General features: G+C 38.8%; 28 protein-coding genes, 2 long non-coding RNA genes and 3 other non-coding genes across 55 annotated transcripts; 14 read left to right on the forward strand and 19 right to left on the reverse strand.

Moving 5' to 3' along the window:
* Positions 1-1465: 1465 nt before the first annotated feature.
* Positions 1466-14002, reverse strand: gpt2l (glutamic pyruvate transaminase (alanine aminotransferase) 2, like). 6 transcript variants are annotated; one of them, XM_026373978.1, is made up of 12 exons: positions 13817-14002; positions 10256-10442; positions 6581-6670; positions 6279-6387; positions 5960-6093; positions 5414-5657; positions 4759-4838; positions 4534-4670; positions 4261-4435; positions 3724-3879; positions 2385-2497; positions 1466-2148 (listed from the first exon to the last, which is right to left on the reverse strand). In XM_026373978.1, exons 1-12 carry the CDS (start codon positions 13849-13851, stop codon positions 2058-2060), a joined length of 1551 nt encoding a protein of 516 aa, XP_026229763.1. In that variant the 5' UTR covers positions 13852-14002; the 3' UTR covers positions 1466-2057. The 6 variants fall into 6 exon arrangements, with proteins under 6 accessions (XP_026229763.1, XP_026229764.1, XP_026229766.1 ...); XM_026373979.2 differs by lacking the exon at positions 13817-14002 and adding an exon at positions 10947-10962; XM_026373981.2 differs by lacking the exons at positions 10256-10442; positions 13817-14002 and adding exons at positions 6758-6902; positions 7412-7645.
* Positions 11338-13810, reverse strand: fuz (fuzzy planar cell polarity protein). Its single transcript, XM_026373999.1, has one exon. It carries the CDS (start codon positions 13463-13465, stop codon positions 12173-12175), a length of 1293 nt encoding a protein of 430 aa, XP_026229784.1. The 5' UTR covers positions 13466-13810; the 3' UTR covers positions 11338-12172.
* Positions 14003-14304: 302 nt separating the features above from the next.
* Positions 14305-16421, reverse strand: gng5 (guanine nucleotide binding protein (G protein), gamma 5). The gene is made up of 3 exons (XM_026374051.2): positions 16267-16421; positions 15169-15311; positions 14305-14569 (listed from the first exon to the last, which is right to left on the reverse strand). Exons 1-2 carry the CDS (start codon positions 16342-16344, stop codon positions 15186-15188), a joined length of 204 nt encoding a protein of 67 aa, XP_026229836.1. The 5' UTR covers positions 16345-16421; the 3' UTR covers positions 14305-14569; positions 15169-15185.
* Positions 16422-16508: 87 nt separating this feature from the next.
* Positions 16509-22119, reverse strand: ssx2ipa (synovial sarcoma, X breakpoint 2 interacting protein a). 3 transcript variants are annotated; one of them, XM_026373973.2, is made up of 14 exons: positions 22032-22119; positions 20776-20925; positions 20407-20573; positions 20117-20326; positions 19492-19602; positions 19259-19394; positions 19070-19145; positions 18798-18978; positions 18470-18617; positions 18193-18329; positions 17816-17989; positions 17609-17726; positions 17327-17480; positions 16509-17090 (listed from the first exon to the last, which is right to left on the reverse strand). In XM_026373973.2, exons 2-14 carry the CDS (start codon positions 20816-20818, stop codon positions 16949-16951), a joined length of 1797 nt encoding a protein of 598 aa, XP_026229758.1. In that variant the 5' UTR covers positions 20819-20925; positions 22032-22119; the 3' UTR covers positions 16509-16948. The 3 variants fall into 3 exon arrangements, with proteins under 3 accessions (XP_026229758.1, XP_026229757.1, XP_026229755.1); XM_026373972.2 differs by having other exon boundaries at positions 21903-22103; XM_026373970.1 differs by lacking the exon at positions 22032-22119 and having other exon boundaries at positions 20689-20804.
* Positions 22120-22485: 366 nt separating this feature from the next.
* Positions 22486-27326, reverse strand: mcoln3a (mucolipin 3a). Of its 2 annotated transcripts, none has more exons than XM_026373968.1 (13): positions 27185-27326; positions 26451-26707; positions 26174-26341; positions 25888-26041; positions 25530-25614; positions 25364-25460; positions 25117-25216; positions 24826-24941; positions 24136-24285; positions 23821-23922; positions 23601-23723; positions 23276-23482; positions 22486-23150 (listed from the first exon to the last, which is right to left on the reverse strand). In XM_026373968.1, exons 1-13 carry the CDS (start codon positions 27309-27311, stop codon positions 23010-23012), a joined length of 1827 nt encoding a protein of 608 aa, XP_026229753.1. In that variant the 5' UTR covers positions 27312-27326; the 3' UTR covers positions 22486-23009. The 2 variants fall into 2 exon arrangements, with proteins under 2 accessions (XP_026229753.1, XP_026229754.1); XM_026373969.1 differs by having other exon boundaries at positions 26451-26676; positions 27185-27274.
* On the forward strand, positions 24565-24637 carry trnaf-gaa. Its single transcript has one exon. It is a non-coding gene; the product is annotated as a tRNA-Phe (tRNA).
* Positions 27327-27406: 80 nt separating the features above from the next.
* On the reverse strand, positions 27407-30067 carry bcl10 (BCL10 immune signaling adaptor). 2 transcript variants are annotated; one of them, XM_026374034.1, is made up of 3 exons: positions 29639-30067; positions 28875-29163; positions 27407-28766 (listed from the first exon to the last, which is right to left on the reverse strand). In XM_026374034.1, the coding sequence occupies exons 1-3, from the start codon at positions 29687-29689 to the stop codon at positions 28360-28362; spliced, it is 747 nt and encodes a 248-aa protein (XP_026229819.1). In that variant the 5' UTR covers positions 29690-30067; the 3' UTR covers positions 27407-28359. The 2 variants fall into 2 exon arrangements, with proteins under 2 accessions (XP_026229819.1, XP_026229818.1); XM_026374033.2 differs by having other exon boundaries at positions 27407-28769; positions 29639-30062.
* Positions 30068-33266: 3199 nt separating this feature from the next.
* On the forward strand, positions 33267-35395 carry LOC113171572 (CCN family member 1-like). Its single transcript, XM_026374027.1, has 5 exons — positions 33267-33417; positions 33532-33745; positions 33830-34165; positions 34322-34527; positions 34658-35395. Exons 1-5 carry the CDS (start codon positions 33376-33378, stop codon positions 34751-34753), a joined length of 894 nt encoding a protein of 297 aa, XP_026229812.1. The 5' UTR covers positions 33267-33375; the 3' UTR covers positions 34754-35395.
* Positions 35396-35447: 52 nt separating this feature from the next.
* LOC113171534 (outer dense fiber protein 2-like) lies at positions 35448-43943 on the reverse strand. Of its 2 annotated transcripts, XM_026373960.1 has the most exons (17): positions 43891-43943; positions 43368-43542; positions 43118-43253; positions 42883-43014; positions 42724-42798; positions 42274-42345; positions 42062-42178; positions 41777-41962; positions 41533-41642; positions 41299-41434; positions 40917-41027; positions 40354-40458; positions 39692-39850; positions 39256-39356; positions 38973-39135; positions 37829-37954; positions 35448-37723 (listed from the first exon to the last, which is right to left on the reverse strand). In XM_026373960.1, exons 2-17 carry the CDS (start codon positions 43529-43531, stop codon positions 37550-37552), a joined length of 2067 nt encoding a protein of 688 aa, XP_026229745.1. In that variant the 5' UTR covers positions 43532-43542; positions 43891-43943; the 3' UTR covers positions 35448-37549. The 2 variants fall into 2 exon arrangements, with proteins under 2 accessions (XP_026229745.1, XP_026229746.1); XM_026373961.1 differs by lacking the exon at positions 39692-39850.
* Positions 43944-44117: 174 nt separating this feature from the next.
* Positions 44118-46620, forward strand: ift22 (intraflagellar transport 22 homolog (Chlamydomonas)). Its single transcript, XM_026374045.1, has 5 exons — positions 44118-44380; positions 45368-45450; positions 45559-45645; positions 45768-45970; positions 46056-46620. Exons 1-5 carry the CDS (start codon positions 44342-44344, stop codon positions 46202-46204), a joined length of 561 nt encoding a protein of 186 aa, XP_026229830.1. The 5' UTR covers positions 44118-44341; the 3' UTR covers positions 46205-46620.
* A 10146-nt stretch (positions 46621-56766) lies between these two features.
* LOC113171595 lies at positions 56767-68558 on the reverse strand. Its single transcript, XR_003299715.1, has 2 exons — positions 68427-68558; positions 56767-58447 (listed from the first exon to the last, which is right to left on the reverse strand). It is a non-coding gene; the product is annotated as an uncharacterized LOC113171595 (long non-coding RNA).
* A 39355-nt stretch (positions 68559-107913) lies between these two features.
* Positions 107914-116675, reverse strand: kiss1ra (KISS1 receptor a). Its single transcript, XM_026374017.1, has 5 exons — positions 116429-116675; positions 114124-114248; positions 108885-109020; positions 108555-108793; positions 107914-108294 (listed from the first exon to the last, which is right to left on the reverse strand). Exons 1-5 carry the CDS (start codon positions 116673-116675, stop codon positions 107914-107916), a joined length of 1128 nt encoding a protein of 375 aa, XP_026229802.1.
* Positions 116676-133884: 17209 nt separating this feature from the next.
* On the forward strand, positions 133885-140343 carry atp6v0b (ATPase H+ transporting V0 subunit b). The gene is made up of 8 exons (XM_026374038.2): positions 133885-134140; positions 134839-134887; positions 136381-136464; positions 137347-137424; positions 138251-138320; positions 138531-138582; positions 139099-139289; positions 139455-140343. The coding sequence occupies exons 1-8, from the start codon at positions 134056-134058 to the stop codon at positions 139479-139481; spliced, it is 636 nt and encodes a 211-aa protein (XP_026229823.1). The 5' UTR covers positions 133885-134055; the 3' UTR covers positions 139482-140343.
* On the reverse strand, positions 139670-147179 carry LOC113171596. Its single transcript, XR_003299716.1, has 3 exons — positions 147027-147179; positions 146573-146910; positions 139670-141655 (listed from the first exon to the last, which is right to left on the reverse strand). It is a non-coding gene; the product is annotated as an uncharacterized LOC113171596 (long non-coding RNA).
* On the forward strand, positions 142265-264062 carry b4galt2 (UDP-Gal:betaGlcNAc beta 1,4- galactosyltransferase, polypeptide 2). Its single transcript, XM_026374002.1, has 8 exons — positions 142265-142777; positions 160179-161095; positions 201237-201355; positions 201470-201586; positions 234637-234824; positions 238976-239098; positions 253685-253789; positions 260227-264062. The coding sequence occupies exons 2-8, from the start codon at positions 160747-160749 to the stop codon at positions 260375-260377; spliced, it is 1152 nt and encodes a 383-aa protein (XP_026229787.1). The 5' UTR covers positions 142265-142777; positions 160179-160746; the 3' UTR covers positions 260378-264062.
* A 178-nt stretch (positions 264063-264240) lies between these two features.
* zgc:113531 (VWC domain-containing protein) lies at positions 264241-268179 on the reverse strand. Its single transcript, XM_026374035.2, has 3 exons — positions 267622-268179; positions 266304-266433; positions 264241-266057 (listed from the first exon to the last, which is right to left on the reverse strand). Exons 1-3 carry the CDS (start codon positions 267967-267969, stop codon positions 265867-265869), a joined length of 669 nt encoding a protein of 222 aa, XP_026229820.1. The 5' UTR covers positions 267970-268179; the 3' UTR covers positions 264241-265866.
* Positions 268180-268473: 294 nt separating this feature from the next.
* ccdc24 (coiled-coil domain containing 24) lies at positions 268474-284031 on the forward strand. Its single transcript, XM_026373967.1, has 9 exons — positions 268474-268522; positions 269027-269184; positions 273848-274035; positions 276998-277129; positions 277223-277327; positions 278310-278364; positions 280628-280688; positions 281012-281129; positions 282164-284031. The coding sequence occupies exons 2-9, from the start codon at positions 269035-269037 to the stop codon at positions 283191-283193; spliced, it is 1839 nt and encodes a 612-aa protein (XP_026229752.1). The 5' UTR covers positions 268474-268522; positions 269027-269034; the 3' UTR covers positions 283194-284031.
* Positions 284032-284166: 135 nt separating this feature from the next.
* LOC113171582 (protein THEM6-like) lies at positions 284167-286890 on the forward strand. The gene is made up of 3 exons (XM_026374041.2): positions 284167-284261; positions 284993-285500; positions 285593-286890. Exons 2-3 carry the CDS (start codon positions 284997-284999, stop codon positions 285698-285700), a joined length of 612 nt encoding a protein of 203 aa, XP_026229826.1. The 5' UTR covers positions 284167-284261; positions 284993-284996; the 3' UTR covers positions 285701-286890.
* A 151-nt stretch (positions 286891-287041) lies between these two features.
* LOC113171583 (protein THEM6-like) lies at positions 287042-290131 on the forward strand. Its single transcript, XM_026374042.1, has 3 exons — positions 287042-287133; positions 288313-288817; positions 288995-290131. Exons 2-3 carry the CDS (start codon positions 288317-288319, stop codon positions 289100-289102), a joined length of 609 nt encoding a protein of 202 aa, XP_026229827.1. The 5' UTR covers positions 287042-287133; positions 288313-288316; the 3' UTR covers positions 289103-290131.
* A 440-nt stretch (positions 290132-290571) lies between these two features.
* Positions 290572-294153, forward strand: ftr67 (finTRIM family, member 67). The gene is made up of 7 exons (XM_026373996.2): positions 290572-291277; positions 291837-291932; positions 292024-292257; positions 292357-292516; positions 292623-292724; positions 293216-293314; positions 293619-294153. The coding sequence occupies exons 1-7, from the start codon at positions 290678-290680 to the stop codon at positions 293684-293686; spliced, it is 1359 nt and encodes a 452-aa protein (XP_026229781.1). The 5' UTR covers positions 290572-290677; the 3' UTR covers positions 293687-294153.
* A 43-nt stretch (positions 294154-294196) lies between these two features.
* On the forward strand, positions 294197-299300 carry LOC113171542 (E3 ubiquitin/ISG15 ligase TRIM25-like). Its single transcript, XM_026373975.1, has 7 exons — positions 294197-295025; positions 295917-296003; positions 296088-296321; positions 296921-297080; positions 297180-297230; positions 297306-297368; positions 298748-299300. Exons 1-7 carry the CDS (start codon positions 294429-294431, stop codon positions 299272-299274), a joined length of 1719 nt encoding a protein of 572 aa, XP_026229760.1. The 5' UTR covers positions 294197-294428; the 3' UTR covers positions 299275-299300.
* A 63-nt stretch (positions 299301-299363) lies between these two features.
* LOC113171574 (elongation factor 1-delta-like) lies at positions 299364-307921 on the reverse strand. 2 transcript variants are annotated; one of them, XM_026374031.1, is made up of 8 exons: positions 307809-307921; positions 304068-304191; positions 302312-302368; positions 301497-301581; positions 300759-300853; positions 300355-300564; positions 300048-300242; positions 299364-299480 (listed from the first exon to the last, which is right to left on the reverse strand). In XM_026374031.1, the coding sequence occupies exons 2-8, from the start codon at positions 304182-304184 to the stop codon at positions 299442-299444; spliced, it is 798 nt and encodes a 265-aa protein (XP_026229816.1). In that variant the 5' UTR covers positions 304185-304191; positions 307809-307921; the 3' UTR covers positions 299364-299441. The 2 variants fall into 2 exon arrangements, with proteins under 2 accessions (XP_026229816.1, XP_026229817.1); XM_026374032.1 differs by lacking the exon at positions 302312-302368.
* On the forward strand, positions 306861-335063 carry ghrhra (growth hormone releasing hormone receptor a). Its single transcript, XM_026374044.1, has 14 exons — positions 306861-306872; positions 313223-313312; positions 314037-314145; positions 324084-324191; positions 325893-325993; positions 326432-326529; positions 328460-328592; positions 329747-329900; positions 331671-331731; positions 331868-331937; positions 332331-332425; positions 334038-334167; positions 334456-334497; positions 334917-335063. The coding sequence occupies exons 2-14, from the start codon at positions 313226-313228 to the stop codon at positions 335061-335063; spliced, it is 1335 nt and encodes a 444-aa protein (XP_026229829.1). The 5' UTR covers positions 306861-306872; positions 313223-313225.
* Positions 309397-309479, reverse strand: trnal-uaa. The gene has a single exon. It is a non-coding gene; the product is annotated as a tRNA-Leu (tRNA).
* Positions 310954-311036, reverse strand: trnal-uaa. Its single transcript has one exon. It is a non-coding gene; the product is annotated as a tRNA-Leu (tRNA).
* Positions 335064-340467: 5404 nt separating the features above from the next.
* On the reverse strand, positions 340468-359378 carry LOC113171591 (pituitary adenylate cyclase-activating polypeptide type I receptor-like). The gene is made up of 14 exons (XM_026374052.1): positions 359178-359378; positions 356092-356253; positions 352143-352239; positions 349669-349779; positions 349468-349568; positions 349287-349384; positions 348970-349102; positions 347378-347531; positions 347039-347099; positions 346414-346483; positions 346216-346307; positions 343917-344046; positions 343171-343212; positions 340468-342476 (listed from the first exon to the last, which is right to left on the reverse strand). The coding sequence occupies exons 2-14, from the start codon at positions 356131-356133 to the stop codon at positions 342273-342275; spliced, it is 1335 nt and encodes a 444-aa protein (XP_026229837.1). The 5' UTR covers positions 356134-356253; positions 359178-359378; the 3' UTR covers positions 340468-342272.
* A 16960-nt stretch (positions 359379-376338) lies between these two features.
* fyco1b (FYVE and coiled-coil domain autophagy adaptor 1b) lies at positions 376339-393800 on the reverse strand. Of its 5 annotated transcripts, none has more exons than XM_026373932.1 (19): positions 393712-393800; positions 393383-393471; positions 392928-393020; positions 392628-392734; positions 391514-391639; positions 389919-390025; positions 388545-388688; positions 387253-387349; positions 384483-386903; positions 383642-383734; positions 382893-383011; positions 382489-382656; positions 382023-382163; positions 381059-381273; positions 380817-380952; positions 380267-380371; positions 379364-379574; positions 378930-379039; positions 376339-378814 (listed from the first exon to the last, which is right to left on the reverse strand). In XM_026373932.1, exons 3-19 carry the CDS (start codon positions 392986-392988, stop codon positions 378739-378741), a joined length of 4437 nt encoding a protein of 1478 aa, XP_026229717.1. In that variant the 5' UTR covers positions 392989-393020; positions 393383-393471; positions 393712-393800; the 3' UTR covers positions 376339-378738. The 5 variants fall into 5 exon arrangements, with proteins under 5 accessions (XP_026229717.1, XP_026229719.1, XP_026229718.1 ...); XM_026373934.1 differs by having other exon boundaries at positions 393383-393474; positions 393712-393783; XM_026373933.2 differs by lacking the exon at positions 393712-393800 and adding an exon at positions 393586-393701.
* Positions 393801-396652: 2852 nt separating this feature from the next.
* Positions 396653-399222, forward strand: LOC113171568 (chemokine XC receptor 1-like). 5 transcript variants are annotated; one of them, XM_026374022.1, is made up of 2 exons: positions 396653-396672; positions 397654-399222. In XM_026374022.1, the coding sequence occupies exon 2, from the start codon at positions 397658-397660 to the stop codon at positions 398690-398692; it is 1035 nt and encodes a 344-aa protein (XP_026229807.1). In that variant the 5' UTR covers positions 396653-396672; positions 397654-397657; the 3' UTR covers positions 398693-399222. The 5 variants fall into 5 exon arrangements, with proteins under 5 accessions (XP_026229807.1, XP_026229805.1, XP_026229803.1 ...); XM_026374020.1 differs by having other exon boundaries at positions 396654-396678; XM_026374018.1 differs by having other exon boundaries at positions 396657-396678; positions 397651-399222.
* A 357-nt stretch (positions 399223-399579) lies between these two features.
* On the forward strand, positions 399580-402804 carry LOC113171569 (chemokine XC receptor 1-like). Of its 2 annotated transcripts, none has more exons than XM_026374023.2 (2): positions 399580-399646; positions 399787-402804. In XM_026374023.2, the coding sequence occupies exon 2, from the start codon at positions 399797-399799 to the stop codon at positions 400829-400831; it is 1035 nt and encodes a 344-aa protein (XP_026229808.1). In that variant the 5' UTR covers positions 399580-399646; positions 399787-399796; the 3' UTR covers positions 400832-402804. The 2 variants fall into 2 exon arrangements, with proteins under 2 accessions (XP_026229808.1, XP_026229809.1); XM_026374024.2 differs by having other exon boundaries at positions 399580-399625.
* A 1659-nt stretch (positions 402805-404463) lies between these two features.
* On the forward strand, positions 404464-406063 carry LOC113171564 (chemokine XC receptor 1-like). Its single transcript, XM_026374013.1, has 2 exons — positions 404464-404496; positions 404674-406063. Exon 2 carries the CDS (start codon positions 404684-404686, stop codon positions 405713-405715), a length of 1032 nt encoding a protein of 343 aa, XP_026229798.1. The 5' UTR covers positions 404464-404496; positions 404674-404683; the 3' UTR covers positions 405716-406063.
* A 16181-nt stretch (positions 406064-422244) lies between these two features.
* Positions 422245-423832, reverse strand: LOC113171555 (neurogenic differentiation factor 6-B-like). The gene is given in 3 exon segments (XM_026374000.1): positions 422245-423257; positions 423582-423699; positions 423701-423832. Coding segments are annotated over 3 exon segments (1263 nt in total).
* A 10625-nt stretch (positions 423833-434457) lies between these two features.
* pde1cb (phosphodiesterase 1C, calmodulin-dependent b) lies at positions 434458-481884 on the reverse strand. Of its 3 annotated transcripts, none has more exons than XM_026373964.1 (17): positions 481319-481884; positions 478142-478168; positions 452912-453025; positions 451595-451777; positions 450442-450508; positions 449903-450019; positions 449313-449453; positions 447519-447619; positions 446929-447057; positions 446324-446425; positions 444294-444414; positions 443077-443158; positions 442355-442475; positions 440503-440678; positions 438899-439132; positions 438116-438178; positions 434458-437881 (listed from the first exon to the last, which is right to left on the reverse strand). In XM_026373964.1, the coding sequence occupies exons 1-17, from the start codon at positions 481417-481419 to the stop codon at positions 437862-437864; spliced, it is 1899 nt and encodes a 632-aa protein (XP_026229749.1). In that variant the 5' UTR covers positions 481420-481884; the 3' UTR covers positions 434458-437861. The 3 variants fall into 3 exon arrangements, with proteins under 3 accessions (XP_026229749.1, XP_026229748.1, XP_026229747.1); XM_026373963.1 differs by having other exon boundaries at positions 434458-437878; positions 446306-446425; XM_026373962.1 differs by having other exon boundaries at positions 446306-446425.
* A 9382-nt stretch (positions 481885-491266) lies between these two features.
* On the reverse strand, positions 491267-497861 carry LOC113171929 (calcium/calmodulin-dependent 3',5'-cyclic nucleotide phosphodiesterase 1C-like). Its single transcript, XM_026374667.1, has 3 exons — positions 497732-497861; positions 491873-491923; positions 491267-491469 (listed from the first exon to the last, which is right to left on the reverse strand). Exons 1-3 carry the CDS (start codon positions 497811-497813, stop codon positions 491267-491269), a joined length of 336 nt encoding a protein of 111 aa, XP_026230452.1. The 5' UTR covers positions 497814-497861.
* Between the last annotated feature and the right edge of the window lie 10263 nt (positions 497862-508124).

Here is a 508124-nt window from a genome sequence, read left to right on the forward strand (position 1 = left end):
TGGATAGTCATTATTAAGAATTAAGATATACCTAGAGGAATACTTTTATTGTGTCTTTTGACATTTTCTGTGGATTCACCTTTCATTTCCATGCTAAATGTCAGCCAAAGTTAAGACTTGGAACAGCTGAAGTCATCACTATCCGCAATTAAGAGAATAACGAACACAATATTATTGTCAATTCACAAACGCCAATGAGTCTCAATAAGCTGCTCCCGTCAGTCAGATGACCCTTCTCATATAAGACTATACACAGAGAATAATGACTGGTCACTGTTATAAGTGGGACAGCCACATGACAGCACCGATATCTGATGCATGACGGCCTCTCTGTCACCCTACATCCTCACCCGAACTAATGATGACCTTTGATTCCCAAAAGATGTCAAAAGATGAGAGGAAAAAATGCAAACGCACCCAATTAATTTAGGGTGAAGAGGACTGGAACGTGTGAGCACGTCACACGGTCGGAGTGAATAGTGAGGAAAGACAAAGCTCGGTATAATTAGGATTCAGGAGGCCCTTTGTCAAAGATAATTAAAGCTGACAGCCACTGTGGAGCAGAGAGGAAGAGACCAGAAAACCCCTTCAAACTACAAGCTTCACTTTAACACACTCTACATAGTGTTTCAGTCTCTATAGCTCACACACACACTTAACCTGTGGTGCCATCCATCATCCCAGCTTGCTTGGAAATTGCACACTAGGCAATAAAATAGATGACAGATTAATAGAGACACTAAAGGCACTTGTGGTATCTACACATCCAGCCCTCTGACTCTGAAATCAAGCTGAACAACACCATTATTAAAGGTGACAGGTTGAGCAGCGTGGAGACAGCTCATGTCTCATCTCGCAGACGAGCGCGACGTCCAAAGAACGACCGCTGTCTTCACTGAACTGGAAATTGTCTACATTACTTGGCTAATTAACAGTTTGGTTGCAACATTGCAAAGGGGGCTGTTCGCTTGCTTAAAACACAACAACCTAAATAATAGTTTTGTTTAAAAACACGTGTGACACATGGATCTGTGAATTTGTTTGATTAAAGCTAGACTGTGTGTAATGTTAGCTGAGTGGCGCCAACTGTGGCCACAGGTAGCAATTACATGATAATGGTACATAATTGTACAGTATGAAGAATTTGTCATTTTAAAGTTGCACTAATACGAAATGTTACATTACAAACATTAAAAATGGAGCATTTGTCAACACCCCCACCCTCCCTCAACCCTGAGTCTTTTGTTGTGGCCAAAACATATTAATAATGCAGCTTTAAAGCAGGCCTAAATAATATAATCATTAATAGGCCAACACTTAGCCAGCAAGTCATACGTGCAAAAAATCGTTATAGTAGCATAGAACATATATTGGACACCATTGTGTTTTATTAAATGTTTTGGTTTTATCGATTATACTCTATTGCTTATAAGGGTGCAATGTTAAACAACATATCATATATAGATATATGTAAAGGTTGTTTATTTATTTTATTAACTCTGACCGCAATTTACCAAAATAATAAGACAAGCCATACACTTTTACATTTATTTTCATCCTACAAAATCATTTCTGAATCACCATGCAAATAGGACTTCTCTGTATACTGTCCCTGTCAAGTACAGTCTACTGGAATGGAATATTTTAACCAGTCATACACGTACTCAAGGTTTTAAGCAGCTTCACATTTTCTTTAGTTGTACAATTTTCAGCTTGGCACTGACACAGACTATCTTCCATTTTCACAGATGCACAGTTATTACCTTCTTAAATGGTTGGAACAATGGATGAAGCCATATTTTTGTTCCAAAGTGACATGTCTCTGAATTTATTTCGTCTCCAGTTCTTTTAGTTTTCTGACACCAAAAAACGTCTTAAGTCCACCAATATCCAAATGAGATCACTGTTGAGGCTGAAGTGCGTCATCACAGAGACCACCAGAGCCGACGTAGAGAAGGCACTTATTAGTGACAGATAAATTATGATTAGCTGAGTTCTTTATGTTGGGGTTAGTGAGCTCCTCACTTATTGAATGGAGGAAAAATGGCTGTAGCTATTTAAGAGTAGTGTTTTGTGAACTTCTGGTGGAACTCCTTGACCTTGTTTAGCAGGATCTGCAGCTTGTCCCTCGGTGGCAAGATGGTCATTCTGGGCGGGAGAGGTGAGGAAAAGGTTATTATTGAGTTTGAAGAATCACTTAGGAAAGATTTTTAAAAAGTGCAAGGAAAAACAAACAAACCTACAAACAAACAAAACACTAAATACTGAATGACTGAATGTGTTTTGGTTTTGGACTGTTGGTTGAACAGAAAAAATTAAGATTTTAGAATTTCGCTCTGCGCTCTGATGTCTCACACATCATCAAGAAAACAAGTGTTCTGTACCTGAAATGGTACGTTCCATCCTTCTGGCCAAAGCCGCTTCCAGGTACAAGGCAGATCCCCGTCTCCTCCAGCATCTTCATGCAGTAAAACATATCTGGCTGCTGACCTTTATCCTAACAGAGAGAGAAATAAACATTATGGCTCTTTGTTAAGGTTGGTATTATAGTAGTACTAAATTAATTCACGTAGTCAGTATTTGAAGAGGATATATGAGTTATATTCATAAAAGAACACTAAAAATACAGACTACTGACTAATACTACCAAAAGTACTTGTTGGCAGCTTTGCCACTTAGATGCGTTCTAGGAAGGCTACTCAATTACTTTTACTTCATTCTGGTCTTTACTTGACAAATTTACTAGAATGGACATGGACAACAGAACTGGCTCAAGAGAACATCTTTTTATTTCTAACATGATTAATTATACAGTACCTTGTACTGGAAAAAACTCACTGAAAGCTCTTCAGGTTCATTCATTTATTTCTTTGTTCGTAACTGCACTCTACAGTTTCATGGCAACAATTTTCCCCCGTTCTTTTAGTTTAGCACAGGTTCTCTTCACTGTTGTACATGGTTTTGAGTAAGGATAAGTAAATCTAAAGCGTGCCTAAGTTGGATCAAACGTTTTTGGAAAACTTTTTTAAATACTAGCTGCGTCTCAGCTTTATAGTCACGTACAAACCTCTGAGATAGCAGCTCTATTGAAACTTCTAATGGTGACGTTAATAAAAAGAAGTGCTGTCCTCACGTTGTGTGTGTGTGTGTTTTGGATGCTGTGCACATTCCAACACAAAACAATACGACAACTGTGTGATCAGGATAGTGTATAGAATCACTGGGATTGATTACGTGTCAGTAGGTCAACTTTACTCTGACCTTAAACGCTGTACGGCTAATCAGACTCTTAGCGGCTGAGTCATCCGCCCTGCCCAAAATTCTTACTAACAGTCAAGCAACAAGCTATTGGAAATCATTTGTTCTCTTTAGCAAACAAAGAGATGGATGCACAGTTTACTGAACTTGGTAAAGAGTAATTCATTCCAACATTGTGATAAATTCATCATGCTTGACGTAGGAGTATTTGATGCCCTAATTTGGTTTGTATGTATTAAAAAACCTTTGGCCATGGAGAGAAATAATAACTGGATGAAATAAAAGGTAGTACATTACTGTAGTAGTAGGGGTGTTCAGTTAACTCTTGTATAATGAATCTATTATTTATCTCTTTTATTCCTCCCTTTCTTCCTGCTGTTGATCAGTGTCATTTCCTTGAATTAAAAATACTGTTTAAAATACCTTCATCAATTATACTTTTACAACAGAAGGTTAAGGACTGACCGTGGCCTCTTTGACGGCCTTTTCAGGGATGATTATGCGAGGGAAGGAGTACATAGCACCCTGCACAGGATTGCAGCTTATGCCGTGCACTGTGTTGAGAATCTGCTCTGTAAGCTTGGCCTTCTCTGCTAAGGCACTCAAAGTGGCTGTGCGCTCCTGGATGTGGGAGAGAGGACAGAAAGTGTTAAAGAGAGAAAAGTGAACCAAATAGATAAGATCATTTCAAACTTACATTTTAAGTAAGATAGATTATATAGACTGTATATATATCTAACAGGACATTATGCATATTTACTGTATTACAGAGTGATTTTCTTTGACCCAGCTTTGATAAAACAGTGAAACAAAGTACATTATGTACAGTGTAGGTCATCTGAACATAGACAAACTGTACAGCATATTCTAAGAAAAATCTCTAATGATGTCAGTGTATTGATTAAGCAAAAAAAGAGATCATGTTGTGATACACCGTACTGGTGTATTGATTATCTGTTCCACCCATAGAGTAAATAATGAAGCTTGTCGGATATCGAGTACCTTGATGAAGTTGTCATACGAGGGCTCTCCAGGCTGCGGAGGGTTGACCACAAGGTCCATTAGAGCCTGACCAGGAACTGGAGGACACAGGCGGACTGACACCAGCTTAGTTAGCTGGGCCTTCACCTCATCGTCCATGTTGATGATCTCCATGTAGCCTCCACGGAAGCCGCACCTAAGAGGGAGGCGAAGATATGTGAGCCAGTAGCCCCAACAATTAAGAGAAAGGAACACACCCAAACAAGTTACATCAAATACAAAGAGCTGACTTACTCTCCCATGTAACACTTTGAAGTGGAGTGGAAGGATGCCAGTTCAACTGTGTCCGAGTACTCGGGCCCCATCTCAAACAGAACCTTCTTAAAAGAGTGGAACTGGCAACCATCAGCATACACATTATCCTGGTATACCTGGGAGACAGGGACAGGCTGACAGTTATTAGAGGGTAAAGTAGACAACAGTAAAGCAGGCAGATGTTAAAGAGATGCAGAGACAGACCTCATCAGCCATGAGAAAAAGCCCTTCCTTTGCTGCAAATCGGATTACATCCTCAATGCACTCTCTGCTCTGCACCTGACCTGTGGAATAGGAAAATCATTATGGAGAAACAGTTTAAATTGGTCAGTTATGTTATTTTGCTGCCATCTAGTGGTTCTTCTTTGAACAGTGCATGAACTCTGCGGTTATAAAACTACTGTTAAGAAATAAATCAACTGACAACGATTCTTAGGTCACTTAAGCAACAACTGCGTTATCACCTTGATAACTGAGCATGCTCAGACTAGTAGGGAAAACTTAAGAAAACTTAAGACGCAGATAAAATCTCCAGAAAAGCTAGGTAGTGAACCTTTCTTTTGTCAAACTATTGTTTCTAAAATTAAACATTTATCCAATCTGTTAATTGTCTAATATATCAAGTGGAACAACATAAAAAAGTTTAACAAACTTTAGCAAACCATCAAACAATAAATAATGCTTTACAGTTCCAATTACCCATCAGAAAAATGAAGGAATCCTATATAGACAGGTTTTTAGATTCTTCTAAATCTATCTACCTATCCACTCTAACAAACTAATGTGCTGGAGATAAGAATTTGTTTAATATCATAACTGGCAACCACCATATTACTGCAATAAGACTTAAAGGTTTTACCAGTTGGGTTTCCAGGGTTAATGATACACAGAGCTCTGGGGTTGCAGTGGTGCCTCGCTTCATCCAGAGCGCGCTGCAGCTCGCTGATGTCCAGACTCCAGCACTTCTCTTCATTAAGGTAATAGTTGATCTGCACGGCGCCAAGTTCGGCCAGTGCAGCAGAGTACAGAGGATACTGAGGTATAGAGATCATGACGCCTGTACGGGTCACACCCTCGCCACACACCAGCAGTTTCAGCATGGTCTGAGAGAATGGTATGGTGGGGGGGTCAAGACAGAAACATAGAAAATATAAGTAAGTTTGCCATATTAACACTTGAGCATATTTTCTTTTTTCACACATACAAAAGTAACAGTAAAAAACTATTAAAGAAAAAAACTGTACTTTTTCTACACTGAATTTCTGCTGGATGATTTGCTTTTACATTTTAGTCATGAGCCAAAATGTTTGTCCATCAGTTGTCCAATTTTGTCCTTTTTTCTTATGAGGAAAACAAGCATGCGTAAGGACACAAAAGAGACATTAAAATGAGAGGCATTTTGTACCATAATGCCATCGCTGGCTCCTGTAGTGAGGTAAATGTCGTCTGGGTCACAGGGCACTCCTCCGTCCCTTCGCTCAATGTAGCGCGCCACATCTTGACGCACAGAGTCTATGCCCTGACTGGCACTGTAAGAGCCTGAAGGAGATTCGTAGGGGAACAATGGAAACTGCTATTGCCAACAACCGTTTCACACAACAAAAAACAACAGACTGCATAATATGGAACCCAACGAGCACATGAAGAGACTAAAGGTGATAATTAGGCATTGTGGTCACACAAAGTGTTTTTTTTAGCCAGAAAACCAGCACACGAATACACACCCATACTATTCCCTCCACAGGACTGCAGAATGCGCCGTGCTCTACTTTTAGCATCTTCTGGGAATGTGCTGTCATTTAATAGTTCAGGGTAGGAACAGAGAGCCAAGACCTTGAAAACAAAGAGAGGCGTGAGTATAGAAAGAGGACATGATGAAAATGTCTGCATGGGTTACAACATCGGATAGGAAAAACTGGTTCAATAATACATTTAAGATGGGATACATTAGTTTCATAGGCATTTAGAAGCCAGAGGGGAGGTGCAATATTAGATCAGAAGGTGGGGGAAGGCCCTACAAGCAGACCTGTCGGAAGAAAGTGATTGGCTGCTGGCCCATAGCATGCGCGTCACCAATGTTTGCCTTGATGACCTCAGCGAAGGGCTTCTTCATTCCCTGCAGAATATAAATACAACATGCACAAAAAGAGAACAATGAGAGAAATCCTTCACTTTGTACACATGAAAATAATATCACCTTTACCTGTTAACAGGGCTGACTTGATTTATCAAAGCGAATGGTGTTGCCAAGAACCTCCACTGCACCTAAATAACCTTGGGCTCAGGCCTTCTCACATACATCATTTTTCCATAAACAATTAGGCCACAAGAGGTTGGGAGCACAGCAGCTGTGGAAACACAGCAGGTTTACTCATAACCACTTGCATATGCTGTTAGCTGAAAGAAACTAGTGAACATGCTGCAACTGAACTATATCAAGGGACTGCAGAGAGCAGGTCATCTTCATATTTTGCTGGTGAGGAGCATAAAGACTTCACAGCTGCATTATTCAGGAGAACCTAGAGAGCCACAAAAATGTTGTATATGAGTACTTAAGACACGCTTTTAGTTAGTTAATTTCTTCTGTTCCTCTAAATCTAAGGCCCACTGACGATACACAGCTGAACTGTACCAGAAACAGAAACCATTTGATACAGTTTGGTGGGTACAAACATGAGAACAAAGTTTCGGCCTGAACAAACCATGTTATCACGCTGATACCACCATTCTGACACACAAACATAGAGATATACAGAATACGGAACAGCTTTTAACAAGATTTGTGACAGCAGAGCAGCAGCAAACTACATGTCAAATAATTAGGAGATTGTAGTATCAAAAACAGGTTTTAGTTTACCGTCTTCAGGCCAATTACATAATGTTTCTGAGCGATAATCTCTTGAGCAGCTGAGACCACTGACAGGGGACTAACAGCAAAGCAGTTAGACGTGTGCACAAACACACACACACACACATACGCGCTGTTAACACCAGATGTTAGGAACAGAGTGTCACAGCCGACAAGCCAACAGTGGAACTTCACACTGACACAGCGCAGAAATCAAAACAACCTGTTTGTTTGATTTGTCCAAACCAGGTCAGATTTTATGAAACCTGAGTGTCTGGCTCCTATTGGACACACACATTGGAGGCGTCCCTCAGTCTCGACCAGTAACATTATATGGGGTGAATAACACCCCTGGGTCAAAAAAAAAAAACAAAACTCTCCATTCACTGTGAAGGCCTTTTAGTAACACGCTGACCTTTGCTCGTGAGAACCAACGCAAAAGGCCTGTGCTTTTTGTCCTCCATCGCTGATAAAAACAGGCCAGCAAACAATGCTGAAGTTCCAGCAGAAGGTGAAACAGTGCTGGAAACCTAAAGCTCGGGCAGTATCTCTTTTTACTGCCAAGGCCCGACAAGAAATACGTTCCATCAATGGTCATTAGTGAAAGCCCTTGTAAACTGCAATAAAGCTACGATATTAAAATCTTTTTTTTGTCTTTAGTCGATGCCAAACACAACCAATATTCAGATCAATCGGATCAGTTTGCATACTGTTTTGAATTTTAGCAGAACGTTTCTGTCACATTAACAAGAATGTGACAAAAACTGTCAACACTGTGCGTTGTGTGTCTACGGCCTGTCCCCATAAAAAGTCCTCATTCAGCATCAGCTCGCAGCTCATTAGGGCAAAACAAAGACCACAATGTAATAACTGCATGTGGAGGCTTTATCTGTTAACTGGTTCAGTCAGTTGGCTGAGAGTTGGTCTTTATTCTTTATTCCCTTTGTAGGAAAAACACAAGGAAATACTTGTACTGTAATCCAAGAGAAAAGATCTCAGTCCCTCCCAAAGAAAAACAAGTAGGGAATCACTGAGTACGTGATATGTGTGTGTGTGTTCAAATACAAAAGAGACCAAAACGAAAATACCACTGTGACCTGTTTCCCAGAGTAAACCAGCACCACATTTTGGAAAAGGTGGTGCTTGAAGATGAAGAGGAATGTGTTTTGACCAAGACTCTTCAGCCGTTCTGTCTTGTGGAAGCTTCTCAGTAAGCTGAGAAGACTGTAGCTGATTATTTACAGTACATTTTTGCCTTCTGGCTTGGTGCTGTACTATTGTCAAGATCGGTAGAGCTGCTTTTAGTTAGTGAACAAAGAAAGTGCTCCGGCCCAAAGATCCGGTATAAGAGTGATTATTTAACAATTCATTTGCAGTTGTGAGTGGTGTAGTGATTCTCTTATTTCTCCCCATGACAATGTTTCCATCCCATGTTTCTTGCTTCTGCTTTTTTAACATCTATATCAATTAAACAAAGCCTGATCAAACGCTCATACTGTTGAAATTATCCACTGAGATACAATAATCAGCTGCAGATTAGCACTGTTTAAGACAAACAGTACAAAAGCTGTGGTGCCAGTGAACCAACCGGTTGGAAAGGTCAGTGCTATGATTACAGCCCCTGCAGGCCCACACCACTGTGCCCTTCACCTGTGCAAGAACCTGTTCGCATACTCATCCCTTCCTGTGCAGAGCACTCAAGAGATTTTTCTGATGTTTCACACCAGACTGCACTCAGTACACTTACTGCTGGTTGCCACATCACCATAAACAGTGCTAGAGGAAGGGATCAGACAGTGCTGTCTAAAACCAGAAAGACAGAGAGAGAAAAAAAAAAACAGTAAACCACAAATTATCTCCACTGATAGTGCCAATACCTTAGAACCGACTATTAACGTCTGTCATAGAAAACATGTCATTATCCTGAATTAAAAGTTCTAACTCAAATCCCAAACAAGAGATACAAGCAACAGATCTATATTTCTATATTTATATGTTGGTGTTCTTGACTTTTGAGACAGTCGTATCCATAATAGTGGGCAGACGAGCCAAGTTAGACAGTGGGATATTTTAGAAAGCAGAGATTTCAAACCGTTGTTAGCAGACAGTGAAACAAGTATAGTAAAACTGGATTGATTCAGACTGTCAACTTTCACCTCACCCTTAGGTCACCCCATAAAGAACTCTGGTTAAGAAACGGATCACATCAATCTACAAATTGTTTATCGTGATCACCCTCCCCAGAAATGACTAACTAACTGATGGACTTTGATAAGAGGGCATGTAAGCAGCCCAGCACATGATAACACAGTGTTTTCTCCTGGGATAATGTTTACATGGTAATGATGGGCGCATTGCCAGGAATTAAACCCTTTCATTGTAACAAATGAACGGCACTGAATGGATTAAATAAATAAAAAATAAAACCTCCTCAAAAAAACAAACAAAAAAAAAGAAACACAGTTATTACCAAAGATGCATGCTGGGCTCACATTTGAATCAGAGATTGGATATCTGACAGTCAGACATAGGGTTTATAATATTCATAAAGAATCTTGAGATCCAAAGCTTTTAATTACACAAGTCCTTACTGATAAGTTCTCTGATTAAAGTACAATAAAGTGGCTCTTAAACATCTTTTAACCTCCTGATATCAGATCTGATGGTCACATCTACTTATGCCTGGCTACAGAGGTTTGTACCACAATCTGTCCAGTAGCTTTTTATTAGGCTGATGTGATGAAAAAGGAAACATTACATGCATTTCACATGCGCATAGGCAAAGTGGTCTGTAAAGAGAAATGAGGTGAGTAGTCTGTGGACCACAGAGGATAAAGGCGGTTCAACACAAACCTCCGAGAGCTCCTTCTCCAGCTCCACAGCCCGAGCCACGATGGGGCCCCTCACCGCGTACTCCACATTCTTTACAGTGGGGTTCATGGTGTCGATGGTCAGCACCTTGGCCCTGGGCACCACTCCGTTCTCGGACATTTTCGGTTTAGGGAGTCCACGTCGCGTCGCACTCAGACTAGATAAGGCTCTGGCGGGAGAAGATGAAGACAGAGGGGGAGAAGTCAGTGAACGGCCCCTGGGACCACTGCCCGACCGCTGCCCTCCATTGCTACCGGCCAATAACGCGTTTCTGCCGAGGCTTAAAAGCCGGACATTTTTTGAGTGCAAACCCATGGCTGACATGGTTCAGTCTCCTTAAAACCGGACAGGTAGCTTTATGAGCCTCAGAGGCGCGACTTCGACTTGCACCACGCCTGCAGCTGCTTCACTCGAGAGGAGTGGACTCAAAGTTGTGCAAGTGTGGAGAGAGAGCGCGCTCCTAAAAGAGACGGACGGCACTCAGACCTTTGGACCTGTGAATAAGGCTTCAGCAAAACTGTGATAAAAGTTGCCTGGCTGCACTCAGTGAGCTCTCTACTCTCCAGATTTTTTTTTGCATAGATTCTCTGCACACATAGCAACACTACAGCCACCCTCCCCTTTGTGCGCCCTCATGTCCATCCCTCCCCCTCTCCTCCGTTATCCTACGCACAGGGATGCTGTCAATCAGGCTCCGTTCTCCGGTTACTCGGCCCCAAACAGCTTTGAACTACAGACGTGGCTCGGAGTGATATAACCAGAGAACCGGGTGCAGCTCGTCTCAGCTCAGCTCACCGCACCGCGCCTTCACTTTTTGTCCTGGGAGCTCCATGTGGTTTGGGAGGAGACTCTGAAGGCAACTTAGCGAACGACATAATTGTGAACGCTCCTCCTATTTGGACTACAACTAACTTAAGTGTCCCCGATCTGCCGATCCACATTCCTATGACCAATTTTGTGGTAATGAATGCCATCTGAGTAATGTGAACGATCTCACAACTTGTATAAACATCAACACATGGCACGTTTAAAGGTATATATAGAGAGTTTCTATTGCTGCGCTTATGAACCTTGATCGCGGGGGTCAGGCTGAAGGAACAAGGTCAGGGGGTCTGGCACTGGTTCAGATGTCACATTTTCAAGTTAGACAGGTGATATGACGAGGATGAGCAGTGTGTGTGCTGTTCTCACTCATTCACAGGAGCAAAATACAAAGAGCACTAGTGCAGAGCATCTAACTATAAACTGGGATTATAAAATACTTCCTGTCATGTTACTGAGCCCCAGAGTGAATGGGTAAAACTGAAAGTGGACAGTATGGAAATCTAAAAACGTGATATGACACTGTGCTGTCTCCACACACTGTTCATAATCTGCTGTTTGAGATTAAAAAAAAACATAAAGAAATTCAAAGCACTAAACTATTCAAGTGCCTTTGCCTCATTTTAGGTGGCAGTGGTTTGCACATCATATTTACAGTTGCACAGCTGTATTGTGTTTTGTAATGAAACATCCTACCTCTAATATCAATATTACATCATCAGCATTTGGAAAAATGTGAAGAAATCACCCAGTGACGCAAAGATACTCAGAGCGTAACAAACTATATTTAGATTTAAAACTACAGCCTGACTGATAAAATCATCAAATGATTCAAAATGTCAAAAAACAACAACAAACAGTGTACACATCTTAATCCCAGTGTTACCTTTTCAAGTGATTCATTAATACGTTTTGAATTACAGTGCAGTGCTTGTGATAACATGAGTATCCAGCAAGTACATACAATCTGTAGTGAAACCTGTCTTCAACATGCAATTATACGGTATACGTTTGTACTCATCAGTAAAGATATAAGCAGTGGATTCACATTGACCTGTAACAAAATATACTTTTCAATTAAAACCCAGTGGCTGTAGCTATGTCAGAGAGGGTTTGTGTGGCCACGGTGCGCAGCACGAAGGTGGGCACTGACAGTGGGATAAGTAGGAAGAGCTGGTGCTGTGGTGTCTGAAGTGCATAGCATTTGCATTCTTCTGTAACCAGATAGCACTGTAGTGGCTGGTGAGAGAATCCATGGACAAAGTCATCAGTGTTGCTTCTCAGAGCCTTCTCTTCTGGGGAGACGCACAAAGTCTCCTCTTGGGTGAAGTAGCGTGTTGTGCTGAAGACGTAGAAGAGCTTCAGTAGTTCCCAGCAGCGAGTCTTGGAGGGTAGAGGAGGGCCAGTGAGTGGACAGCGCACACAGGAGACTAAGCGTCGCGTTTCACGGTTGATGAGAAGAAGTGCCAGCACATCAGGACGCAAGCATACAGACCGTGGTAAGCAGCGCTCTCCAACAGCAAGGCAGTCTCTCAGGGTCTCCATCAGCGGTGACCAGTAACGACCAACCAACATGCTCTCGGCTGTGTGCAGGGAAGGGTTGGGACCGCACAGCACGCATACATCCGCCCCAGGCAGCAGTTGAAAGCGGAGCAGGCGGTGGGCCACGGTGGGGCTGCCCTGAGGAAGGAAAACTGGGTAATCAGATGAAGCTGATCCAGAAGCTGAGAGGGACCGCATTAAAGCAGAGAGCAGCACAACTTCCTGAGGTGCCAAACGCCACCACTTCTCAGTTGCTGCAGCTATTCGCCCGTGGACAGCAAGGCAACCAAACTCGCTATCTGCGGCCTCGGCAAAGCTGTCCACGGCCTCTTGGAGAAGAGTGGGGTTGGGAGGCAGCAGTGAATCAGCACAGTGTGTCAGGTCGCCCAAGATGCCCTCTTGCCTCTCCTCCAGCAGCTGATCAATGAGGCTGAAGCAGGAGCGCAAGTCCCTCTTTAGCCTCTCAACATTTCTCATATTGACCAGCTCATCCTGCCCCAAAACCAGCACCATGCAGTTCCACACGTTCTCCAGGAGGCGCTGTAGGCGAAACTCCTCCTCTCTGCTGCAGCCTGCAGCACCTGGTCCACCTCCATTCACAGCGATGAGCATCACACTGTCCTGGAAAACTCTCCACACGACCTTGCCCCCGCCATCAGTCTCACAGCTGGACAACACCACTCCCTGACCACCTCCGAACATGTGAACACCGTTCAGGGAGCCGATGACAGAGAAGGGCAGCTGTTTGGAGGCTCCCCTGCTAAAAAGAGGAACCCCGCTGCTGGCTGTGAGACAGAGCAGCTGTGTCGAGCCCTGCTGAAGCATCATTACGGGGGGGTTAAGCTGGCTCTGGTTCACTCTTGTAAAGTCAGCAGATGATTTAGTTAGTTCACGTTCTCTAGAGAGCTGCTTGTCTAGTCTACCGGCACAGCTAAACGAAAGCTAACCTGAACAGGTAACCGCTGCTGCTAATGCTGTAAATCAGGCTCTAGCGTTGCATCAGTGAGGGCGTGCACCGTGGAGGGACGCTAGCATCAGCAGCTCTACGCTGTTTCCCCGCAGCTGAATGAACCAGCTACAAGTACCGAACACAGAAGTTACATCATGCAGCTAACCTAGCTAACACCGGGCTGGACCGTTTGTCCGCTAACGCTATTCAACGTGAACAAAAGAAGTTACCGTCGTTTCCACAGTAACGTCGTCCCATGATTCATCCTTCAAACTGCGGAGGACGGTTTCATTCGGCAGACCGAGCCGCAGTTTCCGAGTTACGACTCTGTTGTAGCCGCCGAGGGAGCGGGACTGTAGACCGACCTGAGTTCAGTTCAGTCCATGTTCAGCTCCCGGAGCTCCCGGACCTGGATCTGACATCAGCCAGGTCTCACTTCTCGCGAGAATTCACTCAACCGTGTTCGCGTTTACGAGCTAACCACCAGATGTCACCAGCGGAACCTTTTTAAAACTGTTTAACACGACTAGTGCTTTATAAACATAAACAGCAACAGATTTAAATTAGTTAAAAGAAACTGAGTCAGTTACTTCTATTTGTAAATGTATCTCACTTCTGCTTTTATCACTTTGTGTGTTCAGAGTACCTGACAGCACACTGTCAGCTGGTTTCACTGTTGTCTCACATGCAAAATAACTAAACCAAAACAAACACCTCGTAGTAGTTACGAATGTTTTTATTTGTTAAATACAAAAAACTGTGACGACTAAAATAGAACAATAGAAAAGGCACAATAATTTACTCAAAAATCACACTGTGCCGTGGAAAATAAAACCCGTCTCCTTTCTTCTACTGTGGCTGAAAATAGATGGTCACCATCCTGACGATGAGTTGTACACTCGAGAGATCCCGTGGCAGTATAATGGCTTGGCATGAGGAGCAGTGTTGAGGTCAACGTTTCCCTGTAGCATCAAAATGAAGGCCTGCAAAACATGGCAACTTCTGTTATGTTTTTCAATAAACATGTTTCAACACATAGGTTAAAGTGCTATATATTTATATATATATATATATATATATATATATTTTGATTTCTTAGTATAATTTAACAAATAATTATATAATTTTATGTTATATTATGAACAAACATGGCAATGTGCTGAATTAAATCATATCAATTGTGCTCAAACATTACAGATAAATGCAACTAATAACTTAATCATGCTAGTTTATAGTCTTATTGTGTTCTACTGTATTATATCCTTCACATAACTGCAGGATTAAGGAGTACAAGTTTATATGTAAATGTCTACATTATTAGTAAAAAAAACTAACATGTAGATTCCTATGAGAGCAGACGTTTCAGTTTTACTCTTATTTGCTGTGAATTAAACTGCATTTAACATCCACTTTTAAATTACAATTATCTTATTAAACAGACTCAGCTTCATTTCACGGAAAATTCTGAGTATTTCTACAGATACAGAGTCAGACCTTTGCGTAAAGCATCTCAGAGATTACATCAGTTGGCTGTGTTGCATATACAGTGTATGTGTGGGGGTCGGTAGGATGGTCAACTCACCAATGAACACAGTGGTTTCATAAGAAGGAGCAGACTTTCTGCGGCCTGAATGGGTTGGTGCTGGAGGACACACCGGTAAGCAGAGGGTCGTGCAGGGCATTCTGGATGCAGAACTGTTGAAGATCTGCAGCTGCCTGGGAGACCTGGAGACAAAAGACAAGGAATCACAAAGAGTTTACTAGTTAAAACAAGTACCATTCACCCAGTGGTAACTGGTTATCTTTGGCTTTGAGGGAACATTACAAACTAATTCTTGGCCTTTTTTCAGAAAGGATTTGGAAACGATTACTTCTTTTGTTAAGTTGGAAAGTCACCAATCCCTTGTACATGTCCAAACCCTATGTAATTGCCTGATTAAAATGATGCAATACTGAAAGGCTTTAAATATTAAATCTTTATCCACAACAGACTACAAATATGAAGGAACAGAAAATTATGGTCTTAGAGCTGAAATGACTAGTCCATTAGTCAACTGAGGCAAAATGAAACAACTGTTTTGCTAATCTATTATCATCTTTAAAGAGAAACTAGTTAATAACAAACATTTATAAGTGTCATTTAGCTTTATTTTTAATTGGTTAATGTGGTTTAGCTGACTTGAGTTCTCATCTAATCTTTTACTAACTTTACTGTCAGTAAAAGTCTGATTTTAAAAGTCTTTGAAACTTTTATTAGTAAATTGTTACCAAAAACATGCATTTATTGGTGAGGTGATGTTTGTAACCTCAAATTATGTGGCTAAAATAGCATTTGCCTTTGTACAGAAGTTAGCGTTAGCAATCATGTTGATTGTAAAGTAGCTAAAGCAAGAGTTAGAATATAATCCGGGTCGTCAACTACAGACAGGCACTAGATTGTACTAGTTTGAGATCTAGGCATTTTTTACCTTCTTTTTTTTTTTTTTTTAAACACTGGGCGACTTATTTCAACGATGTATCAGACTTCCCCTCTGCCTAAACAACGCCCTGCTACACTTACTGACTCCGGCTAACTTAGCATAGCTAACGCTAGCTACAGGCATCAGCTAGCGGATTAAAGTAACGGAGATTTCTCCTCGTTATTTAGCACAAAACAAAACACAATAACCCCACACGTTACCTTCACTCTGTTTATGCTCGCCTCGAAACGAAGCTGCTGTACGATTTTCTTCATGGCTACGAGATTTGAGGAGGACATTTTCGATTTGTTTTTCTACACGCCGAGCGGAGGGTGGAGTTCGGGGCTGGATGCTAAGACAAAAGCAAAGATGACATCCGGGTTCCGGTCGTTCACACATGTGACCGCAACTTCCACTGAACTCAGCAGTGGGCGATCAATTAAATTAAAAAATAAAAAGTTAATTTAAAAAAAATGCTCTTTATTGTTCAGTTACGGCTGCAGAGCAGATCATTATCAATCTAAAGTCAATTTATATATAGTTCTATTAAAACATTTACACAGATAGAATATGTAAACAACTTTAAACTAACAACCTAAACATTCAATATGATTAACACAGCTTATTATCTCCAACATGTTTAAATCACTACTTGGTAGATAACTTATATTATGTATATAGCTTAAGATCTGAATTGTCAGTGCTAAATTATTAGTAAAAAACAAAACAACAAAATCTAATGTACAATGGCAGATTCATTAAAGTGCTTTGTCCGATTAGCTTTGGTGAATCATCTTCCATGTCACTACAAAGCAACACAGCAAAAAGAAAATTCAGTGTGTATCAGCAATAATCTGCTATGGATTGGTGTATTTAAAAAAAACAAAAGGCACTGGAGGTTCATTAAGCGAGGCTGTTCTCATCTTCTCCCAGAGAGAAAATACTCAAGTCTCCACATCGAACTCTGTTTTTTGACTTCAGTGTATCTCCATCTTCTATAGTGCTGGGCTCCTGCCAGCGTCCTCGATTTGAATGTCTGGAAGAACTGAAATGGGAAACATAGAATGGTGGTTTACAGATGATTACAACAGTGTCTAGTTCTTATTTATGATATACATATAATACCCTATATTCATGGCATTTATTTAGCATGCTTAGGAATAATACTACACAGGAATCTTAAACAAATAAGTCAAAAAAACTAATTCTAGCAATACAAACGTCATTAAAAATTGAAATACAAACAATAGTAATAGAGACAAGAAAGTAACTTAAAAACACCTGCTGTCTGGTATCAGTCGGAGTGTGCGGTACAGTTCTGTTGTAGATGGAACAGCAGCACTTTGTGTAGGTTTAGGAGTGGAGAACGTAGCATAGGTTGATGATTTGGCCAGCTGAGACTTTGTGGATGACATCCTCGCCTCTGGCTCACTTCCTGCAATACAGAAGACATGAACAAAATAAAGTGAAAAAGTCTTGTTTGTGAGTACATCGTCATTCCTCAAAAGCACTTTTGAGGGTGTGTTGATGCAGACATTATTTTTAAAAATCACACTGACTCACTGATTGATAAGGCACTTTGACCGTCAGACGAGGAGCATCTCCTACGGTCTGTAAAGGGAGTCATGTTCAAAAACTGATTCTTGAGCCAAGAAGCACGGTCCTCCTCAAAGGCCTTTTTCTATGGAATACAAAAAGATTTTTTTTTTTTAAATTAAAACAATAACACAATTAAAATATGCAGAATAAAACATCATCACATCAGTGTACCTCTCGCCCCAAGCGAATAGCAGCATCTGTGAAGTTCTTTCGCTCTCTTTCGAAGTTTCTCTTTTGTTCCTCAAAAAGCCTCCATTCCTCTTTGAGACGCTCCTTCTCCTCCAATGTGTAGCAGTCATTAAGAAGAGCTGCAGTCTCATCGTCAAATGATGTATTTAGTTGTTGCTGCTCAGGCAGAAACAGTTTGTTTAGATAAAATTTCTCTTTAGAATTAACTCGTAAGACTGTGTAGGAAGAGACCAAGGCTAATTTATATCATCTCCTTTATAAAAATCCTCTTATGCCATACATTCATATAAAACTCTGTTAAGGAACCATGTAATCTTCACAGAGCTACTAGCCATCTCTGGTCTTATTAACAAACTGACCTGGAGGAGCTGCTGTTGTGTGTGAATAAACTCTTTGCACTGCTGAACTTCACGCCTCATCCTCTCCATTTCATCCTCATGAGTCTCCCTTGGTATCACCTCTGTGTTGGAGTCCAACTGATTCTGCACTTGAGATGCTTGACAAAAAAAAAAAAAAAAAAAAATTATCCTTCCAGATCCAACAGATGTCTGTAAACGCTAACGGGAACAGCTTCACAATTCCCCAACAAGTTTATCGAAAGAAAAAAGGTTCAAGGTTTGTAACAATACTGTGTACCTTGATTGTCTAATTTCTCCATGTGGTTCCTCAGTTTTCTCCACTGCTGGCGGATGCTGTTGGTGAGCTGTTCCTTAGCATGCTCACAGGACTGATCTAACGTTTCCCTGCTGGAGTCACCCACCTTCTCCTCCCCATCTGAATCAGCCTGAAGCAGAAACAAACAGGAAATTGTCAACATGCAAGAATCTTTGTTTTATAACATGCTAAGAAGTGAGGTTTAAACGTAATGACCGATCAATGTGGTTAGAAAGCCAGGGCCTTGAACAGCATTAGTGGGCAATCAATCTTCAAATCTCAACTCGTCACACAAAATGATAAACAATACCTGCTCTTGGCTGTCGTCAGCAATTGCCCCCTTAGTGAAGGACTGGCGTGAGCTCAGGATATGCATGATCTCCTTCTTCATCTGCTGGAGGACTTTTTTTAGCTCAGCATTCTCCAGCATCAAAGCCTTCTGACTTGTTTCATAGTCACTGAGCAAGGATTTATACATGTCACCCTCGTGGCTGCAAAAGGCAATTTACAAATACATGTGAATGGTTCATACATTCTCCATAAATTATGTGATCAACAAATGACAAGACAGCCTTAAAATACCTGGCTGTTGCTTTAGCAGTCTTCCAGTGGCTTCTTTTTCCATCTGATCGTCCCAAACAATTCAGTACATCAATAGCTTATTTGAAGGAAATACAAAACCAAAGTTAAAATAGCTTCTGAATAGTTCTGAAATTAACTGGACAAAAAAAGTGTATACATGTGTATATATACACACATTAGCATGTTTACCAAGTTTCTTATCCTTTCTATCAACCAGTAGCTGGCTGAGACGTTCCTTGAGCTTTGCAGCTTCTCTCTCTTTCCTCTTGGCATCATGGCTGTACTGACTGGCACGGCTGGCAATGATACTCTGGAGCTTCTGAACCTGCCAGAATGATTGAACCAGACAGTTTACGTTTCTTGTATTCTCATATACATTTAAACATAACCGTTTATAATTACAGCGTTAAGGGATATTGTACCTCATCTTTTTCAGTTTTCAAGCAGTTCTGCAAAGTCTTGATTTTGAGTTGTAGTTGCCGTTCTGTTTCATGTAGACCCGACTTCTCCCTTATGGACAGCTCCAACTGATCCTGGAAGGAAACAGTTCAGGGTTAAAGCTAAAGGATGGATGCCTAAGCAAATACTACCTAAGATATGAGGATTTAGTAACATAGACTGTAAACACACCAACAGTAACAGCCACACATCACGGCAAACCAATGTGCCATTTTTTAATTTCTAACAATGAAACTAAAAATGTGACTACGCCCAGTGTTGTGTGGTTTCTGTATTATGGTTTCCTTCTCTTTTAGTTTACATTTGCTATATGCAAGAATCTAAAGAAAACAGACAAAGGTGCCCTCTAGTGGTCAGATTATTACTGCAACTTTATCTTTGTCATTGCCTGCTGCTTCCTGACTGCTAAAATTGTCTGGTCCCAGCTAAATTTCTTAGTTTCAAAATCTGGCCCAACTGAATTTTTAAATTAAATAGCCCTTCTGCATAGTATGTGGTTATGCGATTGTGTTTAAAGAGCAATAAATGGACAATCTTTTGTTAAAACTGAACTGAGAAGTAAAATAAATTAAATAAAATCATACATGCCTTCAGTCTGGAATTGCTCATTTGAATGTGTTCCAAGGTGCTGGATTTTTTCAATTGTTCTCTCTCCAGCTCCTCTAAAGTGCACATATTTCTTCTTTGAATCTGTAGCAGCTCATACATGGCATTTAGAGCTGGCACTGTGTTCAAGCTGGCTCCCCCTGGTGAGCTGGCCTCAATACATGTAGAAGAGAGCCCTAGTGAGGCAAGCTCCTGCGAATAAAAGAGGGCTTACATCATTATCATCTTAGGTTATTAAGGTTATCTCAATTATATACAACGTTTTCGAGTACCTGGTTGATGTATGAAATGCACTGAGGAATATTGTCCTCTGTACAGAAGGCACTTATTACACTGTAGGAGCTTTTAGAAAGAGCCACAGAGGAATACATTGAAACAAGGTTGTTCTGTCTTGAGGGGGACATTGTCACATGTGATATGCTGGAGATCTCATAGTTTCCTAAGAAGAGAGAAAAGAAACAGGCAAATGATTGTAGGCACATACCTTCTCTAGCTATAAATAGAGGCTGGAAAATAGGTTGCTACTTTAAAATGAGAACCAAAATGTGGGTCACCTCTACCAGATCCAAAAAAAGGCATAGCCGATGGGCCTTTCTCCATTTGTGAAGTAACAGACACACTCCATTAGAAGAGAAATTTACCCATAGACGTCTCTGTTGGCACCGTTGTCCACCACTCTCCCATATCACCGATGCATCAGGACACGGGGCTGTGAGGTCATGAGTTATCAGCCAAGAGGTGGATTAGCAGTAGTCAGGCTGCGGATCAAAGGCTCCCACTGGAACAAAACCCTGCAATAGAGCATCAAGCCATGAGACCAGCAACACAAAATCTGTGCTGCCGCCTCGCCCACGTAGGATTAACTGTCAGATGTGGGCCAGTAAGGGTTAGATTGGGGTTTAAGAGAGCCCTCCTATTGGCTGCTGGCATCTAAATTGCAGGATAGTAAGATGATCCAAGTCTCAGGCTAAAGGATTTACAAAGATAAAATGAAGGAATCCATTAGAGAGAAACTGAATATGTGCTTTACTTTGGTCATGGCTTGGAACAATATTAGGATCTTGGGATACTCTGGTGAAACAAGCTTAACCAGATATCTCCACCTACCACTCCCACAATTCATATGACCTATAATGTTCCAACGTGTGTTCATGAGCTATAAAGAACATTGTGATGGGGGAAAAAAACTTCAGTAATGCAACCACAAATGTCTGAGTGCACCATGTTAGTGGGGAGAGTAAACACTAGTTATTGGGCTTCTGTGTCTGCTAGCACCTAGCACACCATGTTGTTATCTCACCAACATGAAAACACACACAAACACACACTTTATCTACGGACACACCAAAGTGCTGTTACAGCGGAGATAAAGAGAGGTTTGACTTAATCTAGTGGACGAGGTTTAACGTGAGTGGGTTTAGTAAAAGGTGACCAGCCTTACTATTAGGTTTTAAAAATCATTTATAAACGTTAGCTAGCTAACGTTAGTTTGCTAATGTTGCTCAGGGTCGTGTTTTACTAAACGTCATGGTGAAAATGATGTACCAGCTTGCGATAAGAAAACGCAACACTGTCAAACACTCTTGGTTTGTACGATTAAGTCAACGTTATTTAAGTTGTTAAAACCTAATTTACGAATATACACACCCCTAGCTAACAGTGTCAACGTTAAGCTCGTAACGTCAGCTCAGCCACTTCTCACCGTTTGCTAACCTGGGTTAACGTTACAGCTATGCTAACAGTAAGTTAGTTAGTTAAACCTACTCACGGGTTACGGCGTGAAATGGGTCAACTCAGTCCGACAGTTGCCAAATTCGGGTTTGTTGCAAAAATGAACAAAATGTTCCTTCATCGGAAACGCCATTAAATGCCGCGTGGAGCTCAGCAGAAGCCTCACCTATTTTCAGGTGAGTACGGTGGAGCCGTACCCCGACAGCTCAGTAAGCAGCAGCTGATTGTGTGTGTTTCTTTTTTTTTGAAGCCCCGTCCTCCGCTGGCTGAGAACCAAACGGCGCTGTTATTGGAGGCGGTGTTGCTAGGCAACCAGTGTCGGCGTCGTCCATTGGCTGTGCAAATCCGAAATGCTGTCAGGTGTCACGATGCAGTAAGATTACACCTCATTATGTTGGTCCTATGTCTATGTGAAAAATATTTCCATGCATTTGAGGTAGGAAATGTCAAGTGGCATTTACTCAACTACAATTTTGAGCTATTCTCTACTACTTTCACAGAGCTGTAGCACCTTTACTGCTGATGATGCTGTAGGTCTACATACAAAACGTATGATATCTTTTTATAAAATAAATACAATATTAGACTGTACATTGTTGCAGACTGTACAAGTGTTTCACTTTTCTGTCTAAGGAGCAACCAGCCTTTAAAACCCATTCTGCAGAGTACTTTTGCTTGACACATATTGTTAACAAAACTATTTTGATTAATGACATATTTATTACTGGTTATTACAAGAGCGTGGTATGCTAAATATAGTACATTATAGACTACTATGGTGTGTTTGGTAATAATATCAGAATGTCAGTCACAATCAACTTGACTATTCATAACAGTGCAGAGTACAGTGTGAAACCGTAAAACCAATCATATCACTTTATTCAGATACAGAAAATTTACCACACATGACACACATACAATAAAATACTAAAAAGGATGACCATGTATTTGTACACTCTAGGTGAGCTGAAGTTTACAGTTCAGTGACTTCTCCTCACACACAGTCAATGAAGCCCTCAGATAAACATGCAGTTATGTTGTAATTGCAGTCAAGAGGTACTTCCTCTTACATTTGTTCTTTCCCTGCATACGAAATCAGTTCTTTGACAACATTTGGCAAATGCACATTCTATATATCCTCACTTCACCGAAAGCAGCAGCATGAAGAGAGGCAGCAAGACGATGGCTCCTCATCAGACTGGTATCTTCCAGACTCAGGCTGGTCACTGCACTCTCCCATGAAAGCCTGAAGCTGAGACACTGGCAGCTTATCTGACTGGTGATGCTGGAAAATAATAATTTCACAGTTGTACAAGCTATAAGATGCACTTATAAATAAAACATGTAAACTTAAAACATCTCTCTTCAGCAAGAGCTAAAAATATTTCACAGTGTGTGACTCAGACTGACCTTGATGGTCTCGTAGGTGTCAGTGATGAGAGCGATGAACAAGCTGAGCACCATGTAGATGAAGAGGGAGATATAGGAGTAGAGATAGAGTCTGCTGAAGAGCCACACCAAGTAGCTCTTGTCTCTCATCTTTAGGAAGGTTGCGTACATGTCGTCGCCATTGATGAGAGAGAAAAGGCACTCTGTCACCTTATCTAGTGTTCGGAACTGGAAAAAAAAATTATATTTTAGTGATAGATGAGTACACAGAAGAGATTATGTAAAGACATATTGAAATAATTCGGCCACAGTGACACTTGATATATTATGATGATAATTTACATACTTTGTCATGATACGGCCCAAGCACAATCCAACCACAGAAGCAGTATCCAAGGTAGATCATGGCTGCACAACAGCAAAATCGGATCACGTTTGGGAACGCTGCCCTCAGGGTTAATATTAAAATCTGGAAAGAGAATTAAGGTTTTTAGTCCCTTTGCTTTTTCAGCTTTCAGCAGGGTGGTTGATACTTTATACACAAACAAAAAGCAGTTAGTTCTTACATTGTATTTCTTGAAGAAACCAAGGTAGCGAATCACACCGACCCAGACGAGCATGGTGGCTGTTCCCAGCAAAATACTACAGACGTCATAGTTTGTCAGGAACTACAAAATGAAAGAAGAGACTAATATTTTTTTAAATAGATTTCTAAATACTGAGTGTTGACCAGTTAATTTTTGATGCAATCATAATACCTTTTACTAATCTCAAGCATTAAATCATTTAATCTCTGTCATAGCTTTCCATTTATTCTCATCCCAACATTATTCCAGTGAAAAATACGACATCATATAAATATATGATAATAAAACCAAAACCTTTGTTTGGATTCCAATTTTGAGCGCTGACCCAGCGATGGTCAACGTGTCACTGACAATGATGAGGATATACCAGCCATTTACAAACTCCATGCGGTCTGACCAAGACACTGTTTTATTGTAGTAAGTGTGGAAGAATATGTGAAACTCCTGTGAGAGAGAAATCAACATAGTGCAAAACACACACACACACACACACACACACACAAAACAAGTTAGACAGCAGCATGTGTGCTTGTTTGTACTTTACTTTTTTACTGATTGATTTTTGATATTATATAAATCCATGTCAACTTCCAGTTGTGTGCCGCATGTGTGAACGCACAATGTCCTGACCTGGAAATATAATTCAATAAGTTTATGGTTCAACAACGTAATGTCAACGATGCCAGGTCGCAGGTTCAATACCTATGATGCGCACTCAGACGCGCCGAAATAGCTCAGTTGGGAGAGCGTTAGACTGAAGATCTAAAGGTCCCTGGTTCGATCCCGGGTTTCGGCAGCGAATGGGAATATGTGTTTTTATTTTTATAAGAAGCTCCCTGGACATGATACTGAAACCTACACAGTAGCGCCGACATATTTACCGCATTATTACTTTTATTATTATGATATTAGTTATTATTATTGTTTATTTACTTTATTAATTACACCCCACTGCTGTAACTCTGTGCTGTTACTGCAACTTACAAACTGGAGTTTGACGCCATTGATGACAGATCGTGTGCAGAGGATGAGCGAGATGAAACAGGCGAGGATGACCCCAGAATCAAACAACAACAGCAGCATGTTGTCATTCTCTCCAGCTAGTGGTGAGAGCCACAGATTGCAGGTTAGTTGTCACATTATCACTTCTGTTTTCTATTTATAAGGATTAAAGAACAGTGCCTCTGTGCCCTCTGCTGGTTGTGGCAAGACATTACACATATGAGTGACTGTGTTGACATCATTGAGCATCAGCTGAGTTTGGGTAAAACTCACAGTTGCCTTCCACGTTCCAGTCTCTGCATTCATAGATTTTAACTGCATTGTCAACATGAACTTTTATCATTCCACTATGGGCACGGTTGTCGAACCCAATCTGCGTGAAAGCACATGAAAAAAGTTGGTTGCAGACACAGCACAGGCTCGTTTCTTAGCATGTCAAGTGTGATGGTACTATTACTTCATGCATTTCTATGCTGCTGTTTAGTAGAGGCTCAGATCAAGGTGTGGCACTGTCACCAACCATTATGTGGAAGTCATAACAATCTGGTAGCTCATGGTGCCGCACAGTCTGGAGATTGATGGTTTTCAGGGTAAGGTAGATGTTTACTGATAGCAGCCTGGACAGACAAACGTTTATTAGCACTCTTATCGCCAGAGCTTGAAACTGGTATTTTCAGTTTAGTCACCTTTTGAAGTCCAAAGAGAAGTTGGCATGTGTGGACAAGAGCGTGTTGTTGTGAAGCGGCTGAAGTGGGTAAATAGAAAAACAATCTGCAGGGAGGAAACAATCAAAAGCTGTTAGACTTCATTTCATAGCCTCATCATTCAGCATTCATTCATTCGACTACAGTAGACTATCCTGGACACTATGAGCTTCCTCTTTCCATTGAGTCACAAGTAAATCCACATTATGATTATTGTCCATTGTTGCTGTGACTCAGCTTCCAAAAATATATCACAGAAATATGCATTTAACTCCACACTCAATCCATGACAAATGAATATAGTTTTATAGTTCTGTGTCTTCATTTTGTGCTTTAATACCTTTTTCAACATGCGGATCAATGTCAAAGGTTTCGTTTTCAGGATCGATGCTGCTGTTTCTGTAAAACTCCTGACAAAGTGACAGAGGAGCGACCCCTCCATCGGCCCTCTCATACGCAAGATTACCTATGGTCAGGTTCTGGAGATGAATGTACTGAAATATGGAACATATGAAGAAGAGTAAAACACATTTTCACATGCAGTTAAATAATAAAGCAATGCTATGAGGTCTACATGTGACAGAACGGTACCCTGTTGTCATTACAGTAATCTGCAGCTTCAGTACCCTGTTGATAATGTAGTGGATATGATCGTACACATCTGCTTTTGTGTAAAGCGCATAGTTTCTCAGCTGCTGATCTTTGTATCCTTTGAGAAACAGATGCCTGAATGTCATCAGATTTTCATCTTTGAAGGTGACCATCATTTCGTTGCTCAAGCCAAAAGACACTAACTGATCAGAAGAGGAGGAAAAACATACATATGAAACAACTGGTTATCTCCCATCTGTGCATATTCACACTTAATGAAAATTCAGTTCTAACCAAATGTCTCTGTGCTACCTGGACTGTGATGATGGCGATTTTTAATATTTGTAACATCAGCTTCCATGGTTTGCGACCTCTGGCTCTGTATTTCTCACAGGGGTTCATGAAGAAGTACTTGAGCCTCCGCCTGAAGTTGTCCACCACCTTCGACTCCACGCCGTGAGTGCCGTGACTACATTTACAGTTGCCTTTTATCCTCCTCTCCTCAGAACTCACTAGAAGTTCAGAGTCATCCATTATACTGAAGTGCAGAGCAGAACACGATTTAGTCTCTGTGGAGGCAGTTTTGTTCGCGTTTGTCTTCACAGTTTTTGTCAAAGCTCTGATACATCTTGTGTTAGAAGGGCAAGTTCAGTCATTCCAGTCATTCTGATGTTTATCACACTCTCTCCTGCATTCGCCCACTGATATCTTTCTATCTTCTGTCCTAACATCTCAAATTACAAACTAATTTCACAAAAATAAGATATAGTGACCTGGAAAAAAACCTAAAAGGTGCGTTTCTGCATCAGTCAACTGTTGTAGCTCATCCAAAGCTCGTTGTTGTGGAGTGGTTTGAAATGTTGAGCATAAGTGACGCAGCAAATGTGCAGATTAGAACTAGAGATTAAACAAATCACTTCTTGTTCAATGTAACAGCTCACATAAAACTTAAAAACAATATTGTTTTACAACCTCTAGCTCTCTCTCCCTCTCTCTATACATATATGCATAGTGCACAATATGCATGATAATGATAAATGAATTACCTGATAACACCTGCAGTGCATCTGACACCCAGCAAGCCACTCGAGTAACTGAAGACTTTTTCTGCCGTCTGTGATGTGGCTCACTAAACCAGCCTTCACCACAATGACTGTCATTCCTCTGCGTCATATGAAGCTTTTCCAGTTTTTCCAAAGCAAGCAGCACCTAGTTAAAGCGTCTCAGCACACACTTCTGCAGCCTTTAAACAATAATTTTAATCTTTCTTCGTCTGGTAATATTGTATTTATTCATAAAAGATATCAAGAGTCGGGTTGCAACATTTACACTACATTAACTATTTCTAAACAACCACACAGTCACCAATGAGTTAAAAAACATGGACTATTCAAGGAAAACCTTCAGTATGCAACAGATACAGTAAGGTACATGACCAATGGATAGTAAGTGGACATGGTGTGCCTTTCACAACATGTACTGGGATTCATCAGTTCTGTAGTGATGTGAAGCAACTTCTAAAAGACTTAATCCAACACAGGAAGAAGTAGAAAACATTATTCAGAGCATCGCCAGTCTGCTCAAAGGCAGCATCTTAAAAGATCAGACTGCCTCATGACAGGCAGACATGCTGTATATTTGCTCAACTAATCGTTCCAGTGCAACTGTAGCTGCCACGTTTTATCAGTGTAAAGTCTATGAGGAAATCACATCTTTGTTAAAAGAAGAAGCGTAGGAAAGTGGAGTCGGAGGATGAGTCACATTTTCTTCTCGACATCCCAGACTGGGAACTGAAACTCTGTTTAAAGAATGAGTATCAGAAACTACTACTACTGCAAGTTTGCATTAAATGCATGTGCAGATGTGAACTTCATCGACTTGTATTTGGATCAAACACTTTCTGATTTAAATAATAATTTTGCCAGTTTCTTCTCTCTTTTATTCAAGCACAGTTTTTGCACACTTGCTTATTTTGAAACACAATAACATGTGGATTGTCACACCAAAACTAAAATGTACTAATTGGAACCGTTATCAAAATCCTTCAAATGACACTCAGACCCAGTGACAATATGTCCCTTTACTGTGTCTAATGCATGGTTTACAAAGTTGTAGTATATCCCACTGCCTAATTAAAGGCAAGAGCAACATATAAGCAACATATAGTTTGATTGTGTCCCTTTAACTGCATGAGAACTGTCCCTTTGACATGTGGGATGAGTTAAAAAATGCTCCTATGTGATGTTGGGGTGAGCGACCGTGACCGCAAGGGCTGGAAGTTTGGGTCGCCTCCACTGCTGGTGCATCCCTGTGCCGCCGCATCTATGTTGGAGGGGGATTCAACCATCACCTCATCCGGCAGCGGAGGAGCTCCTGGGTCTCCGGGTCTCGGGAGGCTGGCGGAAGTTGTGGAGGACGTTTCGGTGATGCTAGCGCCAGTGATAGAAGGCGAGTCTCCACCTTTCTGCAACGACGGCATATTAAGTGAGCTCGACATGTCTGAAGTTGAAGGACTTCGTTCTCCGTCCGGGTGGAACAGCAAAGTGGAGTTGTTTGAAAAGGTAGACAGGAGGTCGCTAGTTGTGCTGGGACTGCTGAGGTGGCTCTCAGATGAGCAACTGGAAGCACCTGCTGTGGAGTGGTGACAGAAGAAAACAGAAAGATTTGAATTATAGCACAAATTACATGTAATACGTTTCAAATACACAAAGTGTGTTTGTGCGTTGGCCTTCAAACCTCGGAGGGACTCCATCTTCTCATTTTTGGCCTTTTGCACCTCATCTGTGATCTTGGTAATGATAAAGTTTTGCGCGCGCAACTCCCGTATGGAGTCAATCAAGGCGTCCAGGCCGCGGGGGTTCTCAGCCAGGATGTCCAGCAGCATAGCTGTCCTCTTTGTCTGTGTGGTCCTACAGCCGATTTCCTCCGCATCGTCCCGGGTCAGGATCCTGCGAGAGCGCAGGTAGTCGAGGTGGCGTTCGGCGCGGATCTTGTCACAGAGGTAGTGCCGCAGTCTGGTCAGCACCTGGGAAAAAGAAGAGGAGCAAGTGAGCTGTCGAGGCCCTGAACAAGAAACTACAGCAGGTCCAGAGCAGGTGGTCTGTGATCAGCTGTGTCTGTGATCAGCTGTGTCTGTGATCAGCTGTGTCTGTTGTCTGTGGTAGTTTTTCTGTCCTAGTTTCAACTTCTGGACACACTTGTGAGTGTATTTCCTATAAAGTGCACCTCAGGAGCAGCCTGTTATCAGGAAGTGGCTACTGAGGATCCAAATAGCTAAATAAACACCAACAATGTGTTGTTATCGAATTTCATAGAGGACAGTGTGTTTATTTGGGCACAGAGAGGGTGTGGTAGGGTTATTTCCTCCTTCAACAGGCCTTTTAAACCCAAGGTACAAATAAACTGACAGCAGTGTAATAAATCTGTCATTTCCACACACACTCACTTGTCTTATCGGTTACTGGTTTGGAAACCAGATAAGTGTGAATGATCATACTCACGTCTTTTTTAATCTCTGCCATTTCATCTTCAGTGAGCTGAGGCACATCCATCCCACTCAGCAGCAACGTGAAAACCCAGGTGCTGACAAACGACGACTTAGAATAAGTTAGTAATCAGCTGATGATGAATAAAAACGACATCAATGGATCGGCTGGAAGCTTTAACAGATGCGGTTCTTCATGGTTTGTCGGTAAAAGGTGGCGTATCCACTGTCCATTCAAGCTTTGGCTTTCAACAAGCGAAAGGAAAATCCCCGGACTTCCGGATTGTGTCGAAGTTTGACGTCGACGCGAAACAGCCGCGTCGTCGGTTTCACAGTTACAGCTAATCGTGTAGATATTAGTGAAAAACTATCCAAGCTGATGCTGGTTTAAAATATCATGACAGGATGGAATAAAAAACTGCATCAAACTTTCTCCACACGAACCCGTTTATACAATTTCTAACACAGGTGAATTGCAATTCTGAGCACATCCAGTGGGGGGCGCTGCTGGAGCTCGCAGACAGCACACAGGTGCGACTCAAGACTGAACAGAGTCATATTATATAATATAATATTATATAATATAATGAAAGCATTAAAAGTAAATGCCACATTCTTAAATAACAGTAGATTGATAATATTAATGCATCTGTTGGCTGTATAACCAGCATTTCACTGTTTAGAGATGGAGCATCATTCGACTGCAGCTAGTTTGCCCCAGTTGATCCCAACGAAACATTAATTTGTCATAAAACATTATCTGATCTTCATCTAAGTCAAAAGTATTAACTCATATGATGTGGCTAAAATAATGACACAAAAAAAAACTTATTGAGTACAACTAAAACCATACCACTATTCCCGACTTAGAAGCGAGGCTCTTACATCTGTGTCCAGACAAATCTTCATTCAAATGTATTTTATTTTATAATTCAATGTAAATTATCTCTAATGTAACTGATAAAAACTCCTAGATATCTGAAAACTGACAAAGGACCCTAACCACACACAGTTTAATGTGCAGAGTCTATAAACAATGGCTGCCACTAGGTTAGTTTGTAATTGTGTTTTATTTTATAAATGTATGATATGCATTAGTAGACTTTAAATAGAAAGAGGGAAAACTAAATGTGTCTGTAGTGGCTCTACACATGACTAAGCAGTGCATCAGAAGAACCAAAATAACACTTCATTAAACTTTATATTGCAAAATGAAAGAGTAAATTCAAGAATATCAGAATCCTCACTTCCTTGTGATATGGCACAAAATATGAGCTACTCTATTAGTCGGTCCTCAGGGAGATTGTAGACTTGTTTTTATCATGTTCTACAACAGAGTTTAGCAGGAAAACCCCATCCCCAGAGAGCTACACCACTGCTAACCAGACACAAGGCCTTACGTAACCTCCCTGAATGATAATGATTTCAAATAGAGTGGAGAGACGAGCTCCAGTGACTGTGAGGCTGCTGTCAAATCCCAGTCGTTACTGGAGCAAGACTGCAACACAAAAACAGCCTTTAAATGTTGTGTTAAGGGGTGAAACCTTGCACAGAAACTGACAAACGGTGCCCACTTAGTTGTAGAAAAGCCTCACGATGATTCTCATTCTTCATGTAAAACAGCAGAGTGCAGCCGCCTGGAAACTTTGCTGCATCAGCTGTGAGAGATTCAGATGAACTCGGTGTACTGACTTGTGATTGACCTCTGCCGGGAAGCAGGACTCAAAGAAAGGCAGTCATTAATAGATGTGATGATGCAATCAACTGGATTGGCGTTCATATCTGTGCAGGCGGCCCCCATAGACATCCCAGTCTGCGGTACAGAGTGTGACCTGCTCTCCAATAAACAAGCTTGTCTCAGACCCACAGGTGTTTTGCACTCGGGAGGTTTTTCTTTCCTTTCAGTTCTCAGACAGCCATCCACAGAGTAGGAAAGAGTAGGACAGGACGATTGATACCACTGTCACGATTGTGTCAGGTACAACACTGCATCCAAAAGTATTTACCTTATCTTACCTTAAAGACTGGAAACAAATTATTATTCACTGGCAAAACAGCAGCTTTTAAAAATGAACCGGAAAATCGGGTAAATCTTACATTGGCATCTAATAAAAAAGACATTTCTGTTCAGTTTAATTGAAACCAAATTTATATTGGTCGGATATGGCACTATTTGCCAGTACATAGTGTTTTAATCTTTATTATAACGAATTATCATCACACAGATTTGACACCTGCTGCTCTGTCAGATGGAGTTCTGGCGTTGTTAGAAATAGAAAATGTCCGTTTAACGTGCAACTGTAATCCTTTCCTCGAGCTGCCTGTTACATATGCGAGGTTCCTCTTACCCAACATGGTTCCCTAAAAACTGGTGAATGCACCAAGCTCGTGCTTGTTTGCACTTCATCTGCCTGAGCTGGCATCGACTCAAACTGGCCCTTATAACCTCAGTTAGGTAAGGAGTTTGTACCAGACTGCTGTGCTCAGGCTCTTGTTCTCACACGGTACAGTATAATGAGGAGAAAGGCATTTTTAAATCTCATTGTTCTTTGATGTGGTGGAGGAGGATGCTTTTTATCCTGGCAGCTCTTTCAAAGAAACCGGCAGTGTTCATCCTTAAAGGAATGTTGCTGCAGGCATTGTTCAAGTTTTCTTTTTTCTCTCTACTTTTGTCTTTGGACACTTTTATTCACACCGAACCAAAGATTCTTGTGGTTCAAACATATCGGGAGGACCTTGTCTCCATTTACTGAAGTCAAACAAATCCAACCACACCCTAAAATTGTAGGTGACTGATGGGAATTTCATCTGTGACGTTTATCACCACCAAGGCTATAAAATATAAATACAGATCACACACAACATGCAACAGTCTAAACACTGTTTCACCTCAGATGGAAATCCAGTTGGTCATAGAAATATGTAGCTTCTCTACAATATTTATGTCAGAACTTGTGGTGCCCTGATGTTAAATCTCTTATGGGGCTTTTGTCTTTTACATAACTGTACATTATGTCATCTATATGTCAGACCATTGTGTCCTTTATTCAACCAAGTGAAGTCTTAATCTTTTAAAAACATACATAATACAATACTTCTTCAAAAGTTTCTTTACATTATTACTATTACTTCATTCATATTGGTATTCTGAAGTACAGGATACGTTAGTGAAACAACAGGTGGAATAACTGCATAAATAATAGATCATGGAGATCTATTATTAATAGATTAATAGATCTCCATTATAGAGCAACCAAAAACACATTCCTGCAGTCGCCCATTAATTCCACAGATTCTGATTAAATTATGCTGGATGCAATTAAATGCAACATCTCTGGACGTCTTATCAGGCATCCCACATCAAGCCAGGTCCTAGTTTACCTGTTGAATTAGTTTTATTCAGGGTTGAAAAGTTTGATGTTATGCAACTTGTTTGTAAAAATGAAAATGACAATTGTATTGGTAGGTTAAGTCCTGGAAGAGTGAGGGTTGAACAGGGTGGTTCTCGGCTCACTTGGATTGTGAGGCAAGGGGCGGGGGTGCCGGGCTTCTTATGGGCTTATGGGAGGACGCACAGAGGAGCATTCCTCTCATAGTATCAGGACACCTCTTCAGCTCATGCATACGTCAGTTCTGCTCGGAGAGTATAAAAGGACATGACAACTCCAAAAGACGCAGAGCAAGCTCTCATCTATTTACTGCCAGGGCTGGAGGAGATTATTCCCTCAGAGAAGGTTGATTCAAACTCCGAAGATGTGGAAAGTATTTGTCTTTGTGATCATCTTCGCCACACCGGTGAGAAAATAATCAGAGCTGATTCATAAGTAGCTTTTGTAGCTGTTGTAATATGACCGCTTTTGAAAGCATGGAAGCTTGTTTGATTAAAAATGTTATGATTCTGTGACTCAGGTGTCATCCTCGTGTTCCAAAGACTGCCACTGTCCTCCTGAAGTGCCCAGATGTGCAGCAGGAGTCAGTCTTATTCTGGACGGGTGTGGATGCTGTAAAGTTTGTGCTCAGCAGCTCTTTGAAGACTGCAGCAAGACACAGCCATGTGACCACACAAAGGGACTGGAGTGCAACTTTGGAAGTGGATTTGGTTCTGCTAAGGGAATCTGTCGAGGTACAATGACTTAATATCTGCTGTGGTCTCTTTTCTTGATGAACTCTCTGTACATGTCACCTCACTACTGTTTCCCTAAAACAGCTAAATTAGATGGGAGAACATGCGAGTACAACAATAAGATCTACCAGAATGGTGAAATCTTCCGTCCAAACTGCAAACACCAGTGCACATGCATGGATGGTGCTGTTGGATGCGTCTCGCTGTGCCCACACGAGCTCTTGCTGCCTAGACTGGGTTGTGCCAAACCCCAGCGAGTGAAGGTACGAGGACAGTGCTGTGAACAGGTCATCTGCCCCGAGGAAACAAAGTCAAAAAGCTCGGAGGTAAAGAAGCACAGCAGAGACAGAGCGTCTGAAGATGACTCCAGTGAGAATGATTTTATCCCTGTGAGGAGAGGAAAAGCAAAGTCTTTACCAGGTGAGCGGTTTTACTCAGTGGCTTTACTAGTGAAAAATAATAATAGTCTAAAAAGACAAAGATTCACATTCAACTACAAATGTAGTAACAGACATGGGGTTTAAAATAATAATAAAAAAAAAAATTATTATTATTGTTGCTTTTTCCACTGTACAGCTTTCAGAAGTCATGCAGTGGGTCACATGGTTGCCAGCAGAGTTAGGTGTGTGCCACAGACCTCCGCCTGGTCACCCTGCTCCAAAACCTGTGGCACTGGATGGTCAATGAGGAAGACCAACAACAACAACCGGTGCAAACTGGTGATAGAGACTCAGATCTGTGAAGTTCGTCCATGCAACCAAAGGACCTTCAGCAGATTAAAGGTACAGTTCAAACCTTTTTTTATTTTAAAAATGAATTTTTATTATTTGCTGACATGTTGGTCTGCACAGTTAGCACCTGTATGGAACTATCTGGTGATGTTTAATGCATGCTTTTGATGTTTTCTAACAGAAAGGACAAAAATGTAAGCACATAGGAAAGGCCAGTCATCCAGGTAAACCGCACTACTCAGGCTGCCATAGCCTGAAGACGTTCCAGCCCACGTAATGTGGGACCATGCAAAAAAGGAGAAATGATCAAACAGGCGATGATGAAGATCATTGAGTCTTGTAAATGTGACCTCAACTTCTCAGACAGAAATGAAAAGACACCTGTCTTTTACAGACACATGACATGAGGCACTATGAGGTTGCAAACCGATACAGGAGGGAACTTAATGAACTACAGTGAATTGTTCATGATATTTGCTTCATAACTATGGAGCCTTGGGGTTTGCTTCTCTGTGAAGCTGTTTTACATTATGAGAATTCTTATTTTTTGTAGTTAAACCAAAATTATCTTCTTTTTTTCACACACAACTTTTTTTACAACTCATGACAAAACAGTGCTTACACAGGAAGTACACAGTGCTGCCATGTTACTGTTGAACTACTGTAACTTATTTATATGGATTCATGTTTCAAATTTCACTTTGTGTATTATTAGATTTATCAGTAAATATTGCCGAATAATACTCATTTGACATTGTGATTTCTACACTTGCTTGTCTATCAAATGCTGATGTATGAACGAAGGCTGTAATTAGGCCAATGAACTAAATATGAATTTTGAATTTCAGGATTACACTTTTAATAAATAAACAGAATAAAACCAAGTACAGTTTGGCATTTTTAAAGTGGGACAAAAAGTAAAAATATAATTTTATTGCTACAATAATAAATGAATGAATGAATGAATGAATGAATGAATGAATGAATGAATGAATGAACTAAACCGTTTCTTCTGCATCTGGCTGACCCACTTCTGGGAGGAAATGCATGTCTCTGAATAGTTTAAGGAATGGCTGTAATGTAAACCTCTGAGTGGTTTTCCTGCTGTTGGACAGATGCTAGGCACAAACCACATATTTTTTAGTTTTTTGAAAGTTAAAGGGGAGCAGAGAATAATCTAATCCTAACACACAGATTTATTATGTACAGACTGGAGGACAATCTCATGTATAATCCTGAATCGGAAATTTGTTGTTCCTGTGAGCACGTAAGCTCCAACATGCTGTTGTATTGTGATACTAAAGAAAAGAGCCAGAAGTCAGATGTAAGCTCATTTTCCAGAGAACAGCTGAAGAAGCCAAATTCCCAAACTATGATCAACAGAATTACGTAAAAAGGCAAGAACAGCAGAGCGAGAACAAGAGCAAAAGGAAAAACAGGAGTGCTGACGCATGCACAGATGAAATGGTTCCATCTCCTGACAGAGAACACAATAGAGCTTTGTCTCTGGGAACTTGAGAGGAGCACTGCTCACTCTGGGAATATGTCAATTGCAAAGACACGTATGAGCCTCGCAGACATCTGGACTCTGAAGTTTATCAAAATATGGGTGTGCAAATGAAATAACAGAAAATAAAATTACAGCCTGGTGCAAAACAAACAGTTCAAGTTTTAGGTAAATCATGCTGCAGCAGACACCTTTTTCTCTTGTGCCCCTGAGCTTCAGTAAAACAAACATATTTATTTCAAAAGCATAAGAGCTAACCAGCTTCAGCGGTTTGGAAATATCCCAGTGTTGCATGTATCTTAGTAATTATGTTTGAAACCCTAAAGGCACAGACTTCACAACTGACAGCTTAACAATTGATTTTCAGTCTAATTCATCTCAGTCCAGCTGAGAATCAGAGAACAAAAACACATTATATATCATATATCACATCCACTGATCAATACAAATACAACATACACAAGATGTTTTTGAAAGTCTGCTGGAAAACTGTGAAGTGAGCCTTTTGTGTGTCGGGGATCAGATGTGTCAATTACAGTGGAACTCTGAGGATTTTAATGGGATTAAATCTTGAGCATATTCATGTTTAAATGGGGCCCTCATGTTAAGTAAGTTTACCACAGATCCACAAGACACACGACTTTCAAGCACTGCTTGCGTTCATTAACAATTCCATTATAGGCTTGTGAACAGTTTACAATAAAGCAAATAAATGAGTCTGATCTGGAGCCAGTTGCATAAAGACAGACATGGTTTTGGCTTTCAACTGACATCAATTATTTAGCAGTGAGAGCAAAAAATCTCCATTGTGATTACAGTTAATTTCTTGTTTTATCCAACATACAATACAAAACTAAAAAGGTATTCCATTTGTGTTCACTGGAACACCTAAGGATTTTAAAAGAAGTCATACACTATAAATATAAGAGGACTTAATCTGTCCTTACACCCTGCAATTAGAAAGGGAAAAACCCCTACAAAAAACATTTAACACAAAAAGAAAAAATGGAAGAAACTTCAGGAAGAGCACCAGAGGAGGAATCCCCTTTCCAGGACAGAGACATGCAATAGAATTAGAATTCAAACATATTGCACAAGTATATTTTTGCCAAAATAAGTGGGTTTGTGGCTACTTTTAGTAAGTCTAAATCACTCATCTGTCATCTGACAGATTTTCTTCATCAGACAAGTCAACAATCTGAGACAAGTGTCAAGTTTAGGATTGCTTAAACTACATCTATGCAACTCATCCTTGAATAAAACATAATAGCACCAAAGGTTCACAGTACAAAATTTGCATCCACGAGAAAATATTATGTAATGTCTCTTGGGACATGGAGTGAAAACAGGTATTGAAACCTCTCATAACAGCAGCAGATTTCCCTTATATCTGTATAAGAAGTTGCCAGCTGAAAGTAGATGTCAAAGATATCCCAAATCTATCAAAAATACGTTTTTACTAACTCTAAAATCGATGTAGATTCCTGCTTTTATCCTCTTTTAAAAATGGTCTTACAATTATATAACACCACATAAACCCTCACATGCAAACAAATTAAATCCTAATCATTTTAGAAAGTATGAAGACCCAAAACTTGATGTTTGCAGTCCCTCATCAAACATTGTCTTATAAGAGTTTTTGAGGAAATCAACATAGTTTTGAATACTTTGTTTGTGGCTCTCCGATTGGTCCAGGCTGAGCTGCAGATCCTTCAGACGTACCTCAAACTGTTTCTCTACCTACAGATTACGACAACAGAATTAATCAGATAATGGCTCCACAACAATACATCTCAGTTTGTATGAATTCGTTTTTTTTAATTTTGTAAAATGGCAAATACTCACAGTGAGCTTGCTCTGGCGAAGAAGCCTCAGCTCATTATCTCTTCTACTTTTCTCTGCTTCCAGCTCTAGGACTTTGGTCCGAAGGGCCTCTTCTCTGGTGAGTGCCTGTTCTTTTACCTTGTTGACCTGCAGAAATGGATAAACTCAAGATTATTTAAAAAAGTGAAATACATCATGTCCTCTGTTTCATATCTTCCTTATCAAGAAACTCTTTATCTGGATTCTTCATAGCAAAAAGCACAAAATAAATATACAAATATGGCCAATATTCCATGATCTGGTGGCTTGATCATACTGCATCATAACAAATCAGTGACACAGTATGGCAGTAGAGGTGCATGAATATGCCACTAATTAACATCTTTAAGCAAAAGGCACTGATGCTGAGGGAGCCTGAACGCCGATGATGAGGAGTGGTGCATGGTGTTGAGTGGGGGTCCGCCGATCTTGACACCAGATGATTTTAGTGTTGGCTGTTCACCTCTTGTGGATAGGTGTCTCCAAGGGGGGGGGGGGGGGGGGGGGGGTGTGTAACAGTGCTTTTAGGGCTCATGGTCTGGGCATCGTGGTGATGCTGGGGCCTACTGAAAATCATCTCTCATCATGTGTTGTGGCACATGGTTAAAGACAGAAATTGACTTTTTTGCAAAGCTTACCACTAAAAGATTACCAAAAAATAAGGTTGCAACTAATGACATGGTATCTTATTAAAACTAGTGACTGTTTTTGTAGTTTTCTGATTGAATCCAATGGGTGTTTTTTAGTTGATTAATCATTTAGCTACCTTAATAAATAATAATGACAACTTCTTTCACATTTTTTTTACATGAAATATATGATGACTATAAGGAACCATTTCAATATTTAACTTCCACCTTATGAAAGAGTACTTGGCTCTGACCATTTCTGAAGCAACCCAACATTAGTATGATGGTGCTGGTTGTAATCGCTGGCAGACATATAAACCAACAATCATACAAAACTCACTGTAATAGAGATTTGTTCTACTGTCTCAGTCTTGTATCAGGTTTATAAAGTGAGGAAATTACATTTTTTGCATTTTTAGTATATCAAGTTTTACTACAATCTGCTCCACAGTTGCACACTAGCAAGGACAAAACCAAGGACTGTCTTTGAGCTGTACCTGCTGTTTGACATCTGATAAAGCTGCCTCCATCTGCCTGCTGAGAGCCTGACACTCTGACGAGCGTTGATCCAGCTGCCGATTACTGTAGCTTAGAGCTTCCTCTTGATCTGTGAGCCTCTGTACAAGCACCATGTTCTCCTGCTGAAGCCTATCCACCTGCCTACAAATAAACACACAAACACAGGCATTAACACGTTTGGAAAGATAAGGTAGGAAATTCAAGGCTTGACTTTCTGGTGTGGAGAAATGAACTGGAAGCTGACATTAGGAGAAGCCGTACGTTTGTAGAGAATTCACTTTGGCTTGAAGTTGTAAATTGGCCTCATGAATGGATTCTTTCATCTCCGCAGATGATCTGAGCTGTTTTGTTTGACTCTCCATCTGTATGTGCAAAAAAAAGTAAAAATTGCTATTTTTATAATCGTCTGCCTTGTGTACAAACAAATGGACTAAAAAAATGAGGGTTTCAAACACAAAGCAGGCACTTTTCAAAACACCAATTCCACATTACCATAGGACAAAACACAAAAATACAAAATTAGGTACAGGTGGCGTAAAGATTTTCTGATTATCACTGCAATCACTGAATTTTTATCACAAACAACAACAGAACCAGAGTACGTGTTACACCTTTGGGTTGTACTACCACCTAGTGGTCAGATGGAAGGGTGGACTATGTTTTACATTCTCAGACCGGCACGTCTCACATTGCACACCTTAACCTGCAGTTGCCTAATGGACTCTGACTTTTCTGAGCATTTCATCTCTGTGCGTCGCAGGTTCTCCTGGCCATTGAAGAGACTTTGCTCAGCTGCCCTCAGTAACTCGGGATAAGCCTTCAATTCCTCCACACGCCCCTGGAGCTCCTGCCTCAGCTGGGCTCCAGAGGAGGATGACAGAAGGAGTGCAGTGTTGGGGAACAGACAAAGTATTAGCCTAACAAATTATCACAGCTGTCACAGGAAACTGACTGCTCACAGATGCATGTGATTGTTTAAGCATCTTCCTTAGACTGAGCTTTGGCAGTAGCCAGTTGAAGTGTTTTACTGCCCATAATTACTTTAGGAAGTATGACAATTTAATAAAACACATGCAGGTCCAAGTACAAACGTTGTACAGCTGAAAAAGTAAGTAAGTCAGTAAATCTAAGCACAGTGACTGCCCATTCATTAGCAGGAGAAATAGTGCTGCACACTGAGTGCAACAACATTGTTAGAATTTATTATAAGAGTTAGTCATGTGAAATATTTTAGCTATTACATATATATGCTGTTAGTTCTTACGATTTGTTGACATTAAAAGATAATAAATACAATATAAAATAATAAATGAGAATACATTCAAGGATATGTTACTATAGTGAGACAGAGAGTGTTACCTTTTCAACTTCTGTGTCTTTTCCATCTTGTGTTTTCTTGGTGTCTCTTAGAACATTTGCATATTTTATCCTCAGATCCTCTATCTCAGCTTGAAGCTCTGCAACCTAGAAAAAAACATTAAAATGCACAGAACGGTATAATCTAGCCTGCTGTGTCTCTCCCTGTACTACTGCTGAATCATTCATTCTGCAAACTCAACAGACCACATTCAGCGTTACTCTGAAATGCAAATACAAGGCTGGTTAGAATGAGCTGATATAATGACTATGATCATAATTCTCTTTTTTGTGGAGGACTTTTGAAAACACTGTTTTTCTAACTTCAGTCAGAGCCTAAAAACAAAAGTAAGTGAATAGTAAAAATAGAACAGAGTTAGAAAGAAGAGACGAAAAGTTTAGAATTTGTCTGTAAAAAAAAACAAAGCCCAGCAGTTAAGTCTTAAAACCTTGTGTTTTGATTTGAACCCAATGTTTACATATAATAAGTTGTGTACTCTGGAGCCTCTTTTCTTTCAGGTAAATAAATAAAAACTAAACTATAAAATGAATAAGTACAAGTCTACCTGATACTGGCACTGTTCGACTTGATGTTTTCTCTCCTGGGATACAACTTTCTCTTCTACCAGAGCCGACTCACAGTCAGCCAGCTGCTGCTCCAACTGAGCAACAGATGCCTTCAGCCACACAAAACATTAAAATCAGCTTAGTGATGGAAAATAAAAGACAAGCATAAAGTAATTTCTTGTACTTGAGCATGTAGGCAGTTTAACATACATAGATCCAGCAATAATTAACAATATTACACAGTAGTGTAGTAGATTTATCTGTCATTTGAACTTCATACCAATTGGAAATATTATTATAATTATGAACATGTTTATTCAGCATATTATTTTTTTTATTTTCACAGTAATTAACATAAACAAGCCGTTTGGCAGCTTGTACCTTAAGTGCTGCATTATTGATGCTGAGGTCTCCATTTTCAGTGCTGAGCTTTTCAACTCGTTGCATCACAGCTTCGTTAGCTGTGCTGAACTTTTCCTTCGTCTCCTGCAGCTTTACTGTCAAGTCTGTGATATGACTTAATTGGAGATGCATTCAGTAGTGAAAGCTGTTAGTTCCCACATGTGTGTCATTTTGCATTGTATATATAAATCAATCATGTGTGAACTGACCAACCTTTTCAATAAATCTGCATGAGCCACAAGTTTGTCCTTCTCATCTTCCATCTGCTCCATTTGCTTTTTCTTGGAATCTCTTTCTAAACAGGCTTTGGCCAACTGAGCATCCTTCATTCAACGAAGAGAAAAAAAACAAACAATCAAACTTAGGTAGGATAGTGTGTATGTCTGTACTACATACTGTATCACAAAAAAAGACAATAAAGAAATTCAGACACTTTAACTTCACTATAACTTCATACCTTTTCCTTCAGCTGTGCATAGCATTTCTCAATGGCAGCTTCAAATCTCTCAGCCCTCAGCTTCTGTGCCCGAGTGGCTTTCTTGAGAGATTCTTTGTCCTTTGATGCCTTCTCAGTGAAAGAAGTGATTGAGTCTTTTAGTTCATCAATCTGTATCTTCTGCTCAGTCAAGGTTCTCTCCAGAGTCTGACAGATACCAAGAACACACAATGAATTTCTAACATTATAAAACAGCTTGAAAACCTTTTGGAGAAACATTAACTCATAAAGCGCTCAGGTGTGTACCCGCAGCTGTACAGTCAGACGATTGTTCTCGGCTTCCTTGCTGCGCAGCTGCTCCTGCAGGTGAGCACGAGTCGCCTCCACAGACTTAGTCATGTTAACTGCAGTCTTTATATTCTCCTGTGAAAACCATTATAAACTGATGTTGAAAAGGGTATTCTTTGCATTTTAAGCATGTGCAAGCACACCGACACAAAAACCTCTGCTGTGCTTACCTGCTCTTCTCTCCGCAGATCCATCAGTTGTTCAACTCGTCTTTCTGTCTCACTCAAATCTCTTTTTAAAAGCTTGGGTAGAAAAATGACAGTGATCATGACATGATTTGTGAGGGAAATCTGTATAACGTTTTTTAAGTTCTCATGCTATAAAAGTGCAGTCAGTCAGTTCACACAGAAGGTGCCTGTCTGTCAAGTCTTTCAATTATCACAATAATTCAGTACAAAATGTGTCTATTCTGTGTAAAAGCCCATTGACATTTGACAAAACTCTTACTCTCTAAACCATCCAAAACACTACACAGTATAGTCCATTAACCTTGCATGAGCAGATTAACCCTTTTCACAGACTAAATGTTCAACCACGTTGCTATAATTTAAGCGCAAAGCTAAATTTACTTACATTTTACACAATAAATTCTTTGCTTTCAAATTGCTTAAGACACTAACCTCATTTTCACTTTCAGCCTGTGTGATCTTCTTCATTAACATGTCAATTTGCTGGTTGGCAACAGTTTGGACAGTCTTTAAGAAAAGATAGAAGCTAGTTAGAGCAGACACATTAAAATAATTCAAATTCAAAGAATAATACAGTATAGTGTGACCAACCTCTGCTTCCTGAAGCTGTTTCAATTTCTGTCGAACAGATTTATTTATTCGTCTAAAATCCTCCAACTTCTCCAGCAAAAGTTTTCTTTGTCTTGTAATTTGGCACTTGCCTGTGCGAGTCTGTCTTGAGTCCTTGTTTGACACCACAAGAAATTAAAGGTATATCAAAATATATGTTTCATTTTTGTCTCCCACACGAATGGTTCATGCCCTAATTTGTTTTATGTATACCTACAGAAATTGTATCTTCTATGGCATCTCTAAAAGACACAAGTTGTATGGCAGCAGAGTTCGCGGCTGCTTCTGCATCCATCAGTACTTTCAGGAAAGGGCTTTTGCCATCGGCAACATCTCCACGACTATATGAAAAACTGGGAGGCAAGAAAGTAAGTTTAAATCCATTAGGCTGGGGCTGCAAGTGGGTGGCTATTTCACCCCATAGATCGGGCTGTATGTTCAAATGTTCATGTATATTTGGATCTTACCGACTAATGTTAACCTCGGGGGTTCTTGTGTTGCGAGAGCTCAGTGCCCTGCTTCTTCTCCCAGGCTCCTGAGACCGATCTAAATCACCACGACTCAGAGTCACATCCTCTGTCACAGAGCTGAAACCAAGGGGGGGACTATGGAGTTCACCCTCAGGAGACATGCCTCTTACTACTGGTTAAACAGCACACAGTTTAAGTTCATTTTACCATAGAGAAAAGGGCAGTGAGTGAAGTCACAGTAATATCAGTTTTAATATTAGTTAATGACACTCTAAAGCTTAGTTTGCACATTACTATGAAGGACAGACCACTAGGTTGTCAAGCAAGCTAACTTAGCTTAGCCCATAGCAACAGACAGCCGACAGGAACAGTGGCTGATAAGCTTTATATAAAAATACCAGCTGAAGCAACATCAATAAAATCTGCATCGTGGCTGTTAAAAGTGAAGCCTGTTGATGCCTTACAAACCAATATCACTAATAAAGTCAATTATTATCTATCTAATTATTAGATCACTTACGTTTCGCCTTGTGACCGTTGTAAATGCTCTTATTCTGGAGAGCCCGCCTCTTAAACCGGTCGAATCGGATTGGTTAGCTCTGAAGCGACGTAATCAAACCGACTTGTTTTCTCGCAGCTGATTTGTTCTCTGGAGGCAGAGTAGGCGGGACAATTTTTGATTAAAGTCACGAACGGCCAATGAGCAAACGAAAACAGAGACGCTCGTTGAAACCATAGAAACGAAAAGGAAGTTTACAGGTGTCGTTTCTCCAACTATCCTCGGAAACACACTTTAGGAAGATTATTAACATTTTCTTTGTCTTATTACGTGAAATACGAAACCCAGCAAATCGTTGTTCACGTATGAACACAGATCAAACTGTATTAGTGGTATTTAACTTCTAAAGGGTTAAATAACGTGATATTGCCAGACCTTCTTCTGCCAAGTTAGCCAGATAGCTAACTAAGCGATGTTCAAAACAAAAATACTCTTTATTGGTCCCAGTGAGGTAAGTAAATATCTTCTTAGCACTGCAGTGTGGCCAGCGCTTTCTGTCAGATGTTGATAGGCAGCGTTAGACTACAGTACTGGTAGTGAAGGTGTGAAACTGTTTGTATGAGTTTAATGCATGTTACGTTAGCTAGCTGCATGCTCATCACTTCATACGTTAGGTATTCATCCCAAGAGCTGATGAAGCAATATTTACATGCTTCAGTATTCAAGTGAAAGCCCAGGTTTATTTGCTATTGCAAATAGCTATGATACGAAGCCTTATACCTTTGATCTAACAGTTCTAGATAGTAGTTAGCCTACTTAACAATTAAGATTTAGCAAACAAAAAAAAATTATGTTTCATATAAAATAATGAAAAAGGTATACACGTCCTAGTAAAAATCTAAAAACTAAAAAATCAACAAACTGTAATAGTAAAATGCAGCCTTTACATTGCAAGTGCATCAATGATTCTAATCTAATGATATAAGAAACAGCACCATGACACTGACAGGAACTACTTTCTTCATTGGGTACTTTTACATTTGATAGTAATAGTAAGTCCATTATTCTTCTTATACAGCTTTTTTCTATTAATCTTGTCCATATTAGTTTTTTTTTTACTTTTCTCTTATATTACCACACACTAGGTACCAGGTAAAACACAATTTCTTTCTTCTTTGCACTTGACTTGATACTTTTTGGCAATATTAGTTTACTATTATTATTATTTCATTATTATTAGTATACTTTTCCTAAAACTTTGTATGGCATGGCTATAGGTGTTCAACAGTTGGACAATAGTTGACATAAGAAGTAACTGAACAACCACACCTGATGGTGCTTTATTGAGGTTATTAATTACACCTTTTCTACCTGTGGTGTTTAAATGTGTGTCATGAAAAAGATCTATGCTACTGTACAATGTGACAAAAACCTTTTTTATAAATACTTGACAACAATACTTGACTTGATATACTTTATTTTCATCTCTGTCTTTCAGAGTGGGAAAACAGTTCTTGCAAATTTTCTCTCTGACACAACGGATAATGTTGGAGGTGAATACAGGCCTACTTTGGGAGTCAGGTACCTAATGACTTGCTCTACCTTGTCTAATTAATCAGCTGAAATAATGTAAAACAACAATTGTGAAGGTATTTATTAATTTACATGTATGTTTCATTATTTTTCAAGAATACTAGAATTTGAATCACAACCTGAAGGCAGTGGTGACAACAAGACATGTGAGGTCGAACTTTGGGACTGTTCAGGTGATTTCAAGTAAGTTAAACATAGTTCTGAATACATAGGCTATTAAAATCTAAGTAAAGACATATTATTTGTTTTAACTTATTTCCTCTTTGGTGTTTGATGCAGAGATTTTATTTATTCTTTTCATACAGATTTGAATCATGCTGGCCTGCTCTCATAAAGGATTCCAGTGGTGTGGTGATAATTTTTAATCCAGATGTTCCAAGTCACCTCAAAGAGATAGAGACGTGGCATTCAATGTTCATCTCCTCTCAGGGATTGCAGGACAGTCAGTGTCTCCTCATAGCTCATCACAAGCCTGGCAGTGAAGTGGAAGATGGACGGATGCCTTTAGGTAATCCCGGGGCAGACCTGCGAGAGCTACTGTGTGACTTATTATTACCATTTCTCAGCTAACATTATCATTCTTTTTGATGCAGCCTCGCATCTGAGCAGACTGCCACTTATTCACTCCAACCTGGAGGAGGAACCTGAGGATGTGAGGCAAGCTTTCTGCAGATACTTGGGAAATGTGGTAAATACTATGTCAGAGAGTAGAGAGCGAGAGGAGATGTCTATCATTACGTAGAAGCAAAATCTCTAAAATCAGCTGCTTAATAAAGAATTATTTTTGTTGGCATCTGCAATTTCTGTGCCATTACTGAATCTTATTTTTTCCTTTTGCTGTCATTCAACTGTACATGCTTTCCAAACCCCCTTCAAAATTGTACATGTGAGTTGGTTTTATAAATTTTTGTCTCCTTTTATGAATAAAATAGGACCTTGCTCACTCTAGAAATTTGTACATAAGATATATAAAAGATGCTTCTGACACTACAGACATCTATTTATTAAAAACTGGCAATGATTGTTTAGAATGTAACAATTACATCCAGGGCAGTTTCATACATTTCACTGCTGTGTAATAAGTTTATGTAATTATTAACTTTCCACACCTGACATTTTTGCATAAACAATCAATTTTCTCAATACTTAACCCTTTCATGTTCCATAACAAATCAAACATGTGAGAAAACATTGTTCATTGTTTTAGCTTATTTATTAAAGATATTTATTTATTTATTCCTGACTGGAAGCTCTTGATAAGGCCTGATGCGGCCTCTACACCTTTGGGGATCTCAAGGTCACAACTCGAGGTGTGGATTAGGTGACAGCGGCTGCAATGACAAACACAATCTGTCATAAGAAGGACGTTAGCTAAGGCCCAGCAAAATCAAAAGCCACTGAGCCACAGGGCCTTTTATCAAATTATTATCTACCACCTTCTAAATCAAACCTGCTGCAGTGTTTGTGTATTAGCACCTGTGGTCACCACATTGCAGGTCACATGAAAGTGTGCAGCTGTTAACAAGCAGTAACAACAGACTGTTAGGTGTTACATGGTTTACTCTACTACCCCAATATGTAATTGGTAAAAAAATATCAAGAGCCAATAAACTCAACACCAATTAAAGTGGGTACCTTTGCGAAGTTTCTGCAGTGCCGGGGCGCTTCAGTGAAGGGCAACAGCTGAGGCACTAGGAAACAAGAAGAGCTGCTGCGAGATGGAAAATATAAAATAAAAGACAGATGTAAGCATGTGTTTTCAAAAAGAAAGCACCAGGAGGATGATTTCGGCCCTTTCCATGTATACAATAGCGCACAGGCTGCATTGTTGTTTGGTATGATGTTTGTGTAATTATTTACTTTTGGTGCTTGATGTCTTTGCACAAATACCCTGATTTTGTTTCATTTCTTAACTCAAGTTTTTTAATGCTCAGGTTTTTCTATTAATTTTAAACTGCACTATCTGAGATAGATTTGTGATATGTGTGACTCACCCAAGTTATTTTGATTGTCTTATTCAATTACTTAAATACTGTAGTGATTCCACCTTAGTAAGCAGGCTCAAATGTTAAACTTGTGTGCAAAGTTGCAGTTTGACCACAGTGGGACCAGAGTAGGACACAGTGGTATGGCCCCACATGGCTTCGCCTATCCTGTGGGCTGAATGTGGGCTGTTGTATGTTGTTGGGATGTTGTAAAGCTGAGGTGGTAAGTAACTAAGTACAAAGTACAAATGCTGCTTTGTTTCACACCAAATAAAGACATTTGGTCTTTGTGATTTGTTCATTAATAGAAAAATGTGCACGTATTCCTTCAACTTCACTAAAGGATTTGAAATGCTTGTACAAAAATTATTTTCATGCAAGTATGGGGAATATTAACTGTGTTTGTTTTGAATCTGACAACTCTGGCAAAAAAAAAAAAAAAATAATTTGTAGCCTTTAGCACCTTCAATAATGAAAAATTGTGGTGTTCTTGGTAAAAGGTGAAATTAAATCACAATACTAAAAACACAATCAAAACAAAACGGACAAATTAAATGCAGAGAAACTATAAAATACAATGGGGAACAGAAAAAGTTTTTTTTAATTTAATTTTCATTTAAAAGTGACACTTTTTAAACCACTGAGGAGAACACTGTTAAGCCGTATCAAGTGCACACACTAACACTATGCTGTAATTTATATCACTTTCAAGAATGACGCCACAAAATGAAATGTTACATGATCTCTTTCTGGGTGTGTGTTGTGTGAAAGTGGGCGAAAGAAAAAAGGGTAAAATCTTAAAACAATATGTCTTTTTTGTGTACAGTATTTGTGTGTCATAGACTGTATATAAAGATACATTATCCACAGTCTATGGTGTGTGTGTTATCACATGGATGACTACCTCATTACTCACTCCTTCGTGACTCATCCTGCAGCCCACATAAAACAAAAGCTAGTGCAGTAACAACTAATAAGAATGCAGGGTAGACCTGTTTTCACTACACTTTTATTCAGATTTACAACATCCCTGTAAGATCTCTTATATTCTCCCTGTGTAATGCCTCCCAATCTGACAGTTTCTCATTTTTTACAGTTTTGAGATAGTTGTGAGTGTAACTGGAGAAGTTCTGTGATATCCTAATGTCTAAATCCATGCCAAACTTACCTGCTGCACTGGATATTTGGTAGTACATTTTGAAAGGATAAATCACTAGAGGGTGCTCTCTAATAGCTTACAGCAGAGAGATAAACAACAGTTTAAAACGCAAGTAGCATGTTGTGCTACTTTGTGTTTTGTAAAAGCATTATTTCACTCTTCCTATTCTCTTTTTCCAGTGGGATTGTTGTCTTTTGGATGTCTGTGTTCTGTGTTGTTGTATTTTTCATATAATCTTATGTTTTGTTGTATGAACAAGTAAAACTCACCAAGATTTCCTGTAATGGAATAAAAAATGATGTAATAATTAATAATAATAATAATAATATAATCATATTTCACCCATGCCTCATGAGAGAGCTCCTTGGCTTACTAAGAGCCCACAGAGACTTTCATCATTACAAATTATTGTTGCACATCCAAAACACACAGAAAAACCTCCTTTTGAACTCTACTGAAATTGTCATGGTTTCCAAAAATACTAACGTTCAATCCAAATTATGGAAAATGCTTTTAAAAGAAAAAAGAGGTTTCTATATCAAGTTGCCATGATAATGTAACCTCACAAAATACAGTGCAAACAGGTCTCTGGTGTCTGAAGGATGATTAATTTAGGTAAAATATTGATGTTAATTAGTGAAACAATGTCAATTGTTGTAAGTGTAATTAGTAAGGGAATAGTTTGATGCTTTGAAAAATTATGTTATTGAATTTCTTGTCAGGAATTAAATGAGAATATTGATATTACGTTCATACTATATATTAAATATGTGGCTCCAGGCTCCAGGCATGCACGTGCCACCTTGGAACATTTCTATACATTTGTATTTTAAGCTGCTTATTATACCGGAGGCTATGAAATTCAGCGGGTGCAGAATTGTGCATTACGTTATGTTGTTATGCTGTTTTTAATGCTGGAATACAAGTATATATAATATAGTAATTTATTTCTGACAGGTGATAGTGCCATAGGCAGTTTATAAAATGCTTGAGTTTGTCCACACTTGACCATGTAAAAGTGTAGAAGTAACATGGAATAGGTGCAATTTGCACAACAAGGGTTTTACCTACATATCTGGGGTTTTAAAACCACACCTTGTAGCTTTCTCATATTCTATTAGATTTATCATGTTAGTGGGCATGAGAGCTGATGCTAGCCAAGCTAACTACTTCTCCCATAAACTGTTACACATCCTAATTTGTCATTCAAAGTGAACCTATCAAACAATTTAATTTGAGTATAACACAAAACAAAAAAGAAAATAGTTGATTAGACCAGAGAAAGTATTAATACATTTGTAGTTACTGGACTTTTTTTAAACAGAGTTACCTACCAAATTGTACATAAAGTACCAAAGTACAAAATGGAGGTAATTTTCTTTAATGACACATAAGATACCAGTTTTAAGTGAGGAGTACAAAGTACAAAGGCTGGAGACATTTAGGCCCTTTAGATATCACTGTGACCCTGCAGCATCATTCTCATTCAACAGTGATGTGCTAGTTCCACTCAGAGACACAGAAGCGACTGGGTGACTCATAGAAACAGGCCGAGACACATAGAAATATACTTAGACAGAGAAGAGGACAAAAACAGACAGGGAGGAAGGCTGCTGTGACTGAGAAAATCTTTCCTTTCATGGTCTAAAGCTGCTAGGACATGCAGATGAGATTAAAACAAATGACATCACTACCTCCGCTTTGGCAATGAACACAAACACACACATTTGGTGATAGAGCGTCAGCACAGGCCAGTAATCAGTCTTAGCCCTCCAGGGTATGAAGACAGATAAGGACATCATCTAGTTCTGTCTGAGGATCTGTGGGGAAGTGTCAAGCTCTTGCCAAGACGGGCGTGATGAGGTCATTTGTTTTAATCCAACTTGTAACGATTTCAGAATCAGAGATAGATTATTTTATTGCACGGCCCTCTCCTATCTTTATAATTATCATCTTTATCGTAATCAGTCTTTTACTCTCACTTCCCTCTGTCTGTAACTACTTCTTTACTGTGGCACTGTTCAGATACTGTATCTGTATCAACATATCCGCACTCTATGAAGATAATCCAAAAGGAACCAGCTGCATTTCATATTATTCATCATATTTTATAGCACTTTTTATCTGTGGTCACACAGCTAGAGAAGAAGATGACTGTGTATTTGCAAAATGGATAAAGTTTGAAAACCCAAAGTGGATGATACAATACTTTAGTCAGGTAAACTGCGGATTGCACATGTGTATCATATTATCTCCTCAATGCAGATGTGATGCAGATGTGTACACTTTTCACTCAGTATCACAAACATGGGCACACATTAGAATATGGAGACAGTGGCACAAATACACAAACTCAGGTAAAAGTGGAAGTACTCACTTAGAAGATGCTCCAAACTCCGCTAGAAGTACCACTTCTATTACTTTAGTCAAGTTGAAGTACAGTACAACTCCATGATGTTGACATAAATCTGTTTTGTTCGTATTCTAAACTCTACAAGGTTAAGGCCTTTCTAAGTTTAAATCATTTACAAAATAGACTTTGTGTCTCGGCACAATCATCTGTGCAGAACTGTGAAAAGCGTCTGGTTTCCACGTTTTAGCCTTAAAGCGTATTAAAATCTGTTTTTAATGAACTGTGGATGTGGGAAATTGATTGCAAAAGGTGTCATAGTAATAAATCCACACCCAGAATTGACCTGCAGGTTTTGCACTTCGTCCTTTTTTTTAGCATCCTTCAGCTCATTGTTTGATCTCTGCAGTTGCACTGTCTCGATTCACTCTCGTCTCTCCCATCAGCATGTTTTTGAAACAGCCAGCAGCTGTGTTCAATGAAAAAGCTCTTAAAACCCACTGTACACACAAAAAAAAAAAAAAAGGCAGACAGTCTTAGTTTGCGAGACTCACAACAACAAACATAGTGGAGCATTTAGCAGCTAAAGAGCCAGATATTTCCCTCAGGAATTGGTGCAGAACCCAAACAGAGCAGAGTTTATGCTCTCCACGTGAATGCTAATGTTCTAATACTAGTACCATTTTTATGTCACGACACAAGGCATGTGATGTACGGAACTCCTCCAACTAAAGTAGCTCTGTCCTTCTCACCTAAACCCCACCAGTTCTGTGACAGAACCATGTTCTCGGACTTGGAGGTGGTGATTTCATCCCGAATGTTTCACACTGAGCTGCAAATACATATGTGATGATGGGAAATGATGCCAGAGCATAGCACCAACTGCAAGCAGCAGATTTCCCACTCTGCTGTCAGCTAGAACGCTGTCCGAACCTAAATGAAACCTAGATCAAACTTGTCGGTGAATAGCACAAAGGGAACAGTGAATGTACAATATAGTTTGTTACAGCCTAAGCTGTGTGAAAGTGCCAATTATGACAGGACTCCCAGCTTCTCGTTCTCTGTGGATGTGTGTTAGCAGCAGTAATGTGACCATTATGTCAGACCTCAGAGAATATGTCTTGATTTACAGATTGATCTTTGTTCTGACCCTCACTTACAGACAGAGCCTCTGGGTGTGACAAGCAGCTGAAATGAAGCCTCTCCACAGGGCGGCTGGCATCATTTTCTGCTCCTGGCTGCAGAGCTCTGCAGAGCACAAAAGCCCTCAGAGTTAAGTCATTACTTGATCAAAATGAGGAGAGCCATGTGATGTGGTGTTTGAGTTAAGATTGTTGTGAGGATGTATTACATCCCTGCGGTGAAGATACCACAGTGAAGACAGTGATGTCATCGCATTTGTGGCTAAGGAATAGGTTGTTGCTCAAAGGTAAAATCCAAGCAACACAGTTCTTGACTGGTCACGCTAGAAAGTGACACTGTGAAATTCAACTGTGCGTCCTTGCAAAACAGATGTGAGAGAAGCTTAGCGACACAGAGGCTGCGTGCAGCGACAGGGCTGAAGGAGTCTCTGTGCACTGGACACATAATGCATGTCATCAGGGGCAAAAGGACACGGGTGGTTTAAACATTTAAATTGGGTGTGGCAGATGCATACACTTCCTGCACTTGCTAATAGATGGAAGAGTAAGAGGTGAATGAGCCACATGTGGTAAACTTTTTTGCCAGATCTTGCTGGTGACATATTTAATAAATGTTAACATTTTCTTACATAGCTAACGCGCCCTAATCTGAATAATGCAGCATGTGCTTCCAGCTAATAGCTGTCACTCAAAGGATAAACAGGTTATGGACTTTGCTCACATCTAGTCAGTGCCATTTTGCCACAGTGACAGAAACAATCAGGCACTATCTTTAAGAATCTTCATAAAATAATTATAACAAACAGAACCAGTTTCTCAGATGAAACAAGAAACACTTATTTTCTCACATGTATTAGGAGAGCTGGCCAATTAGCCATTTTTCTCCATAGACCACAGTGGTAACAGAGATGTGTGGCAATGCTGCATCCCACCTCCACCCATTTGTTTGCAATGTTCAACCCCTAAAGGGAATGTGGAGACTCTCCAAATCGAACCCTCCACTCCTCTGAGCACCTCTGTTGTAGCCGCTCCTATCGCATGTGTTGCACATTTGGATTTGGAGCATGTTTTCCTTAATGTTTGTACTTTCACTCTTTCACAGTATGTGCTTTGTCTTCACCTGACACTTGATAATTCACCTATGTAGCGTTTCATGTGTTTAGTAGTCATGTATGTTGACACTTGTCCTGTCAGGCTGTTGGAAACTGTCAGAAATATTTTCCCAGGCAGTTAACATTTCTCACATGTCTTTTGATCTCCCAGGCATGTGAGGTGTATGTTTTGGCTGCTTGACAGATGATTCATTCTGGCAGGTACAGTAAATACGTCAGGAGATTCTTTCATTTTGTTTTCACTCCCGGACATTTTTTCCTCCGTTGCATTAAAACCTGTTACATGATCTGTCAAACTTAACTACTTAAACTGGTCTAACCAAACTAATCTCAGGGCTATGAAAGGATTTAATGAAAGTTCCTGGCTTTGTAACATTAATGTCACAAACACCTGAAAAGGCAATACTCACTGTGGCAGGACCGCTGATGCAGGGACCAGCTCTTGTAAAAATCTTGTGGTTACCTCTGACCACTGCTTTTTTAAACTCTAAATTCTAGAAAATATAATTTTGTCTTATTTTTAAGCCAACATCAAACACATTTTTGTAATAAAGCAACTGCATAACATGCTGCTTTCCTCTGTTTTGCTCTACTTTCCGCCTGGTGCCTTCTTGCACCTAAAAATATACTTTACCTGCTTTAGTCACTCGCTTCCACCAATATCGTTGCTCATATGACATGTCAGAAGCTCGCGTGTTTGCTGGCAGTCCAACAACAAGCTTTATGAAAGAATAACTGTGTTTGTGTACACACACATTTGAATTCTGAAACACGCACTTTCAGCTTTAGATGTACTGTATGTAAAGCGCAGTCTCGCCGTCCTAGTGTTGCATGAACATTTTAAAATATGCTGCTTCTTCTTAAAGGGCTTCATCACCAGTGATCAGCAGTGATCAGTGATGTTTGGTGTTTGTGCTTTCATGCTTTTGTGTGAATTGATATCTGACTGGTTCAGTCAGTGCCCGTGTGCTTGGTAAAACCAGTTATATTATGAGGCTGCTGATCCTGCTGTCTTTTTCTGTTTTATGGCTCTTCTGCTGATCTACTTATGGCTGATGTCATGGCGTCTGTCTGCCTGCTAATTTATGCAGACATGCTGCTTTATGTGCAGTGTGTGCATTAGTAATAATTTTGAACTACGTTCTTGCAGTGACTTAAGATTATGTGTACTAACATGTTTTTATACTGTTTGTTTAGGTAGTGGTGAAACAAATAGTTAATATTTCTTATTAGAATAAGACTTATTTAGAATAATAAAATGTGCCAATTTTTAAAATGTACCACATCTATAGTCATGTAGGCAATGCAGTAATTAATTATATTAATATAATATTAGATATTATAGTTTAAAACTCACTGCAGCTCTTGTCACGCCTCCCTAACTTTTCTTCCTTTTATCATCACTCATTAACTTTTGCACTGCTGAACTTGGTGTAAAACTTCCAGGGAGTGATGAAATGCCTGAACATGTGCACACTACTTTCGCATAATTCATTTCTTTTTAGTAGGAACCATATGCTTGTCTTCAAATTTTAATTCTAAAATATCAGCATGAAGTAAGTAAAGGTCAGAGCGAGCACATTTAGCTAATAGAACGAGGGAGACAAAGCTTCAGAGAGGCAGAACCAGTCAGGTCACAGAGCACAGCCATAATGCCGTCCTCAGTTTTGTGAAGAGTGCTTTCCACACTGGAACCAATTAAAGAGCCTTAAATTGCTGCAGGCTGTATTTTGTTTATTTCATTGCTGAGTAAAAGAGCTCTCGTGAAGTGATTTCAAACTACCAGAAACTAGATCAAATGCAAATAACCCATTTCAGGAGCACCTTAGAGTTTTAGATCCTGAGACCCATTTGTGACATATTCATGTTTTGAATCTAAATCCAAGTTTGTCCTAACCAATGTTTGTTCATCTTTGTTCATCATTTCGTCATCTGAACACAGTCATAATTTCATATGAGAAATGGTTTTTTGAAATGTTTCTCTAAAGTGTCATATGTGGAAATGAGTGTGTGTCTAGTATAATTATTGAAATTTAAGGCCTCATGCTGGGTTTGGATTTGAGCCTGTCACAAATAAGCCTGACACACACTTTTAAGTGATTTATTTCATACTGAGCACAGATTGCATTCAACACACACACACAGTCCCACATTTAGAGACATACACACATGCAGCTGTTACTGTGGTTTCTCTAAGATAGGGAAGATGATCTGTTGTCACGCGAACTGGCTTCTCCTTTAGTGCAACTTTAAAGCTATATTTCTTACTGTGTTATTTGCAAGATGAAGAAAAAAGTCAGACTTTTGCTGGATTGAAAATGCAGCGTACTATAATATATAGCTGCAGAGCTTGTAGGAGTGGGTATAGCTGTGAAAAAGTGAGGATTATATAAGAGTAGAGTTGTGTCTGTGTGTGGATGTGTTAGAAATATGTATGGGTGCACATTAACTTGGAGCTTTTGTGTGCTGATACAACAGTCCAGATGACAAACAAAAACAAGCCAATGATTCATGGCTGCAGAATCCAGATAAAGAGAAGCTACAAGGATGATGTGCTAGAAATCCTGTCCTTTTGTAGGTAAGATATAATACCAGGAATGTAATCACATCTGTCAGCCGTTTCTTTAATGCCACATTTATTATGTTTCCACCCCCAAAATCCATTTTTTCACATTATAAAATCACAAAACTCACAGCTTCTGATTTATGTTTATGCCATACAACACATTTAACAATATACAGAACCCTGAGCAACAATATACAGAAGCACTAAGCTTCCCATCAAGCTCTTACATAATTATTCATTTTAATAAGAATAAACACATCTCAGCTGAACATTGCTTTGTTTTCTAATAGCAAGCTTTACACTGTGTTTAATTATTGTTTTTTATTAAAGAAGATAATTAGCAGAAGATGAAGGTAAGTACACCAGTCCATCCAAAAAAATATTTACTTTATTATTAATAATATTTATTTTATTTTGTCAATGTTGTTAATCATCCATGTAAACAATCTCAAAAGTGTTAGATAACTGAATGAAACTCTCAACAACACAGTCTGACAGTGAAGTGTGTGACATTACTGACATAGATTATTTAGGTCAGCACTAGTCAAATTATGCCACATTTTTTAAGAGCTCTTGTTGGCATTGTTGTGCATTTATCTTGTGCTAAACTGCTGTCGGAAGGGACAATAAATAAAGTAGACATAGAATTAACCATTATTTCGTTATATATTAGTCTGATAACTAATCATTTGATTAGACGCTTGGCGATAAAATGAGGAAGTCATCGCACAGCTTGCAGATGCTTGCAAGTCAATGCATCTTCTTACTCCATTATGCCTACACCACTTCACTTCCGCATCTCCCCATGAGGGAATCTCTGTTGCCATCTTTAGTGATCAAATTCAAATACTCGACTTAATAAGGTCAGTCCTTGAGCTGCTGAAAGAGTGGATGAGCAGTGATGTATTCTTAATTGGCAAATCTTTCCCATGCTGCATGGTGATCTTTCATGCAATTTAACACTGGATAGCAATAGATTTCACTGCACGACATATTCAGATCCTTTATTTAAGTAAAAAATACAAGAAGATTTTACAGAAAAATGTACTTCAGATAAAACTAGTAGTGTTAATTTAATATTCTTATGAATTAGTTGTGTTCAAGGGCAGGTGTGACAGGGTACTCCAAGTGCCCAAAAAGCTGAATGATAGCATATGAAAAATTACTGAAATGTTCTGTATAGCTGGAATCACACTCAAAGGAGTTTTCCTGAAACATTTGTGCAGCATGGTGTGAAGAATACAACTGGAAAACCTCTGCTCCTGTGATGTTTCAGTAATACCAAACCAACAGAAGCAGATGTCCTCCATCACTCCAACACAGACATGTTTAAATTCATAGAGCGAGTACATTTATGGGAGTTGTGTGATTCTGCAGCTATGATTAAAGATAATTACACTCCGACTGTTACTTAAAAAGTGGCCTTATTGAGGCTTTTGCGATACAGCAGATGCAATAAAATGAATATGGCAAATTACACACACAGATTATTGTTGTACATAGTGTGGTATCTTCACAGGACAGAAAATCCTAGTTGTTTCTAGAGGGCCTAACTCCGGTTCCTGCTGAACTGAGCCAGTGCTTGTTTAACATCTAACTGTTATCAGCTCAGTAGGCACAGGAGGTTAAGCCCAGGCACCTGCATCAACCTGTTATCACCACAAGGGGAAGCAAACAACAGCCATAGGAAATCTGGACATTAAATAGGACAGGTAATGCTCAACAGGATACCATACAAGTTTATTTCATTCATCTTTCACCGCTTCTGGTTCAGTTAATACAAGGAAAATAAAAATCCAGTTTAAAGAGTCAGTTCACTTAATTACAAAAGACATTTCTTCACACCACAGAGATTTTCACTTTCACATTTAAATAACTCAGTGGCAGGATTTCAGTTTTCTTGTTACTCCGGTTAGTACAGTTTATATTTGTTCCGCATTTAGTACTACATTGTGGTAACAAGAGCAAAAGAAATGTTGTGTGTGTTATTTGTAATAATTTCATAACAACTTATAGAAATAGAATAGAAGTCACAATGTTAAAACTGACCCAGCATTTACAACGTGTTTTAATACGCTTGTGTTTCACCTGAGTACATAATAAATGTTGTTGTAAAACATACACTTCTTTCTGGCACAGAACGGTCGTGTGACAGTCTCAATATACATAACATAAAAACTACACTATATAAGGCGCTCAAAGGGAACTGACATATAGGTAATCCAAAAGTACGCACATGTTGTGCATACGTGCAGTACTCAAATAAATATGCCTGTTTCCAAAAGGCCTTTGTGTCTGGTTTTGTTTAACAGTCATGCAGCATCTTTAAATCCCAGGATTCCTTACAAATAACAATGGTGGCAGCATTGTGCAGTCAAACACCATTTATAAGTCATTTTTTCCTACTTATATGAGTAACACACACACACACACACACACACACACACACACAGTCAGTGATTTTCCTTCATGACCACCCAGACGGTAAATGAGCTCAGGGTCCACAATTACATTGCTACTTGTTTTCCCGATGGGACATTTCCTGTACTTCCTTCCTGTATGAATAAGGCCTCCTGCCCTCCTCCTCTCTTACCCATCTCTCCTTTTTCAGGATCCTTGTCCTCAACTCCTCAGAGCAAGCACCAAATAAAAAAAAAAAATCCTCCATCTGCTGTCAAGAAAAGATAACAAGGAGAATCAGAAAGGCAGAGTGATGAAAATCTGAGGCATTAATTATTAAATGTTAGTCAATAGTCAATATGTCAGTAAAAGACCAAGGCCAAGAGTTGTTTCTAATGTTTTGGCTTTCCTATTTACAACCTAAAAATAGAATTCATGGCAGAGCTGCTGTGTTGGGTTGCATTAGATTGTAATGTACCTAAATGTACCACATAAAGTGTCTAGTGAGTGAAAAGTGGGAAGACGAACCACGAAACAATACAGTATTTTCTGTCATCATCCGCTAAACGCAGTCGATGGCTGCATACTGGGTTGTTGCATCACATCATTTTAAAAAAACCTTTGATCCTATGTTGACTTCTAGCAGCTGTGTTTATCCGTGGGCGTTAAAAGCTGGAAAGGCTTGTGAGGAGCGGAACTTAGCCACTGTGAACACAGGTTTTCACTGAACTGTTCACGGAGCGAGCCAAGTCCTGCACCTCCACCAAACTCTGAATAATCATAATGAACGCACGTGACTCTCTATACGTGTGCAAAAGTGGCCCGATGCTAATGCTACTATAATATAGGTTCAGGAAAATATTCTTATTCGCACGGGTGGGAGTTAGATCCCAAAGACGCCACCGCTCTGGCGTCTGTACCACCAGAACCTGGTTAGCTTAGCTTAGCATGTAGACCACCTGCCAGCATCTGCACAGTGCCAACACGTTCTCACCTCATGATCAAGTTATATCTGTTCAATACTGAAATATAAAGTGAAGAGTAACATCCTGTAGTCTCATTGTGACCATGAAGCTAAGCAACAAGAGAAGAATTAAAGAGTAACTGTGCAAAGTCAAGAAAGTTTCCAGCACATAACCCCTGTAAAACCACAGCATACAGTGTAGTTTTTATGATTGGGCTTATATTGGATTAAAAAACTGACTATAATTATATTGATTAGTAAATTTAAGATTGATTTTGTTGGCTTAGGACAGCTAATCTCAGCTAAAGCATTGCTGGCGATGGTTTAATATTTACCATGAAAGTGTTACTGATCTTTTCCACCAACTCTCTACAAGTAAGAAAGTAAAACTATCGCCCAGCGCGTTCAGCTGTTGCTTTACAACCCATGGATATCATACAGCCGAATTAAACTGGCAAGGGATTTGTCATTATCTGTGCAGGAAAGGATCTAAGGCAATGACTCATGCTAAGTCGGTGTTGCTGATCAGCCATGATGTGTAGGAGAGTGGCGTGCGTTTGAGGTGGAGCTGGTTGGAAATCCCTGGCAATGTGATTTACATTACATCACAATCAAATCACTCTGCCAGGAATCCCTCCAGCCAAACCAGCAACTCAGCACCTCATTTGGGAAGAAGGAGCTGCAGAAGAAGAGGAGGAGGGGTTCAAAGTGAAAGAATGACAACACAGACCCTGACTTTGAAAAAAAAAAAAAGATGCATGGTGTGGTGAGCGAAGGATGCAGGTGAGAACAGACAGGGAGGGAATACGCTGCAGGTGTCTGTGTGAGCGCACGCCAACATGGTAGAGCACATCCACTCGCTCATCACTATGTAATTATGGGAAAACACACTCTTACACACGATTTTAAACGCTAACACATGCACACCCACACACCACACATGCTTACTAGTTTTCTTTCAGCGATGCACCTGGACAAACAGACCTGCATTCTAAACCTGTATAGGTTGTCGATGAATGTCTGTGAGATTGTGTGTGTGAGTAATCAGTCAAGCTTGTGCATACATCTGTTTTGAAGTGGGGAGAACTGTGTGTGTGTTTGATTGTCAGGGAGTCACGCCTCGTATTTCATTGCCCTCACACACGGCAGCCATGCACACACTGAAGCAGCCGAAGTAATTTTACACAACATCACAAACATGGCTGCAGTATTCTGCTGGTAGAAACCTTGTTACAGAAAGAAGTCCTGAGAATCTGAATTTCTGAATATATGTAATGGTGGTGTCCTAGGGGTGGACAGAGGTGGTACAGGCCCAAAGTCTGAATAGCCACCCCTAGCAGAGTCAAAAGTGAGTGTGATTATAACTGACTATTAAACCTGCAGCACAAGGAGAACTCATTTTGAGGATGAGATATGTATAAATCAGTAAACAATAAAGAATAAAGCATTTTATCAATATTATTCATATTTTATTATCTAATGTAAATAATAATCATACTTTTGGTTGCAACTAGTTGGATTATCTTTTCATAGAATGGATGTCACCTCTCCACGCTGTTTATTACCATATGTTCGTGCCCATTTGTATTTGTTTTTCTACATAAGCGCAATAGATAAAGTTACGTATTTGGAATCTCCTTCTGCGAACAACTTCATTACTAATAATATAGAATTTGCCAACTTCTAAAAGCAGGGCTGTAATTTTCAGTCTAACACCTTTTTACCCATTTTCCAGATGTGCCTCAGTTTGGCGCTATTAAAAACCCTATTAAAAAATCCTAACCTCCCCTTTTATATACAGGCGTTCAAAGAACAACAAGCCAACTTAGGCGAGCAAAAATACAATTTAATAACTAGAAATGTCTGATCTACAGCAATTTCTAGTATTACTAATAAATTATTGCAGTTTGGGTGCGGCACCACAAGTAAGTCGTTTTTAAAGTCTGCTTATTGGTACAGTACATGATATGACTGTTTAGATTGATTTTAAGTATTCAGGGTGGTTTAGGGAATGGTTTAACCAACGTTTACCTTATAACCTAGTGGTAATAAATTCTGCAGTGTGCACATTTTTTTTTAAAATCTAATCACCTACAAACAGTTTTTGAATCATTTTAAAGATTATTTTTAATAAATCACTATGGTTTGTTGTCTTTAGCTCCATTTAAACATTTTTCACAGGTTACGTGTGGTAAAGACATGCACGTGTCTGGCCTTTGCAAATATACATCGCAACACAGTGTTTGATGGAAGGGGAAATGACCAATCCAGAGTAAACGGCAGCCTTCCTCTCTGCCTCTGATACTCTAGCCTGAACGTTTGGAATAGCTAATGCAGATTCATTCAAACGAGAGTTTGTTTCAAATCTGTGTGGAGAGCGAGGTGGGCAGGTACTTTACGTGTTTGGAAGGTAATCTGTTTGAGTCTGCTGAAGGCTGCTGAGGGATACGCTCACTCGCACAGTAATTATCACTTTCCGAACCACTGACTCAAATAAAAAACAATTTTCTCTCTGGTACATTGGTAAATGATGGCAACCAGGTGGTGGGGCAAATTTAAAAATAATAATAAAAATGTTATTATGTTACTATTATATGTCTTGGCCTGCTGGTGCACTGGAAAGCCCCAGATTATTGTTTATGTGCAGTTTAACACCAGTGTTTCTGGAATTATCCAGCTGGGGACATTAACCTCATATCATCTCTCTTTTTGTCTTTCTTGCCCCACATTAATATAGGAGGAAAGTGTCAATAAAAAAATAAAAATAACAATTTCTTCCTTAATTTCATTCCTGCACGCTGACAACTGACAAATGTTCCAAACTTCAGGAACAAAACAAACAATTCTTACTGGAAACTACAGCAATGAACATTATTTATCAAGCTTCGAATGGCTTTTATCAAGATATTTAACAATGGATCTTTTGATAGTGTATCTGAAATTGGTTGCTCTTAGCGACGCACCCAAATATTTATCACCAGACTGTAGTTGCTTTTGGCACTTTTGTATCTCTCTGCACATTGTTTCATATGTCATGTCTTCATATGTCTTCACTGTTTTCTCATTCATTAGTGTCATTTCTAAGCAGGATGTGTGACTTTGTTTTGCTCACAGCTTGTTTCTGCAGCTCAATGCCTCATCGGTAAAACAGCTTTACGTTAGTGATAATTACATTTAGGAATCTGATTGATGTCTTTGCCACAGCAGTTCTCGGCTCTATCCTAAACTTTCTCGTCCTCTATCTCGTTTATCTGGATTCACAGCTGGCTGACATTAATAGCCCCAAGCTAGTCTGTTTCTGAGCTTGGCTTTGACAGCCAGTAAAGGTAACTCAATAGTTTGGTACTCTCTGCTTGTCTCCATCTATGTTTCCATCTCCCTCACACTCTCTCCATCTGTTAACAGCCAAGCTAGAGTGGTATTTTTGGACAGTAATGTGCACTAATGCAGTACCACTGTAATGCATTTAATGCTGGCATGAGTGACAAACCTGCACACTGGGGCTGTTGAACCTTCAGTTCCATCTGCAGGATTTTTGGACACACCTAAAGTGCCACACAGCAATTTGACACTAGAAAAAAACCAAACAAAACAAAAAATAAAAGACCCAAATCCCTGATTTTAACCTCAAAGGGTTGATCACATGTCTCCAAAAACATACTCACATGACAACATTACAATAAAGTCTTACATTTCAACCAGTGCACAATGTGTTCACTCCTCGCCTGTGGCTGTTTGACAGCTAAATGAGCAACAATTGGCCTGGCTGAACTCCAGACCGCCTGAGCTACTCAATAACAGCAGGAAGTACGTATGACTAATACCCTTCACACACACTCTGTTTTTCCATCTTTCATTTTTCATGCTACAAGTCAGACTGAAGGGGCAGGGGCTGTCTATCCCAACACATGACAGCATTTTTTATGGACGGCATGTGATGATTAGACTAATGACTCTAAATTAAGTTCTTATCATATGTTTAACCTTTACCTCATGAAATATTTTGTTACACTGTTGTGACATTTGTTTAATCAAGGGAGAAAAGTGCTAAATTTAAATTGAGGCCTCTCATTGCAACTGCAATAATCTTCTGAGACAAACTATATGGATAAAAAGGAAATCAATATAAGCCAACAACCCTTACATCCTAAATGGCTTTTGCTTGGCCTTTGCAACTATCTCAGCAGAAAATAACAACCGTCACAAGCGTTCTTCAGAATGACACCTATAAAGTTTGCAGAAAATTGCTTTCTCTCAACACCCTTGTTCAAATAGAAAAGCATGTTTGCAAGACAGAGTGCTGTAAAGTCCAAGCTTTAAACACTCTGTTTCTGAGGCACCCAAACATTAGCAGCTGCCACTTCTGTCTGGGAATGCATTAACCCAACACTCAACACACAGACTGGCCTCATGTATGGGAGCCTCCACCGACTGCCAACACTCTCTGCTCCTCCTCAGTTTACCTTTCTCGCTCTCTGGGAAGCTACCAGCCAGGGTCCTTCTCTTGTGATTACCCCGTGATTTTAACTCAGCTGTGCTGTGTTTTGGCTAGACACTTTTTCTGAGACCAGGCCAAGGATACACATGATTGGTCAGGGTCTGTCTGGGGCTTGCGTATGGTCGATTGATCGTAGTCTGACCTACGTGTTGTGTTCAGTCACCTGCACTAGAAAAACTTCAGCTTCTGGATGAAGGATCAGTTTTGTCTCTTTGCTCATCATGTTCAAAGCTTTGGATGAGGATCAGTAAGTCAATCTGTTGTCAGCGTCTTAAGGTGGCTCCACTCCAGAGCCACAAGTGGCTCATGTGGTGGCGCCACAGTGTCCATGTCAGCACGGACAAAGGAGGCACTGCCTTATCTTGAAATTAGGAGTGTTTCCACAGACGACGTTACAGTTGGCCTTGTGCCCGAGGCATGAAAAGAAGACAGGGTGACAGGCAGGAAGAGGGGGAGAGTGGGCAGCACACGGAGAGAGGCAGACACAGGAAGACCTAACAGAGGGAAGTCAAAGTGACGAGACAGGACGTATGAGCAGACTGCAAACTTTAACAGAGGCGCTTCAGAGACACAGTGATTAAACTACAGATAGCCAGCAGCTGTTTTCTGCCACCGATTTTTAACTTATCAGAAAGCTGCATTTAGAAAGGACATTTTAATAAAATTAAAATGTCCCAGTATCAAAATAAACTCTGGCTTCATTATTTTTAGCTAACTGGTGAGCAGTCTTTAATGACTTCTCCATTCCCTCTAAGTCACCATTTACACATTTAGCTGTCTATTTTAGCAATTATTCCATTGTGTTTAGTTAAATATGTTGGAAAATTATCCATTAGGCTACACTGGTCTTACCATTTTCAATGTCATTTAACACGTTTTTATGAATTTAACTATTTATGCATCACTTGTAACTAACCATTTACCTGTTAGATATTACTTTTGGGTGTGTCAGCTGCTTAATAGCTTTCTATTTTAACCATTTATCCAATACTTTTAGCTAAGTGCTCAATTAATCAAGTTTATTCAATATGTAGATTTATTTGTTAACTCAATCAATCATTTTGCCTCTTACCCTGTTTCCATTGTTGGGAATCAGGGATGTAAGCTACAAGAAAGCGTGGCAGCTTTTGGCTAAACACATTAAACAACACGACAGTCTATAACTGGTTATGGCTGTCGTAATAGAGAATCAGGTTTCTACAATCATAAAACTTTGACAAAGCAATAACTCCGTGGCAATTACAACGTATTTCAGTAGAATAAACAGATCAAAAATGTTCTTTGATCTTTTATGTTTTTGAGGAAAAAATGTATTTTTTCCTCCCTGTGCTTATTATTAGTTACTTAAATCAAAAGCTGGGAGAATAGTATTTCACGATGTTTATTTTCCAACTGGAACATAATGATTCCATAATTAAATACATGTTTAACAGCTCCTCTGGCACTCGTTACTCAGCCTCCAAACGTCCAAACATAACCTGGAACATCTATCTTTTTTCCAGATAAAACCCCAATTGTCAACATATGTATAAAACTAAATATAACTAAACTCAATTATAAACCATAGGATGGTTTACATTTGCCTGTAAACAAACAAACAACAACAACAACAACAACAACAACAAATGCTGAGGTTTTGGCCATTGCAGTGAAATCACTTCTGCAAAAACTCCTTGGCCACTAAATCTCTTACAGACCCACACTCTAGCAAATCTGGAGGCAAAACAGCCATTTAACTTTAGTCTCTCCATAGCATGTAGAGAGGTAAGAACGTAAACTTTTGCAGCTTTTTAAAGAGACCTCTCATGACTCGTAGCGTGAACTGGAAGACCGAAGCAATGCTTTACTATTATTACCATAACATTGTTTTTATTGCTGATCAATCTGCATTTATAATCTGTAATTATATAGTCATTTAATTAAACATTTAATCTATAAAAAGTATAGGGAGCTTACAAACATGCCAAACGTAGACAATTACACACCCTACAATTGTATACAGACTTACCAACCCAAACTTGAACTAAAACATATTGTTAAACATCTTTAGTGGTCATGTGTTTGCTGTATGTTAGTCAGTCAAAAGATGCAATTATGCACAGACCTTTAAAAAAACAACAACACACATGAAGTAAAGTGTGTGGGAACGTCTCGCACCCTAACACACACAGACACCAATGCACACACCGATCCAGACACTGACAAAGACTAAATTAATTCTTCAAAAGTTGCTGACCTGCAGTGAGAGCATAATCCACTTTGACAATAACCCAAGATGAAACCAACCTTTCCGCCAAGCAGCAGCAGCAGCAGCAGCAGCAGCAGCTATCATGCTTTCCCACACATAAATGAAGGTATAGGGAGTTTATGGGCCTTGGAAAAATGCAGTAAAAAGCCTTACTGTGAATGCAGCCATCTGTGGAACTTTAAAAGAACTTCCTGTAAACAAGACTGAGGAGAACAAATCCTCTCACACTCTCCACTGCCGTCTAGAATTAGTCTTTCATCTTTGTTTTCCTCCATTTTTCCCCACTTTGCTTTGCTTTCAGTCTTGGATCTTTCACTCTAAAGCTCTTACAATCTCTTTCTCCGAGCTTGCCTCTCCCAGTCATTGTCAGCGTCGCTCTGTGCTTCTTCCTCACTTCCCACTTCGTAAGTCCCTGACTTGTCCTCATAGCACCTTGCTGACTTAAGCCTATGTGTGTGTGTGTGTGTGACTTTTAAACCTAATATTTTATTATTTTATCATTAATTCAATTTAATTTGACTTGTGTAAAATGCAGTTATTCCACTTCCACACTAAATCTTTGTCTAGTTTGTGAATACTTACTGGTGTCTTTTTTGTCTAAATATCACTTTATTCTCATCATTTTTCAAGCTGCTGTTTATAAACAGTGTAACCCGCAAAACAGCCTCATGACATATTTGATTTAGGAGCATTTGCCAGGTTTGCAGTGCGCACATTAAATATCAGACTCGATAAAATTCAATAAGGAAAGCCTGGACATTGTCTCAGTACACCTCTACCGATGTGTTGTATTTTATTAGATCCAAAGCTGATGCAAAGCAGTTTTGCAAAACAGTGTGCTGCAAAGAAAGTACAAAACACGAAAGGTTTCTGTAATGATTTTTGTATTTTTATCTAATAAAAATAAAATAGTAAAAGCCTTTGTGTATTACAGTCAAACAGAACTGACATTTTTGGTCATAAAACAAAATTAACAAATGTGTGTAATATGACACACACTCCGGGAAGGCTGCGGTTGTTTACATCCAGGCTTCATATTACGGCGTATTTTCATGTCAACAGCAATTTGTCACGATAACATGCTGCTGTTCCTACCAGGCCTTTGTTCGGTGCTTCAGTTTGTTAGAGAAATAAAACCATCTCTGGACTGTGTCAGCACACTCCCCCTGACATATAGACTGATGCAGGTGGTGTTTTTTTTTTTCTTTTCAGTCAGACTTTGGTGTGTTTTCCTTCAGTTTTCTGGTTAGTATCACTTTTAATTTTACTGCTCACTGAGGGAACCCAGATACACTAGTAAAGCCAATTGGGCAACCGTGGACTGGGGGGGTTGGGGGTGTCCCACTGTGTGTAAGCGTACTTGTGAATGTGTGTAATCACAGGTGGAAAAGGCGGGCTACTTCCTGCATCTGTGCCAACATTTAACGTATGGAGAGGAGGAAGGAAGCCAGAGTGAGAATGAAAGAGAGCAAGAGACGAGAAGCCACATGGTCTGGGCTTTGTGTTCTGTTATTTCAGTTTTCTGCGTGCACGTTCATCTGAATTTACCAAATCCCCTTTGAGAGAATATGTCGCTCCAGTTACAGTTAAACAGGACTGACCTCCAGTGACACCTAACGTAAAAACCTCTTTGGTCTTTTACTGATGTGCAGAGCTGAAGGAGGCCAAAGAAAAGATTCATTGCAACACAATGGAAACTTTTAGAGTTTGGGCAAAAAAATAAAAAAATAAATAAATAAATGAAACAGTTATACCACAATTTGAAATACATTTGATTGCAGAAGTGACCTCTGCAATGAAAGTAATTAGTAAAACTTATAATATTTATAATCATAGTGTCCAACAACCTGAAGCCTGCCACGTACACCACCGACCTAACTAATATTTACTCATTTACTGTAGTCTATTGTGTTTATACGTGCTGTAGTCAAAAGCATCGACATGGCCCTCGCTCCTATGCTTTCATTTCAGCTATTAAATTAAGTTTACAAGTGGGAAACAGAAGTGAGTAATATTTACAGTTCCTGATAAGTTATTTTAACTGGTCATTCTCTATATTCTGTATTATGCTCTACAATATCACAAATCATCGCATGCACATATCTCCTGTTAAAACGTCCAACAAAGAAACAGAATAAGAAAATAAACTAACAAATACGCACATATGTGAAGGTTGTATGACTTTAAAGTGATAAATCTACTCGGAATACTTTCGGTGTGCAAAGTCTATAAACGTAATGATAATAATTCTAAATCTTAAATTAAGAAAATGGCAAATAACAAAGATGTTTTGGATTTACACTGTGTCAACTTTTTGAAAGTAGTCCAGATAATCAAGTATATAAAAAACAATAATAAAACAAGCACAGCTCTCCAAAATCTCTTTCATTTTCACCTTCACAAAAGCCAACACATGCAAACTTTGCATACCTCTGAAACGTCAGGGAAGCAGAAATTGCTCTCATTCTCACACACACTCATCTATGAGTAGAGACAGTTAATGAAAACAAAAAAAACAAACAAAAACAAAACACTGATACCTCTACACGCTGAAACTGGTGAGATCCAAAAGAGTGCAGCACAAAGGCAACATGGGTCACAGCGGACGTACATGTTCTCTGCATAAGTCTCTGAGTTCAAGTCCAAACTCAAACTGTGCTCCAAGCGTTGCTTTGCTCCACCTCCTCCGAACTCCTCTTTAAGTTTAAGGGTGTGTACTGAGTCAAAGCTATGACTATAGAGAGTCCACATCATTCACACAAGTTTGCCTCTTGAAAACCACACCCAGCAAGAGAGAGAGAGACACAGAGAGATAGAGAGAGAGAGAGAGAGAGAGGGAAACACTGAAGTTTTCCTTAAATAACAGCAGAGGAGGGAGTGAGGAAACTTCTGGTTTCAAGGTCATCCAGAGCCTCGAAATAACCGTACAGTAAACTCTGTTGCAAAGATTATGACACAGAGTAGCACTCATTTCAGGATGTTTATGTTATTTGGCACATGCTCTGTACTTTTTAAGATGGCGGTAGGCGTACGGTGGGCCCTGACATTAAACATCAGATTACCCAGATAAAAGGGATTAGTTTGTGAGCGTGTTTGTGTTCGTGCCTCCACACGCTCCTCTCTGTCTGCACATCCTGCTGCATGGCCTGTACGTCCGCGAACATGTGCATACGTTCCTGGGTGTTTGAGTAGGCACGGCTGCAGCCTATAGTTTGAGGCTGCCTGCACCTCCACACTGATGACTAACAGCTGCTATCTCTTTCCTGTCTGAGTGGGTATACAATCCATGCTATAATGCAGTAATCATACAGTTTGCCTACATCTGTTTGGCATCAACCAAACACATGTGATCCCAGAGCTATTCCTCTGCCCCTGCCGTTTATTTGATCTCACTTTATCATAACATAACACAAGACCCTTTGGTGGCTGCTTTCATCCGAAGAGCTTTTACAGCGCAAACATGGCAACACAGAACTCCTATTCCTGGCAGTGTCCGTGCCACGTTATGTCTTTTCGATCTCTGTCATTTTCACAGCTTTGGATTAATGTCGGAAAAACTCACACGCACCAATTATTGTTCACGAAAATAGGTTCCATTCATGGGTTTAAACTAAGCTCAGGGAAGGTAAATGAAAACATTTAGCTTCATAGGAAATGACGCAATTTATAGATAATAAATCCCAATAAAAAGAAAATGCAAGACGTCCTTTTTCAAAAAGAATAAAAGTTTCTAAAGAAAAGGTACTGTAATGTTTAGTAGTGCTTTTAGTTTGACCTTGTCATTGGATTTGTTGATAAGATAGAACACCACCATATCTTTAACTACAGTAAATGCTACTTCTATAAGTTTTAATTAAATCAACACAAAAATATTTAAAAAATGAATTAAAAAAAAACGTCCAGACAAAACAAAGACTCAAGACTGATGACTTTGTAACCAAGGTGTGGAAACAAACAACTGCTTTCCAGCACTGTTTAATAATTCCTTTCCAGGGAAAATCTCCTGGCTCATGTTAACATCACAGTTATAGTAAAGTTCATACTCGCAGCATTTGAGAAGAAGCCATTCATAAAAAATGGTCATCGAAACCAGAGCCGGCGTTTGGAAGTCAGCCAGGCTGGTCGATGTTTGTCCATTAGTTTCTATTTATGACCAAATGTTATGTTGCTAGGGAACAGCCAGCTCTATCGAAGTTATCAAATTATCATTAATAGTCCAGTGAGCGTCAACAACGTATATACTGTACCAACTCTCATGTTGCTCCTCATACAGAGGCCGACGCACTTGGAGGAACACAAAGAAATGCTCTGGTGAAAGACGCAAACGCTGCCACTGACAGTTTAGATGACCACCATCAGAGATATGAAAGCCACACAGATTCCAGTAAATGGTGTTTATTTGTCTGGCTGACATAACTTACTGTGACTAAATTGATGCTGAAATATTGACAAAGCCTTTCCAAAGAACCATATAAAGTACTATCTCACAAAGGCGAGCTCTAGAAAACAAACTATTAAAGTCTTATGCTGTCTGGCAGGTATCCCAGATGGCAAGTGAAAACAAAGGCCGCCTACGCACACACTATCATCGACAAGAGAAAGACAGCCAGACAGGCAATCCCACCAGGAACACTTTCACCTGTGCTGCAGACAAAAGCGAGAGCTGGGACAAATTTGTAAGTGTGAGAGCAAGATCTTTCTTTCTTTGACATTTCTATTTAAGGGTTCTTCGCAGTTTTGCGCTGTTGCACATACTGGCCTTATTGAGCTGATGTTTTTTAAAAAATGTTTGGACCGCGAACAGTATACACTTTGTGTGTGTGTTCCTGTTTCCCTATGTGTGTATGAATGAGTCATCCTGGAGTGACCCCACCCAACGTGGGCGGTTGATTTGGCGGGCTGGGAGTGTTTGGCCTCTGTCAGCCTCCATGTCCCAGAAAGTACTGCTCATATAACTGGCCTCTTTGTTCCAAATGTCACTCCTCTCAAAAGAAGAGAAGGGATCCCTTCCGTAGGCGCCTCTCGTGCTCTTTGCTTGTGTTTTTATCTATCTCACTACCGCCATGACTGAACCTGATCCACAAAATATTACTGAAGGCGGCTGTCACTCGGGGGTAACACACATGTTGTAAAACTTGAACTAATGGCATGGATTTTTTTTTTAGTTTCATTTTAAGTAAAAGCAGCCTCGGGGCTTGTCTTTGGAGCTTATTAATGTTCACACATATACAGTTCAGAGACCAAATGCATCAAATGAGTTTGCCTGAGAAAAACACAGTTCGTAAAAGCGGAATTGTGAGGAGTGAAATCACTGAACGTCATCTCAACTTGTTGGCATTTGACTCTGTAGAGGGTCCTTCCCTTTACATTTCTGCACTTCCAAACTAAAACTGTGCTTTGGTGACAACATTACAAGTTGCAAGCTATGTAAAAGCCAAAATGAAACGTAAGCGGCATCCTCCATCACGTTGTTTACTAGAATCATTGTTGTTTCAAATGGGTTAAAGCTACGTTCTTGTTGACTGATATGAGATTATACTAGGAACTGTCTCGCCATTCTACTTTACACGAGTTAGACTGATTATATTATAATGTTCTTGCAAAAAGGATGAAGGGAAGGAAGGAAGGGGAGGGGAGTTTTCATTATGGTTATTAATGTTAAGTCACAGTATGAGGAAGAAAAATGTTTTTACACTTGTTAGGCCGTATTTTTACAACTTCCTCTGGAAACACTCGCAGTCGACTTTAGTTTTTTCGTTCAGCAGGCTGATTACAGCAGCAATAAACAGCAGTAGTAAACAGCAGATTGAGAAGTAAGGTGGGTGATTATATGTTCCTCTATTTAAAATTTACATCCTTTCTGATGCAACACATCACATGATCACAGTAATGTAATTCTACACAGACCTTTTCATTGTAACCAAGATGAAAACAAACAAAAAAAAGAATTAATGAAGGTAAAATGTGTTTCTGGGCATGACAACAAGTGATGAGGAAATATTCAGTCCAGACAGGCTGTGCTGTGTTAAAGGTAATTAAATAAAGTTATATAATTGCAAAACATTTCCTTGTGGCCTGGTTCCAGTCCATGGCCTGGCGATCAGGAATCACACATTACTAGCTATTCCAAACTCCAAAGGTCAACACTAGGCTGCTTCTATGGTACAGTCGATTTTATGGCTGCACCTTTACTTTTGTCGTATCATTGTACACAGAGCGCAGGTTCCAAAGAGAATTAAGATGGAAACAAAGAGGGTTAGGGTTAAAATGGAGGGCAGTCTGAGTCATTTCTGTTAGCGAGATCAGTGGAGCTACTATTGGCGCCGGTGCATCCTCCTCTATCATGAATGCTCTGTGGTGCATTTAGATTTTGCAAGTGAGGTGTTTCTTTTATGGTTTTGCATTACAGATGATGATCACATAAAAGATGAGTCTTTTAAAGTAAAGTATGATGCTCATCTAGGCCATTACTTTGGCTCACTGAGGAAATTAGCTCCAATGTCAGCCTGAACTTTCCACCATCTTATAAAATCTGAATGATGCTGTTGTCAACTTGTTATTAGCAAGAGATGACACTCATTTGGATCCCTCTTGTATGTTTTAGTATAAATGACCCTTTAAACAGGTGTTCAGGTCTTCACACTGATTCTTAATGACTACAGCTGCACCTTAAGTGTATAGTTGATGTCAATTTACAACATCGTGTAAAGTGTTGAGTTAATTTACCAGTTCGACACTTCATGGATGACTAAAATCTTCTTAGACAAAGGTTGCTTCACCTGAAAAGTAGCTCTTGATACAAAGTTAGCACTTAGCATGAGGAGCATCAAAAGGAACTGCTGCTGTGCCCATGGCCACAGTGACTGACTCTTTTGCTTGTAGCAGACAGATTATTATGTGATTTATTCTTGTATTCCAAGAAGAGACTGACTGATCAAAGTAAAGAGTTGGCATTAGATCGTTTACAAAGAACAAAAAGACTGAAAAAGGCTTTGCCACGATTACTTCAATAGTTTAATGATTTAATGAAAATAATTATTATAATTTGGACATTTCAAAGTGTTTCAAATGACACACATCACTGAAATGATGATGATAAAAACAGGGGCAGCCGAAAGAGGCAATGCTGGAAAAATTAAATAAGAGCAAAACTGCACATAGCTGAAGTAATTGTGTAATTATTGTTATTAATCTTTTGAAACACACAAAATTAAATCATCATTCCAAAGCAGGCACCAAGATTTATTTTGACTGTGCGACTGCAGATTTAGATTCACCACACTGACCACATGATGCAAGTTAAACAAAATCCTAATAGCCCAGGGAAGGAACTAATGAATGGAATGAAAACACTGGTGAGATTTTACAACATTTTTCACATGGTACAAGCACAATAAGTTATCAGCAATACATCATTAAACAATTTAAATAATTAAAACATGGAAGGTTAGTTAAAAAATTAGATCAGATCACTTTCTGGTTTGTCTGAAAAGGCACACCCAATGTGTTTAATGTACAATTTAAATAAATTGCTTTTGCTGTTCATTCATTTTTGTTTGATTATAGTGAATAAACAATAAACAATTTACTGCTAAAAATATAAGCATATATTTAAATGTATGTTCCATATTCCCATAAAGGGCACTTTTTGTTGTTCGTTTTTTTTTTTTCCTTAAAGATTCGGTTACATGTTATCTCTCATGTTATAGGCATCATCCAAATTGTACTTATGCTCATGTCATATCATGCCTTCTAATTAAGATGGCAGAACGAATAGAGAAATGTATGTCAGCGTGAGGTCATAAACTGGTGTAGTGTTACTCTGACAAAGGCAGGTATTAACCCATCTGCTTTTTGCTGCTTCTTTTTGCACGGTAGTTTGCTACTGCCGCAGCTGGAGTTATGCTACATAGGGGGCCTGTGTTTTGAAATCCTCCTGCTTTAGCTCAGCACAATCTGGTTCTGGTGACAAAATAGTTTTAAACGTGTCAGTTCGTCAAATAAATTCTGGAGCTGTAAAAAAAAAAAAAACAAGAGGAAAATATTCTCAGGCGCACAACAAGCTGCTGTGGGAGCAATAAGGCCCCAGTTCATTCTGTTCCCAGTTATGAATCTGTGTTGCATGAGCAACCCTCGTCTTTGAAGTTTCATCTAAGCAGAGAGGGTGAAGACCAGAGTTGCTGGCTAGCAAGTAAGTGTGTGGCCATGTGGGCCTCTTAATTTCCCTTTCATGCCAACCATTAGGTTTCAATCCTGAGTGTCATGCAGGAGCTATCCTGTGGCAAAAATAATTTAAACGCTTACCAGCTACCAGTTTGTTGTTTTTTTAATATGTTTTCTACAGATTATCACACCTGTGTCCATTTCTGTGTTGCTCAGACTAATTGGCAAGCTTGTTTTGAAGAGATACTGATACATGACTTGTTTTCAGATACAGGAACAATATACAACATGTATATGAAACAATACTTTTAGTTAATAAACCCTCAGAATCAGGCCTGCACATTGAAATTCACAAGCATACTGATATTTTGGCAGCATGATCACAAAAAGAGTGGGACTATTTTACTTTATCTGTGTTCCAGCGCCAGGGAACATTAAGTTTCCCCTGTATTTAATGGTATGTGAATTGGCACGGCAGAAAGATCAAATGTAAATGTGCGACTTAAAGGCAATGTGGAAACACTTAAACAGAGGCTGGTGTGCTCCATTAGTCCTGCAGTGTGTGCATAATAGCTGACTGGAGACAGCAAACATCTCACTGATCAGATTTTAGAGTAAATGATTTTTGTCACCTCAATTGGATTAGAGCTAAAAAATAAATTAAAATGTCAAATTATTTCACGTCACGGAATAAATTAATGTAAACACTCTGGAGAAGAGCATTCATATTAACCAGCAGACCATAAAACAAGACCTAGGTATAATTTAATTTCACCATCTATAATTGTCATGTTAGTATACGTAAAACTTATTGAGCATTAGGAGGTATTAATGCAACTGTGTGCTTTAAAAGAAATGTTTTTGTGCAGAACCTATAAAAAGAGAGAGAGAGAAATAAAAAAGAACTGAAGCATCCCAGACTTTATAATGTGGCTTCATAATATCTGCTCTTGTAAAACTAGGCATACATATTTTACATGTACAAACATTCAACTTTACTTGCTCCTTAATTGAGTGACTTGATAATTCAATGCTTACTGTATGTAGGCATAGTGGATGTGTTCTTTATAAATCAGATACAAACTGCAAGAGAAAGCTGCACTGATTTTAATTTGTGAATGATTAGTGCACACTTTTGTATATATCTCAGTGTAATTGTTGCCCGTCCAGAATATTAAACTTAAACTAAAGCTCAAACAGAACTTTTTTCTCTATGTAGCAAGGAATTTAAAACAAATCCAAATGACTCAATCAGACAAGTTTAAACAATATGCTGATGACTCGCTGCTATGAATCTTCTCTAATTGACCTTAGCCACACCCGGCACCTACTTTGACTGATCGCTTTCACTGTGTGCGCCAGTACAGAGAAGAATGTGGTGGAAAACGTAAACTTAATGAGTCACATCAGGGTTCACGTCAAACTGAAAAGCATTCTGTGAACATGCAAGGGTCAGTGACTCACAAATTGGAACCATTTAGCCTCAGCGTTTGTTTATAATACCCTCACTGTAACTCTTGATGGCTGGTTGATGGCTGAGTATTAGGTTACAGGTGTCCAGGTAAATACTTATCCTAAAGATACAAGATGTTTAACCTATGTTTAACCTCAACATGTTTGATTTATGCCATTTAAACGCGACCTTCTATTAATGAGCCATCACTTTTAGTTAGTGTGGTCTTGCGTGTGTTTATAAAGTCTTTTTATCCGCACAACATATACATCATGAATCATAACAAGCCCCCCCTGCAGCCTTAATACCACAACTTATAATTACTTCTTCAAACTATGGTACAAAATTTGATTATGTGGAGAGATGGATTTGTAATTACCTCTTCAAGTACCATGATGGATTACTTCCCTGCTGTGATTAATAACAAATGATAGATCGCTCAGAAGACATATGCATATTTTGGGCCCTTGTCCATGTTCTCCAGATGTACAGAATAGTCTTTGATTTTTAATACAGACTGCTGAGTCATGAAGCATCATTCACGGCTAATGCATTCAGGAGATGGCTTTGGCAGATCTGTCACTGTAGTGTGGTGTAGTGGAGACTCTAGAGAGCCCTCTGAGCTCTCATCCCTCTTTTTAATATGATACACACTGCTCATCCTCTCAGAGTGTGATTTCCTTTTTTTTTTTTTTTTTTTTTTATCTTACCTTCTGGATTTTCTGGCAGAATCAGCCAGCATCCCGGACAGATGGATGGGTATGTAACCAGTGGCTTCTGTGTGTTGTTGGCTGTGTTGTGACAGTGGGATCAATTTGGTTTTGATCACTCTTTATTTCGATGTAGACCAATTATGAAGCCAGCCATCCAAATAAATACTACACACTTTAGCTTTAGCTTTAGCTATGAATCCTGTTTCCTAATTACACTCCTGTGCAACTAAACTACAATTGTGATTATTGGGAATTCCCTGAAAAATTATGTTCTAATACAACAAATTTAATTAATAAATGTATCAAATCTACCATGAATTAAACCATAGAGGTTCAGAGGAAGAACTGCATAAAAAACTGTTTTTGATAACAAAACAAGTCATTTTTGTAATTATAAATTATCCCAAGCTATTTCAGTAGAGCCCTAGAATAAGAACACAAACCTGCAATTATGCACAGTATGGCCTCTTAAAGGTTAGAGAGAGTTTGTGACTTTGTTTAAAAGTAAATAAATAAGTTGTGTGTATTTTTTTTCTCCATTAAACTGTGTCACAATCTTTCTCTGACATAAGCTTTGCTGAGTGCGTGCCTAAACTGAACCATAAAAACCTCTCATAATGCTGTCGCCAGACAAACTGGGTGCTAAACTGCACAATTGGATAGTATGTGAAAAATTGTAAAGTAAAAACCCCTTCAAACCTTTCTGGCATATAAGTTAATATGCAATGTAATTTGAGCACCAAGAGCTGAAGGATCAGTCAATCACAGCTGCATGGTCTATATCCACTACTGGTTTCTATCCCTACACCTATGATCCATGGCTGTCACAGGAGTGAGGTTTTCTGAGGTGGGATATATCTGAGAAATGAACCAGTTCAATTTTTGGAACTGTGAATTTCCTGTAATATGAATGTGAACTAGTTCATTGTAATGTGTGAGAGGAACTTGCTTCTCCAGGTTGACAACTAACTGTATTCTGACAAATGAATGCAAACATACCTGGCAGCAGATAACAAAACACTTTAAAGGACCAGGCTGGTCATATTATTACTAGTTTCAACAATTCCCATACAGAAGCTAAAACCAACTATGAATTGCCACTACTCACCATTATGTCCCTTTCTCAGTGGTGAACATGGTTTCGTTTTTTTCATCTGTGATTCTGTTCAAAACCCAATAAAAACACACCAGTGAGATGCAGTGTTCATTACAAAAACAGTGATCTTAGTATTTTTATTTTTAAAGGAACTTTCAGAAGCAGCAAAACTTTTTCATCCCCTGAAGTAGTAAGTCATGTTTGTTCTCACCGTTTGGAGCTCGTGGTGCTGCTGAGAGAGGGAATGGTAGAAAACAGAAGAAACAACAGGAACAATTACAATAACGGTTTATCTTATTATCTCTGTACATATTATGCTCTTCCAATAACATCCCCTTACTGAAATATCTGCATCGTATACATATACTCTCAATACACACTCACCCATGTAACAGGATAGCTCTGCCCTCCTCCTTCTCTCACCCACATTATCTGTTTTAACCTGCAGTTATAAGCCTAACAGTGCTAGCTGCCTTTCGTTTCTTCTTGTCTAGTCACCCACTGTGTTTCTTTCTGTCTTGACCATTTATGTTTAACATCTCAATTCTTCCTGTGTCAGGTACTAGCTTGTAAAAACTTGGTTACAGATGGATATCTGTAAACATAAAATCTGAGAATTTGTGCAAAGAAAAACAAACACTTAAATAAAAATGGAAGAAAAAGTGATCAACTTTGGTGGAGCTGCACTTCATTATGTTGTCTTCTTAGAGTTTTCATTCTTTGAATTAACTACATAAGCAGATGGTTAACGTTCCAGTTTCGTGAATCTTGTTTTTTTTTTTTTTTTTTTAATGACGTACTAGCAGCACAATAACAGTATATTTGTATATTTCGGATGAAACCCAACATCTGCGGCAGTTCTCAAATTCTACTAATTTAAAACATGATGGATAAACTCTGATGCAGCTGAAACATTTTTCATTCCCAACAAAATACTGGAAAAAAAATTGCTGTGAAACCCAAGACAAAATTATAGACTGCAGAGCAAACAATTAAAACCTGAAATGAAATGTCTTACTGTACGTGGCTGGTGCCTTGAGTGTGTGTGTGTGTGTGTGTGTGTGTGTGTGTGTGTGCACTTTTGTTGGCCTTGTCTTGTTTCTTAAGGTGAATGTCTGAGAATTGTAAACATATTGTCAGACTGCTGACGTAAAATCACCACTGGAAAATCACTTGAGTCGCACCTGAATCCTGTGTGTGTGACTGCAGGGAATCCACTCACACACACACACACACACACACACACACACACACACACACACACACACACACACACACAGAGCAGGGTCTGTCGCGTGAGCCATGTGCTTGTGGATATCTGTTGGCATCTGGCTCCTATTTCCTTTCTCCATGTCACAAACGCACAGGCCTTAAGCATGAGTCACAGCCCTTAGACCTCCGGGGTATCCAGGCTTGCCTCTGAAGACACGATGCATGATCACTGAAAATGTCACGACCATTTTGTGAAATTACAGCAACACAGAGTCAGACATAACCTTCCAAAAAAAAAAAAAAAGGAAAAAGAAGGATTGTTTTAACACCACTGTCATTTCATTTATCCAGGCCAGATGTTAACATTTGAATTCAACTTACTTTGTGTCAGTTTAGCATCTGTTCCAAAAGCTTGTCTTTTTACAGATCTTTTCTGTCAGCGTTGAACTGAAATCGAAGGAGACAAATTCATCCATGATGTGTCTCTTCACTGGGTCATGGCCGCGGATTTGCCACGATGACTATGCTGTTTCTTATTTCGTGGCTCACGTCGACTGTTCTGATTGTGTCATGAACGCGTACTCGCGAAAACAAACACAGATACTGTACCCGTAAGACAAATAAAAATAAAAGCAACAGAGCCTCCAAGAACTGTGCTATTTAAAATAAAAAACAAACCTGTGTGATCTGAAGCCAGTCGGAGCTGTGTCTAATGTAAGAGGACAAATGCATCTGAAAACATCCAAGGGATGCCATATGATATGCTGGTGACATGGTTTGATTTTCTACTCTAAATTTAGAGTGATGTCCCGGTTTGAATGATCCTGCATTACATTACAAATGGATTTCTCCACAACATTTGTTTTCATGCAAATGCCAACGCAGTCATGTGAGGCTATTTTGTCCTGTGTTTTTTGGACCCAGCAGTGATTAACAGTGGAAGTGTGGGAACAACACTGGGGCCAGAGGCCATGCTTTGTTCTCCGTCTGCTGTGCTTCGGTCGAGTCTGGTCTGTAGGGGCCATTTTGAGGAAGGTGGACATAACAATGATGCACTGACTCACCAGTGAGCTGCACAGGCGGTTCAGCGATTTCCACAATGCATTTAAATCTGCGTCACAATACTTGAAAATGTGACTGTGGAATATAAAATGAGCGGGCCGAGGCACCGTGCCAGCTACACCAGCAGATAACAGAGGCTGCACAGGCTCAGGCGCTGGCAGGCATGCAGGATGTTTCAGTCTTCTGTGTTTTACTGCTGATGTGTCTGGTTCAGCCTCTACGTTTATCTAATCGAGGACTGGGTATGGAGGAAATAGAGTAGGCCCCCACGTCTAGATCTGGTAACTGCTTAAGTAAAATGACATGTTGTGTCTGCCTGACAAAGGAACACAGTTGGTGGTGGAAGACCTTTCAGATTGTACCTAAAGCATCATGACTGGCAATATTTGACATTTTTGTTATTGTCATTAAAGCCCATGAAAAGACCAGAACTACCGCTGACCTGATCCTGCTAACAAGTATAGTTTATTTAGGCAATGCAGTTGCTGAGTGTTATTGCAATGTTGTCCAAAAACTATTAAAAACACATCACGACATAAAACATGAACCACAGAGTTGCAGTAGAGGTGACATAATCCTTCTTTATGAATTAGTTTGAGTCAAGTTTGTTTTTATAATGTGACCTATTTTCAGAGATTTATGCTTTTAGTGGGGAAAGCGCAACAATTACCTTCGTATGCAACAACACTGCGACTGCTATTACAGCTAATGTAATCATGATTTTGTTGTAGTGTCTGAACCACAGAACAAAAGACTGAAAATTGAGCTGCAAGATTAGATTATTTTTTAATATTTGAATAGAAGGTTTTTGTTAAGTAACTAAAGTTTGTTACATTCTTGTGAATTTCGTATGTTTAACTGTAAAAACTGTTGATTCACCTTCAACACAATAAATAAATATATTGTCAGCAACATGCTACAAAGGTTTACAACACAGAAGACATTTTTGTGGACCAGTGGTTTTCCAGGAAACATTGTTCAGCATTTTCAATATTCGGCGGATTAACTCTGTTTTATTGTTATTATGTACTGTATGTCAAAACTTTTCCACACAGCAAAACCCGTGCAGCTCATCAGATGTGGAGCTAGCAGCACTTTCTAAAAAAAACCATGTTACACAAATATTCTTTTAAACGTATATAATCCTTTTCTTATGCTTTAGCCCTTTGCTGATAATCTCTTAATCATTAGGGGAAGACATTTTATAGTGCACTCATCTAAATGTTAATTTGCATACATGCAAAAAAACAAAAACAACATGTTATATCACACTACACTGACTTCTAACCAAAAAAGGCTTCTTTAAATTACATCCCAACCAATTAACAGTTCTTTTTTTTCCCACTGACTGATCCGACGCCGCAGTAACCTGCATCCGTCTGCTTCTGCTCTGGTACAACTGTGCTGTTGTCCAGTCAGCCAGCTGGTCCTGACTGTCAGCAGGACTTCGGCTGATGGCAGCCAGATGTGAAGCTCACACACACAAATAACACACAGTGAGATGCGTGAGTATATCCTTGGCTTGAGAGCGAAGGATTCGTTGCTACCTCAGCCGACCCCAGTACCATGCTGCTTTTATTTCAAAGGCAGGGGAAGAGCTCAGAGGGAGAAACATGAACTGTGGCTCAGGAGTGAGGTCACTGAAATGTGTAACATCAGTAAAACACTGTTAAAGATTAGAGACAAGTCATAACAAAGCCGATACACTCATGAACGAGTCATCGTATTTCTGTTAATACTAATAATAATGCAAAGTTTGGTGTCAGCAAGTCGTTTCATTCACAGTTAAACTGTTAATGTTTTTATAGGGTGGAGTTTTTCTTTTCAGCCTGGGTGTTGTACAGGAGGTTATTGAAACTTTAAATCCCTTTGCAAATTTGTGATTTTGGCTAATATATGGTACTTAGCTTAAAATGACTTGTTTTGAATTTAGATTTATTTTTGATGTATGAATTAGACAATACAGTCATAATTATTATTTTGTGCTTATCATTTACATATAAAGATTTTCGATAAATATGTAAAAAAAAAAAAAAAACCTACAAGTTCAAGCAACTTTTAAAATTTCACGGTTCCACTGAGGTGGATTCAAGATGTTTCTCCAGATGTTACACATTAAATAATTTTTAATATGTTTGATGATGCAAATTATGAATACAGAACATACTGGATGCTTTCACCCAACTAGAGTTTGCATGTATTACTTCACTTTTGTTTAGGTCACATTTTTTGTTTTGTTTTGTGTTTAGCTACAGTTTTATTAGTTATGAATAATTGAATCGAAAAGTTCAGTAATTCACAAATTAAAAGCTAAACTTTTTATAATCATCACCACTTTTATGCTCAGTGCTTAAAGGTTACAAAATGTCATTTCCTTATAAAGAGAAATTATTATTATTATCAGTAGAATAATGGAAACACAAAGCACTGTTTTATTTTTATTATTTCAACACTAATATCTATTATGTTGTTAAATCTGAAAAACTTCCACAGGCTGTGAGTCACGTTTGTTTAATCTCTCCTATTATCACTTCATATTTACTAGCATTACTCATTCTAATGAAAGGTTTGGACAAACCCTTTTCACTCTGATGTTTGACCAGCTGAACTGTACGGCTTGTTCCCCGACGACGGCCACAACCTCCGAGACGAACCACGGGAAGAAATGAGCATCAAATGCTCAAATAGCTTGCGGTGTGCTGTGTTATTTTATAACAGGGAAAACAGAAAAGGAGCTATTTTACAGCAGATCTTTTATGCTGTGCACAGACATCATAAAGTAATTGATCCTGATGGGTGATAGCTCCTTAATGTGAACTCAATCACACAGAAAGCAGAGTGACGTTTCTTCCAGTCAGTGAATCCAAGTTCAATTTTCTTGGTCTTTGTTTTTTCTCCAGATGTGACTGGTGTTTATCACAGAAACAGAAGTGTGTTTTTTTTTTTCCTGGATGATCACCAGCAGAGAGTATTCTGCTCTGGATGGTAGAGCCTCTGGTGAAGTGGACTGGCAGACGGCCGGGTGTTCAACTACAACCATCTGGGGATGCTTGAACATTGATAGTCAAACACAGCTCAACTACTACACTGCATGCTTCTTACTTCCGTGAAGTGTTTTGTTTTTGTCGGCCATACTAAAGTGTTCAGTAGCTTCTTAACCGTTACTGTTTTTGGTACAAGAAAAAAAAAAAGAAAAAAGAAATGTGTGCAATCAGTTTCAGACTGTTATGTGACTGTTTCACAGATTTAATAGGCAGAACCACCAGGAATAAAAAACAAATAGAACAAAGAAATTTTGCTTTTATTACCCCGATAAAATCATTTTCAATTGGTTGTTGTTGAAAAATACAGGACAAATAAAGGAACAGTGATGTACTTTGGTTTTGTGCTGAAACAGGAAGTACGCTACATGGGGCTAAATCATAATATCAAGTTATGAGAATTAATCACTGTGTTTTTGTTTTTACATTAAATGATAAATCTGCTGTTATGTCATATTTTTTTCCTTTATAAAGAATCAACATCCAGGTACTGCGGTTTCTAGAAATGATGCATGAGTTATGGTACAAATTTGATCGGTGGATTAATACACATTTAGTGGCTGATGAGGATTTATAGTGTCCACGACGGTGTGAGTCAAAATAGGACGTCTATGTTCATGGTATTGAAATAATCTATGTCATATAACTAAAATCTCAACTAAAATCTTACTTTACTATCTTTACTATCTTTACTATCGCCTGTGGACACACACTGGATGACTTCCTAAAGCCTTTCCAGAATTAAAATGAAATTCATCTTCGTTCCCTCTACTCTGAAGAAGGATCTACATTAAGAGGCTTTACGGTGGGGACCACCATCCATGTTCATCACCCCGACAGTCTCTGTTTGTTATTCCAGGCAACTGCACAACCTGATAGGCTTCCAGCACCCGCAAGCGGTCTCATTCAAACTCTGTCTCTCTGAATCCCCGCCATAAACCGTTCCCTGCGACTTAATCTGTCCGCTTTCTGTCCTTTTCCCCTCCTCCTCCTCTTTTAGCTCATTTACCCATGAGTCATTGCTGTGGTTTGGACTGTGGATCAAGAGAGTTCAGATGGATGAATACGTCTCAAAACAGAAACGGAGTTAAATCCGAGGGTTAAGGGAAGCCTGGCTGCAAACCGCTATAAAATTTCTTGGCCCATTTGTGTGCCAAACTTGCCGTCCGGCCATTTTTTCAGATAGTGGTGTCGGAGAAAGTGGAACACCAGAATGAGCAGTTTTTTATTTTAATGTCGCATCTGAGGCGAAAATTCATTCAGCTATGTGCATCCACCCTTAAAGAGTGGTTAAGATCTGAGACTCAGCAATGAACAGACAAATTGAATATTGTATTTTAGCTCGGTGCTGAGAAGAGTTTAATTTAATAAGATTCAAAGAACATATTGAGTTTGACCACAGTGGGGGAAAACACACAATCCTTACATAAAAAGTTGTTATTTACTCCTATATTTATATTTAGTTCTTATGTTCATTATTTATTTCTTTGTTAATATAATGAATTCTGACAAAGTTAAATAGTAGAAATGCTGTGAAAAAAGAAATCACAGGGTCTCTACAGTAGTTCAAATCCTTTACAAGAAAAAGCACGTTTTAAAAATATCACCTAAACTGCTTGTTGTAGTCATTCATCCTGGTTTACAGACCAACTTTCTGCTTTAAATCAATTTTTACCATTGGCTGGGGTGGAACTGTTGATGTATTGAAAAAAAAAAAGCGACCTTAGAAAATTAATGATGATGTACTCGAAGCAAATTTGTGGCCATGTAACTTCCCTGAAATGAATACATGGCACAAACGGAGATGCCTTATTGCCATCATGTTTTCTATCTTGGTTTGAGTGTCATGTTGCTGTGCTCTCTCCTTCTAAAGTGGGTTAATGGCGTTTGAAGGGAGAATTCACACAACCGACTGTTTAGCTCGATGATCCAGCTTTTAATATTAACAAAAGGGTAGCAGAGCAAAATGTGCATTCATTAGCTATTTCTTTCTTTCTTTGAATTGCGTGGAAACCTGACACCGTCTGGCTTCTTTACAACCTTCATGAACATCTAAACACATATTTTTCTTCTGCCTGTTTACCCTCATTGCAGCCATGTTGTCGTGCTTCCAGATCTCAGCCACTACTATGTTTCACATTAAGTATTTCTGCTGTAAAAGAGCAATGACTCTTTAATTAAACTGTAATTAAGTACTCATACCTACTGTATCATACTGTTATTAAAGCTTAGAACAAGTAGAAAACTGAGCAGGAAACATTCAGATGTTCACACCAGTTGTAAGCAAACCTTGATTTTAACACCATTTAAAAAAAAAAGCACACAGAAGATGATTAAATATTATGTCTTTATAAGCAACAGTTTGATTTTGACCTGGTGAATAGAGGTTTTTCTACACAGTGGACATTTTCAGATGCTTTCACTCACAGTTACTTAAATAGTAAAAGTAAAAATACTTTCATTAACACATATTAAACAATAAATGGATCACTTTGTCTCCCGGGCTGAGTGCTTGGGAGGTCTGAGGAGCCTGATGCCAGGGCACTGTGGTGTTTTGGTTGCCACGTTTACAGGTCTCGTGCTTCACGTCTTGTTGCACTAAGAACTTGAGGGCGAATTTAAAAGTTGGGTTTACAAGTCACGAGTGACAAAGGTTTCTCATTAAGCATTTAAGCATCATACTTATTGTAATCTCTAACACTGCCTTGGTTGACATCAGAAAATTAGCTGTCAGACAGATTAGTCTCGATATCTGACATGCATCAGCTTAGGCAGACTTTCATTCATTTTACACTAATAAGGTTTCCCTCCTGGAGATGTCCATTTGTTTTTTTTATAATTGGGTGAAGTTTGCATTTCCATCCATTCAATTATACCTAATTGGGTGTATTTTTCATGAACAGACTTGACAAACTGGGTGAATCAAATAACCACCCACCTTAGAGTCCCATGTTAAAGTATTTAATCTATATTTGAAGCTTGTGAAGCTGCTGGGGGTTAACGTAAACCAGATCTCAGTTAATCTCTGCTTGAGTCAGCTCTCATTATAAGCCTACAGGGGAGAGATGCAGCAGACCCGACTCCCAGCTTGCAGCCGTCGTCTGCATATGCTTGATGTGGGAACATTGGCAATGACAGGGACATATACAGTTACTGCAGAAATTGCTATGTTAGACAGGCAGCCTTTGTTTTGGTTTTGTTTTCCATCAGAAAGCAAAAACACTTTGAGGTCAGGAATAATCTGTAAAATAATTTTTACCTGCTATATTCTATTTATCATGTGGTTTCCACACACTTTCTAAAACAGGTAAATACTTGGGGGGAACACTACTAATACTACTACTACTACTACTACTACTGCAGTTCTACTACTTCTACCATTTGTCCAAGCAGTGTTATTATTCTTTACCTTTGCATGTGTTCCTCCTCAAACATGCAGATGTCCCATTTTCATATCCTGAACACAAACTGTGAAGCAGCTGATTCCCCAGAAGATTCTTGAAATCATACCTTATGCAGCCCATGTCTCCCATTCATTACACTTTTCATATTGCATATTTTAGGTTGTGGCAGTTTCATTAGCTTGTGAAAAGGGGTACTTTTTGTTTTTGTTAGACCGGCCATCCTGTAGGGAAATAATTGGTCAGGTTTCGTTAGTATACTACACTGGCCTGCTGATGAACCACCAACATGCCCATATACTGTAGTACCTTGAAGTAAAAAAAGAAGTACTTTCTCATCATATATTATTATTTTAATTTTAGGCAGAAAGTATTTTTCTGACACAAGCCCAACCTGCTATTTTCAAGAACATTTCAGGAACAACAGGTCCCCCAATTACGGTCCTTAGGGCTCAAGGGCTCAAATTAGTATATCATTAAATGACTCTATCTCAGCAATCCCAAGGCCTAGTTGAATACTTTTGGTATCATAGTAAAGAGAACTTGTGAGATTTGTTAGGGTGTTTAAATATCAAGCCATGGGTTACTGGTGAAGACTAAATAAAGATGGCACACAGCACAAATTCAAAGTTTGAAAAACCTGCCTAGTGGTTAGTGCATTGTTTCACATTGTGTTTGCAAAATGCTTCTCAGGGGGCTCAAGAGGTTAAAGCAAGAGTCATTTCAGATTCACATATTTGCTTCCTCAATGACAATTACATAAGATAAGATAGACGAGCCCTATTGTGGCTGCCTACAGTTAACATGACACCGCTGCAGCCTCTTAGCTTCAAACTGATTGGGATTTTTTTTTTTCAAAACAGATATTAATTAAACATACATAATATCAACAGCCTGACAAAATAATAATAATAATAATGATAAGAAATGTTTCTTGTTTTTATAAGATGCTTTTTGCATTATAACAAGATAATTTCATGTTATTGTATGTTTTAGTCTATTCTACTCTCACACGTCACCTTAAATGTTAGTAAGGGTCCACTGAGTTGTTATAGTGTCCGATAACCACAGATATAACGCAATAACCTGAAAAACATCTTGGTCTTACACAAAAAGTAACTTGTTTTAATACTATAGCAAGAATATAATTTGTATTTTGTGAGAGTGGCAGCACTATGCTGTCACGGGTGGATTTGTTTCCTTTGAATACGTCAGCTGTTTCCTAAGTGGTCTTATGTTAGCATACCATAGCAGTTTCTACTAAGGTAAATAGAAGAGCGGGAACAATTTTACAAACTCAAGTTTTAGCTTTTGCCAAGCCAGTGTGGCAGTAGAAGTACCTACGATGTCCACACCCTTAATAACCCTTTTCAATTTCTTTCACTCAGTCGAATAGAGAAGTTTGCCATCTGGTTTCTGGAAGAGCTACCCAACCATGTGGAAAGTCTCCTTCACACTGGCATTCTTTCAAAAACCTGGGCATGTGTCTGAATGTGTGTGTGTTTCTGTAGATGTTTGGAGGGAAAGCTTTCTTTTTTGAGCCACTGTTTTGACTCCACTCAGGTCGCGTAACCCTGCACTGCATTTTAAAAACAGCGGGTGACACATCGGTCTAATGTGGATTTTTGTGTAAAGGTAATTTATGCTCTGGGTAATGCATGCAACTTTAAGAAACAAATGAAAGTAATATTATAATAATGCTGTTCATCACAAGATGCCAAAGTGAGGTCACATTTGAATTAAACATATGAGGTAACGCACACAGTCTGCAGAATTAGATTAAAACATATTTAAGGAACTTGTGAAACACAAGAAAATGTCATAGATAGGGACATATTGCTATGCAGCCAGTGATTTCTGTTCATATGATAATAGAGCACTACACTAATTTAGATTTAACAACTTCATATTATTTAAAGGTCAAAGAATAAATAAACATATCTAAAATGTAAAAGTTAGGAGTCATGCATATATTTTTCTTCATTCAAAATCAAATCAAGACATGGTGGGTATAATAATAATAAGGAAAATATTGAAAGCCATGGAAGTAGTTAGTTAAGTTAAGAGTTAACATAACAAACACATAGGGTCAGTAATGTGAGACCAAACAAATGAAGCATAATCATTATTTATTTCGTTAATAGGTAAAGTGTGTAAATATTTACTTTAAATAATGTAAAACTCATTTTACCTTTAAATTTATAAAGACAAAATAGGAAAAGTACAATTTAAAGGATTGAATAGCACACATCTGTACTGAGAGAACAATGCATTGAAAATCAGATGTGTTCTTTTACATTTTATCATATTACATTATTTTCCTGCTCTTGCTTTAGTTATAGATCAATTTTCAGTTTGTTTGACTGCACAAAGGCACCATCTGCTTTGAAAGGAGTGAAGACGAACCTTGGTGCCGAGAGGTACTTGGAGTGCGTGGTGTAAGATTGACATCAAAACATCATTTATGTCAGATGTGGACTTTCTGTGTAAACATTTGAAAAGAAGCGATGCTGTGAGGACACACAAAGGAATCTCCTCTGCTTGTGTGATGGGTCGGCTGTTTTTTAGTTTTTTAACAGTTTGAAGGTTGTATTTAATTTTAAGAGATCTTCAAATGTACAGTATATATATAAGAAAATGTGTGCCAGTCATAAACCTGTCATGACAGCATATATACGATCAGTTTAGCACTACGTAATGACTGTTTATGAACTCTTTCATTATATTTGAGCAGATGTGTATGTTTGAACAGAATTAGGTGAAATGCTCCAGGGTTTGTTATATAGTGGGTAGATCACTCATAGTGTAAGTGACACTCCACCTAAACTCTGTATTTTGAGAGGGAAACATTCAGCTCCTGTGGGGTTGAGTGTTTCCAGTAAAAACATCATATTTTTTGCTACTTCACTGAATTACTGGAATGAAGTAGTGAGGTTTAGCGAGGAGAAAATTCAAAGATATAAACATAGAAAAGTCTCTCCCATTTGTATGCTCAGCATATTCATTCATTATTTCTCTGATACAGCCTGTTCTCAACAAAGCACAAAGAGAGGAGAAGGGCATACACATACTGGTGTAAAGACATAGAGTAGTTTGCCGTTTTTACAATCCGTGCTAACAAACCTTTGAACCTCAAATATCTACTCTAATTCTAATATCTATTTTTTCCCCTTCTTAACCTGCAAGTCACCTTCAGTACGGTCTTCAGCTCTGCTGCAATAAAGAAAGCTACAGAAAATCTCTCTACCAACTTGTATATTGATGCTTTATTCTTATATATTAATATATTATTTTTGATATATAATTACATTTGTTAACATCATTGTTGCATCTTACTGTTTATCTCATCCACCAGACTTGCACTAAGGTACAGTAGAGTATATTACTATCACTGTACAGTTAAATTAGTCTCTATTCCTATTGATTTAATTCAACTCATTTTTATAGTCCTTTATTTAATTGTTAATTAGTGTGATTTTGTGACTATGGCTGTGTATTTCCTGAAATATTCCATTAATTTCACATGAAATAAGTTAAATAAATTGTTACATATTTTTACTTGTAACTATGCAAAACGTTGTAAAACTGTGTAAAATAACTTTTAGCAACTTTAAGCCTAATTTTATACCCTTTCCCTTTTTAAACTTTAGTGTTTTCTCTTCTTGGAATTACACTAACACACACACACACACACACACACACACACACACACACACACACACACACACAAAAGCACAGGGAAGCAAAAGCTGCACAGATAGAAAGGTTTAACTTGACATTTGATTTCCAGCACTTCATGCTAATAGTCTGTCCACTTGACTTTTAAAGATGTTTCTCTAGTACAGAAGCCAGTGGAAATGTGTTGTCTACTACTACACATCTTAATGTATATTTAATGGATGGTGATGTCAGGAAAATACCAAATTCTGAAGCGTTTAAATGATTTTAAATGAATGTGTAGGCTGTATGTGGGTTTTTCTATGCTTAAAAAATACTAAAATTAGCATTGCAAAGCATGTCTGTGCTCCTGCAAAGCCCAGACATGTGCTTATACTTCTATCCACTCTGAGTGTGTGTGTGTGTGTGTGTGTGTGTGTGTGGGTGTGTGTGTGTGTGTGTGTGTGTGTGTGTGTGTGTGTGTGTGAGAGACAGAGACAGACAGAGGGAACCGGTTGAGTGACTGGTAGGTGTGGGTAGGGGTGTGACCCCGGTGACTCAGTCACCAGCAATGTTCTTCTTCAAGGTGAATGAGTCATAACCTCCCTCCGTGAGATTTCTCTTTCCAACAGATATTTGTTCTCCAACGAATATCTGTCTCACCTTCAGCACCAAACGTGAACTCAGACTGTTTTGAAACACATACGAAAGATTAAAATAAGTAACTTGTATGTACTTGCGCAGGAAATTATCATTTCTGTCTGTAAAGGTATAAATTAACTGTTTTACCCGTAAAGAGAAAGCTGCAAATTAGTCTTGAAAGAGGATTAATTTGCATTTTTGATGCATAACTAAAAGACCATTACAGTTCATGCAAAACTAAGAGGTGGTTAATGATAAGCTGCAGTCACCTGTCTTTGTGAGGACCAAAATGAGAACAAATCAGCTTCATTTGCATGATGTTTATTCCCTCCTAAACTACATTTCTGTCATTTAAATCCATATAAAGTATGAGCTACACTGTGAATAAGCCGTTAAAGGAAGTAAAGCCAGTTTAGGTTTTGTTTACCATCCACTGCATTCCTGCTCTGCTTTAAAAAAAAATATCAGAATCACTGACTCATATTGTTTTTCTTTGTGGGAAATTAACACTTTGGCTCACCCCACTTTTCTTCTTTTTCCTGCCTCTCCTTCCACCCTCCTACTTGAGCCTCACCTCCTCTTCTTTTCCTTCACATCTCCTGTTTTTTTTTTTAGCCTTTTCATTTCTCCTGCTTTCATCAGCGTGGCCCTGCTGTTAAACTGCCCATATGCTCTTCCTCTTGAGTTCGCCCCAGCTATGTACAAAGTAAAACAGGTTTGCAGGCTGTTCCATCCCACCACATCTGTTGCCACTAGAACTGAAAATGCTTTCAGTGATATGAGAGGCCATCATGGTTGAAGAGTTGTCATCTATTCTAAATACATTCTGCTAGGAAGGCTAGAAAGGGGAGTATTGAAATACTGTAGGCCCAGTTTGAGCCGAGTATTGAGGCAAACTCATTTTGCAACTGGTTACATTTTGCTCATATCCCGGGTGCAGACAAATCTCGATGCATTTGTTTGCGACTGGACCCCATTTAAGGCAGGATGTATGTTTCAACACGTCGAGCTGCTGTTACTGCGGCAGCTAAATGAGCCACTTGTTGAGAGTACCACAATGCTGCCCTGAGAAACACAGGAAGAGAGCAAACAAAGAACAGCATGGAGCAGACCTGGTGTTCTGGGGGCGTCGTTTGGCAAGAGGTCACACAGGAGGTTAGCGTGATCGATGAGCTGATGGCTTCTCTTTGCCTCTAATGGGCTGAAGGAAGGAGGAGACAGAGAGAAGAAGGGATGCAGCAGGACACAGGAGAAAGAAATAAGCGAGAGAAGGAGATTGAAGACAGGTTGAGATAATGCAAGTTATTTATTGGATGTGCCTGTTTTCTCAAATCAGTTATGGGCTCAGGCACAAATCCTATATGGGACTCTGCAACTTCAATTGACTAAAGAAGAGCGGTGTAGTGTAATACCCAATCATATTTAAAAAACAAAATGAAATGATCTGTGTGAGAAAGCAAGAAAGCGACACATCAGTAAAGATAAACTGAGGCTACGTAGAGACAACAAAACAGGGTGAGGGAGAACATGCAGTCTGCCCTCCAGCCGGTTGCACAGGCATATTTCTTTTAATGCCTGTATCATTTGGTTTGCGTGGGCCTGCTAAACACACACACACAAGCTTTCAGGCAATTAATGTCTGCTTCTCCTGGCGACTGAAAGGACTATATTTAAAGTTCTGTTAACAAGGTTTTAGCTGGTTTCTGCATGCTGCCTTTTTGACACCTGAAAAAACTGCATCCCCAGCCACTTAACCAGATAATGGCAACACACGTGGCTCTGGGTGAACTAGTGTAATTAAAATGCCGAAGCAGGGGTTGTCTGCATTACACTGCTCTTTTGTTTATGTTTTGGCGGGCCCTTTGGAACAATCAAGATCAAGTATTTATAACCTGCCTGCCTGTTAACACTCTCACACACATACTGGTTTAATGTGGAACTTTTGTTTGTTGCCTTTTATGTGTAGTACATATTATAAATTTGGTACTTTTCTTCATCCTGTGTCAGCTTTACATAATTAGTATGATTTGTGCCTTGTCTTATAAGTATTTTTATTTGACTGGGCACAGCTGTTAGTTTGGTTGATTCATCATCTTATAATAAACCATAAAATAACAGCAAATATCTAAAGCTGTAGGTGTCATATCGTGTATTTCAGTCACTGAAAGAGTTTGTTTCTTACAAATGGAAAATCTCAAGCTAGAAGTCATTTCAGGGCACTCAATATGGCATGACGCCTGAGTGACTATACAGTATGTGAACTGCAGAGTAAAAACAGAAGTGAACTTTTACCGAAAACCATACACTCACTCACACACACACACACGGAAAAACATGCCAAACTCATTCCATTCATGTAGATGTGTGGGTTGTGTTTAGCGTGCCTGATGTCTGGATGGATTTTATTATTTTCTTTGGGTAAGATCAGGGTAGACGCTCTTTAAAGGGTCAATCCACCCAAAGCCATCACATTTCTAGTGCACTTATCTATCCAAATCTATACTTGTTGAGATTTTGAGGCTTCAGCTTCTACTCCAGCAGGAATATGTACAGTAATAACTTAAAAAAATTAACTATGATGGTAAAAGCAATGCTCCATGAGGCACTCTTTAAAAATGTTTCTTACTGTCATTTCAAAGCGCTAACAAAAACTGACAGTGGAAGTAAAATATGGGCATTGTTGGTTAATTGAACTGGTTATAACTATACATTTATAATTACATTTATATTATCATTATTATTATCATTATTATTGTAAATATGCCATTTGGGAGAATTTACCCTTCTGCAGCTTTGACAGCTTTATTCTTTTCTAATTTCAACAATCATCTTATCTGTTAGATATTACATGTAACATAAAAATTATTTCTGTTCTCTGATGGCTAAGATGATGCAGTCTACCTGTGTACGGCTTGAAACACTATCATCATCCTCTCTTTAAACACTGGCAACACAGAAACATCGTCTGTCAGAAAATGTCTCGACTGAGCGTGAAAATCAATACTCAGCTCTCTACTGTATCAAAGATCAAGTGAAACCTTTAAATAATTAAAAATAACAGTTTCACCTCAAAGAAGCAAACATATGCAGTAATAAAGGCTTACTTTTTTTCAAATCAAATAAATTGATTATTGATTGATTATTCTGGTTTCTTTGTCATAATTTCTTTTCTCACATACAAATGCAAGAGAATAAACTCATAACAAATACTAACCCTAACTACATCATCTCCTAATCATAGATTTCTTTATTATGTTTGCTCTGATTATATTAATTATGTGGAAAACTTTATAACGTTCAAATAGATAATTTTTTATGTTTCTAATATCAATTACATATGTATAAATAATGGACAATGTTGCATGTAAATCTGTAAAAATGGTTAAATAGACATTTAATTAATGCAGTTGTTAAAATATTAGTATTACTAGCATGATTCATAGTAAGTTTCTGTTCCTGTAATATTTAAAGACCATCATATATGATCTATCTTCCAGTTAGTACTGCATTTTTATTAAATGACTCAGTTAATTCTTTTTTTAAATATTAACTTAATAATTTTATAACTATAATTTAAAAAGTCAACCATAGAAACGCTACCCCTGTCTCAGAAACCTAACACTCATGCACAGCTCCATCCCTCCCTTAATCCTCTTTTCTTTCAAAGAGACAAATATTCAGCCCTGTCTCGTCAGTGTCATTATTACCTGAAAGTCGACACCTGGCTCTAATAAGAGCCAAACACGTTTGGTACATCGTGTGATGAAAACAAAAAGACTGTATCATATTTAATGAGCGAGGCAATTATCGAGACCACCCTGATGGATTACTTAACAGATGGAAAATTTTAACAAATTCAGATGCACACAATTAAACATTCCTGCAACTTAACACATTAGCAAACACAGACAGCAGAGGTGTAATTACCGGAGCATATGATTAAACAGGCATGTGCATACCGTTTGTAGTAAAAGTGATAGTCAAAGGGGAGTTCAGGCGATATAATCACAAAAAGTCATGACACCTGAACAAATGAGGGTGTCATTTATGTTTCATCACTTTGTCTGTCATCAGCTGTGCACTTTTTATCATTTACATTGGTGTTTAGCAGATAGGAGATGTGTTGCGGTGGCAACATTGAGGAAAATTAGATAGTTGTGTCTAGAGGCAGCCGAATGATAGATTCCACAGATTCTAGTAAATGTGTTCTCCCGCCTGCTGAATCAAATGTTCAATTCCACAAAGTTTACCTGTCACATTTCCTGTTACCCTGCACGCCAGGTGTAAAATACACAGTGACGGATGAACGCGGGAGTTGTGCAACACATGGGCTTTCTACAGTTGTGGGGACATTCACTGACATTCTGCATTCTCTAGTTGTATTTCATTGAACAATGTGAAGAACTGAAAGAAATAAACCGCGTGGAACTGCTTTACAGGAGCAAATGTTACATTTCTTCAAAGTACAAATATGCGGCTAGATTACTTTTCTGTGATAAAGACAGTCATATATTATTTTTGGAAATAGCAGACCCTTCATTTGTTGCACACATTTTTGCAATACCATCTCAAATCCATCCCTTAGCAGCAGGTAGAGCGAGACAGATTAAAACGGAGAGAAGGATGAATGTAGCTAAACACTAAGAAGTTCTTATAGAAAACCTGCGGCACAGTGGATGAGATGTAAAACTGGGATGATGGTTCAATCTTTAGTATAATGGTCCAAAGCATCCCGCCAAGTCAACACTGGTGTGATTTCAGAACAAGTCTGAGTGTCACTGAGGGGCCAAAGCCCAGACGCAAGGCCCATTAAACAACCACAAAGATGGCGGTTCACAGATACGTCCCATCCAATCTGATGGAGCTTGAGCGGATCAGGAATAATGAGACAAACTGCTTAAATCCAGGTGTGAGAATGCCTAAACTTGAATCTAAAATTAAACACAATCCTAAAACCAGGGGTTAACTCTTAAACAGCCCTTTGACGACCACTATGCCCTAAAACTTTTTGTGTAGCCATACAAATAGACACACATTTGCACTTTTATTTGACATGATGCAATTCCAACCCAGCCCTTACCCATCTTAAATCTAAACCTAATTTTACTTTCAAGCCTCAAACCATCTCTTAACCCTCAAGAACGTGACACCTATTCAAAATGCCCTCACTGTCTGGGTCTACAACCTAAACTGGTACTCATAAAGATAGTCAAACACGTAAAAACACACACACACACACCTAATATGTGCCCACACAGGCATGTTTGTACTAGACAGAGTGGCTACATTTTAAGTGTGTCTTGGCACCATCACTAATAATACCTGCCCTGCTCCAGGTGCCTTGGCATGCTCGCCTTCGCTCACACACAGCACATATGCATATCCAAACATAAATGTCCATGTTGAGAATGAACGCACACCTTCTCAGTGCATGGCAGTTGTAGGCGGTGACTACCTGCCTCACTGAAGGGCGCCCGGAGGACTCCTGCCAGTGTGATCTGAGCATTACGTTGTTCGAACAGACAGTTGTTTTCACTTTTGTTACATCAGTGTGATTTGCGCCTCTAGCCGTGTATGTGCATGTGCAAGAATATATAATGAAACCCTGAAATTGTGAAATGACTGTAAGGCACAACCATGGGAATCTTTCTAATCTGTTGGTTTGGACATAAGTCTCATCATTTTACTAAGCTGCAGCTTAAAGAACCATATTAGCTACACCTCTTTCATTTCAGGTGAAGCAGCGATTCACCTGTGAGGAGCATGGCCAGTACACAGTAGGGCAGCAGAGCAGCCAGTGTGGATAATTATGTATATTGCAATTTGTACTTACATACATGTTCAAAATGGAAATTTGCTTTAATTAATAGGACGTTACAGAAACATTGTGAAACTAGTTCTTACCACTTACTTTTACTTGTTGATAGCAACTGATTACTAGGAGTCTATAATGGTACAAGCTAATTAAATAAATCTGTGCATGAGTTTATACACGTACACTGTGATGAATAAACATGATTACTAATAATTTTGCATAGTTCAGACACTGTTACAGTTTTTACTACTACCACTGAAAGTGACTCCTTCTCTGTACATTGTCCCTACACCTTTATGACCAAAACTATTTTCTATATATTTATTTTATTTGTCATCAAATAAATTTGATTTTATCAAATAACTAAAAGTTGTTTTTTTATTTTATTTGAGTTGATTAAAAACTTTTTTCTTGGTGCATGTAAACTCCAGCAGAGAAATAATGTTCTGGTGATTTACTTTACATTATTAATGAGTTATTATCAGACTTCACACATGTGCACACACTCTTACACACACAGAGGAGAATATGCAGCTCTAAAGTTCCAGGTCACTATTCAATTGATGTACTCAGTCTACCGTTTAATTGCCTCTCCAGCAGCAAGTCGATGGACTGTACAGTTTCCATAATCAAATTGACATTACACCTTTACATGCAGTTGTGCACTGCTTGATGTTACGTCAGCTCCCTGAGTGTGTTTATGTGTGCTAATGTGTTACCAAAGGCAGCGGGGGAGTACAACAATTATTTTCAACTCAAATAAACCTGAGAAATATTTACAACTCCCTCTGAGTACAACTCTCCAATTTCCACCATCGACTCTATACATACATATGTTCTGTGTTGTGTTCATGTGCTCATTGCTCCATTTATTTTTAGACCAGCGGCAGGATATTAGGTTTCATTAAGTCGCCCTGGCCCCTTTCTTTTCTTCTTTTCCCTCTTTCCCTACCATTCCTCCACCTCTTTTTCTGTTACACACACACACACACACACTCAGTCCCAGGGGCAAGATGGTGGTGGCAGTGTTGGTGTGGTTTCCTGCTTGTGTTGTGACGTAGGGCAGTTCTGCTTACTGGGAGAAAGGCCTCTTTGTGTCTCGGTGCTCTGCCTTTCCCCTCGCTTCACCGGTGACAATTATTTTCCCTCTCGGCCCTCAGCTGACAATTTGTGTGCTAAACCGCTGTCGTCATTCTTCATCTTGTTATTCGTGAACGAGAGAAAGAAAGAAGAGAAAAACGGGCAGCGACTGCAGGTTTATGTTTAAGCAGCTGCACTTTTTTGCTGCTTCAAGTGTGATCACGAGGTTCACAAACTGTAAACTGCCTCAAACTTCTTCAAGGCTTCTGAGGCTGCTGAGGCTTATTTTCATCAACTTTATTTGCTGCATTTTACTAGACCAGGCCACCCAGAATTATACGGCTTTCAATTTAATGTTTGTTATTTTATATTTATTGCAAGGCCATCACAGCAAAGACCACAAGGCAATTTCCATCTCTCTACACGACAGGGAAAACATTTAGCATGTAATGCCCAAATTTGAATCACCAACCGGTTTATATAATAAGTCAATCGTCTGAGCTGAGAAATCTTTCAGCTGAGTCCAGTTGCTCCATTATACATTACTAACCCTGTCTCATGGGGCCCCCCACACCATCTGATGTGGTTTTTGGGGCCAGAGCAGAAGCAGTGGTGTCAACAGTCATACTTGTGTTTCTGTTGCACTTACAGCAAAGAGTATTTTTCTGTCTTCACAACCACACTTGATACACATGCACGACAGTTTTCTTCCACGGAGCATGCACAATTGCCAAGAAAAACTACCACAGATCATTAGACCTCTCTGCCAGACATTCTTTTTTTTTTTTTTTTTTGTCCTCAGTTTTTCTCACAGTGATTTGTTGCTTTTTCAACCAAACAGTTTCCCCAATTGACTCTGGCTCTCTGTCTCCCTCTTCAGGTGCAACAGCTTGCCGTCTCTCAGGAGATCACGCCACTCACATGTCCGTCGTAGCCCTCATGCTTCTTGTTCTAGCGCAGAGTCGTCAGAGTCATTCACAACCACGTGCTGCAGAGCTGAGGAACTCCCGTGTTAGAGAAGCTCTCCAGGATCCCTTTTAAATGTAGGCTTTTAAAGAAACTCAACCATAACACTACTGCACTCATCAGGATCGCAAGAATGGCACTAGAAATCAGTGACCCCTTAACAGATGCAGCTCTGCAGAACCCCTCTGTGAAGAGAGGTTTTACTTACCTGATACTTAACTTGACAGCTCATGAATGTGAGTGATTGCTATTGATTTTGGCACCACACTGTCTTGCAACACAGTTTGGTCTCACAGTGCACAAAAGAAAGCAGCAGGTAGAAGTGTAATGTTTCTAGCTGTCCTTTGTCCCCAGCTGGAGTCACTGTAATCTCTTAGCATCTCATGTCACATTTCTGTCTAAATGTAGCACAAAACAACATTTCAAGAAATTAGCAGAGGAAGGAGCAGCATGTGCATGAAAGGCCACTTAACCTTTGCTGCATGTCATACAGTCGCTTTTATGCAACTGCTATCAAGTAAAAGCAAAATATCTTAAAATACTAGCAAAATGCTATTCAATGTGCATTTCTATTTGTTAGAATTAGGAGTTGGCACACCAGATTTAACTGATGGTGATGCTAATGCTCCCATCTGTTGTCATTGTTTCACGTCTAAATTTGAGGAATTTCAGAGCCGTTCGATTGTTTGTCTACCACCAAATGCTTAAGGGGATGCACATAGTACATTACAATGTATTTACTAAGTCTGTTTCCCTTGTTTCCATCTCAGCCATACATAATAACATTCTGGGGGTTGCCTCTACTTTTGCTTGTTTTGTGCTTTGGCTGTTTTTGCATAATTTGAAAATCTGCACAAAAACAGCTTTGGTGATAAGAAACAGTGAAAATGTAGCATAAAACAAGGAAAATCTTTTTCAGATGACAAACCACATAAGAAAAAAACATTATCAGTCAGGCCAACAGATCAAATTGCTTTTTTGCAGTGATTTCAGGTGATTGCTTTGCACTCCACACTGAGGAAACTACTTGCGTCCCATTGAGGTTTCTCTTTACAGGCAAATGAATCTTTCATTTTTTTCTTAACCTGTTTTGTCATGTCAGACATAATCAGAATTTGAAAAACGAAATGTCTGTGTCTCCGTGAGTGACAGATGAACTACCTCTGTTGACCAGTTCACAAAACAAGATCCAAAATCCATTTAGGCACAAATGCCATCCTTTTTACCAGCAGGCACTGGTAGGAAAATGTTGACAGAGTGACATTAAAATTAATTTTTGTACTCTATCACAGTGCCAGTATGCTGTCAAGTGGTGCCTTTAAACAGGATGGTAAATAGCAGCCCACGCACCTCTCCTGGCTTTTCTCTAGACCATTTTTCATTGTTGTTGTTACATTTTCTAATCTGAAGATTAATTTCCTGTGGGAGCCACACGTTCAGCCAGGTGAAATTATTAATCACGTAGACCAGTTTGTGTTATATAGAGACAGGTGGAGAGGTTTATGAGATCTTTAAAATCTCTTAGATAAAACACAACACCTCATTTAGAAGTATTTCCCCATGGACGGTTAAATACTTTCAAAAGTTAAAGATACAACTTTAGGATTAACATTTCCTTTTTTTCTCCTCCACTTACCCAACCTGCTGCCAAGGTAACTGAATAAGAGACACTATTGTGCTAACAGGTGAGATATCTAAGTGAAATGAAGCCCACAGGAACTGGAAATGTGCTATTTGTCTGTCAGAAGCTGAAAAGTCCAGGCAACAAGTGCGGGCAGGTAGGTGAGGGACAGCAGGGATGTTGACGAGTCTTTAGATGTTAGACAGGTGTCCATTAACATACCTCTTCTACACATTGGATTGCTGTTTAAAAAAACTGTTTCTTTAAAGTATTTCTCTGCATTTTCCTCAGCTATACCACCCAGTTTTGGTTTTATGGTCCAAACTGTTCTCTGCCCTCATCACTCGTAAAGTTCTGATGTAGTGTATGTGTCTGCATGTCCAGCAGATGCCTGGAGAAGCATGAAGCGGTTAGACACATGGTTATAAATTAATAATAAATGTTCTTATCCTCTGCACAAACTGGCAGTGTCAGTGTAAGCTTCATGAAATGGTAATTTAATGCACGCTATCTTTTGACTAGATATTTTCATAATTTAAAGCTCGTTGCTACTTTTGTTGAGATTTCTATGTTGAATTAAACACAAACATTTCAGAAAAGAGAAAAGACAAGAAGCAAAGGAGCGACACCAGTGAGTGACTTCAACCCTTTCCTACCACATTATTATCATTTTCCAGCACTGTATATTTGGCAGTGGGGGAAAAAAAAGTGGTTCATTCATTGTGTTTCCGTCTTTTGATATTTAAAAGACTGTTTTTGCAATGTGCTTGATGTGAGTACAACACAAAAGGAAGTGGTTCAATCCAAAGGTAATAGCATTAATTCTTAATAGAGACTACAAATACAAGATAGTGAAACCACTGAATGACAGTTCCCACCAACGTAACTCCCTTTAGAGAAATGGAACAAGAAGCCTTTGATGGAGACGGCAGGAAAGCTGTAGGGAACGAAAACACTATACCTCAGCTAAGAATTCACTTTATGGTTAAATGTATTATCATTTCACACGTTGATGATGTAACCTAAGAAGCCACAGCCATGTGGGAGTGTGGGGATTCATTTAAACCAGTCAGACAGTAGGGTTAGTAGTTATTATTGGGAATTGGGTGTTTACCGGTGAACACTCATTTTTGGCAAGGAGTCGTTCTCTCCTATTCATTGTGAATGAATGAGGTGGATCGCTTCTCGGAATATGTGGGAGGTGTTTAGCTGTGGGAGTAATTTATGTCAAATATTTAGATTGGGTTTCTCATAAGTGGGCCCAGTATAGAGTTCTAGAAAATTAGGGAGTTGTAACTTGCCTTCACTCATTCATCCCTCACTTGTGTTTTCAGTGGGGCAGAAAGAAGACGAGAGACATATTACTAACTAATAACTACATTATGATCAAACAGGCATGCACCATCTACTGGTGAGGAAAAGGTATTGTGATTAATCCAGACACACAGTTTATCACCAAGTACATTCATCTACTGTTATTACTTTTTGTTATCACAGTGTATATAAAACAAATAATATTTAAAGGAGAAAACGTTGAACTTCTACAGAGCAACAAAATGATGTTGTATGTATATAACTAAACTGCACCAGCAAATATGTTTTGAAATGAAAGTAATTAATGCTCAGGTTATATACATAATCAAGACATTTACATGAATGGCAATTCAGAAATACACTGAGAATAAACATACAGTAAAATGTTCCAGACAACATATTTCTTTTCTACCAAAAAAGCAGATTTTCCAGTACATTATCCAGTTTGTTATGCAGATATCCAGACCACAGTGTTATGAAACTTTTTTATGGTTGAGTTTAGTGAATGACTGTGGTCTGGCTGAAGGGAGAAAAACTGAACAGTCACTTCACACACAATGTGTTTATTAACTTTTAAACTAAACCACCATCTTTCTCTAACCCTAACTAATGTAGTTTTGTTGCCTTAACCAAACCACAATGGGACTCTGAAGTCAAAGTCGGGTCTGCGGTGTGACAGTCCAGCTAACACATTGTTTTATCACTGGGCATGACTAAATTGCCCACTGTGCAGAAGACTGACTGTTCAAGACTCATCCCCAAACTTAAGAACGTCCAGTACTTGCCTTTCCAATTATGTAAGTAACTCTCTCGTCTCTGTTCAGCAATCAGTGAACGATATTAACAACAAATGTTAAAATCCATATTAAAGTTTCACAACAGCCTGCGTGGAACAACAAATCAGTAAATGCAGAACAAAAAAAAAAGAAAATGTGCATTTTTTTTAATACCTTCCAAATGACAGGATTGTTACGACACCTCCCCTCCCACATTGCTCTGTAAACAAACTCAAGGTGACCCAGTCTGTCTGCCTTTCAAAGCTTTCATTACCAGGGAGGTACCGTAAGGGCCACAGGATGATGACCACTTAACGACGATACGGGATCCACAATAGATATCCTCTATTCTGTCTGTCAATTAGATTGGGTATCTTCTTCTTTTCTAAAGCAGGTGCAAGAGTGTCCCTCACAACAAGGTCACAACCACAACGTTTCCTCTAATTCATTTATTCACAGTGGCATCATCAACATATATGTTAAAGCCCTCTACGATGTTTTATTACTCAGGTCTGTTCATAATAGCAGTCCAGGAGATAAAACAACTCTTAGAAGCAAGAACCATTCAAATGGACTGCACACATATTTGGACAGTCTCTGCTGAAAGGCATTCATGGCGGTGCATTTGTTTGTACGTGCAACAATTGATGGAAGTAAGAACGAAAGAAACAGCTTGACAGAGGAATTGAAATGCTGCTTACTTTTCTTCTTAGGACTTCAATTCAGTTTTACTGCATGCACGGCATCAAGACAGTTGCATGATTCCACAGTTGGTGTGAACAGATTGAGACAGACTTTGGCTGATGCCTCCATGTTGAGACTTTGTTTAATTCAGAACAAAATGGCTGACGTTAAGTAATGCGTCATGGTAGAGTGCAACAAGTATACACAAGTACCCTGTGGCCTTCTGTGTTACTGGCTTAAACCTTTATATTGAACTAAGCCTCCCACATTCTGTGTACTTGCTGTTTCCTGCAGCCTTTCTTTAATTCAACCTGGCACTATATTATATAAACACCGCCCATACGGTACGTGTTTTCTCCAGCGCTACATTGAACTCAATGCCAAATGGACAACAATGGAATTTAGACTCGTTATTGTTACTAAGGTCATCATCACCAACAACAATGGTACACAGTGTGGGCAGGAACGGTGAGTCACAGATGTTGCCACATTTTTTATGTTTTTGGTTGCACCTAAAAATCATTACTGGGACTGTTCTTTTGTCAAGTATTCCATTAGGTACTAGGGCTGATCTATCATGTGCAGATGCCCATGATACTTTAAAAGAGCACTAACTGTCCATTTTTCAGACTCTTGGTGATCAAATGGTACTTCTGTGACGAGGAAATTCACACCAATTTAGTGTTTTGAACAGCAGCAGTTCCACCTAATCTGGTTGTGTGCTTGATGACGTATTTTTCATTGGATTAAATCCCTTCTTTTCCTCTTAGTTGTGCTGTTACTTGTTTGTAACATGATAAGAGACTGCAATAGCCACCCTGTGAGACTTGTGTTTCAGGGGAATGCTGCTGTCAGCACGCTGACATTTCTGCAATTAAAAGGTTGATGTTCAGTAGGTTTATTAGTTAATGTTTGGTATGTTCACCATTTTAGTTTTTGCATGTTAAGGTGTCATTATACCTCAACCAAAGGGCTTGTCAGGTTAGGGTCAGAGGACCATGTGCACACACTTGTTTACATGGGCCAGAGAGAGAAGTTCAAATCTAACCCTGTGAAATGTCTCCTCCACACCTCCACACAGCTGGCCAGTCCTCCAGCTTCTAAAAATTCAGAAATGTGTGCATTGATGGGAATTCAGACTGTCTGACAAGCATGTTAATTAAAGCATACTGCCACCTTTTGCATGCTAATGTGGTTTTCTAATAAAAGAAGGCAGAGTGAGAGTGTAGGAGCTATTGACGAGGTAGCAGTAATGATACTGTAAGTATACATTAGCATCAGAATGAGTAAAAAGCAAAATTAAATAGCAGGTAAAACTAGCATTTGACATTAACTGTGTGACAATATACTAGAATATTCTGGTATATACTACTTTTTTAATAATTTAATCCCTAAAATAATAATGTGTACATGCAGTATAATAATTCTGTGTTTGAACACATTTGTTTATAAATTCAGCTCTACAAAAATAATTCTGGTATGTAATCAAACACTTTTATATCAGTATCAGTATACACTTTTAGCAAATAACTGTATTACTGAAGCTTTAATTAAAGTTTAGGAAAGAAGCTCTTTCGCTATCAATCTCCATTGGGAATTCCTACTAAATCCACTAAGTCATTTTTTGTGATCACCACATCTAGCCAATAACTTCTTCTTCTCCTCATGTTACTCCATCTGTTTGCTGAGATCACTCTTTAAATATCACTTTGCTTCTGTCATTCTGCCTTTCAGACAGAGAGTTACACAACCCACCTCCTCCATATCCCCATGGATAGATTATGAGAAAATGGGTCCCTGGGCACAGACAGATGCTTCATGACCCCCAGACTATAACAGAGAAAGCAACTATAAATAGAGCCACTGCGTCATTTCTGAGTTGTTGTTTTTTTGTAATTTTCTTCTCTTTTTAGCAATTTTCTGTCTCTTTTGGGTAATTTAATGTCTCTGTGTGGTCATTTTAAATGTTTAATTAAGCATTTAAGATGATGATGTGCAGAGGGACAGGCTCGGATGCCCCATGACCTCTTGGATCTCTGGTCCTGTGCCTGTGCGGCACTCAATCTATGCCTATTACCACCTTATTCCGACTGTGAAGTTTTGACCAGTGTCTTAACATACTGCATCCTCTGGCCTACATGCTTGGATGCTACAATTACCAACAAGTCACTCTATTGATCTGCCATTATTGAAATAAAGGACGTTTCTATGATAAGTGCTTATTTTAGGAAATTGTTATTACATATATTGGAAGAAGTGCAAGAACCATAACCTAAAGTCCTACTTCTCTTTCATTGAATCATAATGTCAATGTCTTATTTATAGTGTCACATTTTATACAGTCACAATAATTATCTGGTTCCAAATCTTGTAAAATTACTGTATGCTGTACTGTTACATCTTGTGCTGTTTCGTATCTTGTTGTCTTTATATATTCACTTCTTTTATTTAATTAAAGTTGCCTGTTTGTCTTCATATACACATTTCGAAAATGCATTGGTCACAGTCTTTACTATTCTGATTGTCCGTTTAAGTTACAATTAGCTAATGACTTGCGCTGAAGTACCATAATTTATTAATTTCTCCTGGATTATTCCAACAGTTCTATTGAAGACTATTGTTTTTATTATTAATAGAATCCATTAATTAATTTAATTATAAAATAAAACAGAAAGCAGGCAGACAGTTATTTTTTAATGGCTAACAAGAAAGAAAAACATTATTTGCAGATGATCCCTTCATCAAATATGAAGTTCTGCAGGCACTCTACAGTAGATACATCAGTATGTGCAGGCTAATGCATGATTAACACTTACACAGTCACATTGACTTTAAATTGGCCCATTTCCTCACTACCTTTGCTCGAAAGATATAAGTAAAACACAGCTGCACACACGATTCCATGTAAACCTGATACATTATCAGACCAGCACTGCATGGCCACTTTGCTAATCTTAATTTGTGACGGCCTGTCCACCCATGTATAGGTCGCTCTGTTTTATTGTTCAAGGCTGAAACTTAACTGAACGTACTGTTAAACAACCATCAGACATGTACAGTAACAGAATCACAATGTCAGAAGAAATGTAGCTGCAAGATAAAGATAAAGCAGAAACATACATATGATTAATAAATTTGGTCCTGATGAATGCACAGGACATTGCTCAATGTGGAAAAATGGAGCACAATTAGCAGACATTACAAGGCAATAAATATTAGCATTAGTCATTAGCATTCTTTTTAGCCCGTCTTACAGAAGCACTCATAAAAATAAATGGCTTTTTAATACTCCTCATGCAATGCCATGTATTTAATGCTGACTTGCTGATGACACTGAGCGACATTTACTTTTGTTGCCTGCCTTTTTATAAAACTATAATTATAGGTGAAAATGAATTACTTCCTACTGAATTAGGATGCTAGATAGTTTCGTTAAGGTGGCCACGGCTAAAGGTTTAACCACTTTTGCAACATGTGTCCAAATGTTATTTTAGTTAATGACAACCCCTTAGTACCTTTTTGTCACCTACGTAGGGCTAATTATAACAGCCTAAGGCACTCAGGTTTTCCTTTCAAGACATTTGATGTTCAACAAAAGGAGCCCTGATAACAGAAGCTACAATTCAAATGAGACCTGCACATTTTCTATGGGCCATAATTGGAGTTCTAATTTTAAATGTCTCTGTGTGAGATGGGCAGAAATGGATTGCATCAAGTGAAGCGCTCGTAGTAGCTGTGCAGAATTATTAACGACAGCAGACAAGTTCACTGTGCAAACAGGGCACAGGCCATACGGGTCAACTCAGCCATCTGGAATTCAATCCATCTGACAACATCATAAAAGGGTGTTTCACAAAGGTGTTTCTTGGAGAAGATGTGACAGCTCGCTCTGCAAAGCAACACCTGGATGCATTGGGTGAAACTGCATGTGCGGGGATGTGTATGTGCATGCACGTTGCTATAGTCGTGAGTAGCTATGTGTACACATGTCTTAAGACAGGTGTGAATGTTTGTGTATCTGACACAAAAGAAAGGCAAACGCTTTCTCTGCTTCACCGGTTGTAACCCTGGCTTCAGCCAGCTCCCACTCATCACATTTGGCAGCAGGAAACTCCCATTGAACTGAATGTTGGCCTTGTTTTGTTGGAGTCTTACCAAAGAGAAAAGCAAAACTGGTACTATTATAATAATAATTTAATAGTGTGTTACCCTGAGCTCCGAAATATGTTTACAAAACCAAACTAGACTGCCAAGACTGGGGATGGAAATTTTCTTTGACAGCAACTTCCATGCAAACACATATCGCTGATATTTGCTGCATTATGTTCTGGTGTTCAGGGTTGAGAGATGAGAATCAAAAGAAGAGGGGCTCCAGCTTTCAGATTCGCACCACAAGAATCCAGACACACAAATTTTTATATAGCACTTTGACACGTTGAGAAATATGAGCCAGAGGAGATGATCAAAAGAACTCTGAGATGTCTGTATTTCACATCTTAGGGGACTGATGGTGGATATGGGAAAGATTAGTATGTTAATGACTAGAGAAGTATATGACTGCATAAATCAAGATGGCTGAATAAAACTCAAAGTGTGCCAGCACCTCTGAAGTTCACTAATTTATGTTTTCTATCTCAGTTCAGCAGCCAGATTAAACCAACAAGCTATGTTAATGATTGAGGCTCAGAGGTTTAATTAAACAACTGTCTGATAAACTCAGCTAGCACTTTCCATCCACATCCATTTGCCCCATATTAACTAAAGTCCCTGCAAAAAAGTGAATAAGTGCATTTCCAAAATGTCAATACTACTTTTTTAGAAAACGGTATAGTATTGGTATTAGCATTGTCCCAGAGGGACAGATACTGAAAGTGCCTGTAATTGAATTCTTTTCTTTCTCTTCAGTAATAAGAGCTAATGAAAGCCACATGGATATGAATGAATGTCTGTCTGAAATGTACATTCAGTGTTCACATAATGTCTTTTGGTCAACAGCAGTCCAAATACTGGATAGTTTATAGACCAAAGCTCCAGACTCGTCCAGGGATTAGGGCTCCAGTCTGCAGCTTTCAGGACAAAATGTCTGACTGCCCCCTGTTATTTGGCCAAGGTATTTGGCAGCTCGATGCATGACATGTTTTGCCAACACTGCCTGGCCTTGGCAGTAGAACAGGTAGTATATTGTACTGTTAGTGTTTATGTTTCCCCACATCAGTTTGTTAATTAGCGGTATTAATTACCATAAATAAAAAATATCTTAACCCATTGCTGCTATTTATCATGTCAGAATACAAACAATAACTTCACTCTTCATGTTTTTCATAATCACAATCAATTTACTCCAATATTATTGTTGCCTTCCTCTGCAGCAACAAACTTGATCTCAGCGTTGGCAGTCCTTGAAGCCATGCTGCTGTCCCTGACCTTGTGCTTGAACAGGAAGGGGAAAGTCTTCCTGAAGGACTTTTGGAAGTTGGCTCCCATGAAACCATAAACGATGGGGTTGACTGAGGAGTTGGCATAAGACATGCAGTTGGCCCAAGTTTTGATCTTATATGTGGCGTAGTTTGGCCGGTAGTTTGGATAGAACGATTGGAAAAGGACAAAGATCTGGATGGGACCCCAACAGATGGCGAAGAGCAGAACAATCACCACCACCATCTTAGAGACTTTACTCCTGATACTTATAGTTCTCTCAGACAGGAGGTTGACCTGAGGAGCAGATGAGCAGAAAGAAGCATATTTTTACAACACAAACAACTGTCTAAGCTATGGAAAGCAGCTGGCTTTGTAACATCATTCTCATCTGTTAGTTTAGTTCATATTCATTTTGTGAATATAAAACACTTTGATTGTTGTTGAAGAGAATTGATTAGAGCTGCATTAAAGCACATTTTCAAAGAAACAAACATATAAGACATGGAATGACGAGAGCTATAAATACAATTAAGCACACAAAACTTTGTTCATACCTGATAGTTGTTGTCTACGGGTTCTACAGTGGGCTGGCCCACCCTCTTCACCATGAGAGTGTAGCAGAAGGAGATCGTGAGGACAGGCAGCAGGTAGGCAGCGATAAACTGATAGAGGATGAAAGCCCTCTCATGTGTTTTAGAGGGGAATCTCTCCATGCAGTATTGCCTCGGGCCATACCAGTAACCCTCCTCTATGCGTTGGTACATTAAAATCGGGGTTGATAAGATGAAAGAGCCTGAGCAGGACAAGGATTGTGTTAGTTGAAATTGTGCATACTAGTTATCCAAATTCTATACAGATGGTTAGTTATTATCATCAGAACAGACCGATCCAAATGCAGATGCTGACAATCATGGCTACTCTCGGGGTGCGATGGCGAAGAGATTTCAGAGGGTAGACTGTGACATAGCAGCGGTCCCCACTCATAGCAGTCAGAGTGATACAGGTGGCTTGGACCGTCACCTATGAAAAGACACAGAAACATACAGTGGCAAGAAAAGGTTTGTGAACCTTTTTGGATGGTTTTCTGCATTGATCTCTTATAAAATGTGATCTGATCTTTATTTAAGTCAAGAGTATTAACAAATCTAATATGCCTAAAATAATGAACCACCACAAATATATGACATTTGCATCACCTCACTTCTACAGAGTTTCAGCTGACGTACAGACATTCTCACATTATGCTGAAGAGTTTTTTAATAATAAGATAATTGGTAATTTTGAGTTTTCCATCCATCCAGGTTTGGACGTTAGCGTTAATGTTCATCATCCACCATGCAGAGGTGTTGTTTTCCACTATGAGCTGAAAAGAACTACACAGTTTGAAAAAGCACATGAGAAAACTGATGCAACCAGTTGTGTTCCCAGAGAGCCCATTACAAACTTTTGAGATCTTCTAAAAACAGTGCAACAGAAGTCTCCCAGCATCTTGTTAGTGGTGTCCTGTGCATCCAGCCTTACGATTAAGCGCCCCTTATTAAGAGGCAAAGGCGAAGTTCAAGATGCTTTTTTGTCCTTAAGAAACCTGCTTTATTCCAGACGCATTTCCCAACTTCACTGAGACATTTTAAGCTAATGAGCTCCTTCTTTTAAGCTGAAGAGTGTGTGGAAAAAGCGAGACACAGAGCGAGAAAGGACACATCCAGAGGAACAGGACGCCAAGAGGAGGCTGCATTTGCGATAAGTAGTTTAATTAGCATATGAACAAACCATTCAATTTAATTTTTAATAGGGTTCAATGATACGTGATTCAATTAAACTCTTGCACATCAGAAGAATGTTAATTTGAGGGCAAATGGAGAATTCATGTCACAGTAGGAATGCTCAGGTGTAATTTCAGAGATAGACTCACTCAGACTTTTCAAAATAAAATTCAAAATATTCTTGATATTGAATAAATGTTCTAGGTAAAACCCACTCTGACTAAATAGTCCCTATTGATGCTTTCCTCTCACTCTCTCGTCTGTACATTCATTTTCAGTGGAGCAGGGCATTACGCAAAACTAGCCTCATAGTTCTTTTTATCCTCATCATAAAAAATGCCAATTTTCTCACTTCAAACACATGAACCTCTAAGGGCCGAACTGTGTTATATGTAGGTCAACAAATCCATATTGCTTTGAAATATGTGCAGCAGGATGAGAAATGAGGGGTCAGAAGTTCTTTGTATGCTCTTTTCCAAATAGGATCTAATTTAGTCTCTCTTTTGTCTATGTAGCTGCTTCTTTCTCTCTTATCTGCGACTGTGAAGCCAGCACCCATTACCCTCCAGAGGGTTGGAGCATCACATCAAGGTTTCAAAGGATATGATGAGAGGCACAGAAGAGTGTCACAGTGAGGTCAGTGTTGAGGCCACTGAAGAAGTGAGTATCATAATCCTGCAATTTTGAAGATGCCTGATGCATTAGGACAACACTACTGCATTATCTTTATTGCATTATGTCTATTCAAAGGAAATTGAATCAGACTCTACAAAGAGAATATATTTAGATCATAAGGTGAGCAGTGTAGTCAATGGCAAAGTGATGGAAGATTTAAGCTTTACAAAAGGTGGATTTATTAAATATCTTTTTAGCTGCCAAATTCTCCACTTTATGCTGCTCACTCCAGTTTAGTTTGTAACTAATATTTAGTGTCCGAAAAAAAAAAAAAGACCTGAGAGATGTCACAGCTCAGGGTAACTGCAGCGTGAGGTGCTAATTCTCTGTGTGTTCCTCTTTCACATTATATATAATTTTATTATTATAGATTTTTAAAATGATACTGCTATACGCGTGAACCTGAGAATGAACCAAAAACAGTAAAGGGGTGGGTATAAAAACCACTAATAACTAGTGAGCTGGAAGATGCTGAAATGTTTCTCTGAACAAGAATTTCCATTACATTGTATAGTATTGATTAAATGACTTATTGCCGTTTAGTGCTGCTTTAGTTTAAAACACAACCTAGAGAAATTCACAATTTTAAAGTCGTAATTATTGTTTGGGTTTGGAATCAAGACCCTTGATCACCCTGCACAGTGATAGGTAATGCCAGTGGTCAAAAATGAGAGCAGTGGGAACTAATTATAAATCATTCATCATTTTTCACAAGGTGTCAGGGAGAATATTCCCCATCCTCCTTTTTTAAACCTTTTAGATGTGATCAAAGTGAAAGGTGTTATCACATATCTGTGATAATACTGCACGAGGTTTGTAAGAGGAGAAGGTGTTGAATAAATTGGCTTTGAAAGAAAACAGTTTTGCTGGCAACTCTCGAAGTAATAGTCGTGTCTTTACTGTCGATCAAACAGTTCTCTGCTGTGGTAGAATGAGGTTGTATGTGAAGTAGCAGTAGTGGTATAACTCTTCACGTTATGATGCTTTAATAGAGAAGGAAGATGGATTTAAAGGCAACAGGCAACGTTTGAGGTTCAGTTCAACTGCCGATAACTTTAATTGTTTTCACTGGGCTTTGGAAACAATCCCCGAATTAATAGTTCGTATTTCTGTAAAAAAAAAGTTGAAAAATATTGGAGAAGTTGGTTCTGCTGTATCATTATAATTGTAATTAGCCTTAATAATAAAGTATCACAGGTCCATTCATAGTGATTAAAGAGATTTAAAATGAATGCAGGGTTAGATGATAACATGGCAGAAATACTGGTTGAGCAAAACAGGAAGACAAAGCTACATCATAGACAACCACTTTTTTCCTCTTCTTTTTCCAAAAGCAAACATTCAGACTCCGTCCCCATGTTCGTATGAATAAATAAATCTCATCTGTGTTTTCAATTAAAAATGCTTTTAGCCACTCTGCCTGCCTGCTTCTCACACTGACATCTTATTCTTTTATGCTCAAATTAGTCATGTACATCTTGTCATTCTGCATTCAAATGTCTTTTTTTTGCAGCCCTGACAGATTCTCTCCTCCTTCTCCCTTCTGGCTACATAATGAATAAGCTCCACTTTTAAGCTGATCCCCAAACAAAATAGAACAATAATTACATTTCCAGCATATTTTAGTCAAGCTCGGTTTTCTAAAGGAAAATGATGTCTTTGGTTCTTTTGGGGGGGACAGTGGTGGTTTACATTTTGCATCACTTGAATCTGAGTAGTTGTTTATTAACCAAACAGGAGAAGTGGCAACCCTGTGTTTCTTCTAGACTCTAAGGGACAGTTTAGCTTTTCTAAACTATTTGTGTCTGATTGCAGATTGCATCTTTTCAGAGTAGTCATTAGTTGAGTGGCTAAGTGCAATTACGATGTGGCAGACTACTATTACCTGTTAAGATCTGAGGTTCACACCTACTTACTGTCCCTTGCTGTGCACTTAAGGATATCTTAAATGACTTTCCTCTTGGAATAAGCTGCATGGAGTCAACTGGTTGCAACCTTTATGTGGCATTTGTGGAAGGGAAAAGAAACTTTGGACTTGTAATAATGTTAAGAGTGCAGAAGAAAGGTGGAAGGGTGTGTTTTTACATTGCCAACATGTGCTGGTGGCAAGAAAATGTCTGCTACCTGCCTTTTTGTAAAGCTTTTACCTCATTTGACCATTGACATTCTGCAATCCTGTTATCCCCCTACCCCTAAAGTTCCCCTCAGCTCCAACTGCTCTCATCAGCCCTGTTTCCAGGCACAGAGAGTTGCTGAATAAGCTCTGATCAACCCACTGTACACTCAGCACCACACAGCAGGCAGATAAAGAGATCATAGTGGAGCATTTAGCTGCTGCAGAGCCAGATACTCAGTTGCACCTTTATTCAGAATCAATTTTAAAAAAAGAAGCAAAGGGGAGGCAGGAAAAAAACAACACAGTTACCTGTAGCATAAGCTGCAAATTGGGTTTTAATTAAAGATACAATCATCAATAGTTTTGGATTAATAGCTGATACGTGTACTGTTTTTGATGTATGTGGATACTATGATTGTTTAATGACGAGTTACACAAAATGGTAAGCCTGCAGCTACAGTGCGATTTAAGCATCTTTAATTCATGACTCACAGCTTTACTGTTTTGGTTCAGTTTCTAGACAGTGCAGCCACTTGTTTTCACTAGAAAAAGCTAAAATAAACCTACTGAACCTTCCCAGCAACGAACAGCAAGCACACAAAGTTAGCTGGCGAACAGAGCTGAATATCTACTGCAGCAACGAAAGAGACAGATACTGCATATCCCTTTAGAGTTTGTGGGCTAAAAACAGTACTAATGAAAGAGTGAGTACTGGACTCACATTTGCACTGTGGACAGGAACACGACTGTAAATGAATGCAATTTTGCTTGCAGGTTGTTGTGCTGCCCCCAAATGACCAAAACAGTAAAGCACACAGAGACAGATTATTTCTGTGCTTTAAGGATCTATTGTCTGGTCCAGGGAACTCTAAGATGGAAATACAATATGTCTTTTGTTATATTATCACACACAACAGCAACTGAAAGGTTGGGAACCAGTAGAGTACAGTGTCTGCTCCCTTTAAGCTTGGTGCTGCGTCACGCTTGCAACAGTTGGTGTTATATGCAAGGATATTATTTCTTTCTATATAATAAGTTCTGCTACATCCTTTAAGAACATACTATTATCAGGAAACAATTGCTGCCATTTTTCTTTCTTTTCTTTTGTAAGTGGTACTCGCACATTTAGGGCTTCTCCAGAAAGTCTTTTCAAGCTGTGAATTTAAACTGCTTTCATATTGTATGATATCTTATTTTTTTAGGAAATTGGAATTTTATTTAAAAAAAAAACAGCAATGGCTTGTTTGGAATGAAACCTTTTCTTTTATTGTAAGGAATTTTTAAAAGATGGGTTTTTCTATGACAGCCAACTCAGTTATCAGAGCGCTCTAGTGGAAGGGCATTTGATTGTACCAAAAACTCTAAATGTCATTGCTGTGAGCAAATTTATTGAATCATAATAATTACTGCTCAATTTAAGAGCAAATCTAAAATGTTAAATTAATGTCTTTTTTCACTAGAATGGGATGAAAACACTGTGTATGTGAAAGCACGTTTTTGAGCTACTGAAGAATTTAATTAGGATCGATAAGATTTGACAAAGAGAGGACGGCATGAGCCACGTTTTACCTGCTGCAGAAAGGCAACAAATTTGCACATAAAATTGCCAAAGATCCATCCAGGGAGAGGATAGAGGGTGGCAGTGAAGGGGACGCAGCACACCAAAAAGATGATGTCAGTGGCAGCCAGGTTCGCTGCACGGAGAGAAAACAACATACAGCATATCAGATGGATGCTGAGGTTGTGTCAGATAAATATCTCAGTAATCCTTGAATGATTCTAGACAAAAAAGAAAAAACACGTAATCAATAGAAACACATTTAACCACAGCCCCTCTACCCTTCCTAGTGATAAGCAGGGAGGATGATCATCACTAGGAAGTATACTGCAGGATTAGTGACACCACACTAAACCTGAAATAATAAAACAGTCCACTAGTTAACTGACAAACATTTATTTTGATAGCCTGTTAGTAATTGAAGTCTTTTTGAGGGGGGTTCCAGCTTATTTAATGTGTTTAGGCATCAATGAGGTATTTTATTTGATCGGTCCATTAATCAAGAAAAGTGCTGACAAATTATCAAGTATCCAAAACTGCTGACTCGCAATGACACTGAACTGAGATTACACATTTCAAACACATCCAGAAATCCAATTCTTGTCCACTATAGATGTGCAGATTTGTTAAACATTTCGATATTTTAATGAATTCAGTGAGCTGATAATGAGCTGGTATCATAATCCTCATGTAGTTGCAAATCTGTGACTGTGCTCCATCCACAGTATCATCATCCATCTGGAGATGGCATTAGAACAAGCAATGACTGCACCAGCTACTGCGATCCAGTGCTGTTTCTCCAAACTAAATATTACCTGTCTGAAGGTAATAATGTTCAGCTGTGTTGACACTGCATTCATTCATCTTGCTGTTTTTGTGTGCACCTCAGGATTTTATCCTTACAGTTCTGACATCTCTGTCAACCTTATTCATAGATAATGCAAATCTGGTGCAGCTGACATTAAGTATTATGAGACAGAATCTGTTTGTGTTTACTTGTTGAAAAACGGTGGGTGCGACTGTTGATTGACTGACAATAGGACAAACAGTACCCCCACGTACACAGCCAAAAAACATGTTTCATTTGAATTTGCATTACCTACCCAATATGTTCAAATAAATGCACATAAAAAGCACAAATACATGTTTAGATAGCGCATCAGATGTTGTTGTAATAACTTTGAAAGTCTGACCTGGTTTTCGATTTTCTCCCCTTAGTCTGTCATCCTGACTGAACCACCACACACAGTTTCCTATTTGTTTTACGAGCTGATCTAATCACATTACAGAAGATAGGCCATTAAGTGGAATGGGGTGGGCATATGGTGTAGGCTCTACTCTAACACTGTTGAATATTAAAATGGTTCAGAGCTGTGGCCTGGAGTGTTATTGTTCTCCAAGATCAAATTCTTGTCACTTCTACAGAGCACTGTGCAAACACATTCACAAATGGTTTCTACAGCAAATCACGGAATTGCACAGGCTCATTTTCATATGTATCTATGTGACATGATTTTGTTTGTTTGTTTGTTTTGTTTTGTTTTTCATTTCAGGCCTATGTGTTGTTTGTGTTCTGTGAACACACATAATGTAATGAATCACCTTTGCATTTTGATCGGTGACGTCACATCTCAATCAGACATTGAATTGAGCCCAGTGACAAAAATCAATCACCCAGGTTACGTGTGTGTGTGTGTGCACTGAATACCAGAGGAGTCAGATAAAATCTGCTTGCTTTAAGTCCTTGATTTTAGGTTTGACAGTTGCTCTTTTAATGTCAGGGTTCCAGCTTCTTCTTCTGGCTGGTGACTGGAAAATTAGCAGCACCAAACATGCATGAATCACATCTTCATTTTTACGTTTTCTAGAAATTTGCTCAAAGGTCATCTCCTATCTCTGCACACTGATCAAAAGAAAAACATAACAAAAACAGCCTCTTGGACTGAAAATGTGCAGCAGTTTGTATTAGTTTTGGCTGTCCAGTATCTTTTAGAGTAAAATCATCCATACCTGGAGCTGATTCACAGATTAGCTCAACCTTGGAAAATGAGCACAAACAAAACAAAAAACACATATTAAAACCTGTAAATTATATATAAAACAGCCTTTATCATGTAATTTTTTTAACAGTTTTTTCTCTTTTTTTGTTTTGCTTAGGTGCCCAGGTCTAGAAAAATGAGATCAGTTAAATCAGTTAAATCTTAATAATTACACACCTGAGGCTCTATACATCTTCGCTCACAGAGAATACCCTGGAGACAGAAATCAGAAATACTAACATAAATACATATGTTTGTTTTTACTCTTCATATTCACCTATGTAGAAGTTGGTTGCCGTCCTCATCTGCCTGTGTTTAGAAATGACATAAATAACCAGGGAATTGCCGACCAGTCCGACAAGCATGATGAGGGAGAAGAAGAGGGGGACCAGCCAGGCATCTGTGAGGAAAGGATGCTGATCTCCTCCCTCCTCCTCATCGTCCACACGTCGAGAGAAGTTTGCTTCAGAGCCGTTTATCCAGAGCTGCTCAGTGGAGTTCCACAGCTCCTCAGAGGAGTACATTGTGAAAGAATAGGAGGGATAATAGTGAGAGAATGACTGCTGAGGAGACTGGGTGACTGACACAGAGTGAGTGATGGCAATTAGGAGAGGGAATGTGCAGTATGAGTCCTGTCTGCCTTTAGGCTAAGAGGAGGAGAGAAGACAGTTTGAAAAAAAAAAAAGAAGCAAGGAAAATATAGGGGAAAACTCAAAAACAGGAAAGACAGATGCATGTGAGTAAAGTAGAGGAAAGTGCAGAAGTGAAGGGTGAAGAAATAACAACGGACAGTAGGTGACAGAGGTGAGTATGCATGAGGAAAAACTGAATTTGGGAAGGAGGAGCGAACGAAATCTGTTAACAACGTGGATGAAAATGCGAAAGGATGACGGAGACAGAATAAAATAGGAAACAAACAAGACGGGGAAAAGATCTCTGAAGTTGCACCATGGTGCTCACTTAAATGCCGCCCAAAGCAGGAGCGTAACATGCGTTCATGTAAAAAATAAAAAGCTCAGTAGAGTGGGGAAATGCTTCTTTTCTTCAGTTCGGGTTGGATGAAAACTGCCCCCTCTGATGCCACCACATCTGCTCTCAGACCTTTAAAGCATGCCGTGTTTCACACTTAAGAGAGAAATAAGCCTCCAGGCAGTGCTGGGGATTTGTTCACAAGGAGCTGAGTGTGTGCTGAGATGTAGATAGATGTCTTCTGTGCGCTCAGTCATCAAATGCCAAAGGGTAAACAATCCATTGTAGTAGCTGCTTCCTTTCCTAGAGTTCCTTTTCACCCCTCTTTGTTCCACCATCGAACCGTTACTCTCCGTAGTGAGCTTCAAGCTTCTCTGCCCTTCATTTCTTAATCTTCCATTCAGGAATTTTGCTTGTGGGGGGAAGAGGAGCAACTTGAGTCAAAGAAGACACAAGCTTGTGTAGGAGTCGATATTTGCTCTATAACCTTGAAAAAAGTATGCCTGCCGAAATGCCTTCTTTAAAATAGAAAAACCCCGAGCATCATCCGTTGTTCGTTCTCTAAGCACAGCTGAGCTGATTTGATTTATCTTTCAGCGGAAACAGCCTTGGCTCCACTCGAGCAGAGAGCACAGTGAAGGGGATGCTGCCGGGTTTATAGTACGAGCATGAGCAAGGACACACAGACGCAGTGGGGGAGAGGCGGTGTACACACACGCACACACACACACAGTAAGTCTGAATGCATGTGGGCTACTGCATGATTATGGGATAAATTGCTGATGTCAGGGTCTCCTAGCAACATCATCCCTCAATCTATCTTTTTGTAATATTTTGCAAAAAATCCCTTTCTCCGTCTCTCTTCTCAATCTGGTCGACGGGGAATTTCAACAACTTAACCCCTGTAGCTAATAAAAATACCTCCACACAGGAGAAGCGCAGATGAGAAATAACAGCTGTCAGGTTAAATCTCAGGTGAAACCCGTAAAGCTTTTTGATACATTTGGTGCAATAAAAGTTATTTTCCAATCCATAAATCCCAATATGTAGCAATAAAGCATCAGATTGTCTCATATGCTGTGCTGTTTCTTAAGAATTTGTATTTAAGGTTGTTTAGGGTGAAGACACACCTCACAGGGCATGTAAGCTAAAAATGGGGGCAGATAACAAATGAATGTCACACCATATTAACACAACATATAGTTGTTAGTTATATTATTAATATTTTAAAGGCTGTCACTGCTCTAAAAGTACTGAGCATGAGGAATAATTAAACCACATGCAGGTATAATGCTCACGTGGAAATACCTGGGAGTACCAAATAAATAAATAAATAAATATAAAGATGAACTTCCAGCAATCAGCCCCTTATTTAACAGTTCAATGTACAAATTTAATGGGAGAAAACATCACAGATTTCATTAGATTAATAAAAAATACAGTAGATCTTGGCTGTATGGCAAGCACTGTGATATACAGCATATGTCAACCCAAACAAAACGAATGAAATGAATGAGGTCTCTAAAGTAAAAACCAATATGCATACAAGCAGGGCTCCTGTCCAGTGCAGACATACTATTTACATGTCTGCGTACACAGTACCAGGCCAGCATGTACTGCCAGATGCAAGTGCTGCTGCCTCAAGCCAAGACAAGAGACATGACCATGGGCTTGGCAGAACTGCAGCATGCTGAAACCTAAGTGGGGGAATGGAAAGACACACATGCCAACTTTCCAGCTGCATAGAGGGAAGAAAATAGGAGTCGTCACACATCTGCGTGTCCATCTAGTGAATTTTTAATGCACCTTCAGGCAGGAAGCTTCACAACTGATGATGGACATAGACAGTCAGCGTTCCCTCACTGTGTTGGTAGAGGTCAGTCTCAGCAGAAACTGGCAGCCTTGCTTGACAGCAACTTCAGGTCTTACATCTCCAGAGGCTCTAAAATGAGCTTCTTCTAAACCACGAGAAGAAGCTCTAAGTCAGAAGGTGGTTTAGCTGGCTTACAACAGCTTTTTACACCTCTTCAAAGCTAACACTAGCCTGGGACTAGAAATCTATCCACTCTTCTCCACCCAAATAACATCATTTCATAAGAAAGGCTCCAGAACTACTAACAAAATACTATTCTGTAATAGTTTAGAAGGAGACAGGTCTGCAATGAAGGTAGGACAGTCAAGCACTCTGCATCTGGAAAGTCACTCTGTTGTAGCATGTGTTGCATGAGCCTTTTGAAATATTCACTGACTTCCCCAGCAAAGATATCACCTTGTTTGCAGCATGTATGTGTCTAAAATCTCAATACAGGCCTCTGCACACATATAAGTAACCCATGCAGTGGGCATTGATGCACCCCTGTGCCATCACAGATGCTGGCTTTCACACCTTTCGCTGATAACACCCTGGTCTTTGCATGCATCTTTATCTTTGTCATAAAGAACCCAAAGTCTGTCTATTCCTCAGAAAGGGCTGAATTATAAACTTTTCTAACCACAGAACTTATTTCAACTGCCTTTCGGTCTTTTTCACATGAACTCAGGCCACTGCACTGTGTTAAGTGACGAGAGTTTTCCAAAGTACTCCTGAACCCATGTGGCTACATTCATCACAGCAGCATGACAGTGGCCTTTACACAAAGAGATTTCCCCAATGTCTCTGAGTCTGTTCGCAATAATATGTACTGTGGATGGTGAAAGGCCTAAAACCTTTGACATCTTGCATTGAGAAATATTCTTTTTAAACAGACTGACGATTCTCTGGCAATGCTTGACACAACATGGTGAAACACAACTACACTTTTGGATGCTCCTGCTAGTTGAATATTTTATAAACCTTAACTGTGTGTCTGTCATCTTCTCACCTCTTACTTGCTGCTCCACCATCTCAGAAGGACTCATCTTGCTTTGAATGTTCATGCCTTAAATGTTCAAAAGAGGCTTACCTTTTATCAAGGGAACAGCTCACAAATAAAAGAAGTTCGGGAGTGTGGTTGTAGGAAGATTAAAATAGCTGTTAATTTTGTTTTGAGGAATTTGGAAGGTAATGAAAAAATATACAAGACTGTTTTTCAGCCTTCAACTGTGAATATTAACAGTGCTTGCTGGTAAATTAAATTCTGAACATTTACATTATGTACCGTATTTCACAGAGTGCTCTACAGATTCTACATAACCCTGCAAGGCTGCAAAGATCCTTCAGCAAACATCTCGCTGCAGGTGACACACTGAGAGAGACCAGAATAATGTTGCTATGATCTTGTCTTATGAAAAATTTTCTGCTGCTTCACACAGTGGGAAACAGTAGTTGATTTTTGTGGGCTAACAGTAGGACACAAGTTCACAGCTTCTGACTTTTCATCAAAGTTGTGCAGCTTCATCTGGTGAAATGATGGATTTAAGTGATATCAGCTATTTATTGTGTAGGCGGGTTACACATATTTATCACTTCTCACACAATTGTATGACAAACGCCATGTAATTTCACAACCAATAGATTAAAGGCTACTAAAAAGAAATGCAAAACAACCACAAAGAAAACACCAAGGGGAACGAAATGGACACAAAAAACCCCAAAAAACAAAACAGCTATAAAGAGAAAAGGCTCACTTCAGCTCTGCACATTTAAAAAATAGTTGATAACCTACTTTGTTTGCTACGCAGATGTTTAAAATTATTATTTTTTCCATTTGCATCACTCAAACAAAACAGTTTGTTTCAAGCTGGATGTTTTCATAGGAAAACAAAAGCAATCATGTTAAAGTGGCAGTTATCTGCTGTGGTGATAATGAGACCAGAAAATCATGGGTGAAGTGGAGCCTCTTGTAAGATTAGGTGGGTGTTTTGTATACCGTTCAACAACTGTTCACTAGTAATCACTTACTGTGTGACAATGGAGGACATATTTTTAAGCATTTCCTCTTAAGTGTTATAATGTAAAAACGTAATCACAGCTTCAAAACTCTGGCTGTTTCACAACCAAAGCACAATTGTAGAATCAGCTGACAAACTAGGTTTTGAGCACATCTCAGTAGCTAAGTTACAGGTCTGAAGAAGTGGTCAGATGTTTTGCTGAAAATATGATGGGAAAAAATGAGAAAATGCTGCTTTTAAAGGTGGATTTATATAAAAGGCTTAATTAGCTATCAAACTCATGAGAAAAAATTAAGAAAAACAGGAAGAAGTAATGACTACACCGTAGAAAATTCAGTCCAATCAGAAAGACAAAAGAGCGTGATGAGAACATAACAGAGGACAATTTGTACTAAAGACCAAGTGTTTATGATGATAAAGTTAATGACTAGGTGTGTGGCATCCAAGAAGTTCAGGTAGTAAGAACTAGATATATCCTCAAATTCTAATATTTTCTACATTTTGTTAAGGATTCACATCGAATATCACTGCAACAGTCTGACATGACAAATCTTCACACTGTTTACCACTTTTATAAAAGAAGTACTGAACAATCAAGGCAGACTGATCAATCAACCAGAGTAATATACAGTGTTTTTAATATTAGCAAGATACAGATACCAACATCGATATATATTAAATTAACGCGAAATGGCAAAGAAAAAAAGTCACATCAGACATTAGTCAAGTACAAATACAGTATTCCCCAAACTCAAGTGACACGGTAGTGTCAGAGTCGTCCATGGGAGGAGGTCAGGGTGGGAGGATAAAGTTGAAAAAACATAAACTTTTTGTGTTGTTTCTTTTGGTTATAATCAATCAGAGGAGGAGTGTTTCTTTTATAGTCTACTCCTGTGGATAAAAACTGATAAAGCAAATAGTCAGTAACACCATTGCATACTTTGCTCAGCCCAAAGTACTGACAAGATAGACTTACTCTACCTTTAAAACGTCATACTCATCATTCTCCTTTTTGATTTTATTTATTTCAATCATCATTTGCAGAATTTGCAATAATAATCCAGTATAAGCCAGGACATAGTGGACAATACACAACACTGTACAAAACCTCCCCAGCTCAGCATTTGAACTTATGACATGAGTCTAAACCAGACTGATCACTTTGATTTGTAGTTGGCCGTGGAGGCTCTGAGCTCCATGGTAAGACAACACAGACACCATTTTGCATTCTGAGGACCGAAGACCTGAACTTTAGGATCGATCAATACAAGTCTCAGAAGAAGAAATAGAAACGGAATGAGTAAACAGAGACGGGGGGAGAATGGGACAGACAGAGAATAACAGAGTAGAGAGAAGGGGAAGGGTTCGGAGAGGTGAAGGGAGACTGAGGAGAGGAAGACAGATGAGAGGGGAAGTTGCACGGAAGAGAAGTGACCAACCTGTAGTTGATGCTTACAGAGGTGGGGGTTGGTATGGGAGAAGAAAAACAGCTGAAACTTGTTGGCCTCACGAGTAAAGAAAAATACATAAGATAATCATTTTTTTTGCCAGCACATGTTGCCAGTCTGAGTTAATGACTCCGAATGTATTTACATTTGGCTTTTAGTTGTTCTGTGTTGTTAAACTCTGATTCAGTGATTTGTTTACTGTCAAGCTGAAAGAAATAACAAGCAATCAAATTAACCAAATTACCAACTATTGATAGGGCTTTCATTAAAGCTGCACTAATGACTATTCTTGTATTAGAAATGGATCGTAACACTAATAATGCAGGGTTCACTTGTAATCAGTGGTGTTACCTGAAGTGGTGACTGTGGTTCAGTTGTTAGAGCAGTTATCTCCAAACCCCAGGGTTGGTGGTTCAATTCCTGGTGTCACCAAGCTTCCTGCAGCTTGTCTCAGTTCTACAGAGCTCTTTCAGTGACTGTATGATTGTGGCCCACACTGTGGCAACTGTCATCATCTTCATTTCTAGTCTCAGCAGGCAGCTGTGTACAGTGAAAACACTGCCACAAACCCACCGTACACAATCTACACAGCGGTAAACAGCAGATTTGTCTTCTACAAAGCATTTTTTAATGTGTATCAGACATAGCTACAATCTTTATTTGACTACACATGAAAATTAGCCTGTCAGGAAGCTCTGGGATATTTTTAGAAATGTAATCTATATACATTGTTCCTGTCAATTAAATTGATGAACAAACATTTGGATGCTCACACATAAACACAACCCCACACACGAAGCAGAGGAAATCGAAAGACTCTATACCATGCAGGGAAATTCAAAGTGCTCGCACTGTGTGAAGTGTTGCATGCGTGTGCATTCATGATGGTCTTTTAGATTGTTCCCAAAGTACTGCTTCTGATTCAAAATGGAGTGCAAAGCATGAGCTCCTCACGTCTCAGTAGGAATATATCAATGAGTACATGATAGATGTGGCATGCATGGTAAATGTTTAAATACATGAAAGCATGTGCAGGCTTTTGGTCTTGTTAACCCAATGTAAAATCTCAATGTGTTAGTTTTACAAGTTGTGTAATTTGTTATACGTGCACTCATTAATATATTTAGTGGTGTCTACATGTCATGCTGCTGCTTTGCAGTCTCCATGGGAAAACTTTTCCACTTTTAGCTCATTATTCTGCTTTTAATGACCCAGAACTTCACTGTTTGGATTCACTCACATGCTCTCATTAACCTTGTTTCTAGTTGTAGTAGCTTAAAAGTCGTATATTTTTCTCAGGATTTAATGGAGAAGTGGACGTAATTATCATTGCTTTCTGCAAAAATTGCTCCAGCTAGTGTAGTTTTTGTTTTCACACCAGCTGTTGATGTACAGTAATTCAACAATGGTTTATAGTCACATAATTTCAATGGATAGTTTTATTATTGTATATGTATACAAGTTGAGGTTGACTTGTAAATGTGTGTATGGAGTGCTCTGCTTTTATGTATTCATATAGTATTAGCACTCCAAAAAACAAAGTATAAGAATTATAGATAGCAGCACGACACACCAAAGGCAAACATTACATCCTGTTGATTAGATGCTGCGTGTTATACCACATGCAAATTATGAACAGGAAACCAGTAGCCACTGATTGTTATCACCCTACTGTATATTTGTACAAAACATTTATCTGACATGTCAGTGAGCAGATAAGCTGGAGGCTGCATTGTTCATACCAGGGGTAAGAACTGAATTCAAAGCAGACAAAGCCTGGTTTGTTTTGTAAAAGCTCAGTCGCCAGATTTAAAATAAAAAGCACGAATCAATGTACCAGCACCTATTTTTCCAATTTACATGCTCCTGTTTGTTTCAGGCTGAAAGCACATAATGTCTCCATAATGCTTTGTGTGCGCTCTCATGCAGTGCTTTAGTCAAATTTTTAAAGATGTTAGATGAGTTGACTGTTTTTTCCTTGAAGAAAATATTAAAAAAAAAAAAAAACAGAGAGATCACAAACATTTTTACATTGGTTTATCCTTCAGCAGTTAAATGAGCCACTTGTCTGAATAATCATTCATCATTTTAAAATCATAAGGTTTAAGATAATGCAATCACCTCCTGACTGAGAATTTAACCAATTATAAATGAAACATTGTTCAGAAGAGTCTAAATATAACCTGTTTGCAGTTTTCTCAGTCAGAACCTTGTAAGATATTTTATCCTTTGTACGCCGGCAAGCAAGTCAAGGATTTTAACTTAGACAATCCAGCTGCTACAACTCATAGCTCTCAGCTGCTTCAAAGTTCAACTACGTCAAAGCTGTCTACATTTCCTGTATTTTATTTCTGCTCCTGTCAGCACTACACTTAAATGATTCACTGACATTCAAATGTAAATGTTACTGAAATACCTTATAGGACAGGTGCACAATTCATGTCTGCCTTAATCAACCAATCAGTGGTGCCTATGTGAACAATGAAACAGGTTTTTACTTGCTGTTAAAACAGGCCTTTGGGAAATCTGTCTAAAATAAAATTTTCAGTGAACTGTCAGGGATGGAGCCGTGCATGCAGAGTGTCTTCAGAAGTGTTTTTAAAAATTTATCTGAAGATTATTAAATGTTTCACCCTTCCAGTCTTGCTGCATTGCTCTTGGGTGGTGCGGTGACATCGGAGCCTAACATGAAAGACCTATTCATGTCCTGCTTCTGTTTTGTTTTCTACTTACTTTAACCTGAACCGTGCAGATATCATTATAACAATGAAGATGAAGGTTCCTTAACTTAAACAATGTACTTATTTTACTCAGAAATCATGAACATGGTCTTTTCCGTGTCTTTTTTATGTAGTGTACTACAGCCTCAACTGTTCCTTTTAACTTTTAACTTTGGAAAACAAATTCCATCAATATTTTTTTTTCTCTTGTGTATAAATTAATCTTTTCTAATTCAAAGGCTTGGAGAGAAAATACTATGCACCAGAACTGCCCTTGATCACTTTATTAGACAGCTCAAGGAAGAGTTCGTGACTTGGCTCCATCGGCTCACTGTGTCATGAAGAAAGGACTTCCTATGATTATGATAATTGCCACTTAAACAGCATTAATGTCCTGTAATGTTTGCACCGTCCACTTAACACAACTAATGGAAGGCTTTTAATCCCCACATGGTCACTTGCTGAAATATGCATGTAACAACTTATTATACTGTATATTGCAATGATGCTGATCTGAATCTCTTACAGCAGATGACTGTCCGTGCATGTCTGAGTCCAGAACACCGTTTTACAGAAGCTCGAAACGTTACGGCAGTGAACGCCTCGTGATCACAGCAGTGTTTCTCTCCCTCATCAGTCACTGGAAGCTTTAAGCATGACTTTAGCTCATCAAGGCTATTTAAGTCAATCGGGACTGATGGCTTGTGACGGTGCTTCACGCCATCACTGTCTGCTGAAAGCAGCGGCTCAACGCACAGCGAATGCACACAATAGATTGTGCCAAGTCAATTTCTTGTCAGATGTAATTGAGGCTTTTGTCCTTTTATCTTTAATTATGTGGTGAAAAGGCTCAAATTGTGCTCTCAATCAAGAAAATCCTCCATTTGCTTTAGGTCTTTTTAAATGTATGCCCGCAGTCATATCTCTCTTGGCAGCACTTACTGTGGAGCAGATTTACTTTCTAAAATATGACTGCCATTGTGTTTAGTAGTTGATGTCAGGGTAAAGGTGTCAGTGCACTAGACAAGAGTTAATGGAACAGTGAGATAATGTCAGGGACATAATAGTAAAACTAATTTTTACTATGATAATAGGCAGAACTACAATAACGAAAGCGTTTTAGAAGCAAAAAGTGAGTTTACACAGATACATCGCATTTCCTATTTGTAATTGATTGGAAAAAAAACAGCACCATCAATTGTTAAGCTGCTCATTGCAGACAGATCAATACAGTTTGGTTGCTTGGTTTTTGACTGCTGCTCCAAAACACAAGCACTCAGGTAAATGATATGTTAAGGGAACATATATACAAGCTGAGACATACTCAATTACTACAAACTATCAATGCGTTGGGAAGGATTTATAAATTATACACTGTAGGCCATTATTGTATTGTGGGCTGGTGCTGAATTATATAATCAAATGATATATACAGGTTATAATTTTTCAAAAGTACAGCCACAGTCCTTCACTGTGCATTGGCTGAAGTTAGCAATGAACTGAAGTGACGAAGGTCTTAAATAATTCACGATGTAGCAACAGGCGATAACAGATGGGTTCTAAAATGCATTTTTTTTATATTTAGTTTAAAGGTTTTATGTTTTTTTGACCCTTATGTTGCTTTCATCCTCTCAAAAAGGTCCTTCATAACACTTTTGAAATTTTAAAAGGATAATTCCTTCCATAAAATATGAATATGGCAATAAATGATCTACATTAATTTATGGTAAACTTTATACAGTACATTGTTTAGGTTCAGGCACAGTGGTGTAGTGGTTAACACTATCACCTCACAGCAAGAAGGACCAAGGTTTAAAGCCACAGATCAGCCCGGCCTTTCTGGCAGCTTTTGTATGTTCTCCCTGTGTCTGGTTTCTTGCCAGGATCTCTAGTTTCCTAACCACTGTCCAGACATATGCAGGTACGGTTAGTTGGTGACTCTAACTTTCCCATAAGTGAGATAGTGAATGTTTGTCTAGCTCTACATGTCAGCCCTGTTGTAGGCAGGTGACATGTCCAGGTTGTACCCTGCCTCTCGACCAGTGATAGCTGGGATTGGCTCCAGCACTCCTACGATGTTCAGGTGTTTATTTTCTGAACTGTACCGAGAAATCAACATTTGAGAATCCAGATTAGATGAGCTTGTTTCAGAAATTAGCTTTTCCACCATTAGAAAACACAATTTACTTTCTTCCTGTAGTATTTTATTTTGTCCTAATAAAGTTACGAATCCTCTTTTGAATGTTATTATTTCTGTTTTGCTTGTTTTTGTCAGCCCTTGTGGTTTCCCCATGTCATCTTATGTAGTGTGTTATTTATTGATTTAACTGTAATTTGTAATTTGTGTTTCCGTAACAAGGCGAAACAATTTCCCTCTGGGATTAATACAGTTTTTTAAATCTTGAATTCAAAAAACGCTTATAAAGCTTATTCTTTCAGGTAATTCAGTGTGTGTGTGTGTGTGTGTGTGTGTGTGTGTGTGTGTGTGTGTGTGTGTGTGTGTGTGTGTGTGTGTGTGTGTGTGTGTTCACATTCCTACTGCATGTTGCAGTTTCCACCCCTTTTTTCATTTCCTCTTTATTTCCCTTCACTAACTTGAAGATGAAGTTGTGCCAGAAACTCCGGTCCAGCTTCGTTGATTTATGTAAACATGTCTTGAAACATCATACAACAACATCAACTCATATCACTCGATCATTCACCCTCAATATGAGCAATAGTCAATCAACAAGCCGAACTGATGGATGAGTAGATTAACTGAATGGGCACACGCGTTGTTTTTGTTTTTACTTTGTCTTGGCTCAGTCACAAAATTACTTCAACTTGTCTTCTGCAAGGTTTACGAATACAATTTATTTTTAAATATATGTACAATTTTCACTGTTTTCATCAGTGTTACTAGGAAAAAAAACAGCCTGAGTTGAACAGAAGGATTCTTTTTAATATAACGATACGCTTACGTGAGCACAGATGATAAGCCAGTATCTAATAGAACAACACATTTTTTTTGGCCTATTATTGAGACTCAGTGTACTTTTCTAAAGATAGTTGATTTGTGTTATTTGTTTTGCAAAGGGGAGCAGCATCTGTAGCATCCACAGACAGAATTATAGACTCTCTGATGTCAGTGACTGATGATTACATACACAGAAGCGAGCAGAACAGTTTGTATGAAAGCTTACATCCTGATTAGAGCCTAATTTATGGCCGGTGCTGTGATGCGTCTTGTATCCCAAACACAAATCTCTCACTACATGTAAAGAGGACGGAGAAGAAATAATGAAAACCCATGACAGTCATGTTTTTATTCATCTCCTGGCTCATCACTCGACTTTTCTGTTAGCGTTCATGTGGACACACTCGGTGGAGCTTTGTTAATGGGACTTGATGGCTTTGAATAGAACATTATGATCTTTGTCTTGCCTATTTTATTAACCCTGTGTCTTAACATTTGTATCTATGTGTGTGTGTGCGTGTGTGTGTGTGTATGAAACATGGAGGAGACATCTAAAAAAAAAGCATGGGAACATAGCGTGCTTTCTCCTAAACTAATTCATTCATCATCTGCACATAGCAAATGTAAATCACCTGAACATTAATCATTGGGAGCATTTTGTGTTTTTCTGTTTTTTTCCGTGAAGCTTTCCTCCAATAAAATGTGGAAAAAGATATATGAGAAGAAAACATACAGCGGGGGAATGGTATGTTGCTTGTTGGGAGCATGCATTAAAAGTGTGTGTTTCATACCGATTAATATCTGACCCCAGGCAGGAAAATATACTATAATATGTCAACATACTGATTATAAAATCTATTCACCTTATTCTATACATGGTAATGTCCTGTTTCCATAGCAATATTTACATTACTCTTATTTGTTATAGGTGCATGAGGAAGCATGTAAACGGCATGGAACGGCACAACACAACACAAATAAGATCAGATTTGACTTAGGGCTGTTTTACAGACTCCTGTGTGAATGTAAACACATTCATAGAAACAAAGGCCTGGGGTCCCTTCGGGAAATGTGCCTTGAATGAGTACTGGTCATTTAAAGCAATAAAGAGATGTGTTTTAAGCTCTGAGCATGAACATTAGCACTGATAGTGTCGGTTATAAAATAAAATTAATGTTCTGTTTTATGTAATGTTCGACAAGGCATGCACGTTCATCGTTTGCTGTTTTATGGATGCCAAAGAGTGATTCAATCGGTTTGCATTATGGATATGTGAGAGCACAATAAGATCAGTGGTGAGAGAGGTCATTAGCCAAAGGTACACAAGCACCCAGCTCTTACATCTCAATGTGATTGTTGAACATGTTATTTCAAACTCATGGGCACGAACCTGCTGCTGCAACAATCTCCACATCTCCCCAAGTGTTTGGAAGATCTGTTCTGATTTGACCAGAAGAGCATCGGTGACCTCTGATAAGGTCTGGTTGGCATTTGTGAGATCTGTATCGCCTTGTTTATGATTCCTCGTTTTAAAAAAATGGTTGTCAAAGCTATTGTTGTCCAATACTGATTTCTGTTTCACGGTTGCTACCAATAAAGATTTTAAAGGTCAAGTCCTTTACTTTGACCTTTATTGGAAGCATGTTTTGCTGTATTGTTGTTCCTATTGTTACAGGGCCAAGTACAAACAACCAGACTTATAATGCTCTGGAGTATGTGTGTGGTCAACGTTGTGTGGTCACTGTTTGATACTGATAATTAAAATCTCAACAAACAGGGAAATAACAAACATCTACATTTTAATGTCGAAGAAAACCTTAAATGCAAAAAGTCTTGGGTAATGAAGAAAGTTTGTATTTTGACGTTGTTGTACTAATGCTAATATGAAAACAGTAACTTTCTCCAAAGGTCACATTATTTTATTTTGTGTCCAAACTAATTTCAGCATTTAAAAAGAAACCTGAATGCTACTTAAGGCTGTCAAACAGTTGGAGTACCCTTGGAGGTGAACACTGCATGACAGTTAATGAATGAAATGTGCAGCTAGAGTGAAAACAAGCTAAATGGGGTGAAGGTAAAATTGACCCCGGAGGCCTGATGTGATGGACAGCAAGGTTAAAGATTCAGGTTTAATTAAACAGGCACATGTGTTGGTAAGCAAAGTGAAAAACCACTTGCTGTCACTCTGATGACCACTGCGCAGACCTTTGTCTGAATGCAGATGTACTTTATCAGTGGCTGCCTGTGGTGGCACAGCAGAGAAACATGTACTGTGGATAATTAATAAACAATATGGTGTCAGAGGATAAGGAGAAAATAGCTCTGTGGTTTATTAATGACTATGGATCAGACAGAGGCACAGATTAACCAAAAACAAAATGAAATTTTTATCCTTTTTGGATGCAAACTGGGGGAAAATTGGAATCTCTATTCAAATAAAACCGTGCTTCAGACATCTGCTCCAATACCAGAACACTGTAGTATTTATGTCCCAAATTAAGTTGTGTTCCCCAAACTCTAAGTGCAAAAAGAGTGGGAAATAACATGTTGTAAGACTTAAACTCAGTTCTTACACACAAAGCGTTAATGAGAACCAACAACACCTGGCAGAGTAATTGTTCTGATATTTGTGTGAAGCACAGGTGAGGAAATGATACCGTACTGATACAGTACATTGCTTCACTGTTTATGGGTGTTTATGCCAAATAAATAAAAAGAAAGTTTCCTGTTGAAACTAAGTATGTGCAATTCTAATATATCTGAAAGTTACATCATATCTTTTACAAACCAGGAGGATACAGAAGATATAGAGTTTCTATGAGAGTGTGGACAAAGAAGTTCAGAGTCTGTCTCACTGGGGAGCAATGAACTTGTATTATTAAGGGAAAAGATTAGAACTTATTAATTAATTTATGGAGTCCCTATAGCCCCTATGGAGCTCCCTTCTTTGAATGAAACTCAGTTGTTATTCTGGCATTTTGTTAAAGTTCAGTTATTTGTTGGACTGTATTTGATCATCACAAGCACAGGACATGTTTTATATTTGGCCTTTTTGTCCAGTAACCAAAAACATTGAATAATAGACTGTCAATGTAAGTCATTAATATATGAACGGTGAGTATTAAAGGAATTATTTTGTGCTCGGCGATCTTGGCAGGTGGTCTCCTCAGGAAATTAGCAGTGCCCAAATCCTGATGCACTGGGATCCACCAGTGTGTAGAGCTGCAGGGCATGAAGAAATATGCTGTGATTTGGCCATTAGTGGAAATTAAAATAACAATCAGAAGAATCTGTACAAACTTGAGACAGCTATATCCATCCAGGACTCCCACCTGCATAATTCACACTGACAGCCAAGTAAAGAGCAGGGAGGCTGGTGGATTAGAGACAAACAGCCTCAGGTAAGATGCAAAGTTTTCATCAGTTGTAAATAAGCACAAATCAACAATATTCACTATTTCAATAACTGTTATTTAACACGGAAACAAGTCTTCTTTGCAGAATGACTGCATTGAAACGTTGTACTAAAAGAACATCTGTTTTCAATCTTCGGTAGCTTTAGCAAGATGGCAGCAGTACAAAGCGTGCAGTATCTTTAATGACAGGTACTGTAGTCCAATGCAGAAGCCTTTTCATGTCATTTTAAAGCGATTTCTTAACCAACAAAAAAGTAAGCATTGCATAGCCTTGAGGAGAAGTTCAGCTTGAGGCTTTACTGTAGTTCTTTGCTGAAGAGCGTCTGTTGGCGTGTCCAGAGATTCAAAAGGGGGCTAATTTGCAGTTGAATGCAACCCTTCAGAAAAGATACAGCTTCACAGCTTCATTACTGTAAAAATATTTGATTTTTGCTGCGACTTAACACTTTACAACCACAGCAACACATATAGTATAATAAAAGAAGATTTCATTTCATTTAGGACTACTTGGCAATTTGCAGCTAATTGATGTAAGTGAAGAAAAGAAACAAATTGAAACTGAGGTTTATTTTCTTTTTGTGAGAACACACAAGGTGCTAAAATCAGCATGTTTGGGATCTACAGTAAGAACCCGTGATTAAAGGCTGATGCAGTCATTTTTGTGCACAGTTTATGGAGCTTTTAGAAGACAACTATATATAGCATGGGAGACTGACACAAAAGACGTTAGATGGATAGTGTTAAAAAGACCTCCATAATAACTGCATGATTCTTTACAGTCGTTTGGTATTATATATATGTGATGACTCAAACCTGTGATAATACCTTCCTGCCTTGTATGGTCCTGTGCTTGGGCTACTATTTTACAGCATAGCTAAGAAACAGAACTCAGGGGAAAACTGGTCTCTAACTTATTATAAAGTGCAACACCACCAACACTAGTGTCATTTAGTGGTTGTTATCTTGCTCCTGTGTTTCCTGGATTTATACTGAAAGATAACAGGCAGGTTGAAGATGAAACAGAAACTATGATAATTCTGGAAAATACATAAACTATGTTTGCCAACTGACAGGCAGATGGAGAACTAAATCTATTGCTTTCCAACTGGGGTGAATCCGCTGTCTTTTGGGCCTGCGGTCCTCATTAAATCGTTTCTGATCTGTGATGGAATAGTAGACAGCGCCGAAACCATTTACAGCTGAGTGACTTCTGTGGCCTCAGAGGTGAAACCTGCGACAGATTGCCAGGAATTATAAAATGAGGATGGGGACAGTATCCTCAAAGGTAAGAAATCAGAGAGCCGGTGCCGAAATTAATGAAGAGGAAAAAGTCAAGCTTCTGGATTGTTTCCAACTTTGTGCTGTCAGTCTCATGGTAAAGGCAGTTTAAGAAATACATTTTGTGCTCTTGTCAACCCTTTATTTTCCATTAAAATGTCCCTTTTTGTAAAGAAATGTGATTTCTTTTTTGTTAATATGGACAAGTGTCATGTCATAAAAACCCAACTCACCCAGGGTCAGTTAAATGAGAACACGCTCTAAAGAAAAACAACACATGACCCCCACACTGGTGGATCATATTATTTGGCCTTTATCAATCTATATGTCAAACCACACTTTAAAGGTAAAATAAGGCAATTGTGCTTCTAAAAAGACCTTTAAGAAATATTGTAGTATTAAATAAATGTGTTTAGGTCTTAGTGTGAGTCAGTTCCAAAATGCCTTTTACATTTTATAGGGTTACATTTGTTCATTCATTAGCTAAAGGTTTTATAATATAAAATTGACTTTTGTGTGGTGTTTGGGTTTTACATAGTTGATAAGCATCTTATACTATAATGCTGAGTTTCCAAACTGCATATAAAGTAATATTATATTATTAATAATATAATTGTTCTTATGATGATGATGAAAAATGAGATGAGATGTTAATGTGTTCTGCTAATATATCTGTCAAAGTCTTTACAGAAATAACAGTATTACAGCCTTCTGTGTAATGTAACTAATACCTTTACTCAAGCAAGCTACTTTGATACAAAGCTTGCATTTGAATATTTTCTATTTATGGGCCTACATCTATTTCATTACACTGCAAAGGGAAAATTGTGACTACTCCCATAAGCAAGCTTATGTATTAGAAAATGTGAAGGTTTAATAGAGATATTGTAAAAGTACTGCAATACTACTGGATACGCTGCAGTTTACCACTCATGCAGATGGAAACAGTGACACCTAGCGGTCACATCCTACACTGCATGTGCCTATGCAGCTTTTTAGGACACATTCGGTTACTGTGCAGGACTTGAAGAAAACGTAGCCGGACGCGGCCCTCAGCTCTCTGGTCACATGCTAGTCAAGCTGCATCAGCTGACATCACAGAGCTTCTCCTTTTGATGCTCTTCCTCCTCCATCGACACACACAGATTCTCGGGATAAGATATTTTCCATATCTTTCTGTCCCTGCCGTCAACTTGTATTTGAGGCAGACACATCTTGCTAATTCAGCAGGTTCGGTCGGTGGATAGATGCTGCTAGAGTGGATGATGAACGGACACGCCATTCTTTACACGGGGGTCACTTTGGCCTTCTGGAGTACCATACTGATCGTCGGTAAGATTGGGTTTTCTCTGAAAATCGTCTAAATCCACAAGGAATGAATGAAAGAGCATATATACTACACGCATGTAATAATGGTTGTGCACGTAGACGTTTTTCTCTATCGTCCAGCGCGTTGGTTTGCGTTTGACAGCTATTATTTGGGACCCGGCTAAATCATGGGACTAAAGTTGTTTCGGCTGTTTCCATTTTGTTTGCTAGCTATTACTGATAATTTGCAAATTGAAGATAATAATGCCAGGTGGTCATAGGATGTGAAAAAGAACTGTTAAAAAGAGTGTTGCGAATTATTATCGTGTTAACGTTTCAACAATCGACTGTATCTCGCATCTAAGTTAGCATCTGGCTAGTATCACCGTAAGCTAGCAGTATGCTAACGGAAGGTAGCTCACAGCTAACCGGTTGCAGATAGATTTAGCGGCTCTGGTAACGATAGACAGCAGTGCATGCCATTTCAGGTCCACGCTTCTATATAGATGGAATAATATAGCTCAGCGATGAATTGAATTGTTTTAGTATTTTTGAGTTATGCAGCTGTGTAGCAAATGGCTAAGCTAAGGCTAGCGTTAGCTGGTGAGCCCACATAGGAACTGCAGCGGTTTTCACGTGAGAGAGAGGTTTCACACTCCAACAACACTACCTGATCTTTCCCACCTTGACACATGGATTAACTTGTTATTTTGCTTCTTCAGGTCTCTGCTATACTATATTCGACCTAGGGTTCCGCTTTGATGTGGCGTGGTAAGTAGCCTTGGCAAAAATCTACCATATCATTCATTAAAATACTGTCAGCACACTGAAAAACTAAAATAGACTTGCATAAACCATAAATTAATTTACTTGATCATCTGAAACCTTATTTATGTCTTCTGAATTTGATGGTGATGGTAAAACTAATAATCCAGGGTCAATTCAATAAGACTAGGCTTTGGAGAAGAACAAGATACGACTCACACCCTTGTGGATCATATAATTTGCCATTTACTGTGTATATCAAGTGTAACTGTATGTGAAACAAGAGATATTGCAGTATAAAATAAATACTTCTACTTAATAATGTGAGTCAGGCTGAAAAAACTGTGCATCCTGTGTTTCCCATAATACAGTATCATAACTAGCTTCTCTAGATGTTGGTAAATCGACTTATCTTTCAAACCTTACAGCCCTAGATTGCACAATTTCAGTTAAAATAGTTTAATTAGATTTCTTCTAATATGTTAAAACTATCCTAATGTTGAGTGTAAGTTGAGGTGTCAATCTTGAGAGTATTTTCCCCTTTTTTTGTCAGTGAATCAGTAGTTGTACACTGTCTTTGTGTTAATAATACGAATGTTTCATGGGCTGAATTCAGAAACTGAAACTGAAAAGGATTGCTAAAGCTCTGCATTTTATTGTGTGACTTTATAAAACCAAAACATTTAGCTCAACTTGATAGTCAGTTCACCTTTTTAGCAGAACATTTAAACCTTACTGACATTACTCCTTAAAAGAAAAGTACAGGAAAGTAAAAGGTTTAGTAAGGGTACCAAACTGATACTATTGCAGAAGCAAAACTACACAAACTTTTCCCAGATTTCACAATTTCAAGTCAGCAGTGACATGCAGCAAAGGCATAGTGCTGCCAATATTTCCTTATTTCAGGCTGGCAGCGTATTGCTGGGACAGATGCACTGATCTTGTTTTCATATGAGAGTTCAAATGTCTGCTTTTTTTAATATTAGGACTGTGGAAGAAGACAACGTAATGTATTTTTTATAATCCTAACTTAAAACTTAATTTATATAATGAATGAGCTTTCACAGTAAATACAGCTACAGGATATACATTAATGCTGTTTTTTCAGATTTATCTGTAGCTTTCCTAAAATACATTTGGTCAGTGTCCACTGCAGGTTGAGGAACATGATGCAGCAGGTCCTTGTTTCCACTACAGGAAACACGAGTGTCTTGCTCACTAAGGAAATGTCTGAAAGTCATTGGTCTGGTTGTTCTTTGCTTAGAATGGAACATGTTACAGTTCTATCTGGAGTTTGTTTTTAAATGCTTGAGCTATAGTTGTTTCTTTGAGTCATAGAGTTACATTCAATACTGAGAAACAGCATGACGAAGAAGTTTAAAATGAAAATAAAATGTATATGTGTACACAGTGTGTTTTGCTTACACACATTAGTTTTACAGCATCCTGTACACATTGTCAGTGATCCATCATAAAGCCGTCATCCGCTCTCCTTGCAGGTTCCTGACAGAGACTTCACCTTTTATGTGGGCCAATCTGGGCATTGGCTTGAGCATCTCTCTGTCTGTGGTGGGAGCTGCCTGGTAAGTACCCAGGAACACAATGTCAAGTGTAGACTGCAGCCTTCTTTCAAGTGACAGTGGTGGTGCTTGGAAAACCTACATTGCGCCAGTCTTTTATTCAATAATTCCCCCCTTACTTGAACGCTTAGGAAGAGGAACGTAAATGTGGAACTAGAACATAAGCTACAATTCCCCTCTCTCTCTCTCACACACACACACACACACACACACGCACACACACACACACACACACACAGAGTAGTGTCTCTTGGTGTTTGCTCCTTGAAGAAGTCAAAGTGAAAACTGAAAAAGCTGCATTACATGGGTAAATCGTTGTTTGCTCAGTCGGAGAGGTCTTTCACAGATTTTCTATAACACATACTCAACAAGCAGAACTGGCTGAACAGCTACTGATCAGGGTCAGGTAAAGCCAATGGTGCGGGACTCATACAGGCGGCTGTAAGCCACACACAGGTCATGATATTATTATAGGACCAGAACATACTGTATCCTTACTGGAGGTGAGTCTGACCTAGCTGAATTACAGATTTAAACCTGATATTAATTAGGCTTCTCTTATTTGAACATTTATCTCTTTATGTCTTTTTTCAGCACAAGATTTCCAACACTTCCTCTTGAAAGATTAACATAACTTGCTTGATATATATATTTTTTAGTTTTGTTTGTTTTATATTTGGAGCTACATCCAGGAGTTAATTTTCAATTGTAAATGCTAACATTTTGTTCCCTTGTTGGCAGCATGTGCATTGCGTTAGACTGCGTTACTGATTTCAATGAAGATAAATGTTAGTAGCCAAGTAGCTAAGAGATCTTTGTCCCTTTTATATCACCTGGTAATTTTCTGTGATGTTAAAGATGTATATTGTGTTTTTTGTTTTCCAGGGGGATCTACATTACTGGCTCAAGTATCATTGGTGGTGGTGTCAAGGCTCCACGAATCAAAACCAAGAATTTGGTCAGGTAGGCTCACTGAAACTTAAAAAAACAGTTTAGTCAAATTCTCAGCATTATCTGTTTTAATATTTTCTCATTTGCACCACATACATACAGTATATACAAACCAAAGTTGTACCCAATATTGGGAAGAAAATGAAAGAAGATGAAATGAGTTTAAATAGACGATATAGCAAAATAAATAGGAAATCTAGTCAATGACAAAGTTAGATTATTAGATATTTAAATAATAATAGTGTCTTTTAGGTTTTTCTTTCGTCAAAGAGTCCTTTATGTTTAGCAACTACATACTTGAAGACTTTGGGCATTATAGTTGTTATTTTGTTTAGGTTATCTGAAAAGAGATCACTCCATGCATTGACTTGCACCATGTTGTGAGAATCCTGCTGCCTTTTCGATACACTTGGCTGGCTTGCGAATGAGCAAATCTCACAGCCATGCACTGGAAAAAAACAGTAGTTCTTTAGAGCTGTATAACCTTTAAATGTACAATGTCTGAGTAGAAGAGGTAGTGCGTCGGTATCTGTAATTGGACTGCCATGTCATATCGATCTATATTAATAGATTGTCCAAGCATTTTTTCTTGGTTTTGCAATTTGAATTGCTCCAGGTATCAGCACAGCTCTGTGGTATTATCAAGTACATAAATATTTGTGCAGTTGCTTTCTATTTGGAGGAAAGCAGTAATATGAGAAGGCACTGTCAAAACATCTATAACTACCCCTAAATTACACATTTACCTAAATTAATACCTCTTTAGTCCAGCAAACATATACACTTTCATTAAAATGTGGCTAAAACAATTGTGTTTCTGTTTTTTTCCTCCTATTAGTATCATCTTCTGTGAAGCTGTAGCAATCTATGGGATCATCATGGCCATTGTAATCAGCAACATGGCTGAGGTAAGTAATACGTGTTTTCACTGAGAAAATCTACTATCATTGTCTATTCTTACAGCATACAGAGGGAATTTCACAAAGGAGTAGTGTTCAGAGAAGACAAATTCCTAAGTTATACCTTTAATCATTTGAGGCATAAAGGAGTTTAGTAGGATAAATGTTTTTTACATTGAGAAGTAATGGTTATTCTAAACCTGATGTTTTATCTTATAGAATTTCAGTGGAACCACCCCTGACACCATCGGATCAAAGAACTACCAAGCCGGTAATAAAACAGACCTAAAGATTTTGTTCGCTTGCCTTGTTCCTCACTTGTAAGTCGCTTTGGATAAAAGCGGCTGCTAAATGACTAAATGTAAATGTAAATGTAAATGCTACAGGTTGCCTGACATAAAAGAAAATTCCTTCCAGAAATTTCTGACAGTGTGACATGTTTAATGTAAGATGGTGTGCATAAACGAAGGATTCTAGCTGTTAAATGTTCAGATCTATTAAGATATGTAGACTCCTTGTTTTAAATCTACACAGATCAGGAACAACATTAATACCACCTAGTGTTGATGCACTATATGTCATCAATATACTTTAACTTTGAAAGACACAGATTTTGATTTAGAAGACATATTTAAATGTACATTTATACATGTAGATTATGAAATTATTGAAAAATCCTGAACTTTCCGTTTAGTTATACATATCGACTGACAGGAAACTGGGATCTGTTAGTTTCACTCTGTATTAGTCATAAAGATCTCTGACTTATTGATGTCTGTCCTTCTAGGTTACTCCATGTTTGGAGCTGGTCTGACTGTAGGCTTTTCTAACCTCTTCTGTGGCATCTGTGTCGGCATCGTGGGCAGCGGGGCGGCTTTGGCAGATGCCCAGAACGCCAGTCTCTTCGTGAAGATCCTCATTGTAGAAATCTTTGGCAGTGCTATTGGCCTGTTTGGTATCATTGTAGCCATTCTGCAGGTGATTGAGATGGTCTCAACAATCCTTTTTCCTCTTTAGAGGACAAATCAGTTTTTTGTGGTTGTTGCCAAACGTCTAGATCGATCTATGTTGCACAGACACAATGACTGTAGCTGTTTTCACATTTAAAATCCTCTAATAACAATTTTGTGTTTTCTCCCTCAGACATCGAAAGTAAAGATGGGCGACTAGCAGACTCGCACGCTGAGAAGAAAAAGACACTGCTGGAAAAATAAGATGGATTATTGTGTAAATACATCGTAAATTATTTAAATGTCTCTATTTGCCTGGTACTGTTTTTAACTATAATTCATACAAGAGTGGTATGTGCACACATTTGTGTCATGTGGCAAAACAAAAAGATCTCCAGAAGCCACTGCTTTTTTTTTTTTTTTTAAACAAATGAGTGAATTTTGTATGTCTCCAACAGTTGAGCAGTAAAAGTACAGATGTAAACGTTCAAGAATTTTAAGTAAAGACCTGCTTGCTAACAGCAGCCAGCCTACAGTCAACACTGAGCTGTATCACTCACAATAGAAAGCTTTGTATGGGTTGGAATATTTTCTCACCACTCTTGGATGAATGATGAGTTAAAAATTACACTAGAGTATTTGAAAATATTTGTGTGTGCGTGTGAGTTGGACATGTGTTTTGTTTTTGTTTTTTTTCTTTTATTCTTTTCTGTGAAGCATGAGGGTGTTTACCATTGTGTCTCTGTATCCAGGTCTGTCACTGTTTTTTTTCTGTACTTTGCTGATAAGCAAAATGTCCTTTTATCCATACAGTGGCCAAAATACAGTATTTGTCAGGCCTCTTACTGTAGAAGTGATAGGAAATCTATGGCATGACTGATCTTGAATCATTAGAACGTTCAACGGACAGTTTTTGAGAAGTTATATAGTCGGATAACTGCAGCAGATGTCCTTGCATCCAAAAAACATTACTGCACTAAGATGTCTGCATTTAAAACACACAGACCTGATCATAGCTGCCAGCCAGAACTCAATCTTTGCAACTTTCCACTTACATTTTAACCACTGTAAAAAAAAAAAAAGAAGAAGAAAAGTCAGAACTAGGCCGATAAAAGTATGTACCCAGAATATGACTATGTTGTAGAATAGTATGTGCAAAGTGTGGTTCACAGAGATCAAAAGGCTCACCAGAAAGCAGATGACCTCAAATGAAGGGAAAACTGCAGTCCTCATTCTGCATTCCTAGATGGAAACAGGCAGTTGTTAATAGTAACAATGGTAGTAATAGTAACAGAATGGTACTGCGACTGTGGATATTCACTGTAGCATCACCACTGTTGAACTTGAGGTCTTTTTCTGGGGGGCTGACTGGTCCTCTGACTTGGATTTGAAGCTCTCTCAGGTGGTCTGGCATCTGAATCTGGTTAAAAACTATGAACGTCATTACATAATCAAACAACGTTCTGGTTACAGATTTTTAAATATTAGTCAAACATCTCATCCTCCTCATTTTTTAAAGCCATGTCTTCTTTTGAATGTACATGTTAACATTCATTTGACTGTATTGTACCACATGTTAACCGTAACATTCCTTCAAGTTTCCATCGTGTCAGGAGTGTGGGTAGACTTCACTTTGAATGACGGGCAAAAATTACACTCTTGCAACATCACAATAGAACTATTATTTAGCTTTATATTCTTAGTTTGAATAGATGTATAGCTGGAAACAGTGCAGTGTTTCAGAGTTTATTTTGAACATTAGCAGTAGAATACATCGGATGTGTGCAGAGAACGGAAAATTTAGTCTTATGTTTGAATGTGACATGTATGGAAACACATTTGTCCTTATTGCATCATTCCACACGGCTGACAGACCATGGCTGATCGTGAATCGTCTCAAATCTTTTCTTGTAAATTTTCCTCAACCCCTCTTGTGAAGTTTTGAAAGAGTGTAACCACTGAATATAGCATGGGGGAACTGAATAATCTTGACCTGGCCTGCCAAAAGTGTCTAAACAGCAAGATCCTCTTCGCCCTTATGATGGTTTTATAACTGAACGTACATCAAATGCCAAGATGCCTTTGGTGAACCAGGCCTCGAGTCTGTACCACACCCCAGGCTTTCAGTGACTGTAGTTGGTGCAGTGTGTGCATTATGTTGATGTGATGGTGATCAGAAAGTAACCCGTTGTTTTTGACATTGTGTATAATAAGAAAAATTATAAATGTTCTTGAGAAAATAAAATGGTCCAATCAAGATGTTGTTGATGTTGTGTGCTTTAGTTTTTATCTAGGCCACAAACTTCAATTCATTCACTTCTCATTTCTGAGTTGCTTCTTTCTTGTGCAGTTTTCTCTAGCTTCCACTAGATGGCGCAGAAAACCATGAAATTCCTGTTGGCAAGTAAACGAGTATTAAACATGCAGAAAACATAAATAAAGGCTTATATCATATATTACTACTCGTCGTAAATGAAAAAAAGACCAGTTCGTATTGTATTATTTTGATGTCAAATCTCTGAAAGATTAATCAACCCAAGTAAAATACTAATCTAATGATTATAATACAAGAATACAAAAATATTTATGACCTGTTAGTTGTCTGAGTAAATGGTGACTTAATAAAAAATGTTGCATCAATCCCTAAACAGATGATGAATAATGGCATTAACTCAATTTAATTTAATTTAAGACCAAATTGAGCATATTTGTAAACTCTTGTAAATGAATCGACTATTTGAGAAATAAACTTTTAAAATATAGCCATCAAAGAAAAAAAAAAAAGAAAAGTAAATCAAAGTAAATCAAAGAAAATCAAAGAAACTGAGCAAAAGCTAAATCTTATCCACCAGAAGTTAAACAAAAAAACAAAAACAAAACAAAAGTTACTGAAATGGCATGAATCACACACATTTCAAAAAATACTAATAGTGCACGTAAAAACATTATTATAGTTATGTTTGTGTGTGTGTTTTTTTTTCTGACATTATCAAATCACCAGCTTTTATCATGTGAGCAGAATGGAAAGACATTTCTAGACCGTCCAGGCTTCCGTAGGCAGCAGGAGCGAAGGGACCTGCTCGCTGCCACAGACTGAGAGCATCCTTTCTCTGCTTTCTTATCAGCCTCACCAAAACACAGCAGGGATGACGGTAGAAATCGTGCAGGATAGCACCTCTCTTCTCTCTCTAGATGATCGCCGCTGTCAGCGTTAGTCGCCTGGTTAGCGTGATGCTACACTACATGAGGCTTTTATTTTGGGATGAGGAGCAGACATAATAGCCTGTCTGTGGAAACGCAGAGAACATAGTTATCCCAGGAACAGTGAGCTGGACTGAGCCTGTATCGTGTAGTAGATTGTATTTGTAGATCATGCACTGTTTATTTTATTTTTTATTTTTAATTGCAATTAGACACTAATGGGAGCTTCTGATTGAACCGGGCTCCTCGGCTGATGTGACTAAAACAAGAGGTGGTCCAGTGAAGAAGATGCTCAGACACAAGTGCAACATCGAGGTAGGTGCTCTGCCTGCTCTCTCTGTCTGGGATGCATTGTTTTATTCAGCATTGCATCCACGCTTTTCTTTGTTTCCGTGCAGCCTCCACACCATCATCCACCCTCAAACCTTCTGCTTTGATTTAATCTCGGGATATTTTGAAGACGTGCTCGCACGCACTGGCCCCCCTTTCCATCTCTTTTGTTATCATGCACATTTGCACGAACTAGCAGCATCTTTACACCCGCCATACTAAACCAACCACCTCAACACCCAGGGCTGCTGAGGAGACTGTTCAGCCATGAATTGGGGTTAAATGTGAAGCTCTGTTACTACAGCTGGTGGCTGGCACCATGTTTCCCGTTTTAGTGCAAAGATGCAGAGTCTGAGGACTACAGCCTCTCATGTGCAATGATCCAGTAGCTGTACACTAAGAGCAAAGAGTGCTAGTGTGCACAGCCAGCATTTTACACCAGGGAAATAGGAGAGAAGAGGAGGAGGAGGAGGAGGAGGAGGAGGGGACTTCTTCATCACGAAGCTTAACATAACCAGGCATTTACACAGAAGCTCTGTACCTAGACCATAATCCAATCTGACACCTCGCCCATTTATGACACAGTATGTCTGTGGGGCTGCTGCTATAGAGGCTATAGTAGCAAGTGGACTGGAACTGCCTTCACTTTGAGCACTAACTTAAATTGTTATTCTGCAGAATGGACTTCGGCGCATTTCATTTTGATGCTGTGTTGTTCAAAACACCAACATTGTGATGTTAGTGATTTTTTTTTTTATTGTTAAAAGAGTTGCTCAAGGGCAAGAAGCTACAGCAACAATAACTTTTAATATTATTTAATGTGATGATTATTTTTCTTGAATAATCATTCTATTAAATTTCAGGATATAATAACCAACAGATTTGTTCTTCTATCTGACTAAAACATAAAACAATCATAAAATATTCATTTTACTGTTACATAAGAGAAAATTCTCACAGCTGAGATGCTGCAACCAGATTTTCTACTAAATAGCTTATTTATATACATTACATTTACATATATAGAATTATATTTAAAATTTGTTATTTGGCAGATGCTTTTATCCAAAGGCACAAAGCAAGCAAAATATCTAAGTATTAAATGTGATCTATCAAAATAGATCATATTTGAATACATAGTTTATCTGTTGATCAACTAAACTCATTATTCAATTGATTAGGTTGACAACAAACCTAAATCAACCTAGGTTGATAACCGATCACCTAACTTGAGTAAAATTTGTTTATTAACAATAAACTAGATTTATTGTGGTTTCTAACTGAAAATAAGCTGCAATAAATTAAACATTAAATATATTATTTATTAAACGTACAATACCAATTCTCATTGAGCTATTTTTTTACATTTATCTGATGTATTGGATGTATTCAGAGTTTAATACGACATGAATCAAGTATAGTTCAAAGTATAGTTGGCCTCTTTGTTTGTTCAGGAGTTTTTGATTGTGGAAAATTGTTGGCATCAGGTGTTAATAATAAAACATATGACACCTGAATTGGACTTAACTGATTCAGTTTTAGGGTCCTGGAATTGTTTATGTTGGCTCATCATCACCCTGGCATGTCTCACCGGGACACGATAACCATAACTCGTCAATTGGAGTTTTAAGCTCTAGTTTCTCACTTTGTGGGTAAATCAGTTGAGTTTCTCAAAGCCCACACACCTAAGTCCGGTTAGGTCCACTGATGTGCAGTGATACTGCACAGGCATCTTTGACCATCTGCTGTGAAAACCTGTGTTATCTATGACTTGACTCGAGGCCGATCAGATAGCAGAGAGGTGGTTATGGCATGAGGCTTTGTAATTACAGGTGGCCGGGCGGTCTCCGTGTGTAATCAGCCTGATATGGAAGCAGAAGGTCACAGTTGGAGTCAGTGCATCAGCTAGCCTAGTAGCCCGGAAATTCCTTAATACATTTGTGTGTACGGTCCTTCATAAGTTCCTGGTTACTGCTAGATAGTTTTTTAAATTTTCTGAAAGGCAGATGCACTGACAAAACAAAAAATGTCTTATAAAGTTAATATAATTAATTTTTTAAGTTAATATATAAGTGTAAATTACTAGAAAACACATCACACACTGATCACGTCACATATTACTCACCAAAAGAAAGTTTTGGGGAACTAGCAATATCTCTAATAAAGTGTAAATGTAGGTGTTTATTTTATTTATGACAGTCTTCACAGAGAAGTATGTGATTCTAACGTGACAGTATCACATATGTTTTATATATGTTTTTTGGTACAATTGGAAAATATCCCATCATGCTAACTTAACCAGTGCTACTCCTACAGTTTTGGGTTGTATGTGGCATTATTTTGAGATGTGATTTAAATCTTCACATTAATTTGCAGCGTTCTATTGAAATATCAGGTCAGACAGACCATATTTCATATTACCTCCCTCACTCTTTGGCATACAAGTGTCATATAGGCCTAAGGTTAGAACCGACGGGTCAGTTAGCTGCACACAATATCTGCTTCTGAGGGTGTAAATAACAAGTAGCAACTAATCCTTGTGTAAGTATGTAGCACCTGTTAAGCAAACCTCTTACATTTATTGACGTGTAAATTCCTCAGTAAATACTTCTCTATTTTCACTCTATCTATTTAGTTTAATTAGAACTGAATTGAAGCATCTGAATAATCTTAACTACTTTAGAAATGTCCTCATGGCTCTGATTTGACAGTGTCTCTGTTTGAAGGTTACACAGTGAAAACACATTTCCCAGCTGAGACATGTCTCAGTAGTATTTTCTATTTACCTGGAACTGCTATTGCATGAGATATGAGGGTTTATATGTGATATCATGCATGACCATGATATGTCACTGTTGCCACAGAGTGTTTGGATCAGCTTTGTTTAAATAGTCTACAGTGATCAGGTTCGCCGCGATTGTTTTCTGCACAGAAGCTCATATGATGAGCAAATGGGATGTTTCCCATTGGTTTCCTCATGTTCACTCATTCTCCTCACCGAGCCGGTTCTGACGGTCAGAGCAGCGGCAGCCACAGATTCATCTGATCGCACTTTCATGCTGGGATTTGTTGTCATGGGAACTAAGGCCATCCCCAAATAACTGAGGGAGAAAGTTCAGAGAAGGACACCTGTGTGTGTGTGTGTGTTTATGTGTCTTTTGTTGATACAGTGCATTTGTTCACTTGTCCTTGATTTGGTTTCATCTTGGTTTTGAGTTGAACGCTCAGCTTCAGCTAATACGTGCATTTTATTTTATTCTTGTTCACACAAAATGTAGTTCAAGTGGAGCTGCAATGATTAGTCAATGAATTGATTAGCTGATCAGCAGAATTATTTGGTAAGTGAGTAATTGATTATTCACTGAATTGAGTTCACTGAACCTTTCGCTTCTGCAATGTAATGATTCACATTATCACGTATCACATGTTGCACTTGATATCTTCAGTCTTTGAATTTTATTCAAATAGAAGACCAAATGCTATTTGAAGACTGGGAAATTCTAATGTGAATCAGCAGATCAATCAATAAAGAAGATAAACTGCCCTAAACCTTGGGTCTATTAGGCAGCATTTTTCCCCTGAAGCCTCAAATCGCATCTCTCTGTCTTCCTTAGAGCTTGGAACCTGCAAGATGAAAGATTTAACCCACTTTTGTGCAGGAGGAACTCTTTGCTTTCATAATGAAAATACCCAGACTGCACTGATTTTGTATTTTCTTACTGAGAGAACACACACACAGAGCTCAGAAAAGAGGAGACTCCAGTGAGAAGAGTTACTTACCATCTGTGCGTGAAGTTAAACTGGCTTCTTGCCAGCGTTAAGATACTCAGTGTGTCGTTTGCTCTTTGTCTCAATAGAACCTCAAACCCCTGTCTTCAGCCACACAGGTGATTTATTTATGTCGTGTGTTATATGATATATGTTTTGTGATTCAACGTCCTCTCGCTGTCATCTTGCCATGCGCACACTTTTCTGGACCGACAGCTCCTTCACGCTCCTGTTAGTTTTGTTGCACCTGTATGAATCTGTCAGTTTGCACTGTTCCCATTCTTATTTGTTTGGGTTGTTGTTGGAGTTTGGTGACTTTGCGTCATTTCTAGTGTAGTTCAGCCTTCAACCTGATGAGAGGTGTAAAAATTAATAGCTGTTGAATATATTAGAGTTTTCAGATGTACCCAGTTGTAATTACGTCTTGAATATTGACGTGAACTGTAAGTGTCAAACTGGTAATTACCGTAATGTGGCACAGGGGAGAAGCTCAGATGCTCCTGGTTTTAAATTGAGCTGCGAACCATTGTTCTTTTTTATCCTGCTGTGTAATCCTGCCATGGCTCCACTAACACCACGTTAACCCGACCATACTGTTACTCCAAAGAGTTAGCGCTGCCTACTCCCTGAGCTGCACCTTGGAGTGGACCTCGAGAGTCTGCTCGTTCCTCCTCCGCTGTCTTATCTCATGAACACGTTGCTTTCAGGAAGTTGTGCGAACACGTCAATGCTCGGTTCAGCTGTGATTATTGTTTTGAAAGTGATATGCGGTGTATTTCCAGTGTGTGCGTTCCACATCACAGTGTCCATGTGTTAAAAGATTACTGGAACCATATTGTATATCCAAGTTATGAAGCAGTGGAGATGCCCTAGTGTCTCATCATTTCAGGTTTATCTTCAGGTAACATCACCTATCTACAGATCTGGGATACATTGAGATCATTTCTTTCATATTTAAAAAAAAAAACAAGGTAAATAGAGCCACAAAGAAAGTAGGGCCCATGCTGATTAAACCAAAAGCCATTGAAAGCATAATTGGACAGTAGTGGCCTTAAGCCTAATGTCCCACAAGCCAAAAAAGAAGACACTCATTTAAATAAACTGTCTTTAAAACCCCTCACCAAATCCTCATCTCACTCCCTCTACCCACAATCCCTCTCCCAGTGAAGCCTTCCTTCCGCTGAAGCACTTCATTTATTTCTTTGCTCCGTTGCCAAATGAGCAGCTGGATCAGAGACAGAGGGAGAGAGACAGAGAGAAAGAGGAGGGAGAGAGAGAGAGATGATGATGATGATGATGATGAGGTTTCCACTGTAGTCTACGGATTGTAGCTACAGATAGGACTTTGTTGTATTTGCATAATTCGGGTGCAGCCAGCCTGCTGAGAAAAAGCAGCTGTAACAGTGGAGCAGGATTTCGTGAGAAGGGTTTCATTATGGCATGTGACATAACGTTGAAACACTTTTTTTTAGTGTTTAGAGTGCCATCAAAAACCTTTCCAGCTGGTGATGTCTTATTGATTTCTCTATGTCTTGTCAATTTCACCTGGAAACACAAACCTACAGTAGAAAAAACAGAGCAAGAGTGGACCTGAGAAGCAGAGCAGGGCACTTGTTCTCTGATGAGAGAGGAGCAGGGAGGCAATGTGATATCCGACTTTTAAACAATCCAACCTCCCTCAGATCAGAGGCAGCTGAGAGGCAATTTAATATCCGCATGGGCAGAGCTGAGTAGAGGAGGGTCGAGCACGAGGAACACTGGAGTTTTGTTCTGATTTGGTTGTTTTTTTACTCTCTTCTGTTCTGCCTTCATTCACTCAGCTATTTTCACATGGGCTCTTTTCTTTTTAACTCTTCTCTTTTCAACTTGTTGGCCCTTGTAGTTACAGTAAAACACGAGCCCACTGTCTTCAGCTGAAATGTATGTAAAGTTATTCATTTTATTTTTTGTGAGCAGCAGCACGGAAAAGATCGGACTCACTCATATTTACCTTGCCTCTCTGTTCACTTCTCTAACTGTTCACTGTTATTTGCTCCTTTAACTTTTTTTTTCCTCTTGGCCAACAGACTGTGCTCTTTGCCTTTCTCTGCCTGTTTAATATTCATACAGAACTGTACGTCCATATATCACATTTGCAACAATAAATATCTATCAAAACGCCATGCACAGTGCACATCATGAAGAAATGTCAGTGTAAGCCTGGCTTAGTGTAGATACGGTGTCGTCTCAATCCCACCTTCAGGTCCTTGGGTAAAGGTATTCTCTGCGGCTTTGCTGAAGCAGATAAGTATGCAGCAAGGATTTTTTTCCCCTTTATCCAAGTCTCATTTGTTAGGAGAAATTGAGATCTCTGTTTGTGTTGTGCTGCAGTGTCTTCCCACTTCATGCCATAAAACAATAGACTAAAGCAATAGAGAAAGCAGCAAGGCTACGACTTGACACATATAGAGCTGCAACAAGCATCAATGTGATTCTGATTGGTTGATTGTTTAAATAAACAATTAAATAGTGAAAAACACAGTGTGTATCAACTCTGGAACAACTTACTGGAACGAGTAAATGTTTAGCATTTTGCTTAACAAATGACTTAAATGATTAATCGAGGATTAATCAATCAATAATCCCTTCCTCTCTGACCCCTTTAATCCCCTAAAACCCAAATTATAGCCTGATACCCTTAGGAGGGACCACAGTTATTCTAAGGTCCAGACTAACTGGAACCTGCTGTCTCACTCTTTTGCTTCTTTTGCTCTGAATCTTTTATTTTATTTTACTAACGACTTAGCTTGGTTCCAGTCCTCTCTCCTGCGCTCTGTTATCTGTTCTTATTGATTACTGTAGGTCGAGTGTTGAGCTTATTGATGAACTGGACAGGTTTTTGTGGCCTGGCCTGACAATGGATAGGTCTTTTTTTTTTTTGCCTGAGCCAAAAAAAGTAGAAAGAAAACATAGCAAAAAATGGTAACAATGGATGAGATGGAAAAAGAAAAACACATAATAAATCAGACTTTCTTGGTAACAATAAATTTACCATCATTATCACTGGGTAAAACAACTTGTTTTGGGGGCTGTGGCCTCTGATTACAAGGTGTTCCAACACTATATAAATTAAATGATAATGATTTATTGTTAGTGATTTATTGTCACCAAAATGTTACATACAGCACAAAGAACAGCTGTGAGTGCAGACAGAAAATGACATATCTCTCTGACCCTGTCAATATTTCTGCTATTTGTTTTTGTGTTTTGGTTTGAACTGTCACGGGGCACGTGAGTTCCTCTGACATTTCTTCTTTAGTGATGAGGTATGAGCCCGATAAACTGCTAGATCCAGTTAGCTAATGAACATTGAAATGCCAGCGTTGTGGAGGAGTGGAGTAGCGTGGTTGATTCAATCATGATGCACCATCATTTGTCTCCAGGACAGCGTGGCTCAAATTCAGTGACTTTGTGGTGTGTGAGGGAATCTGACTGACATGTCCGACCTGTAACACACTGCAGGTGATGTTTGACTTTGGTGGATGTGTTATTAGATAAAACATGAGATACAACAATGAACAATGATGATGAATTTCCTATTGCCATCTGATATTCTGACGGACATGTTCACAAGACCTGTGCACACGAAACATGATTTAAAAACCATAGTCAACCAAGTCTTGCCTAAAAACCCTTCCGGAGGTAGGCCACAGCCGGGATTCGAACCCCAGTCTCCCACACGGCGGGCTGTGACTTACCACTACATTATTACTACTTTATTTATATGTCTGATATATTTGGGTTTAAGCATAACTCAAAGCTCAGCTTGAAATATATGAAGGACCTCTGACTGTGTACACCGTGTGCGTATTTAATGAGCAGAAAGTGGTACAGTGTGACAGGAGGTCATTTTCAACTGCTGCACATGTTGTATTGTTACCATCATGCCCTGCTTCTTGACATGACCCAGATCCTTCATAATGACAGCGTGTGACAGTGTGTCTTATGCTCTGTCTCTCTGTGTTTCCTTCCCTTCGCTCCCTCCCCCTCTATCTTTTATTTTTATGATGTCACTCACTGGCTTCCAGTGGGTGGATCCACATCGATGTTTTTTTCTTTAAAAATTGACTGCTTTGGAAAAATGTTTTTCTGCTGACTATTTGCAGATGTTCTGTAATATTTGTATCTGAATAGTAAATTGAGATAAATTAGTCAAAAAAGGTGATTTTATTATACAGTGAGTATATTGACCTGCTTTTGTTTACAGTATATGCATATTTGCTTTTCTTAATACATTAGACTCACACTGTTGAGGCGGGTTGTGCCAATCCAAAGATGATTTCTGCCAGTCCCACTGTGCACTGGTTGGTTTGTGGGAGATGAACTTGCCTAGAGCAAAATGTGCTGGAGCCATGAGAGAGCTCCGAGGCTCCATACGAGTCCAAGTGTAGCATGGCTAATGCATTTTTGATAAGACTGGGGGTGTTGGCTTGTAGGCCAAAATGCAAGAGGCCCGGGGCTCAAGAGACAGAAAGTGAGTGAAAGAGGAAAGAGACAGAAAGAAAGAATTGGTCTGGCTGTGATCGTCATCAGGCGAAGGATATGCCTTTGCTCTGAGCACTGAAATATGCTTCTGTCTGACATAGTTTAACTGCAACTTGAAGTCAAGATACAAAGAATTATAACATTTGCATCATTTAAACCAGCATGACACTTTTTTTTTTTAAGATAGATCCAATTTTTACTCTCAATTTGGCTCCATTTTGTTCTCCACCAACTCAATGATGACAATTCTCTGTAAGTGTGACATTTTTCCATACTCAGTTGAGTCATCATTAGTATCTAAAATATTGATTGTTACTGTTTTAATGATGTAATTCATTTGTAAGATGAAACAAAGCTTCACATTGGGATTTAAAATGGGAGCTATATATTTGTTGTCTTCCACATCAGTTGGTAAAGATGAGTATGTAAAATAATCAAAACAAAACTCGTGGCCTCAGGGCTCTGCTGAGAACAGCTGCTAAAGAAACACTGAGTTGTGTGTGTAAATGTGAGTGTGTACAATGCTGAATGGACGGCCTTCTGCTCTGTAGCATTAAACCTTATTATACATGATCAATGATTATGTGACTCAGAGGAAAATCAAGGCCTGCGTACAGTCTTACATTTGTTCAGCTCTCCAATGCCAAATACACAGATATACAGTATGTGGAGGAGGGGGCCCCAGGCAATACAATACAACTGTATTATGAACAACCAGTGTGTATTGCATCACTCTGTAGTTATAGATTGATGTTTTTAGTTTTTGGATTTGCACTTGATTCACTGTAAAAGCTCATCCCAACGCTCCACTCTCTACTTTCATCTCTGTTTGATCTCATTGTCATGTCAACTGAAAACTATGTGTTTGCCCTACTGGGTTTACTTCAGCTCTGGTAATTTAGTTCTAAAGTCCTTAACCTGAAACCAAAATTAAAACTTGATTAAAAATGTGCTACTGTAGACTTTTCCACATATCCCAACTGTGCAGGAAATCCTGTGTAGACATGGAGTAGTGCTGGTCTCTGTTAAGTGTTGTGTTACCTGGCTCAGTAGGAAGGCAACCTGAGGCAATTAAAGGTGTGAGAAAGGACGGGTAGAAATTGTTGCAAATGAAACAGCTGTGAAATCAGTGTAAAGCCAAAGACAACAGTGGGGCTTTTCACCATGCAACCATCTGAATGTGGCAAAGGGATTCGGCCAAATACGAGACATGTTACCAAGCTGTAGCAGCAGTAAAAAGCAGTCACAGTGGCACCTTATGGCTTTGGTGTGACAAAGACCGGATTCTTTCAACATTAACATCAAAGCAGTGATGCTTTCATATGGTAAAGAAACTGAAACAGAAAAATACAAGTCCCAATGTGTTGCTGACATCTTAGCCGGCTTATAGACCAAAAGCACTGGTGCATTTCCTTTTATAAGATTAATTGGATATTTTATTTCACAGAAGTGACATTGCCAACAGTAATAGATGCAGTAATGTTCTGCAATGTAGCTAATTTGATATATCCTAGGATCCTTTGTGAAGCTGAAAGAATAACTTGATCCATCGATCAACAGCAAAAAAAATCAGCAGCAGCTGAATTATTCATTTTTTGTCCCAAATTCTCTTGTCCAGCTTCTCAACTGTGAACATGATAAATTTTCTTCTGTGACAATGAACAGAATATTTTGGACTTTTAGATTTTTGGTTTTTCACAACAAGCAGTATGAATATATCAACTCTGGTTGTTGGAAATCATACATTTTCATTTGCCTTATTAGTTTTTTTTTTTATTTCATAGAGAGTCAAGAAATAACACAACCACCAAGTTTTTTTTTTGGTCTTCTATTCTTAGTATTGAGAACATCTTGGTTAAAGCCATGTAGTACACAATTTTCTTAGTCTTACATATTAATCATGTGCTGAAATAACTGGTGTTATAAAACGTGTTCTGGTCAGGTTACTTGGCTGTAGTGGCACTGCACTGTGAAAACAGTCTGTGGAGAGGAACAGTACAATACAGAGTGCGGTGAAGGATGAATTTAGAAATCTTTTTATTTGCTCTTAGACATTTCTTGACCTCACACACTGACACTGACTGAATCTCAGCCACACCACAGACTGATTGGAGGGAACTTGTGTCTAAAGGGTTAGCAGTTAAAATTCCCCATGCTCTGTGTTGACTCTTTGACTCTGCTGTGTACTGAAGCTGAAATGTAGTTCATAGACCAGAGTTAAACCCACAAATGTTCCAGTGAAGCTTGCCAGTGGTTTACACCAGAGGATGAAAAGGTTTTCAGAGAAGCTCTGCACCTAACACACTAAAATAAAATCAGAGGGATATTTTTGGTTTTTGTGATTGTAACACAAATCTCCACTTTTCTCCTTTTTTTAATATATATAATATATATATATATATATATATATATATATATATATATATATATATATATATATATATAATATATAATATAATCTTTGATTTGATACCATGAGAGATGAGGTTATTGTGCCCGGGAGCATGTTTTGTTTTGAGGTGTCCCTTCACATTAAAAGCCCCCAGTTCATAGACCAGCTTCGCTTCCAACATATGCTTGGCCTCAACTCGATGAATTATGTACCCTCACAAATTACCAGCCTGGCCACCCGTCTGGCAACTAATTAAAATTGTAAGATACAGATGTTTTAGACATTCTGCTATCTTTAGTGAGCACATTATCTTAATGTACTTTTTGATATACAGTATGTGTGTGTTACATTTTAAAGAGATGCATCTGTTATGTTAATAATACCAAGACCAAACATTATTAAACAGGAGTTTCCTTAAAGCCTGCAGATGTTTATATTCTGTAACTGTGATTTGATCTGACTACTGACTGATTGATTTCACTACATACATCATCACTGTATCATGTGCATACAGTGATATGTTCTCTACCCTACTGTTTTACATTCATGTGCTTTTGTTTTCTCAGCAGTGTAGGATTTTGTTCAGGTCTGTAACAGTCCATCTGTAATTGTTCTCTTGCAAAGAGAACAGACACACAGATGACTAAGCTCTGCAGTGTTATTAAAATGTAAATTTCAGAGCTGCATCTTAAACGGTGTTGTGCAAAAGAAATACAAGTTGAAAACTAAACAGAGCATCCTTACTCTTATAAATTGAGACATATCAGTAGGGTGGCATTTGCTTATCGGGACCCCCATCTCACCTCCCATCAGATAGGCTGCGTACTGTTCATGATATTGTGCTGAAAGACACAGGAAACATGTCCCAGTGTCCCAAGTGTCATTTTGCAGTGTAGTACATCAATGATGTAGTGATGCAGTGACGTTTGGAGCATTTCCACTCCCTAGTGGACACGATAGCACAAGCCCATAAAAAGTCAGAGATAGAGGAGAAATCTGATTGCCACCAGGTTCCTTAAGTGCTTGTAAGCAAAAAATGCTTTCTCTGAGTAACCTGGTTAGTTAAGTGCATATAAACACAGTCAAAGACAGTAGCTCACTGAACAGGAAGGATATGAAATGGCCTTCATTTTGTTTATATTAATGCAAAAGCTGCAATTACCAAGAAAACACTGTAATCACAAACATCCTTCAAATATCATGATTTTGAGCCAATACGACATCCAACCAAGTAAAAGATTAAAGTAGACTTTCGTGTTAATGGAATGTAGTTGATTGCATGTGATAGCAACCTGGCCCTCAGTCTCCTGATGTCTTATAGTCTTTATTTTATTATTAAGTATTATTAAATAGCTGTTCTTTAGCTTGGGTTTGTAGATGTTAATGGGGTGAACAAAAGAATATTCAGGTACACAACTACATCTTCCAACCAACTTCTCTCTAATGACTTATTACAGGAGTGTTGCATTAGACTCGGTGTACTTAATACATCGCCAGCCGAGTGTAGAATTCGAGGGGAATATTTTTGGAAATGTACAATAACTGTGGCTCCTGTCACAGCTGAAGGAAACAAACCAGAAACGGTGTTAACAGTTTCTACGGACATCACATTTCAAAAAATAAATCCGCAATTGCACAAGAAAGTGTCAGCACCCAAGAGAAACAAGAAATAAAAGTTTGAAAATGCTTGTTATGTCTCTCTCTTACATCTGCCAATGCATTTCCCCTCTGACAGTATGTGTGTATCTTTTTCATGGATCAGGTTTATTTTGTGGTAGATGCAGCACTTTACTAATAGAAAACCCAAAAGCCGTATTTGTCTGTGCGTTCGTGCAGTATATGTGCATGCATTTGAAAATAAAAAAAATAAATTTAAATAATACTATTTAAATAAGAAGGTCAAAGTGGTGTATGGCTTATAGGCTGTTATGTATTGCATCAGATGATCAAAACATCAAATGAAAAATAAAACTATTTATTTATAGTAAAGGTCACTGTACATTTGTAGAACAATAACATCTTGTTTCTGTTTCCTTTTTACTTTGATTTCATATATTTTAAAATTCTGTTTTGATGAATCAACATCTCAGATTCTCGTTAAAGTGATGCTTAAAGTGCAGTTTGTTTTTTTTTTGTACCCAGCTCTTATCTTAAAACCTGCCAAAACATCATCAACAACTTGTTGTAATTTAAATTTAAATTACAACAGCATTTGAACATTTTTGAATTCTATCTGATCAGATTTTCACTGAAGTTCTTAAACCAGATAAAGGGAACCCTATCAAAGAAATTGGACAAAAAACATTGTGTACGTGTGTGTTGCAAAAGCGTGTGAACCTATGCCTGTAGTAACTGGTGTAACCCCCTTATGCAGCTATAGTTTTAATAAATGCATCAACTTGGAGGGATTTTAACTTTAATTCCTCTGAAGCAGAACAGTTTCAACTCAGGGAAGTTTTTTGGTTTCCTTGCATGAACTGCCTGCTTCACGTCCTATCTGTTGAGTTTTAGTTCACAGTTCCATATAATTTCTATGTACAACTTAGAATGCACAGCAAGTTGTCCTGGTCCAGTGAAAAAAAACAAAAACACAACAAAAACAAAAAAATAGTTCAGGACACTGCCACCATCGTGTTTCACAGATGGGATCAAATTCTAATGTTGGGACGCAGAATGCAGTTTTTGCCAAACATAACACTACATCTTGTTCAAGCCAAAATAGTATTCTTCCAATCATCCTTCTGGCTTGTCCACATGGCTTTGAGCAAACTGTAGACAGCAATCTTTTTCTTTTTGAGGGTAGTGACTTCCTACTTGCAACGTCGCCATAAACACCATTGTTCATGGCACATGGCATTGTTCAGTGTTCTCCAGATGGTGAATCAGTGATATTACCAACTGCAAGAGAGTTAGTTTGTTTTCTAGACATCACCTTGGCGTTCCTTGTGACCCCCAACAGTATTTTACACTTTAATCTTGGTGTGATAGTTAACTGTTCCTGGGGAGGGTAACAATGGTGTTGAATGTTTTCCATTTGTACACGATTTCCCTGACAGTCGACAAGTGGAGTCCAGACTTCACAGCTTGCTGAGCATTAACAACTCCTCTTCTAAGGTCTTCAGAAATCTCCTTTGTTTGAGCCATGATACACTTCTGCTGACATGTGTTGCCAAGATCAGACTTTGATAGCAAAAATGCAGAATTCTCTTCTTCAAATGAAGCATGAGTTCCCGGACTCTCACCTGATTGGGTTACAGCTTAGGTAATATTTAGCCAGCAATAGAGACAATTTCAAATGGTTTTCAAACTTTCAAACACAAAATGTCCACAACAGCCCAGCTGAAGTTGCACAAGCCAGTATTGTTCCCAAGCCAAGTGCTAAAATAAAGTCTATAAAGGGTCAAACATGATATTTTCAGATGTCTTCTTATGGTTGACCAAAAGTCCTAATATCTATTTTTGCCATAAAATTTACTGGAACAATTCATAATCACACTGTTTGCAGACAAGTTAATTTGCAAACGTTTAAAGATACACTATTTCAGCTCTAATTATATCTTGTCATAATACAGTTTCTTTTTCAGTTTCAACTTAGTTAACTTATTTATTTATGGAAGTTTTTGAAAATTTGCAATTTAATAAATTGATGTTTGTGTAAACAAAGTCTATTATACTTTTATTTTGGTGTATATATCTATTTTCCATGCACAGCCCTACTGGTTTTACAACAACAACTTCGAGTAACTGATATTGTAAAAGCTTTTGTCAAAGGGGGTGTTACCATAGCTCACTATGGTTACACCCACCTTCACAATTTTCCCTGCAGCACTGTAATTAATCTACCAGTCACTGAAGAGTGAGTTAGCTTGGTTGTTAACCTCTGTGACTAAAGCTGCACTTTCTGTATTAGCTTCACAGAGAGATTAGTGAGCCCACTAATCTCTGTGGTAGGGAGACACACTGGAGTCTCTTACACAAATACTAACTACAAAGAGGGGCCACGTTAGACCACACCGCTGTCTAATTCTGACAAAAGAAGAAGCTATGATGTCCTTGATTGTCTAAATTGTACCTTTATGTGTCCTCTGTTGTCTTCTGCTGCTGGCTTTTCTTTCACCACTCCCTTATTTGTTTGTCTTTGACATATTTTAGTTGATGATAATAGCTGTCTCTTTCTCTGGACCCCTGGAGTGTCCATTCTTTGTCTGTTACAATCAGCCTTGAAACTTAATTGAGATCGAAACAGGCAGTTATATTCCACTTCACATACTTTCATAGTCCTTCTCTGCGGGTTCCTTTCCAGACATGATATGATTGGGAACTGTTATGAAATTTATTGCTGTTGTTAAAAAGGGAGTTACAGAGATCCTTGAATAAACTGGTTACATAAATAGTGTCTCTGTTGCTGTGGCCACCTCTGTCTTTTCTTTTCTCACTCCTTGGCCTTTCTCTGACTTGTAATCTTCAAAGTCTTCATAGAATAATTGCTTAGTTTGTTGTCTGTCCTCATGTAACATTTAGATATTAACACTATGGACAGTCATATATACAATCCCTGTGAGAGGCCCCAGAGAGAAAAATGAATGGGAGATTTTCTCTGCACCAGTTTATTGTCTTTTGCTTTGGTCTGCTGACCTTTTTAAAGACACGCAAACACAAAAAAATAGAACTTGAGAAAAGTCAGTTGCGCGAAATGTCAGCAAATAAAGAGGCTGAAGTACAGATGGATTTATCCCTTGTGGGCTTTGTTTTTGTACCCCACATGAAAGGAGAAGCACTGATGTGTGCTGTATCTACTCTTAGATCTGGTACTTTATCTACAGCTGGACATTCCAGGGTAAAATATAATCTTGATCCTCCGTGTGGATTTATTTCTTCTTTCGGTTTTCTTGTCACTAATTTTCAGCCATGCCACACAGGTCAACACCTGTTGGACGCTGTGAGTTGCCCATTTGCCCCTGAGCTCTGCAGCTGAAGCAGAAAATAGGGCAAAACTCTTACGTGTGTCTGTCTGACTGCATGTAAAAAATTTAGGCCCGATACATTACATGCCAGCCTGTTTAGTCACCGAAGAGCAGCACTTCTGGGAAATAAATCCTGACCCGCGCCGTGGTGTGACTGGCGTGCGGTGTGTGGGTTCTTCGGTCAGCAGAAATCCATCTCATTAACCAGCAAGTTGCACACACATTCACAACCACATCATTCACACACACACACACACACACACACACACACACACACACACACACACACACACACACACACCCCTTGAGGCTCAGTCTTGGCAGTCTCCACTTTGCTGCCCACAGACAAAAGACAGACGCAGCAAGAGGCAGCCAACTATCTGGACAAGCAGCAGCCATCAGCTCAGTCACTCAACATATGTTTCAAATTGCTGCATTTTGCCTCTACCTGCCTCAAGAAACAGCATAAACGGCAGAGAACATTACCCAACCCGTCCAGCACACATGCCAATATGTATTTCCACTAAATTAGTTGTGCTGTTTTTGGACAGTTTCGCTTTTGGGCTAGACATTTACTAGTTTCTTCTAATAACAGTTACAAGACAATGCTGGAATTTATTGTCAACTAGTCTGTTTTCAAGGATAAATACCAAACATTTGGTGTATATGGGCTTTTCAGTATATATGTATTAAAACCTATTATCTACAGGATTACTACTGTTGTCAGTCAAAACAAGATGAATAGATTGTCCTTTGGGCGATAAATGAGAAAATAACAGTTAATTAATCAAAGAACAATAAACACAAGTCTCACCAGATTTATGGTTCTTGGTTCTCCTTAATTTTGGCCCTTATCAAAATACACTCAGGCCGGTTTAACAGTGTCGTTTCTGAATAATATAATAAATGACAAAGAGAAAAAAGTCTGTATCAGTTACAAAGATAACTATTTAAATATGCTAAACATGGTCAAAGGCAAAAGTCTGATATTTGCATCTGTCCAGTACTTTTACAGTTACCATCCAGACTGCACATCCATCACCTCTTCTGTGTTTTCTTTCCTCTGATTTTGTTGTTTTTTTTTTCTTACCAAAACTAATGGCATTCAGGGTTTTATTGTCTACTTCAACCTCATCTTCTTTTTTTCTCCCACTGATTGGAAAAACCATAAACCTGCAGTAAGCATCGCCTGTGGGAAAGCTCTAAGTGCCCCCTCTTTCTCCCCTTTGCTCGTATGTTCAGTGCATTGCGTATTCCCACTTGTCGTCTCATTCCACCATAAATGCTTTTTAAACCACTTGGCTGGAAAATTGACTTGCTGTGTCAATTCAGCTGAACAGCTCTGGTCAATGCTCCTTGTTTGCTTGTGTCTGTAGATGCTTTTGTTGTTGATTCTGTTTCTGTCAAATTATAATTTGCACTTTTTCTGCCCAGAGTGAACTTCTAAATTTATTTCATTGCTATTCCACCCGGCACGTCATATAAGAACAAGGTCACTGAATACTTTTAAAATGCCAGTGGAAGATCAATAAGGTTTGGTTTGATTTTGTACAGTGACTAATGTAGCAAGTCGCTGCATTGATGAAAATGCACAGCTCAAAACATTAACACTATTTAACAGCCCAGAGCGCCTCTTTTAGTTAAGCATTTGATACATTTGTGTAATTAAATAGCATTTAACATCGATTTGGCCCTATCCTAATTTATTTCCCCTGTCCTCGTCTTTATTTTTCCTCAGGTACCTGAGACTTTCCTGGATTAAGGCTAACATCACAGACCAGCATTTTGGATATCACTAACCAACAAACTTCCAGTCTGACGGATCTGATGCCAGAAGACGAGGATTTAGCTTGGAAGTTTTGAGTGGAAGCTGGTGGACTGATAGGACTGGCTTTCAATACTGGGATAGTGACTCAACATTTGCATATATTCACATGAACTATGTCTTAGATCTCTCTGAACTTAATTAGCATAAATAGTAAGAAGAGTTCTTTAAAAACAAGACTTCCTGGGACCAGGGCTGAACATCATTTGAGTGCCTCTGTCATGCAGGAAGGAACCTGGGTATGCACAAAACAAGCTGGCAACTTAGACTTCAGGTGGAGCTGATGGTGTAGCCTCACTATCTTCATGAATGACCCCTGCAGAAGTCAGATAGTTGGGTAGCATCTAACCACAGTAATCATGTTTAGATCTAACAGTAGCTAATATTGCCCACATTGCCGTTGGTATGAGTGTATTCCCTTAGCTTCACCACGCCAGCTTTGTCGTGGCTGGCCGTCACAAGACGGTCACTAACCTTGGCCATGACTCGGCTGATGTTGGGCCGGACTCTGGAGCGCATCTGTAAAGGTGTCCTGCTCCTCTGCCTGCTCCACTTCCTCATCATGATGATCTTGTACTTTGACGTCTACACGCAGCGCTTTGACCTCTTCAGCCGCTTCAACAACGGGCGCAATGGATCCAGGAATAACATGAGCGGAGCAGCTGGGAGCGGACATCATTATTACTATTACAACATTTCCAGGCCCAACGCAACGGTAGCCAGCTACCTCGCCACAGGTGAACAGCTGGTGCTGAGCATGCAACCAGAGACCAATCAGACGCCTTCTCCCAAGCCACTGCCGCCGTGCCCTGAGAACCCGCCCGGCCTGGGTGAGTAATGACATTAGAAAGTATGAACACTGGAGTTGACAGAGCACTGTTGCAATTACACTTTATTCAAGTAGACCAAACTAATGCTACCTAACCAGTCTGCAAATATCAGCCTGGTGTTTTCTCCAAACACAAATGGCAGCAGCAGATGTGTAACAGATGTTAAATACAAGTTTGCATTGTTTGCACTATGTGTTGAGTTTTTTTTTTTGAATTGGTTGGTTTATCTTTATGAGTGAGTTTGAGACTTTTCTATTTTTATCACTTTGGTTATCCAGTCGGCTAGTTGTTATGGTCAATACATACTTTATGTCCAATAATGTGAACTAGGATTTGCACATCACTAATTGGTGTAATGAATATGGGAGATGAAACCTTGATTGGATCTTGCAGCCAGAAGGTACAACTTTATATTCAGCAAATAAATACAGCTCCAGTCTTATTCCAATTAGTGGGAGAGCAAGTGTAGCCATAATTTAGTTTTTTCGGGTCAGGCTGCAACATATAATGGATTTGGTGTCATTGATTAACACTGTGGTATTTCAGCCTTATAGACTCACCGCAGAGCTATTAGGAGAGATTCATGCAGTTGGACGCAGAAGCCCCTATTTCTATTTCTTAGAACACAGAAGTTTGAAATTAATTAAGAAGCTTAAAGCAAAGGTTACAGGCATCTTAACTTTGTATTTATTTCAGTTTAGTTGCATTTTGAAATTGGAGTGACACTACGTGTGGCAACTTTTCCTTCAAAGTTGTTTACTTAGTGTATTGAAAGAAAAGGGAGGAAAGAAGAAGGGTTTTGCAGTTGTGGAAATTTAATGCTAATAATAGGTACTTTACACCTGCTGCAAGTTTTCAAACAAATCCTTTAATCCTCTTTGTGTATTCATAAAAAAAATCATCACTATAATGCACTGTGGCACTGCACAGAGTCTTGACCTGGTATAAATTAACTTCATCAGTGAACAGCTTTTTAATTAACTACTGTAGAAGTGCCCTCTATACACACACACACACACACACACACACACACACACACACACACACACACAAACATTCATATGCGTAAATACAATCACAATCTACATAGGTCATTGAGGGAAAAAGGTGGAACTATTTGCTGTATGTACAGGTTCCCTGTAGAGCATGCAGTGTACACGTGTGATGTGTGAGCGCTCATGAACATGTACACACCATTATCATGACTACCCAAAAAAATCTGACGTTAATTGAGACTGAGATGAACTAAATCTGGAATTATGTAGCAGGCACTCATTTCACACGTGCTTTCTCTCCAGTTCCTCTCTGTTATGAACACTTACACATAATTGGGTGCAGAGCTCAGAAAGGAGAAACTAACTGAAACTGTTGTTATTTTACTTCACAGGTAAAGTAGGCTTGACCTGTGAGCTAAGTCCCATTTCTCTCATCATAATTATACCAATCATCCTGATACCAGTGAGACAGGAAACTAGCTCTAAACTGAATTTGGATGTTTGTAGAGATTATGGGGTGAATCTGCAACTGCTGATATGGTGTTTTATTTGTGTTATTATTTTAGGCACATTATATTTTTTAATAATATTGATATTAAAATTATAGATATTTATATTCAAAAATTAATGCAGAAAGCCATGAAATTCCAAAAGGTTCACATACTTTTTCTTGCCACAGTAGACAGAGAGCGAGAGAGAGAGAGAAAGGCCATTGAGAATGAATTATTTGTTAATAATATATATAATTTTAATATTGTATTGGTTGTTGTTAACATAACATAACATAACAGATTGATATTTCTTTTGTCGATTAACACTTAGCAGCACTTTGCTGATGAAATGAAAACATGTTTCTTATTTTCTCCCTCTTCCTTCTGTAAATGAGCTTTGTGAACTTAATCCCTCGCGAGCGGCATTGTAGCCGTGTCAACATTTTTCTCTTTTTTTACTGATTGCTTTTCTCATTTGATAATGAGGTTTGTAACATGCTTTGAAATTGGGAGTGGGAGATAAAACTGTCAGGTTGATTTGTCTGAAGCTGAGGTTCGCTGATTCCATTATTTTGCCTGGAATTGGCTGTCACTGACTCTGGATTTGGCATTCATACCAGACACAGGTGTACTCTTGTAGCTTATCTCTGTCTTTTCTCTGTGATGGAGTGGCTGCCTGGAGGCTGTAATGAGAAGGAAGGCAGAGAAAGACTGAGCAACTCTGTTTTCCAGTCACAGGTGCAGAGAAAGAGAGAGAGATCTAATCGATGGTGGTATGATGGTTGGTATGAAGTGAGACAGACAGAGAGGCAGGATGGAGTGAAGGAAGGAACAGCAGGAGGAGAGGTGAGGGGGTGTAGAGGGAAAAAGAGAGAGACCTTAGATGGAGGTACACACACACACACACACACATAGAAAGAGAGAGAGAGAGAGAGAGAGATAAACAAACAAACAAGCCGTTGGCTGTCCCAGAACACCAGCTGACAGGTGCTGTCTGTATGAGTGGCTACCATCCACAGTTTACATCCTGCTGCATGTGTGCGTGAGTGTGTGTGTGTGCGTGTGTTTGTGTGTGTGTGTGTGTGTGTGTGTGTGACGGTGTGAGCCGGCATGTGGGATATGCAAATCAGTTGTTCATCAAAAAATGTAACAGAGCCATCAACAAATACTGTTGAAATTCTGTTTGTCGATTGAAAGTTTTCTATTTTTTTTATTACAAACAGAAAAACTGGGTTCACACCTTTTTTACTTGAAGTGTCCTTCTGTTTGCTGGAATTTCCTGTAAACGTCTCTCCTAACATCCTAACAATTTGCTGGAATTAAGCTGTTAATTTCTGCTTTGTTTCCAAAGAAAGTCTTGAATTTCATATTAATTATAAGGCAATCAGAATCACAAACTGAAAACTTACCATTAAGGAGTTGATCTTGTAGCAGGACACTGACACTGGACCAAGAAAGTACTCATATGGACATATAACATAGCCTTATATTGTTACCGGTCTTGCTTCTAGTCTCCATTGGAAGATGCTGTTTTGATCTGTGACTTTTCAATAAGCTGTTTTGTACTTGTAGCCACTGGATGCTCAGACGTCCACGTGTGTTGTATGTGAATTATTCCGGTGCTTGAACCTCATCATGTATTCTTGCCATTAATTACTTCCTCCTGCACACACAACGTGGTGCACGCTTGCACACACACAAACACACACAATTACAACTCAATGGGAGGTTAAAAGCCATTTTCCAAGCCTTCCATTAATTGGATGCTCTATATGGAGGCTGTATGCAGAACAGGGTGCACCTGAGCCGCCTTATCAAGGCAAACATGAAGATAATAATTAAACAGAGAAAATCTCCGTACTAATACTCCCAGGAATACAGTATTTCAATGTTCATGTGGTGCCTGCATGCTAATTATTTTTTCCTCCTGCATGTATGATATGCCATACATCACCTAGCACATTACAAAATTTTGATGGAGGAATAAAGACTTTTCTTAAATTACAGTTGCTACTGAAGTGTTCAGTGCACATGGGGATCATCATAAGCTTTTATACTTCTCCAGGATTACTGTAGTTCCTTTTTTGTCCTTAGCTTTCTACTCTCCTTCATGTTCTCTCTTGATGTCTTTCTCCCTGCTTGTCTTCAGTATTAATGATAAAATCGTACATTTGCTCTTATTAGGTTTAATATGAAAAGGATGGAACTGCATATTGTCATCGTTTTTTAATTGCTCTCTTTTTCTTGACAATGCAATTTTCTTTCCCTTCTCTTCCACACGCTGTACCTAAGCCTCTGCCACCTCCCTCTCGCTGCGGGGTTTGATTTCATAGCCTGCTGTCACCCAAGCCATTCACTTCAAATAAGTGATGAAAACAAGATTTCCTTATCTTTGTCATAGTGCCTGCTAACATACTCTTTTAAATACATACAAATTACTGCAAGGAAGCAGTAGCTAGATACTGAAGATGCTGAGAGGCTATTGTATTATCTTGTAGACTTTGACACTGGTAACCTCAAAGAGTTTTTGACTTGGGATTAGACCTCCCCAATGTTCAGGAGGATATTTGGACCATTGTTTCTCACAGAACGTCTTCAGCTCCTTCATATTCTGCAGGTGTGTGGTAGAAACAGCTCTCATGATGTCGTTCTTTTATTGGGATAATGTCTGTTCTCTGAAGGGGGGATTTTCTGTTTCAAATCCCGCTGTAGCAGATTTACTTTGATATTAGTGTCATTGTTCTGCTATTACCAAACTGAGCTTCAGCCGGCAGAACGCCAACCTGTCGTTATCCTGTGAGATACGTTGATAAACGTGATACATGTGGGTCATTCTGGCAACAGGCTAGATAACAGTTAATCTGCTGGGCTTATTTCAGAGTTGCAAGGTGTGTGGACCTTTACTAAAGTGTCCTGGCTGGATGGGAGCTCTCTGTGTTAATGGTCAGTAAATGACCTTTTTCTATTTCTACCTGGTGTTAGATAGGTACATCTTGGATGGATCTTGGCTGAGTAATGAAATTACGTAATCCTGTACTCACTTAAATAACTGGTGAAGTAATTTGGTGGCTTTCTTAGTGACTAACTTGCCCAACACCAATGAATGCACACGCATATTTATAATTGTTTAAAGCCACATACAGTTCGTAGGTGAAGAACACCACCTTTTCCACATCTGGACCGGAGAGTTGTAGTCCTGTTTTATTCATAGCTCGATAGTCATTAGAATGAGGGGATACAGTATGTCCCTTGCAACCCTGAACTTTTCAAATGTCTCCCCTATGGCGTAAAAAACCATCAGTAGAGCCTGAACCATCACACTCTCTCCCTGGACAAAATGTGAAAATAGTGTTAAAACCTTTTTCAAAGCCAAGTTGAACCCGAGGTGGAGCTGGACCTCCTCACACTCTGACCAATGAGCGGGGAGTTTGCGGCACAGCATGTTTTATGACCCTAACTCCTACATTTTTAATGGAGAGCTTACTCTTCAAAGGACTTCAAATGTTTAAAACAATGCACTGTGTGTGCTTTGTCACAGCCATTGTGTTTTGGGTAGATTCAAAGTTTAAAATAAACATACCAGGAATTCATTTCTACTATATTCATACAACATAAACATATACAATGTTATTCACATGATTTTCTATTTTGCAAACTGTGAAGACAGGATTAAAGTCGAGGATAACTGAGGTAAAACAGCAGAGGATTCATGTGTTATGCTGTGTGTTCCTTCACCTATCGCTGTGTTAAATAGGCAAGGAAATAACATCAGTTCGGTGAAACAGCCTATTTTCCTCACGGCTTTCAATCAAGCCAATAAACAAGGTTGTTCGCTTCAGAAACACATTGCTATGCACTCCCACACAGCCAGGATGCCAATGCAGCCGTGGCCACAGAGGCAAAGGGCTCTTGATAACATAATGGCTGCCATAACTTCATTAAACTGGCCCTGCTTCCCTCCTTCAGTGCCATTCACTTCTTTCCACAGGTTCATTGCGCTGCGTGAGTTCCATCAACGGGTGCACACATACTTAATGCTAATTCTAGTCAATTAAATGGTACATCTTCATCACTCTGTTTGGATATTTGCAAATTATAAGCTTGTCCATAAAGTCTTTTTGTTCAGCTGAATACAGTGTTGCTGCATAAGCATCTGTGCTTTCACCAGTGAAATGTCAACTGTAACTCACCTACTAAAGGTGAAACAACACGTTCTGGGCCATCTCTATGTGCCTTGTCTCGGCCTCTGCGTAGTTCCACAGTGATACTGTATCAGGTGTCCCAGCGGCTTCGTCAGCCCCACTGATCTCTGCAGAAGGCAGAAAGTCCTTCACAAACACTGTGTGGATTTAGGAAATGCAATATCACACATGAAGGACACCTTCAGGGCTCTCTCAGAAATGGCCTCTTGGTGTTTGAATAGAGTCATTGTTTGTCTAGTGTTTCGAGTGTGTGTCCATGGACGGTGATGCATGGCTGGAGACTGACACATGCAGTGCAGAACAATAATGAGTTACTGAATACTGAATGAATTAGAGTTACAGCTAAAGTTAAGCAATTATAAGAAACACTTATGGTGACATGGCATGACACGTGGCATTAGAACATTATGATTTTCACAGTTCTCTAATATTTTATTCAGTTTAATAGAACAGAAAATTCACACAGTGCAGAATCTGAAGCAAATTTCTTTGCCAAAAATAGTTAATAATTAACTTTCTGCTGATCAGTTAATCGATTTAATGGAATAATAATTTCAGCTATAAAGTGATTAATCAAATAGTTCAGCTGCAGCTCTAATCTGCTCTTCTGCTGTGGAAACCATAACTGTGTATGGCTGCGTTTCCACAGCCAAATGCAAATTTGTTCTTCAAAACGACACGTGCACTGGCGAGGACACATACATGTGTGCCTATGCACACACATTGTTTAGTGTTTGTTTCTGCCTTTGTGTATTTGTACGCTGGAGGATGTGTTTGCTTTTTCTCTGTGCATCTGTGTGTGTATGCATCAACGTGTTGCTGGCTCTGTATGTATGTCACATTATACTGTATGCTGCGTGTGTTTTGAGTCTTGACGGGGTAATAAAATGCCTCCTCTCATCTTGGTTCTCCCAGTTCAGAGTGACTATTACGATGTGTATGCTCTAACAGGGAAGCACTCCAAATGATAAATGACAACACACTGCCTCCACACTACTGTCATCTGGCATAACACTGTCTGTTTCCTTCTACCTCACACACACACTGTTCAGAACCATGACCCCACTCACATATGTCTTCCTCACCTGCCTCATTTTCCTTTTTTTTCCCTCTCAGATGTAGAATTGTTTCTGTTTCAGATTTACAGATACAGGACAGAAGATGTGATGGAGAAAAGATTCAGATGTAACAATAACAAAAAAACAAAACAAAACGCAGCAACACTGGAGGAAATACATAAACATAACATTTCACAAAACCAATAAACAGAACAGAAAACACAGCTGCAGTAAATAGAGGATGGGAATGTATTTGTATAGATAGGATCTGTTGGGAGGTAAGGTTAAGGTAAGACTGGTCCGGTTTGTCTGCTGCAGACTGTCGCAGCTGAAGCACAATGAAGCTCGTAATGGTTAATTTTCATGCCACATAACCACAGCGTCCCCAGGTCCAATCCGGCTGGGGGTGTTTCTTGCATGTCATGCCCTCTATCTCTCTCCCCCCTTGTTTCTTGTCTGCCTTTCCGTGGCAGACTGTCAATAACGATACGATTTAGCATTTTTATCATTTGGGCATGTCTGCAAACACAGTAACTATCTCCAAGTGATATCAGTGGGTTCCAATCTGATTTTTATTTTATATCTTTTTGTTTCTGAGTCAGTTCATTTAGTTTTGTTTTTTTTTGTTTGTTTTTTTTGTTTTGTCTTTGAAATGTAGTCATCGTGTTTTGTTAATATTTTTTTCTGGGAGTTTTTTACACCTCAGGGCCTCATTTGAATGCAAACTTTGCAGATGAGCTCATTTCTATCCATAAAAAAAGCAAAAATGACATCAATTGTTTTAAATGGAATAGTCTCTGATCCTTTGAGCACATTGAGATGTTTTCTTTGGCCAGATTGGGAGACTACGTCTTGCTCTCTCTTCCTCAGAGTGTTTGTTTTCCCTCAAGAATGTGTAATTATCTGTCTATATACACAATTGTATGTGTGTAATACAGTATTGAATGTGTGTATGTGTGCCCAGCTCACAATGGTAGGTTTGAAAAGATCAAGGAGATTTGCTGGGATCCATTTGGGATAATCCCTCAACCTGTTAATACATTAAGTTCATCTGATTGGTCATGGAGAGAGAAGAATGAGGTCAGTATGTGATGCTTTGATAATGAGCTACATTACTGTGCCAAGTTTGGTTACATGCAGGTTTGTCGGCTTTAAAACGTAGTGGGACCTGGTGAGACAACAATACACAGACAACAATACACAGCTCAGCTCAAAGCTCAGTGTTCGAGCAGTCTCTGAGTGCACATGCTGAGATGTGATATTTAATTTAAACATTACGTGGGTTTTTAGTCCATGATGTTCGGATACCTGGCCTACAGTACCAACATGGTGTGGACCGTATGTGCCCTGCATTAAAGTTTCCATCAGCATTACCTTTCAACAAGTTGTGTATTTTTTCATATGCTAACATCTTTGAGTAAACATTTGTTAATATTGCTTGTTTGCTTTTTTTGTAGAAATGGTCCCAGACTCCAAACATCATCACCTCATCACTCGTTTGAGGTGTAACTCTGGAGCTCTACCTAAAATCACTCCCTGTTTGCACCGTCTAATGCGCTTTGTTTGCTGTCAGCTATTTTGTTTGGGTGTCCTAAATATAGTTCACTACAAAGAGTATAGTGCTGTCATTTCCATCTCCACACAAGAACCCAACTATGCACCGCTTCACTTTTGACAGATGTGCAAATCGCAAACACGTCAACCTGTCTGTGATGGTGGAACAATTCAAAATCAAATCTCCATATAGTTCTCACCATAGAATAAAGTTTGGTGTTAATTAAAGTGTATTCTAAATAGTCCAAAAAAGCTGGGAACAATGTGATGTTTGCTGAAAATCTTTGTTGAGAGGTAAAAGCTGCTCTGTAATTTGTTTACACTAATGTAATGTGTTGCCACAAACACTAAACTTCTGACATATTCATGGCCACACATGCTGTAGTTTTCAATCCTGCATCAGCTTATTATAGAACTAAATTAGTTGACCTTTAGCTGCCTTGATTAGTCCACAAAGTTGGTGTTGATGTTGAAGAGATTTTTGAGTTGATGTTGGAGCTGGGTGTTGTTGACTTCATTAATTAGGCCACTAATCAGGGAGGAGAGTAATCATTGGCACCAGGCAACGAATCCTCTGGAAGTTTTGTGTTGGAGGCAATTAATTGTGGAGCTCTGAAAGTTTTAGTTGCTGCTTTTCTTTTTAGCACTTAAACATTTAAATCATGTGTTCATCATTAACCCTGTCACTCTTTCTTTTCGTCTTTATGGAACCGTGCAGTAATTAAAAATGCATCTGTCAGAATTATCAGTATTCTTACTGTATGACTTTGAGTGGGTGGTTGCAGTAGATTTGCATGTTTATATATATATATATATATATATATATATATATTATATATATATTATTCTAGCTTACCACCATACCGTACTGTCATTGTGACCAACAGGCGAAAAGCAACAGTGCGAAGAGTTGCATTCAGATCACTCATATACAGTGAGGGAAAAAATTATTTGAACCCCAGCTGATTTTGTAAGTTTGCCCACTAAACAAAGAAATGATCAGTCTATACTTTACTGGTAGGGTTTATTTGAACAGTGAGACACAACAATGACAAAAAAACTCCAGAAAAAAGGCGTTCAAAAAGAGTTATAACTTAATTGCATTTCCACGAAGGAAGAAAGTATTTGATCCCTTCGAAAAACGTGCTTTAGTACTTGGTGGCAAAACCTTTGTTGGCAATCACAGAGGTCAGCCGTTTCTTGTAGTTGGCCACAAGGTTTGCACACATCTCAGGGGGGATTTTGGCCCACTCCTCTTTGCAGATCCTCTCCAATGTTTGGCAACTCGAACCTTCAGCTCCCTCCACAGATTTTCTATGGGATTAAGGTCTGGAGACTGACTAGGCCACTCCATGACCTTAATATGCTTCTTCTCGAGCCAGTGATTTGTTGCCTTAGCCGTGTGTTTTGGATCATTGTCATGCTGGAGTACCCAACCACGACCCTTTTCAATGCCCTGACTGAGGGAAGGAGGTTCTCACCCAACATTTGACGGTACATGGCCCCATCCATCCTCCCTTTGATGCGGTGCAATTGTCCTGTCCCCTTGGCAGAAAAACACCCCCAAAGCATAATGTTTCCACCTCCATATTTGACAGTGGGGATGGTGTTTTTGGAGTCATAGGCAGCCTTCCTCCTCCTCCAAACACAGCGAGTTGAGTTGATGCCAAAGAGCTCGATTTTGGTCTTATCTGACCACAACACTTTCACCCAGTCTTCCTCTGAATCAGTCAGATGTTCAGTGGCAAACTTCAAACGGGCCTGTAGATGGGCTTTCTTGAGCAGGGGGACCTTGCGGGCACAGCAGGATTTCAGTCCTTCACGGCGTAGTGTGTTACCAACTGTTTTTTTGGTGACTATGGTCCCAGCTGCCTTGAGATCATTGACAAGTTCCTCCCGAGTGGTTCTTGGCTGATTCCTCACTGTTCTCATTATCATTGAAACTCCACGAGGTGAGATCTTGCATGGAGCTCCAGACCAAGGGAGATTGGCAGTTAATTTATGTTTCTTCCATTTGCGAATAATTGCACCAACTGTTGTCACCTTCTCACCCAGCTGCTTGGCGATGGTCTTGTAGCCCATTCCAGCCTTGTGTAGGTCCACAATCTTGTCCCTGACATCCTTGGAAAGCTCTTTGGTCTTGGCCATGGTGAAGAGTTTGGAATCTGGATTGATTGATTGCTTCTGTGGACAGGTCTCTTTTATACAGGTAACGAGCTGAGAGGGCTGCCAATGTCAGCTCGTTACCTGTATAAGATCCACCTGGGAGCTAGAGATCTTGCTGACGGATAGGGGATCAAATACTTATTTCCTTCATGGAAATGCAAATTAATTTATAACTCTTTTTGAAACGCATTTTTCTGGATTTTTTTTGTCATTGTTGTGTCTCACTGTTCAAATACACCTACCATTGAAATTATAGCCTGATCATTTCTTTGTTAGTGGGCAAACTTACAAAATCAGCTGGGGTTCAAATAATTTTTTCCCTCACTGTAGCTTCCTACCCCCTGAGTTTTCCTGCTGTTACTGCAGTTTAGCGAGATGATGAACACACGAGTGGGCTGACGTTTTGTCATATTTACCATCCTGTGAGGTTAGCATTTAATGTGTGGATCTCATTGTTTTCAACGGGGGAATCGCTGAGCCTTGGAACAAGTCTTCATTCACAATGCTTTGTGCATTTATTCATTAGCTGTGCAGAGGGTTGCTGCTCTTTCATGTAGCCGCTCACACAGTAACAACTAAAGACCAAGTGGATGTGTTGATCCAGAAAATGTCTGTTCATGAAAGCTGCAGTGCACGAGTTATATAATCCTGGCACACGGGATTTATCAATATTTATCAATCTATAGGTCTAAAACATGATACAGTATAGGCCTAGGCCTGCGAGGTGGTTACGTCACCTCATTTTTATTTCAGGAAATTAGGTCAGCTGATATGTGTGTGAAGATAGACAAACAGATTATGTGTTTGTTTCTTGCTTCACAAAATATATTGATTGATTTCATATGATTCACGACTGCAACCATAGGGAGTGCTTGAGAGTGCTTTTCATCTTTATATAACATCTGTTGTTCATTTAACATTCAGCTTCATGTATTTGAGACTCCAGAATCCAAAACTGTGAATCCTAACATTCAGTGCTTCACTAATAATAAAAAAAAGGCTCAAATATTTTTCTGTATTTTCAAAGGTTTTGATGATATAAGCACATTAGTTGATGTTTATATTGATTAGTCTACAAATTTGTTAATGAGTTTTTTAAGCTGATGTTATTGTCGATGTCGGATGTGAGAGAGAGTCACTGCACCAGATACATGATGTTCTGTGAACAGTAGATGGACACATATAGGTCAAGACATGAAAAAAAAACAACAACTAAAAAAAGTGTGTTTGTGATGTGGTCAGGGAGGTTTCTTCAATTCTTTGACTTCTTTAGGCTAGCATCTTATTTTAGCATGTTTATTGAATTGGAGACTTTTTGTTTTGAGTGATGCAATACAGCATGAAAAACAAGAAATGCAAAACACAATATAAGAAAATAAGTTGAAAGAAAAAAAGAGTGCTGTGTGGAAAAAAATGGCTTGTTAGAAGAAACAGCAGCACTGGTTGTTTATTCAGCAACTTAAATTGACCTACAATGCCTATAAAAAGAATTCAGCAGAACTGTAAATGCACAGTCGCTCCCTTCTCAGCCACTGAAGCTTATTACTTCACTTTACTTGTCTTGGTGGCCTCCTTTAAAAAAACACTAGTTTTCAGGACTGTTTGCAATCAGATTTTCACACGTGACATTTTCCTTCCTCTTCACAAGGATGGATTTATCTGTAGTCCAAGAGAAAGTCAGTGACTTTCCTGGAGACTTCAACAGGAGACTCTCCTCTCAAGTGTTTGTCTCATATCAAAAGTCAACATTCGGTTGGTTATGTTATCCAACATTGAAGAATTTTGTAAAATCACTTATTCGCTTTCTGATTTCTTAATTTTTCTAAATGATTCATTATAATATAAGTAATAATAGCAACCTATTACAATGGTACTAGGTTTTGGTTCATGACAGGTTGCACTACAGTATGTACCACAGTCTTTTGTAATACGAAACATAGAAGACTGTGTGATATAATGTCCATTACTGAGACAGTTAATTATGGACATTACCCTCATAAGCTAATCATATCTCATCCATCTAAGTAGCATCATTTTTGTCCATTTATTATTCAGGTTTCTATTCTAGTGTTTTGCACACTCAAACATACAGCGCATATTTAATTTGACACGCTGTAATTTTCTGCTGCCGTAATTCTCAGTCACGTCACGCTTGTCTCGTACACAATGCGCAACCATGCCGTGTCCCACCCCATTATAGCATGTGTAAGTAGAACCCTCGGCAGTTGAATAGTTAAGCTGTTGCCAAGCCCAGCAATACAACAAATTAGTATCACAATTTAATTATGCATGCTGATGCACCGTTAGAAGTGTTTACAGATGAATGACAGCCCATCGACCGTCATGCAATGGATTAGAATTGTGAGAGATTTGATGTGGATTAGTTAAAAGGATTATTACTAGTTGTGGTGCAGCAGTCGACTACAAATAAGGGGTTTGTATATATTATGAGTTTGAATGAATGAAATGAGCGCTTGCTGCTGAATCAGAGAAATGGATTGACTAAAGAAATAGAAACGTCTCCTCATCCTACTTACTCTATTTCTGGAGTTTCATTGTGTTATTACCACCTACAGCGAACACTGTAGATCTCTTAAATTCCCTCCACACCTTTTATTTCTATCAGCTTTATTTTGATAGGGCTTCGTAAAGGCATCCATGAATTTCAGAGGGTCAATCCAAATGACTCTGATGAGCTACTGACTTCAAAAATAACAATTAAAATGACCAATTTCAAATCATTCATTACTGCAGTGAGCAGGATCACTACAAGCCCATTTCTGAGCTTTCTGTGGCATAGTTTTTCGATAACTGGATCTGATATATGAGATCAGATAATATATCATGTAATTTTTGCAAGTCATCTTTCATGTTAGGCGTAAGGAAGACTAAAGACCATTCAGGTTAATAATTGAGCATAGAGGAATAGGTGATGGAGGAGGAAGAGACAGAACAAATGAGAACGTGGAGCGCAAAATGAGCAAATAAATGAAAAGATAAAGGGAGGAGGGCTGGAGGAGAGAGTTGAGCTGATGATGAACTGATTAAAGATAAATAGAGATGAGGAGGTGGTGGAGCAGAAGGTGGAAAAAGGGAAGACGGGGCTGGATTGAAGAGGAGTTTAGTATGCCACAGGCAGCGGCAGCAGCGAAGTCTGTGGAGAAACCACAGCCTCTATGGGATGAATAGATCCATTTAGTAGGACACACACAGACGCACACACAGAACATGAGATAAGTAGATTCTTGTTTTATTTGATACCTAGTGTACCCTAATATTCACCAGCAGCCACTTTCCCTCTGCAATGTGGAGCTGTATTACAATGAAAATAAGCAGAGAGAACCTGAGTCCTCCTGTGATAGGAAAGGTTGTAATTGGGCCTTAAATCAACAATTTCAAAGTACAGGTGAATCTTTGTGTTTATAATTGATTTGGCAGCAGCCTAATTTTTGTTCTAATCAATTTGCAGCTCTAAGCTTCTGGTGACTTTTCTCAGTTTGGAGTGGTTTGAGTATTTTACCTTCCTTCCTGTGACACCATCTGGTGATTCATCTTAATGGATCAGACTAATGTGTGAGCTAAAAACCTTCATTCAAGCTATTAGGTGACTCACGCAAACACCCCGGTGAAGGGAAAGAGGATAAAAGATTGTTTATTTAGCACTGCTTTGCACACTTTTGGAGAGGGAGGCTATTGTTTGAATTGTGGACTTTTCGTGAAGCTTTGAGATGTACTCAACAGGTCATCTGGCAGATCAGGATGTGGTGTGAGTCGAAGAGGGTGACTGGACACTGGAGTTACTGTGTGAAGTGTGAGAATGTGTTTAGATGTGTTGTAGTTGTGTTCTGTTTAAGTTTGGGTTTGTCTCGATTCTTTTTCTCAGATTTTTCACTGAAATACATGCAGTATTTGATGTGATGCGTTGAATGAATGCACTCTTTCATTTCCAAAGAAACGTCAACAACTTATTGATATGCATTTGTTCAGAGTGAAAACTCTCCGGAGACTCTTCGTTTTTGTTGTTTGTAGAGAAGGTATTGTGTCATTCTGTCATGTGAAATAGGTAAAACAAAAACACACAGTACGTTTTTTATGTTTTTAGGTAGAAGTCTAGTCGGGTTTTATTGCAGAAGTCTCTGTATTAATATGTATAACACCCGACTGGATGTGAGCAGACTTGTTAACAGCTCTGATCATGTGGCACATCATAAACATGAAAGGAGAAAATTGTGCATTTTGATGGGAGACAGAGAGTGTGACCAGTAAAGTGGAGAAAAATTACATGTACTGTATTGCTGCTGCTTTTGACAGTTGTTCACGTTGACCACTTTTTAGATCGGAGCTAATTATCCTGCAGTTGTTTTCATGTTTGTTTTCATGCATCCGCACTGACGACAGCTGTGGTCCTGAGGCATTGTTTTTCTGGTTGTCAGTCCTTTCTACTCTCATGAACGCAATATCTCAGGAACACCTTGAGGGAATTTCTTCAAATTGAGCACTTGGACTCAGTGATGAACTGATTAGATGTTGGTTGCTACGGCAAAAGTCAAGGTTGCTGTGACCTTATATCTGTCGCATTCTTATTGAATCTAATATCTAATGAACACCTGAAGGAAATTGTATTGCATCTGGCTATTGGACTCTCAGATGAACTGATTAGACTATAAATCTGGAGGAATTATGCATATAACTGAATGTAGAAATATTCAGTTTTTTATAATATTTATGTGATATTTATTATATTTAAGTGTGACAGAGAAAAGCTTTACAATATATCTCCACATTTGAGATGCAACAAGCAACAAACAAAATATTTTTGCTTTAAAAAAAATACAGTTCTGGTGAGGATGAAGGGGTGTCAGGTGAGAAGTACACACTCCTTCGATCTGCCAGATCAGTATTGACAGTCTTACTGACCTTGGGGTTTTCCATATCAGCCATGATGTGATTAAACACAGTTTCTGTGTCACTGACTTAAAAAATGTCATGTTTCTGGTATCGGTTACATTCACACAGGATTGCTGACTCATTTTCCAGTTGTCCCTTGGCCTCGTGTAAATTAAATAAGAATAATTTCCAATCCCCTGCAGATTGGTTTTTGGTTTTATTTTGGAATTACTGGTAATTTAATTTAATGAGAAAAAGTAAGGACTGGTACTCGAGGTCAGTAGATACCTTCAGTTGAGGTATGAGTAGAGAAGTTAGATCAGTGCAAACCGGTTTTTGCTCTCTGACTTTGCTAGAAGTAGGTGCAGTTATATGCAGTATGAATTAATGTGTTACTCTCTGTGATAAAACAAATGACACAGAGGCAGTAAGGACGCAATGCCACAGAATAAATGGTTATGATGATTAAGCTGACAAACAGTGAGTTACATAAAGTTAATGACACATTTTATTCCTCATTTGAAATGATGTAGTGCTGGAGAAGAACATGCTTTTAGTTAAAGGATGGTATTTTCATCCTGTATAATCCTTTTTATTCATAGTCCAGACAGGCATTTTTTTTTTTTTTTTTGATGAGACTGAAGTTACACTCACATACAAATGATTAAAATGCAGTAGAAATAATTTCTCTGCAGTTACTTGTACACAACCGATATTCACCATATTCCTGTTGATGCCACTGCTCATCTGTCAGTTGATGTTATATGATTATATCTTCACGAGGAGTAAGCTGTGACTCCTCAAGGTGCTAAATTACTGTTAGGCTGCTCGATGTACACGATTAGCTGAAGGACATTGGGGTGTGATTCATTGAACCTGTTTCCAGTCTCTGCGCTGCTGCCTGAGAGCCTCAAGGAAGCCGTGCAATGGCTCATCTGCTGTGGATGAAATTACCATCCATTTAAGAAACAGCAGACTTTAACACTGTAGGCATTTCATCAGTTTGCATGCACAACAAAGACAGCTGTGCTGGAATGATCTGCACGTAGTCTGTCAACAGCACTGTTAACATTTTAATTACTGATTAAAGTAAATTGTAAAGAACTCTCAGACTTGTGTCTTTTTCTGCCCATATCACAATCAGCTGATTCCTTCTGGGGATTTATTCTAAGAAGAGCAATTGGAAAAAGGCCTAAAACCTGCAGCAAGCAACTGTTAATTGAACTATGGCATGTGTGTTCATGGTTTGTGTTTCTTCCTCGTTTTAACAGATGCATACTAACCCGATCTGATCTTTATTGTATTGCAAGCATTTCGTAGTCAACAATCATCATTGTCAGTGAAAAACTGCTTCACAAGTGCCTTGACTGTACAGCTTCCACAGAAAAACACTTCATATAAGAGCGCAGTCACTGCTTCCTCTAGAGACAGACTCATTGACCGCGCTGTCAGTCACGCAAAGCTACACACACACCCGCTAGTATGTGCTGTAGCTGCAGACACTCTAACATACTGTATTTTGTTGTAACATGCACACAATCAGTATTTAAACGTAGTATCTAACTCATATACACACATTCAGTTATGTTAACTTGACCTCAAAAGACATTATATTTAATTACATTAAGACTTCATTAAACCTTAAACATAATCACTGTTTGCCTAAACCTACGTCTTACATTTACTTACGTCATGTGGACTCCTTTTTTTATGGGTGAATCCCCATAATATGCCTGTGGAATGTAGGTGTATGTCCCCACAACACGAGTAATACAAGGATGTACACACAAGCGCACCTCAGGCGTTTGTCAGTTCACCTAAATTTAGAGAACGGGTATTTTGGAGCAGTTGAATTTCCAGATAAAAGGAAAATACTAAGCATAGACCCACTGAGGCTATTACCCTCTCACCTCGCCTCTCGCAGACAGACTGTATGAGTTCCAATAACAACTCTTCAATCTCTCCACAGTTACGTGCGAGGAGTTCATATAGGACGTCCCCAGACACAAACACACACACATATAAAAACACATGCATTAGCCCCTTTTACACCCTCCTACATTTCAAATTTTACAGTGAAACTTATTGAATTACTGTATTTTGGTTGCTGCCATCTCACAGGGTGTCGCCACTGCCCACTGGACTAAATCATGACTGTGGTATCTGTGTTTGTGGAATCTAGATTGTATAAATGATGCAATGATTGTGGCATAAAGTAGAAAATTGTATAATACTGTATAATACTGTAGATTTTCATATTTGTGGAGCTTATATGATTGTACACTGCATATCTGTGATTTTGGCTTACATGAGAAATAAGACACTAATCTGCATTTTATACAAATTTCTGGATTTTTGAAAAAACTGCGGGAAAAAAAACAATTTAACAAATGTAGTTTTCGTTTAACACAAATTGACCTGTCTTTTGACAACCATCTCTGCACGTGCCTCTGTGGTGCTGTCACTTAATAAAGAAAAACATATACAAATTAGAAAGAATCAATCAATCCAGCAGCAACGACACTCCTCTTATCTCCTCTCGTCCTCCTTATCACATCTGCTCTAACAAGGGAAATTAAAACTGCCTTTGCCCTCCATTCTCCAGCTTGGAAAGCTGATCTGCATTGGATGCATTTCAGCATAACAACGTCATCTGATCTTGCTTCTTATGAATGTGTCACAGTTAATTAATGCTCACATAACCAAACTGTAACCTCAGAGATAAAGTCAGGAGTAAAGTCATAAGACATAATACATAATAGTCCCCAGTAGCTTGTCGCAGCTATCATGTGGATGTAAAATGTTGTATTGTATATGTCATGTCTGTACTTTAACATGTAATTAGTCTGCATTTTAATCACATGCTACACCCTTTTCCAAATGTTGTTGCTAGTGTGCGGTGACTATCACCCCACCATTCAGTTTGTCAGCTGTCAAAAAATGGCCAGCTAGACAGACTGCACCACGACATTCTCCTAAACCTCTTATGCCTTCTGTCCTCCTGCTGGAAATTCAGTTTCCGTCCCACTGTGCCTCATGCACCCATTTTTTTTTTTTGTAAAGCCTTCGTGTTCCCTGTGGATGATCAGCCACTGTTGCTTGACAGTTGCTCTGACATGTGCAACTTAGTTTAATCTGAAATTAGCCTTGACAGCTGTGGGGGGTGTTGTTGTAATTTTTCCTATTTTTAATTTCAGCATCGGGAGAAGAAGTGGCTGGTGTGCGAGGCAGCAGGTCTGGTCCGCTTTTTGAGTTGATTAGAACTGATGAAGCTTAAAGTCTACAACGTGGAGATAGCTTTTTAAAGCCATGGATGACAGCTTCGACTTAAATTTGAGATAGGAGTCATTAAGTATGTAACCTATTAGAAATGGACAAATGTTTGTTGACTGATGAGCAGCAATGTGCAGAGAGAGAGGAGCCACTTTCTGCTCCATGATCTTTGAATCTTTATTTCATAAAGTAGCAGAAAAATTGTGAGAAATTCACTTCTCACCTTTGTAGAACATGTGATTTTGCATTACTTTGGTCACTTCTTTTTGTTCCCCATTATTATCTATAGTCTCTGGACGTACAAAAGCAGGCCAAACAACAATATTAAGTTTAATTTATGGAGGGTAGGCGACCCAACATAGCTCATCTGAGATCCCTGTGTAATTTGACCAGCTGGTAATCTAACCTTGTTTACCTTACTTAGTGATTTAATCATTGCAGGGATGAAAAATCTCTCCCTTGTTAGCTGGACAATAAGGTGGGTGGGACGTTTGTGCGATGTGGCTCTGGACATCATTCCTTCCACAGACAGCGGAGCTTATTGATTGAGACCTGATTCAAGTGTAAATGCTAGATGAACTGGGCGTGTGTTAAACTAAGCACATTTAAAAGGATTTGTTGGCACCCTCCAGGCTCCGTGTTTGGGCTTTCTCTTTTGATGATCCCCTTAAAATTCAGCCGACTTGTGGGTGAGAAGAGTTTGTGTGTTGAGTTGTGTTTAAAAAATAAATTGGTGAGGAAACTAATCTGATAGGATGCTTAGTAAGCATCATATTTGTTTTATTCACAGATTTGGTCCAAAGTCCAGAACACTATTGTTTGGACAAACAGTTCTCTTCCCATTACTTTCATTTAAATCAAAGTGAAGATTTAAAAGACACGTGTACACTCAGAGATGATGTCCCGTGTCTGGAAGCAGTGTTGCCAGAGCTTGTTAATTTCATCTACAGCTCTCCAGTCATGAGGTAATTACATTTATATGGCTCTGTTTGTGAGGTTCTGTGCTCCCCTTCGTGTATTCTGCCACTTCTATAGTACATGAAAGTTAAAGTTAGTCAATTACCCTTCCACTTATCACTCTTTGATTGAATTGTAAACCTTCCTGTAAACCAGTTTACTTTCCGTAAACTGTAATGTATTGCAGAACAGGAGAGGAACATCCCATCACAATGACAGGTTCAACGCTACAGGATTCAATTCATTGACACTGGGACATTCTTCATTTGTATTACATAAGCTTGGTGACAATTTAAACAGCTTCGTATTTTTACATTGTTGTCATGGTGTTCAGTGTCTTTTTTTTTTTTTTTTTCACATATGCCCAGGTCTGAATTGTTCTGCAGTGTGGGCAGGCAGCAGAAGCTTAAGTGGTGATTTGTCACCTCGTCCTACGTCTCTCATTGTGCTCTATATCTCTGTGTATTGACAGAGGTGCTGGCAGATTTAGCTTCGCACATAATTCAGACCTGACAGGCAACATGTAATGTTTACAGTTTCTCATTTTTGGCTATAGTTTTTACCTACAGGCCTACATTTTGTTTTTTTGTTTTTTTTTATGATTTCAGCTCATTGTTGGTGACATTATACCTAAAAAGCAGCTCCTGCAGGAACATGTTTTATTCTCATTTATAAATAACAATGTTGTGAAATAAAATATGTTGTAAAGGAAAGTGTCCTGAAAACATGATGCCACTGCACAGTGCAGGAGTTCTAGTTCATAATTAGATTTATTTCAATAGCTGCTTTTCAGGCTATAGAGAAGATCCAGTATGGTACATCACCATGATACCTGTATTTAGGTCACCACTTTGAACTTTCCGTTTCTTCTTTCTCTCTTTCACACACACATATGCTGCACAAATGCAAAGTATGCATACACTTTCATGTATCAGGAACATGGCACGGGGGAAAAAAAAAACTCCTTGAAACCTTTCCGAACAATCAGTAATTGTAGGAATCAGTAACGGCAGAGGACGGCATTATGAACCTGTCGAACCGTGTCGGTCACAGTTCAAAACCTGCAAACCGTGTTTCCCACCCAAGCTGATTTTAAAGGATTAGTTTGGTGATAGTTTATATTTGTAGAAATGTCATCAAAAGATTTGACCCTACCACTTTGTGGACAGTATTGTACGATATACTGTAGTCTATTCCTCTGTCCTGCAGAGCTCCATTATTGCGTGAAGATATTAAAAACATTATTTTGATGAATATGGCCACTTCAGCTTATTTTGGACCAGGCTCCCATGCATGGTTGTGTACTGCTGTAAATGCTAGCTAGAGAACAAAATTTGTATTAATCCGCAGTGGAAGCTGTTTTAAGAAATTATTTAGAAGAAGTAATTTATACTATAATCATTTAAGGCCAGCTTCTGTCTGTACATTAACAAAAATTGGATATAGGCAGGAGCAGCTTTAGATTATTCAAACGTCGCAACAAGGCAAAAAATGAGAATAGGAGTAATTAAGTTACTCAGTGAATTCAATTAACAACATTTAGTTGAGGATCTTAAGAGACTGAAGCTACAGACTTTTTCAGTTTAGGACTTGTCGACACCCGGGCCAAAACCATCTGGTTTGGAAATTGTCCTTATTTTCTCTGGCCCAATTGGGCAAAGATACTGGATCAGCCTCGCAGCAGTTGGACTGGGATTGAGCCATCTGTGTGTTCAGCTCTGTTGTTCCTGTGCCACGACTCTTCTGTCAGAGGCTGCATATTGTCTCTGTGTGTCTTCTCGTCTTTTGTGTTTTCTTGCGTTCTCTTACAATCTTGTACATACAGAACTTGAATTCTTTAGTTTTGATGGTTTGGGATGTCATCTTTTGTCATTTGTGACATTTATTGTCAATTTATTAAAATGACATGCCCTCTAATATTCAATTGTTTGTTCATACCTAATTGAAGAGAATTGAAATCTGGTTTCAGCTTCTCAAATATGTTGAATTGCCATTTTTTGTATATGTGATAAAACAACAACAACAACAATAATAATAATAATAATAATAATAATAATAATAATAATAATAATAATAATAATAATAATAATAATATAACCCCCAGATGTTTTGGTGATCACCCAGGAATAAAAACAGCATTTGTTTACCATAAGACTCTTTAAGTTAAAGTTGCACATAGAACTTTTTATTTAACTTTGAGGATGTTTCCAGTGATTTTGCTTTTCTCTTTTTAAAGCAGACTCAGATTTATGTTTATATATTTATTTAATTTGAGAAAACAGGAATCTGTTTTAAAACTTTTCTAAGATGTTTATTAATTATTAAATAGACTGGTCCTCTAGCTTCTAAAGTTGAGCAGCCTTGAAATGCCGTGTTAGAAAGGAAGAAATATTTGACGATATAAGCATAGAATGAAAGGACATTTGTAAGAAAGAATGGAAAAACAGAAAGGGAAGAAGCAATAATGGAGCATCCACCAAAGGCTCAGGCTTTTCAAGCAATGATGCTTGTGTGTGACCTCTAAGCCCTCAGGTGACTGGGGGGCTACTTTGGAAAACCGTAACTTAACACAGTTCTCCGCTGCATCTGGCCATCTCAAACACTTATACCACGATCTGGGAAAAATGGATGTCGGGTGCCCAAGATGAAAAATACAAGCAAACATTGAGACAGTTATTAGCACAAGGTGCAAATGCTAGCATCTGTGATGGGGATGCATCAGTGCATACAGCATGAGTGGACATCATTACCTGCAGATGCAGATATTGGGATTTAGAGAGAAATATGCTGCCACTGCGATGTTGTGAAGTGATATATACACTCCTACAGTAATTACTTTTCATCAAATACATTAGGCTTAAATCCAAGATGTCACAGTGTAACCTTACAGTTATTGTCACGACATAGCTCAATGAATGTAGGGCATTTTGTTTGATGAGGATTTTTAGTAGATATCCCCCGATGGGGCCTAGATACTGGTGGTGGTTAGAGTTTGATGTAGAAGTGGGTCAAGTAGAAGACTGGGGAGCAAATAAGGACCAAAGACACGGCGAAGGAAGAGGAAGATGAAGCCAAATTCAGATGAAAATAGTAGAGGATCAAGTGATGAGGATGGAAAACTTTGACGAAGATGAGGATTTGGGGAGATTGATGAGCAAAGCAGACCCACGGAGGACTGATCAATGAGTGGGGGTGGAAAAGGATGGAGGAAGTTTGGAGCAAAGCTGAAATAGCAAAGAGGTGGTTTCAAACAGCTATGATATGATTGGATCACAGAGAGTGAGTTGGAAACTGATTGGAAGTCTCAGTGGAAAGTTAAAGAAATGAAACAAAAAGGCAGCAAAACTTGTTTTGGACGTTGACGTTTTGTAGCCAGTCGGGTAAAAATAGTTTGTTCAGCTGGATTAAACATATGGAAGCTGAGGAGGGATTTGAGTTCACTGTTGACTGGTGCATTTAATGAGCCCTAAAGGGTTATAAATATGTTAGGGATTAAATATTGAGGTATGTTCAGGGCTGGTTATGATTGAGCATGTGCTTCATCAATCTGCATTCTTCACTCTGTATCTGTTTTAAATGCTGTTGGTTACTGAAACGAACCAGTCTTGAAAAAGCATATAAGGTCTTTTTATGTTTATTATTAACTTCCATTATATCTGACTCATCAAGGCTGCCAGTTTAAATGCAGCAGCACCCATTTTGATGAAGAATTATGCTTTAATTAATGAATTATAGTGAGAACTGAACCACTGTTGTTTTTCATTCCTGTCAAGAAAGGGAATTCATTTCTGATTTCTATATGATTAAAAGATAAGCTGGGATCCTAAATACTGTATGTTAAAGATATCAACTTGCATTTCTGTTCATTATGCTGAGAGGTTGGAAAAAAACAGTAGACGTTCTCACGGTGAATTTTCCTCCCTGCACGTTGGCTCCCTGCTGCTAAACAGGAATGAGTATCCGTCATGTTAAGTGACTGTGACTTTATGCAAAATCATTATTTTCTCCAAAGGAAAAGGGAAACACTACAGCATGTAACACTGCTGAGAAGAGGACATGGTGTGTCTGCTCAGCCATGGAAGACTGAGAATAAAAACTGTGACCAGCGAGTTCAACTGTGCTTCTTCATGAAACTGCAGGAAGTTTATTTAATTTGATTCGAAAACCACGAGACACAGGCCGAGCTTCATTCTCTGCAGTTTTTATGTAATGGTTACAAGCCCATAATAAGCTAAACAGCGTTTTTATCAGTACACTGTATTTGATCTCCAGAGAAAAATGCTACTACCACTCACCTACAGAAAGAGAGAGGAATTAAAGCAGCAGAGCAATTAATTTTTTCGCTTTTGACTGAAGCAGCATATCAGATATATGGATGGTATCGTTGCAGTTGAGGGTAATGAAATCCCACAGCCAGATTGTCGCTGTGATCAAACTTTATGCCAGTATCTTTGGCAGAAAAGCAGACATTTGGATGGTAATTTAGCTTCTTAAAAAATAAGTTGTGGAGTCAAGAAGCCACGATGGCTGGTGGTGGCAAAACATGAATTGCACAACCACTGTTGCTCAGCTTTTATTATTTACACATGATAATGAGAGTACATGTGTACACAAAGTGCATTTACAGTATTATTATGCCAACTGTATGATTCTGTAGATGTGTTTTTTATACTACTGAAAGAAATTAAATTGACTCATTGGGGAAACTAGAAGCATCAGAATTTTTGTCAGAGAGAAAAAGAAGAAACAAGAGGAGTAAAATCCCAGATAAACAAACTCCCATATTGTGTATCTGAACGCACAATAGTTGTCCAACTACTTTTTATGATATATAGTCTTTCTGCTTGATATATGGACCCTCTCTAAACCCTTTTTGCTTTTATTTCTCTGTCTGCTAGTGTAATTTTCCACCCATCCTTGATCTGTGATGCAGTCAGCGTCTGCCATGTAGCTTATCAAGTCTCTCAGAGCTCGGACTATGCTAATGTGGTGCCTGTGCTGACGTAAACAGTCTGTGCTCCCTGTTTGCATGGGTTAGCAGACAAAGAGTGATGCCCCTGCACATGTCTGGCAGCTCTTTTTCTCAAACCTCCAGCTCTGTTTTTTTTTTTTTTATATATTTACACTTTATGCCAATGTTTCACTGCTGATTCTTTATAAAGTGATGAAATCCTCTTGTTTGCTTTTTGTGCTGTCCATGCAGTCACAGAAATGTGTATGTGTCAATGTGAGTTGACTCATCCTGTAACAATCTCCTAAATTCAGGTTCAGAGAACATTGAGAGGTTCAGCGCAGACGGTGACCCCCGTTTAAGATGAAGCCACACTGTCCAAAACGCTTTGTGACAAACCAGAAACCTATCACTACATGGTTTTGCAGCGTGATGTATTCTAGCAACAGTGGCATGCTGGCATTTGAATATCAGGCCCACAACACCTGCGTCAGCAAATGTCTTGCAATACATCATGTGCACATTTTTCATTTTTACTCATATTGCTTTCTTGCAGCTGCATGGCACATTTCATACAACAATGGAAACTCTCTTTTTTCCTTTCAAACCCCGGCTGACCAGTCTTCAGAGTAGGTATAATAAGCAAAATGTGCTAATACAAACGTTTTAATCTTGCTTATGGTTTTAGTTTTCATATCCCTCAGTTTATGAAGTGCTGCAGGCTGATTTAATTACTTTTCTTGACATCAAATTTCACATGACATCTTCATGTATTCTGCAGTATCTTGCATAGTCAGCCTTTTCACCTGTCTCTGCAGAGCGTAGTATCGCTTCAGAATGCTGTATGGATCTAAAGACAGTGTATTAGAATAAAGTGTAGGGCACACAATTAATAATTCATCAAAATCATTAGAGAGAAAAAGAAGAAACAAGAGGAGTAAATTCCCAGATAAACAAACCCCCACATTGTGCATCTGAACGCAATCTTTGTTCGAACATGTGAGGCCTGAGACCTGTGGGCTTTGTAGCCAGGCTGCACTGGAGGCAGAGAGATTGCTTCACTGCAAGATGTACTGGTCGTTGTATCACTCTCTGCTCATCTCCTCTCAATATTTAACTGTCTCTCACCTTCCCTTCACTCTTCTTTTTCCTTCACTCTTGTTGTAGTTTCAACACAATCATGATAAATATTTCAGATACGGTTTCCAAATATATTCACATTCACATGATTCTTGCTTTTAGTCCTTTTTAATGCATCCCTGAATCCATGTGAGGTAAGAAATAATCAGTATTAGCATGAATCACAAAATAGGGATACAGCATGGAAGAGAAAAATGAAGACCCCACGGATTTACATGGAGAGTGAATGCTGGGTTAATGTTAATGTTAATGTTGCTTCAGTGTCCGTAATGACAACTCCATAAGATGATTTTGTGCTTATTTGTCTTTCACTTACTGTGTTGTGCCCAAGTCATTTTTGTGTGTATGGGTGTTTCCATATAAATGTGCAATCAGTGAATCAGTACGCTGCAGCTTAAAAATACATTTGCATACTTTTGTTTTGCATGAAATGTGGGAAATGTAATGCTCCTTAGCAAAACTGTCATGCGTGGAATATCTCATACCTATCCCCTGAATTGGAAACACTTTTATAGACGTGTTTTGGCAAGTCAAGTCGGAGAATGAACAAACAACAGTAAATTGGAGCAGGAGATTAGGCTCTTAGACTTTCCGTCCACTTCTGTGCAGTGTTAGAACAGTTCACTCATTACAACCGAAGCTGCCAGTAAACATAACATATTCAGGCCGCAATTAAATTTACTTCAAAATGCATTTGGCAGAGCAAATCGGTAGTATGTAAACAGATTTTGTAGGAGGCAGAGATAAGTGCGTGTGGCGCTATTACAGAATCTCAAGAGGCAGTGACAAGATTAAAATATTACTTTGCATTAAGGAATTGACAGTAACTCTTCTGTGATCGCTGCTTCCTGCTTAGACACACTGCATTTATTTCCATCCACAGTTTGCACCTTCCCGTGTCCACGTGCGTGTCCAACCTCCAGTGTAGCATGGTCTGTGTGAATGCATAAACACAATAAAACACGGCACTGCGTGCTCTCTATTCATTCACTCAGGCTTCGGCAGGACAGAGAGGAAATAGAAGCAGGAGAAAGGGAGAAAGATCAGATTACTTTAACAGATGCTCCTGATGAGAGCATTGTCCTCCTCCTTCGTGTTTCTCTGTCTCTTTATCTCTTCATGGCTGGAGATGAAAGAACATGTTCAACAGAGAGAAGATGACAGCTCCTGATGGAGAGGAAACAAAAGAAGCCTTCTGTCCTTCCTCTCTACTCCTCCTCCTCCATGCTCTCTGCCTCTCTGTATCCCCCATCCTCCCCTTTTCCTGTCCATTTATTCCTTCTCTTACTCATTCCCTTGATACGTTTCCCTTGGTTCATTATTCCCTTCCACTTTCTTCAGCTTGCCATTTCTCCTCCTTTCACCTCCGCCTCCCTCCAGCCGTATCCTCCTCCCTCTCTCTTCTTTCAGGTCTTTCAGAGCACTCTGTTGAAATCCGATCTGTCACTGTGTCTTTGGAGACAGATACAGTTGGGTTGCCAGGGGTTTCAACTCAGTAGAAAAGCAAAACTGCAGTTACGTCAGTTAGATCAGCTCCCATTTGAGCTGCAACCCAAGCCTGAACATCGTGTGTGTGTGTGTGTGTGTGTGTGTAGTTAGTAGGTTTAGTATAGATCTAGGCTGATGTGAAAGAGGAACCTAAATAAGTCCAAGGACACAGTATCATCTTCAACCTTATTTGCGTGGCATTTTAGTGCAGTATTAATTATAGTGACTAGTACACTTTGTAAATGTTGAACTGGGCATGCTCTGTGGAATATTACTTACTTATTATATAAACAAATGTATTTATTGAATTGGCTTTAAAGTAAATTTTGGCTTTTTACTTGACAAGTATCAAAGTTGCATTGATATATTGTCATAATTCAGTAACTTTAATGGTTTGGAGTTGAGACCCTGTACTCCTGTTACTTTTTCATTGATGTAATTTAAAGTAGCCCCGCACTTATTGTTTATGATGTGTGTATAATTACTTTTTCATCTAGTTCTTTTCGGATTTCTTTCATTAGTGTTTTTTTTTTTTCTTCTGCTGAATCTATGATTGCTGTTGTTTCGGGGCACAACACACAAGAACAAGAGGTGAAAAGAGCTGATTTGTTATGAAGGCTCTGATATATTGTTATTGAGCGGTTTTCTGTGCGTGTGTGTGTGTGTGTGTGTGTGACTCATATCTGTAATTGAATTGGCCAAGGTGTGTGTTTTGTCAAAAGTGAAAGGAATCGCAGCTCGCTGTCTGTTCTCATTCCTGCAGATAGATATCATCATCACTGTGGGCATGTAGACGCACACCAGTGGCGATCTGTGTGCAGTATGTGGATGTTAATGCTGTACTTAATATGGTGTTTGTTTGTTTCAATGTAAAACCCTGGGGTGTGTGTTTGTGTCTGTAAAGCTTTTGTATCCACGTTCGACTCATTTTTCATAGTTTATTTGCAGGACACACAAGCAGCTGCTAAACCAGTGATGATTGTGATTTCTGGGCTGGAAAGAAATTGGAAGAGGAAATGTTTTTGCTGTATTCTCCTTTTTTTTTTTCTTTTATCTGTCTTCTACATACAGACAAATTTACAGTAACATTTGGATATAAATGTGGAACCGCTGCAACAAACAAAGCCTCTGAATGTGCTGTCAACCAAACAGCTTTTAACAGCTTCTGCTGAGTGCTGATTTAAGCCGCTGCTCGAAGCATAAATCATTAACGTATGCAGGTATGCTGCTGCTGCTGCTGCTGCTGAGGTTACTCAATGCGAGAAATGTACCTTTTCAATTTTTTCTGGACGGCACACCGTGTTCTATCTTAGCAGTAAGGTTTATAAATGGAGAGAGTAGAAAGTGGGAGAGACTCTATGTGTGGGGAAAGTCTTTACCGGCATGTCAGGGCTTCTGGTTGGGTAAACACCTCCTGGTAGAGAAACTGAAATTATTCCCTCTGCCTAGTTGCATCGTCTGTGTTGCTCTAATAGCTTGGCCTTTCTTCGTACCACAGGATGTTTTCAGCCTGTGGATCTGTGTCTTCCTGTTCAACTAAAACAACATTTCCTGTTGTTAGGAGCTTGGCCCATGTAGCTTTCTAAATGACTCATTTAAGCTCATTAGCCTCGTTGGTTCATCCCCATTATGAAAGGCACTTAATGCCCATTATATTTATATTGTCATGTTATTTAGTTCATGTTCTTATTGGGCCAACAAATACAGCTGATGTGCTGAAATAATGTGGCCTTAAAAATCTGTTAGGTAGCATTTATGCAGAATTCTGCAGGAGCATCCCACCATCCACCACTCTGGAGGGAAATCTTTGTGTAGGCAAGCGGTTAGGTGGATATAATGATGGTGGGCCTATCTTCTGTAACCAGAGCCATTGTTTTTTCTTTCCTTACAGGGGCTGCTGCTACCGCTAAAATATAGTAGTGCCTGTTTCCATAACTAGCAAACCTGTAATGTGTGAAAGTCTCTCACCATTTTAACACAATATACAGTTTTATACAGTTAACAAAAAGAAACTATGCAGAGGTCCAATAGGCCCCTAAGTTAAAATAACTATATATAAAAAACCTAATTATATAGTACAGTAGTTTCAGTCTCTGTGTAAAACTTCAAAAATATGATTTGTCTTTTGCAGATAAATTGGACTCGGTATGACCAGACCCTGAGATCAAAACTAATTTTCCAATCCGGCATCAAATTTCACTGGCGATATTTTAGATACTGAAGACACTGCCAATTTAATGCTTCTAAATTACTTTCTCTGCCGCCAACCATGCAATAACAATCATATTACTGTTATCTTAAAACTTCTGGTTCACAGGACAATAAATGTTATTCTTTTCGAAACTCTGTTTTCTATTGTTGCTGTTTTCTGTGAGGATTCATCCATGACTCTGTGGGACTCCTAATTATGGTGATGCACTGTGGAGTAAACGAGGGCCTGACTTATCAAGCTGTTTTTGATTCACTGTTCTGCGAGTTTTGAGATAGGCATGGATGACTTCAGTTGTAGTTTTTCTTTCCTTGTTTCCTTAATTGAGCTAAGTAACAATAACAAAAAAAAAAGCCATATGGTGCTGAGTTGAGAGCACTGTAGCTGTTTATTTCTTGTAGCTGCAAGGCATTCAAATTAAAACATGTAGCCTGCACTTTACCCTCATAGTCATTAAGTCATTTTACACCCAATGTAATTACAATAGAGTGCAAAATCATTAAACAATGAGCCACAGCACAAGCACTTTAAGAGGTCAGAATAAGCTGTTTTCATGTAGTGTAGAAGAGTTGAGAATAGTTGTGTGTATTTGTGTGCTTCAGTGATGATTTAATGGGGAGTTACACTCAATTTGAGGACATTTTTACTGAGGATCTAATCACGTCTTAAGACATAGAGTGTATCATATCTTTCACAATTCACGCTTTTTCGAAGTACAATACGCTCGCGTCTCACTGTCTCTGTGTGTGTTTGTGTGTTCAGAAGGTCGTCCATTTAATGGTGATGGACACCGTTGATGGTCATCCGCCTTTAATGGTGATGGACAGAAGAAAGAAATTCCTGGGGGAAAGGAAGCAAAGGAGATTAAAGCAGAGGAGGTTGAAGACAGACGTGAACAGAGGGACGCTGATATTGTGAGATGGATTTATGTGCATCTGTGTGTAGGTGCCTGTGTGCACAGGCACATGCAAATACACACATGCATGCAAGACATGTTAAAGTGTAGTCTTCAGAAATGTCAGATGTCAGGGATTGATGCTAGGCCCAATCTGAAAGAGAATTTCTTTCTCCCACTAATAAACAACAGACATTTTAGTTAATGTTAGCCTTTACCATCAACTAAGTTATTGCTTACATCAGTCTTGGTGTGCATCTATTGACTACCTAATGTTAGACAGATAGAAACTGTTACATTTCTGTTTTTTTTGTTCGCCGCAGCAGTTGTAAAACAAAATATAGCTGTACATAGAATCATATACAAAAGCGACAGTGGAGAGGAAAACTCCAGCAGAACCAGGCTCAGAGTGGGCGGCAATCTGCCTCAACCAGTTGGGGTTAGTGGAAAAAGGAGAGAGAAAAGAACAGCAGGCGACAAACAACAACAAGCAGCAAATAACACTGGGCACGTTGGTAGGACCAGTCACTGCACTCTGGAGATGTACAGCTCCAAGGTCGAGAAGCCTCCAGAGAGGGAGAGAGAGGAGCTCAGTGTATCAGTAGAGGTCCCCCAGCAGACTAATCTATAGCAGCATCACTAAGAGACGACCAAGAGTCACCTGAGCCATCTCTAACTATAAGCTTTATAAAAAAGGAAAGTATTAAGTGTAGTGTTACATGTACACTAGAAAAAAGACCTACTTCAAAAATAAGCAAAAATAAATTAGTACAAGGTGTTTTTATCTTGTAATAAGTAAAAAGAATCTGCCAGTAGAACAAGTGAAAATTGTCTAGAGGTAATATAGGTAAGATTTCTTGAAATATGATGTGATATTTAGAAAAAGCAGATCTTTAAATTAGCAAGGAAATCTAATTTTAAGATATATGTTACAAGTATTTGTAACTGTCGTGCTTGATAATAAGACAGCAATGCTCAAAATTAGTACTTTTTAATCGAAGATTGCTTTTTAATTACGTGTCAACATGTTCATTTAAGATGCATTTAATTTATTTTAAGTTGTACAATAATGAGTCTGCTCTAGATTTAAGAACAGCTGAAGCTGTACAATGGTGATAATGCACAACTGTATGATATATCTTCTATCTATCTATCTTGCAAAGTTTAACTTTACAGTTAATTACTAGCAACTTTGGTTGACAGGATTTCATGGTAAGAAGATTTTACAGACAACTGCTAATTGTAAATTACAAGGTAAATAAATGCATCGACTGTTAACATTAATACATTGTTTTTGCCTTTAAGCACTGTCTGTGTTGAACATCACTGGAACCTGAAGTGTGTACTGTCACCTGTTCTATGAAACAAGAAGCAGCTATGGAAACGAAAGTGAAATAGAAAACAAAAATAAAGCATAAATGTGATTGATGCAGTCCTTAAGCATGATGCCTGCACACAAATAAACACATGGGCTTCTGCTGTTAAAACTGAGGTGCAATAAACTACACGTCTAATTAATCTTGACATCGCTGATGTTCATGGGGTCGAGGCTTGACAAGAAACAGGTTGGAGAGAGTTGTCTATCAGTCTGCTGTGGGCAGACATGAGCCTCTCTGCAGCTAGGAAATAGAAATCAAACCAACATTTTTTACCCTAAATTACTGTTTGAAACACTCACAGCCCTGAACTATACATAATTTCAATCAAAGTTTCATATAAGGAACTAGGTCTATGTCTGTATAGAGAAAGGTCTATGCCAATCAGAAAGGTCTAACTCACCAATGGATCTGCAGCCAATTCAACATGCTGCGTTGGCTTAAAAGCTGCCGATGGGGTGCAGACGTTATAACTGGTACAAACACGCCACAAAACCTAGCCTTAATGATGGACATAGTTCATTCTTAGCTATAATTAACCAATAGCAGCCAGTGTTACTGGTATTTCTTTAAACTCATTGAGAGCCTGATGGCCTTCATATTGTTATTAGTGTTTATAACAAAGGAATGACAGCATGGCAGAGGAGTGCACACTCCCACCTCATGGCATAGAGGTCATAGGTTTGAGCCTGGCTGTGGTTTTCTGTTCTCCCAGTAACTGTGTGTGTTTCCGCCCACAATCCAACGACATGCAGTTAGGTTAACAGGCGACTCTGAATTGCCTGTGTGAGTGTTAATGGTTGTCTGTCTCTGTGTGTCAGCCCTGTGATAGACTGTGGTTCGGTCCACGCTGCAGCACAGGACCAATGATGAATGTATTTTGTATTGCTATTCCTGGCTGGAGTGCATGAAAATCCAGTGTCTACATTATAATCCTCTGGCAGCCTCTAACCAACTCCCACATCATTTCTTACCTGAGCCCAACATGTCACAGTGTGTTCTGACAGTATCATGGCCTGGGAGTCTTCATGTGCTTGTTTCAGGATACCAATTCTTCCAACAATGATGTTTGTAATGTGTGTGCATGTGTGTGTGGGTGTGTGTTAGCATATGTGCCAGCTACCACATCAGTGAGCCAGCTGGACAGTGTCAGTGAGACCTGTAGCTGTACCACCAAACACACAGACATGCTTACACACTTGGACACATGCTGGCATGCTAGTGTCATTTCATCTGCCAGTCATAGAGACTTGATACAACAGGGGAAAACATGCCAATAATTGAATCTAGGAAAATACAGACAAAATGTTTGTATGGTTGGTTGAGCCAGGCTTTTATTTCCTTATATGTTTGATATGTATGAGTCTTTAAATGTCCTGAATCCAGATTCCCTTAATTTACAGCTGCAGCAACTAACTTTTTTTTTCTTCTTCTCCTGCCCACAGTTGGCAGTAATGTTAGTTTTTGTACATGATTGCAGCCTGTCAGGCAAAGTTACACACTAAAAGGATTATTTTGATAGTGGATGTGCTCACAGGAAGTAGTTCAGTCCTTATCTGTGGACTAATGGCAGGGCATCAACGCCCACCACAAACCGTAGAACATTGTAAGCTCCCTGCCGGGTCCATCTGAAGGACAAGACACGTTCAGAGAAAAAGACAGCAGTGGTACATGACAACCGTCGCAACAGCAGATAACACTGCACATGGGGGAAGAGACTTGGGGAGCAGCAGAAACACATCACGTTAAATGTCACATGCACGAGCTGATTGCAACAGCTGAACGAAGACCTGTGAGACACTGTGAAGATCCTTTGAATTTACATTAGTTATTGAAAACAGACATGTACTTTGATGAAGCGGTATTTGAGTTAACTACACATTGTTGTCTGCTGACTATATATCTTTTCCATTGTTGTTTTGTCCACCTCTCTTTGTTTCTTTCACACAGCCTGCTTCTTGTGCCAGTATACTTTGTTGTGTTACATGAATTCTCCATCTGCTTCATGCCCCCTACTTCCATGCTCTTCCGTCTCAGAACAAAAACAAATCAGGGCCCATGCTGTGTATATGGATTCATGCCATTAAGTGCTTTTTGCTTAGCTTGTTTGGGTAATGATCTGCAACACTGGTGTTGAATAAAGTACTGAGTAGTACTTCAGTGCTGATCAAAGCACTGTCACAGATCTTTCCAAGATTATTTGGATATATGTATTTTTTTCTTAATGTAATTACTATATTTTAATCAGCCTTCCCCTTGAATTTCACATTCATTAATATTGTTTCTTGTCAAGGCTTGTTTGTGTATTCACACATTATCTGTCGTTCATTACACCAGAAAATAGAATATTTTCCCTCATTATTAAGGATTGTAATTTGCTCAATTTATAGCAGCTAGCATGTCGTAACACAAGAATAAAGCAGGTCCCAGGGGAACGGCCTGTGAGGAAGCTGTAGTAGATGATTTAACATTAGAATAATTCCAGTGGAATTAGGAAAAAAATGTATTTAATAATTTTGTTTCTATATATATTTGCTGCAGTAAGACCACATGAAGCATTTGTTACAGACGTGATGAAGTAGCCTGTGTATGTCAATAATCTAAAGTAGTAAACATAGTGATCAGTATCAGTGTGGTCATTACCTCCTTCAAACAACATACGAATTCTGCTGCTGCTCATTGTGCTTTGTGTTTAATGCTGCTAAGCTGTTGTTACTGGCTGTGTTGTTCATTTTTTGCACCTTAAACTACTGTTTGAAAGTTTTAACAACCCAACATAGACTCACTTCAGTCTCCCGTGTTTCCTTCTCTCCCTCTGTTGCAGAGGAAACAATCCATTTCTGAGTATTTGTTCTTCTGTACAGCAAATGTATGTAAACCTCTCTGCAGAGACGAAAACAGAAATGAGAGCTGAATCCGAAAGTATTGATTTGAGCTCAGTATTTCCTGCACGTTTTGTACTAAAACGCATCTTGTTATTTATGGTTGACTTCTGCCTTTATGTTTTCATACTTTTTTATGCAATCTTGTATATTTGACTCCTTTTAATGTTCTTCTCATAATGGCAGTATGGATGTTAACCTGGCTGTGTGTCACAAGGGCAGATCCGACCACTGTAAATGTTGTAGGGTACTCTGCTGCCTTTTGTGCTTGTAGTTTGAAAACTGCAGATAGCTCACTGATAATACCCCGTATCCCTTATTTTCTGGCACCACACACACCTACTGAGTGTTGTGCATAACACCCACATTACAAATGAGTTGATGTTTTGCTTGGCTTTGCAATTCTTAGAAACCAATAATCCTCAGATTCAGTAAATGCTCACACACACACACACACATATATTTACATGCAGACACGGAAACACAAACAGGATTTCGTAGTTGAGCACGGTGTTTGCTACTAATGAGGGATGGATTCACACTGAGGACTTGTGAAAGAAGAAAAGATAAAAATGTAAATATAAACATTATAATATTATAGAATATTAGTTGCTTTTTCTTTTTCCCTTTCTCCTACTCTCTCACACACATTTCCCTCCCTCTCCTTCTCTCCCTCCATCACGTCGTTTTTATTCCCCGCTCCTCCATGTCTTTTTCTCTCTTTTCGTCCCATCTCTGGAAGAATAGCAATTACAGTCCACAGTTGGTAGAGACACTTGTAAATGATTGAAAGGGAGAGAAAGAGAAGAGAAGGACTGAGTGGCCAGGCTAATAAGATTCAGAGAGCTGAAAGTCTCTATTGTCACAGAGTCTGTGTCAGTGGGAGGCAGGAGAAAAGGAACAATCTCTCCCTCCCTCTTTTTCTCTCCATTCACTTTCCCTATTCTACTTTTTTTCTTTCCATTTATTCACTCTCTCTGACTCATTTCTCCCCTCATCCTGAGGCCAAAGAACGAAACTCAATTATAAACTCAGTACTTCTCCCTGAAATCTGACCCTCTCGCTGCCTCAGTTGTCACAAGTAACAGGAAGCCACAGAAAGTCTGAGAACAGGACAGCTGATTAACAACCAGCCTGTCATGTACTGTAGATTGCCTGGTCAGATGGCCGGAGAAGTGACTCTGTAAGGACCCAGCAAGTCATGCTGTTATGTGCACTCAGAGTCAGACTTCAGAGGAAGAAGAAAGTTGTTAGGCTGTTATGTCACAGAAGAGATGAAGATCGAGTCACAGATTTTCTTTTTCTTTTCATTCGAATAGAACCTTTGCAGGCCTATGTTTTGATGGCTATTAATTTGTAGTTACACTGTGATAGTGGTGAGAAGTTGAAGATTTGATTGCAATCACTGAACAAAGACATATCTAAGTTTGCCTGTTGTGCTAAAGTCGCAGACTAACGTGGGATTTAACAAAACATTATAGATTTTCTTCAAATACCTTCCCTAATAGAGCGTTGTTTGTATACTTTGCTAGAATTTTAAACCTGACACCAGCTTATAGTATATCTGTAGACACAATAAAATAGAACTTAGCAACTAATCTTCATTATGTTACCTTACTTATTTGGAGTAACGCTGCCTCCGCCATGATTCACAGATAATGCGGTAAGCTGTGGATCACGAGCTCTCCATACTTTTCTCTTCTTCATCATTCAGCTGCTCAAGTTCATCTTGGTTTCACTAGTTCATAGTTTCTTCGTCAGGCTTTGTGTAGGCGGTTTCTGGCAAACTCTTATCTGGCCTTTCTGTTCTTGAGTTCTTGTTTTGCACCTTATTATGAAGCCTCTATATTTATATTCATGAAGCTGTAGACTTTGACAATGACACGCCTACCTCCTCAAGAATGCTCTTGACTTGGTTATATTTTCTTATATCATATCAACAATATGAGCGGTGTAGACAGACAATCTGAAGCAAAGAGCATCGACCGTTTATGAATGGATGTCACGTCAGCAAAATACTCGAGTGCTCCCATTTTTATCCCATTTCTGTTTCCTTGGTATCAAGTCTGACCCAGGCTGAATCACAGCCTCAAATAGACCAACTCACTCTGTATGTGCACGTTGTGTGTGAGAGCTTACCGCCTCAGGTCTGCTCTCAGTGTATTGTGTTGGTACATGCACTGGCAACCAAATAGCTCAGAGATTTGATTCATTATTGTAGGGGGGGGGTTGTGTGTGTGTATACTGTATGTGTGGGTGTGGGAGTGTGGCTGTGTACAGTGTATATTTGCAGAAAAAGCAATGATGTATTCCCAGCATGCAGTGAATGTCCCAGATAGATCGATCAAGCAGCAGGATTATAATGTGTTACTGTAATATCACCACATAGATGAGCATGAGCTATTTTGTGCATGTGTGTGTGTCTGTATCTGTGTATGTGTGATAATTGCACTGCTGTCTACCACGCATTACATCTCTCATTTATCATTTCTCTCTCTGCCACCATTAGCTCAAACTCCCATTCTCCCCTTTTTCTTACATGCAGAGCAGATCAACACGCATCCACATTTCTTCTCAGTCTCTCTTTTACGGGACGTGCACACACACACACACACACACGCAGAGTGTATTATTCATGTGTTTTGTGGCAGAGGAAAAAAGGATGATGTCAGTGTTTATTCTAAAAGATGTTTTTACTCACGTCATCACACCATTCGGAAGCTTACTGACCTCTTTCTGCCACCGTCTCATCAGATCCAAACAACATGCATGAAGTGTGTCACACTTCACCAATAAAGCGAAAACAGTGAAATGCATCACTTCCTATGCTGATAAGTTTTTGTCAGTTGCTATCAACCAAATCTAGATCCTAGTTTCTATCCCTCAAGACAGAGGATTGAGGAAGAGCTGGCTGACAACCAGCGCTGTATTTATGAGGCGTGTTGATGTGAAATCAAAGACAAATAATGAGTAAAAATTTATATTGTTACGAGGTTAAAAGGATAATGTAAATCTGATTTCTCTTCATTAATGTGTTGTTAAACATTTCCGTAAATTTGCTTGTTCAGTTTGTTGAGGAGATTTAGATGAGACGACAAAATGGTACAACCAGACCAGCTTAGCTTAGCTCAAAGATCGGCAGCAGGTCAAACGTCTAGATGGATTTTTATAAGATATAATTTGCTCATTAGCACCTGTAAGGCTCACTAATAATCCCATATCTCGTTTTGGAGCATTGTGGTAATGACAATCCTGTGCCTGATTAGTGTTTGTCAAGGAACAGTTCTAGCTTGCACTTGCCTAGGATACTGTGATTGTGATCAGTAAATTGTTTAAGATCCCTAACTCTCTATACAAACCGGTGGTGGTTCAGGAAGTAGACGAACATGAGAAAGGGTCGCAAGAAGGCGAGGAAGACACACATAGTCAAGGAGTCTTGGCAGCTGCAGAGACACATTGCACTAAAAACACACAGTGCTCTCAGTGGCTTGTGCTGGATTTAAGAATTGGCCTAAATAAAGCATAATATAGGCCTCTGAAGCGGGATGTGTTTAAAAATAAAAGACATGGTGGGCAGAAATTTATATTTAATGTATGGCTTTACAGAAGATGTCAATGCACATGCAATGTCTACCTGGTCGCTTTCTCAAAGATAACTGTAATAATCATTATCACTTATGTCCACAAGCATGTCTTTGTGATGGAAGTTGTATTTGGGTTATTGTGTTGGTATTTTGCTGTCATGAAATCAAAACACCGTGTTCTATTTTCATTAGTGCGAGACAGAAATAGGAAAAGGAAACAGACGTGAGTGTGGGTGATGGACAGATGTGGTCAGGGAGAGAGGGCTGTGGGGACCATTTGCATTCAGCTCTCGGGGTATGATAAAGAGAGGTGTTATGAACATGTAACCTTGTTGGAATTGATCACTCTTTTTGCCTGTGCAACATCGATTGGAGGAGACTTCTCAACACAAGGCTCATGAGTCAATGCTAAGTTGATTATTAGCTCATACATGTATGAGCCCCTTCTCTCTCTTCCACTCTTTTCTGCGGTGCACTAAATACTGTGTGGTCATAAACACATCATGCACTACTCAAGAGGCATCACATTTCAAATAAAATAAGTGCCAAGAAATAAACAAAAACAAAGATCAGTTACTGAAAACTTTCTCACCACCCTATTTAGGTTGGAGGACTTGCCATTCTACACCCCTTCTGGACTGTACAGTGGTAAATATTCATGACAATGACCCACATTTACTGCAGCTGTCGTGTATTTGTGTAGCAGCACAGCATGTGTTACATCACAATGTTTGTAGCTGGCTCTCAGCTTACACACTTTTCACAGGTACCATGTACATCCATTACAGCCCTGTGGCTGACGTGGTGTCACATCTCGCTACTTTGAGGAACTTTCAGCACCATCAATTTGGCCAGAATCAGCTTTATTGGCCAGTGCTCACAAGTAATTGGTTTGCAGACATTGCTTTCACTCATGCTACGAATATACAGAGAATATAAAAATACACACAAAGAAAAACACACCAACTGACCAGTGTTAAAAAAATTGCTACCCTGTGAGGGGCTCTGCAAGCACACCACTGTGGAAAAGTATTGGGTGGGTATATTTACATCTTTAGTTGTACTATAGGGGTTGTTTGTCAGAACCCTCATATACAATTTTGCACAAAAACAATATAGTTAAGTTTAGGAAAATATAGTAGATGGGTTAAAATAAGTACGTCCTTGCAGTTAAAGGACCTTAATTTTTGAAACTCTCTTCTCTCAAAGTCATGTTTTTGTTAATGCTTATTCTGATTTGACCAATTATCATGTCTCATCGCTCTAAGACGACAGCCCCAGCCAATCAGACATGATCTTCTATACTTTATAATTTTGCAAGGATTTTACATGATACATCAGAAATCATGCAATGTTTTTCTTTCTTTCGAACACATGCTGCTTTGTAAATTGACCGAGTTCTTTGTCTGACACTGATATTGGAGAAAACATGCACTAATGAATCACATACTGCATTGCATTTTTTTTTTACAATCAAAGTCTGGTTTGTTAAAATGAGCCTTTGGGTTTCTCATATATTTTAATGATCCTGGCTCCCAGAATGAGGAGCTGTATTTATCGTCCGCACCAGAGATTTAAAGCCAACACTTCCTTTAAATTAGTCTGAACCCAGTGCAATCTCATGCACAGAAACGAATTCTTAAACAGCATTTGATCTGAAGTGATGGATAGATTCACAGTGATATAACATATGGTGTGGCTTTATCGCTGAGCAGCGTAATTACCTTTCATGTTGTGTTTTTACTGACTGACTTCAAAGTCTTTGTTTATTTTTTAGGAAAATAAGTTTTCCAAAGCTTGTGCATCTTATTAAATGCTGCGTTATGCAAAGCATATCCCTTGAAACCATTATTCCTGCACAGTTCTTTAATAAATGTACAGTATTGCTTTGAAGCTAATTGCTGTCTCTGTGTCTCTCACTCACTACACAGTATATAACTTCCCAACAGTTTTTTTTTTTTTTTTGTTCTTTCTTATCCTTTTCTATCTTCGTCATCTTGCTAACTCTCTGCCCTCTTTCCTTCTTTTCTCAGTGGGGCGTTTGTTGATTGAGTTCAGCTCCCAGATGACAATGGAACGAGTGCAGAAGGAAAATCCCAACGTGACAGACGGAGGCCACTACACCCCTCCTGACTGTCGGCCTAGATGGAAGGTCTGTACAGTGGAGCTACAGAACAGCCTCAAGTCGGTCTCTCTTGTGAAAACTACTGTAGCAAATGTTTCCATTAAAAATAAATTGTCAACTATGACTATCTTTGTTGTTTAGGTGGCCATCATCATTCCATTTCGTCACAGAGAAAACCACCTCAAGTACTGGCTTCACTACCTCCACCCTATCCTCAGACGGCAGAGGATTGACTATGGCATCTACATCATCAACCAGGTAAGTCAACTGCAGACACAGTACAGTAATCCCACACCTAGCCTGCAGATAATGATTATTGTCTGCATCCATCTCATTGTTGCCAAGACCTTTGTTTTATAATAAACAGTGTTGCATCCTTGGTAACAAGATTTAAGACAACACAAATTAGGTACAGCATCTTAGCCAGGGCGGAAACACAGCTGTGACCTAATTGATTATGTTAGTTACGTCAATACATGCAGGGAATACATCAATGTATCATACTGTTTACACCTGAAATGTTACCACAGCAGCACAACTGCTATGCGCAAATATCTCAAACATCCTGGGGCTCCCCCACCTGAAAATAATGAGACAACAGTGTAAATATTTATTACAGTGAGTTTTGTGTGATTGATGGTTGGTGTCAGTGCCTGACAGTAATCGAGGCTACACGATCCTATGGCAACGGTGTTTTCTAGTGCAAGTTGTAAGCAGATTTTTTGTGTTTACAATCAGCACTAGCCATAGCAGCATTAGCAGCCTCTCATCATGCATTTGATGCGTTCAGGGACAGCACAGATAGTAGGTCATTATGCGTTCAGATGCCGAAACACATAAAACCACAGTGACAGTTTAACAAGACAGAATGGTACGTCATGTTGAAATTAAGAACAAATACATTTCCAGTTATTTTAAGCCCTGACAACTCCTGTCCCTAGCTGGATTCAGATAAATGTCTTCTCCTGACAACAAATTATTTGCAGAATAAATCAATATACTGGCTTTTACCACATTCAGTTCAGCAGAAACACAAGGAGCTTGATTTTCTAAGCAATGGTGTGTTTGGAGTGGGAGAGTGGGCACAGCATTCAGAACATTTTCAACCTAACATTCCCTTCGCCTATCTTTTACTTGAAGAATGTGATTTTTCATTGATTCCCATCACTGCTACGATATGTTGAATACAATCTTAAGCATCATCTCAAGGCTAAATAGCCTACTAGAGTTCATAGCATCTGACTTGAAACTGGAGTTACATTGAATCTTTCATTCAGCTGTGTCTTCTTCTTTCTATCACAACATCAACTTTATCTACAAAGCATCAATCCTGGAGCCAAAATTGATTCAGGGCCTTGATCAAGAACAGTTTCGCAGTTCAGAGTGTTGACATAGTGCAGGGAGCCTCAGATTATGAATCTTGTATCACACTTCTACCAACAAAGGTCCTCATGTGATGTTGCATTACATAATATGTTTTTTATCATTGACATCTCTAGTCAAAGAGACACTGAACCACCACCTGACCGTAATTATCTCTATAACCACCAGGACTTTATTTGAAGTGGATTTTATTCTCATGTACATTTTTAAGATACATGTGGACTCACTGAGATACACACAACCACCTTTGTAAATGAAGTGTCGTCTAAAGTACAATTAATAGACAATAAAATTACTACTTAGTCCATCTTTAAAGCTTTAGTGCATTTAAATAGTATGATGATGAAGTTACCTTCAAATTTGAGCAATGCTACTGCTTCTACTGTATAAGTCTAGGATTTATTTAAAGAGCAGGTGCATGTGCGCCCTTTACACTAATGTGCACATACAGTAGGTAATTTGTTGTAGGTAAATGGATCATAACTTTGTTTTTAGAAGGGTAATAGATGTGACCCCAAATTACTATATTCTATTAATATATTTCATTTCTTTCTAATTCTACCCTAAGGCATCCCTAACTCGTTTTGACAAAGTTGATCATATTTCTTGATGTTTACAATTTGATATTATATTTTCCCTGTTACTTTGTTTCAAATCTGCAGACCTCTCTGTATTTTCTTAGCAAAGGTCAGTCAGGACACGTGGATACTAAAATGTCCAGACACACTGGCAGCAAGTCCCCAAAACAGACAGTTTAGCAGGTGGATGCACAAACAGCACGGAGAGGCAGGCAGGTTGAGAGAAATCAAAGCGACACAGGAGGGATTTTGATGACAAGAAGCCCTGATGTGTCTGACACGATGGACGATTAAACCTTTACACCCAGTGTCACTTTCCAAGAGGACGGCGGAGAGCACTTTTCGATCACGCCCGCTCAAGTGTTAAATGACTGGAAGTCTGGAACCTTTTAACACAGAGCAGTGGTAGGATTGACGAGGTGGGGGGTTAGCTTTCCTCCATTGTCAGTGTTGCAACTGGATAATGTCCGCCATGTCCTTAGAGTCAAAACAGGCAAATAATAATATCAGCTTTAAAAATCCAATATTTTCCTAGTTTTTAATACTCTGTCTTGACATCAACTGCTTTTCTTTATTGTTAAACTGTCTGAATTAATGTAAAAATTACATCAAAGCTGAGGGTGGTTTGCTGCTTGTTGCACCATCTCGCTGCCCTTGTTTTCCCTCAGCCGGACACCTTTAAGCAGCTATCATCTCGCTCTCAAAAGCGGTGTTGCTGCTGGTAAAGTGTGGTGAGTAGGCGTTGCAGAGGGATCATGCGGAAAGTGATATAGCAACCTTGCTGTTCTGTCCTGCTGCTCCGTGTCCTCTCAGCCTGCTGAAAACCGGGGCCAATGTTTGTTTGTTGGCCATCAGCTCATCATGTAAACTGGAGGAAAGCCCAGATAGAAAAGAGAGAGAGAGAAAGATCAGTGAAAGGGACAGAACAAAAACAAAAAGAAAAGCTGGTGATAAAGAGAGCATGGGGGGGGGGAGGTGAGTGACAGGCGTGATGAAGAAAGAAGTACCATCTGCTGTTGTGGTTTTTATGGGAGCTCAGGGTTGTTCCACGCTGGAAATCATCATTGATTTATACCAAGTAATAGTCTGCAGCCATAGGTGAAGTGGACGAGGAGAAAGTCGCACAATATTGTACCTTTTCTTGTTTCTTCTGTGGTGGAAGTCCACAGATCAGAACAAGTGTCAGTGCAACAAAATAATACTACCTAACCTAACAAAGTCCTGCTTTAAAAAACACATCCTACAAAAGTAAAAGTACATAAAGTGTCAATGGAAATTATAATCCCTGTGCACTACAGTGGGCCTGTGACTGACATAATACTTCATATGACATATGACATAAGCAGCGTTTTACTTTTGTAGCTGGTGAAGCTGGGGCTCCGTTGCTTTAGTTTAGCTGTGACAGACACTGTGCTCATTAAGCCTAATTTTAATGTTTAGAGTCAGGCTGAATTTTTGCCAGAGCAGTTCTCATCTGATGTGCAGTTTGAGAGCTTTCAGAACAGCTGATTGATCACCTGAACGAGTAATGCCTTGCAGTTTTGTCTGTTCCACTGTGATTTCCCACATGGCTGCTGTCCAGAGATTCATTAAACTGTATTGAAGTTGTTTTAGTTTTATTGGAGTCATATTTTACATCTGTCTGGGACACTTACATCCAGGAAGTATACAAATATATTTACTCTACTACAGGGTTTGTCCTCTCCAAAATGTCATGCGACTAATCTGGTGGGGTATTTCAGAGACATCTGAAATATTAGAAAGGCTTCTAAACCTTTTTCTGTAAGGGATAGCAAGACAAACAGGTTGGGAACTCCTGGTTTTATCTTTAGCAACACTTTGTGTTTTATAAGCTTTTTTATGTATGAGTAACAAGTAACTACAAGTGTCAGCTCAATGTAGGGGAGACAAGGTTACAATATTTTCTTGTTGAAATGCAGTGAAGTAAAAGTATAAGGTAGCATAAAATGAAAAGTACCTTCCCAGTACCTTACCTGAGTAAATGTAATTAAACTTTTCACCACTGGATGTCTGGGGTATCAGATATGTTTGATCCTTGGAAACATCCACACCTCTTTCCAGTGCGGTACTGTACACGCCATGAAGCTGTACAAGCACAAAATGTGCATATTCCCATTTACCTAAGAAAAGATATGCTGCTTAGGCTGTAACTCGAATATTCAGAGGTGCCATTGAGTCTAAAGTAGTCCTAATCTCTATTGTTGTGGCATTTTAGCACCAGCAGAAAATCGAGAGTACAAAAAGGAAAGCAAAATAAAATTCAACATGCTGACATGTGGTTTTAACACAACCAACGCTACTCTAAGCTTCTGCCTGGTGCTTACTAATCCTCCACGTTATGACCCACTACCCCCTTTCTCCTTCTGCCACCCCTCAAACTCACTCACACACACACACTCTCTCTCTCTCTGACTTTCCAATAACTCCTCCGCAGCTGTCTAGAGTCTGAGGTTGTGCTGTAGAGGACGAAGAAGCCAGTCAGCCTTCACATAGTTTATTTTTCTTATTCATGTCTGCACTTCAACTCCAGCAGTGTCCAACACTAAGTGGACACTAAAGGATCAGGAGGGATTAAACTCTGCGTGTTTCTGTCTGTGAACGTTTGGGCTTTAAGGTGAATCAGGCTGTTCAGTGGTCAAGCAATGTCCAGAGAGGCAGTCAAACAGACTTCTTATCTAATTATTTCAGGATTTCAAAACTTATTTTAAAAAAAAAATAATCATAATAAATCCTTTTATTGATCCTTTCTGTTAGTTTTCTCTCAATTATGCACCTTGGCAGTAGGTGAAGTTGTGCCACAATTGATTGCTTTGCATGTAAAACAGTCGGCACCTGAATAAAACATAATGAAATTGTCATATAATCACATTATTATTCTAGTAAAGATGAATATTAAAATATTAAATAATAAAATTTGGAGGTCACTTTAGGAACAAGACTGCCATGCTATGTAAAATTGGTGACCTGAGAAAAATACCACCATGTGTCCATTTTTGTATTATGTGAATATGGTAAGCAGGTTCCATTTGATATACAGACGGAGCATGAAGGGAAAATCCAGGCACTAACAAAGAATATTCAATTTATACTACTCCTTATCTTTAGATGGTATTAGCAGTGTTTTATCCAGGTGAAAAACAGAATAAGAACTGACAATGAGGGAGTTTTTGTGCAGTTGACCATGGGATAGGATATTGATCTGATGAGCAACAACTCTGTTTCCTTCGTCCTCCTTCTCCTCCTCCACCTCGCCTCTCTGCAACTTTATATTTCAGTGTTTGCTGGAGCATTGTTACGGTTTTGTAAAGGAACTGAACAGAAAAATAATGCTCTCATTTGCTCTGTATTCTTAGACCCCACTGAATCCCAGGTGCAAAGTGCTTTAATCTGTGCTGTGATGAATTATAGATTTAGCTGCAAACTCCTCCTCTCCTCTCTTTTCCCTTTAACACAAACATCTATTTTGTCACTTTCTACTCGCAGCTTTTAATTGCATGGCTAGTAACTTTTAACTCCGAATGTGAACTAAGGTAACTATATAAAAAATCATGACACATTTCTGTTCTTGAATAGTATGTATGACCATGATCTAATAAATTAACAGCCTGGCACTTTATTAATTGATGGGGTGTATCAGGTCAACAATGGTGAACAATTTCACTGACAGTCTCCCTTAAATCATCATAGTTACAGTTTACCTCCTGATTATTGTTAAAGGCCAGAGTAAAATTTAGCAGGGTTTCTTCTGTCAAATGTCATTATTTATAGATTAAAATCCTAAAAGAAAGTAGCTGAAAGTTACTAAGCTAACAATAACAATGATCATTAAAGGCCTGTTGGTCATTTGACAAAACTTGCACACCATGCATCATTTTAAAGAGTTGGTTTTCCATGCAATAAAAATGCAAAACTTTAGCTGCATGTTTACTTGGATAAAGTGCACTGACATAATCTGAAGCAGGGTGCAGCAAACTGACATTTCAGCATTTTAGTGATGCATAATTTAACATCCCTTCCTTCCCTCAGCTTCCCCTTTAATCAAGTGCCTATTAACACCTAGCAGTTCTTCCTATTCACACATAATACAACAAAATGATTCAGTATGTGAGGCTGTTATTTTACTTCAGATGTTTTGTCTCAGTGTTATACTTTGTTCATGTTCAAGTCAACTTCATTTTCCCAGATGGGCAACAGGAGCTGCAGTAAGCATAAAAAATAAATACACAACATTTCACATACACCCAAGAGTGAACAGTGCAAGATGTACAAACATAAAATGTGGAGGAAGTGACTCCAACTAATATTTAGCGTATAGAACAGCTTTTCTGAGGCAGGTTTGGATATCGGTATAAAGGTACACACATTTAACAGTAAATGTAAACATACACACTGAGGCACTACTGTCAACATTAAATCATTTTAACTCACAAAATCTGACGTTAAAAAACCTCTGGTGTTACTGCATATGTATATACAAGTAATACAAGTAATAAAATACTTATTAAAGTATTTATTTTTTGCAAAACATGGAAGATCACTTTCCTGACCTAGTAGAAACAATGTAACACTCAAATTAGCCCAAAGTGATTAATCGTTCTTCTTGCTTGTATTACCGGTCAAGGCAGATGGCCGCCCACCCTGAGGCTGGTTCTGCTGGAGGTTTCTTCCTCTAAAGGGAGTTTTTCTTCACTAGCCTAGGGCTTGCTCAAATAAGGTTATTAGGTTTTTGTTTGGTTTTCTATATAATTCTGTATACAGTTATATTTTGTAAGGTCTTAAACCCTAAACACTGTAAAGTGCCCTGAGATGACTTCTGTTGTGATTTGGCAATTGAATTGACTTGGATAACAGTCAAAGGGAAACTGCAGGTTCCAGGTCCTCTTTCAGAGCTATGAAAATTGTTTCTTGAATCACACTGAAACTGATAATGGTGCTAAGACCAAAACAAAGTCCAGGCTTTCGTCCGATGTGTTATATGATAATTATAGTGTTTATTTAATGCTTCTCTTTTTTGCAGCTATTTCCCATAAGCCCTAGACTATTGGTAAGTGTCCAGGGCTAGTTCAGACACGTCATTAACAGGAAATAAATTCTGTAGATGTTAGACATCTGAGAATGCTATCATGTGAGTATAGAGCATATATATATATATATATATATATATATATACATATATATATATATATATGTATATATATGTGTGTGTATATATATATATATATATACACACAACAACACACACACACACACACATATATATATATATATATATATATATATATATATGTGTGTGTGTGTGTGTGTGTATATATATATATGTGTGTGTGTGTACATTTTTATGTCTTCCTGATATGCTTATACATATAATAATAGTGATGAAATATAAGCTACATAACTTTAAATCAAATATTAGAGAAGACATTTGGCTCAACGTTTGAGTTTGAAGTTTTACGCTTTTACAGAATATAAAACAATATAATAGCTCTGAAATTATCAGTCATTGTGTTTGTGATAATCAAGTAATATGTCAAATTATTATTATATAATGTGTAAAATCTAACATTAACATGTTAGGTTTTTAGTACCTCAAAAGTACCTTTTTTTTTTTTTTTTGGCTTTTCTCCCACCTTCACTTGGGACCACAGTGTTGTGATATTTGGACAGCAGCCCTTCATTGTTCACACTTTCCTCTTTTGCTGTCAGCCAAACAGCCAAACTTGACGACCTTGCTATTCAGAGAGCTGAGAACAGCTGTATGAAACCTTCTAACCACCTTGACAAGCTCTCATTAAAATGGCCTGGAAATGTCACTCTGATTCAAACCCATTCGTTCCTCCACTGTTTCCCCCCCAGTGCTCACCTCCAGTCTCACACTGAAGCTGTTTGGCTGTAGCTCTGCTCTGGTTCCCTCCTACACACTGATTTGGCAGAAAATGAATGTTTTCTTCCTTTCTTGATCATAAAGGCTACAACAGAACACGCGTCCCTGCTTTACTCGTGATTGTATATATTTTAGTGTGACTGTAGGTGGCCTCAGTGGTTGCTTGAACATAGCTGATAATCAGCAGAAAATAGCATTTGCACCCATCTGAAAAGCAGATGCACTTCTACAATAACTTCTTGGCTTGACAGGGATATACAGTTGTGCACTGCAGAATGATGGTCTTGGATCGAGGGCCTTTCTTTGCAAGTTTTTTCCTGTGTCTCAAACAAAATCGCAGTAGAAAAACACAAGACCCTGCACTTTTGTTCCAGGTACCAGCAGTACAATGAAATATGATCCATGAATACATCTTCGAGTAGTACATGCCAGAAGGCTGTTCAGTGCTTGTAAAATGCTATGAGGCAGGTAGGTTTTAACAACTCTATAAATGTATTATAGTCATAGTTTTCACCCTGTCTAAAGAGTGTTGCCAAGTCTCATCCCATTCAAGTGAAGTAACAAATATAAAAAGTACATCTATTTATTTGCCTTGTGCAGTACCTTGCCAGATGACACTGAAGAGCCAGGTTTAGCTTTTTTGCAGATGACGTTCTTCTTTTTCGTCAGGGCTAATTGCATTTACAGCCTCACTGCTTCAGCACATTGGCCTGATTGTTATTTATGGGGAGGCTGTTTTTATAATGCAGTGCTGATATCTGTCTAAACATGGCCTCAGATTTATAAACTATATCTGCTTTATTAGGTCTTTGACAGTAACATCCTGCATTAATCAGCTCTGTCACAGACTATGTTTTATGTACTGAATTTCCTGAGTGCAGGACATCTCTGTTAAGGTTTTATACTATGCTGTTATTGTCAAACAGACATGAACAGCAATCTGATTTCCTGGCACAGGAAATCAATATTAATGTAGAGAGTGAATGTAATAATGGCCAGACCACTGTGAATATGCCTCTCATGCTAATCTTAGGTAGACGACCTTAGATACAAACAGATGGATACAGAGAAAACCTTTCAATGAGGGCTATGCTTTGTATTTTTAAAGCGATTATAAACAACCCACACATAATGCACTTTGTTACAAAGGCGAACAACCATTTTTGTCTCTCTGTCTCCCCTCACTGTCCCCTCTTGCCCTGTTTCTGTCTTTTATCAGTTGAGCTTAGCACCAGCAACAAGAAAGAAGCTGCACTGAAGATAGTTTATAATAATGTCAGCAGTATTAGAGATTACCTGCGGGGACAAGATCATTGTGTAAAACATACTGCGCCACACAAAAGTGAAATGAAAAAAAAAAAAATACAGTTAGTCGTAATTGTTGAGAAAATTGTTCCAAAATGGCTCCCATTTATTGTCATTTCTTCCTAATGGCTGGAGAGTGTGATTTCAAAGAAACATAAGGATGAGTGAGACATCCTGTTACTTTCAATTCTCTGTCGTTTTGTTTTTCTCTTGTGCTTCCAGACAAACCTTTCTTAAAACTGAAAGGTTGTGTGTGTGTGAGCTGCAGCATATTAATTTCTGCACATCACAGCATCTCGTCTCTGTGACAGTGTTTTACTTCAGCATGCTTCAGGATTATAAGAAACACAACACAACAGAAATATGAGAAAGTACAGTTACCTGCTGCAGATCATGTGTGTTAGATAACGACAATGTGTCTACTCTACAGAGAAACATAGTTCATAATATTTTAATGTAATATTGTTTTGTGTGTTATTGTGATGAAGTCCCATTCCTCTCATAGGTCATAGCTACATGTTCATATTTAACTGAATTTTGACTCAATCTGAGAAGGAGTGCAGTTTATTTGGCAAATGTACTGGATACCCTGGTAAATTGGATACAACCGCAATGCTTATCAATCAGTTGTAAATGATTTACACTTGAGATTTGACAGCTTGAGGCCATATTTTCTCATCAAGGACAGGGCTGCCTTCAGTGTTGATGCCAGATGTTTAGTTGGTCAATAATACTTCCACATGATGGACCATAGGCTGTACTGTGATAGCAGGTGTTATGTTGGGCCATATAGCACTATGCTATAAGCAAACTGACCTTCAACTTGTTTATTTTTGCCTTTGTGTCAGCAGCCCAGCAGCCAGAGAAACTCTGTGAGATGAGGAAACTCAGGAGGACATAAACAGTGATAGCGCACCATATTAAATCTGTGAGAAAAGCAAATCTGTCAATAGCAGCCAACAAATCTTACGAAATAGCATATCTTGATTCAGCAAAATTGATCTGATATTGTTCTTATTAAGGTTTCAGCAGGATAAGCCTGTTAGAAATGCAGCACAGCAAAAGCTTCCCTTAAAAAATTAAACAAAGGGGGGAAGAGGAAGGAGCATGCTGTCAAGACATCAGACATGACCTTCGCTCTTGAAAAGATACCAATCTGTCTCTTTTTCTAGTTATTCTGCATCTTTGTTTCTCAGTGGTATGGTTTTAAATAGAAGGTATTGGACTAGAAGAGTTACGAGTAAACATATATAACTGCAGTGATTGTGTTTCAAGGACTGGAGTTCAGATATATTGGTATCTGGAAGGTCCAGTTACAGGTGAGGAGTTAAAAGCTTCAGTGGCTGAGATAGGAGAGACTGTACGTACAGCAACTGTTCTTCACCAGCCAAAGCTTTATGGGCAAGTGGATAAAAAAGAGAGGAATAACAAAAAACAAACTGATAGTCTCTAATAGAGTCTCCCAGAAGGTGTGTGGGAGACTGAAGTCAGCTGGAAGAAGGCTCTATAATCTGATGAGACAAAATTCAAGCCTCTATGGTCTGTGAAGACCCAAGCCAATAGTCTTTTCCATTTCACCTGTGGAAGCTTGAAATCCCCTCAGAGGAGTCAAAGGTGTTTTGATGGCCTCCTTCACTAGTTCCCTTCCTGCTCAGTGTTTGAGGACGCCCTGTTGAAGGCAGGTTTGCACATGTTCCATATTCCTTCCATTTTTAATTATGGATTTAACTGTACTCCAAGGGATATTCAGTGACTTTCAGTGAAATCTTCTTGTATCCAGTCTCTAATGGCTGTGGAGTTGCTTGGGGTGTTCTTTTGTCTTCATAGTGGAGATTTTGGCCTAGACACCAATTCACCAATAATTAGTCCTTCCAGATACAGATTTATTTTTTCTACAGCCCGTGAAAGACATTCACTGCTCTTAGGTGATTTTCATTTAACTAATTGCGTCAGATGCAGCAGTGATTTACTACGTGAGATAGTCTAAAATAGGTGAATTTTCATGCAATTATTTTCAGTTGTAGTATATTTTTAATGAATTTATACTACATTGTGGTAATCAGTTACCACTTTGACATTTATTAAATTTTTTTTTTCAAACAAAGACAAATTACAGTAATCAGTAATTTGGTTACTGTTGTAGAAAAATTAAAAGGGCCCAGAGTGAAAAGTTTTTTATAGACATTGTTCATACAATGTTCAAAGCATTTTTGGCTTTTTATTCTAATTTAGAGATTGAGGATTTCAACATGTTTGCCTCCAAAAACACAAATGCATAATGATTACAAACACTACAGCTCCTTGACATTGATTGAGTAAGAGGAGTGGAAGTATGACAGGTCTGGGTGCACACCTTGACCTCACTGACATCATTTCATTCACCTGCTAGCACATATAGCTACAACTGAACTGTAATGTTCATAGAGACATTCACATCAGCAAAGAAAAACAACTTGCATAAGAAGCATAAGCTCCTTTGTGTTTGTGTGTCAGTGTGCATTTGTGGGTGGACGTTTATTTCGACGGTTTGAAACTATTTGAGACAGTTTGTCTGTTGCCAAGGAAGCAAACATTCAACCCTGCTGTGTGTAATAGGCTGGGGTATCTCTGTCTAGCCTTGCATCCTGCGTCTCGTCCTTGTTTTTTCTATTCCCACTGCCTGCCTCTCTTTTTTTGTACATTTCTTTTTCTGTGTACACTATCTCCATGTTCCCTCATATTTCACCTCTCTCTCCTGTACCTGGCATCTCCCAAAGAGAGTGTGGTGGTCAGTGATGACTCAGGGGAATGTCTGTGTGTGTGTGTGTGTGTGTGTGTGTGTGTGTGTGTGTGTGTGTGTGTGTGTGTGTGTGTGTGTGTGTGTGTGTGTGAGAGAGAGAGAGAGATGTGGTAAAGGAGGTAATTCAGGGAATCATGGCTGTTTTCCTCCCACATGATGGATTGCCAGACTGGGGAGAGACCTCACAAGGCCTGAATCCTGAATCCCTTACAGTACTATGACTATTAGATTCGCCTTTTTTCAGATTTTTCAGACTATCTGTATACTGTTTGTTAGCTTGTTAACTAGCGTACAAGCTTATACAATATGTGAGTTCACTGTTGCATCATCCCAAAGAAATCTTGCACTATTGCCATGTTAGCAGAATTTTCAGTAATTGTTAAGGAAAAAATAATATATCCATATAATATTTCATGCTTGAACCTTTTTCTGGTTATAAGTTATAAGTGGTCAGGACAGCATAAGGACACAAAGATCCTGTTGATTACACTAGATTCTTTATAAAATGTTGTTCCATGTAAGTTTCAGCCATATACTTATTGTTTTCTATAGTATAACCAAACGTTGTGTAGTCTCTTCTCTCCGAATGTCCTAGGTAGAACATCAAAAAGGTTTTTTATGACTTGATTGGTTGAACTTATAAGTTGTACACAAGTTTTAATGACAGACCATTGAAGATGGCATGTTTTACAGGAAAAACCTTTCACAAACTCCACATTTCATGGTAATTTCAAGGTCCTGATACACTTTAAAACAGACATGGCTGAGAAGAGAGTGGATAGTGTTTAGAGATAAGTAAATATGAAATTAAAAAAATATTAAGACTTAGGTAATTATAGTTTAGCACATTTTTCCAAACTGTTGTTTATCCTCCTTTCAAGTTTTAACATTAAGCTTTAGCAACATTCAGTGCTGAATGTGAGGGGGAAAAAATCAAAGAGCAGTTAAAAATAAAAATAGAAAAATGAAGTTAATTTAAGATTTACAGTGCTTTATGTAGTGCTACAGTGCTCCCATTTCCCTGAGCTATTACTGCCATGTACTGTACATTTCTTTGAAAGATCATAATTCGTGGTAAATATGCTCTGGGGAAAAGAAGGTCACAGGCTGTTAGCCTGCCCACTGAGATACTGTATTACTGTAATGCCATTTTCCACCACCATTTTATTTTTTCTCCCATCATATGTATGACCTTTAAAACCTTGCACAGTGGAGGGCAGCTTTTGTTGGGGTTTAATTATAAACTGACCTGAGGTCACATCATATCTCTGCATATTATTCAGGGATTTCAGACCAATGCCAGCCTGCTGTGAGGGGACAGATGACTACTCAAAGCAGCATCAAATCTGGCCAATATATTAAATATAACAATGTGCTCTATATTGGGTTCAAACTTTTGCCCAATATTGATATCCATAGACTTTCTGAAAAGGTTTTACTACAAAGATGAACTAAAACACACTAATCCTCTTATGATCAAACCAATTCCTCTAAATCCAAAACAAATATATTAAATCAAATCCACTATAATCCACTATTGCAAACTTTCTGCAAATGAAACATCAGTGTCAAAAGGATTTTGACTTAGTTTTGATTACATTTCTTGGAGAATTGTCATTATAATACCATGGGTAAAGCTAAATGAATTGTTAATTAGAAGTAGAGATGTCTACTGATGTAAAACACCTTAGCTCCAGTCTACACTATTTAAATGGGAAGAAATAGCCAATTGTTAATACATAGATTAAAGCGGTAATTTGTGCACAGTTTAGACAGTACTTAACATGAGATAAACTGATTTCCTTGAATGTGCAATACAACTTCAGCCTGCAACAGATGGCAAGTATGGCCTGTGTGGGTCAGTTTTTTACTGAACAGATTTTCTTGTGTCTAGTGGTATTATTTTTGCTTGCGTCATGACTTGTGTCATGTTACTGACGTCAAAAGTGGTGCAATTTCAAAATATGCCTGCCTCCATGTGTTAGGTGTCAGTCATTTTGGTCTTATGGGAGTGGTACAAATGATTTATATCAGCGTTGAAGTTGGAATAATTGTTGGTTGATTGCTAACTTCCTTAAGGTTAGAATCAATAAATCATTTTTGCTCTATGTTAGCAGATCTGAAAAAATGTGTTTTTTATGGAAAACAAGGAAATTATTTAATAATAATAATCTGCTTGCATAGGCAACCTCTGTGGTTGGCTCATTTTATCTGCAGTAGTTTGCTAGCATGAGCAGATGTTGATGGTGATTGGTGATATATACATTTAATATAAACCTATAAGGCAACACACAGTTAGCTAATTATATGCTGGCCTTAATACTCGGTTTATATTGTATGATGTAAGCCATTATAATATCAACTCACATTGAAGAAGACAAACACACTGCTAGTAATTAAAGACGTGCTATATCCACCAGTCTGTTATTGTTTTGTCATTCTTTGACTATAAATGGGAATTATTTCCTCTGCACACTGATGAACATATTGAGACAAGAACTGGCAGATGGTTGCAAACTAATTTCTTATGGCATCCTGATCACATTCCAAGGCTCCAACCCTACTGGGACCAGTGCTCTAATTTCCTACATCGAGCTTAATAACATGAGCTTTCTCAACAACCACTTACCAGGTGTAAAACGGACTGGAAAACATAGGGACGATTGACCTAAATGACATGCTTGTGAATTATTAATTGAATCACATTTGGTGGATTTACATATAAACCGGCAAAGTACAGTAACATATAGTTTTATCTGAGTGCAGGGCAGGGCAGTGAGAAGAAGTAAATGCTGTAGATTTCACTCAGAGCTTTTTATTTGTATTGATTACCTTCAAAATTAATCTCCAAACCAGTTATCTCTGTTGTGTTCCACTTTTTGCTTTCCTGCTATTTACTAACCTTAGCTCTGTTTTTATAATTAACATTATAGAAGGTTTATGATCTGCAGCCTGAACACCTTCTGACTTTCTGTAGCCCTTTTTATTCAGAAACGCTGCCGTATTAGTGATAAGGTATCTCCGTGTTAAAGCCGCCTTTATTTATTTACTCTGAACTTTAAGAAGCCGCCCTAAAGACAAATGTTTATTTCACACGGATACCGGCACCCCAACATTTGCCATGCAACATTTAATACGGGGTCCCATGTGATGTATAACATGCACATAGGACATACATGGGGGATATGCAATGGGGTAAACTTGCCTTGCCTCTGTCACTACCTCTTGAGGCGGTTTAAAGGAAGACCAACACAGACCCCCATCCCAGTTTAGTACCTTTTATAAAGCAAAACGAGGCAGTGTATTGGCGCAGTATACCCAACTTGAATGTGCAGTATAAAAGATACTTTTGTCAGTGCTTTAAACCAGGAAATGTGAGCCAGATTTTCAAAGTCTACTACTAACAAGTAATAGGGACATTTATCTTAAAATAACCTTTAGTCAAACGGGCTTCGGTTCCTCGCAGTGGCGGCTCAGTTTTGTTTGGCTCATTACATAGAGAAGGTTTAATAGGGACAGGAGAAGGCTTAAGGAGGCACCATAAAAGCCACAAACCGTACTAGCAGCATGGCTCAGTGAATGACTCACCACTGAAATATCTTGTCTTTCAAATGGATTGCATTTTAAATTTGGCACAGACATTGATGCTGTGGAGAGGATATATCTCAGTGACGATACCGTGACTCTCTTGAAGAGTAAATTTCAGTCATCAACCAAGGGGCAGATCGCTGTATTTTCATATGCATTCCAATCAAGGAGCTTATTTTACTCAAACCCTTATTTGTAAGAGATTTGCAATGTTATATAAAAACTATTTTGGGAATCACTTGCCATGGTTTCCATTGTCAGTGTCAGTGTCAGTGTCAATGTTGTGTCAATTATTTAGCTTTTCTATCATTTCTATTATTCTTCTTTGTCTTTGTTTAGTGTTACATTGACGATCATCTAACTTTTGCTAGTCTATGCCAGAGGAGAGATTTTCTCCCTCTCCTTCTTTTAATTGAAATCAGTAGTATTTTAAACTAATCCTAATCACTTCCTAATACAATTTTTCTAATGAATTACAGAAAACACACAACCTACTTATACCAACTTACACACTAGGCTCACGTTCCCCATATGTATTTCGCAATATGTATTGTAAGGCATAACCTCATTATGTAGAGTAAATTCTGTAATATATTCTGAACATTTACCATTTAATGAATAAACAGCTATGCTCTCTGAATGTTTACCCCCTAATTCATTATTTCTCTTTCTCTATCTTCTCCTTTATATCCCCTATTACTGCACTTCTTGCTAAGATTTTCTTTCGCCTCTGCATAGATAACATTTGCTTCCACCATAGTCTCCACCATTGAGTCGGTATACTTGTGCTGGCAGCTGGAGTTCGAACTCCAACCAAGGCACTTCACTGTACAATCTTCTGAAACAATACCATGCCATTTTGAGAGTCATAACTGAAATCTAATACATTACAGAACAAGTTGTTGCACAGACCTCCTGAAACACATTGGATCAGAAAGGTTCACTCCATTTGGAGCAAGAGGACATTAGTCCAGAACAAAGGAGGTGTGCTCACCTGTCAGGGACTGAAATATGTCCAACCCAGCCTATGTGCTGTATAGAGCAACTATACGGAGTGGTGTATGGTTCAGAGGACATATCTGAGATTAAACACTCCAATGGGTTGATTATCTGTCCATGAGTGAAGGTGAAGCTCACACAGCAACCTACGCTGCTGCCAACATGACTTTCCTCTGTGCCTTACTCCATCTGTGGGAGGTTGTCACAATGACACCAACACCTGCATAATATAACACAGTCTAAGACAGTCACCCTGCAGTGACTCATTTGTGTAAAGACAGTGGTGGACACGTGTTGATCTTGGTTGAACTTGGTTGCTTGTTGAATGAATTTTTTCCCTGTTGTTGTTTTTCTTTTCTCCGTACAGCAATGAGTGGCCCAGTTCAGCAGTTTCTGTTTCTATTTCAGCACAGTTCTTAAAATGCAAAAATACAAAAGAAGCATTGCTGCAGGCATTTAATACTTATTTTGTTTTTAAAATAAGTAACAGTGATGTTGTTCTTTTTTTGGTTAATGTTCTAACACAGCAGTGTGTCTTTCATTATAGCCTCCAAACACTCAGAGACGACTCTGATTGTCATAATAGTGTTTGTTATTGAGCTGTTTAGCTCCTGTTAGTGTATTTCTCTCGCATAACACTGTATCTGTGCAGCATTTTAGGAATAAATGATCAGTGTATCATTATAGACATTGTAATCAAGCCTTCACGCTCCAGTGTTGGACCAAATGAAACTGATGAGCATTTAGTTCCTATGTAATTATCTTCCATTGAGTCTGTGTTTACCTTTAAAACCCAAGAAAGTTAACAAACTGAATACTTTATCTGACAAGTAAGATATACACCCCCACTTTCATACACCACTGAAAAATGTGAAAACATGATGATAGGATGATAAATAATGTGCCAGGGTTAGTAACTGTTATAGCTGTACAAAAAAGAACAGAAAGACAAAGTAGAACAATTACATTGTAATAAAAGCATAAAGTATGTAAGCTTTACAAGGGTACAAAGTTAAAATATACAGGTATTTACATCAAGAGCAAGATGTCGTCATAGTAAATGTTTACTTACAGAAGCTCAATGTGAGCAATGTGTGAATGCTTCTTTATACTTTATTATCAGACCTCACACCTTCATGTGAAATATATAGGGACTGCAGATGGAAATCAGCTAATAGCTAAATCTAGTACAAAGTATCTGTTCTTATTGTATGAAACTAATGCATTTGTACGTGGTCCATGATAAAATAACATTTGCTATAACAATAATAATAAGAAGAAGAAGAAGAAATAACAATACGGCTCAAGGGACAAACAAAATTATTAAAAAAGAAATCACCAAAATATAAACATAGAGACACAACATAGCCAAATAGAGAAGATAAAAACACAAAACAACCAAAAAAAAATCACAAAAGGACTGAAAAAAGATGAAAAATGCAAGAAAGAGTGAAGAAACCCAAAAGCAAACCAACTAATAGCTAATGACTTAACAGTATCAATTGTAGTCATTTGGGGTTTTATTCCACCAGTACTAGTACCTGTGTAATTTGAACAACTCTGCGTTTTTATATTGAAGCTGCAGTTTTAAGTTTTGGCATTTTGGTAACTGTGTCTTAAAATAATGAAGAAGCTGAAAAGATCATTTGGCCATATCATCATAAAACATAACAGCCACACTTTGTCATGATCAACACAATTTGCTAATTAAGTAGCTGTGCATATAGCATTACTTTTAAATGTCATGATCACAACATATTTAGGTGTTATTGAGAAGTGTTTTATCATTCACACGAGTCAGAATTTTTGGTAGAAGCTCTGCATGTTGAGCCTGTCAGCTCTGAGTTGAGTAGATTTAATTGCAATCATATTTCATAGTATTAACTGGAGCTTGTTTTAACCTCACTAATAGTTTTAAACCATCAAAACATGTTTTGATGTGATGCTGTCCTCCTTCTGATTCCATGCTTGAACATCTGCCTTCCTGGGTGAAAACTGCTTTAAGAATATGTGGTCGGCATTCTGTGATCAGTAGTGTGCTAAATGATCCTATAAACCCAATGATTAATTTAACATACACTGGTTATTTGCATTTCACACCACGTCAGTAATCGTCTTTCTCTCTCATCTTTGCTTGTTTGATCATGAGCCAGTCAAAAAAGTTGGTTTCCATCGTCTCCATCGTTAAATTACTGCAGTCTAAACGGAGGATGGTTTGAGCTGATTATGTAAGGCTGAAAGTAAAATATCTAAATTTCTCTAAGCATATGAAAAGTGGGTAATGTGTTCAACAGACTGCTTAGTGAGTGTTTAAAATATAGTGGGTGTATTTTGACTTGAGAAGTGTAAGTCTGCATACTTATTAAGTGCATTAAGGTACTTCAAAGGCACGTGAGTGCAACTAATATCTTCACGTGTATGTTAAGAAGACTTCTCTGGTTGTTTTATGCATAAAAATAATTTAATGTATTCAGACTCTCCATTTCAATATAGACTTCTCAAAGTTGTATTTGTCAAAGTTATTCCATGAACATGAGTTTCAAGCGTTATGTCCTATAAAATATAAATAGGCTCACAGGGAGAGTAATGTGAATTAAACAGCTTAATGAAAGTTTTCAGTGCTGCCAGCAATATTTATTTCAGTCACACTCTCCTCGCTTTCTTTCATTGTTGGAACAACTATTCATATTTGTAGTGGTGGTATTCCCAAAAGATAATTGTTCATTTCTAAATTTCATACTGTACTTCTGTTAAGGCTACAAGCACAGTCCAAGAGTAACTTTCTTGGCCTCCCAGCCAAGGTGGCTGGTACACAAAAAAAAAAAAAATAACAGGGAAACATAGTTATTACCAGTCAAAATAATAAATTGCCTCTTGTTGTTTCAGTACTTCATAAATATAAGGGTATGTTGAAAAAAAAAATTAAACAAAATTATACTAATATATTGATCAGTTGTTAACAGAAGCACACACTGTGCGAATGTGCACAAATGTTGAGTCATAAGTGAATTTACAAAAGGAAGAGAGGGAATATCCATCTCAACTACTATCCTCTTTAGACATCACAAGGAACTATCCAGTGTGCTGTTCGATTGGCTTGGCATTGAGCATCTGTCACACACCATTTACATAAATGTCCGTCCAGACACTGATTGTTGATTGGACACAGAAGCCGTTTAAAAGGAGCAGCCTCCTTTATTTGTTTTTCTATCTGTTTCTTATAGTTTGATGTAGTGGTTTATGGTGTGCTGATACTACTGCTCTGTGATGACGGAACTCCCTCTTCTTACTGCATCATTACCCGAGATACACACACACACACACACACATTAAACACACACCGCTCTTGCTGTGCAGTAAGCTGACCAGCCACATTTTGGGCTTACTTGCCCCTTGGGGCTCCATTCTTCCAGTGCTTAGTCTGAAAATTCCCTATCTCCACTCTGTTTCCTATCTCAGCTTTGCGCTCAGCATTGGCAAGCGCAAACTTTGAGCATAATACTTTATTGGATGAACGGAACAATATGCTTCTATCCAGTTATGAGCCAAAGGTTATGGCCTGTGATTCAGTTTCGAACACTTCACCACACATTATTATTCTCCCTTTGGCCACTTCTTTTTTGTGAAAGCAAAACCTAAAACACAAATAAGGCCAGTGTTGTTGTAATCTGTGAAAGTCGACAATGGGAGGACAGGCATCACTATTAATCGAGAAGCAGTTATGGTACTGGTGACCCCCAGTGTATCTGTAATCACTGAAGAGAAAGTCAGAAATGAGATTTTATATAAATTTTATAAAAAAGAAATGAGATTTTATATAAAATCTCATTTCTGGATGTTAAATCTCAATCACCTTTTGAAGATGAGTGATGTTTGTATCACCTAGATCTCCTGGAAAACGACTTTGGCCATACCACAAGCAATATTCAGCTAAGCAGTGTTTTCCAGCTAGGGCTACAGATCCATATCAAACTAAGTTTATGACCCTTTTGGTCTTCTATAGACATTGAGTTAATATATGCCACATAATTCACTTAGAAGAGATTTAGCTGAAGGCTGTAAAAGTTATCTAGAATGATACAGGGCTTTTAGACCTCTCATTCCCAGCGCAACCATGCTGTTGACCCCAGCTGTACAAGTCCATGAATAATATGGAGCAGCTTGAATATCCCGATAGATCACACTGTCAGTCTCTGCAATGTGCCTCTACTGCACAGTTGTTTTGAAAATCTGATTTATGTTCATTCACCCATGAGGGGTTTATCTGCATCCAGTGACGTCCTATAACAAGTGAAGTAAAGTTTTTCTTATCACTGGCCTGATTGGAATCAGAAAGAAAGTAGAGAGCAGACATGTGAGAAATGTGCTGATGGCTGATCGGACTTACTGTAAATTATTTTAATTAGAGCTGATTGGTATTCATACTATATCACACTGCAGCCATGTTACCCAAAACCTTGACAACTCCCAAGCGCTCTGTGCTTCCCTCCTTTCACACCAACATGCTAATTAATAAATTCTCCTTGGACAGCTTTCGGCTCTGATTAGATCCTCATACTTGTCCTTACACCCTCATGATGGCAAGAGCAGCTGATGTAGGCTTAATTTAATTGTCTAGAAGTGCTGCAAATTGCACCAGCTTCAAGTAAAAAAAGAAAAACTCTTAATTGTTTTTGAAAGATGTCATAGGTTGGCTGTCAAACGCTCAGATAGAGTCTGTAGAGGCAACTTTCTAAGACTACTGACTGTTAATCAGTGTGAGGACAACAATCATATGCAAATATATGTTTGCTGATAAAACAGAGAACATTGATTGTTTGAGGAAGCATTACCACCATTAAAGAATCTGTGTTATAAAAATGTTTTAGCTCTAACCTATGATGGTGGACTGGAGGAGTGGAGGTGTGGGAGAAGGGTCAATTTTGCTAACCCTAACCATGTTAATTTATTGTAAGAACCTAACCCTGATGCTTTTGTGCCTAATTCTAATAAAATTGCACAGTTGCTTAGCTTAGTTGAATTTGAGATTCACGTCACTGTAGTTCGGTTCTAGGTAAAACACAACACTGTGTCACGTATCTATAAACTCCTCAGTTTTGTATGAAAAACAAGCTTCAAAAATCTCAAACCGGTCCTTTTATCTATTGAACCCTTTAACGTCCTCTGAGCCCAATTTTAATGTCTTGAAACTTACTTCACAGTGAAATTCATTGAGTTTCAAACCACAGTGAACGGTTTAAAAAACATGGATGCTTCTTGTTGCTACAAGAAAATCCATGTGTCTAGCTTTCACTCCCAGAAATGGACTGTCAGGAAAAGAATCATGATAACATTATTAGCTTGTCATATTGCTGTCTCTTGGTCCATACACTAGCAGAGGAATGTTTCCGGATTCTTCCAGCGAGATTGGGGAATAACTCATTCTTCATTTGCTCAAACTCACACAGTCTATAACACACACAGGCTCAGGCAATATCTCAAAGTGATGGGGAAATTGGAGAAGGCTCTGCCATTATTAGGGTGAGGCAGATGGTGTCCCATATTGCTCCTGATGGGAAATTGGGAAGGATGAGTCATCTTACTGTATCGAGCTGAAGTTTGAAGGCTGTGCGGTATGTAACCCAACCTCCGTGTGCTCGTTCTTTTGTTTGTGTTTTACCTGATCTAAAAATGAGGTGGAAACAGGAGCGGGACAGAGTCTTCAGTAGGTCAAAAGAAGTATAATGTGAAAATAAAAGTTTTAGGCACGTATCCATTTAGATTTCAGAAAAATAAAAACTAAACCAATGTTTGTGTCTCAAATCGTTAATAAAGTACCCTCATCATCATAGCATGTGACCTATTATTATTGTTTCATCTTTGACTTAAGATGGTATTTCTGTTCTTTTTTAACTAACGACTTTACTTTGTACAGTCGCTCCCTATTGGTGATATAGAGTAGAAAGACTTTACCTACAGTAAATACTCATGTTATTAGATGCACAATCAACTATTAGACTCTAGTCATCACACAACTGACCAATGCTGTAAAGCAAATAAAGGAGTCAAACTCTGACACATTTGAACTTTGTGCCATTTTGGACCATGTTATCGCAACTTTTAGAGAAGAACTGTTGAAAAACATAAAGGTGCTTTTTGTGGTTTTGACCGTACAAAACCTCAATCTGATGCCTTTGCCTTTGGTTCTGGGACCTTGTAATGGGTCTTCATTCCACTTTCATAGTTTTCTGACATTGTATAGACTAAACTATCCATCAAACAAATAATCAATAGAATCATTTATTGTGATTTACAGCCCTGCATGTATCTTCAAGATGTCTGTTATCCATCAGCGTTGATGGTTTCATCTCTTTGTTGATACACAAAGATGTACTACATTACGCTCAAAAGCATTTTCAGCAGCATTTTAAATTGTTGAAACTAGTAGCTGCTACATCTATTGTATTCTCTTTGTCGATATTATATATATATATGACTTGATTGTCAGTGTTGCTGGGTCGTTTGCAGGAATACAGTTTCCAGCTGGATGTGTTTATGCATATTGAGTGTCCTTGATGCTATAGAGGTTAGATATGATGAGGCACATGAAGGCTGTGATGCCCGAGAGAGAGAGGGAGAGAGAGGGAATGACTTCTCTCTCTGGAGATCACCCCTGTTTTGGTTTTTACAGCATCACAGTTGTTTTTGTCACATCCAGAGCCCCATATGTCTGTGAGAGCAGGTCTGGCACAGCAGGTCAAAGCAACAAGCCATAGCAACCATCTGGCCTCGTATTTGTCAAAATGTCAGGTGGGTTTGATTCTCTGCCCTTCACCTCCCTGACGCTCCTTCTTCGGCATGGGAAGCCTTTCTGTCTGCGCATGTCAGTTAGCAGCTCCTGTGTTAGTGTGTGTACATGTGTGGGTTTTGTTTTCTGGATGAGTCTGCTTTTTCTCTGAGTGGCACATGTCGGCCAACTCCTACAGGGCAGCTCTAACCTTTGCTGTCATTTCTCTTGGCAGCTACTCTGTCATTATCATCATCAGCATCTTTCCGTCCTCTTTCGATCGCCATTTATTTATGTCCATGTGTCCTTTGTTCTGCCTGTCTGTTTTCCTTTTTTATTCTTTCTCTGACGTTCTTCCTCTCTGGTCTATGCTGTCATGTTGATGTTTCAGTGTTGATAGTTCAATTCTAGTCATTCAATGCCAGTATTGTGTGTATTCTGGTTTGCCACTGTCTGCTCTAACACCACGCATTATTGTTTATGTATCTTTCATGGCCTGTGTCTGTGCTGCATACAGTGCATCAGTTGCTTTACTGTTTTTGTGGTGATTCACATGTCTCAGCTTGTTTTCTTGACTTTGCAAGAGCAAAATCTGCTGGAGGCGCTACAATATTTGCCAGACATTTGTTACATTATCTGAATTTGGGGTCATCACTACAGATTCCATACTGTATTATAAATAGTAATTTCATCCATTTTTAATTTAACGAAACTGAGCAACTTTAAACTGAAGGCACTTGAAGGACAAAAAGTGGGAAAGTACAGTAATAAGGTTCTACTTTATTCATAATTGATGATTTCAAAAATCCTGTTCAACAGATGCTCTCTGCCTTCTGCCGCAACAAACCACACTACGTATAAAATGACCCTGGCCACTGCAAATTGGTAGAACATCTTCAAAGTAATATTACAGAATAACTTAAAGTTTTGTTTGCCCTGTAATGTACTTTTGTCTTCACATACTTTCACAAAACAAACTGTTATGTAGGAATACATTTAAGTTTTAAAATAGGAGACATTTGGATGGGTAAAACATCAATTGTGGGGTTTTAAATTATTGCAGGAGCAGGACTTTACACATAGAATCAAATGCATTCAAAATGCATTTAATCTTTTCCACGGGGTTTGAACTCTTTGCACATTGCAAATTAAAGCTGCACAAAGAATCCTACAATATGTTGAGACTTTAATTTCCAGTGTTATTTCAGAAGTGGCCTCTTGAGAATATTTGGCCTTTTCAGCAAACCTTTCAAATCACTATAACCTTCAATTAGGAATAAAAACATTACATTTGCTGTGTCAGTGTAATTTAAAGAGGGCAGAATAAGTGTTATTCCCCATCTGCTTTTGCACCTAATATAAAAAATAACACAGAGCAGTATAATATGATCTTTTCCAACATTTTAATTTGGCGCTGAATCCTCCACACAATAACCAAGAAATTAAAAAAAACAAAAAAACAACATAGCAGACTATACTGTAGTTTCACCTGTTATTTCCATATGGACATCTCAGTCTAGATTCCTGCAATAAAAACAAAATTTCCCGTCCGGTTTATAATAAAAGTCCTGTACTTATTTACTCACAACAAATCACTTGCTTCATTGTTTCAGTGCAGCAGAGAAGCGTATCATCGCCGGCTGTTGTGGTGATGTTGCCCTGATCTCCGGCTATCGACTATGCTGAGGCGGAATAGTAATTCAATTGTCCTTCGTGGCTCGGCCTTTTGCTTTATGTGGGAGCTCCTCTGTGTCCACACTGCCAGAAAGTCATTACAGCAAATTAGTAATTCTGGCCCCACGCCGACTCTGTCACACTTTTCCTTCCTCACTCTTTGTGCTTGGTGCCAAGCTTTGATAAAGCAGGAAACATGCTGCTGTGAACATGATTGAAGACTGTAAGGTTATGAATTAGGTATACACAACCCGATGAGCAAGTGTGCATCGGTGACTGCAGTATCTAATCGAGCTTTGATGAGCCTCCTGTTTCCCAGGTGTTAGTGGAATGAGGGAATCATCATCTTTTATTGAGATGCATGGTCGACTGCATTTAGTCACAAATGTTCGTACAGCTCTTTCTTCTTTTGTCTTTTTTTTTTTTTTTTTTGTTCCATATCATAGTTACTGTTATCTAGTCAAGTTTTCTGTCTGCCACATTATCAGTTCACAGTGATAACAGAGGCGGATTTAATAATAGAAATTTACTGTAATAATGTGTTTTTGATTTCAGACAAAGGTAGACAAAGGTAGACAAAACCAGCTTCTCATTTCTAACTGGCTATCATGATAATTATAATGAGTTTTGCTAGCAGAGTTTATTAGCTGGAGCACGTTAATTACACTGACATCGCCTTCTTGACTTCACGGAAAAAAAATTTTGTTTTGTTTTTTTTTAAGTACTTTCGGAGCCAGATTAACCTGTAGGGAGTACCCACCCTGGCACTCAAAACCAACCCTTATCATTAAAAATACTTTTTTCATTTTCCAAACGTGAATAGGCAATAATTATTATTAATAGTTCTGAAACTTATTGAAAATAAAAAGAAAAATTTGTAGCAGATTCTTCTGCTGAATATTTACCAGACTCACAATTTTCTAATAGTAAGTTAAACATTTAGACGTTTCAATTGATGGAAAAAGAGATCTTGCTCCACTTTCTACTATTTCTGGCATTTTCTGCAGTGATAAATCCATTAATTATTAAAGAAAGCCATTGCCAGATGTGTTGGTAATGAAAATAACTGTTGGTCGTAGCCTAAGTGATTCTGTGATGGAGCAATACGACCTTGCCCAAGGTTTTTTTTATGTGTTAATTACTTCACACAGATTAAAATTAATTAATTAAAAATGCTTTTTTATAATAAATGATTTCAGTACTAAGATATGAAGGCTGGGGTACAAGTCATAATTACTACTGGACTTCAGTGGTGTGAATATAAGATTCATCAAATCTGCAAACCTGAAAGATATGTCATAAACATGTAGCCACCTCCGCAGTTACCAACTTTATACACTTGATAATGCAGCCTGTTTATATTATATAATATGATAATGATATATAGTAATAGAGATGGTAAGATTGGACAGACCCACTTACAAACTGCACAATTACTGTTTGGAAAACAGGACCTCTACAGGAAATCACCTACTCACATGCATTCAACCCAATCACCATTAAGTGAGATAAGGGGAAATCTCTGAGCATCTTATGTGGTCTCTCTTTCAGCTCACTGACCACCCATATGATAGGATGAGAAACCCCACCCCTGTCTGCAGAAGACTAATGAATCCTGTCACATACACACAATCCACACACCTAAATGCATTCAAATTAAACAAAGACTGATTGTCTGGTGACAATAGTTCAGGCAGAGCACTGGGGTTAAATCCATCACCATGGCAACAGCCCAGAGATGTTGTGACAATGTGTGTGTGACCACATCTGGAAGAAGGTTATTTGTTGGTTTCTTCACACGCTCACACACCCTCACAGAGGGAGCAGCAGTGGTTTATCTGGTGATACTCAGATATGGCTGATAGGATTAATTGGTTTTCAAAGGGCATGTAGAGACAGAGAGGCTGACACTGACCAGATTACTGCAGAGACGCCAGGGAAGTAGTGCCAGACGCCGAAAGAGCAGGAAGAACATGAGGAGCAGAGAGAAAATACATGAAAGTCAGCGGCGTGAGAGCAGGAGGTGCAGGGAGAAGGGGAGAAGATGTACCCCGGCAGTCGAACAGTCAGAGGGGGTTACACAGAATTGAAAGTATATCATTGATGACCAAGCCTTTTGTTCAACAAACAACATAGGACAAAAAGAAAAGCTGTGTTGCCACATTTCAACTGAAAGTTTTGACAAAAAGATAAATAGAAATGAATTTAATTTAATGTTTTTTCTAAGTTCTACATTCTTCTACATGTTATCACCTATATACACATAATGTTTGTAAATGGCTGCACTGGTTCATTTAACCATTTAGTCTATGTTATCGAGTCGATAATGATTTTTGTCTCGATGCTTTTTTAAAATAACAAAAAAAGCACTTAGTTTGTGAGTAGGGATTCCCGCTACAATGAGGGAAGATCAACGAGGGCATGATAAATGACAGTTTGAATGATATAACAGTGTAAAAGCTGCCCTTTTATCAACCAGGACCGGAGTGGCTCAGTCTGCGTAGGTTTTGGATCAGTGTTACTTTCAATGTCGCCCCACTGCTCATACAAACGGGTGAAAATCAAGAACTTTAAATTGTGGTTGTTCAAAAACATGACCATTAAAATAATGGCATTTATAGAAAAAATATTTTGCATTTTATTGTCATTTTAATAAAGGTGTTAGATTTTGTTTTTCTAATTTAGCAGTAACTCTCCCTTGAGACCCCCCCAAGCTTCCTGCATAATGATAGCGAGAATGTTAGAAGGAGATATTTCAGATTTATGCTTCTGTTTCCCTGAGGATAAATGTGCAACAGGTTTTCTTGACAGTGTTACTGGAATTTAAACATTTTTGCTTTAGTGTGAAAATGCTGAGAGTAGACACTTTCAGTCACATTCGACAGGTGTGTGCACAGGGATTTCTAAAGCTCAGGAAATGCTTTTGAAAAAGTTTCAACAGCATATTGAGCTTTCAAGAAAGCTGAGATACCGGCAGCATGAATATTTCAAAAGAAGCCTTTTTTCTGTTTTATCTTCATCTGAGATGGTTAATTATCAACTTCAGTGAGTTGTTAACCAGCTCCAGATGGCCCAAATCTCATTGCCAAAGGCTTTCATACAAAGTTGGAGACAGTGTCACAAGTTGTTGGAATATTCATCACTTGTTGGTATCATTTCACGTTGTTCCTTATGGCCTCACGGTTCCTTTTGTTTGGAGTTCTTTCCCGTCAGGACTGACTAAACGTTTCTTTCTGCCGTGTCCTGCCTCACACTCAGTGTTGCACAAATTGCAGGGAGCTGCCAAAAACCTCAACAGGGAGCGTTACAACCACAGTTTCCTGTTGACAGTCACTAAGCTGCTGCAGTGGAACAACTAGACACCTTGATAGCAGATGATGTTTTCCATTCAATTATCATTCAAATATCAGCCTCTGACCCACTTCAGAGGTTGGCTTTCCCACTCGCTGTCTGCAGTTCATCCCAGCTTTAACAACATACTCGGTCATATGTGCTGATGCATGTTTGGCAAAAAATGCTTAATGTTAAAGCATTTGAATTTGAATTTAATCAATAGGTGAAGTTACAACTGTATAATGTAAAATACCCATTACACTACTGCATAATGAACTGGGGGCCCATGTTGGTCCCCATGGCTTTATGGTGCATTTTAGAGTCTTTGGGCTCGTTTTGGTTTTAGGGCTACTTCAGTTGCAGCAGTTTAGCAACTCCGATAAACCCACTGTACACTGACAAACATAGAGACTCAGGGGTGAACATAGTGGAGTATAAAGTAGTTAAAGAGCCAGATATTTGCTTCATAAGTCAGAAGAGAGAACAAATCGAAAAGGAGACTGAATATTTAATATTTGTCTAGAGTAGAAAATATGACTGCATGTGGGAAAGTGTTTTACCATGTGGACATTTTTAAATGTGGGATCCTGTCCCAAGAACTAAGCTATAGTTTGTCTGTCTTGGCCTACATTATAAATTTAAAGAAAATTCCTGCAGGGGGGAAAGTTTTTAAATAAATAATGTGAGAAATGCAAAGAATTAGCATGAACAAAGTAAAGACCTGTGCAACACACTGGATTTGTGATGATATTGCTCCTGATAACTGAGCCTGCAGGAGCAGAGGTCTTCACTAACAGAGAGAAACCACATTTTTGATACTTGTCAGTAAACACAATCACACAAGGCTGAGGCTGCATGCTCACATGCATATGCACACTGCATTATGTACAGCCTGATCAAAAATTAATGGAGCAGAAATATCCTTGAAAGTTTAAAGACTCCTATGAAATTGCAAACGGGGATCCAAAAATCATCTATTGGACAAATTGGAGAACTCTTTCTGCAATTCACCCTGTCAAGATGTAGTTTGTTGATTTGTCAAATATTCACACATGACCAGTTTTACTGTCCCCTGTGGGCCATTGTAGGCAAAATTGTAGCTGAGCAGTTTATTCCAGTGCATTTTGGGAAAGAAGCAATCGACTCTGGTTTTGGTCAGAAAACAACAGCCTGAAGTAGTAGTGGAAAAAAACCTGTTGCAACAGGCAGCAGACAAAAACATAGTCTTTATGACCGTTTATGTTATGACACAAAATTTTAATTAAAATTTGATAGACCTTACACTTTTCTATATACATTAAAGTCAAGTAGATTACGTCCTGAAAGTGCACCTCATCACTTAAAAGACTGAAAACCACTGTCCATCAATTCCATTGCCACTGTGTATGCACACTACTTAAATAGCATGTCCAATATAATGGTGTCGGTTTACCACACATCCTGCAAGAGATGTGAACTTGCTTATGGCCGGAAGTAATAAGGTGTAGAGTGCCATAAAGTCGAGATACTGGCAAGTTCACAAACGGACGTCTTATTAAAATAATAAACATTGATCACAGTGATGCTTAATGAGGTTAGGAGTGTACAAAGAGGGTTCAGTTATTTTAAATATATATAAGCTCAACTGCTACGAGTAGACAGCACAGCAGCAAAACTCTTTCAGACTGTTTGTTTATGTCCGTCTTCCTCCTTTGCCTTTTCATCTTATTGCTGGCTGTCTCTCACACACAGACATTCACAAATGCCAACATGTTTTAGGAAAATTGGAATGGGAGCACATATTGATTGTAGGTTGCAGCACTAACGTACTCTTTTGAGAAACGTTTTGCGCAAGTAGTTGTTGAGATGAATGAAATATGTATAAAATATATACTGTGAAGTATGAGGGAGGAGTCTTATTGTTGCTTTTCACTTTTTAATATTCCTACACAATTTATTTTAAACCAATGAACAGGTCTGCAACAGATGACACATTTATAACAACGATAATGTTCATTTTATGTTTAAATTGAAAAGTAGTAGACCAAACTAAACATAGTACTGTGATATACATATATTATACATTTCTCCTGTGTTTTTGCTGGTGTTGCTGCTCTGGTTGCTCGGTGCTGTTTTGCCCGCCTAACCTCATATGATGTCGTTGCAACCTAATTAACCAACCATTCAAAAAAAAGTATTTTAACTGATGTTGGGTGACACAATGGAATATTTATTACCTACACAAGGGATTATGCTCTCAAATCTCAGGTATTAGTGGCTTTACCAGGGGGATTACACATTGTGCATGATTCACGGTCAGTCAACAGATAATGCACGAGTATGGAAGCAAAAGGAAAAAAAAAAGACACTGTATCCTTAACAGCAGTGAGGATAAGCAGCAGATGCATTAATCATCTTGGAGATTCTCTGTGTTGTCAGAAGTGGGTGGTTTTCCCTAATGGCCAAGGAATATGTGACTGTAGCAATTTTCAACACTGCTGCATTGTTCTGCTTCAGATAGCCAGGCATACATCAACTAGGAAGTCCCTTTTGATATGAAAAATTAAGCTTTAAGTTTCTACCCAGTCTCATTAACATAAACATGTAATCTTGTCATGTGGGGCTCCTTACATCTTAGACATTTTGCATAATGACTTAACAGTACTACACTGGTCGGATCTGCACGAAAGTCTATATTACAGTCAGGAAACTCCAAAGTGCATTTGTAAGTATCTAATGTTACTGTGGCTGTACAGCGTGTCAAGAAAAGTATCTTTCATAAATGAATTGAAATAATTAGTATTTTGATTGTGTGATGTATGTAGCTCTATGCTAAGCCTGCAACATATAACATAATAACAAGCCCAGTATTAATATTGATGTTTGCAGTAATTATTCGACAAAGGGGAAATCCTTTTTTTTTTATCAATTCATCTGTCAAAATCTATACAGTGGCAAGGCAAAAGTATGTGAACCCTTTTTTAATTTCATGGTTTTCTGCATTAATTTGTTATAAAAACTGATCTGATCTGATCTTGATCTTCAAGTCAAGAGTACTAACAAACATAATGTGCCTAAAATATCTTTCATGTCTTCTCTATTGAGAACATCCATAAAAACCTCATAGTGCTAGTGGAAAACATATGTGAACCCTTGGAATGAATAACTGGTTGACCCCTCTTGGCAGCAAGAACTTCAACCAAGTGTGTCATGTAGTTGTGGATCAGACCTGCACATTGTTCAAGAGGAATTTGAGCCCATTCTTCCTGCAGAACTGCTTCAGCTCTGTCGTATTCTTTTGACGTCTCGTGTGTGGCTTTCTTCTGCTATGGCTCCATAGCATCTCTATTGGGTTGAGGTCTGGACTCGGACTTGGCCACTCCAGACGATCGATTTTGTTTCTGAAGCCATTCTTTTGTGTGTTTTTGGGTCATTGTCCTGTTGCATCACCCGACTTCTACAGAGTTTCAGCTGACGTACAGACAGTCTCACATTAACCTGAAGAATGCTTTGATACACTGAGGAATTCATCTTCCCCCTCAATCACTGCAAGCTGGCCAATCCCTGATTGTATATTTTAGAGAGTTAATCTAGGCAATGTTTGCCATTTTTGCCTTGTAATACTTAATTATACAGTACACTTCATAATTTGAAGCCTCCATTAATCAACAAATTGATGAATTGACCCTTTGTTTCAGCTCAAATGCAAAGGGTTTTCCCCTCTTCTCCCTGGTTCTTTTGGTTCTTGTTCTAACTAAATTGACATATAAATAGTTTCCTGTCACTTTTTAATAAGCAGAGAAAGTATGTGACGCAACTAGAGCTGGAGTTGTTGGAGTGACTGATTCTACAATGTACTTTAAGGGACCTGAGGCTATTTGTGCTGAGATAAAAGAACGAGATGTGCCATAAGTATTTCCTGATGGGAAATTGTCTTGATGACTCAGTCTGTAAATGCATATTCAGACTGATTTTCAGGTCACTCCTGAATGGCACATTACTGCTTCTCTTTACATTTCCTGGGCCTCAAAACTGTCAAGTGAAATAAACACAGAGGAGCATGGACCTTCAGCGTGCTTTAGAAAATTGTCCACTAAAGATGTGTTTACTCTTTCCTCACTGACCTCCTTCAGCTTGACAAGGACTTGGATTTCTCCAAACCAAGCTGGTGCACAGGTACCTTATTGGAAAGAGATAAACAGTATCCTGTGCATTATTGAGTTAACGTACAGTATATATTAACCTCAACTTTTTTATGCTCCTGTGCTGCTTGACAAGAATGCATCTATCTCATCTAAAACTGAGCCACGGAAGAACAGATGTAATTCACCGCAGCAGCTGGTGCCCTTGGGGTCAATATATACATCAGTTCATCCTGCGCGCATACTACATCTAAGTATCTACGCTGACGCCTGTACACCAGTGTGTTAAAACCACCAGTTGGATTAACTGTTGTGGCTGATCAGTGTAAATACACACCAGCACAACAGACGCATAATACTGATGTTCAGTGATGCTCTAGTACTGCTTTAGTTGTGATACCATGGATCCATTCTGTTGCAAAATATTATTTATTATGTCAGTCCGGTTAGCATAATCACTTTTTTCTATTAAATTAAAACTATAAATATATATAAGTTTTTCTTATTATTTCTTATGTCCGAGTTCAAGTAATTAAACACTGGATTTATCTCTGAATTACAGTTTTTAATACAATACAAAATAATGTTTGTTTGTTTTTTTATTTACTTTAATTTACTTCACAAATAAAAACATTCAAGATTTGATGGCTACTTTTTTATGTGTTTCACTGTTTCAGACAACTGATCTTTTCTTTGCGTCAATGAACACATCCCTTGACACTGGATTGATGGAATAAACACCCTCGACTTGAGCCTGACCTCATTTAGCTTGTCTCATTTTCTCTTTGTTTATATTTGTTTTCTCTGGCTTTTAGAACATGCTATTTTATTTATAATTCAAAACATTTTATATATATATATATTTTTTTTTTTCTTGCAGTTGGGTGAAGACACTTTCAACCGTGCCAAGCTGTTGAATGTTGGCTACACGGAGGCTCTGAAGGAAGCAGACTACGACTGCTTCATCTTTAGTGATGTGGACCTGATCCCGATGGACGACCGCAACCTCTACCACTGCTACGACCAGCCGAGACACTTCGCCATCGCTATGGACAAGTTTGGCTTCAGGTGTGGCAGTGATGTTCAGAACGTGGTGTTAGAGCAGACGGGGAAGAATAGTACCCAACCTCTTAGTGCTGGTTTTTGCTTGCATTAACTTTAATAAGTTGTGATGCTTAATGAAAATCAACATGATCAGTGATCCCACTTAAATGAAGCCACACACACACACACACGTACTATCACAGCTTGTTGCACTTAGTTTGTAGAATATAAATGTGCAAAATTTAAATATCTAACTAGCAGCCTAACACACTACTTTAGAGATAGCCCACAGTCTTTGTTCTGGCAGACAATAAACAGAGCATTAAATCTCATTATACTTGGCAATCATTGTATGTAGTCTGAATTAGCATTGAAATGAGCAACAGTTCACTGCTGCTGTTGTGATTTGGTCATAGTTAAGTAGTCCTAACAACAGCACACAATATAAAGTATAACCAGTCGAGACTACAGCAGGATCCTTAACTTTGAACAATTGCATTTGAACGCTACACATACTTGCCTGTGTGAAGGGAGACGCTGAAATATCTACTGTAGCTTATGTTTCTGGAGCATTAAGCTGTTATATAAGGATTCTGTGTGTTTTCCATATTTTCACCACTGAGGTCCTGACGTGGTTGGCAGAGCTTCGTTGTTGCAGAAAAAAAAAAAACTTCCATCCATCACAAGCAAAAATACAGCACACACAGACTAGAACTATTAAATACAGTACATTTTAAAACTGAAACAGCTGAGGAAACATTACAGGCTGAATGAAAACTAGTTCCATTCATTAATGAGGATTTATATGTCTTGTGTGTTGGACCAAACATCATTTTATGACATGAAACCTAAAAATAATAGTTATCATTAGTAAGATCAAATATTGAGCTTTTTACTAGAAGAGGACCACAGTTAACTGCATCGTCACAGCCAACGCCTAATGGTCGAGTGCTGATTTAGTCGTGCTGATTTGCATAATGATAACACATCTGGCCTCAATTACCTAAAAGCATTGGATACATTGATTAATGGTCTAAACATGGCCAGTGAATGTGACCTACCTATCCAAGAGCTGTCAGTCCACAAGAGTTATCCCACTGAAAACCCTCAGCAGCTCCTCGATGTAGTGCTCAATAAGCTAATGCTCTCTGGCAACAAACACAACACCAGGTTTTAGGCAATGTTGTAACAAACAGTTCTTATTTGCAATGGATCAATAAAGACTTAGAATGTTTTCGTCAGACTTTTTTTGCCCCTAGAAAGTGAAGAAAAGGAGAATTAAAGTACAAGTCCTGTGGATAGAGTGAGTGAAGGTCACAGAAGTGATTGTAGTTAATTGCTGATGAGAAAATCAGATCATTGCAGAAAATTGGTTCCCAAGGTCAGCACAGTTCAAGTCTCTCTAGCTTTAAAAAGAATAACAGGAGGTGTCAGGAGGCTTCTAGATTTAATCAAAGAAAGTTACTAAACAATGAAAGAAATACACTAAAACCTAATGGAATATTTGGTTTGGGCTTCACGTCGCTGTTTCTGTGTCTTTGTACATTGGCCGTGTCATTTCAGGACAATAATCTTAGCTGCTACCAAATGTAAAAGCATCATCTGATACATGGTGAAAACACTGTGAGTGAAAGTCAGGTCACATTAAGTGCTACTCCATTACCTTAGCACCGCAACACCTCCAGTTCTCTGAGCAGGAAGTGTCACCTATAAGACCATTTGACAACATGACTCACCACAAACTACAGTCTCTCAGAGGACCTTATGCAATGTATAAATGATATTACCAATATATTATACAACATTTAGTGGATATTTAAGTACTTGTTCCCTGCGTAGGTGTGCTATGAGGGTGCTACAGCCCATTTACACATTTATGGGCTGTAGCTTGAGAATAGGTTATGACCTAATTTTTGCAATGTTATCACTCTATTCAGTGACATGGGTCAACAAAGAGTGAAGTAATATGTCAATTTATTGAACTTGTAAAAGTTAATAATGCTCTATTTAAAAAAAGAGGAGTAAAGTGCAGCATTATGGAGAAAATGTGTTCAGCGTGTTTGATGTAGATTAAGGAAGTCAACGTGAAAATAAAGTGTTTCTTCGCATCGTCACTTGTTAAAAGTGCCTGAAAACCTGGAGTCACAGCTAAAGTGTTTCTCTGTAATAATCACTACTAAATAAGGAATAAGTAATGTGATCAAGTTTAATACGCAAATACTCATTTAAGCTAAGGATCTAAATAAGAAATATTGTCATTATAGATCAACCCGATATTATGTTTTCAACAGTGTTTATTTAACCAACTGTTTAAATTATTACAAGTTAAAGTACTCACATTTATAAATAAAAGTACTTATACGTCTTGTTGCTAAATGGATATAATCACATTATTGGCTAATTTCTGTCAGTCCTATACTGTATCTGTGTCTGAGTAGTGTTTAAAGGTTTTTATATGATGGATAAATATCACATATTTCCTAGGAAATAATCAGATGGATTATATTATAGCCTATTATATAAGAGTCTCTAATCAAAAATTTAAACTCATGCAGTTTATCAGATTTCACGTCTCTCTATTGCTCTCTCTGTTTCTCTTGTCTTTTTTTTTTTGTGTCCTTTTTAAGCACACACACACACACGCGTAAACACAAACTCCTCACCATATTGTTGCTGGGAGAACTTGTGCAGAAGCATATGGTCTCATTAGTTTCTGCTTGTCATCTTTAAACAGGGAGCTGTCATATGTTTGACAACACATACGGCACAGAATTAACACACATGCACTCACTCACACACACATACACATATGCATCTCTCCCTGGTTAGAGTCCAGGCGACTGTCATAGCACTCCCAGCTGACGTCTGTCCCACTCCACTAGTCTCATGACTTTTTAGGCGAAGATAAAATGTCTTCCTTGGCCCACGTCTACAGACACAAGCACACTTGACACTTGTTGACATAAAGCGTATCCTAACCCTTTATCCTATATTTAACCATCACAACTAGTTGCTTTTCCCCAAATCTTAAGGCCAGTTTATGATTACAGCTCATGTGACAGACACGTACTCGCACTATGGGTGTGCACATGCAGTCAAAACTTGACTGTTATCATCTGTTAGTTTTGATCTTCAGCATGGTCTGCTCAGGTGTGGAGCAGTTGCGTAGGCTCTGTATAGCACACAGATGCATACAGCTTAAGTGCTTCACAAGAACGATGTCAAGGATGTTGAAATAAACATTACCTTTGATGCATTAAATGAACATCAAGTTTATTTGTCTGACGCATGCAGTCGGTGCACTCCACGTGCAGACATTCACCCCATCCCCCAATGGTTTTGAGGAACCTGAAGTGTATGCCATTTAGACGCTCTTATCCCCCAAACAGGCTGTCAAACTGTACTGTCCAAATTTTCTCACCACAATGGTAAAAAATAAAAAATTGTCCATCGTCAACGTTTTAATTTATTATTTATTTGTGCTGTATCATCCTTTCTGACTATCTGTCTTCTGTTTCTTCTCATGCTCCCATCTCCTCATTTCCTTATTTATTTACTCCTTTAAAGGTTTAATTTCACTTTTTTTCTGTGTTTTCCATGTAGGGTCATACAGTACAAACTGTGTAATTAAACTTTGCATTTATCAATCTAGCGCAGTGAGAAGAACATGGACGGCGAGTGTTTGTTTCCTTTCTGTTTACTGAGTAAACACAAGAGGTCCAAGCAGAAATGCTTTGCTCTTCTCTACACTCGGGCATTTCATGTGTCTTGAGTGGATTATATATGGATAAGGATTATCCACTTACTGCAAAAAAGGCTCCCATGAATTACCCACTTAAAAACGCATCCAAAACAAGACACATTAGGAAAAGATCTGATTGCCTAAAACACTTGGAGAGGTTATTCAAATGTAAATTTTGATCTCTTCAAGCAGTGTCTGAAAACCAAAATTTCATGTCCTGTCCAGGCTCCGCAAGCAAACTCAAATTAACAAGCACTGAGGACAGTAGTAGCTTGACTCCTCAGTAGCCTGCATCTTTGTTATTATTAAATATAACCTATGTGAATTTAGTTGATGTCATGGAACGTTCTGAGGTGATTTGAAATAATTTATCTCTTCTTTCTTTCTTCTCCTTCCTTCATCTGTCCCTTCTCTGCCATTGCCTCTTCTGCAGGCTGCCATATGCAGGTTACTTTGGAGGAGTTTCAGGCCTCAGTAAAAAACAGTTCCTGAAGATCAACGGCTTTCCAAACGAGTACTGGGGCTGGGGAGGGGAGGACGACGATATCTACAACAGGTAAGACAGGAAAGGCGTACTGTGCGGTAGTGTGAGCTTTTTAATCTTAAAACTAAAGTTTGATAAATTAAAACTAAAACTAAAACTGCTTGTCAACATTAGCAGTGAGTATTGCAGAGAGAATATACCATCTGTCGGGGTTATGCTGAGAAGTCTGTTTGTAAAAATATGCTTGTCAGACCACCAACTGCAAGACACACACACACACACACAGTCACTCACATTAATCTGCATGCAAATATGCAAATGATTTCAGCCTTAACTGCAGATTGTGGCTGTAAAATGTGGTGAAATCAAGTCTCTGAACTGAAGGTGACATGAAAGTTCTTCATAAAGATGGTGATTTATTATAATTGCTCAGAGAAGGAGAATGATTAGGAAATAAATTAACCTTTTAAATCGCTTTAGTCAGCTTTTAATGACTTACTCACATTTGCTAATGATATTACTGTGGAAGTGTGCTGAAATCAAATGTGGGATTAATCTGTTTGAAAGAATATCTGTTTAAAAGAAATACAGAAAGATGACTTAAGACTACTTAAATGCAATGAACCACGTAGAGGGCCGTTAGCCATTAGTGTGCTCAGGTCATTGTTTGGACTGAAAATGGTTAATGACCACAGTGAACTAATGATTTTACTATTAACCTAATTATGTTATATAAAGTAAAGAATCATGAAGCTAAACTGATTGAACAGTGAAAGATGTATCACTGCAATAATTAACTTTGTATTCTACCTTAAGCCCTGCTTGTCTATACAGTAAGGCTCCATCAGTCTCATCAGCAAACTTCAACTATCAGCTTCATAATACTGTAAAACTAAAATCATCAATTAAAATAAAGACTTTTGAAGTTGAAGAAATGATTCATTGTCACGTGAGATAAGCTTCACAAGAACTTTTATTTCAGTCACATAAATAGATACATTTGCATTCATAGACTCGGGCTTGTGTACACTAATTACGAACACAAACACAGCTACATAGACCGACACAGCACGACAGTTCTCCATGGACAAAATGGGGCCTCTATTTTTCACAGATTATTTTTCTTCTCTTCCGACTGTGTCCTGCTGTTACTGTCGCACTGTTAAGCTTATCTTTCTCCTCTCAGTGTAACAGCATTATAAGAAAACTAAAAATAGAGCATTTGAAAATGTGTGTTTTTGAGAATGGACTGTGTCAGTCAACACAATGTTCAGGAGATTACAGTTGTTTGTCCGCATCTGGGAAGATGTGATAAAGGTTTGTGTGCAAGTGCATGTGTGGGTGCCTGTGTGTGTTCAATTATGTGCCTAAGGATGACAGATAAAGTTAAACCTCTAATTTTTTTTTTTTGCATGATAGCTGCACTCGGCTGTTAGACTCTGTAGATTCCCCTCAAGATATTTTCTGCACTCCAACTGAGCTGTTTCAGCTGTTGTGAGATGTGAAGTGACATGTGGGAATATCATTAAAATCCCTCTTAAAAAATAATTGTAGACACTGATGTCTAAAATTTTAATTTACCTCAAAGCATAGTGTTAATGCATACAGTGCACTTTTAAACATCCATACTGAGATTTCATAAAATGAACACGTAAACACCTCTAAAATATATAAATAAGTATATCTTTATTATGAATTTCCTTGTAGCTTTTCTTTTTTTAGTAGTCTTAATTAATGTGAGATGTATTGTGGAGAATCTGGTCACAAGTGGCATTTATAGTATAATGGCTAATTGATTTTTCCTTCATTGTCCAAGATTATCTGGGGTCAGTTGCTTTAATGATATCAGTGGGGCATCCAATTGGCATAGAGGTTCGAGATGCCATCCAATGTCATCCCTACAGTGTGTCCCAGGTTGACTCCATTTGGGGACTTTTGTTGCATGTCATCACCTCTCACTGTCTCTCCCTTCCTGTGAATGAAACATGACATCTTTTTGGTTGTGTCATAAGGAAGGAAATCACGTACCAGGGTAGAAATCCAGTAGCTATTGCTTATTGATGAAAAGCGAGTAGACCAAAAAAAAAAGTTGTATTTTTCTAACCAATATCAGCCAAGTTACTTCTGCAGCTGCAAATACAGGTGGACAGTGGAGAGGCATGCTATACTTTTTGCAAAGTTTCTCTAGAGATTTTTTTTTTTCATTGAATCTGGGTCAACGTTGGACTCCATTGTAGTTGTGAATCCAAGCAGAATATTTGTAGACTGCTGTCTCTGGAAGGAGCAAGCTACAAACTTAAAAACACCACATTTTAAAGCCCTCAGGCAGTAAGTGATGTTGAAAAGTAAAACATTTTCTGATATTTGAATGTATGTGGTCATAGCACTAAACATTAGTTCTTAGCATTTAGCCAATTTCAGGACAAAAATATACAACATGGACGTCCACTGCTATCATTAAACTGTAATAGCAGCCCATCCATCCAACCTCTGGTCATACTCTCACTTAACCCCCTCCAATTTGCCTATCAACCCTAGCTTGGAGTGGGTGATGCCATCATACATGTGTTCCATCGCACCTACACCCACCTGGACAAGCCTGGGGGCTTAGTGAGGAGTATGTTTTTTGATTTCTCCAGTGCATTTAACACCATCCAGCCTGCACTGCTGGGAGAGAAATTTAAAAACATGCAGGTTGACACTTCCCTGATTTAGTGGATCATGAACTACCTCACTGACCATCCCCAGTACTGTTGCCTGCAGCACTGTGTGTCTGACACTGTGGTCTGTGGCATCGGTGCTCCACTGTCTTCCTTCCTCTTCACTCTGTATACCTCAGATTTCAGGTAAAACTCAGAGTCCTGCCATCTTCAGAAGTTTTCTGATGACTCTGCAGTTGTAGGATGTATTTATGGTGGAGTCATCACAGAATACCAGGGAGTAGTGGACAGGTTTGTGGACTGCTGTGGATTTAACCATCTTCAACATTAGTAAAACAAAGGAATGAAAATCTGGGAGTTCTGTGAAACGTCTCTCTATGCAGGGGGAGGAGGTGGAGGTCGTATCTCAGTACAAATACCTGGGAGTGTACTTGGACAACAAACTGGACTGGAGAAAGAAAGCACTAAAAACACTGTACAAAAAGGCTCATGTATTTTCTAAGGACACTCAGGTCCTTCAGGTCTTTGGTGCCGAGTGTCATTTTCTACAAGACCAGACCAGAGCTAAAATAAATGTTGGGCATACTTTCATCAGGTGCCTAGAAACATGAATCCCAGTAGGATGTTCATGTTGTTCAGTGTCAGCTGGATGTTTAAGTGGGCAATTATTTGCTAACAATTTCCCCCCCCATTTGCCCACTCGTGGTGAAAAATTGTTTAATGCACCTTGAGCAGCACTATAGCAGCGGATTCAAAGCCTCTGCTGAAGGCAGCATTGTTATAACAAGAAGAGAGGAGTTTGCATAAGCCACAGTGATCGGTTTAGTGAATCATCTTCAGAGGCTTTACATGGATTCTAATCCTAAAACATGAATCAACTCTATTTCTCTACACTTTATTGTTCTGGTTTGTCTTGAGATATATTGACAACTATCTTTCCTCAGTGTTAGGAGAAAGTACAATGAGGAAATGGCTGACTGTATGTGCAATGTAGTTTATCTGATTTCTTCATATGTATTTATAGTACATTTATTCTCAAGTGACAGTGACAAAGCACTGAGATATGTTGAGTTGAATTTTGTGGAGGATTTTGTGGTTAGATTGAAGCAATATTAGAAAGAGGATGGACTGGACAGTAATAGTTTTTAGTTCACATCGCTTTTTCTCTCCTAATTCCGTGTTCCTTTCTTGATTTTTGAAACCTAAGACTGTAAAACTCTTATAAACTAAATTAAACAAAAAAACATTGGCAGAAACAAGCAGGTAAGGCTGAGCATGAAGGTTGGGTCTTGCTGTACACGCACTCTCTCCATTTACACTGCATTTCAGGCCTGGCTTCTTTTAAAGCCATTCACAGTGCAATCTGAAGGAAGTGCCCTTGAAAACATACTTGGACAAGCTGTTGTTAGAACGCAGTGGATCAGGCCGTGCTTGAATGTAGGGGATTGAAGCAAGCAAAATTGCCCCCTGTTCACTCTCTATACGTATATCAAGTGCTTCCTATGTCCGAACTAAAATATCTCAACTAATTATTCAACGGATTACTGTGAAATTTAGCACATATAGTCATACTCCACAGGTATGTGGAACACTTACTGACTGTGCAGGCGATCTCACCAACAGAAAAGTGCAATCGAAGTGCACTGTAAAATATCTCTACACTGAATTGGCACAACTTATAACCAAATTCTGCAGAACTGTGCAATACCATGTCCTTTAAACCTTAGCCTTTTCTTGTGTTTCGTGCTCCTTAGGAAATGTTAGCATGCTAACACATGCAAGTCAGGATGTTAACATCATTTATGTAGCTTAAAGCAGTGCTGTGCCTCTGTCTAGCATCAAGCCATTTTTACTACTGTCCGGAGAATCAGGTCTGGACATAGTCCGAAGTTGCTCTTTCACACACGCAGCACACAACAGGAGATTGTCCCTAAAAGACACATCCTCACATTGGGTTTTGTCAAGGCCTGATCCCTGGTTTAAGCATGCAGAAGGCAAGATGTGACACAAAAAGTACACTGAGGGAATCACTGGTTTTCATTTGTAGCACATGGAACCTTATGATTCGAAATTATGTGTTATGTATATAACCCCAGTTTCCTGAAGGAAAAAAACATGATACAACACAAGACAGCAGGGTGAAAATTTCCCACTTTCTGGAGACGAACGCCCACTCACTCGCTGTGAATTCACCAGACAATTACCTGCTCTTTTCATACATCATGGGCTCAATCAGACATTATTCAGAGTTTGGATTTGGGAGCTGGTAGGGTTATATCTATTTAGAGTCCGGACCAGCTGAATGGGACGTTCGTGTTCTCACCTATAGCTCCTCCTGGTTAATGTCTATGAAACATAAATTCCAAAAATATGTTTCATGGGGCTGTAAAGAATGACATTTGCATGGTTCTGCATAGCAGACATCCAAACATATTTCCCCTTCAGGCATTAATAAAGAAAAATCCAGACATCGTTTTTGCACCTGTACAACAATAAGTTGTAATATTTTGCAGAGGATGGGATGGAGACTCCAGTTGAGAGGACAAACAAGCAATCTGGCTCAGTCTCACCCACTAAATGACTAGAGGAGGATTGTATATGGGAGGAAGAGAAAAAAGAGCAGCCGTATAGATCAAAGTGTGTGGTGTCCATGAAATCTGCCCGTTGTTTTTTCCTCGGTCATTATAAGGTATGTGGGTTTATGGGTTTGAACTCTGCGAGCAGCCGATGTGTCCATCAGCTTGGAGTCCAGTCAAAGAGTCCTTGAACCTGACACTGAACCTCCATCTGCTCATTCTTTGAAAGCAGTACTGGAAAAATGAGCATCAGCTAAACGATGAAATTGCTCTTTTTTACTCTTCTTCAGCTTCACTCTCTCATTCTATTTTTCCTCCTCTCTCACCCTCGAACTCGCCTTGCATTTTTGCTTATCCCTTTCTTTTACTTCCCCCCAGCAATTTCCTTTTTTATGCCGGTTTTGATGCCACAAACCTTGGCATGGCCAAAGCCTGAAATGGGTCCTGCTAGCTTAATGTCAGCCTGGGGGAACTGGTTGTCTCTGCTTCTCTGAGCACACTGGCCCATGCCACTTAAACAAAAGCCAGTGCCTCTTGCCTCTCGCCCACCCTCCACCTCTAAAAAGTTGGTGAATATAGCACAGAGAGAGAGACTGGGTTTTCTTTCTCATATCTCACCCTCTCTGAGTAGCAGTAGCCTTGGGCAAGGACTGAACTGGACATCTCCCTAGGGCTTTAGTGCAAGACAAGTCTTTAACATACACATTTACTTCTTTCCTTGGCCTTTCCCCTTCCTCCATCTACTTCCAGCTGCAGCATTCAGTCGAGCTTGAGCCAGCACCATCTACACAGCCACAGCAAGGACTTTTGTCTTTCTATGAATTTAAGTCAATTTAGTTTATTTATATATTGCAGCAATGCGCAGGATCAGGACCAGTAAATGCACACTTCCTGTTTCCGCTAGGTCAGACAAAATAAATCTAATTGATGATCAGTTATCAAGTTATCTATCAACAGGGATTTAGATGTTCTTATGAATAACTACTTATGTGTCAGTCTATATAATTTAAGTAGTTGTGCAGCGAATGCTGTCTCTATGGTGTTTTTATAGTTATGGGGTGTGATGGCTGTAGGGAAAAGGCAGAGAGGTGTGTAAGCCCTGACAGTGGTGTGAGAATCAGGATATTTTGGATTTAACACTTTGAAAATGTCAAGAATTTGTTCAGTCACACTTTCCTGGTCAGGTCAAGTCAGCAATCTGTCAAGTGTTTGTCTCATCTCATCTTCAGACCAATTCCTTCTGTTGATGTGCCCACCTCTCCAGCTATCGGTTCTTCTTTGCTTCATCGAACATATCAACAAGCAAATCTTTTTTATAGATGCTTTTGTGAGATCAATACAAGTTCATACTTGTACATTCTGCCTCCAGGAAAGAGCCACATAGTCCAAAGTCCTGATGTGACAGAAGCCAATGTGCCTTTTATGAAGTATACAGTAGTTTAAAGGAGCATAAAGTAAAGCTTTAAGTAATGCAGGTTCTGGTTTTGACTGTCATGCGTTTTTCCGTCAGTCCTTACTATGAGCGCTCACTGCTGAGGCTGTTTGATACAATAAAAATCTATGTACTCCACTCATCTTGGCTTTTCCTAGCTCTCATACAATCGCTTCATACGCCCTGTATACACCCCAACCATAGAGTCTGAAGAATAGTCTCCATAGGTTTTGTGATCTTTTTGAGACAAAATGTAGTAATTGCCAGGTAGTTAACAGGACAAACAAGTAAACCAAAAGCAAGAAGGCACTTTTTTTTTTATCATATGAAACTTTCAACATGACGGTCACAGGACTCAAGTCAACATGACACAGTAGACAGAACCTCCTTGATATCAGATGAGGTGATGGAAGGAAGCAGCAGTATCAGACAGATAGAGCTAGCTTGGATGAGAGCAGGTCAGCAAAGTGTCTTACTGCTGCTCCTGTGGTTGTCATTTATGTATCTCAGTGACTGTCCTGCATGATCTCAGGCAAGGTCCATTAACTTAAATTGGTCATTATGGAAAACAAAAGCTGTCTTGTCATCTGTTGAAGCGTGAAGGTGGTGCTTCTCACGGCCTCACCAAAGGTTTGAAATCCTAGTGCTGGTGCAAAGGCATAGAGTACAGCCAATCATAGACCAGATCACTGACTAAGTATAGGGTTAAAGGTTTGGAAATCTGGAGACAGGGGAACCTGTCTTTGCAACCCAGCCTCCTGAAAACGATTCCAATTACAGAGTTGAACAGTTGGTTGAATTAAATTATTACACTGCTAAGAAAGCTGACAATACAGTCTGTAGTTTAAATCGGTTTAGTTTTGCTGATCCGGGTAAAATCCAGATACATTCTGGTTTGACTGACTTCTTCTTCTTCTTTGTCTTGTGAACAGTGTGCTAGTATTTACTGTATGTAACTGACAGGCATCATTTTTTACAAAATAAAAATAATTATATAATAATTAATGACAATTAGTGGTCATAAAATAAAATTCTTCCATAGATTGTGTATAATGTGTTAAGTCGGGAACAGAGTGAGGTTTGTATACTGTGGATATATGTTTTTGAAAGCCAGGGAGTGACTGCTGTAGTGGATTGGGGATAATTTAAACTACTGTTTTGTTAATGAAGCAGTCTGTCTCATATTAGAAAGGTATGGGCTCTGTGGGACCCTTACACCTCTATTGCAGCTCTATTGAACATAACCAGTGATTCGAAGTTTATACTGTTACATAGAGTTACAACATCTGACCTTCCCAGTGAAGGCTCAGACGTTTTTTTTAAGATTTAAAACTGGGCACATACAGCTCGCTCACACCTACTCGCTGTCAAACTACATCAGAGGGTGCAATAATGAGGCTTGCACTAATAGAAACAGCCAATACAGGGTGAGGAAAGGCTTGCACAGGAAGAAAATGCGAAGCAAGAGCAGGGACTGGAGTCGTGGAAGCACGGGAAGGAGGGAGAGGAGCGTGAAGAAGGAGAGAAATGAAGCACTGAGCAGAAGGTGATCAGACAGAACAGGCACAGTCAGCAGCTGCCGGTACAGTAAGTCCACATGTAAAGAAGCAGCAGAGCAGAAACTGACCAAAACCCAGCTCCTCTGCTTTTTATTTGCAGAAGAATGTATGTAGAGGCATACATCTTTATACTGTGTAGGTCAGTAATTCTAAAGTCTGGCTAAAGCTGTAATAAATACTGTATGTGACCTGAGTTTGTTACACCACAGGAACTTGTGTGTGGGCAGCGAAGAGAGCGGCAGAGCGGGTACTTAATATCGTAACGTGGTTTTGTCCACATTCATAAAACTCACCAAACTCCTCCAGAGCTATTATTTCAATGTACTAGCTGTAATAACTTCCCTGCTGTGAAGGCTCATGGTAAATGTTGTTCTTTAAAGGCAGCAATAAAACAACATATTGTAACAATCCTATTAGATCATTTTTCAGAAACCTACCATACTTATCTTAATACACCAGCTTACTACACAACATACTGTTGAAAAATGCTGGGTTCAAACACTGGGGTTTTACTATTAATGGTTCAGGTTCACATCATTCCTTCTTCCCCAATCAAAATATCCTGAACACAGAAGTGATGAGTTCACAGACTTTTGACACCTTTTAACCATTTTACACTTTAACATTACTGTTTTTCTAATTTCCATTCGCTGCTAGTTTCATTAAAAAGCCTCTGTAGAACTCATAGTACCCTACATGGTGTGGAGCATTCATAGGCAGATATTTTTCTCAGAAGCTGGTTGTTTAATATTGGTCGAGTATTTGTCAAGTGACCATCCATTATGACTCTGAATGATAATGTTATTTCATCACTCCTGGATGTATAAATAACTACACCATATCCACTCAGGGTAAGTGGCCGTTAGGTTGCCTCTCAGCCGCACTTTTCCAGATAGTCCTTTGAGCTTCAGAGTGTCTCCTGTCTCTCTGGTCTCCAGTACACTTTGTTTTGGACTTTGCCGTTGCCTTGATTTTGGTTTGGACCAATCCCGTAACTCCACGGAGACCAGCCACACTGCGCTCTGGCTGCGACACTGTTGGTAACGGCCCACTGGGAGCGTTTCAGAAGCAAAGCAGCTTGTTGTGGCTCTGAATCTTCCTTTCATTTGTTTTCTACGTAGATAAAGGGCCTTTCTTTTTTATCTATTGTGTATTTATTGTTGTTACTTCCCAGTTTGCTGTGTTTAGCCTGCAGACAAAGTCTAGTTAAGTCGTTATATAAAACTTGTGGCTGTGTTTCAGTTGCAAGAAATTAATGAATTTGTCCTCATAATTCATATCTACTGTAGCCATTTTCACGTACGGTGCATGTTAACATTAGGAAAAGCAGGGTTTCTCCTACTTGTTGTAGCGCACCCGGTGGAATCACAAGCAGAACGTGGTTGAAAAAAGAAAAACAAACTTAGAAACTTAGAAGTCAGATTGCCTGGAGGTCGTAGTTTATTTACCTCGCATTCCTGGCTCCGCCTCTGGAAATAAACTGCTTAACAGACGTAAGGTTGCTTATATTTATGTCATTCTGGAAGGATATGGTGTTTCTTTTAGTTTTTACATGAAAAAGAAAAGCAAAAGGTCATTTAAAGTTTTTCACTATTGCATTACCTGGGTGATCTTTGCTCTTTCTCCTGTTCACACCCACACAATTCACTTCTCTATTACTTGTTTTTTTTTTCTGTTGTGCATTATCCAACCCTGCATGAAACACCACCCCCACCTACTCTTCCTCTTCCTCTCTCTTCAACTCATTTTTGCAGGCAGAGGGAACTGAGGCAGGGCATCGCACTTAGCTCCCAATTCTCCTCCACTCCATTGCGCTAATGCAATTAACTCCACTGGTGGGAATAGGAGAGGAGAGCTGGAGAAATTCCTGATTAATCCAGTCAAATAGGATAGAATCTGTGTGTATGCGTGTGTCCAGACCACAGTCCAGGCTGTGATAAGAATGCCTGCGCACACACACACACACACACACACACACACACACACTGTCCTCTGCAGCCCCAGGCTGCAAATTAAACTTTTCATGGTCATGATCATATTAACAGGCAGACATTTTCTAAGGAGAGAGAAGTGCCGGACAGTCCATTTCACTTCACAAAAAGTTAATTTGGCTTTAGTGTTCATTGGATTCGCTAAACAAGTCCAAGAGTAGCTGTTATTACAAAATACAACGTTACAACATTATACACGTTTTATTCTCTGGTAACCAGAGCATTCATTTGACCTCGAGTTTTGACTGTAAAGATTTTACTACTGATGAAGGCATTGCGCTTACCTTGAGCACAGCTTTGATAAAACTGTAGGACAAGTTCAAGACTAATAAACAGAAGTGCTGCGTGTTATATTGACATGCCTTTCTTTTATTTTTATGTCCCATAGATTCTGGGATCCACTTTTTTTATTCTTACTTTTGAATATGATGGTCTACAGTACTCCTGTCCCCACTTTTTCTTTTTCAAACACAGATCCCAGTTGGTTTCATTTGACTCCCCCCAAAAAAGTACTTAAAGGTCCCCCACAGAGGGGAATTTTACAGCAGCCACCCACCTGTTATGTTTCTGTAGAGGTGGCTGTCAAATGTGTGGGTTCTGGATTATATACATCACACAGGGGACAATGAAGCATCCCATCCTGCAGCGCCACTGTGTCCTCTGTGTCCTGTCATTACATAATATTCACACTACATTGTCACGCTATTTTACTGCCTACTGCCTGTCAGTGCAGTGAAAAATAATAACTCAACTGATGTGTTCTTGGAGTGTATGGGTCCTGAATATGTGTGTGTGTGTGTGTGTGTGTGTGTGTGTGTGTGTGTGTGTGTGTGTGTGTGTGTGTGTGTGTGTGTGTGTGTGTGTGTGTGTGTGTGCCTTTGTGCTCCAGCTGAAGTTTCACTTTTGGTCAAGGACACATTTCTCTACTGTCTACAAGAATGAAGAGAATCTAGATGATTAGTTAATAACAACACATGTATCCCCACACATGAGCGCACAACCCTTCAAGGTCACAAATAAATAGTTTCTTTTTTGCATTGTCTTGCTTAACTCCAACTAAACTTTTACTCTCTTTGTATACCCACCACGCTAAATGTTTCACTCTCTTCACAAGCCGGTTGCAAACTTTACCAAGACTGACCGCGAACATTAACTTAGTGGGCTTCAAATTAAACTTTTGAACTTTTGAACTTTTTTCACCTGAAACTGTCGATGGTGTTGAGGTGGAGTATAGTTAGTCAGGTCGTCATTTAGAGCAGTTTTAAATAACGATATTATAAAGAGTAGTTTGAATCTCACTAGATCTGTATCTAAGTTAAGAGTATTAACAAATGTAATGTATCTAACATAATAATACAAAAACTAATCTGATCTTTTATGTCTTTATAGAGAACAACCATAAAAACTTCATAGTGCTAGTGGAAATATTATGTGAACTCTTTGAACCTCCAAACTAATTTTCTTAACAAGACTCCAGGTATGCTAGCACCTGACTCCAGTTAGCTTTTTTGAGGTCATTATTTCAAAGGTTCACATATTTTTAAGATATTTCTATTATTTGCTAGTTTTTAAATATACTCTATCACAGTTCAGAAGACCCTACTGTACCTTTTACTTCAATATGTAACAAGTATAGTCATATTATTAACTTGATATAAATACAAAGTTAGGAGAAGTAGTTGAACTTTAAAAAGTACAATACTAATTTTGAGACCATGCCACTGTGTAGTATTGAGATGACATACATTTACATTTACATTTAGTTATTTGACAGACTCTTTTATCCAAAGCGACTTATAAGTAAAGTACAAAGGAAGCAAATATCTAAGCCAAGGAGACAAACTTTAAGGTAAAGTGCTCCAGAAAGACCTGTTTCAGTTTCATGGGGTATTAGTTAGTTTATTATTTTAAGGTTTTAAGTGCAGAGGAAGGTGTTTTTATCAAATTTCAAATGTGTTTGTGTTATTTTGTCTCCTAGTTTAATTTAAATAACCATTTTTGGTTTTAAAAGTTAATGGTCCTATTTTGAGAACCACTGGATTATTTAGAATCTGCTACCTCGACCAACTGGAACATTGAATTGCTGTTTGCACATTGATGCATCAGCATAAATAATGTAATATGTGTTAGGTGGGAGGTTTTTCTTCTAAATTGAACTGATCATTCTTTTGGACTTCCACCTACTCTGTACCTGTATATATGTAATTGAGTATTTCTAGACCATGATAATGGTACTTTTTCCCCTTCGAAGGTTTTACCAAATGTAAGACACAGTAAAGAAGGAGAGGGGCTTTGTTGCTCACTCTCACTTTATTTGCACCAAAATAAATCTCAAAATTATGCAAATTCATGCTTACATGTGCATGCACAGACACACGCTGACAATCTATGCATGTGTGCCAAGTCAGCAAAGTCATTGAGACTTGAGAGAGAGAGAAAAAGAGGCATAGATTTGCTATTTAGCTTTCCAGTGATTTTTTTTTACGCGAGGGCTGCTTTGATGGGTTTTGCCTCTCATACGGGTTGATGTGCTTTTGATGGCACAAGGCTGCATTCTGGGTTATTTACATTTTGCTGTAAAGAAGATGAGAGGAGAGGAAAGAAATGAAATGAGGAGAGCAGGACAGAGAAAGAAGTAGATGAGTTGAGAGGAGGAAGGTGAAATAAGCAAGTCATGAAGAGAAAAGCATGGAGCAGGAGTGAGGAAGTGAAAAGAGAAAAGGAGGACAGGAGGGAAAGCACGAAGAAGGTTAGGAGGAGAAGCAGATTAGAGAGGACAGCGTTAGACCAATAAAATAAAAGGATGTCATAATAATTGAGCTTTAGAGGTGCTTGTATGCAATTTTTATATAATGCTGGTATGCAACACACTGGACTATTCAACTTGCTTCATGCCTACATCTAAAACTATTAAATTGGTGTTTCAAAGGCATTTAAAGCCACATTTGGTATTGGTCCTCATAAACCTGTAGATGTAAATGAGAAAATTAAAACTAAATGGCAGAGGGGTGGGAAAAAGCAAGAGGGAAATGAAATAAATAATAAATAAGGAAATAAAGAGACAGGAAATGGGCAGTTTGAGGGGGAAAAGAAGATCTTAAAGAACAGGGAAGGGAAAGAAAAACAGAAGACAGAGTTAAGAGACAAGAGGAGCAATTGAAAGTGAATAGATGAGAATGTATTGAAGAGCAAAATCAGACATTAGTGGTTTTAAAGGCACGAATCAGAGCATTGCGACAAATAACAATTGCTCATTCAGTGCACACGTACACAATGCTATGACTTCAGGTATGAATATCAATGCCTCTGCCGACCCCTGGGTTTAAGCTGGGCTTAAACAGAGCAGGTCTGTTGTTTGTGTTGTGCAAACCCCATTTGTAGTTGCATTAGATATAAATCTCAGTGCAGGTTTGTCCTTGTATTTCATCTTAGCGGTAATACAACATTACCACCCTTGTCTCAAAGTTTTGGGATCATGTTTTGTTTTAACTGAAACACCCTGCAAATCCTTTTTTTCCCCCCCCAGCTGGTGTTCGCATACTTTACAGCTCCCAAAGTTGAATAGTTTGTTATAAAGTTATTTGGCCGCAGTTTTGCAGGAAGAGCCAAGGGATCTCTGTTTGTTGGTTAATTTTCTTGTTGGTTTCACTGAACAGTGCAATGTTCTGTGTTAAAGGTAGTTATGATGTGCAGCCTTTGGAGCAAACACAGGCCCCAGGAGCCCTGTGTGAAGGACTGCAGCAGGAGCTCCAACACCAAGCTGTAGAAGTCAAATGAGCATATTTCAGTGTTAAATTCACCCTTTTTTATTTATCTTACTGAGATATGTTTATCTGAATTTTCAGTTTTAGACCAAAAATGTGCGTGAACCTGAATACGAAATAAAGATACACATCATTTTATTTTAAAGCAGCTAATGAGGTGTAAAGAATGAACACATGCATTTTCTAATATTGTGTTATTTTCTTTTCTTTTTATTCTTTCTTCAGCACATGACATTTTTCTACTTAGGCCCTAAAAGGGTTGAAGAGTTCTTAATCAAAATGAACTTTTCCATCCTTTTCTCTTGGATTTGTGAGGTCACATGTGGATCATTTCTTGAAATCAAGGTTTTGTTGAATATTGACAGTTGAACTTGACTGAAAATCAGTGCAGTGTGCCTGTGGAAAGACAAACCTATAACCGTGTGTTATTAAACTCATGTGTGTCATAATGTCCAGTTGGGATAACCAGGACCTGAATATTTAGAAGTGACTTTGGGACTATAAGACATTAATATTTGGGTTATGTTTCTTGATCTATTAAGAATTTTTATGTTTTGTATCTTTTTCTCTATGAAACCTCCTCTTTCGTCTCAGTTCGTTGTCTTTTCTTCGTCTCTGTCTTTTTGTTTGTTTCCCTTCCTTTCTTTAAGACATATTGTATCTTTATGTGTTGCAGGATCACACTGAATGGGATGAAGGTTTCCAGGCCAGACGTTCGCATCGGCCGCTACAGGATGATTAAACACGAGAGAGACAAACACAACGAGCCCAACCCACAGAGGTACTGCATCATTGTCCAAACTTGTTCTCCAGCTTCAGATTTGGATCGATTGTGCTGCTTTTGTTTCACGGCTACAGATGTTTCTTTCCAACTTTTCCATCTACATTAAAGAAAATTATTATTATGTGTTGCTGCAAATGGCACAGTATCATTAAGCTACCCTCATAATCACATGCACACATAGACACATGCACAAAAAAGGCGACTTTATAACCAGCACAGAGATGTCATAAGGGTTCCTCTGTTTGTTACTGTCCACGTTATCTGATTTAATTCTTTTCAGTTTACTTTTTTCTTTTTTTTTTGTTTTTGTTTCACCCTCACATTGCTCACATTCACAGCCCACTGTTATTACAGCACTCCTGAGGTTGCTCAATGAGCAGCCCCTTATAAGAAATTGCACGGTAAAGGAAAAATCCTCCCTATAATACAGCTTTAAAGTATATTATTATAGACTTATTTTTATTCTGCTTCACTAGCTGACAAGATTTATATGCCCATAAACCCACAAGGCAACATGCTGCAGAAGTGGAGGGAGAAGATGCTACTTGCTGAGAAAGTTGTAATAATAATGGTCTGGACATTTCACTGAATAGCAACTGTTCCATAATAAATATCTGATATCTTCCTGTCTAAGGTATAATAGACTAAGGATAGTCTATTATACCTTGGGGCAGTCAGTAGTAATGCAATGAAATGAAAGAACATAGTTAATTTCACTTCTGATCATGCAATTTCTTTTTCTCTCGATCTCAATTTTGTTGCAATTTTTAAAGCAACCCTTTTGAAATGTTATGCTAATTTGCATTTCTTCTGTCCCATTCTATTGTACATTTAAAAACAATGATACCTATAGTCAAGTTTGTATTAAAAGAAAAATAGAAATTCCCTTCCCTTTCCGAGGTTGTTAAAACTGCAAAAATGTCCGTATGAAATACTGAAGCCATAACCTTAGTGTCCTCCATTGTAGCTAAAGCCTTGAATACAACACAACCACAACTTGTATGGATTTCTACAATGTAGACAAAGAAAATACTAAATTTGAAGATTGGCATTTTTATTGTTGAGGAGCTGCAGATCATCCTAAGATATAGTTTTTTTTTTCTAAATGTTCCACTATGACATGAGGTCACATCAATAAAATACACACACTTCAGAGATACCATACTAATTTCTGGTTGTCACAGTATAAAGTAAGTTAATAAAATACTGAAACTAGAGAATACCTAATCGCTGTGGCCATTGAAAGATTTTACAATGCAGAGCAAAACACATTTTCAGTAAACCAAAAATTGCTTTTCATACTGTAGCTACAGCCCAGGGGCTCAGATGTAGTTCTTTTGGCTACACCGATTTAAATAGCTTCTCAGTCAAATGTGTAAAAATGCTTTCCGTGTAAATGTGTTATTTTATGCTTTGATGAACGAGACCCAATATGGAGAGGTGAGCCCTTCTAGACATATTAATCACCAGGAGTATAGCACCTCACATTAAGCTGCTTAAATGTGGATTATCACTGTTTATTCTCCTCTAAGAGCCCTTGTTTTCATGTCTGGATAGGCCAAGCAATGATGCTTCGCAACACAAAAAATCAATAGCTGCTGTAGCTGGGCAGAATGAAGATATAGTGAAATCTGTTTCCTATTATAATATTATTTTAGTTTGAGTTGGCATTATTATATCAAAGGATTTTGAGTCCTCCTGAGGTTAGTGTTGAACTGTAGTTTTAACACGGGAAACAGATCTAAATACTGTTACAATCAAAACATATTTTGTCTTTTTTGCATTCAACACAAGTTTGAAGTCTCTGCACAGCACAGAAACCTTATTTCTGCCAATTACAGTTTTAATTTACCGGTAATCTCTTGAATTTAAAATATTAGTTAAGTTAATTTGTGTGTTTAGGTTTATTTACATTTCCTCTGTCACATTTTAGTGTATATTTAATAGATGTAGTCAAGACAAATCCCACCTTATGGCTTTGTACTATAGAGAGCAGTTTGTGACTTTATTCATCTGAGAATATACGTGTGTTCAGTACGTTTAAGACCTCCTGGCTTTACATCTGTAACTCATTTCGTGGTGTTTTTATTGATTTGATATTGCTTCTTATTTAGACAAACGGGCACAAGCCTTCCTCCATGCTAACATAAAAACATAAAGACACACTTTTTATTCAGATGTGGGAGGTCTGCAAATATAACCAGAAGTGGAGCCTGTGACATCAACATTTTTTACGTGCAGCAATCTGCTGAAACAAGTGATATGTCAGACTTTCATCTAGAAGGGGTTCAACTTTAAAGCTAACAATCTATACGGCAAAATGGCAGCAATAATTTAAATGTGAAGATTTCAGGACTGCGTAATGTGCCATCCATCATTGTTTTGCAAGTGTATGAGTGTGTATGTGTGTGTGTGTTAGAGAGATTCAACAATCCCTTGGTAATTGCCTTCTGAAATGACACCAATAGAGATGTGAGCCTACTAGGTCAGACTAGTCCAGTTGCCTTTATCAAAATCAATAAATCAGCCACTAGACTGAAAGAGAGTTTGTGTGTGTGTGTGTGTGTGTGTGTGTGTGTGTCCCTGCTTCCTTTTCTTCTTGCTCATGGGTCTGCATTCTCTCTCTAGACCTTCGACCAGATTTCCTCAATAAGAGGTGGCAGCGACAGGGACGCTATTTATTTGGGCCCGATACATTATTCATAGATGTAGGGGCAGAAAATAATGGGCCTATTAGTTGACACAAACGTCCAGCCTTTTTGGACACTCATTATAATGTTCTGGCTTAAAGGGTCTCTTGAAAAGAAGTCTGATTTTGACTTAAATAAAGCATGGTGACTCAGAATAACCAGGAGCTTGTGAAAGGAGGAACAGCCACCACATATTCAGGCAGTATGGGTGGAGGAGAGAGCTTTTCTTGCCCTTACTCCTGGTGAACTGTATCTCTCCTCTGACATGAGATTTAACTTTCACTTTTATAGATTTACATTTATTCTAACTCTAAAAGAGTGTTAAAAATAATAAATCTGGTTCTTTTCTGTAACTTACAAAGGGCTTAAAGCTTTTTCGGTTACCAAAGTTATCTGAGTGAGCCATCTCAGAATGGGAAGCACCAAACAGCCTCTAATAAAGTGCAGTGGTGCTTGGGGGCAAAATGTTAATGTGCACACTAACATGCTCACAATAACATTAGTAAGAGGCTGATATTTAGCAGGTGTAATGTGAGGGCAGAGTAGCGGAGAACAATGGGAATGCTGCTTGTTTTGCAGATATTTGGACATAACCAAATTTAAACCAAAGTACAGCTTATCTTCTGAGGGACAAGAGTGTTTGTGAGTTCATGGCAATGAATGCAATAGTTGTTAAGCAATGTCACTGAAATGTGAAGTTAAAGGAAATCATCAACATCATCTTGGGACCATTAAAACAAGATTTATCCTCTGTGGACCTTGAATGTTTGTATTCCAATCCATCAGATAGCTGTTAAGATCATTTAGGCTGTATCAAAGTGGTGGGCTGATAGACTGACCGACCAACACTCCTTATATAAAGAGTATATTATGGGTTTTTCTCTGTCTGTTGACAGATCGGGCCATCACAGAGTCAAATCTTGCTGTGACTTGGTCAAGAAATATAATACACGGAACTCAACCAAATCCTCACAGTGCAAACGTGTCAAATGAAACCTGAAATTATTCATTTCCCCACACACATCTACAGAAACGACTTACTGTACTGTATAACATCAACTTGCCTTTTCCCAGTTGGACTTGTCAGGCTGTTCACACAGAAGCCTGTCACTCAATTGCACAGATAAACTGAGCTGCTGTTTCCACTCTTTGTCTTCAGGTGCAGCGTTGCCTTTCTGTTTAGATTCAGATTAACGATTGAGCCTTTCGGGAGAGTTTATCTGGAGTACCTGCGTAATGTCCAGCGTTTACCGAGGGAAGCATTGTCTCGACTGATGAATGCTTACTATCTCCTCTGCATGCACACTCACGCACGTACACACACAAATATATATACACACACATTCACTCAAAGATGCACACTGGCTCACACAGGAGTCCATTCTCTCAGCCCTTTCGGAGATGCTCTTTAGGCATAGCAATGAGACATTGGGGCAGTGGAAGTAAGAAAGAGGCACATTCATCACCAGCCTCAAGTATCAGTGAGCACGCACACACACACACACACAAACACACACACACACACAAACTCTATCTGTCTGGTAAGCATTGCTTCATGTATTGCAAATGAATGAGTCGCAGGGTAACATTATTCAGTATCCCTTTCAAATGTTATCATCCCTGAACAGTGTGTGTGTGTGTGTGTGTGTGTGTGTGTGTGTGTGTGTGTGTGTGTGTGTGTGTGTGTGTGTGTCTTGTCTATATGATCTTAAGTTTACTGCCTTATTGAGAACTGCTTAAAGAATTAGTTTGACAACATGCAACGTGCTTATTATTATTTATAAGAGATTAATGCACCTTTTATATCTCTACGCTAAATGTGATACACAGGCCGGGGGACTCCTAGCATACCTTAGCTAAGAATGGAAACTGGCGTAATTTCAGAATCTAATATTTGTCGTTAAGGTTTTTTTGTGCAGCGTAAGAAAAAAAAACACATTTTATTGTTAATTAATTTGTGAACTTTTTGTGTTATGCTAAACGAAACGCCTGCACGCTCTTGTCCCCTAAGTGTATTTTCTTAAAAATTGCCATTTTACAGGTCAAGTAGCTCAAAATATGACTCTAGAGCAAAAACAGTCCCAGTAGCTGACACAAGCTATTGTTGAGATCCTAAACCAGAAATGTTTTCCTGTGAGACCCTCACTGGAATTAAAATAGAGCTTTACTTAGCCCAGTTAGGAAATCACTCTGGAAATCAGGCTAATGAATATGTAAGGAGGGCTGTCTTTTTCTCGCCCTTTAGGTTCAGACTAATAGGTTTAAAAAGACACAAACAGGAGCCTGCAGGTTGAATGTGCATCACTATGACCATGTGCATACAGTATGGGGATTAGTTCATTCAGCTTAATCTCCACTATCTGCTAGATTTATCCAGAGGTTTTACTTTCTCCTCAGTTCTCATTCACTGTATTTTTAATATCAGTATATCATTCTTGCTCCATCTGTCACTCTTTTTCTGATATAGATTAATCTCTCTGTCTGTCTCTCCTTCCCCTTTTCTCCTCTGTCATCCAGCACTTACTTCAATTGAATCTGCCTGCTTTCTCCTGCCATCTCCTTCCTTTCTTTATTCTTTCTTCTCTTAAACTAATCTCTCTTCATTTGAGATACAGAAGCCAGAGCACATTATTCTAAATATATCTTATGTTATTATAATCTTCAAGGGAAAAAGATGTTTGACAACATTTTTTTCTACTCACACTCATGCCAGCGAAGCTCCTTTTCATTTGATTTGAGAGAGACAAGAGGAGAGAGCAAGTCAGAGAGATCTTTACTAGTCAGTTCTGACAAGGATCTGTAGACTCACTGGTCCATGTCGGACTGAAGTGTCAACTCCAGTTGTATGTCCAAGCATATCATTACAAAGACATCTTTTGTTGGAGTCAGTCACTGCCATTTTTTTTTTTTGAGAAGTGAACGTGCAGGACTGGGTGCTCGCGCACATCAGCTCTTTCTCAGATGCACTTTTAAGACAAGAGTGTTGTAAACATGCTGTTAGACACTCACACACCGTGGCCTCATTTCAGTTCTGACTGTTACAACTACCAGGGTGACAGGAGGGGTTTGTGCTATGAATCCGTTTTAATGCCAGAGGTTGCATCACGCAAAGCAAAGCAGCGCTGTGTAACTGTCTGACACAGTGTGTGAATTATTTTTTGCCATTTTTTAATACTAAAATCAGAGCCAATTCCAGCGTAAGAGCAGATGCTGATGTAACTGCTGAATCACAGCCAGTGGGGAAGGATATTCCAGCACCATTCAAACAAACACGGGCGGATATGATACATAATACCGGTCCACTGGAGTCCCAGGGCAGTGCCATAGCACCACCTGTTGGTCAAGATCCACACTGAGAAGGAAACAGGATTTGTTTTGGGTTTTTTTAATTAATTTTTTTTTTTTTTTTTTTTTTTTTGTTTCAGGTTATTGAACATGTAACTACTGTAATAACCCAGAACATTAATCAATACACACATCAGGCTGTATATATCTGGCAGGTTTAAGTGTGTACTTTGATTTTAGCATTAATGCCCTGTCAACTAGAGGTGTTTGATGGTTGTAGCTACAGAAATTCATAATGACTTTCGCATGTTTGTCCACTTTTTTTCTGTTTTTGTTTCCTGAATTATTCCACAGTTGACTGTTTCTCAGGTTCTTTTCACTAAAGAGAATCTAATTTTATTTGTTGTCTTCCCCTTCCCCTTGTCTTCCTTTCTTTCTTTCTTTTTTCTCAACCACCAGATTTAATAAAATACAAAATACGAAGAACACGATGAAGAAGGACGGCATCAGCTCACTGACCTACAGACTGGTTCAGGTCAAGAGGTATCCTCTGTACACAAACATCTCTGTGGAGATTGGCAAACCACCGCCCCGGCCGTTTAAAGGCTAGAGAGAGAGAGACGGAGAGGAAGAAGAGGATAATGATGCACATTTACTGGGGGAAAATGCAAAAAGAGGGGACGTGAAGAAGGACACAAAGATCAAAACATATCTGGAAAGACGTGGGAGAGGAGGTGAAAAGAAGTCACAAACATGACTCTTTCTCGCCCTTACTTCCCTCTGTTTAGTTGAGATTTCCGCTTGCCATTTCTGTATCCAGGACTCAGACTCTTTACACCTTTTTCAAGCAGGCATCACACCTCCTACCTTTACCAATTAGTGACTACAGAATTAATGAGTGTGGACCAAAGCTCAGCTTCGCTGACTGTCTCAAGATTGACATCAGACTTGAAATTGAAACTTGGATTCTTTTTTTCATTATCAATCCTTTGGAAACTGGACGACATCCAGTGGCATATCAACAGAGAACACTGACAGTAACTATTGTTTGGAGATTAAATATGACACAATTTGTTTTTTTATGCTGTTCTGGAAATGTTGGATTGCATCCAGAGGGGTTTTTGGAACATTTTATTTGAGATGATATAAACCAATGACTAGCCTTGAGAAGATGGACAGCTGACGAGCAGTTTATGGATATCAAGACAGTGTGAGATAAAAGTGGATCCCACATGTGTTAACTGCTGGCTAGCAAAATAACCAACAAAGGACATCCAGGAATTCATTTTCCAAGCATTTACAGTGATGTTTAATAGAGCAAGGATCCTCTTTGGAGCAAGCTGTAACATTAATATAACATAATGATATGCAGTGTTGATCCATGGAACCGTATCAGATATGTCAGCCGTGCAGCTGACTCTTACCTTGACACGTGAAGCTAAAGAACTATTTCATATTGACATTTTCGTCAGGGAGTCACCTGTTTGGATCTAATTACTCAATCAAATCCTCTGCTATCAATTAATGAATGTGTATTGTGCCTGCATCTACAGTAGAAGACTCCAAAAGTGCGGGACGTGCTGATCAAACATGCTCGTCAGCAGCAACAAACACGTGAGAACTCTCTTTTTGTTCTCTTTTTTTATACATAAACTAAATCTTTGGAAACAGAAACTGACTTATTGGAAGTTTTGCAACAAATATGAACATGGTTTCTCATACCGAATGCAATGTGGTGGACGTACCTTGGAAATGCATTTTGAGATCGAATCAAATCAACTAACGACAACAGGGTAGATGTGATTTTAACATTGTCGCCCACTTGTAGAAAACGGAGGGTTATTTTGGTCATCTTTACTTTAAACGTCCATTTGTGTTGCTACTAAATGCTAGTGGGTGGAGGTACAGTGATATTTCATAAGACAGACATAAAAATATGCTTTGCCATATTTTATAATTATCTATGGGAAGCAAACATCAGAAATGAGTTGACAGGATTGAATCATGGTTCATGTTTCACAGGAGAAATAAAAATATTGTGAATATAGAAGCTGACTGCTGTTGCTTTTACACTGTCACTGAGACAGATTTAATGAAACCTAATGAATTTTCAAGGTCTTTTTTTGTCTACATAAAATACTGCAATTAATGGAAACTCTACTGATAATATTAGTATGCCATTTATCCTTTTTCTTTATATCTCAAAGAAAACAACGATCATATCTGGAGGAGGAGAGTATAAGGTCTTCTGCTGGTGGAAATTTTAAAGCAGTAATGAGAAGTTACGGTTTGAGTGACATCTGTTGCTGCTTTAGATTTTATCCTCATCAACTGACAGCTCTGTGTGGTTATCTGTTCGCTCACATTTTCTATTTTTTATCGAGACTGTTTTCATTTTAAACATTTCTTGTTCCGTGTCAGACCTTTCCCTGTGTGACAGATGGACAGACGACATATTGTTTCATGATTTCCTCAACATACTGAAGCATTTGAGTGTCGTGTGCTTTGATACTTTACTCTTATCCCTTTGGTTTTATTTTTCCTCTTATCTACTGTTGATGCTGTTACTGTTGACGCCTGAACACCGAACTGATGCCTTTAGTTACATACAAGGCAGGGAAGGTAATTTTTGTTTTCTTCTGTTAAGCTAATTCTGTTTTAGGGTAGCATCACTTAATTGTCTGTGTTTTAAGTTGGTTAATACGGGAGTAAACACATTTATTTCATGTTTAAAAACATGTCAAGATGGCCACATACATTAAAATATTCTCATCTAACTTTGAAAATGTAAAAATTAGAGACAAAAGATTTGTGCGCAATGCTGTAACTGTTTTTTTCTGTTACGACAGAGCTTTTATTCTGGTGAGAATTGTATTCTTGGCCTTGTGTTTGGTCGGCCTTGAGGCAAAACTGTTCCCATCTGTTTGGCTCTCCTTTATCTTCCCCTCTAGCCTGTAGGAACATATGATTGTTCCTCTCTTTAGCACACACTATCAGACAAACACATGCATTCACACCATCGTCTCTTTTTTCCGTGCATTATTTCCTCTTACATTGCCTTTTCTTTCTTGCTCTGCTAGTCCAGGGTGTATGTGTCAGTGGCACACTGTTGTGCTTTGTGGTGGACCCACTTCAGGCACAGCTGTGTCTCACAAGAGTGCTTCTTCTTTCAATAGATATTGACAGGACCTCTCTTTGTGTGTCTGAATCTGCGCCACTTACTGTATCTTTATTTTTCTTAAAGCACATCCCCATTTGTGAATCACTCCCTCACCCCTGCTTCATCAGACTCTCCTTTTTCAGGCTCCCTCTTTTCTGTATTTTGATCCATTTTTGTCAGAGTGCAGTACTTTCACGGAGCGTTTCTGTGTCCTCAGTCTCAGACAGGATGCACATGGAGAGGTCAGTACATTCCCCTCTATAGCCTGTTTGCAGCTTACTCTGTGCAATATTATAGATGCATTCAACAACACCTCATTACCTGCTTTAAAGTCATTTTTCAAAGTGGAATTTGAGGTGATAACATTTTGTAGGTTAGATTATACATGCAGAAATTAGAAATTCTCTTTCTCACTTTATAAAAGGGGCACTCCAGCAACCTAGCATTAATCCCTTTATAAGTTGTGGTACTTTTGAGATACACTTGAGAAAAGTGTATTGACATATTTGAAGGAGCACAGACGGAGATGTCCTTACTTTTACATCCTAATATTTGTAAAATTCTAAAAACACTGATTCAGATACATCAGAAAACATTATACACCCCAGACTAACTAATCTATGAGGTGCCCCTTCAACAAGGTTCTCTGATAAATTCAGAGCAGTTTGGTTAAATTTAGGTCAGTTATGAAGAAAGAATAACCTGGGGAGTGACACTTTATTGAAATAAGTGATGGGTATAGCAACACAGACGTGGGCCCTTGTGTGTATAAATGGGATACAGATGTAAAAAATCAGCAACAGAAACTGGTATTTGAAACGTTTCCTTTACTAGAGAATAAGAACAACCACGAGAAGTGCTTGATGTTTCTTAATAGACCTATTTTTTTTTCTTTTGAAGCTGTTCCAGTTGTCGACCACCACAGGTGGTTAAGTATTGGAAACGCTTTTTCAAATACATATTTTGCTTGTCTGCCTCAGAGAGCAGGCAGTACTTTTAAGCCTTTGGGCATTTTTAAAAATTTACTGTATCTCTAGGTATGTTTTTTTTGTTGTTTATTTGTTTGTTTTTTTGTACATTGAATGTTGAAAATGTTATATCTTATATAGAATGCATTATGTCATATCAAACCTACTTTTTCTATACAATCAATAAATCTGATGGTTAAAGATTGTGTGATGGTGTTTTATTTTTCTTAAGAGGTAAAGCCATATAAATTATGTTATCAGTAGTTTTGTATGGGCAAGGTATATTAGACATTAAAGATTTCTTACTGTGAAATGAAGTGGGAAAAGGAATCAAACACAGCGTAATGAATGGATATGAAAAGGTTTTTTAATATGGAATATTTAACAATGTGTTTGTTTAGAGCCAGTGTACATTTTTAGCATGACTTGTTATGTAATAATTGATGCTGAGTGATTTATTTTAGGTTAGTCCCTTTAATTTTAGGCAGCCCGAACATTCGGAAAATACACCTGTTCACTTTTTTTTACACAGCAGCAGCTTGGGTGTCATATGCAAAGTAAACACAATTATAAGGTCCAAAGCTGCAGACAAATAACAAAAAAAATAATTTAAACATCCCTTATGGTTACTGGTAGATAATGACAAATAATTGAAGGAAGAACTGCAGATAAACTAACATGAAACCATGTTACAATTCATCATACATGCACTTTGATTGTGAACAGTAAATGTTAACTGTATACACTTGGAAACACTGTGGGGAAAAAGGGTGTTTCTTTAAAAAACTAACCATTCTTACTTGTTAAAATTAATGAAGCAGTAAATTCATTGTTTTTTCTGCTCTACAGTGTGCATGCAAAAATAACAGTCCATTAAATGAACACTGCTTTTAAATATTGCCAGTGTCTATAACTATGGTTCATATGTAAGGCCATAGTCTCATACATTATATTCTAATTGGAAATTCGAATGCAAAATGTATAGAATAGTTAGAAATTGTTCATTTGCTTTGCTAAGCCATTTCCTAGTCTAAATTGCATCACAGCTGTGCATACATTTTGCTGCTGCATCAACCTGTGACAGGTCAATTAAAATTTCTACTTATTCAATAATCTCATTTGTTGTAGTTTCCCAAAGAAGGTAAATTAAAAAAATGCCTTGTGCATTTTTAAGTTGCACAAAAGCCTACTGTTATCTAACATCTAAAAACATATTGATCTAGTCGTAGTCAACCTTTTGAAGGAACTGTTATTTCTAGCTCATATCTGATTTGTTTAATTATGATTTTGTTTTTTGCCTTTGTGTTTGAGATCTCAATAATTCAAGCATCTTATTTTTTACAACACTGCACAGTGTTTTAAAATGAAAATGTGTTTTCAAGGATTACAGTTAATCTCCTCATCTGATGAGATGAAGTCTCGTTGTTTACATAATTTTGTCTTGGACAGATGCTCAGAGGGGTAAAGCTATTGATCCTCCACCACCCAATCTCTGAAAATGTACTAACTAGAACACTACCTGGATTCACATCTCTGTGTCAGTAAGTTTGTGGTAACTACATTAACAACAGTAAACACAACTTTATTCAGGAATATGCTCCATGGGAGCACAAAAAAATTTAAATGATGGCAAATCAGGACAGAAAATGTACTAAACCCGCTTTTTCTGATATTCTACTTTAGTTTTGCAGATTATTGTATTTGTAGTTAATGTGCAGCTAATCAAACTGCTAAAACCCACTGAATTCTGTCTCATCAGTATCATTAAAATGTTGGAAGCATTATAATTGTGCAGTGGCAGCTGATCATTTCTGATTTGTTGTGTTATAAAATCTTTGGTTGCTGTTCAGTTCTGTTCCTGAAAATTTAATCTGTTCTTAAAGCATGTTCTTGGAGAATAGAGTACAGCTGGTCAGTCATCAAGGAATTTGTATTTTAAGATGACAGCTGGTTCGCCGCTGACACGTTGAATCAGTTTTGCTGGGTGGATGGCTGTTCAGGCGTGCAGCTTTTGAGGTGGGAACAGGTGGCAAGACGGTTTCCCTCCCAGTATCCAGCATCCTGACCATCATGACAGCGACATTTGGTGCAGGAATTGACCCAGACGGGTTCTCCTGCAGGAATCACCTGACTGCGTGAAGTGTCAACATAGCAGTTAGGACCTTGGAGGGAGAAGAGTAACAGAGTTAAGTGTTATTGCAGCTGAAGAGATGCTACAAACAAACACACCAGTGGTTGTTATTATGCATACAGTACACACTGTATGCCAAGCATAAAATGTGCTATTAGCCAGAAATCATCAACAGAGCAGGATCACTGAGTAGAGCTTAAAATACAGCATTTTCTACATGTGAACCATTGTTGTTCAACTTAGTGCTACTTTCGAATGTCTAGTTATTCCTTCGTACCCTCCTTGCATTCAGGGCAGCATTTTCCAGGCTGGTAAACAGGGTTGACACATGGTGGTGGGGCACAGTCTGCAACCAGACAGCGGGCGATGCCATCACTGTCACAAGTGCACTGCTCACATTCTGATGGCTGGAAGAACACAGATACACAGAGACCCAACACGGACATGGATTAGAAAATATTAGAATAAAAGAAATGTAAGTCAATTGTTCATACTGATACACAGTACGTATCACATATTGTATGAAAGTTTAACCAGCACAGCTAACCATCCCTCATGTCATCTCAAAAGGGGGCGCCATATACCTCCAATCTCCTGCTGTTGCATACCAACATACCAAATTAATTAGTTCAGGGTTTTAGAAGGAACAAAGTTTAAACAAACGTATCCTGTGTTGGTTCTAATAAACACGTTTAGGGGAATTTCAACCTGTGCACGAGTTTAGCTATAAAAGTATACTTGTACTGCTTCTAGAGTTATGCATTTAATGACAGTAAACAGCTTCAGAACAGGACAGAACCTGTGAAACAGAACACAATAAGTGAGGTTTACACATCAACAGCACTGAGCTGCTGCCCACTTTGACCCATCATCATGCGGTTTAACAGACACATTATTTCTCTACAGACCTGATGCACAGTATCTGAAGCTCTGCTTTCTGAAAAACGTAAATTTGTGTCTCCGAACTGTCTTACACTGCACAAACACTCTAGACAAGATTAGTTTGTAGCCCTGCAGCAAAGCATTTCTAAAGAATCTTAATTCCCACATTTAAAATTCACTGCAGTATATCATCAATTGCAATTTAGTCTTTTCAAGCCAGGGGGGCCTCCAACTATTTGTGCTCTTGACCCCTAATAAATGTCAACCTGGGAAAAAAAAAACACAATAATACCTCATTTTAAACTACACTCTATGCCAGTAGTTCCTCGCTTTTTTTTACTTGTGACCCCGAAATGTACACAATGTCTGTCTATAATCACAGGTTTTGACTTTAGTCTGCACATGAAATTGGAGATGTTTAACCAAAGATGATTTATTTTCTGACTTTTAAACTTTAAGCATTTTTAGATATACCCCAAAAAACTTAAACTTAAAAGATAACGTAAGATAACACGTGTGATTGTGTGTTTTATTCGAGATCCCTTGAGGAATCCACTTTATTAAGAAACTCTGGATGGATATAATAATGTGTAGAATGTAGAGAGCAGCATTATGTCTATAACCACAATAGGTCCATAAGAACATACAATCTGGTTTGGGTACAGTTTCCCCTCCACTGTTATATCTGCAGGCTCTCACTCACTCAGGCTTACCTGGAAGCTCTGCCCCAGCTCATACACAACTCCTCGGTACTCACAACCGATCTTCTCGCACCTGGGGCAGCAGTCAGTGGGGTAGTGGCTGACATGGATGCATGCAGCCGGCAGAGTGGTGCACTCAGTGCGGGCACACGCAGAGCCCTCAGCGGTGCACTCACACTGGGTGCAGTGGTCCGAGTCCAGAAAATACCATTCCCCGACATAGTAAATGCTGCCGTTGGCCTCGCAGGTGCTTTCCTGGTGTCCGGCGACGGAGAAGCCAAAACCGGCCTGTGCGCAAAGCAGAAGTGCCAAAACGGCCGTGCGTATTCTGGACAGTAGCTCCCTCAAAACCTTTGCCATGATTGATCTGCTGATTCACCTTGTCCAAAACTAAACAGTTAGTGTGGATCAGCTGAAGTTTGTTCACAAAAATATTTAGTTTCTCACATTGTTAATGAAAAAATCCTCGACTGGACGCGACACCCGTACACCTTCCTGGGGGCTTTGCAGGGACTGCGCACCCTTCTGCAAAGAGCCCGGAAGGGGGTGGGTGGTTCGGGGCACGAAGAGAGAAAGTTATATCCACTTCCTCTGAGAGGGTTTTGACTGTCAGTCAGCTGGAGTCTGTGCGTCCCTCCGTTTAACACGAGTTATTTATTATTAGCCCAGATTTTTACAAAAGCACATGTGGCCTGTGTTCAGTGTGTGCTGTGAAAAACAGACCAAGTCAAACTCACGAAGAAGGTTTAAATATGCTATAATTTTATAGTGTTTTTATGTTTAATTTAATGTTTAATTTAATTTAATGAATAATAAAAAGTTCTGCGACGTTTCTGGACGTAAATCTCGCGATATCTCCCCTTAGCAACCGGAGTGTTTGCCTTGGATACCACAGCTTTGCTAAGTTCCATAGGTGAGTGTTTATGTCTCTTTAGCAAGACGGTAAACACATTTTTATAAACATTTACTGCTTTACACCAACAATTAATTGGTTAACATCTGTTAATCATCAGTGTTAGAAAGTTAAAGTATGCGAACACGTTATACTGAGCTTGTTTGTTACCCCAGACAACGATGCTTAACTTATCTCTCTATTAGCTAGCTAGCTGACTTTAGCTAACAACAGATAGCATTAGTTATCTAGAAGTTGCAGACAAAGCTTAAAGTTAGCGAGTTAACTTTTACCTGGTACCTGGTAATATTTTAGCTTTTTTTATAGCAGGTTTCAGACATTTTCATGGCTCCTCACTTGCAATTCATTGTGGTTCACTTAGTAGTGGTAGATATCTTGTTAAGTCAAAGCAGCAAACCTAGGCTGCACATAGAAAAATCCTGCATTCAAAAATGTACTTAGTTAAAAGTACATAAATACAAATGCATTGTAATTGTGCTATTTTTCATTCTTACACACCTACAGACATTCCTATGCAGTCCCCAGATGGAAACCAGCTCGGGTGCCCTGGCCCATCTCTGTGGAAGTTGATCACTGAACATGTTCATGGCTCAGAGCTGCCAAAGATCCGTACAGCACTGGGACACTCTCTGGTTGACATGTACATAGAGGTACACTCTGAGGTGAGTTTTTCTGAATCTGACTTTTTAGTCCGAGCATTCATCTTCAGGTGTTTTATCATTTATGTTTTTTTCCCCCCAGCTTACTGTTTTATTCTTTTAAAAGCTCAGACTGGGTCTGTTTCTAAAATGATTTTACAAGAATACCACAGTACAGAATAAACAGTTTTCAGAAATGTGGTTTGAGGTTATGTAAATAAATTAAAATTTTAAAAATTGAGCATTTGGCTCTATACAGTCATTAAATGCAATTTCCTAGACTCCCTGATAAAAGTTAAGTGAGAGTTAACTGGCATCATGCCATATTGTTAAGACCAAATGTGAGCCAGACAGACATCAATATTTACCCAGGACCAACTTGTACAGAAAGCACTCAGCCCTGGCAAAGTGACCTCACCTCAGACAGACTTTCAGGATCGATGAGAAAAATACCCAGCTATGGTAGAATGGCACATACCTTAGTAAACAGGGCGATTCAAGGTCAAGACTAAGGTGTTAAATTCAATTTATGGAGACAAGTATTTTGAGAAGAAGCAAGATGATGTAAAAAAAAAAAAAAGTAAGAAAGAAAAAAAGAGGGACAAATCAGAAAAGTAATGAAATGATACCTCACAATAATCTTCCTTAGTTTATTAATATTGTTCATATGTTGCATGTTGTCATGATCAACGTCCAGACTTTGGTGCACATTCATTCATTTGTTCCATGATAATAATAGTAAAAGATGTCCATAACATGTTCTAAAAGCCCAAGTCATGTAATTTAGTGTCTTGTTTTGTCCAACCAACATATAAAACCCCAGAAGACAGAAACCTTTATAGAATAAAGAGAAGCACCAAATCCATGTTTGTCATTTTTATTTAATACAAATGTACACTACAATTATGAAAAAAATATCATAAAGGTAGCAGATGCTTTATTGTGAAAAGTAAATTATGTAAGACAAGTATAACTAAAAAGATTCAGATAATTCCTCTTATCAGCATTTTCTGTAGTATGTACAGATCTCTGTATGTGTTTTTTTTTTCTTGCACAGTGTATGCCCACCTCATCTTCTTCCAACACCAATCTCTCATCAACCATATTTGCCTTTGTCTTTCTGTACATCTTAGTTGGTACTGTTCTCCTGCACCCTTCCCTTTCTTCTTTTCCTTCGTCGTGTGTTTTTTCAATATTGAAATCTCTCCATCTGTAGATGTTATCTGCTCTCTGCCTGCAGTGCAGCCTTGGCCAGTCACTGTTTGCAGGAAAACAACTCTAAAGCCACGCTGTGCAGACACTGAGCACATATTGTTTTTGTTACAACTAACATGTAAGAATCACATTGGCAAATACAAAACACTTTTTAGATCGGAAACATGCCAAGATTCACTCTTTTATGCAGATACTGGCCTGCACAGACTCAAGGATAATGTTAATTCAACTGTGTGATCATTTTGAAAGATGCAACTTGAGCTACAGTACTTCATTATACAAGTATTTGGTATAGCCTCTTTAAACTAAGTGGGATTTACAAAAATAAACACAAATTGCAATAGACAATACAAAACAGCAAAATAGTCATCTAAAATAGCTTCAACAGGAATAGTAATTACTTAATGTAATAACATAAGGTAAATACTTAATGCAATGCAACATGTTATACGTATAAAGTACTTTCCTTAGTCTGACTCAAGTTGTGACATAATGTATACATTTTATTCTTGAGACCATGTCATTTCACTGTTTGAGTTTACTTAAGGGACTAAGCTGCACATTTTCTCCTTTTTTTTCTCAAGGTTTTGTTATTGAAAACATTGTCAGGGCTATTCATGTTGCTAGAACACATGGTTTACTGTAAAGCTAGTAGGGACAAACAGCTTCTTTTAGATGTGGTTGACAACTTCAACAACGTTCAATAAATTACTGGTGAAAAACTGAATACAGAAAACAATGTCACACCATGTTAAGATTCTTTCACACTATGTTATGTCTGCAACTGATTAACACAAACTACATGTGACAGACACTGTTGTCATTAGAGAAACAGTCTCGTGTGCTACATAACCAGGCCGCTTGTAATTTAGCCAGGATTATTACAGCTATGTGTGACTCTTTCTGCACTTGAATACACTTGTGCTGTGGAATTATTTCATAATGTAACTGTCAAAGTAACGTAATGCAAATATAAGTCTGGATGTTTTCCTTTGCCTTTGACCTAAACATACAATGAAAGCTGTATACTGTACACCTGTGTCAAACCCCTTTAAAAAAAAGCTGAAAAGATTAGCTGAAAGTCTTATATTTGCTCACACCTTGAGTGTTTAATTTCAAATTCAGTGTGGTGCTGTACAGAGGACACTCTTTATTCCATTACTTATGAACCTGACTGGATACATAATTCACTTAATTCACCAATTAAGCCTACGATTAAAATACGATTTACAACTTGAATATCTTGTGGAAACTGGGTTCAAAGCATAATTCAATAATGCATTAAAGCGAAAATCAAACTAGAAAAAGAGTGATTCAGTACATACGCCTATATGCACACACACACAAACACACTCACACACACACACAGAAAGAGGCCCAGAAAGCTTAGTGAGTCAGGAGGTCGGTATAATAGGGTTAAAAAAGCTAATCCTCAACTGTTGATAAGACCATTAGCAACACTTCTTGGACTCAACAATATGTGTGCAAGTGTGTATAAGTTAGAAGGATTGAATGTATCTTTGTTTGTGTGTATATGTGTGTTTGACTTTCAGTATTGCCCTGTTATTTTTTCACCTACAGGTCAGTGTATGCAGTAGCCGAGTATAAAGGTCCCCAGACAGAAAGACAGGCATAAGCTGGAAAAAAACAAAGCACACAGTGCCTTATTCAACTCTCAACTCTCACACAACTGCTTGCAGATTTCTCTCTTTTTTCTATCTGTGTCCAGCTATTTCTGTGCCTTTCTAGTGTTTTTTTTTTCTTTTCTTTTCTCTGTCCCATGTAATGAATTCCATTCCTCAGTGAAGCACTGTAAAAAGTAATAGTTGATCTGCAGGCGACTTCTCTGTTCTTCAGTACCGCCATTCCACTCTCCATCAAGGTCTCCATTGTCTGTGGCGGTTAGATCAGAGGGAATATTAGCCTCGCTTTTCAAGTCTCTCCGCAAGGCCAGTCTCTTTGTACCTCCCTCTAAACTCTCACTCTTTCTTTCTCTACTGAATGAAAATGAGCTCTTTAGGTTAAATGTATTCTTTAACCCAATTTAAATAATTCCACATAATAGCTCCTAGTTAGGTTTTTTACTGACAGGCTTCAACAGCGCTCCCTTTAAATAGCTCCTGGATGAGATCAACACTCTTACAGCAGAGGGAGAGAGGGAAAAAAATCCAGAAACAACTTGAAGCCGTGAATTCTGTAACATAAACACCTCAACACCAAGTGACAGACAGAGGAAGCCAGTGTGAGTGAGAAGAAGTATTTGTGTATGTGTGTGTGTAGAATGCATTATGTGACTGGATACACACGCACTGACCAACACAAAGAACAGAAACAGTGTGTTAGTATCCTCCTGTGTAGTCCTTTGAAGTGAAGCCTTTCACTGCAACATGACGGAAATGATCAGCAGGCAACAGGTGTGGAGGTGTTAATGATATCCAGACTCAAATTTGCAAAGGCATTCATACACCACTTTTCTTTTTTTTTTTACCAACAATGCTTTTTTTTCTTAAACCTTACTCTGGCTGTTACACTATGATGAAATAATTCGACAGCACAAGTTTATTCAAGTGCGGAAAGAGTCACACATAAAGACTGATAGTCCTTCATCTGTAATAATCCTAGCTAAATTAAAAGCTGCCTGGTTATGCAGCACACCAGACTGTTTCTCTAATGACATGGCCAACAAAGAAATTCATTGAGGTTAGTGTCTGCCGCATGTAGTTTGTTTTCATCAGTTGCAGACACGACATAGTGTGAAAGCGTCTTAACATGGTGTGATATTGTATTCTGTTTTCAGTTTTTCACCAGTAATTTATTGAACGTTGTTGAAGTTGTCACCCACATCTAAAAGAAGCTGCTTGTCCCTTCTAGCTTTACAGTAAACCATGTGTTCTAGCAACATGAATAGCCCTGATAATGTTTTCAATAATAAAACGTTGAGAAATAAAGGAGAGAAATTGCAGGCTTAGTCCCTTAAGTAAATCCAAACAGTGAAATGACATGGTCTAAACACCACAAGTGGGTGTTGTTATGACATTTTCAGATTTTTTTGATAAATATAAAATGTATACTATATGTCACAACTTGAGTCAGACTAAGTACTTTCTATGTATAAAATGTTGCCTTGCATTACATAAAGTATTTAGTATCCCTGTTTTCAATGATCGTTTTTCTGTTTTGTATTGTGTTATGTAAGTATTCTATTATATTCTAAATCATTTGTTGCTAATCCCACTTAGATTAAAGAGGCTATATCAATTACCTGTATACTGCAGTACTTTAGCACAAACTACCTCTTTCAAAATTATCATGCAGTTGAATTAACAGTTGATTTAATGTGCTGTTCTTTTGCGATTGCATTTGTTTGGGCCAGCTGTACCTAATAAACCTGCATTTAGACTTTTTCTAATCAAATTCCAAGTTTCTAAACTGCATCTTGAACCATTTTTAACTGAAGTGGGAACTTTTGCAGGCAGAGATGTGCCACAAGATGTGGTGCGAGAGCCAGCCAGGTGGAAACTATGGCAGCAAGGCAGGGACCACACTCCCATGTCAACAGGGCTCCCCGTTGCCTGACCCGCCAACAGTGAAAGAGCTGGTGCGAGCTGAGGTCAAGATGTTACTACAGACTCTCAGAGAGAGAGCAAGCAGAGGAGGGAGGTGTGCACACGTTTTTACACACTTAAACCCACACAGTACTATAAATGCCAGAAATAGTAATATGATTTTGATATACAGTACATTATGTCTTTTTGGTTGGTAATTGTTAGTTGGCACTGTCTGAAGGGACTGAAAATAAAATTGAATATTATTCCCAGACTCATAAAACATACAAGGAAAAATGAATAAGAAGAAAGGAGAAAAGAAAGGCTATTGTTCATATATAATGAAAACCACACTACTGTGTAGGTTTAATTAACTTAAAATACAGACAGCACTAAATAGTTTTTGAAAAAGTGCTGACCTTGATCAAAAATAAAAGTCTTATGTTGTCTATCTTATCTTATATCTTATACTATCAAACTTTATATTCTCACACACTCGGTCAGCTTCGAGTCATTACTTGAGCTAATTGAAATTGGATTTTTCTGGTTATCTAAATTAAAATTCAGACTAAATATCTGAAAGCTACAGGTTTAATAAAGCAGTTACAGATGCATAAATAACTTTTAGAGTAAACATCTTCATGTTTTGTTTTTGTAAAATTCAAAAAATGCATTTACTCTATTGGCTTAATTTGTTAGTGTGACTTTTCTTTTTCAGTGCTCCAAACTTGCACAACACTTCTCTTTGACTTTTTCACAAGAGAATAAATAGGACAGCCAAGTAAATAAAGACCCTGTTCACCCTTTTTGCGTCAGCTTTCCTTTAACAAAGAGTGCTATAAAATGTTGTATTGTGTCACCATGTCAGTTACAAATGGGGTGGTGAAAGGGGAACAAAGGTTTTTGGGACAGGGTTGTTACAAACTGATCTGGGAATTATGGAACAATAGGACAAGTATAGGTGGGAAACATCCATGTATCTCTCATCAAATTCAATTCAGTTTAGTTTTATTTGTATAGCGCCAAATCACAACAGAAGTCATCTCAAGGCACTTTACAGTTTTTAATTAATTTAATTTAATTTAATTCTACACTCATTTTCAAACTTTAAAGAGGTTTTGTAAAAATTAGGTGTCAGTTGTTTGTCAGCGAAAAGCTCACAGGGAAACAGCAATGTACATGTAGTTTGTTTTCATGAAGCCTAGTCATCAGGAAATGATAAGTCTTTAACAACCACTAATAAAAATCTTCTAATTGCTGTTCAGATTTAATTTCTGCTGCTAATCTTAAAGCTTTGTTCAGAGATGTGCTTGCAGTTTAACGACATGCACTATCATAAAAGAATGTTATAAAGCCTGTTGTTGGAATACTATCACTTGGTAAAACTGCCATTCTTACACATCCCTAGATTGCAATTTCATTGTGTGTGTGTGTGTGTGTGTGTGTGTGTGTGTGTGTGTGTGTGTGTGTGTGTGGCTAGTGACTATCCCAGCAACTAGTTTGCTGCTGCCAAGAATGTTGTCACTTTTTTGCAGAATCCTTAGATGGATTGTTCTCTGTCTATGTGACAAACTATTTATTGCCTCACAATTTGTCAACTTCCTTTTTATTGTGACTTTCTATTTTCTTTTTCTTGTGTTGTTAACTTAAATGTTGCAGGCAACTCTGTATCGTTTGGAGTTCTGTTGTGCATGTTAGTGCTTACGTTGTGTAAACCATTATCCATAGCTCTTAAGTTGGTGTGGGTGGATTTGTGCGATGTCGACCTATCCTGTAAAATCTGTTATCTAGCAGCTCTGTGGGGCTTTACGTAGGCACAGACATACTTTGAGCTACATGCTGCTAACAACAGTATGCTAACAACACCCATAATGCTAAAATGCTTAGAGTGACAATGCTAATATTTTGACATAAACCAAAGTAAAAGACCGATTCAATTTTTAGGCTGTCCAAACAATGGCTGTCAATTCAACAGTTGTTGAAACATTTCATCAAGAGGTATAAATGTGAACTTTGTGATGGTGCTAGAGGAAAAGATCAGCAAGTTGAGTCATGGCAAATGCACTTTCCTATTCTGTAATTTCTGCAGTCCAGCAGATCTGTGAGGCTGCACTTAGGCACATTTATACTGTGACCTAACAAGAAAGAAGAGCATTTGCCACAACATTCAAGTTCCAAAAAAGTAGTGGTGCCACACAGACTGTGCCAGCTCAAATAATTGTATCTCTTTGAAGTTGGTTTCACTATACTTGTTGACCATAATACATGTTAATGTGTGTGTGTGTGTGTGTGTGTGTGTGTGTGTGTGTGTGTGTGTGTGTGTGTGTGCGTGCGTGTGTGCGTGCATGTGTGCATGTTTAGGCCTTTGATCATTCAATTAGGATAAGTCTCTACTGTATGTCAGCTGAATGGTTTTCAGGAGTAAAACCCTGGAATAATACTTCCTCTCAGTAATGCTCCTCAACTCTGTGTTCTGCCAACTTTAAGATTTCTCCCTTGTACTCCAACAAACATTATAATTTGTTTGTATATGGATATGTGTGTGGGTGTGCATGCTCTCAAGATCACTTTCTTGTATTTCTTGTATTTGTAGCAAAGGTTTAACAACTGATTTATTTAAAGTCACACCAAACAGCACTGCAGAATGTTTTATAGGGGTCAATAGTTATTTTTCTTGTAATAGATTTTCCTCTGATTTAAATATTTTCTATGAGGATGTGGTGGTCAGTGTATAACTTGTAAATGTCAAATGATTTATCTTATTGGCCTCCTCCTGTGTGGTCCTCATGCCCTTGCCATCTGCTCACACACAACTCCAAGCCATTATCTGAGCAGAAAGACAGCATGAATTTTCCCTTACAAAAAGACTTAAATTAAGCAGGACTGACTAGTCTGACACCCCCTGCAGCTGCCTACAACACTAGTAAAAATTAAAACCTGGAAAAATACAAAATTACAAATTCTAGGTTTTAGGTTTATATTTACAATATTCACTTTTGCAATACCTTCCAGCACTGCAGACACTGAGGGAGCTACACACACAGTAAACTAACATTTCTATGCTGTTGTTGCTGCAGAGATGGTGAGGAGCTCCTGCTTCGGTACAATCCTGAGACCGTAAATTACGCACTCGGCTACCACAGCTTTTACACTACATGTACGAACCTTGGAAAAATTGATAATGGAAGTAAAACAGAGAACCAAACCAGGTAAAACAGAACCTCAATATTTTATTGAAATTATACAGTGTTTTCCATAATGCATTTATCTTTTAATCTCTTTTTTCATCTCCTCTCCTTCAGGCCGAGCTCTCAGTGTTCAGTCCAGTCAAACACTGAAGATGAGATAGAGGCAGTGAGAGACAAGTTAAATGTCACTGATATTGACCAAGTGGTGGACCGCCTCAAGTAAGTTGTACAGAGCAGTGGTTCTCCAACTTTTTTTATGATATCCTCAAATAAAACAATGTCTACCTGCAGCCCCTTATCATAAGTTAAGTAATGTGTGTTTAACAAAGATTCCTCTTCTCAGATTGTTTTGTAAACAGCATTATTCACTAATGTTAGCTGGGCAGACACCGGCCCATGAATGACAATGTTGCTTAGCAAGTTAGTGATATGTATATTTGCAACTACTAGATCAAATATATAGTCAGCATTTATTCAAGTATAGGTTAATTTGTTGTAAAAGACATACAGTAAAGTAACTGAAGTGTGCTCTATGTGCTGGGTTTTTGGGGCCTTCCCCATTCCACCATTTTTCCCCCCTCCCCTCAGCCTCCTTCACACGCCATCTCTTCTTTCTTTCCTCTATCCCTCTTTGAGGCCCACAGGGCAATATAGTCACTGGGGCTACCTTGGAAGAGAGCCTCCCTCTCTCTCTCCTTGTCCTCCTCTCTGTGTCTCCATCTCTCTTTCTCTTCATCTCTCTCCTATTTCATGACTCGGCCAGAATAAAAGGCCCAATTGTCAGAAAATGGATGCCAGACAGGATCAGGGCGGGCAAAAGATTCTTTTTCATTTGTGAATAAAGTCTACTATGTTTGTGTAACCAGAGAAGGTTGGAGTACGGAGGAAAAAGGAAAGGAAAAGGAAAATAGTGCACTGTTCCTCAGTACCTTGTAAAAATTGAAAGGATAATTACTGAGCAGAAACTAAGTATACCTTATTGACACTGCAATAGTGGTGGGATTGGATGATAAACTTTTGCTCACAAACCCACTGTGTGAACCTTTACAGCATTCTAAAAATGTAATAGTGTAGAGTATAAATGGTATACTTATCACACTGTAAAATGTATAACATATAACGTTTTCAAAATTCCCTGTGCTACTGTTCAAATTCTTTTACAATTTTAATATTAAATAAGTTCATATGTCTGTCTGTGTAGGTCTGTGATGTTGGAGGAATGTGAAGTGTTGAAGAGACTGGTACAGCATTTAAAGGTAAGAACACCAGGATGAATACCAGATTATTTATGGGAAACCAGGCAAGTATTATATATATATATTTTTTTTTTTTTAACCAAATGACAATGTCACTGACGATGAATTGTTTGATACAATTCCTATTCGGATTGCCACTCTCTGCTGATACTGAAACCTTGCCAGAGCATCCATTTTCCCACATGCACACATACACACAAACACAGACTTGCACGTACACACAGGAAACCTGCAAAGGCTCAACATAAGCTTGTTTTTCCATCTGTCTGGCCAAAAGCTTTGCAGTGCTGAGTAAGATCGATCTCCTTCCAAGCACTCAAATGACTTATTGCATAGATACGTACACACAGACACAGACAAAGATACGCATATGCATGTGTGCTAACAATCTGGCTATACTGTCAAGCTTGTCTGGCATTATACTTACTTAGTTACTCATGTGTTGATGCCAATCTGTGCTTCTTATGTCACAAACTAATTGTGCGCTCTTTTTAGATGCTTCAGTGATAGATGATCTTGGTACTGTGCTGTAAAAGGAATCATTAATTCGTTGACTGTGATACCTCATCAGTGCTGGAGGGGAGACAGTAGAAGCAGCCCTGAGTTTGTGTTGAATGTTTGTGAATGTTTATGTTTTAGTTTTTGTTTTAAACAAGAGCATTCAGTTCACTCTTCTTTTACCTAATGGACAAATTCACCTCTGTTTTACCAAGACACTTGTTTAAAGGTTTAAAGTGGCGAAGGAGACAGTAAAGAGGTGGTCATCCACCATCATCACATTCAGTGTTATTCTATGCACTGGATTCTTTAGTAGCCATTCACTTGTTCCTAAACACAACTGTAATGACCGTACATCTGTTAGCAGGAGGGGTGTTTAGGATGTTGGCCCAGCGCCAGAAACCAAGTCTATAGTAGGAGTAACTTGCACAGACTGAGTGAGAAGTAAAGTCAGTCAATTGAGAAAATTCAGTCTGCCAAAAACCCACAAGCTGTGGAAGATCTTTTTTTTAAATGACCTGGAAATTAAAGTATAGGCTGCACCAGTTCTGCACTACTTGTTAATTTCTTCTAACTGACCATTGGAATAAACACTGCTGGTAAGGTTAGACCCACAATGACCTTTCTCTTTTGTTCCTTATACTTGGCAACATGTTCTACCTCCCACGAGTTAGGTTTATTTTGTCAAGCTGATCATCAGTGTTCCATACCAGACAATTCTGGTCTTCTAGGTTTTCTTTTCCCTGCAAAAATAACCTAAACACTTTCACCATTAAACCAGTATCAATAGCCAGACATTAAATTCTACTGAATGAAACATCTATGTTATTTTATTCTGGTCAAGTTGGTGCATTTTGTATGAAGGGCTGGTGAAACCAGACTATTGTAGGATTTCAGCATGTTTCAATTACTTAGCAGAGTTTTCCTCTAAGGTGAAGAGAAAATGGCAGCCGTCAGTCTCTGATTTCAGCTGAACTTTAGTGCAGTAGTGTTCATCCTTGTTTGTCTGTTCCTGATTTTATATGAGTTGAGGAAGAATACTTGTATGTACTCTGTGCGGGGGAGAATTTGGATTCTAGGGACTCCTCTATAAGAGTAAGGACAATAACATATGAGCTTTTCTAAAATATCAGCAAGTAAGCGCCACAGTAATGGGCTCAAACCCCACATGGACCACAAAGCCTATTTTCGGTATATGTGTGCTTTGGAATTGGTTTGGATTTCCCTCACTTTTCAGTCAGACACACCACACATACTTTGTCTTCAGTCCTGAAAGACAATACTGGAAGGTTTGGGTTTGAATCCCACTGGGAAAATAGACCAAAAATATATGTTTCAACTGTCAGTCTCCAAGCATGTGGGTATGTTTTCCTGTGTGTATGTGCAGTTTTGTGAGATATAGACACACACACACAGAGTGATATGGTTTTCATTTGCTCTGGATATAGATGTTTGAGGCCAAATTATGACGGAACACGGCTGCTCAATCATTTAGTGGTCTCACACACACACACATATACACACACACATTCCTTTCCTCTTCCTCTCTCTGTTATGTTTATGCATTTTCCCTCTTCTTTTGCTATTTAAGGCTCTAGCTCATTTAAACATGTTTAATACATTTACCTTCTACCGTGTTTTTTTTTTTTTTCAGTATAGTGGCTGCCCTAGTTTGTGTCACAGTATTATGTTAAACAGCATGTACATTCAAACTGCAAAATTAACATGTGCGTGTTCTTTCTTTGTGTTTTTGTGTTTCTTGCAGGAGGGTATTAACCAGAAGTACAGACAAAAGGGTCTTCATAAATCAGAACCAACACTTGTAGGTGAGTCCATGGATCAACATTTTGAACTGTGCTGCCATCTGGTGGCACAGTAAGTACAATTTAAATATATTTCATTAAATAAATCTGAAATTTGAATGACAATCATTTTTATTAGCTGGCGAAGACCATTAACATATTTATAAATGAAGAATGAAAGATTGAGCCCTGGTCAAATCAGCAAAATCTACAAAGGACTAAATTACATAAAAGTAATTAGAAAACACCAGGGGGAGTTAGGTGATTCTGAGATGAGATGTATTTAAGAGTGTGTTTCAATCATATTTACATGAATGAATGACTATGGTGTGTTTACATATGTGTAGAACTGAAAGAGCTAAGAGGAGCTGTACAGATGGACTTGGAGCTCTACTCCTCTTCACTTGCTGCTTCATCCTCAGCCTTGTCTCTTCATCCTGTGAAGGAATTAAAAAACAAGTTCAGGTTTGTCTGTTTTGTTGATACCCACTGTTACAGCTACCAGAAAGGCTCTTAATACAGTTGATTTAACAAGTGCTTCCACACAGGGGCATGGCATAGTCATAAAATTATACAGTAACAAGTAGAATCATATAAATGACATAATGAATATAACAATGTCCAGATAATATAAAGTTATCCTTTCAGCATGGTCACCCTTGGTTGCAAATCTAAGTACTGTGAAGAGAGCTGGTTCTGCTGACCTAAGTGAGTGTTTGTACATATGGGCTCAGCATGTCAGAGATTTTGTAGCAAATCCAATTCACACCTTGTAATTGTTAAATAAAAAGCTGACCTTTAATGTGAAAGCAATAGGAAGCCATCAAAAGGATGACAGGGAGCTGACAGGAATGGTTATGAAGTGTGATCTGATCTTCATCAAAGTTACAAATATCAACTAGCATAGTTTGTATAAGCTGATAACACAAAAAATCCTTGTGGACATTGTGCAGGTCAGTTATTAAAACACTCCCGATATTACTCTTTCTACCATCACTATATCATATGTTTAATGGCTGTGTTAACACATTTGGGGTTTTTTTTTAATGTTGTGTTTATTGATATTTGCGACTTTGGTAAAGATCAGATCACATAAAAAGTAGAAAACAAAATTTAGTCAATATTAAAATAACATTTTAAAACAAAAAGACAGAGAAGCCAACCAGACCTGAAACATATAACCAATGATGGAGAAAAACCTAGGTGGCTGCTGCTGCTGAAGCCAGCAGTGGAGAAAGGATACACCTAAAGGAAAACATTAGATCTAGAAGTGATGCAATATGACGTTATGACCAGCAAACCACTCACACTGTACAGTCTGCAGATAAAAGAACTGCTTCTCCTTGGCCTGTGAGTACTTACTCCATTAAAGTTTTCTGAATGTAAGAGTGATGTTACTACTGATTTATAAAATAAATACCAGTACATTTTACTGTTCACTGTCTTTGTGCAAGAAAATATTTCTCAATCTGATTCCCATTCTGATTTCTCTCCTCCAGACTGTCAACAGGACGAAAGGCTTCTGATGAGACTCTGCAGGCATTAAAGGCTGCATCAATCCTAAGACCACATCCACCTACTCCTCTGTGCCACAATAATCCTAGGCCACCAGTTGGGCCTCCTCTCACTAAGATGTCTGCATCAGTCAGACCATTTCAGACTATGACTCATGGTCAACTCAGAAGCATATCAGCTATCAACAAATCTAGCAAAATGCCTATCTGCAACAACATCACCACTTGTGAGCAGGCGAACAGCCACACCACCACTGACCAGATAGTGGTTAGAGATGAACACTGCTGCAGTTCTTCTTTTGAGGAAGATAGTGCTGGTCTCCATCTCAGGAAACCAACTTCTAGTCCTAGATTTCCCATAAAAGCTCAAAGGAACTCACCTGTCCATGAAGCCAAGCTATCATCCAGTCACAGTCTTCAGAGTCTAAGCAAGGAGTGGGAGTTATCACCACATGGGGAGAGAAAAGCATCTGTGCAGAGGCCAGGAAACATTAGCCCCCCACATGAACCATCACTCCCTGTCCTATGTGATGCAACCAGTTACAGCAACAACAGTACTAAACCCTCTGTGACAACAACTGGGAAATTAAATGCACCAAATGGACAACAGAAAAGTACCTGTGGGGGTAGTTTATTGTCAACAGCAGTGCAGACAGATAAGGACAGAATAAAGATTGCTTCTGAATGTTTTTATTCTTTAGTGCTGTCAGACACTGGGAGCACTACTTCACATAATTACAGCAAAAAGAACAACAGTGGAATTGACAGTGGTCATCCTGGGGAGCACATCAACCAACAGCATAGCGTGAAAGATTGCTGCTCCTCGCATCATTCAGAAAATAGTGGCGAACATGGACGGATCAAATGCAGTCGGCCAGTGTCTGCACAGATAAATGGACAATTCTCTACTTTCCCTAAAAGGCCACTTGGGGGCATCACACAGTCAGAAAGAGTTCAAGAGGAAATTATCAGCAACTTTTACCAGCTAGTCCCTCCTGCAAGAGTGTTAACTTGAAGTCAACCGCTAACACTGTGTGAAACATGTGGTATCTGCTACACATTTGTTTTGCTGTATATTGTGATAAGACATCATAAAATTACTGTTATCTCTCAGAGCTAATATTACCACACTCTTATAGTTAACATTACTTGACATAAATTAAAAAAAAAAACTGATTTGACAAAGAATAAAATACCACCAGGAACCACAGGTGTTACAAGTAAACACTAGTGATAGCCATGTCCTTTTTATGTGTCCCAGTAAGACATAATACTCAGCCAGTATGTACAATAGCTCTTTATACGCTCTTTATAAGACATTTTGACATGACCCAGGCGTAACTGATCATTTTAGTTGGATGGCCCTTTGATGCTTCATCAGATGTAACGCTACTGAAGATGCTGACATAGAAATGACACTAAGTGTTAAAAAGGATTTAAGTGTAGGAAATTCGGCACATTGAACGATTTGACATGCTCCAAACGCTGTAGCTGAAGAAAGGTTGCCAATGATCATGGCCACAAGGGGGCGCCATCTTGTGTAATCTTTCCTGAGCAACACAATATTTACCAGAGAACAACTGTGCCATTTTTCATTTTTTTCATATTTATTTGTCAAAGTATATGCCCGTCAATCATCACTGTGCACTTCTGTGTCAGATCCGTCTTTTGATCAGATTGAATTTGGAAAGATCTGAAAGGCTCCGGACTGAACAACCAATCTCTGTCCCTCATTCTGCTGCACGTCACGTTTGGATGACAGGAAGTGACTCACTGTCACCTTCGAATTAAACTTAAATTAAATCTGAAACAAAATATGACAGCATGCTGTCGGCCTTTCACTTCAGCAACTTGTGTTTTTAATATAAATACATGTTTCCGCAGTTTTGATAATATTAGACTATGTTTGTAGGCTTGTACTTCGACAACACTTGCACCATTGTGCTTTTATTTTGAAGGCCGTAGCCGGATGGTTTTAAATGTCTTTCGTCGGGCTTTGAGCTTCACTCAGGTTGAACAGGGAGCATGTCCCGAGTTGTTGACTCGGCCGGTTTGATTTGATACAGGAGAAATCAGACAGCAGGTGAGCGTTACTGGATTTACACCGAGCAATTAAAATATTTGTACTTCTCTCACTATGTTTCCGTTCAACTTTGATTTCAAACTGTAAACTGTAGATGTGTCAACAGGTAGTTTTACTTGAGACCTGTCAGGGTTAAGTCTGCAGCTGTCATCACTTCCCACTGGTGGTATTCTGACATTGTGTTAACTTATTACCACTGACGGGACTAAATGCAGTAACTCTGTATGACACAACTGGTGTCAACAACAATTACAAAATGTATGAAGAAATGTTAGTGTTGTGATCTTTTTGTTGACTCCAAACTAATCCTGTTCACTGCACACATGGCGTTTTGATGAGAGGTTTAGGCACCACCTGCCTGTCCTGTAAAACCTGTTTACACCATCTTCTTCACAACTGAAAAGAACAGAAATGCTTGTTTCACAGAGAAACCTTCACCTCAGAGGAATGAATAAAGCTAAAACATGCAGCATTGCAAGTTTTATTTTATATAGAGTATGACCTCTAAAATTATTCATTAATATTAATTTTACGTCTTCTCTTATAAAAAATGTATATATTCTATTTCTTTCTTTCTAAGCTACTTCACCTCACCAGCTTCCACACATATGCTAAATCTTGCATCCCTTCTACACACTATACCAACGCCTCTGCTTACATGTGTTCTTTCTTTATTATTATTATTGTTATTATTATTATTATTATTATTATTATTATTATTATTTCCTCAGAGAGATGTGGTGGGTGCTGTGGGTGCTCGCTGCCTTGCTGGCTCTCTTTTGCAGTCTGGATGTGTGGTACTTCCTCCGGGTAGCGTTTGTGATCCTCCGGGCCTGGTTCAAGCCTCCAGTCAGGGACATCACAGCAGAGCAGATAGTAACAGGGCGGGTCACTCCCCATGACATCGACATGTGCCACATGAACAATGCTCGTTACCTCCGGGAGTGTGACTTTGCCCGCTTCTCTCTCTACATCCGTAATGGTGTGTTTAAAGCTCTGAGGGCCCTCAGAGCTTCAATGGTTGTTGGGGCAACCACCATCCGTTATCGCAGGGCTCTGTGTATAGGTGAGGGCTACGAGCTGCGGAGTCGGATTGTGACCTGGGATGACAAAGCCTTTTATCTGGAGCAGAGATTTGTGTCAACAAAAGACGGGCTGGTTTGTGCCGTCATGTACTGCAAGCAGAGTGTCATACGTAGCAGCCCAGACAAGATCATGCAGCACCTGTGCAAGCGAAAGGTAATGGAGGGATAATCATGCATAGATGCAGATTGTACATCAGTCATTAAAACTGTTTAATAATTGTTAAGCTTATCCTTTACCCATTGCAGGTGGAGTGCCCTGAGTTCCCAGAGGATCTTAAGCATTGGGTCGATTTCATCTCTGCCAGCAGCCAGGCCCTGAGAGCTGAGAGTGGGCTAGAAGACAAGAATAAATGAGGCATCATATGGACACGTATTAGGACTGGCTTTTTCTGAGCTCAAGAGATTCAATATTGTCATCTGTTTACAGCTGCTGGACTAAAATACACTTGTGCCTTCAAACAACCTTTACTTACCTAAAATCTACTTACAGCAAACAAATTAGCAGAGCACATTGCAGACAGGGTTGAATAATATTTTTTAATTACACAGTAATAAGAAAGTGAGAAAATGCTTTGTTCTTCTACTATGGTGGCAATAAAATTAACAATTTTGATGTCGTATTTATCCACTCTTCTGCCTGCACAGCTGTGTAGAAAACCTTACACACTTAAAATAGAGAGTATTATAGGAATTGGCCTTTGATTTACTTATTTTTATTCCTGAGAGCAGTACACCTTCATTGAAGATAGTTTGACACTTTTGCTGCATTATACAAATAGTACAGATTTTCTTTTACTAGTTGTTTAAATGAAGAGGGCAGCAGTGGGTCAAAAGATAGAGCAGTCTTCCACCAATCATAGAGTGAGTCAAAGACATTGAACAAAAGTTGCCGATAGTGGGAAATGGAGCATCACCATCATGAATTTATTTATCATAACACTGTTATATTAGGCTACCTTCATTTGAGCTAGGTGTAACTAATAAACCAGCAACTCTGTATATTATGAAGAGCACATTGTTAGAAACACTATGCACTTACCAGGACACAAATCTGATCACGTATTTGTGGATAATGTGCTGACAGATGCAATAACTCCAATTGTAATTGTATAAGGAAGTATTTAAATGTATTAGTTAGGTAGACATTGTAGAAATACTCAATTTCAAGTAGTTCTTTATTGACATTAAGTAAAACTAAGTGAACTGGTAAAATGTACTGTACTTTATAGTGTTTAAAGTGAAAATAACACGGGAAAAAAGGAGACTTTTATGGATACTATATGCTCATATACTGTTATGAGATTATGATTATTGATGATTTCATCTAAAATAACACATTATACTTAATTATTATATCTATGAATATATCTGTTAATTATTGTCTATATTCAATAATTCATTGTTTAGTTATAAAATACTAAGAAACGCTGTAATAAGTGACTGATTTGTTGGCTCATTGTTTCAGTTCTACTTGTGAACACTGTTTAACAAATCATATTTTTATAAGCACTTGCAATAATAAAATCCTGTAACCTGTCAAAGTATATTTGCCTCTGGTTTATCTTTATCTTAGGAAAAAACTAAAATATTAATTAAATAATATTCTTCACTGTTAACCTGTGAGGTAAAAAGAATGACGTCAATCATTGAAAACGTACCAATGTAACCAAGGCGACAAGGCAACCAATGGAATTACGTGTCGTCACATACCCGGAAGTCGTGGTCATTAATTCTGCCGGTTTCTTGTTGCATCGTATCCCATGTTAGCGTTCTGTTCAGGACGGACGGTAAGATTTACAGTATTAAAAATATACTTCTGCTGTCTTTATGGCTTTTTTTAGAATTACGACATTTGCAACTTAACGCTCAGGAGTGTATGTGTCTGTTTTGTCAAGGCCAGCTAGCAGCTAAGCTAACAGATTTGGCTGTGACAGCAGGTTGATTTCAATGGAGCAGCGTTAGCTTCCTGGTCCTCTCAAGGTTGAAATGGGTGATTATAGGAATCTCCATCATCTGTTTTCATTGACATAATATAATTCTAGCGAGTGGAAAAATGTCTCCTCGTGTTTTTCTGCACATTTAAATTGGCATGAGTAAAGAAAAGACTATATTCACCTAGTTCAACATTGAGAGCTTCCATCAATTTAAACTGAATTAACGCGAGAGAGTTTTTAAAGGCAAGACAAAGTTTACTCGCACAGCATCACTGATCAATATGTCAGTATAAAGTGTTATAAGACATAAACAGTGTTAATGCTACGAATAATGACTGGAGAGGCCTACCATACACAGGCCTGGGAGTCCAAAGGCCAGAGAGACATGAAATGATTAGAAAAAGTTACAAAGCAATTACAACGATACACAAACTGGCAGCAGGGGCACTGAATTAAGAAATTAAATAAGAAATTAAATAATAGGAAATGACTTCGAATAATTCTGCTTGTTAATAATGTTCCTAAAATACAACCAGACACAGAATGACTGATGATGAGATATGTGGCTTCACTGTTTGTAGTTGTTTTTGTCTCTTTCCGTGTAGAAAAGGTGCGGCTCATTTTACATATCCGATAGATATGTAAAAGCTCATTGTTTTAGAATCCATCATAAGACAAGTTGTGAAAGCAACACATGGTAATTTAAAGAGAAAATGTAAAAACAAATGCAAATAAATAGGACCTGAAATTAGTAAAATAAAATAAGCTGAAATACAAAAAGATAAATGAAATAGAAGAATAAAAATTAAAGTGCAGTGGAATATATTATATAATACAGTATAATTTAATATATTGTTTTATTTTTTTAATGTCAGTTTAACTCTGCTGCTGTGATATGTGAATTTCCCTTTCGTGGGATCAATAAGATGTTATCATGTAGATGTTAAGGAAATTGCTGTACATGAGGAAATTTGTAAATGTAATTAATGTGTTAAATAGTAAGTAACTGTAATTTGTGTACTGTTGTTCCAGAGAGATGATGCTGCTGGTGTTGGGAGTCCTCCTCCTGCTCTTCTGCAGTCTGGATGTGTGGTACTTCCTACGGGGGGCACAGGTGTTTGTCCAGGCATGGTTCCAACCCAGAATATGGGACATTCTAGCTGAACAAAGTGTTGATGGCATGGTGCTTCCCCATGATTTGGACTACATGGGCCACATGAACAACTCCCGATACCTGAGGGAGTGTGACTTTGCCCGTTTTCACCACTACATGCGAAACGGGCTGTTCTTGGCCTCACGCAAACTAGGGGCCAAAATGGTGGTAGGGGCCTCCACCATTCGCTACCGGCGCTCTTTAGCCTTCCGTGAGGCCTTTGAGATTCGGACCAAAATAGTAGGATGGGATGAGAAGGCATTTTACTTGGAGCAGCGTTTTGTGTCCAAGAAAGATGGCTTTGTATCTGCAGTTATGCTCTGCAGGCAGAATGTGGTGCACAGCAGCCCAGAGAGGATCATTGAATTTGTCTGCAAAAGGAAGGTGAGGAACAGCAGGATGTAGAATGAGTTATTGGTACAATTGTCATAGATCTCTTTAATTTATGAGAAATAAGACATAAAATCATATCATCAATGACACACAATTGTTGCAATAAAATAGATAATTGTTTGAGGAATCAGCACTTTGCTAACTTTGTTTTTTTGTTTGTGTGCACAGATTGAGTGTCCGGAGTTTCCTGAAGACCTCAAACACTGGATGAGCTTCATTTCTGCAAGCAGTCAAGCCCTGAGAGCGGAGAGTGGACTGGAGCAGAAGAACAAGTGAAACCACACCATGACACCATGTATCATGAGCGTAGATCATATCGTTTGCATTGAACACAAATAAACATCCATGTACATCCATACACAGATGCACATAAACAGTTACACCTCCTTAGGGAGTTTTAGTTGACTTACAATATTCCATTTTTCGTTTGTGGATCATTCCTACCTGCTGTATTTTTGTACGATGTGAACTGAAATACTGAACATACAAACACTGAAAACAAAAACTTGAACTGTAAGGTATACCATGTTTTAAAATGCACTTAGGCGCTGGGATCATAATAGAAGAAAGCAAACATGCAGCTCATTTGGCTTTTCATTCATTCTCATTTAGCAAAACCCTCTAACTTTAGATAAGCATGTAGAGCAAATGTTATTCCTCCACTGACATGAATGCATGTTTTGAAACAACCAGAATATTTTTGTGCCTGTTTTTTCTTGATTAGCTGTAGTTTAGAGTTGCAATTTCAAAGAATTATATCTTTATGGAAAAAAGTACAGTAAGTGTTATGAAATACTGTACATCATGAATATGTAATAGTAGTTTTAATCTCCCTATTAGCACTTTGCACAAGATAAAGTGAGTAAACAAAATGTTAAAATCGTTTTTGAGGGATTGTTTTATCAGTGCAATATTATTGCGATATGAACGTTCTGATACATGCATTTAAAAGGTAGGTTGTCTTGATTGGAATTGCATGTTGTTTGAGGTGAAAGTGCTCAAATCCAAATTTGACGGGCGTAATAGGGAAAAGCTGACACTGGCTACAAAGCAGCTGGTAACGCACAATAAGCACTGAATGTTTGGATGAAGTTTGTATGTTATTGAGGCAGCATTTGAAATCTTGATCCTTTGCTTTAAGGCATTCAAATTTTAGTCTGTGACCAAAGTAATGTATTATTCCGTTTGAAAAGAAAGATGTATGTTAACCTTGTTATTTATGTTGTTAATGCACTGACTACAAAATCCTTTTAATTACTTTAACATTGGTTGTCCTTTTTATTTTCCACATATGATTTATTGGAATGTTTTACTGTATTGTACCAACTATTATTTATTGTTTAACTATTTAATGGCATTTTAAATTAAAAATGCATTGGGAATTGTGCTTGAATGTTGTCTTGTTGTTATTCAGCAAAAACATGAGGTAATTATGTGTTGTAGCTTGTTGTTCTGTATTGAAAATAGACCTGCAACAATTAGTACATTGATCTGTTAGTATTGTGTATACTCTAATTGAGCCTGTCCAGTTTAGGTTACTTTAAACTCCTAATGCACTTATTTTGTAGTATTAGTACTTACAGTATAGTAACACTAAATATAAACAAACACAAAGACGAACTAAGACATAAAATAAAAATGTATATAACTTATTTCCACATTTCTTGATTAAATACCAGATTACCTTTAAGTGCTTTTATTTTATAAATTCGGCCATTTAAAAAATTAAAAGACCCTACTTCCGTTTAGCAGTAACGCCCCCCCACGTCACTTCCTGTAAACAAAGCAGCAGCTGTCTGTCAGGTTCCTGTGATTTCGCTCGGTTTCTGTCTCCTCCACAGTGTTTGGACGATGGCTCAGGCTGGAGTAGTGCTGGACAAGGACCAGTTCAACTGCTCGATATGTCTGGACGTGCTGAGGGACCCCGTGACCATCCCCTGCGGCCACAGCTACTGCTCCGACTGCATCGAGAACTACTGGGACCAGGACGACTACCTGGGGGTGTTCGTGTGCCCGCAGTGCAGGCAGACCTTCAACCCGAGGCCGGTGCTCGCCAGAAACACCATGTTGACCGACGTGGTGGAGAGATTCAAAAAGACTGGACTCCACGATAGCGTGACGCCTCAGGTTGGTCCCAGCTTCGCCGAGGCCGACGACGTGGAGTGCGACGTCTGCACCGGGAGGAAAAACAAATCCGTCAAGTCCTGTCTGGTGTGTCTGGCCTCGTACTGCGACCTCCACGTCCAGCCTCACTACGAGTCCGTCGCCTTCAGGAAGCACAAGCTGGTGTCGGCCTCCAAAAACCTCCAGGAGACGATTTGTCCCCGACACGACAAGCTGCTGGAGGTTTACTGCCGCACCGACAGGCTGTGCATCTGCTACCTGTGTCTGGCAGATGAGCACAAAGGGCACGACACGGTGCTGGCTGAGGCGGAAATCCAACAGAGGCAGGTAAATAAGAAGATCCCAATGAATCCAGGTGATGAGGAGAAGGTGTTTAAAATAGAAATGGACACTGTGAAACTGTCTAACAGAGCAGGACATGTACTCAAGTGCTGTGTAAGTTTAGGAAGATTAGTGCTGCTTTAGTACTTTTACTTTGTTTGCATTTGAACACTAGCAACTTTTTTTCTTCTTGTATTTGTCAAGGATGCAATGAAACAATAATGGAAAATTCACATCCTTAATTGTACAATATGGCAGATGTAGAGTGAGTCTGTACATACAGTTGATGTCTTCTCTAAGCAGACATGTGATTAATCACGGTATCAGTGCTCTTACTTTGCTCTTTGCTCTCAGTCACTTGATAAATGTGTCAGACAAACAAGAGTTTTAATGAATACAGATCTTAAAAGTCCAGTGATTCCTGGTGTAATATGGTTTGGATGTTGATGATGTGTCTGTCTCCTGTTAACAGTCTTAAGACTTTATTCGATATCTGCTAAATATATCACTTTCCATTAAGTAAAAGCGACTTTATTTTGAGATGTTCTCAACATTTTCTCCTCAGCGGCAGCTCGGTGACATGAAGCAGAGCTCTCAGCTGAGAATGCAGCAAAGAGAAAAAGAGGCCCAGGAGCTGAGACAAGCCATCTTCTCTCTCACTGTAAGTGCTAAAGTTTCTCTAGCGACTTCTTATTTCTAAGAACCTGTCGCTGTGCTTTCTCAACTCCTCCCTGCCTTGTGTCTCCCTCTAGCGCTCCGCTCGGGCGGCAGCTGAAGAGAGCGATGCCGTCTTCACCGAGCTGATCCGCTCGATCGAGCTGAAGCGTTTCGAGGTGAGGGAGCTGATCAAGGCCCAGGAGAAGACGGCCGTCAGTCAGGCCGAACAGCTGCTGGACAAGATCCAGAAGGAGATCACCGAGCTGAAGAAGAACGAGGCTGAACTGGACAGACTCTCTCACACAGAGCATCACGTCCATTTCCTTCAGGTAATACCACTCGGATTTATCCGAACGCCCTCTGATCTCTCCAACTTAAATCTACCTGTCAAACGTTGTTCATCTTGCTCTCTGTGTTTATGACTCCAGAGTTCTCAGTCTGTCGCTGTTTCACCTGTGCTGTCAGCGTTGCCCTCAGTCACCGTTGATCCTAATCTCACCTTTGGCCCAGTTATGACAGCTGTGTCCGATTTTAAAGGACTATTGCAGGAGGTCTGCCAGGGAGGATTTGTCAGCATCTATGAGAGAGGTAGACGAAAGAGTTCAAAATCGGATTTTAATCTGAGTCAAATTTCAATATATATGTTTTAGTTTTGTTTTTATTTGTTTTGTTTTTTTTTGTTTCTCTGTTTTAGTCAGAGATGTGGTAATTGTAGGTCCTCCAGTTCCCACAGTCCAGCTTAGCACCACACACACTGCTGACGCTGGCTCAGCTGCACAAATGGAAGCACCGACAGGTGAGTCTGCAAACCTGTTCATGTTCACCGTGTGCGTTTCCCTTAAATTATTCAAATAGTTACTGTTCTCCATGAATCGACACATAGCCGCAGTTCTACATGAAAGTAAGCAAGTCATTAAGTAATGTGATAAGTAAAGTATATTCACATAAAAGTGTATTAATATACATCAGCAGTTGCTTTGCAGAGTTTCAGCCTGTGGCAGAAAGACGATGTTATATAGAGAAGACAGAGAAATGTTTCATACAATTTACTGTACACACATATACTCCAGAAATAAGAAACCAGAAAGCAAGTTGAACGTTGGTCACTGTGAAGTTTAACTGCCGTAGTTTTTGTGCTTTGCTTCCCAACCTCATTACTATGAGGCCAACATCATGCTCGGTGTGTTTATTAGAACTTGCTGAATGTGCATTGGAAGCAGGACAGTGCTGCACATTTGGACAGCTGAGTCTCTACAGTAACCAAGTCTGTTCTCCTTGTACCTGCAGTGATGCCTCCACGCGGCCTAGACCAGAGTCCTGTGAGCCCCCTCAACCCATTCCTCACTCCTGGACCTGTTGTGCCCACGTTTGCCTTCTCACCCTTTGGTAAATAGATGTAATATGAAATAACCCATGGGAATCAGCATTTACCAGTGAATAGTCTATTTGACATATTACACAACATATCATCTGCAGTGCTGGGAGAAGTAACAGCAGTACTGTACCACCCTTCACCAGTCACAGTCCTACAAGTACAAATGTATTAGCAGTAACTAGACTTCACTGTTACTCTCCAATGTGGGTCACGAACAGAGATGTGGTTTGTGAGCTCTCGTCTGACACGTCCTCCTAAGGTGCTTCTGTTGCATCACTGCGCTGGGGACTCATAATTTCTCCTCTGTTTGCTCAGGCGCCAAACTCTCCACGGGAGCCAGACAGCGGCACCTTCAGCGCCGCGCGCACCCCAGGCGGAAATAGACGACGTCGTGGTCATCAGGATCAACATTTCACATGCAGCCTCACGCCCTGAATGTTAATGTACATGAGCGCTCTCCTCTGCTCCTTCTTCTCTCACCAAGCTGCGCCGACACTGACAAATCGTGCACTTGTTAATTAACCTTGTTGTATTCATTTGCTTGTTTGGCCTCCACCTGTGAGCTACACCTGCATCCTGTCATGATGCAGTGCAGTGAGGGAAAAGACGAGGGAAGCATTTGTTGTAGCCACCTGACGACCACTCTGACAGGACTGAACCACGCCTTATTTCAGTATTTCCACAGGAATCTACCTTGAAACTGAGAATCGTTTTAGTTTTTATGAAGCTATGCTTTTATAAACTTCATTTTTTAAAACCAAAACCGTTAACAGTCACTTTGCTTTACAGAGATGTGTAATAACGTGTTGTGATTTGTGACATGCTGACATTAAAAGCAAACACACTCAGACCGAGGTGCCTGGTGTTTATTAACTAATAAAGAACAGAAGTGGGAGAACAGGTTGGGTGTACACACCAAAACACTGCTGGGCGTTTTGCATAAAAGATCAGTGTTATGACCTGACCTTTGAATAAATGGTTCACTAGAAGCTTCCGTGCGCTGGTGTGCAGTCTGTGATTGGAGGCTTCTGGGTGCAGCAGCAGTTACCTGACCCGCTGTCATCGCCTCACCTGTGAGCCACGCCCACCTTTGTGCCTCCACTCTGTGTCAGGACCGAGTAGGAAATGGCTGCAGCAACTATTTCTGTGGAGCAGGACCAGTTTTGTTGTTCGGTGTGTCTGGAGGTGCTGAGAGACCCGGTGACTATTCCCTGTGGACACAGTTACTGTTTGGACTGCATTGAAGACTACTGGACCAGGCCCAAGCAGAAAGGCCAGTACAGCTGTCCTCAGTGCAGGCAGGTGTTTAATCCCAGGCCGCTGCTGAGCAGGAACACGGTCCTGGGTGAAGTGGTGGAAAAGTTCCAGCGGAGCGGGTTTCAACACTCGGACAAACCCGAAGACGCCAAATGCAGCGTTTGCTCGGGGAGAAAGAGCAAAGCTGCGAAATCCTGCCTGACGTGCACCGAGTCCTACTGCGCGTCTCACTGGAGAGTCCACGAAGAGCGCTTTCACGGAAAAGCTCACAAAGTGGCCCCGGTCCCGGCCCCGGCCCCGGTCCCGGCCCCGGGGGAGCAGAGAGAGAAGCTGTGTCCGCAGCACGACAAGCTCCTGAGGCTGTACTGTCGCAGCGAGCAGCAGTGCGTGTGCTCCGTGTGCGTCAAGGAGAGACACAAGGGCCATGACGCGGTGCCAGTGCTGGAGGAGAGAACGGCGCAGCAGGTGCAGCAGCAACGTTTAACATCATGGATGGATTATTACGATGCTTGTGTCTTTTAAACTCACCTCAGGCTCTTAAACAACAATTATTATCACTTCATAAAAAGCCTCTGGCCCAGTGGAGCTGATTGGTAACCGAGCCATGTGAGACCTTCATGAAAATGTGTCCAGAGCACAAATCCACCACAATTTAATGTTTTTCTTATTTATTTAAAGTGATTTATTAAGTGTTGGTGTGAGTTTATCTTGGGCCTGTTCAGAGTTCACTCTAGGATTGATGGTAAAGAAGAAAATAAGTCCCACATTTATACATTTATAACTCTGAACATGAAAACGTGATAGTTCAAGGTGATTTGTCATGTTTGAGATAAAAACACTGTGCACTCAATATAACACATTTGGAAATTTAGCTTTAAGTACTTAGAAACTCCAGAAAGACTGGAACAGATTTTATTTGGTCACATTTTACAGACTAGTTCAACAAGGTGAACTCATGACCAGTAAATAATACAATGAGTGGTTAAATTGGCTTTTTAGTTACACTATTATTTGACTCCATCATCAGTTATTTGTAGCATTATTTTTCCATATTTTCCACATGGATTCATATGTTTATTCAAGGTGGACACCAGACGTCCAGATGTGGAGGTGCTGCTGCATGTCTTTCTCAGCATGATGTAATGGTTCAACGTTTGACATATTGAATACAGGAAGTATTAAATGTTCCCTGATCTTATCTCATGTATGCTCAGATGTTAATGTGTAAAAAGTTGACAGAGCAAAAAGAGTTGCAGGTCAATCCAACCCTTTGATTGCCATGTGAAAAGTTTCCACCTCAGAAGTCAGTCATGGAAAAAGTATGGAGTGTGATATTGATCTTTTGTATTCTGTCAGAAAAAACTCCAAGAAACCTCTCTGAAGTCTGTGCAGAAACTGAAGGATGCAGAGAAGGAGCTGAGATACGTTGTTAAATACATCAAGGTGAGTGTGCCTCTTATCTGTTTTTATGTGAGATAAATATGTTGGGTGCAGAGAGCGATGAGACTAAACCGTTATCGCCCGCAGCACTCCACGGAGGCAGCAGTGGAGGAGAGCGAGAGGATTTTCTCCAAGCTGATCCGCTCCATAGAGAAGCAAAGTTGTGAGGTGAAGGAGGTGATCAGAGTCCAGGAGAGAGCAGCTGTCAGTCAGGCTGAGGAGCTGCTGGAGAAGATCCAGAGGGAGATAGTCGAGCTCAGGAGGACGGACGCTGAGCTGGAGAAGCTGTGTCGCACCGAGGACCACGGCTACTTCCTGCAGGTCTGGAACCACAGTTGATTTAGACCCAATCCTGTTTTAATGGTGTTTAAAATTGTTCAACTATAGAATTACAACAACCGTTCTTTTGACCTTTTTACTCTCCAAGGATGTTTGGATCACTTTTAGTGTTTTTTTTTTTTTTTCTTAAACAATAACAGTAGGTAATAACAGTAGGTTAATAAGAATAATTAAAATTTAACTTTTAGGAGCTTACTGAATATTACTTTAAATATATTTTTACTTCTAGACGGTAACTTCATGACTGTGGTTTTGTCCCCGTGTTTGGGCTCATTTATCATATTCCTACCAACCTACTGTTGCTCTGGTTCTGTTTTCACATGCTCATTTATTTCACTTGTTGCTTTGTGAAGCTCTTTTTTTTTTCCTAAAGTGCTCTACAACTAATTCAGATTAGTTTACTGCAGGTTTTACAGATTTTGGAATTAAACAAAATCCCACTTTAAACCAACACTCACAGCACTTCTTAACAGATTATGTGCAGAGCAACATGTTCAGTTTTATGATCCACAGCACAATGCATCTCTGGCTAAAAACTGCTTTATTGCCTTGTCATTTGTTTCATTCTCATATCATTGCAGAAGTGCAAGTCTCTTCACTTCCCCACCAAGACTGTGGAGATACCTAGCATTGATGCACTTCCATATTTAATGTACAAAACCATGAGAGGAGCCCTGGTGGATCTGAAAGAAAGTCTGGATGAAACGCTTGAAAAAGAATTCAATAGAATCTCCAACAAGGGTAGGTGTCTCACAGAGGACTGCAGTACAGATGAGTATTTTGCTTTCAGATATTAAGAGGTAAAACGGACACTAAAGCGTTTTTCCACTTCATTTCCAGCGCTTTCCTTGAAGGAAACCAGCAACCAAAGTACCTCTGAAAAGACTAAAGGTATGAGATCTCTGTGCGCCATGTTTAACAGTATTTGAGCTCAGTTTGATGTTGACCAGCTTTGATATCCAACAGCAAAAGAAGCCGGCGGCCTTCCGTACGACTCCGAACCAAAGACCAGAGCTGATTTTCTACAATGTGAGTTTAGTTACTTCAGAAACTATCTAGCAAGGCCAAAGGTTTAAAAAGTACCATATCTGATATATATCGCTCTCTCTAAATCCACACTCTAGATCTCTCATTCTAGATCTTTCTAAATCTATTTCTAGATCTCTCTTTATCCGTTTCCCTCTTTCTCTCTTATTTCTCACTCTTTCTAGATCTCTCTAGATCTTTCTAGATCCACACTCCAGATCTTTCTCATTTTAGATCTTTCTAAATCTATTTCTACAAATCTTTATCTCACTCTTTCTAGAGCCATCTCTCTAGATCTTTCTCATTCTAGATCTTTCTAATCTCTCTATTTCTAGATCTCTTTCTTTATCTCTCTTTCTAGATCTCTCTCTGTTGTTCTCTTGAGCTCTCTCTAGATCTCTCTAAATCGCTTTCTCATTCTAGATCTTTCTTTTCTCTCTTTCTTTCTAGATCTGTCATTCTCTTGATCTTTCATTTCTCTTTATCTGCTTCTCTCTTTATCACTCTCTCTCTCTCTATAGCTCTCTCATTCTAGATCTTTCTAAATCTATTTCTAGATCTTTCTTTATCTCTCGCTTTCTAGATCTCTTTATCTGTCTTTCTCTCTAGATCTTTCTTTCTAGATCCATCTCTCTAAATCACTTTCCCTCTCATTCTAGATCTTTCTTTTCTCCTTTCTAGATCTGTCATTCTCTCTTGATCTATCTAAATCTTTTTCTCTCATTCTAGATCTTTCTTTCTAGATCTGTCATTCTCTTGATCTTTTCTCTTTATCTCTCTATCACTCTCTCTACAGCTCTTTCTCATTCTAAATCTTTCTAAATCTCCATTTTGAGATCTTTCTTTATCTCACTCTTTCTAGATCTCTCTTTCTAGAGCCCTCTCATTCTAGATCTTTCTAAATCTATTTCTAGATCTTTCTTTATCTCTCACTTTCTAGATCTCTTTATCTGTCTTTCTATCTATAGAGAAAAAGAGAGCGATAGAGATCGAGAGAGATCTAGAAAGAAAGATCAAGAGAATGACAGATCTAGAAAGAAAGATCTAGAGAGAAAGACAGATAAAGAAAGATCTAGAATGAGAAAGAGATCTAGAGTGTGGATCTAGAAAGAGAGATCTAGAAAGAGTGAGATAAAGAAAGATCTCAATATAGAGATTTAGAAAGATTTAGAATGAGAAAGAGCTGTAGAGAGAAGATCTTTCTTTCTAGATCCATCTCTCTAAATCTTTTTCTCTCTCATTCTAGATCTCTTTCTTTCTAGATCTGTCATTCTCTTGATCTTTCTTTCTAGATCTCTCTCGATCTCTTTTTCTCTCTATAGATCATTTCTCTCTCTAAGTGAGAGAAACCAGTTGTTAATCTGTGCCCATCCTTTATCCAGATTACAACAATCTAACCCTGGACCTGAACACAGCTAACCCTTATTTATGCTTCTCTGATGGTCGGAGAGTGGTGACAACGCGTTCTGATCCGCAGCCCTACCCGGACCACCCAGATCGCTTCACGAGCTGGGCCCAGGTGTTGTGCAAAGCTGGAATGGCTGGGCGCTGCTACTGGGAGGTAGAATGGACTGGAAACGGAGGAGTTTCCATTGGTGTCTGCTACAAAAACATGAGCAGGAGTGGAGGTGGGAGTGACTGCAAGCTGGGACACAACCCCAAATCCTGGAGTCTGGACTGCTCTTCCTCAGTCTGCTCATTTCAGCACAATAAGGAGAGTGTGAAAATCGATGCTTCTTGCTGCAGCAAGATAGGAGTATATCTAGACTACAGGGGTGGGACTCTGTCTTTCTACAACATTTCTGACACAATAATTTTGCTTTATAAAGTCAAGACCACATTCAGCCAGCCTGTGTATGCAGGGTTTTGGGTGGGACTGGGCTCTTCTTTAAAGCTGTGCTCTCTTTAAATTGTATTCTGAGAGCACTCAAACAGTTTTAGTAACATTATAATGTTGTAGTTCAACATTTTATTTAAAAAAAAAATGAAACCATGACAGATGTTTGTGCTCACAGCTTAGCTTTTTAATAACCGTGCAGCAACTCTTTGGCAGAGAGGGTGAAAAGCTGGTGGAGTTTAGATCTTATTGAAGGCAGCGACATCTACGCTCTGGACCTACAGCGAAAGAAATACATAAAACATGTTAGATCAGAGCAAAGCCATTTCATTTCAAATCAATAAAGCTTTTAATGTCAGTTACAACTTCACAGAACATTTTTTTTTAATAAAAGGAAAAAGTTAAATTTCGGAAATATGATTCAGTATCCTATCTATCCTAAATATAAAGCTACAGACAGAAACCGGTTAAACACAAAATGGAGATGGGAACCAGCCAGCCTGGCTCTGTTTAACAATAACATAATCCATCTGGCAACACTTAAAATCTCACTAATTGACATTATATTATCATTAGTATAAATGTGCTAAAATGAGTGCAATAACAACAACAGCAGGGGATCATTTCTTGGCTGGTAGTTTTATACAACTGTAAAACAGCTAATTAATTGGTGACCTTTAGAGGTGGTAGCTGGTGGACAAGATTTGTTTTGATCAAATCAGAGGGGGGGGGGGGGGTCCAGGTTACTGGTAAAATTGCAGAAAAGTAAAACACATTTCTATGTTTTACTTTTTTTCCCCAGTTGTAACTGACCATGAAATAACATTAACGAAATTGTTACTTACAAAGTCCTCAAACTTGGTGATCTCCTCCTCCAGGATGTCGGTACCGACTTTGTCGTCTTCAACCACACAGTTGATCTGCAGCTTCTTGATGCCGTAGCCAACTGGCACTAGCTTGGATGCTCCCCACAGGAGCCCATCCATCTGCACTGAGCGCACACACTCCTCCAACTTCACCATATCCGTCTCATCATCCCACTAGACAAACATAGAAGAGGGGGAGAGCAATTACATTTTCTGACAGCTATGAACACAGTTTTACTTTGCTGTTAAGAAAATAGTCAGACATCTTGCTGGTATTGATACATACAGGTTTGACGTCTAACAGGATTGATGACTTGGCGATGAGGGCAGGTTTCTTGGCTTTCTTGGCTGCATAGGCATCCAGGCGCTCTTGCTTGAGACGTGCTGCCTCCTCATCTTCTTCTTCATCACTGCCAAACAGGTCAATGTCATCGTCATCGTCATCGCCATTTTCCACCTTTACCTGTTGAGCTGGAGCAGCCTGGACTGGTGCAGCCTGTTTAATAAGATAAAAGAAAGCAACAGTTGTGAAGGTGAGCCGTTTTGAGGGCGTTTTCCCCAAGTTTATTTGTCGATTTTCTTTTCTATTTTAAAAGGTTCCAGGTGACAAGACTTGGTTGTCTCTTTGAGATTTACATAAATAGTGGGCATACATGTGTAAACACACTAATTCTTACAGTAGATATCTACCTTAACACATGGAATGGCTGCTGGTGCAGGGCTCTTTTCCAACACAGCCACTCTTAATTCCAGCTTCTGCAAGACAGCTCTCATGTCCTCCACCACTAGAAGCAAAACACAGTAGTAAAGTTACAAAATATATAAATAACACATGGGGAGAGGCTTACACTACGTTAACAGTCAGCTAGCTAACATCTAAAATCTTTTTGGTACAAAAAACTGCAAGCATTCCCACGATCTGTTTCAGCTTGTTTCAGCAATTAAAATACACGGGTAGTATGGGAAACGGATGAGCAAACAAATCACACATAACAAGCAAAGAACAAATGTCATAGTTTTGCCATTTCCACTCTTTGCATCGTTTCTAGAGAACAAAGACTTTCTGCAGAAGCAGAGAGCCACAGCAAGAAAAGCTTATTAAACTACTGTGTGAGGAAAATGTTTTTGTTTTTGAGAGAGAAATGCTGCAGTACTAGGGCCATTTGTTTTCTCACAGGCAAGACAGAATTTCTACAAATCTGTCTTACAATTACGATTCCTTCCTGCTCCAGTTTCCCTAAAGTACTGCTCACACGAACCTGAAGCATGGCTAAGCCCAGAATTATGGATCTGAGTGGGAGAGCGAAGCAGGGAGTGAAAACTCACCACTACAGGGCGCTCTGTTGCACGACATGAACCATCATGTTTGGAAATGTTTAGTATATTTAGCTGACTTAGTGTGGAGCCTAGATGACTCAACACACTGACCTTTGTGCAGAGTCTGGTTCTCCACTTCCAGGCTCTTCATGCGTGAAACCAGCTCCTGGTGGTCTCCTCCTGCATGTGAGGATGACTGTGGGAAGATAAACAAGAATTGTAATGAGCTCAAGTGTTAACACAGCAGGAGCACATTCATCCTGGTTAAGTGCCACAAAAAAGGCACTAATCTTTCAAAAGAAAGCCATGCAATGCTGACACACTTGCATGGACACGTGCACACACAATGTTTATCCTGTCCCATTAAAAACAAAGATAAAAGTAAAAGATAATATTTCTTTCAAAAATTATTAGCATTTTATTGTGGTCAAAATGTCTCGCAAGAAAACAAGTCATTTGTGCCCCAAAATTCATGCATCTGGAAGTCACTGAGTGGCTGAGTATGAGGGCTAAAAATGCATGATGGTAATATAGCGGTGGAGGATGAGACATATACAGTGGCAAGAAAAAGTATGTGAAACTTTTGGAATTTTTGGGGTTTTCTCCATTAATTTGACATAAAACATTATCTGATTATCTGAGTCAAGAGTTTTAACAAATATAATGTGCCTAAAATAATTACACAAAAAAATGTTTGTTCTCAAAGACATGAAAGATCAGAATTTTGTGTTATTTTAGGCACATTATATTTTTAAATACTCTTGTCAGATAAATTAATTCAGAAAACCAAATGGTTCACATATTTTTTGACACTATATTAGCACACTCTAAGTCGTCAGGCAGCAGCAGTCAAAGCCACGCACGTGCCTCATTGTCCAAACCATGCAGCCTTCCCAGCCTGAGCACAGAAAAGCTGGAGGACTTACATTTCTGTGCTGTCGTTTCTGCTGGCGCCCTTTGGCCTGCTGCAGGCCCGTTTTCACCTACACCCGGTGATGTACAATGTTAAGGTAAGGGAGGAATACAACAAGACAAGAAAAACTACTGGTTGTAGGGGGCAAGTCTGATGTGAATATTGAAATAGAAATTGGATGAAACATTTCTTTTTTATTGCAAAAGTATAAAGTTCAGTAGAGGTGGTTTGTAAAAAGTAACCATCAGCCAGGAGCTCATCATTCCTTCAGTTTTACAATATTAAACAATATAGTTGACCTGCTTAGCTTGATGAAGTCTGACTTTAAAAGACGGGCATGGAAAATGTGGATGCACGTACATATGAATATATAGACTTGACATGAATATACAGCATAAGACTTGAAAAATGTGAATATTCTGCATTGTGACCACACTCATACTGCAAACAGTGCAAAGAAACACAGGGAACTTACTGAGAGTGAAATGAGAATAATGTGAGATGAAATCAGAGGTGAAAGGGAGAGTAAGCACTTCTAAATAGATAATATAGATTTATATAGTGTCTGCCTTGTTGTGCCTGATGTTGCAGAATAAAGTTTACGCACTTTCTGGCAGCAGGTTGGTACCCAGCTCCTATGGGATGGTATGCTGACCTGACACACAACTCTCAATTCTTGACCGACTGTTCCTTGTCGGTGAAGGCTTACTCCATTCACCTCAAGCGTATTTGGGTCACAGAGTCAATTAATCCATTAGTTAATTGGTTCACTTATTTTTTAAGCAAACATGTTGAATAAAGCCATGCTGAAACTTGCTGCTTTTTTTTTGTTGAATATCATTGTAAACTGAATATTTGGAGATGTGTTTATTCCTTTTTAATCACCTTCTCTTCTGCAAGCACATCAATAAAAGTAATATACTACTACTACTAATAATAAAATAATAATAATAAAATAATAATTATAATAAGTAGGCTGCAGCCAGCCAAGATGTTTCAGAAGTATATAGGTAAAAAAACAAATAAAAAAATAATAATATAAAAAAAAAAAAAAAAACAATGACAAATATGAATGTATAATTATAAGGCTTTTTCTACTTGAGTGAATTGAAGTGAGCATACTAAAGCTCTCCATTGTTTCCCATGACTCAGTAGAAACTCTAAAGCTGCTGTGACCCTGGACAGCCTGAGAAGCAGGGACAGCTGCCAAACCACCTGACCCCTCTCACTAGGCTGAGCCACTTCTAAATCGAGTGGCTCAACTCACACACACACACAGCTGCTCGGGGCAGCCGAGCACTGTGACAGACGATGATGTAAGTATTGCTTGAACCAACAGGCCAGTGACTGACTGACTGACATGGCACTGTGCAGCTGCTGACAGTAAAGCATGAGCTGAGGTGGTGTCAGACAGAATACCCACTGGTGCAGGACTGAAAATGAAGAATTTCTACACTAACTGAGTAATCACATCTAAAAAGTGGCTACACAGATAACCAATTGCTTTGGATCAGCAAATGAAAGGTCAAGAAGGTGGAAAAATATACTAAGGTCAAAGGTTGAGGCTCACTTTGGAATTTCTTTGTTGCATACAGTTTAGATAAAGTTGTAGATGACTGGCATTACTGGAAAAAGCTGTTTTTGTAAATGGAATATCTATATAGCTATATTGAGGCTCACTGTGAGCAAACAGTGTCTAGGCTAGTTTACCAATTAAAAAGTCTTATTAGCATATATTCTGGATTAAAAGTATAATTATTATTTTTTACCTGTTGCTGTTGTGTGGAGGGGCCATTGACTCCCTCATAGAAGCACTTCTCTGCTTCATCGTAGCGGTGTTTGTCAAACCAGATTTTCTCTGTGGCAAGGCACTGCACTCCACTCATGCTGGTGCTGAAGGAAAAATTCAGGAGAAATTAGACAATGCAAAAACACTGACCTGTATTTGATAACAGTTATTACAGGCAGCACAGTCAGTGACAGGAGACGGAACATGGCATAATTAGATGCTTGACCAAGGCGCTGCTAAATTACAGATTACAACAGCATGCATGACCACACGAAGTTGTGGGTGGAATAGGGAGAGAGAAATAAAACCAAAACATAGACATTTTCTATTACATGCAAAACCAACAAGCTGACATGGAAATAAATGAGGTGTCATTTTCTGGAAAAATGAAAAAGGTTAAAACAACTTATTGCATATATTTCAACTTTCCTTTTCATGTTACAGATGGGTTACTGCAGCACGACAGCATCTACACATTCCCCTGTCAATGAAACAGAGTTGCCTGGTCTGCAAAGTCTGTACTAGAGAACAAAAGGCTGCTCGCTGCCAGCCGACCTTTGCTGTCTGACAGCAAAGGTCGGCTGGCAGCGAGCAGAGAGCAGCAACCTTTGCAGCCTTACTGACAGCAAAGGTTGACTTAATTGTTTCAACACAGTTAGTTCACTATTCATGACTGTATATAGCTGCAAGTAGTACATGAATACTTATGTGACCTGACACATGGTCAGACAGACCAGTGAGCAGAAAAAAAACTCGAGGGTTGCATTTATTTCAGGAATCTGTGAGGTGAAACCTGATCCAGGATGTCCAGTTTCAACTTAATGGTTTAGTGTCCTTAATTAACAGGTGATGGCAACATTATGATGTTGCACTGTGGTGAAGATGAATGAGGTTTGACTTTTTTTGCCATAGTCCTGTGCATCAATGTCAAACAAAAAATGTTTCTATAGACCTGCATGTTGACCACAATGCATTAGTTAGCAGACAGACAACATAATCATTATTGTACTTTCAACTGGTAACACACATCTCTCTCCCATTCCTAGTGCGACAGGTATCATACTTGTCCCATCTGGGCCTGTTCTCCGTCTCAGAGTGGCCTCTCTTCCTCTGGGTTGGCCCCCTGCTGCCACCTTTGCCTCCTCGCTCAGTTTCAGAGGAGGTGCGATTGCGGCTTTTTCTATTCTGCTGGTGTGGGGTACCAGCTGACTTGGTGACAGGGTGCCCCTGATCCTGCTGATGATTCTGGCTGCGTTTGGAGACATTCGCTTCCAAAGAGGAGCTCAATTGCTCCTCTTCAGGTCCAGAGCTCTGGCTCTCTGACTGAGACAAACGTGTGCGTCGCCGCAGCCTCCTGAACTGGACGTTGTCTCCGCTGATGATACCTCTCTCCCGAGCAGGAATACTACCCTGCTTCAAAATCCCAAACGGCACAGCATTTTCAGGGGCTCCATTTTGCGGATGGTTTGGCAAAGACTGGTCCATTTCTCAATTAAAGGGATGTCTTCTCTACTCACTATTGTGCCAGGTTTATAAAAAGAGAAAAGAAGTAACAGGTGGAAGCTAGAGCCATTAGTTCAGTGTCAAGTTAGGATCAGAAAGAAACTTGCAGCCACTATATGATGCCAATGTGATCAGGGATTGATCAAAAAGCTCACAAAATACCCAATGTTATATTTCCAGATACCCTTATGTGTATAGCAGCAACCAACAGGACATTAAAATAACATTCAGAAAGGTTCCAACACGTCATTGATCAATCTCACATTGCACTTTTAAAAAGCAAAGCTAAAGCAAACAAGGCAAAATGAGCACAAACAAGAACGGCCAACATTTAGGGCATGTCTGCAGCGTTTCTTTGGTTATTAATTTAAATCTACAAGAAGCACCGTGTAGTAAGTTGGAAATTATGATTTTATAATATAATTAGGAAACAATTTTTTAATTGCATCTGAACTTGAATCACCTGGTGTAAATTACACCAAGATAATCACAAGTGTTGTGAAAACCTAGAACAACTAGTGTTTCACCACAGCAGCATTTCACCCACAGCTGTGTCCAAGTAACAAGAAAACACTATGTTTATTCATTAAATATGACAGAACATTTTGTTATGAGACATCTGAAAATCCCTTCCTGTGCAACAGTGTCTTCTGCTTTAGCATGCTGGATGATAAAGTATGCTACCTATTATGGAACTCAATATTTAAAAAATTCAAACGACTTACTTTGCAAATGAAATTAATCACACAAGCTTATTGTATATTGCATGAATATTTCATGTAAGACAATACAAATGTCTCAAAGCTGCATTGGCTTTAAACAGAGAATTAAAAAAAAAAAAAAAAAAAACAACAACAAACAAACCACAATAATCACATTTCATGCAATAATCAGAGGATAACTTATAGTAATGAATACAACCAAACAAAGTACATAAATAACACAGATGCATTATTTAGCACAACATTAGCGCATGGATACATTCTCAGTAGTGTATTAGGTATGAGTAAAACTAATGCAATTAGTCCATTTTCATTTAATTGTTTTTAGAGGTTCTGTCCACTGTGGCCATTTTGGAGGCTGCAGCTTGTAAACTTTGATGGTTTTTTCAATTAATCGTCTTCTAATATTTTGTTCTCTCAATTAGAGCTGAAACAAGTAGCTGATGAACTGATTAATCAATTTGTTCCGTTGCTGTTTATTATACTAAACAACATCTTTAAACAGCTGCTCAAGCAAAACATTTTAAATGTCACCCTGTGTTTTAAAGCAAACAAACAAGGTCTTGTTAGCAGAACCTTTGTACACAAATGTATTTTATACATGCTTCTCTGTTTTTTAATTGCTAAAGAAATGCTTTTGCACTGCGATGGGAATTTTTCACTCATCTGTCATTGCATTGACAAAATAATTAACTGTTATCTGGACATAATAATAATCAACAGATCAGTTAGATAATCAATAGAGAACAGAAACAATCACTGACTACATCCTCAATACCCATGTATAAACTAGAGTAGATGGTAAAGTTTTCATTAAAATACAACAGAACTAAACACCACTGCACAAACTACAGCCTCTAACATGGGTCCTCAATTTGACTCTACATCCTTCTGAATAATAGTCAATTTAATCCTAATTAAAGATTGATTGTAGGGCTGTTGTATTAAACTGCATTAGGTTTAGTCAGATGCACCAAATAAACTGGCAGTGTTAAATGTTTTCAACCACACCAGCTGTGAGAGCTGAAACTCGGCTTCAACATTAACACTCACCTTTGGTGAATGTGGATCTAAACTGAGAAATACACACATTATTTACAATATATTACAGAAAAATGATATGTAGTCTTGTCTATTCTGTCCATGTTGAAGGAATGACGGTAACATGGGGACAAAATAACTTTACAACTTGCAAACAACTTGTCACTTCTGAATCCTTAAAATAAGTTGTCATTTTAGGTACAATATCAGTCACAGAACAAGGGGAAAGTACAAGTAAAGTGACATTAAAGTCAGTAAAAGTACTTGTTGTACCCGTTACTTCACTACTCGGTCACTAACTAACGTTAGTTAGCTAGTTAAAGTTTTGACAGCCGCTATTTTCGTTGACCACGTGGCGCTTAAAAAGTCTTTATTCAGAATAGTTCAATGGTTTTACGAGCAGTCACACTTTTATAAAGCCCCAGGCTGTATATGTACAACTTTATAGCACTTACTGTTGGTTTTATTCGACGTTTTATGGCTCGGGAATCGTCCGTCAGCGTGCTGCCTCGGCTGTAATCCGACGGTGGAAGAGGACCAGCCGTGACAGGCCGCCGGTATTCTTCAGTGGCAGAGGGGGGACACAACGTTAGCATTTCAACGGCTTTATCGATCATTTTCACCTTTGTTTGCATTTTCCGAAAAACGCAACACAGTAACTATGTCAAGCCAGCACGCAATATAAGGAGAATCCTAAATATTTAAACGAATCAATGTTTTTGAGACCATTTACAGCGCAACGTACGGTTGGTACGGTCCATTTGGGCAAAGACTCTATTTCCCATGATTCCAAGCGTACTGCTGTCAACCAGCTAGGTAGCTAAATGTGCAGCTGCAGCAGAGGTGATGAAGAACTACTGAACACATTTAATCAAGTATACTAATTAAGAACACATTTGAAACACTTTAACTTTAGTGGACTATATTCTTGTTGTGTTAGTCTACTTTTACTCCACTATAGCATTAATTGTTAGTAAGCAGATTTACATTTATATAATAGGAATGTGAATTAATTGCTTGCAAGTACATAAAGTAAATAAAATCAGCTGCACCTACCAGCTGTTCTGTTTTGTTGCACAAGTATCCATGTAACATACATAACTTGTTTTTTGTTTTTATTAATTAGGCTTCTACACGTTTTTTTTTTTTTTTTTGCCATATATTTAATCTTTTATTTATATTAGTTTGTCAAACAAATCTGGACACGTACATTCATGCTGTTAGCAGGATCAAGTTTGACAGTGTTTATCAGACTTTACAGTCTTAGCGCAGTACTTTTTGTACGTAATAATTCAACTTAAGTAATGAATTTGAAGTGGTACTTCCACTTGTAGTACGGTACATTTTATGCGACTACTTTTACTTGAGAATTGTGTTTGTGTATTTCATAATAATGATTTTATGTGTTTAACTATGTGCTGTTGCTTTTCTCTTTTCTCTTTCAATTTGGTAAACAAACCTCTTTCAGTGTTCCTAAAATAAATCTGGGCTTGGTGTTAATGTTAGGTTTAGCTCAGGTTTAAGCTCTTTGTGGTGCCAAATGTGTTTACCCCTCTTTTCCTGCAGAGGGCAGGACAGTCGAGTCAATTTAACCAGACTACAAACATTGCATAAACCATAATCAGGTACTAAATATTATTAACAATATTTGTGTAAAGTAGAATAGCACAGTATAGACCATATAACCATCAACTTTACACACTTGACAGTCAAGATTATGAACAATGTGGCGTTTGTATTATAATTATTGTTGTTATATTTTTGTGTTAAATTCAAAGTATAAAGACTGATTAATAATGCAAGCAACAAATACAAACATATTATTGTTTTATTTATTGACATTGCTGTTGTTAATCTATGTGTTAAACTATCAAAGAACCACATAATATGTTTGTTAAAAACAAAATACATAATGAAATGAACACAATAACACACCTTTAGCATCTATTCACCCACAGTTTCACTATGCTCTCACTTTAATAAATGCTTGTGATGAATTTATAGCTCGTACATAAGTTGCCATGAGGTGACACAGCATTACTTTACCAGGAGTGGGGATCGAACCCACGAGGACATCTGTCCATTGGATCTTAAGTCCAACGCCTTAACCTCTCGGCCATCCTGGTTTTTCAGAGCTCTTTAAACGACCATAGAATCCACATCTAAAGAGGTCTAACATCTTGCTGGTTTCTATAGTAGATCCCTCACTCATCACTCATTTTCAGATAAGTGTCACTGTGGGATCATAACTGAAAACAAAGTGGTGACTATCTCCTATAACTATGTACATATGTGTGTGCAATATGAAAATCTCAAAGAGAAACATGATTGATATGAATTTCAAAATGAGCAACATGAACTCTGAAATCTTTCCTGTGAAACAGAGATGGATGTGTTACTTCTGACAGTTTCAGAAATCTGACAGATGTAAGAAAGTTGTCAGCAGTTGGTCCTCTGTTTCAAGAAAGATGTTTTCATCTGTTTTTTTTCAAAGAGAAACATCTATCATGGGTGTTGAACCCATAAGGGCATGATATATTCATTAAATGTAAAGCCCAGCATCTTATTCATATTCAACCACTCTGGTTGACCAATCACTCACAACTTGTGTTCTTCAAAGGGCAAATAGAAAAAGTCCAAGCAGCAATAGTTAAATTTGTGACAAGTACTGTGCTGGATATTCTTTAAAATACAGCTTTAAGTTGTGCCAGAATGAAGACATTAGACCAGCAGTTCAAGTTATGATTTATTCTGTACAAGCAATACGCAAAAGGAAATGTTCAATGTCACTACTTTCAGTAAGAGGTTGATTAATTCCTGCCCTCATTTCATGTTACTAATAGTATTTTTGAGTTTCTTTATTTTTGCATTATTTATGTGCCCTATCTGCCTTACACATTATGTGTACGTTGGTTTCTGTTATGCAGTGCATATTGCCTCAGGCCTTTACCTTATTAGAGTACATTTTATTATGGATTGACAACTGAATGGCCCCAAAAGGTAAGAGCCTCTTGTTTAAGAGACAGGATTAAATGAAAAAGCAGAAGCAGAGGCTCTGCAAACCAGCTCTAGAATCAACCCAGCATAGTGGACCCCTGGCCAGGACCCCCAAATTGTGTGGGGTCCAATATTGAACCATGATTTGCTTTCATTGTCTCAGTGTCTGGTGCGTACGTGAAATGATATCTTTTAAGCTTTAATCTGTGTTTTCTTCTTATTTTTGTGTCATTTCTTTTGTTTTCCCCTCCCTGTGCTGTTAAGTACCTTAGACCAGCTGTGTTGTTTGTCAAGTGCTGTATAAATAAAGATAAGTTGAGTTAGTGAATCCATGAAACCTATCAGAAAACCCACACACTTATCTTTTACCTTAGTCTCTCCTTTGTTACTCTTTCATCATGTGAAGTACTCACAGACCAGTGTGGGTTGGAAAACAGGGCCATCATGTGCGGTTTACTCACGTCATGTTATATGACTTCTGTGCAATGACGTTTTTTCTATGTGTTGTTTATTCTCTTTGGTCCATACAAAGATAAGGGTATCATAATTGCAACCTCAACTGTACAGTAACAAACACAGAGGTACCATTGTGTCGTATTGCATTACCAGGAGTGGGGATCGAACCCACGAGGACATCTGTCCATTGGATCTTAAGTCCAACGCCTTAACCTCTCGGCCATCCTGGTCAAGAAAACCCTTAGATGTGAACACTACATGACAATGTCTTCTAGGTGCGTGTACTTCCACATCAGAGAATACTCTGTACCACATTTTACAATTTAAAAAAAATATTTTTAAACTCACAGGCACTGCAATAGGTTTGGATTTCTAATCAATTTGCTAAATTAAAATTATGTTTTCCGCATGTCATGCTGCACAGTGTGTGGATTGATGAGCAAAAATCCACTTTAATCCATTTTAAACTAGGTTTATAATGCAGTAAAATGTTCAGAGGGTGAAGGAGTCTAAATGCTTTCTGATATGACGTGTTTGGATCTCTCTGGGCTCTGGAAACATCTAATTATCACACATTGCAGCCCTAGTATCAGTGTTATTTATTTATCACTGAATTGAGCTATTCCTGACCTCCGTCATGATATTGACATTTCAAACCCATGTTTTATTCAAAAGCTGCTTACAGTACAGTCAGTTCTCGTAGCTTGGGAAATCAGCTTGAACAGGAAACACTAGCTTTTGTGGGGCTCAAACACTCCCCACAAAAGCTAGCTTTTGTTTCAATGCAAACAACTAATGTGTTTGAAAAAAAAAGCCACGTATCAGTTATATCACACAAACCTTTTGTTAGCCTGTGTTTGTGAATGGGTAACAGTGTTGTAGAGTTAGTTTTATGAAAGTCCATACTGCAGGATGACTGAAACCTGATAACATAGTACTGTAGCTTTTACTGAGAGTTTATTATATTATTAATTATTATTCTTAAGTCCAGGTTCACAGATTCACACCTGGTAAATGACCAAGACCAGCATTTTGCTGTTTTAGAGAAAAGATCTTTTTTTTTTTGTAAAAAAAAAAACAAAACCAAAAAAACAACCTCTAAGTAGCTCCAGAAGAACCTTTAAACTTGTAAAGCACCTATTCTGCAGGAAGGTGTTTGACTTTTTCAGCTCTCCCTGATCTGGAAACACCTCTCACTCTGACTCTGACCACAAACCAGTGGCGCAACATGGAAATATATTCCTCATGAGAGATACCAAAACAGCAACAGATGAAGAAACAGACATTTATTTTTTTAGTTACTTCAATCTTCTAATCTATTATGGTGATTTTAACAGATGTTCCTTCCACCACAGCCCCAGCTGGCAGCCTTTCAGGCCATTGTAACCTCAATGTCCTCTAACAGCTCATTACTGACTGCCCAGACTACCTCCTCTGGGAAATTAAAATCATCAATTCAAAATATGTTACAAACATTTCAAATAATCTGAACTGACAAAACACTGGTGATTGCAGATTGGAGGAAACCCATGATTGCATGAATAGTCACCTTAATTTCAAGGTGGATAAACTGTCAACATCTTAGTGTTTGGTGCAATTATTATATCAAACTTTGTTCTCATTTGAAAAAAAAGGTATGTATTCAATCTTTATCTATGCTGCTTACCCTGTTAGGGACTGTGAAGATCCTGGAGCTAATCCTGGATGTACAGGTGACCTGAACAGATCGCCAGGCTACTACATCTTAAGACAGGCAACCATTCACACATACAGGCAGCTTAAGACTCACCAGTTTACACAAATGCACGTTTTTGGACTGTGGGAGGAAACTCACACCCGCACAGGGAGAACATGCAAACTCAGTACAAACACAGAAAATCCATTTGCTCTATGGTAATTTAATGAAGCGCATAATAAATTAAGTAGATAGAGCTTTTGATCACATTACTGAGATCATCAAGATTTTAAACACTTTCACACCAGCTGTGTTTTTTTCCTCTGATTTGTAGTGATCATAATTTAACATTAAACATTTAACACTGTTAACCTGTGGAGTTTGTTTACCCCCAGTGCACATATACAGTTGGTGTTATTAACATTGACAAACTATATTTTGTGACTTAAAAATCAGGACATTGGCTGCTCACACGTCCTTATCTTAGTGAGAGAGAGAGAGAGAGAGAGAGAGAGAGAGAGAGAGAGAGAGAGCAGATGTGTGACAGCAGCAGCCCTCCGCTCCTGCAAGTTTGCAGCTCGCAGGGAGAAATGGGGATTCATCTATTTTAGGTTGACACAGCACCGTTTCACACGGAGTCTACAAAGAAGAAGTCAGTCACAGACACGCACAGAGCAGCACAGAATCCGGATTTTGCGCTCACACCGATGAGGGACATACAATAAAGAAGACAGATAAGAGAACATGGTCATGTATTGTAAGGGACTGCCAGGACGACAAGAGAAATTATTCCTCCTCATCTTTTATCTCCAGCTGTGGAGCAGACCCATGGTGAGTTGCATGTGTAGCTATTATTTTTAAAGTCGTGGGGCAGAATATTTTCATCCGTGAACTGATTAAAAAAAGTGCAACAACAAAAAGTTGCCTTTGCTGCAGCATTTCACACACGACCTGCCGGTAATTTGGGAAACAATTCATTCTGCCCTCATCACACCTTTATTGCAGTGCTGACACCTTTCCAATCCTCTGTCCCTCTCTTGCTTTTTGCGCTCACACAAAGCTCTGCACACACTAATTAACGGTCACCAAGGCTCTCTCGACCTTGATAGCTATTTACCCATAAATAAATATAAAATGAAGAGCCTGGCTTTTGCTGGTCTGGATGTTTTATGGTCTACTGGACATGGATTTGCAAAAGACAATGTCGTTAATTTGTATTACTTTGCAGTTTCTGGCAGAAAATGTCCCATTGTGTCACATAAATCACATTTTATTTGCAGAGAAATTGGAAATGCAACATTTTATTTAAACAGTTTGGGCATTTCTGAGACGATTCTTTGAGTAATAGAGATACATTTCTTGAAAAGCACCTCAACATTTAAAAATAAGGCCTGGGATCTGTGTGTCTTGTCGTTTCTTTAACAGAAAGCTGCTTGTCATGTCCATGTTCTCCCACCGTCCCTGCGCGCACTCGCACTCCTCCAAGTAACAAACGAAGAACATCATCCGCTGCGTCTGCTTTGCTGTAGGTAACTTAGTTGTCTCGTGTTTTCAGGCTCAAGCAATTCATCCGGACTGCGCCATCGTCTCCCAGCACTTGAGGGCACGGGAGATTTGTAGCCTGACCAGGAGAAGCGAGGCGCAAAACCAGAGCGACCAGAGCGGTGGGTACATGCGTGCTGCTGCTGCTGCTGCGCACAAACACACACACACACACACACACACACACACACACACACACACACACACACACACACACAATGATGACCAGAGAGGATTTAAATAGACAAGAATGTGGGCCAGACCCAGAAAGGAGTGTTGACAAGAGGTGAAGCGCATTATTCAGTAGGTAGAGGACATAAGACAAAGCTACTTGTGAACATCCAAGTGAAACGATCCCTGTTAAACTTTCTGTAGCACATTAAAAGGATTATATCATGGTTCAGATGGTGCATGATATGTGCAGCACTGTGAGCTTTTCTACCTGCATCAGAAACCAGGAGAGTTAAAGCAAAAAGTTGAGCTAACTGAAAGTTGGTTTTAACCAATAATAATTTTACTGTCCCTCTATTCAGTTTACTATTCTTCATGCCAAAGAAGGGCAGCAGGGACCAGTGAGTGTTTGACATTTCTACTAAACTACATGAAGATATTTCTCAAAATTGATGGAGATTATATTTCAATCAGTCATTTTAATCGCCACAGTGATCCACAATACAACAACCTGAATCTATAGATCTGTCTGAAATGATATGATATTTATGTATGTTACACAAATACTAACATTAGTGTAGCATTCAGTGACAGTCCTACAGACAGAGAGACTACAGAGGGATCAGTGGGTGGTAAAATGTTAAGTGCTTTTACCTACAGATAGAAAGCAGAATCTGATGCATATAAAGAGATGATAAAATACAATGCTCTTCAAAACTTACCCAACACAGAAAAATACACATTTTCTAATAAAGTATACAGTAGAGACATATTTTAAAGATCCACAATTCCTCCTGAGGGATGATGAGGTGCAATAGTAGAAATACATTCAACGTATTGCTTGTAATTAAGTATTTTTATAGTACAGATCGCTTAAATTAATTATTAGTCTACTGCAACTTAAAATAGGATCTGCATGTGTAGCAACAGAAGATGTGTGACATTGCTTTAATTTCCATGTGTGGACTCAATAAACTTTCTGATGATATTTTGAAAATACAGAGACACAGAAAACATTGGAAATCTTGATGTTATCATAGTGATCTTATACCCACATCGACACTTGTTGTTCTACCTGGTGAGGCCACACCTGCCTGTGCTTTCAACTGGACTCGTTGATTTTATTATTTACTAATGAACTGCGCGTCTCCATGAAGCTCTGCTGCCCCAGAATAACACCACTCTGCCACTTCCACTTGGCAAGAGTGATAAACTTGAACATTTCCAGACTAATTTGATCTTAATTATCACTGATGACACAACACTTTGGTGCAAAGTCTTCCGCTGCTCATTATGCAGATAAATGTATGCTGATGAATTTCACAGTCAAAGTAAGTGTGTTTATGGATCTATCAGTGTGGTGCCATCCGTACATGTAGCGCCAGAAAGTCCTGCACCTTTCACCATTTCACCTTTGTGAATTAACGCAAGACATCAGAGACCGACTCCAGGTAATAAGCCCAAGTAGAAGTTGTATACTAACCTGTGTAATGGTTTAAAATATTTTAAACATTCATAAACATTCAAAACCTGAAGATATTCATTTTACTATGATACAGTGGCAAGAAAAAGTATGTAAACCTTTTGGAATTTCATGACCTTCTGCATTAATTTCTCATAAAGTTTGAACTGATCTTCTTTTAAGTTAAGAGTATTAACAAATATCTGCGATCAAGAATTGTTAATTACATTACACTGGAAAGGGTTATAAAGGGATGCCAAAGACTATAGAAATTCACCAGTCTTCAGTTTGGCAAACAAAAACTGTGGCTACTCTATTAAGAAGTGGGTGAAAATGACCCCAAGAGCACAACAAACACTCATTAATGAGGTAAAGAAACAACAACGAGTGACAGCCAAAGATTTGAAGGCATCATTGGAACTGGCTAACATCTGTGTTTATGAGTCTACAGTAGGTAAAACATTAAACAAGCAGGGTGTCTGTGGCAGGACACAATGAAGGAAGCTGCTACTTACTAAAAAGAACATTGCTACATGCTGTATCATCATGAAAACATCATCCCAATCATAAAGTATGGTGGAGGATTTCCCATCATGATTTGGGCCTGCTATGGAACAACTTTAAGAGAGCCACACATGAGACGTTCAAAGAGCTAAAGCAGTTCTGCAGCAGGAATGGGCTAAAATTCCTCCTGAACTACAGGAAGCGCCTGGTTTAAGTTATTTTTGCCAAGAAGGGGTCAACCAGTTATTAATTTCAAGGGTTTACATACTCACACTATACACCTATCACTATGACAGTTTTAGGGTTGTTCTCAATAAAAGATCCGAATGATTATTTTAGGCACATAATATTTGTTAATATTCTTGACTTAGATGAAGATCAGATCACACAATTAATGCAGAAAACCATGAAATTCCAAAAGGTTTACCGTTCAGCAGCAACTCTTTGGCATATTAGGAGAAGTTGCAGCATGTGGATGGCGATTTAGATTTGCCAGATCATGTGTGACCACTTTGTCTCAATTGAATTACTTCTCAACTACTATTTGATGGATTGCCATGAAATTTAGTAAACAATGCCGTTTGGTATAGACATTCATCCCCCCTGGATGAATTACACTAACATTGATTATTCACTAACTTTTTATTTATTACCATCATCAGTAAAGAAATTCTATTTGTGCAACTATTGTTTCAGTGAATGCCTGCTCATTGTAATAATTTCTTTCGGCTGTCATTGTGAGCATGACAGTACACACATGTCAAAACGGTTAGTTATTTCTGAAACCAGCCACTTGTAGTCTGACAGAGGCCAAGATGAATTAAATTATCTCATTGAGTGAACCATTAATATGACAGTGACATTAACATTTTACTTTAATCCCCATATTTATATAAATTAGCAGTTTAAAAATATATAATGAGTTATGTTTAGTACACTGTAATGTATTTGTTTTCAATTACAGAGAAGTATCATTAAAAAATATTTTATTAGCTTGACATTCTTTATCTTTAATTTACAACAGTCCTTCAGCGGTGCTCTGGAAGCACTCACTCTGTTTCCAAAGTCATTTTAAACGTCACTGTTAATCCTAAATGGGGTGACATTGAAGTCACTAAGTGTATAGCTTCCTCTGGAGCTGCCTTTTAAAAGCCTAAGAATAGAACTCTGCTCAGTGGGGGAGAAAACCATTTGTTTGTTCTGAAAGGAAATATTGGAAATTAATCACAAACTTCACTTCTTGACGTGTCTGGTAATGTGAGGTTCAGTCCATGATGTATGACGGGTTTCACTCAAATGTTTAAATTTACACAAAGATGTCAGTCCCAGTGAAACAGTGTAAGTTTCCGTAATTTAGGGTTTCTTATTTTACATGTCTCTTTTAACACACAACATATAATTGTGCCTTTTTTTGTGAGTTCAGTCTCAAACTGAAAATGAAGTCCTTTCATAATCAGCACGACTCACTTGTCACATCACTCTCAGTGTTTGTATGACTCAAATTCAGACATCTGAATTGAAACATCTAGAAGTGTACACTCCCATATGGGAATATTATTCCACTGCTTTAGACAGTAAAACTTTAATTTGATCTTAGAAGCAGTTTCATCTATAAAAGCAAGCCACAAACAGCCTCCCATAAACAAGCTAGATAACAAAAGTCTGGGTCTGAGATACTGCAAAGGAACTATGGTTTTAAATGAAATGTCTGGTAGAAACATCCACCTTTTTGTTAGCAATTGTTTTTATCTGGAAATTTCTTTATAGATCTTGTACAATAAGCAAGAACATACTTGTTTTCTCCTTTCTCCTGTAGTTACATAGTATAATGGTGATGACAACACTGGTGGTGGTGAAGGAGTTTTAATGAAAACCAAAGATGAATGGAAAGGAGGACAGCTGAAGTAGTTGAGTTTGCTTCTGCAATGTAACAGGAAGTAAGATAGTAGGATAAATAGATGGATGTAGAGGTAAATATAAATATAAATATGAAGTTAAACTAGCGTCCAAAGAAAATAGTCAAGTAAATCACAGGTACCTCAAAATAGCACATAATTACATTATTGAACTAAATTGACATCTTTATCTTCTTCCCCATCTTCGTATTTCCAGGCAGAGTAGATCAGTATTTCACTGCTGTCTAGAGGAACTATAACAAGTTCACATCACTCATGTCAAGTAACAAATTGTGGGAGAAGAACTAACCAGCCGCGTGCTTATAAATTTAGTAGCACAACACATGCAGGCAGAATAGGATGTGAGACATGAAAACACCCACGTCCATTGTTTTCTATGTGAGCCCACATACTGTCAACGTGTCAGGATACTTTATGCCACTGTCCCAGTTACTACTGTCAGCTTCAGTGTGCGTCAACTCTCTAGAAAAGAAGCAATGTACTTCCAAGCTTGGCATGCTGACCAGTGTCCCCTCACTAGTTTCTCTACTTTCAGCCTGTGGTGCAATGGGTGTCAGTTAATGTCAAATAATGCACCGTAATATTTCTGATGATGCAACAACTTTCAAACTTTTAATGAATTCATCTGCTGCTTTCTTGCCGTCTACTCAGAGACGACTTAAATTCACTGTGACAGCCTGCCAGATACATTTTATAGAGAAACACCTGAAGTTCAGTAATTACAGTATATCACGTCAATCTTCAGCTCTCCTGATATCCATTGCCAACAATAGTGCAGCTGAGTCTGCACCAGTAGTGCTGCTGTTTTGTTTCTTCCTCCCCAGCAAGCTGTCCATAAAGACGGCTCTGTTGTGAAAATGGACATGCGATTTAGAAACAGCTTCCTCACTGGTGTAGAAGCTTCTGTTTCTTTTTTTAAATTAGGATTTTATTAGGATTAGACTCATCTGTGTAAACATGAAGATGATCCTCCCACATGCAGCAAGCTTAAGAAGATTTTTCCTCTCTCACCAAATTTCAAATTCAGAGGCCAGCATCCAGTTCTGCCATTAGCGTAAGAGGAAATACTGGAGAATAAAATCACTTAATCCCTGATACCAATTATCTCAGCACAGCTATTTAGTCTCTGAATAAAAATGTTGTAAACATTCCTTTTTCTCAGTTTCTTATCCAGCTAAATCCCAACAGATCATTAACTGCAAACCTGTTACCACCTCTTACATTGAAATGTGTACCTTATTGCCAGTTTTAAACAAACACATTGTTTCTGTTTGTTGTTTTTCTCATTAAATCAGGTGTGAGGAGACACAGAGAGGAGAAGGTGCTGTTGTATAATTAGCTGGGTTAGTACAGATATGGACATAGAAAGAATTAACTCTCAAAATGACAGCAATCAACCGTCTTCACAGCACATATTTTGCATTTAATAGAATAGAAAGAAATCCAACATGTTTAAATATCTTCTAGTTTTATGGTGCAATTGATTTGCTTTTCCTAAAATGTCTGTTTGTAGACATCAAATCTGTAAATATTTCATACTTTAATTTCACACTTCTGTGTGTTCCCAAAACCAAATTATAACTTGAAGATATGATATGGAGTCTGTGTTGTTTTCTGCAACACAGTGGAACAAGTAGGATTGCAATTTTGTGCAGACAAAACCCCGGTGATAGATAGATAGAGGCACAAAGCTATTAGCATGACTCAAATAGCCAGATTTGAATGTAAGATTGCACATTTGACGCTATACAAATTGCATGTACAAAATTGAATCCATACAATAGTTTTAGTATTTGTGGTCCAAGGTGACTGGCAACAGCACAAGCATAGCTAAAGCAGAAAATAAAAAAAAAGGGCATGTTTAGTAAAATATGTGGTCGTGAGTCACCTGCCGTGTAAAAGCCACACAATTCATAGCACCAACTCTGAAACGACAACTTGTTGAGAAAGCCCTTGTGTGATGAGACACACACAGACGACCTGAAAGCGCATTTCAACACAACCCTGCTTCTCCTTCGGGATCCTCTTCTTCAGGAATATCAGTCTGAGTCAGCCAGACAGCAGCGGAGGAGATGCCAGGATGAATCATTCAAGCACAAGGTCCCTCGTGAAAGATCGCACACCATAGTTTCCCTGGGTTACGATGAAGGTGACATCATTTTCTGATCATCAAATCACCTGACTGGATACAAGTGGTTGGTTTTGTGGAATAGGGACACACAGGAGAAGGAGTGGGTAATGGATTTGACATGCTGGCTTTGTACAGGCAAAGAGAGGAAATGGATATTTCACTGGGACAGACTGCTGCCTGTTAGTCACTGCTCTGTCTCACATTATTGTTAGCAGCTACAGCTGATGGCTCACATCACCTGGAGCACAAATCACCAGACAGGGACGTTTTGTAATCAGTTTAGATTTTAATTCCAGATTAAATTAAGGAGAGGTAATTCAATAACAGACGCAATGTAAAATCACATGTATCTGCCCAATAAAACCTTTTTTTAAATAATGTGTGTATTTGAATTGAAAGAAGGACAGAATTATTGAAGTCTTAGCAATGTGAACCTAGAAGTGGCATTAGTGAACTATTACTTGTTACACTGGCACATTCAGGATGCATCCTAACAATTTTGATGATGTTCAGGCTTTTTCTTCTGTGTGGGGTGGATTATTATGAAATTTAGCACAAACATTTAAGCTTTTCTGAACTTTGCGCTGTATCAAAATGCATCAAATTCAAATCATTGCATTTCAGTTTGTCCAATACTTTTGTTTGTGACCAAATAGGACAGGAATAGCAACTAGTGGCATACATGTTGCCAGCAGTTGGTGTATCAATGTTAAGGAATAGAAAGAACTGACTATCAGCTATCATAGCTATCTACCATGTGGCCTCCGCCAGTCAGTGAAGCTGCAGTTTACTTGGCTGTCTGTCCAGACTTGTATTCAAGCAGACACTTTTGCTGGAATATATGAAATTTCCTTGAGCCATTTCTAGCCAGATATAACATTGACGAGAATTGGACATACGAGGTCACAGTGACCTTGACCTTTGATGTCTGAGCCCTAAAAGTTTATTCCTGAGTGTATGAAATAAAATGAGATGAATGGAAATGGGTCAATAATTATATGTAATATTTATACTATTAATCTAGTAATTATTCATCAATGACAAAAAAATCTGATAGTGATGAACTCAGAGGACCATTGAAAGCAGTAGGATTCGTCCTCTAAGGAAAACGAATGTCAGAGTAGAATTTCATGGTAATCCACAAAGCAATTGTTGAGGTATTTCAGTCCACAGGATGGATCAACTGAACAACAGTTGGTTCATCCATGGAGGCGATGTCTGTGATCTGTACTGTAGGTTGAATGTGCAAGAAAAAGAACAACAGCCTCAACACAACACATTGACTAACATCCTGCTGAGTGCAGAATAGGAATCCTAATTTCACCGTGTTTATGTTTTAGTCAGAAACCACTCCCAGTCTTTTGAAACATTTTGATGTTCCTGGAAGCTGGAAACAGTGCCTGAGGAGTTTCCACTTTTTTCTTCTGAGACGTGATTTGCTGTTGAAAATGTATTTGACATTTATTTTGGTTTCATTTCAGCCTTGGGGAGAAATGAAAAAGCTCCTCGCAGTGCCTTCTTCTTAAGATTCATCACCAATGTTATTCCAACATGGATGAGGGTGGTTGCAGATATTTGTGCACCACACACTTTGTTTTCCATTATAACAAATCTACAGTGGCAACAGTGTGTGAACATCCCAGTTGTTTTCCTTTTCATTGCCCTCTGTCTCTGTGTATCTAGGACAGGAAGTGCTGCTGTTACCTGAAGGCTGTGAACAGTGTAACACATAGTGCACTTGCTGTGTCCATTCATCCAGTCACTGCTGTCATTTTGTCTCCTGAAGCTCTGACAGGGACAGAAAAGAACATCATTTCTACTAGTATGTACAGTACAGCTTCATCCAGAATCTTATAAACGTAGGAGAGTAGATTGAGAAGCCTGTTATGTGTGACGTTGAGCAAAGGCTTTTACCACAATCCATTTACAGAAATAACACAGGGCAAGCTCAGACCTTCTGGACAGCAGAAAAGTCTACCGGTTTTATTGCAGTGGTGGATTTATTAGGTCAGGATTAATAGAAATATCCTTTGTGGTCACTTGAGAGGAAGTATGTGACAAGGGAATCAGGTCACCTGTATATACACTTTCATTTATGTGGTAAATGTGGAAAGTATTTAATGTGATGAAAGCCTGAGATGGACTGAAATGTTTCTACCTCATTCTTCACAGCAGGAAGTTCTGGGCACTTTGAAATTCATAGTCTGCCTAATATATTGTCAGAAGCTAAGGTGTTTGATTAATGCATAAATAGAGCTGGATCCTTTTTCTTTGGCGATACACACAATAATGTAGCTGTCTGTCTTCTGGTTGAGCTGCTTATGCATTAAAAGGCTGCAATCCTTAATAACCTGAAAATATTCTTTTGATCTTCTAGAGGTTTTCCCCAAATCACAACATTTCCAAAACACACTTGCATGGCAGAAAACAGAACAACATTTCAAACACGACGAACAGTCCTCAGCTATGTCTGCAGCACTGTGAGGCTGTACTGAGGCACAGCTGTAAGCATGCTCACAATGACAATATAGCATGTTGATGTTAAGCAGGTAGTCTGTAATGTTGCTCCCTCGCCTCCTCACAGCTAATAATTCACGTTGAAAAGGTGTGAGGAGTTGCCGAAGCCATTCAATTATCTGACAAGTAGGTTGGATGGAGTTAACTGATCTACCTCGGGGCGCCATGGATGTCTGCACAAATTTCACAGCAATCAATCTACTAGTTGTCAACAAATTTCTGTTAGGCACCAAAGTGGTAGATGATGACAGACTGATATCCATAGAGTCTTGTCTCTGACACAACATAATGTCTGGAAACCATAAAGAATGCAGAACAAAAGCCTTCCCACAAGCTTCTTAGTCCGGGCTGCAAAGAACTGAGAACTGTTCTTCCTCAGCCCTTCTGAAGAAATGTGTGTGACAGCCTCAGTCCAGCAGACAGAGCTAATCAGCTGATATTAATGTGATGACACAGGACTGACAGAAAGCACAAAGGGAGAGGGATTAAACAGGAAAGGAGGGCAAGCACACAAGAAATTATGCAAATGGAAAAAAAAAAGGATGCTCATTAATAATGTTGGATTTCATGTGAAAGCATGAACTCCGATCACCACAAACAAGAACCTGTTGTGCTGTTGTAAAAAGGAAAAGGCAAGGTTCTTTAGGAAGTAAAACCCAGTGTAATGAAAAATGAGCTGTGCAGAGTACAAACAGTGAGCGACAGTGAAATGTGGTTAGAAAATTCAGTTAGTTGCTGCTGTTCAATTGCATTATCTTACACTTACAGGTATCCTATCACTTTGTCTATGCTGAATACAACAGGCTAAATAATGAAAACATGTCTCTGTATGATGCAAAAATTAGTTACACATAAACATCTAAGTTCTCTAAAGTTGTAATAAGAACATAAAAACAAACAAACAACAACATTATTCTAACAGTTTTAAAGGGAAGGGGGTCTTGTGAGGTTGAAATTTGTAATTTAGACCCAGGGGGAGTCCAGCCGAGGAGCCTAGCTCTACTGTAAATATGTTTGTTGTTATCCATTTTGTGATTACCAAAAGGACTCACTGCACTTATACCCTGCAGGAGAGAACGGGTTTGTTGGTGCTGTTTTGGGTCAACCAGCCTCGCCTTTTGTCCAATTCCTTAAATTTAATTCAGACTTTTTCCTTTTCAACCCCCAGTCCTGGCCACCACCTCCCAGCCCCCATATGTTTGAACGATCAAAGTCTTGTGGACTTCAAAGAATATGTCTGTACGCTGGGTAGCAAGAGATGCTGACTATTGCGTATTTAGAATAAAATATTAAATAAATCAACAATGAATTATTAATGACAAGGAGAAGACTTAACTGACTGACATCCTGTTGTCGCAGGGTGTAAAACAGAGTGGGACGAGATCGGATGTTGGCTGAGAGCTGATGTCGGGCAGGTGGTCAACGTATCCTGCTCCGAAGTCTTCCAGCATTTCTCCAGCAACCAAGGTTTGTCTTCACGTAAACCTCTATTACAGTAAATATGGAAAGGGCCAACTAATTCCCGAGCTATTAAACACAATAGTTAAAATACAAATGGTAGTGTAAAAGTCTGCTACTCCAGCAGTATAATTATCTGTGTAACCTGCAGAGCTGCAGGCTGGATTCATTCTGATGTGTGACTCCAGTAGTAGGAATTATTTATGCATGTTTGTTGGCATTAATATACACTATGGAAGATTTCTGGCAGAAGAAATGATGGAAAATCATGTCTTTAGGGTTAATACGTCACAGTCTGGCACCCGTTTAAGCTGTTGTAGTACAGGATATGTGTTTCCAGAAAGATGAAAGCTGCTGATGGCAACAAATCTCTTCTTTTTACATAAGAATAAAAGTGTTCTAATGGTATTACATTCAATAAATATCCATTCTAAATAATTGCTTGGAGCACACATCTGTAATGAACGTTGTTTAAAATAATGAAAGACTATGTTGTAAGTACTTTTTAATCAACTATGAAACATTTGCATTAGTGTTAATAGGAATTCTATTTCTTTTTTTACTTCCCTTGTCTTAAAGTACAGAAGCATTTTAAAGAAACAAATGTTGGTTTGTTCATGCTGTGTCGTATCGGCAGGACAGGTATTGTCACTACGACAGATTCATTAAGGAAAACTGGTGTTTCCTTCTTTACCATGACGGAAATCATGGCTCAATGTAATTTGAATTGCAGATCAGTCAAGCGGAGCAGAGTCTTGGCTTTCAGCCGTACAGTTGGCAGCATTTGGACTCCTGTTTTCTCACCTCAAAGGGAATAGAGTAAAAACCTTCTGTCATGCATTGTTTTGTGTCTCTGTTGAAACAAATACGTGGCAGTCTGAACACCTGAACCACTTGTGCTATCTGTAGCATGCACATTTAGTGTGAAACCTAGAACCGGAGTGGTGCAGCCGAAGCTCTCCTGACAAATGCCGCAAATGTCACCAGAGTTGAATCATGACATGAAAGCATCAAATCTTTTCTGACTGAAAGCACTAATGGAGTGAAATGGTCCAAGAGCTTAAACGTCAGTGTAGCGACTCAAATATGCTGATATTCAGGTGCATGGGAATGGCAGCTTTAAACACACTTTAAACTACATCATGTAAATTTGAAAATGAGATACCTGCTGGTTTATAAATATGTAAAAACGCAAAGTTAGAATAAACTTCGTCAGGCTAAGTGGCTGACACAGAAAACATTAGCTACTGAAATATTAAGCTAATTATTATTATATAATTTCTATGAGAACAATTGTTTGCCTGAATCTTCAGGAAAACAGCTACATCTTTACAGCCTGAATTCACTATTACTGCTCATAGCATCATTATTGCATAAAAAAAGGAAGAGAAAACTGTATAAACATTCTGCTAGTAGACAGACAGACACAGATAGCTGGTGAATGTAGTGGAGCATTTAGCAGCTGAAGAGTCATATACAGTATTTCCCCCGGCTGACACTGTGTGAGTGGCAGGGTTAATTGGGAGGCCGACAAATGAGATGTTGAACTATAACGCCTCTTGCCTGAAGCATTACAGGCTGTATTGAATCATGGGCATGAAAAATTATGATAGTTTCTGAAAAAAATGACGTGATATTACATAAGAAACTCTGTAGTCATCAACTAACTTGATTTGTTCTTTGTCTATTTGCTGTTTGCTCCCAAATCAGGCTATGTTTACAGGAACTGCACCAGTGACGGCTGGTCCGAAATGTATCCACCCTACCAGGAGGCCTGCATTTTCAGCGATGACAGTGAGCCTGAATCCGAGGTATTCATACAGACATGTCATCAGTAAAGTAGATTCATATCATCCCTGTTTCCTCTCTCCGCTCTTCCTTCCTCACAGCTTGTTTTTCAGTTCAGACCTATTCGTAGGTTTAGTGCCAGCACAAAGGGAGAAGTTACACAATGAACTTTTTAATATTGAATTGTTTGTTCTCATTCTGTAAAGCAAATTACTGTGCGGTTTTAAGATACGCAGTGCTTCAGAATATTCATTGTTCATTTAATTTTCACCATAACTGCACTAAACTTTTCATCACTTTCTCCTTTCCGAAGTGTCATTTTATTGCTCATTCATGGAGCGAGTGGAATAATGTGTGACATTTCTCAAATGACGCCATTTCCCATTCGTACCGTACACTTGACTGCATCGCAATTTACTCACACTCTCTTTTTCTCTCTCTGCCTGTTTCTCTGTCTGCAGACGAGCTACCTCTCCATGTTTCGACAGGTTTACACTGTCGGCTACGCCACGTCGCTTATCTCTCTCATTACAGCCATAGTTGTGTTCACAGCCTTCAGGTAAGAGCAGCACTTTCTGCCTTAGATACACACAGACAGAAGGCAATGAAAAGGAAAAACAACTGGGATGTTCACACACCAAGCATCCAAAACACACATGTTTACAGTGGTGGAGAGCATTTTAAAAGCCTGACCTGTAGTAAAGTCTTCACTATACAGAGCCTTATGAATCATATTTACTTGTATATAGAATGCATTACTGCTTAAAATCCTGTTCTAGTTATTTTTTAATTACACATGTAACTCCAACAATGTTAAAATTGCAGTTGGGCATAATTATAATATATATAAAACAACATTTTTGCCATCACCAATCTCATAATTGCATGATGTCAAAGTGTCTCATAGTGACAAACTCACTGAAAATGTATTCTGAGGCTTTTAGCAGCTTTTATCTCATTTAATGCTTTTTAAAAATACACCTGCATGTCGAGTCTCGCCATTCTCATTAACTTCCAAGGTAACAGCTACGGCATTTTCATTAAACAAGGTTAGAAAAGATGACTGCATATTATCCCTGAAGCATTAAACAGCAAAAAAAAAAAAAAAAAGCAAACAAACAAAAAAACAAAATCGTAAAGCAAGTCTGCAGGGAAGACGGAAGGCAGCATGTTAATACTGCTTTCCTGTACTTATGTTTTATTCTAACAGAATAAGTTGGACGAGCATACTCATTTACAGTAAATCTCTGTTTACAGTTTAAAGTCACAGGGAAGTAAGTACGAGGGAAACACATAATGAGAAAGCAGGAAACAGGAATTAAACACTACACAAATGTTCACAATCAGGAAGATGACTATTATTGAGAATGATCTTAATGTTACAGAGAGATATGAACTGCAGCACTAGAAGCAAAGGCAGTCTGTCAGGTGTTGTTTCTGGGTTCCTGAAGTGTGTTAAATAAAGGCCAGAGCGCTGAACTAGAAGGAATGAGATACCAGAAGGCAGCTTCCACTGACGGCCTTGTAAATAGATAGATACCAGTGTCTCAGATAAGAAAGGCCAACAATTTCATCATAAAGAATCAGATAATGAGCATTATAATCATCTACAGTAATAAATCTGAGGCAGCAGCTGAAGCAGCTTCAGCAGTTCTCTTTCTACAGCTCAAAGGGAAGATACATGGATTTCTCTATTTAAATAAAACTTATATTGCAGTTTACTAACACGTATATCTACTAGTGCATCTCAAAAAAATGCAATATTGTGAAAATGCTAATTATTGTACTTGGATTCAGAAATATGAATAAATACATTTCAAATTCAAAGCTAACGCAGCTGTCTACCAGGAGATTTTAGAGAACTTCTGATAAGCTCATGGAGATGCCAATTTTCTTTTCCAGCAGGACTTTGGACTTACCACAGTGCGAAAACTGCAGCTTACAGGTTTGCTAATCATAATATTAGTGTGACAGCCAACTCGTCTGACCTGAATCTCAAAGAATTTCAGTACTGATGCAGTGATTTGTGCTAAAGGAGAGTCCTGAACATGTGTATTGAGTGCATAGCAGGTTGTAAATTAGTAAATATATTGCTAATAGCTGGCATTTTTGTTAATGTATATAGACCTGCAATGTCAGCAATTAAGAAAGTATGAATAGCCTTGTTAAAACATTGTTGCCCTGTCACAACTTGGATTTACCCAAATCCTTATCAGGTACAGATGCATCAAGTCAAGTCAGTTGAGAGTTACTAAAGAAACAGTACAGTCGCTCATGCTGATGTGGCTACAGCCACAGAATTATTCTAGACTCAGTCAAATATGCACCATGCAAACAGCATTGTGTGAATCATTTATCAATGCCGTTGCTGCCACTGGGTTTTCGCTGTAATGCAGATTTAACAGGCTGGTTATAAAGATGAGAGTCAGAGTGCTTTTTTTGCATAAATGTGGGTTTTATTCTCTTTTTCCTCTTTTTCGTTCTTTCAGAAAATTCCGCTGCACTAGAAATTACATCCACATCAACCTGTTCTCCTCCTTTGTCCTGAGAGCCAGCGCCGTTTTCATCAAAGACACTGTGCTGTTTGCTGATGAGACCCTGGACCACTGCTCCATGTCCACGGTGAGGATGATATTATTACATTTTCTAGCAAAATTGAATGAATTGCTTGTGAATGTGCTTTTCAAACAGTTGGAACATGTCAGGTAGGCTTCCTCAATGATGTTGTGGATGAATACATGAACTTATTTGACTTGTACATCTGCAGGTTTAAATTTTTCTAGCACAAGGACAATCCATGTGGATTGTAATTGTGCCTCTAACAACTTATTTTGAATGTTTTCTGGAGCTTTCAGCTTTAGTCCTCTTACACAAACAATATTTAATGTGTCTTTTGATGCAGTCCTCCTTTAATGTTGACATATTTGGAGCGCATTCTATGATTTCTGTCAGTGTTACATTACTCTGAGTAGTTGATCAGTGGACAGTGTTGGATAAAACATCAAAAACATGAATGTTGGGAATATGGAAAATTGCATTTTGTGTGAACCAGAGGAAAAACAAGATAATTTAACCAATTCAAAGCACTCTTCAAGTGTATTTTCCTTTTTAGAGTAGTTGCATATTGCATCGGTAAAGGATATTTAATTATAAAATAATGTCATCTTCTGAAAACATGTAAAATAATGGGGGGACTTTGAAGTTGTATGTGAGCAGAAATCACATCACAACCTTTATTTTTATTCTTTACTATTAATAATAAATACTCAAAGTACTTTTATAGGGACATTTCTATTGTGGCTTTCTTGAAACGATTCACATATTCATTGACAAAACTGCTTTAGATTTCCTTCTTCACCTCAGCGTTCTACCTTTTCAAATCCTTTATCGCAGCCTCACAAACCATATCACACAATCATCTCTTCACATGCTCACATCCATGGTACAACTGCACACACATGGTGCATTTGATGCTTTTTATACTTAAAAAATACAGTTTTATGTTAATTTAAATCATCACAGCATCAGTTTTGTGCTTTTGTCCTGAGATACAGGGTTAGTCACAGTAAAAGTGTTACCGTTCATCATGTGATCATGACAGAATGGAGAATAAAAAGAATGTAAAAAAATGACATTGCTCATTGCCCCTTTTTTTATTCATGATGAAAATTAATTTGGACATGCTAGCTGTACTGCCTTCAACCAAACTGTGTGTTAGTATTTAATAATGACCGACATCCAGGGCTAGTAGCTTTACACTGTTGTGTCCTCTCTAGACAGCGTGCAAGTCAGCCGTGGCTTTCTTCCAGTTCAGCATCCTGGCCAATTACTTCTGGTTGCTGGTGGAGGGGATGTATCTGCAGACACTGCTGGCCCTGACCTTCGTCTCACAGAGGAAATACTTCTGGTGGTACATCCTGATTGGTTGGGGTAAGTAATAACGACGGAAAGAATTGTGTAATGCAATGGGAAACACATTACAGACCCACAAACCCACAAACCCACTGTAAATTGAAAGGGCTCCGCAGCAGTAGTGTTACAAGCGTGAAAACTGCATGTAGCTCTTCATGCAGCAGGTATGTTCTGGTGAAATAAGATGTCAAAAGCTAAACATTTTTTATAAAAGCAGGGATAAGAAGGAGGATTTTCCAAGTTGGTATTAACTTGTGTTCACATCGACATTGAACACCAGCAATGTTCAGGACTGGACAATAATTCAATTCATTCAAAATAGGCAACATTTCATTTACACATATCTCTGTCTCTCTCAGCAGTGAATGCAGCTGCATTTGCTCGTGTTTCTTCAGCTCTGCCATTGTTTTCTACCTTAGTTTCCCTGAGCTTTCAACTGATGTTTTAAGTGTTTACCTTTCGTGCTATCATGTGTGCTCCCCAGTTAACAGATTTCCATTATCGTCTTCTTCCTTTGTCCTTGTTGTTTTTTACTGTGTGCAGTATTTTTTCCTGTTCAAGCCTGTAGTCTCAAGTGATTCTTTTAAAGTTTCACAGCCTCCGTCTTTGTCATTGGGGTCCTGTTATCAAAATGCAACAATACACAATCCAGCCACAATAGGCTGAGCTCTGCTTAGTGCAGCAGTGACAGTGAGAAACAGCAGCTTGTCTGCTGTGATGTTGTGTGGAGACACAAACTGAATTTTTCATTCAGTGCCCTGAGTTTCTGAAACTAGAGCTGACAAAACAACATGTCTGGAAATCGTGCTGGGCTTTTTGTCTTTGTACTGTGAGAAGTAACAAGACACAGTGACACACAGTCAGTGACTATGGAAGTTTAGTGTTTTAAAACAGGTTTTTCTAATAAGGAGATAAGTGCAGCTTTTTGCAGGATGCACTGAACTGTGGCAATGAATGCCCAAATCCCCCTCTGTCCACCTGATCAGACACTTGGAGTATAAGCACGAGTTGTCTCAGTTGCCACTAATCCCATTAAGGAATAACCAAGCCCTCATTAAGGCAGATGCAACCCTTGCAAATTAGGTTTTGTAAGGAGTTTTAATTTAAGTTATTGGAAAAGTTGCACTGCACAATGAGTTTGAATTAAGCATGCTGCAGACAAACTGAGGGGGGCACCGAGGAGGATGGTGCAGTTCACTAGTGCAGACACACAACTGCTTTCTGACAGGAGAGAGGGAAGAGAGGATCCCTGCCTCTGCTCATCAGTTCGTGTTACAGATGACTGAGATTCCACAGGACACTACACAACAGTACGTGACAGCAGCTCAAGGTTTTCCCTTCATTTACAAGATGGATTGATACAAAATCTTACTAAATCAGCCGTGGCGTCTATTTAACTCAAAGCTATATTAACAAAATCATTCAAAACACACTCAAACATGCACTTGTTGCCAAGAAAAATATGAAATTACATTTTCATCCCAAGTGTTTATGCAGCCTGACCGTGGTGCATGTTTGTGTGCATGAGTAGAGCTCCATCTCCGCCGTGGCTCTGATGTTTCTTATCAGCTTTCCTGCAGCCTTTATATCGAGCTCTCTCCTGTTTCACGCTTTTATCCTGTGCCCGTTTCTTCTTTTGGCATTGAGATGCAAGTGGGATGCGTACATTTGATACATTTTTCACAAAAAATGCTGCAGAATAGTAATTTGCGTCTACAGTATTATTGCGATTAATTTTAATTGACAGATACACAGCAAGCATAGTTAATCTCTGCTTTTATGTTACAGGCCTGCCGTCAACAGTTCTCATTCTTTGGGTTTTGACCAGATTTTTCTACGATGATAGAGGGTAAGAAATCTTTTATTATACGAGTTGTTTCACCACTTTGTTAATGTATGGTGCCAATGCATGCTAAACAGTAGTAGCTGTTTGTACCTTAAGCGTATCTGTATTTTAATCCTGAACTGAATTACTTTAATTGCAGTTGCTGGGATGACACAGACAATGTTGGTATTTGGTGGATTATTAAAGGACCAATAACAGCCTCTCTACTGGTGAGTGGAGACCTATAAAACAGGAACCATACCTGACCAACTCACTCTGTGCTCATTTACTGTTCTGTTCTACAGATGCAGGTTCACCACTTGAAATGTATATGACTTGAAATAATGGGTCCATGGCATCAGCCGCCTTACACTCTGCTCTTTTATTTTTATTTTAGAACAGCTAAGACACGGCCCTCAAAGTATTAAATGCAGACTATTATTGTTATGACAGATTCACACCACTTCAAATGGTTGGTTCGGTTTGTTAGAATATGATAATTGAAGGATATGATTAGGTTACAATGCATTTACTATTGTGCATTTTCAGTCTCTTTCTTTGAATGTGTGTGGATTTTTTTATTTGGGTAATTGTGTGTGTGCACATGCATGTATCCCTACCAGGTGAACATTGTCATCTTCATCAACGTCATCAGGATTTTGGTTCAAAAGCTCAAATCTTCAGCCATGGCTGGGAACAATGACACTGGACATTTTATGTGAGTATTCAATTGAGAAAGAGAACTGGAACTTTAACCTTGAAGACCTATCATATAAAGAATAGTTTAATTCGGAGACACAAATTGTTGATTTATAGCAAGTTGTTTTGGCGTTTACAGTTAAAATATGTGGATAAAGCTCTGGCTGTCAAAATAACTGAACTTCAGCAAGAAATCTGCAGGGGAATTTAATCCACCCAACATAAATCCATAACTGAGCACTAAATCTGTGTACTAAGAGCTTCAGCACAATAGGGTTAGAAAGTGGGTGTGAAGGTAGCTATGTTGTCATGGTCGAGACACCGTGAAGCCGAGCCACTGATAAATCTTTGCTTGTTAGAGAATCCTTTGTCTTTTAAGAGAGGCACAAATCATGGTGAACATAGCACATATATCTATGTCCTCCAACATAGATAGATAGATATAAATAGATATGCATCTATCATCAAATATAAAGAAAGGGCTTTACACACATACTGTAGGTGTAATTCAGATAATAAAGCAAAACGTCCCCTTGACTTTAAGTAGGGAAAATGACATTTGCTTGCACTAGATTTGTATAGTGCCTTTTTAAAAGAGTAATTCAAAAAGACAAAATATAGTCTTTTGGATGGATCTTGTAACATATGCAGCATTTACAAAGCATGAAAGAAATAGAACAGTGAAGAGAGAAAAAGCTCCACGTATGACTGTAACACAGGAACCCCAGAAGTCCTGTTCTACCTGGATGAGTGCTGCCTTCCTTTTCACATTTGGTTGGTGCAGATTTCTAGCTCAGCTGAATTAATTTACAATGAGAGCACGTAAAAATAGCAGCTGGTACCAGAAATAGACGTCTCCTCCAGCCAGCGATAAGATTGTTCCACTACTTCAATGAATGTTTCACACTTTCAAAAGCTTCATCTCAGTCTAACAAACGTCAGTGCGATTCAGACTGATCTGTGACGGTAACACAAAGGCATAAATCCCAGGACAACCACAATCCTATTACTCTATAGGCTTAAGAATAAGCTGAGATTTGTTTTTTTATATCTCAGCAGTGAAGACGGTAAAGTTATTTCTGATCAGAGTGATTATTTTGGTTATTATGACAATTCAAATGACTAAAACTATATGGTTAGGTTAGGTTGTAGTCACTTTAACTCATTTATCTATCTATCTATGGTGGTGGTGGAGTTACTGTTTTATTTCAAACCATGTTTTGCAAAAATCTGATGCAATAACATGATGTTTCCACAAATTAAATAACAGCATTTACATAATATTCAGACATCTTATCTTACTTGAACTTAACTTTGGGCACAATGCATCACATTCATTTGTTTTTTTGACATTTTAATCTCTTCCACTGATTGGCCTGATGACAGCGCTGCTTTAAAGGTCAGTGTAATGAAGATTTGACACCAGAGCCTTGATGAAAGTTACACATTTTCCTCTGTTTTGCTTTGTGCTTGGCATTTAAAACTTTATATAGCTTGTGTTAGACGGATACTGATTGACCTCAGTACACTGTAATTAGTGTGTTTCAGACTTACGAAGGCCTTACATCATTACCTGGACTTAGGTCTGGTCTTTCTTCTTCCTCTTTTCTTCTCTTATTTGTTTCCATCAGGAGACTGGCTAAATCCACCCTGTTTCTCATCCCTCTGTTTGGGATGCACTACACCGTTTTTGCTTTCCTTCCTGAGAACACTGGGGTGGCAGCCAGACTTTACATCGAACTAGGACTGGGCTCCTTTCAGGTATAAAACAGTAGAAGAGACAAGACTTCAGATTCACAAGTTATATTAAAATTGATCAGAATCCATTATTAAATATGAATAACTTATAACTTAGAGTTCAAGAGAGGTCTTTTGTAATGCAGACATTTTTACTTGTCATATTTGGAGATTAGAAATAACCTTTTAGCCGTCATTGATGCACAATGATTTTTTAAATAATGTGAATTATTAACAAAGTTGTGGTTTTCAGGGTAAAAATTAAGCAGTGTCATAATATCCAAACAAATAATACAGTCTCTTGTGTTGCAGGGGTTTGTGGTGGCACTACTTTACTGTTTCATGAATGGAGAGGTAGGAAAATACATTTATTGGTTTTGTGAAAACTTCATTCTTCATCATGCTCAACGCTAATGTGGGAGAAAATTTTAAAAATACTGGAGTTAAAGGTTCTTTGAAGTGTTCTTGTAAACAACAAGGACAGGCCAGAGGTGGCCGTGGTTCCCTGTTTGTAGTGCCCCAAACGACCATAGAGGCGCAAAACAATTAGAGACTGATGACTAAATAGAGGTGAAATAACAACAAAGATAAGACAAATATGGAGTATGGCTTCATATTTTATACAAACCTACTTCCTAAAATGAACAGATATCAATAGAAAGAAAATAGCTGGAAAAGCCTCCATAAGGTGCTAAATACACTCAAACATATTATTAACAAGTGTGGCGATTGTAACACGTCTGGTATTCTTTTACACTTACATTTGTTTGCAGGTCCAAACAGAGCTGCGGCGGTGGCTGTGGAAGTGTCACAATCAAAATCATCTCACCCCGGCCAAGAGAAGTATCACTCAGATTACGATTCGAACCCGCGGGGGGCTCGGGCAGCCTCCTTCTTGCGGCAACATCTCTTCAGTATGACTTTAGAGACTATCCACGTGAAGTTGTGAGAACGAGAAGAGAAAAATCAGAGGCAGTCCTTAAAGATGAACATGCTGATGACATCCGCTCAACAAGCCTCTCTGTGTGAAGACCATAATGAACACTGGTGAGTTATTGAGGAAATGTTGTATCATGATTCATTTCATCAGTGCCACATTTCACACACACGCTTTCGTCTCACCAACAAAAATACTAAAAAGCAAAAGGAAACACTGGCTTTATTTGAAAAGACGGTGATACTGTGGAGAGGGGAAAGCACAACAGAGACAGAGCTGGCACCGAGCTGTAGAACTAATTATTGTGTGGTCCACTGAATGGAAGCAGTTACACTATGTTGGCTCAGACATTGAAATATGTGTAAATGTGTGAATTGATCCAGAGGAACCTGAGGGAATGTATTTATTGTGTGTGTGCGTGTGAAGCTGCCATTCATCGGTACGCTGTGTCAAGACTTCTTACTTTAAAGCATTGTCTGCTTTGATGAGCCATCCTCGTAACACTGCTTTTCTTTTGTGCAACTAATTTTCTTATCTGTATGTTTATTACTGTTACACGGTGGGATAAACCTAAGACCTAAGACTGCCTAAGGCATCAATATGGTACAGTTTTAGTAGACTGAGCATTTTATGCAGCCCACAAAACATAGTGATTTATTTATTTACAGTACTTTGCAGTTGACTGCAGCTGGCACAACGACTGGGTTGTCCCTAAGCTTTGGGCTAAGAAACAAGAAGCAAGATGAATACAATTAGTTAACAGAGTTAATTAGCCTTGTTTATTGGTTATGACACTGGCACCGGCAAGGTAATAAATACCATATTCACAACCACAGCTTCCAAATAGCAGAGCTGTAGGCAGAGTGGGTGAGTACCTGCAGCTACAGCGAATGCATACTGTTGGAGCTCTGCCTTTTGAGAAGAGCAATTATAAATAAATGCATCATGTAACATGTCCCCTCTGTGTTCTCTCATAATGCATCCATGATTGTAGGTGTATCTGTAGTAGCAGTCTACCAACTCATACATAACGTAACTGGACATATCTGTACTGTTTGGATCAGATGGAATCACTTAATATGATTCTTCAGTCTGATCCATACACACAGTTTCAAGACCATCCAGACTGTTTAGGTATCTGCATAACAGGCTACAGGTCTAGTACATCTAGGCTGTACCCTTCCAATGCCAGTCTCAGCTTTGACAGTAGCAATTACAGCCTGCATTAATGAACTATCCACATAGCCTAGCTACAATGCTACTTGCTGCTCAACAGCCACAGCTGAGGGTCAACCCACTTGTGTGGTGGCTGTGCCAGGGGACTGAATGACATAGGCATAGAGGCAATCCTTCCATCATGGGTTAGTGAAAACGCAAAAGAGACAAAAAAAAAAAAGGTTTTGTGCACTCAAAAGCATTGCAAAATAATGTCTATATAATAAAACTAGCTCAGAAAAAACTCACCATGACCCGAGGGGGCTCTGTAGTATTTCAGTTGACACACTGACAATGTCTTAAGAGATATGATGTGTTTTATTATGTTTTTTTTTTGTTGTTGTTTTGCTGTGATTTTAGACATGTTTGATTATGATCCAAATTTACAGCAAAAATGTCAGAACAATGATTGTCTTCTACTGTAAGTCAGGTTCAACGAAGGCTTTTAACAGGGCATTTAGATTTACCACATTGTGATTGTATGCCTTTCCGAACCAGTCAAGTTACAGTTTACATGCATGACATTTGTGCCAGATAACTAAATTCCTGCCAGGCATCTGTAAGATATAGGTTTTATGAGAATGGGATGGACACAAGACCACAGTTACAATGTCTTTTGACCATCAAAATCTAATGAATTCTTTCTAAATCCTGTTGGATATTCTCTCCAAATTTGACAAAATCCCCTCAAAGTATCACAAAAATGGTTCATACGTAGGGGTTGACATGAGGTCAGAGTGTCTTTGACCTTTGACCATGAAAGTTAAGTCTAATGAGTTCATTCTTGAGTCCTAATTGACATTTGGGACAAATTCCAATAAAATTTCATGAAAATGTTGATAAGCTATTGCTTTCATAAGTACAGTATGAAACAAATGAACAGACAGACATAGTCAGAATACAATAACAGTAATTTACTGACTACAAAGAATTCAGTCTTTAGACCTGCACTGTTTTTAAAATATTTTGAGAAACAGTCAAGAAAATTTGTGTATCTGCCTTTTTAGAGAATTAGAAGAGAACTTGATACATCTTTGGTAAATATGAAGCTACGGCTACGTACGGGCTAGAGCCCATAGCCTTAGCATAAAGACTTGAAGGCTGCATCGAAGGTGACATTAAAGTGGTCATTTTAAGCTTAATTTAGGGTCCACTGATTATAAGCAAGATTACATGATTTTCAAGCAAAAAGGTGCAAATATGTGTTATGATTCCTCTTTATGTGACAGCACTTTATTGAGACTAAAAAACGCTGATTTGAGCTCCTGTGTCCCACAATCCCACTCTGATCCGATTGGTCAGCTTGCGGAAGTCATCCTGTGGGCTGAACTATACGAAAAGAGTAGTCAGCACTACCCATGTCTTTCATCGGCTCTGGATGCTCTCCCAATTAACTGTTCAGTACAACATTACAATATAAATTAAATATATTGATTTTCATTGAAATATCAGTTTTCTGACATCTAGCTATTGTGTAAATAGCATTGTTAATTGTGTCGTTAACTTTTACTGGTCCTGCTCCTGATTCCTCCAACCGCCCAGGTTCAGTTAGCAGCACAGAGAGCTTTATTTGCAGTTTGCACAGTACGACAGTACATCAGAAGTGACTAGAACAGCACCAACACACTGTACAGCAGCAAAACAACAACCAAAAATCCTGCTGCTCAAGTGCCATGAACAAATAAACATTATTCATCTGTTTCTGGCTTGTAACAAAATGCATTGTTATTTTATGATTTCCTCTTTGGTAAAAGTTAAAGGTGGAAAGGTTAGCATTTAGAAAAAAAAAAAAAAAAAAAGACTTCTGAGATTAAAAGACATTTGCCAGACTGAAACCTGGGAGTTTTTCTACCAGCCAACATGCAAACATATGTTCACCTCAAGCTTTAAGTCTCTAACTCTGTAACTTGGGCACCCAACTTTGCAGAAGTGTATACGTAACATCAGAACATGCAAACTATAATATGACCCCTTTAACACGTCATATCTGGTTCAACCACACAGAAACCTTGGAGAAATGCTACCTCCAAGGTGTTTGTTGATGTTCTATGAAACGATGAAGCTGGTAAAAGGAGACGAGCACATTCGGCTCTTGAATAATAAAGTCTGGTATGTTGGCTGTCTTTCAATGTTGAAATGGCTGCAGAAAAGAGTTCCATAAAATGAATTGCAGAAAATTCAGACATTAAAATATCTCATGAATCTTGAGTTTAATCTATACATTGGTATGTTATCAATGGGACAATATACTGAAATGAATCACAGTATTTCCAATGTACAACTTACCACACAGAGATTTATTTTGCAGTCAGTTTTGCACAACCTGGGACATGAATGTTGGACACCACAACGCATGTAGCACATGACACTGTCACAGGTAAAACATAGATCAAATTAAATTTTATATATCTATATATTTATATATATATTTTTTTTTTCAACATTTAGGTGACTTACATTAAATCCACATGTATGCTTTTACACATGCATACATAATACACGCTCTCCACTTTTCACACACACATACACACTCTGAAAACAGTGAACATTACAGTACAAAAACACAGTCAGCCAGTACAGGTTTTAGTCAAGGGGTCCACCTGTGTGCCAAAAATATACATTTATGATCAAGAAAAGACATCAGTTGTACACCATGGGAAATCGATAGCAGGCGACATTTAAGAGCAGCAGAGCAACAACAGTACATTCAATAATTCACTGACAATCAAAAATGTTCTCTCCCTTCCTCTCTCTCTTCCTCACCCTTGAGAAAAACCACTGAAATAACTAGCAACTCTAACCACAACAGGCATAAATGCCAAAGAAAGAGCTTCTAAACACATAAAATATGCCACATGGAGAATAGTCACACTTAAAACAATAATTTGACAGTTTGGAAAAACGCTTAATATTTTTGTTGAGAGTTAGATAAGAAGATGAACATGCCATGAAATGGGGGAATGTGCATTGAGAGAGTATTGTTTCTACCTGGACGACAATATAGCTACACCCCCTTGTCATGCATAATGACTTTCTTATCTAAGTCACTGCAAAAAGTGGGTAATTTCCCCAAAGTGTCTAACTATTGCTTCAGTTTTTGCCAATATTAAACTAAAACTGTATGATTTTGAAGATTGCAACCAGTTCCCCAATTTTCCTCCCACCTCACAGTAAATGTTCAGAAACGTAGAACAGATCCTAATTTAACACATCAGTGTTTGGACAAATCCTTAGATTCACTTTAAAATAAAGTCAGAAACTGTGGCTATTGGTGCCATCTACTTCATCCAAAACACAAATGAAGCCCAGCCCCTTCCATCCATATCAAACTAATATCCCAACACTTTGCTACCATCTTGTGGCAGAGATATATACAGCACAGACATGGTCGATGAAAGGAGTTTTCTAGTAGTTTTTTTTTTTTTTCCTCCACAGACAGTAACAGCTTTGAGACATGGTCGTTTGCATCTGAGCTGATTCAGACTCAGAATGACAGCTGGTGATAGAACACGTAAGCAGCAGCAGAGTGGTTTTTATTTCACTCTTGTACACACTTTGTGTTTTATCTGTATCTGTTGTGGTTAATCCACCTTTTAAAGGCTTCCTAGCAAAATAAAATCATCTTCTCTGGCACACCGTTTTGCCAAAAAGCAGCTCAGCAGATGCCAATATCTTGCTTTTTTCAAAAGTTATATTTACAGTATATATTTTTAATCTCTCATAGTATCTCCTGTGTCTTTGAACAGCAATTTCCATTAACCGTGTTTTCTTTAAAATCATGAAAGAGGCTTTATGTCACACATCTTTCAGTGTCACCATTTATGGCACTTTTACCAAGAAAGATCAATCAATATAATAACTTCAGACATCAGTCATATAACTACTACACAGAGAAAAGCATGTACCTGTATACAGTACATTGACTCATTTGACAAGACACTGATTTGTGGAAAAAAAAAAAAAACATCCTTATTGTTCAACAATATCAATAAGTTGTTTAAAGATACCACATTTTTAATCCATCCAGATGATAGTACAAAAAATAAATATCTTGACCATAGTGGAAAAATCCCCCTTTACAGATCATTTCACATTTTGTCATATTTAATGATTTTCTGACCAATAACCACTCATTGTTTCTTAAGCTGTTTGAGCACAAAAACAACAAAACAAAACAAAACAAACAAAAAAAAAAAAACAGAAAATTGAGAGCAACACTGGGATTGTCAAGAGCTGTCACATTAAAGCATTTTGTGTTGACTGTTACAGCATGTAGTAGTGTTTCTGTTTTGAACGTCATGTGTTTCACGTTGGTGCTGAATTGAAATGGACTTGCAGTTATCGAAAAGACTGAAAAAAAAAAAAACTAAACAAAACAGGAACTGTGTTGAGCTATTGCTCAAGTCACACTAATAAAAAAAAAAGACCAAAGGTCAGCAGGACTCTTCACTTAGGTTATTTAAAAGATAAAAATAAGAATTATACCAGTAAATAAGCTTTTTTTTTCTGCACACAATAAAAAAAAAAAGCATAATTTTGCAAATCATCCACAATAAAACACACCACTCTTTACATGCTTTGCAGGAATGAGTGTTATTTGATCTTTATGTTATCTCGTCATTGTCCTGTAAATAAAAGTGATAGCTATTAGTGACTAACTAGGCACTTTGGAATATGAATGTAGATGCGTAATATTTAACTTTAGAAAATAAAGAGCTGTTTGAAATGGCACGGTGAGTTAAAGCTCAGATGAGTGAGAGCAAGACAAGGAGTCCTGTCATCTTTAAGAGCAAGTTGAGGGTTTGATTCTCACAGCCTACAATACAATGCTGCGTATAAAAACTCATGGCACACTGAGGAGCTCTGGATAAAAGCATCCAATAAATGGCACGTGTACTTTTTCTGTTCAACGCCTGACATGTTTGACGAGTCTGGAAAAAGAAAAGTATGTGTAGGGAGCTACTGTAGTGCAGCTGAAGACATCTGCACTGGCAGTGTGCTGGTGGGAATAGATCCGCTCAGACTGTGGGTTTATTTTTCTGCTTTCAATGAATTCAAATAATGTTTTTATTTCCCAATTGAAACCATCTTTTGATTCCCAGGTTGAGAAACACTACTTTTCACTCTATATACTGTTTGTGTGTTTTTTTTTAAATATAATTTTAATACAAACAAATGCAGTAATTTAGAATAGAGCGGGAAAGATCTTTTCTTTAGGATGTCTATGATGAAGTCTACAGATTTGGGCTCCAGTTATTACTTTACTGCATTATGTAAACAAAACTAATTCTGGTTCAGACACCAAAAGGAACTATTTACAAAGTCCATGAGCTGCATTTTTTTAAATATATACCTTTTGACATACTCCGTACTTACGGCTGATTGTAGAAAAATGTTTAAATTTAAGATGAGACATACAGCATTTGTACAAGCAAGGCGGAGGTTTGGTTGATATTTAACTGAGACAGATCAGATCAGATCCAGTCGAACAACCTGTATGGCACTTTTAAAGCAAATTTACTTTACATCTACAGCCAATTATGACCCCTAAGTTCGATTTTTCACTAGAGACATTAGTCATACAGCTGGAAGTTTCTCTTGGCACCAATTCTACATTAATGTGCCTAAAACAATGAGGGGTTACATTAGGAATAAGAACACAGAGGGAAATTCTAATGATTTGTTTAATCAATCAAAAGGAATTTGAGTTGTCTCTAAAAATACTAAGTGCATTGTTAATCATCAAAGATTGTAATCTAAGAGACAACTAAAAGTCGAATCAATCCACTTAGTGTTTAACCAAATCATATTATAAAGCACGAAAGCCAGAAATGCATTCTAATGAATGGAGTAATACCTCCCTCTCTAAAGGTCAGACTTTAAACCATGAGATATGTGAGGGGTCACTTTGGTCTGCTCTGGTTGGATTTACATAAGTGGAACGGCACCTTGAAGTTGACTCTGGCCAATCAGACACTCAGGTGGGGAGGCTGATGTTGGCGTTCTCCGCCAGCGGGCTGGACATCCGTATCTGGGAGCTGCTCTTGCTGAGGATCGACAGCTGAGTCCCGCCGTTCACTCCACTGCTGGCCAACGAAGGGTGCCTCTGCTGTTTCAGGTCCACAGCAAAGTACCGGTTCACCGTCCAGCTGCGCCATTTCCTCTTGATCTCCGACTGCACCTTCAGGGAGAAACTTCACAAGGTCATTTTTAATGTACTTTAAGCTGCACCAGCTTCTCGAAAAGGTTCAGTACACTGTAGTTATCTGAGAAACATTAGAACACACTGAGTGTTTGAGAACGTCTGTGTGAATAATCAATCATAAATGTGTTAGTTTAGTTCATTAGAGGGCAGAGGCTGTAACCAGAACCCCCCTAATCCCAATCTCTTATTCAACCTTAATCCTCTAACCCTAACCCATAACCTTAAACCCTAACCTGACGTCCCAGTAAGTGAGAACTTAAAGAGTAACAGCACATTATATAAATCCTTAATTGGCAAAATTGGGCCTTATTAACATAAATGTATGTTCAGTAGATGTTTTAATGTTATGGTATGTTATTCATTATTCATCAACACCAGTCATTATGCTTTATAGAAGAAACTTTAATTGTTGACAAATACATTAAACACAAAACAATTACATTTGCTTATATCTAAACAGGTAATTAATAAAATAACAGTAAGTGTTTTCATACTGATTTTTATTATTTATTATTTGATTTTTATATAATCAACATATTTTCACAACATTTCTAACATATACTTGCAACAGTGAGTTATGTACATCAAAAATATCATTAAGAGCATTTCTGCATCAATCTGTATGAGAAAATATGACAAAATAAATGTATTTATAGGGATAAAAGCTTACCTCTCCATTTAGAAAACAGTAGAGTACAGCCACCACAAAGCCCTAAGGAGCAGAATGTTAACAGCAAATAAGAAAAAACGGCCTACAGTGAAAATATGTTTAATCTTGATAAATAAATGCAAACTTCTTAGTAAGGGCTACAAACATCGATAGTCGGACTGTGGCTATGATTAAAATGGTAAAATGTTGAGCCATCACTGCTGTACTATAAAATATTACAGCTTTGACAGGCAAACAAAGTCTTAAAAACAAACTTAAGTGCATGGGAATTATGCCCACAGAGTTCTAAATCATTCATTTTTACCTTTTACTGAAATCATTCGGCATCAATATGTCTCCTTTATGTAGTTTAACTGTCTTTGTTTAGTTTTAAATTATTATTTTACTTTAGTAGTCTCATTATTCATTCATCATGATTTTATTTCGTGCCGTTTCACAATATTTATCAGCTTGTTACTCTTCTGCAAAGTAGTTTGAATTGCTCTGTCCCGTACAAAACAAAGCACAACTTGAAATAAAGCAAAAACCGAACCACTGCTGTCTTCACCCTTTGTTAGAAGTGTGTTTAAGTCGGTTCATACTAGAGCTGTCAGCCGAACAGGTTTGAATATCACTAGCACTCTCCTTAAGAGCCTCTTTACATATTTTACACTGAGATAATTTATTACCCCTTTATGTTTCCTCACTTATCATCTGTTATTTATATTTAATGGAAACCGGACGTTTGATGAGCTTTAAGTGCGTACCTGGAAGGATCCCAGTCCCAGTTCAAAGACCAGTCTCTCCCTTTTGCTGACATCTTCAGGTGAGAAGGCGAACACAGTGTAGTGAATACCAAACAGAGGGATGAGCAGGAGGGTGGAGCGCGCCAGACGCCTACACACACACACAGTACAGGGTTAAACACTGGGGTGTGATGTAAGTCAAACACAGTTCAGAGACAATCTCATGTGAATATGCTTTACTGCTGTTGGTCATCTGAATGTGATGTAAGAATGGAGCCACTGATGCAATGTCATGACACATTTTCTGACTACAGTGAATGAATTGTGCCAAACATAAATAGTATAAAAACATTTTTCATTGTAATCTTTAAGATAAATCAAGACCTTGATTTATCCTGTTTAATATGAAGACTCAGCCATAATTTTTGTATCCAGATTCAGAAAGTAACTTTTTTTTTTTAAATCCACCGCTATAAAGTATTCAGGTTCAATTTTTAAAGATTTACATCTTTGATAAGAACAAATACGCTTAGTGCTCAGTGCAACAGATGGAACGGGAAAATCAGAAAGTGCTGAGTGATGGACTAACACATTGTTGATTTTAATCTTTTAATGGGATTTGGGATTTGTTGATAAAGTTTGTCCTTATCCTGCATGCCTGAGGTTCTGTTCTGGTCAATTTTTAGAGCTAAATCAGATTTGGCAAGAAACATGTAGTTGTTGATGTTCAGTCTACCCCTGTAGTCAAATAGTTTGGACAAAAACACACACAAAGACCACACAACAGATGAAATTAAGACACACATGTGCAAGACAGTGGATGTAACAGTGGATGTAACAGTGGATGTAACAGTGGATGTAACAGTGTCCACTGACGCCACAGGGGTCTTTAACAAGATGAGAAAATATAAAATAGATGTAACAAGAAAAGCAAGTCTGAACTGAAACAAACCTTAAATATCCTTAATATTCAGTTCATATTTATGTGTGCGTTTGTGTGCTCCAGTACATCTATCTTTGTGAGGACTGGTTTAGGTTTTAGTGAGGACAATTTGGCCGTCCTCATTCACTGAGTTGTCGATTTTCAAATAGCTGTTTGTAGGATTTCGATGTGTAATTCTTATTCTTAAGTGGAGAGGTCTGTCTTTAATCTAAGGTAAGGCTTTACATCAGGCATGTAACCTCTAATTTGTGTAGTATGGGTAAGGGGTTAGGGAATACAATAAGTCAGTGGGTGTCCTACAATGTAGTGTGCAGTGTTTATACAGTGGGAGTCCGAGGAGTCCAGGACATTAACAGTAACCCCTGGTGTAAAACACACATATAAACACAAGTGGTCAAGACAGACTGAAGAACGTAAAGTGTGTGAGGACATTTACTGACGTAAAGCACTCCGTAGCCCCCCACTCCAACATTACTGATCCTCACTAAAAGCCGAACCCCAACATAAATGAATCCTAACCTTAACTCTAAAACCAATTCCTAACCCTCAAAAAGTCCCTCTGAAGTTGCGAGGACCTGCCAAAATGTCCCCACAGTGATAGTATCCAACTAAAATATGTCCACACAATGTAATAATGACATGTGCACACACACAGACACACGCACACACACACACACACACACTTACAGCGTGATTGTGGATAACTCTGACATCCTGCACGAATGCTGAACAGCCTGTGTGGGCTCACTGAAGCATTTCTGAGCACAGCTGCTACACAGCACAAAGACAATACAACAATACAACAAAGACAATGTCTTTAGGGACATAGACGCACAATCTCACACGACACACACATCTTCACACTAGGTCACACACACATAGGTCTAGGCAGCAGGTGAGAATGACATTATCTAAAGGGCCTCAAAAGACAGTATCCTGTGGGAGCAGAGCAGGAGTGATGTCTGGCTACAGTACAGCTCCATAATGAGGCGCACGCTTCCTGCCAACAGGTACTACAAATAATTATGTTTAGAAGTGTCGAGGACATATCAGAAAAAACATTTGGAAATAATCTATATAATCTATGCATCATCCTTAAATAATGTAAAATTCTTTACTAGTTGTGGTGGTTTGAAAATTGTTGACAATAAGAATAATACAAATATTGCCTGATGTATCCTCTAAGTAGACATGAAAAACATTTATTTAAATTTTCTTGTTTATGTGCACAGTGTACAAGAAAATAAACGATTAATTAGCAAAGTAACTAACTTCTACCACAAAATACGGCCTTCCAAACACACACACACACACACACAGATTTTTGTCTATATCATATAAACAGTTGTGCTAATGAAATTGATAACTGTAACTTACAGGTAAATGCTTGATTCATTCCCTCCAATATCAGGAGATTGCAGCTTCTGGACCAGGATAATAATAATTCCAATGAAAAGGACAAAATTGATCTGAGGAATGAAGAGAAAAAACAAAAACAACAAACAAAACAAGGATTCCAGTAAATCTGTGTGAAAATCGATTTCACATGAATGAACAATACATTTTCTGTCATACCATTATGGACGCCACAACTGGTCCTTTGATTACCCACCAGAGGGCAGTGTTCTCATTTGTATCCCAGCATCTAGTGAAGAAAAGTGTACAGACCATAGTTGTAATTATTCAATGTGCATGACTTCACTTTCACTTCACCATACAGTATATCAGTGAATCTGGCATTTGTTGAGTAAGACAGGGAAGGAAACATGCACAACAATAAACAATAGATTAGATTAGTCTAATGTTTTGGCTGTAACATGTTTTACGTGTGTGTGTTGTGCACACTAAATGAGAAAACATGAAAAAGGAGGTCAGACTAGGGAATGAACAGAGCTTTGCTAAACAACTCAGAACCAACAAGATCTTTGAATTTGCATGACAACACAATGGTGTCTCATTTACTTAATCCCATGCAACCCATGATAGATCAGTAGAAAATAAAAGCTAACAGTCCATATGCATTTCTTTCTTTTCTAAAAAAAAATTAAAATAAAATAAATAGCACAATGCAAAATCATTAAGGAAGTAATTAGAGCTGTGTCTGTACCTAAAGTACATAAAAATACTAATACTTAGTGTATTTACTAAGGTACTATTCCACTACAGAATCTGAACTTGGATAAATGAGTGTGGGACATACCCAGTGTCGTGAAAATGGAGTCTCAGAACCGCCCAGACAGTCACACAAATAGTCGGAGTTCCTGTGACAACAATAATCAAACTGAATTCAAGGTACAGTATATTTGTTTTTATCTAATGTCACAAAAATAATAACTTAAATTTAAAATACTGCATTTTGGTGCTGCACTTAGACCATTTCTCCAAGTCTAAAAATATAATTTGCCCAAGGTGTGCATACATAACTGCGAATAAATAAATACATTTTTACATATTTTACAATTAAAATACAAACAGTCTCTAGAGACGTTTCTACTTTCCACCACCCCATACATGTTTAGTCGGTCAGAAGACCACTCACCCCATCCTACGATGGTGTACCAGTAGAAGTATCGTCTCTCAGGAAAGAAAGTCTCCACGAGCAGAGTGAAGAGATACAGGCCCTCAATAAACAGCCAGAAATAGTTGGACATAACACAGTAATGGAAGAAAACCATCACCGCTTTGCACGCCATCTGCACAGAGCAACAAAGGCAGCTGCGTTACACCGGCGAAAAAAACTTTGGAACGCAGACATCATCAGATTTTACACTAAAAGGTAAAGAAACGAAAAAGAAAAATCAAAAACACAAAACATGTTCCTCATCATCTGTGGTACTTTAATTTAATGATCTAAAACATCAAAGCTGCTCAAACCTTTGACTAAATAACTTAAATTATTCCAACAAAAGATATTAAAAATACAAAAGCAGTATTCAGAATCAGTAAATAACACAACATACAACATATTAGAATTGGGATAATATAGTAAATGTATATAATATAGAATATTGCAGTTTAAAATCTATGTTTAATGGTTAGTTCAAAATCTCAAAACAAAACATAAGTGACCAATATTCCAGTAAATCAAAGTGGAGACATTATTGTGACAGATGTCAGAAGTCTGCACCATATTGCATTACTGTAAATGTTTTGCACGAGAAAATGAATTAATATTCAAACTCTGAATCTCAAATTTCCCCCTCAGCAGGAATGACCCACATACTTGTCAACATGTCAGGTGGACTGTAATCCAATTATATCATGTTAATGAATAAAGTGCGAGTGGGGTCAACCAATTATGGCACTGATCTGCTTCCCGCTACCGGCCTGCCACAATGGTGACCTGTAATCACCATGGCGACACCGGTAAAGCAGTTAGTTTAACACACATACACAAAAAAAGGGCAAAGTAACCACTGATATGCTAATGGAGCTCTAGTAGAAGATTTCTACTGGCCTTGCTGAAGCCATTAGCGTACCTAATTAGGTTTATTTATCATGCCTGCTTAACAACACTGAGCAATGTGTTGTTACCAGACAAAGGCTAAGAGCTTGTTCTGCAATTGTAATCAGGGCGTATTACTCATCTAATAGCATGTTTGCATTTTGTAAAATTTGCATGTGACTGAAGTTCCTTCAAAAAGGTACATATCAAATAGGAAAGAGTGAAGAAGCATTTCAAGCTCTCCGTCTGTGAACCTCTCTTTACATCACAAACAGAACAGACCTCATCATGTGTTTTCTCCTCTTAAATGACTGCACTTCAACGAAACTCTTTAATAAAGCTCCCTGGAATTGATTAAGCAATAATTGGGAAAACTGCCAATACTACAAACTTCCTATAAGTGCTTACTCAAAAGATGCCAGCAATTATATTGTGTGAGTCAGGATCATTTAGAATAATAAAAGGCCTCATTTTCCAATTATCTGCTTCAGATTTAAATTAATGAAATAATTAGCCTTGGGAATTAAAAGGACCCCCTTATTTTTCCAATAGCAACAAGTAGTAATGGTTGCCATCTTTCCTGTTGAGGAAAACCAGCAGCCAAACATAGTACTTGTGTGTTTTATAAAGTGTCTGAATGACCTTACAAGTACATGCATAAGAGCAAAGTAGTTGCTGTTACTGACCGTGTGAACGAAGCAGTGGTCACTGTCCTCCTGAGCGTACAGCACGCCATCCTTGATGAAGACCGAGATGGCTCTCAGGATAAAGGACACAAACAGATTCATGTGAATGAAGTTTCTGGTGCAGTGGAGCTTCCTGGAGAGAAGAGGAAAAAATGTGTCACATCGTGTCTCACACTCAAAACATAAGAGCAGAGAGTTTAAAAATGCAGCTGCTTTAAAGTGGTTCATTGACATTTTAAACCTTTGGGTTGATTTTCCTTCAACTTCTGTCATTCTTAAATTGAATTTAATATTTCCTGCACAATTGAGATACTAACCTGAATCTGCAGAGTATGACCATGGCTGTAGTCAGAGACACCAGGGACGTGCTGTAGCCAACTGTGTACAGGGCCTTCACAGATGCGTAGTACATATCCTTATATTGGATGCACATTGTTAGTAATGTGTGTAAGATGATAAGTGTAAAACGCAATTTAGATAATGAAATAAGCAACATACGGGTTTGGAGGTGTTGTCGTAGAAGAAGCAAACATCCGCGTAATGAGGGTTAAGATCAGACCAGCCATCCTCTGTACAGTTACGACTCACTTTCCCCATCTCTGAAAGTTAAAAAATATGCTTGAACTCAATTGGACTGAACTGCGTTAAATTGATTTGGAAATTCAACTGAGACACAGTTGGTGTTTTTATTCCACTGACCATCGTCAGGCCCCATGTAGTCACGGAAGAGCTCTGGACAGTTGACCACCACAACCTCACCAATGCTGGCTGCCTGCCAGCAGGTCAGGTTGTCCCACATCCATGGACACACTGAGGGGCAGAGGACAAGAGAAAAAACAGCAGCATTTAGTCAGAGTGAAGCATTTCTGTTGTAATATTTAAGAAATCAGCACCCCACCACCTTGTTTGCCATGTTGTTTATGCTCAGCTAGATGTGCAGTGCTGCTGAGGCAGGTACTGTACAAGTGTGAGTGTGTGCATGATCACTGTCGTGAATTTTGAGTGTGGATGCAACAGTGCATGCATGTGTGCACGTGATCCTGGACATCCACTGTGTGTGTGTGTGTGTGTGTGTGTGTGTGTGTGTGTGTGTGTGTGTGTGTGTGTGTGTGTGTGTGTGTGTGTGTGTGTGTGTGTGTGTGTGTATAGCCCTTTCTTGGCTCCCTAATCTGTTTTGGTTCTGTCTGGTGAGCCGGACACGAAGCCAATTACCTTTTAAAGGGCAAATAGGAGCCAAATGAGCCGCACTGAGCTACAGGGGTAACCGGCTTAATAAAGCACTCTGTCTGCATCACTGGCTATCTCACACAAAATCCCACAGTATTCTGAATCTTCAATCAGGTGCAAAGACACAGAATAATGTACCACACAAATACTGCACATACACACAAACGCAGATGAATTCACGAGACAGATATTTTTCTTGTTAAAGATGAGCTGATCGAAGGAAAAAGATTTGGTTTTTGTATTCTGAGTCATGGCTAGCAGCTGTAGTAGAATACTGATGAGAAATTCACATCCGATTCCCCTACATTTTTACTTGCCAAAAGAGCATCTATTCATCGTCTTTATTAAAGTTTAAACACTGCTCTGAAAGGAACAACATGTCATAGGGCTCCTGGAACGATCTTCATGAAAAGTAAAATTAAATAATTTGATGCAGCCAACAAAGCAGAAACACAAAGATATTTAATCCACAATGATAAAAACTCCTCTGCTAAAAAAATTGGTTGTCAATTAATTATCTGTCTGATACTTCTTTGATTAATTTACTAGTGGTTTCAGCAAAGATGGATTTTTTTGTAAGATGACAATCATAATAATCCAATTTATTTTCAATTAGCATTGGAGAAACTGTCAAATGAAGATGGATTCATTTCTGAAATAATAAAGACAGAATTTAAAACAACTTTTTATTTTGCTAAATTCAACAGCATGGTGATTACAGCACCAGGCGGCAAACCATTATTTAGCTATTTCAAATGGCCTGCAGACTAATCTGTGGCCAGTGTGAATAAAAATATAATAATAAAAAAAGACCTTGATGAATCAGAGGAAGGAAAATGTATCCAACCAAGCTAAAGAAGCACATTTTCCTTTTACACCCCCACCCCTCTACCTTCATTTGCTTTTTCTCAAACCCCCAAGTTAGATTTCTGCAAACACAGCTTTTTTTATTTCCTCTCCAACGATTTGCTGTCAGCAGAAACACTGGATAGCTCCTTTCAAAAGGAACAGAAGGGAGACATGGACAAGTGAAAGGGTCGAAGCAGGTCAAAATGTGACTGGATGGGCTAAAAATCTCAATACAAAAATAAACAAGCCATAGAAAATTAATTGGATTGTTAACCATGTATGTGAGTGTTGAGTGAAATCAAATTATTATATATAGTTACATACAGTACATAACTGATTATTTTTAACCTACCTCAGAGACCTTGTAAAAATAGACAAAACACAGGCTACAGGGCTGACCTTTAAAATCTACAGATGACAAATGAGCTGAACTTACAGCTCCTTTCCCTTTTAAACTTGTTATCTTATGCTCTAAATCTTTGATGTTTGTTTTTTCCAAGGAGCTGGTAGCTGTCAGCAATGCCCTGAGTCACAGTGCAATCTGGGAGATGCAGTCTGTTGTACAGCTTTCAAGCTGCGTGAGGCCTCCAGCAGTTGCTAATGAAAATCACAATCCATAGCCAAGAAAATAATTGCTTCCAGCATACACATTGTGTTTTTTGGGTGACACGTGGGAGAAATGTGAATGCAGTTCAGCGTGTCGTTTGGTGGTTTTGGAGGTTTGCATTTACTATGTGAACTGTTTGCCAGATGGTTGCCTGTGTCCGGTATACATGTAACAGCCTTTCAGATAGATGAACCCAATAATATGAAGCCAAGGTGCTCTTTAATCATTACATGTCTATGAAAATATCATCATATCAGGGTGGATAAACTGAAAAATCCCATTTCGGTCAGTGCAAATCTAGCCTCTTATTTGTTTAATCTGTAGGAGATGCACAACTTTCATCAGTAGCTCTGTGTTTCCTGAGCATCTCAAGATGTAAAGAATTTAATTACAGCTGAGCTATGAAAAGGAATGACTTCATGCCAATTTTCCCCACACAGGACACACAGACACATGCATACCAATGTTCGTGACCACATCCTTGTCTTACCTAATTCAGGCTCTTCACTGGGGTCATGCAGTGCAATCATCTCCATGCATTTCTCATGTTCCCTCTTGGTTATACAGTGCTCGGACTCTGAGGCCGCCTGTAGAAAACACACACACACATGTAACACAGTTATTGACTGGACTGATACACTGGACCTTAGAGGCTATTCTTAAAGGCCCTGTGTCCTCGTGGTGAATAAAAGTCCAGTATTCCCGCATGTTTAGCTCTGTTTTTTTCCCTCCATCATGTCCTCAGGTAAATACCTGGATCTGAATCTGCAAATACTATAAAATATGTTCACTCCTAGTCCCTTACTTTGTCTGAGGTTTGTAACTGAGATGTGTAGTGTACTGATGTTTTAATTTTCCTGAAAAGGATACATCATCAGCTGAAAAAGATGCTGATGAAACCAGTAACAGCGCAACAGTAAAGTAATATCCTGAACCAGATAGCTACAGTAAACAGTAAGCTGATACTAAAGCTTCAGAAAACCAAGTAGATCTGTAGATTCAGGGAATAACTGCTTGACTTTTAAGCATTTCTACATTTGGCTGATGCTTTTTTTCAAAGCAACTTACAAATAAGATACAAATCAAGCACAAATGTCTGGAACAAGACATTGAAAGCAAATTGCCATTAGAAGAAATTAATCAGTTTTGTGAGATTTACATAAGTGGCAGACAGGAAAATTCAAAAGAAAAAATCTTTAACATTGTTAGACTGTTGTGGTTTTCAATACATACATTTGCTGCCTGACTCACTGTCACTGCTCTCATCATCACCCTTATTTTCAACTGCATTTGTAGGCTAACAGACTAGCATCAAGCGGGAAACAGACATAATTAGAAACAAGATGGTGAACAGAGTGAGGGCTTTAGCACAGTGTGTTTTGGTGGAGACCAAAAACAGAGCTAAAAGAAAAGTGACTTCTATTCATCAAGCAGCCAGAAGCCCAACTCCAAGTGAATGTTAATGTTTCCCTGTGTCATGGGTTGAAAGTGCGTGTTTTAGAAGTAAAATCTTAAGATATTCAATTAAATATTTCTTGTTCTCTGCCTTCAGAGACTTCCTCATTCACATCCACTTAAGAGATCACACCAAGCCCCTGAGCACTTTGATTGAATCCTTCTTCAATTTTTCATCCCATATAAACACATTATCCAGCCAAAAAGGTGGTAGAGTTACTCTACATTTGCCATTTTGTTTGTTAACATTCTCCCACTCTCAAGGCCAGTCTCTGTTTTGCACCTTTAGCTTTCTTGCATAGGTGTCCCATCCCTCTGAGCCATGGCTGACTCATCACTCTCTCAGCCCTTCAGTGTGAATTTACTTGCCATCTAGATAGGGAATCCACTGACATTATATACATACAGTATATACGTAGATATAGATATTATGTATATGCATTATGTGAAACGTCATTAGTGTTATCTGCTGTTATCCGATACAGTTCCATTTCCACTGTAAGTGTATCGTATCTGCCTCATCATGAAACAACAAAAAAAGAGAAAAAGGCATTAAATACCCACCTTTTTTTATTATTGTTTGGTAACATTTAATGAAACTGACACTGGCCTTGTTAGAAAGAAAGACCTCTTTGTACCCACAGCAAGCATCGATGTTGCTAAGCAGCGGGTAACCATCTAAGAGCCAATACACAGTGTAGGCAAGGCTTTGCAGAACTGAGAAATAATTGGATGCAGATGACTAATATCTGTTTTGCATGGACAAAGACAGGCCTGTAAGATGACTGTGTAAAATTTGTTATGTTGTTAGGCGTTTAGGGGATAGCAGGTTATGTATGTCATTGAGGTGAATTGGCGGGTCTACAGGAAGGTGGGGCCACGTCGCTGCTTCGGGTTAGGCCTGGCTGGGTCACGTGGGCAAAAGCCATTGGCTACTGGGACACAGAATGTCATCTGGCTGGAGGGGAACAAGCCTGAACTGGTGCTGGAGGTGGAACAGTACTGGCTAGAGATAGCTGGTCATAGAGTCATAGCTTGTCCATAACCAACACCTTGTTGTAGCATCTAATTATCATCTATGCGTGTCCATAAGTGCACATGGCACTATGACACCCTAGGTTGGAGATCAATCGTTTGATTTGTGTTGCGAGCAGTAAGTCAGACCTGTTCACAGTGCATGTTGGACATGGCCTCAAGTGGAGGAGTTTAAAGTATGTTGGGGACACAAGTGAGGCAAGAATGGAGCATGAGATTGGACAGATCGGCAGCAATTGGTCAATGTACAGGTCCATTGTGGTGAAGAAGGAGATGATGCAGAAAAAGATGGATGGATGGATATATTTACAATTAATATTTATAAATGCAATTACTCAGACTAGTGCATTTACCTGTGTATGTTACACCGTCATCTAACACACACACACACACTCCTGAGTGAAGAGACACACACACACACACACACACACACACACACAAAGTTAAGACTTATGAAGTGGCACTTGGAAGCTAACACACAAGCAAACATGCACACAAAAAGACAACAAACTCCTCAGTAAATCCTCTGAAGCAGATCCTCTTAAATTAAAAATGGAGTGCAATTATAAGCTGAGGTTTACACATCACTGAAATAAAGCAGCTATTTACAAAAGGATCAAGTTTTGAAGGCTCTACCCACCATCTGACTAAGTATGCAGGTACAATTTCAAATTGTTGCGCTTGGTTGACACTTCCAGTATTAAACTTGAACAGCTCTCTAATGTGTCCTTGTGTATAATTTGATTGCCTGAAACTGATATTTTTAGCCATAGCAAAATAATTAAATGTATTGAAGCTTGTGAGGAAGAATGGATTACAGTAAACGTAACTAAAAAAGACATTTTAGGTTATCTTAGGTTTTAATTGTGCATTGCTGCAATTAAGTAACTAGACATTTGCATTTGTAGTTTGTACTTAGGAAAAGCTGGTGCAACCCAATCCATGTCAACTTAAGACTGCTGATGGTGTAAAGAGATCTAAAACAGGCATCATTGCATACGTGCCAGCTGACAAATCACTAATATATTATCTATGCATGTTATTCTGTGCTCTCAATTGCTCCTCTCCTCTCTGAAACAGATGTCTATCCAGATAAGCAATCCATTTTGAAGCTGCAGAATCCTGTTTCCCTCCCCAAGGCTATATTCAGGGGCCAGACAGCTCAGTAGCTCCCACAGCACTGTGCAGCACAGATAATAAAACTCCCATTTGACGTTGCAGACCACTGGTACAGACCCATTTGACACAAAATAAGTACATCACAGCAGACGCATGTGCCACACGAGCTACTGAAGGTCAGTGCAAGACTGCACTGCGCAGGGATGTCAGCTGGAGGAACACGTCACACATGTTAGGGGCCAGTGTTAACTTAAAGGTTAGAGAAGATGTTGGTGACTGCAAGGTCACACTGTGAGCTTATTTTCATGTCAGTAGTAACCATCACTAACAGGCACTATTACTTTTTCCTCAGGACATTATAAATGCATGAGAAACTACACCATAGATAAATAGGGATTGATCTAGATTTTCATATAAACCAAAAATAAGTCACGTATCTGTGTGGTTTCACCAATTTAAGTGATGCTGCACCAGTGCGCTGAATATAATTCCTCCTACACATCTTGCACAATTCTTCCGTTCTGATTTTTATTTCAATAGGTCCTCTAATAAAAGTGAGTCAGAGCAGATGAATACGCATGTCTCTTATTGCTAATGCTCTAAAAGGCACCGGGAGACTTAACAGAGTTGATGCAAGATCTGTATGATATGGCTGATGCGGCATATAGACATTTACATACTGTCGGTCACATACACACACCATAAACCGTAGTTAGAGCTGAGCGAGGAGGCCGTTAATGACCACACCTTTATACAGTATGTGCATACCTGTATGCTTTTAAAAACACACATGTGGACAGTACACAGATTCATGCACACGAACAACTCACCAAGAGCAGCAGAAAGATGGCAGTCAGCAGGCAGCCTCTCATTGTCCCCTGTAAAGAGCTTGTATCCAAAAAGCCTTCGTAGTCTGTGTGTTTATGTATGCGTTCACAGGGATGCACTGAAATTGCTCCCGTCAGCGTCACCCCGTTTCAGCATCAAGGGCTCTGAAATATAACACACAGAAGGAAAAGACTCAACAGCACTGACACCAGGCCGCAGCATCCTTATATTATGTTGTCAGAGCCATATAACAGTGAATTAAGCAATATGCAGATATATGCTGTTATGATGTACAATATGATGAGTGTTTCAGACAGAATTAACCTTATTATTCTGTACTTTGATAAAAATCTTTTTATAGTAAAGTGTTGAACTTGAGTTAGTTACTACTGAGGTTTTATTTCACATTAAATTGATTAATTTACACAGATTTGAACTCAGTAGTGCCACAGCCTCACTGCAGCCTGCAAGACTGAAAGAACTACTGTCATGATAGTTTGTGATTTATGTGGCACACTATTATACCAAAGTATGAATGTTAGATCATCCCAAAATGGCACCACATTAGCAGCTGAAGCATTACTTTTAGAGAGATATCAGATGTAATATGTTTACTTTATAGGACCATCTTCTATAAATAGCATGTGACTTTTTTCTTCTAGAAAGAACAACAAGCACGTGACATATTCACATTATGTCACAGGGTTTGGATAGGATATTTAATTTCTTATTGTAACTCCAAATGATTTATAGTATTAATATAGTTAATGCTAAATATAATACATTGTGTTTGTTATGCTTCATGTGTTTCATTTGATTGTTCTATTTTTTTTTTTTACTGTTTTCTATTACATTCAATTTCATTCGTCAAATCCTGTTTTATGTCTACTTCTACCTACAGGTCTCAATTCCTTAGTTGTGCATTTTGCAACTAGTAAATGAAAAAGAACCTGTTAAAAACTCAGTTCTGGCACTAAAACAAACTATTTATGGATCAATGAAGAAATAGTTTTTGATTAAACTGTTACATAACACATTTTTTTTCCTGCATTGATTCAAAAGCGTTTTCTTTTCATTTTTTAAATAAAGGTTCATTACATTCTGTACGTCACTCTGATATCTGCTGTATGTCACAGCTTTAGAAAAAACAAACACTCAGCCCTTTAGTGCATCTGTATCCTTTCATATTTTGTTCCCACACAATCATGCACTCATATAAACCCCTCAAGAAAACCACAAAGAAAATGTGATGTTTGCTTAGGATACATACAACTACAAATTATATGTCATCACTCAAAGTGCAAATTAAAGCAGAAACCATAAAGGTGTGGATTTATGAAGGACAAGCTGATTACCAAAGTCAAGAAATGTGGAAGGTGCACATAAATGTTCTTTTAGACGATAAAACTCATGTGCCTCGGGTCCAACTTCAAAAACAACCTCCCCAACCCACCTCCCTTCATGTCTTACTCATCAGTTGAGCTTCCTGAAAGCCCAATGATTCACTGCAAACACAAAGCGCACACTGACCAGAACCAGCAGAGACACATAACACACATAAACAATCAGTGACACAGCATACACACACACACACACACACATTCCGCTCTGTGTCCATTCCCTCTAGTACTGAATCCAATTACCTCTAAAGCATCTCTAGGATGCTTTATCAAGTAAAAGGATAGACGACTCTCTGAGGAAAAACCAGGAGATATAGAGGGCTGACACCAAACTGTTGGCATAAACATTTAAACAGAAAAATAGTGATTCAGACACAAGTTGAATCAGACAGAGTCAGAAACAGACGTGAGATCAATTCGCTCTATTCTATTTGTCTTTGCCTCTTTAACCCAAAATGTCACAGCAGCCATGTTGCTGGGGGCTGCAAATGAAGTTAGAAAACCAGCCCGTGGTATTTCGAACAAATCCATATGACTGTGCTATTGATGATGCACTGATGCAGTAAACAACATAAGAGGTAAACACACCCTGAGGGCAACACAGCAAAAAAAAAAAAAAAAAAAGCTTTGCTTTGCACAGCGCTGCATACATGTGAGTCACTCAGACATCTGTGGATCTTTACACAGGATCATTTAGGGGGAAATTCAGATGTTTCAGTTCAGCAGGATACCAACACGGTTTTACTGATACTTGATAAACGCAGCAGTGGAACAAGATCACACAGAAACACCCTATAAACAATTAAAACATGATGAACATGCAATAGGAGGGCTGGGAAACACTCCCACTAAAACTAGCATAAGGTTATCAATCAGTCACAAGGCTGTGCATACACTGTGTGCAGATATGGATGCAGAAAAAGGGAGAGAGGAAAAACAGAGGTCTTCAACTCTGTGCACCATTTATCCCTCTTGTAAAGATCTGCCTCAGCACATCAGCCTGTGTGTGTGTGTGTGTGTGTGTGTTGAATTCCTCGGAACATCATTGGACATTAATTATTCATCCTCAGTTTAAAACGACCCCAGTAAAACAAGAGAAACACCTCCAATTAACCCAGATTCAAGTCTCTTAATGCCCGTTCATGGGGATTGCAGCTCTGCCAGCGTGCAATAGCGCAACCATTCAAAATCATTAGTTCTTGGCAGCTTTGCTGGTGTCCTTGTGTCATGATCATACAGACCACACCGAGCACGTTTCAGGAATAACAGCTAACGGTGTTTTCTTGGGAGGAGAGAGAAGGAAATGTAAAACAATGTTAATTACAATCAATCAGCGACGAGTGATTTCTCCCTTGGCGGTGCAGAATCAATAGGAGATTTTAACCCTGCTCGTTCCCGTTTATTCCCGCATTCACAAGCGTTTATTGCATCAATGCACATGTGTGACCTTCGCTTTGCACATGGAAAACATCAGCAAGAAAAGCGTCCGCCCCCCTCCACCGCTTATTTACTGCACACTCTTATTTGAAATCCATCCCCGCGTTGTTTTTTTTTTTTTTTTACTTGTATTTAAGAAGAAATATGCAGACGCTCCTTTTATTTTTCATATTTAATCCCCCACAGCAAAATGTAAGGTGTAAGTAAAGGCGCGCAGCAGGCGGCGTGGAAAACAATCCAAAGCAACTTACCGATGCGTAATTTTCAGAGGCGCAAATGTCTGCACATGAAGGCATCTGTGTTGACGGCTCCCCGCGCTGTTTGGCTGAGACTAGTTTTGGTGAATGCCTTGTTTTACTCATAAGGCGTCCTGAATACGACAGGTGCCGTTCGTTGTGCCGCTGCTGCTGCAGGACACACTCACCGCGTCGGCTGCTGATGCTGCTGCTGCTGCACCACGACGAGGTGGAGGAGAAGGAGGAGGAGGAGGAGGAGGAGGAGGTGAAGGGTGGTGTCAGTTCCTTCGCGATTCACACCTTGTCAGACACATGAGCAACAAAGTGAGACAGCAGTTTAATCTACAAACGCAGGGATGCAGCTGGGAGGAGGAGGGGACCTTAAAAATGTCAACACTGGGATGTTAAACTGAAAGAAGAAGGAGAAAAAAATAAGAATCAGCGTGTCCTCGCATGCGTAAGACTTTAATCCAAAACAGGAACTATTCATAAAACTCTCTGACGTTTGCGCCTGCGCCTCTCCGGCGCCCCAGAGGGTCCGGTTCCCTGCTGGGTGCAATTTGTGAGGCACTGAGTAGACGGATGATGTCTGAGTGAGTCACGTTTAGCCGAAAGTTTAACTTTTGAAATCTTACATGTCTCCCACAGCAATCCAGAGCTGCATTTAGATGCAGCCCACTGCGACTCTGTGGTGCAAATGGCAACTACATTGCCATGGAAGTGGTCAGCGTGGTAGTTGGAGAGCGTGTTTACTTTCAGCACCACGGAGAGCGACCGAGCAATCGCTTCAGGGCATCAGTGAGGTAAAAGCAAAACCTCCACTGAAGTTCATGACAACGTTTGATCTACAAGTAAACAACATTTTCATGAATACTAACACCGATGCATTAATTAAATTTGAAGATTATTTTCGTGATCCAAGCAGGGGTGGCGCAAGAGGGGTGGATTACTAAAAGGGGATTACAGAGACAACCGAAGAGAGACATAAAATGACCATCAAGAGAAGAAAATAAAGGTGCATAAGGAGCACAGGTCTCAGCATGACCACTAAGAGACACAAATCTGAGTGCCTGTGTCAATGCACCATAGTGACTGTCCATTGTCCATCACAGATACACAAATAGGTATTAACTGATCTGAAGTCTGTAGCAGACTACATAGTTTCCAGAGGCAGTCATATGAAGCATGGAGTCCTGAGTGCAGCATGACACTGAAGTGATTGATCGCCAGGCTGGGGCCTTGTGATGGGTGGGCCATGAATCAATGAAGCATAAAAAGTATTACACCCTGCTGTGATGTGGACATTCTCATAACAGAACAGGAAATAAGAAAGCCCGCAATATCTGCCTTGAAGATGCAAAGCTCATCAAGATATATTAAACGTGGAGGGGAAAAACGCACGACAGCTCCTGATTGGATAAAAGGTGGTGACACATGTTTCCTGCCTGGAACATTTTTAACACCGTTACTGAACCTCAAGGACATCCATGGAAATGCTCCCATTGAGAGAAATTCAAAAATGGCTCTGTCATTGCAATGTGCGGGCTATTTCTGTGGTATAATAATGGGTAAGACAATGATTCGAGCCTTGTTTCCATGGCAAACACTCAGCTGCATCTTCCAGTGGCTTCACATGATTTGGCTTCAAAATTCTCTTTGAACTTTAGACCAAGCAACAAGGCAGATGCAGTATCACATAGCTATGATAATTACAACTGTGTGCGAGAAGAACAGCAATAGAGGAAGTCGAAGTAAAACTGCAATTACTGTGATTTTATTTAGACTTTGCTGAAATATCTTGACAAAGTGTCTCCGTTGTGGTCTAGAATATGAAATAATCAATGTAAAAATTTCAAGCACTTGTTCAAGGATGCAGTGACACATCATTAGTACATGTAATAGACGTCTGTCAGTGTCAAGGACTAAACCAGCAACCCCAAATGACCTCTACACCCAGAGACCAAGACAAATGTGTGTGTCATGTGCATGTGTGATTTTCATTCCTCACGGCATCTTAGGAGAGTAGAGAAATGGGAAGATGAATCTTCACTGTCTATAGACAAACGCAGTAGATAACACAGATCTGTCTGATAACACAAAACTATATTCCCTCTTTAGACAGTTCTTGCCAAGATAAGTCATTTGCAGGATGTGGTGGAGTGCAGTTTATTACTGTGTTTTCTTCAGAGAAGTAGGTCAGAGAATATCACCAAAATATGTTTTTTTAATTTATAAACACTGACTGAAACCCTACGTACCATACTGTAAGAAAACCAGCAGCTAATTAGCTTAGCACAAACAATGAAAACAGGGAAACAACTAGCCTGCCAATCGAAAGGGTAAAATATCTGCTTATCAGCAGCTCAAAATTCAATTAATAACAAACCTGAACCAAAGCTACAGCATTGCTACAGTAATTATTTAAATCTTAGTAACAACAAATACAATAACATCATAATTGAACAAATTCAGACACATTTTTAGGCAGATGCTCATTGAGCCTACCACGATTTCCAGTCAAGCTCACCTTCCACTGCAGGACATCAGTTTGATTTGCATGGGTCATTAAACTTTCAGAACCATCTGAATGCAGTGCTGTTGAAATAGGTGTGTTTGAAATCATCTGTGCAGAATTTTAACATCGAAAAATCATTATCGCCTTGCGTTTTGGTAAATTAACATAATTACCATAAACAGAAAGACCACCGCCAAGACGTTTGGCAGCTTCAATTGACCTTTCTGCGCCATTTTGTCTGCTACCGGGTTAGGCTTTCACAGGAAGTCTGAGGGATTGCTTTATGGCACAAATAAAAAAAAGGAGAAAGTGGATAAGGAGGAGGAGGCTGCTGATCTTCCAGCACAGAAGGAGCTAATGTTTGCTCGCAACGGCAGATGGTGAGATGAGCACATGGCTGACGGGAAATTCTCAGCTCTGTTAGGAGCTCTCACCCTCTTTCTTGGTCTTAAAAACAAATGCATGTGGAGAAATGCCAGTAAGTTGGAGGGAGGATTGGGTGGACTGTGGTTTGTGGGAAATGTGTTTTTAACTTTGTGTGACATGAGAACTGAAACCATTTATCACTATACAATAGGAGTTTCCTTGAATATGGTGTCATTTGTTTATAATGGATTGCAAGTAAAAAAAAAAAAAAAAAAATTAAACAAAAATGCCTCTGAAGCTGCTTTGGGAAAAATAGTTACAATTGAGAAATACACAACTGACTTCTTGCAAATACAGCAGTGAGTGAGCTTGCTAATTAGATTATTCCTGGACACTTACTTCAACAAGACATTTCCAAGTCATCAACAGAAAGTGGGAAATGTGTGCTGAGGTAAATATTAAACACAGGAACTTAAGTGATCTTTAAAAGGGTCTGTCACACTTTTTTTCCCCTGTTGTCTATGTCAGTGTGACAACGCCTCCATTTTGTTCTTGATGAGCCTGTTCAAAAGCTTTTGATTGGCTTTAATGTTCGGTTGGCAGTGTGGATTGACTTCTTGGAGCATGCTGATATAATTGCGGGCTGTCAGAGAAAGAGAACAGCATCTCAGTGAAATATTCTGTAATGAACAACACATGTGAAAAGGACAAATCACACATCAGAAATCTCAGTAGGGGAGATTTGAGTGTGCGTGAGTGAAAGTGTGCTTAATTGTGTCTTTGTATTTAGGCACCATGTTCAGACATTTCCAATGCATGACACTGGAAAAAAAGACATGACTTCTCTGAATAAAAACTATTTTTCCTTTAGCGTCACTGTAAACAGATGCTCATCAGTTGGGTCTTTGATAAATAAACACGCGTTTCAATCATTTGTGCCATTGGCCAACTGCAAAGCATTCTGACGGTGCTGACCTTTGTGGGGACAGCACGGGACAGCGTCCAACATGGAGGAAGTTATTGTATTGCACCCATCACACTCTACTAATTAATTCCAGTTAGGTTAGACTAGTTAATATAAACTGCTACACAGAAGAGCATTGGTTTGCTGGCAAATTATGAAGGAGAAATCTATAATGTTGCCCTTTAAAAACATTGATTTCTGTCTCTCATAAGCCAAAACAAACTACAAGAGCGACTAATTGGCTCAAGGTTCCGCTTCTCTACACTACTGTTATTGAAAGCACCATATGGACCACCAGAGAGTTGGGTGGCATTATGGTTGTTTGAGTCTCATATGTTTTATAAAATACTGGTGCAGGATCTCAACAGCACATTAGACACATGTATTTGTTTTATATCGCTGTTTTCTCTCTCTCTCTGGTGGTTTTATGTGCAGTCTTTAGGGAGTAAGCACAACGAAGGGCAAAAACAACAAACAGAAATTAACAGGACATTGATATGGTAATGGTGGTGATATGAGGACGAGAGCAATTTTCAGCAAACACGAAAACTGCTTTAGATCTCATCTCTAATTTTATATTCAATGCGAGTCTGTTTATTCTAAAACAGTGTGGCATTGATGTCTTTGTTTTCACCACCATGACTTTATTTCTTAGTCACTGACTCTCTAATGGTAGGCAACGGCATTGCAGATTCTTTTTAAACGGCATTTTACAGGTTGTGTCTAAACATAATGGTTTGTTTGGAACATGAATCTCCTGCATATATTAAAGACGAGAGAGGGGGACAATGAAGGATAAACCCCACCTCTGGTTTTGTGAATAATCATGCTAAATGCAACTGAATTAGGACGGTGAGGAGAAACAGAAGCTACATGTGTAAAGATATCATCACTTTTGTCAGTGGTACAGTCGCACTCATGGCATTGTGGTTTTTCAATACTTTTATTTTTAAGGGTTAATTACTCCTGGTCTTGTAAACATTTACTCTCAACATCATCTTCGACTTGGTCAAACACAGAGCAGAGCTCTACCACACTGATCACTACACAGTTGTTCAGGTGATTAATGGTTACCATGTGCAATGTACCAATCACTGTCATTCTGCTTAGGCAACTAATTATAAGACAAGTGGAAACCAGCTGCATAACCTCCAGGCTTTGTTCAAACAGCTGGAGCTTTCAATACACTACAATGACCATTTGGCCTGTTCTGATGACAGAGCTCATGAATCACCCGAGGCTACGTTATTATTACTAAATGTTACTTGTTGGTGATTTTTAAGAACATTAACATTTTAAGAATTATTGTCAGACATTTCAAAACCATATGATCAATTTCAGGTTGTATGGTCACAGAATTTTGTCTAGCATTGGTTTCTTAGATAGTCTCCTATAAACTGATGATAATGTCACACTTATATATATATATATATATATAACATCACATAACGTCACTGTTTTCTTGGTCTACAGTGAAACATTTCAGTGATGTGAGTGTCATGCTTCACCAATTGGTCTCAAGTGCAAGACAAAAATCACAGTATGCAAATACAGGTGACAGACAAAATGGCTGGTAGCAGTTGACCAGTGAGAGTGCAGGCAAAATGGTTGACAGACGTTCAGGTAAACAATGCCTCATAAGTGACTCAGATGGCAACTGGAAAGTAAAGGTAAATATTATGTGGCTTGTAATTTAACAGGGTTTAGGGTTCACAAGTAATTACCAACAGTCTCTTCACAGGCAACAGGGTAGAGTTCAGCTAAGTATCTGGAGACCAGGCAGGATACTGAAAGTCCTTAATCAAACAGGTGACCAAAGTAAGACATAAAAATCACCACAGAGCAACTTGAGTGTGGTCATGTCTTGCATTCATAGTTACCAGTTCAGCCAGGGACCAAAAACAGCAAACAGGAGCAGAGACAACAAGGTAATCCATGGTAAGGGCAAAACTCCTCAACAGGACTAGCAAACAATGTCAAAAGATCCAAAATCCCAAATTCCAAATACAAGCGGCAGGCAGACATATCTGGTAACAGATAATTAAAAAAGTGACACTAGAAAAACAGGAGACAACCAGGAGCTTGGTGACCTGAAGTTTTACAGCAGAGCACGGCTGACCGGCTTTATATACTGAGACTGACTGCAGGAGGTGAGCTACAGGTGAAAAAAGGGGCGGAGCTGGGCGGGGCAGGTAAAATTGGAGGGAAAATGGAGCACAGGATGTGGGAGGGGCTGAGTGAGTGACCAGGCATGAAAAGACTGAGCATGAATGACTGGGCAGGGGAAGACAGAGAGCAGAACTGTGACATTAAATCTTTATGGAAGCTTTCATGGTCTCCAGAAGATGAACCTTATTGACTTTGGTGGCCAGCTGCCTTTTATTCTAACTCCAGCGCTCTGGTGTTCCAGCTCTATGCTGCAAGATAATACTGTATGCAACTCTTTAAAACACAAATATCCCCCAACAACACAAAGACAACAAAACAGTGCTGGCAGTTTCCAATTCTGCTCAAAGAGAACATTTTGGAAAAGTGTTTCGCTAATTGTTATGAGGAGGCAGATACACAGTCTAGCAAAGTAGCACAGTTTGAAATAGCATACTTACGACTCATATAGTTCGGGCACGTCTCCCACAGCATCAGAGAAATGATGGAACAAAATGTCCCTGTTGTCATGGAGACCACAAGAGTCTGAAGTGCTTTAAATACACAGTATTTGTTGGTTACAGTTCGTGCAGAATCGTTTCCTTTTTCATCTGTCAGGGAAAGATAAACAGAATTTAAAGCTATTTAACAAATTACTGCATCACTGCGGTGTGGAGGAGATCGGCCTGTGGCACTTGAGGCAATATTGACGAGTAGGTTGCTTTGACAGCAGCCTTGATCAAATCCGAAAGGGTCTGATTTTTGTTTGACAGATTGAGTAGTAGATATTACTTATTAAGAGTAAACACAACTTGATGTGTACAATTGTTAGCGTGCCCTTTTACTTATTGGACTCTGCTTAATGAGCACATTTAAATGCTAACAAAAGGAGAAGATGCAACTACCTAAACATAACTGGGACATATTAGCTAAATTAAAGTCAAAATCTGAAGCATAAAGCAGTTTACATACCAGGTTCAGTTTACAACAAACCATGTAAGCATCAAATGAACTGTATTCGTTTAATTCACAGTGACTGAATCATTGCTTTAATCAAAAACTGTCATTTGAAGGTGGAAATGTATCATTTCAAATCAGATAAGAACTTCTCGTTTTAGATTTATCCACCCAGCAAAGTCAATGTGCATTCAAGCACACATAAAAATGCCTGTAATTAAACACACATGCATGTAACATAATTACATAATTTTTATTTTGTGGGTGAAATATAGACTCTGACCTAGTGTTTATTGTACAAACCAGAACAAAGAGGACAAGAACCTTTAATTTCTGAGTGTTGAAAAGGATGACAAAGGATCATTGTGTGAAGTGATACTTTAGCATGGCAAGCAATTTTGTTCTACCAAAAAACAAAACAAAAAAAAAACAAAAGAAAATTACACACACACGTTTGGATCACTGAAGAAAAGACATGTAGCTGATGTGAACAAGCGTGAAATTTTGGCTGAGTCTGGAGAAACTGAGACAAAACAGAGAGCAAGTAACTTGATGAAAGGGTTTCTGGTTTATACAGTACACTTACATAAAGATTTTCCATGTGTAAAGATCTAAAACAGATAATGACAATGTACACAGGATATGCCAAAACTCACATTCTAGTGAGTCCATCATTACACTGGCATCAGCCCAAAGGCCCTGCTCCCCACACAGGATTTGTGGGCTCACTTCAGCTGATTAAACCTTGCACTGAGCTGAAATGGGGTGGAGCTATGCTGGGAATTATGTAATGCTGTGTTTTAGGCAACTCTGAAGGTTTCAAATTCTAGTAGAAGAGCTGTAGAGCCGTGGAAATACATCTGAAAGAGCCCCAGAGGGTGCAACAGAGTACAAAAGCATGATTATGGCTGTATGTACACTAACAATAGCTTGCTATGCACCTGTAACGGAGAACACAGTGGTCGACTGCATGTGCCGAACAGAATGCAAAACACCCGTGTCTTTCTAACACACAAACAAGTTCATACTCAAGGCCAATATCTAAGGCATGTGAATGTTTGAGACAGAAGGGAAACTTTATGTAAAGAAGTAATCAAAAAGGGAACTTAAACTTACAAACTGTGAGACACACATATTCTTTTAATCAGTATCTATATAGTATGAGATCAAACATGTGAGATGTACTTTGCCTTTGCGTTGATATTGTCTTGATGGAGACAGGCATTATTATTTAGTCTGTACTTAATACATGCATTAGAGATGACTTTGGGTCAGAAGTGAAGGCACCAGCTAATTAAATCATTGCCAGTGCTTCCCCCCTGCAAATGCATTTTAGCATTACGCATTAAAGAAATATGTGTGAGTTTAATCTTAATAGCACTATAAGCACACGTGTCACTGACCTTATAAAGCTGTCTGTGGCTCCCAGTTTCCTTTACATATTGCATTGTCACAGCACGCACTTCATTAAATCTTACACTTGGGTCTAATGAACCCATGTGGCGCTCACACTGTGTCAATAACACACAGAGCACTTTGGGAATATGATTTAATCAGCCGAGGTCACATCTTTTTGCAGTAAAGTTGTCTGAATGTACAAAACAATGTCTTCTATATCCATTTTCTTCAATTTGCAATAACAGAGAACATTTTGCTGGTATTCATATTCATGGAGTGTCTATGGTAGATGGAGCACGTTTAAGCAGGAAGCAGTAACAACTTCCTAATGTTTGGCCTTGGAAATAATTTGGTCAAATTTTTCTAGATAATAACAATATCAGGTTTTTTTAGTGATAAAGCATCACAAACAATACTACAAGACTATTTCTACTACTGTGTGTAGTACAGAGAGTTTGGTGTGATTTTCTAAATAACACAGTGGATTTGAAATCAATTAATTTCACACTCGTCCACGTCTTATGCAGTAATAAGCTTCCCAACTAGCAGCAGTAGTGTTTCTTCATCCTTTCCTTTTGTGTGGACTCACACAAACAGTGGAACCTCACCCTGAATGCTCTGCTGTATATTTTGACTGTCGCCATGAAATAATGTTAATAATAACGACGCCGCGTCTGTGATGTGAAAGTCAGAATCATGGCTATGCAGCACGCTGAGGCAATCAAACCTCGACCATTCAATCATATCGTCTCATCAGATCGCCATGGCAACTTGGAGCTCTCTGTGTGTTTGTACGTGTGTGGATTTTTCTGCACTTTCGAGGACACAAGGAGGCTAGAAATATCTGAGGTGACCTCAGCGTTTCATAGGCACAGACATGAGATGACACTGAAAGCCTGTGGAAACGGGCAAAGCTCTCACCTGTTGCACCGGTGCTGTGCAAGTGGGTCTGTGAATTTTAGGAAATGACTAATGGACGCTGGTGTTGAACAAATTGAAAGCATATGGACAGAAAGTCGCAGATGTCTGTGGCTGAATGGTGGTTTCTTCCTTTTGGAATGAAGGTGAGAGTGCTAATAAACTGACATGAACGTCATGTTCTCAGTCCAAAATAGGATTTTTTTTTATTATACCTGCAAGGTGTAGCTGGAGGAGCAACAATTGAACTGTATTTTATAACACAAGCGACAATCACACTGTCATTAATGTCTGTCACTGTCCTCACACTCAATACGGTTAAAGAGCAGCATGTCTCCCTCTCTGCTATTTGGATTAATTCACCTGTAAATATAAAAATAATAATAGAAACAAGGATTTGTTCCTGCATAGGAGGTCACTATCAGCATTTCCCTCAAACCAGCTGACACTGGAGAATCTCACATCCACGTTAAGAGGAAGTGAATTGTGGTGCAGCTGCACCTTCACATTAGCCTTCTTTAACCAGATCGCAGTAAATTGACAAGGAAGTGCTTTGCTAACTGGGGTAAAAAAAAAAAAAATAGGACAAAGTTAACGGAACCTGAAAGTTCATTTTATTCAAAGCCTGTGACTTTTGAGTGGGGAGGTTTTGATCTGAAGCCACAGCCAATTCTGTCCTAACCATCTGCTCTGCTCTGAGGGCCGGGCTGCTGTCAGCACATTGTGCCCCTGACTGCCCTCCTGTCCATATAACACACACACACACACACACACACACACACACACACACACACACACACACACACACTGTGAGCGAGAGAAAGATTTCCTCTCCTTTTCTTTCCCCCCCTTCTCTCTTCTCTCCTCTTGTTGTCACTCCAGCTGGTGGTTTTCGGTGAGGGCTGTCAGATGCTGAGCTCCCTGGTGCGGAGGCGAGCAGTGAGAAGAGGAGGACGAATGGATGAATAAAAGATCACAGGATAGCTATCACCCTATTCTGTTCTCCACTGGAAAAAAAAAAAAAAATTCTGACGCAGATGCACATGAAATGAAAAATGCCACTGTGTTCGGAAACTGTGAGAGAGCGAAAGGCGAAAGCAAGAAATAGAATATATGCAAGATACTTCAAATGATGACAAATGATTGTTAAACGCTTTCTTTACAAGAGTAAAAAAGCAAAAGAAATTTGATCATATTTGTTTAGAGGCCAACAAAAACTCAACCCTTGTGGATGATACCTGCACAAAACCAAATGGGAGACAGACAAAGTACCTGATTGTTGAACACTGACTAAGCCTGTGTTCCATCATCCTCAGTGATCATGCAAACTGCACATAAGAGCTCCTGTGTAAACATCACATCACCCCTTAGATGCACTCCCTACAGAATAAAAGTAAAAGTAATTGTGTGCTTTTCCACACCCTGAGGTCCACAGCATTTCATCCCTGTGGTTTGAACGTGGAGGTTGCTGCTGTAATTAGTGAGGTTAATATCCTGGGCAGCATCTCTAAATTAAATCGCTAACTCCATGTCGATGTGGCTGAGTGATGCACCTGTTCGCGGTAATTACAGATGCAGCCTGGGAGTGTTCCTGTAATGAGTTGGGATAATCAAGGTTGAATCACTTTAAGGCACATCTCACCACTTTGCCATTTTTGTCTGTCTGTGCATGGAAACTGAAGTCCGCTTCTGGGAAATGAAGCCAAGAAACAAAGGCAGTCGTGGCTCTGGATGTTTTGAAAAGTTAGACTGCAATCATACTAAGGTTGAAATGGTATTTTCTGCTTGGATGCATTAACATAAAATGTGGTAAAGTCCAAAAATTCATGGACCCCATGGGTGAATATTTGTGGTTTGAACTGTTTGAGCTGTATGAAGTTTAGTAAAGACCAAACTTTTATAGACTTCGAAGTAAACACCACGACTGACACTTTTCTTTCTTCACATGCTGCTTTATGGCTTTAAAGTTCAGAACTGCTGGATGTCGTGAACTGTCATAAATCTGACTAAACATCCGAGGTCCCCCAGGGAACAATTCGAGATGTGTGCTATATTTTTTTGAGAAACGTTTTCTGTGTAAAATAGATTAGCACAAACGTTTGCAACTATAGACAGGAAATGATAAGCTAGATAAGATAAATCCTTAATGTCTTAATGTAAAGAAGCAGCTATCACAGTATAAAGCAACAAGTGTGAAAACTTTTACAAGGTTATTGCAGTTTCTTAAAAAGTTGAAAATCCATGTGGCACTAGACACTAATACTATAAAATTCAACTATAAAAATAACTGCAGCCGACATCAGATGACTGATAGACAGTGACACAAAATGTTTTCATTGTATATTACTGCACAGTGGATTATAAAAATGAGACTTAACAATTCCAGCTTATTGTTATATGTTAGCAGCCTGTGTTACAGATGTCATCATATGATCTCAGTTGAAATCTCCCCGTCTTTAAATGAATGTTTTTACACCATAAAGCCTCCGATGTATCCCACGCTCTCAGATCTCCTCTGCCAATTTTCTCCAACCCTTTGAGGCTGGCTCTCTGTGTAAGTATGTGCTTAGACAAGACGACCTCCTCCTGCACTAATTGAAGTCAATGACACAAGCTGCAGGGGCGAGCGAACAAATTGCATCTCCATGGAAACACATGCTGGCAAATGTGTCCATTGACGAGCCTGCAGCGCTACATTGGAATTGCTGCATGCACCCATGTGAAGCCCTTAGGCAAGAGCGAGAGGAGGGGAAATCAGCCCCAGAGAGAAGAGGGAGACTCTCTTTGTCTAAGTTTAGTACTGCTTTGCATCAGAGATTAAACACAAAACCTGTAGTCCGAATGAGACATGTCTGTTAAGAAGAAGTAAGAAAGAAAAGAGAAGATACGATACAGTTCAAGTGGTAAATGTAGAAAAACTTTGGAGCATATCATGGAAAAACCTCGCTCCAGCCACACTCCAGAGGCGGCGTTTGGATGTAAGAATGAAAAGTTTTGCTCTTTTGCACAGAGAGAGCTAAGAGCTAATAAAGCTTCGCTTAGTAGAGCCACCGTGGAGGAATGAATAGTTGTTGAAACAGGACAAGAGATGCAAGTAGTAGACAAGAGTCAAGTATAGTCCTACTGGAGCAATAGGCTTGAGTTAGTTTTGGTTCTCAGAAACGTGTCTTTTTAGGAATATATATGTACAACAGAAAAAATGCACACCATGTCCACAAGCACAAACCTGCAGCAGTGCATTTCAAATGATTTGCTAAGACAACCTGATCCATCTTTTGACCTTGTTTTGAATTTATTTTGCAGACTGCTGCACATCGAGAATGAACTGAATCGCAACCAAGTTATTAACCTGCTGTTCCAGGTGTGTTTACATTGTTGTGTTGTGCTGTGTATGAATAAAATAAAATAAAATAACATAAATGTAAGAAAGTTAAATCAATAATATCCTCAATTACAGTATATTTTGTAAACTTGCCTCTACATTAATTAACAGACTGCACCTTTAAAATGACCGAATCCATTATTGATTTGTCCCAATATTCACTAAGCACTAAGCATGGTTCATGCACATAGTGATAAATAGCATCATTTCACTTTTTCATATAGAGAAGGCAGGGGGAAGCTTGACAACATTAACAATATAGGTAGAGCCGTAGGAAGCAAGTTGAAATCTGTGAAGTAGCCCTTTAATTCAATGTCACAACACAGCACTGACTATACAGATTCCCTGCTACGAAAACTAACTTCTGCTGTTTAGTGGGGATTCTTTAAAGAAATCTCTGTTTGCCGTAGGTGTCAAATTGAACCGTTACCTCTGAAAACAGAACTGTCTGACAAAAAGCAGCAGCAGCAGCGTCTTCATCCAGACAAAACATCAACTTCAACTTGTTAGCCAGTGAAGAGGGACAAATTTGCGCTGTAACAAGATCATTCTTTTAAGAATACAGTTTCTCTTTGTGCCACTTCAGCTCTGAAATCGCTCTGACAATGCAGGTAGAATAGTCAGATTGTTGTTCTCTCAGAACAACGTCGTTGCGGATGATGAACACAAACCCCTCTGTTGCCAGTGCAATGACAGGGGTCCCATTAAAGTCCCACACAAAGACACGGAGGCCTTGGGTCCAGACTTTATGCCTGGTTTGCTCGCTCTGTGTGCAAATGTGTAACTGTTTTGTATGATTTTTCCCTCAAGCTTTAGACACCATCGTGTCTTATGTTATTGTAAAAATAAAATCTCTGATCTTTTGAGATGTTGTGGGCAGAGGTTGCTCTAAAAGAGTTGCCATGGAAACAGTGGCCATCAAGCTACCATTTCGCTATCTACCTCCAGACAGAAGAAAGGCTGTAATGAACAATGATGCTCCCTCCCCTCTTGCTGATTCACACATTTATATGGGATTTGAAACAGTGAGGATTTGTGGGAGGATCAATGCATGATTGGAAAAAAGAAATAAATCAAATACACATACTTCAGCAGGCACTCTCGTATAAAGACATATTTTACCGTCTCCCGCGTCTCTTCATGAATCTGTTTCAGTTAATGATCACATTGCCGGATCTATATCTGTAAAGCTTACACATTCTTCATAACAACTCTGACAAGGCTGCCCGAGATGCTGCAGGGTTGTAACTAGAGAAACAAAACTCCAGACACAATCTGTCATACAGAGCCAGAGGGGGATAATAACGTCACTGCTTTCGTCTGATACTGTGGCAAAGAAATACAGTTTTAGGTGCAGGTTTCACTGCTAGGAAATGACTGCAGTAATGATGCTTCAACAGGGAACAACTGCAGATGGATGCAGAGTGATGAGGTCACCATCACAATCATATTTTTCTGGTTTTGTCAGTGGCGGAAAGCGACTTAGTCCTTATAGTACTCATGTAAGTTGATTTACTTGTACCTTAGTACAGAATGTAGATAGAATTTTAGACTTCTATTTCACCACATTTCACAGGAGGTTATTTTACTTTTTACTCTTAGTGTATGATCTAAATATGACAACTTGCTTTTACAATTACTTTTCTGGCTTGTGGACCATTACAAAATTAGGCTGTATGTATTTTTTTGCGTGCAATGAGTTCCTAACCGCTTTTTGCCTTTTTCTTTTCGTATTCCCTTTTATGTTGTGAGCCTTTTAGGGGGGCAGGGTGCATGGCTGTATATAAAGCAGTTAAAAGCAGTTTCACCTCAACCAGCTGCACCACTAATATGCTGTTAATCGACAAATACTAGCTACACTACTGATCTAGTAGTGTCAGTTTCAGAAGCACTTGAATTAAGTAATAAAAAAGTAATTTTGCAGCCATACAATACCACAATGCATTGAAAATAAACCAATCAAGATGTCATTAGAGTGCAGACTTTGTGCTTTAATCCAAGATGTTTAGCAAAAGTGTTCAGGATCCAGAAAGAATACATGAATGAGAAGAAAACAAGTGAACAAAATAAATAAGGAAGTGGAGCCCAGTGAAGGAAAGAAGCTCTGATGCTGTGTGGGGAAAGTCTCTGACAGGCCTGCTGGTTGTGATGGAGGGTCCCACAGCAGCAAGAGCTGAAACCATTAGGGTGAAGTTATGTTTGACAGGAGCAAACGGTCTGAGAAGGGCCAACATAATCTGCCATCACCACTGCAGGGGGCTGCAAAGCTTGAAGAGAGAAATCTTTCAGAGAGGAAACACAGACACCAACACACACTGTGGGGACACGTTGGTGAACTCGCATCAAAGCTGCTCTGCACACAGAGACGCTGCCAACTCACTCTGACCCATCTTTATTCAGTTATGATAATGCAGTGTCACGCAGGTGCAGATTATGTTAAAGTGTCTGAGGGGATAGCTTAACTAGAGGATGAGAGCTCTCGAATCATGCACTGCCCAAGACATCATCTGCTGTGATTTGGAGATTTTACTGTACATGTCCATATTGTTCCTTCGACATCACCGGAGCTCTTCATATGTTTATAACTGTTTGAGACCAAGAAGTCCATTGTCTGATATGATTTGGCTATTTGTGGTTATGTAGACAGGAAGAGCAGGTTCATTGATCACAAATGTTAGTACAGTTTGAAGTAAATAGTATGCAGAATATACAATGTGCATTATTTGGATATTTTACTCCATATTAGGGAATCTGCACAACTGTTATGCCAGGTAATCCATAATATCCTTCCAAGTATTTTTTACATAAGGACAAAGCCATAACAAGGCAGTATTAGACATTTTTAAATCTCTCTCCGGTAGTGGTGCTGCCTCCTCTCTGTACTTTTCTGCAGGTATCCTCGCCCTTGGAGCTGTATATCCCCAGAAACCAGTTGACCTGTCCAATGTTTTGCTGCCTGCTGTTCTTTTCTCTCTTCTCTCTCCACTCACCCCAACCGGTCGAGGCAGATGGCCGCCCACACTGAGCCTGGTTCTGCTGGAGGTTTCTTCCTCTAAAGGGAGTTTTTCCTCGCCACTGTTGCCTAAAGGTTTGCTCAAATGGGATTGTTGGGTTTCCTATGTAATTTTCTCTACAACTATACTCTGTAAGGTCTTAAACCTTACACTGTAAAGTTCCTTGAGATGATTAAATAAAACCAGGAGCCAAACAACAACAAGAAGCACTGTGCAACACATTTCATCATAAACTATTTCAAGTTTAAGTTCTGAATGGGTTTATTACAGCTTTACTGGAGGTTTTGTTTGTGAGAATCTAAAAAGGGAATCTACTGTATTTCCTCTTTGTCTTTTTCTTGACAGTCTGTCCTTCAGTCAGTGTACAGTAATTATTTCATCCCATCCTCTTCAACTTGTATCCGCTCACGGGGTAAACTGTGAAGAGCATATCGCTTCACACAAGAGTCCTTCAGACAAATGATTTTTGACACATATCAGATAACAGCTGACACTCTCCGATTCTCAGCGGAAATACATTTCAAAATTATGTCTAACATCCTTTGTTTGAACAGTGGGAGACACTGACAAGCTGCAAGGCACAAATATAATGTGTTCAACTTTTTATTGGAAAAAGGAAGTCAAAGGTTGACAAGTTGTTGCGAGTGAGAAGTACCACACATCCCTGTGAAATATACAAAATATCCAGAACTGAGGGGGACAGAAAGGATAAGGCATGTTCTTCATCATATTATAGGTGTACTAGTGTGTGTAGAAATGTGACAAAATGTTTAATGTAAGTGGGAAATTATATCCACGGTGCTCAAGGTAAGGAGTGCTGCACATTTTATCTATGCATGTGCAAGAATGCATTTAACTCTGCATACTTACAGTCCATGTGTGATTTAGCCCATCTGTGTGTGCATTTGATGCTGCATTAGCATTCAAGGCAGTATCCACATACACACGCGTTCATACATATACGCATGCACGGTGCAAATCACAGACTCAGTGAAGGCAGCAGGAAAGAGGGACAGAGAGAGAGAGAGAGAAAAAAAAGCAGGAGGGAAGGAGAAAAGAGAAAGGCGGGAGGGCGCGGTGGATGTGGCCTGACTTACAATGAGATCATTAACCTTGAGAAACAGAGAGAATGGCCTCTGCGACATGAACACTGTCTCTCAGACGGACCCCTGAAAGAACAATACCTTGCGCGACACACACACACACATATATATACTTTGCAAATGCGAACACATACAAGCAAGCAGGTGTATTTAAAAGCAAGCAGGCACACACACACACGCACACAAGCACTGGAAAAGTTACAAAATAAAAGTATACTAAAAAGCGTTAATGCATCCAATCCAAAAAAATTACTTTTTGAGCACGTTGTTGATGGAGGCTGGTGTCCTACAATGAAATGCACAAATGAAAGAGTCACTCACTACTAAAAGTAGTAGTTTTACAGGCATGTTCTGATGAGAACAAAGGTTATCAAACACTTTGGGTCAAATGCTAAATTCACCAGCACTCTCAAGCAGATATCACACAGGTTGTTTATTTCTTCATAACCTCAGATACATTCTATGTTACAGCTTTAGTGTGTAAATGACATTTCAATATACCATTGTCAACAGTCATTTACAGGTGAGTCAGAGTTAAAGCTCCCCCTTGAAAGCTCCTTGAAACACTCACTGTACAAAGGTAAATCCCTTTCACCAACTGGCACAAAGGCTCATGGGATACAGACCGACTAATTGCTGTTTTAAAAGTGCATCCTACAACAGTCACGTTGCAAAGTCTTCAAATGGAAACTCCTTATTTAAAAAGAACAACACAAACATCTTCCCCCCATTACATTTGGCAAAGTACAGTACACTTCTCAGATATGTATAAAATGTCGTTTCTAATATTCATTCTTCCTTGTGTCAGTAATGCTAAAAAATATAATCAAAATATTCCCCGGTAATGATGAAGCTGAGGTTAATTATATCTAAATCAGTTTAATCAAAAGATCGAAGTCACCAGAAACAGGACTATTAAACTCTTCAAATAAAATAAAATCTTCAAATAGGTCCAGTCAGGACAACTTCAAGTACAAAACACATTTTTAGACTTGTATTATTTGAAGGCTGACTGCTGTGATTTTCTACTATTTCTTATTGTGTTTGATACACTGCAAAACATATTCACAACATTACACAGCAATAGTAAACATCTATACTGAAAAACTCTTTCCATCTAGAATAAACTTCTAACAACACAAAGTAAGAGTGTATTGTTATCAATACTTCATTTAAAGGGTTTATGTATCCCGTGATAACTTATCATATTCTCTCTAAATTAAATGGAAAATCATCACTGGTCATTAAAATATGACTCGCGCAAAATAAAAAGTAAAAATTAAAGCACTGAAACTTATGTGCTCTCTGTTTTACTCATTCAAGGGTTAAGCCAGAAAGGCATGTACACAATCATAGTGTTTACATCGTCAGAAAGCACTTTCTCCTGAGACTATAAAAACTAAATGGTGTGTTATCCTGCTTCTTCCACTTATCATGAGTGCAAAGCAACAAACACATTTCTAATGTCACTTTTAACAGATTCCAGCGCATGTTCTGGAGTGATGAGTGTGAGAACTACTAGAGAGTCAGTTACATGATATGTTTTTTTTTTTTAAGAAAGTAAAACATATCCAGTTTAAGGTCAGCGTTTTGGTAAAACTCCTCTACTTACAACAGTTGCGACAAAGTAAACAAACTTTACGCAATAAAATATTAGCATGTGTATATTTATCAGCTCTTTTATAACTCTTTTATCGTCTCTGTGTGTATTAGACCATTATTATAAAGCACGTCAGAACTTTTATGTTATTTTTGAATTGCTTTTATAAACTGTTTTGACTTGACACATTCCTAAATCTTAGCATAAAGTCAAAATGCCTGTCTGGTTATTTTATCTGAAGACACTTTAACAACTTATTTTGCAGAAAACTTTAAAAATGATATTAAACATTAATATCACCATGCAGTAGTCTTAGTGGAAAATGTGCAGGGAAGGAGCCTGAGGATAATTTTAATTTGAAAAATCAAAACCATTCAAGATACTCTGACTGGCAAAAGGTAGATACTGCTAATATAAAAAAAAAACTTAAGGTGCACCTCATAAAATATCATAAAAAAACAATATTAAGAGTTCAACTAACTGATTAAAATAATATAGAGACAAACCTACAACAAATTCTCCATGTTAATTCTTAAAATAAAACATCTCTATTCCTACACCAAACAAAATCTTATTCATACCATGTTTTGGGTCTTTCTGAATAATTTAAAGGATCCTGGAAATTTGATCAGATACATCTGATCAAACTGGAGGTATTTGACTGGAAAAGTTTTGCTGTTGATTGTGTTTATGTAATTTTGTTTTTTCATCTTTGTTCACTTTAGAAAAATGTGTCAGTGTTTCCATTTTAACAACAGCAGTCTTGATAAAAGGTAAAGAAGTGGAACAACAAAACTTCATTTGTCAATCAATTGCACCTCAGGACAAAGCAAAAATGCTGGTTTACTTCAGCAAGGATACAGTTTAAAACTTTCTGTAACACATCTCCATTTATCAAGTGAACTTCAAAACTCTTCATCCAACATTTACACTAGTTTTTATATAAAAAAAAAGTAGTGTATTCAGTAGTGTACCATTGTTTTACTTCATTTTTCCGTCTTTGTTTAATATTCCTAGGATCAGAACTCATCTGATGTAACGCCTCATGAGTGCAGCAGATGAGAAGCGTGTTTAAAATGCCATAACCTGTCACTGAGGTTGCTGAACTTCAGTGGTCTCCGTAAGTTTCCTTGAAATCACGCTCACGAGGTTAAATAACCTGAGTGAGTTACTAATGTCAGTTTAACACCTGCTTGTGCGTCTTCCTGTCACATTCAGAGGAGGTCAGTTCCATCGTAGATCACAGACTTGTCTAGACTCAGGCGATACAGCACTTTCTTGGAGATGAACCTATTAAACAGGAAACACAAAGACTTGCTCGTTCCTGTTTTGGTTTGTTGTCTATGCTAAAACACAGGTTCATGCTAAATAGTGGTTTTTAACAGACTCATGGCTCGTGACTGACCTGGAGAAGGAGTTGTCAAAGATGAGAGTGTATTCTCCGGGGTTTCTGACTTTCAGTTCCCCCTGCATCGTCTCTTTGTGAGAGTTACAACGAGTCAGTGGGATCAAAACCTGCAGAGAGCAAGGGTCAGAAACCCTGGTTTACATTTACAGCTCAAGCAGAGAAACATTTCTGCATCTGAAAGGGTGAGGTACAGTACAGTAGGGATGCAGGGTGATAGCATTTCATCAAACCTGTGTATGAATATTCATTGATTAGCAAAGTTTTCAGGTGGTTTATTTGCTGGTGAATGAAATGTAAAAAGTACTTATTGTACTTTTACTCCTAGGTAATGGAACAAGCATTTTACTTAGAACTAGAAGCACAATGAAACATGAAATCAGAAGCCGTCTGAGAGAGAAGGTGTTGCGTTTATATGAATGCCAGGGTCTCACTTTAGCCTGCTCCAGTGGTGTCTCTGCGCTTTCTCTGTAGACCACACTGAAGGCGATGCTCTTTGGTTCAGAGGTAAACGTCCAGGCGACAGTGGGACCAGGGTTTCTCATGGTGATGGGGATGATGCTGTAACAGCTGGATTTGATGAAGAGCTCTCGAGAGCTGTCCCCAAACCCTGAGAGGTCATCAACCGTGAAGGGGACAGAGTGTCTACAGCACAGGACAAAAACCAGGACACATGAAAGTTCAGAATGTTTCTGCAACTGTTATTTTCATTGTAAAGTAAACTGACAGCCTCTCAGATATATGGAAATATCATAACTTCCAGAAATCATCCTGACATTTTTTAAATAGTTAAGTTTAATTATGTCCAATGCATGTTTTAGACAACCATTAAATATTCACATTTGAGAGAAAAAAAAACATTACTTTTAAAATAAATTTAATAAAACACTTGATGAGTCCAGATCCCAGTATCTGCCATTACTCTTAGTAAACACAATCCTACTAAGATTACTTAATTGCGTTGCACTCTTATAACATTGCTGACACACAAAAGGACACAATGTTGACAAAGTTTCCCTTTAAACATGTACAAAATATTTTAGTGTGAGGACTAGAACTAGGAACTTTACCATCAGGATACTTGCTGACATGAGCCTTTAACTGTTTTTCCATGCTGGTTAAACATACTTGTTCCACAGTAAGTAGGAACAGAGACCTTTACCAATTTACGGAAGCTGTTCATGCATTACAGCGATAAGTTTCATTTTTCACTTCCCATTGGAGGATTTCTCCAGAAAAAGTAATAAACATCCACTGAATGTTTAACATTGCGACTCACAATTCTGTGTGAACCCATCACTGCTGGGTTTTGAGGTTCCAGTGAAATGCTGACTTACGTAACTTCTCCAGACTTCAGCAGGCAAATCTCTGCATCTTGCACTGTAGCACTGACGTCCTCCGTTTCCTCTGATGCGAGGTCACCTACACTGGCACTGCTGTTTCTAAAGAGAGTGACAGATTTATTTTCTGATTCTGTTAGGGTCACACATACACTGAATGTCCAAAGGTCTTAAACAAGCCATGTCAGAAAGCATGGAAAAGATGTTAATCTGTTTCAGAGGGTCAAATTATTGGCCTTTTTTCGAGGAATGAATGTGATCAGAAAAAACATCATGAATGATTGTGATCGGGGGAAAACGGCAAAAACGCTTCCTGTGTAGCCTCAAGAAAACCACTTGGAGCATTACACATCATTTTCAGACATGGATTGGCCACTACAGAGTCCAGACCTTAACCCCACTGAGAATATTTTGGATGTTATGGATCACAAACTTTGCTGTCCATCACAAAGCAATGGAAAGTTAAGTTAAAGTTAAGTTAAGGTAATGGAAAAATAAACTGACTGCACTTAGTTTCAGTTCCTGTGTCTGAATGTGAGATACTTACAGTTGTGCTGCCCCCTGCTGCCCGTGTCCAGGAGAGCAGGCGGTGGCAAAAGAGTCACTGTCATAGACCCCACTCACTTCGTCGTCTGTGATGATGTCAAACACACCATCGTCAAGTTTGTCAACTTCATCTGATCCTAGAAAACAAAACATTATCCTTATCTTTTCTGTTGCATTTTAAATGGACACCAGTACACAGAAATGTAAATAGAGATCCACTGTTTTTGTGCGTGTCCTTTTTACCTGAGACAGGGGCCGCAGCTCTCCCAGCCTTTTTAGACAACAAGCGTCTAAAAGGTGACCCTGGTGTGCTGTTAGACAATACCTCCTGTGGGTGGCGCTCCACTACCGCACTGTGCTGATTGTAGCAGTCCCGGCAGCAGTGTTCTCTGTTGCCGCCCTGCTGGGTGCTCACTGTGTTGCTGCAGCAGTAGTAGCAGAAGGGACGCCCACACAATCTAGAAAAACACCGGATAAATAGTATAATTAAGATGTGTAAAATGGCTCATAATTTTAAAATGTAGATTATTATAGTTTAAACACGATTAATTACGAAGCAAAGTCAATTGATTAGTAATTCAGGACATTTTTCAATACAATAGAGCATGGTAAAAATTATTCCTACAAAATATTTCCTTGCTATTTTTATGTTGTTCACTCATTGTTTATTGTTCTGTGCATTCACTGAACTACTAACTGCAGGGGTCTTCATCAACACACTGTGTAAATCATCACATGAAGTATTAAAAACCACCTGTCATAATCTTTCAAATTAAATTTCTCATAAATGACACGGTAACAACCCGATACAGATGATTTTTTCAAATTGTTCATCCTCATATTTCAATGCTACTTATCAAATGACGGCAGATTTAGTTTAGGGGTGTAAATTCATTGTTACTCCACTTTAAGCAACATGGAGACTGAATTTTACGTAGTCACTGAAACTGTTGTTCTGATAGATACAGTTCTGTGGACCGTGTCTAAATCACTACTACAGTTAGTGAGTCGTAACGGGAAGTGAAAATACAACAAACAAAATGTCACTAGACTGATCAGACCAGTTCCTCTAACATGTCTGCTCTGACCTAAACAATGACAGAGAGACAAACTGATACAGTTTGCACCTGTTGATGAATTTGATGAGTTGAAATAGTATTTATGTACGCATAAATATACATTTCTATTACACAGGGGACCATCTGACCTGCAGTTGTGCTTCCGAAGCAACCAACTGAACTGACTGTGACAATCCATACAGTAGTTCACATCTTTCTCCATCTCCTCATCCCGCAGTTTCTGCTCAAACTCCAGGGCATTTGTCTTCTGCCAAAGTGCATCTTTCTCCCTGCAAAGAGCAAAATTAGGCATATTTGTATGTGGTTTCAAAAAAACATTACACCAGATCCTACAGGTGTCAAGACTGATTCACACACATTCACTGTTCATGCTCAAACTTAAGGAGATGCTTTTCTTTGTCAAACATGATATCTGGACAAATCAAGAAATCTCATAACTACCACAGGTGCTGTTCTGTAACATTTCATAAAGAGAATATTTGAAAACACAAACTAAACGTATTATAGAAAACAAATGTCCCTACAAATGCTGCCTACAAAACAAAGACAGGAAAGAAAAGTTTAAAAAACTTTATGTATATAATATTTTCATACCTAATAAGTTCCACAAGTCTTTCTTCCAGATTCTTTTTGGTGCGATAAAGATCATCGAGTTCAGCAGCTGTCTTAAAATCAAGGCTTTGTTTGTCCTGTGTGACTCTGCGTAGATTTTCACTCATCTCCTGAGAGGCCTGCTGAGCCGCTGCTAGACTCTCCTCAGACCTGCATGCAGCGACAAACACACACTAATAACATAACATGTTCAAAATGTACGGAGTTGCACAGGTGATTGAAGCTTTCCCCTATGCAGTTATTTTTAGGCCGCCTTAATTTAACACACTAAAAGGAACAGTAAAAAAAAAATAAACATACTGATCTACACATATAGGATGAGAAACATTTTCTTTACAGAGGTTTAATTTGGTCCAGAATGTGTGATTATGAATACAGTATGTCACCTTGATAAATTCTCTTTCAGATGGATTATCTCGTCGTCTTTTTGCCGGATGAGATTTTCAGACTCGGCCATCTGGATGTTTTTCTCCTCAATCTGTTGGCAATATCTCTGATTCTCAGCCTGCAATCAGTACAATCAGTACAGCAAAGCAAGACATTATTTCTGGTTCTTTGTGAATTATGCTTGTGACCGTAACATTATAACTTCAACTGCCAAATGTATGCGCAATGTAACTGCAATTTGTATTTTCATCCATCAATCTCCAGACATATATAACTGCACAAAAAGATAAACAGATGTACATTTAGTTAGAAGTGTCCTATACCAGTGTTGTTACATAGGCTGCATTTAACAGGGTTTCATTTCCATGCTCAAAACCACGTTGTATGTAACATTACTACGTAAATGCTTTGACCACAATTTAAAAGCTTTTTCAGTCTGCTTGAGTGATTAAGATATAAAAGTTCCTACCCAACATTTGAAAGACTTATGCTTATAAAGTACAAAAGAACTGCCTGCAGTTTGAGTCTTTGGTAGAAGCACTTTAGGTAAACTGCTCAAGCTTTGAGTGAACAGGCTTCTTCGATGGACCAAAATCTGGTCTCTGACAGTTCTGTGTAGTTTTGACTAATATGTGGGATGACTTGTCAATTTTCATCTCACCAGACTGATGGAAGCTGTTGATAGGGTGCAGAGTTACCTGCTCATAATATGGTACAAACCTTTTAAATGGCAGGTTTTACTTCTCACCTCTAGCTGCCCGAGTTTGTTCTCCAGGTTGACCACTGTCTCCTGCTTAGTCGTCAGCCGTAATCTCACTTCATGTAACTCTTGGTTCACACTCTGAATAAGAGAATGATTCAAAAAATGCAGTGCAGTAGATTTGCTAATAAACATCTACAGCAGCATTTGTGATATTACCAAACATAAAACAATCAAGTAGCATATTGCACTACTGTACGTAGCCACATTATGTACACAAGGAAATTAGGCTGCACTTATTTTATTATTTAACTTAATTTTATATTTTAACAGAATATGTTCTTGCAAGCTGGTTGGTGCAAATCTACATGTTCCATCAACAGCAGATGAGTAATTAGATTTGTCCCCAGACCCTGACCTTATTATTAGACCTTATTATTCTTATTTCAACCTTAGTATTGATAGTAAATCTGCCTGTTTATTTTGGTGAGTGCTGGAGAAAACTGACATGCAGTGGAAAAAAAACTATATGTATAAATCATGTTTCTCTGATCCTCTACCAGAATTAGATTTGTGTGCACTTTTTCTTTGTGTTCTTGCACTGTTTGCACTAGGTTGCACAGGATGCACTTTATGTGTTTTGCTAGGACAACTTAGCAGTCCTCAGCCCCATGTTTGTCTTGTTGCCGTTTTATGTAGCACCATGGTTCTGGAGAAACGTTGTCTCATTTCACTATGTACTGCTTCAGCTATATGTGGTTGGAATGACAATAAAGCTTCTTGACTTGACTTGACTTGAGATTGTTCACAGCAGGAAGCCAACAGTAGCATGGTTACTTAAATGCATGTAAACACATTTAAGCATACTACATTTCTTTAATTTTCTGACCTGGAGTTGGCTGTGGTGGTTCATGGCTTCGCTACTGTTCTGCAGGCGAAGTGCCTGAATCTCCACCTGGGTTGTCTCCTGCACAGTGTCAGCTTTCTGCTGTGCCTTTCTCAGCTCCTTCTGCAGCTCCTGCTCGGTCACCAACAGACCCTTCTCATTATGGAGCTGATCGAGGAGTTGTCGGTTCTCCTGACGAAGTTGCTCCACACAGTTGTTCAGCCTCTCAGCCTCCTGAGCTGCGTCCTCCTCCAGCTTCTGCAGCTTTGCTGACAAACCCTCATAGCGCAGACGAGCCTCTTCGTTCTCAGCAGTTAGCATACACACATGCACACCAAGTTCAGCTGTTTCCGTGTTGGCTCTATGAAGCGCTTCGCTAGATTCACTGTTCTCCAGACTCAAGGCGTCATATTGCAGCTTTAGTTTAGCAAGCTCCTCTCTGGAGGATGTCACCTCTGCAGCCAGACTTGCTCGAGCCTGAGCCTCGTCATCTCGCTCATGGACGAGAGCCTCCTCTCGCTCGCGGGAACGAAGAATCTCATCCACATGCCCGCGGTTTAGTTCCTCCACCTGGGCCTTGAGCTGTTCTGTTAAAAGACGGAGGTCCTCTCTGGAGGCCTCTGTCACTTCCTGCAGGGCCTGAACTTTCATCCTCTCCTCAGTTCCTGCTAGCAGTTGAGCCCTGAGCTCCACCACCTCTTCCCTTAGTCTGGTTACCTCCCTCAGGTTGAGCTCCAGCTGAGCCTCAGCAATTACCACCCTGATGGGAGCCTCTTTGGTTTCCATTGACACAGTGTGATTCTCATCATCAAGCTTCTGCACTTTTTCATTGCTCTCTGCAGTTCCTTTTTCATCATGTAGCTCTCTGGTGCTGCTTTCCAGTTCCTCTGCTCGAGCCTGAAGAAGCCCACATTGAACAGTCTGGTCTCGGAGTTTAGCCTCTGTTTCCTGGAGTTTTTCAAGTAACTCTGTTTGGCTTCTTTGGGACATAGTTAGGCTCTTGTCCAACTTTGCAGTTTTGGCAGTGACACAGTCAAGTTCCTGTTGAGTTGTCGCCAACTGTTTCTTCAACAGTGACTGACCTTCAAGAAGTTCCTTGTTCTCGTGCTCTAGCTTCTTTAATTGAGCATCTGATATTTCTTTCTGGACAAGTGCCTTCTGGATGATCTCTTCCAAATGCAGATTTTCATCTAAAAGCTTTTTTTCCCGGTCTTCCACAACCATGTTGGCAGCCTCTACCCTGCCTTTTAAGGTCTTCTCAGAAGCCCTCAGAGAAGCTAGCTGTTCCAACAAGGCTGTCCTACTCTCATTCAACTCTGTAATGCTCTCTTCACTGTTCTTAACTGTTTGAAGTAGCTTAGTGTTTATTTCTGTAAGATTGCTGCATTGTATTTTATAGTCCTCAAAGTTCTTGGTTTGATCGCAGGAAGTAAACTCATTATCAATAAGCCTTGAGCTAAGACTTTCTTTCTCAACATTTAGTTTCTCCAACTGCTCCTCCAGATGTTTTATTCTCTCTGAACTAGCAGCTAGCTCTTTCTCTCTGTTTCTTATTGTTTTTCTTAAATCCATAATCAGGCACTCAAGTTCCTCATTCTGGCTACTGCTCGTACTCCATCTCTGCTCTACCTCTTCCCTCTCTTCCTGCAGTCTTTTCCTCAGTTCTTCTGCCTGTCTTTCTCTGCACTCCAGTGACGCCTGCAGATCTTGAAGCTGGGCTCTCAGGTTACCTGTCTCCTTCTCCTTCAAACTCAACGCACCCTGAATTCGGCCGACAGCCCCCTGGAGGTCCTCCAACCGTTTGAGCGTCTCTTCCCGTTCTTTATCGGCTCCAGCTTTGACTTCAGCTAGCTTCTTTTCACTGCTTCTCAGCTCTTCTTCCCTGAGTTTTAGTTCTTGTGTTAGACGGTCTGACTGTCTGGCCCTATCTTCAGCCTCTCTCTTTGCCTCTAATCTCTCCTCCTCCATTATCTTAAGTTTATCTAAGAGTTCCTGGATTTTCCAGGCCGAGTCACAGTAGCTAGTCGTTTGTTGTCCTTTTTCTTTAAGAGCCTCATCCAACTTAGAGAGAAGCTCCATATTTTTGTTCTCAGCTGCTGTGAGTCTGTCTTGAAGTTCACTGTTTATTGCTTCCCTACTGATTTGAAGGTCATTTAATCTTTCCTGATTAGTTGCTTCTTGGCTACTTTGGCCATTTGTTTGACCTGAAGACTTCTGAGCTTCTAGCTGGCCTTGAAGGTCTTTAACCACGCCTTTCAACTCAGCAGCCTCTTCGCCTAACTCCTGAACTTGTTTCAAAAGTTCCTGCTGTCTGAGCTCAGATTGGTCGAGCTCAATGCGGAGATTCTCTACAATGCTGCAAGCTTCCACTTCACCGAAGAGACTGTGAGTCTGGGAGTCTCGGGCTGGGATAAATTCCTGTGCCTGTTCAATGCATATAACATGGCAAAGCTGGTCATGAGGCTTTAAACTTAAGAAACATTGATTTAAAAGAATTAATATAAAGAAATTTAAAGAATATTCAACAATATGTACAGTTTATGCAAAGGATTGGCCACCCTTGGTTAAATCCCATTCTTGATTAAGGAATATCCACTCTAGGATATTTTGGTCTGTCTTTCAGCATCTTTAAGATCTACCCACAGATTTTCATTGACAAAACAGTCGTTTTTAAAACTTTAGCTTGCGTTTCTTCTTATTTGATTTGAGTTATATAATTTGTCCATGAGTGCCAACCTTTTGCATCTAACTGTGTATCAATGTGTGCAGGTACCTGTGATTGTGTATAGTTGCTAACCAGACTGTTGATGCTAGAGCAGCGACTGGGAGGCTTCCAAGCAAAAGCTGGCGAGGCTGTGCCTATTGTCCGCCTTTAGCACACAAATACAATGAGTTTCTAAATATTAGGGTCAATACATAAGACAAAGACAAAAATAACATCCAATTGATAGGAAAATATAATTTTATTGCCTTACCACTACTGTCACGTCACACGACTATATTTTACTGAGAACTATAGAGTAAGAACTGTTTGTAAATGTTCACTTCCCTTTATATTTATAGCTTCAACAGTTACTTGGACTTCTTTTTTCATAGTAAGCCTGTTCCTAGAAGCATCTTAATTGACAGCAAGATATACATAGTATGTTGTGAAATATTCTGTAAGATATTTCATCTGTAGTACAATGAGGAACAGTTTTTGTCATTGAGTCAGGATAAATGTGAGAAACCAAAATTTGTGTTTGTGTGGGTGTTGGTTCAAACACTTTCAGGCTGTGTCAGAAAAATGAGAAGATGTGTGTATAGGTTACTTAATTCATCCTCTTGATTTAGCATCTAAACCACTATAAAGTGTTTGATATGTGAATTGCCTTTTCAGCACACTGACGACATCAGTATATGTGGCTTTTAAACACTTTAAATACTCAGATAAATCCATACACCTTAAAGAGAACATTAAAGTCACAATTTGTGTTTTGTTTGGTCAATGCAATATTTCACATTGTGTCCTGAATTTCAAATGTCAGTCTAAATTAACTACACAGTATATTCAATCACATGATGTTGACTGTTCGTCATAAATGAAACCCATGCCCATATATATATATGAGTATGTCCGAAATAAACCTGTATCTTTGCTGATTTCATGTCAAACGGCATGAGTCTAATTTATGGCTATATATACAGTAATCTGTGTACATGGATTACTTAACTTGTGTTCTCAATTTAGTAATTCTTGCACACTGTTTTTGTCCCCCATCACACCTCCTTTGCTTTGTATTGATATGTGTAAACTGATGACAAGGAAGTGAGAAGTTTCAGTAAAGACGCTGATGTAAGAAACAGCAATCAACATCCACATTTATATGTCAGCTCCATTGGTGTGACATTTAAAATTATTGTTGGTCCAACAAATTATCTTGAGATCCATTTAATAATAAGGATTTTAAAAATAAAATTTTCATCAAAACAACACCTAGAACAAGGTTAGTCTTTCCCTTCAGCCAAATAGAAGAAATCAGGTGAGTGGAAAAAAGTAAACAGATAACTGTAGGCACTGGTTACCTTGCAAAGGCTGGCCAATCTGCATCAAGGTCATAACCTCTGGGTGCCACATCAAATTGGATCTGGTTGAGCTCATAAAGATTGTTGATTATGTCAGCAGTGAGGTGTGACTTGAGGAAAGGACTCCGAGCATAATACCAGTCACTGAATGGAAAGAAGGCAAACAAAACCATACCATAAAAACACAATACCATAAAGTAAATACAATTATCTTTAATTTAATAAAAAAAATATTGTTTATGTAGTTTGTCAAGAAACATGTTATGACTGAAAGTAAAATGAAATTTGTCGTTTATTTAAAGTAGATCAGTTGATCTTGTGCAGAGAAACTGAAAGAGTGACACTATACAGAAGCACAAGTAAAGACATCACGGAATATTAAGAAAGAAACTACATACACCACAAACACTTTAAATGAATGTACTGTTTCCAGGAAATTATACACAAAATGTGTTCAGAGAAAAGAGATGGGAAGGTTTCAACAATATGCTTTCACAAAACACTAATGAAAAACTTACTTACTTACTTTACAGTAAAGAATTTTAGAGAACACTGCCACTAAACCAGTCGGTTTACTTAACTTAGCCTAAAGGCTGGAAACCAAACAGCTAAATAGAAATTAAATACTTTCCTATTGAAAATTAGGTAAATTTTATTTTTGTTGCCAAGAACTTCAACTAAAATTAACACAAAAAGAAGACTAGCTCAGAAATCAACGGTCCTACTGAATACTGAGTATTCAGCTGTACTGTATAGTGGTTAAAAGGCCGATCTTGTTGCTTTCAGACAGTCGTTTCCCCAATTTCCATTCTTTATACTGAGATAAACTAACTGGATATTAGCTGCAGCTTAATATTTACTGTACATGAGAGCTGATTTAATCTTTGGGAAGAATAAATACAATATAAATTATAAATGCAAATTATTCAAATGAAAAAGGTTTTTAATTGTATTGCCTGTACAGTAAGTGGCGCCTTAGCTGACCAAAGTTGATAAACACAAAATGACACACAAGTGATGCACTCACACTGTGACAAAGCAACAATGACTCAATGATTTTTACTCTCCTTTCCTACACTAGAACATGGTCTCAAAAGAAACTCAAATTATGATGATTATCATGTCAAACAAAGTTAAAGAAAATGTAGTTTTAGTTTAGCAAAAGAAAGGAAATGAGAAGTATGTGGGTGTCTGTGGTTAGGCCCTGTGGTTGTGTTTTACAGTAAAACAGAAATAAGACATAAATCAGGAAGAGAGATCCCTTAGAAAGAACACCAACAAACCATAAACATGACACCCAAAATGTCAACATCTCAAGAAACTCAAAAGAAGATATATGAAATACTGTATACAAATATGCATGTCTTCTCTGACCTTGTGACCCTCTGGTTTATAAGACACTGCTGCAGAGTGTCTGCAAGACGCTGGTGAACAAGTGAATAGCGGATGAAAGCCCTTCCTTTCCCCAAAGATGTCTTCAGCTGAAGACACACAAAAATATACACTTTTAATTTAAATGTGTAGATTAAAATTAATATATACATGAACACACAGACAATATCTATCTGCTGAGAACCTATAAAAAGAGAAAATGTCCCCTTTTAGTCTGCACTGTCATATGGTTCAGACTATTCAACATAAAATGGTTCCTAATGTAAATGCCACACATGCACAGTAATCTGTAATTGCACATTGGTTATTAAATGATCAGTTTTAAAAGAGGTTGATACTAACTATTGTTTCTATTTTCCCACTATTTTGTCAATATACTAATAACTGTGTTGTCAGAAACAGCTAAAACTAGCTAAGAAATCCAGCTTACATTAATATGAAACTGATAAATGAAGCAAAGTCTCCCACTGGAGAAGCTGGAACCAGAGAACGATCAGAATGACTCAAACACAATCAAAATAGTTCTTTTATTTGTCATCAAATAATTTGAGTCATTTCATTTTTAGATATCTATCGGCTTGAAGGTCATCGTTGTATAGATTCACTCTAGCCCAGACTCTCAAATACACTGGCAGATGGAGGGATTTAAATAAGACAGCAGACTGACAGATCTACCATAAGGACACCAGCTGGACAATCCCTTATGTCTGTAACTGACCGACAAGACACAGGAAGAGTAAAAGAAAAGTAAAAGTAATATTTTAAGTAAGAGTATCAAAAGGTTTCTAACAAGTACTTAGGAGTCATCTGTTTTTGACTGAATTATGTGACTAATGAAGGAAAACACTTTTTCCAGTGAAAAAATAAACTCCATAGTCATTCAATTAGACATGTTGTTTTACTCTGATGATGAAGAAGCACTGAATTATTATTGTGTTAAATCTTGTCAAATACAAAATGCATCTAACAGCTATCAGAAAAAGCCACAAATGTGATGGTTCCAGCACCTTAAATGTCGAATTCATGTAATTTGTGTTAATACACCTAGTATAGTATAGTATAGTATAGTATAGTATAGTATAGTTTAGGACTGTTGAAAGCTAAAATAAAAATAAAAAAAAAGAAGTTAATTAAAGATCTTTACAATATTATTATTAACATTTTGCCTCAGCTTATTCTATTAAAATAAATAAGTGATACCATTCATTAACCTAACCATTTACTGATTTTCTGACTGAATGGTTTTAACCCAAAAACCTTTACAAGCTACAAGTAACAAGCTACAGATAAAACATATCACCAACTATATAGACTAATTCAACTGCAGTATGACGCTCACCACTGTGTGTAAATTCCCAGGTTAGAATGATGATGAAGATGAAGAAACAGTGCGGGTGGCACAGGCGTAAGGCAGCAAGTGAATTAGCAGCACTGAGTCTCACTGTGCCTGACTAACCAGAGGATTAATTACGTGGTTACACAGTCGTTCTGTATTTGTATGTATGTCCATGTGTTGCATGCCATGGCATGGCACAAGCACCGAGTGTGATTGTGTGCCTGTTACAGTGGAGGATTACCTCAGGGATGGACTTGACAAAACGGATGCCATCATTAGCTCCCTTGATCTTAATCAGGCAGTCGCAAAAGTAATCCCAGTAGTCTTTCCTCTGGCCAAGAAAGGTTGTCTTCTCTTTTTGGTCAAACTAAGAAACACACACAAAATCTTTTTATTGAGATGTGGACTGTACAACATGTGTGTATGACACTAATGGCTCTAGTTGTGAATTTGATTCAATTTGAAATTAACACACTTCCTAAATAGTTTCTTACTTAGTTTTGTCAAGAGCAGTGGTTCCCAACATGGAGGTCTTCTGTGTGTCTTGTTTCCACCAAACAGTTTTGTTTGGTGGAAACTTAGGTATTAGTGTATGAGTGTGTGTATGACTGGGTTCACTACCGAAAAAGACTGATATAATTTACTTATCTCCAGTCTTTTTAGCTTGTGACCCTTTGTGTCAGGTAGTGCTTACTCATAACCTCTTGTCACACAAACCTACCTACAGTACAAACTAACAGTTGAAACAAAAAATGACGTGCCATTCTCAGGCTACCTCATTTTAGTAGTTTTGGGGACTAAAAAAGAACAAAACATTTATATTTCACTAAAATAAAACATTTGGCAAAAGATTCCCAATCTGGAAATCGTCTCACAACCACCAAAGTAGGAATCCACTGGTCCACAGACTGTGATGAGCAGCGCTTGCACACTTTCACCCTCTGATCAAAAACTTTACTGATTAAAGTTGAATTCATATTTATCATCAGTTGTTTTGATGTCAGATTGATATGCATTTCACTAATAGGCCAGAGATTACAGTTGGAACATTCATTCATTTATTGCAGGTGATTAGAAAATTTGCAGGAAAATAATTGCAAAATTGATCATGTGAAATATTTTGACATATTTTGCTGGTTTCACACTCACAAATTTAAACACTTCCTTTTTTTTTTAACTTTAACTTACTGTAGATTGTCTTTGGACCAAACAAACAATTTGAAGACATTACCTTCAGCTCTGAAAGCACACATGTTGATGGTCACTTTTCACTATCTTCTTATATTTTACTGAACAAACTGGTAATCCATAATTCAACAAGGTGGTGAGCACCCTTGTAGTGACATGTACCATACCTGTAGTAGGTATTCTAGTTTATAGAAGAACTTGTGAAGGTTGGCACTGTCATCAGTTATGGGTTCACCACAGTCCCGGTGTTCTCTACTCAGCTCCAACACAGCATCTAAACAGCACAGTAACAACATTACTAACACATGAACACACAAATAACAAATCACATTCTGTGTATATATTGAGTTTTTTTGTATGTAAGATGAGTACTTCAAGAAATACACATTCCAAATATAAAACACAGTGCACATAAAGCTGCATGCTATAAGACACATATGTTGTTTACTGTATGTGCAGATGATTACCATGCAGATCCCTGATTATCCTCTGCAGCTGATTGTCTCCAACTGATGAGGCGGAGGCCATTGTGGTGAAAATGGTAATGTCGTGAAGAAATTCTGAATGTGGAAGTAAAAAAAAGACAAAAAAAGCTGACTTATTTACCAGTAAGAAATGTCCCCACGATATAAAGTGCCTGGGACATACCGTGACAAAATAAATCACAGCATGTGACTGCAGAAATATGCCAAAGCTGTTAGTCATAGGAAGCAAACTTGAAAATAGTTTTGTCCTAGATTTGTTTCCCCTTTTACCAAAGTGCTGGAGTGTTAAAGCTGATGTGACAACTTTAAATATTTCCCAAAAAGCACAATAAATTAGTAAAGATTACAGATAGAAAATAATAATAATATCAATAATAATGATAATGAGCTGAGGAAAGTTGGGCAAAATTTGCCTACAGAGGAAGTACAACATTTACATAACAACAACAGGAAAGCGCTTCTCTGTTTGCTGCGACAGTGTGCGGATCTCGTTGACACGATTAGATGTGTCTTCTGTTGTTTACTGCTGCTGTTACAAAACACAAAGGTTTAAGAAAATCACCTTTAAACAGCTTGAAAATGCGACATAAACATTTATTTACATGATCACAGACTGAGGGCTACGTTACTGAGCATGCACCTGCTGTCAGCGCTTCGTTTCCTGGTCTTGTTTAATGTTGGTTTTCGTTACAACCCGTCGCAGTTTGGGTTTTAATAAAGCATAAAAACCCCGATATTAAAAAACATAGTTAAATAACACACGTACTTTAAGTGTAAAATGGTCCAGAGTGTCCAGTTTGTAGAAGACTCGGCAGAAACTTGCTATTGCTGGGGGGCGGGCACGGTGAATGATTGACGGGTCCGGCGGACAAATAGGCAGCGCCGCCTGCAGAAGTCAGTTCACGTTTGGTTGAGGCACATGATAAATAAATAAACACCTGAGACGCATGTCGTCCTTTAAAAGAATAATATTCTTAAATGTTATATGTTGATGTCGTTTATATTTTATTTTTGTAATATTTAATAATTAAATTGCATTAAAATCCAAACATATTTCGTTGTCACATATTGTGATATTACAGCATTTGCGAAAAAGATTACATTCATTTCTAGTAAATGTAAAACCTATTTTTGCTGCCAATTAGGTTTTTCTAATTGTTTGAATGTTTTTGATTAATGTGATTAAATTGTTGTGGCTAATTGTTGTGGCCAGTAGCCAAAAAACAAAATAATAAGTAAAATTAGCTTCAAACCTATTAAAAATAAAAGATGAATAATATAAATGATAAAAAAGAAAGATCCAGCCTTTGCATTTAATGTTCAGCAATCTACTGATAAATCTTATATTAACTGATTAAATGTTTCAACACTACCTCATAAACAAAGGTATGCCATAGCTGAACTACACAACATGTGATTAGTGGTTCTTCACACCACTAGGGCTGTCAAAAAAAAAAACATTTTCCTGTTATTTTTCCCTTTGTTGCTTTACAATTGTAGATAATACAAGGGCATAAATAAACTGACAGTCAGAACCATTTCCTTAACAAATGTTCACCTAGTATTAGTAGTATTGTGAGACCACAATGATGCAAACACACACATTCCATTTTCATTTGTTATTTTTGTTTTATTCTAATGGAATAGATGCTGTATGTGGTGAAATTGTATAGTTAGTTTATATCACACTTCTACATTGTGATGTAAACACTTCTACATTCTACATCACACAATACATTTTGTTTGTTTGTTTGTTTACTACAGGATTCTAATGATAAAAAATTAAACATTCATGCAGCAGTATGTAAGTGAAGATAAGATAGACTTTATTTATCCCACAATGGGGAAATTCTTTTGTCTAGAGCAGCAAGGTGACATTAAATAGGACAACAGCATAGATGAATAGAAGAACAGTATAGAGTGGACAGCCGCAGTATTAACTATACAAGAAAAATAAAAAACGTAAATCAAGTAAAATCAACATTTTTAAGTAAAGTGTCAAGTAAAATCTTTAAATTACATGACAATTAAATACACAACAAACAACGATAATAAAACCAATGAATATCACTGAGTACAAAAACAAACGACAGAAACAACAACAACAACAATGAATGAAATACACTGTGTAGGTACATAGTGTGTCACTGTAGTACCGTGTTGTATAGTCTAATGGCTGTGGGGAGGAATGACCTGCGGTAGCGCTCCTTCTTGCACTGTGGGTGTAACAGTCTTGTGCTGAAGGAGCTGGTCAGAGCCTCTACAGTTTAGTGCAGGATTTGGGAGGGGTTATCCATGATGGATGTTAGTTTAGCCAACATCATCCTGTCCGCCACCTCCTCGATGGACTCCAGTGTGCAGCACAGGACAGAGCCGGCTTTCTTAACCAGCTTGTTAAGTCTTTTCCTGTCTCTGCCTGTACTGCCCCCTGCCCAGCACATAACTCCATAAAGGACTACTGAGGCCACCACAGTGTCATAAAAGTCTTTATTAGCTGTCTGCACACACCAAAAGACCTCAGTCTCCTCAGCAGGTGAAGGCGACTCTGGCGCTTCTTGTACAGAGCGTCCGAGTTGTTAGACCAGTCCAGTTTATTGTTAAGGTGAAAACCCAGGTATTTAAATGTGTCCACAGTCTCAATGTCTGAGCCTTGGATGTTCACCAGTGTGTGTGGTGGAGGGGACCTCTTGAAGTAAAGAACTAGCTCTTTTGTTTTGCTGGTGTTTAGGATAAGGTGGTTATTTTCACACCAGCCCACAAAGTCAGAGATGACCCCCCTGTACTCCTGCTCGTCCCCCCCCGAATACACAGCCGACAATGGCACTGTCTGAGAACTTCTGTAGGCGACAGTGGTGAGAGTTGTATTTAAAGTTTGATGTGTACAGTGTGAAAAGAAAATGGGAGAGCACAGTCCCTTGAGGTGCCCCCGTGCTGCAGACTACCACATCACACACACAGTCACGCAGCCTCACAAACTGTGGTTAAGGTGACAGGTCTGAAGTAGTTCGGCTCCTTAGGACGAGGTACTTTAAGAACTGGAACCGGGCAGGAAGTCCTCCAGAGTACTGGAACTTTCGCCAGGCTGAGGTTCATGTTAAATATGGACAGGACCACCTCACAGAGCTGGTCTGCACACTCCCTGAGGAGCCTGGAGCTGATGTTATCAGGGCCTGTTGCCTCCCTGGCCTTTGTCCTCCTTAACTCCTTCCTAACCTGGTTCAGAGTGAGACAGAGGGGGGTGGGCGGTGGCTGGTCTGGATCTGTGGGTTGTTGGGGGGTCCCTGCAGTTGCGGTCGGAAGAAGGGCAGAGTGGACTGCTTGGTGCTGAGATGTGAACAGCTGCAGCTGGGAGGAGACGCCTGGACTGGAAAGGTGTAAAGAGGGGGCTGTGTGAATGGAGACTGGGGGCTGGGCAGAATGAAATCTGTTAAAGAACAGGTTCAGTTAAATTGCCGAGGCTTGGTCACCTGTGACCTGGCGACCATTTCCAGACTCACCATGGTCTGAGATGTGTTTTAGACCTCTCCACACATCACGGACGTTGTTCTGTTTCAGGCAATGCTCCAACTTCTTCCTGTAGCAACCGATTCTACGATTGGCTCCAACTAATACTCTACCTATCGAACCACAATCCCACGTGTTACTTTCTGTTCACCTTTCTGTTGAATATTTAAGGAACAATTATACTGAATACACACACTCTTGTGTGTGCACAGCTTTTCTGCAGGTAAACGTATGTTTCAACATTTCTCAGTTATTTGAGGTTTCTTACAAGGTTTAATATTGAAGGTAAAGTTTACAGTGCTTTGTAATTATATAAACAATCTGATTATGTTTTGTAGATGATTGTTGATATGCTTGTAAGCTAAAAATAATCAAAGTGACCACATTTATTCAGAGATTCCACATTTTAAGAGTTAAATGGAAAAACTGCTGATGACTATGAGTACATTTATTGTGTTAATCCTGCACTGTTCATCCATTATTTTCAGCAAACCCTTTAAATTAAAGCTGACAGGTGTTGATGACAGTTCTTGGCTCATAAACTTGATTTGCTAGGCTTTTGTAAGCCAGATGTTTAAGTATATATAGATCTGAAAGTGCACTAAATTTAAGTGATAAAGTGTGTTTTTTGTGAATCTACTAAATTTCTATTCTATTTCTATTCTATTTTTTATTTCGTTTTTTGTACTTGTGACTTCATGTTACTGCCCACACCTCCATTCTCATATGCTACTGATTTTAAATAATCTACAACTGAATCAAGCATACTCCATGTGAAAAGATAAAAATAATTTTTATAAAATGTTTTTATATTTTTATTTTCCTTACACATCAGTTACACATTGTTGACCTTTGACCCAGGTAACACATTAAGCCGATGAAATCACTGTAGCTATCACAGCTATCACTGGTTTTATAACATCGTCATTTTACTTATGTAAAGGAAAATATCACAGTAAATAAACTCTGTCAATTAGTCTTTAGTTTAAAAGCATTTTAAATATATTTATTTTTAGTTTATTTTTAGTTATTAGCTAGTTTGCTTAACTATGACATATGATAAAATACATTGGTTGTGTTCAAACTTGGTTGGATTTAAGAAACAGGATCAGGGTTTACAGTCTAATCACTTCATCCTTTATTGTATCATTAATTATGCTTAAGTGACTAATTTGATTGTTTTTTCTTTCTCTTCTTGCTGAAGCAAAATGGCTACAACTGAAGACTATATGAATTCTACAGACGAATATAATTATGATTACGAAGACGAAATGTGCAACAAAACAAGTGTCATGCAGTTTGGCGCGATCTTCACTCCAGTGTTTTTCTCTTTTGTGGTTATCTTCAGTCTGTTTGGCAACATTCTGGTCATTGTGATTCTGGCAAAGTATGAGAATCTCCGATGCATCACCAACGCTTTCATCCTGAACCTGGCTGTATCAGATCTCTTCTTCACTGCAGGTCTGCCTTTCTGGGCTTACTACCACATGTACGGATGGACTTTAGGGGAGGTGGCATGCAAAACAATCAACTTTGTCTTCTATACTGGCTTCTACAGCAGTGGTATCCTCCTCATCCTGATGACTGCTCATCGTTATATGGCTGTCATGCGTCCTCTGTCTGACATTGTGTCAGCCACAGGCTTGTCCAGTGTCGTAGCTTCTGTCATCATCTGGGCATTTAGTATCTTGGTTGCCAGTCCAGCCTTTGTCTTTACCGTCCAGGAAGAGAATCACTGTACATACAAAAGTTCCTTCTGGACCTTGTGGGGAATCTACCAGCAAAATGTTCTCTTTGTTGTGAGTTCAGTGGTTTTCACTTTTTGCTACTCTCAAATCATCTGTAGGTTGCTGCTGCGTTCTAGCACTCAAAAAAGAAAAAGTAGAACTTTAAAACTAATTTTTACTCTCATGGTTGTCTTCTTCGTTGGCTGGGCACCTTACAACATAGTCATGTTTCTACAGTCATTTTCTTATTTTCCACAAGAGGCTGCTTCCGGAGAGACTTTAAAAGCAGCTTGTGATTCATCCAAATTACTGGATTATGCTTTGTACATTAGTCGTTTTTTTGCCTTTTCACACTGCTGCCTTAACCCTGTGTTTTATGTGTTTGTGGGGGTTAAATACAAAAACCACTTAAAGAAACTGCTTAAGAGCTGGGGCCGCAACAATAACAGCATAGGCAATAGACATAGTCGGCTTACAATAATTTCACTAACAAGTGGGGAAGATGTCTCGACGTAGTTGATTTGGACAGCAGAAGTGAAACCATGACTTCAGAAGTAAGAAAGCCCCATTTAAAATGTATAATGCTCATAAAAAGTATTTACTCCTCCTGAACATTTTATCCTTTTATTGTTTATTTACAATGTTAAATCGTGTTGTAATTTGGTTTTTGTATAAAAAAGTATCAAAGTGAAACAAATCTCTTTTGTTGTTTTAATGAATGTCCTTTCTAGCTTATGTCAGCACGATAGGAGGAGCTTGAAAATGCTGTTTACACAATTTACTGTGCATAGTTTAAATTTATCCATATTTGCAGAGCTACCTAAAAAGTGCAAATAAAAAGTATAGACCACTTCAAAAATTCTTGCTTGCCTATAGAAGTGCCAATATTCGATTATAGGATTACAGTCTTAGATATTTTACCTCCAGCTTGTCTACATTTCTAGTAAATCATTTTCACCAGACTTACATGGCAACTGCAGCAGTTTATTCACCATGTATGAAAATGTCAGGCTGTTCAAATAAAAGGAACAACGACTGCAATTTCATATTATATTCAAGTGTGGTCATCTGTACATAATGTAACTGTATGTGATTGACTTTGATCAACTTTTTTTTTATGCATACTTTTTTCACATTTATTTTCAGTGGTTTGATCATGTTGTGATTGATTGTGAGTTTTTTTTAATAATTTTATAATACAAAATCTCCATGTTTTTCAATAAAATGAATAATTATGCAGTTAAAATTAACTGAGTGTCACTCCTGCCTGTTTAATAAAAAAAAAAAAAAAACTTAATTAAAAAGAATTTAGAGTACCGTATAACTGGAATATTGATGCAGCACATGACGAATAAGTAAGAAATGAAAAGAGGAAGTCTTAGTTCACTTTTGCATATGTCAGTGTTGTTCAGTTCAGTTCTCCAGAAGACGTGCCAGTTAATCTTCGGGGTAAGTTGCTCAGAATTTACTGTAAGTGCCCTCCAGATTTTGTTCATAATTATTTCCTGTGTTTTAAAGATTCTGTTTTAAATTTTTAAAGTCACACACACATAGAGACCTACTTGATTTTTACATTCAGCCAAGTTTAGCTTTGTTCTTGTGTTTCCTAGAAAATCTACAATGGCAGACAACATCACCATGAGCAACGCAGATGTGACTGACAGTTTGATATTTTTATGTGATGAGATATTTGACTTTACAACCATCAGTGGCGTCTTCTTCATTTTGATCTTCATCTTCAGTGTCACCGGCAATGGTCTCCTCTTATGTGTTCTTGTCCTTTATGAGAACCTGAAAAATGCCACAAATCTATTTGTCCTGAACATGGCCTGCTCTGATTTGATCTTCACAATCACACTTCCGTTCTGGGCTGTGAGTTACCTGCACCAATGGGTCTTTGGGGACTTTGTCTGCAAATTCATGACTGCGTCATACTATGTTGGTTTGTACAGCAGCATCATTCTACTTACTGCCCTGACTGTGGATCGTTTCATAACAGTGGTGATGCACAAGTTTCCTAACCGTGTCAGGAGGCAGTGGTTTGCAATAGGAGCCTGTGTAGCTGCTTGGATCATCAGCATCTCAGCATCTGTGAGTAATGCTGTAAACGTAAAAGTGGAAAATACCTGGAACGACATCCCCATATGTATGGATGAGAGCCCTCATGTCAAGCTGGGATATTATCTCCAGGTGTCACTGCTCTTCTTCCACCCTTTTGCCATCATTGTGTTTTGCTATTCTGCCATCCTGAAGATATTTTTTCAGTATTCAAACAGGAAAAGGCACAGGACGACTGTAGTGATGGTTTTATGTATTGTTGCAGCCTTCTTCATCTGCTGGGGACCATACAATATGATGATTTTCACTGCGACATGGTATGAACCCATAGGCTGTAAAGCACAAGAACGTTTTGAGATGGCCTTCAGTATTTGTCAAATACTTGCTTATTCTCACTGCTGTATGAACCCTCTTCTATATATGCTCTCGCAAAAACTGCGACGACATCTGTTGCATCTTTTAACTTCCAAGACTAACAGGAACGGAGGCAACCCCAGTGTCATTTCAACTTTTCAGAATTTGAGTTTGATAGGACAAAACTCTACTGTCATGTCGGAAATGCATTCCAAATTATGTCAAACATTAGCCCATGTGTAGCACAGTTTGTTTTTATTTTTCTTTGCATATGTCCTTATATATAGAGCAAAAACATAACAAACATTTAGCCTACAATAACGTGTGGGAAGGCTTTCACTGCTTCACCTTCTTATGAATGTACATTTCTGTGCTGTGCTATTATATTTAGTTGGAATTCAATGATCTGCTTCGCTTCTGATGACATCAGACATTTCATAATAGGCTGGACTTTAAATGTTGCTGTGCAAATTGGCAGCATTTCAATGACTAAATAAGTCAAAAAATAATACATTTGCTGAAAAAATAAGTGAGCACTTGGAGTGACACTGAGTGAATGCCCAAGGAAAGGGATATTAGAGAAGTCTGCCTTTTGTCTTGTCGCTGTGTGCTGCCTCCTTATCACCATGAGCATGCCTCAAAACATGTTCCACTTGTTGGGCCTTCTGAGGGACCAAGCTTGAAAAACTACATCTCACATCTTGCTTTTGCAACTCACATGTTCTGCTCTTTGCTTGACTGTGATGCTGCCTTTCAAGCCTACAATACTGGGAATAGTCGGTCTGAATCTATGGGAAGTGGGCCCACGGAGTCCTACAGGGGGCTTATGAACTGTGGCAGAAAAGCTTTGTGATGATCCTCACTGCCGAAACGCTGTATCGTTATGTTGCCACGGTCATGTCTGTTTGCACAAGCCTGCAAAAAAAAATAAAAAAATAGAAAAAGAAAAAAGAAAATCTGTGCCTTCATGGCTAACGTTGTGGCATGGCTGCTCTGTGCTGTTCTAAGCATTAAGCTTTTGCTGAATTAGCAATGTCGCAGATGATGGTGATGGTGGTAGCAGTGTGTCACCATGTGTCACCATTTGTCACCACATGTCATTTTCTATAATGCATTTTGACTACTACAAGTAGTTTGGCTTTGTCTTTCTGATTCCCTTTGTGAATAACTAACAGAAAGACTTCAATTCATCATTAATTTTAGGGGTAACTGTCGACTTTCTATTTGTGTGTCACTATCCAATATAATACATGCCCTAATGTTGTTTAGTGTTCCTAAAAACATGGAGCACAATGCAATGTTTAAACCTCTAAATGCCATGTAACTGTTAATTCTAAATGACATGTATGTGGGACAGTGTGTCATTTCTATACGTGTAAATATTTTTTTGTAAGAACATTTTAAGTTACTCATCCATGTCCATACTTAATGGCTACATGTAATCATAATTTCTCTATCACAACTTCAACTTCTGTAAGAAAATGTTTAATGTTTATTAAAGTATCCATGTTTAGAGTTTAAGTATTTTAAGTGGAACTAATGTAAAAGCGCTTAAGCTGCTTACTTTACATAGCCTGTTTGTATATTCAAATAATGTTTCTTTTGGTGTGAATCAGAGAAGGATTTTGAGGAACTATGTGTTTTAGAAAAGAAAAAAAAAAGAAAAAACGGTATGTTAAACAAGCCATAGCTTCTCAAAAGTATATAACAGATATTCAAAAATACAAACAGAGAAAAAACTATATATACCGAATATATATATAGTATATATTCAGACTAATTTAATGTGTGTTTCCTTGGAAAACAATAAAATATCGAAGTGATCCCAAACTGCTCAAATGTTTGGGATCACTTCGATATTTATTGTTTTCCACAGAAACACACATTAAATTAGTCTGAACAGGAAATAAAGCAAAGGAGGTGACATGCTGAAATTGTCAGAGTTAGAAATAATGATTTCTATGGAAATGATGAATATGCTCTTTAAACTTCTCCTTAATCAAAAAAAAAAAAAAAAAAAAAAGACCTTTTCGCAGGAATTACAGCCTGGCAGACCTTAGGCATTCTAGCTGTCCATTTTGATAACGTTTCTTCTTCAATGTCCCTTCCACTCTGTACAAATCTCCTATTTTTCCTCCTTTAGAGCACCCCCAGACCATCATGCTGCCTCCACCATGCTTGAATAAAGGTATTAAGCACTGTTCTTGCATCTTGTCATTTGTTCTGTCTCACAAATGTTATTTTGTTTGATCCAAAGACCTCATCTTGGACTCATCTGTAGACTACACCTTCTTCCAGTCCTCCAGCGTCCAATGTCTGTGCTCTTTTACCCATTTTAGTCTTTTGTTTTTATTTGCCAGTCTGAGGTACGATTTTTTTCTTGGCACGTCCGCCATGAAGTCCAGCATCCTGAATTCTCCTCTTCACTGTTGATGCCGACACTGGTGTTGGACATTTACTATTTAGTGCAGCTGGTAGTTGAGGAGCTGTGAGGCGTCTTTTGTCCTCAACTACACGTCTGACCATTTCTAATTGTCAGATATTTGTCTTCTTGCAGTTGTGCATCAGGGCCTCCCTCTCCTTTTGCTGTCCCTGTTAGAGCCAGTTTGTGCTGTTCTATGAAGAGATCGATTAACAGCAAGAAATGAAATTTGAAGTTTTCTTACAATGTATAGCATTGAGTAGTCTTCCCTTCTAAGGACAACAAATGATTGATGGGTCTCTTGAATATGGCTGCCATCTTGAATCAGCAGCCATACTAAGAGATTAATGCAGAGAACTAACCATTTCTAATAATAGGTCTCTATGCAAAATGTAGGTAATTCTTTAAAAATCATCTGATTAATTTGTGAAATGAAAAAATTGTTTTTGAATTGCATAAAAATGTTTTTATCTTTGGAAAACAAAGACATTTGCTAGTGATCCCAAACCTTTAAGCGATAGTGTATACATACTGGTGAAACATACAATTGAGTGCAATATCTATATTAACCTCTTCAGAGCTGACCTCTAATTTGATAGGCATTTTTTATTTCTCTTTGCTATTTGGGCTTTTTGGAACCTAAGTATAAAAACTAAGCATCATCTTTTCACAAACAGGAAGACAACAGGTAGACATCTTATGCCTACAACAACTGATATAGGACCCGAGCTTGAAGGAAGGAGCGAGTGTGGAATTATATATACACACAGTATATGAATTTGGTTTTAACATGAAATCTCTATCTCTATCATATCAAGTGAGTGTGGAAGCCATTTAAAACACTCTGGTTGCCCAGAGATGTGAACGGAAGTGTCTGTCTCTGTATGTCGACCCTTTAATAGACTGACAACCTGGAATAGGAAAAGTGGTTAGAATAATGAACTACATATATGACTAAGTGATGAAAAAAAGAAAGTGCACACCATTTTGGCCATTAGGCAGACACACTCATATACCACATGCCATATTTGGTGAATACATGTATAACAAACTGAGGCTGTTCAAATGAAGTGACTGCTGAGTTTATAGACATCTTTGATAGCAGTAACATGTACAGGACAGTTAAATGTCAATCTCTTTTTTCTGATTTTCACTTTCATTTTTAATATGAATGCAAAAAGAAAATGAATTTATGTGGTATTGTGTTTATTTTCACTTTAAATTAGCATTAAAATAATTATGTCCATATTTTACAATAACATTTGTAATTACACAATTTAAATTCCTGACTATTTCACTGCTTCAGTATTGTTTCAAATTAATGTTACAACAGCACGTTTGCATGAATTCAGTTACAGTATAACTGGAATACTGCTGCAACATGACTGACTAAGTGTGAAACAAAAAGGGGAAGTCTTAGTTCACTTTTGAATATCTCAACATTTCCTTTGCTGTTCATTACAAGACGTGCCAGCTGATCATCAGGGTAAGTTGTTCAGGATTTACTGTAACTGCTCTCCAGATTTTGTTTGTAATTACTCCCTGTATTTTAAAGAATATGAGACATAGCTTTTTTCAAGTAAAAAACTGCTTTATTATTATAGAGATCTACTCACTCCTAATTACATTCAGCCAAGTTAAGTTTTGTTCTCATGTTTCCTAGAAAATCTACAATGGCAGACAACATCACAACGAACAACACAGATGTGACTGACAGTTTAATATTTTTATGTGATGAGATATTTGACTTTACAACCATCAGTGGCGTCTTCTTCATTTTGATCTTCATCTTCAGTGTCACCGGCAATGGTCTCCTCTTATGTGTTCTTGTCCTTTATGAGAACCTGAAAAATGTCACAAATCTATTTGTCCTGAACGTGGCCTGCTCTGATTTGATCTTCACAATCACACTTCCGTTCTGGGCTGTGAGTTACCTGCACCAATGGGTCTTTGGGGACTTTGTCTGCAAATTCATGACTGCGTCATACTATGTTGGTTTGTACAGCAGCATCATTCTACTTACTGCCCTGACTGTGGATCGTTTCATAACAGTGGTGATGCACAAGTTTCCTAACCGTGTCAGGAGGCAGTGGTTTGCAATAGGAGCCTGTGTAGCTGCTTGGATCATCAGCATCTCAGCATCTGTGAGTAATGCTATATACGCAGTGGAAACTACCTGGAACGACATCCCCATATGTATTGATGAGAGCGCTCATGTCAAGCTGGGATATTATCTCCAGGTGTCACTGCTCTTCTTCCTCCCTTTTGCCATCATTGTGTTCTGTTATTCTGCCATCCTGAAGAGAGTTTTGCGCTCTCCAAACAGGAAAAGGCACAGGGCGACTGTAGTGGTGGTTTTATGTATTGTTGCAGCCTTCTTCATCTGCTGGGGACCATACAATATGATGATTATCACTGACACATGGTATGAACCCATAGGATGTAAAGCACAAGAACGTTTTGAGATGGCCTTCAGTATTTGTCAAATACTTGCTTATTCTCACTGCTGTATGAACCCTCTTCTATATATGCTCTCGCAAAAACTGCGAAAACATCTGTTGTATTTTTTAACTTGCAAGAATATAGACGAATGGAGAAACAACAGGAAGAGAGGAAGCCCCAGTGGCACTTCAGTTTTCCACAATGTGAGTGTGATAGCACAAAACTCTGCTGTCATGTTGGAAATGCACTCTGAGAAAAAATGATCCAGGGTGAAAAAGCTCTTAAATTTAACATGGTTTGTATCTATTTATTTTTACCTATGTTTTGCACATGTCCTTCATATATTTTACATACATTTTAAAGTTTATAAATAATGTACATTAGTAAATAGGTGAATAATAATGTATGGGATGCTGTTTCTCTTCTGTACCTTCTTTTGAATGTACATTTCTTTGCTGTTCATGTAAAATATTTTAATTAAAACTGAGTTAGATGCCAGTCAGCTGTTTTCACTTCTCCTTTTCAACTGAAAATGATGCCTTAGTACAATGGACTGGATTTTAAATGTTGCTGTGCAAGTATTTTACAATTCAATACAATATTTATTTGTATAATTATACAGAAATGATCCAAAAACAATTAAAAATAAATAATTTTAAACAATTGCTCAAAATAAAGTGTGAATGATAAAGAAATGAGGACACAAGATAAATATGCTGAGTAGATTTTATTTTATTAGAACTTTTTATTAAAATGGACACATTGTCAAAGCAAAAATAAATTACAGAGAATATTATTCTGCACATTTTACTGTATGTCATAAGTCTGTGCATTAACTTATTGCCACATTTTATGGTATCCGTCACACACAATTTGCTTATTGTTCATTAACACTCTTCATTGACATATGTAAATATACCTCACAATTTAGTCATTAAATATTAACTAGTGCTATGATAAAACTAAATAGTCTTCTATGAACATTTTTCACATATGTTAAGTAGTATTACTTAAATATAACATAAGTATTTACCTCCGGAGTCAAATCAACCAGTAAAAAATGGCCTTTAGCAATAACCACAATGACAGTGTGCACTCCTACACTATATCCTGTGATGACAGTGATGTATCACAAGTTAATTCACTTGGTTAATGATATGCTAATGCTCTGCAACTTTGGCTAAGATACTGATACTGAGTAAACTATTTAGCCAGAAATGCTATTAAGTCCAGCTAACTAACATGCACTGTTTACATTCTTTAAACAAGTTCTACTACTTCTTCTCCTTTGTTTTAGGACTAGTAGTATCATCAACATAATGAACTAAGTAAAATGGTTGAAGTAAATAATCAGAATTTAGATCAAAGATTTAAACAAGATTGTGGGGCTGTTTTTTATGTACAGTACTTCTGTACGCAGTTATATTTTGTAAGGTATTAAATGTTAAACACTGTAAAGTGCCTTGAGATGACCTCTGTTGTGATTTGGCGTCGTGCAAATAAAATTGAATTGAATTAAATTGATTTGGCTTAGTAAAACTTTTAAGGAGAGCAAACATAAATGATGGCCCACACTGTTGGTAAAAGTATTGTAATATTGCATATGAATGTTGATTTTTAAGTTATACATTCATGCAATTAAGTATAATGAAAAACATACACAATGGCAGAAATTACATAAATATAAAACAAAAAACTGATTTCTATCTGATCTTTGGCATCATGAGGTGACTAATGCTTTACCACAGATTCATATTGTGGAGGTCTACAGCGAGTTTCTTTCGCTTCTTGTTGTGGTTTGTGGGACCTTACAAACAGAAGTGTGTGTATGTGAGAAACAAACAGGATGCACCTGAATGCAGTTTGCTACAGCAAAAGCTTTAAATACTTTTATCAATGACAAATTTAGATTTTTATATTTAGAATTTAAATTTTTTTTTTTACTTTGTCTTTATACCATGCTGTCTGTGGATTGGAAAGGTAGGGAAATGCCCAGTAAGTGAAGGTGTCTGAATATGTCCGATGTGAAAGCTACATGTGTAGTCAAACAACAGCTCTGTGCGACTCTTGAAATGTCGCACCCCTTTAGATCACATTGTGGTAACGATTTAAGTGCACTAAACAAATCAACCCACAAGATGGCAACAAAATTTAATGGAAATAAGGCCAGTAATCATTTGTTTGTGTCAATTTAAGATACACATACAAGAGATTTAGGATTATTTTTGCTAAATATAAATGTTATTCTCATTTGCTGATGTCTGGCTTACACAGTGAACTTAAAGATGGTTTTTAAATTTTTGTTTGTTTTACAAAAAAAACAACAACTTAAAACCACATTTTATGTTCTAAATATGTATTATTTATTTATGTATTAAATAATATTTGTAAAACAAGCTTTGTCCGTCACACACAATTTGCTTATTGTTCATTCAAACTATTTATTGACATATATACTGTAAATGTATCTTGCATTTTTGTCACCTAATATAAAAGACTAACATCTTATATAAAATTAAATAGTTCTAGTCTTACATTTACATTTAGTCAAATGACGCTTTTATCCAAAGTGACTTACAAGTAAGAGCACAGTGGGTGGCAGGGATTGTAGACCTGGATGTGGGAGTTCAGGTAGGCAGGTACTGCTGAGTCGACCACTTTGTAGACAAGGGTGAGAGCTCTAAACATAGGACATTTTTCATATATGTCAAGCAGTATTACTTAAATATCACATAGGTGTGGACTGACTTTGTCAATGACACAAAATAAGCAAATTAGCTTTCAGCAGCAGGATCAATAAAACATAACAGACGGTGTGTTTGTGATTAAATCACCCAGTCCAGTATGTCTAACCAAGCAGTGCAGGCGTTTTTCTTCAAAATCATGTATTTAAAAAGTATTTAAAATGCTGCAGTGCTGTGTTTTAAATATTTTAGCTCTGTTACATATCATGTGTTTCTGCCGATGGACCGGAACATGGTTGAGTAGAGCAGCCCTGAAAGCTCCACGGGGGTTCCAGAGAAGAGTGAACAGGGACGGCTCAGCGGACCACTGTAACAGCACTCATATCTGTCTCTGGGGGTAGATTAAGCTTAATTAACTAAACCATCCAGCACGCTTGGATGAATGGATACAAGTCAAGGGCAGAGCAGTCACGGGTGTGCTCACACATTCTCTGGCAGTTAGTGGGAAAGGGTTTTGTGTCAAATATTATTTGCGTGTGTGTGACTATATAATAGCAGCAAGACACTGGATACTGTAGCTGTAATAAAGTTGTGTGCACAGGTCAACAATAATAATGACCTATATTTAGTCTTATAAGGTGGTTTTTATACAGTCAATAAACACAAATGTTAGTGAGCTAGCGAACATTTTAACCTTCATTGTGACTATGAGATGCAGCTTCCTCTGTGTCGTTGTTGAAGTTCTTGATACAACAGTTTCTAACAGATTTAACATTTTTTCAAATCGCTGCAAAGAGTGACCAAACCTCTGTTAGACCTTTTTTGGTGTGAAGCACCAGCTGCTGGGAAAACACCCAAAGTGGCTTTCTTTGTTTTTTTAATGTGTAGAAGAATTAATAACATCAAAAACAGCAGAGACGACTAGAACAAAAAGGCACCCTGCAGAGCTCCAAGAGAAAAGACTGTCTAAGGCATCCCATTTCTTATCTTGAAGTCAGTACATTCACTTTTCCCGGATCATTTTCTTAGCAAATGATGTTGTTGTTCAATCCTGTTTTTAGCCACAAGCCAAACAGCTGTTGTTGTTTTCTTATGTAGGCTCTGTGACTAGCCCTCCCTGGCCCTAACATTCGCTCCATGCTCTTCTTTTCTCCAGGGCAACTCACCCTCCTTTTGTCGCATTGATATCTCCCCTTTAATTCCAGTTATCTGTAACGATAATTACTTCAACCATATGTGAATTTAACGTGCAAATGTGTGTGTACATGTGTGCATTTTGCTAATGAAGTCACAGTGCTTGTTAATCTGGACGGTCAGGGAAATGCATGCAAATCAATTTTAACGTGTCAGGTTTATCATTACAAACAACTGCTTCAGTGAATAAATATAGATTACTTTATCCGTATATGAAATACACTGGCATGTTTGACATTTCACTGATGCAGCTCGTCCTGATCAAATCTGTCACAGAAACAACACGTTCTGAAAAGGCATAAAATCCACAATTTAACGCACACACTTGTGTGCACATAGAGATGTCTTTGCTTTGCTTAATCACAGATCCAGGAAGGTGACATGTTGGAAACCATCATTAAAATTTTAAATTTGATCATCTTAGTTGATAACCCATCTCTCACGGTGCATGTTGACCTGTATTTTGTAACTGTAATATTACATTTCTCCACTAGAGGGACATGGGCACTTGTTTACTGGGCCACGTTATCTGTTACAATGTGAGCCACAAAAAAATGAAGACAGAGATGTACGCTCTTAAAAACATAATTAGTTCTAACAACAGAGCTTTGCTGCTTTTAATGCATTTTCATCTTTTCAACTTTTTTTTTTTTTTTTGGAATACACTTATTTTTAAACAGAAACCACAATAACAAATGCAGTCTGTCTCTGCATATCCCACATTAGATCTCTATATTTTAGGGTCATCCTCATCTACTTACCTGCTGTTGTCAGATAGAAAAACACAGTGATTAACTACCATGGAGACTTAATTAACAAATCAAACATCTGGATATTCAGACTAGGCCTACTGCAAAGGCTTAGCTGCGTCTTGTAAGTGTGGCCATTTGATGTTTCAAACAGTGCGTCCTGATGTTTTTTATGAATTTTTCCCATCTGGCTTGTTTTGTATCCTGACTTTTATCCTGACAGATTCTCTCACTTTGCAACTTTCAGTTTAATGTTGCTGATTTACAAGTATTTTATGTATTAAGACATTTTTTTGGTTACTTTGTGATATTGAGTTAGAACTGGATGATAATTGGTGAAGGATTGTGGCCAAAGCCAAGGACCTGTAGGACATGAATGCAACATGTTACATAAGATGACCACATCTGAAACATGTTAAAAGACTAAGAGAACTAGAAAACGCAGAATTTCCAGTAACAATAATATTAAAATGAAAGTTGTCAACTGGGTACTGCAATTTGTGCTTGCATCACAAGTTCTGTAAATGGACTGAAAAGGAAATGCACTGAAAAGATAAATCCATGACTTGATGTTTGTAAGGCTTGTAAACAATTGGTTTGTAAGCACTAGGTTGATTAATTAATAAATTAACCTGTGTTAAGGTGTAATTTGATTTATTATTTACAGAACATCACACTTGAAAATCCTAATTGTACAACAATCAGTGTTGAAAGAGTGGAAACTTTGTGTGATATGACACAAAATAGCATCAGTAACAATGCTGACCACTGATAAATGAAACCATAATGTCCTGATGCATAATTCAGCTCCAGCTTCATGCTCACCTTACATAATGTAACTGTAATTATACCGGTACTCATCTTAATCATGTGCACTAAAATATATAAATCAATCAAAATACAACATTTTAGCCTGAATTCCCTTTTACCACTTTTCAAGAGCAGGACCAGACATCATCCTTGTGCTAGTTTGTTCTTGCTGATGGAGCCAGGTTTTATATACAGTCTCTGGCAGTCATCCAAAAGTCATAGAACCATAGTTACATTTGTAACTCTTATTTTTGTATCTGCATTTATCATAACATAACATAACATAACATAACATAACATAACATAACATAACATAACATAACATAACATAACATAACATAACATAACATAACATAACATAACATGGAAATCAGATGTCATATTCCTGTCCAGGCCATATCCACACGCCACATAATGTATCTTACAACAAACACATTTTTGTTGAAAGTGCTTTGCAGACATGGCACTGATTCCTCAATGCTCTACCCACTGAGCTAATATCCTACAACCATGCTTTTTGGCTTACCCCACCTTATCCTCAGGCTGCACCAGCTGCCGTCTACCTCCGAACACACTCCACGCCCCTGATATGTTGTCCTCTACCTGCCTTGTCCCTCCTCTTCCTCATTTGTAGGTGTTCTTTCCCCCTTTTTGGCCACAACTTTCTAAAGGTGAACAGAAGTGATTTTCAATAGCACCGTGCATGACTAATGGTGGAAACATGTTAAAATCATCGTAGAAATGTCCTTGGGAAGACAAATGAATTTTCAGCAGAATAATTAACTTAATTAACAAATTTGCATGCATATTCATCAGGGCCATTGAAGTCTTTCCAGCTCAGCTTGATGAACGTTGCTGTGTAATAACCAGCTCATTTACATTCTGCCATCCACTGCCATTTGTGTGGATTACTGAGAAAAGGCAAAGTGTGTGTGTGTGTGTGTGTGTGTGTGTGTGTGTGTACATGACGCTAGGGGTGCATTGTAAGTGCACACACTTCCCTCTTTCATATAACGTGTCAAATAGCAGGCTTGATGCCTTGGTTGACATGCTGGACACCAAGAACACACACACATAAATACACACTAACATACAGTACAGGGGACGTGTGACTGAGAGGGGTCTGACTTTGTGTGTGTGTGTGCTTTACACCCATATCTCCTTGCACCCCCACACTCTCACCCCCCTTCTCTCTAGTGGGCAGTTCTTGGCACCGATCCTGAGTCGTAAACCCTCCTGGATTGCCAGACTGTGCGTTGTTAAAAACGTGAGGCCCTCTGTACCTCCTCCCCGTCTCTGCAGGGCAATCTTTAAAGGCAGCAAGGTGTGACGGCACAGACTGGCAGCTTGGCAGCCATGCCCGAGGATACCAATGTTCCGTCAGCCATGAACGGGCACCATCACATGGGCTCGCCTAACTAATATGCTCACCGTACATGTGCCTTTCTCATGCCTCATCTGTGCCAGTCAGAGACAAAGGAATTCATTAAGAAATTTCACATGGAGCTGTTTTGTGATTTTGTCGGGATATAGTTAATTGGGAATTTCACACAAGCTAAAGTAACTGAGGGATAGATTATCCAAATGAGTTCCCAAAAGTCACTTGGCTGTATGTGCCCTTGATCTGTTTGGGCAAGGGTCAAGGAAAAACTTAATGTAAGCTTGCGCAGGAAATTTCTCTAACAATATGTTTCTCATTCTCGACATGGATTTTTCCTCTGATTGAGGTGCCAGTGAACACTGTTAGAAACAGACACTTCCCAGCAGGTTACCTACCAACCTGTCAGAAAACTGCTGCATAAGGAACATTATCCTTCCGACATGAAAAGGAATGCAAAGCAAAAAAATTTTTGCACCTTTAACATAACCAATATGGCGCATTGTCCTGAGATTTTACAGGAGCAATTATCACATTTATTTAAAAAAAAAAAAAGGCATTTGGAAAAAAACCAGCATCACCTGACACTTAAAAACTTGTGATATTCAGCATACTTTCTTCCCTTTGCCACTGTGATACTTTCTCCTACGCTTCTTATGCAGACATATGTGTGACACTTGAAGCTGTTATCATAGCTGGAAGTGTGAAAGAGAATTGTTGCAGTAATATGCCACTTTTGAGTGTTGTGACAGGAAAATGCTTTTCAGATGCAGAATTGGCATTTTCAAGTCTTGTCTGACACAACAATGTTTGTCTTTCCTACTGATAACAGCGACGCCAAGTTTGCAAATGAATTTCTCCAGAAATACTTTGATAGATTGTTTGGAGACTAAGTTGTGTGATAAAATAGATTCCATGCTGTCGTGCGTTTTTAATGACATCTTTTACTCATAAAAAAAAGCTCATTTATTGCGTTGTCTGACCCTCTTTGTTTTGAAGCTTCCACTGAAGCAAGACGAATAAAAATCACAAATGGACCATTAAACTGACCTTCAAACTGGGCCCTATGAAAATGAAACGGCTGTCATCACACTGATGTATAAAGGTACGCAACTACAGCCTGTTTGCCCCCTCCCCAGTGCAAAATATGAAAAATACACATCAGATCCTCATTTTTATGATCCTGCTTTCTGAAGTAACAGCAACTCTCACAACTCGAGTGAATACGTTGATGGAAGTTTCGACCATAGAAAATGAAAGGAGGGTTTGCATGGACCTCCCCTGCATCTCGCTCAGTTACCCTGTTGCTGCTTTTGTACAGTATAATAGCTGCAACAAATTATAGTCAAAACATGTCTGATACCCAGCAAAGCCACACACACTCAAACCAGAGACATGTATTTGGATTAAACAACACATGGATTTGTCATGATGGGATGCAGATTGTGTCTTTCAGATAGTTATGTCTGCAGAATCCGTCGATTCCACAGACATTAACAGAAAAGTGGATTTTCAGTAGCGGCATAACTTGGCCAGGTCTATCAAGAAATACAATCTTGTAACTTCTTTGTATCCCTTCTTTTGAGGTAGTGGGGGGGTGTATTTGATGATGGTACCGTTTGATGGTGCAATTGATGGGAAAGTTCTGAAGAAAGTCCCAAAACCTCAGAGGAATTTGATTACCTCCATCCATTATCTGCACAGTGAGCAATCGCGAGGCTCACCATCTGTCATCCGTTTCATTTGCATCGTCAACACCTGCCCTGCCTGTTTATGCCTTCACATTTTTTATAAGCTGCCTTTCATGGCAGGGAAAAATGTTGACTTTTCCTTCTAAATACATTAATTCCACAAGTTCAAAGAACATATTGAACGAGAACAACTTGGTTTATGTGTAATAGAATCTGGAAACTCTCCTTTTTATTGCTATAGATTAAAAAAACATCGAAGACATGGCTCAGTGAGCAATAAAGAGTTCAAGCTGATAGATAGGTAGATAGCTAGCTTGATAGATAGATAGATAGATAGATAGATAGATAGATAGAAAGATAGACATATAGTCGAGTCAGTTATCATATCATATCACATCCTCCTGTTTGTTACCAACACATTGAGCTGCATACACTCCCATTTCTCTCCCTCCCTTCCTCCTCAATCCTCCCCCATCCATCCATCCCGTCTCCCATATCCCCAGGTGGTGCCGACGGCTGCGGGGCCCATTAGCGACAGAATTCCTGCCTCCAGCAGGCCATGCGTGTCCCGAGTGACACATTTTTGGACCAGCACCAAGAATCCAACCCTCCACAGACAGCTCACTTCCCTCTGCAGTCCACGGCGTGTCTATGTGTAATGTGTGTGTGTGTGTGTGTGTGTGAGAGAGAGAGAGAGAGAGGGAGGCCTTGAGAACACAGCATGAGTCCCACAGGAAATGCTTGAAAGGCAGTATGGGCCAGATTGGTGATGGCGCAGAATGGACCAGAATACTAAAAGGAAATGCAAAGATATTCTACAGTAGACAGATCATACATCGATAAGATGGGTGTCCTGCCTGGTTGGGACATTTGTTACAGTCATAACCTCCGCAGAAGTCTTTCACTGTGCATCTGCATGGCTTACAGTGTAAACAGCATAGACGTATTCTCTTTCATAGAAATTTTTAATTGGATTTTGCTGATGCTCATTGTTGTTTGTTGCTGCTCTTTGCCAGCTGATGCCTGTGTACCAAATTTTATTTTATAAACAGCTCCTGCACGGGGACTATAGCCTCATCTGAATTGATCACACAAGTGATATTTGATGGTCGATCAAGAATCTATTTAATCAGAAGGAGGAGTGATTCAGAAACAATACGTTACGAGTTAAGAAAGAGCAGTAAGTCATTTTAGTATAGATATTATGAATGGATTCTTGCTCCATACTAATAGATAGTTAATTATGTACCTAATGACTCCTCACAAAGCGCTATATAATTAGTCTAGATGAGCCAAGAAAGTTCCTTCTTGTTCTTACATGTTTAATGTTGGTGATTTCTCATTTTCAAATAGGAAGATGGCTGATGGTGGTAAAACATTAGCCTCTGTGGGGCTACAGAAAGGTATCTATCTATCTATCTATCTATCTATCTATCTATCTATCTATCTATCTATCTATCTATCTATCTATCTATCTATCCATCTATCTATCTATCTATCTATCTATGAATAAGCTCAAAGCAGCATTAATGTTGTCTTTACTGCTTGTTTCTCGGCTTCAGCACATTTAGTTAACATTAAGAGAAATGCTGCAAAGAAATATCTGTCATACAAAAAACATTAAACTTGTGAGTATACAGTTACTTATATGAGTCACTGTCAAGAAAGTAAAATGTTAACAGTAATGGAAGACCACTTACATTTTCTTTCAGAGATTTATACAACAAGTGTTAATCAGAGTTTGGTACATGGTCCTAAAAGCGTTGAGTGTAAGTGAATTTAAGCTGTTCATCAATGTTAGGTCTGTCTGTTTACTTGATACTTAGTAACTGTGATCCCTGTGGGCTGAGCCTCTTGTGCTGTGAATGTGTTGAGGCATGAGTTGCTCCTGTAAGCAATTTTAACAGAATGTGACAAAATGTGATTGAAGATGTAAATTTACCAATGATCAGTCTTTACTGATTGCTGTAATAAAACAGTTTGTGTGCTAGTGACAGATTGTTTCAGTATTTTGCATGTGAGGATTTACACAAAGACCAGTGAACATACCTGAGAGTAAAACTAAAAACTATAGTTTAATCAATATTGACCACAGGTCCGCCATTGTCCTGTTGCATCACCCATCTTCTACAGAGTTTCAGCTGATATACAGACATTCTCACATTAACCTGAAAATTTTTTTGATACACTTGGGAATTCATTTTACCCCAAATCGCTGCAAACTGGCCAGACCCAAATCCATCAAAGCAGGCCCAAATCATGATGTTTCCTCCACCATACTTTACAGTTTGGATGATGTTTTCCTGATGATATGCAGTGCCCTTTTTACGCCAGATGTAGTGCTGTGTGTTCTTTCCAAATAGTTCAATCTTAGTTTCATCATTCCACAAAACATTTTGCCAATACTCCTGTGGAGTGTCAATGTGCTCTTTGGCAAACTTCAGGTGTGCAGCAATGTTCTTTTTAGTAAGCAGCAGCTTCCTTCATGTTGTCCTGCTATGGGCACCCTGCTTGTTCAATGTTTTACCTACTATAGACTCATGAACACAGATGTTAGCCAGTTCCAATGATGCCTTCAAATCTTTGGTTGTCCCTTGGGGTTGTTTCTTTACCTGACTGATGAGTGTTTGTTGTGCTCTTGGTTTCATTTTGACTGGCTGCCCACTTCTTGGTAGAGTAGTCACAGTCCCAAAGTGTCTCTATTTGTAGATTGTTGAACTGGTGAATTTCTATAAATTTGACATCACTTTGTAACCCTTTTAATCTTTATGTAAATCAATAATACTCGATCAGAGATCCTCTGAAAGCTCTTTTTGGCGAGGCATGGCTCACATAAGCATATTCTTCTTGTGTTATCTATCTATCTATCTATCTATCTATCTATCTATCTATCTATCTATCTATCTATCTATCTATCTATCTATCTATCTATCTATCTATCTATCTATCTGTCTACCTATCTATTTATCTATCTATCTCTATACATGACACTGTGCAGTCTTGACTACCAGATGCTCTCATTCACAGTCGGGGGAATTGAATCCACTTCACCCACTAGCACCCGTGCCCTGAAATAGGGTGTTGCTGGGGTGTCAGAGGATCACACCCCTGTATTCTTCCCACCTGCTCCAAAACACACCGTATACTGTCTCATATTGTAGCCACACTCACTTTCTTTCTCTCTCTCCTGCACACAGACACACACACGTCCACACCCAGTCAGAGTACCCCCAGACAAAGAGCACAAAGCACAAAGGTGATGTAGTGACAGATGCTCCTGTCACATATTTAGCATATCTCCACCTCCAAAATAGTGCAACTGCAGGAGTTGGTATCTGTCTCTCACTCCATGAAAATATCTTCAGCACTACTCCTAACTCATTTATTTCCACTTTATCCGACAGATAAAAGCAGCTCTTACACCACAATCCTTCACCCAATATTTATCCAATCTGACCAAATATTATAATTAATGCTTCTCTCTCTCCTCTCCTCTCCTCTCTCCTCCAGGCCAATAAATTCCCCACGTCTCTCTCCCTCCCACCCTGTCTAACCTTTCAGTGCCAAGTTCACAGATAGAGAGAAAGTACTTCCTGTGAGAGGCCGGGACGGCTGCCAGAGAGACTGATCCACCAATCTGACATGTTAATGAGATCCTGGCCCATAGTACTAGAGTGTCAGGCCTCCTCCACTGCAGCACGAGCCCTGCCGTGACCTGCAGCACACATACATTCATGCACGCACGTGTGCACGTCTCTACTCGTATGTGTAATTTTTTCACACTTGCACCCACAGAAAAATAAGCACAAATGAGTCGAGTTTCTCCGCACACACAAACACACACACACACACACACACTGTTTGAAAGGGGGGTTCAGCTCCTTAAATCTGTCTAATTAAAACACCAAATCCCTCTACTCCCCTCACCCACCAACCCAATCCTCACTTCCCAGCCACACACACACACACACACACACACACACACTCGCACCCCCACCCTCCTCCATCCCTACTGCCACCACCCCCGATTCCACAGGAGAAATGATTATTAGGAATTTAATGGGGGAACGTTTCCCATCCCACACCATCTGGGGCTTGGGAATGGCACGAAATTTGAGGATGCTTGCCGACATAGCGCGGAACATTATTTTCATTTTTCTTGACTGGTGCTTGAATTTTCAGCCGTTGCAGGAAAAAGGCTCCTGATTATAAGACATTTCCATAATATATAACTAAATAAAATGCATATAATGATGAAATTGAGTTTGTTTGCCTGTGTTAGGTGATTGCATAAAACTTTTCTCAGTTTCTAAGATGATTATTGTCAGTCTGCAACTTGTCCCTTTTGAAGCACAGTGTTTGTTTTGCACTAATTATGACACCACATCTCAGATTGCAGATGCACCTCTATACCATATATATCCCCCGTTCCTGTCCTTCACCTCCCACACAGAGCTGGGCCATATGCTCCCTCGTTCCCTCTATCTTTCTCCCCCTCGCTTACTCACGCTCTCTCAATCCCAACATAATGAGCTGCATGAATGCAGGGGTGTGTGTACACGTTTGACCCCATGCTAAACTGCTGCATGCCACTCTGTGGACCCTGTGGGTGTGAAACAACGTCCCTCCCTCCTCTCCTCCTCACTTTTGTCAGCCTCCGTGTGAAGCCCCAAGAGGGTTTTGAATAAGTATACATACATGTATTCCTCACTGTCACACACACACAAACACATGCATCAAGCAGTAAAAATGACAAGGTGAGATTTTTAGAGAAACAGACAGATAAGACCCAATTGTGGAGTGATGGATGGGGGGCTAAGGAGGTGGTTTTAGGGCCCCAGAGGGACCCTCAGCAACCCGGTCTTCCAGTTCTGTGATTAGACAAAGCAATAGATGAGTGAGGGATTGACAGTAAAACAAGTCCTACCTACATTAAAACATATATATTCTAATGTTTCCAGTTTTCTCCAAGGAAGTGATTCCTCAGATTTGCTGATTGTCCCACAGAAATTCCTGTTGGCTGGAAACACAATTCACCAGATGCAGCATTTCTTTTCTTTCTGTGAGTCAACATCTCAGCAGAGTCTGGTTTTCTTTTCGCTGCTGCATCAACAGAACAAGAAAGAAATGTGTTGAGCAACTGTACAAAGTTTGTGTAACCTGTCTGACGATCCATCAGCTCTACTCTGAACAGTTCTTCTTTAGTTCTTCTTCGGTTGCTACCATGATAATAATAATGTGACATTACGTTACAGAATCGCAGCCCTGAAATGACTTTTACTGGTAAATCTAGAGACAATTTGATTTTTTTTGTTTTCATATTTTTCATATTAATGCAGACTCAACACACACTTTAACTTTGTTCTTGTTGCTAACTTGATGCACTGGACATCACTGGCAGAACAATAACTTGATGAAATTTGTATTTAGGTTTTTAAGGTTTTTAAAAAATATTTTGATTTAGTTGCATGAAAACTACAGACTGGTCCGACTCCTCCTTAGTCTGAGTTGTGCAAATCGCCACAAAATCTTTCTCACATATTCTTGAAAACACCGGTTACACAGTTAAAACACTATTAAAAACAGGTTGTTCGTGTAATCACATGCAGGCTGCTATTAATTCAAGACTTTTCAAGGTCTTTAAGTTTGTGAAGATGAATGTGTTGCTGCATTTTCAGTCTGACACAGTGAGAATTTCAAAAGTCTGAGTTTTTAAAAATGTTTCTCATATGTAATGTAGTTTAAATGTGTAAACTAGAGATTTGTCAATTAGTCAATAAAGCCAAAAGTTAAAAGGATAAGCGTGTGTGTGTGTGTGTGTGTGTGTGTGTGTGTGTGTGTGTGCGTGTGTGCGTGCAAAAAAAAAAAAAACCCAATGTATTATCTTATTAACAATGTTTACCTTTGTAGAATAAACACAAAACGACATAAACCTGAATAAATCAATGCATCCACACTCTAACTTTAACTTTTTAAACTTGCACCGATTATAACTCAAATAATTTTCTTGCTCAGCTGAAGCGGTTTTTAAAACTGAAACTAAGTGACCTCAGAAAATCTGCAAGTAAAAAATAAATCTATTAAATTTCCTCCTTATTTCTTACTATCAAAAGCAGAGTCGGAGAGGACAGATCAAATAGCAGGCTATTAAATATTTTGAGTATTACAGTTTAAAGCGACTTTCTTGGGGTTACAGATCCATTTGTCGTCGGACTGGGAGGTCTGGGATCAACTGTCTGTGCTCTCTGGCTGACATCCAACACCTCATGGGCATTTTTGTCACTTCTGATCGGCTGAAATCGAGTCACAGTGCATCGACAATCATCTCTGACCTGAAATTCATAAAGGTCCGCCTGAAATTTACGCGACGTTTTTACAGCTTTATATTTTAGAATGAACTAAAAAATGAAAAATCCCAAATTTAAGTACAGTTAAAACATTTGTAGAGTTCTAATATATATATAATTTGGATTGATTTAAATGTATTTCTGTGGTTTATATGATAGAGTGATGGTCTGTGCTGGTCTACAGTATTACAGGCCTCATGCACACTGTAAATAAATAAATAAATAAATAAATAAAACGACGCTCCGGGCGTTTTTTCTTTTCTTTTCTTTTTTTTTTAAATCTTGATTTATTTTTCTAACAATTTATTTAGTAATTGCCATCTGCTGTCGATCATTTCCACAGAAGGCTGAGAAGCAGCTTCTTCATTTTATTGCGACAAACACATCACAAAACATGAACACATTACTTCACGAATATTTCGATCCATAACGAGTTTCCAGGAGTGCGTGTGTGTGTGTGTGTGTGTGTGTATGTGTGTGTGTGTGTGTGTGTGTGTGTGTGTCAGATCAGTAACGGCAGAAATAAATTAGAAATACCGTCCAATAATCATCCATCATTCGGGTAAAAGTTACAAAATCAACAGCATTTATGAGAGTACAGTCACCAACATTGTGCAGAAATACATGAAGTGCATCACAGTTGCTCCCCAGCAGGATCAAGGAAGTGTAAAAAGTTCACATCAAACTATCCCAAACTTTCAATTCGTTGCATATTGATGGTCGTCATCTCTTTTTAAGGCATGTTGATCGGATTGATGTCGTTTCACCTCCCACACAAAGTGATTTTTTTTCCTTCCAGTGTTCGACTTTCAGCTGTGGTGAAAATTACACAACAACACAACTGAAACAAAGTGTAGATGAGGGTTTCACAGAAAAAAGGTAACACTGTTGAATTATACAATATTTTATATTATCCACATTCAAATTGACAGACTTATAATAAATAAGCTTAAATAAATAAATACAATAATAATTTACACTCACCTTATTACCACACTATTTACTCCAAATACAAATGCATTTAATTCCGTTTTTTCCCCCAACTTCCTGTATTTAAAGGACCAGTTAAGATGACATCATCATTAGGTCTCCTAAACACATGCACGTTTCCAAACTGGCTTTTTCCTAATAATTAATTTTGTGTCATTGTCATCAGTTTAATTATTAGATTACGAGAAACGCCTTGTGAGAGGAAATACACATTTATACTTTTTCATAAGCAAAGATTGCATTTGGCTGCCTTGCATAGCTCAATTGACCTTTATTGCTAACAGACTGGATCTCTGAACTCCAGTCTGGTTTCAGCAAACTTCCCTGATGAAGTGCAACCATGGACTCTTCTTCCCCTGTTGTTTCATTTAGCTGACTTCTTATTTCGCCGCGGAAATAATTTGAATGGCTGCAAATTTATTGTCCACTATCAGCTTTAATCATTAAATCCATATCTAACAAATATCATCGTGACATCTGAAGCACGGACACTAGCAAAATAAATACAAATATGGTAATGCACTTCAACTGCTCACAATGTTCTCCAAACTGCGTCTTTATCGATTTAATCTGCGTTTGAATTCCAGTGGGAACGAATATGTGGCACTGAACCATTCATTTTTAATTTTCTTTCAGCGAATCAAATCTGACTCTAACACTGTGATCTCTGGTTCTGTTTCCAAACCGTTCTAGTATCTTTTTTTTTTTTCGACTGCCTCATGTTGACATATATTCGGTGGAAAAAGAATTGAGAAAAAGTGAAATCCTCGTATCTAATTTGCAGACTTTTACCATATATCAAAGTAAAATAGCACACAACACAAAATGACTTGTTAAAATGGGCGTTTTTGCAGTGCATCGGCATGTCTGGAGTCCATTTCGTTCCACTCACTGCATCTGCGGGGGGATTGCATCGCTTCTGAAACTTGAACTTTGTCCAGTTCATTGATTAATTGTGGAAAGAACCATTAACTTCCCCTTGTGCTTGGAAGGACTGGCTGCGGACGTGTAGATCGTAGGGGAAACGGGACTCTGGGGACACTCGGTACATGGAGTTGTGCGCAAGAGCGGTGCGCCCCGGCGCACTGCAGTAGCGCATACCATAGTGGCTGCCTTTGCCGTAGTCGGGAGGATCGTCGTGTTTCAGCGAGAAAATCCCATTAAAGTTCATCGGGGGGCTCAGCTGGCCGTCAAAATGCGGGCTCCCGCCCTCTGGGGACTGGTTTTCGTAGTAGGGCTCGTACGCGCTGCTGTAGCTGTAGTGACGGAACGGTTTGGCGCCGCTTTCCAAGCTAGTGCCGCTGTGACCGGGGGGCGTGTTCATGTCTGAGCCAGGGTACGAGTACATGGCATCGTAGGGCGATCTGCCAGAGAACATGACCTCCCCGTTGTGGTCTGTAAGGAAATTTCTCGCGTTCAGCTGCAAACAGCCCGCCACCAAGTTGGTTGTGGGCTGAGATAATCCTTTACACAAAGTCTGTACGAAGGCGAGGAGGTCCGGTCTCTTCCCTGCGCTCAGAGTCTCTGACAGGGCCCAGATGTAATTTTTAGCCAGTCTCAGAGTCTCAATCTTGGACAGTTTTTGAGTTTTGGAGTAGCATGGCACAACTTTGCGCAGGCTCTCCAGCGCGGCATTCAAGCCGTGCATCCGGCTGCGTTCTCGGGCGTTGGCTTCCTGGCGCCGTAGTTTGGCCCTGTCCACATGCTCCTTGCCTGCCTTCTTTTTGCGGGGACCACGCTTTTTAGGAAGTCCATCATCATCATCCGGATCGTCCTCTCTCTCGTCCTCGTCTCTGTCCGAGATGTCGTCCTCGACTTCCCTCATGTCTGAGTTGGACCTGTCTGGGTTGTGCTGTCGCTCCTGCTCCAGGCTCTCAGGTAAGCTTTCACGGGGATAATTGGCACCGAACCGCGGCTCACACATGATATGAGGCTCCTCGAATGGCAGTGTCAACATATTTCCTGTGAGACCAAAGCAAAAACATAAATTATGAGTGTGGAGTTCATGCCGACGCCTTTTGAAGGTTGTTAGTTAATTACCTTGTGGATGAATGCTCCCAAGAGGAAGAAGAACAATTTGGCAAGCGAGGCCAATGTCACAACTGTGACTTTTTGTGATAAAAGGAACCTCACTTGAAGCCTTTTATTGCGCCTTATTTACTGTTACGTTTCTTTGTTTGTGTGAGTAAAAGTGAAGAACAACAAATCACGCACACGTTTAAGTATTTAACTCTCCAAAGCGTGTAAGAGTTGGCCCATGCGTTGCCAGCATAAAATACTACTAACCTCTGGTCAGTGTCCACCTTGCATGATCCCAAATGTCTCCCCCGAATCTGCGCTGCAGCTTCTTCTCTTGCAAACCACAAAATTGGAGGAAGAAGCTGGAAGCTGCGCAGCCTCTTTTTCTCTGTCTCGCTGCGTTCTGCTCTTCTTTTCCTCTCTCCCCACTCTCTCTCTCTCTCTCTCTCTCTCTCTCTCTCTCTTCCCCTTCCTTCTCTCTTTGAGGAATGACACTCATGCCAACAGCGGGTACCCATGCCATCTGCCGCTGACGTCTTGTGGCAGCCGAGACCACGTGTTCACTGTCCCATGGGACCTCCATTCTTACCGATCATCTGGCAGCTCCGGTAATGGGCACCGGGAGGCCCACGTTTACCGTCAAAAACACAGACCAGAGAGGGATAACAACTAATATCTGCATCTCCCCTTGTAAGACAGATGAATTAATGTGTTTTTTGCCTGGAATAAAGTCTGAACGTACGGGATTCTCAACAGGTGATAGATAGATAAATATATAGATAGACTCCTTATTCCTTATTAAGTCCTTATTTAAATATAAGCCATGGTCTTCCCCATTAATTTGTCTTACTTAGGCCATACCCAATTCAAACCTCAAACATATCAAGGTCAGATCAGGTTTTTTGATTTGGTTCTGATAAGTCATGTCAACCTGCTGATGAAGAAGAAATAAGTTGTAGCACTTGTTGGGTTTTAATGAAGTCAGAAAAAAACAATGGAACATATTTGTGCACAGGGAAAGAGGGTTTATTTTCCACACAGTGGTGTTAATTTTTATGCTAACCCACCAGGACGTAATCATCTATTTTTAGCAAACTACAGGAGTTGATAGACTAATAGACTGTGTACTGTAGTATATTATAACCAAATACTTATTTCTATTAGTAATTAGTCTGCAGATCATTTTCTTGACTGATCAATGAATCATTTGTTCTATAAAATGTCAGAAAGTTTAAATTGATAAACAAAAAACAACAAATTGGAGACACCACTTTCTGTTCATGAACTCACCAAGTCATTGGAAAAGGTCAATTGTGAGAGTTTTGGCCTTTTCGCTTAACAGTGACCTGTGATTAAACAGGTATGGATTGGTTGATAGATCTAAATTTGTATCAACTAATTGATTAATCAACTAATCATTGCAGCACCAAACAACGGTAAAGAAATTCCAGCAGGCACAAGGTGGTGTGAACATACCACAGGGGCGTGCACAGTGTTGGTACCTCAGGGCCGTACACATTAAGTACACCCCGTGGAAAAGGCCCAGTGGCACGCTGCCAATTCCAGAGTGGGGCACAGCTGGCACTCGATATGGGTATATGCACTTCTCAGTTATGTGGAACACACACACAAACTTATGCATGTGAATGACCTTGTTGCAAGGAGAATCAATTAAAGCGACTTATCAATCTCTCTATATTGTACATTACAAGACATCGATCAGCAGCACACGCAGTGTCACAGCGTGTTGACGACACCTTGGTGTGAGTCCAGAGCATGAAAGACCACACGAAAGATGAAGCAGGTGATACAGCGACAATGACACGACACACGCTGAGCACCAAGCATGTGTTGACACACAGAATACAGGTGAGTGTGCGTACGTGGACGAACACTTACTGTAAAAAAAATACACATGGACACAAAAACAACAAACAATAAAAACAAAAATGACAGTCCCTTCATCACTGCCCCCCCCAAAATGCCTCAGCTGGTCTTCTGATCGTTCTGGTCCAGCACACACACACACACACACACACACACACCAGCATCTGATGAGTCAAACTCCCCATCTCAGACTAATCAGTTGACTGCACTAATTGCAAATGCAAATATGCAAATTTATATTAATTAATTACTCCACTAATTAGTTCTCTTGTCTTTTCAGGTAATAAATCATGGTGTGGTTGAGAGAGAAAGAGAGGGACATGGTGGTGATCTTTTGTCTGCTAGAAATCCTTGTTTCAGGTCTAAATCTGATCCTGTGATGTTTTCGGGAAAAGATTTTATCAAACTGTGCTCTATTGAGACACCTTAACTTTTCTTTTTTTTCACACCAATTCTAATCTAGTTAATTATTTCAATTGATATTTTATGTGTCATACTTCAAGGGTGGAAGTATTGTAATTTGAGAGCTATAACAAATAGCAGAGCTTGGTAAATCAGGGTGTCTTGCTGACAGTTCTTGCCTGTCAGCTCTTTTAATTATCACATTATCAGCTTTTATAGGCACGGTGCGTGGTGTAGAGCTGCAAATGAAGGCGCTGCCGATCGCACGCTGAGTTGCAAACGTTTCTCAATTGATGTCAGCAGTTAAAGGGAGCTCGTGTCTACATGATGAGTGCAAGGTGAAGTGGTGGTAATGGTGGTGGTAGTATAACATCAGTCCAAAATCGAATTCACCGTGTGTCTTTACAGTTACATATCAAACATCAGTTCTTTGGTTAAGGTTAATAATACCCCAGAAATGAACACCAAAGGCAGAGTGTGTGATTTTAATCTCCACACTCACTGTGTGAAGAGGCCTGAGCTGTTAAATTTGAGTTTCTCAGGAGTCGAATAACTTTTACTATTCATAAATTTATTTCGAGTACTGACAAATATACCTCAGTTGTTGGTGGTGCATTAAATTATTTCAGATTCTGCTGTGAACAGATATATTGTCTGTATTTAGTATTATATACTGTAAATATCTAACTAACTGTGCTCTTTTAAAACAACTAAATAAACAAATAAATATAAAACAGAGCATTTTAAAATCTGTGTTTTTATCTCATGTAACATAAATAAGAGTCCTGCAGTCATCAAAGTGCATGAGGATTGAAAAATCTAAAGTATAGTACTCATTATGCACAAAAATGCCTATTACAGAATGTATTATTATTATTATCAGCTTAGTGTTGTGGATGAAGATGGGACAGATTTTAATGCCTTTTTTTACTGTGGTTTATCAAACTAAAAAGTATCTTTTTAGAAGGCTTTACTTATTTTGTGTCAAAAGGTGCTAAAGCTGTCTGTACATGCAATAGATTAAAAAGTATATTATTTAACTTTAGTAGAGTAGAAGCTTACGTATTTTCATTAATGCAGATATAACAGTTATATAAGGTTTGTAGCTCTTTTTGAATATTGTTTTTAATAGAGATATGTTCCCACCTTCTCTTACTGGGAAGCGATGCTGTCAACACCTCCCATTAAGTCGGAGTCTAGCAGTAGTGTCAAAATCTTCTAGAGGTTTCTGGTTGAGGCTCGCTCTTTCGACCAATCAGATAATTTCAACAGCTACTGCTTGATGATTGCAACGTATGTACTGGTCAGTTTTGCTGCATTCTTATTTGCTGTATCTTGATAATAACTAAGATACAGAAGCTGGACAGAGCAGAGCAGATTGAAGATTTAAGTAGTAGAGTAAGTTCAAAGTGCTTTTAAATGTAATAAGCTACTTATTATCTCCGAAAATATGCTTGGTATAGTTGTTGTTGTCAATCCTTTAATACTGTACATCCTGGATACTCGCACTGCTTTTTGGATACAGACCTTTTACACTGGAGACCAGGGCTTTAAGCGTGGTTAAGGTTAGTCATTAAAACAATTCGGTAAGGGTTAGGGGAATGTTAACAAGGTAAAACACATTCTTACAATCATTGTTGACTCTTTACAGTATGTTTTAAGAGGGATCAGCTTTTGTAACATCTCACCTTGGAACTCAACCTGTCCACTTACATGGTTTTACGATTTTCGGCCTTGCTGCACAAAAATAATCAGTGAAATCGAGTAAAATGTGAACTTCTGTTGTGATTCTATGTTGTTGAAGTGTGAAACGAATGCTATTAATCTAACCTGGAACCAAAAGGGAGAACATGCCACAAAACCTGCTCAGTGCATGAGAACTCATCCAACAATCTTTACCCACCGGAGTGTCTCACGCAGCATCATGAATGAGGAGAGCTGAGGATTGTGGGACTGATTAACAGAGGCCAGGTCCTGGACTCGTGTCCTCCAGCTGTGCTGTTCTACCCAATTAGAAACTCCATATGCTGCCCCACTCAGCTGCTGAGTGGCCACACCTCCCACCCACACAGGTGGAGTGTTGTGTATTTCTGTGTGGGCTTGTGTGTTTGCCTTTGTCGTCCATCAACACAAACACTCTGGTGAGTGAAAAGTGAAGGTTCTCCCGTGCCCGCTTGTGCCTGGATCTAAGGTTTTATGGTGTACAGTAATGTAATCACCTCACAGATCTAATTTAGTTCAGTCTGATGGTCCACCACTGCAATACTTTCTTAATCCCAACTCATTTCCTCTCACACAAACAAAGCCGCTCCGGCTGCTTTTGCTCCTTTGATAAGAAACACACAGGTATTTAGGTGGGTGGCATAGAAGTGCTAATAGTATTAAAATATGGGACATGAATAATGGATATGTTTTTGAAAATGTATAATGTAAAGATGTTAGTCCCGTTTTCAGACAGAGTAGGGATGCAGACGTGAAATGTTCCTGGAGGCGCCCGTTTCTTTTTCAAAGCACAATCTGTTCGCACACATTCAAAGTGGCTGTGACAATCTGTTGTGGTAGAATGCGACACTTCCATACCCAGAAAGTGATAAAATAAATAAAAATGTGTCAGATTTCATATTTAAGTAAGACTCACATCTTTAGTTTTACATAGGCATTGTATTAAATATACAACGAACTGTATTTACTGCACTACAGAGCAGTGAGCTACACTCTGAACAGCCTGATTTTTGGAGAGGTAGGCTACCTCGGAAACAAAAAGCTCCAAAATAAAGTTTAAAAGTGTTTTTTAATGTTGCACATTATTCTGACTGACTGCTCGCCCATTTTTTATGCATTTTTCACAGAAGTGCTGCACGTTTTTTTTTTTTTTTTAAACGTGACACTGGGATGATTGACAGTGTTGTAATGTAATTTTCTCACCTAATCGACACTCTTGGTGTTGATATCATTTCTTTCTCCCTCTTCCCTCATCAAGTATCCTCAACTCTCTGCCGCCTTGCTGCGTTGGAAACCACTTCTCACTCACAACCAAAGTGTGGCACAATAGAAATACATAGTGTGCCTTGCGAATTCGGTTGAATTTTGTTTATTTGGTCCCAGCTGTTTGGTATCTCTTCTGGTTTTGCTGACCAAAATCTTGTGTAGCCTCAAGTGTGCTTAGCTACTTAAAAATTGGCTTTGTTTTTATATTAAATAATCACAATGTCCACAAACAGGTGTCCTTCTTGAGATTCTTAAGTATTCTTACCCAAATAATGTTCAATTAGCTTCGCTTTAGATTTTTTAAGGAGCTCATTTTCACTTTTAATGAATACACAGACATTTTGCAGAATACCCTTATTTGCTTACTTCACTATCATATACTGTGTGATGCTGCAGCTTGTAGTTGAACACTTTAGCTCGATAAATATTTCAGAACTTGTGACTTCACCCACAAAATCATGAAATGTATTCATTTATTTATTTTATGACTGTGAACAATGACAGAGTTGTATCTACATCCTTCCTGTCAAAATGAGTGACTGGACAAGAACAAGGAGCACATGATGCCGGACTCCTGCATCAGAACATGTTTTTTTCCAGGTGCAGTCTATTAAACAGTTTAATATGATGTCTATTAGCCTATTTTGTTCTTTCCCTCAAAATCCTTAAACAGCTCATTTCAACATCAGACAAACAGTATGTGTCCCTGTCATCTTTACCTTCACCTTCAACCATTGAGGAATACCCTGACGCTTGCTTTTGCCAGCTCAGTCTCTGCATTAGTCATCATTACAAGAACAATTTACATTTTAGCGAGTCTGCTTCTTTCTTTTTATTTTAAATGAGAAGATGAATACAAGCTTGTTCCTGGTCTGGCACACAAAAATCAACACTTTCTGGTTTTATGATGAGTCACATGCTGTAATCATGAAGAATATTAAAACACGGAACTCTCTCTAAAACCAAAAATTGTCCTTTTTACGTTTCTATTTCTGTGTACAGTATAAATAAACATGTTAATTTGTGTTTTAGATAAATGCAGCTCACATTTTTAGCTGCACTGTTTTTTTTCTGCTTGTAAACGTACAAGAACTACGTTTACATTGAGTGTTTCTCACCAAATATATTGTGTGCTATCCTTGTGTCATAAAAGTAAATGTTAATATTTTTAATCGTGCACTGTTTATCTTTATAGCACTCATCTTCTCTGACATATTACCATCCCCAATTAGATCCACAGTGTGACTGGTGGTCAAAAAGTCCACACGCGATTGCCTACCATTGTCTTAAAAGTTGTCACTGCAGAAATTTTACGTGTGTAACATAACAATTGCATGTTTTTCAATTCAATTACAACAGGAAGATGAAGAACTGAATTCATAATGAGCAGATTCACCCCTGACCGTTCTGCATAACTCCACTATCTTCTCCACTCTATTAAACCCCATTGTAACGTTGCTGGAAATATCTCAACACGACACCATGCCATCTGTGTTTAACCAGTTTTAGCAAGAACAAGCAACATGGTGTCGCAGTGTTTAATTGGTTTGAGGTTGATTTAAACTGAAATGCTGTATGATGAATGGCGGCACAACACAACAAAAGAAATACAGTAACTATACACTGATAAATCTTTGGAGTTTACCAAACAATTCATCATGTCTTAAAAGTTAAGCATATGACTTGTGTGAAAAATAACACAGTTAGAAGATAACGAAAAGACATTATTACATTATGATGCCAAACCGCTCGTAGCTTCTGTAGCCAAAATCTTTACCGGACATCGAGATGTGCTTCCACTTTTTTAATGGACCGGTTCTCATTCATTCAGTCAACCCATGTCATTAGTTGACATGGGTTGCACATGGGTCAAAGTTAGCAAAGATGGCAAACTTTCCAAATAATAATAAGTCATCGTGTGCTGTGTTGGTTAGTTTGCAGCCTAGTTTCACCTTGTGTCAAGGTCATCAAGCATGTCCCAGACTTCACATATGTCAAATTAGCTGAGAATGTTGCTTTTCTGAGTTGTATAGATGCAAATGTTGACTCACATATGAGGAGAACATTACTATTAAAATTACTATTATTATTGAGCATGAACATTTACTCATACATGACATAACTTTGTTGTACTGTATATACTGGCATGTTTTGTTTGTTACACGTTAAATCTGATGTTGTATTAAAGTATGTTCTCTCACATCACACTCACCTACCATAGGTGAACTTTTGAGTTTTGATTTGAAGGAAATGAAATAGTGACTGAGTCTAAAGTGACAGATTCATTGATCAGATATGTATTTTATGATTTCTAAAAACATTTAAATGGAAATTTAAATAAAATTTAAAATATGACAATATAAAAAGCTATAGGCAGTTTGACAGTGATTATTTAATACATCACGAATGCATGTGTTTTCACAGCAGAGACTGGTCTGGAGACATCAGGGAGCTCAGTGCCCTTTGCGACTTACATCATCTGCTGTGTGTCACACTGCAGCCGTGATGGGGGTCTGCCCTGCCCCTTGTGCTCACCTGAGGGAGTTACACTTGGCAGCCTTGACTCTTCACCTGACAGGCTTCCAGAAAAGACACCACTTGGCTGCCAGCTGAAATAGCTTCTTCCTATTTGGGGTCGGCCCCCAGTCAAGATGAAGGAAGCTTGGCTCTTTAAGAGTTGGGCCAATTCCCAGACACACTAGCAGCTCGTGCCACAGGGCCCTTTGATTCTGGGCTCTCGATCAGTCACTCTAAATAGAGCTCTGCGCACTTTCCAGTAGATAGACGGGGTTTCGTTTTTATTAAACAGCTTGATATGTAATGTCTACTTTACACGCTGTGTGATGTGACCATGTGTAGTTAAGTGGTGAGAACATGCGGTTTGTTCTGCCTAGGTCAGAGAATTGATTCCCAAAACATTAGCTAAACTGCAACAGTGATGCAAGAGCACCAGATTTATTTAAATCTATGGTTCAATGCTGAAAAATTAGTCAATTATTAATCAGTTGATCCACCGATAAACAGAAATGAATCAACATTTTATATTCTCAAGTAATATACTTATTCTATAAATAATGTTTGGTCTCAGCACCACTTTCTGTGAATCTACATGGCTATATGTTAGGAAGATCATAACCAGACGTTGTTTTCCACATTTGCATGCATATATTGTACATAACTAATGTGCAGTTGAGGACATCCTTCCCACAGGTGTGGCTGTTTTCCTTTTGATGAAGCAAACTGATTAGTAGGCCCAGGTAACAGAGCAGCAGTTCCCGCCAGTGGCCGTGTGATTAAATCACACGGAGTGAGTCTCTGAGAGCCGGGTAATGAGGGGACAGGCTGGTGGATGCCTTCACACCCTCCTCCTCCTACTCTTCCTCATCAAGTAGTACTGGAACTCAGCCTGCGCTCAGGACAGGAGGTGGGGTGGAGCACAAACACCAACACACACTCACATGCATGGACAAACTGCATTTGCACTTGTGACTTCAGTAATATCAATGTTTGTGTTTCTTGTGCTCAAAATGCATTTGCTAGACACATGAAGCAGGACATTGAGTTTATGTATCAGTAAATTTGTCTTTTCATGGCAATTTGACAGAACAACCATCATAAGACCAAACTTGTACTTTTTTGTTAATCCAACAACCCCTCACTTGACTTAACACAGCAAAAGAAACTAATTTGCACAGTTAACTTCTTAGCATAGACTATTTAACAGATTAATGACCAACAATCAAAGCTGTGTAAATCAACAGTTAGAGCTAAAACAAAGAAAAACACACATCTTACTTTGCAGCTGCACAAAAATTCTTGATTGAGCTAAAAATAAGTATTAAAAGCTCTTTAAAATACTGTTGATGGCTTTTGGTTACAGGCAGTCCCCATTCTCATGCCTGGCAATGGTCTTTTATGGCGAGGGACCTAATACAAGATTTCTGTTCTAGTGCAAACACAGTGGCCATGGGCACCAAGGAACAGCTGCCGTATAATTGAATTAACATTCGCCTTCTGCTCCGGCACTCAGCACTGTGCTGAGAACTCATACACATCCCTCCACAAGCTCCATCAACCTGATCATGAATATGCATGCTACTTGTGATAAATATGTGTTCTGTGTATAATGTTTGTGCAGTTGCCTATACGGTGGATAAAGAGCTATGCACAGACTATCTTAGGAGAGAGATGTGGTATACACCAAGTCCATTGATCAGTTTTAGTGCCACAGGCCCAGAGGCTGAGAGTAGCGGTGTTGGTGAAGCTGCAATGTAACTGGAAGACAAACAGAGACATCTAGTGGATTATTCACTGTGTCCATGTTGCAGTTAATTAGCCATACATCCTGCAGGCTTTGGCTTTCACTAAATGTAGACCGTCCTGTGCTAATTGAAGTCACAGACAATCCAATGCTGTTGCACGTCACTTACGTGTAGTGTGAAGATTGTTAAATTTGGTCATTGATGCATTACTGAATGGACTTACCAAGCCAACTACTGTAAAGACATTAAAACAACAATAAACAGACACTAAAAGACAGAGTGATTATTAAAAAAATACAAAGATGCTCAACAGAAAACTCCAAAAAACAACACAATATGACCTCAAAGAGATACAAGGTGTCTGCAAAGACACGCGAAAGGATGACGGAAACACACGAAACTACAACAGACAGACAAATTACAACAAATGAAGATATGGAGTGGGGCAGCAGGCAGGTGCAGGCAAAGAACTTAACATGGACAACTGATGAAGAGCAAGCCAACAAGCAGCAAATAGCAGGCAACAGGCGAGGTGGCAAGAACAAAAGTCCACAGCATGAACAGCATGAAACATGGCAATCTGGCATAGAGGTGGAATTGGCACGTTGTAGTACTGAGTGAACTGACAGAGAAACTGGGAACAGGTGTGTGAGTGGGCAGGGTAGGTCAGGTGATTTGGACTGGAGTGAAAATACAGGGGCAGCTGTGGGCCAGGTTGTAAATAACAGGTCTGGAAAGTTCCATAAGAATAGCCAATATTATTTGGACCAGGACAACACTGTGACAATGAAATGACCCAAAATGGCAGCAAAGAGATGCAAAACTACGTAATACAGGCACAACAAGACACAAATATACTACAAAACCATGAGAGTATTGTTTCTTTCAGTCAGAGGGTCTAACTGCTAATATAGTGTTTGTGTAATCACTGGTGACTGTTGCACATAACTCCTATTTGTTTTATATTCACCCAGGTGTTTTACAGTTCTCTTGTTGTACTTTCAAACATAGCTAAATGACTCTTTTTTCTTAACAGTAAGAGTGAGATGAATAAATAACAGCAGGGGGTTTTATGTTATTATTGTTATTACTATAATACTAACACTGCACCCAATAGTTTGAAAATAATAATGTTTTTAGATTAATCACAAAAACTGAATCATTTAACTAATTTAATCAAGCAAAAATGCAAACTGCAACAAAAGTTAATGAAATATTTTGGAAAAATCTGAGGCAGCATAGTGAAGTAGAGGTTAGCACTGTTGTCTCACAGCATTGATGTTGTTATTTAGTATATTCCGGCTTTTATAGACTAAAAAATCAATACTGTACATGATCTTTGTTGTTGTCTTCCAATTCCCAAACTGCAATTCACTTTCCTCTTTCTGTCAGACCACCCCCACCTGTGCAGGTAATCCCTTACAAATGTGTTGACTCATTATCTGGTTATTTATAAAATGACTATTCTACCTTTTTCACTGATTCAGTAGTGCTCCCCATGAGAGTACATTGATAGTTGTGTGTCAAATTGGTGGAGTGGTCCTTCAACACAATATAATTAACTGTGGTGTTGTACAAATGAAGACAGGCAGACATGATCTGAGCCCTTTGAGTCCAGATTTATTGATACAACTGTGCAGTCACAGAGCATGGTGGCACACACGGCCGCCTGGCCGGCATGGGATAGTAACGCACACGCATGCACATACATGCATACACATACACACACACACACACACACACACGCACACACACACACATACACCCATACACTCTACTCAGGGATGTAGTGGAGAGTAAATCTAAAGCTAGCAAATGTGTCCACCTCATTGTTTTTTTAATGGTTTCATCAACCCTATAGGCTAAAATAACATTAACCTATGCATAAATTGAATGTCATTATATGTTTACTTTAACTGTTTTATATACCGCAGGTAAACATAACATGTAAGAATTGGATCTTTAAAATGGGAACATGCTTATCTGCCTTTTTTTTTTTTTTTATACATTTTGTTGGTGAAAATAGTTTCTCCATATTTATACAGACCACTGCATCACTGTTTGTTTCACTTTCTCTCTCTGTCGCTTGTCTGCCACACACACACACACACACACACACACACACACACACACACACACACACACACACACACACATCACACCCATCAGAAGAGCAGGTCACAGTGAGGAGATCAGAAATGCACATTAAGTGTTTTTCAGCAGTTTCACACACACACACACACATGCGCAAACACGCACACAAACACGCACACACACACGCACACACATGCTTTATAGTCTAACCTCAGACACTAGAACAGGTTTGAGATCGGTCATTACAGAGTGATTCAGACTAAACAAGGAAACAAAGCATGAAACGAACAACAAATAATGTGTTCAACAGCAACCGTTACAAAACACCATGTTGAGAAGTCTTTACATGTCATAGATACAGCTATGTTTCTGATTATGGTCGGTACAAATAGCTGTTAAATATTCTTACAGTAAACTATCACAGTAGTAAGTGAAGATAGAGCAAACTACAAGACTGTACATGTGTTGGTCGGTTGGTACAGAAAATATATTCTGCAAGTCAGGTAGGATATTCTGTGGACGCAATACGTTTTGCTTTTGTTCTATTTATAAATCTAATTTGATTTAATTGTTAAATTTACAGTTACGTATAGTTTGAGCCACTTGAAATTTTCTGACTTCAAAGCTGGTGGAAGAAAACGTATTGAACAGACGCATAGAGGAGAGACAAAATGGACAATTGGTCCTCTGAGTCAAACAAGAGGGAGTGAACAGTACAGGTAAACAAATAAGAACATACATTATACGGCACAAAAACAGCTAGAAAATAGATTTTTTTAAATGAAAAAGAGCAAAATATACCATAAAATATACCCTGACAAATACTATACTGTAGTTCTGCAACATCAAACCGCTGACTTTACACATTTCCAACAGTGTCTAAAATATAAGTCTTTAGTGTGTAATATTGAAGGAAGATTTAAACAGGCTTGCTTGATTCTACGTGTCAGCAGAAATTCACAAAATGTGTTTTCCTACAGGTGAAAAGTATGAAATGTAAAGTACATATATAGGCACACATTCAGTCAGCTGGCTTGACGAACCACTGGCTGCATTTTTAGGTAGAAAGTAGTGTGATTACATAATGTGATAAACTACCTTAATTTCCAGCATGGTACTAATGTTCCTGTAATATAAAAATGGGGGATGTGTATTAAAGCAAAGATGCTTAAAAAAAAATCTAATTTATATTATACCTATATACCCTTTTTGGAACCTCATATATACAATACAATACATATTAGACTATGTAGCAGCGCACACATGTCCAGTATACTTAAAATAGACCTAAAACATACCAAGAACCTGATCTTGGCACAAATTATTTTATAATTTCTATACCAAAAGAATAAGGAAAAACAAAGTAAAAGTGCACAGTTTTAGGGAAAACATATATATCATTATGCAAATACTGCCAAAATGCTTATTTTCTTTTTTCCCAGTTATACATATTAAGTGTACAGTAAAAGCTGAACCAGCATTGCATGGGTTCAATATGTTACATATGCACAGTAAGCAATATTTGCATCTTCTATACACAACATTACAAGCCTTAAAAACCTGGCAAACAACCAAGAAGCAGATACAGTTTGGACTCGAAGCCTTGGATGCATCACAGAAGGTGTACGGGCACGCTGTAAACACACTGGTTAAACATTACACCAACAACCTAGAAGGTGAAGCTGCTGTAACATAAATGTAAAAAAAAAACAAACAAACAAAAAAAAAACATTTAATCTTACGACAGTGTTGTTGTTTGCTACAGCTTAAATACACATAAAAGGCATCAAGAAGAAGTCTTTTGACGAAGAAATGACATATTGTGAGGATATTAGACACATATGGAGCATGGTTCATGTAGGACGTAACAAACAACAAAACAAAAAGGTTTCAACATATATATATATATATATTACAAAACCTTAAATGCATTTGTCTGTATGTGATATGTTCGAAATGCAAACGTTTGCATTTTTCACTATAACATCTTACATTATATCTAAAAAATATGTGTTGGTGGGTTGTGGGTTGTAGAATCACCCCCTCAGATCCACACGCATACAAACTTTCACTACATACAGTGAGGTGGACAAACGCACACAAAAACAAAAGCCCGGCTTCAAGGAACACAAACGATTTAGCACTGCAAAAAGTCTGAGGAAAGCATTAAAAAGTAAACATTTTAACATGTACGATTGGTGAAAGAAACTGTTTTTTTTTGTTGTTGTTGACTCCCAACTCCCAACAGGAGCTCGAAAAGCACAGGTTTCCTACAGAGAGTGGGTTTGCTTAAAGAGTACTTGCTAGTAAAATAGCAGTGGGAATTGAAGCTGTACATACTGTGTAGCAGTTATAAAAGTCCCATGTAATGTTTACTTATTCTACATTTCCCACAAAACCTTCTGTATTCATTTGCATGGACCACAAATTACTGAAAAATCTAAAGTTCCTAAATCAACTTCTAATCAGACTTTGTAGTGCCAAACTCTAACAAATGTGAACTTGCAGAGAAAAATAAAACAGTGGTAAACAGAAGGACTTGTGCGATAGATACGTGTGTGTGGCTGACTAAAGCAAAAAAATTGGCAAACAAACAAGAAAAGCAACATTTTCACTGTCAGTGTTTAAAAAGGCTCCTCTTCATCCCCTCCTCATCTTAAGGTCATTAAATCTTCTGTAGTGTCTTCGTCAATAAGCAGGACGGGAGGATAATGCACATGGGTAGAGCCACAAGCTCTGCATATAAGAGCGTGAGAATATAAATAATGGGAAAAGTAAAAATGCAGAAGACTAAAAGGAAGTGAAGGTGTCAGTTTCTCAGTGTCCTGTAGAGGGCGACACATTCCAACTAACAGCAGTAAGTTCTCCTTTTGGGTTTAAAAGCACAGTGGGGCTGTGATTCTCCACAGCTTGCTTATTCCATTGCTCCCTCTGCTTTGGGGAAACAAAAATGTTATTATATTTACGAAATACACACATAAACAAGCTGTTCACATTGGTATAATTTCTTTCAAGGACCATGTATTATAATTTCTGTTTAGGTAAATACAAGTGTTTCTAGTCCACATGAAGGGGAAAACTAAGTGGCAGTAACCCATGCACTCTGTACAGTTGTGATGTTCATGAACGTGCAGGACTCAAACTGTCCGTCTGCCTGAATAAACTCACCATCGACTCCTTTGTTCTTGTTTTCTTCACCCTCGGGAGATTCGGCCCCTTCAGACAACTCTCCTAAAAGCCAGAGTAGTTGTGTTTTATTGACTCATATACATTTGTGGTAGCAAACATGCACTCTGTCCAATGGGAAATGCTGAAATCATCTTTCTCTTTTTTAAAATGTCATTTAGTTTTTATGACCTTACTAACCCATAGAACTCAAGTTATTATAGGTTTCAGTCTTCAAGTCAAAGTTTCCAACAAAACTACAGAAATTCAGCTACATTTTTGGGGAAATGTTGGTACAATGCTATGTGATACTGGAAATGAACAGGATATTATTATGCAAACCAGTGGTTAAACTAGATGCTACTGCATTAAATTATGTTGACGTTTTGATTGAATGTTCTTAATTCTGCAATGATTTAAAATATAAACTGTACTTTTTATTCACGACATCAACATATTTTAAACAGATGTGCAAAGACTGAATCATTAATTTATCAACAACAAAACTGTGTTTATGTTTATATTTGGGTTTTTATTTTTAAGGCAAAAGTGTCATTTGCTGTTTGTAGTTTAACAAATAGGAAGTTTTTCTGTGTCAAATATGGGAATAAATAAATTTTGTGTCAGCAATATCCATTGATAATAGATAATTCTTCTCTAACTAAACATTTTGTAAATAAAGATATATCATACAAGGATTGCATTAAAGCACTTGTTGTGGCATGTTTATGTCATACCTGTTAGAAACAGGCCATAATATGGGATTACACAGTTAAAGGGGTGTACCATTCTGCAGTGGAGGACTCTTGTGTGTGGTGCTCCCGGCCTGCACTCCCTGCTCTGTTTCTCCTGTATTACCATCCGGTGGCCTGCTGACCTCTGCTGACTCAGGTGCCTCCCCCTCTAATTTGTTCTCCTTCGGTTCAGGCTGCTCTGATTGTGTTTGGACCTCCTGGGGCTCCATCACCTCTTGCTGCTGGGCTTGTTCCTCGGCTTCCTTTTTAGCTCTCTCCTCCGCCTCTGAGGTTACATGGAGAGTGAGGGCATGAAAGAATGTATTACTTTAAGTCAATAAAGGTTGAGAGGTTCATTCACAGTCTATTGTGTTTCAGACTTGTTATGAGGCAGATCTGTCAGTGACAGTATGTGACTGTCAGTATGTGAACCTTTTTGGAATTTCATGATTTTCTGCATTAATTTGTCATCAAATGTGATCTGAACTTCATCTAAGTCAAGATTATTTACAAATACAATGTGCCTAGAATAATAAAAGATTAAAAAAAATCAGATCTATCATGTCTATTCACAACAACCATAAAACCATCACAGTGCGAAAGTAGTAGAAAAAGTATGTAAGTATATAAGTAGTATATAAGACAATTACTTTGGAGGTGTGGACTACATCTACTTTGACTGACAAAAAAAAAAAAAAACTTTTTGAGTTTGCTCCACACAAAAACAATATATTTATATTAGCCATGCCTAGCCAAAGATTTGAAGGCATCATTGGAACTGGCTAACATCTGTGTTCATGTGTCTAATGTGGGTAGGACATTAAACTGGCAGGGTGTCTATGGCAGGACACCACAAAGGAAGCCTCTGCTTACTAAAAAGAACATTGCTTCACCTTTTTATGACAAATTAATGCAGAAAATAACAACATTCCAAAAGGTTCACATACTTTTTCTTGCCACAGTATATATATATCATAAGATCATTGTGTCAAACCTTTTTGGCAACTGCTCATAGTTCACAATTGAAATCTGTATGTTAACAGACAGCTAATGACATAAAAACATCCAACATTATATGAAGCAACATTGTCATTCATTCATTTGGAGTTACACTGTTGTCATTGCAGTTAACGTAAGTGTTACTTTTATCTCTATTTTTGGTCTCCACCAACACAAAAATGTTATTTAAGAAATTTTGCTCTGAATGCTGCTAAATGCTCCACTATCTTCATCATTACCACTGCATAACCACTACTATCTCCATATAATCCATTAATATACTGTATGTTATAAATTACTGGATAGTGTAGTGGTAAGATCGCCACTACACTAAGCTCTTATTAAAAAGTAGTATCAAACTAATTGATGAAACATTAAACAAAAAATAAATAAAAACAGTTTCTACTGATCAACACTAGTGATATTTCACTTTATAAATCCGACAAAGTTCACTGTGTATCCCACAAAATCCCACACTAATACAGGGCTGTCAAAATCCCCGGCTGAGTAAGCTAAGAGCATTGCAGCCAATTTTCTGCATTTTGGTGGATCTCATGATCTGTGTGGACACATCAGTTTTTCCACGGCTTTGCGGTTTCCTGAGTCCCCAAATCACCGCCACTTTATCAGTTGAAAGGTTTTATAGATGTACTGTACCTTTAGCCGCCTGCGCTTTCCACCTCTCTCTGTTCTGATAAACCTCTTCATTCCACAACGCCTTGAAGTTCTTCATGTCGACTGTCAGCAAGGAGCTTTGGACAGATGAGCTGCTGTCGGAGCCCATGCTCTTCGCATTTTGCCTCTTGGCTTCATCTGAGCTAATACTGTTCAGACTGGACAGAACAAAATAAGTAAGTAAGTTAAGAGTTAAACAAGTATAAGAGTCCACACAGAGACAATGTAAACATGTTTATGTCTAGCAGGTATATATATAATATATATATATATATATAATCATCATCATGTAATTATCATGTACACATTCTTAGTTTAACCTGTTAATGTTGATAATACTGTATAACATAGACTGATGCATGCATCATTAGTGTTGCAGGTATCTGCCAACAAACCAAAGTATTGGGCACATTATATTTTTCATATGGTGATGGTGCTACATAAACAGTAGTATTGACTACTAACTTTCAACACAGACATAAAATGTATAGCTTACTCTCTGAAGAGAGATTTTTCTACTATCAAAAAAAAAAAAAACCATTGTTAGTTGTCTGCACTGTGTATTAATTCCAATTCTACATATTTGAAGAAATATTTTTAGAAACTGTTCTGGAGGCGTCTTTCCAAAGTTAAAAAAAAATATGTTATCTCAGACTGGGCTAGATATCTTGTGTTTATAATACCTAAACAGATAATCCATGCTAGAGGCTATGAGTACCAGGAATGCCTGTATTTCATGACAAGTCAAACAACAGTTTAAGAAGTGTGAAACAAGTCTGGACCAAAATGGTAGACCAACAACTGCCATCACACCTTTTGAATAAAAAAATACGCTTTGCAATTCAGAAATACAGGCGTATAAAAAGAGGCCGACAGAGTTAGCAGACATGCTTACAGGTGATTGAAAGCTTCTCTAAATGCTGTGAAGAAATGGTCCAAGGAAAGTCATAAGCACCCAGGTGTGTACAAAGAGGGGGAGACTGCACAAGTGGCAACACTATCTGAGATTTCCACTCGGTTAGCTTCGACTGGAGGCAAACTGTGTGATGCTAATGACTGCTGTTGAGGAGAATGAGGTTGATATTGATGTGCAGGTGCAATGGAAGATGCAGAGCCAGACTCCCCAGGTACTGTTTTATATTAAGATCATTTTACAAGACACAACGTTGAAGCAAATGATGGGAACAAAGTTTTAAAATGATGTTTTTCTGGGTGGTTTAAATATTAGTGACACAGGAGCTACAGGAATGTATTTTCTTATTCGGCTTGCACATACCTGATTCAGTATGTGGCGAGAAAAGTAATGAGCCAATTAATTAAGCCTGTGGAGACAAAAATCACTTCCTCTGTATCTCAACAGGCTATTGTACTGTATCTGCCAGTCTAGCACTGAGGCCCAGCCTTGACCAGAGATGGTGAGGTGAACTTGACTAGCGTCTCTAAAATGTCAATTTCAAGGTGTGTGGCTGTGTCTGATGGAGGGTGGAGACATTTCCACATGCAGAAATGGATTACTAATGGGAGACTCATCTGCTGTTCTCAATACCTCAATTTGATATGGTCTTATAGCAGAGGAGCTGTTAAGGCTTAATCAGGATTATTGGGCATGTAGTTACTCAGAAAGGTGTGAGAGAGTAGAAAACTGTAAATTTTCTATTCCTTTTGGAATTTCATTCTTTTTTTTTATTTTAAGCACATTACATTTAATACTCTTGACTTAGATGAAGATCAGATCACATTTTATTATAAATTAATGCAAAAAAACACTGCAACAAGCCAAGTTTACCACAGCCAAATGTTTTTCCAATAAAAAGATCTAAGTGCTGCATCCCACCTTGAACGTCGAAACCCGGCAAAACCTGAATGTGAGGCCTCGTCGATGAGGGGCGTTACAATACGTTCCATCATGTCTGTCAGCACAGTGAAGGTGGGCACCACAATAAAGTCTATGAACCCTGGTGACAAGATATCAACGTGTCAATAAATAAGAAACTACACATGTATATGTTGTCAGTCAAATCAAGGACTAACGTTAGTTTTTGTCCTTCATTTAACTGATGTTCACATGAATACAGTTTAACCTTGGGATTGTCTCCCATCTCAAAATGTTATTTTGTCCATATCAACTTTTCAAGGTTTCATTTTGGCTCGGTAGGACTCACTACTGAGGGCTAAAACTGTCCGGCCTCTTCTTCTCCAGGGTTTTCAGGTACATGAATAGAACAGTTTTAATGTATTTATCTTTTTTTAAATATGATTGTAGACTTGACTATTGATTAAAAATAAATTAGCAAATGTAAGAGTGTTGGTGCAAGTCAAGTCCAGGAAACTGGATTATTGGCCTTAGTAAAACTAATTACTCACTTAATTATACAACATCTTTATAACACCATTATTCAAATAGCATAAATCTATGTCCTGAGGTGCTTTATGAATATTTTACAAAAGAAAATGACACTTTAGTCAAATAAAGTGACACTGGACCAGAACTTGTATACCAAGAAAGACAGTCATTAATCAGGCGCTGTACAGAGTAGTGAGGGTGGAACTACTCACCAATCTGGGACTGTGCTACCATTGTGGACTTTCGATCACAAAGAGGAGAGAACGGCAGCCCAAGCTCTGCTTCTTTGTCCCCCTGTAAATATGAAAAAAAAAGGATGTCAAATCACTGGCAGAATTTGTTTCTAGAAAAATGTTTCCCACCTTACAAGCATACACACACTTGTAGCACATGTGCACACCACCACCAACACCACTACACTTCTGTCAACAGGCTTTGGATTTGTTTGGCCCTCGCTTAAGTGCTTCTGGGTTTTATTTTCTCTTTTGATTTGTCACAAACAAATGAGATGTGGAGTCAGGAGGCAATGTTCTTTGGAGAAGCTTTTTAATGGTAATTCATATCACGAGAGACAAAGGCCTTGTGAAGGCAGCTGCAATAACAATAGCACTGATAATGAGAACAATGTGGATTAATAATGGAAGAGATGAAAGCAATGTGGCACCAGTTAAACGTCTGATCTTATTGTTGACATTAATAAATACGCAATTTACTATGTATGGATTGTTTTATCAAAGGGGCAATGTTCTACAATTTAATCTTCCTTGGTGCTTGTCATATTATCATTTTTAAAAATGACAATGTGAAGAGTGTTAACAATTACATTTACAAGTATGATTGAGTGATGATGATGCAAAATGCTTTGGGGGGTAGATTTGTGAGAATAATCATTTACTAGTATCATTGTTGTTTTATTTTTGGAGTTAGACTGCCGCTGTGTGAAAGTGCTAAACTGTGTGACTTACATGAGATGGAACTGGAAGAATAAATTGCTTTTGTTGAAATCCAAGGAGGAAACAATGCAATCCTAAACACCAAAGGCACTTGGTGGCTGCTGGTTTGCCAAATGTAAACACAGAAACAAGCAGGTGTAGCCTACAACTAACTAACATCTTACTGTTTATATCCCTCAAGTCCAATTTATAGAAAAAGTATAGTTTTATTATATTCTAAATAAATATATGACAAAGAAAAATGAAAATAATAATGAAAAAACACTGATAACACCATGTTTTTCTGAAGTTTATGTCTAAACCTTGTATTATACAATAAACATATGTACCGTAGTCTACGTCTGGCATGGGTATGTGCTCAGCTGTAAAGCATGCTATGTTCTCGCTATATGCACTTTAATCTCACGTCCCCAAACCAGTAACGCATACACCAAACCAGCCAACCTCTCTTTGACCTTTCAGGTGTAGCCACTCACCTGTCTGAAGAACTCCTCTAACAGAGAGGTGGTCCAACGATGATGGAGGTCCCAGCTTTTGGCCGGGTGGCTGATGTCTGCTGTATGCAGCAGCAGGGACAGGGCTTTGGGTTTGTCAATGCTAAAAAAAGAAAACAGATAGTTATCAAAGTTATCAAAAATGTCTGTCAGCGATTAATTTGTTCTGTTGTTGTTCTAAATGCTTCCATGTACTGAGCTTTTATGTTATTTCTTTGGTCTGGTTGTTTATACTGATGTGAACCATACCTAGCTCTGTAGCAGCTAGTTTTTGATTCGCTAGTCTATGCCTAAAATTCAATAATGGAGAAACTGATATTTTAGACTAATCAGCAACAAGGTTTAAAAAAAATTTCAATGAGGGGAAAGAAGAAAGAAGAGAGAAAGAAATTTTTAATAAAGACTATGTGGCACAGCTGCAAAAGTGACTACAGAGGCTTGTCCATGAAGTAACTCTGTCTGCTTCAAGAGTGTGTAATCTATTTTTGTATGTCATTTGTTGCTGGGCTCATGTACCTGTAGATTACAGAGTGAAGTAATATAGCCACGGGCCATAAACTTTATCTAACCTTAACCCAGTAATAATAATTTTGTGGCTGATCTGTATATCCCGTGTATACATCCATTAACATGTGCATACACACAAATATTAGAGTCCGTTTTCTACACTGGAACACTGTAAAGATGCATCATCTCATGCCATCAGATATCACCTCACGACCATATCAAAATGTCATGTTTAATGGACTGATGCAGGAACGGGCACCCGTTACACAAATGAAAACACACGCACACATACACACAGCACAAGGTTAAACAGAGGTGAGAAAGACTTGCCCGAATTCCCTCCTATTCCATTTGTGGCAGATTGGATCTTGAAGTGCACTCTAAGCAGGCCTGGAGCAGACTGGTTTGAATTGCTTCACATTAGAGTCTATTCAGCATTAAAGCTTCCTGCAGACTGCAATCTCTCATTTATGTGTTCATGTACGTGTGTGTGTGTTTGTGTGTGTGTGTGTGGGTAGCACGGTGATTACTTCAGATTATGTCTAAGGTATATTCAAAGGTATAGATGTTGCTAATTCCCTCATTTCTGAGCACTTTTACAATCATGACCATCATCTAAACAATGTGAAAATCTATGCATTCCCAACATCTGTTTCTGTCTCACCCAGGCCAAAAGTCAAAGAATTTCTCTATTTATTTATTTACCAACTTATTTCCCCATCTCAGAAGTGACCCCAGTGAAGCACACTTGAAACTTTTCAATTCAAGTACACTTGAAGCCTGAATGAAAAATGTTATTTGCAAAAAAAAAAAAAAGGTTTAATCATAAAAATGACTTTAGAAGCTTAAAGAGCTCTTTTGGTGTGCAACCCCTGAGTTCACTCAGATTAACCAGCCTTCTTTGAGATTTGTCAATACTCAGTTTCTGTCTGTAATGGGCGAGGACATATATACTGTATGGATGCTGTTTCAGGACATCTCATCTTATATGCATACTAAATACCACAAGCGGTAGCAACAGAAACGCTAATAAAGGCAATATAACATCGACATGGCCATCTTAGCTGTGGCAGAACTGCAGTATTCCCAAAAAACAGCCAGCAACATCTATGGCACCGGCTATTTTTCACTGTAGTTTGCAAATAAATCTCATGTGCCTGTACAATAACTCTGCTGCAGACCTTCAGCACAGAAACACAAACTAACCTGTGTTTGTGCCTGAGAGAGAGAGTTTCCTGTGTACCAGCACTTTTTAATGCATGACATTTGGTACTTTTGGCAACAAATTATTTATTTTTCATGCCAAGTAAACAACATCCAAGCAACAGAATTTCAGACATCCCTTTTTGTTTGACTTTCGATACAGAAAATGAATTTGTTACATTCCTCTGTGAGCACCGTGTTCAGAGAAGGGTTAATTGTGTTGTGGTTAGTAAACAGCAGTTGATGGCAGAGTTAATGAAGATGTAAATTACTGTGGGACATACACAAAGGAGGCCACTGACCCCTCGGGCTGTTGTAAAAAGTTCTTCATGGCCTTAACCTGCTGGAAGTGACAGGACATATCAGTAGCCAGCACCATCTCCACCACCAGAGCCCGAAGCTCTCTGGATGAAAACAAAAGGAAGCAAAGAAAGAAGAGGAAAACATGAGCCATGTTCTGTCCAGCATAATGATCTGTCAAACTCACAGGTAATAAAAGCTGACTTATTTTGGAAGTCGCTAAAGTGAATGAAGGCAGCCAACACAGATTTTGAGAGCTATTTATAAAATTTGCTTTGACAGGTCCCATCTTATTCTGCAGTAAATAGCATTGTAGCTGTCTTCTTCAATGTATTATCACATGAAACAGTCACACATAGTTCAAAGTTAAAGGTAATCCAACCTATCTTATTTTGATTCAAGCGAGCCCAGTTGTTGATCTTGAATAACAGGAGAAGTTCACATGTATACATTGAACACATCATCTATGCACCAACCTGCTTGGTTACTATCTATCTGTTTTCTATTACAATAAATGAGAGTATTATTTCCCTGTGCTGTCACTTTTCTCTTCCATCTATCCGCCTCTCTTTCTCTTATCGTCTGTCTAACTATCTGTATCTCTGACCTCCAGTCATCCTTGGAGAGGTTATAGAGGATGTTCATCTCATCGTCCTCCTGCAGTAAGCGGTAGGCTGCGCTGACGTGGTGACTCTCCAACACAGAGCGGTCGTTATAGAGGATAGCTGTGTCTGACCTGTCAGTCAAAGAGAAAGCAAAGTAGACTCATCTGTTTATGTTGGAAAAACAACTTATAGAGCAAAAATTGATTTGGGTCTTTAATAGATTCAATGTAACTTATTTATACATGTGATCAGGATTTGAGATGCCTGGCCATGTCTCTAATCTTTTGCTCTTTGAGTTTTATCTTTGCACTGTGGCTGGTGCAGGCTGGCAACTTTCAAGCTGCACTTCAAGTGTGTAAGAATTAGTAAACCAAAACCAGATCAGGATTATAGCTGGTTGAGAAGCTGACTTTTTTGGTTGGTTTTCTTTTTGGCAGCATGGAGTTTTTAGTGCATCTGGACTCTCGACACGCCCCAGTGTTATTACTGCACTGCAGGCAATCTCAGTGTGAATGTAAAACCCTCTTGCTGTAAATGAAAGCATTGATCGGGTGAGTCAATGCCATGCATTTTTGATTTTGTGATCCATTACCTTGTTTGAATGTGGAAGTTGTTTGTAGTCCCCGTGTGCTCATAGTCGTGCACCGCCGCTGCAAAGATCATGGCAAAGATCTCCAGCTCAGTCAACCAATGCTGGAGGCAAAAGGAAAGAGAGACGGGGGTAGAGGCAAAGAGATGGAAGGAGATGTGAGGAGAAAGGAGCAAATGAAGGTTGGAGGAGGAGGAAGATAGTAAGAGGATCATATAGAAAGGAAAGAGGGGTGTTGAGGAGGCGAGGCAACGAGATAGAAGAGATACAGACATTGACATGAAGGAGGAAAGTAATGAACACATGAGCAAAGAACGGACAGGAATTAGAGATGAGAAATGAGAAGCCGGTGAATGGAAAAAGGCAGAATGCAGGGAATGGTGCATCATGTCATAAAGATGTAGAGGAGAAATAAAGGATGCAGAGAAGTGGTGGGAAAGAGGAATACATTACCGTCAAGGATGAAAGGAAACAAATGAGAAGGAGGAAATGGAGGAAAGGTCAGAACAGCAAAAAGGAAACTTTAGATAAGACAGGCTCTATTGAGAATCACATTTTAAACTGTCACTTGAATAGTCCTTCCTCTTTCCCTCTCAAACAGTGTCTGTCACTGTTACCAAATATAAAATAACAAGTCGTGTGCTCTTTAATTTTAATATGAGTCAGTACTGGCACAAGTTGAGACTGAAACTTTTTTAAGATGGAATGTGTAAAGAGGTTGAAGTGAAAGAAGCAACACAGAGCTAAATGAATAGTTTCTGGAAATAGCTTACTTATTATTATTCATATTATTTTACAGACATCACAGTGGGATCGATTTTCTCATCTAACTCTCAAAGCAAAGCAAACAAGCATTTTTCCCCCAAATTTTTAAATAATTTGCATAAGAGAAAATCACAGAAACACTTTTTTTTTTCACGAGCTGCTTTTATTTGTGTTCATTCTGAGTATATGCAGCATCCTCACACCTGTGAGGGAGCATTTTCTTTCTGATAAGTGCTCTCACGTATACAGGGATTTAGCTCAGGAAGCCAGGGAGTCATTAGAAAGGTGTGGGGGTGGGAAACTGGGCAAGATGCCTCATCCATCCCTTAGTATATTTCCTCATGTGCCTGCTCTATGAATTATTAGTTGATTGTTGATAAAATGATAGATGCTGTTCTCCAGCTCTCCCAGAAGCCCGTGGTCGCAGCAGTAATGTGGTTTGCTCCACAGGGCATTGCCCAAAGAAACACACTATGTTGACATGTCGACCTGTCGCTGCCAGCTTATTAAGGTGATTAAATAAAAACACTGGGAGCGGGGGTGGCTGCCTGGTTGGCTGGAAGGGGCTTTGAACTCAGCTGTACTGAGGCTAGACTGTTTTTGCTGAATGAATGAATGAATGCAGCACCAGAAATGCCTAAAAGTAATTCCAGTGGGAATGAGTGGAAGCTAGGTGACCAGATGGAAAAAGGACCAAAGCATCATACAATACAGCATGATGAGGCCTGATTCGAGATATTTGAAGAATAATAAATAAACAACTACAGTGTGACATCCCATAAAACTAAATTTGTACATTAACACCATTAACATCAAATTCTGTGTAAAATACAGAGTTGTCTTAGGGGAATACTTGTATTTTGTACTTCAAATAAAAAAAATAAAAAAGAGCATGTATTTATTATTTAAACTTTACTTATTTAAACATTTTGCTTGACATGCACTAGCACTTTCGCTTGTGCATTCACTTTGTGTACTGTGGACAGTAGATGCAGATCGACACTTCATCTAATGTGTCCATGCACTACTCACCACCATGCCAGTCTTGAGTAGCAAGTAATGTACAGTCTGTGTGACATCAGCAGCGTGAATCAGGTTATGGTAGGGGTTTTTATGTTTGCTGTATCCTACTTCCAGGGCCTCCACAAATGACACCACTGCAGAAATTGGGATCTGGCAGCAGACAAAAGAGCAGCACAGTTAACAAGACTGCAGACAATTAGAAACTTGAACAAGCTGTTTGGTGATTTAAATCATGAACGCATGTAATTTAAATGCGTGCACGGCCCCCTCAGCATCTGAAATTGATGTCATAAAATCGTGGTTTGTGAATCATTTAAGCTGCTGCAGAATACGATTACATTTTCATACTGGCTTCATCGCCCATGTCATTTAGACTCGGTTGCTGTCACTTCAAGCTAAGTGTCCTCAGTTATGAGACACTGAGGAAAATGAGCTTCATGAGTATCAGATGAGATGAAGCATGTCCAACCCCTGCCATTTTGAAAATACAGCAACTGTTCTCTCTTCAATTAAATTAGACATGGTGATATTTTTAGTTTCTCCTTATATCAGTGGCTTAAACAAATGAACAGCAGTGACGGTATGTTATCTGACTTTACCTTGAAACGGCTAATGAGGTCGTATCGTGTGAGCAACTCGTAGAATATGAATTTCAGTGCATGATCACCACTGGCCTCATTTAGAGCGAACACATCAAATGACCACTTGTCAACATTCTGTGATGGAGGAAAAACAAACAAACCAAATATTCATTTTCACCAGTGAAAACAGTAACTTGCAAAATAAAAGCCTGTTGAAATACATAGTACTACAAGTTTAAGGGCATAGGCTTTCCATAATAATGAACCTATGCACTACTAGTAATCAAAATATACTAAAATGATGTTCAATTTCCTTATAGATATTCTAGCTGATACTTTCTGTTTGATATTTGTGGTTGCACCTTTACAACAAAGTGAGGGGGATCAAAATAGTATGTATACAAGTGAAAAGGATGTGCCATCTCCCTGAATGCCTAGTCAGACATTGTAATAGTGTGCATGTGTGCAAATGATTTTCTTATAAATAGGTTATTTAGTGAATTAAGATATTTCATATCTGTGTGCTTCTGCTCAGACGTGTGTGCACATGTTAATACCTTCAGCACAGATATGACAGAGGGGGGATAGCTGAGTCCCACCATATTGGAGGTACGTCGGTACATCCTGTTTGAATGAGATAAAAACATAAAATGAAGCATGCCGCTAAGTGTAAACACCAAACGTTACCACGGTGCCCCAAAGCGCAGCCTGGAAGGTTCCCCACCAAGACTAGTGGTAAATGTTCAGATCAGCACAACTCAGCTTGAAGCTCTGTTGACAAGGTTAAGTTTTGAAATGGCAACAGCAACATGCAAAAGGTTTACAGCTTTGTCGAAAATGAGGGATTGAATAGATTAATTTAATCACAAAATACACAACAAGCTATGTAATTCCTCGTGAGATTAAGCAGAGTCACTGGAATCATTTTGAAGGTTGTCCATTTTTTGGAATACAAATACTATACACAAACATTCTGTCATTTAAAAATGACGATGTCTTACAATAGTTCTGGTAAATGCAAAATTTATGTTGAATATTTTGTCTAAAACACAGAAACAACACGTTCTTCATCACTTTGTTTTCATTTCATTTTCCCCTCTTTTCTAACCTCTTTCCATAGTCTGCCCTGTGTAAAACAGATTACAAAAGATTACAGTTTATATGTTTAGGGTTTAGTGATTTGAACGAATGCACGTTGCTTGTTAGTGTGTGATAAAGCACAGCCTTGGAGAGGGAGCTGTTTGTAACCCTCTGAATGATTGTGCTTATCCAGGCTTGCCAAGCCTCCGATGATGTATGGTCGACTCAGGTGAGTGAGTCACTGTGCAGAGGATACACGCGTATTTGCAATAGATTGAAATTTAAAGAACCAAACCAGAATTCAATCCAAGGTGCAATGCTTGGAACTCTTGAATAATTTTCCCCATTTCTGATGCTGTGAGTAGGTTTCATTCATATACACAAGTTCAAATAGATTCAAGAAGCACATGCTGCATCACCAATCACTGATAATCTCACCAACAATTTACACATTGCAGGTTAGTCTCTACTGTCACTGAGTTTTAGTTTGTAATCTCACCACCCTGTTTGCTCATTAAGTCAGCTTATGTTTAGCTCACCCCACCACCATCGCCTTTGATAGATACAGGTGACAATATATATAAATCCAAGATCTTTGAGTACATATTTGTGCATAAAACACAAATTTACCTCTCAACAAAAATTCCAGCCTGAACGGCATGGACAATGCTGCGAAAGCGAGGTTTCTCCTCGTTACGTCGCAGCATCAAGCCCATCTGTCTGGTGAAAGTGGAGGCCAGCCAGTCCCGCACCTCTGAGGGCACCGACTCTGACTGGATGTCACTGAGCTCATCTTCTGTGTCCACCAAACGTCTGAAACAGGAGAAAAGAATTTAAACATTGCGACACAGAGAGAAGAAGACAGAAACAAAGAGAAGGGAAAGTTAATACTTCCTAAAATATTTATAGCAGCGCTATGTTCACAGGGGCTCAAGCTCATTCCCAGTACTGTCCATTAAATAATATCACCTCTTATGTAACTTGAAAATACCCCATGCCTCTCCAAACACCATGATGCAGAATTCAAATCCAATTGTGCAACATAATTCTCCACAGCTTCCCTGCAGTGTTGACATGTTCCAAGGATCAAGAGAAAAGTCTGCTGGTATCCACCCTCTGAGCCTAATACATGATCTTATGGCAAAGAAAAAGCATTCACATCACACTGATAATCATGGTGCTACATGGATTCAGCACTGTATAGTTCATCATCCTCCATCCTGGAGTGGTCATGCCATCACTGGCCCTAATCTGGCTGGATCTAGATGGCGAGAGGCTTACATAAAGCCTGGTCATATCTTTGATTCTGGACTCACTTTCAGCTATTGACATACAGTAAAAGTAGCAAACACTAGTGTAAAAATGCTCCTTATACTATAGAAGTTCTGTACAAATAATAGTCCTTAAGTAAAGGCACAGAAACTGATAGATACAGTCACAGCACTACCATTTTTAGTGATGCATTTAGCACATTTTTGCAATACATGAATGATAAACAAAGATTAAATACAATGTTTGTATAACTTTATCAATATCAATGCCTGACAGCACCAGGTTACATGATTTCGAGTTTTTTTGTTTGTTTGTTTCAGATAATGACATCTGGAGAAGCAGGTTAATCAAGACTACAACCTCCATAATATGAGCAAGTAGAGAGGTATTGTAATATAGAGTGGGAAGGGGTATGTAGTAAAATAACTAATAAAAGTACAAGATTTCCCTTTGTGGAGTAGATCTAAGCAAGAAAGAGGTAAAAGTACGAGATGATGTAAGACAGCACAGAGAATTAGTGGTTCAAGTGAAACTAGAAATTACAAACAGGTCAGTGACCATGCTAATGACAGTCATCCATTTTCTAAAATGCAGCCTTTCATCAGTACTGCACAGTTGTTCCCAATAAATGAACCATATCGAATCTGCTTCCGATACAGAAAGCTGTTTTCTCACCTTGTCTCCTCGATGTAAACAGATTCCAGCACTGACGCAGCATATTCGAGGTTTTTCTTAAGGTCTGTGAGCGAAGCCTCTCCTCTCTCCAGCTGTTTCACCAGACATCTTAATCTAAAACAGAGATACAACAGTCATTTAACAAATTGGATTCTCCCCTGACATCATGACATCATAAATGAATGGCAACTGATATTGGATTCATCTGGTTTGGATTCCTGCTGCACAAGACTGTTTTGAGAAAATAAATCTGTCATCTGTCAATCTGTCTACATTTACATTAAGAAAAAGGTAAATTGGTTGTTTCAGTGTTTGCTGTCCTTATGGTGCTCTACTGTCTTGTTACTGTGGTTTATAACCATTTGTCAATTGTTTGAGAACATCCCACCGAAGCACTGCTTTTGAAAATCATCCTCACAGCTTACACTGATTTGAATTTCTATGTATGACAGTGTGCAGTAGGCCTTTCTCATATGAGACATTCTGCCCTGTCAGACACAGACGTAATTGATAACTTTAACAATATCAGATCTCTATCTTCTGTACATGTGTCAGCTCAGAGCTCTGGGGTTGTGCTTGCTGGATCACTGCTATACGTAATTTGAATGAAGCCATTATTAAGGCTTGAGTGTTTTTCTCCTTTGGCAGACAATTTGAAAAGTCTATTCATTCCTAAAACTGAACAGATATTTCAAATCAGCAGACTCTGCTAGGACTCATTTGCATGTAAGATTCATGCTGTAGCTTTACAGTCAGCTTTTTCTTGTTCCCCATGCATATTTAGCCTTTTTTCCTTCCACTCCATTCATATGGACTTTGCCTTTTTGCCTGCCACTGTCCTGATTGCCTTGTCTTTTTTGCCTGCCTGTTGCTGACGTCCGCCTGCTGCTTCACCCCAAGCCACTGTCCTTGTATCTGCCTCTCTATAAAGGTTTGCTCAGTATCTCTGAGCCATGTCTGGTGTTTTCTAAGCTGTGATAGTGGTATAAGCTTAACAGAAAAAAAAATCTTACAACGTACACATGTAGTTAGATGTAGCTGTACAACAGTATGGTATCAAAATTGTAATATCACTGATGAAAACAGTCTTCTGCTACATTATTCAATATTATGTCACTTGTGGCTACAGATCAATGTGCTTGGTAATTTCTCTCTAATAAGGTAAAACCTTGGTAATAGGCCACAACAGCAGCATTAAAGAAAAAAAAATCAACTTAGCAATTTCTGCACACTGCAACCTCTTGCAGTGTACCACCTGCTGCTGTGCTGGAGGTCACGCGCTCTCTTTCACAGTGAATGCCCACAGAGGCTACGCTTGTTGCTGAATTATTAAGCAGAAAGGTGGGAGAGTTCGTTTCAGATGCTCTCATTGATTACATTCCCTGACAGCAAGCAAAAAAGATTCAAAATGATTTGGTGTTTCTGTTAAGATATCTCAATATAAATATTTATGGATTTGGTTATAGCCATTTGAATGACTAATGTTGGAGCCTCACGTTCTCAAATACAGCAACAACAATCTAACTTGTCTGTATCTAGCTGCAAGGCTTCAGTGGGAACCTCTGCCTTTCTGTCTGCTGTGCAATAATAATCAGGCTAAATGCTAAAAGAAAATCTGGGGATTTTCCTCTGTCTATCTCTGCAAAAGAGCCATACAGTCATAATTCCTATATTAATGCAGAAATACTGGTGAGCTCCTAACATACTTTGTAAAAAACATCCTAACATTTGCTAACTAGCACTAAATATAAAGTCCAGCTGAATATTATGAATGTTGGATTGTTTTGTGGGTATTTTGTCACAAACCAAAGCACTGTAACCCTTTAGAAACAAAATTTGAGGAGGTGGCATTCAGTAAAATATATCACCCACAAAGACTCAAAAAGTAAACCAAAGAGGTTTTCCTTACCAGATAATCTTTTATTTTATCCCATACATGTGTGCGGAAAGTCAAAAGGAAGTTAGTTGACTTTATGCTATTGTGCATGTTCAGCCAGCCAAAATAAGAAAATAAGAAAGTGCAACCACTTGGTAGCCTTGCAAAAACACAATGAATATGTTCCTTGAACTGTCACTTTACGTGCAGATTCTCTCTAAAGCCACTGACAGCTATTTTAAGAATCATAAGGAAGCAAATGGATGAAGGTTCGGCTGCAGCTCTAGAATCACTGCACATGTGATTTGGTTAGCACTAATGATGGTTATTAAGAACAGCTGTGTGCCAGTGAGCTTCCCTGCTAATACACAAGAATAGAAGAAAATACCCTATCTTCTTTGACAAAGCTCCTTGTCAGACTATAATTCACCATACAATGTTGAAATTTGTTGTGTTGGACATTTGCTTTGACTTTCTATCTCGCACGGCTGCTGGCATGTTGCACATATTTTGCAAGCACATCCTGAATGACAGCAATTGCACTGAAATTTGTCTGTTTGAGTGTTTGTGTATCACGTTCTGTCACAAGCTCAAAGCTTTTGTTTGTTTAACAATAGACTAAACAGAATGCCCAATGCATTTTTAGTTTTTCTGTCAAAAGATAATTTACTAGATGTGGAGTATCCAAAAGGGCCTTTTAGTGAGAATTAATGCTTTTCACCTCTGCCAACCACAAGAAAATTGGCTCATTTCACCTGCTGTCATTACCAAGGGAGACAACACGCTGGGTTAATAGCATGGGTCAGGCCCAAAGTAACTCCTAGGCACAGAGCCAACTGAAAAAAATCAGTTTAAGCCAGAAAAAAAGCTGGTAGGATGGAGGAGCATCAGCCATGTAATTTACCACAGCTTTTCGTAGTTCCTTTCATCAAGAGTTTCTCACTCTAGATACAGCATTACACAGTTTAACTTCTCAACAATGACACATTTTCTGTGAGGTAGGTTCACATGAATCAACAATATACACAGATAATGCCTATAATAAACACCATAGCTGCTATAAATAAAACAGACTGCTGGAATAGTAAAATACAGTCCATGATGAATGATTTTCACCAGTGACATCAGTCTAAAAAATGAAAATTAAAAAAACAAAACAATCGTGACAAAGAGTCTGTGATTAATTTCAATAGCTGACTTAAAAAAATAAATTATTAATTAATTAAATAATGGTAAAGTTAAGGGCAAACACAGAAATATTAAGTATTACCTTGAAAGAGAGCTCAAATATCTACTTTGAAAGAGTTAACAGTAGTGATAGTGATGGTTGTGATTTGAGATGTAACTTACAATCCGTACATTAAATGATACGATGGACTGTACGAGCTGTACATACTGTATGAAAGATTTTATAATATGCATTTGCATAAGGGAAGCTTGGGTAAGATGCTAAGATCATATTATCCTCTTCACTCTGCACAGATATTGTGTTTTTGTCTGCAACATTTAAGTTATGTACGTTATGAACAGTGTGCATAAAAACAAGTGGATGAAGACTCTATGAAAGATTCAGGCTTAAAAGTAAAGGTCCAAAATCTGCATCCATCTGGACAGTTTTCATTGTCATCGAGTGTGCATTTTCTTACCTACCCCCAAGTTAAACTACATATAAGTTGTAATTTCTGTGAAAACTGTAAAGCCCTCTGACACTTCTGGAATTTGTAGTTTTAGGTCATAGAAATAAATCCAAGAATACAAGCAGCTTCCTATTTCAGTGCGAACTCAGTATCATCTGCAAACTTGTGTGCTTCAACACAGTTTACAGGAGTTTTAAACGCAAAGCCCTAACAGGCTGATATTCAGCATCTTTGACGTGTGCTTCCTAGACTTACTGTATGTGTTACATCCTGTTTGACGCCTTGATTTTTCACTGAGAGCTGAGGTCAGCTGGTTAAGCTTGACCTGCAGAAGCTCTGACATAATGGTGTTGAATGGTGTGAAAATATACAAGGAAAATCCTGCCATGTGTACTTCAGTTGTTGTGGTGTGACAAATGCCATGTTGAATATTTCATTACAGATCTATGGCTTTTTATATGAACTGTTAGAAGTTTGATAAGTTATTTTAACTGCAAACATCTACACATTACACTGATATGTAGGAAAAAAATAGTTCTGACTTTTTTAACTGTGTTATGGATCAGAACTCAAAATAGACTTTTGATTATATTTTTTATAATCATAGAATAGGAAACATTAGTCACTCCTTACATAGCAGCCCTATATCCATACGTAAATATTTACCTCAAATATCCCTAATATTTTTTCCCTCTAAATTGACAAATTCCAGTAGCCGGGTTAAGCAGGCCCGTGGCTGATTGGGGCAAACACATGAGGCTCCAGCTGTCTGCCTCTATATCAGAAGATGAGAGATTTATTTGTTTCCCTCCTAGGGGAGAGAAGGGAATACATGGAGGAGATTAGAGCTGGAATTCAGGTTGCAAGCATTTTCCATCCTCTATTCTTATTGCCTCTAGTTCCTTGGCCTTGATTGACCTTCTCAGATATAGGAATGGAAAAATGAAAGGACTGGGGCTATCTGGTGTCAAACTAGAGCCACCATGCAGTGTAAAATAGCGCTCCACAATGCTCAACCCTTTGACAGCCTTTGTGACAACTAGAAGCAAACATGGGGTAAAAAAGGAAAATTAAACAGCAGAGGGTAACATAGCAGCAACTTTTTACTTCTTCCAACACTTGCTTTGTCACTCAAGCAAGAAAACACACTTTGCATGCACACTGGGAAAAGATATAAAAAATGAAAGGTATCCCATTCTGACCTAACTCATAATAATAACAGGTCCAGTTCTGCTTGGAGAAATCGCAGCAACCGTCAAAGCCTATTTTCTACACAGCAGAAGGTGGGGGAGGGGGTAAATGGTGTAGGGTGAGCAGAGGGGACTGAGAGCACTGTCCGGGTGCAAAAACATTGGTCACTGCCTGTGTTCCAATGACGTTCTAGCATAGACGATGTGTAATCAATGGCCTGGGGTCACTATAATCACGCAGGGAGATTAGCGTGCTTTCAGGAAACACACAGGTTCGAACTGATAAGCAGGAAAAGACCTGTAAAAACACGATCGCTTAGTCAAGCTGTGGTATCAGATCATTTGTGACTGCAGCAGTTGTCAATAAAATATTGGAGTCCTGGGACATCTATATTTTGACAAGACAGATGGGGTGAAGTGGGAGTCTAAGGCATGGTTTAATATGGAGCTGGCCTCTGATCAAAACAAGAAAAACAGGACACTGTTTAGCTTAGAGCTGTTTTCTATTGATCACGGCAAACATGGCTGCTTTCAATTGTTCTCTTTATCTAGTAGATTTTCTTTGCTTCATCCAAATCCCTTAATCTCAGAATTGCTTGCTGTTGAAAGTAGGGTTTCTGCAGGATTCACTTAGTTATATTAAGTCATTTCAAATACCTGTTTCACAGTCACACTGCCCAGAGAAATAATAAGAAAACAGATAGATGATAAGGACAAACACAGTATACAGTATTGCTGTCACTGCTGTGGTCAGTGTTCGATTCCCAATCAGGGAACATAGCCCGACTAGGAGGCTGTGGCTATGTTTGTTAGGTAATTGTCCATGAACCATAAGGTCAGGGTTTGATTTTCAAATGATCTTCGAACCTTGAGTCCCATAAATAGCAACATGTCCACAACAATTTCTCCTTGGGGATTAAAAAATATATATTTTTAAAAATCAAAACAATTTTAAAAACTTGTGACTGCATGAATGCACCATAGTGTAGATACTACACACTGTGAAATGCATCACCAAGCAATGTTAAACTGAAGTTGACAACTATTGAATTTCATTACACTCAAAATAAGTTTCTGCAAGGTCTCCTGGTGTTGTTAAATAAATGAAAACCAATTGTCAACAGTAAAATGTTTAATTTATAAGAAAAAACACTGGTTATGCAGAAAATCTGACTGAAAGTGATTTCCTTCACAGTCTAGCAATGTGGTCTTTGTGTCTTTCCTTTAATGAAAAATTATACAGTGCAAATTGAAGGAATGATTGTTCCTTCAGAGAATAATTCAAATCAACAAAAAATAAAACATTTTATGTGCTGTTGTACATTGCCAAATATTGTCTTTGGATACAGAAACATCTCTTGTACAGACAGAACAAGCCATTGTGTCCTGTTAAATTGTCTTTAAACACTCTCTTGTTCTGTGGTGCTGTGGAATGTGAGCTAAACACTTAAATTATATGTAAATACAAATGTTAATGTGACACCCACATTGAGCGTTGGTGGCCATTCAGTTTTGGGTGGGAGCAGCTACAGCAGGCTCAGGCTGAATGTTTCTGCTGCCGTTGATGGCTCTAATTAAAATTACAAATACTGATACGCTGGAAGCGAGCACATTCTCAGAACAATATTGGTAACTCCTTCCAAAAGTTCCGATATGTGTTCTAAACAAAGCCTCTCCCGTGGGAGGTTGCAAATGACAGATGTGACAAGACTGGTGGGGGACAGAAGAAACCTTAAAAAAGATCAGTGGTTGGCTGAATACAGCCCACTCATGTCAAAGTCTGCCAATCAAATGTAAGAGCTGAAAAAAAATGCAATAAAAAAGTAAATCCTTCATATCAAAATCCTTTGTTCCTGTTGGAGAAGCTGAAATCAATTTGGTGGTTTCCATTTTAATCAAACAAACAAAGTATACAAATCAACAAATTAACAAGATTACATGAAGTAATTAGACTCTGTATATTAATGCAGAGTATATATACTAATATTTTTCAGTACACAGACACAGATGTTCAAGGTGTCAGAGGAAATTAAAACTGTAACTATTTTGATATGCCACTGTATTGACTTATGATGGTTAACTACCATCATTTAATCAAAGTGTGCACACACACACTCACACACAATAATGATCAGATGCTAATGATGATACTGGACTAACTGTGATATTCTTATCAATAGGTTGTTTTGTTCTAGTGTATTTTTTTTAACTCATAATATTAATATATTTCATGATTATATAGAACGATACAGTCAGACATAGGACAATAAAGTAGATTGTTTAATGCTCAGTGTTAATTTATCTCAATCACGTGTGTGGTGAGTCATGAAAAAGTCAGTCAGCTTTGTGTTAGTGTACATTAGTAATAGTAATATCAGCTCACAAACAGTGTACGAACATCTGGGTAACTATTTTAGGCTAAGTCTTATAAGATGAAGAACTGTGCAACACTAATCAACTTGGACACCATATTGCAATCAAGTATCCAGTTTTTCTTAGTATATGATTGCTGGACAATTTACTAACTAGGTACTAAACTGTGTGTGCAGTCTTGAAAACTGCTTTTGTTTTGTTTGTGGGCGTTTTGTGGGTTATCTGCAAAAAAAAAACTGCATAACTGACAACAGTAGCAAACTTGGTGGAGGTGGTCATATTAAAATAAAAGCTTTGCATGTTTTACTGGTGAGAGTTTGGAGAATGACCATACAGTCTCCTTTTGTTAATAAAAATTATTCATTTACAAATCTTCTAATGACTCACCTAAAACGCAGCCATCTCCATTCTCGCCATTGGTTAAGTTGGAAAAAGAAGCTGTTCCTCAGAATGAATTAATCATGCACCCAGGATATTTGGCCACAACATTGATTATGACCCTGTTGTAGTCACAAACTGTAGATCGATGTGTGCCTACGATTCCTGTACACGTGCTCAGTGTTTACAGGAAGAACAAGTTGCACATGTGAGTCCTGAGTTATTTTATGTAACCAAAACAAAGATTTCAGGACATTGAACAACATAAAAAGCTACTTCGGGAAACCAAAACAGCAACAGCAGCTAACTTTTAATGTGCAAATAACAACAGCCATAAGTGTGCAAGCAAGCACGCATCTGTATTTGTATTTTCTCCACTCTCTATTTTGTGCACATGGGCAAAAACAGCCAAACGCATTTATCAACGCAAAGGTATTAAAATTCACATTGTCTATTTTGTTGATTTGAAAGATGCAGGTGTCAGTGTGAACTCTTAGCAGATCAGTTTGCATCATTTTTTGTGTGGGTGAAATCAGGTTTGCCCGTTTTTGTACATGCTATCCTTCAATAAGTCAGATCCTAAGTGTCCATGGTCATATCACAAAGATATGAAGATGACATATACATATGAACATAAAGATATGAGAAAGACTGACTTCAGCAAATTCCTGAGTGAACACAGTGAGTCAATGACAGACAATGTACTTGGCAACAGCAGAGGGTGGGTGTTTGATTTGTCAGCAGCCAAGTCATCATTTTAAAAAGTTGAGTATTAATCTGCATTATGGGTTTTTATCATCTTGTTTAACTCTGCTTTCTTTTACAAATTCCAAGTAAAATAAAACACTATAAACTCCTACCACAACCCAAAAAACATAACCTAACCACAATATCTAAAATGGAGGTACAGACTGTTCTTCTCCTTGAAAAAAAGAGGAACTTCCATGTAAAGAGAAATTTGTGTATTTGAGAATTTGTATCGTGTTGGCATATTTTTTTTTATAATAAATTTGGATAACTATCTGGGATCATGGCAATATCACATCTTATCATCAACATCATAGCCAGTTCAGTATACAGTGCAATGGGGCAGATAGCGCAAGCAATGACTGAATGAGCACACCCATTATTTCATCATTCTGTTGCTTAATGCATCTCATTAGGCAATAAATGATATATACCTTCAACCACGTTGACAATGACAGGTCAGAAAACAAAGAAACTGGGCCAAGAACAAAGAAGCAATGCACCTAAAGTCTAGAGAGGCGACGATCTTTGTTGTGGTTTTTGAGATCCCTCTTTTTTCCTCTTTCCCTGCACCACAGAATTACAAGCAAAGACAAACTGCTGCTTTGCAAACATCAAGTAATTTATTAGAAAATGTGAAGGTTGCTCACTTACACACTTTTTGCTAATGAACAAGCGACTCACTAGCTTGCATGCGCTGACACACTCAGCGAGAAGCTGGATTTAGTGGAGGCAATGTTGTGTAATTTGTTTGCTTCCTCTGAATCTTTACTGTTATGGGTCATTTCTTCAAGTAGAAACACTCATTCAGACAGTGTCATAAACTTTATTATGACTATATATTATGTCTGGCTATTATGAACTATAACAACAAACTATAGATAAAAAAGGCATAGTGATTGAAGTTTAACTCTTCATCACCATCTTAGTTTTTGAGTGGACAATGTAGCGCCTCATCTTGCATGACTGACCTACAGAGTAGCAAAACTATAGTGTAACAAATTACAGAGGCCATTAAATATATTATGAATATAGTGGATTTACTGTGTGTGTTTCTATTGTTGTGCTTTTGTTAATGAAGCATGTATGTGTTTGTGTTGTGTCCCCAAGAATGCCTTTCTAAATCCAAACTACATTTTCTTTAATCCCAGTAAGCAATTTGTGGGTTCTGAGAAGTCATTTGTTCTACAGGGAAATATAACAAAGCCAAGAGCTTAACAAAACCAAGTCAGTCTGCCGACGAGCAGCATTACAGCATGACAAGAGTCAACACAGTGTGACAGAGTTGACTGTCGTGTATCTACGTGTTTGTGTTTTGCATGTATATTAACAACATGATCTAAGTTACATAGCTGCAATAGGATTAGATAAGCGCATGGTCAAACGTTTTAATTTCAACATCCATGAAGCACTTACATGTGCTGTTAAGTTTTTCACTTTTTCATATTGTGCCACTTAATTCAACAAACAAAGACAGAGTTTTTCTTCTTGCTCTTGCCTTTTGTCCAGATTGATAATATGCTTCGTAGTCTGCATGCATGCAGAAGACCACTGCATGACAGAGTTATTATTGGAACTAATTTCTTAATGAACAAAATGTGTGAAAAGTGTGATACTGTAAGGTAAGATCATGTTTCATTCAAAGATTAACAAAGCTTTTTTGTTTACTGTGTGCCTTTCTTTCAAAACCAACATCTTTTCCAGACCTTAAGCCAGTATTTGAGGTGCCTAGACATATCCATCTAAAATAATAATCATGCTACAGTTGCAAGTGTCTTGTATTATAAAAAATGTATTGTGCATTAAACAATTGAATGTCAAAAATGGAATTCAGAGGGCATTACGCTTTTCTTAACAACATATTTGCTCTCTGACAAGATGTCTGCCAATTAAAATCTCCAGCAGCTGGTTGCGTATCAGCACTGGACTGATTAAACACAACATGCTCATCATCAGTTTGGGCTTGTTCTCTTTCCCAAGGTAAAATCTGCACAAATAACAATGCAGAGAATAACACAAGTCACCAAACATACATGGCACCACAAAAGTGCCGACATGGCCAATTACTGGTGTCTTCCCATGATTCACGCCATTAATTAGCAGAGAAAGAAGAATGGGTACCGAGGGAGAGGAGGTCCAATGAAAGCAAACGAACTTACAGCAAAAATGTGGGCACACTGGGACACAGGCACCGCTGCAGGATCGCATAATTAAGGATTTAATGGACTTGCTAATGACTGTACTATTGTCCGCCTTTCATTTTAGCCTCAAATGACACCATGTAGAAGGGTTTGAGTAACAAATTATGGAAAAGAGAAAGTGATTTTGAAACTTGTTGTAACAAACCTATTATTTCACATCACAGGAACCCGTCACAGAGGGCCCTGTGCCGTGACGTTAGGCATGCTTTCATGACCATCAGAATTTTTCAAATACCTCAATGTTCCTCTACTAATTCATTGTAATACATTTTTTGTAAGTTTAGGTTTAAAATGTCCACTAATTTTGCTGTGTTTGGGAAGTAACTGCCATTTTCACTGTATAATTATAGAATTACAACATAACATAAACATTATACAAGATTAATAATGGTAAATGGTCAGCAGTAATTTATAGTTTTATAGTCATTTTATAGTAACTTTACACACTTTTACTTTATATGAATTTCAACAGACTTCACCTGTATTAACGTTTTTATTTTTTACAAAATGTTCATCTTCATCATCTATCATACAATAACTGGAAATGCCACAGCACCCAGACAGCATTCCTGTTATGCCCTCGGTTACACTGGATTAGCACTGGCAGCAGAGTGAAGCAGCTCTATCAAACATTCAATGCACTACTACACAGCAACTCGAGCTTGTTCAAATGCAACAGACAGTTGCATTTTGAAATTGCAGAAACCTTGTGTGCAATCACAGTTCAGTGGGCTGACACCAAACAACCCAACTGCACCCACTAAATATTTGTATAGCTCCTGTCACTCACGAGGAAACAATACACATGTACTTTTAGAACATCTCCTCCCATGTAACTCCACAATGAATAAAATAAAACAAAATAAAAAAACCATGGCTGCTCTGATATCACACACAAATCCCTGCCTTGAATTCTCTCCAGTGACAGACTACCTAGCATCCCAGCTCTTCTGTCAAACGTGCTCTGTCTCATGACACATGTTAGTGCTGTCGTATAATCCCTATCGTGCTGTGGTGTGTGATTTACATAATCCAGCAGATTACAATATGCAGCCCATGGCCAGCATAGGTCTATATTAGACAAGGGGAAGAGAGTAATTATATGTGGGCATGAGTGTGGCCAAGTACAATCTTTTGTCAGATGAAGTATTTATTACTTTAAAGTTATACTACGTGCTACATTTGACAAAGAGCACTCTCTCACTGTGAGTTTAAACCAGTCTACTGGGCTGTCAGTGAAAAGTTGTGACAGAGTTGTGAACCACATTATAATCGACTTTATAAGGCAAAGTGAAATGTGTAGAGATCCTTTTAGTTTCGAACTGTCAAATGAAAAATACAAGCGAGGTATAGCTGAACATTTGCTCCAGCTTCATGGTTGTCAAACTTTTCATTTGAGCAAGTGATGCTAACTTCGCTAATATACCTCCTGAAATGCATACAGACAGTGAATCCTTGTCTTCACAGGGAAGGTGACAAATAGAGGCTATGTTTCTATGACTTGTGAGAATTACTTGGTGTATATATTATATTTCAAGCAAAAAGTGTCATAGGTAAACAGTTTTTTGACTTTTGCTCTTTTTCTTGTGTACCTTTTCCTCGGATTAGTTCAGAAATGTGATTAGTAAATAGCACACATTACATTAACAAGGATTCTCAGGTGAACTGTTTAGGCCTGAACAACCTGTTTCATCCACATTATCCAACCAGCAGAGTAAGGAAGAAGAAATTTTAGATACAACCCCAGTACATTTAGAAATAACTATAATAATAAATACCAGCTTTTGGCATCTTACATCTAAACTACAGGAACTACACACCTGTAATCCATAATCATTGTGACATGGGCCAGGTAAAAGGATAAAGTAGATTTTTACAATAAGATAGGTAAGTGCCACGGCAAATTATCTCAAATTTACAAAAACAATGTGGGATAGAGTCATTAAAGGTATTTTAATATACACGAGAAAACATACTGAGTTTGACTTAGAACTACCGAAACATCATTTCATATATCAGATATTCATAAATAACAAAAGGTAGGAGAGAAGTTTGCATTCAGACATACTGTTGGATTATTTTTCTATGTATTTTGGGTGCATACAAAAATGTCTTCAGTTTTTTGAAGGCAAAACAAAACACTCAAAAGCTACCTTAACTATAACCAATTTTTCTGTTTGGTCATGTTTTTCCTGCTCATTCAGTGCTGGCCGCCATGTCTTCAGTTCATAACAAGGTCTAGTAATTTACTTACAACAATCTAATAAGGTAAAACCAGATTTTCAAAGGTCATTGAATTCCCATGTGAGATGAGTCATACAGGCTAGAGATTAAAACAGCTTTCTGTCTGTCTCTGCCAGCACAGCACGACACACACTCACACGTAAAAGTATAGACATCGCATCTGCAGTTGTGAAGCTGCAGGCAGTGGTAGAGTTTGCAAAAGCAATTTTGAAAGTGTATATTTCAATTCTTCATATCCCTCACAAATCACAGAGTGGTGAAGGGGTTCTTCCTCTCCAAACTGCCATAAGGAAACCCTTGAGCAAATCACTTAACCCCAAGTTGCCTCATTAATGCGGCTCAGAGGCGAACGGCAAAAAACTGTGGAAATATCAGGCAGCTACCCAAAGTGTGTAATGGCATGAATGTTAAGTAAGGTCTTTGTGAAAACAGAATACTCATAGTTGGTACTGGAAAACCCAGAGCCAATTAAGGGTTAAGTGAAGCAATTCCTCAGTAACAAATATAACCTGCTCTCGTTCTACAATTAGATCTAATTATTGTGCAAAACTTCTTAATGGCCTAAGAACAGTGGATAGCCCAGGAAAACTCTGGTTTCACAATCAGATGTTATTTTTAGGAGTCTTTCCAGCACTGATTAGCTAGCACCACACTAGATGCCAGCAGCAGGTGTTGTCATTGCCAAATGCTACTACAGTATAGGCTAATGGTTTTAACATGGATCTTTGCCAACCTGATTGGCCCATGTGGGCACAGCAAACTCAAATTTCTCAACAATAACAGCCAATCTACTGCAACTGAGGTGCATAAAAAACTTTTCTCATGCTGTGGAAAGTGAAAATGACTTGCAGAGCAATAAAAAACACAATTATAGCCAAAGACCTGTGAGTAAACAAGAGTAAATAAAATGAAGTAACAAGAAAAACTGTCAAGATAGAAGATAGAGGAGGGTAGGTTTTAGTGGTGTCAAACAACAAAAATAAAGCGTTTCTTTAAGAGTGGATAAGGATAAGTGAGGTCAGTTTTTTTTAAATGCCACCTAAAATCTACCTAGATATTAGATTACATACATTATCTCATGTAGAAGTCTCAGACGCCCTGAGAGGTGCAAATGTGTAGGTCATTGATAAACAAAGAGGGGGGTAGTCAGACAAACTCTGCAAAAGCAATAAAATGGTAGTTGTGTTATGCACACAAACTGCATAGTTTACACACAAACACACACACACAGACACACAGAGGCCAATGAGCTAACTCAATGAAACAGGAGCAGTAGACAAAATAGTGATTTCAATTAGATTATCTGTTTGACTCCAAGCCAGACAGCAGCAACATAATAACAGATAGTGCATAATGCTCTGAGTCTATCAAATTATTACAGCTGTAATCCAGACATGTGGATAGCCAACTATGGCTGCTCTGACAATAAGAGCAGGTGTAACTACACAAAACAAACAGAGCGTCCTGTACTTTTAACATGAACTAACTTGATGGTGTTATTTGGGAACAGATACTGTATATTTATTGAAGATAATTTAGGTTCAGGAAGAGACAATGATAAATAAAGAGACATGGAGGGAACATGATAGCACAGCTGTCTCTGCCCTTGTCACACGCAGACAAATCAATATGAGCTGAAAAGTGGTGCACCACGGTTAGTGAGGCCAACTCTGGTCTGTCTTTCAACCCCTGGATAAACAAGGACATCAGGGCAGTTGATTTGGCAGAGGGCCATTTCACACAACACAGAAACACATGCACACTGCACAGATAAACACAAATACGCATGCAGCATTTATTCCCATGAACCATTATTCAGTTCAGTTAACACGTCTCACATGTGAGTATGACACATTATTGGTAAAATAAGATAAGATATAGGAATAAGATGTTAAGGATATAAAACTTGCATGTGCATTTACTGCAGTATCTTTGACTGGGTGGGACTGGCACCACCTTTATCATTTATTTGAATCAGAGCCACAACTGTCAGTGTCAGGTGAGCATTAGACACTCTAATCTATAGATTCCACTGCAATTAAACAAACAAAATCACAGTGAGACTCCGTCACAGCACACATTGCACTAGTAAATTACTTTTTCCAGCCTTGAAAAGGCTGTGGCTTATAAATATGTAAGCACATTGATCTGTATGTTCAAGGTGATTCTCTAGAGGGTATCTAACGTCACTCTGGGTGATGTAGGAAATCACTAACTGAGGTAAATAACAATAACAAAAGTGGCAGGTACACAACCCACATAAGTTTTATTGCCATTTATGTACCAGTAGAATACTTTTCCACAGTGGGAAAGCATTCAAGGCTTAGACTCAGCCCCATTTCAGGCCAGTCTCTGACCTTCCTGCACTGTCAAACTATAAAAAAGCAAATACTATGGGTGCTTATTAATGTGAAAATCTGATGATAACAATTATTGTATTAAATGTATATATAAACTAGTATGTCATGAATTCCTCATCTAATTAGAATGAAGACGTTCTCTGTTGTGAATTTAGTTCTGGTTTGGTTTGTTGTTTTCTTAACAGTGTGGGCATCTGGTGGGCCCTTGATTTACAAGAAGATGAGGTATAATTTCTGTCCTAATCAGGTGACTGAAAAAGTCAGTTATATGTTATAAGTGTAACTTTCCATTCTCTTTTTAATATCTGCATGCGAGTCAGCACCTCGCTAGAATAGGTGTTAATATGTTTTCATCATACAAGTATTATCCTAAAAGTACAAAACAGCAGCACTATCGCTTCTTGATGAGCAGTTGTTTTCATGTTCGAAAAGAGTCACTGCACCAAAACCAAAAACATCCCTATAAACCATGTTGATGAAACACCAAATGTCTTCATCAAACACCAGGGTTACCAAAATTAGCATTCCATTTATGACTCAATTAAGCTTCATTATGTTCAGCAGGAACAAACTGCAGTGTCAAGATGTGAAGTGAGACTCCTCTCCATCATCATGTCTTTGACGCTACCCTGAAGGCCACTTATTTATTTCAGATTGTTGAAGTGGGAAAAGAGGTCTCAGCTAGACACAAACAGTTATGTAGATGAGAGGCATAGCTAATGAAGTGTGTACTAGATTAGACCCCTCACACCCCCCCCCCCCCCCAAACAGACACACACTTTCATTCACACAAATGCAGCTTAGATTCTAGATATATCACTTTTTCGTTGTGTCTACATGTCTGTTGAGGAAGATGTAAAGCTAATTATGGCATTGATGTTATATTGCAGTTCAAGTTGTATTACAGTGCAATTAAGTCAGCATGTTATTATGTTTATACCCTCTAATAGCTTTCCCCAATTAGTCCTGTATGCTTCTGTGTCTGTGGGAGTGCAAAGTAGATGGCACATATAGAACACGAAATAATAACTGCAGATCATATTGAACAATTGTCCCATGGTGTGTGTGTATGTTCATTCACTAAACAGGATACAAATTGAGAAAATACATAATGACTCATTCAGTACCAAAGCAGTATTTGTCACAGTACAATATTTTTAATAGGCTTACTACAGACGCAGTCTGAATGAAGAATCCCCCGGGACTAACACTATTCTATTACTTGTTGGATAACACATTTTTCATAATGTATAAGTAGAATTGTAATTTCAATTCAATTTAGTTCGTTTATATAGCGCCAAAGCACAACATAAATCATCCCCAGGCATTTTATCTTGGAAGGTTATGACCTTACAGCGGCCATTTGCCCCGACAGGTTGGGGTAAGTGAACCTCTTTAGTCTTTGTGTATATCAATGCCATCGTATCTGTTGTTTCACTGGTAAACGTGTTCATTCATATAGACTAAAAAAAAGCCAGACAGGTGAGTATTTGTCTCCTTTTCCCTGTTGTTTGGTGTTCAATACCTATGTTAATGTTTAATTTTTCCAGGCGGCATTTATACATACTGTTCTAAACTACACTTAGCATTTCTGCCACTGATCCATGCACCACTATGCGTGGGCTAGGACATACAGTACACAAATGCAACAACCCGTATAGCCACAAAACTGCTAGTGCACATCAGCAATGTCACTGGCATAAACAGTCAGAAGTGCCACTTGTAAAAGGTAACAAAAAATAAAACACAGAATAGCACGGAAAAGGAGCAAACTCCATAGTTTAGTTAGTTTTAAATGGGCAGCTTGCTAACTGTAAATACTTTAAGAAACACTATTTGCTACCCATGAAGTATTACGGCACGTTTCTATTATTGTCACTGTGCAACAGTGAACTACTGTTTTAAAAGTTTATTATCTAGAAAGGATGTTTAGTCCAGAATGTCCAACAGAGCATTAAAAAACGGTGACAGAAAACAGGGTCCTACAGTTACTGCGTCACTGCTGTGATTCTCATCATTCCTCTTACATCAACATCAAAGAAAACACTGGTGGATTTATTCACATACTCACACATTTATACAAAACAATCTATGTAATATCACACAGGCCCACACAATGATCACACAGGCTTTCCATATCTGACAAAAGATCTTTTTACCAAGTGGTAAACAACACATTTCATGTTCCAATGCCAAATAGTTTCTTGTAGATAATAACTTAGCAAAGTGCTAACCCATTATCTACTTGGCTACTATCCAACAGTGGCTGAAAGCATCACTCAAACAATTCACTTACTGCTTTTATTTACTGTTTTATTCCACCTGTAGAATATGCCAATAGACATGCTGCCAAGTTGGACATACTCTCATGTCCAGTAATTCTTGTCAAAAGCTGCCAGAAAATGTGGAATGATCACAGCAAAAGCACCAAATGATGTGCAGTATAAGGCAAACTATAAATCAGTAAACACAGTTTTTGACCTCATAATGTTTAATTTTGTTGGCAGTGTCAGAGAATTGTTGATTTAGTTTTGTTACACTGCTCCCTGTGCTTCCTGTCCCCCAGCCATCAGGCAACAAAATATTAGGTGCTTCAGGAAATACTGGATTAGATTGTTTTTTTGTTTTTTTTACCCAAAACTATTCCAGTCAGTTTCCTGTGATGTACTGTATGTTTATGTTTAAGCAAAATACTGTGCACTCAGTTGAGACCCTGCCCGAGACTTTTAGCTAACCACTTCCATGTTCTGGTCATTCCATAGCAGTGAAAAGCTCAATACACATAAACCTCACCCAGATCAATCTGATGCATTAGTTTGGACTTTATATATTTTCTGCTTTAGCAAGAAAACCCCATTTTGCAGACACGGTCTATGACACTGGTTATGACAAGAGGCTGTAGGCCACAGAAAGCATTTTAATACACTATATGTGAGGTATGCAACTCCCACTAGACTTGAATTGACTGGGTTAGCGGGAGATGAATGAGGTGAGGTGATCGATAGCTGAATGGAAATAAACACACACACAAATAGCTGCTGGGCATTACACACATTCATGAGTACACACATTCAGCATACAAACAACCTCCTTTTTGCATTCCCACAATATTTTCTCTCTCCATGAAAAATGCAAAGAGACACAAAAATAATAGTTACACGTTTCTGCTCTATCTCTCCATCTACCTGTTGTAATACTCTTAGGACAAACAGCCAGGAGAGACCAGGGCAGAGGTGGCACAGAGAATCAGGGCTGTTGGAGGAAGGGTGGACATAAACAACCAGATTAAGGAGACAATTTGTGTCATAAATCTCCAATATGTGCTGCATGCAGCAAGACAGGGAAGCCTCGTGAGCAGGGCTGGCACCAAGGAAGCCTGTGACGTTTATGTTCTTATCTCTGCCATATCCTCAGCTTAGTATAAAAGCCTATCATTTAGGCTTTGTAATCAATCTTCAGAATAGCAATACACTTAGCTGAATAATGTCGCTCTAAGGTAGGCAAAGAGAGAGAAAATAATCAGTGTAGAAGCTCTTTGCTGCAGAATGAAAATGCAGCCCTTCTGCATACAGTGGCCACTTTAAGAAAAGTGACGAAAAAAATCGGTTTGAAAGTGTTGCTTCCTCATTGTGTGCAGCAAATGAAAGGTCCTTTTTAGTTTGAATGGACAATCTCTCCCACCACAGCATTTGCAATCAGCAGTTGAGAACTGGTAGCTTATTGAGGAGGTGGCTCTTTCCCGTTATTTGCTACTGGCTTGTACAGCTCCAGAAGCAAACTCCTGCTGCCAGCAACATTACTGATGGAGGAGTTAAAGGTAGCCAAGGCTCCATAAGTCATGATGCTGAGAGACAGTGGTGCTGAGAGGGCAGCTGGATGCACTGGAGCGCTGTCTGAAGAAGATCTATACCAGTGAGCAACAACAAACCTGGGCTATGCACTTTGTATCTAGCTTTGTGGCTGGAAGAAGACAGGAAGCAAACTTTTAAAACCACAGTGAAGGAAATCCATTAGCACAATGAGGTGTTCTGGAAGTGACGACCAACTAGGACACGAGAGTGGATCTCAAAAAACAAATAAAATTCACACAGGAATTGAAACACTCATCTTAGACCAGACACTATTTTGTGGTCTTAGGAATCAAATAAGGTGGTGCTCCTAAAGCTGACTGTACCACAGGAAGAGACAATGCAAGAAGCACATACAGGACTACTGCTAGTGTGGAGCATGGAGTCTGACTGTTCTTTGTACTTTGGCCCATTTTTCTGTGACCTTATGATGTTACCTTATGATCACTGTTATCACCTTCTGTTTAGTGGTTTTATATGTCTTTTTCTGCCTCTGCACATGCTGTTTGAGGAAGAGAAAACTAGCCTGTTCATCTTGAAAATAGGAACAAAAACTGTAAACATGCAGTGATAACACTCTGTAAGACTGCTTGAGAAATAAAACTCACAAGTCATGTCAGTTCCCACCATTCACTAAATACATTTTTTGCTGGCTGTAGATGGACTGTAGGGAATTTCAAGGTCATGGTGGCGCCATCCTACTACAGACAATCCAAAAATGCATGTTGCATACGTGCAGGTACTGTATAGCAGACAGTGTTTATATCTAGTTTGTGTATGTATACTAATCCACAAACTGAAGGGTGTCTCTCGGCACCTGTTTGGTTCAAAAAACAATGTGGTGTGAATTATGCTAACTGAGGCAGTTACCTCAAAAAAGAAAGGAGCACTGATGTGGAGCACAGGGGGAACGAGAAGGGAAAAAGAAAAGATCGGTTCAAAGGAATGTAATTAGCCCAAGCTTTGAGATTCGATTGAACCAAGTAATTACCCCTCTAATCATCAGGTGGTAGGAGATGAGGCGAAGAGAGGATGACGAAAGGAAAGAGAGACCGAGGTGAGACAAGCCTGACAAAAAATATCACTGTATGAGTGCTGCATCAACACTGTCACACTCAAAACACCCTCCAAAAAGGCCAAGTGTAGTAGCTTTATTTTAAACACTCCCTAAAATTTGCATGGGGCTTTTTATAGCACAAACATGAAATGATACACAAAGGAACCAAAGTCACAACTCATTAGCACAACTAGAAAACAATTACAGAAAAAAAACAGAGAGCCATTAATGGCTGAAATTGAGGTCTTGAGCTCTCTCAGCGGGACTGCTGCCTGTCCAAACCTCCACAGACTGAAATGAGGAACAGACGTTTCTGTTTCACATCACACTGAGCCTAGCTAGTGTCTTGTGAGACGAGCCAAATGTGCATGAAAATAAAAACTTTTTTTCACACAATCAGTCTAAATGTGTGAGATTCAAAGTAATATGAAACAGTTTTGTCCTGGTAGAACCCAAATTGAAATATGTGCTTCAGTTTTTTTTTTTTATTTGATTGACAAGTGTGGGCATTACCATCTTTATTTTGAATCCATTATCGAAGCACAATCATCCTCATCATCGCCACTGTACGTCTTGTTGCTTCAGAGACAATTATTTGTTTGTTTAATGACACGTGATTGCATTTGTACAAGTAGGCAGCTAATCTAAACTTGCAACCTATAGCAGTATTACACTGTTGTCCCAAATGAATCATCATCTCTAATAAACAGACCAATAGCTGTGGTGACTGACAAATGGCCCCTAACAACAGATAAGAGAGACACAGAGGCTCAGCTAATGGCAACTAATGGGCTGTTCTTGATGGCAGTCACTGCGAGGAAGATTTGCTCCTTCATTAATGTCATTAACCAGTTCAATATTCTGTCTTGGCTCTGAGTTGACACTATCTGTCCTCTTCACTTTGCTCTTGGTCTTTGTGACCTGTTTCAATCTGGCACTTGTCTTCATTTACTTATAGTTCTGTTAGTATTTTTATCTAAATGTTATTTATTAAGGTGAAAGTATGTCTTGCAATACTAACTAAACAAGAGCTACCTATGCGATGGCCAGAAACAGTGTGTGTTTGGGTTGTCCGTTCATACCATTCTTGAACATGATATTTCATTAATGCCTTGAGGAAGCTACTTCACATTTGGCAGAAGCATCCTCTGTGACTCAATAATTCAATTAATTCTAGCTTGGAGTAGTTTTACTTTGGAGGACATATCATTTTGGTGGCATTTTTGATAATTAATGGCTCGTTTTCAAATTTCTTGGGGACATAGTCAGCATTTTAGAAATGCTGAGATCATTAATCAACACACAATTCGAACCACTCACCCACCCTGGACATTGATTTTATCATGTCTTAATTATTTAAAATGGGTCAAATATTTTATTAATTATTTCACTTCCCAGGTTACTAAATCTACAAATCAGTCCTGTTGTGTTAGTCCCAGGGCGTTACTTCAGAAATGAGAACTTGGATTGACACCTGACTCCTCTGAGACGCGACTTAACCTAATACTTAAATTAGACATGACTCTCATTTATTCCAACTGATTTGAGATGCAAAAATGCAGAATCACCTCAGGGTTAAGCATCAATAAAATTAAGACTGCAAAAATGAGAAGTGGACCAATGAAGATACAAACGAGAGCCACTAAATCTCAATATATCATGTAGAAAAGCACATATGGTCACATGGGCATTAGCCACATCTCATGTAATTTAAAACAGCAGTTTTGCCATGAATCCTACTTTTACAAGGTCATAATTTCTTTAATTGTTGTTGAGGTCATAGTGGGGGTTGGAAGGCATTATATTCAGAGGTGCTTCTAAATTTTTGGCCCCCTTGTTTATTTAAATGAATAAAATAAATGAATAAAGCAGCCAGTGAGTGTATTTACAAATAGAAACTTGAGTGTATGCTGACTAGCATATTGAAGGAGAAGTAAGTAAGTGTCTGAGCAGCTTGAGTCATTAATGCCACTGAAAACATGCACTATTTTCCAAAGCTGCAATGTGGAGAAACACAGCAATCCTGGGAGGGGGAAAGGACACACAAAAACTCTCACATTAACACAGACACACGCACACTCTCAACAGAGTTGGCAACTGGGCAGACTACATTAGGCCATTTAAGGCTGGAGGCTAGCCTGGATCAGATGGCAGACACTTAAAGCTTTTAAAAGCTGGGCTACAAGGAGTGACCAGTGTAGCATATTTAAAAGCTTAAGTAAGAGCCTGTTTCATTCAGTGTTCAGATACATGCCAGTGAATAAAAAGAGATGTGCAAGTCATCTAGTTATTGCTGTGTTGTTGGTGGTGGTGCTTGGTGATCAATGCCTTTTTTGTAAACATAAGAGAAAGCTGTTTTTGTCCTCGTTGGCAAGTGAACAGCTTCAAATTGCTCTCTGGCACATTCAAAAGCACAGGATTAAGTAGAGATTTATCAAAGAAGCAGCATATTGTCAATCGACCATTTGCCAAACCCATCCCCTGAGCAGCGACTGTCCAATCACAGCTTAGCAACCGTAACTAGGAACAGCAGATCTGTCAAGCTTTGGATTTGTCCATATGCCAATGTGGTGTGCATGGAGCTGCAATGTAAACTGCAAGTGTTAGCATATCCAGATAAGACAAGGTCAGATTCCAGGTACATTAGAATTTCCAAATAAATAGGCGAGTCTTCAACCTCAAAGCCCTTTCTTCTATAACTTGCTTGTTGACATGTTAAGCATTATGGCATGACGACTGACATCCTGTCCTTACAGGTGGAGTAACAGAAGCTGCATGTTATCAATGCAGCAGCATCAGCCTCACTGCCCTGTCTAAGCTTTAACACGTTCACAAGTGTTTAGTATAGACAGCTTAAAACAGACAGATGACTAGAAATGTTCAGGTGAAACTCTCTCTCTGTAGAGATGGTGTAAATAGCTTAGCAGGATATATAAATATATAGAATATAAATGAAGAAGCAGAAAGGCAGAACAGGTTTTTTTTTATCTCCATGTCTTCTGCATGGCTGATCTAGTGATGAGGACGACTTTATGCCTGAAACAATCAACTGTAATCAATCCCTTGTACACCCTGTCCAGGCTGTTCCAATGATCCTGGGCCTTAAGAGGCTTCACCAGCAAGCTTCTAAAAACCTACGCAGTAAAAGCTGCATGCTGTAGCTTTAGGTAAATATTAAAAAACCTTGCAGACAAACGTTTCTAACAAAAAGCTATTAATCACCTACAGCTGCGACTGTCTATTCGGTCAGCAAAATCGACAGTTGCAGGCTAGAAACGAGAAATTGGATTTTGTGTACCTGCTATCTAAAATCGGGAGCCAATATTTTCAGCACTTGCAAGGACTCTTGAGTGGGAAATCCCCCATTGTTATTATTGTAAACTGCATATGTGCCGTGTGAGGATGGAAAACTTGACAGGCATAGCAACAGTAACCAAGGGGGCGGAGCTTAAAACTGTCAATTGTTGAAAGTGCAGCAAACAATGGTGACCATGTGATCAAAAACCAATAACCAAAATAGTAACAGGCAAAATGTTTCCCTGCTAACACCAACCAAGCCCACATAAAACACAAACACAAGCCAACGTGCATGTTTCTTTTCATCTCTTTTCAAGCCCTATTTTCCTTCTCTTTCCATACAAACACACACTCCTCTCTCCGAAGTCTATCTCTCCCTCCATCTGCATGTGTGAGGGGTTATCCTGGTGTGTCAGTAATGACAATGTCCCAGTGTTCCTCTCTGCCAATTAGCCCGGCCGTAATTATACAGACACATATGGAGCTGTCAATCACCGAGCTCCTCCACACAGGAACTCACCCGCCCAGCAGAGAGAGCGAGAGAGAGACAGCAGCTAAGGGAGAGAGTGAGTTTCCAGCAGCTATACCACTCCAAACGACCACACACTGTGCAAATAAGTAGCATTCGTTCAATTACTCAAACTGTGCGGCAATCCCACAGTTCACAGGAAAATGCCATGAAACAGCATTACAGCAGTGCTTCAGCAACCTGTGTTGTTTTGAGCTTCATTTGTGTAGTGTTTACTAAGTTAACAGAATTTCTGCCAATGCATGTTTTAGAATTTATGAGGTGAACATGAGAAGAGGTGTATTGTATGCAGAAATAAAGTCTGTCTGTGTCAGCTAATTGAAAATGGTTGAAAGAAAAATTAAGCAGAAGCAAAAACTGAGAACATACTGTTGTTAGCCACATTAAGCATCCTTGTTGCCCTTAAAGATTAATATAGAAGCTATTCCATAGTTTGCTTAATGTCAATGAATCCCATTGAATAACAATTATTCTGCTATTGTCCAAAAACTAAAAGAATGAGTCACTGGATACTGGGTGATACTATATGTTCCTTCATTTTCATGAACAGATACACTGGTTTACTGTCACTGAAAACATTCACATTAAATGTGTATTAATCTGTGAGTTCCATTAGTCTGCAGCAAATGCATAATTTACTCCTGTTCTTAACATTTGCTCAAAACTGGAGTGTCCAACTACAAGGATATTACTTGTAAAAGAGTTGAATTACAGCTACATGTATTGCGTATAGTTTGGCACAGTCTCCTGGGTCTTAAAGTCATAAAATGTGCACTTTGCATAAGAATAAAATCATCATGAGGTAGCTGATCTGAATAATGAAGGACACTGATAGCATGTTTCAGATCAATACAGAAACATCTTTAACAAATGACACTTAAATCTAAATTACCCACTCATTCAGTGGCATTAATTAATCCCTGCTTTCACCCTTGTAAATAAATGCACTGAAGGCCCAGTTAATGGAGAGCTTGATTTCCCCTGAGCATCTCTAACAGAACTAAACAAATGAAAGTTTTGTAATGAGGATGATACGCACTCAAGTTATTTGTCAAGCTTTCAAGTTATGTCAGTTGTCTATTTTTCCCAAACAAGCGTGTCACTTTAATTTCTTTCTAATAGGGTGCCAGTTATCTGGTCACGATGTTGAGCTGACACTTCAGTCACGAGTGAGAGAAAGAGAGTGAAAGGAAGAGTGTTTTGATTGCATACAAATGTAAAAAGGCTTCACTTTGTGACTTTGGCAATATAGGTGGATAACAGCGTTAATAATCAAAGTAACTTTTATTCAAACTGCACTTTCATAGCAGATTTACAAAGTGTCTCTTTGAATAACAAAGGAAGAAAACAAAAAGGTAGGTGAAGATCCATGCGTTACAGATGATACAGTTGAGAGGAAGAGGCAGAGGGGGAATATCAAGAAACGAAGATGAATGGGAACGAGGGATGAGGAGGAAAAGGAGGAGGTCCAGAGTCCCAGCAGCAACTCTTACCTCTGGGACGTCTTCTTGTACTTTCGCCTGCCAAAGAAATCAAATACAAGGATAGTGAGGGATCGATTGAAATCTATGTTGGGTGTTTTTTTTTTTTGTTTGTTTGTTTTTTTTAACATACTTCACTTGGGAAAACAAAATAAAAAAGAAACACACCGAGCCTCATGGAAGATTCATTCTCAGTATGTGTGAGTGATCTAATAGAATTTGTTGCATTTATCAAAACTTTCTCATATGAAATGGGTTCACACCTGTCGTACAGGTCATGTAACAATATTTCATCAAGTAAACTGCACAATTGAAAATGCAGAGCATAAAATTCTTATGGACACACACCAAAAAGTGTGGACATACACGTCAATATTACCACAATATAATGGGTAAATGCCTGTTTTTGACCAGTTTGTTTCTTTTTGTCAGTAGTCATATCATTTAGTTGTGTTCATGCACACACACACACACACACACACACACAGCAAAAAACAATCGCTCACAATCTTTTATGCAGATTAAGAATTTAAGGGAGGCATAATTATATGCAAAACACACGCATACACTCATGCACCACTCCACCCTTCGACATCCCTCCTACTTACACACTACACAGTCACATTTAAACACACCTACTATCACTTACCCTGACATTTGGCCTGAAACACACCCACACCTCCGTGAAGAGATAATAGTGTAGCTCTAAAAGCACAAACACTCCCACAAACTTAAGGCATGCATAGTAGTGAAGTGGTTGGAAGGGTGGACCCACTGCTGTTCATCTGCAGGCATGGATTTAAATTCCAGTCAGGCACAATTCACAGCACTTAGCTTGATTTGTTTCTCAACTGTATTCTATATCCATCTATCCTGGGGCTCTGTGTAAAACTGCGAGCTAAAGACGTTAATCTTTGAAGAGCAATGTTAACAGCTCCCTACTGTCTTAGTGAATAAAAAAGATAAAACGAATGAACTGCTAGCTTACTAACCCAAACCCTATGAAAACAAAACCACATAAGAGACACATGATAATTATCATTAAGGTCTTAAGCAATATTAAATTTGAAGTAAACTAAATTTTAGGGACTTTAAAATGGCTGGCTGGCTGGATGTCTGCAAGATTTAAATAAAAATAATACTAATACAATAATAAGTTCTTATTGCACATGCCAAATCATTGTAGTGGAATGAAAAGTACCATATTTTCCTCTGAAATGTAGTGAAGTAAAAGAAAAACTGCTTCAAATAAGATTACAGCGGTCAGTGAGTCACCTTGATCCTCCTTGGTCCAAATCAAAGATGCCCTTCCCTTCAGGGGTCCCTCTGTGATGAAGTGTTGATAAAGTGATTAAATGATTCATTGATTTCCATTAATCAGTGGGTGACGGAGAGGTAGGGTCTGTCGCGGTGATCTAATTTATTAAGGGAAATCCACCGGAGTACGTTAACAGTTGCAAAACATAGAGTGGCTATATGTCAAAGAAAAGTAATAAAAGACGCCACGCTGTTTGTGATCGGTGGACGTCACCAGGCTATAGACTGAGTCCGTGAAGATTGAGCAGGGGAAAACTTTTCAACACAAATGTTCTGTCTTTGGGAGATTGGTGTGCGGTGTTAAGTACACTGTGGCTGAGAGAGTGCTGTGATAGCCATTCAGCAGGCACACACCCAAAACATGCAGCTGCTATAAACCGGCAACACAACGCTTACAGTTAATGTCACCAAGCTGGAGTAAACACACCTCCAACCATACTGTGTATGAGTACATGCCCAGGCAACAACCTTTGCGTACTGTAGCTCACTATCTATCAAACACATAACATACACTGTGTCACCTGTCAACATTTACAGGAGCTGCCTGTCAGCTGAAGCTCACTCTTTTTAAAAGGAGGCTCTTTGTGGGATTAAAGGCTAATGTGATCTCTGACATGCAACAGGAGCCCTCAGTGCACCCAGAAGATTACAGCATAAAGACAAAAGGAAAAAAAAAAAAAATCATCCGGGCCCCTGTGACATCCATCTATCTCATCTATGAAATATCCAAAAAGACAGATGGTTGTGATGAGAAATATATGATGGTGACCAAACGAAAGAGACAATGAAGTCATCCGAGGAAACTGAATGTGGCAGGGGAGGAAGGTGGGGGGGACCCACATGTTGGGCTCCTGACACAGAAGAGAGAAAAACAATGACTAATCACGGAACAATAGAAATACAGTGACATGAAGATTACTAGATTAAAGTGATGTCAGAGGAGAGGAGAGCTGATCGATGAACTGCAGAAAATTGTGAACAGGCCCGTGCTGCATTTAATACAGACCTCCAGCTATAACATTAAAGACCCTCCCAGCAACACAGCTGCCTCCTCCCCCTGCTGAGCACGAACGACGAGGACTGAAAATGGATAATGGAGAGAAATCCCTTCCAAAGTGTGTGAGCTTTTCTTTTCAGGGTGAAAGGTCAGATAGGTGTTAATTGGTTGGTGGAAGAAACTGAGGACTGTCTCTTTGTCCAGCTGAATGACAGAAAAATGCATATATTCAGTCATTCAAGCCCAACATCACGTCTTCTTGTGTCAAAATATTTCTCAGACACGTGTTTATTAAATGTCAGATGAGTCATGCAGTAAAAGACGCCATCAACATCTGGCCTCCAATCTCTGCAGTCAAAAAAAGTACTTAAAAAAATGACTGAAATCATTTCTGCATCACAGCTGCAAGTGTGAGCAGCTCTCCTTGCTACCATTTCCCTTCTAAAGTGCTTGTTGTCTTCTTCCTCCCTGTCCAAACAAACCATTCGAGATAGTTCAAAGGAAGCAATTTGACATTTCTGTTTGGTTTGAGAAATTCCAATCTCGTCGTGTTTTTCTTGTGTCTTTAGGTTTTCACTTTAATTTTATCAAACAGACTATCCGTGGTTATTTCCCTCTCCCATACACTGCCACACACACACATTCACACACCCACAACCCAACTGACACACACTGTAAACAAAATGAGGTGACTACTGCCAGACTTTTATTATGATATCCATTGGCTTGCATCAGAATGCATCTATAATGAAGTTGTTACAGATCCATTGCAGAGTCAGTATTTTGAATATCACAAATCGAGTCAAACACACCGGGACACACAGTATTACTTTACACAAACACTTGTTGTGAAGGGTAAAAGTGGGCATACTCACAGTCCCCGGAGCCTGAGCCAAATCTTTTCAATCTGTTCCGGCTGGAGGTACTTCAGCGCCGTGCTTTCAAACTCCTCAATTTCTTTGGTGGGAGACTCCATGTCAGAGACTCTCAGTGTTCCAGATGTGCCAATAACAGATTTAAAAAAAAAAGTTTAATCCCTTCAAAGTGTGAGCAGTGAGGAAGATGCAGCAAACAAGCAGAGAAAGGTTGAAATGTGACTGAGGTTTCCTCTTTCTTCTTTCACATTTGCACCCACAGCTCCAACAAACCGGCTGTCATCCTTCCCTTTTCTCTCTTTTCCCTCTTGTTTATATGAGAGAACGTGTGTGACTGAAACTCAGTAACACTCAGTGCAGTGCTCAAGCAAGCAGCTGTGACAACCCAACTATACCTCTGTCCTTTCTTCCTTTCTTCTCTCTCTCTCTCTCTCTCTTTCTCTCTCTCTCTCTCATTCGTTCACTTCTCTCCTGTGTGAGCACAGGGGTCCTGGAGCCATGCCATGCTCTCGCAGCAACAACGGGATGCAGACAGCAGGGCAGCGCAATCCGGGATTAACGTTCAGTGCCGAGCTCTCCACACAAGAGGGAGGGAGAAGAAACGCCACCAGTCGAAGAGAGGGAGGAGACTGCATGATAATGAGAAACCATGTTCAGTTTCATCCACTGTAAAACAGAGGGAGTGAGGGTTGAAAACGAATGGGAGAGAGAGAGGAGGGCAAGACCTTTAGTAGAAGAAATGACGAAGGTGTGAGTGAATTGCAAACAAGACTTTCCCTGTGAGAGTTTTCAACAATAACTCAGTGTTTCCTTCTCTTTTCCTGCACCTTTAATTTATAACACTTTGCTTTTTTGATAGGGAAAGTAAAGGTTGATAAAAGGCGTAAATCAACTTATTGATTTTGTTATTATTAGTGTAAACATGACTACTTCAGAGGTTAAAAATGCATAAATCTGTATAAATACATCAGCAGTATTAAATACCATGCCAGGGAGGATTAAATGTGCAGACTGTGCATTGACACTGATTTGACTGAGATTAGTCTGATCCACTGAGCGCATTCAGGACCACCCCATTTCCAATCCCTCCAAATACAAGGATTGTAATACTTCAAATATTGTTGTCAGTCTTTCTTTCTCACTCTCATATGTTCAACACAGCAACAGCACTCAAACAATCTGTGTTGTTGTCTGCATTTGTTCAGGCCAAATTATTCCAAATGTGCTTCATTCAGAACATTGGTCGGATGACAATTTTTAGACGGCTTTCCCAAAGCATAATGACGACCGTATCACAACACGCAGGTTGCTACATATATTATGTGTTGTAATCCTTCTCTAATGAAAGCTGTACCCGTAATTACATTACAGCAGCAGTTTCTTGGTACTCGATATTATGATTATTTTATTCTATAATCAATCATATATTCATTTTATTATTTTACTGTACTGTATGTTGGAAATCTAAAATTATATTCTGCAAAGATACCTTGAGCTTCTCTCTACTTCTTCTCCTTGGTCTTCTCCACACAACATACAGGTGTCTTCTCATTGCCTACATGCCCAGAACTTGCAAGGATGACTCAGCCCAGTGCCCCCCTTTCTCCAAGCCCCCTACCACACTCTCAGGTCTTTCAATTACTTGATGCAGGATGCAGGGATAATGCCATGGCGCTCCCTCAAAGGGGCTTCTGCTTTCATCTGCTGAGATGTGTCCTTCATGACTGGGAAGAAGAGAGGTTTGCCTGAGTACCATGAAGCCTGCTGATGTTCTCTTCAAAGGCGCACTTATCTGTGTTTCTTTCTCCCACTTTGTCTTTGGCTTGGAGTTTCTTTCTCTCTCCGACTACCTTTCTTCCATCCACTCTTCATAACAGTTTTTTTCTCCCTTTTGTGGAGGTATGCTGGCCCCCCAGGAAATCTCTAGCCACAGGCAGAGTTGACAGGTCAACTTGAGGGGAAACCTCAACAGTAACTTCCCATTTTGCCGCTTGTTGTTCACAAGCTCACGCCCCAGGGACTTGATGTGCCGTGTCAGCTGTATGTGTAAGGTTGACACTGAACAAGGTTGAGCCATGTGAGAAAGGTTCTGTCAAAAATGCCGCAAAGACTACGAAGGTCAATTTAGGGTATATTGCAGTCAGATTCAAGTGTTTATGTGAAAAAGGAAAATTGCATGCAATAGATGTTTATGGTAGCTGAGTCTTTATTGGAAGGCTGCAACAATATGGCTCCACAACCTTAATGTGGGAAGAGATGAAGAAACATAATCTGCTACCTAAGGGTCAGTTTTTCCAATTAACTGAATTCTACCACCATAGAAGAATGACAGTTCTGAAAATCCTGCAAACCAAACATGAAGGATGACAAATCCTAACTTTCAATGACTGTCTGCATTGTAACTATGGTATGGTCTACTTCCTGGATCATACCATGATTTTAGATGTTGAATTTACTTTGAAACAAGCTTTAAATAAGCCAAACATTGCACTGATTATCACAGAACAGTAAAATTATACTTACATTGAAATGAAAATATTTATAGCCTCTCCACATTCACTTGAAAAAAGAAAACATGCATGAGGTAGCAGAACTACAACCTTATTGAGAGAGAGTAGCCTCCAGCCTTTGCACCCAAGAAATATCAGCAGGATACTTTAATTACGTCGCTATGTCAGCAACGAAGCACCTTGTGGAAACAAGCACAACTGTATCATGTTATTTTTTCCCCTGGAAAGAAAGAGGGTACACTGCAACAATGTTGACTGTGTGAAGAAATACAAATACACTGAAATCATTTCCAAATGATGTGTCTTTGCCAAAGGATCTGACAGTAAAAATGAGAATAATTAGCAATCTGAGTGTGATACTGAATTTGTCACTATAGTCACATGTTAAAACCACAGGTTCAACCGAGAGAAAAGCAAATATAACAGAATGTGAATTAAGAGTGGTCTAGGGAAGCTACACAATGAGAATATATATATATGTGAATGAGTGATTTGAGAATAAAAAGGAGTTTACACACGAGCCAGGAGCAAAAACAGATTGCATCCCTTCACAAGATGAGAATCAAACTATGCCCTCTTGATTAATAACTATCACTTCTTCTCACAAAAGAATTACTGAATAAAGTTTTTAGAAAATAAATTCCCCATTTGACTATGACGGAGAGACTTGCTGGAAAACAGGCTCTGCTAAGGTATTCTTGACACTGTGCTCAGGCTCCCTCAAAGCTCACACATCGAAATCAAGACATTAACAGCCTCAGTCATTTGAGGTACATGAAAAATTCAAATCTCATTTAAATTTCTCGGCAGTTTGATAAGGATATCAATGCATCAAAATAGCAATCGCCTTTGCAGTAATGACCACATTTTGGTGAAGATCATTCATCACAAAATATGATTCCCCATCTACCGTACACTTCATTTCTATTTTTGTGCTGGATGTAGCAGAGATGGAAGGATGGGATAGCCATAAAGCTATATTTATTTGCAGAGTGATGGAGGCAGTAAAATATCCCGAAGAAGAAACCTCCTATTGCTTCATCCCCAAGAGAGATTTCTACATGTCAAAGGTCCTGCAGACAACAGCTGAACTGAGGACTGAGGTAAGGAGGGAAGCAATCAGGAACAAACAGCATAAAGGTGCTTTACACAAGGCCTTCTCTTATACAACCGTGGCTGTAAAGGTTAAACTGTCACTGCAGCTAATATATCAGTTATTTTCCAACTCTATGTTGTGTCCAAAGTACGCGGCTTATAACGCAAAGAAGAAAGATAAGCCTACACAGTATATGTAGAAGGGATCTGGAGCACTATTATAAAGTGCTTTTTTTTTTTTTTTTGGCCATGCTCAGAAAGTCTCTTGACTTCAATCCAATACTCCTTTGGCATATCCCTTCAGTAAAGAGCAGATGGACAGAAACACCTTTTCCAGACCACGGCAGACCACTTTTGTGCAGGATTTCTATCATAAATGCCCCCAAGGATCAAATCTGTCATCTAAAATAAAGGTGCAAAGATAAAAACTTTAAAAAATTAAAGAATGGAGCCTCTCACTGGGTGTAGGCTACTGGCTGTTGTTGCAGTTTGAGTATGAAAGATCTATCTGTCAAATTACTTGTCTTTAATTTGATTTTTAGCACAGACTAAATTAAATGTACTTTTTAGAATAGTTTGCGATAACTGTAAAAATATATTTGCAGTATTATATACAGTGCACTATACTGTGTGTTCAGTTTTCATACAGGAGAAATTAAAGACTATAGTCCTCACCTATTGACATGTTATAACCAGTCAGATTTTATCACTGATGACAGAGAAAATATAGTATTAGCAATATAATTTTACTGCTAAGGCACACGGTTCAGAGCAGAACTCCTCCCAAGGACCTCAATCTGTATTTGTTTTCACCCTTTATACTATTACAGTAGCTCCTTTGTTGGGATCACACACCATTCAGTTTTTATGTGAACGCTTACACATTCTCTGCTTATCACGACAATGTCTCCACTAAGTCTCTGGCTTTACACCCATGCTTTCCTGTGATTGCATGCATGTTGTTAACATGTTTTATGGCTGCTCTCTGCACACAGGTTGGAGCCTTATCCTCCAAGCACAGCAACAGCAAGACATGAATTACAACATGTGGGTCAATTGAAAGGAGTGGACACATGAAAAGAAATAAACCCCATCAGAATCCTTCACCTAGAGTCTCATTAAACAGGAAACCTCATTATTGTGCATACATGACCAGTGTGCATGGTTAAACTAGTGACTCACAGAAATGCCTGAAGTGCTAACACAGCTTATCAAGTGCTTTCTAAGCTGCACTTAGCAAACAATTGCCCACTGAAAGTCCTACTGTTCAGCAGACGTAACTCAGCATTAGACAACAACTGACGAATAGCGTTTTTGATCTGATTTAATCTAGAAAGTCCGTCACTTTGGCTCACTTAATGTTCTATACTGTCCTCATGAGTCTGTGGTTAAGGCTAATACTGTATCTTCCAGTCACTGGAACTGGACATGTAGAGCACAGTTGTCTGAGCCTGTTAACTGGGAGAGCTGCCTTTGGTTCCTGGAGGGGTGAACCGAGGGTGTTAGTGACAGACAAGTGTATAGTGTATAGTCTAAACATAGACTAGATAACCCAAACAAAGAGCTAAAAGCAGCTTACAGGTGTAAACAATTCTGAACTTGAGTGTTGCACTCTGGATTAGCATCGCTGGCAGCGTTGCCAAATGGATTCCACTGGAGCTATTTCAGTCACTGTCAGTATCAAAAATATCCCTGGAGGGAGCTTTATAAGCTTTAATATTAACTTGACTACGTCAAATATGTTTGAGTTTATGCAACCGTTTTGAAAAGGGTTTCATCACCCCATACAGTGGTTTGAAACTCCATCCCCAAAGGATACTATTACTGTTTAGCTAAATTGAATTCTAAATATCAAGTCCCACACTGTAAGACTGTTATTTGGAAATGATGTGGCATGCTCCCTGAGCCACTCATTTGAGCTCGATGAATCCTGGTCTTGTCATCTTGGAATATGTCCGTGTCATCAGGGGAAAAAAAAAAAAAAGATAGAATAACCCGGTTATTCAGTATATTCAGGTCGTCAGCTGACCTCATACTTTGGACACATAACGCAGCTGAACCTAGACCTGACCAACTGCAGCAACCCCAGATCATAGCACTGCCCCCACAGTAGATAATAAGCATGATGGGTGCATCACTTCACCCCCCTCTCTTCTTACCTTGATGCGTCCATTACTCTGTAACAGGGTAAATATGGACTCATCAGACCATGTGACCTTCTTCCACTGGACAGTTCTTAACCCAGTTTTAGTTTTATCCATCTCCTGAGATGTTTTCTTTGCATCTTTGCATAATTTGAACCCTTTTGAAACAGATTAATCTTTTTCACGACCACAGGATCTGTCTTCTACAGCTGCTACAGCTGGGTTAAATAACGTGTTATCATCCATGCAGTAATTATCCAGTGGGAGGACCTTACCTATTTATTTAATTAAATTCAGGTGAGCAGTGTATATGATACATTACATTTTAACTTGGGCCTTTGTTGTCCATGATGGATTGAAAATAGTCTGTGATGCATTTTCTGTCCCAGATCACTTCAAGGTCAAGGCTCAGGGTCAAGAAACTCACAGTGCTCACTGTAATTTACACAGCTCAAAGTGACAAACATCACTGCAAATTTATGCTGCACGTATACTCCGCTGCCCACCAAGTGCCTCCCAGCCTGTAACTGCTCTGATCCAATTACTATATTAACTCGACAATAAGACGTGTGCAAAGCCTACAAAGTGAGGACTAGTTACGTCACGGGTGAGCCGTTTCCAGTTCACAGTGTATTTAAAGACTGCAAAGTGAATCCACTGCCACTGAGTGAGGTCAGGAGGTATGAGGTAAGGGTCAGGGCACATCCAAAGAAATCTCCTTAATGTATTTTAAACCTATTAGTGAATTCCATTTAAAAAATTGACTGTTGGACATCTGAGATGTCAACGAACACACACACACACACACACACACACACTTTAGCCTCTCTTCTGGATAAGTGATATGAAGACATGACGACGTTTACATCGACCTGTGGTTGAGTTAAAGACCAACAACACTTACACCCACCACAGTGTCAGATAAGAAGAGAAGTGGTTATTGTTTTACTTCTGCTATCTAACGGTTCAAACTTTTTATCCCAGTACACAGTACTCAGATTATGACCCACGTCACTCCTAACCCTCTATCTTCTATAAGGATGCGGCCTTATCACTCTTTAGACTATGACTAAGGCATTTTAGCATGAAGAATCATAAAGTTACATAATGTATCTCTAAAATGGCCATGACTTTTTCTTTATACAATGTATGGCCATAATTTCACCTTTCAAAACTTGAACTTGAACATGAACACTAGGTAAAGTTAATATTAATAAATTACAAACAATAGCCAATAGAATAACAATAACAGACCAAACTGTACCTTCAACTAGCCCATAGTAACATTATGAAAGTATTGATGCCAAATTCAGTGTCCAGTTTCATTGAGTATGTGGTGTCATGTGGCAGACAGCAGCGATACAGCTCTTTAACACCATGACTGTGGGACCAAGCCTCAATCATTTTGATAAATAGTTCTGACATTTGTCCATGTGCTTCCAGTCACGCTGGCCAACAGAGGCTCATTAGCCAGCTAGTGAGGCTAGTGATGGAGGTCGTTGCTGCACAACCGATGTCAGTGGGGTCTCTTAACCTGCGGCTGCGGCCAAAGGAGGGCTCAGCCTTCGAAACAGTGGGCTGCCACAGAAGAGACAAGCGCCTTAATCAACTGCAAAGTTCACAGCGGCACACAGCATCCAATTAACTAGCGGATACATCACACTGCTGACCACAGATGAATTTCAGCTGCATGTGTGCATGACTGTTTTAATATCTGTAGATGTGACGATTCTCGTTATTATGCATCTATTTGTTTAATCATTTTGATCATGCTGTGTATAACCAGGTTAGGAAATAATTGCTGCAGTGGCAAACAAGTGCACACACACACCTGAAAAGCTGCCTTCCCCTTAAAATGCACTAATCACATAAATACAGGTTTGTTGCTGCTACTCACTGTTTGGACAGTGTTCATTACAAATGTAGTAGCAAGAGATACAACGACATGTTGTCTTGCTAGAAAAAAGCAATTGTGACTAATGAGTAATAACTTTGTCACTTTCCATTGTGGTCCTTGGGACCTTAATGGTCTGCAGTAGATACTGATCAAAGTGACTGTGAAGATATTGCATCCTAATCACATGGTTATTATTGTAGTAAGGTGGTATTATGCATTATATTAATATTCATTATATTCTATCACTAAAGCTGACCTCTACTAAATCATTGTATTTGATTGCATTAGATTGTAAAGATGTATCACAGGTGTAGGAAAGGGGCTCTGACTGTATTTAACACAGCATAAACAACAGTAGTTGTATTAAACTGTAAGTTGTTGTAAGTTACTGTTATTCACAATCCCATTCATAAAAATGTCTGGTTTGACCTTCTGCGTAATATCACCATATAGCCCCTTCAAAGTGCTCAAGGCACCTCAAATGAGCAAAAACAATAGCGTGACTCCAGCCGTAGAGATGAGTCAGCATGTGTTTATACACTAATGGCTCCATATCGTTTTCTGTCCCTCTCTGAGTGACTAAGCGTGCACTCGGTTGCGGTCTAGCAGCAGCTGCTATGTGTCTTACATATTAGGTAGGTGTTCAGCAGCTCTGACAATAGATGGAAAAAAGGTGAAAAGATCATCAATCAGCTTTGTAAAGTGAGGGATTGTCTGGAAAACCTGAATCAAAATACACTAAAATAAACATAATCAAAATCTCCGTTTCACCACATGCGCTTAAACCTCAGCTGACTTATACCCAGTTCAATACCAGCTGTCCTTTAACTCACTCACTCCTGTCCTGCATCTTGTGGTCTCTTCTCCATTCTCCAATAAAATCTAATTATCATCGCCTGGAGGATAACAGCTAGCTCTGGCCTCAGAGGTGACACATCAGTAATCATTTTATAGATTACTGCTAGTTCCACGGTCATTTAATCACCTTCTACCATAATCTTGTCATCTGTCTTTCAGTTGTAGGTCCCCGTAACTCCCTGCAGATTTGCCCTCTATTAACCACTGTTGGCCTGGCCGGAGACTTTGTCTGACCTTAATGGGATTTCCCAGATAGAGACGCAAGGTAGAGGATGGCTGACCACTGGCCCATGTGAATAATGTATTCTTTTAACTATACCAACATTTGTTGGCAACCGCCATATTCACCAAATTGATTTAACTATACCACTTATGTGCAGGCCAGTAGATAGTTATTGTTCAGCCTCAGCCAAAGATTTTGCAGCCCTGGCTCATGCATGGCATCATTCCTCCACCCTGATTAGTGCTAAAGTTATGTCTTAATAGATGACACCAGAACAAGTAACTGTCCCTGTGGAAGGTGAGAGTGCTTTTAGCTGCCCTGCAATGGCTATGTTTTGCTTTAAAATATGGGCTGCAGCATTTAATGAAGGAACAGGCTGCATCCAGTCAAGTGGAAAATCACTTTCTCTTTGTCACCACCCTACTCTGGTAAAAAAAAAAAAAAAAAAAAAAGATCTGCTTTCAGGAGGAGACTGTGGCAGGGAACAGCACCACTGTAATTTGAGATAGCATTGAGAAGCACCAGACAAGATGTCTGTGTTACTGCAGAGAAAGTCTGGAAAGCTGAAAAGGGAAAACAAGACAAACAATAGCCGAAAGGGATTTTCTGCTATCTCACACCCAAAACCCAGTAAACCACAGATCTCTGTGAATGAACGCTACACACACATATTGAAAAAAGTCTCTTCAAATCAGCTTCACGTAACTCCTGGTCTCTTTTGCACACAATCAAAAGCTTGTTATGGCGTACTACAGTAGGTGGACTTTTTACATCATCTGACAAATGCTCACTTCTCTCCACCTGCGGCATTTCTAACAGTCAGCAGAGCCATCAGGGTTAATTGGAATCAGGCGTTAAAAGACGTTCAATATTCTAAAAGTGACAGCAAATTATGTTAATGGTAGTTTGAAGTCCTTGTTATCAAGGTGGAATCAATCATGCCCGGATCTCTTGAGGTCAGCAGCCTTACATAGCAATTAGTGGTGCGCGTGTGTGTCAAGAATGTTAAATGTCAGACAGCAGATTATCCTCTTTATAGAAAGGATCTTCTTCAAATATTTCCAACTAAATAATCAAGTTCACCTTAATCACAGTCAGCAAAACTAAATAATATGATTAGTAACCTCGCCTCCTGTGTATCAACAATGTGCAAATTCTACCTGTTGAAGTGACCACCATAGTTTTCCACTGTAGCCTGACATCATTAACAGATTATTAACTCTAATTATAATATTTTTCTGCGTTGACAGCACCAAACCTGATGGCCGTTTTCTCAGTGGCATCTGGTTCATCTGTTGCAGGAAATTCGTCCGCCAGAATCTCTTCAGGAGTTCGTGGGTCATTCAGGGGGACCTTCTGCTCTTTGCCTTTGATCCCCATCCCTGCCGTGATGGCATTCCACAAAGCACTCTGGGACTTTGAGCCTGCGAAATAAATATATAAATATAAAAGAAATGAAAAAGCAAACACAAAAGTCTCAGTATTACAGTTATGTTGTATGATTGCATCCAATACTTAACACAAAAAAAATGGTTCAAGGATCTAGTGAATGGAGCTGGCTTTTCAGGATAACAGAAAGGAGTGAGAAAATTGAGCACCTTTGTAATGCTGCCCCCATGTGGATTCATATTGTTAATGCAGGTTAAAAGTAATGCACTAAGCATTACCACAAGTAGTTGAAAAGATTTATTTCAACAAGTGGTGACAAGTTTCAGCACCTAATTCTGCAGTCATACAATGACCCTTCAATAATTCTAAAAAGGTAAAATGACCCCACGTGGGTAAACGTAATGAACTGGCTGTGAATGTAACGTGGAGTGAACTTACGTGCAAAACTGGCCTGTGGTCTGTTGGAGCTCTGTGCATCTTCATTTGCCACTGGAGAAAGAAAAAGGTGAAAGATAATCAGCTGATAACTAATGTGCAACTCTATTTCAAAACCTCCTCAGTGTTTCCCAAATGAAATTCAGCTGTAACTTTAGTTTTTACTGATCTTTCTTCAGTGCTGAGTAATTTAAACCTGTCTCTGTGTACAATGTGCAACAGATGCAGCTGCACAGCCTCCTTTTCCTCCAGGTCTCCATGTTTGTTTCATTATTTTTTTCTTTCAGGTCATTAGTTCAGACAGTTACGTGCATAATCATACAAACATATTTCCCACATGGCACACAATTAATTTTAATGAGATTCTCCAGACTCTGCCCTCTCTGGCTTTGTCATCTATTATTTTTACATGACTGTTTCTACTGGATGTCGATGCTTTTATGTCATTTTGTTCGGGATTAAACAGAAGGGATTATGAATCCTGTACAGCTGTGTAATACAGACAGTTTCAGGAAGGTCATTTACTGTTCAATTAAACCCTAGAATTGCCTTGAAGTGTGATTTGAGAGATTGTGAAAGTACTATAATTGTTGCTGTCAAGACTGGTGTGGTGCAGGGATCTCTGCCCACTCAATACAGCACGCAGTCTGTAGAGTTAGAGAGGAAATGGTGAGCAGCGGTGCTGTGGGAAAACAATTCACTGTTGACAGAGCTGAGTGAGAAGAGTGACCAGAGAGAGGAGAACATCAGCTGCAGCTTGAGAAGAGCATGGTGACTTCCACTGATGTTAGATGAGCAGTAGATGAAGACAAATGTACACCTGACTACTAATACTGCACACCAACCCAACAACTGTGCCCTGATTCTGACCCAACACACTAATTGCAAGGTCAGAATTTCATGTTGAGCACAAGCAAGTCCATTAGTAGCACGCTTCATAACATGCTTGAACAAATATGTGCATTATTTGTGTGTTTTTGTGTCATGGTGCAGTTTCATTTTTGGCCACTAGATGCTGACTCCATAGTCATTTTCTGATTCCAAGCTTAAAAGATACTAAATGATTTTGCGGTCTTACAGGTTGAAGGTTATTTTGTGTGTCTCATCATCTCTTTTGGTTGTTTCAAGTTCATTTTTCTTTTCTTTGTATTTGCATTTGATGTTTCAACAGACTCAGCACTCGTTTCACAATGACATCAATAAAAACAAACATGTTTTACACAAGACGTTAAGATCTTAGAAGCTTAAATCACGTCCCTTTAGTTATGACATGGTTTTGAAGGTGAAAGACAACTTTTTGGGGCATGTTGGACAAATCAATCTCTCAGATCACCACATTCAACCCTCATCAGTTCCATAAAAACTCACCTAAACTCAACTAAACACTGCCCAACGATGGATTTCCCTGCTGCTGTGCATTTCTCAAATAATCTGTGAACCTGACAGGTGCATAATTGTGAATTTAACTTGTTGGGAAAAGCTCATCCCTGCTATTGTACATTAGCAAAAGACTGGCCATTTGGAGAAGTAAGACAATTTTCACATCACCCAGCAGTGACAGTCATGTATTATGCATGGCTGCAGTACATGGACCTGTACTACCTGTATTTTTCAAGCCTTTTTTTCTACTACCAGTGAAATTCTTCCATTGCCAGCACTGCAAGTAATTACTGTACTGAATCAATAGCTATTGTATTTACAAAAATATATATATAAAAATCAACACTTCCGTCTCATGTGATTAAAGTTGTAATTAGACACATGTCTATGCCAGAATGTGGTTTATCAGCCTATCAAAGAAGTACACCTTATACAAAAACACTAATTGGCCAATTCTGTGGTCATTTCTAGACATAAAGTGTGAAGCTGATCAGAGAGACAGGCTTTAACAAGAAATTATTTTTGGGAAGGTTTTATATGCTTGATGAGTGAATTCTATTTCAGGCTTCAGGTAATTGGCTGTACTGGAAGAAGCCACATCGACATCACTGTAAATGAAGGTGACTTGGTGAAAACGAAGTCATTCCACAGCGTTAATGTGCAGGTAAAGACAGAGTAGACTATCATCTTCCATTTAAAAGGTTCATTTCGCAATTTAAACTAATAAATGGCTGCAACTCTTCATCTTGACCAATCCAGATGTCATCACTGTACTACATAGTCTGGTACGTAGAGACAGAGAGCTTAGTGACAATCTAGTCCACAGCAGGATTGAGATGAACATTTTCAGGCTCATGGTTGAACTCCACAACCTGAAAATGTCCAGAATCGAATCATACAGTTAATGCAATATTATAACCTGTCGATCGTAGGGAAGGACATATTGCTGATCTCAGAGCTGAAAGAGCAGTCTGACACGTACATCGTCAAATAAAGACAAATTCATTTAATTCCACTTCTTTCTCTGCAGGTCTTCTTTCATTCTGGAAATCCGGTGACAAAACGCTTTAATATTCTTTTACTGAAATTAACATGGTCTACACTCTCCATCCCACCTCCAGTTTGTGCTCTTGTGACTGGTTTTGTCTTTCTTATGTGCAGTGTATTGCGTTCTATGTGAAGATTTCTATTTTACAGTTGTGATTATCAATAAACCAATTACAGGCAACAACTTTCACAAAAGCTTCTCTTTATCATTTCCATCTGCAGTTATAAAGTTAAAATTTAACTCTTTAAAAAATAATTTGAATATCTCATATGAACTTACATAAATTATCCAATCAGGTTTGATTGTCCAACAAACCTGTCAATCAAATAAAATCACATTTGACTGATGTGGGTAGCTGGCAGAGCAGCTCTGTCCACACTTAACGAAGTTAAACTCTATTTATTAATTTAACCCCCATCCTTCTCTTCCTGGTCTAACTACTGGGGTAACACGTGGCTTTCAGCTTTGTATCTCTCCACATCTCTGTATCACACTGTGAGTGATACAACCAGGTCTGAAGTATCTGACTTCTGTGATTAAACCCAGCCCACACATTCAGTTTCACTCAGAAACAGGCCACATTACTGACACTGAAGATGCACTAAATTCCATCTAACTGTAATATATGCCTGGCTATAAGTAAAATGTCTGTTTTGGATTTCATCTTTCTTTGCTGCCAAGCAGGCTTTACATCCATGATGTTAAGTTACAGGTGATCAGAGTTTAGCTTTCATAGTTTCCAGTATCCAAAAACATAGCTTATATACACTATATGTACTTGAAATTAGAGAACTGTTTTCTGACACAAGATATCAAACATGTACTGAACAATAGATCTTGCCATATTACTGTATGCATAACTTCAGGTCCCTACATTTATCCTGAGGCTCTACTGAAATATTTCTAAAATTGCTTATTGTTCTTATAATCAGCCTTTATGCTCAGTTTGAAACTGTTTATTTTAGCTCTCATAGTTTCTTATTTAAGTACTCATTTAATTGTCTGCTTTTGAAATCCAACTAAAACTGTGCAGGTTGTGAAACCTGTTGTCTGTGAAGTGCTGTTTACGCTGCCCTTCACACACTGCACAAAATAGAAAATGAATGTTTCTGGGATATAAGTCTTATTCTCTTTCTAAAAAGAAAACAATCTTGCTGAGCATGTTTTGCATTAGAAAAAATAAGTCAGATTTAAGGTGCAAGTGATGATAATCTGCCACCTTTATTTTATTTGCTTTTTATGCTTTGCTTTATATGAAAATATATATACAAGAATATCTATTTTTGCACATTTCAGATCAAGAGTCACATGTCAAGTATGTACAGTCTTTACAATGGCACATTACAACAAAAGAGCTTGTCAGTAATTACAACTTTGGTTTTCAATGAAGCCAAGCTTTGTTCAAAATTGGCACAAAGCAAAAATTGTTTTTCAGGCGCCCATTCAGACAAACACTAAACTAGAAAAGAGTGAATCTCTTTTGCTATTTTTGTACGAGGTTAAAGAAAACAAAGAAATCTGGATGTGGGATTAAAAATGTGATGGAAGAACTCTTCTCCTACAAAGGAGCTGAAAAGTCACAGTCACATTATCTGTTTTTATCTCATGAACTACGTAAAACCAACAAAAACACAACAAAGTTAACCAACCGAACACATGACAAAACATATCAGCTGGAATCTGAGCGGAGCAGCTGAAGCTCGGATTATAATGGATGAGTGGAAACAAGGTGTCCAGCCGAGCAACAAGGTACTAGTGCTTAGGAGTCACGCTTCAGGGGAGGTGACTGGCAAAACATTCTGCAGACTGAAACCTGGGCCCAGTGAGCAATTGATTGTGACACGCATGTTACCATGACAACTGCCGTGCTTGTGGGTAGTGTAACTGTCATATAGGCCACATGTCATCGAGGCAGCTTTTTAAGAGATACTATAACAGGATGTGTCCATGCAAGCAGAAAATCCAATGACTATTTTCAGTGTGATCATAAAATCTTCCAGGGCGGCTTTTAAGGCTTTTATGAAGATACCTGGAAGTGATTTGAGCACGCTGCCTTTTCTGTTTCTGTGCCCTAACACCTTCAATACCGAAACTTCTAGATACTAGATAAGTGCAGGTGGTTTCTGGTAGGTGAGCCGAATGTGCACATCCACTAGTACTGGTAGTAGTGGGATTATACAGCACATTACATTTTAAATTACAAAATCCTCAGCACTAAAGCACTGTTAAGGGATTTTTGGCCACCTGGGGGCAAAGAAAAAACTGTAAACACAACGCTAATATATTTTGATAAAGGTGTTGTGGATGTGAACGTGCAAAAGTGTTAGCTAACAGTTGCCTATTTACACATTCAGCTGAGCATTCGAAATCTTTTCTGGAACATGCAGGTGCTATGTTTACACTGCTAAATGCTCCACTATGTGAACTTTTTGTTCACTGCAGTGTGGGTTTAGCAGAGCTTGTTTGCTCAACAGCTGCCTACTGTACTGTACATCTAAAAACAAGGCTGATAAGAGCAGAACACTAAAGTTTCAGGCCATAAAATCAATATATAATGCTAAAATGTTCTGTAAATTTAAAGCAATGTGCAAAGTCAGGTGGTATTTCTCTCTGGATTTGTTTCTACGAGTAATCTAGTCACGCTACGACTAGTCTAAAAGAGCATGTACTGTACAATCTGAACAAGTTTATTTGTGAGTTCAAACCTACGACCTTGCTGGTGATCTGGTCCCAACCCACTGACATCGCAGCAGGTGTAATAAGGACCCTGCTGTGACAACACTTCCCACTGGGGAGTGGTGAAAAGTGCAGCACCGCTTACCTTCCTCATGTGATACAGTGTTGAAAAGCAAAAGTGTCCAAAAGCAAAATGCACATTTATCCAAAAAATGGACAAACATGATATGTTATTTATGGTATCAGCACAATGTGTGACAGACTCATCAAACAAGTTCTCATGAACCACTGTCTCATGTGAACTACTGTACCTATTTACTCTATCACCTCGAGTACAGAGCATCACCACATCGCTCTATTCTGAATACAGCTTCGATGCTCACTCCTGTGAGACTTTTCAGAAAAAAACTAAACAAAACACACAACAGCACAAAAGTTCATCAACACTCCGGTTGTCAAGACAATAGAATGAAATCCTGGTGACGTGAGCATCACCCAGCTTTAGCCTGAACTCTCCTTGTTTCCATGGTGTAGTTGCATTACAGAGGCAAGCAGAGGCAACTTCAGTGGACTGAACTAATGTGTCGAGTTGTGCACAGTGATGTGTTTAACGATGTCACTCTGTTGGTGCCAAACGCCTCGTTGCTCTGCCTCGCGATCTCTCTCTCTCGCACACACACATTGCTTTCATGCATCTAAACTCACATGCACGCACACTTAACCTTTCCTCATGCTCTGCCTACTCTGCACACTCTTACCTATGGTGATGTTGAAGCCATCGATGCTGAAGGTGGCACTCCGACCCTTCCTAAATCGATGCTTCTTGGAGTTAGCTTCCATCGCTGTGCCACCCTCCAGTCCCCCTTTTAATTTGCTTTAATGCTTCTTATGAGTTGCAGTGTCTTGTTTCAGCTTCGTATGGGCAACTCTCCTCGCGGAGAGGAATAAATGTAGTCCGCCGACTCCAGTTAGTACTAAGCACTGGAAGGGAACTGTCAAACACTCACCACTTCTCGTTACAGACACAGAGCTGGAGAATTTCTCACAAGTCTTTCTCCACCCCCTTGTCTTTGTTGTACATGTCTTTTCTCTCCCTTTCTTCGTTTCTCACACCTCAACAAGCTCATTTCAAGGAGGTTATGGCTCTTGATTTGTTTTTTCCTCTCAATCTCCCTCCACCCCTCCTTCCCCGTTCTCTCTCCTCATCTCTCTTCCCCGAGAGGTACAGTAGGTGTGTGTGGTGGGTGGCAGTGGTGGTGGTTGGGTGGTGAGTATTTCTCTAGAGGTCTTTAAATGAACGTGACTCCTCCTACTGTCAACAATTTATAGCAAATACACTAACAGCTCAGAGTTGGTGCGACACAGTCTGTCCTAGTTTTACTCACACGCGATCAGACGTATACAAACTGACTCTAAACCCCTGTTGTCACACATGCAATGGTGCATGAGCAGTAAGAGGAGAGAACATGTGAAAAGAGAGATAACAAGGGAGTCGCTATGTTTATCCAGTCAAAACTAGTCATTAAATCAATGCCTTTGCTATTCGTTCTGCAAGTGTTTTACTCACATCCCATTAACGGCTGCACAAACCCAGATGCAAGGCAACATTTGAAAGAGCACAAAAACTGCCTCAAATTTGTTCCTTCTAAATGTTCGCTGATTGAATGACACTGGAGCAAGGACACCGCTTTCTTCATGAGCTGAGATTTATCCAGGAAAAATCCTTCCTTTGTGTTTTTACTGCCTCTCCTCTAACCAACACACACCTCCTCAACCACGCACACACACACCTGCACACACTAGATCAACAAAGGATAACAAAATCCCCTTATTAGCACCATCTGACATTTAGCTATAGAGTTTTTTTTGTGTGTGTGTGTGTGCATGAGTGTTTGTGTGTGTTTCATTTTCCCCCTGATTAGTGTCTACGAGTGCTTTTTATGAAAGCTTCTGGCTTGTTCTCATGCTCGATAGATGTGATGATAATAGCATGCACACAGATAATAAGATAAAATGTTCTTAGGCTGTCATTTCATACTTGATTTCCGTACAAATAACTCGTCTAGTTATGCTGTGTAGTGTCCTGTTTACACTAAATCTCATTATTTTCTCAGTATTGTATTCAGACTTTAAGCTAATATTGAAGTGAGTATGTTATTTGTCTGGTTGTTCCTTAGGCCACTCTATGAATAATAGCCACAATCAATTACACAATTTCCTTCAGTGACTTGTAATATAATCTAAGCAGTGTAACTGTAAACAAAGGATTTAAACGCCACCACATTAACAAACAGATAATACAAGGATGATGTCTGTATGGTTGCAAACCTCAGCGGTAACACCTACTTCAAGTAATACTTCAGACAACAGATGATTAAATAATACCCAGTCTGTCAAACAGGGACACAGTCAAGAAAGGACACACTGTATATCACTACAGACGGTAATTAACATAAGACTTCTAAGAGAAGCTGTCTGAACAGAAAGGAAATCGATCCGTCAGGAGATCTATCCCATTATGACACAAGCACGTTTGAGTCACTCAGAGCAGTTCCAGCGGACACATTATACACTTGTTAGATAATTACACTGCCTCTCATTGTGTTTGCGAGCTACAGTAGGAGCTCTTTAGACTCTCCTTCGCCTGTCGCTCTGCTCTCCCCAGCCTCCAATTCATACTGTATGTAGCAATTTGTGGGGATCCTAATTTTGCAACACTCTCGCTGTGCAAGATCAAGTACCCACATGTTCCAGGGTAGCTTTTATGATAATGGTGGTGTGTGTGGGAATATCGTAACTTCGTTATTCTTGTCTTTTGTCAGCAGAGACCCAGGTAACAGCTTGTTCGAAAGGCTCCAAATTGTTACAAAGTGCTTTTAAAGCCCTTGTTTGCCGCATCTAAATATGAATATGAATACTGACACTGTAGTTGGGGCCACTGCTGTGTGAGCATGATTAAGGGTATTTTGATATTACAGTCATCACCACTAACATTAAATTCATTCTTCAGAAATTAGTCCAGCAGAATGTGAGTAATTACCTGCAATAATAATTAAAGAGGTTCTGAAGATTAAGATTTGTCAGTTGTGGGTGTATTCTGTCAGAGGGACTGTTTCATGGTCGAAGCTTACTGCAGCACTTCCAGTTTAACGCAGTTGGGGTTATAGAAGTTGGAAGAGCAATTACATAATACACTTAACTGAGGGAGTGTGCTTCTGCTTTTATTTTTATGATGCATTAGAAGGCTACACGGTGTTCTGCAACTTCATGTATTACCCTATAAACTGTGTCGATGCAGGCTTTTTACAGAACGCTGTTAAAAGCATCGGTAGGCATTAAGGCAAGGACGGCAAAGGCACTGAGTAGTTTGTTAACAGAAAATATCATGACTACCAGAACTACCAGCTAGATTATCATGAAAGTTTATACAGATGTTCAAACATATTCCACACTTTCTTTTTTACATTTATAAATAAGGAACCACAAGCCGGTTCTGGTGGCATAAAATGATTGTGACTGCATTATCAAGAAAAGGAAATCACACCAGGCCACATATAAACTAAACATGTTACCTTGACTCTGTTAGTCAGACGGTAAAGTAAGTGGAACATGTAGTTATTTGTGGTCCTGCTGATCCTGAAACTACCTGTATGTGATCACATGTGATTTCATAAGCTTTTTGCGATCACCACTCTCACACCAAAATCACAGCTGATTACATTTATGGTCCCAATTGTTTTTTGTACTTAAAAGTATTATAAAGCATTTTCATTACACTTCACTATTTTAAGCATCATAAAATGTAGTTCAGTTTGTGCTGCTGGGCAATATCTAGCTAAAGAGGAAGATGAGGTTTGTCCAGGAGCTCATAATGCTGAGAAGTTTTAAAACTGGAAAATAAAACATGTTTCCATTACTCAATCTCAGATTCAACACAGCTTCATTATGTTAATGTCTGTACAGTTACGTAGGACACATGCACAGGCTGCCTCTCTCTCCACCATGGATCACAAAAAGACCCTGTCTGTTTCTGTCTCACTCCCTCGTTATTACCTGTGACCTCTGTATTGTAGTGTTGGTCAAATTTCATCTGACCATGCTGCTTCACTTTGACTCTTTTATTTGGCGCTTAGAATATTTTTCTTTTCCTACTGCTGACTACAAATTTAAAATAACATTTTGTGGCTATTTATCCTTTTTTGACACTATGCCTTTATGAATAAATCTGTCTGTACATTTACATATATGGCAGAGTCAAGGATGACCCCGTCGTCCCAACGCCTCGCCCTGACAGCCCACCTAATTCCCACCCTGAAGACAGTGTTGACCACTTTTCTTAAATAAACTGGGGCAAAAACAATGCCTTAGCCGCTCTTAGGTACTCAGTTTTTGTAAGAAATAAATGGATAATATACCATAGTTACAGTGACAGTATGTCATAGTTATGTTTGCTCTAGGAAGTCCAAGTTTTTCATACTGTAGCAAATTACCATTGAGATGTTATATGGGGAAGTTAGGCTAGCGATTACAGCAAAGTTGTAAAAAGTGATGGCCATTATTAACCTCTAACTATGTGAGGAAGCAACCAAACAACCAAACGTATTAGATAATCCCAACCAAGTATTTAACAGTATTTGACAGCAGATATCCTGCTCAGGTTGGAGGACGTCTTGTCTCAGAAACATCCACCGCTGTTTATACAGCATTGCTAGATACATCAATTCTCCACCAGACGTCTGGAATCGGGTCAGAATGAGATGGTGTTTGTGTATTTATAACAATAAGATATCATGACTGTTGATTGTGGCCATTCAACACATAATATCTTTATACAACCACCATTCATCGTTTCATTGAGCCCATTAATTTAAGAAAATGTAACTCGGGGCCAGTGATGCAGCACAACAACACAGATACCAAGTGTGTGTCAAGGCTGATACGTGGCAAGAAAAATACACATGCCAGAGAATATTTTAGAAGGAGCACATCATGCAACAGCTGCTCTAAGAGATACATCCTATACACACACATCTGTCGAATCTCTGTCCAGATCCATATTCCTCAAGGATCATTACTAGGGCAACATTACTGTCACTAGGCAACAGAAAGTCCTCTTCCTATGTGCAGTGTAAGTAACTACTACTTTAGGAGCTATCTACATAGATGTACAGAGGCCTATTATCAGCAAACATTAGTGCTGTGACTATACAAAACGTGACCTAAAGGTTTAAACGGTACTGAACACTGATGACGACAAGGGGTTAATATGACAAATAGTTTTTTATATGTATGTGCATCCTGTGGTTAACTTCTTTTACAGTTGTTTCCTGTCTGTTTCCATCACCCACATGTGTGCAGTGGCTTTTTTTAACTAATGTAATAGAGACAAAGTGTAAACTGTGTTTCAACAGGATGCTACTGCGGATTGTTGGCACAAAAAGACACCTGCTTGCTATTGCTGTATGTCCATTGAGGGTGAATGATTGCTCAACCTTTAATCTAGCCATCAAACACAAGGACACAGCATCATCAGTATATATTAATTTGTTGTGAAGATAAAGGGGTGTAGAGAACTAACTTGGGGGATTATTCCCAAATGCTTCACCTGCAAATTGAGATCCAATAAATCAGCATGTTAAATTATTAAATTATATGTTGGCTCTCAGATAAATAGATTATGTTATAAACAAATAGCTTGATTTCTCCATTTTCTGAATGCTGAAATTGTGATATTTTGTTGTATAAGCCTATCACATAAACATGATATCACTTTTGCAGCTTTTTGATTGTGTAATATGTCCCGGTAGCAGTAGAAAAACAAGCTCATTAGAGGTCTCCCCTAGACTGTGAAACAACACACACGTTGTCAGTCCCCACACCACAGTGTCACCACAGTGACACGCTCATGTGGTGCCAGAGAGTTCGCCTTTTCCCCTGCTAAATACTCATGAGAGGCACCTTTAAGGATAATGTAACCCTGTGTTGTAGACCTGAGGGAAATGAGCTGATAAAACAGAGCGGTACACAAACTGTCATCTGAATCCCGCTGTACCAAGACCCTAAAGAAAACAGAGAAAAAAAGTTTAACTAATGATTTTTGTACCAGCATGGCTCCGGATCAAAGAGGCAAAACCAGTTGGGTGACTGTTAGGTCAGCAGGGCAAACAAATGAAAATCCTTTGATTAGAACCAGACATCTTACACACCCCAGACGTCCTCCTCCCAACCGACCAAAGCGGCTAATCAGTGTTATTTGGATCTGAAGTCAAGTCAAACTACAGAACTACTGCACTTTTCATGAAATCTGTCACACACAGCTAGAAAACACAATTCTCATCATCACATGAAATAACTCTGCAGCATGTTGCAGATACTTTAAAACTACTGCAGAATTTAAAGGATAAGTCAACTTCATCTTAAGAAGTAAAATGATATTACTAGGTATCACTAAGACTTAGCAACCAAAACAAGTCATTTGAGGTTCGATTGGTGTTGATGCCTGAATATAAAACATGGCAACACTTTCTTTCTGGCTCTATTTTCCTGTATAAGCCTACTCTCTTGCTTTACCTGCATCTTTTCTAGAGGTCATCCTCCCACTGCAGGGCAGTGATGAGAGGATGAGATGTGAAGATGAAGGACTAGATCAAACACACACACACACACCATACAGGGCATACTTGCTGGATCTACTGGCATTTTATTGTGCCACAGTTCCACCACATGTTACTGCCTTTGTAATGGATCATTCTGTTTAGTTTTGTTGTCTCGCAGCCTGGTTTCAGTTCTTGGTTCTGATAAAGTAAACTGCTTTCAGATTATAGATGGAGAGTGTCAAAAGAAGAGTACAATTATGAAGAATTAAATATATTCTACATTCGAATTTCACAGCCTGATGTGCAATATTGCAGTCAGTCAAAACATACACACCAAACACTATTTATCATATCAAGGACTTTGAGGAAGAGAAGCGCACTGAAGCTTGGATCAAATTTGTGACTGCATTTTACTCACTCAGATATTTAAACCAGATTATGGCCATCCATCAACACACTTTTCAATAAGCTTGTTGTATTATTAACATTTGAATATATTAATTTTTCATGGATTTGTGCTGCCTTCATGCTGTATCATCTGTTAACAGTCCCCTCCGATCAACTCTGGTATTCAATTACATAATAGATTTCCAGCCCATGAGCAATCTGAAGCCTTTTCATTTATTAATGAAGCATGTATCATTATATTGTGATAAATACAGCAGCAGCGGTACTAATATACATTCATCTGCCATTCCAAAAACACAACTCACTGATTACATTATACCTACAACACGAAGACATTTATCATGGTTCATTCACACACTGTTTTCATCCTCGTCTGATGTCACAGTGATGTACTGGTTAATGTTGTAATCATTCTTTGCAAATATTAATAGCACACTATTTTATTTGACCATATTGAGCATTGATATGCGCAGCCATAATAACATTTGCTAGCTACAGATTTCTGGTGTTTATAAGTTGTTTATAACACTCTATAGTGTGGATGTAAACACAGTTTATTAATGAATGTAGCACCTGTGAGGTAATGCTGGTGTATTCATAGATAATTAATGAAACACAGCTATAATAATATAAACTTATTAAGCAGAGTTATGATTGCCAATAACAACTGCATGAAACACTAAAATCATCACTATATCTAATTACAAGTACATTTTTGTGTGTTATAACTATGTATTAAATGTTATGTTCTGCTTATATATATAGTAAATAGAGGTATTTGTAGTATTAGCAACATGTTACGTGAAGTCTATAGGATGAAAACTGTCTACAAAACAGAGGTTTTTAAAGAAGTTATGCTTCAAAGTAGATATAAAATTTACATGATTTTTATAGGTGACTCCCTCACTTTCTTCATTTACTTATTTACTTAGAATGAGTTTGAGTTTCAAACTGTTGTTGGAAAAAACATAACTCAACATGTTACAATTTTTTCTGTATTTTCTAACACTTTACAGGTTAAAATATGAATCAAGAAAACAATCAGCAGATTACTGGTTAATAAAAAATAACAGATTCAGCCCTATTACAGTACCTATGAATAAAGAAACAGCAAGAATGATTTCTTACTACAAATCATCACATATGGTACCATTTCCACCTCAATAATGTGTTACGCTACACTCACAAACACAACCTTCCTCCACTGTTTGATCCAAATGTGCTACTATTGAAATATCAAAGGTATGACTAATGCATACTAAAGAAAGACTCCAGCTCTTTGTGCACCACAGGAAATTCTCAGACTATGACCTAGTTCTTGTGCCAGTAATGTAACATAACAGCAGGGTATCTGCAGCTCTCGCTAATATCACAGGATCTCTTCAGCAGATTGTACTCACACCTGACTGAACGACTGACCGTAAGATGTTTTCCATAAAGCTCCAGCTACGTGTATTCTGGGCGAGTGAATCAACCTTGACACTGCAAAATATTATCCATCCGTTTTAATTGCGATGACGTATCATTTGCAATAGGAGCTCAGGTAAAGCCTTGCTCTGAAATTGCTGATGTCAAACTGATGAGTGATCTGCAAACCTCTGGGACTGTCTGACACTGAAGGGACCTAAGCAGATAAACTAATTGGCACATGTCTGTGTTTTGTTCCTGAGGTGGAAGCAAATGAGTGTACAGTCAGCTGAGAGGCAGGGAGGGGACTCCGCAACACACATCACCGTCACTGGGGACAAGGAAGGAAACTCAGCGGGAGTGTACACTGTCACAAGGTCATGGAAACACCACAGTACAGATGGTATTTTAGGCATTAGCCAGGGAGAAGCATTCCCTCTGAGACAGAAATACAGGGAATTAGAACGGGAGGTGGCAGCTGCAGAGAGAGTTGAAGTTAAACAGGAGAAACTGAAGAAAACACTGAGCAAGATGACACTGACGGACGGCATTAAATAAGTTTTAAGAAAATAAGGGGACAAAATGGTCGCATTTGGAAAAATAGTAATGCAACAGTATGTTGTAAGTGCAGTCAAAAGGGTGGTGATACAATAAAATAAAGTGGGTGGTCATCCATCTTTTTAATATTGTGCTTCAGTGTGTGCTGATTTTGTACGGTATCGCATACATATGTCTCCACTTTAATAAAAAAACTAAAAAATAAAATACTTCTCTGCAAAACAGCAGGTTCTCATGTGAATTTGTTCAAATGAACGGGTTATTTTTTCATTATTTCAGCAGTGGCAACACCTCAAACATCAAAGAGATGCTTTGGTAGTGGAGATATGTTGCATTGAGGCTGGCCTTCAAAGCGCTCAGCATTCATGCAGTGAATACCTTTTTTTTTTTTTTTTTTTTTTCCAGTAGCATATTCACAGCAGTCCTCTGAAGTGATCAGTAGCTCTCATCTGCAGATGTGCATGAACTGAATCAAGGCTGTACAGTAAAAAGTACCACATAATGAAAAATGTCTCTTTGGTTTATTAGTGATGGGAGTTACAGCAAAGGTTACAGCGTGGTAAAGTGGAAAAGTATTAGCAACAAAATATAAATAGAGAATAAAAAGTTAAACTACTCACTTTGAGGAATATTGAGTTACTGGAATAGAAAGGGGTGATGAGGTTTGATTCAAACAAAGTAAAGTGCCTCATAATTGTACTGCACAGTGGTGAAACGTAAGTTCTTTAACTCAACAATGCAACAATCAGTACAATTCTGAGGTACTTGTACTGTATGGCAGTATTTCCATTACTTCACTAATGTTCAAAGGTAAACACTGTACTTTTTATACTCCACTGTCATTTAACAACACTGGATAGTACTTGAATTCACAAATTAAGATTATAAAAAAAATAAAAAACATTAACAAATGATGATATACTATTAGAAATGTAAGTTCATGAACTCAGGTACAATTCTGAGGTACTTGTACTGTATGACAGTATTTCCATTACTTCACTAATGTTCAGAGGTAAACACTGTACTTTTTATACTCCACTGTCATTTAACAACACTGGATAGTACTTGAATTTACAAATTAGGATTATTCAAACAAATAAAAAAAAACACTAACAAATGATGATATACTATTAGAAATGTACCTAGTCATTATGTTGAAATGAGTCCCTCTACATGTTGAGTACTTTTACTTGTGGTACTTTGCACTGAGGCCTCTCCTTTCTTGACTCGTCACCTTGTCTTTAAAGGGCTTTGGACCTCTCACTCACCGCTCTGTGCGCCCTCGCTCGTCTTCTTCTTCCCTCCTCCTTTGCTTCTGTCGGAGTCCTGTCGACTCAGGACCTCGGACAGCGACTGGCGGGAGCTCTGTCGTCCGGTCTGGATGGCGACGAACCGTGCGCTCTTCTTCTTGGGCCGGTCCGGTTTCGGAGCGGACTGGCTCCTCTCCAGGTCATGGCTCTCCGGTTCCGAACCCACTTTCACCAGCGCGTTCCTCGTCCTCGTTAGAGCAGAAGTCACCGAGCCCATAACCAAAGAAGAGAAAAGCTTCAAACCCTCAGTGGAAACCGGTGCGTCCGAGTTCACCGCTCATTGAGACGCGAGTCATTTTCTTTTTTGTTCCTTTCGCTTCGCTGAAAAGTGTTAAATCCTTCACAAACACTTATCCTAACTTCATTTTCCAAGTGTCGTGCCTGTTACCGAGCGATGCAACACTAAAAGCGCACTGAAAACCGAGTTTAAAGCCGTCATGTCGGCGTTTCCCCCGGTTTGCGTCTCCTCCGCCAGGTGCGCGTCACATGGAGAAAGTTGCTCAGTCGACAAACACACGGATCTCACGGGACAAACCAGCGCAAACAAGCAGCGTTAATGAACCAACACGTAGGCCTGTGATCTACACGGGTTATTTAAATGAGTGGAAACCCAACTCCTTCTAAAAATAATGTTAAAGACAAAACACTAGTGGAGTTACTAAGTTCAAATCACGTTTGGACGCCTGTGGTGAGGGGGGGATGCTCGCGAGATGTGGCCCGAGTTCAACAAACTATTCCAGTGAAGTGGGATTTTTAAAACCTCCAGTTCTCAGTGACCCAGAGACGGTTCAGCTGGCATCCATCACCGACAGATGGCAGTCAGAGACAGCAGGTCTGATAGTGAGCTTTTGGAGTCTTGGGTCCAGGCATCA

The sequence above is a fragment of the Anabas testudineus genome, chromosome 17, assembly GCF_900324465.2.
Source record: "Anabas testudineus chromosome 17, fAnaTes1.2, whole genome shotgun sequence".
Classification (NCBI taxonomy): Eukaryota; Metazoa; Chordata; class Actinopteri; order Anabantiformes; family Anabantidae; genus Anabas; species Anabas testudineus.

Excerpts from the sequence above, each read along its gene's own strand:
- gpt2l (XM_026373977.2), bottom strand. The coding sequence starts at position 10,597 with ATGTCAGCCATGGGTTTGCACTCAAAAAATGTCCGGCTTTTAAGCCTC. Across the intron at positions 6,094-6,278 it reads CTGTGGAGGGAATAGTATGG|GCTCTTACAGTGCCAGTCAG; the intron begins GTGTGTATTCGT and ends AATCTCCTTCAG. Across the intron at positions 4,671-4,758 it reads TTTTTCTCATGGCTGATGAG|GTATACCAGGATAATGTGTA; the intron begins GTCTGTCTCTGC and ends CCTGTCTCCCAG.
- fuz (XM_026373999.1), bottom strand. The coding sequence starts at position 13,465 with ATGATGCTTCAGCAGGGCTCGACACAGCTGCTCTGTCTCACAGCCAGC.
- gng5 (XM_026374051.2), bottom strand. The coding sequence starts at position 16,344 with ATGTCCTCCTCAAATCTCGTAGCCATGAAGAAAATCGTACAGCAGCTT. Across the intron at positions 15,312-16,266 it reads CGAGCATAAACAGAGTGAAG|GTCTCCCAGGCAGCTGCAGA; the intron begins GTAACGTGTGGG and ends TTTTGTCTCCAG.
- ssx2ipa (XM_026373970.1), bottom strand. The coding sequence starts at position 20,734 with ATGGAGAAAGGCCCATCGGCTATGCCTTTTTTTGGATCTGGTAGAG. Across the intron at positions 20,327-20,406 it reads GCATTTCATACATCAACCAG|GAGCTTGCCTCACTAGGGCT; the intron begins GTACTCGAAAAC and ends TTTTATTCGCAG. Across the intron at positions 18,618-18,797 it reads CTGACGACAGCCAAGAGCAG|GCTGATTCAGATGGGGAGGA; the intron begins GTATTGTTTATC and ends TTTCTGCTTCAG.
- mcoln3a (XM_026373968.1), bottom strand. The coding sequence starts at position 27,311 with ATGACGCAGAGGAATGACAGTCATTGTGGTGAAGGCTGGTTTAGTGAG. Across the intron at positions 25,615-25,887 it reads TGATCCGCATGTTGAAAAAG|ATTGTTTTTCTATTTACCCA; the intron begins GTATTAAAGCAC and ends TCCTCCCTGCAG. Across the intron at positions 25,461-25,529 it reads TTCTCTTTGGACTTCAAAAG|GCTGCTATCAGTAAACATCT; the intron begins GTGACTAAACTG and ends TTGTCTGTCCAG.
- bcl10 (XM_026374033.2), bottom strand. The coding sequence starts at position 29,689 with ATGGATGTGCCTCAGCTCACTGAAGATGAAATGGCAGAGATTAAAAAA. Across the intron at positions 29,164-29,638 it reads TGGCAGAGATTAAAAAAGAC|GTGCTGACCAGACTGCGGCA; the intron begins GTGAGTATGATC and ends TCTTTTTCCCAG. Across the intron at positions 28,770-28,874 it reads GAAGATGGAGTCCCTCCGAG|CAGGTGCTTCCAGTTGCTCA; the intron begins GTTTGAAGGCCA and ends ACCACTCCACAG.
- LOC113171572 (XM_026374027.1), top strand. The coding sequence starts at position 33,376 with ATGTGGAAAGTATTTGTCTTTGTGATCATCTTCGCCACACCG. Across the intron at positions 33,746-33,829 it reads TGCTAAGGGAATCTGTCGAG|CTAAATTAGATGGGAGAACA; the intron begins GTACAATGACTT and ends TCCCTAAAACAG. Across the intron at positions 34,528-34,657 it reads GGACCTTCAGCAGATTAAAG|AAAGGACAAAAATGTAAGCA; the intron begins GTACAGTTCAAA and ends GTTTTCTAACAG.
- LOC113171534 (XM_026373960.1), bottom strand. The coding sequence starts at position 43,531 with ATGTCTCCTGAGGGTGAACTCCATAGTCCCCCCCTTGGTTTCAGCTCT. Across the intron at positions 41,643-41,776 it reads ATGCACAGCTGAAGGAAAAG|GATGCTCAGTTGGCCAAAGC; the intron begins GTATGAAGTTAT and ends CGTTGAATGAAG. Across the intron at positions 39,851-40,353 it reads AAGACACAGAAGTTGAAAAG|CTGAGGCAGGAGCTCCAGGG; the intron begins GTAACACTCTCT and ends TCTGGAGCCCAG.
- ift22 (XM_026374045.1), top strand. The coding sequence starts at position 44,342 with ATGTTCAAAACAAAAATACTCTTTATTGGTCCCAGTGAG. Across the intron at positions 44,381-45,367 it reads TCTTTATTGGTCCCAGTGAG|AGTGGGAAAACAGTTCTTGC; the intron begins GTAAGTAAATAT and ends TCTGTCTTTCAG. Across the intron at positions 45,451-45,558 it reads AGGCCTACTTTGGGAGTCAG|AATACTAGAATTTGAATCAC; the intron begins GTACCTAATGAC and ends TTATTTTTCAAG.
- kiss1ra (XM_026374017.1), bottom strand. The coding sequence starts at position 116,675 with ATGTACTCCTCTGAGGAGCTGTGGAACTCCACTGAGCAGCTCTGGATA. Across the intron at positions 114,249-116,428 it reads GGCAACCAACTTCTACATAG|CGAACCTGGCTGCCACTGAC; the intron begins GTGAATATGAAG and ends CTCTCCGTGCAG. Across the intron at positions 108,295-108,554 it reads CCGTAGACAACAACTATCAG|GTCAACCTCCTGTCTGAGAG; the intron begins GTATGAACAAAG and ends TCTGCTCCTCAG.
- atp6v0b (XM_026374038.2), top strand. The coding sequence starts at position 134,056 with ATGCTGCTAGAGTGGATGATGAACGGACACGCCATTCTTTACACGGGG. Across the intron at positions 138,583-139,098 it reads ATCAAAGAACTACCAAGCCG|GTTACTCCATGTTTGGAGCT; the intron begins GTAATAAAACAG and ends CTGTCCTTCTAG. Across the intron at positions 139,290-139,454 it reads TCATTGTAGCCATTCTGCAG|ACATCGAAAGTAAAGATGGG; the intron begins GTGATTGAGATG and ends TTTCTCCCTCAG.
- b4galt2 (XM_026374002.1), top strand. The coding sequence starts at position 160,747 with ATGACTCGGCTGATGTTGGGCCGGACTCTGGAGCGCATCTGTAAAGGT. Across the intron at positions 201,587-234,636 it reads GCATCTACATCATCAACCAG|TTGGGTGAAGACACTTTCAA; the intron begins GTAAGTCAACTG and ends TTTTTCTTGCAG. Across the intron at positions 234,825-238,975 it reads ATGGACAAGTTTGGCTTCAG|GCTGCCATATGCAGGTTACT; the intron begins GTGTGGCAGTGA and ends CCTCTTCTGCAG.
- zgc:113531 (XM_026374035.2), bottom strand. The coding sequence starts at position 267,969 with ATGGCAAAGGTTTTGAGGGAGCTACTGTCCAGAATACGCACGGCCGTT. Across the intron at positions 266,434-267,621 it reads AGCTGGGGCAGAGCTTCCAG|CCATCAGAATGTGAGCAGTG; the intron begins GTAAGCCTGAGT and ends GTGTTCTTCCAG. Across the intron at positions 266,058-266,303 it reads CTGCCCTGAATGCAAGGAGG|GTCCTAACTGCTATGTTGAC; the intron begins GTACGAAGGAAT and ends TCTCCCTCCAAG.
- ccdc24 (XM_026373967.1), top strand. The coding sequence starts at position 269,035 with ATGCAGTCCCCAGATGGAAACCAGCTCGGGTGCCCTGGCCCATCTCTG. Across the intron at positions 277,328-278,309 it reads CAAGTGGTGGACCGCCTCAA|GTCTGTGATGTTGGAGGAAT; the intron begins GTAAGTTGTACA and ends CTGTCTGTGTAG. Across the intron at positions 278,365-280,627 it reads GACTGGTACAGCATTTAAAG|GAGGGTATTAACCAGAAGTA; the intron begins GTAAGAACACCA and ends TGTTTCTTGCAG.
- LOC113171582 (XM_026374041.2), top strand. The coding sequence starts at position 284,997 with ATGTGGTGGGTGCTGTGGGTGCTCGCTGCCTTGCTGGCTCTCTTTTGC. Across the intron at positions 285,501-285,592 it reads AGCACCTGTGCAAGCGAAAG|GTGGAGTGCCCTGAGTTCCC; the intron begins GTAATGGAGGGA and ends TACCCATTGCAG.
- LOC113171583 (XM_026374042.1), top strand. The coding sequence starts at position 288,317 with ATGATGCTGCTGGTGTTGGGAGTCCTCCTCCTGCTCTTCTGCAGTCTG. Across the intron at positions 288,818-288,994 it reads AATTTGTCTGCAAAAGGAAG|ATTGAGTGTCCGGAGTTTCC; the intron begins GTGAGGAACAGC and ends TTGTGTGCACAG.
- ftr67 (XM_026373996.2), top strand. The coding sequence starts at position 290,678 with ATGGCTCAGGCTGGAGTAGTGCTGGACAAGGACCAGTTCAACTGCTCG. Across the intron at positions 292,258-292,356 it reads ATCACGTCCATTTCCTTCAG|AGTTCTCAGTCTGTCGCTGT; the intron begins GTAATACCACTC and ends TTATGACTCCAG. Across the intron at positions 292,725-293,215 it reads ACAAATGGAAGCACCGACAG|TGATGCCTCCACGCGGCCTA; the intron begins GTGAGTCTGCAA and ends TTGTACCTGCAG.
- LOC113171542 (XM_026373975.1), top strand. The coding sequence starts at position 294,429 with ATGGCTGCAGCAACTATTTCTGTGGAGCAGGACCAGTTTTGTTGTTCG. Across the intron at positions 296,004-296,087 it reads ACGTTGTTAAATACATCAAG|CACTCCACGGAGGCAGCAGT; the intron begins GTGAGTGTGCCT and ends TATCGCCCGCAG. Across the intron at positions 297,081-297,179 it reads CAATAGAATCTCCAACAAGG|CGCTTTCCTTGAAGGAAACC; the intron begins GTAGGTGTCTCA and ends CTTCATTTCCAG.
- LOC113171574 (XM_026374031.1), bottom strand. The coding sequence starts at position 304,184 with ATGAGTGGAGTGCAGTGCCTTGCCACAGAGAAAATCTGGTTTGACAAA. Across the intron at positions 301,582-302,311 it reads AGAAACGACAGCACAGAAAT|TCATCCTCACATGCAGGAGG; the intron begins GTAAGTCCTCCA and ends ATCTTCCCACAG. Across the intron at positions 300,854-301,496 it reads GAACCAGACTCTGCACAAAG|TGGTGGAGGACATGAGAGCT; the intron begins GTCAGTGTGTTG and ends TTTTGCTTCTAG.
- ghrhra (XM_026374044.1), top strand. The coding sequence starts at position 313,226 with ATGGTCATGTATTGTAAGGGACTGCCAGGACGACAAGAGAAATTATTC. Across the intron at positions 332,426-334,037 it reads AATGACACTGGACATTTTAT|GAGACTGGCTAAATCCACCC; the intron begins GTGAGTATTCAA and ends TGTTTCCATCAG. Across the intron at positions 334,168-334,455 it reads TAGGACTGGGCTCCTTTCAG|GGGTTTGTGGTGGCACTACT; the intron begins GTATAAAACAGT and ends CTTGTGTTGCAG.
- LOC113171591 (XM_026374052.1), bottom strand. The coding sequence starts at position 356,133 with ATGAGAGGCTGCCTGCTGACTGCCATCTTTCTGCTGCTCTTG. Across the intron at positions 349,569-349,668 it reads CTACATGGGGCCTGACGATG|AGATGGGGAAAGTGAGTCGT; the intron begins GTCAGTGGAATA and ends TTTAACTTTCAG. Across the intron at positions 349,103-349,286 it reads GTCATACTCTGCAGATTCAG|GAAGCTCCACTGCACCAGAA; the intron begins GTTAGTATCTCA and ends TCTTCTCTCCAG.
- fyco1b (XM_026373932.1), bottom strand. The coding sequence starts at position 392,988 with ATGGCCTCCGCCTCATCAGTTGGAGACAATCAGCTGCAGAGGATAATC. Across the intron at positions 392,735-392,927 it reads GATAATCAGGGATCTGCATG|ATGCTGTGTTGGAGCTGAGT; the intron begins GTAATCATCTGC and ends TGTGCTGTTTAG. Across the intron at positions 388,689-389,918 it reads ATAAACCAGAGGGTCACAAG|TGACTGGTATTATGCTCGGA; the intron begins GTCAGAGAAGAC and ends CTTTCCATTCAG.
- LOC113171568 (XM_026374022.1), top strand. The coding sequence starts at position 397,658 with ATGGCTACAACTGAAGACTATATGAATTCTACAGACGAATATAATTAT.
- LOC113171569 (XM_026374023.2), top strand. The coding sequence starts at position 399,797 with ATGGCAGACAACATCACCATGAGCAACGCAGATGTGACTGACAGTTTG.
- LOC113171564 (XM_026374013.1), top strand. The coding sequence starts at position 404,684 with ATGGCAGACAACATCACAACGAACAACACAGATGTGACTGACAGTTTA.
- pde1cb (XM_026373962.1), bottom strand. The coding sequence starts at position 481,419 with ATGGAGTCTCCCACCAAAGAAATTGAGGAGTTTGAAAGCACGGCGCTG. Across the intron at positions 478,169-481,318 it reads TGGCTCAGGCTCCGGGGACT|GCGAAAGTACAAGAAGACGT; the intron begins GTGAGTATGCCC and ends TTTCTTTGGCAG. Across the intron at positions 453,026-478,141 it reads TACAAGAAGACGTCCCAGAG|ATTAAGATGTCTGGTGAAAC; the intron begins GTAAGAGTTGCT and ends TCTCTGTTTTAG.
- LOC113171929 (XM_026374667.1), bottom strand. The coding sequence starts at position 497,813 with ATGGAAGCTAACTCCAAGAAGCATCGATTTAGGAAGGGTCGGAGTGCC. Across the intron at positions 491,924-497,731 it reads TGGCTTCAACATCACCATAG|TGGCAAATGAAGATGCACAG; the intron begins GTAAGAGTGTGC and ends TTCTTTCTCCAG. Across the intron at positions 491,470-491,872 it reads ACCACAGGCCAGTTTTGCAC|GCTCAAAGTCCCAGAGTGCT; the intron begins GTAAGTTCACTC and ends TTTATTTCGCAG.